Source organism: Mustela erminea, chromosome X, assembly GCF_009829155.1.
Source record: "Mustela erminea isolate mMusErm1 chromosome X, mMusErm1.Pri, whole genome shotgun sequence".
NCBI lineage: Eukaryota > Metazoa > Chordata > Mammalia > Carnivora > Mustelidae > Mustela > Mustela erminea.
In genome coordinates this window covers 125,050,444-125,617,871 of record NC_045635.1, presented here as the reverse complement: position 1 = coordinate 125,617,871, position 567,428 = coordinate 125,050,444, and the positions used below count along the sequence as shown (strand labels likewise).

Below are 567,428 nucleotides of genomic sequence, written 5' to 3'. Positions count from 1 at the left end.
GGGAACAGTTGATGGAAGAAAGAGCTGTGGCCAGGGAAGCCTTGTTCCACCACCATCTCCAAAAACCAGCTGAGAGGAAGGACATTTGCACAGTTAGCAAGAAACTCCAGTGCTTGGGGCATCAGGAAGGGAGTTTGCTCAAAGGCTTAGACAGCAGCACGCATCATGCCCAGCCATTTCTCACTTTTGGCCCCATGGATGGCGTTCCCAGCAGAGATCCAGATTGCCTCTCAGATACTCTAGGGCAAAGACACAGAGACTCTGTACCACCCCTGGAGGGCTTGATAGGGGTTGGCAGGGGGTAGGAGCATGGAAGGAAGGGACTGTTACTAGGGACAGCCTTGCTGGGAATCAGAGCCAACTGAGAAGGGAGGCGGAGGGTACGGGGGCTATACTCTTCAGAGATCATGCCCACTGGGGCCCCAGACCTGGAGAGCAAGGTGAGTCCTGCTGCAGCCTTTCCCTGCTTCTGGCACAGAGCCTCACCAGACCTTCTCTGGAAGAAGAGTCATCTTCTCCTGGAGTTGAACAGAAAGAAAATCCATCATTCTAAAAGAACAGCAGAAATTTCCTGAAGGAGCAGAAATGAAATCTGAAAGGGAAGAGATTTTAGCAGATCTGATATGGGCTTTTTAATCTGCTAGCTGATATCTCTAAGCTAATTTCTAAACAAAGAGAACAAAGAGCCAGCTGGGCCTCCAGGGACATTCATATTTTCTAGCTGAAAAGTGCATCAGGTTGGACGAAAGTGATCAGACCCACGCCCAGAGCATCATCCTCCATGAGTGGTACATGAGAGGGGAAAGCAGGCTGGGGGGCAGGCAAGAGGGGGGACAAGGAGGAAGGACATTGTCAGCAACAGGTGCACCTCACTCCTTGACCTTAAGAACTATCCTCTAAATATTTTCTAAATAATTTCTTTATAGCTTTTCTAGGTTCACATATGCAGGCACACCCAGTGAGGAGGGAGCTGACACCTAGTGGCAGGGCAAAATGGCCCAGAGACCTGGCTGGGGTGTTGGAAGACCCGAAATTATAGCCCTGGCTCCAGCATCCCTTCCCTTGTCCTGATTAGCTGTGTGATTTTGACCTCTACTTTGAACTCTGCCTAGCCAAATCCCCAGCACTTTGGTAAGGAGCAGAGGACGAGAATTCATGACACACTTGCGGAGCCATAAGGGCTGTATGCTTAGGGTACAGGAATCTCACGACCATCAATGACTGCCTAAGAGCATACAGCAAAAGAATGGTTCAAGTACATATAAGGCCAAGGCTGCCTTCTCATTTCCTACCCATTCAACCAACAGAAGAGCCATATTACCTGCAGAATCTCTTAGGGTTCACTTCTATATTCTTTCTCAGGAAAGCTCTTTCCTCCAGTTTGTCCTGCACAGCTGAGGTGTTCCCTGCATATAGTCCTGATCATGTTCCTTCTTTACTCCAAAGGCTCCCACGTATTCCCATTGTCATCCGGATAAATCCAAGTCCCTTCTTATGGACTGCAAGGCCTTATAGGATCTGGCCCTGCAACAACTTAGCCCACAAGATCTGCCACTATCAGCCCACCAATACCCCCTAGTCACCTGGCTGCCCCTCTTTCTTCAGGGTTCTTTTTTTTTTTTTTTAATATTTTATTTATTTATTTGACAGAGAGCGATCACAAGTAGGCAGAGAGGCAAGCAGAGAGAGAGAGAGAGAAAAGGAGGAGGAAGAAGGCTCCCTGCCCAGCAGAGAGCCCGATGCCGGGCTCGATCCCAGGACTCTGGGATCATGACCGAGCTGAAGGTAGAGGCTTTAACTCACTGAGCTATCCCAGGTGCCCCTCTTCAGGGTTCTTCTCATGTTTCCTGCCACAGTGTTCCTCTGATTGTCTTCCCCATTACATTGTGAAATCCGATGACACTGACTGGCCTCATTTATGCTTGGACCCTCTTTTGCCTGGCACACAGATGGACTAGGCACTTAGAACAATTTGGGGGAATGAATCTCAGGGATCATGTTTCTGCGTGGACACAGATTGAGTGACACAGGAAATGAGCCCAGTACAGGGCCATGTCATCAAAGGGCTGCTGTTCATATTACCTCTCCAACCCAGAGGGCCTAGGACCTCATTGAGATGCATGAAATTCAGACCCTGGAAGCAGGACTCCCTGAGCCCTGTGAGCATCCTGTATGAGAGGACTACTATCCTGCGTGGCAAGATGGCGCCAACCCCGAAGGCAGCATGAGTGAAACCTACAAACATCCGGTTGCTGTCCATCATGGGGTGGGAGCTTCCGCCAAGTCCCTGCTCACGTCCACGCTAGGTGGAATGCTGAGTACCGTGGACACTTCCGCCAGCCTTTCCTTTCCCCCTCTGGCTTTGGTCAGCATTGGGCAGAGAGAGGTAGGTACTTCCCTCAAGAAGGCTGGAACCTCTGGGGCACCATGGGACAGCTCCCTGGGAGACGTCTTCTCTCTTGCCTTGAGGACAACCCCCCTGAGGCCTGATCCCGATCCCCTGTCTCCTCCCCCCTCTCGGCACATTAGACCTGGCCAGGGGCTAACCCTTTCAAATGCAGATTGACTCCAGCCATTGAACCAAATTGCTACTAGCTACCACCCCAAAGTGAAGGGGATACATTTGTCAAGGGGAAATAATTACCTATTTGGGGGGCACCATACAAAGACAGTCACACCTCAACACATCTGACCCCAAGTCCAAAAGGCCCGCCCATGGTAGAACTGCACCCATGAAACTCTACTTGATTCCTGAGCCTGAGACTTGGTTAAAAATTAGTCTTAGAACGAGCCTTATGACCGACTGTCTTCTGAATTTACTTTGAAACTTTTGAGTAGTGTTCCGCTGAGTATCTTAACTCTAAAATCTTGGGTTTAAAACATTTCCTTTCTTTCTGGATTGGGGGCCATTGGGGAAAAATATGTTCCCCTGAGGAGAAAAATATGCTTTTTTTTTTTTTTTTTCTGATGATGAAAACTCTGGAGTTCTACAGGTCTTGGTTTGTTTCTTTCTCTTTTTGCTCTGGCTGCCAGTAAGCTCCTGGCTAAATGTTATATTTAGTCCCCAAATTATGTGAACACTTAAAAATATCAGGTTTACTTCTTCCCTCTTCCCCTGATTATTTTTTCTCAGTGTTCCTACTTTATAAACTTGGACAATGCCCACTCTACCCCCAATCCTTTATAGAGTCAGAGTAGGGATATGCAAATCATAGTTTGAGAAAAGCCTTTCTACAGTAATAATCATAACCCAGCTGTGTGCTCAAAGGACGGGGTTCCAGGGGACTCCCTTAGAAAAGATGGCTGATTGGGGCGCTTGGGTGGCTCAGTGGGTTAAGTCGCTGCCTTCAGCTCAGGTCATGATCTCAGGGTCCTGGGATCGAGTCCCACATTGGGCTCTCTGCTCAGCAGGGAGCCTGCTTCCCTCTCTCTCTCTCTCTCTCTGCCAGCCTCTCTACCTACCTGTGATCGATCTCTCTCTGTCAAATAAATAAAATAAAATCTTAAAAAAAAAAAGAAAAGATGGCTGATTAACTGAGTCAATGTGCAGACCTGCAGCATTGACCAAATGGCCAAGATTCTCCCTCTTCCTTTCCATAATATAGTTGGAAACTGAACCCAAGAGAAGGGAGAAGACTAACCCAAGGTCATGGCCCAAGGTGAAGTCAGAATTGGAAGAAATTTCTCCTCACTCCTTTTCAGCTCTATCTCACTGCATCCCTCCTGCCCCCTGATTTGACAAATAGGGAAACTGAGGCCCCCCAAAAAGCAAGTAGTTGACAATAACTCCCCTTGGCCACAGAATCCTAGAAACCACAAAGCATATCCAACTTCTTGTTCTAACCCCATTATGGCACTGATGTGTGTATTACAAGGGGGAAATAGAGAATACCTTCTTTTTTGTAGTGAACCATGCCCTAGTCTTCACTGTATAAGCAGGGGCATGGTTTAAGCTACACAAGAGCCAAATATGTGGCCTAGTGAGGTGTTTATAGTAGGGAATTCTGGGAAAGCATCAACAACAGATGCAGGGTCTTTAGTTTCAACCATCTGGGACCCTCCAGCCTATCTTGGTGCTGAATAGAAGACGTTCCAGATCACCCGTCCATCACTTCTGAGTCCACAGCATCTCATGCTTATCTAATCAGCCGCAAGCACCCCTAACAATGGTACCCTGAGCTGGGCACTCAGTCCTGCCTACATGCAGCTATCCCAGTGTTGGGTGGACAGGCTTCAGCAGGGTAGTCTAAACACTTCCTGGGGTTCTAGACTGGGGCTCTGGCAAATGGAACCGATCTCCTCCTCCCACTGTCCTTGTCCTGATATTCACTGAAGAGTATTTATAGCTCATGGAGGAGCCCAAGCAGAGGGAAAGATACCACCAAAACTGGGAGTGGACTCTGCCACTAGAAAATGGAGACTCTGTAATTTACTCCATTATAATTCAAGAAATAAAATCTATTTCCGGTGATTAACTGGGTCTATTTATAGACTATGAGGCCTGAACTGTGATATTTATAGAATGTCATCGCATTTAGAAGTAATAGCACAATTACATGTTTATGAAGTAATGGTTTTGCAATTTTTCCTAGAATTCTCTGACATTTAGATCTGGAAATTTTACATTTTAACAAGCAAGAACAGCAGCTATTTATTTAAGGGTGAACAGCAGAAACTGTCTTCTCTGTAACTCCTTTTACTCCAAGAGCCTGCAAACCCTCCAATTCATTTTGCTTTCCCATATGAAATAAGATGATGTACAGCAAATAACCTATTTTTGTGGAGCTCCGATTTCCTTCTTAAATGGTGTCTGTCATCGCCTGGGATTCTTACATCCCTGAATCTTCCTCCTTGGGATTTGGTGTTGACGTGTTTCTCCTTTTCTGTAAGGATCTAAGCCAGGTAAGAGGCCAAGACAGATGTGTTCAATATTCAAAATAATACAGTGGAAGTGAAATGAGACCCCATGCTGAAGGGTCCCCCTTTGCTCTGACTCATAATAGGACTTGGTGTGGCAAGTGGAGGGAGTGAAAATTCTCATTTGGTTATCAATCTCAGCAGTAAATCAGCATGACCAGTTGGGTATCCCTGGAGCGGGTGCTAGAAACACTTTGTAAGGCCCAGGACTGAGTGCTGACCCCAAATCCCTTAATCATCTAATTCCAAGGTGGACACTCTTCACACACAGCTACCAAACCATAACTCACAGCCCCTGGTGGCAGGCACAGCCATAGGGGCTGGAAGATGGGTCTGTAGTGACCTGGAGCCGTGATGTGCTGGTAGCATTTGCTGATTCCCATGGTCTAAATATTCACATCGTAGCTGATTTCAAACTCCCAACGTGATGTCATCTGTCAGCTGGCTCTAACATTTCTGAAGATTGATCATTGTTCAGAACCACTGCTGACCAGCTCTGACTCACTGCTCCCTGCGGCCAAATGATGAAATGGAAGCTGCACCAGGCTGAGAGGCAGGAGTTCTGGGTCCAGGACCAGTTCGTGGGACTGGATTCATTGGCTCATCCTTGTGAACACACATTTTCTACCCGAGCCTCAGTTTCCCCAGCTATCAAATGATGAGACTAGTCTTTGCCCTGGGCTTGCTTCGAAGGTATTGGGATGTCAAGAGCCATGGAAAACATGGGTGGTCTGCACGTGAGATAGGTTTCTTGTCTTCCCTCCATCTCCATGCTAAGTGCCCTCAACACCTCCCCTGTGTCCTTTCTTAAACCTTTACCAGTGACAACTTGCCTCACTCTTTTGCCAGCCAGACTCCTTTGTGGCATTTGCTGGGTGCCCCGATATTTAAAACATGGGTATTCTGGGAAGCAACCACAAGCTGCTTGGCCATCGAGGCCTCAGAACGCACTGGAAGTTTGGAAGAGTTGTTTTCTGATCATAGCGGACACTCCTGGGCAGGGGGTGCAGGTTTGACTTCTTTGGCCTCCCCCCACATCACCTAAAGCAGGGCGCTGTGCACTTCACACCCTCACTTGTGGTAACTGTCCCACTAAGTCCCTTGGTGTTTGCCTAGAAGCTGACATGGTGTCCCAACAAGCTGTCACTTCCTCCTCAGGAGAACTGAGGTTTCAAGATGGCAGAGCATTGCAGGTCGTTGGAGGGTACGCTGCCCATGGGCTCAGTGCTGCCGACACCTGCCATGGTCGGGCCTCTGTCTTTGTGGAGCCTCATCTTCAAGTCCCCAGGGGAGGGCAGATGCTGATGGTGCAGGCTGACCTCTTGCCTACCATTGGTCCCCTCTCCTGGGCATTGGGTGTTGGCTATGGACATCTCCTTCAGGAGGTCCCCTCACACTGGCAGTAGCCCCTGAGAACTGCTCCTCCTCTGGTGCTCATCATCTCAGTAAATGGCCCTTCCTCTTCCCTGTCACCCAACATGGATATCTTCTTTCTGATTTCCCACAGCTACCAAGTTACCAGTTACCAAGTCTGGTCCATCCTACTCCTCCATGTGTGGGATCCGCCCCATCCTCCCTGGGACCACCACCAGACCCTTTGTGGGCCTACAGGAAACTCCTGATTGGTCCGCTGCCTGTGGTCTCTCTCTCTAATCTGTCTTCCACGACTCATGATGTGACATTTTTTGCACATACAATCATGTTACATCCTGGCCTGGAACACTTCTGGGTCTCCCTGCTGCTGCCACTCTCCCTGAACAATTTATCTACCTAAGCCACAGAGTCTAGGTAACAAAGTGTCCCCTAGACATCTCCCCTGGACACTGTACAGATCCCTCAAACCAACTTGTCCCAGATGGAACTCATCACCTCTCCATCCCCTTCCTCAAACCCGCCTCTTCCCCAGGTCTTCCCGTCTTGGCATGAGGCCCCATCACGTCACAGCCCTTGTTGTGGGTCAGGTCAGAAGGCTGTCACTGTTGACTCCTCCCCCTCCCTCACTTGGTCCTTTCCATTCTACATCTTAAAAATACAGACTACACCTATCCACTTTTCTCCAGGCCCACTGCTACTGCCGTGGTCCAAGCCATCATCATTTTGATTGGGATTATTCCAAATCTCCCTCCCCCCAGCCATTCTATCCTCTTTGTAGCAATTCACATGCTCTTAAAACACAGGTCTCATGTTACTTTTGCTGAAATAATGTTCAAGAGTATTCCATTACCTACAATATAAAGTAATTTGCATACATTACCTCCATTCTTCATAACAACCTAGGAAAGTAGCTATTATCCAGGAAACTGATTCACTGGGAGGAAACAATACAGTGAGTATAGAGCAAAGTCAGGGTTTGAATTCAGCTCTGCTTTTCTCTAAAGCCCATGTACTTCCCCTGTACCACGTGGGTTGGAGGGGCAGTGGGCATGTGAGATTTGCCAAGCGACTCCAGGTCTTTCCTACACCGCCCTCAGTCGAGCTCATTCCCTACCGGCCCTGACACACAGGAAGCGAGGAAGAAGATCCAAGGCTCAGATGGGGGCTCTCTGTAGATGCTCGCAGCTTGGACAAGCACAAATTCCAACACTTGGGAAGACATTGGACCACCGATTTGTCTGTCCTCTTGGAGGCCCGTTTTCAACCTTGCTAATACTGAGGCATCTACTACTTACAAGGTAACTTCTCTTGCCCTCAGCCCCTTATTAATGAAATGGGAGGATGAGTCCCCGCTCTCTTTCCTCCCTAGGCTGTTGGATTGGTTAAAGGAAAAGTGGATATAGACATTCTACCAAACCGCAACGTGAGTTACAGTTATGTGGGTTTACTGAGCATAAACTTCTTGTTTCCCTCTTGGTGCCGAGAAGACAAAGAATAGTCAGTCCCCTCAGCCCCAAAGCCAGAGTCTGGGGTGGTGCAGGTCTCTGGCTGTGTGGTGGTGTCGTCCCTTGTCATCTCTGTTTGTTAGCTTAAACAGGTCGTAGGCCTGGCGGGCCAATTCTCTAGTTGCTTTGCACATTGGGCCTCAAACGATCAGCTCAAGGAGGGGCCGCTTTCCTACCGCGCACTCTGGGGGAGCAGTGGGCACCCTGCCACCTGACTATTCCTGGGCAGACACCCTTCCGGAGCCCAAGATAGGGATCGGTCCGACTTGAGTTCTAACCCCAGCCCTGTCTCTTACCAGCTGTACAACCCGGATTTGGGAGCCACTCCGAGCCTCAGCCTCATACATAAAGCAGACGTAATAATTAATTTGGCACTGGGTGAGTTTTGGCTTCAGATTAAATAATTACAATTATGTCAGCATACAATGGCTAGATCTCCGCTCTGTGAGCCTCAGAGCCAGGTAATAATAATCACTAGCATTGGTGGGGTGCCAGGTGCTTCCTGGGTCCTCGCCAGGGCTAGGAGGGAGGCGCCACTTTTGCCCCCACGTTGTCTACGGAGAAGGAAACCAAGAGTCCAGGAAGTGAGGTGACTTGCCCAAAGCCAGAGCAGAGCGGTGCTAGGGCCTCCATGCCAGATTAGGGAGGAAGCGGGCCCGGGTTATAGACCTATCTCCAGCCCAGTGGACCGAGCTGTGTGATCTTCCTCAACACCCTTGAAGACTGTGGGCAAAGGAACAGACAGATCGAAGGATAAGCTCCTGGCTGCTTCCTTCTTCTGGGGCCCCACACTTCGGGCCTCCTCGGGGACCACCTCAGTCGTAGCTGAAAAGACAGGCCCTCCCTTCCCCAGCTCCGTCCTGGCTGCCGGCTGGCAGAGCTGCTGTCCAGCTCGGTGTTAATGATTAACGCACAGCGGTGGGATCGCAGAGTTGCCGGCAAGTCCCGTGTCCAAGAATGAACTGCATTGCTAAATCAGCGAAGACAGTTGCCAAGGTAACCCCCATGTAATCTATTTAACTGGCTCCCCAAACACCAATCAAGGTCAGATAACGCACTCGAGCACCATATGAACACACTCAGACAGCATCAAGCTTTGTAGCAAGACAGCAGGGAAGGAAGAAACCTCATTAGGAAGAAGGAAAAAAAGCACCCTAAATTTCATTTTGAAAAGTGTTAATTGGGAATGCAGTAGGCTTGGGCGGGGGCTGAGTCCACCACTTGGGGTCTGTCCTGGCCACAGAGGAAGTCACTGGGGGCCATTTGGTAAGAGCTGCCACCCATCTTCCCACTTAGGATCAAAACAAAAGGTGTGGCTGGACTGAATTATTTATTTCATTGAGTGTTTTATTAATGCAAAGGCTTGTATTTACATTTTAGCCTAGCAGGGTGGTTTTTACTCCTTTTAGGGGTCCCCTTATCTGCTTCTCCCTTAACCACTAGCCCTTTCCGCAGCACTTCTCAATGGTTTGGTTTTGTTTTTTTAAAGACTCCGAGGGCCCACTGAACTTGTATTTCCTCTTCCCTCACCCCATCAGCATCCTCAGAGAGGGGCCCAGAGAAAGCTCCTGGTTTGTAGACTTGTTCTCTAATGCTATCTCCTTTTTGGATCCTCTAAATAAAGTCCTGGGTTGGAGGTAGGGAGACAGAAGGGGAGGCATGGAGTAGGAGTTAGGATCCCCTGTCTCTGGAGGAGACTTCCAACAGTGAGCCCCAGGGCTCTTGTCTCGAGCTCTGGGCTTTCCCAGGTTCTCTGAGGCCCCTGGCTGGGTAGAGCAGAGGGGGGCCTGCCTCATTCGTTCAGCTTCCCAGTCTTCATCCAATCCATCATGGTGGTCTCGTGTCGCATAATCCCACCGTGACGCAGGGACCACGCTAGGGTCTGAGGCAATGTTGCTGAGTTAAGTCGTCTGCATCCTCTGCAGTACATCCTGAGACTTGACTCTCTGCTCTCTGGCCTTCAATGTGTCTTCCCCCTTCTGGTCCTTCTGGGAAGGAGACTGAGCCATTGGACCCGCTAGCCATGGGAGCTGTTGACTGTTGACAGGCACCTCCGTCAAATATTTCCTCCAAAGAAGAGAAGGATTTTCCTTTTTTTTTTTTTTTTACCCAGAGGCCCAGCCACGCGTAGATTTGTCCAATTTGTGTCCTGAACCCTCTTTTTTCAAGCATGATTAACTTGAGAAACTAAGAGAGCTAAGAGAGCTCTCAACTCTGATGGCTTCATCAGAAAATTAGCAGCTCGTGTCTGGATCTGGGCCCATCAGGCGGAATGCTCACGCCACTCACAGCCCATGATGGAAAGTCTTCCCAGATGAACTGAAATAGCCCAGACTGGAATGACTGCGCATTTGGAGCACAGGAGCTGTGACGCTGGGATCTTCGAGTCACCACTTCCCCCATCTGTCTCAAATATGGACAAGGCGACCCCTAGGACCTAGGACCACCCCCCTACGGGCAGACTCCTTGGGTCCAGGAATTGTCAGCCAATGCTGTGGAGGTGGGGGTCAGTGTGCCATGCTGGAGTGGAGCTAAGAGAGGAGAAGGGGGGCTTTAAGACACCGCAAACATGTCTACATTCCACATTGTGGGCCGGTAGTTTTAGAGGGGGCTGCCCTTCAACAAAGGTGGGGGTAATGCGATATTCCCAATTTGGCCAATGGGCTGCTTTCAAAGTTCATCGCAAATTGTGTAATGACTGCGATGTATTAACACACACTGACCTGGGAAGCATTGTTCTCATCCTTCGAACCCCGGCATCAGCCCAGCCGTGTGCTAATACTACAGATCTGTGTGAAGTCAGAGGCACATGGAATTTCTCCTGTCCTCCCAAGTGACTCTCTGATTGGCAGGCAGGCCTTTGCCTGGAAGCTTCCGGGATACAGGGTTGAAGGGTGGGTTTCGGCGGCACTGCTTCCGGAATGGAGGGGATGGCGGCAGGCCTCTTTCCGCAAGACTCATAGAGGGGGTCCCCGCTGTTCCTGCTGCCTGGCTGGGCCGAGACACGGGAGAGGGCCCTTCACGTCCCAGGTCAGCTCCTTCTCTCCCAGGGCTCTCCCCTCTTTCCCTTCTCCGCAGCCAGGACCCAGCTTTGCAAGGAGACGGGGGAAGGGGGCGAGCCCTGGGATGTGCTGACACCCCATTTCCCGCACTTTCCCTTGTGTTTTCTCCTCCCACCATTGTACTCCTTCTATAAGAGGACCCCACTTTGGAAACACCCAGATGGTAGGATGGTCGTATGGCCTTGGAATGTTCTTATTATCCGTGAAGTAGACATTTAAAGAGGTTAAAATGATACATGGTATGTTAGGTATATTTTGCCACAAGACAACGTTTTCAATAGTGTCCAACTTGGATCTGCTTGCAGTCAAGAAAGACGGACTTGGCAAATCAGCTCCTATTTGGGTGAGCCTCCACCGCACTTTCCTGCAAGCACCCTTCAGTGGGCCTGGCACTTGGGGGGTTCAGCCAAACCTGGCAGGTGGGGTGTGCACAGGCGAGTGGCACCGGTGGGCTCATCCAGCACTGGGAATCCAAATAAACAAGCCACAGGCACCCCAGGCTCCGCTGGACCCCAGCCTGCCCTCCGCAAGCCCCAGGGGGAGGCAGGTGGGCCAGGGGAGGAGCAGGCTCCTCTCTGACCAGGTGGGAAAGCAGTCCGGCAACACAGAGCAGGCGAGGGCGGGGGAATGGGGGGAGGAAGGAGGGGGCGGAGCCCTGTCTCCATCACAGGGCTGCCGGCTTGCTTGGTTGGAGTGTCCTTCCTCATGCATTTGGACCAGGGCGGTCCTGGAACAGAGAACCCAGACTAGAGGGCAGATGTTGTCCCAGGAGGGACCATTTTGAGCCATGTGGAACCAGCTCTGGGAAACAGAATCAAGCCTCTGGTTTACTTCCCCCTGTGGCCCCACCCCAGTCACCTGGAGGCATAGTACTGTATGTTATTCCTTCCCCACTCCCAGGTTATGGCAGAGATCAAGGTCAAAGAGGCCTTAGCAAATTGTAGAAGTTGGAGAAGAACAGAGGCCAAAGGGCGCAGAGCCCCAGATGTCACCAAGAATAATACCAAGCTTGCATTTTTTTTTTTTTCAAGAGGCAGTGAAAGACCTAACAGGTCTTTTTTTTTTTTTCTTTATTCATTGTATTTTTGAAAATCGAGATGTAATTCACATACCATAAAATCCATCCTTGGAAGGGTACAATTTTTAGTCAATGCACAGGGTTGTGGGACCATCTCCACTATCTCATTTCAGAATATTTCCATCACCCCAAAAAGAAACTCTGTACCCCATCTCCTCTCCCCCCAGCACCACCCCCTGCAACCACTGGTCCACTGTGTGTCACTGTGCATTTCCCCATGGCTGACATTTTGCATAAAGGGTCTCATTCAGCCTCTGCGACACTTCATTCTTTTCATGGCTGACTCATAGTCTCTAGTACAGATAAACCACGTTTTGTTTATACGCTCATCAGTTGATGGAAAATTCAGCTGCTTTCATTCTTTACTGGTATGAATCCTGCTGCTGTGAACATTTCTGTACAACTTTCTTGTGTGGACATCGGTTTTCAGTTCTTTCAGGGTTACACTTCGGAGGGGAATTGCTAGGTCACGTGGTCACTCGGTGTGAATTTTGAGGAACCGCTGGACTTTGTTCCAATGTGACCACACAATTTTATCTTCCCACTGGCAGCATAAGAGGGTTCCAGTTTTTCCACATCCTCATCCACACACCGCTTCTTTTCCTTTTAAAAACCTTAGAGCCAGGCTTGTGCGTGTGAAGTGTTCTTTTACTGTGGTTTTGATTTGCATTTCCCTGATGACCAGTGACGTTGAGCATCTCTTTGTGTGCTCATGGGTCATGGATATATCTTCTTTAGAGAAATATCTATTCCTGTCTTTTGCTCATTTTTAATTGGATTATTTGTCCTTTTATTGTCTGATGCTTTACATATTCTGGATACATGTCCCTATCAATATATGATTTGCAAATATTTTCTCCCGCAAACTGACCTTTGGTTCATGGGTTTGGAAACACCAGAGCTGGGAGGATCTTCTGGGATCCCTCGGATCTCTTGGTCCCCCTGTACTTCATTGTCTTCCAGAATCCCAGCTGCTGTCATGGCAACCAGGTAGAAGCAGGGTGTAGACCGATGGCAAGAGCAAATTGCTCTTAAAAAGCACTTTTAGTCAAAAGTGACCTCTCCCCAGTCTGCTACAGAAAAGAGATTACGGAAAACAAAGCAACCATCCAGAGACATCCACCTTCAACGAACGGGCCACCCGACCACGTCTGCGAAGCTCGGAGCAGTGATTCCATTTGTCACACGGGGTACGCCTACCTTGTTTATCTCCCAGTTTGGAAAAATCTGACTCCCTGAGACATTACAAATGAGGTTTAAATTTTAATTAAATCTCATTCCAAATACATGTGTTCAATCACAGCAAAGCCTCAAACAACAGGGGTTTGGCTCCAGCAGGGCGGGGGTCGACCTGGAGTTGGGGGCTCCTTCCCATGGCTGAGTTTAGTGAACTGCCTTAGGTGTGCAGGTGGCTCGTGGTAGGGCAAAGATCACAGGCCGGTGTTTGCAACAGCCCCATCCCTGAGACGATGAGGAGAGCTTCCTCCTAAGTCTCTCCCAGAGGGAGGAACAGTACCTCCAGGAGCGACAGCAACGGGAGAGCCAAGCCAGCTGTCTTCTGAGCCCAGATCGGATTCTCGCCAGCCAGGCCATCTCAGCTCCGCTACTCAGGAAGGAGAAAAACAAAACATTGTCATCTCGACCACTGTGCAACGGTTTGGAAGAACCATTTTCAAAACCTAACTCAGAAAGTACTCAAGTCCCCAAAAGAAGGCATTTTCTCTGAGGAAGTGAGGCTAGCTGTGGCTTGGGTCCGTCTCAGAGAGCTTATGTGTCTTGGTTTCTCTGGATATTAGCAGGCTATGGACAACCACTTCTCTCCTGGAACAGCAGGCAGACTGGCTGGTGTGCTTAATAGTGCACTTTCCCCGCAGACGTGGTGCTGAGCGTCTCAGCCCAGTCCACCCACCTTGGCCAGAGAGCACAGGACAGCTGACAAGCTGTTCAGAGCTTCCTTCAAATGCGTGAAAAGTATTTTGATCTGAGGGGATTGCCTTTAAACTCTCTTTATGGTGTCAACCCTGGGAAATGTAGCATGACAAAAAACGGTGGATCCCCCAATTTTTATTTTCTATTATTTCCATGTTTCCTCTGACACCCGTCATCCTTCTCCTGGTCCCAGGCCCCTTCTTGCACCTGAATTCTGTCACCCAGTCCCCCAGGAGCCTTGAGCATCTGTCCACTGGCTTGCCTCAGATCATAAGATTTATGACAGAATCAGAATTCAAACCTGGTGCTCTTCCCGATGCTCAGGCTGCCAGGGACACTTCTCCCAGAGCCCCACACAAGTAGAGGAGGTTACTATGAGGTTGGAAAAAAAGAACAAACGACGCAAACAAAACCAGAACAACAACAACAACACAAAACAACCCCGCCCCATGTATGCTTCACGAAGAGGCTGTGGGGGAAGTGTTTGGCTTAGAACCCAAAATGTTTTTCCAAGCTACAAAGGAAAAGACCAAGAGTCAGAGTTCACGTGGGCATATTGGCTACACTTGTAAGAGTGACACAATGGTTTCGGAATGGCAGGACTGTTCCTCTTCTTGGCTTCCCTTGGTGGGCACCAGTGAGGGGGAAACAGGCACCATTTCCAGCCCATCACCTGGGCAGTAAGCAAAACGGCTGGGTGTGCAGCCCTGAGCCTTCCCAGCAGCAGCCCCAGGGGCCCAGGCTCCAAGGTGGCACTAAATGGCTGTGTGATGGCATTGGACCATCCCAGCGATCCCCTGATTCTGCCCAATTGGGCCCCACCTGATGGCAGTAGAACAATATAAACAAAGGATAAGCACAGAAGAAGCAAACTCAAGGCTTTTTGGATTGGGGCCTGCAAAGAGGCAGAGCCTGCCATGGGGCATGGGGGACCAGAAGATGGGGAGAGAGGGAGTCGCCAGCCTGTGGAGACCAGAAACACAGAGATGAGAGTGGCTGTGTGCGAGAGCATGTGGGGGTCTATGTACACATGTGTACGCATGTACGTGTGCAAGTGCGTGGGTGTGTGAGTATGTGCACACACAAGCATACGTTTGTGTGTGAGGAAGCCTGTGTGTGTGCATGTCTGTGCACATTTGTGTCTATGTGTTATTATATATTCCACCAATTAAGGCTTCCCTGGTTCCCCCTTTCCCCAAAATATAGTATAAGGTGAGGGGAAAAATCCCCGAGCCTCAGTGATGACTCAACCAGCCGGTCCAGGAAGAGGAGAGGGCAACACCCCTGTAGGTAAGTGCTCTTACTATATTCTGATTTCTCCGATGAGGAAATGGGCATTAACTTGACCAGTATCCCAGTAACCCCCAATTCCAACTCCCTGAGAGGCACTTGCAGAGAGGCGACAAGAACCCAGGACTTCTGATTTCTACTCCACGGCTCTTTTTTCGATACTTGACACTCCAGGACCATCACACATTTCTGAGCAAAATGCCAGTGGCACATAAAGGGGCCGAAAGAGCTGAGAGAGGCCATCCAGCTTTGCTCCCAGCTTGCTGTGATCTGGTAGGGTCCCCTTCCCGGAGGGCAGGGTGGAGAACGGCCACGGTCCTAGTGCAAGGTCACAGGTGGGGCTCTGTTAAACAACCTTAAGAGTTGTTGTGACCAAAGCACCAAGAGGACCCAGCAGGTGGTATGGCCTGACCGGCAGGTTGGCACCAGGTCAGGGAGGACCCTCTGCAAGGCGGGGGAGAGCTCAGCCTTTACTCCATAAACAGACAGAAGCAATGGGAGGGAATGGAAGCAGCAAAGGAGCACAGGCAGATGTGGGGTCAAGGAACCTTGCTCTCTGAGAGCCGGTCTGGACCCAGAGAGACCAAAGAGGAGACTGGAGTGGTGGGGCTAGTCCCAGGGGATGTAGGGAAAAATCCAGGCTCCAACCCCCACATGAGTCCCTCTGCCTACAAAGGGAAATGCCACCTCAAAGACAGCAGTGATCATATTGCTTTGTAACTGGCTTTTCCAACTATTTACGTACAACAGTACCCCCACAAAACAGGTGTCAAAAATCCAGCAAACTCTATTGTGCTGAAAAAGTCATTTTGACAAGTCTAATTTACTGAGATTGAGTCATGAGAGCATAAACAAATCTTTCTTGTCAAAGTCCATATTGTACGTGGGGAAAATGGATTGTAGAATTAAGCGCACTAATGCTTGGCAAGGTCTTTTTATTTCCTTTGGCAAATTCTAGCTCTGCTCACACACGTGTTGCCCCTTAACCTCCAAACCCATCCCTCAACAGAACACACCATTTGGCACGGCCCAGAACTCTGAGTGGCTTCAGAGGTGGGAGGGCTCTGGCTCCCCCAGCCTTGAGGGTCTCATGTAAATAAACCAGTTCCACAACCTCAACTAGGGGGACCTTGAGGACAACCAACCAAAAGAGGACATGGATTCCCCAGACAGAATAAAGCTCTTGACTATGGTTGCTAGTTTCTCACGTGTTTTATAAGTCCTGTTGGGGGTCAAAGCTAGAAGTAGAAAGCAAAAGAACATTCCAGTGGCAGCGGTCACTTCTCTCCCCCTTCTGATGCCCCCAGTGCCCGGCACCCAAGCACGCTGCGTTGCTCCTCTTGGCTTTTTCCCCGTTGTGTTGAAAGCCCATTTTTGGCTCTCCCGGTTGGCCCTGGTGTCTGGGCATGCGTGGTGGGCCCCGAACTTTGACTGCCACCCCCAGGTTGGGCTGGTTTGGGTTCTCCCCTGGTGTCCCCACCTCTCCTGGCTGGGAACCCCACAACAGAGAGCACCCCTAAGGCTTCTAACCTTCCTGGATTCTGGTGGTCCCCCTCTCCCTCAGGAAATGCTTGGCTGAGGTCCAACACCCTACCTCACCTCCCCACCAAGCCTGGGATGAAAGGGTGTCCTCAGGATACACACGGTCACCGCTTGTCCATGACAAATCCAGAGCACTAAATTGATCTATGAAGCAGCTTGAGGCCAAGCAGAAGAGGCAACAATTGCAGGATTATAAGTGATTTCCTTCCAAAGTGATTGGCCTTCAAAAAGGGAAAAGTATTTGGTATCTCATCGGTCCATGAGGCTCCCGGCCTGGTCAGCTCAGTGTCCATGCGACAGGGACATGGGAGGCGATATGCACAAATCAGAGGTGGGAGAGGCACACTTTGAATTGTTACCAGGCACCACTGGACCACAAAGCGCCCCAGCTGACTTGTCAGAGGGAAGCACAGCCGCCCCAGCTAAGGAAGTGGGAGAGCTGACCTCGGAAATCAACACGGCATCTGTAAATTACCGTTCGTCACTTTACCATCCTTTCCCACCCTGGGCCTGATTAAAGTCCAGGGTGGCAGAGAAGCGCTTTGCCCTGCTTGGAGAACTCCCCATTGGTCCAGAGAGTGGGGAGCCAGCCGGGGCTGGCTGAATCCCTGCGCGAACACAGTGTGGAAGTGCAACGTGTCAGACGCTTTTCAATTAACAGCCCCTTGCTTAGTGACCTTGGACTACAGGCAGCCAGGGCCCAGACAGCCAGCTCAGGCCATCCGGCCAGCAGTCAGTCTCCAGAAGCCTGGACCGCTCCTGTCTCTGGTGGGTCCTGCTCCCCGCCTACAAAGCAAATGTCCACTTGCATCGTCTACACCCCCCCAATGCCACATCAGGTCGTGTAAAAGATACGTTTTAGACACGTCGCACAGGGAGCATAGTGGAGGCCGGCCCGGGAGAGGAGGAGTGGGAACAGCATTTTCCCTCTACCCTTCCTGGTTTGGGGCTGAGACCCTCCGGGAATAAAAAAAAAATAAAATAAAATAAAAAAAAAAACAAAACAGATTAACAGGAGGAAACCAAACTGCAGCTTAATAACCTAGATCCTCCGAATCCTAGGGCGAGACCAAAGAAAACTGCACAACTCCCCGAAATGGCCCAAGCCACCACCTAAATTAGCACGTCTGGCCCAAGAAGGCAGACGAAGCTGGGGGTGGGGCAGCGGGTCAGGAGAGGTTATCAGGAAAGGAGGGTAAACAAGGGTAAGCTTGTTATGCAGAGAAATTGGAGGCCTTCTCCATTGATAAGTGTTTCTAGAGATTAGGGTCTCCCCCCTCTTCCTGGTACGCTGAGGGGTACCCTTACACATGGAGATTTCCCTTAGACATGTAAATGTCTCCTACAAAAGGGCGACTTGGAAGGCATTTTCCCAGCTCCTTCCACACGTGCTGTTTCCTAAAAATAAGAGCTCAACATAATCCCTATGCCCTAGTGGCAGATTTTTGGTGGTGAGTTCTGCCCCCCTTCCACACCCTACTCCACACTAAGATTTGGGGCCTCGCTAGAGAGGGGAAAAGCCTTCCCCCACAGGGAAGGCTGCTGTCGGCAGCATCCTTTTCTGGGATGAGGCCATCACCACTGGACACTGCAGCAGGATCTGCCCCTGCCCTTGGACCCTGCCTCAGAGACCCAACGCCAGTGTGGCCTTTGCCATGGACCCGGTGGGTGCCCATGGGTTCGCGCGCGGTGGGTGGGCGCAGTCTCCAGCAAGCGTGCGGGCTGGTGGGGGGCACCCAGGGCAGCTGTGCCCTCCCTCTGACATACTGGCAAGCAGGATCGAGCTTCTTTTCTCCTTAAAACACCCAAGAACTTACCCAGAATGAACTCAACATTCTCAGTGGAGCAGAGCTGGACAAAGCTGGGGACTAAGAGTATTCTGAAAGTCTGAGCAGCTTGCCCAAGTCCACCCCACTGGGAAGAGAAACCCGATTTAGATTCCAACTTTCTGCCTTTCAGATAGAGCCTTCTCTGCCCGGCCCAATGTGTGACCCCACGTGACGCATGCCTCCCAACAGACTCTCTCCCTGGACTTCCATGGGGGTCCTCTGGCCTCAATCCCCATCCAAGGGGGTCCCCTAGACTCATTCTTCTGTGAGAGAGGGGAGGCATGGTGTCACGTGGTTTCTTGTGTCAAGAAGTGACTGGAAGACTCATTCGGATGGCCCGTCCCACTGCACTTCGGTCCTGAAGCACTGCCCACCCCTTGCGCATTTGCGGGGCCCGTCAGCACACGTGTGAGTCTGGTTTGGAGTCTGTGTGGCTGTGTGTTTGCTTCGGGTCATTTGTTTGCCCTCGGACTGAGGTACTGCTGTGGACTTAGCCAAACATGAGCTCAAATCTCAGCCCCTCACTGCCCTGCTCTGTGACCACAGATGAGGGATTTAAGCTCTTTGAGCCTCAGGTCCCTCACGAGGAGCTGCACCTTCAATCCTCCTGTGCCTAGCAGCCCTGTGTGGCTCCCAGGGCAAGGCCCTTCTTTTGCATGGAACAAGGTGTGTGGAAGCCAGAGCTGCAGAGGGTAAGGAGGCGGCTGCAGAGCCGGGTCAGGCTGCAAATGGCCTCCTGGAACCATGACCTTGCTGGAGTCTTGAATCCCGATCTTGGAGGCCCACCCCAGTTTGGGATTATACTTGCTTTTGCTGGGGGTTGACCAAGTCCTCCTTTGTGCTGGGGATCCGGTGGGAAGTAAAGCGGACCTAGACGCTTCCTTCATGGCGCCTCCAGGCCAGGGGTTCCCGGGCTGCCTCATTATGCTGGGATTTGGGGGCAGGTGGGGGGGCAGAAGTCTGTCTAGTTACAACGGAATGTCAGCAAGGCAGTGGTAGGGGTGGGGGTAGGGAGACGGGGGTGGGGCTGGGTCCATGGGGGATCAGGGCTTTCTGGAGGGGCAGGGTGGGAAGAGTCCTTGCCATAAGCCCTCTTAAACGCAAGAGCAGAAACAGCCCCCCCCACCCCAGCCTGTGGGGCTAGCCTGGGGCTGTACCCCAGATGGCAAGGCACTTTCTGGGGCCCCAGGCTGTCTGTAACCACAGGAAAGGCTGGAACTTTTCTTTCCTTAGAAACACATCTGCTCAGAGAAAAATAGAGGAGTGTCCACTCGAAGGCCTCTCCTGCCCAAACCCCCCTCCACAGATGCCAGCATAGAGGAGCTGGGCCGCCCTTGCCTCCCCCCTGGCTCGCTCTGCGGCTCCGGGCTGAGTGAGGAGACTGGGTCAAGGGGGCAAGTGCCTGGGCCCTTCACACTCCCAGGCGAGAGTTCAGTCCAGAAAAAAGCCACATTCCTCTCATTGTCACTTGCACCCCTTCGTCCCCCTGGGCCCCATCTCCTCCGTGACTTGGTCCTGCGCCTTTGAAGCAGCTAGTGTGAATTTCCCTGGCTGGTTAATGGCCTGCAGGTTTACAGCTGGGGCATAGTCAGGGACAAGGCCAGGGCGCAGCCCCAAGTAACAGAATGGCCTTGGGGGAGGGGAAGGCGAAGGAACGTCCGAGCCGCTTCAGAGTGCCAGCGCGGCCTTCAGTTCTCATGGCCCCTCAGCTGCTTTCTCAGTGAGATTTCTGAAGCTCGCGCCAAGTCAGAGAGCTAGCGGGTGGCCAGAGGCTGGGTTCTAATCTAGACCATTTAACCTGGCGGACAGCTCAGACTCTCGCATTGCACCTCCTCCGTTCAGCTCAAGCCATACTTACTGAGCCCCCGTGCTGCCCAGGCCAGGGCCCAGGGCAGCAACCTTGGACTAGAACTTGTTCCCTGTCATCTGTCTCTGCTAGAACATAAGCGCCATGACAACAGGGAGTTTTGCCAGTTTGCGTCATTTTCACGGTAGTGTCTAAAACCATGCTGCTCAGTGGGGAAGCTGCTAGTCCCAAGTGGCCATTTAAGCATAAATTAATTGAAATTAAACACAATTTAGAATTCAGTTCCCGTTATAGCAGCCCATTTCACATGCTCAAGAGTTGCATGATGGCCACTCTACTGGACATCACAGACGTTTCCAGTGGACAGCACAGCTCTAGAATAAGGCCTGGTACACAGTGGGCACTCAGCACGTATCTTCTGGGTGTGGAACCAACAAAAGAACTTTGAAGGCTACGGCTTTGATAAATAGTAAAGGGAGTAAACAGCTTCCAAGAGCTACTGATTTCTGTTTCTGATCATGAACTAGGTAATCTGGATCATTCTTCTCAAGGAAAACTAGAAAAGGCATATAAAAAGGTAAATTTATGGGCAAATCCGAGTGAACACAGGCTGCAGAAAACAGTAAGAGTGCTATCTTATAGGGGCTCAGGGTATATGTAGAATTTAAATACATGGGTACAATGGCATATGTAATGGAAGAGGTAAGTAGAGTAAAAACATAAGGACTGGGCACTGGCATGGCTCAGTCGGTTAAGCATCTGCCTTGGGGCTTGAGTCATGATCCCAGGGTCCAGGGACTGAGTCCCACGTCAGGCTCCCTGCTTAGTGGAGAGCCTGCTTCTCCCTCTGCCTGCTGCTTGGGTGTGCACTCTCTCTCTCTCTCTCTGTGTCAAATAAATAAATAAATAGACAATCCTTTAAAAAATTAAAAAGAAATAATAAAGCATAAGGACTTTGCATCACCTGAAGAGAGAGAAAGGTAGAAATTAACATTAGACTTTACTAAGTCAAAGTTGAATGTTAATGTCTCTAGGCCCAGCCTGGAGTCTCCAGGAACCTTTCAGTGGGACTGAAAGAGGCAAACTATTTTCATAATAACACTAAGATGAGAGTTGCCTTTGCCACTCTCCTCTCACACCTACTAGAAGTTTCCAGAGGCTATGTGACATATGATGTCACAACAGATGGAACGCAGTAGCCGGTGTGAGAATCTAGCTGTCTTCTCTTATGCTGGACATTAAAGAGTTTTGAAACAGTGTAAAACAGTAGCACTCTTCTTGTTACATTTTTTATTTAGAAGACTATAGTCATTTTTCCTAAGAGGAATGCTATTTGTGTTGACATGTAATGTATATTAGGGTTCTCCAGAGAATCAGAATCAGAACCAAGAACCAACAACACAACACACACACACACACACACACACACACACACACGTATGGAGGGAGGGAGACCGAGTTTTTACAAGGAGTTGGCTCACATGATCATGAAAGTTGACCTGTCCCAAGATCTGCCGGATGAGTCGGCCAGCTGGTGGCCCAGGGTAGCTCCAGTCCAAGTCTGGAGGCTTGAGAACCAGGAGAAATAATGGCCATTCCAGTCGGAAAGCTAACAGGCTCAAAATGAAAACTTCTACTTTTCAAAAGATTGCTAAGAGAAGTAAAGAGAAGTTACAATCTGGGAGAAAATACTCACAAATCATTTATCTGATAAGGGGTTTCTGTCTAAACTATACAGAGAAGTTTTGCACATCCTTTTTCTTTTCCTTCCATCTCTTGGATGTTTTTTTATTGCTCCATTGTCTCCTCCATCCTTGTCAGCTGGTGGTTATATCTCCATATTATTACTGATGCTTCAGTTCAAGTTTGAAGAAAGGGAAAAGCCTACCTTGCGGCTGGAAGGCAATCAGGAGGGAGGAATTCTTTTACTTGCGGCAAGGTCAGACTTTTCTTCTGGTCAGGCCTTCAGCTGATTATATGAGGCCCACCTACATTAGAGTGGGCAATCTGCTTGATTCAGTCGGCTGATTTAAATGTTCACCTCACCCAAAATCATCATCTCAGAAATACCCAGAATGATGGGACTGGATATCTGGGTACTCAGTGGCCTAGTCAAGTTGACACATAAAAGCAATCATCACAAATGGATTTATTTTGTAATCTTTAAATGAATTGATAAGTATTTTTAAGTTATCTTGGTTTTAACTTCTGATACATTAAATATCAATAGATATAAATAAAGGGGATCCAGAGATTAGAATATTTGAGAATCTCTGCTCTAGGGTAATGATTAGCAAGTGACAGAGACCTCTCTCCAGCCATGGCTTTTGCTTTCCTCCGCATCAGTCTTGCCTCTAGAGGCAGAGCCTGATTCCCTATGAGCATGTGGCTCTGTTCCATCATTTCTGATGGCAGAAATGAGAAGCATGGGGCAAAAAGCATGGACCCCTAAAAGATACTCTCAAGGTACCCCAGCCCAAGAGAGCTCTCCTTGCTGATGGATTTGCTCTCTCTGTATACATATAAACATACACAGGCAGAACCCAGAACCACATAGAACGTACACACGGTTTGAAGGTTGATCAGATGTCTGAGACCAGATGGAGATAGCGATGCACTCATTTGCGATCATGCAATGGGGCCACAAGTTTGCTGGCAGTCTTGTGAATGACTGGACCAAATACAAGGTCATCGAAACTGTAAACTGCAAAATGGCTGCCTCTCTCTGGCTGTCTGGGCAATGTAAGGGGCTTCAAAGTGTTGGGAAAAGGAAAGTGTGCTGAGGTTATAAAGACTTGGGAAATGGGAATTTGAAGTGGAGCTCCTCTTCAGGAGGCCTCAGGTGACACGGTAAGAGAGGCAGATGGCACCTGGGTGACCATTTACAAGGAAGATGGGAGAAGCAGAAAGGCCTTGCTCCTGGGCACATGTGAGCCTTGCTGTAAATGTATAAATACTTGCTTCTTTGGGCTTCATGCTTACTTCCCCAGCATTGAAATTTCCTTTACTAAGAAGCCAAAGAGCGGAAGATATGCTTTCCTGGGGCCTCAAGAGCCCGCATTTTATCTGGGCTACTGCAGGAGTGCTGGGGTTAGGGCCAGGACAGAAATGATCAGGGGACAGGGAATCCCAACTCTAGGCCTTGCGCTTTTCCACAGTTCTATCCCTAGGAGACTCCCACAGCCTCAGTGTGAGGCTGGGACAGGGGATCCAGGAAGCTTTAGTGCCTGTGCCTTTCCTCAGTGCTTCCCCAAAGGAGGAAGGGTAGAAGGAACTTGTAGGAATTTTCCCCAAGGCAGGCTTTGGGCTGAATCCAAAGTCACTGGTGCCAACTCATTGCTCTTCGTGTGTGTGTGTGTGTGTGTGTGTGTGTGTCTGAACTCTTGTTGTCTGTCTGCATCCAGACCTGGGCTGACAGGGGTGCAGCCCGACCCTCTCCCCTCCCCGAGAAAGTGAGCTTCAGCTGTCACAGGCTGCATCTTCTCCCAGACCCTGGGTCACCTCTGTCCCCAGTGATCATGTGCAGTTTCGCAGCCAGACTCTTTCCAGATTATGAGTGAGAAAACAAATGACAAACAAGCTGCTAGCACGTGCTCGCCTGCAACGTGTCCTTCGAAGGCTTAGCAACCACACGCCCAGCCATCGGGGGCCCAGCAGGACTTCGGCCAGCCACAGCAGCTTGCAGAGAGATGCACTGGGGGGAGACCAGGTGCTGGGGGCCTGGGACAGGTGGAGAGGGATTAAGACGACTGAGGGGCGACACAGGAGGCCACCTGATACTTGTCTGAGGGGTTTAAGGCCAAGCTGAGCTGCCACAAACCTTCCCCGACCACCTGCACCCCTCCCCGCACACACAGTCTCGCTCAGGGGCCCAAGCTGTGCGTTCTGTCTGCTGTGAGGTGCACATGGGCCCGTGAACCCAAGCACACTCCCACGCACACTTCTGGTCCCTGGTGACCTGAGCTTCTCTCTGCCTGAGCCCTCAGGCCACTGGCCCCGAAATCGCCATTCCTAGCATGCTCCCCTTGCCCTCCGGAGGAGGCCCAGGGCAGCTGAGACAGAGCGCGTCCTGCAGCCGCTCCCGCAGCTCCCCTCCTGCAGGCTCAGAGCGACCCTCCCCAGCCCTCAGAAGGAACCCGGACTGGTCACAGCTTGACTGTGGGCTTCTGGCTTCCAGAACCAGGAGAGCCGCCTTGAGGTACCAGGCGAAGACCTGCTCTGGGCCCACAGCCCTATCCCTCGCTCAAGGTGGCAGAAACTGTTCCTGAGGGCCCTGCCCACCTTTCTGGGTCACCCAGCCCCTCCCAGTAACCTTCTGATGCCCACAAACGCAACACGCGGCCTCCCTTAGCTTCCAGCCGTTCCGTGTCTCCTCGTGGTCCCCAGATAAAGTCTGGCCCCTGCCATCCCCAGGGCCAGAGGGGCCGGTCCCCCACCCCAGGAATCTGAGTGTCACTCCTCACACTGCCACCTCCCCCCACTGTCCCTCAGGCCTCATCCCACTGGTGACCAGGCCAGTTCACCACCTGTCGCTCGACCTCCACTCTGGCCTAAGCTCTCCTCTCCCGCCCGGATGGCTGAGGCAGCTTCAGGCCAGGTGCCACTTCCGGGTGGCACGCAGCCCACCGCTCTCCACCGGGCGCCAGCGGGTCCCCCATAAGCGCCAATCCCACTGCAGCTTTCCCTACTTCCCACATTTGAGTGGCATCTGGTGGCTCAGAACACAAAGGCCACAAGGCCCTGTGACTGCAGCCCTGTCATCCCCTCCAGGGTTGTCTTCTGGCCTCCTGTCACTTGTTGTCATTGACCCAGGAAATGTCCCAGGGGGCCCCCTGGAATGGTGGCCCAGGTCCTGCTGGAGGAGGCGCCATGGGTGTGACAGGTGGGCTGGGGGCCTGAGGGAGCCACCAGTCCCACTGTTTCCTCGGGAGAGCGGGGAGAGGGCCCCACTCAGCCACTTGGCAGTGCCAAGGCATAAGCAAGCCTTCTAGGGCTGAGGCGGGCAGGGAGCCCGCATTATGCCAGCTGGACCGGGCTTCTCAGGCCTGTCCTTCAGCTACAGATTTCTAGAAAGTGTGAGCACAGTGAGTGCGTGGCATGAACAGGTGGCCCCAGGAAGTGAAGGAGCGTGTGTACACATTCGTAAGTAGGTATGTGTTCACTATAACCATGTCTAGATATGTGAGTGACTGTGCCTGTGTGCACACACATCTTCCACACGCACACACATGTGTATGTGTGGGTGCATGGGTGCATATATGTGTGTGTATCTTTGAGTGTATCCTTATGTGTGTGTGAGTGTGTGCTTATATGTGTGTTTATGTGTATGTGTATGTGTTCACATGCGTGTTCAGATCTGGACGTGGATGGACATTTACACATGGTGTGTCTGCCTGGGTATGTATATGTGTGTATAAATATGTGTGTCTGGGTGTATGTATGTGTGTGTGTGTTTGGCTCTGTGTCGGTGTGTGTATAGCGTGGATGTCCATTGGTGTGTGGGTGTGTGTCTGAGCCAGTTGTCCCCGGTGTGTGTGTATGTGTGTCTATGTGTTTAGGTGTGTGTAGTAGGTGAGTGTATGTGTGTGAGGGATACGCATGTTCAGGTACCATGGGCCAACGTGGGTGTGTATGGGTAGTTGAATGCACTTCTGTATCAAATATATCCTCATGGGCATGGGTGCGGGGTGCACATCGTGTGTTGTGTTCGCACATCTGCGTCTCCACACGGGCGTTGGTGTTCATGTATGCGTGTGCAGGGGATAGTGAATGTGCATGGGTGTGCAGACGGATATCTGTAACTGAGTGTATCTGTACGAGCATGGATGTGGGGAGGGTGCACATGCGTGGGGAATATGTAGGGGAGTTTGGACATGTGCCTATATCCCAGTGTGTGTGCACAGGTATGGGGACATACGTTTGTTTGTGTGAAGGTGTCTGCATTTCAGCATGTATGTGTTGGGAGTGCAGTCGAGTGTGTAAATGTGTGTCCACATCTGGGTTTACCTGCACAGGGGTGTGTGTGTGTGTATGTGTGTGTGTGTGTGTGTGTGCATGTACGTGTGTGTGTTGGGAGTCCAGATAGGTGTGTAGACGGGTCTGTATCCAGGTGTAGAGGCGAGAGGAATCCATCTGCGAGTATGTGTGTTGTGGGTGGAGTGTCTGCCTGGGGATGGGGTCTGGACACTGTCTGCCTCGGCACTTGCACCCACAGCCCTCTGGACAAGTCATGACTCCTCCTTCTCTCTAGGTTTCCCCAGGCGGACAGTGGGAACATTAACAGCTCTTACCACACAAGATGGCTCTGAGCAGTTGGCTTCCCCAGCACCAGCTCTCTCCTGAGGGACTCGAGTCAGCAGGCTCAAGAAGAGCCTCGCCTTGGATTCTGATTAGTGAACACTCTGGTTTCTCCTAGTCTGCATAGAACACGCTGCAGGCAAAGGCAGGGAGTGGTTCCAAGTCTGGGGCCCCTTTTCTGGGTACCCTGCCCCCATCTCCCTTCATCCTGGACTGCCCAGGACCCAAACCTGGGTTCATCCCATCCGGACAGTGACAGCACCTCCGCCATTGACTTCCGCACTTAAACATGTCATATGAGGCGAGCAAAGAAACACCAAATTTAATAAAACCTAGGAACGGGGAGAGCTCTCCAACCCAAATCAATCCTCAGTGTGTTTTTAATTAAGTTATAGCCCTTTGTGATTAAAGAGTGTGAATTTCATTACTGTGACCATTTATCAAAGAGCGTACCTGCTGAACCTTTCCAATAGGCAGGGAAGAAGGCTTTTTATTTTCATCAACACCAAGTGCCCAGCTTGTATCTCGACTGACTCATCAGGGAGAATTGTCTCCCCTCCCAAGCTACCACCCACTCCGTACTGACAAAACCATGCCCGCCCTCCCCAGCACTGCCCATCAAAAGGCCAAGGCAGGTGAATATAAAACCTCTGATTTGGTTCAAGTATCTCTTCCAACTCCCAGCCAGCGAGGTGTCTCCACTGCCAAAGTTCAGCCACGGCCTCAGGAGTCGGGGCGCACAGAGGGAGCCCGAGCATTCTCAGATGTTGAGGCTGACATGCCTTGAAATATGGTCTGCTTCGAACGTTGGCCTGGCCACGGCTCATGGGGCTCCATGAATGAATGAAGACTGAATGTTAACAAATCGAAAGACCACTTCAGTGACGATGCCTTGTTAGTTTCTACATGTGTGTGTTTGTACATGTGCTCTTTGTGTTTTCCAAGATCGTTTACTTGAAGTATATACATAGAAAAGTGCTCAGATCAGGTGTGTACCAGATAAATTTCACGTGACCAACTTGTGGAACCAGAACCAGATCAAGAAACAGAACACTAGGGCGCCTGGGTGGCTCAGTGGGTTAAGCCGCTGCCTTTGGCTCAGGTCATGATCTCAGGGTCCTGGGATGGAGGCCCGCATCGGGCTCTCTGCTCGGCGGGGAGCCTGCTTCCCTCTCTCTCTCTCTGCCTGCCTCTCCATCTACTTGTGATTTCTCTCTGTCAAATAAATAAATAAAATCTTTAAAAAAAAAGAAAAAGAAAAGAAACAGAACACTAGTGCTCCCCCAAGTCCCCATAGTGTCCCACGTGATCACTAATGCCAGCCTGCTCCCACGACCACCCAGTGGTAACCAGCATGCTGAATTCTACCAGTGTTTGCTTATTTTCATACTTTACTTAAATGGAATCATAAAGAGCTTGCTTTTTTGTGTCTGGTTTATTTTACTCAACATCATGTTTGTGAGATTTATACGTGCATATGTCCTGAGTTATTTACCCATCCTGCACCTGATGAATATTTGGGTCGTTTCCAGTTTGGGCATTGCTGTATGGACGGATATTGCTGTATGAACCTTCAGAATTGTCCCAGACTGGGGCTGGGGACTGAGTCTTGCGCCTGAGAGCAGCCAGTCAGGGAATGCACCCTTTTCTGGGGAGAGGAGGTGGCTTCCAGCTAGGTGAATCTTTTCAGGTGAGGTCAGTCACTGGGAGGGGGAACTCACCTGAGAGTTGTCCTCTGTCAACACCTTCTGGCTTGGGTGCTTCAGTCCTGAAGGGGAATCTGGGAAGCACACTACAGAGCACACTATGCTAGCAGTACTGCATGGAAGCTGTAATTTGCATTTTCTGGTTTCTCCTGAGTTTGCACATCCTTTGGCCATTTGGATCGTCTCTTTTGTGAAATGTTGATTCAGGTCCTTTGCCACATTTTCTATCGGGATATCTGTGTTTTCTTATTAGCTTGCAGGATTTCTTTATCTATTCTAGATAGTCCTTTAGATATATATTCTGGACATATATCTCTGAGAACTCTCCAAAATGCAGAATATATAAAGAATTCTTACAAATCAGTATGCAAAAGACAGACGCTTCAATAGAAGAATAGGCTGGCGGACCTGAATATATATATTGCAAATATCTTCTCCCCCTTTTTTCACTGCTAATGCTTTTTTGATGAATAAAAGTTAATAATTTTAATGTAGTCTAATGTATTATATTTTTAATATGGCTAGTGCGTTTAGTGTCCCAGGTGAGCTATCTTTGCCTACTCTAAAGTCATGAAGACGTTCTCCTTTGTTCCCCTAAAATACTTGTGTTTTTTGTTTTTTGTTTTTACCTTTTATCCTTCACCTAGAATTGGTTTGGGTATGTAACGTGAGGGAGGAGTCGTCACACTGTACTTTTTCCATATGACATTCAATTGGCCCATAATAATTTATTGAAGGGACGATCTTCTTCATAATCAGCTAATGATATATTTGTGGGTATGCTTCTGGATTTCATTCTGTTCCATTTTCAAATTGACTTTTAACTGTCCTTGCACCAATGTCACATTGTCTTATTATTATAGCATTTTTGGTATCTAGCAATGTAAAAAATAATCATTAAGCCGGCTTGGATCTTTACTAGAATTGAGCCAACTATATGGGTTTAATGTGAGGAAAGTTTATATATTTATGGTATTTGGTATTCTGGCCTCTTACTAATAGCATAGGCCTCCTTTTATTCAGATTTTCTTAATTTCTCTCAATAATATTTTCTTATTTTCCGTGTAGAAATTTTAGACACCTTTCATTTATTTCTAGAATTTATTTTTAGGCATTTGATGTTTTTTGATATTGTAAGTGAATCTTTTCTCATTTTACCAGCTATTTATTTGTTGCTGATATATAAAAATGTAACTGATTCCTATCAAGGAAAGTCCTATACTTTGTATCCTATTTTATTAACTCTAATAGTTTGTAGATTCTATTGGATTTATTATGTATACAATCATGTAGTTTGTGAATAGCAGATTTAAATATTTTCTGTTGAACTAGATTAGACCTCTGATATGATGTAGAATGGAAGTGGGGATAGTGGGCAACTTTTTCTCATTCCCAACCTATGGGAAAGATTCTAGTATTTCAGTGTTGATAATGATGGTTGTTATAGTTTTTGGAACTTCCCTCTATCTGACTAGATTTGCTAAGAGATTTTTATTTGTTCATCTGCTTGATCGTGGATGCCTATGGATGTTGCCAAATGCTTTTCTGCAACTGTTTAAATAATTCTATAATTTTCTTCTTTTTTCTGTTAATATGATTGATTTTCTAATATTAAGCTACCCTTGCATAACTGGAATAAAATTTAATTGGTTGTTGAATTAGATTATTTTTCCCTAGAAGCAGACGCTGGGTCACGTATTGGCATCCGAGGAGGTGATTCCTGAAAACACCAGAAGGAATATGAATGTGAAGCGTTTCCTCTTTTCCTTTTTCTTTCTGTGTCTACACACACACACTCGAATGGGGCAATAAATATATATGAATAAATATGCATGGACATATAGATGAGTATAATTTAAATGGGGATAGATCTATATGTATATATTTATATGTGTATATGAATAAATACATTGATATATATATATATATTGGATTTGATTAGCTGATATTTTTTTCTTTTCTCTTTTTTTTTTTAAGTAGGCTCCACGCCAAACATGGGGCTTGAAATCACGACCCTGAGATTACGAGCTGCATGCTCTGGTGATGGCACCAGCCAGATGTCCCTGATAGGCTAATCTCATTAAGGTCAAGGTTATAGTGAGACTATGTTCATGAGAGAAACTGGTCTATAATATTCCTTTCTTGTAATATCCTTGTGAGGTTTTGGAGAAGGTTACAGTGATCTCATCAAAAAAGGGTGTGTTCCCCCTCTTCTGTTCTCTGCAAAAGCTTATGGAAGGTTAGTGCTATTTCTGCCTTAAGTGCTTAGAAGGATACACAAGTGGATCCATGTGTGCATTGGGGTTCTTTGTGGGATGGTTTTAAACTAATTTTCAACTTCACTGATAGATATTGGACTACTCAAATTTTCTGTTTCTTCTTCTGTCAGCTTTGGAAGTTGTAGCTTTTTTGCTTTTTTTTTTTTTTTAACTATAAGAAAAAGAAATCCATGAGCACAGGAAAGCACCTAACTTGAGACATCATGTGAGACAAATGACCCTTGCAGAGATGTAGGCAGTTTCCCTGGCTGCTCCAGGGATGCAAAAGGTTAAATTAATTTATGATAGGAATGAACTTGTCAAGACAGAGCATAAAATGATCTGGAGGCAAATGCTAATGCATTGATTCGGAAGCATTTCCATGTTATCAACAGCCCTCCGTGATTATGTAAATTGGAAATAAATGATTGGCATTCACAAATGTGCCTGGGAGCACATATGGGTAATTAGCATGGCACCGAGGAAGCCAGTTGTAGAAGGCAATTGTGACAAATCCACAAAAATAATGTTTCTCGGTTAATAGTTAATGATACGTGTCAGAGGGAGTCGAACCGCGGGGCCCTCCCCCTCCGGAGCCGTTCCCCTTCCTTCCTCAGCCAGTCCTCCCGGCAGTGCTGAGCTCTCTACCTGACCCACTGCCAGAACTGGGAAATTGGAGACTCAGGGCCAGGATGCCACGGAAGTCTATCGCAAAGCAAGATTCAACAGCTCCCTTCTCAATTTGCAAATGGGCTGGAAGAGCACCAGCAAGAAGGCTCGAATGTCAGGCTTGCTTCAAAGCCACAGTGTTTCCCGAGTGCGGGGCTGGGGTTTCGTGACTAACGTTACTAACCCCGGCCACCGGCGCAGGCAGCTCGCAAGTCGCGGTCCCTCCCCGTCACCTTCCAGTAACAATTCAGAGAGAATGCATGGACCCCACAGCTCAGCCAGCCTGATGTCTGGAGTAGCACAAGGGCTCCGGTGCTATTAAAATCAAATGGCGTCTGACTGAAGGGCCCATGGAGCACAGAAACAACACTTTTTACACTTGTTAGCAGCTTGTACACACAGGTTGCTTGGCGGCTTGGGAACTGGTGAAAGAAGGGAGGCGGTTAGGGGAACTCCCTGGGTTTCAGAGGCTCTGAGCGCAGTGAGGTACTCTGTGTAGAAGCAGGAGCAGCTTAAAGCAGGGAGGTACGCTGGGGCTGAAATCCCTTGGGGACACGGCCAGGGAGAGGGCTGATGCACAGGTGCTCCAGCTTTTGAAGAGTCTGCCAAGTTTGGGGCGCCTGGGTGGCTCGATCCTTCAGTGTCTGCCTCCAGCTCAGGTCATGGTCCTGGCGTCCTGGGACGGAGACCTTCATCAGGCTCCCAGCTCTGCGGGAAGCCTGCTTCCCTCTCTCCCACTCCCCCTGCTTGTGTTCCCTCTCTCCCTGTGTCTCTCTCTGTCAAGTAAATAAATAAATCTTTTAAAAAAAAAAAAGTCTGCCAAGTTTAATGATGAGCCACGGCCAATTGTAATACTTTTGCTTGGCCTGGGGAGGGTCTTTTCTGCTGGCCAGAGACCCCAGGACAAGAGCAATTGACAGGGGATTTGGAAGCCCAGATCCTGGCTCCTTACAAGGTCTAGGTGAGTGTCTCTCCTTTATGGTAATTCTTTAAGGTGGTGGGTGGATAAAACCCTCTACTTTGTGGCTAGAGAGTCTGGACTCACTGGAGATGCGAGGATCTGATAGCCACGGGAAGGCCCAACCTGTTGGTTCTTTTAGGCTTTTGTCCTGGAGCCAAGTCCCTGAAACTTTTGACAAAAAGTCCTGGAAATCGAGGCTTGGGTGCTCAGAAGACCTGGATTGAAGTCGTGTTTCTGCCAGTAAATTACTGGGTGATCTTACTGTTCCACACAGTGTCCCCAAATGTCCAGTGGGAGTGCCCCCCGATTTTGAGGAGAGCCGTTCTCAGGCTTTTTGGTCTTGCAGGACTCTTGGCTATGAAGGCTCTGTCTCTCTATTGATATTTACAGCTTTAGGAATTTGGATTGAGAAAACTTTAAAATATTTATTAATTCATTTATAAATTAACAATAATGTACTCATTGCGTGTTAACATAAATAACTATATTCTCCAAAACAAAAATGACCACTGAGGAGAAGGACATTGTTTCACATTTTTGTGGCTTTCTTTAGTGTCCTGCTTAATAGAAGACAGCTGCAGGATGCCTGGGTGGCTCGGCGGGGTCAAGCGTCTGCCTTCGGCTCAGGTCATGATCCCAGGCTCCTGGAGCAGTGGGGAGTCTGCTTCCCCCTCTCCCCCTCCTCCTCTTGGTCTCCCTCTCTCGCTCACCCTCTTTCTCGCTCAAATAAAATCTTTTTAAAAAGAATAAAAGACCACTGCGTGCTTGTATCTGCTCATGCATCCAGGCTGCTGTAAGTCACCAGTGCATCTCCAATAAAAATTCACCACAGCTGTGAGAGAAGGCAAGTGGAAAAGGCAGATGTGTCTCCCGCCCTCAGACCAAGTCCTGGACCAGGTGTCCTGGACCCCTCCAGGTGTGTGCACATTGATGCTTAAGCTTGCTTCGGGAGGGGGCTGCTTTCTCACCCCCAAATCCTGAGGGAAGTGAGTCATTTATTTCCAGAATCCTTACCTGCATTGGGGTCAGGTCACGGACATGACCGTGTCCGCCTACCAACTCAGGGTCTGTAACTGGTGCTGAAGGGCTTTATGTTGTTCACAAAGAGAAACAAAGCAAAAGCCAATAGAAGCAAGCAAACGGCTACGGAGAAAGGTATATTCCCGTTTCCTGTTAGAGAGACTGAATGACTCCTTCACGCATCAAGGTAATGTGGCACAGTGTGCGGAGTGGGCTTTCTAAACAGTGGGGCTGCTCTGTGGTGGGGAAGAGTCGACGCCTTGCAATTGTGTTCAGACGGACTCGAGAAGCCGGTAGTGCTTCAGTCAACCCTGCTCCGGGAGACAGCGGAGGACTTCAAATACTGGGCGACGACCACAGGGCCCGAGTTTGGTCAGGGGGGATTCTGCTACCAGTTCCACGTGTGTGTGTGTGTGTGTGTGTGTGTGTGTGTGTGTGTGAGTCAGAGAGAGAGAGATTTGGGCAAGTTATTTACCCCGACTGCCCACCAATCTATAAAATGGAAAGAGTGTCACCACCCTGCCCCTTCTCAGGGCTTTAGGGTACCCCAGCCACGAGGATGGCTGCAGAAGACCCTGAGAACCCCTGGCTTGGCAGGAAGAGGTCAGAAGAGGAAGAGGCCGCAGACCCGAACGGGGCAGGGCAGCACCCACAGTGGAAGCCACGGGCCTCACCATCTTGGGGAATGAAGATGAAATCTCCCCCACCAGCCCTCTCCTCCCTGCACACTCCCCAAGCATCCTGTGTCCGTGCTGGCACACTGAGGCGGTGGGAAGGCCAAGTTCCAAAGGGTCTTTCATTCTCACTTTCTCACAGGCTTAGCTGAAGTCCCCCACCACCACCACCAACGTGGTAGCAGATGTGACTTCCCTGGATTTGGGTCGAGAGACAATGGTTTCCCTTGAAAAGCTTGCTGGCAATCTCCATGGTCTCTGCTGGGCTCTGGAAGGCAGCTGTGGCCCCGCACCCAGGGGTTTTTACCAGTCTCTCCATTCAGAGCCCTTGCTGTCCGTCACCTACCTCCTATCAGCTGTGGGACAAGCCGTGACCTGCCCCCAGGCAGGCTGACAGCCGAGGCCCGATCCACTGAAGTGATGTGGACAGAGACTGGCAGAAGACCAGGGTGGCACCCATGCCAAGGCGCACTTGTGCCCTGCCGCTGTGGTTGGTTCCAGAGGCGGCAAAGGGGTGACAAGCACAGACGGCTTTAGCCGCTACTTGGAGAACAAACGGGACTTGGCACTCATGGTCCTATTTACATACACACGGATCTCACTGCAACCGGCGCATGGCAGAAGGGGAAGGGGAAGTTTGGACAACTGAGACGATCTGTTGCCAGGGCCTGGGATCAAAGCCAGAATGGCTGCCACCCACCCAAGGACCTTCCTTTCTCCACGGTCGCTCTTTGGGACAGGGTGGGAGGAGTCCGTTGGCTTAGGAGGCTGTGGTGACTGAACTGAGGGGCCCGCAGCTTCACAGGAAGGGAGAAGAACCAGCCTCGGCACTCAGGCTGGTCTTCCCTGAATGGTTTATAAAGTGCCAGGTTGTCCACTGTCTTCGTGGAACCAAGAGGTCAGCAAACAAGTAAGGCTCAGAGAGGTGAGGTGACTTAGTTGCCCAGAGACCCACAGCTGGTGTGGTAGGCTAAGAACTGGCATCCAGAAAGTTCTGTGTCCTAGTCTCTGGAAACTGAATGGTATATAGTCAAGGGGAGGCTGCAGATGTGACTACGGATCTCTTGAGAAGCGGGGATCATCCTGGACTCTCTGGGTGGGCCCTAAATGCCGTCACAAGCGTCCCGATAAGGGAGAGGTGGAGGTGGTTTGACAGGGACAGAAGAGACCCCGGAAGCAGAGCCCCCCTCCCTTGGAGGCAGGGCCCTGAGGTGAGGAATGCAGGTCTTTGGCACAAGTTGGAAAGGGCAAGGAAACGCCTGCAGAGGCCAGCCGCCCAGCTGACACCTGGACTTTAGCCAAGTGGGGCCACGTGTGGCCTTCCACCCTGCAGAACTACAGGAGAGTAAGTGTGCATGGTGAAGCCTGGGAGGGCTTCACGGGGAGACACTGGTGGTTCAGGAGCCGGAAGTTGCTGGAAGCCACCAGCTAGAAGTCCCTTGCTTGAGGCGCGTCATAATGATTTACCCGATCGCTTCAAGGAAGGGACTAGAAGCATGGAGGCCGTGGCCGGTCCTTGGCCCAAGTGGTTGGGAGTCCGTCCATCGCTGACCGAGACTGGACCGGTGGCTTCTAGATTCTGGCTGAATCCCGGTGTCCCTGCCAACCCAAGGCAGCTTCTGTCTGACTCAGGCCCCTGTGGCACTGATGTGAGCACAGTCCACGAGGGCAGCTGGGGACAGCTTTCACGCTCTGGTGGCTGTGCAAACCAGCCATTTCCCCTCAGAGAGAGGAGACCTTTGGCAAACTTCGGAGGCTTTTCCTTCCCTTGTGGCCTAACAGCAGTAGGCAGACCGGGCTGCTCTGGGAAGGAGGGAGCCCCACGTTCTCCCCTCCCCGAGGTCCCTCCCAGTGGCCACAGTAGGTGGTGAGGGAAAGTGTCATGGCTGACGGCTCGGTGGCACTCGGCGATGTGCACATTAAGCCCCCGGGGACTGTCGGCATTCCTTCTCTCCTCTCCCGTCCCCCTCCTCTGAGCTGCTCTCTGTTCCTCTCCTTCCTCCGTTGCCTTTTTCTCGGGTTCGTGGTATAGCCCTCAGATTCCCCGCTCTGACAACTCTCTGGTTGACGGTTGGATTTCAGAATTTTAAGAACTACTTTGAATTCTTAAGGTGTCTACAGACTGCTCAATTTGAGCAATGGCGGGGATGGGGCGGGGATGAAGAAGAGATTGTCACCCCCCCATCCCCGCCAACAGTAACCCCAGCATCTTTACTTTGTGAGTCCCAGAACCTGGGCAAGTCTGAAAATTTATTTATTTATTTTTTTTAAGAAAGCAAGCAAGCTTGTAAGCAGGAGGCGGGGGGCGGGGAGAGGGGCAGAGAGAACGGGAGATAAAGAATCCGAAGCAGCCTCCGTGCCCATGCCCAGTGCAGATCTCCCAACACAGGGCTCGATCCCAGAACCCTAAGATCATGACCAAAGCCAAAAATCAGGAGTTGAAAGCTTAACCGGCTGAGCTACCCAGGTGTCCCGAAAAATACATTTTTATTCCCGAACTCTATTTCTAGTGGGCACTTCCAAGTCATTTTCTTCGCTCAGCAGTGACTGGAATGGAAACCACACGGGGAGGAACCACAGGGTCTGTTTTTGAGAAACTGCCAGGGCGCCGCGAAGAAGGGGTGTGTGCGTGCCAGCTCGCGCGGGGACCGCGGGCTCCCACGACGGGGCACATGGCGGGGCCTGGAGGTTGGTCGGAAGTCGGTCCCGATGCCCGCTGGCTTCACGCCGCGGAGCTGTGGGCAGAAACCCAGTTCAGTAAATGGAATCTTTGACCCTCCGGGGCTCCGTCTACTGCCGCCTCAGGAGAACTGCTTTTATGAAGCAAAGGGTGTCCTTGTAATGCAAATCACCACCCCTAATTGGCCCGCTTTGTAACTTAGGGGCCTTCAACTGCTTAAGGGGACCGGGTCCCTTGATCGCTAATAGTACATTTTTATTTTGTTTTGCGCAAAGGTAGGAAGCTGCCAACTTCAACTCGGACCTCGCCGCTGCTGCCTCCGGACCCAGAGAAGACCCTCTTGCACCCCTGGGGCAGGCCCGGTCCCCGGCCGCCTCCCCTCCCCTGCCCAGTGCAGGTTTGTGCCGAGCACTTAATCGGGAAGCGGGGCGTGCAGGTGGCACTCCGTACCACCTGGAGCCATCTCGGAGAGAGTGCCCGTGTCCTCTGAGGCCTGCGAGGAATACCAATTGCATGGTTACCGGGCCCCCTCAGGAGCCCACAAGAGGAAATTAAAAGGCACACACACGCCTGGAATAAAGGGCCCTCTTCTTGCAGCTAATCGCCGAAATTGGTCACTGGGCTGTCCCCTCCCCCCCCTGGTGACAGACATGGTCTTTCTCCTGTTCGGTTCCATCACTCCGTTCTCAGAAATGTGGGAGGGGGAGCCCATGCCCCAGCCCTCCCTTCTCTCCAGTCCCTGCTTCTCCCAGCAGGAGGGGCGGCAGTTAGTCCCAAGCAAGAGACAGATCAGTGCTAGCCCCGAGGCGGTACAGGTGGGAGCAGCGGCCAGGCATTTCAATGAATGCCTCCTGCCGGCCCCTGCAGGTTGCAAAACGCCTCCACTTCCCTCTGTGCGTGCGCTCCACACCCCACTGGTGCGCGGCGGCCACTTGCCCTCAGTGAAGGGGACTGAAGTGACAGACGTGGTAGTCAGGGCCTTTCATTTCAGGGCCAGGACCGACCCTCTGTGCTCCAGGGCCTGCTGCCTCCTGCTGGTGTGTCTTGGGCCCCGTCCTCATCGGACAATGGGAGAGTCCCCTAGAGGAGTCTGGGCAGCCCCACAGGGCAGGAGCTGGAGCCCAAGACTCCAGTGGCTTCAAGGAGGGGCTTTTACTTCACTGCCCCAGCAGCGAGCACTCCGGACACCTGCTGAAAACGAGCAGGAGGCAGGCCTCAGGAAGAGCCTCCCTTTCCCCTGCCAGGCTAGCCACTGGGCTTGGGTCACTTGACCTCCAGGTATTTCCCGGCGAGTTCTGCAGAGTCTGTACAAGCTGTGGTCTTGCCTCCTGTTGTGGCTGCGGGCACTTGGCTCTCAGTGTCCTGTGGGTGGCATGGCCTGTGATCTTGGGGTTGACATGAGGTCCTAACGTTCACACAATCACATGTTGAATGGTGCCCCCCGGAAGATATGCCTGCCTGGACCCTGTGAACATGACCTTATTTGAAAAAGGGTCTTTGTAGGCGCAGTGAAGTTAAGGATCCCCAGATGAGATATTGGAAAGGGAGGAGATTGGAAACACACAGGGAAGAAGGCGACGGAAAGCTGGAGATGACGAGAGGTTCTCCCTCAGAGCCTTCGGACAGAGCAGGGCCCTGTGGACACCTTGATTTCTACTCTGGCCTCCAGAGCTGGAAGAGAATCCACCCATCCATCCATAATTTTCTGCATAAATCATACATTTCTGTTGTTTTAAGCCACCAAGGTTTTCAACATTTGTTTTGACAACCACGAGAAGCCGGTGCACATCCCACCGAGAGGGAGAAGGGCGGAGAAGAGGGAGAAGGAGGAACGGAGAAGAAACCACCGCCAGCCCCAAAACTAACACTTGTGAGCATCTGCCAAGGGCCCGGCAGGCCCTTCCCTGGCCAAGGGGCCTTCCCTTGGCCCCAGGGAGCCCAGACAGGGGAGTCTGGCCAGGAGCCCAGGCAGCAGGACAGCATGCCTGCCTTAGTTTAGCTTAGCTTAGACCTTAGCTTGGCTAAGCCTTAGCTTAGACCAGCACAGGGGCCACTTGCTGGGCTGCTGATGGGTTCAGGCAAGAGAAGACAAATTTCTGACCTGCAGGAGATACCATGCGGCCATCTGAACCCAGCACCTCCTAGCGTCCCGGCTCCTCCCCGAACACAGCAGAGCTGGCCCCACAGGAGAGCAGGAGCCCTGGGACACACTCGGGGTGCTGGTGGATCTTTTTTTTTTTTTTGGTCACCCCTTTGCACACAGGTGTTCCTCCTGTTGTGACTCCCATGGGACGGAAACACGGGAGGTGGGGTGCCAAGAGAATTTTCAGAGCCCATGCCCTCTCCTGCCTTGATGCTGCGACGCTTGCCCCTCTCCACGGACACTCTCAATGCAGTTCCCCTGCTGCGTTATTTCTTCCTGAAAAACGATTATCAAATTATTTGCATCCTAACCACGACACCGTCCGAAAATGGAGGACACACAGTATTTTGGTGACATGGAAACCTGACTTTGGCTTTCTGTGCTGTTCAGGATGGGCTCTGGGGTGTTCGTGCCCATCCTGTCCATTAGGAGCAGCTGATTATCTAAGCTTGTGATAGCCAAATACACCCACAGCTTTTCTTAAAAAAAAAAAAAAAATTCTTTCTTCCTGAAATCCTTGCAGGAGAAATGACTTTTTATTGCAGCTGCAGAATTCTCTAGCCCCCAGCTTGTCGCTGTGTTTTTATAATATCATGCTTGAGAGCGGGGAAATTGGTAGAGGGTTCTATGTGCAGTCACGTCAGAGCCCAGCTTGGGCCCCAACATTATAGCCCCGTCCCCTATCATGATTATTTGCATGTCTCGTGCTTCAGAGACCAAGCTGTGACCTCCAGAGGAGGGAAGAATTTCTGTACTTCTCACCGCTGCACCCTGGACCCCTAGCACACAGTAGGCTCTCAAGATTTGTTTCGTGAGTGAATGAACGCGTTCACTGGGAACGGAGGCTCAGAGCAGGTCATAAGCAGAAGGCAGAGCCGGGATGTGATCCTAGGGCTGATGTCACAGTTCGGGCTCTGCCCCCTCCCCCAACCGTAGTGATGGCAGGGTGGAGTCCTTGGGCTGATGCTCCCATGGGAGCAGGTGGGCAGAGGCTGGGGGCCGAGAAGAAGCTGGGGACAAAACCAGCCAGTCCCTGAGTGGGCGGGACACAGGGGGCCACTGAGGATGGCTCCCCCCACCCAGGGCTGTGCATCCTGAGGAGGGCCTGTTAGGAAGGTTCTGGGCACAGACTCTAGGGGCGCTGTTGAGTTCAGTTTGGGTATGATGTCTACACATGGCCTTGGGGGTGGGGGGCGGGGGGCTTAGGTTCCTAGAGCCAGAAGAACTGAGAGGGAGACGTCTGGCTTTGGTTGAAACAAGGAGGAAGCAGGAAGGGGCCTTGGGAGACATCTGCACAACCTTGGGCAGTCTGGGCAAGATCTGCGTTCATCTCCGGTGTCAACAGAGTGAATCCCAAGTCCCTGTGCCAAGACAACTTTGCCAAGACAAGGGGGTGTCTGACAGGTTCTGGACTGAGGGCACCCTGCAGAGAAAGAGCAGCAGAGGCGACCAGGGCAGGAGTCGGGAACTTTGGACGCCACGTGCTATACTGGCTGACTCTAGATCCCTTCCACCTCAGCTGGCTCCCAAGTCCCCGGAATTGGTTAACATCTTTGCCAACTGAGCAATGGGAGAAGCAGAGAGATACCCACATCGCCTTTGATTCCTTTCTGTAGAAATCAGTTGTGTATCTTACCATGAGCGAGGTGTCCGGGACTGGAAGGTGAGTTGAACTCCATCCCCTGAGGAGAGAAACTCCTGTTAGGAGAATTGGCCAGGTTGATATGGACCCGTGGACCCTCGAGAAGGAACTAGGGCAGAGAGTCATTCTCAGCTCTGCAGGACTAGGAAGGCTTCTAGGAAGTGGTGAGCTGAGCCTGGAAAGGTGGAAGGAAGGTGAGCAGGTGTGGGGAATATCCTAGATGAGGAAGAAGTGAGCTGAGGCCCAGGGACGGAGGAGACCAGGGTATGCTGGGGAGAAGGGGGACTAATACGGGGTATGGACGCACGTGAGGATGGGTGGGGTGTGGGGCGAGCGTGGCTAGAGAGGTCGGCTGGGCCACGGGATACTGAGAGCCGAACTGAGTGGCTCAGATAGCATTTCTCAGGCACTGGGAAGCTGTCAAAACCTTGTGAGTAAGGGCAGAACCCAAGCAAACTGAGTATGTTTCTAACCCTCATGGGGCTCTTCCCTTCCCTTCCCTTCCCTTTTCTTTTTTCTTTTCTTTTTTCTTCTTCTTCTTCTTCTTCTTTCCTTCTCTTCTCTTCTTTTGCTTTTACTCATTTACTTACTTGGCCAGGGTGGTTTTGTGGTTGTGATCCAATTTGGGAAAAGGGTCTTTGCTGATGAAATCAAGTTAAGGATTTCAAAATGAGCTGGAGGGGGCAGGCTCAATCTGATGACAAGTGTCCTAAGAAGAGGAGTGACGCAGGGGAGAACAAGGAGGCCATGTGAAGACGAGGCCAGAGACCCGAGGGATGCGGCCACGAGCCAAGGGACCACCAGAAGCTGGAGGTTGTGAGGCACGATCCTCTCCTAGAGCCTTCAGAGAGAGCATGAACCAACCGGCTGACACCTGAATTGCAGCCTTGTGGTACTTTCTCCAAGACCATGCAGGGTTCCCATCTGCCTTCCCTAGGAGACCGCGCACTTACAGAACGCAGGGGCCATGTCTTTCTTGTCACTTTGGGCCCAGCAGGAAACACAGGCCTGGCCCCTACTGGGCACTTGGTGAATGTGGGCCAAGTGAAGGCATGGGGGCCAGCAAGGCCGGGAGACCACAGGGCCCTGTGTACAGCAGGCGCCATCTGCCGTGCATACACGGCTGTTTGCCCTTCTGCGTTCCTCGATCCGCACGTAGTGAAAGTATCGCTCCTGTTCCGTGGAGCCTGCAGAAGGTCTGAACACTGGCGTAGAGAGAGGAACGGCAGACAAGGCAATGAGCACCGGCCCTGGGATTCTTCCTTTCTGCCGCGGCCTTTGCCTAAGCCAGACTGGAAGAGTCCCAGGCTGCGGCCTCCAGGGCCAGCCCCGCTTCTCACCAGCCTGGCTCCCGGCCAGCCACTCTCAGCCAAACGCAGAGCACGGGGCGGGCAGCGGAGGCCCGGGCAGCCCCGCCAGCAGGGACCAGAGAGGAGCCCAGCCAGCTAGGAAACAGCCAAGGAGTCTCCAGTCCCATCTGGCCACTTCCTCACCCTCAGTCGACGGCCTCAGGCGACGAGGCCGGTTTAGGATCTGCTGGCTGCGAAGAGCCTAGTCACAAAGAGCTGCTCCCGGGAGCGTCCCTGACCGCGGGGGAGGCACCTTTGCACTCTGCTCGCCTGGGGCTCCGTGCACGTCCCGGTTCCAGCGGGGTTTCCCGGCTTTGGAGGGCTGCTCGGTGCCTCAGGGCCCCCAGGGCCAGCGTGCTGGCTGAAGAGAAACGGTTTAGACAACTTGCTTTAAATAATCTGGCAAATGAATCTCCTTTCTTCATTCATTAGGGATATTTGCACCTAAATAGCCTCTTTGTTTCCCGCAATTTGGGTCCCCAGCCAAAGCGGGCGGGCTCGGGGACCGACAGCGCCCAGGCTCTGGAGGGAGGGGAGATGCTTCAGTGACGCGCCGAGAGGGAGAGCCTTCCTCTGCCTCCAGCGCCCTCTCTTACCTCCAAGGCGCCTCCAAGAGCCTCAAACTCCAGGCTGAGGTCCGAGAGGAGTTTCCTCCGGCCACTGAGGCCAAGGCTATGAAGTCGGGTAGCTCTCGGATCACCTCCGGGCTTCTTGATGGGCTGCTGGGAGCAGGCGGACAGGGTGGGGGGGATGGTGTCAGACGCTGGTTTTGCTGCACCTGTGGCTTGTGGCCTGTGGCCTGTGACCCGCCTAAATGGCCCCTGGGCCCTCACCAAACTGTGCGGGGGGGGGGGGGCCCTAGCAGCCTCTCTCTGACAAACACTTCGGGAAATGAAGGCAGAGAAAAGAAAGGTGCCCCTCCTGAGTGCTTTGTTAACGGAAATCTCATGGAACCTCACATCCCTGAACATACGTCTGATTGGAACTTTCTTCGTTTTCTTGCTCCAGACCCCGCCCCCCCCAAAATGGAGAAAAGGCTTCTCTACAATTTAGCTACATTTTCATTCGGTTTGTTCTATGAGCATGAAAGGTTGAAACAAAGTATCCAGATTACCTGTATTAATGAGATGTTTTACATTGAAAAAAACACACAAGAAAGTAAGTTGCAGAGTAAAATATGAAACTCAGCAGGTTTGGAGTTTCTGCCACCAAGCTATTCAAAAAAATAATAATTAAGACGAAAACAGTAAACTGATTCTATGCATAAATTAGAGCGATCAAAGACGAATGTTTGCTTTTAGATTATGATGTATGTAGATTTAGCTGTAAACTATGGGCTCCATGAGTTGAGCTAAACCTGTGCTCTCCCAGGTGTGGTGGCTGGGCCAGGGTGAGTGGGCAGGTAACCCGGGCAGGGGGTTGGGGGGGGGGGAGGTGGTGGCTTCCTCCAGGCCAGTGCCATCAGAGGCCTAGAGCGAGCCAGCAGATGCCTCGTGCTGAGAATGCACAATGCGAGGCAAAAGGGACCATTAGAGCTGTCAGACTCCACAGAAACCCCCCTTCTCCACCATGAGTGCGCAGTGCTGGGTGTCATTAGCAAGGCAAAGAGACCTCGTGGGAGGGGGCAGGGATTTCGGTGGCTTTCCTCCTGTTAAGTTCTGAGAAGCCCAAAAGCCAGTCTTGCTCTAGGAAGAACTCAGTTGTGTCTACACACGTCCTTAAACTGTCTCCCGTTAGTAAGCTGCACAGACGGCAGCCAGTGCTCCGAAAAACAACAAGCAGGCCACTCGGCAGATTGCTAAAATGCTTACGGATAAGCATCCCCAAACATCGCCATTATAGCAGACCAAACACTGGGGCATCCGAGACCCAAACAGCTCTCGGTGGAGAAGTCTTAATATTGGGAGTCTTCCCAGTCAGCTTCAAAGAGCTGGGGTCAGACATGTGACCAGGGCCCGAAGCCTGGGCTGCGCTAGAGACAGGATTCCAGTATCCACTGGGGCAACCCCTGCTTCCCATAGCCAGACGGACCCCTCAGTGGCCTCACTGTCAGCCCCTCTGGGGAGCCAGTGGTGGGACCAGGGCGGATGCAGCTCATCTAGCTCCACTTTCCACACGCAGCCCACGGGGCCCTCTGTACCTGCTCAGAGGCGGGGTGCGGGCCGGCCACGTACACTTGCAGGGTGGAGCAAGGGGAGAGGGGGCTTCTGGGCCTGTGAATGACCCCTTCTTGCACCAAGGGGAGGAACCCTGGCCCTGGTTCTGGCCCAGCTTAGCCACTTGACCGTCCGAGGGACCTCCGGCACCTTCTGCAGCAGGGGGAGGTTTGGAGTCTCCGTTTTCCCAGGTGTGAAACCTTTACCTGATTGCCCTGACATTTTTCACGGGCCTGTTCTGCCCTTGGCTCATGTTGATTGTCACAATGCACAGCCCCCGTAAGCTGAGGGGGTGGGGACATGGTGAACCTCCGCCCCCCGCCCCCCGCAGCCACTCCCAGGGCCTCCCACTCAGGGCCGCCCTGCCCACAGCCTTCCACCCTGGCAGTCTCGGTGAGGTCCGTAACTACTGATTATTTCTTACTTCCAAGGCTGGAAATACACCAACTCTTTATCCACAGATTCATGGCTGTCCCTGGAGGGTTAAAATATAAATAGCAGTTTCCAAGTGTACCAGTAAATAGAAGAAGCGAAGCAAACAGCTTCTCGGCTGGCCTCCCAGCCCCTCAGCGGACCCTCTGCGTGCGTGTTCTCTGGGCACGCTCCCATTTTGCTGAGGCCAGAGAGAGCCTGGTGAAGTGGGCTAAAAATAAAATGAACAAGAGGCAGCAAACAAGCAAAGGACACTGCCCAGGGACCAAGCCCGCGCCCCAGGAGCCCACACTGGGTAGACAAGAGGGGCCTTGGGCTGGCATTGCCCTGCGTGGGGGGAGGACGAGCTGCAGATGATACTCTTACTCAGCCCTACAGTGGGAGGGAGCACCCTGCCTCTGGAGTGGTGACAAGACCGAGAGATGGAGACCGAGGGACCCAAGGCTGGCCGGGCTCCCATCCCCGTGCATCAATCAGGTGGCCAGAGCGGACCCAGGGTGGCTCTGGAGCCTGGAGCCCTGAGCCAGCCGGGCCCCGAGAGCCTGTGCGAGGGACAGGCAGGGCCCTTCGGGTCCTCCAGATCTCCCGCCCATGTCGCGGAGCGAGTGCGGAGACCAGGCCCCCAGGGGGCAGAGGCCGCAGCCGCGGGGATGGGCAAGTCAGGGCCAGCCCGGGGACCCAGTGTCCTTGGCCAGGGCTCTCTGCGGACTCTGGGAGCCTGTGGACTCCAGAGGACCCAGAAGCCCCATCCAAGCCCACCACGAGCAACTGGCCCGAGGCCAGAGCTACTGGGAGATTTTCTCGTTGGGGACTCTGTTGGCCTGGTCCGCTGACCCCGGTCACCTGCCGAAGGGGACTTCTGTCGAGCACACGGTCCCTGGGAACAGCGGACACGTCTCAGAAGCAGCCACCCCGGTCCCGAGTGGGCCCTGGTGCCGGCTGACGGGGCTCTGCCGATGGGCACCCGAGGCTTCCCTCCTTCCCTCTTTCCCCGCACCCTTCCTCCCCCCCACCCTCTTCTGACACCCCCAGGCTGTCAGAGGAATGCGGGCACGGGGCCTCAGCTCCGGGTCCCCTTTGCCTCCCACGTGAACGTCTGCCTGTCTCCCACGGCCCCTGAATCACGGGCTGCTCTCCACAAGCGGAAGGCCACTGCCACGTGTGGGCCTGTGGCTTCCCCCGCGCCCCCTTGGTGTGGGGCCTCTCAGCAAAGGACAGCAGGCCACTGGGGTCGCTGGTCCACAGGAAGGTCCCGGCCCAGGGGATGCACACACGGGGCCCTGGTGGCAGAAGCCTGCCCGCCAGCACGGAGATGGCCCGTGTCCCCAGTGCGGAGGGAATGCACGGAGGAGACAGCCGAGGGCTGCCATCCGGGGCCCCCCTCCCCACCGAGCCCTCTCCCCCGTCCTCCTCAGAGGGCCAGCGGGGGCAGGTCCCATGGAGCAGAGGAGCGGCCCTAGAGACAGACCACGACGGGACGAGCCTGGGACGGAGACACGGGGGCCGGAAAAGGCCCGCCTGGCGAGGGGCCCCAAGCCCCACTCGGGGCAGGCAGCTGGGCCCCACGGGACCCCACCCCTGGGACAGCGCGGGGGCCCGAAGCTCTAGACACAGGGCTCTGGTGGCTCCAGAGGGGTCTTACTGAACCAGAAACCCGTGGAGTACCTGGGGGCCAAGGTGACCAAGGAGGAGGCGGAGGGTGGGTGAGGGGCTCCCTGCACGAGATCACAGGTCTTCCCTCTCGCCCTAGTGCCAGAGTGGTATGTCCAACCGTCTTCCCCCTCCAAGGGACTAGGACCAAACCTGAACTTCAGCACCCTGCCCCCCTCTACCACACACCACCAAGGAAATGCCTGAAGGGAGTTCCCCAGTCTCTGGAGCCCAGCCCTGTCTTCCTAATTCCTCCCCAGGCCCCTCCCCTAGAATAACCCACAGGCTCCTCCATCTACGATCCAGGGATGGATCTTTCACCCTTCCCCTCGGACCACACCCCTGCTTCCCACCTAGCGATGGTGCCACTGGGAGCAGGTGAGAAGCTAACCCTAACCCTAACCCTAACCCTAACCCTAACCCTAACCCGCTTGGGACTTGGCCTCCTCCCTCCCCTCCCCACTCACTCACCTCATACCCCCAAACTGATAGGAAGCCTTTTACTCTCAACCTTACATACATTGAGTGGCTTTGTGGGGCCTCCCCGGGGTCGGCGTCCTGCTTGGACTGTGTGACCCTCACCCTTCCTAGATAGTGAAATTCAGTCGAACCACAGAAATTTGCGATTAGAGCTCGTGTGAGGAGTGTACTTATTTTGTTTTTCATGAAGGGTTCTGTGGATTTTCCAGCCTCCCATTGTTTCACAGTTCAGAGCCCTTTTCCCTAAGCTGGACCCAGAGAGGACAGCCCAGCTGAGCCTTTTGGAATAGGAACTTCCCTCTCTGTGGCTCGTGGGATTGACTTCTATGAAAACGGAGACCCGTTTAGGACAAGAGTGGCCCTGTGGTCCCCTGGACCCCAGCTCTACGTTTCTTATCTGGTTTCTTGCAAGCTCAGTTTGGAAGGATCCTGGTCTTGGAGTTCCTCTTGGCCTAAGGGACCCATCCTCTTCGCAATGTATAAAGAAAAGATCAGAAACCGAACTACAGACAGTTGCTTGTGAAAAGGCTGCTCCCCTGCATTCTTCCAAGAGTTGCTGACATCTCGAAGCAAACAAGTCTGCCGAGGGACAATTAGGCTCTCTGGATTTCCATTCCATTTCTTTTAACTGCCTCTGAGCGTGCTGAACTGCCAGCCCTGGGAGGTAAAATTGAACCCAAGGATTTTCCCAGCTCTCTGGAATGAAGTTTTCGCTTCTTTAATTAGAGTCCCAGAATGTCAAGCCTGCAGGGGCCCTTGGGATCAGCTGGCCTGTGCCCATCACAGGACTGACAGCCAGACTGGGAGGCCCAGCTGGGGTCCCACCCCCTTCCTCCTCCCCTGCCAGGGCCCTTCCTGTTACACCTTCTGCTGCTAGTTTTTCCCTCTGAGTTCGACTTTTCTTGCAGACACACTAGGTGCTCAGTAGGTCCTCGGTAAAGGGAATCTGAGGTCTCCTGCCATCTCCCAGGCTGCAAGTCTTGGCTCCACTAGGCATTTGGCCTTTGGAGTAAGTGGACGTCAAATTTCTTTCTCTAGACCCCAACACGCGCAGGAGACCACGCAGCACCTCTATCTGGTTTTGACCGCTCCTGCTGGTTCCGTCCCAATCTTATTTGACACCCACATTCCTGTGCAGGGCCCCTCTGTTCTCTGAACATTGCAGGCAATTCCCCACCCCTGGGCCATTTCTCTTGCTTGTCCCAGGCCCAGGTGCTAGTCAACCCTGGCTAGCCACCAAGACCCTTTTCCTTTTCCAAGGTCCATCTCTGGGATTCCCTTTTCTGTGAAGCATTTCTAAAGAGAACTCCAACACCTTGCTCCCTCCTTCCGCCACAATTTACTCACTTATTCAACGGATATTTTAATGGGTGCTCACCGTGTGGCAGGCGCTGTTCTAGCCACAAGAGGTACGGCACTGAACAAGGCCAATGAAAGTCTCTGCTCTCACGGAGCTCACATTCGTGGCTAAGAGAGGTAACAAAGGGAAGAAGTAAATGATGTAGAATTTTGGAGGTGGGATTAACGGAGGAGTGAGCGCCTGGGTAAGTGAGTGGAGGAATGTGGTCTTTAGCTTTGCCGGAACTCCCTTACACCTGAAAGCTGGGTGGCTTGAGCGTAGGACTTCCTGAGGCCCCGGAGAAGTCAGCTGTGGCTCTCATGCCAGGGAACAAAGGAGAAGTGACTACAGAAACTCAAGATAACAACTTTGTGGCCCATGCCACAGTTTGGCTTCAGGGGATTGGGGACTCTGGCTGTCTTTCAGGGGAAGATGTTTCTGGGCGCCTAGACTTCCTGGTCCAGCCCCTTCCTCATGCCCAGGATGTGCTCCCATAGCACCTTTGATTTCGTGGCAAGCCCCAGTAGTATTCAAAATGAGAGGCCTTTCCATTTTCATATAGAAGAAGAAAAAGTAAATACCAATTCCTCCCTTAGCCCATTCTTTGTTAAACATGTGTTGGAATTAGCTGGTTCGTATACAGCCAAATCCCTCCTAATTATTTGCCAAAGATTTTCATATCATTATTAACCAAGCAAATCTTATCTTAAATCTCAATTTTATCTGCTGTCTAAGAGATTAAGGGAATGATTTTATGACCTAAAATGTGAATGGTCTCTTTCTAAAAACCCGATTGGTGGTGTAATTGAGTTGTGAACACTGTTTTAGTTTTCTTACAACGTATATAATCTGCTTTGGGATTTTATTTTCTCAAGAGACTTGGTTTATCTGCTCTTTATACCCATCCAGTCTCTGTAAATATGCTTTTGCCTTTCCATAATACTATGAGACCTGAATGCTTTGGCACAGATCAGCAGGGGCAGGAGATGGAGAGGAAGGTTGCCATGCATTTCAACAGACTAGACCGACAGAAAAAAAGAATATTTTAAGCATTTACAAAGTATTTGCAATACCTTTTATTTATTCTGCTTTAAAGATTTTATTTTTTTATTTTTAATTTTTTTACTTAAATTCAATTTAGTTAACATACAGTGTATTATTAGCTTCAGGAGTCGAATTGAGTGATTCATCAGTTGCATGTAACACCCAGTGCTCATTCCATCAAGGGCCCTCCTTAATGCCCATCCCCCATCCCGCCGCTCTCCAGCAACCCTCAGCTCGTTCCCTAGAGTTAAGAGTCTCTTACGGTTTGCCTCCCTCTCTGTAGATAATCTCCATCCTGAACTGGGGCTGGAACTCAGAACCCCAAGATCAAGAGTCACATGCTCTATGGACTGAGCCAGCTAGGCACCCCTCAATATTAGATATGTTTTATAGTGTTCTGTGAATTAGCCTAGGGTTAATTGGGTTGTTGTTGTTTTTCAAGTTAGTTTTTCCTTTAGTTTTGGTCACTATTTTTTGTTGCTGCTGTTGTTTTAATCTGGGTAACCTTTGCCATTGGGAAGACAATGGCTTACTTTTCAAATGGTGTGTTCAGGGATGTCCTTATGATCCAGCCGGGTTTGGACTGCAAAGAGAATGCACTCAACACTACCCAAGGGGGCCTGAATATGACTCAAAGTCCCCTTTCAACTCCCAAAGCCCAAAGCCACGGGTGACGTGTCATGCTCAACAGCCCGGCTTGTGGGCTCTGTGTTCAGTCGGGAGCACTCGGGCTCTCGGGGGCTCCAACTGAACTCTTAGGACTGAACAGCAGAAAACACACTCCCCTGACTACTTTGTGGGTCTGTTTCATCAAACCAGAATCATCTCTCAGTTTCTGGGCCAGAAAGCTTAGCATTATCTTTCAGTCTCCAGCCCCCTTACTCTTCTACTGAGTCGTAACAAAATGCCATCATCTTAACTTTCTCTTCTCAGTGTCTCTTGGATGCATCCCTCCCTGTTTCTCCTTCATCCAGGCCCCTGTGATCTCAGCTTGAACACCCCAGTAATCCCTGTGTTCTTTTGTTAGCCTCATGCTCCCATGCTGAGACCCAACTTGATTCTCCACTCATCCTCCTAAGAATCTCTCTCTTTTGCTCCCGGACATGCTAGGGAACACTGTGCCCCACCTCTCACCAACTTCAGGCTTTTCCAACTGATTTTCTAGATCCTTACTAATGTGGCTATACCCAACCTTTAGCCTTCTAATCCCTAGTGAACACAGCCTGGGTCAGTAGCTATTGAGAGACATCTGTATTCTGTTGTTTTGGTATAAAGCTGGACAGACAGACTGATGGAATAGAAGATTGAGCCTGGAGACAGCCCCATGCACAGATAAAGTCTGATTTATGACAGAGGAGACAGTGCACAGGAGTGGGGAGAGAATCGTCTTTTCAGTCGAGTATGCAGGGACAATTGGGTATCTACAGGGATAAAACATGAAATAGGTCCCCTACTTCACATCCCACACAAAAATCAAGACCCGGTGGCCTGAGGACTTAAATGTAACAGGTTAAACTATAAAGCTTTCAGATCTTAAAGGAGAATATCTTCATGACCTAAGGGTAGGGAAAGATTTCTTAAACATGGCATGAGAAACACGAAGCATAAGGGAAAGGGGGACAAGGTGGACTACTATTAAAATGAGGGGAGAAAAGTCAAACTCATGGCAACAGAAACAGAGTGCACAAAACTGGTTGCCAGGGGCTGAGGGGTAGGGGAAAATGAAGAGAGGTTGGTCAAAGGGTACAAACTTTCAGTTATAGGATGAGTAAGGTCTGAAGATCTCATGTCAAACATAGTGACCATAGTTGATTGTGCTGGACTGCATAACTGAACTTTGCTGGGGCGGGGGGAGAAATGCAATGTTCTCATAAAAAAAGGTAAATATGTGAGGTGATGGATGTGCTAATTAACTCAGTTGTGGGAATACTTTTACAATGTCTACATGTATCAAATCATCACATTGTGCACTTGAAATACATTACAATTTTATCTGTCAATTATACCTCAGTAAAACAGGGAGGAAAAAGTATTCCCATTAGACTGGGAGTTCCATGGGCAGTGGAGCCAAGTGGAACCCTGGGGGGCCAACATAGGGCACATCTCAGGACAGAGATACTCCAGAGAGCTGTGGTTGATGAAATTACGAGGATGCTCTCAAGGGGTACTGCCCTTGATCTGCTTGGGAGGAGATATCTGTTGACTGCAAACCACTGTGTCACCCAAAGTACACCTGTGTTTTTTAAGAGGCTGCCATTCAAAGCTCAGGGTGGGATGTATGTAGCTCCCAAGACTTAGATACTACCTCTGGAGACCCCGCTGGGAAGGTAGCTTGGCACTGGCTGGCCACAGCGCCCTTGCTGCCCACAACTGTGGTCACTGACCTCTTTGGGTCCCCTGTGGGCTTTCTTTTTGCTGGGCTTTGTCTTTGTCGTCAGCACTGTTTACTTTTTGCCACTCAATCTACTTTCCTTTTAGGGTGCTGTTTTCTAGCTTATTTTACTATTGGGAAATTTTTTCTACCTTTTAATTTTTTCCCTCTCTTTTACTTTCTTTATTTTAAGCTCTATGTGGGGTTTGAACTCATGACCTCAAGATCAAGAGTTGCATGCTCTACCAACTGAGCCAGCGAGGCAGCCCTGTACCTTTTTATTTTTAACTTGTTTTGACAAAGGATGGGCAACATCATCATGAGGGAAGCAACTTTGAGGAGAACTTCTTGTCCAGACCGGGGAGGCTGGAGGCCCTTGGTGGAACCATCATTTTGATGCCAGGGCACCCCTTGACCACTAAGTCATTCTGGGGGTCTATATTTATACTTCAAGATGCCCACTTTGGACAAACGTCTGCTGGAAACCCAAGGAAAATGCTAGATGGTGCTAACACTGAATGACTAGAGCCATCCAACAAAGGTTTCACTAGGGGGCCCATTAATGACAACTGACCACAGCAACGAGGGGAAAGCAGTGAGTTGGGAGGCCGGCCCCAAAAGGCCTTCCTAAGGTTTCCCCTTACCTGAAGCACCTGGGAGGGTGACCCCTGATAGAGTTATAGGAATTCCTTTGGACAGAGCCAGGCCCCAGGAACACTCTTAACTGTGCACTTACAGATGTTCTGTTCTGGAACAGACCTTGCTTTCTTCTGAACTGAGGTCAAGTTTTAAAAGAGATGAGCATGACAGTTGACGGTAATGTGAAGTGGGATGCAGAGGGCACAAGAGATGGACTAATAAGCATTGTTCCATAACAAACCATTGTTTGTTATGAAAAGAAAGGTACCATCATTTCTCTAAATTCCAAGGGGACAGTGTTCTGAGAACGGCTGCCATTTTGTGAACTGCCCCACCCCCCTATTGATGATCTCCTGTGAGGTCTTGCTACCAGTCCCATGCCAAGCTGCAAGACACTTTTCTTGTCATTACAACTTCTATCTTCCATAGCATGATACATGGAATGCTCATATGGCCAACTCGTGGACGCCATTCAAGTAGTGTGCATTATTCTGGCAGGTTTTTCCCTTTCTAAATGAAAGTTGTCAGAAGGTTATAAGAACAGCCAGGCCCATGGTTGGGGCATAAAGACTTGTAAATTTTGTGTTCCCATCTGGAAAAGGACGAACAGTGTTGGAAGGGGGGGGCATCCATCCTGAGAGCCTGGGCTGAACCTCCATCCCAGCTGAGGGAAGGATGCTGGGAGGAAATCAGGACCACTTTCCTTTTGAGTGAGCGATGGGGAGACATTTTTCCTGTTGGGGGCTGAGATCAGGAAAGGGGGATAAGTAGATAGGCTAACTCACAAAGTCCAAGTAAGTTACCAAGGGGCTTAGTTTAAGGATTCAGAAACAGTCCACAGATCTCTCCAGACGTGCAGGGGCAGAACATGAAGGCATTCCACAGGCCTGAGGACTGGTGGGGTCACCAGGTGGTAGAAGGGTGGAAGTGTTAGGTGGCTGGGACTGTGAATCCCAGGAGCAAGCCCTTCATCCAGAGCAGCAGGAATTACAGCTCTGTTGAGGGAACTATGGCCTCTGGGCCCAATGGACCTTGCTTCTCAGAGCCAAGAGAACAAAATGTGCCCAAGATAGTTGAGGGTATTCTCTCTTTTCCTGCTAGAACCCCAGTCTGCTGTGTCATGAAGAGGTGTGGGCGGTTTGGGCAGTACCAGGAACAGACCCTTGGCATGGCTTTTGGCCAGGTAGCAGGGTGGTTTCTATAAAGGGATCCCTGGGCAGCAGATATCAATAAATGGGAATGAATTCTGAAGAGGAAGAAGACGGTTTGTGAACACTAACAAGAGCTCCTTCGGGAATTCCCAGAAATACTTAAGGGGTGTGTTAGTCAATTTGGGCTACTGTAACAAGATTTCACAGACTGGGTGGCTTAAATAATAAACATTTCTCACCGTTCTAGAGCTGGGAAATCCAAGATCAAGATATTGGCAGATTTGGTTCCCATTGAGGGTCCTGTTCCTGGTTTGCAGATAGCCACGATCTTGCTGTGTCCTTACATGGCGGAGAGAGAGGGAGGGGTTCTGTTCCTCTTCCTATAAGGGCACGAACTTCATCATAGGGCTCCACCCACGTGACCGCATCTAAATCTAATTACCTCCCAAATGACCCACCTCTAAGTATCATCCCACTGGGAGGTAAGAGTTAAACATGATTTAGGGACATAAACATTCCGGAGCCTAAGTGCAAGTAGGGGCAAGAACTGGGCCTCTGGCTTATTAATATTCTTAGGACCCTGTATCTATAAGCAAATGAGGCCTCGAACCCAGAGACTACAAGGTGATATGAAGTCTGTGAGGAGGCAGTGTTAGGAGTACGAAGCTGCCTTTGCCTGCTCCCAACCACATCAGGCCCTGGAACAAACACACAGCCAGTCTCACGATGTTGGAGTTTTCCAGACTTCTAGCCCCTATTGTTTCTTTCACTAAATGGTTAAAGACAGGGGCACCTGGGTGGCTCAGTGGGTTAAGCCGCTGCCTTCGGCTCAGGTCATGATCTCAGGGTCCTGGGATCGAGCCCCACATTGGGCTCTCTGCTCTGCGGGGAGTCTGCTTCCTCCTCTCTCTCTGCCTGCCTCTCTGCCTACTTGTGATCTCTGTCTGTCAAATAAATAAATAAAATCTTTAAAAAAAAAATGGTTAAAGACAGTGGCTTTGCTTCATGCCAGTCTAGTGAAACCAGTTCTTCAGTGCCTGAAACCCCTTCCTGGTACAGCTTTTGGTCAGTGGAGACCACAGGAGAATCGAATGACTTTTGGAAAACGTAAGTTAAGTAGAAGCCAGTGCTGTGGTAGTTTGCACACAGTGGCCCCGATCTGGTGGCTCCTCTTGTTGACACAGGGTGGGTCCCAGTCCTGTAGCTGCCTCAGCTCCTGCCAGCTTTCTTCCTTTAGTGGGGGTCAAGTGTGTGTGATGCTCTTGGGGAGAGGCACCAGCTTCCCTTGCAGGTCACTCATGGTACCCAGGTTGGAGGTGGCCAGAGACAGATGGGGGTAGTAGTTTGCCCTAGTTCTTGCCCATGTCTCATTTTCCCTCCTGACTGTTAGCCTGGGTGACAGCAAGCTCAATGCCTGATACTTAGAGCCCTCCACCAGCCCTCAATCCCCACCCCAGGCAGTGGGTCTCGTCCTACGATAACCCTGTTATTCTATACCTTGGCTGTGATTCTTCAAGTCAACCCTGGCTGGTGTGGAGACACACAACACCCCTGAAAGAAAGAGAGTTTAGAAGCCAGGAAAGTGGATAGTAGGTGGGCAGAAATATACAAAAACACAGCATCCCCTAAGTAATAAAATTACTTTGAATTTGTGACTGCAATCCAAAGGTGAATGCAGTTTTGGGGGGGTGAGGTTTTTTTTAAAAGATTTTATTTTATTTTATTTTTTTACAGTAATCTCAATACCCAACATGGAGTTTGAACTCACAACCCTGAGATCAAGAGTTGCATGCTCCACTGAACTGAGCCAGCCAGGCACGCCTGGAGACTTTTTTCTTTAGCTTTATTGACAACAAATAATTGTTTATATTTAAGGTGCACGACCCAATGTTTTGTAAAATGATTATCAATACTGTATTGCATACTTGAACACACTTTAAAAAATCCAACCCACAGTAAAAACAGCTTTTGTTCCTCTAAGATGTGCTTGGGATTGTTTAGGGGACCTTGAGCTTCCTTGGTGATGTCAAGTCTTAGAGTCCTAGGGGGCTACTGCCACAGCTCAGCAGGCAGCTTGGAGGATGTGGGCTTAGGTCAGGTGACCACTTGTTGATTCTAACCCTTCTCTGTTCTTCCTCATTATAAGACCTTAAACATGTCCCATCCCTAATTTTAGGTCTCAGTTTCCCCATCTGCACAATGGCTTATTTGGCTACATTGATGACTTCAAACATTTTTACCTTATTTTTTCACTTTTTATCTTAAACATTTTTTTTTCTAAGTAAACTCTAAACCCAATGTGAGGCTCGAACTCATGACCCTGAGATCAAGAGTCACATGCTCTACCAACTGAGCCAGCCAGGCACCCCTCAAACATTTTTATACTAAGAAATCCGTTTTGCATCAACCCCCAACACAAGTACGCATATTAATCAGTATAAAGTGTAACAAAAGGTTCATGAATCAATACTTAGACTGCTACTTAAGATACTACTATACTCCCAAGGTTTGTGTCCTTAAAACTTGTATGTTGAAATCTAACTTTCAAGGTGATGGTATCAAGAGATGAGGCCTTTGGGAGGCGATGAGTTTGTGAGGGTGGAGTCCTCATGAATGGGACTGGCGTCCTTATAAAAGAGACCCTAGAGAGCTCCCCTGCCTCTTCCATCTTGAGAAGACACAGCGAAAAGTTGGCTGTTTATGAATCAGGAAGTAGACTCTCACCGGACATCAAGTCTGTTGGTGCCTGGATCTTGGACCTCCTAGCCTTCGGAACTGGAAGGAGGAAATGTTTGCTGTTTAAACTTCTCAGTCTATGGTATTCTGTTACAGCAGCCAAAACAGACCAAGAAATTGGTACTGAGAAGTGGGGCATTGCTGTAACAAATCTCTAAACATGTGGAAGCAACTCTGGAACAGTAGAGACTGGAGCCTTCACTGCTGTGCATGGGCCTTTAGCAAGAGCTCAGGAAGGAAAGAGGGGTGCTAGGGACAAAGCCTCAGTCTTCTGGATGGAAAAGGTCACTGATGAGATCTCACATGGAAATGAGGACATGTTATTGGCAATTGGAGGGGAGGCAATCCTTGTTATCCAGTGGCAATGAACCTGGCTGAACTGTGTTCACATTCTTGTGTTTTATGGAAGGCTGAACTTGCAATGAATGAAATAGAATATTAGCTGAAGAGATTTCTAGCAAAGCGTTGAAGGTGAGGCTTGGTTCCTCCTGACAGCTCATAGTGGAATGTGAGAAGCAAGAAGTGACTTAAAGATGGGACTGTTCAGCAAAAAGGAAATAACTCAGACTGGGAGAATTCTTAGCCCACCCATACTGGGAAAAATGAGAACCCTAAAAGTAGTAGCCAAGCAACCCTTTGATATGGAGAATAGCATGGATGTAAACTACAGACCATCATCAACAAAGGTTAGGCACAGAGGTGAGATGACACCAGCAGAAACACTGCCACCCGGGACTGAAGGAGACAAAGAAAGTGAGGTCAAAATGAAGAAAGAATGTTGGACTTCTTAGACCCTATAGGACTGGAGGGTAATGCTATTCCACTGCAAACATGACTTTTTCCCAAAGGCTCAGGGTCCCTGCATCAGGCCATGGCTGTCCCCACCTAGGTTTCAAAGGACAGGGAGGCCACATGGAGCCATGGGCTTGGGAGTCCAGCCAATGATAACCTTGGGGTACCAGCAGAGAGCCAGCTCGGGGGCAGGGCCTAACTAGAGAGCCACCATGGGCCATTCCAAAGAGCTGGAGGGTACTGTTGCCAGCCCAGTGGGCCTGAAAGAGCATCAAGCCAAAGGGGATTATTCTGGATCCCTAAGGTTTAATGTCTGCCCTGTTGGTTTGAGACTTACTTGGGATCCATTTACCACTTTCTTATTTCCTATTTCTCCCTGTTGGAAGGTGACTATCCTATGCCTATCCCACCACTATAACTTGTTCACTTTCATGGGTTCATAGCTGGAGAGGAATTGGCCTCAGGATGAACCAGACCTTGGGTCTTGCTCATTGGGGATCTAGATGAGGTATAGATGAGCCTTTGGCCTTAGGATTTAGAGCTCTTGCCAGAACCCGTTAAAACTTCTGGGGCTGTTGGGTGGGATGAATGTATTTTGCATGTGAGAAGGACATGAATTTGAGGAGCCGGGGCAGGATGCTTACTTAGACTGAATATGCCAGAATTCATATGTTGAAATCCTAACCCAGTGTTTGGGAGGTGATGAGGTCATCAGGGTGGAGCCCTCATGAATGGGATTAGTGCTGTCATAAGAGACCCAGAGAGCTGCCTCAGTCTTTCTGCCAAGTGAGGACACAGTGAGAAGATGGCCGTCTATGAACCTTACCAGACAGCAACTCTGTTGCTGCCTTGATCTTAGATTTCCCAGCTTCCAGAATTGTGAGACATAAATGTTGTTTAAGCCACCCAGTGTATAGTTTTTTGTTGTTACTATCATAGCCCACAAGGACTAAGATGATACACTTGAATATTTTCTATTATGTTCTTTTTATTCTGTTTCATGTTTCCAAATATGCTGATTGAGGTTTGCAAATGTGATTTTAGGACAACTGCATGTGGGTCATGAGTTGTAGTTTGAACAACAAACTCTAGATGCTTCTAGTGTGTTCAGCTAGCCCCCAAGCTCTAGGACAACATGGAGGGGGGAGGGGTTTGGAGTCCTATGTTGGTAGCCTAGCTCTAAAGTGGCTTCCTCTGAGTGTGAACCCCTGGAGGGGGCTGTGTTTTTCCCTCTGCTGGAAAGGCAAAGACATTCAGTCCCTGCCCTCCACTCCCACAAGAGGAAAAAGCCCAAGAACCTGAAGATAGGACCCTGGGCTGGTCCTTCCTGCCATTGCATCTAGGACTGCAGAGCCCCAGAGAACAGGACTACCCAGAGAGGGCACTGACAGTGCTCACTTTTGGCCATTGTTTACAGGGGCCAGGACGAGGCAGGGAATGGCAGCAAGGGGCATGAGCTGCACCAAGGGGCCCTGGGGACAGAGCGTCGCTTTGACCTAGACAAAGGGTTAGACACTGGGCTGGGTGGTTCAAGGTCCTTCTGGTTGAGAACCTGACTTGGGTCTTCCTGACCAGGGAGGCAGGCAGACAATTACAGAGGATTCAAACAGTTAAATAAGCCAGCAAGTTCTGACCAATATCAATGCAGCCTGGGCAACATGAGTGTCACTTTACGTGTGACTCTGGCCAGACCGTGGTCCCAGTTATTCCATCAAACACTAATCTTAGTGTTGCTGTGAAGGTGTTTTGTAGTAGTAGGCAACATCTACAATCAGTTGACTTCAAGAAGACTGCTGATTCTTGATAACGTGGATGGGCCTCATACACTCAGTGAAAGGGCTTCCGAGGTTTCTGAAAGAAGAAATCCTACCTCCAAATGACATCAGCAACCCCTGACTGAGTTTCCAGCCTGCTGGCCTGCCCTACAGATGTGGGACTTGCCAGGCCCCACAATTTTTGCGACCAGCTCCCTCAAATCTATCCATCTCTCTATTCATCCATTCACCTGCCCCCCCCCCCCCCCCCGCCATCCATCTATCTAGGTCCATCTGTCTATCTCATCTCTTGGCTCTGCTTCTGTGGAGAACCTGACTGAGCCAGGCTGGCACTCTGTGGGCACCCCCAGGACCTGGACCAACTATAGCCTCACAGCAAATGGAGGTTTTAACAATGATGGTTCTGACCGGAATTAGTGGTTAACGTTTACCTGTGCTGTTCTGACCATGCTGCTCTCTTCCGGGCAGCCCAGTGGTAGCTGGAGAAGGTGGCAGATGAGGCTTGGGGGTAGACTGAGAGCTTCTCCTCTCCGGAGTAGGGGCTCTTCCACCTAATGTCTCCATGGCAGAAAAGGACCCTGAAATGGCAGCAAGGGGCATTCAGGACTGGTGACACCAACGAGCTCTTTTTTCCAAAGTGCAGCCTCTCTGCAGGGTTGCTGGTGATCAGAATCGGAAATGAGATGACCAGAGGGAAAGTGCCTCCCTGCTGGGGGGCCCAGGGTTGCAGTGACATCTGTGGCCCCGACACCTCCCCTTTTGTGGGCCCCTTCTTCACTAAAAATATACATAACAACTATAGTTTATGACTCTTGCTATAAAGATGAGGATGTCAATTCATATGAATGTCTATGAATCCACATAATAGTACCTATTAAAATATTTTCTTCTGTCTAAAAGTTCATTGTCTCCCTTCTGATTTGAAAAGAAAGTGAAATATTTTCAGGAGCCGCTAAAAGTATCATGGCCCTAGTACATCGTGTGCCTAAAGGAGATGTCTGCCCGAGACCCCTGCCAGACCTAGGAGGCACTTGGAGAACGTCCAGGCCATGGAGGAGCAACCTTCTTCCCTGGAAGAGCTGAGTCGGCTCAGAGAATAAGGTGGACAGCTGCTTTTTGTCTTTGTCATTAAGAAGTCTATTGAGTCCTGTGGGGAAAGATACAATCTCACAATTCAGAGGACCAATTCTGTTGGAAAAAGCAAGGTCCCTGAGAAAAATCAGCAGTGCTTTTTTTTATGATTTGAAGTCATAATTGTCATGGACCCTATCAAAAAGTATTATAAGCTACACATGGGGCTCAGTGTCATACTTTCATCTTCACATGAACCCCATCTTCGAGACCAGAAGTTTGGGGTGCCAGGCTGGTGGGGGCTAGGGGGCCAGAAGGAGCAAAGGGCATAAAGCAGAAGGGACAAGTGGGGGAAAGGTACTGGGGAAGACACCCTCAGGGCTTCCCTGTCTTCTTATGATTTGCCCTTCTGGAACCACCTTCCATGACAGCTTCATGAACTTGGAACCATAGCAGAGAACCCAATTCAGAAGTTAACATTTTCATGAATGCTTTCAGGAAAAGAGCCTGCGCTTGCCTCTGATTTTCCTCTCAGTGACTTCCCAGGCCAACAACAGAGGCCATGAAGTAAGAACACATGTTATATGTTTCTTGCTCTTGAACCGAATGAGGACGATCCATCTGGGAGTCTGGGGAAGTCTCTACAAAGGGAGTGAGGCAGAGCCTCGCTTGGTTCCCCGAGAGAAAACTGCTTCCTGGCTTCGGGGTTAAGAGGCCCCAGGGCTGGCAGCTCCGTCTGGTAGGCCCAGAGGTGCGGAGGGCCTGGAAGCAAGGAAAGACTGCTGTTATCAGCGGCACACTTTGTACAAGGACAGGGCGCTCCCAGGGGCCCAGTCCAGATAAGGAGGCGGGCAGTGTGACTCCAGACTGTTCTGACTTGGTCATTTACTGAATGGCCATGAACGGGTTACAGTGTCCCCTGGAGCTGCCTTTTCCTTGCACAGCACGGCCGCACAGCTCCTGTGTACCCGAGCTCCCCGCGTACTCCTATGGAAACCTGGCGGCGAGGGAAGCTTTGCTCGGGCGGGGCGCGCGACGAGCCTCCGAGAGGCTTCGCAGTGTGCGCCCAACCGGCAGGAAGTCTGCCAGTTCTCCAGTCCGCCCTTGCCTTGCTGCGCTGGCCTCACGACCGGCCCTCCCGTTGTCCCGCCCCCACTTTTAAAAATTGTACTTAATAGGGGTGTGTGTGATGAAATCTGCCAGTAACATTTTAAAAAATATTGTTTTTATGTATCTGAGAGAGAGAGAGAGAGCTCATGCGCAGGGGGAGAAGCAGTGGGAGAAGCAGAGGGAGAAACAGACTGCCCGCTGAGCAGAGGCCTGACTCGAATTAATTAATCCACTAATTCCAGAACATTTTCATCACCCCACCCTCCAAAACCCACGTACCATCAACCAGTCACTCCATTCTTCCCCTCCCCGCCCGCCGCTGGCAACCACTAACCTGTCTTCCGTCTGTAGGGATCGGCCTCTGCCGGACATCGCGCACGAATGCCATCATCCAGCATGTAGCCTTTCGGGACTGGCCTCTGCACCCAACCAGAGCTTTTCACAGTTCAGCCACACTGTGGCGTGGATCCGCACTTCATTATCTTTCAGGGTTGGGTAGTGTACCGTTATGGATGGACTGCGGCTTATCTGCCCGCCAGTCGATGAAGATTTGGGCTGTTTCTACATTTGGGGATTATGAATAATGCTGCCATGAGCCTTCACTGTCGGCGTGCCAGTTCTCCTGGGTACGTACCCCAGGAGCGGAAATGCTGGGGCACATGGAAACTGTTTGTCTAACTTTCTGAAGAACCACCAAAGTGTTTTCTGCAGAAGCTGCCCCATTTTCCAGCAGTGCACAGGGGCTCCAGTTTCTCCACAGCCTCCCCAACACTTGTTCTTTTCTGGGTTTTGTTTTGTTTTGTTTTGTTTTTAATCTTAGTGGCATGAGGTGGTATCTATTGCACTTTTGGATTTGCATTTCTTCAGTGGCTAGTGGTGTCGATCACCTTTTCATGTGTTTGTTGGCCCTGCCTCCGCCCCTGTGGCAGCCTCCCCTGCCCCAGTGCCTGCCCCTCTGCTCCTCTATTTGCACTCTGGGATCCAGCCACACAGGCCTCCCTCTTGCTCCCAGGCCTCAGAGCCTGTACACACACAGTCCTCTCTGCTGGCCACTGCTCTCTTCCTTCGGTTTCCCATCCCTGTGGGTTACCTCCTTGTTCTCCGTCTGTCTGTCCTGCCCATGAGACTAGGCTGACCCCTGTCTGCACTGCCCCTCCCACACCTCATCCGAGCGGCAGGCCCCCTGCTCCTTGGTGTTTTTTGATGGCATGTTCACTGCTATGGCTCCAGCTTCTAGCTGAGTGCTGGACAAACACTACGTTTGGGTCCAAAGCAGTAGACAGAAGGCTGCACCGAGGGACTGAAGGATGTACAGGTTCCTGCCAATTCCATCTGGGGCTGTTCCTGCCCTAAGCTCCCAGTCCTAGGGCGGCAGCACAGACCAGGCATCCCCAAACCTCTCCCACTGACATCTTTGGAGCTGCCCATCGTCAGCTGTGGTCTGTTCTGACTCATGCCCTTGAGGCACGTGTCTGTGGTCAGCAGAACTTCTGCATTTTAAACAGCAGCCCCGGTGTCCCTGATGCTCAGCCTGACTTGGACACTCTGCACAAGGTGCTTGAGGGCCCTCTCCACTGCCCCAGACTTTGGTTCTAGGATTCTAGAATGTCTTTCTGTCTCAGTCTTTGCTGGGTGAGTTCCAAGAACTTCCGTGAAGTTTTTCCTTTCTGTTTCCTGAACACTGACTCTGGGCCAAGACCTAGGCTAGTTGCTTGCTGACCTACAGTCGATTCTGGTCTTCTAGGTAGACTGATTCTGCCACCTGCAGCACTTCCCCTCTAAACCACACACACTCTGTGACTAAGGTGTTAACTGAGGGCGTTGAGGAGGCAAGGGGGAATGGCAAAACCCTTCCCAATGGGCACCTCGGGGAAGGCAGAGGAGGGGGCAGGCACTGCTGGGCTTTGAACAATACACTGGAAGTATACAGGGGAGGCTTTGGTGGCTTTACGGTCGTGTGTCAAGGAAGAGAAGGGTAGGAGGTGCAGGAGAAGCACCATGGAGGGAAAAGGAAGTTTCCAGATTATGAAGTGAGAGAAGTGGTAATGGCCATATCCTGGAGGACCTGGAGTATCAGGGGGGCCGTTGGCAGGGGTCGGGGTGGGGAATCGTGGTAGGGCAGATTTGAAGCCTGATACAGATCCTCTTGCCCCTGGGGACCACAACAGGCCCAGGATCATGGGCTACTGGTAAAAGTCTCTTCAATAAATGGTGCTGGGGAAACTGGAGAGCTACCTGCAAAAGAATGAAATTGGCCCACTTTCTAACACTGTACACAAAAATAAACTAAAAATGGATTAAAGACCTAAATGTGAGACCTGAAACCATAAAAATCCTAAAAGAAAACACAAGTGGTAATTTCTTAGACGTTGGCCTTAACAACTTTTTTCTGGATATGTCTCCTAAGGCAAAGGAAACAGAAGCAAAAATAAACTATTGGGACTATATCAAAATAAACAGCTTTTTCACAGTGAAGGAAATTATCAACAAAATGAAAAGGCAGAAGATATTCACAAATAACATATCCAATAAGAGGCTAATGTTCAGAATATATAAAAGAACTTATACAACTCAACACCAAAAATACCCCAAATAATCTGATTAAAAATGGGCAGAGGACCAAATAGACACTTTTCCAAAGAAGACATAATGGCCAATGGACACATGAAAAGATGCTCAACATCACTCATCATCAGGGAAATGCCAATTAAAATCACAAGGTATCACTTCACATTAGTCAAGAAGGGCTAGTACCCAAAAGGCAAGAAATAACAAAGGTTGGCAAGGATGTAGAGCAAAAGGAACCCTCGCGTATTGTTGGCAGGAGTGTAAACTGCTGCAGCCTCTCTGGAAAACAGTACGGAGATTCCTCAAAAAATTAAAAATAAAAATACCATATGATCCAGTAATTCCACTACTGGGTATTTACACAAAGAAACCAAAAACACCAATTCGAAATGATATATACTTATTTACAATGGCCAAGACAATGGGCAGCAACCTAAGTGTCCATCCATAGATGAGTGGGTAAGGAAGATGAGGCATTCACATGGAATGGAACATTACTTAGCCATAAAGAAGAATGAGATCTTGCTATTGGCCACAACATGTATGGATCTTGTGAGTGTAATGCTAAGTGAGATAAGTCAGGCAGAGAAAGGTTAATTTCATATGATTTCACTTACAGTGGACAAAGCAAATCAGCAAATAAACAACAACAACAAACAGAAGCAGACTCATAAATAAAGAGAACAAACTGGTGGTCACCAGAGGGGTGGGGGAGGGGGATGGGCAAAATAGGTGAAGAAGATGAAGAGGTACAAAATTCTAGTTATAAGATAAATAAGTCAGGGGGATGAAAAGCACAGTAGGGGGAATGTAGTCACTGATACTGTGATAACCCTGTATGGTGACAGAGGATGACTACATTTATCGTGGCGAGCACTGAGTAGAGTATAGACTTGTGAAATCACCATGTTGTACTCCTGAAACTGAAATAATGCGTATGTTACCTATACTTCAATAATAAAAATTAAAACTAAAAAATAAGCATCTGTTTTAAAACAACAGCTTAGGGAGCTTGAGACTACAGCCCCGGGGAGGATAGAAAGGGATAGAAGCTCTCCCTGCCCTGAACTTGAGTCTCTCCCCCTTAGGTTGCCCCTCATTGACGAGTATGCCCCCAAAGGACATCCCCTCCCCATATGGGATGGTCTTAATGACTTCAGGTCTGAGCTGGGGTTTCCAGCAAGCCTGTTCCTGACCTGTGGGCTTTCTGTTTAGAGCAGGGAAGAGGCTTTGCTAGACTGTGTGACCAGAGGAGGAACTAGCACAACCCCAAGGCACTTAGGAATGGCAGGGCTCTGGATTCCCAGACTGTCTCTACTCCTTGCACTTCCTTGGGCAAGCCATCCACCCTCTCTAAGTCTCAAGTGCTCCCCCATGAAATGAGAGTACAGTTAGTACCTGCCTTAGGATTTCAATGACCTTAAACATGAGGCTGTACAGAAAGCCTGGACACTCTCCTGTTCTTCATGGCAGAGGAGAAACCCCACTAGACCTACTATCTCAATGGCAAAAGCCGAAGTGTTGAGCTTCAGCCATACCCTCGGGGTAAAGAACTCCACCAGGATGAACCTCGAGGAAGGGCTGAGGAGAGCACACAAGGCAGGGCTGCCGGAACAGTGAGAGGAAGAGAAGCAGCTTTCACGCAGCCCTTGTCAGCTGATGCCAGAGGGGTAGCCAGAAGACAAGAGGACACCAAAGAGAGCTTCATCCTTTGGGACAGAAGACAGGGGACCCCTGGGGGAGTGCCTGGCTGAGAGTGGGTTGGGGGTCATTTGCACAAATCTGGATTCCCTCTGAGGAGTAACTTGCCCCCGCCTGGCCTTGGCCTGCTCTCAGGAGCCTTGAAGCTGCTAGACACTGTTCCCTCCTTTTGATGGAAGGTCAAAGTATGGGTTCAAACCCAAGGGTGTGGCCAATCTGGGCTGGGAGGAGCAGGGGAATGCAAAGACAGGTATCCCCAGGGAGGGAGGCAGAGTTGGGCCAAACCCTGGGCCTCCAGGTCTGGCCTCCAACAGACACATTGCCCCCACCTAGCTCACCTCATTGAGGTCAGAATGTTAGCCCAAGGGCAGCTGCGGCAGGTGGAGATATGGGGGGACAGCTGTGGGACTTGAGTCAAGGCTACCTCCCCTCTCCTCATAGGCAGACCACCACTCAGCAGCACACTCTGCCCTTCTTGGTTTCTGATTTATGACTCGTGCTCAGCAGTACCAAGCCCTTGCCTGCAGGCCCCCTGAACAGTGCCCCCACTCTGTGAATGCTTCCTAACTACGTGTGAACCAAGTCATCTCCTGTCAGGATCCTCCACTGTTGCCTTGACCCTGGGAAGAATCTCGGTTCGAGCTCCCAAATCCAGCCTTGGGGCCCTTCCTCCATGGCATGCCACTAAGAACTTCTGTAGGAGTCACTTCCAATAGGCCCTGTCTCCTGGACACAGGGGCACCTGCTCTTCCTCCTATTCCCGTAGGGGCTACCTTCTTGCTGAGCCTTATAGTCCCCCCGGCTGTGCCCTCCACCTGCTGACCTTGTGCCCCCTACCCTTCCCTGCTGTGGTGCCCTCACCTCCTCTCCCAGGTCTGGCTTAAAATCTGCTGGGCCCAAAGCCAGCATCTGCTTCCCTGGGCTGGTGCAGAGGGGCTGTGGATATGATGGTTAATGTTTCGTTTCAGCCTGGCTAGGCCGTGGTGCCCAGCTGTTGGGTCAAAGACCAGTCTAGATGTTGCCATGAAGGCATTTCTCAGAGGTAACATTTACATCAGTAGACTTTGAGTAAAGCAGATGACCTTGTCTATGTGAGTGGACCTCATCCAATTGTTGGTGGTCCTGAGAGCAAAGACCGGGGTTCCCCAAAGAAAAGATTCTGGGCCCAGACTGCAGCATAGAAACCCTCCTTGAGATGCCAGCCTTCAACTCGAGAGTGCGGGCCTGCCCTGCTGATTCCAGACTTGCCAACCCCCGTCATCACGCAAGCCAATTCCTTAAAATAAATCTCCCTCCGTCTCTCGGTCTCTCTGTCTCTGTGTCTTTCTCTCTCCCCTGACTCACACAGCGGACACATGAGTGAAGTGTGTTGGCTGGGCTGGTGTGTGCCAGGCATCAGCACGTGTGGGGAATGTGAACACTCTCGGGGAACCCAGTCTTCACCAGGGCCCTCCCCGCCGCACATGAACTCCAGCCTGTTTCCCATATGGCTGGTACAGATGCCACTGGCCAGTGAGAGGGAGGGCTGGCTTCTGCTCCAGCTCGCCCAGCAGCTGGGTGACCTTGGGTAAGATCCTCCCCGCCCCGGCCTCTGGGCCAAAGTGCCCCTACTCGCAGCAGCAGTGCCAAACAGCAGGAATTGTTTGTAAATGTTTTACAGTAGCAGACCAGTCTGTGCCAAAGGGAATCTTACGTAGTAGATCAACTTCACAAGCTGTCCAAGTAGGGCCTCTCCGGCTTCCCTGGAGGGGAGGGAGCAGCAGAGAGCTTCCCCCGCCCCTCAGTCCTGCCTGAACCTTGGACCTGGACCCCCAGAATCTTCATGCTCTGGGCTGCTCCAACGTGTGTAGACTCTACTTCCCACGCTTTCGGGTGGAATCCATTTCCTTGGTGTCCTGCCGAGCTCAGTGTGCCTCTGGGCTGGTGGAGGGAATCTCATTAGGGCTCGTGAATCAGAGAAGTCTAAAAGCTACAGACAACAGCTCCTTTCAGAGTTCCCTCTGAACCCCAGGGTCTCGCCGTGTGACGGATGATTTTTAGAGGACAAGAGACAAGAGCAATCACATACAAGGCAGAAAAATGTGGCAGCTGGAGCCCCGCTCTGAGTTCTCACACTCGGGCCCCACTCCGCGCTGAGTTGTCTGAGAAAGGTAGCCCTGGGCGAAGGCAGCCCCACTCCACTGACAGGCCCAACTGAAGGTGCACCCAGCAGCTCCCTGAGAGGCCTTCCTGCCCTCAGGACTGGTGTGGCTCCGAAGATTGACACTGTTCCTTTGCTAGGTAGCCTGTCGGCTCTCCTGGGGACTGGCACATGTAAGTCTGGAGTATCCCCAAAAGCAAGGCCAGCGGACCTGAGAGTTCAGATGGACGGCGGGCCTCCTTCCCCCACCCCCTCCGAGGAGACGAAGGCACTTCCCAGGATGTGTCCGGACAACAAAACAGGAACAGGTAAGCTTAGTTAAAACACGATTCTTACCTGGGACCCCCTCCAGGTGATACTGTGCTGGGGATTATTCCTCTAGCACAAGAATAGCCTCGCTCCGTGTGCCCCGCTGCCCTCTCTGCCCCTGCAGGAGCCTCCGAAGGCTGCGGAATGAAGGCCAATTGAAGGGCTGTGAATCATGTAATCAAAATTTCAGAAGAGTAGGAGATTAGGTGCTTCAGAGCCCACTCCGAAGGTCCAGGAAATCGGTGGCTTTGCTCTCCCTGACCAGCGGGCTGTACCACCAGATGCCAGTGGTTTTTACGGGTTGGCTCCAAGATGGAACCAACGGGCATCAGAGGTGTTGTTTTCAAACCCAAGGGGATAAAAAGGCAGCCCAGGAGCCTTGGCTCTTTGGTGGCTCTGGCTTGCCACCTGCTATCTGTGGCTTGTTTTTCCTCTGCAGGAGACACTCAGGACATCAGTAGCCTATGGACACTATGGCTATATATGTGACTCTCATAGGCAGGGCCTGGTCCCACCTTCTGGATACTTTCTGCTACACACTGGGCAGCTGGTCTCAGGCAAAGTGGACACCAGTAGGGGCAGGCAGGTGTCCCTGGACAACATCTCTCTCCTACCGCAACAACTTGGGCCAGAACCAGGGTAAAGTGAAGTAGAAGTCAGGAGTTGGTAAGAGGTGGGAGCACTGGCCACTGCCAGCTATCATCAGTGAGCTGTTTTGACAGTTGACCTACACTTTGTCTTACTGGGAACTGCCACTGCCACAGCTACCTTCTTGGGAGGTGGCCTGGGATCAGGGACCCTGCACCCAAATCAAACCTCCCTGGTCTGCTGGAATTTCTTTAGAGTCACTTTGCTCCCAAAGGCCCAGGAGGGGATCATCCTCCTTCTACCTCTTCCTTCTCAGCACCTCCCACTCCAGGTCAAGGGTAGTACTCTGCCCAAAGTGTTCTGGCCTGTTGAGTGCTTACCCAGCATGCATGATTGAACTCTGACCCTCACAACCGTCCTGGAGAAAGGGTATCATCCCCTTTGAGGAGGAGGAAGCTGAGCCCAGAGAGAAGGGCCACTTCAAGACCACAGACAACCTTGTCTGTCAAAAGCTCGTCAGCTACCCCACCTCACCAGCCCAGGCCTGGCAGAGAATTTGAAGCCAAGCATCCCCAGCTGGGACTGGTTCCAGGCCAGGTTGCTTTCCACTCCCGGGGATACTGTATGGCTACGTTGTGATTGTGATGCCTCCTTTGCAGACCTGGTAAGCCGCCGTGCAGCAACCACCAGGCCAGTATCTTTGTCTGCTCAGGCTGCCACAGTGGCTTAAACAACAGACATTTATTTGGGGGGACTGAAAGTGCAAGATCAAGGGGCCAGGAGATCTGGTTCCCAGTGAGGGCCCACTGCCTGGCTTGTAATGGCTACCTTCTTGCTGGGTGCTCACATGGCCTTTCCTTGGTGCATGCTCATGGGGAGAGAGAGAGAGAGGAAGCTATGGTGTCTTCCATCCTGGGAACCTACCTTCATGACCTCCAAACACCATCACCCTGGGAAGTAGAGTTTGGAAGGACACAAATATTCAGCCCATATCAGCCCGAGAGAGCGGACACAAAGGTTAAGTTGCTGCTCATAACCCTGGCGAATTTCGTGCCCTCAGACACGAATTACCCAAGGCCTCTGTCAAGCAGAAGGGGATGGAGCAGCTCAGGCAGAAGGATCCTTTGAGATGTCCACACCTCATGTGCCTTTCTGTGCCTGTCCTGGTGCTGGGCGGGCTTGTTTTTATTAATCTAATCACCGCTGATTGACAGGCTTCCTATGCTGACCTCACCTTCCAAAGTGGTTAAATATGAAGCTGGGAACTCACGGACAGTGAGTGTGCCTCACAGGGGATGGAGCCGGTCATGCTGCCTCAGCCTTGAGTGAAAGGCAAAGGGGCTCCACCCAAAGAAGGTGCTGGAGGAGTGCCTTGGTGAGCCACCTGGCAGGGGCTGGACCCTTGGATGGTCCACAGGCTCGGAGTCTCAGGAGCAGCATGGTCCACTGTATGAGGTTCTCAGGGCTGGTGTAACATTTCGATAAACTGTGTGACTTAGAAGAACAGAAATGTATTATGTCATAGTTCTGCAGGCCAGAAGTCCAAAATCCAGGTGTCGGCACAACTGCACTCTCTCCAAAGACTCTAGAGGAGGGTCATGTGTCTTTCAGTATCTGGTGGTGGGTGCATCACCCCAATCTCGGCCTCCTACTTCACATGGCCTTCTGTTTGGCTCTATGTACTCCTCTTCTTCTGTCTCTTATAAGGACACTTGTCAGTGGATTTGGGCTCTATTGGGACCATCCACGATGATTTCATCTTGAGATCCTTAACTTGATAACCTCCAAAGACCCTTTTTCCAAACCAGGGCACATTCATAGGATCTGGAGATTAGGGTTTGGACATGTTCTTTTTGGGCTACCATTCACCTCACTACATCCATTCCCACCAATAGATCAAAGGTCATTGACATCCTAGAAGTCCGGCTAGCAGAGCTCAGAGGTCATTGACAAGACCAAATGCCACCTTCTCCTTTCAGAACTGGAGAAGCCTCACAGGAGGGGGCTTCCCTGCCTCAAGGTCCCCTGGCAAGTGAGGGACAGAGCAGGGACTTGTTGCCCAGCCCCTGGGCTTTCATTGCCTGGATAAGCCTGCTGCACTCAGGGCTGGGTCAGGTCCCAGCCCAGCTCATTTATTTCTGCAAAGGGAAGCCTTCAGGGTCCCCATGCACAAAGCAAGACAAAGTTTTGGGGGTAGTGACTTCATCCTACATGTCATCATGGCATTGGGAGGCCTTGCTCCCTGCAGGCCTCAGGTACATCAGCTGGAAAAGGAGAAGGCCAGAGTAAAGAACTCAGGGGGTTCTCCTGGCTCAGGTACCCACAACCGCCCAGGAAGCACCATGGCTGGTGATGGCCAGGAGAGGGGCAGTGCTGGGTTGGACCAGACTCCAGCTGCTATAGCACCAAGAGCAATCACACTGGCAATGTTCCTCTGCAATTCCAACAGGGGTGTCCTTGGCTGGCATGCAGGTGCGGGTGCTTACGAATGGCCTGTTTCTCTCACAGTAAGCCAAGCCAGAACAGAATGCCTTTGCAGTTTGCAGCCTAGGGTAGGGACAGAACACAGTTGCACTCCAGATACCTGGGAGGCCTGGGCATGGCTGCCACTTGATGCTCTCCCTGCTCCTGAACCATTCCTGCTCTATGGCTATCTAGTACCCCTTGGTAGGCTTCCACGGAAAGGAACGTCAGTCTCAACATTCCTCCCTCCTAAAGCAGCCAATACTAACATGACTCTGATTTCTCGAGGGGTCTTCTTCCTTCTATTACACCAGAACCTGCATATTAGCTAATACTGCCATCCATCCCAGTCCTTAAGGAAACTGCTAGCCACATCATTTGATGCGCTCTCTCCCACTGGGCAAATGGTAGTTCTTCTACACACCCTCCAGCCTTTCCTCCTTCAGATATGCTCTAGTTTGATGGGGTTCTTCCAAGTGCGAGGCCCAGAACTAGCCAGAATATCTGGATGGTGTCCAGCCAGAGCAGAGCAGAGGGAGAGCTGTACAGACCAGACACGGATGAACACTTGGCATCTAGTATCTCAGTGAATCCTCCTGACAGCACTTTTAGGTAGTTTCTATTATTGTACTCACTAGAAAGATGAAGCAAACCATCTGAGTATCAGAGATGTTAAGTAACTTACCCAAAGGCACAAAGATAAGTAGTAGACAAAAGTCAAATCAGACGATCCGGTTCCAGAGTCCATGCCTTATACACTAAACTGCAAAAGAGAGCAGCACACTCATATCCCTTGTTCTGAATGTGTGGCCTCTGTTGATGCAGCCCAAGGCCCTGACTGCTTATCTGAGCCTGCCATAAGGGCACCAATTCATACTGACCAGTTGACTCTTCCTGCCCATCTCCATGTGTTGCCCTCCGTGTTCTCTGGGCCCCAGTTCAGAGTCTCAGTCTCCACTGCACAGGTTGCCTCCTCCAACTGAGCCATGCGCCAGCCTGCACAGGTCTCTCCTTCTCCCCTCCATGCCCCTGCCAGCCAATGTGATCAATGAGGAGAGAGAAGTTAGAGCACGACAGACAGGCCAAAGGCTGGCGCACAGAGCTATGAGCTGGCAACTGGTAAATTGAGAGCAATTCCTGGAAATCAGGAAACAACTATTGAGGCCAAAGGCATCAAAATTAAATTGGCCTTTGAAACAAAAAAGTGCATCTCTGCAGGCATCAACTGTGATTCTGCAAGGTTCCAAGATGAGCTTTAAATGAGATAAATTCTTCCAGCGCCGGTTGGGCTGGGCACACGGGGGACAGAGTGTTGAGTGATCTTGGGAGCCATTAGCATGATCTCATTGAAGTTGCAAGCCATTGGGGAAAGCTGGGAGGGAGCATCTGGGCCTCCAGTCTGACCTGTGGCATTGCACAGGGGCGTGAAATGTGTCCTGTGAGAATAGGAGGTAAGACACACAGCACGATCAGTTGAGCCTGGGTCCAGAGGGCTTTCTCCTTCGTGAGGGTTCTTCCCGCTTTAGGAGCCAAGAATCCTGAGGTTGGAGTAGCCCAGAAGTAGGACCTATTCCTACAACAAGATCATTTTTTAAAAAGATTTGTTTATTTAGTTGAAAGAGAGTGGGGGAAGGGGCAGAGGCAAAGGGAGAGACACAGTCCTCAAGCAAACTCCCTGCTGAGTACAGAGCCTGACATAGGGCTCGATCCCAGGACCCTGAGATCATGACCTGAGCCAAAATCAAGAGTCAGACACTTAACCAACTGAGCCGCCCAGGCTCCCCTCCAATAAGATCATCTTTAAGAAGCATGGATGAGTGTCAGTACTGATGGTGACATTCCTCGGGAACTCAAGTCAGAATATGCTCCATGAGCTTTGAGCACTCACAGATACAGTCACACGGCATTTTCAAGTTTTATATTCTTGGCACTGGAGTCCAAGTGAACAAATATCCCCCACCCCAGTGATGAACAAGGCTGTCCTGTGGGGAAATGGAGAGGAAAGTCTCAGTGCCCACCTTTGGGGAGCTCAGCGATAAGGATATTCCTCCTTTTAATATAACATCCAACTTAGAGCGCCTGGGTGGCTCAGTGGGTTAAAGCCTCTGATTTCGGCTCAGGTCATGATCCCAGGGTCCTGGGATCGAGCCCCACATCGGGCTCTCTGCTCAGCAGGAAGCCTGCTTCCTCCTCTCTCTCTGTCTGCCTCTCTGCCTACTTGTGATCTCTGTCTGTCAAATAAATAAATAAATCTTTAAAAAAAAAATATCCAGCTTGAGAGTGGGATCAGGCAGTTCAGAGGAAAATATGATTGTTTTAATTTAAAAACCTGGAAAAGCCTCCTGGAAGAGACAATATGTTGACCTGGACCTGGGAAGGTAAGTAGTATTTCAATAGCCCAAGATGATGAGGAAGGTGTTTTGGGGATGGGGAAAGCATGGGCAAAGGCATAGAAGGACATACCTGAAGAATGACCAGGGTCTTATTTGGCTAGAACACCCTGTGTTCTGGGCTGATAGTGTGGGCTGAGATCAGGCCTGATTCTGCAGGTAATAGGAAGCTGTCAAAAGTCCAGATTTAGTAGCGCAAAAGCGCTGGTTAATTATACTGCATTGTGTGTGTGTGTTTGTGTGTGTGTACACACACATATATGTACATTTATGTATATATACACACATACATACAGATGTGGGGTGTGAGTATATATATATGATGTGGGGTATATATATACACATAAGTAATATATATTAATATAGCTTAATAATATTTAAGTATATATATAATATAAGGTATATATATCTTAATAATACTAATATGTCTTAATAATGTTATATATATAAGATGTGGTGTATATATATTACATATGTTAATATAGCTTTATGATATATAAGATACAAGATATATAAGTGTGTACATCTTAATAATATATTATTCTCTATCCACTCATCTACCAATGGATACTGACTGGGTTGCTTATATATCTTGGTTATGGTAAATAATGCTGCAATAAACATAGGGGTGCATATATCTTTTTGGATTGTTTTGCCTATTTAATCAATGTAATGATATTTATTAATTTAATTTAATTTAATTTTTTTGGTGTTCCAAGATTCATTGTTTATGCACCACACCCAGTGCTCCATGTAATGCATACCCTCCTTAATACCCATATATCTTTTTGAATTAGTGTTTTTGTTTTCTTTAGGTAAACACTCAGGAGTGGGATTACCGAAATCTTGCCACTTGTGACAAAACGGATGGACCTAGAGGGTATTATGCTAAATGAAGTATGTCAGATAGGGAAAGACAAATACCATATAATTTTACTTACATGTGGAATCTAAAAAACAAAACAAATGGACAAACAAGTAAACAAACAAAGCCAAAAACAGACTCTTAAATACACAGAACAAACTGGTCATTGCCAGAGGGCAGGTGGGTAGGATTGGGTAAAATAGATGGAGGGGATCAAGAGGTGCAAGCTCTCAGTTATAAAATAGATGTGTCACAGAGATGAAAGGTACAGAATAGGGAATATAGTTAATAATATTGTAATAACATTGCATGGTGACAGATGGTAGCTACACTTTTTGCAGTGAGCACTGAGTAATCTATAGAATTGTTGAATCAATATACTTTACACCTGAAACTAATATAACACTGTAGGTTAACTATACTTTAAAAAAAAAAAAAAGCAGTGGTGTGTAAAACAGCAGATGCCTGAGCGTGAATCAGGGCAGCAGCACCAAACTGTACTAGCTGTCATTGGATTCTTCAATGCCAAGCACTTGCAGTTAAAAAAAAAAAAAAAAAAAAGCCGATTCACTTAAGAATGTTGTAAATGAAGCGGTAATAATTAACTTCATTAAATATTGACCCTTGAATACCCATATTTTAAAAATGCTGAGTGACAGAACTGGAAATATGTTTAAAGCACTTGTGTTGGAAACCAAAGCACAACAGTTGAGTCAAGGCAAAGCACTCGTGCGATTATTTTGAATTGTGAGTTGAATTGGCTGGTCTTTCATAGAACATCGTATTTACTTGAAAGAATGACTAACTAATGTTATTCAGATTTGGGTATTCGGCAGACATTTTCTCATAAATGAACGAAGTGAGCCCCTCACTTCAAGGAAAACAACTGACAGTATTTTTTGCCAACGATGAAACTTCAGCTTTAATGCCAAAATTAAAAATTTGAAAAGCTTGTATCCACCACTGTGAGCTTGACAGCTTCCCAATAGTTAAAGACTTTTTCCAATGAGATGGATGGTTATGGTAACAAATGTGATTATTTTGATGTCGGAGAGAAATGTGCCAACATATGGAAGTTCTACTAAGTGCAGAGCACCAATATTTTCCAAGTGACCAAAATAAGATGTTACCAACCCATAGCTGGGTAAAAGATCCATTCAAAGTGTAAGAGAGTCCTGTGGGGGCTCAATGGAGTCAAGTGTGGAAAGTTCATTAATATAATTTCACATTCCACATGTACTTAACCTATAAGAAACAACTACTGGTAGAGTTTTGGTGTCATATCAAGAAGAATATCGACAATTATAAGAAAACCAATTAAAATATTTTTCCCTTCTCTAACTGCATATCTGTGTGAGGCTGGATTTCATATAAGAATATATCATATTAAGAATATGTATAAGAATATATCATAACTGGGTGCTTGGGTGGCTCAGTGGGTTAAGCCTCTGCCTTTGGCTCAGGTCATGATCTCAGGGTCCTGGGATAGAGGCCTGCAATTGGGTTCTCTGTTCAGTGGGGAGCCTGCTTCCCTACATCTCTCTGCCTGCCTCTCTGCCTACTTGTGATCTCTCTCTCTCTCTGTCAAATAAATAAATAAAATATTTTAAAAAAAGAATATATCATAACTGAATTGAGTAGATATGGGAATCTAGCTGTCTTCTATCAAGCCAGATATTAAAGAAGTTTGAAAAGAATGTAATGCAGTTCTTTTCAGTATAAGTTTTTGTTTTGGAAAATAGTTATTTTCATTAAAATATTATTTATATTCACAAGAAATGAGTTTATTATTTTAATTTCAAAATAGATAAATACATAAACACATAAATGTATAATTAAATATTTTAACAATTTTATTTCTAATATGGTTAACAAGAAGTGTTATAAACCACATAAACAAAAGCTCTTTGGGGTCCTCTATAAAATTTGTTGCCATTGTTGATTTACTTCATTGTATTCTGCTTTTTTGAAATTGAAGTAAAATTCACATGATATAAAATTAACCATTTTATTTTTTAACATTTTAAATTTTAAAATTGAGTGGCATTTAGTACATTCACAGTATTGTGCAACCATCACCCCTATCTAGTTTCAGCACATTTTTTCACCCCAAAAGGAAATTCCATACCCATTGAGTAGTCGCTCCCCTTTCTATTCTCCCCCCAGCCTCTGGCAACCACTGATCTGTTTTCTGTCTCTGTGAATTTGCCCTCAGTAAGTTTGAAGAGTACAAAAAAAGGGGTACCTGGGTGGCTCTGTAAGTTAAGCATCTGACCCTTGGTTTCAGCTCAGGTCTTGAGCTTAGGGTCGTGAGATAGAGCCTTGCATTGCGCTCCACGGTAGGTGTGGAGCCTACTTTAAAAAACAAGTGCTAAAAGGGACCAAATAATTTGAGAACCACTAGCTCAGTGGTTCAAATCCCAGCTCTGCTTTTATTAGCTGTGATACCTTGCTCAAGCTGCTTAACTTACTGGAGTTGCATTTTCCTGAGGATGTCCAATAAATGGGAGTTCTTATCCATTTACTTGGATATACATTTGCTATACTTTTCCATATAGCTTGAGAACAAGAGCCAGGTCCTGTTCACCTCATAGTCACTTATTTGCTTAGCAGCTGAGAGACCAATGAGTAACTCTACCTCTCTGAGCCTTGATTTCTTTATCTATAAAAAGGAGCTAACTGCAATATCCACTTCACAGGGTAGTTGTGAGAATCAGGGGAGGAGTGAATGCTTACCACATGCTCAGTGCCCAGGAGGCACTCAAAAGCAGGCTGTCCTTTGGAGGGTCACAATGGTAACAAGGTCATGGACAAGACTGCCAACTGCGTACCTGTTGGCTCTCACACTCTGAGTGTAGCCCGAGAGCCACCACTGTAGCTTGGCCCTTCGTCTAGACTGTTTGCATGGTGGGCCCATAATCCATGACAAGATCATGGCAGCACAATCTTCCCACTGCTTTAAGGGGCCTTAATCTTTGCTTAGCCACTCTCTGTGTCCAGGCTGCTTGGGCTTTGGAAGAGCAAATAAGCTTATGTTAAGTATTTCTGCTAGAGGGCCATCTCAAATCTAGCCCCAAAGTTCTGCACTCAACTGGATTAAAGGCCACTTTGACAACTGGCTGGTAGAAGTTTCCAGAATATCCCGGAAAGGCGCTAGAGGCTCAAACTTGAGATGTGCTCTTCTACCTACCTGGTATTTCCCCATGACCACTCTACCAATCCATTCATTTATCAAAGGAAAGAAACAAGCTCTGTTACTGTAGTCCATTCTAGTGTTACCAGGTCCCCTGAGGTAAATCAGTCTCCACTGCCATGGGCATGTAGATCCAGGCCTGTCAGGCTCGCAGCTGTTGGCTCTGAGTCCCGCATTTATAGGCCGACCCCCATGAAGTTACAGTTGCCACTGTTCATCCACCCTTCATGCCTGCATTTAACACCCCACCGACATGGCTGTGAAATCTGAGTTCTTGTCCAAGTTATGTTGAGAGTGCAGGCTGAGGAAGGCTGGGCCTCTCAGCCACATGCACAAAAGGCAAGTAGGGTGGTGGAGGGGAGAGAGGACAGGACTGGAAATCAAGAGACTTGGATTCAACCCTGCTGAGGACTGGAGATGTGACCCCCCCCATGCCTCGGTTTCCCCACTTAAGAATGAGAAAGAAGGCTGGACTAATTATGGATTCTTGGATTTTAGTCTGCACTAGTCAGGGAACAATAATCTCTTTGAGGAGATTCTACCTGATTCACTTTGCGCTAGAGAGGCTTGTTCTGGGCCGGAGACCTGAATGAAACAGGCAAGGGATAATTTTACCCTGAGTTGGTGACATAAATCACCACATAACACAGAGAAAGTTAGCTAGCACCAAGGTTTACTCAAATGGGAAGTGAGTAACTTCCTGCTCTGCGCATTCAGGGCGCCCATGGGGGCAGTGGGCTGAAGGCAGATTGGTATATATGTTGATGGAAGATGGCAACAGGTGAGAGTGAGGTAGGCAACCAAGAACACACCTGAGTCAGGGCTTGGGGCAGCCTATTTGGTAATCTCAGGGACCTCTGGAAACAGCCTGGGGGCAACACAGCATATTGCATGTTCTATGGGCTATGGGTTGACTGTGGTTTTTTCGCACCCCAGTACTCAGATGGTCCTCACTGCTGTTCTCCACAGATGCTGAAGCCCCATGCCATTAAGGGCACTGTGCTGGCTTCCCCAGCACAGGACAGGAGAAAAATGCAGTTGGGAGTCAGTGTAGGAAGAAGAACATGAGGGGTACTTGGCTTGGGGTGGGGGAGGCACACCTTTTACGTGGGCATTGGAGCATCAGCGCACAACGTTAAGAGAAATATAAGACTGAGGTCCCAGGTGGCCTATCCCAATGGGGCAGAAGAGAGGCCACAGGGATGCCTTAGAGCAGAGGGTCAGCTGACAGGAGGCCTCAGCACTCGCAGACTGGCTCTCTCTTTCTGGAATCCAAGATAGTATACAATATGTCATTTTTCTTTCTATTCTCCTCTCAATACCACATTAACAATATGTTCATTCAGGACTCAGATTTATTTAAAAAAAAACTGACTAATCTTCCCAAGGAATGTAGACTTTTTGTAATTTCCATCTACCACTCCTACCTCTCTGGGGAGGTAGAAAGAGTTGGGAAAGGATATAGAAATTGTCTGCAGCCTTAAAGCTGGCTACAAAGAAAACCCTAGGCAACAAAGCAAACACGAGCAAAGTCTTTCCTGTAGTTGTCATATCAATATGAAATTACCTGTTTTATTCATTTACAAGGCTCAACATGGCAAATTTCTCAGCTTCCAGGCCCCAGGTGGCTAAGATGCAGGGTGGTATGTGAACACATGTACTTCACCACATACTTGCCTAAATGTCTCCCAGGGGCCTGATTCCTCCTACAGGGCCTGCCCAGATTTCAGGCCAGTCAACCACCTGCCGCCTGGCAGTCCATGCTTGGATGGCCATCATTGTTTAACCTCCACAAGCCACACTCTTGCAGGTGCGTAAAGGGCATGCGCACTTAGCTTCTGCCCTGTGAGGAGGTCAACTCAGATATCAACATCCCCATTCAAAGACAAAGAAAGTGAGGCCTAGAAAGGGTAAGTGATTGGTCACATCCAGCTAGCAGGAATAGAGCTAGGTTAAAAATCAGCTTTCTTAACTCCAAGCTCAGTCACCTTGCCATGCTGCCTGCTGCCTCTGAAGATGGCAATAAATACTGTTTTAAGAGGTCATCTTAGGGTAAGGGCACAAGTTGGGGAATCTTTTTCCACAGTTCCCTGTTTACTCAACATATGCAAACACTAATTTGTGTTCAATGCATTCCAGGTGATACATCATTTTCAGAGGGAATTGAGAAATCAGCCCTCAAAACTAGAAGAGAGGATGAGACCTTTGGGTTTATGAATTCAGGAGTCAAAGACTCCGATCTTTATGATGAGTTCTTACATAATGTTAACTGTCCTCTGCTCCATAGTATCCCTCCAGGACCCTCTCCTTGCTCACATCTCTAGCCCAAACGGAGATCAATCAATTAATTAATTTTATTTGTTTTTCCTTAATGAAAGAGAGATTGGTAGGTGTATAAAGAAGAGTTACAGTCATGGGAATATGCTGTTTCACAACCTAAGTGGCAACAAAATGTAGTGTTATAGGCTGAATAATGGACCCCATCCTGGAACCTGTAAATGTGACCTTGTAAGGAAAGAGCAACTTTGCAAATGTGATTCAGTTCAGGATCTTGATATGGGGAGATTATCCTAGATTATCTGGGTGGGACCAAATGTAATCACACGTATTCCTTTAAGAAGGAGGCAGAACTACGTTTGATAGTCGCACAGAGAAGGCACTGTGACCATGAGGCAGAGATCTGCATGATGTAGCCATAAGCTGAAGACTGCTGGAAGCTTTAGGTTAGAAGCTGCAAGAGACAAAGAACAGATGCTTCCTTGGAGCCTCTGGAAGGACTGCAGCCCTGCTGACACCTTTTTTGGCTTGGTGATATGAATTTTGGACTTCTGCTCTCTAGAACTGTGGTAGAATAAATTTGGGGAGTTTTAAACTACCCAGGTTGTGATCATTTGTTACAGCAATGATAGGAAATACAACCATAAAGCTCTACAAAGGGGTGTTAAGGAAGACCTGGGTAAATGGAGAAATAGGCCTTGTTCCTAGATATAAAGATTCAATATTAAAAATACTCCAATTATCCATAAATTGATCTATAAATTCAAAAAACTCAATAAAAATTCTAAAAGGATTTTCAGAACTGGGTAAAACTATTCAAAAGGTCACCTAGAAAAATAAACACGTGACAAGAATATTCAGAAAGAGGAACCATGAGGACAAAGTCTTCCTACCAGCTGGGGAAGCACATTATAAGGTTTCTCCACAGGGGAAAAATAGATCAATTGATTAGAGCAGAAAGTCCAAAAATATATCCACATATATATGCAAGTTTAGTATACGATAAAGGTGCTATTTCAAATCAGTGTTGAAAGGATGGTGATAGCTATTTAGAAAAGTATAGAGTCACATCTCTACCTCACTCCTTACACTGAAATAAACTCCAGGTGTGTCAAAGACTTAAATGTTAAATATGAAGCCATAAAAGTACAAGAAGAACACATGGAGCTTTTCTCGTTATAGAAATTATCATCTTGGGTTATGGTAAGTTTTTCTAAACGTGACAGAAAACCTTGAAGTCACAGAGAAAAAAGGTTACAAATTTGACTGTATATAAATGAAAACCTTCTAGGTGGAAGAATGCAATAAACAAGATCATATATATGTATATATGGTATCACATATATAATATATACGATATATATCATATATAGTAACTCAGTGTGAGAAAAATATTTGCAGCAGATATGACACAGGCTTTACAGCACTCTCTACAATAAGCTCTTACAAATCCATAATGAAAAGAGCAAACATCCTAACAGAAAAATAGGCAAAGGCCCTGAATAAACCATTCCCCAAGAGAATAAATATAGATGGCCAATAAAGATGTGGAAAGATGCTATCAATAATAATGAAAGCAATGCCAAGAAAAGATGTTCTTTTTCACCAATCAAATGGCAAAGATTTAAAAGACCGACTAAACTGGTGAAGGTCTTGCACTTTTGGTAAAAATTAATATGTTTTGAGAGCTGTTTGGCAATGTGTATTAACATGTACAATATGTACAACCTTTGACTCAGCAAGCTTGCTTTGAGGAGTTGACAAGTACTGACACAGAAAGATATTCATGCTGTAGAGTGGAGATAAAGTGCTTTATAGAAAGGCATATTTATGATGCATAGACAGCAGTCTGGAGAATGTTCACGAAATGTTAACAATAGTTATCCTTGGAAAATGAGATTTGGGTATGATTTTAATTTTTCTTTGTACTTTCAGTATTGTTTGCAGTTTTAAAATGGGTATGTGTCATTTTTTTCTGCAAAAAACACTAAAGCTATTTTCAAAAAAGAAATGCAGAAGATGAAACGTAACATAGAACTTTGTAACCAAAGTGGTCAGCTGTTTAGGAATAGACATAAAGGGAGAAGGTATAACACTGAGAATGGAAGCTTCCTGTCTGTCCCCCACTTCCTAGCTGGGTTGTTCTTGGCAACTAAAAGGAGAGGTATGGAACATACCCTCTTAGAGTCCCTGCAGGAGTTAAATGTGAAAATACACGGCTGATAGTAAGCACTCAAGAAAAAATGGTCTTATCATCATTATTTATTCATGAAAATGTTAAGAACCCTTCTTGTTGTGTCTGGTTGAACAATGGCTCCCCAATGCTGTCCATGTTCTAATCCTCAGAACCTAGAAAGATATTATTACCTGCCATGGCAAAAGGGACTTTGCAAATGTGATTGACTTGAGGATCTTGAGATAGAGAAATCATCCTGATTTTCTGGATTGGACTTAAATGTAATCATGGGCCCTTATGAAAGGGAGGCAGGAGGGTCGGCATCAGAGGAGATGTGATGAAAGAAGCAGAAGTGGAGTGATGTGGGGCATTTAGCCAAGGAATGTGGGATCCTCTAGGAGCTAGAAAAGGCAAAGAAATAGAATCTCCCCTAAAGCCACCATTTCAGGAACACAATCCTGCCCCATTTCTGCCTTTTAACCTCCAGAACTGTAAGATAATAAATTTTTGTTGTTTTAAGCCACTGTTTGCAGTGGCTAGTTTCAGCAGCTATAGGAAACTAGTATATCATATAAAGTGAAAGAGGTCACTTTCCCTTGCCTCATGTATGTGTCTTAGGCTTCCTTCCACATGCTCAGGTCTTGAGGGAAGGGGCAATGTTTGGTTCATCTTATATCCCCCAGAGCCCAGCATAGAACCTGGTCCTGGGAGAACCTTTCAAATCCATTCTCCTCATTCTATGCTGGGGCCCATGACCCATACCAGCTTTTCCCAGGCCTGTTTACACAGCCTCCTTACGGGCCTCCTAGCTTCACGGCCTCCTTTTCGGCACCACTGTCCACACAGTCCCCGACGTGACCTATTATGCCAAGTCTGCCATGTCACCCTCTGCTTTGAAATATCAGTGATTCCCCGTCACCTATAGGATGAAATCCAGAGCCATAACCTATTCCAACCCCGTCTACTTCTGCCTGTTCTCTGCCATTCGCTGCCATCTACTTGACTACCATGGCCATCCCGAACTCCTTGCTCTTCCCTTTCACCCTTCCATATCATCATACAAGCTGTCCCCTCTGCTTGGCAAATTCTCACATCCTTTCTGCCTGGCCATTCCCAGCCATCCTTCAAACATCATCTCCCCTGCAAAAGCTTTTCACAACCTCTTCTAGCAGAAGCGGGGAGTACACACAACCCTCTACTAGAGTGTGTTTCCTGACTGAACCACAGGTACTGGTTCTGTGTCTGCCCCCATGTAACCATGAGCTACTAGTAAGAAAGGACCATGGCTGATTCCTTTCTGCATCCCCAGAACAGAAGCTCAGCCAATGCCCCCTGTATTGGTCAATTGCTGAATCAGTGTTTGTCAAGAAGGATTACTTAGCACGTGTGGATCCCTGACATTTCAACTTCACTTGGCATCAACGAATATATCACATTTTCTGTCTTTTCCGTTGCCTCTCCAGCACCAGGCTTTGGGGCCACGTGGGTTTATCTGACAGGATGCCCAGCACCTGCATGACTCTGGTTATTGATCTTAGTCAGACGACGATCATGACATCTGTTACCCAGCTCTGGACAAGGGACTTTAATAGTCCTTCTCTTTCCCTTCTCACTTCAGATCTGTCGGCCTCAGAAATGTTGTTCTTTCCTTCTCTTTACTTACTCTATGCAATGCTGATCATTCATTCACCACTCTGGAAGTCCCTGAATCTCCTACGTGACTCCGTGGAGGGCTTCAGAAAAAGCTATAACACCAAGAGAGAGAGCATGCCTAGCACTTAGCACAGTGCCTGCCACATTGTGAGCACTGATTACACAAATATCTATAGCAGCAGTTCTCAAATGTAAGGATGTGTCAAAATCATCCAAGGGCTTGTTAAAACACAAACTGCTGGGTGCCACCCCTGGAGATTCTGATTCAGTGAGTCCAGGGTCGGGGACAAGAATCTGCATTTCTAACAAGTTTCCAGGTGATGGTCATTCTGTTGGTCTAGGTACCACATTTTGAGAATCATTGGTCTTCGGAAAGTGTGTAAATGACTAAACAAAAGGGAACTTGTGAAACTAGTCACCATACCCTGGGAACTGTAGAATTCCTATTAGTGGGCAAGGAGTGCACATTGATGCTAGAGGTGGGAGATGATTCACATGTTAGAGAATGGAGTCTTGAGGAGTGCACATGGGACAGGGAGGTTGGGGGGAGATGCAAAGAGAGAAAGGGCAAGCTAAAGGATACTGTAAAGACACTGGTGACTGTGTGTGAGTAAATTGGCCTCCTATATCCAATGCATCCAGTGATGTTTAGCCAACTCTTATAGATTAGCTGCTTCATTACCCATTCCTTAATCCAGCTCTAGCCACAAATTAAGGAGTCTGCAGAGCAGAAGAGGGTCTAAGCAAGGAAAAGATAAAGATAAATGCTAGTAAGGTCATACACAGGACTGCTGGATTAGGTGAGCTAGGTCTAGCATCCTAGAGATTTGTTAATGCAGGGAGGAGCAAGTAAAAGCAGAAATTTTCATAATTTCTAATTGGTTCTTTTTCATATCTAGTTATTCTTATTTCATTTATGCCTGGATTGCAATATGGTTTTTTTTTAATGGATGTTATTTCTTCATCTCTTTGAGCATTCTAAACATATCTTCTATTGAGTAATTTTCAGGCTGTACTATTATTCGCATTTTGTCAGGAGAGAATTCATCTCTTGAATGTTGGTTTTCCTTTTTGTTGTTGTTGCTCTGTTTTGTTTTTTAGTTGACACTCATAGTATAGTTTTCCTCATGTGTTTTGAATTTTGGCTTATCTCACATAGTTGTGCGTTTTCTTCTTTTCTCTGCCCACATCCGTTCCTACTTTGCTGTTTTGCTAATGCCTCCCCTAGCACCCTAGGGCCCCAGTTGAGAATTAGGTCTTGAGTTTGTGGATCAAGGCCTCCATGCTTCTGTGATTTGCGGAATGCCACCAAGTTTATAGGCAGCTTGAACCAAATCCTGTGGCTTTTTTTTTTCATCCTACATCCTTAGGTTTGCAGCTTGATGTGAACCACAGCACCAGTCAGGGTGTGGTTGTAACATTTATAATCCCTTCTATGAAAGGGGAAGCACCACACTAGGATCTGATTTCAAGCAGTAAAATTCAGTCCCTTCCTATTACTCCATAAGAGCAGAATATCTGACCGTCTCTGTCTGCATTCAGATACAGACCTCAGCTGGCTATGGCTTCATTCCTGCTTAGCAGGTATGTTTCTCTTCCATTTTTGGTCCACTGAGATATTTATTTTATTTTTTTTTTAGTGCAGCAGTGCCTTTTAAATTGTCTCTTTATGGTTTATACTTGCTTCGTTTTGGTGGAGTGTCTCAAAGTGTAAACTTAAAAGCCATCTTCACTAGTGGTCCAAATTGGTTTAGTTTGCAGGAGTCCTTTACTAGTATGGTCTGAACCCTGCACCAATTTACAGAAGACTGTAGTATTTTCCTAGGGTTGCCATAACATAGTACCACAAGCTGGGTAGCTGAAAACAACAGAAATTTATTCTCTTACATTTCTGAAAACTAGAAACCTAAAATCAAGGCATCAACATGACCATGTTCTCTTGGAATACTATAGAGGAGGATCTTTCCTTGTCTCTTCCTTGCTTTTGGTGGTTGCTGGCAATCCTATATCTGGGTCTCTGTTTTTTTGTTTGTTTGTTTGTTTGTTTGTTTTTTAAGAAGGGCATCAGTTATTAAAGTAGGGCCCACCCTAATCTAGTATCAAATCATTTTAACTAATTACATTTGCAAAGACCCTGTTTCCAAATAAGACCACATGCACACGCTTAGGACAGGCATGAATTTTGAAAGGATGCTATTCAATTCAGTACATCAGGTTATTGGCCTACTGGCCAGTCCTGCTCCTGATTGAGGCAAGGAAGTACTGAGTTTACCTCCCTATTCCCAGCTCTAGCTGAGACCATTTGGCTTCCCTGTTCAGTACTATATTCAAATATTGGATTGAATTACGGAATGAGAAGCCATTACTAAACCTTGCTTCAGTCAGAACACTGGAGTTCATTGTCCTTCTAACAGCGGATCAGTAGTCAATCCCATGTATGAAAGATGGCAAATGATTTCTTCCCCTTGACCCTAATACTCCCAAGTCTTAAGCAAAGTGCTCAGGTCCAGGGGACAGGCTCAGTTCTTTCTAGAGGTACCCTGGGAATTCACAGTGGGCAAAGGAACTCCAGGAATACCTCACTTACCTAGCATCACCGTACTTTCTGTTCCTGCAATAAACAATTTCAAGTGGCTAAACTTGCATCTGAACCTGCTTTATACTGCATTACTGTTTCTACCCTCACTGTCAGTGGCCATATTTTATATCTCTCAGCCTCATTTCTAGTAGCTCTGATCCTCTCTTCTTAATGTGCTGCTTCCATGTGCTATAGGCAGAGAGACTTGGCAGCAGAGCTTGTTAGACATGTGAGTGTAAGAGAGACAGACTGTGTGCAAAGCCTGCAGGGCTCTCTGGCAGAGAAAGGGCAGGAGATGTATGATTATCTCAGCAATTCAGAGGCCTTTCTGAGGCTGATAACTTTATGGTTCTCTTAGGTGACCTTAGAATAACTAAAATGTCACTGTACAATGTAGACCGTACTTTTTGCAATCTGCAGGCTTTACAGGTTTTAGGTTTGGAACCAGTCTCCCATTTGTGTCATTGGAGGACTAGAAAGGGCAGAGTGGTAAGGCTGGGGTCAGCCCACAGCTTAGGCTCTTCCTGATGTTCCATCTTCCTTCTTCCTGTCTTACTCAGTGGTTTCCTTTCAGATGCCTAGGGCAGAGCAAGGCTACAGGTACTGGACCCCAGGCATCACAGCAGGAAAGTTTCAGGGGATGCCACAGGCAGTATGGCATGGTAGAAAGAAGGGCCTTTGAACCAGCCAGACCTAGATTCTAATCCCCACTCTGACTACTTATTAGCTTTATTACTTGGAAGAAATAACTTAATCTCTCTGTTCTTGATTTAAGTGTCTATAAAATGAGAATAATAATGTGTATGTTACATGGATGCTTTTTGGGTATACATAAGACAAAGTAATAAAAGCATTTAGCATATTGTAGACACTCAGTGATAGCCTAGCATTCATACTATTGGATGTTAGTCTTTTTTTCAAAAGATTTTATTTATTTGTTTATTTGTCAGAGAGAGAGAGAGAGAGAGCACACAAGCAGGGGGAGGAGCAGAGGGAGAAGCAGACTCCCTGCTGAGCAAGGACCTTGATGCGGGACTCTACCCTAGGACCCTGGGATCATGACCTGAACTGAAGGCAGAGGCTTAACTGACTGAGCCGCCAAGGCATCCTGGATGTTAGTCTTTCACATAAAAACTGATTTTATCGATAAGAACACTTTTAATGAGATCTATCTTCTCAACAAAATTTTAAGTGTACAATATATTATTGTTGTCTTTAGGTACAATGTTGTGCAGTAGATCTCTAAAGCTTACTCATCTTGCTTAACTGCAACTTCATGCCCCTCGATCAGTAGCTCCCTATTTACTCCTCCCTTCAGTCCTGGCAACTACTAGTCTATCCTTTGATTCTACGAATTTAACTATTTTCAGATACTTCATATAAATGGAATTTATATGAGTATTTGTTTTTTTCTGCTACTGCTTTATTTCACTTAGCATAATGCCTTCCACGTTCATCCAGAATTCCCTTCCTTTTAAAGGCTGAATAGTATTCTGTTGTATGTGTATACATTTTCATTATCCATTCATTTGTCAGTGGACATTTAGGTTATTCCTACCTCTTGGCTATTGTGAATATTGCTGCAATGAACACAGCAGTGCTAATATCTCTTTGAGATCTTGATTTTAATTTTTTGGATAAATGCCCAGAAGTGGGATTGCTAAATCATATATGACAGTTCTATTTTAAATTTCTTGAGAAACCTATACTGTTTTCCATAGCAGCTGTACCATTTTGCATTCCCACCAACAGTGTGCAAGACTTCCAATTTCTCTACATCCTTGCCAACATCCACTGTCTTTAGCTTTCTTGATAAATGCTATCCTAACAGGTGCAAGGTAATACATCAATGTGGTTTTGATTGTATTTTCATGATGATTAGTAATGCTGAGCATTTTTTGTATACCTGCTGGCCATTTGTATACCTTCTTTGGAAAAAGGTCTTTTCCAGTCCTTAGTCATTAAATTTTTTTTTTTTTAGTCTTTAGTCATTTTTAAATAGTTATTAGGGTTTTTTTTTTTGGTGTGTGTGTGTGTGTGGTTGTTTGTTTTGTTTTATTTTGTACTCTTGGGTTGTGGAGGTTCTTCACATATTTTGGAGATTAACTCCAAATTACATCAGAAGTAGAGTATGCAAATTCTTTCTTCCATTCTGTTGGTTATCTTTTCACTCTGTTGACTGTTTCATTTAATACACAGAAGCTTTTTTGTTTGATGTAGTCCCATTTGTTTATTTTTGGCATTGTTACCTGTGCTTTTGGTGTCATATCCATGAAATCACTGTCAAGATCAATGAAGTTTACCCTTATGTTATCTTCTAGAAGTTTTACAGTTTCAGGTTAAGTCTTTAATCCATTTTCAGTTGATTTTTGTGTATGTGTAAGATGGGGGTCAGTTTCATTTTTTAAAAATGTGGATATCCAGTGCTCCCAACACAATTTGTTGAAGTAACCTTCCTTTCCCCATTGTGTATTTTTGGTACCCACATCAAAGTACAATTGACTGTACACCCATAGATTCATTTCTGAGCTCTCTATTCTATTCCATTTGTCTGTGTGTATGTCTTGATGCCAGTACAATACCATTTGATTACTGTAGCTTTGTAATATATATTTTGAAATCAGGCAATGTGATGCCTCCAACTTTTTTCTCTCTCAGGATTGATTTGGTTACTTGTGGTTCTTTGTGGTTCCATTCGAATTGTAGAATTGCTTTTTCCATTTCTATTAAAAATGTCATTGAGATTTTGATAGGGATTGCATTGAATTTGTAGACTGCTTTGAGTAATATGAACATGTTAACAATATTAATCCTTCTGATCCATAAATACAGCTATTGCTTTATTTATGTCTTCTTTAATTTATTTCTTTTTTTTTAAAGTGATCTCTGTGTCAAACATGGAGCTCAATTTCATGACCCCCAGATCAAGAGTCACATGTTCTACCAAGTGAGCCAGCCAAGTACCCCTAATTTTTTTTTATATGTTTTATAGTTTTCAGTATACAGGTCTTTTATCTCCTTAGTCAAATTTATTCCTAAGTATTTAATTATTTGTGGTGTTATTGGAAATGGAATTGTTTTTCTAATTTTCTTTTCAGATAAGTGTTAGTATATATAAGTTCAACTAATTTTTGTATATTGATTTTGTGTCTTGCAACTTTATTGAATTTGCTCATTAGTTATAACAATTTTTTATGGAGTCTTCAGGGTTTTCTATACATAAGATCATGTCATCTGAGAACAAGGACACTTTTACTTCTTCCTTTCCTATTTGGATGCTTTTTATTTTTTTTTTTTTGCTGCCTAATTATTCTGGCTAGGACTTCCAGTACTACACTGAATAGAAGTGTCAAGAGTGGGCACCCTTGTCTTCTTCCTGATCTTAGAGGAAAAGCTTTCCATTTTTCACCATTGAGTATGATGTTTTAGTTGTGGGATTTTCATATATAGTCTTTATTATGTTGAGACACTTTTCTTCTATTCCAGTTTATTGAGAACCTTTCTCATGAAAAGGTGTTGAATTTTGTCAAAAATTCTTTTTCTGCCTCTATTGAGATGATCATGTGATTTTTATCCTTTATTCTGTTACTGTGTTGTATTACATTATTTGATTTGCATATGTTGAACCATGTTTGCATCCTAGGTATAAATCCCACTTGGTCATGGTGTATAATCCTTTTAATATGCTGTTGAATTTGATTTGCTAGTATTTTGCTGAAGATTTTTGCACCTATATTCATTAAGTTTATTGGCCTGTTGTTTTCTTATGATGTCTTTTTTTGGCTTTGGTATCAGGATAATTCTGCCTTCATAAAATGGGTTTAAAAGTGCTCCTGACTCTTCCATGTCTTGGAAGAGTTTAGGATGGATTAGCATTAATTCTTTAAATATTTGGTAGAATTTACCAGTAAAGCAAACTGCTCCTGAACTTGCCTCTGTTGGGAGGTTTTAAATTTCTAATTCAATCTCCATCCTAGTCACAGATCTATTCAGACTTTCTGTTTCTTCATGACTGAGTCTTGATAGGTTGTGTGTTTCTAAGAATTTATTCATTTCTTCCAGGTTATCCAGTTTGTTGGCATTTAACTGTTTATTTCCTTACGATCCTTTGTAATTTCTGTGACATCAGTTGTAACATCCCTTCTTACATTTCTAATTGTATTTATTTACTTCTCTCCTTTTTTCTTAGTCTAGCTAAGGGTTTATCAGTTTCATTTAACTTTTCAAAAAAAAAATCCAACTCTTAGTTTTATTGATTTTTTCTTTTTTCAATTTTCTATTTCATTTATTTCTGCTCTAATCTGTATGATTTCATTCCTTCTGCTAACTGTAGGCTCAGTTTGTTCTTCTTTTTCTAGCTCCTTGAGGTATAAAGTTGTTTACTTGAGATCTTGCCTTTTTTTTTTTTAATGTAGGCATTTATTGCCATGGACTTCTCTCTTAGTACTGCCTTTGTTGCATCCCTTAAGTTTTGGTATATTGTGTTTTGTTTTCATTTGTCTTGAGATATTTTCTAATTTATTTTTGATTTTTTTCTTTCATCCAGTGCTTTTTCAAGAGTGTACCATTTAACTTCCACATATTTGTGAATTTTCCCGTTTTCTTTCTGCTGCTGATTTCTAGTTTCCTTCCATTGTGGTCAGAAGAGATATCTGGTATAAATTCACTCTTCATAAATTTGTTGAGACTTGCTTTGTGATCTAACTTAGAGATCTATCTTAGAGATCTTTGTGATCTATCTTAGAGAAAGATCTGTATGTGCTTGAGAAAAATGTTTATTCTGCTATTGTTGGGTGAAATGTTCTGTGTATATCTGTCAGGTCCTTTTGGTCTATAGAGTTGCTCAAGGTCTTTTCTTATTTATCTTCTGTCTGAATAGTCTAACGATTATTGAAGGTGGGTACTGAAGTTTTTTACTGTATTGTTGTTTATTTATCCTTTCAGTTATATCAATGTTTGCTTCCCACATTTAGATGCTCTGATGTGGGTACATATACATTTATAATTATATCCTCTTGGCAGTTAAACATTTTTATCATTATATAATAACTTTTTTGTCTCTTTTAACAATTTTAACATTAAAATCTATTTTATTTGATATAAATATAGACACTCCTACTCTCTTTTGGTTAACATTTGCATGGATCTTTTCCCACACCTTCACTTTCAGCCTATCTGTGTCTTTAAATTTAATGTGAGTTTCTGCATATAGTTGGGTCTAATTAATTTTTATTTTCCATTTGCCACTTTATGTCTATTGACTGCAGTTTAATCCTTTTATATTTAATGTAATTATTGATAAGGAAGATTCACTACTGCCATTCTGTTATTTACTGTTAGTCTTACAGCTCATTTGTCTGTCTATTTCTCTCTTGCTATTCTCTTGCTTTATTGATTTTTTTGCAATGATATGCTTTGATTCCTTTCTTTTTTCTTTTGTATATCATCTATAGGTGTTTGTGTGTATGTGGTTACCTTGGAGCTTACATAAAACATCTTATAGTTATAACAGTCTATTTTAAGTGATAACAAATTCAATTCAATCATATACACTCTACACTTTAATTTCTCCCAGTAATGCTTTATGTTATTGTCACAATTTATACATATTCATACTACATATCTTTAAACATATTTTTAGTCATAGCTATTTTTAATGGCTTTGTCTCTTAACTTTTATAGTATAATTAAAAGTGATTTATCTACCACTATTACAATAATACAGTATTCTGTATCTGTCTATATATTTAGCTTTACCAATGAGTTGAATACATTCTTATGTTATTATGCTGCTGTTTAGCAAACTTTCATTTCAATTTGAAGAACTCTCTTTAGCATTTCTTTTTTTTAAGATTTTATTTATTTGTCAGAAAGAGAGAAAGGGCACACAAGCAGGCAGAGACAAAGAGAGAAGCAGGCTCCCTGCTGAGCAAGGAGCCTGATGTGGGACTCGATCCCAGGACCCCAGGATCATGATCCCAGGACCCCAGGATCATGATCCCAGGACCCCAGGATCATGACCTGAGCCGAAGGCAGCAGCTTAACCCACTGAGGCAGCAGCTTAACCCACTGAGCCACCCAGGCATCCCCCTCTTTAGCATTTCTTGTAAGGCAGTTCTTGTGGTGATGAATTCCCTCAGCTTTCATTTATTTGAGAAAATCTTTATCTCTTTTTCATTTTTGAAGGACAGTTTTGTGGGGGATAGTATTCTTTGTTGGCAGTTTTTTCCTTAAGCATTTTGAATGCATCATTTCACTCTTTTTTGGCCTGTAAGGTTTCTGCTGAAAAGTATGTTCATAGCCTAAGGAGTTTCCTTGTGTGTGACAAGTGACTTTTCCTCAGTTGCTTTCAAAATCCTCTCTGTCTTTGATTTTTGACAACTTGATTTTACTGTGCCTCAGTATGGATTTCTTTGGGTTCATCTTATTTGTTGTCTTTTGGGCTTTTTTGAATCTGGATGTCCATTTCCTTCTGCAGAATTGGGATATTTTCAGCTATTTTTAAAAATGGACTTTCTGGTCTTCTTTCTTTCTCTTCTTTTTCTGGAACTCCCATAATGTATATATTGGTCTACTTAATGGTTTCTCATAAATTCCTTAAGCTTTCATCATTATTTTTCATTCTTTCATCTTATCATTCCACTGACTAAATTATTTTCAATGACTTTTGTTTGAGCTTTCTGTTTTTTTCTTCTGCTTGATCTAGTCTGCTGTTGAGCCCTATTAGCAAAATTTTCAGTGTAGTTATTTTGGTTTTGGGCTCCATGATTTCTGTTTAGTACTTTTTATATTTGTTGAAATTCTCGCTTTGTTTGTGCATTGTTATTTTGACCTCAATGCACATCTTTATGACAATTATTTTGAATTCTTCCAGGTAAATTATATAACTCCACTTCATCAGGGTCAGCTTTATCATGTTCCTTTGTTTAGAACATCTTTGCCTCATCCTTCATTTTCTTTCACTCTGTGTTGATGTCTGCACATTAGACAAAGCAGATACCTCTGCTAGTCTTCACAGACTGACCTCATACAGGAGAAGATTCCCAACAATCAGCCTGGCCAGAGTTCTGGAAGCTTCTAGCGACTTTTTCCTTCCCCAGAGAGAAGAAAACAATTGTGCTTTTTAAAAGCATTCACTCTTTGCTGAGCCAGGGACTTTGGAGTTATGGTATCTAGCAGTTTAAACTACTACCTCCATTTCCCCTAGATGGCTAAACTGCACCCATCAGAGCTCCACATTTGGCAATTTAGAAGCAAGACTTCTAGAGAGCTTCTTAAGAAAAGCTGAGGTACTGGATGCAGAAACCTATCTCCTCCTTCCCCTGGTAGAATCTGGGTTCTTGGGGGTTTCTTCCTAATCATATAGTATTGTGCTAGATGCAGGGACTCCGGCAAGAAGGTGTCCCAAGTCTTCCTACTGGTCTTAGTGAATGTGGTTTTACTTTCACCTGGGGTTACAGAAGCCTTTTTTCCCCCCAAAGATTTTATTTATTCATTTGACAGACAGAGATCACAAGTAGGCAGAAAGGCAGGCAGAGAGAGAGAGAGAGGAAAGCAGGCTCCCTGCTGAGCAGAGAGCCTGATGGATGTGGGGCTCGATCCCAGGACACCGAGATCATGACCTGAGCTGAAGGCAGAGGCTTAACCCGCTGAGCCACCCAGGTGCCCCAGGAGCCTTTCAATTAGTTTCTGGATTTCTAACAGAAAAGAATTTGTTCATAAATTGTTGCTGAATTGGTGTGTTTGTGAGGGAGAAGAGGGCAGAGGGTTTCCTATTCCATCATCTTAGTTACAATAATCTGGATGTTAGTCTTCTGTTCATCTATTTACTCAGCATCAGAAAATGCTTATAGCTTCCTATCTTTCTGCCTCTTTTCAGACACAGTAGAAAAAGAGACAAACAGTCTCTGTTCCTGCTGAGATATTGCTAATAAGCACTAGTCCTCAGCTCCACAGGGTGCAGAATGAGTCAGTAATACAGCTGCAGGCTTTAGGACAGTAGGCAGATGTGACCAGCTTTCTCTCACTTTTCCTCTGGCCTCTTTTCCCCAAACAGTAGGACCCTCAGGCTGTAGGCTAGCAAGTCCATATTGGCAGCTCACCCCTCCATGGGTCAGGAAACCTCCAAGTTCAGCATCTCACAAGTACTGAGAAGAGGTGAGCACAACTCTGTGTTCTCTACCTTTTGAAGAACTTCTTAAAGACCTTCAGAAGCAGAATAGAGGTCTTATTCCCTTTCCTTCCTCCTATTCCCATCTTCCTCCTGTCCCTTTACCACCTCAGTCATGGTCTGAGGAAAGAGAAGGATAAGCAGTTACTGCTACAGAAAGACCAACATGAGGGTTCTGATATTGGGGCCACATTGCTGTTCAGAATCCAACAGTCATTTGCAGTAGCATTTTTGATGTTTTCAAAGTCATTTCCTGACTATTTTTTACTCAAATCCCCATTTTAGAGATGAAGAAACTGAGGCAAAGAAAGAAGAGGATCCCTGAGTGAGTCAAGAGCTGAAGTGGGGCCAGAGCCCTGGTCTCTTGCCTCTTTGAGCTCTTTCCATACTATGTGGGCCCCATAAATTTGGAATGAAAGATTCAGAAGATGGTGACAGGTATGTCCACCACCCTTTAAGTAGTCAGCTTAAACTTCCTTGGAGACCCAGGGAACTCAGGACCTCACTCTAAGCAAAGGACTAGCCAGGATGCTGAAGGGGAAGGGCATCCTGGTCTTTCACTCAAGTTCAAGATTGCTGGATAGCATACTTCCTGGGCCAGCCCACTGGCCATGTGTGAAGAATGATCCTGAAGAAAAGGGCACCCAGGGGGTCAGGAGCAGAGCTGGGGTGAGAAAACAGACCCTTTCCTTCCCTTGGCCACTCACAGGGCACTTAAACTTTCTGCCCTTCTTGGTTACCTTTCTGAGCTTCACCTTCCCCATTTGTAAAGTAAATATAACACTTTCATCACTGTATTATAGAGGCTGTTAGACAGCTGAGAGGTGATAGGGTTAAGTGGGTCATTTTTAATCTATGAAGTAGTAACTGCATCTGACTTGGCTACTTGATCCCATTCATGGAACAGTTACTGGGAGACACGTGCCAAGTTAGGTACTGTATGTGAATCATCTCCAGCGAGACCCAGAAGACAAGTGACTTATCCAGGGACCTTCAGCCGTTCAGTAGCAGAAATGAGATGAAAGCCTTTTCTGATCATTCCCAAAGGCCCGAGGCTGAGCTGGAGGTCATATTGCTGTGTGCATAACATTGTTAAATTTAACAAATAAAAAAATACCCCAGTTAAGTCTGAATTCCGGACAAATAATAAATAATTTTTAGTGTAAGTATATACATTGAGATATTTGGCACACAGTTATACCAAAAACTTTTTGTTTATCTAAAATTCAAATTTAGGTGGGCATCCTGTATTTTATTCAGCAACCATATGTGTATATGGAGTTGGCATTGCAGGAGCAGCAGGTAGGCCAACTGTACATTCATTTTGAAGCAAGGGAGTCAGTAGGCCATATGCCAGGGAGATAACTGATCTTCTCACCAAAGCAAGTCTCTACTGCTATTCTCAGTTTGGGGTTACCATAAACATATACAAACATGATACTTTGGCCTGACGAAAAATCCTAAACTAGACTTAGGACCATTCTTCTTCCTTTCCTAATTGTTCCCAAGACCCTGTTTTTCTCCACTGGGACCCCTTTGGGGGTACTTAAAAAATATTTTATCAAGGATAGAAAGGATATTCTAAAAATAGGCAAAGGTTTAAATTTTAAACTTTAAAATTAAAATCTTTGAAGGTTTGGGGCACCTGGGTGGCTCAGTGGGTTAAAAGCCTCTGCCTTCGGCTCTGGTCATGATCCCAGGGTCCTGGGATCGAGCCCCGCATCAGGCTCTCTGCTCAGCAGGGAGCCTGCTTCCTCCTTTCTCTCTGCCTGTCTCTCTGCCTACTTGTGATCTCTCTGTCAAATAAATAAATTAAAATATTTTTTAAAAATATAAAAAAACTTTAAAGTTTAAAATTTTTAAATGGACTAAGATTTTTAAAAAGGGTTGTAACCTGCTTCTGGCCAAGATGAAGTAACAGGGACTGAATTTACTCTCCTTCCTAAACAATCAACAGATACTATATTTTTGAAAAACCAATATTTTTCAAGATGCTGGGCATCAGGTAATGAAAGATAAAGATGGGAAACAAATGAAGTGAGTGCTACCGCTGTCCCAGCTTGTTGCCTAGAGGGGGGTGCCAGACTATGGGGCAGGGAGGAAAAATTCCAGTAAAGAATTTGGTATTTTCTCGAAGGTGGGGAAATAGTTGGGAATCCAGGAAGGTCAGCGGGGTTAAATGTCACAGGGCAGGATAATGGAGAGCTGAACAGACAGGGTGCTCCAAGGATCTGCCAAAGGTCTCCTTTGGGTATTCAGTAGAATATTGATCTAGCAAGTGAGGGGCTACCTGAGGCTTAGGAAAGAACCATCCAAAAACAGAAGAAACAGTGCCTAGCGCTTACACAACTCTGGGGGATTATGCTTGCTTCTATATGCCAATCTGGAAAATTTCATTCACAGGGCATTGGGTAGAGCATGCATGTGGTTCTTTATCAGTATTGGGAAATACTTTGCTCTAGGCTGATAACTGCTCCAGTCCTGCCTAACAAATCATAAAAGCAAGTCAGAAAAGTTTGAACTATTCTCAAGTATCTTAACTGCATCCCATAGCAGAGTTCAAGAATATTTATAAGACAAAAATATCCATCACCTAAGAAGGTAAAATTCATAATGTTTGGCATCCAATAGAAAATTCCCAAGCATGCAAAAAAGCAGGAAAATATGGCTCATATTGGGGGGGAAAATCGATCATTTAATACCAATCCAGAACTGAAGTGGATGTTAGAATGAGTACAATAGAAAAATAAATCAATTATTATAACTGTATTCCATATGTTCAAAAAGTTAAATAAAGACACGTGAGATATAAAAAAGATTCACGTTGAACTTCTAGAGATAAAACTTCAATGTCTGAGATGAAAAATAAACTAGATGAAAATAATGGAAGGTTAGATATTGTAGGAAAAAAAGATTAGCAAACTTGAAGACATAGTAATAGAAACTATCCAAATAAAACACAAAGAGAAAAGAGGATATAAATGAAGAACAGAGCATTACTGAGCTGTAGGACAATTTCAAAGGCTTAATATATGTGTAATTACAGTCCCTGTAAAATGGTAAGGAGCAGAAAACATATTTGAAGAAATAAAGGCTAAACAATTTCCTAGATATAATGGATATTATAAACTCAGAGATTCAAAAATTTCAGTGAACTTCAAGCACAAGAGACAAAAAGAAACTATACCAAGGCAATGTTATAATCAAATTGCTCCAAACCTGTGACAAAGACCAAAAATATCTTAAAAGCAACAAGAGGAAAAAGCTATGTTATGCATAGAGGAACAAAAATAAAGATTATAACAGATTTCTTGTGAGAAACAACACAAACAAGAAGGTGGTAGATCAATATCTTTGAAGTACTGGATGAAAACAAATAAAATACTTGTTGACCTCACCTTCTGTACCCAGTGAAATTATATTTCAAAAATGAAAGTGAAGTAAAGACTTTGTCAGACATACAAAAGCTAAAAGAATTCATCAGCAGCAGGTCTGCAATACAAGAGATACATAAGATTTTATTTATTTATTTGACAGACACAGCGAGAGAGGGAACACAAGCAGGGGGAGTAGGAGAGGGAGAAGCAGGCTTCCTGCTGAGCAGGGAGCCCAATGCGTGGCTCAATCCCAGGACCCTGGGATCATGACCTGAACTGAAGGCAGACACTTCATGACTGAGCCACCCAGGTGCCCACAATACAAGAAATATTAATGGAAGTCCTTCAGACAGAAGAAAATGGTACCAGATGGAAATATGGATCTACACAAAGGATTGAAGAGCACTGGAAATGGTAACTACAAGGGTAAATATATAAGATTTTTCTTATTATTTAAATTTCTTTAAAAGATAATTAACTATTTAATAAAAATATTGACAATTAAGTGTGGAGTTTATAACATAAGTAAAAGTAAGTCATATGATAACAGCACAAAAGAGAAGAGAAGAGAAATGGAGGTATACTGTTATGACAGTCTCATAACATGTGAAGTGGTATAGTATTATTTAAGATTATTAATTAATATTATTTAAAGGCAGATCATGATAATAATGTACACTGTAAATCTTAAACTAACCACTAAAATAATGAAACAAAAAAAAATGATACCTTAAAAATGAACAAAGGTGGGGGCGCCTGTGTGGCTCAGTCAGTTAAGCTTCTTCCTTCAGCTCAGGTCATGATCCCATAGTCCTAGGATCGAGTCCTGCATTGGGCTCCTTGCTCAGTGGGAGTCTGCTTCTCCCTCTTCCTCTGCCTGCCACTCCCCCTGCTTGTACTCTCTCTCTGACAAATAAATAAATAAAATCTTTTTAAAAAAACGAACAAAGAATATAAAATGGAATGTAGGAAATACTCCCACAATCTAATCCCAAAGAAGTTTTTTTTTTTTTTTTTTTTTTAAGAAAGAGAGGAAAAGGAGAACACAGAATATATGGCATAAATAAAAAGCAAACAAAAAGGTAATAGACTTAACTCTAATAATATCATAACCATATTAAATATAAATCATGTAAACACCACTATAAAAAGGCAGAGATTGTCAGATTGGATTTAAAACCAAAACCTGACTGTATACTCCCTATAGAAATACATTTTAAATACAAAGACACAAACAGATTCAAAGTAAAAGGATGAAAAATACAATGTCAACATTAATCAAAAGAAATCTGGAGGGTTTATATTAGTATTAGACATATTAAATTTCAGAATAAGTGGTTTAGAATAAAGAATGTTGGTGCGCCAGGGCGGCTCAGTTGGTTAAGCATCCAACTCTTGATCTCAGTTCAGGTCTTGATCTCAGAGTCATGAGTTCAAGATCTGTACTGGGCTCCATGCTGAGAGCATGGAGCTTATTTAAAAAAAAAATAGAATAAAGAATGCTAACAGGGATGAAGAAGGTCATTCCATAATGATAAGAGGGTTAATTCACCAAAAATATATGAGCTTATGAACCTAACATGAAGCAAAAACTGACAAAACACAAGGATTAACAGAAATAATTAGAGCTGGAGACTTTATATCCTTCTCTCAATAATTGATAGAACAAGTATACAGAAATTCATTAAAGGTATAGAAGATCAGGGGCGCCTGGGTGACTCAGTGGGTTGAGCCTCTGCCTTTGGCTAGGGTCGTGGTCTCAGGGTCCTGGGATTGAGCCCCGAATGGGGCGCTCTGCTCAGCCGGGAGCCTGCTTCCCCCTCTCTCTCTGCCTGCCTCTCTGCCTACTTGTGGTCTCTGTCAAATAAATAAATAAAATCTTTTAAAAAAATGTATAGAAGATCAAAACAACATTATAAACAAACTTGATCTATTTGACATTTATAGAATAGTCTACCCAACCACATTAAAGTATATATTCTTTTTAAATACACATGGAACATTTACCAAGATAGACAATGTTTTGGGTCATAAAACAAGTTTCAATAAAATTGAAAGAATTAAAGTCATACGGAGTCTGTTCTCTGACCATAATGAAATTAAGTTAGAAATCCATAACAGAAATATCTCTAAAAAACTCCAAATTATTTGGAAATAAATAAGACAGTTCTAAATAACCCATATATAAAGGTGGAAATAAAAAAAAGTAGGAAATGCTTTGAATTGAATGAAAATGAAAACGCACCATCTAAAAATTTGGTGAAAGTTCTTAAACTAATACTTAACTGAAATTTTATAGCACTAAATGCCTATACTAGAAAAGAAAAAAACCTCAACTCATTCATCTCAGCTTCTACTTCAAGAAATGAGAAAAAGAAAGCAAATTAAACCCAAAAGAAGTGGGATACAGGAAAAAATAAATATCAGAGCAGAAATCAACAAAATAGAAAACAAGAACAATAGAGTAAAATCATTCTATCCAACACCGGCCCTTACAAAAGGTCAATAAATTTGATAAACCCCTAGCCATGATGACCAGGGGAAAAACAGATAAGATACAAATTATGAATACTGGGAACTGAGAAGAGAAGTCACTACACTACACTTAATAGTCTACAGATATTAAATAAGAGGATAAGAGAATATCATAAACTTTATGACAATACATCTAGTGACTTAGACGAAATAGACCCATTCCTTGAAAGACACAAACTACCTAAGCTGACTCCTGAAGAAATAGAATATCTCTGTATCTATTAAAGAAATTGGATTTGTAGTTAGAAACTTTCCCATACAGAAAACTCCAGAAACAGATAGCTTCATTGGTGAATTCTATCAAACATTTGAGGATGAAATAAAAGATAAATAAAAACCTCTCCCAGAGAATGGATGAGAAGGGAACACTTTCCAACTCATTTTATAAAGCCAGCATTAACTTGATACAAGCTGGATGGTAACATTGTGAGAAAAGAAAACTATAAGCTAATATTCATCATGGGTGTAAATGCAAAAATTCTGAACAAAATTTTAACAAATCAAATTCAACATTACATAAAATGGATAATACATTGTGACCAAGTAGAATCTATCCCAGGAATTCAAGGTTGGTTTAATGTTTGAAAACCAATCAATTTAATTTGCCATATTAACAAATTAATAGAGAAAAATCATATTATTGCAATGAAGGTCAAAAAAGCATTTGGTAATATCCAACACCTATTGGTAATAATCCTCAACAAATTAAATAGATGGAACTTCCTCAACCTGAAGAAGGGCAACTATAAGAAGTGTACAGCTAACATGAAACTCAATAGTAAAAAAACAAAAACAAAAACAAAAAAAAACCAACTTTCTTCCCAAATTTGAAAAACACTGTAAGAATATTCACTCACTGCTGTGAAGTGTGTAAACCTGGCGAATCACAGACCTGTACCCCTGGGGATAAAAATATACTGTATGTTTATAAAAAATAAAAAATAAAAAATTAATTAAAAAAAAGAATGTTCACTCACCACTTCTATACAACATTGTACTTGCAACATTGTTCTGGAGGTTCTAGCTAGGGTAATCAAGGGGATAAAAAGGGAAGGAAAGAAGAAAGGAAGGAAAGGAAAAAGAGTGAGAGAAAGAAAAGATGGAAAGAGGAAGGTAGGAAGTGAGGAAGGAAAGAAGGAAGAAAAGGCAATTGAGATTGGAAAGGAAGACGTAAAACTAGCTATATTCAAAACCAATGATTGTCTATTCACAACTAACATAATTGAGGAAAATCTGATGAAATGTACAAAAACAGCTAGTAAGTGAGTTTAGTAAGGTAATAGGAATAAAGTTCAATATACAAATTGCTTTCCTATTTACTACTTGTGAGCAATCAGAAATTAAAATTTAAAAATTCTTTTTAAAAATAGCATCAAATGGGGCACCTGGGTGGCTCAGTGGGTTAAAGCCTCTGCCTTCAGCTCAGGTCATGATCCCAGGGTCCTGGGATGGAGGCCCACATCAGGCTTTCTGCTCAGGAGGGAGCCTGCTTCCTCCTCTCTCTCTGCCCGCCTCTCTGCCTACTTGTGATCTCTGTCTGTCAAATAAATAAATAAAATCTTTTAAAAAAATAGCATCAAAGATGCGAAATAGTTAGGGATGAACCTGTGAAAAGCTGTGAAAGACCTCTCCAGTAAAAATTATGAAAACTGCAAAAGCAAATAAAAAGACCTAAATGAACAGAGAGATAAACCATGTTCATGGGGCAGAGATTTCATACTGTTAAAATGTCAATTCTCCCGAAATTCATTAATGGATTCAATAAAATACTAATCAGAATTCTAGGAGGTGTTTGTGTAGAAACTAACAAACTGATTCTAAAATTCTAAAATTCACATGGAGGGGCGCCTGGCTGGCTCAGTGGGTTAAATCCTCTGCCTTCGGCTCAGGTCATGATCTCAGCGTCCTGGGATCGAGCCCCACAGCTGGTTCTCTGCTCAGCCGGGAGCCTGCTTCTCTTTGTCTCTCTGCCTGCCTCTCTGCCTACTTGTGATAGATCTGTCAAATAAATAAATACAAAAAAAAATCTTTAAAATTCACATGGAAATGCAAAGGACCTAGCAGAGCCAAAACAGCTTAGAAAAAGAACAGAGCTGTAGAACTTATACTACTTGATTTCAAGACTTATTATAAAGCTGCAGTATTCTAGGTAGAGTGATGTCGGTGTTAAGATAGACAAATACATTAGTGGAACAGAATAGAGAGTCTAGAAATAGGCCTACACATATAGGGAAAACTGATTTTTGATGAAGTTATAAAGGCAATTTAGTGGAGAAATGACAGTTTATATACATATATAATACAATTAATATGTAATATATTAATGTATCACATAAATAAATAATTAATATATAATATTATAATGTTATATAAATAAATTAAATTAATTAATTAAAAGCAGGGGCTTCAACTCTTTCATTTTATTAAAATGGCACATAAATATTAAAACAGTGTACTGATCATTTCATATAGCTGTGAGCTCCCAGGTTTATTGTTGAGAATGTCTATGTGTTAAAAAAATAAATTTTGATCCATACTACATGATATATGCAAAAATTAATCCAAAATGTATCATGAGACTAAATGTAACCCCTAGAACTATAAAAGAACTAGAAGAAAACATTGGAGAAGACCTTTGCAACCTTGGCTAGGTAAAGATTTCTTAGATATCAAAAGCATAATCTATAAAGGAAAATGAGTTGATAAATGATACTTTATCAAATTTTAAAATGCCTGCTTTTTAAAAGGTACTGTTAAGAGAATGAAAAAAACAAGACCATGAGAAGACACTTGCAAATCATACCTCTTATAAAATATTTGTAAGTAGAATATATAAAGAAGTCATACAACTCACTAATACAAAGACAACACAAATTATAAAAGAGCAACAGATTTGAACAGCTATTTCTTCAAAGAGGATATACAAATGGCCAATAAGCACATGAAAAAATGCTTAGCGTCATTAGCCATCAGGGAAAGGCAAATCGAAGCCCCACTAAGACCACATTTTATAGGGTGCCTGGGTGGCTCAGTGTGTTAAGTGTCTGACTTTTGATTTTCGCTCAGGTTATGATCTCAGGGTTGTGAGATGGAGCCCTGCATCAGGCTTTGGGCTCAACATAGAGTCTGCTTGTCCCCCTTTCTACCCCTGCCCACACCCCCACCCCTCCACACATGCACTCTCTCTCTCTAAAATAAGTAAATAAGTAAGTAAGTAAATAAATAAATAAATAACATCTTTAAAAGAAGAAAGAAAATCTTGTGGAATTAGCGGTGATGGTTGCACAAGTTCGTGAAAACACTAAAATTCCTGAACTGTATACTTTTTATTTCTTTTTTTTAATTTTTTAAATAATTTTTTATTTTTTATAAACATATATTTTTATCCCCAGGGGTACAGGTCTGTGAATGGCCAGGTCTACACACTTCACAGCACTCACCATAGCACATACCCTCCCCAATGACCATCACCCCACCCCCTTCTCCCAAACCCCCTCCCCCCAGCAACCCTCAGTTTGTTTTGTGAGATTAAGAGTCACTTATGGTTTGTCTCCCTCCCAATCCCATCTTGTTTCATTGATTCTTCTCCTACCCACTTAAGCCCCCATGTTGCATCACCACTTCCTCATATCAGGGAGATCATAGGATAGTTGTCTTTCTCTGCTTGACTTACGAACTGTATACTTTTAAAGGTGAATTTTATGGAATGTGAAGGATAACTCACTAAGGCCATTATTTAAAAAAAGAAAGAAATGAATCTAGGTTATTCTGAGTTAATTCCATTTTTGTTTAGAGTTTTGTATCTTTTTTTTTTTTTTTTTGGTATTACATAGCATCTTTGGACAATGAGTGGGAGGGAAGAGGGACCACACCATCTCAATATTACTGTATGGAATGACCTTGTGGAGCTGAAATAAGGTTTTACTATTTTTAAAAAAATCTCTAAAAAAGACCTTTTATTAAAACAAGGAGCCTGAGGCAGCCCTCATTGGAATGGGTTCAGAAAGTCGTGACATTGTCTGAGCACTGTGGGAGATGCAAATGCATTGGCAATACATGGGTCCAGCTCCACTTCCACTCACACTGGTTGGACTGTGTGAATTGTATGCTGAGGTGAAAGCAGCTTTGGCCCTTGGCTGGAGAAGAAATGAGGGGAACAGGATGGGGTTTTCAGCCATCTTCCCCCTGCTTTTGCTCAGCTTGACCATCACCTAATGAAAATACCTGAGTCTATCAGAAAACCTGAGAGGTTGTTAAGGACAGGGGTAGCCCACCTGCATAGAAGAGAGTGGGTACTGGACTTGGGGGTTAGCACCCCAGATCTGCCACCTTGTAGCTAGGTGACCTTGGGAAATTCACACAGCCTCTCCAAGCCTCAGTTTTCTCTTCTGCAGAATATGAGTAATAACATTTTTAAGGTTATCTATGGATTGCCACAGAAGATGTATGTGATACGTCAAAGTACTTGACAATGCTTGTTTGGTTGAATTTGTATATGAAACTCCTATAGAGTCATTACTATAATGTCCCCCAAATGGGAAGTTTTAAAGTGTCTAAACCACTCATGTGCCTCCATATATCACACATGCCAGAACAGGATTTAAATACTGTCATATACTCCATTTATAACAGTAAGAACGTGTGGAACATATACTATAGAACATGGCCTTCTCACCTGGTCTCATTTAATTCCTGCAACAATCTATTAGGTAGGTCATTTGGGTTTCCCATTTTATGGGTAAAGAAATTAAGACTCAAAGAGGTTAGATGATTTTATCTTTCATGCCTCAAAGTCATGGGGAAAAGAGAAATTGGCCAGTGTTTGAACAGGAGGCAGAAGAGAGCAGTGATTAAGTGCATGGCCTGTCTGAATCTCAGCCCCATCACTCACAAACCACTTGTCTTGGAATCAGTTGTTTCATCTGTAAAAGGGGATGATAATAGCATCCACCTTGGTTGGTAATAGAAGGATGAAATGAGTCAATACATGTAAGACACAGAGAGAACAGTGTCTGACACAGAGGGTTAGCTATGATCAATAATTCATGACAATATAATTTAATTATTTATGAGACATCAAAAATGTTAGGTTGATGCTAATTAATATAACCTGTCTGATGGACTTCTGTGTTTGCTCACCACTTAGCAGTTGCAGCATATTGGGATTTCTTTTGGAAATTGACATGTTTTATGATGACTTCTCAGGCCACCCAAAAAGGCTTTGTCCTCAAAGTACAGGCTGGTCACCCTTATCTAGGGTAGACTGCCTTTCTACGACCTACCTCTCTGGAACCTGGGGCCCAGAAAGTGGCAAGAACCTGTATCATGTGACACATCCAATGTATGGCAAAGCTCAGACTGGAAGCCAGGTCTCCATTCATGTAAGCTCACTTAAAAGCCAGTGACCAGGTGTAGGACTGGGAAGGGCTTGAGGATTGTGCGAGTACAGTGAGCAGCTTCTCCTAAGAGTCAGTGAAGGCAGTCAAGACATTTTTCTAAGCAAGGTATGTGATGTTTGCCTTGGTTCTTTGGCAATCTGCTAAGAAAACCTCTGCCTAGTATTTCTGAGAATGTTTTCAGACAAAAATAGAGATACTAAACACTAGTTGATAGAACAAAGAGGGGACAAGAAATGCCTTCGGCTCAACTTCAGGGAGGTGTTAGATGCTCTGTCACTATTGCAAGTGCCTGCCAGGGTCCAGGGAGTGTGAACAGAGTGGTGCTTGTGTCTGGGTGTTGGGAGGGCTCTGCCTTAGGACCTACTTCCCAAAAGGCCTGGGGTGCTGGCTCTGCTTCTCAAGGAGTCTGGGCCAGGGAGGTGGCCACCCAGGAATTCTGCCTCAACACACAAGGTGTCCACCGGCCTGTACCCCCTTGCTCTTTTCCCTCTTTGGGCGTTTAGTTCCTCAGCTTTGACCTAGGTCCAATGTCCCCGGCCCAGCCTCCTCCTCAGGCTGGCTGGCTGGGGACCTGGGAGCCAGTGGGGAATAGTTTTGGATCCCAAGGATAAGAGGGAGATGATCCCTGTGACACGGATGCTCGGACCTCACCACCTAGTACCTCTAGTACACCCAAGTCATTGGGGACCCTGCAAGTCTGAGCCTCCCCCTCCCCGGGGCTCAGCCACCTGTCTACAGAGCCAGAGGTGAGTGCAAGAGCCTCAGTGGTCCTAGAAAGTGAGAGCAGGAAGGGTTCTTAGCGGCCCTGGCACCTGTCATTGACAGATGAGGAAACTGAGGCTCAGAGAGGTTGAGGGACCAACCAAAGGGACTCAGGGCACAGATGGTTGAGTGTGACCTGGATTCTGGGCTCTGTCTTGATGGTTAGGGCAGGCTACCCTTCCAGCTGGAACCCCTGAGAACTCCGTGTGTGCCTATGTGGCCACTGCCTCTTATCTACAGTGGGGGGCCTGTCTTTGGAGTCGGTGGCCTCCAGCTGATCTGGACAGGACTTCCATTTAGATGGGGACTACTCCTCGGGAACAACTCCCCAGGGCTGCCTTGGATCTGTTCTGGAAGCCGGCAGGCGGGGTGCACACAGAGCTCTCACACAGGCTTCATTTCGACCAGGGATCAAGCCACTCAGGAAAGACGATCCTCCCACCTCCTTTCTCATCATATCAATACTCTCCTGCCAAGGCGCCCACTCACCTCCTTCCTGCCGGCTGGCTCCTCCCCTCAACTCTCCTCTCCCCTCCCCGGCCCCTGCTCACCCACTCTGGCTCCTCCTTGCCTGCTTCTAGCCTCTCTTAGCTCTCCTGCTCCTCTTAGCTGCACACCCTGGCACTGGGTCTCATTCTTGGCAAGCCTTTGAGGATCTGCAGATCCCAGGATCTCTGGCCTCGTTGCAGCGGCCCAGGCCCCCAGGGGCTGGAGGTCTTGGGATTTGGACCCCAGCGTTGAGTTGAGCCTACAGTTGCCTCAGAAGGTGTCACAGCAAAAAGCCGCCTGGCAAGGTGCGGCGGTACTTCTATCACAGGCAGGCAGGCTATAGATTGGAAGCACCTCGGATGCTCGGGCAGCCCCACCCCACAAGACCATGTTTACACAGACTGAGCCTTGGTGCCGAATGTAGGGCTGCATCGACGCAGAGCCGGACTCTCTAGGGAGATGCAGATGGTGTCCGCAGAGGAGGAGACTCCCCAAGGAAAAGAGGGCCATGTCCCCGAAGGACAAGACTCTGCAAAGAGACGCACGCGGCATCTACACGGAGCCCCGTCCAGAAGGCACCTACACAGGGCCGAGATCTGCCAGGAGAGGCAGGTGGAAGGAACAGAACCCTAACCCTGGACATGCGGGCAGTGCCAACACTAGGGGCTGTGGCTCTTCCTGGTGATGCAGACGGCCCTGGCATGGACCACAGCCCTGCAGAGAACTGATGGCTGGTCCATCTGGGAACGAGGCCGGGACCCGGGGACAGAGGCTATGTCACCTGTAAATGTGGTTCTTCAAGACCTCCCAGGGTTCTCTGTGGCACAGTTTGCACAGTGGCGGTTGGCTGGGTCAGCCCTGAGTGAAGCGTCATAAAGAGACACAAGTGTGTGCGTGCAAGGAGGCCCAGTGCAGAGGCTCAGGGGAGGCTGCAGACCCGCAAGGTGAGACCGCATCTGCCCTGGATAACGTGGCATCCGTCCTGAATAAGGTTGGGTCTACGGGGGTTTAGTCTGCAGAGAACCAGAAAGTGTCTACACAGAATCACAGAGCCTCCACAAAAAGACGAGGCTTCTCAAGAAACTGCAGCCTGTACCAGCACCAGCCAAGCCTCTGCCCTGTGGAGACACCGCCTCTATCCACGATGTGCTCAGCTCCCTGGGGCACCACCACCCGGGTCGGCACACAAAACCCCTCTGCGGCGAATTACAGCCAATATGTGGATGAGCCAGGGCTGCTGGTGGGTATGCAGCCTGTGTCTACCCAGAGTGTGGCGCTGAGCCAGATCGTCGTGGAGCTATACTTGGCGAGTGCGCTCCAACTGCTCGTTGACGAACCCGGGCTCTACACGCCAGCGTGGCCTGCCTTCACGGCCAGCCGCGGGATAAGCTCAGAACTAGCCACCGCAAGCGGAAACGACCCGGCCCAGCATCCACTCCAGCCGGAGCCCTTCAGAGAAGTACAGTCTGAGTTGGCAGAGCAGAAGGAGGTGCTGCTAGGGCTTGCTGGCTGATTCTACCAGAACCAGGGTTCTAGCAGGAGGCTGGAACTGAGCCCCGAACAGCAAAAAGCTGGATGTGGGTTCACTGAGGCCTCTTCCAGGGGGCACAGGCTGCATCTTAAGAGAGCGCAGGTGCATGGGCAGGGTGCTGCTAAGAAACACAGCCTGGATCCGTGTAGCCAAACAAGCCTCCATGTGGGGCAGCCAGCAGCGTCTCACTGGAGCTCCAAGTGCAAGTGCAGGACGCACCTCAACGCAACACGACTGGGCCGTCCTCCAGTCCCAGGCCCTTCTATCCGCAGCCACAGGCCACTGGAAGGTCACCGCCCATACGCACAGCCTTGAGCAGAGTCGGACCCGGGCCCCCCAGTCATTGGGTTGGCCGTGCTCCGTTCTTCTCTACCATTGCCTGAGGGACTCTCCCCGTCCCCCAACACTCCATTTTATCCTTGTCCCTGCTCTTGGAGTTTCATGCTTGTCCCCAAGGCCACAATGCAGTTCTTCTCTGCTGGGTTCCAGAAGCCTGGCATGCCCAGATGTGCACAGAGTACCACATACACGCTAGGGTACAGAGCTGATAGCTTCGGGCAAACCCTTCTGCAGGTCTTAAACTGTAAAAAGTCTTCCTAATCTGAAACACCACCAGGGCCTGATTCTGGTTTTCTTTGGTTGGGAGATTCTGGATTCAGAGCCACATGGGAGCGGCTGTGTGGGTTCAGAGTCCCTGAGCAGCATTTGGACTGGAGTGGGCGTGGCAATAGGAATGTTCCCGGCAGAAGGCACCGCATGGAGAGGGACCGAGGGGTGGGAAAGCATGGAGCACTTTGAGGCAACAGCCAGCCGTGTGTATTTTCTGAAATGTACTTGGCTTCTGCTCCTGGGCTCCCCAGCACTTTGCACATTTGTTTCCTGATGCCCACAGCCATGTCCTTCTCAGATGTGGAGCTCCTCCAGGTACCCCAGGGCTCTTCCCTTCTCCTCGCCCTCCATAAGCCCCGGCTATCCCAGCAACTCCCAGGGCTCCAGTTACTCCCTACAGTGGTGCTGTCCAATAGAAATTTCTGCGGTGGTGGAAATGCTCCATGTCTTCACTGTCCAATACAGTAGCCATGAGTCACATGCAGCTGTTGAGCTTCTAGGGATATGGTGAGTGTGAGTGAGGACCTGAATTTTTCATTGTAATTAATCTTGTTTCTTTTCTATTTCCAAGTTGTGGTAAAATGTAGCTGATATAAAATGCGCCATTTGAGCCATTTGTGGCACACAATCCAAGGACATTCTAATTGCATTCACAGTGTTGTGCATCCATCAACCCATCTGTGTCCAAAACTTTTTCATCATCCCAAACAGAAACTCTGTCCTCAGATTTTTAAAATTAAAATTAGTTTACATTTAAATGGCCACATGTGGCTAGTGGCCACCACATTAGACAAAACAAGTCTAGAAGCCAATGACCACTAAACCGACACCCCCAACCTAGCTCTACCCTCTACCCTGAGCTTGAGTCCTGGATACCCAATTGCCTCACAGGCAACCCACCAATAATTTCTGCCAATTCTCCTTCCTTAAAGTATCTCATCTGGGCTTCATCTTCTCCCCCTCCATTGCCACGTCTCAGGGTGGTCCTCTCCCCGACACTGTGTGACCCTGACTCGGCTCTTCCCAGCCCTTCACCACCAAGCTCCTGCCCTGCCCAACTTCCCGCGCCCAAGCGCCTGCTGCCAGAAGCTGGCTGGGCTCCCAGACCCTGCCTTCAGCACCAGAGGCTCCCTAGAGCTAAAGGTCTCACTATTCAGAGGCTGCCCAATGTGCAGAACCCAGAGGGATGCTCTCTGTGAAGACCAAGACCTTGGCAAGCTTGAGAAGATCCGGCTTCTGGGACAGCCTCCCTGGCTAGCCAAGAGGTGGTGAGAGAAGACTTCCACGGGGTGGGGGGGTTCCCCCAAACTAGGGCTCAGAGCCTGGCACCGCCACTGAATGGCTGCCTTGCTCTCTCTTCTATCCTTCACTGTGCTCTGGGGATGAAATGAAGCCAGGCAGGGGGAAGGCGTGTGGCGTGTGGTAAGAGCAGAGGTATTGGTCCCAGCTCACAGGAGACAAGAATGGTTGGAACATGCCATGGCAGCATCTTGGAGATTATTCCAAGAGGTGATAGACTTGTCAGCTGGAGCTCAGAAAGGGCCAAATGCCCTCCAGGAAAAGGGTCCAAATGACGTCACATACAACTCCATTTCTGGAAATGGAAAAGCCCCAGGTGTTCCCTGGCGGATGTCAGCTTGGCTAATGGGCAAGCACGCTCCCCATCCCATCCCCCAGGGAGGTTTCTACTTGTGGCCCTTTATCACCCTCGATCCTGGGGAGTTTAAAGAGCTACTTCGTGCCTGCTGACTGCACAATGCATGCTGGGACCTAGGTCGTGGCTACCGAGGGACTTCTTTCTCCCAGAGCTTGGCTGATTAGGGTTAGGAGTGAAGCTTTTACTTAGAAAGGGAATAAAGAAATTCTGCATTTGGGAAAGTGAGTCATCAGCAATAAACGTCCAGCTGAATCTTCTGTTTTCCTGTACGTTCAGTCGGCAAGCAGCCGGCATATAGCATCACTTCTGCCACGTTTAGTGAAAATGCTCTTCCCCAAACTGCCCTCACCTTCGATGATTTCTGCACAGGACAGACAACAGGATTTCAGAGGGTGATCAGGCCCTCCTTACTGGAGAAGGGGAGGTGGGCCAGGGTACAGGGACCTCTGTTTTGAAGACCCTGTTTTCAACCCTGGGCTGAAGTGAGCACTGGTCAAAAGGCAGGTCTCTGGCTCAGGCTTCTGTTTTGCTCTTACCCACCAGGACCATAGGCTGGGGCTCTCCCTTCAAGAAGGCTTGGGGCCTGACAAAGTATTTCTGGACATGGAGTTTTATGTGGCCTCGTTTGGCCACTTCCATAGGGGTGGGGCATAGGAACAGGTGACTAACCCTAAACATGGACTCCCAGATTGGCTTGGTTTAGGGCCTTAGACATCACTTGTCCTCCCTTATGTTATGGCTGGGGAAACTGAGGCTTTAACAGAAATCATTTGCCAAGTGTCCCTGTACACTGCGATAGCCATGCATTTCCCATGCTGAACAGGGCTCCTTTCCTTGAGAGCCGAAGAGGGCTATCTCCAAGCCAGGATCTAATTCACAAAACCCACTCTCAACAGAACTTCATACTCTGTACAGTTTGAGCCTCTCACTCTCCTTCTAAATGGAGGAGATCATTCTATATAGTGTTAGCTACATGGTCATGAAAAGAGGTTGCAGGGAGACAGAAGGCCTGGCTCCTTTGTCAACACTGACTCTGAGACCTGCGCCTCGGGGCTTCCAGTCTGGCCACTGGACTGTTACTTAGCTGACCTGTCAGGTCCTCCCAGGTGAGGGCATGGCCTTTGGAAACATGGCTGTAGTGATAGACCATGGGAGGTGTAGAAACCATCAAACCTCACCTTCCCACTGCCGCTATTCTATCCATAGGCCTACTCAGGCTGAATCAGATTGGTTTGACACACATGTTCTGACTATGTCCGGAGACTGACAGCCTGAACTGACTGCTCCTTCACCAACAGAAACATGAAGGCTTCACCACACTCGGCCCTTGGTGCCCTTCTGGTTAGTCAAGCCACAGCCTCTACTGAGAGTTTTCTTTTTCTTTTCTTCTGCTTTTTTCTAAAAAAAGATTTTATTTATTTATCAGATTGAGAGAGAGAGAGAGAGAGAGAGAGAGCAGAAGCAGGGGAAGCAACAGAGGCAGAGGGAGAGAGCAGGGAGCCAGACACTGGACTCGATCCCAGGACACTGGGATCATGACCTGTACCGAAGACAGACGCTTCACCGACTGAGCCACCCAGGCGTCCCTACTTAGGAGTCTTCTGCTTCGCTCTAACTGCACACACACCTGAGATGAGTGCTCCAAGCATGTGGGACTCATTTCCAGGGCCGAGTTGCTCTGTGTGGTCTGCCCTTCCCGGTAACTGCTGCCATGAAGCTGGGGAGGCGGGGATTGGTCAGCTAGCCAGATCCTGCGCTCACTTCAGAGACTCACACCTGAGAAAGCAGGCGCTTGGCAAAGAGTGGGAGTGCTGCCCCCAAAGGTCCCAGGAAACAATCAGTTTGTTTGGCAAATCAGGCAGACGGTGCCCAGCAGGCAGAAGTCAGACTGTACCGCTCCGGCCCATCAGCCTGGCAGGGATAGGAAAGAAGAAAGAATAGAATAAATAGAAGAAAGAATAAATTTGGAGTCATGTCGTGGGGTCTGGTGATCCACTTGCCTCCAAGTGTTGGAAAAGATGGCTCTTGAACTAGCGCTGGCAACTTCTCCTTCCTTAATTGCCAGTTCGACTACAGTCAGTGGATTCTAATCACATATGTACATCTGGAAAAGTAAGCAGTTATGGTAGGGGCAGGGGTCGGGGCATGAAGCAAGAGAAAGGAACTCGTCGCTCCCTGAGATGGGAGGCAGGACAGTGCCTGTAAGCTGACCTCTGAGTATGACTGAAGAAGTCCCCACTCAGCTGCCCAGCCACCGCCTGTCCCAAGCCCCTGAGGCCTCCTCTGGATGGTCCCCCTCCCCGTGTGCCCCACTGTTCAGCTCAGAAAATGTGCACGTTTGGTGGAGTGCGGATGGGGCAGAGGGTAGGCACAAAAATTGGCTTTGGAGTAGGTTTCCCCTGGGTGGTTTTAGGTCCCCTTGCTGGTTGATGGGACACCGGCATCAGAAAGGCCTGTCTCTCAGCACACACGCAGAGACGAGGATTCTCATCACGGGGGGAGGGTTCAAGCAAAGACCGGACCGCTGTGTGTCAGGGACACTTTCCCTGGGGGGCTGGGATCACTCGGCTCCCAGGGCCAGAGTCATCCCTGTGGCCAGTTTCCAGTTTGGGGCTGTACAGTTCCCATTCTGAGGCTGGGTTTCCATGGATCTCTACAAGTCATCTTGCCCCAGGGCCATCTGAGGCCTCCCGGGGCTCTCTGATTCAGTGTAGGGACAGGGGTGGCAGGCTCTAGCCCGGACCCCGCGGCAGGGTGGTCTGGGCCTACCTTGGGGCATGTAAGAAGAACCAGAGCAGGCTCCAAAGGTCTCCACAAGCCCGGGCAGCCTTGGGGTTCCCAGCCACAGCGGAATGTTCTGGATGCCGTGGCCCTGCAGATGTCAGACGGGTCTGCAGGGATTTGCTGAACTACGGAAGTGGGCGCCCTTGGTGCTGCACTCTTCTCTGCCCTGCCTCTCCAGCCGGGGCTCCTATCGCTCTTCCCGCCGGGGGCTATTGACTTCGTGGTGGGAACCCACTTTCTTGCTTGTTTCTCACCTTCTTTTCAGTTAACACATTTTGACTTCAGTACTCTCTTCACAACGAACTTCTGTCATTGGCAGCCACAAGACACATTGCTTCTTCTCTTGCCAGCCTGCGCTCCAAGGGTTCCGGCTGGGCGTCAGTAGCCAGCATGACCCAGATATGAGATGCCCTGTTTCTCTGACGTGCTCCTTCTTGGCCTTGAGTTCATGTACAGCTCGGGTCGGCTGGGGAATTCCCCCCGCAAGAGGTCCCCATCCTAATCCCCAGAAATATAATAGGTTACCCATACGGGAAATGTAAATTTGCAGATGTGACTAAGTTAAATATCTTAAAAGATGGAGATGATCCTGGATTACCTGGGTGGCCTGGGTGTAATCACAGGGGTCCCTAAGAAATGGAGGGAGAGGCAGAGCTGTCAGAGATGGAACTGTGATAATGGGAGCTGAACTCGCTGGGATGCCCCGCAGGCTTTGCAGATGGAGGAAGGGGCCGCAAACCACTGGGTGCAGTGGCTTCCAGAAGCTGGAAAGGTTAAGGAAGCAATGCCCGCCAAAGCCTCCAGCAGGAGTACGATCTCACCTGCACCTAGACTTTAGCCCAGTGTGACTCGTTTTGGACCTCTGATCCCTAACACTGTAAGATAATAAGAAGTTTGCTATTTTAAGCCACTAAATGCATGATGATATGTTACAGTAGCAGTAGAGGGACTGACCCACTGGTTAACAGTCTCCAAACACCAATCAAGCACACAACCACCAGCGGTCACTGTTTGAAGCAAGGTGCTCTATGGACACAGTTGGCAGGCAACCCCGAGTTTGATCTCTAATGACACAGTCGCCACCAACCCCTAGTTTGATCCCAGTGCCTTCGATAAAGCTACTTCACTTCTCTGAGCCTCAGTTTCCTCATTTGAAAATGGCAAAATAAAAGCACAAGCCTGAGGGTCGCAGCTTAGTTAATAGTCTTGCACTGGCATTGGTCACCTGCACCAAAGTTATGTTGTTAACATCACGGCACCTTCTCCACAATGATGTCCAATTGGCATATATTTATTTCTCTGAGTTAATTTTAAATTTTTTTAAAAAAATTAATCACTACCCTTAAGGGTATTGTCAGAACCGCAGGTGAGTTGTTGGCACACTGTGGCTCCTCAGTGAACATTGAGTACACGTTGCCACTAGTGCCTGCCAGAGCCATTAGATAACACAATACCTTCGGAAACATTCCAGAGAAAGCCACAAAGACACCCTTTCTTCATGGGGGATCCCATCAGAAACACTGACTGCGTGAGAAGGAAAGGACACGATACCGCTCAAGATCCCTGCCAGGTTTGCGTCGTACTGAAATCAATTAGTGTCAGACACAGCCCGCGTGAAGAGAGACGGGTGGTCATGGGGTGCCTTCTTCTGGCGCAGCCTTAGCGGATACGGTCTGCATGCGGCAGCCTCTCAGGCAGCTTGAGACTTGATGGCACAGAAAGCACAGGTGTAAGGCACTCCTCCCCACACGTGCTCTCAGTGCTGCAGACTGAGGGGAGTTCCAGGAGGAAGGCCCTGTCACCCCACCAAGCCTTAGCTCCAGACACACTAACCATGCTGTTCCCCACCCTCCCAGTCATGTTTGGCCCTTGCTGACCCCCCACCCCACCTTTCCCAAACAGAGACACACAGGGCCTCTTCATCCGGCAAAATGTCGCTCCTTCCGGCCACTCTCCTAGGTCACTTCCCACAGCTGAGTGAGCCCGCCCCTCCGTGGGGCCCTCCATCCCACCCCGGCACTCCGCATGGCAGACCACAGAGGGGGGGTCTCCTCGAGGACAGAGCCCAAGCCTCGGCACTCCCCCTCCCCGCCGCCAGCTGCTGAGCCAGTGACTAAGGAAGTGCTGAGCCCTGGCCACCACCGAAGTCCAATTCAGGAGCTCTCCTGGAGCCCACTTTGCCTTGGCTGCATTAAGAGGTGAGGGTCCAGGAGTGAAACAAGGCCGATTTCTGCGGACGGCATGACTCATGCAGGGGCTTCTTACTGCTGATTACAAAAAGAGCCCGCATGTGTGGACGCCCCCTAGGCATGGGTGATATCATGCCAGTCTCTATGGAGTCTGCTGAATTTGGGGCAAAAGTCCCATTGTTTTTAGCTATTTTGACTATGCAGAGGGAGGAGCCTGTGGTGAATGGCGAGCCTATATCTCCCCAGCTTCCCAGGTCCCAGAGGCTCAGGCTGTACTAGCAAAGAGCGAACACCCCATTACCTGCCATCTGCTCCTGTCCTGGGGCCTCTGAGAGCAGCAGGGTGGCCTCTGCTTCCTAGGAGCCATGCCGGGGCCATGCTGACACCAGTGGGGCTCCCCAGCCATCTACTCTCAGAGCAGAAAGGGAGCCGCTGTCCTCGGGGGCCCTGTGAGCAGACAGGTGCTCAGGGACCTTCCCATAAGGCCTCGGACACAAAGGTGAAGCAGGGGAAGACCATCTCGGAGATGTGCCAAATGCTGGTTCCAGCTCCGCCGAAGGACAGATAGTCACACGGTGGGGTCCCCGCTTTAAAAGAAACTTGGTCATGCTAGGGGACGTGAGGCTGCTCTGTTTTCCTCCCTCAACAAAGGGCTTCAAATGCACCTGCGCTGTCACTTCCAATAGACCTGGCCGGGTTGAACATATTTTCCCAGATAAATCAATCCCCGGCAGCCATCCCCCAAGATGAAAGGGAGGCACCAGACTGAACAGAACAGTGTTTGTAGCAAAGACAGGAAGTGAGCTCGCTGCCCCGGGGCCGTTGGCAGCATGCACGCACAGTGGGATGACGGAGCCTCTTCCTGACATGAAGCCCCGGCTCCCAGTATGGCCAAGGGACGGCTCTGGCGCTAGGTGACAGCATCCCGCTTCCTGTGTGTCCACCCTGCTCACCTCCCACCTTTCCGGCTGCCTTGTGTCACCAGCGATGAAGCAGGGGACGACGTCACGTGGGGGATGGGGAGCCCCGACTCGGAGTCACAGACCCGACTTCCAGACTCAGCCCCTCACCCATGGGCTGGGTGACCCCAGGCAGCCATTCTGCCTCTTCTGTCCTCCTCCTCCTCCTGGTCTAGAGGAGATGCAGCACCTCGTCAGACCACCTCGTGACCGCCCCCTAAAGAGCTGCTGCCCAGGGCCCAGCTTGGTCCTCAGTGGCCAGTATTCCCGCATGGCAGGCCTGGAAGGACCCTCAGAGATCAACTAGTCCAACAGCCCCATTTGACAAAGAAGGCAACTGAGGCCCAAAGAAGGAAGGGCTTGGCCTGAGGTGCCCCCAGCCAGGAAACTGCTTCCTTTCATCTCTCTTTTTTTAAATTAAGGATTTTATCTGAAGTAGAGTTACATGCAATTGTAAGAAATAACACAGACTTATGTGTACTGTTTGCCCCTCGTAAGATAGATCTCATTTTTGCGAGTGAGTCTGAGTTGGGGGAGGGGAGTGTGTGCCTGAGAGGTTAGGGCAGGAGGGAAAAGGCTATAGCTCATTCGAAGCCAGATCTAATATGGTTTAATTTAAGCTGAAACGGCAAAAAGGATCTTCCTTCTGGTTTGCAGCCCCAAGACTATTGAGAAAGTGAGTTCTGAGGAGCCTGTTTTGCCCGCTCACCCAGTGGGTCCTCCCGGGCCTTCTCCTGCCTCCCATGCATCTCCGTGTGAAGGAAGCGGGGCGCCCCAGACGGAAGCTCCTGGACAGGTCTGCATCCGTGCTGCAGGTGGCTGCTCCTCACTCTTGGAACCAGAGAGGCCCACTTGACCGAGAATCAGCAGTTTTCTGCAGAAAGATCACTTCAGTCCTGGAGCCCACTCCCTGTGGACACCAGTGATTGCCACTGCCTGCTGTTGATCGAAAAGACCAGCTCTTACCAGTCAGGTGCAAGTGGGCAAGCCTGGTCTTTATTTCCTCTCGAATTCCTATGTGCCAGTGAGTAATTTGAGCTCATCTTGACAAATGACAGCATTTAAGAAACACTTTTGGCAAAAAAAAAAAAAACAAACAAACCACACAAAACAAAATACCCCACAAAAAATCCATCATCATCAACAACAAAAAAACAGGATGGTCCTTTTTCCCTTGAGGTGAACAGGAAGGGTCCCTCTGACAGCCTCTATGTGTATTTCTGGTTCTCGGAGCTCTGGGAAGTTAACGTCACCCAACTTCTGTATAATCACTGTCGTAAATCAGCTCCTAAAAGAGGCTCCACACAGCGCACCTAATTTTGTTGACTGCTCGTCAGGTAAAGCTTTTTCGTGCCTGGTTGCAGTGAAAGCTGGAAGTGCACTCCAAGATCAAAGAAGAGAAGCGAGACAAGCAGAGCCCTGGTGGGGGAAGCTGCGACGCTGTCCTTCACACACACAGCACCTGAGAGAAGAGAGAAACCTGTGCAGATGTGGGAGGCGGAGGCCCATCCTCTGTGGGACAGAGCGGGCAGGGTGCGAAGGGGGAGAGGAGGCAGAGAGATATTTAGAGAAGGAGCCCAGCCACATTCGTTCCTCCTAGCCTGAACAGTCTAGGACAGTGCTGTCCAGTGGAACTTTCTGTGGCAATAGAAATGTTCTCAATCTGTGCGGTCTAATATGATGGGTAGTAGCCTGGTGTGGCTAAGGAGCACTTGAAATAGGGCTTTTGCAAGAGAGGAACTGAATGTTTAATTGTATTTAGTTTTGGTTTAAGGCAAAATAGCCACATGCAGCCAGTGGCTGCTGTAGCAGGAGAGTGTGGGTCTCAAGTCGATGAAAACCCAGAGCAAAGCCCTCGAAATCTTCCCAACCTTGCGCTACCCCAGTCTGCCCCGGTCACCGCAATGGGTGCTTCCTTTCTGCAAAGGCTGCTCGGTGGCTTTCTCTCACCAGGGATTTGGTCAAACCCAAAACAGAGCTCCCTTTTCATAGATGGAGCCAAAGCCGTGTGGCCCAGCCTGATCAGGCACCTTTCTGGGCCCCGGGAAGCCACCGAGCGTGGAGCACAACTGACAGCCGTGGTAGTTGCTCGGGGTCCGGCCCCAGGGCCGGGCTGGGCGGCCGCACTCTCAGAATCACTCTGCCATGACGCTTAGCTACAGTCTGGGGACTTCTCCCAGGGTGGCTGGGGGAGCCTTGCTCACGACCTAGGAAAGGGAAAGTGTGTATAGAGTTGAGGGGAGTGGGAGAAGAGGGGGAGAGGTCTTAGGCCTCCTCGTAGCCCAGCTCTGGGTCCTAAGAAGGAGGTGGCGAACTCCCATTGTCTTGGGCCAAGCTGAATGGAGTTACCCGACCAGGGGTCACAGAGAAGTCCCCTGGATCTCTGAAATCGCCTTCTCTGGCAGGACTGACTGCAGCCCGGACCGCGGGCGTCAAAGCAGGTATCTGCTTTGATACCTTCACTCTCCCTCAGGAACGGACGGGAGCCTGAGCAAGGCAAGGCCTGCCTGTTTGCACCCCATGGCTTCCCAGACCCTAGGTCAGCCCAGGTAGACCCCTCGCTCTGGCCAGGGTACCCCGCTCGGGCCTGGGGCAAAGCCTGGGCTGGCTGCTGGGGGAGCACGGGAGGTAGAGAGACCAGGCATGTAGGCGTCCAAGGACTCTGACCCAGCAGTGTGGGCGGGAGGGCAGGCATGAAGGGGAAGGTGGTTCCAGAGGAAGCGCTGGAGGTGGACCTTAAGGAGTGGAAGGGGAACAGATTGGGAGGAAGAGGGAATCAGGAGTCAGCCAGATCTGAGCGTGAACCCCAGCTTGGCTGTGAGTTAGCGGTGGGTGTGCCTATGTTGTCGGGCTGACACGGGGAACAGACAAAGGCCCTCCACACCCTGCTCTCCTCGGCCTTACGAGGAAGTAGAGTTGCACATGACAGTGAAAGAAGCGTAGGCTGTCTCAGACCTGGGAAGGGCAGAGCAATCCAGGTGAGGGCAGGGCAGAGAGAAGTAGAGGCCGTTGCAAGGTGAGTCTCAGGTAGGCCAGAGGGAGGAGATTAGGTCATGAGAGAAGAGGCAGGGCCCACAGGCTGCACAGATCACAGAGGCCTTCGGAGGGCGGCGCATCAGGCTTGGCACTGAGCCTCCAGGCCATGGCGGGCCATGGAAGGCATTGAGCAGGGAGCAACATGGTCAGAGCTGTGCTGGGGCAGTATGGGCAGTGGGAAATCGGCAAGAGGCCTGAATGGCTCCTTCTACCAGGCCATTCGGGGAGAAGCCCTGGCAATCCACAGCCCTGCAAACTCCCAGGGAAGAGGAGCTAAGTGGAGCCCGCCTTTGTGGCACTGTGGTCAGCCGAGGAGTACGTTGGCACAGTGAGCCACCCATTGTCAGAAGAGTGGCACCAGTGAGCTGCTGTCCCCCGTGGCCTGTGCCTCCCGCACACCAAGGGGAAGTGTACACTGTGGCTCCGGCTCCTACTGCAGGCTTTCTCTTGTGAAATTCCGGGCCTAGCAAAGTCTTTGTAAGCACCCCAAGCCAAAGGGGCCCACGGGCATCTGGCTCCTGCACCGAACTTGGGCCACTAGAGGCAAGCTGAGTGCCCTCTGTAGTCCTATCTTTTGGGGGCACTCTTTAGAGACTCCCTCATGGGAGGAGAGAATGGCAAGGCCCCGTTTCTTGAAGGCATGGGGACAGGTGGGGGCAGACGGCGAATCCCAGCAGACTGGGCCCTGGCACTGAGAAGAGACACAGATGGGCAGGTGGTTGGGGTGCAAGAAGTAAGTTCAAAAATTGGGTCCCAAGCTTGGACTCTGCCTCCCTTCCTGCCCCATCTCCCATCAGAGGCCCTCTGCTACCACTTATCACCCAAACTTCTACCTCCTGTGTCCCAGCTGCCTGCCCAAGTATAGGCTGCTGGTTTGCCTCAGGGCTTCAGGACTGGGAACCCCGTCTGGAACATGCCAAGTCCTGTGTGCAAGTGACTCAGGAGGCTTCAAGAGCCTGGGTGGGTGTGCAGGGAGCTACCTGTGGGAGGGGCTGAAAAGGACTCGGCTTACGTGGCACAAAGGGCTGGAGGCCAGGAAGCCTGGCAGTCCTTGAGGCTCTAGAAGATACTGAAGAGGAAACTGAAGGGAATTTAACCTCATCCTTTCCCTAAAAAGGGCAACTTTAGAAATTAGCACACCTACCAAGCATTCCCATTGGATGGCTAAAGACATGTGCTCCTGGAGAACGGTCTTCCTCTGCACACCCTATCTGGGGGGACGGTCTACAGGCAAGCCTGCAGGAGCCCAGATCCTCAATAGGCCTGGCATGATGCCTACATGGCATGAGCTCTTATACTCTGGTAGCTTTTATGAGCTGGGAGAGCCAAGCCTTCTGGCTTCTGATAGCCAAGCCATCCCCCAGTGATAGTCACTGGGGAATGGGACTCACACACATCTAGAATGTTCTGGCTGGTGCCAAGCTAGTTTGTGATTTTTGTCTCATGATCAAATCATGCAGCCAAAAATATAAGCAGGATGCCAACTTCTCTAACATGAGTATCAGTTTATCCTGGTAACAAACATGATCATTTAAGAAGTACAATGAAGAACACGTTTGTGTACCTGCTTTTTGCATATTCCACAAGAAACACACAGACTGAGAGCTTGTCAGAGAAGGAGGAGACCTAAGGGACCTTAAGCCAACCTCTGCACTTCTAGGATGGGGGAGCCAAGTACCAGAATAAATGAAAATATGGGCATGTCCTTTGAATTTGGATTGTACCTTATCATTTATAAAACCTTCACACCATTTCTTGAACTTCCGCTTGTTCTGTGGGAGGCAGGATACACAGTGGGTTAGAGCAGGTAATCAGGAGTCAGACCCCACGAGTTAGAAACTTACTGTGTGAGCTGGGGCAAGCTCTTAATCTCTCTGAGCCTCAGTTCCCTCTTCTGCAAAATGGGGACAATAATGGGACCTATCTCTTCAGGCAGTTGTGTTTAGAACAGCATCGGCACACAATCTAGACGAAAGAAGTGTTGGCCCTTATTCTTCAGATCTTATCAGTAGCCACGAGAGCCTCTTGAAGTGAGAAGAAAAAGATCATGAGCCCATTTGAGAGCGAGTCCCTCATGGGAGGAGATAATGTCAAGGCTCCATTTCTCAGAGGCCCAGGGATAGGTGCAGACCCTCTCTTTCCAGAAAGTTGAGGCCTGGGGAGAGACAGTGGTTTGCTTGATTTTCTAGAGCTTGTCAGTGATAGAGCCGGGAATCGACCCCAGATCTTTTTTTTTTTTTTAAATATTTATTTATTTATTTGACAGAGAGAGATTACAAGTAGGCAGAGAGGCAGGCAGAGAGAGAGAGGAGGAAGCAGGCTCCCTGCTGAGCAGAGAGCCCGATGCGGGACTCGATCCCAGGATCCTGAGATCATGACCTGAGCCGAAGGCAGCGGCTTAACCCACTGAGCCACCCAGGCGCCCTCGACCCCAGATCTTTACACTGTGCCCGGTCAAATGTCAGACTGGCCACATCCTGTGAAGACCCCTCCTACTTGCTCACCACCTCATTTATAAATAAAGTCAAGGAAACACCTCTCTTTTTTCATCCCAGCTGCAGTAAGAAAAACACCATTAATATTCATACTTCTCTAAAGATCTGAAGTGGCTTCCAATGCAAACACAGATTAAAGAGAGTGGTGGAGCCCAAGCTTTGAGGGGCAGGTTAGAAACATCCAGAGAAGGCAGAGGTCACTTCCCTGAGCCCCTGGGGGAGACCACTGGCACCCAAAGCAGCTTGGCTCTGAGCTTTCTGGCAGCCAGAGCACAGGAATGAAAGGGCCAGATTCTGACCAGCAATGTCAGTAGGACAGTTTCTGGATCAAGAAGAGACCAGCCACGGCAGGGGGTGGCAAGACAGTGCTATGTCATCCCAAACCTCACCCACAGCTGGGCTGCATAGGCAGAGGAAAGGGAAGACTATACCTGCCCAAAGTCCCCACCATCAAGATGCCATGGTGATGCAGACCCAGGCCTGCCCTGGGGTCAACTGTACGGGAGATGTCAGAGGCAGCTGGGTCATCCCAGCTGTCCCCAGCGGAAATACTTTTTAAGGTAGCATGTGACAGGACAGGCCCAGCAGGGCTGCAGAGGTCAAGGAGATGGAATTTGCCCCTTCAGGAGATGGTCAGGCCAGAGCAGCACAGGGAAGGGGGGTGTTGGCTCAGTGGAGAACAGAATGGAGTTAGTTCCGGCAGTGGCAGGAGCTTCTTACGGAGCGCGCGGGGCCAAGAAGCTCAGCAGCTCTCTGCCCACCACATGCACCTTCCCATCACTGGGGATGAGAAGACACTGAACAGCTGGGAGAGTGGAGTGGCCCCAAAGGCTTGGAGAGCAGAGATGTGAGTGCCCTTTAAAAGCACTGCTTCATTGAAACATGTACATGCTGTTTTGGGTTGAACCCTATCCCTCCCCAAATTCAGATGGTGACGTTCCAAACTCCAGTACCTCAGAGAGTGACAGTATTTGGAAATAGGGTTGTTGCAGATATAATTAGCTAAGTTAAGAGGCGGTCATCCTGGAGTAGGTTGGACCCCAATCCATTATGACATGTCCTTATAAGAAGACGAGAGAGTTACACACAGTGAGAAAGCCATGTGAAAATGCAGGGAGAGATGGGGGTGAGGTCGAGGAGCACCAAAGTCTGTAAGTAAACCACCAGAAGCTAGGAGAGATACATGACACACAATCTCCTCCACAGTCTTCAGAAGAAACCAGCCCTGCTGAACCCCGGACCTCAGACTCCGGCCTCTGGAACAGGGAGACAGTACCTCTCTGTGGTCGAAGCCCCCCATCATGGTACTTTGTTATGGCAGGCCTAGGAAACTAAGGCACACATGCATGTGCACACACACACACACATACACACCCACCCTCCCTGTAGGTACCAATTCCCTTTCCTAGCCCTGCAACACAGAAGACACACATGCCCTGAAGAAGCAGGATACATCAGGTGTTGAGCTTGTACAAGATATTAGCTGGGTTTAAATCAACCTTCGTTTTTTAAAAAAATCAACTTCCGGGATGCCTGGGTGGCTCAGTTGGTTAAGCGGCTGCCTTCGGCTCAGGTCATGATCCCAGCGTCCTGGGATCGAGTCCCACATCGGGCCCCTTGCTCGGCAGGGAGCCTGCTTCTCCCTCTGCCTCTAGCCTGCCACTCTGCCTCTGCTTGCGCTCTGTATCTCTCTCTCACAAATAAATAAAATCTTAAAAAAAAAAATCAACTTCCCGTTCTTATTTTACATTGAGGCAGCTGCATAATTAAAACCAATGTCTACCTTTCTATAAATGCTCTACAGACTCAAAGGCGCCTTCAACATTCACGATATTACTTAAGCCCCCATCACCACAGGGTGGTGGGTACTGCTGTCTTGAGCTTGCAGAGGAAGAAAACACAGCCAGCCGAGGTGGGAGGCTACAGGACTAGGAAGCAAGGGGCAGATTACAGTCTCCTCTCTGCCAGCCCTGCCTGTGAGTATTCCTGTGCTCTGGTGTGGGGGCAGGGCCGGGAGAGGGCAGACCTCACCGCTTTAAGAAAAATCAACTTGACTTCTTAGCGCTTCTCCCTTAGTGTCTTCCCAGGCAGCTGGATGGCATTCTGCCTACTTCAGTTCTGATTATCTTTGCCACCTTGGCTTATTATGATGGCATCTTACTTTCCACTGGTTCCAACTGTCTTCCTAACTTTATCCTGGGACAATCTTCTCTCCTACTGGGGAAGCACTTGACAGGAATCTAAGCCCTTTCATGTTCTTTTTCTCATTTTCGACTCACTGAGCTCTGAGGAGGCAGGCAGGGCAAATGCTGTGTTTATTTACCCTTGTGGCAAAGAAAGGGGAGAATGGTTGCCCATCATTACTGAAGCAGTCCAGGCTCAAATTCCAGTCTTCAAGTTCAGTGTTATTTTTATAACAATGAGTTTTGATTACTGAGCACTTACTATGATCCAGGCACTGCCCTACATGCTTGGTGGACATTCTCATTGAACCCTTCCACCTTCCAGATGAGGAGATAAGAGAGATAACCTGTCCATAGTCAGAAGGTGAGTACATGGTGAAGCCAGGATGCAACTGTAGGTCTGGTTACTCTGTAGCTTGGCCAGACACCATCACCCAGTGCTATTTCCTCTGGGTCACTTCCAGGGATGAAGACTTGAACAAGTGGCCAGGCTGACAACTTGTTCCCAGCCCCACAGTAGATACTTGTAATGACGGGCCCCAAATGCCCACTAACCAGCTGGTAGGTCAGTAATCCATGTAGGAAGTCCCCTGGCTCAGGGCCCAGCTCCTGAGGACTATTTAGGGATAGTCACAGTCCCTCCTTGTAACTTTTATAACCTGAGGGCCAGCTTTCTTGGGGCCTGGTGAATAGCAAATACCTGGGATGCTCCAGTGACACCTTCCCTCTTGCCCACAGCTGGCCTGGGGCCCAAACGGCATAAACCATTGCCCTGTGCAGGTGACAGGAACCCTCGCAAGTAAGTCATCCTTGGAACTTTTCTGGGATTGACACGGAAGGGTCCATAGCAGTAATTCTAGCCTGGTGAGAGGGGCTAATAGAGCTGGTAACTAGGGTTGGTGGCAGTGACTGAGGGCTGAGTGGCTTAGTAGCCCTACCTGTTGAATTTGGTGGCACAGCTTACCCACCTGTGATGTAAGAGCTTAGCCTTAAAGAACGGTCCAGGAGGAAGAGAAAAATCTTCCTAGAGGAAAAGAAACCATTTTCTCTAAGAATTGTAAGCTCTGGAGATTTGCAAGGGAACAGCACAGATGCTAAACTAACATGCTGGGGAAGAAGGCAGGTGCCAGGCTAAATAAAGAAATGTGAGTACATACACAGAGAACACGCTCCTTTATTTCCACAGGGAGGCACAAATGTATATTAATGAGGATTCTGAACACCACGAAATCGAATAATGACATAAACATCACAGTAAAAACCAAAGCCCTAGAGTTGGCTGCAGTCATTTACTATGGTTGGGGCAGAGGACTTCGACGGCCCCTGCTCTGCACCCCTCCAAAGTTTCAAAAAAAACAACTGTTCTCCTTGTCAGATTAGAACTTGATGCTCTGTAAGTAAGAGAAGCTCTTTGCTTTGACCCTTGATGCTACAGAAAAGCCCTAGGAAAGCAGTGTGTGGACCAAAGGCACAACAGCAAGAAAGTGGGCTGGGATTCATGTTCTGGACAAGGAACTTTGTATTAAGTCTTGAAGCAAGTTGACTTCCTAATCCCAAGGGGAGCGCATATCTTTGGATGTGGTAGGAAATGTGATAGAGAAAAGGGGCCTAGCAAGGCCAACCTCTTGACATGATCCACACACACAAGAGAAAGGATCCTTAGTGTATGACCTGGGAGAGTGTGAGTGTGAATGGACAGATTGGCACAGATGGGCCAATTGATCAATGCCATGCAATCCTGATTTGGGCCTGTGGTGGAATGTCTATCTCTTTCTGGCTGCCCAGCATCTTAACTCCTCTTCCTGGGGAGTTTGAGGAAGCTGAAAGTACTAGTTACTTTGCTAGCTTCCTTTTGAAGCTAGGGTATAGTATATCAACTAGATTTTGGCCCATGTTAGTGAAGACAAGCAGGGCCAGCAGAGAATCTGCCACAGCATCCCATTTCCTGGAGCAACTATACCTGTGGTGCCAGAGGCCATCAATGATGATATTAGTGGACAAACTACAAGGTCTACCACTCAGCAGTGCTAATAGAGGTGCCAGGCTGGTTCTGTAACATGATTTTGTCTGTGGATTTGACCATCTGGTCAAGAAGCCCGATTCTCTAATCCTCCCAGCAACTCTGTGAACTACCCAATGTCCTTCCTATACATTCCTTTATCTAAAGGCCCCAAATGTTGCACTCATCTTTCTGATTCTGTGTCCTTTCAGATCTTTCCCCCATAATTCTTACCATCTTATTAGACCTTTAATATTTTAGAGGAACTACTCTTTAATGTTTTATAATGTTTTAACTAGAAGTTTTATTTCTTTTTACTGGGAAGGCTAATCCTCCATTATCAAAAATGGAAGCCTCAACTTTTCAACTCTGATTTCCCCATCACAGACAGGTAGCCATAAGCCAGGGATTTACCTAGCCTCTAGTATAGATCTTATCAATTTCTTTTTCATTGTCCATTTATCATTGTAATGGGAACTTTTTGAGTAAATGATCAGGATCCAATTTATCTTTATATCCTCAGCACTTACCACAGTGCCTGGCTCACAACAAATACATAGGAGATACTGTTAGAATGAGTGGAGTATTTAGGCTATGGTTCTTAGGAGAGAGGAGATTTGTGTTGGACCCCAAAGGATGGTTGGGCTGTATAGATAATAAAGAAGGATATATCCTAGGTTCTCAACAAGGACTTATTGATCCTTTATTATTCACTGTTCTTAGTTGTAAGCAACAGATACTACATCTAGATTATTTTCTGAAGAAAGAATTAGGTAACTGGAAAATAAGTTAGGAGAAATCAAAATATACATAAAGAAACCAATGAACAGAAAGGGACACACAGGACAGAATGAGAAGATCTAATGTATGTATAATTTGCATCCAAGGAGGAAATATGAAAGGAAAGAAAAAATGGGAGCAAAAGAAATATTTGAAGAGGTACTAGCCAAGACATTCCAAAACTGATAAAAGGCATCAAACTGCAGATTCAAGAGGCCTACAAAACTCAACAAGGATGAATTCAGAGAAAACATCACTGAGGCACATCACAGTACGACTGCTGAAATAAAAGACAAAGAGAAAATACCACCACAACCAGAATTAAGTTATATGATGTTTGAGGCTTACTTTGGAATGATGCAATAGTACTGGAAGAAGTTGGTGGGGTTAGATGAAAAAATATGGGGAATTTCCACTTCCAGAAGCAATGCAATAATTGATACCAGAGTAGCCTTCTCATAGTAAATAACCATAGAACTGGACAAAAGATATGAGGCAACTGCTTTCAGACATTGGAAATTAGACATTAGACTTTAGGCAATAGATAGCATAAGACTTCAGTCCCTCAGAGCAAGAGATGAGATTCACAATTGCTCTGGTTCTCTATCTGGGAATCCAAACACAGAATGGTGGTCCTACTGAGGTTAGGAAGCAGAGATGAGAGTGGGAAAGGATAGAATGGTTGTGAGATTTGGGATAGGGTATTAGTGAGGAGAGAGCTACAAGTTGGAGGAAGCACAAAAAGTCCATCTATTAATTTGATAGAGCTGTCATAATAAATTACCATAAACTGGGTGGTTTAAAAAATGTATTGTTTCCTAGTTCTGGAAGCTTATAGTCAAAATTTAAGGTGATGGCATGTTTCTTCTGAGGGCTTCAAGGGAAAGATCTGTTCCAGTCCTCTCTCCTTGGTTTGTGGATGGCTCTCTTCTTATATCTCTTCAAGTTGCCTTCTATCTATAGGTATCTCTGTGTCCAAATTTCCAGTCATACGGGATTAGGGCCCACCTTAATGATCTCACTTTAATTTGATTACTTCTGTAAAGACCCTATCTCCAAATAAGGTCACACCCTGACATACTGGAGGTTAGGACTTCAATACAAATCTGGAGGAAACAATTCAACAGATGAGAGCCCATGTAGGGTATCCTGAAAGTCTTTAGCTAAGTATGGGCTATAAATAGGCAGGGCAGGGGCACCTGGGTGGCTCAGTGGGTTAAAGCCTCTGTCTTCAGCTCAGGTCATGGTCCCAGGATTCTGGGATTGAGCCCCACATTGGGCTCTCTGCTCAGCAGGGAGGCTGCTTCCCCATCGCCCCCCGCCTCCGTCTCTGCCTGCCTCTTTGCCTACTTGTGATCTCTGTCTGTCAAATAAATAAATAAAATCATTAAAAAAATAAATAGGCAGGGCAAGCTGCTACCTATAATGTCAAGTATATAATAAAAAGTTACTAAATATACAAGGAACCATGAAATTGTGAAATAAGCAGTCAACTGAAGTCAACCCTGAGATGGTCAAGATGTTGAGTTTATCAAAGACTTGAAAGCAACTATGAAAAAAATATATCCTAAGAATAAAAGGCAAATGTGGCATTGATGAGTAAATGGACAGGAAATCTAAGCAGAAAAGTGGAAACTACCTAAAGAATCACGTGAAACTCTAGGACTAAAAAGGACAAAAACTGAAATGAATAATTCACTGGATGGGCTTAACTGTAGTTCGAAAAAGGCAGAAGACAGATTCAGTAACTTTGAAGACAAATTAACAGAATTTATCCAACATGAAGAACAGAGAGGGAAAAAATGAACAGAACCTCAGGGACCTGTGGGACATCAAACAGTATAATGTGCATGCAATTATAGTCTCAGACAGAGAAGAGAGTAAGAGAGGGGAAGAAATAATATGTTAAGAAATAATGGCCACAATTTTCCTAAACTTTGATGAAAATTATGACTTACAGAACCAAGGGGGCTCAGTGAACCTCAAGCAGAATAAATACAAAGAGAACCATGCCCAAGCACATCATAGTGAAACCATTGAAAACCAAAGGTAAGAGAAAATCTCAAAAGAAGTCATAAATAAAAAATATACATTACATACAAGGGAACCATGATACAAATAGCATTGGAGGAACTGGATATCCGTAGTCATCCCTGCAGCCTCCATCCCAAATTACCACATGGAACCCTAACACATGGATCCCTCACATTGTCCTTTTATAGTTACATCCACTTCCCTCCTTCCCCCACTCCTCCTTAACCCTGGCAATGACCAATTTGTTTTCCATTTCTATAATTTTGTCATTTTAAGAATGTTATATACATTGAATCATATGTATTTTTAAAGACCAATCATAAATGAGATTCACAGTTTCACTTAGAATAATTTATTCAGGTTGTTGCATATATTGATAATTCTTTTCTTTTTTTTTTTAAAGATTATTTTAGAGAGAGAGAGTGGAGGAGGGGCAGAGGGGGAGGGAGAGAAAGAATCTGAAGCAGACTCCCCACTACACGTAGAGTCCATCATGGGGCTGGATCCCATGACCCTGAGATCATGACCTGAGCCAAAATCAAGAGTCGGACACTCAACCAACTAAGCCACTCAGGTACCCTGATAATTCTTTCCTTTTATTGCTAAATAGTATTTCATTATATGGATGTATCACAGTTTGTTTAACCATTCACTTATTGAAGGGCATCTGGATCATTCCCAATTTGGGGCTATTATGAATAAAGTTGCTATAACATTCATGTACAGGTTTTATATGGACACAAGTTTTTACTTCTCTGTGATAAATGCCAAGAGTGCAATTGCTAGGTTGTATGGTTGTTGCATGTTTAGTTTTTTAGGAAACTGCCAAACTATTTTCCAGAATGCCTCCCTGTACCATTTTATGCTCTCATGAACAATATATGAGTGATACAGTCCTCATTTTTTATTTTAGCTATTTGGACAGGTTTGTAGCAACCTTTCATTGTGGTTTTAATTTGTGTTTCCTTGATGGCTAATGATACTGAACATCCGTTTTGATTCACCAAATGAACATCATTTGATTCACCTGTAATGTCTGAGTATATCTTTTTGTATAGGTTTTTTAGTGCTTGCTTTAGGTATTACTCTATCTATCTATCTATCTAGCTAGCTAGCTATATAATTTAAATATGTAAGTTATATCTACATATATATGCATAAAATTTATCAGAGTCTGTAGGTATCCATAATATTTACCAGTTTGAGTGAAGTGTAGAAATCTTACATCCTTCTACAATTCTTCACTCTCCCCTATTTATAATGTCTTAAATATTTCCTCCACACACATTTAGAACTATGTCAGACTATTATAATGATTGCTTTAACTATTAAACATAATTTAGAAAACTCAAGAGAAGGAAAATATATTTATCCATACTTCTGCTTTTTCCATTGTTCTTCCTTCTTTGGTGATGTCCAGGATTCTTTCTTTTATCATTTCTTTTCTGTTTGGAAAGCTTCCTTTAGCCACTCATTTAGGATAGGTGTGTTGGTGACAAAAATCTCTCAGTTTTCCTTTATCTGAGAATGTCTTGATTTTTCCCCTTCATTCCTGAAAGATAATTTTGCTGGATATCAGATTTGGGGTTGGCTGTTGAGCACTTCTTTCTGGCCTCTATGGTTTCTTGTGAGAAATCTGCTGTCATTCAATTTGGGTTTTTTCCCCCTATAGTTAAAGTGTCATTTCTCTCTTGCTGCTTTCAAGATGTTTTCTTTGTCTACAAAGAATTTTAATTATTATATGTCTTGGCATGGACTTCTTTGGGTTTATACTATTTGAGGTTTGTGCAACTTCTTGTTAGGTTTATGCCTTTTGCCAACTTTGGTAAGTTTTCAGCCTTTATTTCATTGAGTACTTTTTCAGCCCATCACCTTACCCCTTCTAGCATTCCGAAGACACAAAGGTTAGTTTTTTAGGAAACTAGTTTTTTTGGAAACTAGTTTTGTTATAGTCCCACAGGTCTCTGAGGCTCTGTTAATTTTTTTAAGTCTATTTTTTCTCTGTTGCTCAGATTGAATAATATCTATTGTATCTTCAAGTTCACTGATTCTTTCCTTTGTCTCCTCCATCCTGTTGGATCCATAGAGTTCTTTATTTTAGTTACTGCATTTTTCAGTTCTAAAATATCCATTTGGCTCAGGGTGCCTAGGTGTCTCAGCTGGTTAAATGTCTGACTTTTGGTTTTGGCTTAGGTCATGATCTCAGGGTCATGAGATCGATCCCTGCATGGGGCTCTGGGCTCACCGTGGAGTCTGCCCAAGATTCTGTCTCTCCTGTTTCCTCTCCCCCCAAATCATTTGTTCTCTCTCAAATAAATACACCTTTAAAATATCCATTTGGTTCCTTTTAATACCTTTTAGTGTTGGCATCAATTGATTGTTTTTTCCATTTAGCTGGAAATCTTTCTGGTTCTTGGTATGATGAGTGGTTTTGAATTAAAACCTAGATATTTTAGCTAATATATTATGAGACTTTAGATCTAATTTAAACCTCCTTTTTCATCTGGCTTATTCTGATATCAATGCAGCAAGGGAAGAGGGAATGAAGTGTTACCTCTTTACTGCCAGAAGGCAGTTAAAAGTGCAGGTTCCCTGTTCAATCTCTATTGGTGTCAAAGGTGGGGGGGCTCCATGTATTGCTGGGCAGGGGTGGGAGTTCCAGCTCCCAACCAGGTCTCTATCAATACCTATACGGTTGGTTTCCACTGACAGTGTTACCACTGGGTGGGGATAAATGTCCTGAGTCTCCACTAGACCTTCCAGGCCACAGAAGGAAGCCTTTGGGGCGGGGGGAAGCTCATTACTTTCTCATGGGATTGGAATTTTAGGCTCTCCAGGAGGTCTCCACTGACACTACAGTGGGAGGAAGTATCTTGCTACTGGCTGAGGTGAATGTAAATCCTAGCTCCCCACTCAGTCTTCTCTGAGCCTCATTAGAGCTTGGAAAGGGTAGAAATCTAGGTTTCCCATTCAGTCTATGATGGTGTGTGTGTGGGTGGGACCACAGCTTTTTCCTATGATATTTGGCTAGAGTAGAACAGTCCTTGTCTAAAAGTTTTCTGTCTTGCTGGGCTGCCCCTAGATAGGATTATTCTGTATTTTGATTGTGGGGGTAGTAACACTAATCTATATTTGTGTTAAAATTTCCAGAAATTTACATAAAAATGTCAATTTACAAATAAAATGTTTAAAAATGAAGAGCGAAATTGAAGGACTTAAGCCAACAGACTTAAAGACTCACTATAAAGATCAAATAATCAGGAAAGTGGTACTGTTGCAAGGATAGACAAACAGATCAATGGAAAAGAATAGAAAGTCCAGAAATAGCCTCACACACATTGGCCAATTGATTTTTTAACAAGGGAGCCAAGGTAATTCAATAGGTGATGGCACAGACTTTTAAAAAAATGGTGTGATTACAACTGGATATTCATATAGGGAAAAATGAACCTCAATCTTTATCATACAACATCTACAAAAATTTACTTGAAGTGGACAATAAATATAAAATATAAAAGCTAAAACTATACAAATTTTAAGGGAAAAATATTTCCAAGTTTGGAATAGGCAAACATTTTCTGTATAGGACATAAAAAGGATGAACCACATAAGGAAAAAATGATACATTGGATTTCATTAAATTTTGCTCTGTGAGAGAACCAACAAAAACATTAAATGATAAATTTGCAAACCATATATTTAAAAAGATTTATATCAAGAATATATGAATTATACTTACAATTTAATAACAAGACAAGCAACCCAATTTAAAAGTGGGCAAACAATTTAAATAGACACTTCACCAAAGAAGACATATGAATGCCAAAGAAGCCCATGAAAATATACTCACCAGCGTTTGTCATCAGGGAAATGCAAATTAAAGCACAAAGAAATACCACTTCACACCTACTTCAATGGTAAAAATTGAAAAGCTAGACAATAAAAAATGTTAGCAAAGATGTGGAGTAACAGGATCTTTTAAACTTTGCATTGTGGGCATGCAAAATGTCATGATCACATGGAATACTCTGGCAGTTTCTTATAAAGTTTAAAATATACTAACCATGCACCCCAGCAGTTCCATTACTAAATATTAGCCAAGAGAAATGAAAATATATGTTCACACTGATATCTGTACACAAATGTCCATAGTAGCTTCATTTCTAATAATCAAAATAACACAATGTCATCAATAGGTGAATGGATAAACAGATGTTCCATGATAAGGAATACTACACAGCACTGGAAAAAAATGTTGATTAATGCAACAAGTTGAATGGGCTCAAAAAGTTGTAGCAAGCAAAAAAAAAAAGTCTGAAAAAAAAGTCTGTGACAAAAGATTACATAGTGTATTATTCCACTTATATGAAATTCTACAAAAGACAGGGCTTATTTATAGTGACAGAAAGGAGATCAGTACTTGCCTGTGGCTGGGGTGGAGGAGTTTGAGTGCAAAAGAGCATGAGGGAGCTTTTTGAGGTAATAGAAATTTTCTATATCAATAACAAGGATCCTGCAAACAATAGAAGGAAGCGATACATAAAAGAATACATACTGCACGATTTCATTTATATTTGGTTAAAAAAATAAGCAAAGCTAAAGCACTATGCTTAGAATCCACATGTAAATGGTAAAACTAAGAAGTTAAGCAAGGAAGTGATTGCTGGAAAAGCCATGCTAGTGGTCTTCTATGGTGCTTGGGAAGGAACATGTGCAAAGTGTCTGGGTTGCCAGCAACACTATCTGATCTGGATGCGGGTTACATGAGTGTTTGCTTTATGGTAATGTGTTCATCTGTAATGTTTTGTTTATGTACCTTTTTGTTTGTTATATTTACAATTAAAGACATTCAAATAAAAAGAAGAGCAAGAATAGTAACTGAAAGGCAAGCAGAGACTGGTACAAGAGAATGAGTCCAGAAGAGGTGAGAGCTGCACAGAGCAAACAGGAAGGGCTGTGAGACTGGACCTGTGAAGGACTTTTAGGGCAACCCTTGAACTTGGTGGGGGCAGGTGCATGCCGAGCTACATAATGCATCTCCTTATGTGCTGCCCCATCATATACCTAGTATAGGGATGGGTATACAGTATACCTACCCAAGACTTGTGGATACACTAGTGGTATTAGGGTGTGCCATTATAGCATGACCATATCTGACCATATTCTCCAGGGGCCATCTACTGAAAAGCATCAGACTTGAAGGCAAGAGTCCTGGGTTAAGGCACCAGCAATGTCACTTCTAGTTACACAACCTTGGACAGGTCATTTCACCTCTCAGCATTAGTTTCCTTGTACTGGCCTTGGCTGTGAGGAGCCATGAGAGACAGAATAGACATATCTGTATTATTTTGCATCCCAACCCAGCTTTTAAGTAGGGCCAGTGCACTAATATTTTGAAGTGGGAACACCGAAGGCCTCAACTTAAGGCAGCCAGTTGGTCCCTCTCTACTAATCTGGTCATCTCTGGGTTTAACTGCCCCCCTGGGTATGAATTAGCATGATGATGTGAGGGGCTGCTGTCAGTTATTCCAAGCTGAATATCTGAAAAGGTGCCAGTTATGAAGGGGGTGGTAGGAATGGGGGAGTGGGGGGATATGAAAGTCAAATGCTCTGAACCTCTTGTTAACTTCACTGCACGCAGTCCCAAGGTGTAATTACCATGTGTCAGGCTTGGAGGTGTGAGCAAAGTGGTACAAGGCTGATATTTTTCAGGCCAAGCAGAACATCAATACAAAAGTGCTGCATGAGATTGGGGCCACCATTGCTGCCTCCCTAAAATTGTTCTGTCACATATTCTGCTACCTCTGGGCTAAAGGGGACCCTGTCTGATTGTAGGTGTTGGGGAGCTCTCTGACTACAGGGACCCTAATAATACCAATGGACATTCAAGCTTGGAACTTGGAACAAGTTTTTTTCTCCTTTTGGGGAAGAGTACTCAATTCCTTTTGTTCATCTGAGAGAAAGGTTCTGGATTCATCCTTGTTCACTGATAGGCAGGAACCACTTGCAAATCAAAGACTTAAGATAAGGACTGGCTGGCAATATAGGAATGGCAACAATGGACCAGATGCTACAGCCTTATCCATTTCAAAGGTTCCTGAATAGCCAGCTGTATCATGGAAGGATCCAGGCTTCTTTTTAATAACATGTCATGGTCCTGATCATGCATCAGGTGGCACCAGCACCTGTCTTCTCCTTGTCCCTGTTCTTCATATATACACTTTTACCCTCAAGTAGATATAGGAATCTACTGCAAATAGAATTAGTTTTGGGGAGAAATTATGTGCTGATTCCTCTAACACACACACACACACACACACACACACACACACACACACACTATTCCATTTGGAAATATGAAAACAATATAACAAAGATCAAGATATTTTTAAAAAAGAAACCATTCAAATCCTATCACTCTAACACAGCACTTTATATTTGGGCATTTAAGTGCACTAACTGTAAGTTGCAAGATCACAATGTAAACACAGTGACACCTCTTCCTTTATAAAACCTTCCGTTCCATGTATTCCTCAGGCTGCTGCAGGCTTCAGAAAGAACATATTAAATGGCCTCATAATATGCAATGGAATGGATATGCTATAATTTAATTAACCAACCCTTATTGCTAGGCAATTCATTTGTTTCCAGTGTTATATTACTACAGCCAATCTCATAATGAACATCTCCATGCATGTATCTTCTCAATTCTTTTGAAATGCTTCCTGAGGAATAAAATCTCAGGAGAGGAAATTATTGGGTTAAAGGGTAGGACCAACCCCAGGGCGGCTCCTTCAACTGACTGGACTGCCTTCTGCAGGGGTGGGCCCCTTTCTGAAATGTGCCCTCAGCAGTAGCAAGCCTTCTCTTTTAGCCCCCCAGAGCTGTCCCACACACTCTTGGTGCCTTAGTTACTGCCTGTTATGTGGAGATCAACTTCTATTTGCTCTCTGGGTGTCCTGCACCATGGTTTCAAAACAATGCAAACTTGTTTTGGGAAACAGACTGAGCTGATGTGGAATAGTCTCTGAGCTCCAACAGCTGAGAGTCCACAGTAATTATCTTTGGGGGATGCCAGTCTTGGGAAGTAAGAAGCAGATGTGCTTATTTCTCTGAGGCTACATGGCAGAGAGCTTTCCCCCATGCCCTTGACAAGTGAACATAATGCTCTGACACAGGCAGCCTTGCACTGACTACCAGGCTCCCTTCACCACTCATTATATGCCAATTCCTGCCACGAACCAGACAAAGTCCTTGCCCTCCAAGAACCCAGTAGATTTGGTAGAGCCAAATGGGTAAACCAACAGAGATGCCATGTGGTGTCATGGTCAAGAGAAGGTGCATTGCAAACCAGGCTGACTTGGGTTGAGACCCCAGCTTTGCCATCTCTTCGCTGCATGGCCTTGAGCAAATTAATTTATATCCTTTTTGCCTTGGTTTCATCATCTACAAAATAGGGATAATATTAATACTGACCCCTGCTGGATCATTATAAGGAGTTGATGAGCCAGTGCATAAAAAGCACACAGCGTGGTGTCTGCTGTGTAGTAGGGTAAGTGTTCAATACATCTCAAGTACTAGTAATGGCACTGTATTACTAAAACAAGGTAGAAAGTGAAATATTTCCCAAGAGGGACTCTAATAAAATACATAAAAATCCCAGACTTCCTGCTTGGGGGATCAGGAATTGCTTTTTTTATTCCCCCTTCCCCTAATAGTGAGAGGTGCTGGGAGACGCCAATAGGCAAGGGGATCCAGTCTCTCCCACCAGATCCAGGATAGGGGTGTGTTGGTGAACTCCAGTGAGCAGCCTTGAGGACCTGGGGAGGAGAGGGCCTCAGTGAGTTGGGCTGCCTAAAAAACCATTTTCACAGAAGCTTCCACTGTTTGCCTATGTTATTGCCTATATCTGCCTATGTTATTTCTACCAGGAGGGGAAAGTAATGTGGCCCAGGTGACTAGTCTTTCCCAAGTGCTAAATTGACCTTCTTGATTAGAAAAACACAGCCCTGGACTCATAGCCTTGCCAGCAATCAGTACTAATGCAAGGCCCAGCTGAGGAATACAGCAGGCCAGGCCCCACGCCCAGTGCCACGAAGCCTTCTGCCTCATCCAGAACATGGTCCAGAGATATAAAAGAGTTGATTTAATAGCAGAACTACTTAGAGTCAACATTTACAAGTGCCAGTGATGCCTTTTGGGCAATGGAAGGAACATGAGTGGGGCAGGTTCTCCTCCTGCTATGTTAGAGTCCCCAAGGTAAACTTTCCCAAAGGAAAATCAGTTGAGAGTGGCCTTGAACTATCATGACCAGGAGCACAGGCATATAGGTCACAAACTATCTATCATTACTGTGGTTAACATACTTTCCACATCAAAGCCTTGTGCTCATTTCTTTCTGGGAACAATCTGGTCTCCTCTCATGGCTAGTAATTATTACCTGCATCCAAACTAGCTATACTTTCTATCCAATTTACTCATTTCTTTTTGAACCCTCTCTTTAATGCCTTTTGTCTGGGCATCTACTATGGCAGACAGACCTGAGACAAATGTCTTCCTCTTCCCTCAAAAGTAACTTCAGCATCTGCAATGCAGTCCTTGTATAATCATCCACTTAAGCACTACCCGAAGCATATTCCACAAATGTTGGTACCACAATATTCTAATAATGCTCAGCTCTAAAAGTGCTGGGTGGCAACAAAAGTTTGGAGGAAAGCTTAGTGAAGGAAAGTTAGTAGATTTTCTTGGTTGCCAGAATTTCCAGAGCCTTTGACATGCCATTGTGTATCATGGCTCTCCAGTTCAGGCTAGTGAATGTCACATTCCCCAAACACAGTGAACTCCAGACCCATGAGGAAAAAGTACTTCATGAGACTAGCAGTCCAGACACCTGTTGGGAAACACATAACTAACTATTCCAACCCTTTTATTTTATAGATGAAGACACTGAGGCCCAGAGAAGGAAAGGGACATTCCTGAACTCACCCAGGGAATCTGTGACAGAGCCACACTAATTCAGCTTTTAGCACCTTCAAAAAGGCCATCTCTAAAACCCTCAGCTTTTCGGGTTGGGGAGCCATTAGAGGGTTTTATGCATGATGGTGACATGGTTGAATTAGCATTTTAGGTAAATCACTCTGGCTGAGGTGTAAAGGAGGATCTAAGTAAGCCAATGAAGGGACAATTAGAGTAATATAGGCAAAAGACCTAAGTTAGAGCAGTGATGGGTGTGTTTTTGAGGAGGAGATAGGTTCTAGAAATAATTAGGAAATAAACTGTCAGAACTTGGTGGTTGATGAGGTGGGGGAGAGGGAGAGTTAAGGGTGATGCTAAGAAATGTGGCCTACGTGACCAGGTAGATGTTAGTGTCATGTGCTGAAGAAAGAGCTAGTTGGATGGGATTAGAGGGTGTTGAAGACTTCCATTCCAATGGCTGTGGAATGTTCAGTGTAGATATCCAAAAAGCTTTTGGTTTCATGGACAGAGGTTCAAGCTAGAGACCAAAATCAAGAAGATAACTGCATATAGATGGAAATTAAAGCACAAGAATGGAAGAAATAGCCCAGAGAGAACCTGTAGAAGGAGTACAATTGATGGACCAGGAATTCAATTCTGGTCTCTAAATAGCTAACTAGCTAAACTTTACCCCTCCTCTCAGGTTCCCCTCAATTACCACTTACTTTAGCAAGACTCATCAAGAAAAAAAAAGAGAGGGCTCAAATAAATAAAATCAGAAATGAAAGAGAACTTACAACTGATATCATAGAAATACAAGGGATCATAAGAAATAACTACAAATATTTGCCAACAAATTGGACAAATTAGAAAAAAGGCATAAATTTCTAGAAACACACAAATCTTCCATGACTAAATCATGAAGAAATAGAAAATCTGAATGTGGGTATCTGGGTGCTCAGTTGGTTAAGCGTCCAACTCTTGATTTCAGCTCAGGTCATGATCTGAGTGTTGTAGGATTGTCAGGGTACCATGCACAACAGAGAGTCTGCTTGAGATTCTTTCTCTCCCTCTCCCTCTGCCCCTCCCCACTGTACTCTCTCTCTCTCAAATAAATAAATAAATCTTTTTTTAAAAAGGAAAGAAAATTTGAATAGACTGTTTTCTAGTAAGGAGGTTAAATCAGTAGTCAAAAACCTTCAAAAAAAAAAAAAAAAGCCCAGGACCAGACGGTTTCACTGATGAATTCTACTAAACATTTAAAGAAGATTTAATACCTAACCTTTACAAGTTCTCCCAAAAATTGAAGAGAAGGGAATGCTTCCAAACTCACTTTATGAGGCCAGCATTACCCTGATACCAAAACAAGACAAGGACACCACAAAAAAAGGATAAAATTAAAGGCAAATATCCTTGATGAACATAGATGCAAAAATCTTCAACAAAATATTAGAAGACTGAATTCATACACCATGATTAAGTGGGATTTATTCCAGGGATACAAGGATGGCTCAGCATCTGCAAATCTAAACATGACATGGGACAGAGGAGCCAAGAACATATAATAGTAAAAGGACTGTCCCGTCAATAAATGGTGCTGGGAAAACTGGACAGCTACATGCAAAAAAATGAAACTAGAACGCTGTCTTACACCATACATAAAAATTAATTCAAAATTGATTAAAGACTTGAATGTAAGACCTGAAACTACAAAATTTCTAGAAGAAAACATAGGCAGTAAGCTCCTTGACATTGGTCCTAGCAATGTCTTTGTGAATCTGACTCCAAAGCCAAAGGAAACAAAAGAAAATAAACAAATTAGACTATATCAGTCTAAGAAGCTCCTATACAGCAAAGGAAACCACTATCAAAAAGAAAAGGCATTCTATAGAATGGAAGCAGATATTTGCAAATCACATATCTGATAAGGGGCTACTATCCAAAATATATATAAAGAACTCGTACAACTCCACAATAAAGAAACAAAAAAAAGAACCCAATTAAAAAATGGGTAGAGGATCTGAATAGATATGTTCCCAAAGAAGACATACAGATGGCCAACACACACATGAAAAGATGTTCAACACCATTTACCCTTAGGGAAATGCAAATCAAAGCTAAAAATGAGGTATCACCTCACACCAGTCAAAATGGCTAAAATCAACAATACAAGAAACAACAGGTTTTGGCAAGGATGTGCAGAAAAAGGAACCTGGTGCACTGTTGGTAACAATGCACACTGGTACAGCCATAGTGGAAAGCAGTACGGAGGTTCCTCATTAAGTTAAAAATAGTACTATCATAATGATCTAGCAACCACACTACTGGGTATTTACCCAAAGAATACAAAACACTTATTCAAAGGGACACATGCACCCTTATGTTTATATTAGCATTATTTATAATAGTCAAGATTTTGAAGCAGTCCAAGTGTCCATTGACTAATGAATGGATGCAGAAGATGTGATGGAATATTATTCAGCCATGAAAAAAGAATGAAACCTTGCCATTTACAATGACACGGATGGAGCTAGAGAGTATAATGCTAAGCAGAATAAGTCAGAGAAAGACAAATACTATAGGGTTTCACTCATATGTGATATTTAAGAAACAAAACAAATGAGTGAGGGAAAGAGAGAAAAGGAGAGAGAGAGAGAGAGAGAGAAAGAAACCAAGAAATAGACTCTTAATTTTAGAGAACAAACTCATGATTACCAGAGGGGAGAGGGTGGCAGGATGGGTTAAATAGGTGATAGGGATTAAGGAGGGGTTAAGGAGAACACTTGTCATGATAAGCACCTGGTGATATATGAAACTGTTGAATCACTATATTGTACACCTGAAACTAATATAATACTATGTTAACTAACTGGGATTAAAATAAAAAGGTCAAAAAAAGAAGAAATAATTAGTGTTGCAGAGAGTGTGGAAATCCCTGTATACTGTTGATGGGAATGTAAACTGGTGCAGCCACTATGGAAAAACAGTATGGAGAGTCCTCAAAAAACTAAGAATAGGGGCACCTGGGTGGCTCAGTGGGTTAAAGCCTCTGCTTTCGGCTCAGGTCATGATCCCAGGGTCCTGGGATCGAGCCCCGCATCGGGCTCTCTGCTCAGTGGGGAGCCTGCTTCCTCCTCTCTCTCTCTGCCTGCCTCTCTGCCTACTTCTGATCTGTCTGTCAAATAAATAAATTTTTAAAAATCTTCAAAAAAATAAGAATAGATCTACCATATAATCCAGCTATTCTACTTCTGGATACTTATACAAAGAATATGAAAACTCTAATTTAAAGTGATATATGCACCCTTATGTTAAGTGAAACATTATTTACAGTGGCTAAGATAAACCACTTAAGTGTCAATCAGTTGATGAATGGATAAAGAGGATGTGGGGTGTGTGTGTGTGTGTGTATTCTTCTTTATGACTGAATAGTATTCCATTATGTCTATAGTTAATATATACAATATGCAATCTATATATAATATACATATGACATATATAATGGAATATATATGATGATGTTTTATATATATATTCATATATACACATATATGTATATAATGGAAGACTCTCTCTATATATAATGGAATACTGTTCAGTAAAGAATGAAATCTTGCCATTTGTACCAACATAGATAGACCTTGAGGGTATCATGCAAAGTGAAATAAATCAGATGGAGAAAGACAAATACTATATGATTTCACTTATATGTGGAATCTAAAATAAAACAAATCAAATGGACAAACCAAACAACACAAAAACAAATGCACCGATATGGAGAACAGAGAGGAAGGGGGTTGGAAGGTGATTAAATGGGTGAAGGGGGTCAACTGTATGGTGATGGATGGTAGACCTGTCATGGTAACCATTTTGTAGTGTATACAGATGCTGAATTATAATGCTGTACACCTGAAACTTACATAATGTTATATACCAATTTTACCTCAATAAAAAATCTACATATAAAAAGAACCAGAAAAATGTGAGAAAAATTCAAGAGAAAAGGCAATCAACTCAGCTGACCCCGATGTTGAGATTAGCAAACAGAGGTTTTTTTAAAAGCAGCTATTATAGCTATGCTGAAGGAGATAAAGAGAAATAAGAGAAATATGCTTGTAATAAATAAAAAGAAAATGCCAGAAAAGAAACAAAAACTATACTAAAGAACAAAATGGAAATTTTAATTTTAGAATTGAAGCTGCAATATCTGAGATAAAAATTTACTGAATAGGTATAACAACAGAATAGAAATGACAGAAGAGTCATAAAAAATGAAGATAGATGATTAGAAATTATGCATTCTGAAGAGCAGAGAAAAAAATTAAAAATAAAACCCCAGAGCCTATGGGACATTGTGAAAACATCTAAAATATATGTAGCTAAAGTTGTGGAAGGAAAGAAGAGGGGATGAACCAGAAAAAAACATTTATTTGAAAAAAGGAATGGAAGTCAATTTCCTAAATTTTTGAAGGACATAAAATCATGGATTCAAGAAGCCCAGTGATCCCAGGCAAGATGAACACAAAGAAAATCATACAACACATCCAAACTGCTAAAAATCAAAAGTCAAGATAAATTCTGAAAGCAGCTAGAGTGAAATTACATATAGAGGTACCAAAACTCAATACACATAAAATATAATAAAGGCTCAAATACAGGGAATATCTTCATAGCAATGAAAGAACAAAACCAAGAATTCTATATGCAGCAAAAATCAAGAATGAAGATAAAATAAAGGTTAAGGTTTTAATTTTAAGATAAAAGATAACAAACAGAACTAATACCAGCAGATTTGCACTACAAGAAATGCTGCAAGAAATTCTTCAGGCTGAAGGGAAATTATACCAAATGAAAACTGGATCAAAAGAAGAAGAGCGTTGGAAATGGTAAATATAAAAAGTGATTTTCCTCTTAATTTCTTTAAAATACATATGATTGTTTAAAGGAAAAATTCTAACACTGTGGGATGCTTGGGTGACTCAGTGGGTTAAGCATCTGCCTTCGGCTTAGGTCATGATCCTGGGGTTCCAAGACTGAGTCCTGAATTGGGCTCCTTGCTAAGCAGAGAACCTGCTTCTTCCTCTGCCTACTGCTCCCCCTGCTGTGCTCTCTCTCTCTAGCTCTCTCTCACTCTCTCTCTCTGACAAATGAATAAATAAAATCTTTAAAGCAAAAATTATAACATTGTGTTATGAAGTGTATAATGTCAGTAAGATGTAACACATATGACAATTATAGCATAAAAATTGGGAGAGGGTAGACATACACAGTTGCAAGTTCTCCATGTTTGACATCAAGTGGTACAATATTATCTAAGTACACTGTGAAAAGTTATAAAAGTAAAGAGGTATAGCTAAAATGAATAAATAAAATGAAAATCAATAATATATCCAAATAATCCAAGAGAAGGCAGAAAAGGAAGAAGACAGCAGCAAACAGAAGGGGGAAATAGAAAACAAATAGTTTAAAAAAAGAAGATGTTAATCTAAACTTAATTATTCTGTTTAATGTTGTTATGAGCTGAAATTTTATTTCAGCCACCTTCAAACTCATATGATGAAGTCCTAACTAACCCTTGTACCTCAAAAATCTGACTGTATTTGGAGGTAGGGCCTTTGAAGACTCATATAAGTTAAAATGAGGCTAGGCGAGTGAGCCCTAATCCAACCTATTATCCTTGTGAGGAGAGGAAATTTGGACACTCAGAAATATCAGGGATGCATACACAAAGAGAAAAGACCATGTGCGCACACAACAATAGGGTAACCACTTATAAGCCAAGGAGAGAGTCCTCAGGAGAAACCAAAACTGTCAACACCTTGACCTTGGACTTCCAGTCTTCAGAATGGTGAAGAAAGAAATTTCTGTTGTTGAAGCCACCCAGTCTGTGGTATTTTGTTATGGCAGCCCAGGGACACTAATAACAAATGTTAATGGTCTAAACAATTGAATTAAAAGGCAGATTGTCAGAATGGATTAAAAGAGCAAGACACGGGACGCCTGGGTGGCTCAGTGGGTTAAGCCGCTGCCTTCGGCTCAGGTCATGAATCCAGGGTCCTGGGATCGAGTCCCACATGGGGCTCTCTGCTCAGCAGGGGGCCTGCTTCCCTTCCTCTCTCTCTGCCTGCCTCTCTGCCTACTTGTGATTTCTCTCTGTCAAATAAATAAATAAAATAAAATAAAATAAAATAAAATAAAATAAAATAAAAAAGAGCAAGACACTACTAGATGCTTGCTGGGAAAGATGCACTTTAACTGTAAAGATAGAGACTGGAAGTAAATGGATGGGAAAGGACATATACTAAGGAAACAGTGAAGGAAGCAATGGATGTATTCACATCAGATAAAATAGCCTTCAAGTCAGTGTTATCAGAGATGAAGAGAGACATTTCATAAAAAAAGAGAGGATTAATTTATCAGGAAGACATGACATTAATAAATGTGTATGTGCCTAATAACAGAATTTCAAAATAAGCAAGGTGAAAACTCGAAGAATTAAAGACACAAACCAGAGTTGGAGATTTTAACAAAATATTCTCAGCAAAAGATAAAATAACTAAACAGAAATTAGTTAAGACCTAGATGATCCAAATAATGTCATCAACCAACTTAACATAAATAATATTTTTAAGTCACTTTACCCCAAAAGAAGAATACACTTTTTTTCAAGTATATGCATGGTATATTCAGGAAGATAGATTATATGCTGGGCCATAAGCCATGTCTAAATAAATCTCACAGAAACAAAATCATACAGTAGATTTTCTCAGACCACAATGGAATTAAATAAAAAGTCAATAACCATAAGATAGCCAAACAACCCCACAATATTTGGAAATTAAGCAATACATAGAAAAATAACACAAGGGTCAAAGAAGAAATCATAAAGGAAGTTAAAAGATATTTTTGAAGTGCATAATAACAAAAACACAATATACTAAAATTTATGGGAAGCAGGTAAAGCAGTATTTAAAGAAAAGGTTACAACTGCAAATGTTTAGATTAGAGAAGAAAAATGTTTGGGGCATCTGGGTGGTTCAGTCAGTTTAGCAGGCCTTCAACTCTTAGTTTCAGCTTAGGTCATGATCTGGAGGTCCTGAGATCCAGCCCTGCCTCAGGTTCCATGTTCAGCACAGAGTCTCTCTCCCCTTTCCCCCTCTCCCCTCTCACTCACGTGTGCACATGCTCTTTCTCTCTAAAAATAAATAAACAAAATCTTTTAAAAAAGAAAAGAAAAATGGTTTAAATTAATGACCAAGTTTCCACATTAAGAGGGTAGAAAGGTGGGCAAAGTAAATCCAAAAAAGTATAAGTTAAAAAATACAGAGAAGATCAGAGTCAATGAAATAGAATTTTAAAGATTTTATTTATTTATTTGACAGAGAGAGATCACAAGTAGGCAGAGAGGCAGGCAGAGAGAGAGAGAGGGAAGCAGGCTCCCCGCTGAGCAGAGAGCCCGATGCAGGGCTCGATCCCAGGACCCTGAGATCATGACCTGAGCTGAAGGCAGCAGCTTAACCCACTGAGCCACCCAGGTGCCCCAATGAAATAGAATTTTAAAAGTGGAGAAAATTTAAAAAGCAAAAAGATCAACAAAAATCAAAACTCCCTAGCTAGATTAATCATAAAAATAAAGACAGAGCACAAATTAGCAGTATCAAGAATAAAAGAGGGGAATATCGCTGCAGACCCTACAGCATCAAAAGGACAATCATTAAGTATTATGGATATCTTTTTGCCAACAAATTTTGACAACTTGGATAAAATGAACAAATACTTTGAAAATAACTTACTGAAACGGACACAAGATTGAACAGATAATATGCATTTTGTAGCTATTAAAAAATTGAATTTGTCATCAAACACATTCCCACAAAGAAAACTCCAGGGTCAAATGGTTTCACTGGTGTATTCTAGCAGACAACAAAGGAAGAAATAACAATCTAACACAAATATTTTCAGAAAAGAGAGGGGGAAGACTTGTCTTGACTTGTTTGTGAGACCAGCATAACCCTAATACCTATGTTTTCTTCTAAAAGCTTTGTGTTTTAGCTTATATGCCTAGTTCTGTGAAACATCTCAAAGTAAATTTTTGTGTATGATACAGGTATGGGTTGAGAATATCTTCATGACTTATAGGTAAGCAAAAATTTCTTAATGTACAGAAAGTAATAGCCATACTATTTTTTCATCAAAATTAAATACTTCTGGGGCACCTGGGTGGCTCAGTGGGTTAAAGCCTCTGCCTTTGGCTCAGGTCATGATCCCAGGGTTCTGGGATCGAGCTCTGCATTGGTCTCTCTGCTCAGCATTGAGCCTGCTTCCTCCTCTCTCTCTCTCTGCCTCCTTCTCTGCCTACTTGTGATCTCTGTCTGTCAAATAAATTCTTTTAAAAAGGTTAAATACTTCTGCTCATCTTTACAGATGAATTCCAAATAATGTATAGATACTCTAAGCCAAAGGAGGGAAAAAATTACTCCCTACTCCTTAAGTGTGGGCTAATCATAGTGACTTCCTTCAAAAGAGGACAGTATGGAAATGGGGAACGATAGAATAAATTTATAGTGAAGAAACCCGGCAAACACTACTTCAGCCAGGGATCAAGGTCAACATCAATAGTGATAAGTCATGTTGATATGATGTGATGAAAATGGCACTCTACCTCTGTGGTCTTACATAAACCCATAAACCCAGTCTAATCATGAGAAAAACATGAAACAAATCCCAATAGGGGGCATCCTACAAAATACCTGACCATTACTTCTTAAAACTATCAAGAATAAGAAAAGTGAGACACTGTCATATCCAAGAGGGGTCTAAAGAGACAAGATAATTAAATATAATATGATTCATAACAGAAAAGGGACATTAGGAAAAGGACAAAAGGAAATATGAATGAAGTATATATTTTAGTTAATAATGTATCAATCTAGGTCTATTGTCACAAATGTACCATACTAATGTAAGATATTAACAATAGAGAAAATTGAGTAAGAGGTATATAAGAATTCTCTGCACTATCTTCTCGTTTTTTTAAATAAATCTAAAAGTATTCTAAATAACAAAGCCATTTTTAAAAAAAATACATTGTTAATAAAATGTAGAGATGCGTCACTGATTAGGAGAAAGTACTTGAAAAATATATAACTGACAAAGGACCTGTATTCAAGATATTTAATAGAACAACCCTTAAAAGTCAATAGTAGGAAGAAGTTGCTGCAGCTGAGGCTGAAGAGGTTGCTGTCTGTGTTCTCCTCAGGAAGCAAGAGCAAAAATGAACTATTGGCAAGCAGAGAGAGTCAATTATCATATGGTTTCACTTATTTATGGAGCATAACAAATAGCATGGAGGACATGGGGAGTTAGAGAGGAGAAGGGATTTGGGGGAAATTGGAAGGGGAGGTGAACCATGAGAGACTATGGACTCTGAAAAACAATCTGAGGGGTTTGAAGGGGTGGGGGGTGGGAGGTCTGGGTACCAGGTGGTGGGTATTATAGAGGGCATGGATTGCATGGAGCACTGGGTGTGGTACAAAATCAATGAATACTGTTATGCTGAAAATAAAAAATAAATTTAAAAAAATGAACTATTGGGACTTCAAGATCAAAAGCTTTTGCACAGCAAAGGAAACACTCAACAAAACCAAAAGACAACTGATAGAATGGGAGAAGGTATTTGCAAATGACATATCAGATAAAGGGCTGGTATCCAAAATCTATAAAGAACTTATCAAACTCAACACCCAAGAACAAATAATCTAATCAAGAAATGGGCAGAGGACATGAACAGACATTTCTGCAAAGATATCCAGATGGCCAACGGACACATGAAAAAGTGCTCAGCATCACTCAGCATTAGGGAAATACAAATCAAAACCACGATGAGATACCACCTCACACCAGTCAGAATGGCTAAAATTAACAAATCAGGAAATGATAGATGTTGGCGAGGATGTAGAGAAAGGGGAACCCTCCTACACTGTTGGAAGGAATGCAAGCTCGTGCAGCCACTCTGGGAAACAGCATGGAGCTTCCTCAAAAAGTTGAAAACAGAGCTACCCTACAACCCAGCAATCACGCTGCTGGGTATTTACTCTAAAGATACAAATGTAGTGATCCGAAGGGGCAAATGCACCCGAATGTTTATAGCAGCAATGTCCACAATAGCCAAACTATGGAAAGAGCCTAGATGTCCATCAGCAGATGAATGGATAAAGAAGATGTGAGGTGAGATTGATCTATCTAGCTAGCTAGCTAGGTAGCTATATAGTGGAATACTATATATATATATATATATATATATATATATATATATATATATATAGTGGAATACTATACGTTGTTGCAAATGACAAGATTTCATTTCTTTTGATGGCTGCATAGTATTCCTTTCTCTATATATATATAATAGTATTCCATTATATATATAGTGGAATACTATGCAGCCATCAAAAGAAAGAAATGAAATCTTGCCATTTGCAACAACATAGATGGAACTAGAGTTCCATTACACTGAGTGAAATAAGTCAATCAGAGAAAGACAATTATCATATGATCTCTCTGACATGAGGAATTTGAGAGGCAAGGCAGGGGATTTGGGGGGTAGGGAAGGAAAAAATGAAACAAGATGGGATTGGGAGGGAGACAAACCATAAGAGACTTTTAATCTCAAAAAACAAACTAAGGGTTGCTGGGGGAGGGGGTAGGGAAAGAGTGGTTGGGTTATGGACATTGGGCAGGGCATGTAGAAGGTGAGTGCTGTGAGATGTATAAGCCTGATGATCCACAGACCTGTACCCCTGGGCCTAATAATACATTATATGCTAATAAAAATGTCAATAATGGAAAGACAAACAACTCAATATAAATGGACACAATATTTACACAGATACTTCATTAAAGAAGTAAACAATAAGCATGTGAAAAGATGCTCAGCATCATTAATCACTAGGGAAATGCAAATCAAAACCACAATAAGATATTATACCCACTTAAATGGCTAAAATTAAAAAGAATAAAAACACCAAATGTTGGCAAGGATGTGAAGCAAGTAAAACTTAAACACATTGTTGATGTGAACGTTAAATAGTACAACTGCTTTAGAAAATGGTCTAGATCACAGTTTCTTATAAACCTAAACATATATCTACTCTATGATCAAACAATTACATTCCAAGGTATTTACCAAAGAGAAATGAAAACAAATTTCCACAAGAAGTTTTATGAGACACTATTCACAGCAGCTTTGTTCACAAAAGCTGAAACCTGTTAACAGTCACCAATAGGAGAATGTTTAAACAAACTGTGGCAAATTCATACAATGGAAAAAAAAATCTGCAATAAAAAGAACCAAATAAATATGAAATTCTAGGACAGGCCAATCTAGTCTTTGATGGGAAGAATCAGAACATTCATTGTCTATGGAATGTGAGAGCAGGGATCAACTGGGAAAGAGCATGAGGGAACTTGCCGGGATGATGGTGATGTTCTAATTCTTGATAGAGGTTTGGTTACACAGTTGTATGTATTTTTCCAAACTTGTCAAATGAAACACTTCTGATTTATGCATTTCATTATATGCAAATTTCATCTCAGAATAGAAAAAAGAATTCTAAATATATATAACTTTGAAATGCATTAACAATAAGATGGACTGACAGACTAATAGAGTAAAATGTTTGTAGAATCTAGGAGGTATATATGACTGCTGACTGTAAAAGTCTTTCAGCTTTTCTGTATGTTTGTAAATTTTCATGACACATTTAAAAAAAAAATCCACATTTTGGGAGAACATATAAAAAAAAAATGAAGGAGTAGTATCCCAGAATTTATGAAGTCTCCTACAGCTCAGTGAGAAAAAAGGCAAATGACTCACTGTAAAAAGTAGCAAAATAGTTTAATAGGCATATTACAATAGAGGATATTCAAATGTCCAATAAACACATGAAAGATGCTATGGTGGATGTTGTGATGTCCTGGCAGACTTCTAGAATGATTCCTGAGGCTCTATGGGGGCTGCTATCAGACAGCCCTCTGCTTTAAGTCCAGTGTGAGGTTCTCAGCCCAATTCAAACGCTGCTGAGGGCTCAAGAGTAGTTCTTCAAAACCACTCCCTCCCCTCACCACTAACCAAGTTCAGGCCCTTGGATAAGTCAGTTAAACTCCTCACAGTTCTGCTCCTCATCTGGAAAACTATGAGTGTCCTTCCTGTCTCCCCAAAGTGCTGTGAGGGTAAACACCATGTTGAAAGCTCTATTTGGCCTGGAGAGTGTTATCTACACTTAAGCTATGCTCAGTCAAAAACAGCAAGTGGCAGGATTGGGACTCCAACCCAGGACTCTGCCATTCTCCCCAGCATCATCATCTTCAGAGCAGATCTCTCTGCCTTATCTCCCAGTGGCTGCCCAGATGGAATGCCAGCTACTTAGAGAAGTCATTGTAATGATCAAACCTAAAGTAACTCACTCAGCTTTACCTATGGAAATTATATCATCAAAAAAATTATGTCACCAGCTCCACACCCTCAGATAATGATGCCCTACAGTGATGGACAAAGAGTGAAAAGTTGTAGCTAATGAGGGAACGATAAGTTGCAATTCCCCAGATGATTTTATTGATGGGTGACTCTAGAATGGCTTGATATACACATATACAAGTGGCTCGATATACACAAAGCTCTTGACCATTTGAAAGCACCTCTATTACCCTACCAGTTAGGGGATGTGCAATTCTGTTCTGGCTAGGGTTGGGAGAGTCCACACCAGGAAGGGCCCACTGTGCCTATGACACTCATTAATGATAATAACAACAGTCAGCACAGCCACATTGGTGCCATGTCTGAGTGTAGGTCATGTTGCCATAATCAGACTGACCCAACACTTCGTCTCTGGCCTCGTCCAGGACTATGCTGGGTTAGGTACATCTACTATGCAGGAATCAATCCTCAAAAATATCCCTGAGATGAACTCTTATCATTCTCACTCAACAAATGAGGAAATGAAAGCTTGGGGAAGGTGAAGGTAGTTGCTCAAGGTCACGGAGCCTGCCAGTGTAGGAGCTAGGACTTGAATTTGCATGCCTATCGTGGTTTCTTTTTGGGGAGTTTGAGCCAGTGCTCTTTATATACTATACAGCATACATGAATACATTCTAGGGAAGGCCAAACAGCATGAACTTGGTCTCACGGTTGGTGACCAAAAGGGTCCCAATGCTACCACTCACTCATTGACCCACCTTTAGGTAAACTAGATACACAGTGTTCTCCTGCCCTTTCCAGGGCCACCAGCAGGAAGCATGGAAAAGAAGCTTGTCGAAGATTTCCTTGGGACCATGCACATATCCAGCAGTTTGATTAGTTATTTGTTTATATACAGCAGTTAAGTCCTAAGCCCACATAGCATTGATTCGTTAACAGGATCTCTACTCGGGAGTGTTTGCCTAATGCCAGCCAGCCAGTCCAAGGAAAGCTATTCTGAAGCCAAGAAGGCCACCTACCTGGGACAATGGCCTGGGAACTGGTGCCCAGAAATGCTGGGTGTGAAGCAGTATATCAGATGACTCTTTTCTTGGTTACAAACCCTATTCCCACTCCACACAAGCTGAAGCCACAAGGATCCTCAAATTGATCAGAGTTTTTGAGAATGACTAATGCACAGCACAGATGAAAAGGCCAATGGGCTTTCATCACTCTCTCAGCTCAGGAGACCGAGTGGACAAAGTTTAACCCCTATAACCCTTTTACCTTCTTCCTCTGCCTTCCTGATTCCTACCTCCGCTTGTTGCTCTCCCAGCCAGTGAAATCTTCTCCTGAGGGACCAGACAACAGTCTGGACTAGGGATTGGCACATGCAGGGGCAGTCTATACCACCCTGGCACCAGCTTCAAGGTGGGCATAGGCCAATGGTTTTTGGAGGCAAGGCTGGCAATGAGCTTCTCATGGGGAACTTCCCTTAGGACAGTTAACTTCCATGGTGGCTCAAGAGAGTTAGGATTGTCCCAGGTCCCTGACTGAGGCAGGGAGAGAGATCCTAGAAGTAAATATGTCACAGCTAGGGAGAAGCCCTTGGAGATGGTCTAGTTTTTGACCAGATAGAAACTTGCAGCTCAGTCATAGAAAAAGATAGTCAAAAGTCACCCAACAAGCTGGGGACAGAGCCTGACTCAGATCTCATGCCTCTTGACCTTGGGTGACACGGCACCCTGTCCAGTCCTCTGACATCCTTCGATCTGGCAAGCTGACTCCAGCAACAGCAGAGCCAACAAGACAGCACTGGCATCCTCGCCTGGAAGTTGTGTGCTGGGTGTGGGGCTGGAAGAGAGCAGAGCCGTTTCCCAGTGAGGCCTCTGCTTCCGCGCTGGCTTCTCGCCCTCCCTCCCGACCTTGCAGGCGCCTCAGGAAATCCTATTCCGGCCACTAGCTGCTTCCTCACAGCATCCGGGCCTCTCTGCTCCGACAGGCTTTCCACCAGCCCATCTCCCAGTTGCTGTACCCTTGGGTCAAAGCTGGTTCAGGGTCCCCAGTGCCCTCACCAGTAACCAGAGTTACTTCCCAGATTCCTCCTCAGTGTTCTGAGGAGATAGTGGGGTCACTGCCATCCTGTTGTAGCCAATTCCTCCTCTGTAGGGTCTATGTCTATAGCTTTTCAGCTTGTGAGATGAGCACTAGGGAAAGCAAGAATTTGGGAGACTAGAGGACCAGGATGCCAGTGCCTACCTTACCTCCTTACCCTTTGTGTGACCTAAGGCAGGCTACAGAATGTCTGCTTCCCATGGGCAGAGAGAACTCAATGAAACATGAAACAATGTACTTAAAAGGTTCTGGCAATATGACTAGTACCCAGAGGGGCTCTATAAATGCCAATTTTCCTTCCATGGGGAGGGCTTCTTAATCAGGGGTCCCAGGCAGGCCTCAGAGTGCCAGGAAGCCCCCTAGATTGTCTACGTTGTGTGCACACAAGTGTCATTCTGGATAGAAGCTCCATGGCTTTCAAAGAGGTTCCATCACCCACCAAAGGTTAAGAATCTCTGATCTAGAGGGTTTCCTCCCAATAGTGAAGTGTGTAGAACCTAGTAAAGAATTAGCTACTCCATTTATGGGGGCAACAGGGCATGGGGCTCTGAGACATAAGAACCCAACCATTCATGGGGCTCCTGGGCTGGGCCTCAGAGATCCAGATGTGGCAACAACCAACACTGCAGTGCAGAATGACCCACAGGTGCTCTGACTGTGGAGACTAGAGCAAAGAACAGTTGGGGTGGGGGAAGGGGTGAGGCAAGGGCAAGAGATAGTCAAGGCATAGTGGGTTGTACCATAAATACCAGACAAGAAAGAGAAACTGGCTCCCCAAAGGTCAGAGCAGCAAGGACAAAGGCACAGAGGACATAGGACAGAGCAGCATGGGATATTTTAAGGGGTGGTCTAATACAATGGTTAAAGCTATGGACTCTGAAGCTAACCTCCTACATTTGAATCTTGGCTCTGCTCACCTGAGCCAGTCATCCATTCATTAAATTCTTACTTGTGCTAGGCTCCATAATAAACCCAAAACAAGAGTTTTGGGGGACCAGATCCATCAAATAACACATGTGGAGCTGACTCTGTGCTGCCTGCACTTGAACCCCTTCCACTAGTGATATAGCACCCCTCTGGAATGGGAGGCTGGGGCCTGGGTAGGCACAAGGGGGTGGAACCCCAGATCAATCTATTCCTGGTTAACAAAGCTCACCCTGTTAATACCATGGTCTTAGAGGCAGAAGGAGTCTGTGGGAGGCAGATGATAGCCATCGAAGATGTCTACATTGAAATCCCCAGAGCCTGAGACTAGTTTACCTTATATGGAAAAAGGTACTTTGTAGATGTGATTAAATTTAATATTTGGGGATGGGGAGATTATTCTGGATGCTCTGGGTGAATTCAATAGAATCACAAGGGTCCTAGTTAGTGAAAGAAGGAGGCGAAAGAGTGGGTCAGTTCACAATGGAAGCAGAGTCAGAGAGAGAGGGGTGAGGGGAGTTGAAATTCAACAGTCTGCATCACTGGCCTTGGAGATGGAGGAAGAGGCCATAAGCTAAGGAATGGGGGTGGCTTCTAGAAGCTGGAAAAGGCAAGGAAGCAGACTTTCTCCTAGAGCCTTCCAAAGGAATGCAGCCTTGCCACACCTTAATTTTAAACTAGTGGGACTCCTTTTGGACTTCTGGCCTCTGAAACTGAGAGAGAACACATGGGTGTTATTTTAAGCCACTAAGCTTGTGGTACTCTGTTACAGCAGCAGTAGGAATCTCATACAGAGTCTGAGGTTAAAAAAAAAAAAAAAAAAGGAAAGAAAAGAAAAGGAAAGCCATGTGTAAAAATGTATTTCAGAAATAGCACCAAACTGGGTGACAGAAAACCTCGGGGAAATTCAAACTTACTTAGGAAGTACTCTGGGGAAACCTGAGTATGAACACAAAAGGAAATCCACCTACATCTTTGCCTCTCCTTGAATAATCCAATTTATTCCAGATGGGTTACAGAATGAGATAATTGGGGGAGAGACTAGAAGGGAGAACAGGATGGTGAAGAGTCTTAAAATCATGAAGGAAAAAAAATGAACGATAAGCCTGGAAAAAAGAAGATTGTTGTGGGGAGGTCCATGGTTTGCTGCCTCCTCCTAGATCCAGAGCTCTCATGGGAAGAGTGCATGGAAGACAGGACCAGGACTGGTGAGCAGACATTTCAGAGAGATAAATGCCAGCTTAGAGTAAGGAAAACATGACAAAAGTTGGCTCTGTCTGAACTTGGAACAGGCTGCCTTAGGAAGCAAAGGGAAGCATGTCCTTAGAGGTATTCCCCTGGAGACTCAATTCTGGAGAGGGGGTTCCTACATCTGGCAGAGATGTTTGGAACTGATAGACCCCTTCCAGATTCTAGGTTGTATCACACACCTTCTGAGCTTTGTGAGAATTGAGTCAATCTGTACATGAAATAAAGAAAGAAACTAGGACCGATTCCTAGTCTGGGAACCAATTCCTCTCAGCTTCCTGATGCAGGCACCAACAGAGAACACCCAGAGCCATAAATCTTGAGGTGAGTCCATAGATGTCACCCCTCCATCAACTCCTCAGCACTCCTGGGAATTAAATGTAAAGATGAATAGATTTGCCTGGCTGGGCTGTGGCACCATGACGCTTGGATTAGTCTCTGCAGCACTGCATTCTGGGAGTACAGGCAAGTGCCAACAGAAGAGGAGCTTTACTGTGGCTAGGATGCAGGACAAGGGAGCTTCAAGGTTGGCGCTATGGGGGGACAAGCCAGAAACCTGCCCTGACCCAGCTTCCCCCTCATTTCAACCTGTTTGGATGACCTACCAGTGCTACCCCCTGCTCCACAAATTAACTTCACAGCTGAGTGGGGTCATCCTGAGGCCGGGACCTTCCCTATGTTCCTCTACTTCTGTGAAGTTGCCAAACAAAGCCTATTAAATAAAAGCCACAGGCACCTGACTTAGACTACTTTGCAGATGGGGAAACTGAGGCCGGGAGGTTAGAGAGCGTACCAGAGTCAGCAGGAGGGCATGAGGTTGCTCAGACTGTGACCTATCCCAGCTTGCTAAACAGCCCACAAAATCATGCTACATGAGAGTAAGAGGGGCCTGGCAGGAGCCACCCCTTCCCCTCTGTCTGCATAGAAGGCTAAGTTTTTCACTGGGCTCACAGCATGGCATCTCTCCTGCTAGGCCTTCCTCCCCAACTTTCAGCCTGCCCTGATTTATATCCTCAGAAGAACCCCATCTTAAATACCAGACAAACCCTGGCTCAGTTCCGAAAGATGCGTGCATAACCTAACTGAGATTTAGAATTCATGGGAACTTGATTCCCCTTACCTAAGGGCTACATGCCTCCCCTCCCTTCTCAAGACCCCCTCCCCCACCTTCCTGCTTTCTTCTGGCCTGGAAATTGCTTCCAAACTCCATTCCCCAGGAAGGCAAGTATGGGGAAGAATGTGGTAAGCCAGCTGCTTGGCGGGTTTAAGTCAGTCTGACACTGAAGGTCTATTAGGTATAATTTTTCCCTTCTTCAAGCAAGCACAATTTACAGTCCCAGCTATGACACCTTGCTGGCTGACGGTGCACATAGTTCATTGACAGCTTGCGGAGCATCCCTTCTTAGGAAAAACCTTCTCTCAAGCCCCAGTGAGATTCCAGATCAACTGAACAGCTGCCCGGAGACAAGGCCTGTCTTCAGTGCTGCTCTTCGAAATGGCCCCAAAGAGGCAGGAACAAGTAAGAAAGTATTGCAGATCTGGCTTTTGTGGCCTTTGCTACTTTGCTGAGCCCCCAAGACAGCCCTGGGAAGTCACCCAGGATGCCCAATGACAGGGTGCTATTGCGTCCAATTCACAGAAGAGGGAACTAAGGCTCAGAGACATTGAATAACTTGCCTGGGATCTCTCAGCTAGGAAATGTGGGAATCCAGGGCCCACCCTCCTAACTGCTTCTGCTGTACTATTCCTCACAACCACCTCATGAACAGCTAACTTGGCTGTGGAAACTGCTTTACCAGACTTGATAATGTGGGAAGCCCAGGTAAGAGTCCCAGGGCTGCCAGGCCCCGGAGCTCAGATCCACTCCAGGTCCTGCTCACCCTGCACTAGGCAGAGCTGGCCAAGCACATGCATCCATGAGGCTGGCTAGGTAGCCACATGTGGGGCTTGTACCATTTAATAAATTTTGCTTTTTAAATATGGTAAAAGGATGTGTTAACCACACAATACCAGAGCAAGGAAGAAAAAGAAGGTTGGGAGTTAATTTTATGGATTCATGTAAGAGGTCTGAAATGACCAAAAATGCCTTTCAAAGCATGCACAGTATCACAGCAACAAAAGAGGAGAGTGAAACAGAGCAACAACACTAGGTTACTGTTTCTCCTTTACATCTTTGGGGGTTAGCCATCACTGAGAAATGAGAAGGCAAGAATTTGTAATTTCTTCTCTGCTAACACCTGAAAAGCTAACATCATTGAGTATAAAAATGAGACCATTCTAACTCACTCTTAGTGTGTGCTTTAATACAAAAGACATTTTACTATTATCATTAGCATTCCCTTTCTTTCATTCGTTTACCTATTCATAATTCATTCAGTAAACATGTGCTGAGCTCCTATTCCACACCCTGGCTGGGCCCTGGAAGGAGCAGGGGGAATTCTGACCTGCATCATGCTTAGGACCTGACCTGAAGCCTTTTGGTCTAGTGGAGGAGACTAGGCAGGGACCAAAATAATCAAGTGGAATGTGGTCACAGTGCCCCATGAACCACAGGGTGCTCGGCTGGAGGTTCTAAGGAGGGACAGAGGACTTGCAGCTAGAAAAAGAATTTAGGAGGCCTGTCCAAGCCCTGGCTTCTCACAATGACCAGGAAAAGAATCGAAGCCTGCCTGGCAACAGGGGCCAGAAAGAGTCCTGCTTGCCAGACCCAGTTTGGCAGCAAGCAAAGTGTGCAGCCTGGGGCAAGTCCCTGCTTCCCTCTAGGCCTGTTTTCTCAAGTGTGAGCTAAGAGCTTTGGACCTCACAAACCCGACAGGCACTTCCAGGGTGAGGAGCCTGAGTTGAGTCCCAAATGTCTGCGTTTCAAATCCCCAGTCTCTCAGCCATCATTTTATTTCCAGCCACACAGGAGCCCCCATTAACTCAAATTTGGAGTGCAAACTATGGAAACTGGGAAAGAAGGATGGACTTAGTAGGTAGCCAAACTACTTTTGGTTGCCCTTGAGTCTTGAGAACATCAATCAAAGACCCTTGTTCCCAATATGTCCCCATGCAAGAGTGCATGCATGCAACACCAATGCTGATAATGTCAGAACGCCCACCCGACAAATATCCCTCTCTCCCACCACCACCCCATCCCCTTTATCTGGGAGACATAAAACAAAGTACACGGGAAGGGATAAAATCCAGCTCAAGCGAACTGAGAGGTAAATTAACTGGAATGCAGGAGCCCTCTAGAGGGCCATGATAACTGCTACTCTTGGGATTTCCTGGATACCATTGGGAACCAAGGCCCTTCTTGAGCAGCTTAGCAGAGCAATAGTTCTTCCACTCAGGATGGCCTCTGAGCATAGGGCATGAATTCCCTAAGTAGAGAGGGCGGTGGGCCCAGAAGGAGGTGATTCTACCCTCTACCACTCTCGTGGTCACTTCCAAAGGGTTGGTGATATGGATACCCACCTCCATACTGACCTTGACCCTCAAATGCCTCTGAGGAGCTATGGTACATGAAGACTCCTGGGGGCTAACTCCCTGTATTCATTTCCTAGGGCTTCCAGACAATTTGCTATGAACTTGGTGGCTGACAGCCACAGAAATGTATTCTCTCACATTGTGGAGGCCAAAAGTTCAAAATTAAGGCATCAGCAGGGCCACATCTCTTCTAAAGGCTTTGGGGTAGAATCTGTGCCATGGCTCCCTCCTAGCTTCTGGTGGGACTGTCAACAATCCTTGGTGTTCTTCGACTTGTAGGCACATTTCTCCATTTTTGCCTCCATTTTCACATGGCCTCCTCCCGTGTGTGTCTTCTCCCCTTCTGTCTTGCATGACACTAGTCATTGGATATAGGGCCCATTCTAAATCCAGGATGATCTCACCTCGAGATCCTTAACTTGACTACATCTGCAAAGACCCTTTTCCCAAATAAGATCACATTCATAGGTTCTGGGTGAACATATCTTTGGGGGATGGACACCATTCAGTGCACTATACCTCCTTCAGAGCCACTGTGTTTTTCTTAGCCAGCTGGCAGCATTCAGGCAAAGAGAGATTCTGGCCTGGGCACTCAGTGCTCTCATCAGTTCTGTTGGACATGAGCATTCTGGAAGACTTAGCTCACAAGACCCCTTCCAATAAACCATGAACTCTGGAGCCAGGCTCCCTGGGTTTGCATCCTGCTTTTTCCCTTCCTAGCTGCCATGTGATCCTAGGCAAATAGCTTCATATCTCTGAGCCTCAGTTTCCTCTTCTGTAAAATAGGGATGACAGCAATGCATACCTCATAGGAGGAGGAAGGCTCTATAAGTGTTTGTCATTGTTCCCAGTGCCCTGCTGTGATCGCTACTGAGGCAACCTCATATCATCCAGAAAGAGAATCGTAACTGGAAGGCAGCAGAGTTGGAAGCAACCCTAGAAGCTACTGACTCCCCAGCAGCCTCAGTCAACAGAAAAATGGAGGCTTCCGGGGTGTATAAGGCATTCACACGGATGTCATGAGAATGAGACTGCTTTCAGGCCAAGGAACCAGAATTTACACCATCAAGGAAATGTCTCCCTTCAGTCATCCCCTTGGGAGGCTTTACATGTTTTTGCACACTGTTGCTCAAACCCCGGGGGGCTGGGGGGGGGGCCCTCAGAGACAGTTTATGAATCACACCAGCCTTCATAGCCAGATCCAGCCTTCCCTGGTTTAACCATTCACCGTCTCCACATTCCCGGGGAATACCCTTTGGGTGACTGACAGTCACCCTCAAATGAGAAAGAGTCATTCCAGGAATGGCTGGCAAGGCCCATGAATACTATAGATACTGAACACCCACTTAAAACCCCATATGGGAGGTGGTTCAATGACAGGGAGCCTGCTGCCACTTTCCAGCGCTGACTGTCACATCCCTTACCTCAGTCCCCCGTGACCAGCTTGTCCAAGGTCACATGACTAGTCTATGGCAAAGGGCAGGGTTGAACTCAGACTTCTTGACTCCAAATTCATCAATCTTTCTGCTACCCTAGCATGAACACAATTGAGTCCCATTCATTTAGAGGCATCTCTTACATGTTTAAAATCATTTTCTGATTATCTACTTTGTCCTCATTCCCAGTCTAAACTTGGGGAAAATTGGGATCAGTTTGTTATGTGCTCCAGAGTGAGCCTGGTTCTTTGCTTTGCAACCAACAACCCTGTGTGCAAATGCTAAGAGATTCCAGCACAGTCTGGCACCACTGGCCTTTAAGGTTTCCTAGGTTTTGTGATCCTAGGTTTCTCTCTGTCCATCTGTAAAACGGGCATAGTGATAGCAGAGGAGAGAGGGTTGGCCTCAGAGGGATTTTATGAATCCTGATCTTTCCAAAGATTAGCAATTGGAAGTGTTCTCCAGTGGGGCTAACAGGAGCCATCCTACCCAATAACTGCACTGGCCCAGGAAGGAGGTGGTGCTCAGAGTCCTGGCAGCTTGGATGGGGCACCAGCAGCAGATGCCAGAGAGCAGACAGCCACAGAGACATGCCCGCGATTCCCAAGGAGGACCCAAGGCTGCTCCTCACGATGCTTTATGAAACTGGAACAGAGTGAGAGAGGGAGGGAAGCAAGGGGGAGGGGCACAAGAGCATTTTCTCAGTTTTCTCATTCTATGTAGAAAAATAGGACATTTTAGGATGGAAAGAGGCCAGAAAACCCACAGAGAGCTGCCTCCTCTTTTCCAAGCCCTGAGTTCTGGCACAGCGTAATTTCCCTCCTAATACTTGTCAAACCATTTTTAAAAGCAAAAACAACCATTCCCACTAGTGGCTTCTATTATTGCCTTTGGTGAATTTTCCTGTGCTGTAACCATCCTCTCCGGGAGGAGATGGCAATGCCTTTCCTCGGATGCTGGGCTGCCCTAGGGATGCTATTGCTCCACGGGGGCCTGCGTGGCAGGGCATTACTGTCCTTTCCTAAATCTCCTGGGGCCTGCAGGTCTCAATCCTTAGCATGCTTGCCACAGTCCATCCCATTTCAGAAGAAAATCCTAGTTCCTGGATCATTAAAGGGAAATCTTTTCTCCTGGGAGGACCTAGGGCCTTCACATATCCTTCTCAGTAGGAAAACTTCCTCTTATCCCAGAGGGAAAAGGTGTCCGGGCCTAACTTCAGAGTTTCATTTTCCCAGGAGGCTTTGTTGCCAACTAGGAGAAATCGCTGGGCCCCAAGTAAAGTTGTCTATTTCTGTTGCCTGCGCACCCCCCCACCCCACCGCCCCAAGACTCTTTCCCATTCTGTGCTTGGGCTTAGTCCTCAGTCCCGGCTGTGAGAAGGAAATCAACCAGTCCAGGTGAGGAGCCTCGAATTTCCTATGCTTTGCCTTAACATGCCCTCCACCCCACAAAGAAAGTTCTATGTGTGAAAAGACTATGCTTGGGACGCCTGGGTGGCTCAGTCGGTTAAGTGTCTGCCTTCGGCGGGGTCATGATCCCGGGGTCCTGGGACTGGGTCCTGCATCAGGCTCCTAGCTCAGTGGGGAGTCTGCTTCTCCCTCTCCCGCCACCTGCTGCTCCCCCGGCTTGTGCTCTCTCTATTGCTTGCTCTCTCTCTGGCAAATAAATGAAGAATAAAAAGAAAGAGAGAGAGAAGACTATGCTTATTGAAGGAGGTAAAGAGAAGAGGTAGGCATCAAGTTCTCGACCACGTCATGGCCAGAAGTCCTAGGGGACATAGCCTCCTGCCAGGAACTCGCCTCTGCTAGGTGGGGCGTCCTCAGCCAGGCTCCAGGGTTATCCTGTGCAGACTCCATCATCGTCCTTGCTGTGCTGTGCTCTACCTGCCCACTCATTTGCCCACCCTGGTTGACAGAGGGAGGTCTTTGGGGACACAGTCACAGTCTCAAGTGTCACTTGTCTCCTCAGAATAGAGCAGAGGATCTGACCGGAGTAGATACTGAGTAAATAAATACTGGTAGAGTGAAAGAGGAAAGAAGTAGCCAAGGAAACTTTAGTATGGGGCCCAAGTGAAAATTAACAAAGAACTAAGAGAGAATTGGGTCAGCCAGTCTGTCAGGCCCTGTCATCACCTGCCCGTCACAGCCAGCTCAAGGCCTTCCCCCAAGGTCCCAGGCCGGAACTTACTGTAGCCCCAGCAGGGTCCACTCCGCAGCTTGGATCTGGCTGCCCCACAGCAGGCAGCCAGTGGGGCTGGGGAAACTCCGTTCCCCTGTGCCTACACTGTAGAGTTACTGCCTTTCCCTCACCCCAGTCACGTTGGCCAAGACCACATGGGCGGGCTCTGTTTCTGTTTCTCTGCTGAATACTCCAGCTTCTTGCTGGACCTGAAGCCCTTCCCTAAGCTTCAGTGTGTCTGCATTGGGTCCCAACTCCCTTCCCAGCTTTTGCCTGTCCCTCCACCAGAGGCGACAGATAGTCCACCTCTCCCTAGTAGCTGCTTGGCAGGCTTTTGCTGCAAACCATTCAGCATTTGGCAATGTACCGCCAAGCCCCAAACTTCCAGTGTCCCTAAGCTCCCATTGCCATGGTGACCCACAAGATGAGCCCCAGCACAGATACTGATACCTGCACAAACCACACCCACATTTCCTTACCACTTTTGACAATTCCTGGCCTTCTCGGCAGTTTCCCTATAGTTGTTATTTTTTCCCTATAGTTTTTCCCCATAGTCTTGGCTGCCTCTTTATCTTCATCAGTCCAACTTGCTAAAGATCCAGCCCAACCCACAACTGAGCCCATCGAGGATCCTGCCAAGGGACTGGAAACTGGCGCCCAAAACCCACAGAGGACAAAGCATCACCAAGTTCATTCCTATGTCAGATTTAATAGGACACCTGTCATCACATCCTTCTCACTGCTTCCCACCGCCACTCAGATCACATTGGTTAAAGAGTGCTCTTTCTGGAAGATAGACACTCTTTCTCACACACCAGTGAGATCTAAGTGGACAGCTTCCACCAGGGTACTAAATGAGATCACTGCAGACTGACCTCACATCAACACATCTTCAGTAATACTCACTGTTTTCCAGCAACTGAGCCTCTGTGAACTACTCTTCTCAGGATCCATGTCTTGGGAGTAGCTTCATGGGCAAGGCTTCATTGTGAAGCATATAAATTCCCTTGAGTGGGGCCTGAGAAGAGCCCATGTATGCTAGAGACCCCTCTGTGTTGGTAGGACAAGAACCACCAGCCCAATAAAGACACTTGGTTGAGTACCTCCATGTGCCCCTTGTGCCTGGCCCTTCCTGTTTACTCCTCAGAAACACTTTACAGAAGGGTGAAGTAACTTCCCCAAGGGCACCCACCTAGAAAGGAGGAAGGGGAAAAAATCAAGATTATGACCCCAAAGTCTTAGCTATCATTGCCACACAGATTATCTCCATGTCCTTGGGCAAGCTCAAGCTATCTAAATCAGAAGCTTCCAAGCAACACAGAAAGATGAAGTCCTTGGTGATTCAAGATGTTGGAATATGCAGAAAGGGAACCTCTGATAGCTACTGGCTCCCCCAAACAGAGCAATCTGTGGGCCTGTCTGTGGGTAAGCAAGCATGAGGTGGCTGCTTAAGATCCAAACACATACCAAATTTTTCTGGTGGCTCAACAGACTAAATTTCTTGAAGGTACGTACTGGGTCTGATTCACTTCAGGATACACTGTAGCATTGAGTACAAGGCTTGAGACAGAGTAGTGGTTTGGGAAGGATTTGTGATGAGCACAAGGGAGGACCAAAGTGCTACAGAGACTCAGAGGAAAAATGATCACATCAGGCTGGGGGTTCAGATGCTGGGTCTTGAAGTATGGGTCTGATTTTAGACAGGTGAACATAATGAAGAAAGATGTTCTAGGGGAAGGGTTGAACATGAGCAAAGGCTCAGAGAGTCATAGGGTAATAGAGCAAGACTCAGTCTGGGTAGAGCACAGGGTGTGCGGGGGAGGAGATGAAAAGCTAGAGGGAAGTTGGGGCCAGACTCTGCAGATAGAATTGCAGCGCTCATAGCCACTGACAGCTGAGCAGCCATGATGTTGAGGTCAAGCACTGGGCCAGATGTTCTGCATTTATTATCTTCTCTTCAATCCTCACAATAGCTCCATGAGGCATTATTATCTCCCTTTGACAGATGAAAACACAGAGGCTCAGAAAGAAAAGTAGAGTAATTGTCCAAGGTCACATATGAGATACAGTTGGCATCCAAACAGATATGCTTGGATCTAAAACCAATCATTTTTCCCACTATTCTACACTGAATGGATGAAGTAGGGAAGGCCTTGAATGTCTGGGGAAGGAGGCCCTGCTCTTGGGAGGCAGGAGGGCACAGGTACAAAACCTGAGAGCAGGAAGGCACTGTCAAAATGGCTGCAAAATGGTCTCTATCAGGACCCAGGGTGAGGAGCAGAAGCCTTCTAGAAAGCCAGATCCCAAAGAAAGGCTAAGAGGAGTCCCAGGGTGATGTTTCTGCAAGACTGTTTTTAGCATGGTCCAGGAGCTGCCAAATGGAGGAAAACATAAGCCCTTCAGATACGATTCCCAGTGATCAACAGTAAGTTTCCTGTGTACTTAAACCAAGCCTGTCAGAAATATGTCAGTTTTCAGCTAAACACCTTGGTTTTTCTGATTGGGAGGCTCTTTGGGAAACTGTCCCAAGTCTGTGGCCTTGTGTCTATTTTATCTCAGGGTGAGTTGGGCCAAGGAGATACCCTCTAGCATTGTCCCAGGCAGAGGCCCCATATGATACCCTCTTGTTTGCACCTCTTGGGGTCAGGATGGCTGATCTCATGCTATTTGCCCACAATTTTAGCTTGCTCTGTGGCAAATGCCAGGCCTGAATAATCAGAACTACAAATAAACCTTCTGGTCAAAAGATTGGCCTATCTAAACCTAGAAGTTCCTGTCCGCAAAGGCCTAGTACAATGTGAAATCTCTAGAAAGTGTGGTCAATGTGCATCATAGAGCAAGCTGCCTTAGGCTAGAGAGGGCTGGAGACGGGCTCAGCCAGCCTCACTCAGTACAGAAGGGAAAATGAGAGGATCCAGGGAGGGCAGCTGGATCTCCCCAGGTCACAGAGTGTGTGAAGCTGCTCTCTGGCCTAAAGCCCAGGACTCATAAGTTCTTAAGAACAATTCTACATGTTCTAAATTACTTCCTTTGGATGAGTTTTTGTTGTTGTTGTTGCGCCTTTCTTTGGTTTTGTTTTGTTTTTAGTTCAAAACACCTAAAAAGAGAACTCGTGCCTGGTTTTGGTGTATAGACATTTTCTAGCACCCTCATACAACAACCACAACAATAAGAGAAATAGCAATACACCATGTTCCTAAAAATAGCTGCCAATAGCACACATATGCAGGTTTCCCTGGACTTTTCACAACATCCCTATGGGGTCAGCAGAGCAGGGAGTTTTAAGCCCCCTTTTTTTGCCAAGGAGAAAACTGAGGCTCCAAGGAGCTAAGATACTCACCCAAGGTCAAGTGGTAGAACTCAAACTTGAACTGAGTAATTCTATTCCAAGCCCAGTGTTCTTTCTATTCCCCACAGCCTTCTCTGTTAAAGATACCAATGAAACGGTTTTCTGCAAAACTCTGAATTGCAGTATTTTCCAAGTTGCTCTCAGTTGAGATGAAGTATTTTCATGTGACCTCATCCCTCCAAAAGCTTCCTGGAGATCACACCCCCAGGTACCTGGGCCCCCATACAACTGCTCTACGTCCCAACTAATGCAACACTCTGCTCCAAGATCACTCTGGGACTTTAATTGGTTCTTCCACGCCCCCACTCCCACCCCCTACACCCGTAAAAGAAGACTCACATGCAAATAAGTGGGACATTTGTATTTGCATTTGGGGCAATGCAGCCAAATCAAATATGATGACCACATCAACTAAATATTATAGGCATTTCCTTTCCAGTTTTCCTGTCTGTCACCCACTCAATCTGGTGTAGAATGGCTATGCAAGAATGTGATAAATAGCTTTTCCTTCCTAAACTGGGGTTTAGCATGAATACAGAAGCATCACAGAGAGAGAGAGAGAATTAACTGTTGAAATATCTGTGGGAAGGAGTTAGGGTCGTTCAGGACCAAGCTATCACTGGGGAGGAATCTAGGCATGATGTAGATTTTTAAGGCAGGCTTAGTCCAAAATCCAAGGCCAGGACATACACTATCTTTGCTGTGCCTCAGGTTACTCAGAAGTAGATGAGCCAATAGGTAGAAACTCTTTGTGAAGAAACAGGTTTGAGCCTTTCCACTGCTTGGCTGCCTAAAAGCATGATAGTTTTCCCATCTGGCATTTGTCTCTAAGGACAATGAATCGGTGTCTGCTCTGGGTTCATACAGTGGTTGGCAGTAGCCATGAGGCTGGCATGGACAAAACCCACATGAAACCCTCAGCTGGGCTGACAGGAGAATAATTTTTACTCCAACCAGGAGACTTTCCAGCTCCCTGGTCACAGAGCTCAAATTATAGGCCTGGATGCAGGGAGGTTGGAACAAAAAGGGAGCTTAGAGATGGAATGGGTCAACTCCTTCAGTCTGAAGCTAGAGGAGCCAAGACCCAGAGATGGACAAGGACTTTTGCCAAGTCAAGAGTCAGGGAAGGCAAAGGTGGGGCCAGAGCTTGGGCTGTCAGACCTGGGACTATAGTGCTTCTTCCGTCCTCAGGCTGCCACCTACCATGTGGCCACAGAGCCTGGAGTGGATGAGCTACCTCCCTTATCTCTTGTGGCTTGCCCTGAAGGGAACCCTTTACCAGGCCTTAGGAAGAAGAAACTGATGGCACTGATGACAATGGCCCCAGCAAAGAAGCACAAGGAGAGGATTTAGGCCCTTTTGCCACAAAAATAAAAGAAGGACCACCTCAGGGGAAACCCTTTCCCATTGGACTGGCCCTTCCCTCTCAAATATGTTATGCTCAAAATTCACCAACTCTACACTTCACTCCTGTGGTCCAGCTCAACCAGTCCTTACTGTGGATCCAAAGGGTCCACATTTCACTCCAGGCAGCAGCCTTCTAGCAGATGGAGTGAATAGGTGGCCCCTGGAATATGGTTTTTGAGTAGATAGCTGATAGACTGGGTCTACTCTCCTGGTGTGTGTGTGTGTGTGTGTGTGTGTGTGTGTGTGTGTGTGTGTCTGTGTGTAAGAGAGAGAGACAGACAGACAGACAGAGACAAAGACAGAGACAGAGACAGAGGAGAGAGGTAGAATATGAATGAGGTGGAGGTAGCTGCTAACCCAAAGGGAATTTTGAAGGGAGAACATGATGGAAGTTCTGGAAAGGCAGGAATTCAAAGGATCTGCAGTGTGAAATAACTTAAAATGAGGGTGGGACTCTCATGAAGGAAGTTAGGGGACATCTAAAAGTTGGCTCAGGTACCATGTAGGACACCAGGGCTGTGGGTTAACTTAGGGAATGTATACTTGACAAAGAACTTCCTGGCATATCCCCTTGTTTAACTTTCTCAGTGATGCTGAATGAATGTGTATTTGTGTGTGTGCTGGGGTGAGGGCTGCATATTACCCCCATTTAACTGATAATGAAACCAAGGCTCAGAGAGTTTAAGTAACTCCCCATGGTCACACAGGCAGCATGTGGTAGAGCCAGGACTCAAACCAAGGTCTTCAGCATCCCTTATCCCATTCTCTTTTCATTAGACAGTATAGTGTAGAAAATAGAAGGCTGGGTCTAGAATCAGAGAGAGAGAGAGAGACTTGCATTCAAATCCCAGTTCCACTACTTCCAAGAATACTTACTTACCTGATATGGTGTCTGTGACCACTAAATGAAACAGTATAGGATGACAGTATATACTTAAGAGAAGGCCAAAAACCCTTCTTGCCCTTCAGAAGGTAAGTCAGAGGGAAGCATGACTGCCAGCATTACTTTCAGCCTCCTGGCATCAGCACTCTGGCCACTTCACTCGAGGTGGGGTGATGTGGATAGGAGACACAGCTCTTGTCTCTTTCTCCCTACACATCCCTCTCTGCTTCTTGCCTTTTCCCCCACAAAGCACTCTGGCCTTCAGGCTCCTGGCCTCATTCCTCTGTTCCCACACATGCCAGCCCTGGCCCAGTGCTCAGCTCTACAGCCTGACCCTGCTTGGGCCACTCCACATGGACCCTGATGAGAAGCAGGTCGATGATGTTTCCTGAGCGTCTACTCACCTTCCACACCCGACCTTTTGCTTTTCTTTTTTTTTTTCTCTTTCATAAGGGAAGGATATCCTTTTCCCCTTAGCCTGGGATGTGGAAGGAATTCCCAGACCCTCTGTCTGAACTCACAGGCACAGGTGAGAGAAGGACTAGAACACTGCTTTCCTTGCCATTGATTCAGTCACTTGTGTATCAATCCCTAACTGAGGGAGTAAGTTCCAGATCAGCCCCCATGCCAGGGCCTTTCAAGACAGAGATCAACACACTCCAGACTTGGCTGACTCCACACCCTTCCCCTGAATATTTTCACTTTAGCTCCATAATCACACCTGTAGGAGTTACCACCCCATATTATGAAATAAGGAACAGAGGCTCATGGAAGTGAGCCTTGTCTGTCCATAATCACAAAACCAGTAAGTAGCTCAACTGGGATTTGAAATCAGATCTCTCTGTGCCCTAAGCCTATGTTCCTTTGACTCATCAGACTGGATAGGGAAGGAGAGAGACAGGAAAAGGTTAATGGGGATCTCTCCCTCTCCCAAAGGAGATCTGGGCCAGATCAGAGGAAACAAGGTATATGGGATTCTCAAGTAGAAGATGCCATAGCTGAACTGACAAAGAATCACATGGGACTACATGGTTGTGTGTTTAAATCTATGTCTGCCTCTTACTAGTGGTCTGCTCAATTAAAGGCAGGCTTTGGCCATGGTAGTTCTGACTGGCAATGTGCAGTGTGGTCAAGAGAGCATGGGCCTAAATGGGTACCCTTGTTCTGTGCTCCAATAGTATTCTGTGTAAAATTTCCATCCCCTTAGGGCCCTTACACTAAACTGCCATTACCCATTGTTATGGGCTGAATTGTGTACCCCCAAAACTTATTTGTTGCAGTTCATTGCCTCAGAATGTGACTGTATTTGGAGATAGGATCTCTAAAAAGGTAACTAAGTTAAAGTGAAGTCATCAGGATAGGCTCCAATCCAAAATGACTCATGGTCTTTTTAAGAAGAAAATATTAAGAAATAGACATGCACAGAAAAAAGGCCATGTGACAATGTGTGGAGCCACAGAGAGAACTTGAACAGATCCTTCCCTCCCAGCCTTCAGAAGGAACCAACTTTACCAACACCTTGATTTGGGACTTCTAGCCTTCAGAACTGGGAGGCAATACATATCTATTTTTGAAGCCACCCAGTCTATGGTCTTTTATTACAGCAACCCTAGCAAAGAAATATACCCATCTAGAGAGATCTATCTTTCTTGCTTGATTCTGAGCTCTTTGAGGGCAGAAGCCCAACAACAGTCCAGTGCCTGGTGCCCAGAGAGTGGTCAGTCAAGAGTTGCTGAAAGTGACTTTGCCTAGGGTGGGCAAAAATGACATTGGCCTGGAAGCCTGACAGCTTTATTCCTCTCAGGATAGGTCTGGGGGGCTTGCCTGTGGCCCCCTCCCTAGATCTTCTGCCAGGCAAAGAAGGCATCTTTCCTCATGGAAGAGGGTGTTAGCATTTTCCTTCTGAATACACAGACAGCAGAGCCTAGGTAGCCCCGTTCCTGAAGACCCCAGGTCATTCTGGAAAATATTCGGTGTCAGTTCTCCTTAGCAAACAGCACTGAGTGGAGTGAGGACCTTGAGGATCAGATTCTGGTCTCACTCTTTCCTGACCTGAGAGGAAACAAACTCTCTGGGGGGTTGGAGAACACTTCACAAAGTGAAGTGGTGATGTCAGAGCTGCAGCTTGACAAACTCATAGGAAAGAACTGGGGGGAAGAGGAAGAGAATTCCAGACAATAGGGGCTGCACAAACAAGATAAAGCAATACACAGGTATATGGGATGCTCAGGGAACAGAACCAAGTCTGGAATGGCTGAAGCATGAGGATTGTGGAAAGAGGGTGGCCAAGATCTTGGTGAGTTGAGCGGGAAGTAGAATGTTAGAGCAGGGAGGGCCCTGAATACCTGCCCTTGGCTAAGACTACATCCTGAAGCCAGTGGAGATCCAGGTTTGGGATTGGGTGGCATGAATTTGCAATGGGGAAGATGTCCTTTACACTGGAGGAACTGTAGGGGATAGTCTGGAGCAATAAAGACAAATGAGGGGGCTTTTGCAAACATCCCTGTGAGACATAAGTAGTCCGAACCCCAGAAGTCACAAGGTAAGTAGCAGCTGAGGGAGAGTGAGGAGTTTCTAACTGGGCAGCTAAAGACATGGTGGACCTCTTAGCCAAGACCTAAAACTGTTTAGCCCTGCCTGCGTGCTTCCCAATGTCAGAGGAACTTCCATTCTCTCTAAAAAGCCTACAGCTCAGCTCAGCTCAAGGGCCCAGCAGAGAGTGAAGAGTCTCTCAGAAAAAAGTTTGTAGACCAAATTCACATCCAGAAGAAGGAACAAATGCTCAGCTTCTGTTTTAATACCACAGAAAAATACTCTGCCCCACAAAAGACCCAGGGGTTGAAAAATGGGAAGACTTCATTGTGAAAAGCAGCCAATATTTAAATCCCAAACCTCAGAAGCACTCATGGAAGTCAGTTCCTAATACCAAGGAGGAGTTTAAACTTAGGAAATGCAATAGCTCATTGTGATTTACATAGTCATGCAGAAAGGGAGGAAAGTTCATCTAAAGTGAACCAGCTCCATCTAGCAACATTAATCATCAATGGCTTGGCATCTATTTTGGCCTAATAATACAGGAAGAAAAGGCCTTCTCAGGGTCAAGGAAAATTCTGCTTTCAGAAAAAGCCCTTTACTTATCTCCAACAAGCCCACAGGATGAGTATCTCCCAGAAGCTCCTTTCTGTGGAAGTTCTACAATGCCCTGAGGGGCATGCATCATGGGTCCCATACCCTGGAAAGACATTAAGTCTCTGCAAGATCCCCATAAGACAAAGGGTGTGTGTATGAGTCCTTGGTCCTATGCCATAGTATATATGCTCTGGCATATAAATGGCATCTAATGCTACAGATGAGAGGTCTGATCAGTGAACGAAAACTCTTCTGAAATTTGTGCTCAGCAGAGCAGGTAAGGCCCTTAAAGACAGGTCCACAGAGGCAAGGTTGGTAGTAGAACTGTGGGTACAACCCAGAGCTCTAGACTCCTGGGCCCAGGCTCCTTCCACTGGACCATACAGCCTGTCTCTCGGGCTAGACCCACATACCCAACCAGTTTGGCTATCTTGATAAAATCATCTGGTAAAGTCATTCATCATTAATTTGGCTAATTTCTTTTCTTACCCAAATGATCAAGTTGTTTGCATTAATCACAAAATGAGTCTAAATGGACTGTTGGTTCAACTAGGTCCTTGACTAGGATTGGTCATAGAGAACTTTGTGATTTAGAACTGGGGATTGTCTGTCATAGTTAAATGGTCCATCAAGGAACAATAGATTAATAGGCCTAAGTGGTATACCCAGACATTGGAATACTATTCAGCAATAAAAAGAAATGGGCTATTAAGTTGTGAAAAGACATGGACAAAACTTAAATGCGTATTGCTAAGTAAAAGAAGTCTGAAAAGGCTACATATTGTATGGTCCAATATACATGACATTCTGGAAAAGACAAAACTATGGAGATGAAAAAAAAAAAAAAGGTAAATGGTTGAGGGAAGAAAGGGAGTGATGAAGGGGTGAAGCAGCATAGGGAATATTTAGGGCAGTGAAACTATTCTATAGGATACTGTGATGGTGGACACATGACCTTACACATTTATCAAAAACCACAGAACTGTACAACACAAAGGGTGGATCTTAATGTAAACTATGGATTTGAGTTAATGATAATGTATCAACACCAGTTCATCAATTGTAACAAATACACCACATCAATACAAGATGTTAATACTAAGGGAAACTTGTACATGGATGATTATAGCAACATTACTCATTATACCAAAAGGTGGAAACAATTCACATAACTATCAATGGGTGAATGGATAAATAAAATGTGGCATATCTATATAAGGAATATTATTTGGCCATAAAAATGAATAAAGTACTGATACATGGTGTAATACAGAGGAACATTGAAAACATTATTCTAAGTGAAAGAAGTCAGTTACGAAGGACTACATACTATGATTCTATTCATATTGAAGTCCAGAATAGTGAAATCTATAGAGACAGAAAATAGATCAGTGGCTGCTTAGGTCTAGGTGGGGTGGGAAGACAGAAGGGTTGATAGCTAAAGTAGAGTTTCTTCTTGAGGTGATGAAAATGTTCTAAAATTCACTGCAGTGATGGTTCCATATAGCCGTGAATATACTAACAATTATCAAATTGTGTACTTTTAATTACACATTATGTGAATTATATCCTTAAAAAGCTGTTAAAACCCATATATTGGAAATTTTCCAGATGATTTCTTGTTTGATTGCTTAGTACTCAGAGAACACCCTTTGCACGATTTATCTTCTCTTAAATTTATGAAGACTTTTTTATGGCCCAGAATATTGTCTTTCTTTGTGAACATTCTGTACTTAAAAATAATGTATATTTTGCTCTCCTTGGATAGAATGTTACATAAAAGTCAAGTAGGTCAATTTAGCTGATACTATAATTCAAGTTTTCTGTATTCTTACTAATATTCTTTCTATTTGATCCATCAGTAAGAGAGGAATATTGAAATCTCTAACTATAATTATGGACTTGAATATTTCTCCTTACATTTCTTCCAGCTTTTACTTCACATATTTGAAGCTCTCCTATTAGAGGCATACACAGCTTGGATGGTTATGCCTCTTGATGCACTGACAACTTTATTATTATGAACTATTCCTCCTTATTCCTGGTAACATTCCTTGTACCAAAATCCATTTTGCCTAATGTTAATATAGCTACTCCAACTTTCTTTTCATTAGGGTTTGTTTATTATGTATTTTTCTCTTAAGCCATGCGTGTCCTTATATTTAAAGTGGGATTCTCATAGACAGTATAGTGAGGTCTTACTTTTTTACCCAAACTAAAAATATCTGTATTTTAATTAGAGTGTTTAGAACATTCATATTTAATTAAGTTATTGATTTTGTTGGGTTTAAATCTACAACCTTGCTATCTAATTTTTACTTGTCCTATCTGGTCTTGTTCCTTGTTTTCTTTTATTCCTGTCTTATTTTTGATTACTTATTTTTATGATTCCCTTTTATCTCCAGTACTGGGTTTTATTGGCTCTCTCTTTTTCATTTTTTGATTATTCTAGCACTTAAAATAAAATCTTTAACTTAGTACAGTCTACCTTCAACCAATACTATACCACTTCACATATACATCCCTTTTCCCCTTGTTCTTTGTGCTATTGTTGTCAAATACTTAGTTTCTTATTATAAATACCACAAAACACTGTTATTATTTTTCACATAAATAGTTAATTTTCATTTAGGGAGAATATAAAAATAATTTTTTAAAAGTGTCTTGCATGTATACTCACATGTTTACAAAGTCTAGTGTTCTTCATACCTGTGATCTAAATTTTCATTTGGTATTAATTTTTTTTTTAAAACTTCCTTTAACATTTCTTTTTTGTTAAGATTTATTTATTTATTTATTTATTTGAGAGAGAGAAAGAGAGAGAGCAGGGGAGGGGCAGAAGGAGGGGGAGAGAAGGTGACTCCCTGCAGAGCACAGAGCCCAATGCGAGGTCTGATCCCACAACACTAAGATCATTACCTGAACCAAAAGAAAGAGTTTGACACTTAACTGACTGAGCCACCCAGGTGCCCCCACTTTAACATCTCTTGTGGTGCATGTCTGTTGGCTGTCACTTCTCTCAGCTTTTGTCTGAAAAGTTCTTATAAAATCACAAAAGAAGACAACAAGAGAGGAAGAAACAAAAGAACCACAAAATAATTAGAAAACAACAAATGGCAATAGTAAGTCCTTACTTACTAATAATTACTTTAAATGTAAATGAATTAAATTCTCTAATCAAAAGACCTAGTATGACTGAATGGATTAAAAAACAAGATACAATTATATGCTGCCTCCCAGAGACTCACTTTACCTTTAAGAGACACATAGGCTGAAAGTGAAGAGATGGAAAAAGATATTCCATGCAAATAGTAGCCCAAAGATATAAGAGGTGGCTATAGTTATCCCAGAAAAAATAGGTTTTTATTTAATTTTTAAATTTTTATTAACATATAATGTATTATTAGCCCCAGGGGTACAGGTCTGTGAATTGCCAGGATTACACACTGCACAACACTCACCATAGCACATACCTTCCCCAATGTAAATAACCCAACCACCAAAAAAATAGATTTTAAGTCAAAAATTATCACAAGAGACAAAGTAGGTCATTACATAATGATTAAGGGGGCAATTCATTAAAAGCATATAACAATTATAAATATACATACACCTGGGGTGCCTGGGTGGCTCAGTGGGTTAAAGCCTCTGCCTTCGGCTCAGGTCATGATCCCAAGGTCTTGGGATTGAGCCCTGCATCAGGCTCTCTGCTCAGCGGGGAGCCTGTTTCTCCCTCTCTCTCTGCTTGCCTCTCTGCCTATTTGTGATCTCTCTCTCTCTCTCTCTCTGTCAAATAAATAAATAAAATCTTTTAAAACAATTATCCAGCCTTATTTCTTCAAATATTTTCTGCCCTCCTATTCTCCTGACACTCCAATTGTGCATTATGTTTTATCACTTTATGTTATTTGTGTTATGTTATGTTATGTTATCACTGATGCTACTGTCTCTGCAAGTCTCTTCTCTCTGTACTTTGTTTTGAATAGTTTCTTTTGCTACGACTTCAAGTTATCTAATTTACTGCAGTTTCTATTCTATTAATCCCATCCAGCACATTTTTATTTCATATATATTTCATCTCTATCAGTTTGATTTGAGCCTTTTTATATCTCCATTTCTCTTTGTCATGTCCATGTTCCCTGCACCTCCATAATCATATAAAGTATATTTAAAATAGCTTTTTAAATGTTTTTGTCTGCTAATTCCATTATCTCTGTCATTTCTAGGAGTCTATAGCTTTAGATTGGTATTTATCCTGTGAATCACATTTTCCTGCTTCTTTGTATAGTTTCTATGGTTTAAACTATATATTCTTTGTATGGTTTAAACTGTTTGATTGGACACTGAACATTGTATGCTACATTGTGTGTTTACACTGTTGGGTGCCAGATTTTGTTATATTCCCTTAAATATTGTTGGGTTTATTGTGGAAAGCAACAAAACTTGAAGAAAACTTCAAGTTACTTAAAATCAGTTTGATTCTTTCAAGCCTTGCTTATAAACTTTGTTAGACCATGTCTATGGCAGCCTTTAGTCTAGGGATAATTTAGGCCTAATTTAGGCCTACTATTAAGACAACATCTCTTTGAGGACTCTACCTGATATCTTAAGTACTACAGGTCTTTTCACACTGATTGGTGGGAACATGAACTATTCCTAGCCTCATGTGAACTCTAGTTGTTCAGTCTACTGCTTTCTGGTGTCCAAGAATAGTTTTTTTCTTATGCATGTGCAGATCAGAATTCAGTCACTAACTCAAGGAGACCTGCATATCTCAAGGGAAGTCTGGGTGACTCAGTCAGTTAAGCCTCTGCCTTCAGCTCAATGTTTAATGTTATTTTCTGGGATCGAGCCCACATCAGGCTCCTTGCTCAGCAGGAAGTCCCTCTAACTGCTGCTGCTCCCCCTGCTTGTGCTCTCTCCTCTCTCTCTCTCTCTCTCTCTCTCTCTCTGATAAACAAACAAATAAACAAACAAACTCTTCTAAAAAATCAAATAAAATGATCTCAAAATAAAAAGGCTTTTAAAAATGGGGCATCCTGTAGTCTCAAAGTATAGATGTATCTGTGTATTACAAAAGAGCTTATTAAACTAAACATTGGAACCACAGAATCTCATAGTTGGGAGGGCCCCTGTGTATCACCTAGTTCAATTCTTTCATTTTACCTTTGGGGCAAAGTTGGGACAGGAAAGAAATGGGATCTGCCCAAACTGATTCAGACAGTGACAGAACAGGGACTGGAACACTGGAACCCATTTTGCTGCTCCCAGGTGAGAGATCTTGGTATATTTTCATCATACTCTTTTGCTTTCACCTCTAAATGCCTGCAAACACACCACCAGATGTCTTGGGTATATGTTATGGTGGATCTGTTCTATAGAAAAGGGGTTGGCAAATATTTTCTGAGGGCCACTCAGTAAATATTTCAGTTTGGGGGAGATATTTGGTCTTTGGCAACTACTCAGCTCTGCTATTGTATCATTAAAGCAGTCATGGGCAATATGTAAACAAATGTGTGTGTCTGTGCGCCAAGAAAACTTTACAAAAGCAGGAGGGGGGCTGGATTTGACCTGCGGGCCATAGTTTACCAACCCCTGCTCTAGATCTTTCCTGAAAGATCTTTGTTAGCTCAGGGACGTGCAACTTAGATGCATCTCATGTAGTACAGTGAGTGGAAGCAATGTACATGTCCCCAGCTGGGCAACAGTACCGAAGAGGAGGTCATGAAGGTGAGATTTTGTAAAATGATGAAAGAATGGCAATAAGGTCTCTTTCTCCTTTATATTAGTTGGCCCAAGCAGAGGATAATCAAGTAGTATAAAGGATGTCAAAGACAATAAGCCCATAAATAGAAAGATGAACAGCCACCCCCTCTGACATTTCATTATACCTTTCTGGCAAGGTGGGGGACTTTCTACAGAAACACCCAGAGCTATGGAGCTTTCAGGTTTCAAAGATAATGAATTAAATCTAATTTCAAAATAGTTTGTCTTTAAGCTGAAACACACGTACGCACACACATACAGACACACAAGCAAAGTATTGTGATCTAAAGTGGTTAGAAAAAAATGACAGTTAAAAGAGTAATTCTGTTAAGAGAACAAGATTTATTATAACTCTGTTTAGTATTGACAGAAAGCATGAGTGAGCAGTCTGAAAATAGGATAAAGAGTATTTTTAAAATACAGTGTTTAATGTTATTTCTAAAGAAAACGTTTCCTAAGTTGACTTTTTTTCCAAAAAAATTTTTTTCTATTTAACAGTGTTTACTGCCTATTTTACAGAAGTCCTGTGATGAAAATAATCTTTTGAGATGACGTAAAACCTCAGTGGTATCTTTCCTTCTCATTTTCCCCTTGTTTATCTGCAGTCTTTACCCAAAAAGTAAAACAAATGAGAAAAATACCAAATATATGGAGTGTGTACTTAAATAATTTATACTCCTGACAATTACTTGACATTGACATAATGCTTCCATGGGTCTGATTAGTTTGTTGCTTCTCAAGTTAAAGATTTCATATCCACATTTTGTTTCCTTCTCTATTAGACTACCTCCACCTTACATGGAGACACACCTTTTTGTTCCATCATCAATCACTGAAGTACTGTGGCTCAGTTGGTTAGAACAATGGAGAATGTAGGTTCAGTCTGGCTAGAGTTCAGCTAGCCACCCAACCATACCATACCCATGAGTCCTAGGGGTTGCTCACTGTTTTTGGGAGGCCACTGGTGTAAACAACAGGAGGGCAGGAAAAGAGTCAGTGAGTACTCAAAACTGTGTTAACCAAGAAAACCAGATTTCCTGGGACAGACCCACTTCCAATAGTAGGCATCATTAATCCAGCCCTAAATACATTTGTTGTAGTCAGATCATGGGTTTATAATTTTAACTTCAGGACTAGCAACTTCAGATCCACAAGAAGAGATGGAACAGGGATTAAATGAGACAAAAACTGTGTGAGGCTTCCAAAACCTTGGTTACCTTTTCCTATTTGGTATCCTTGCTCTCCCCCACCTACTTCCCATTCCAACAGCTGAATGGCAGAAGTCCCTAAAATGAAAGAAGGTGTTAGCCTGGAAGTGGAACCTGGGATAAGAGTAGCCAGGCAAATCTCTCTGAATGTTCAATTTTTCATCTATCAAATTTGTATCTAATACCCACACAGCCATAACTGGTTATGAGGATTCAATGTCAGAATGCATGGAAAGAGCCTCTAAAAGTACTGGCACAAAGAAAGCCTTTATGTTTATTAGGCATTCACCCCTAGGGCTTATGGGAAAAAGGTTCCTGGGTAGCTAGCCCCAGACAAGACATAGTCCCAGAGCTTATCTCTCAGGAAACACAAGTGGGCTTTCCAGCCACCTCAGCCAGCTGCTTCTGCCCCACCATGAGACAAAGAGCTTGGAGAATGGGACCTATGAGTAGGTGGTCAAACAGCTTTCCCTACTCAAAGGCTAATACCTCCTGAGTGAATAGCACCATGTAATGACTTGGTCACTGGGTACTTTGGGGGAAGCAGCCACCAGGCAAAAGAATTCTCCAGCAAGCTCTCTCAAAATCCAAATCAACCTATACTAGATGCTGAGTTGAAGACCATCACAGGATACTACTTAACTGAGGAGGCTCTTCCTCATCACTCTTTCCACCTTTATTCACTATCTTTTAGTTAATTGTCAAAAGGTTGTGCTCTTTGCAACTGCTGCTGCTCCCCTGGCTGCCAGGGCTGGAACGTTGAGACTGCTTGACAATTTCCTAATTCTTTTTTTTTTTTTTTAAGATTGTATGTATGTATGTATGTATGTATCTGAGAGACAGAGCAGAGAGAGCACAGAGGGAGAAGCAGACTCCCTGCTGAGCAGGGAGCCCGATGCAGGACTCCATCCCAGTACCCCGAGATCATGACCTGAGCTGAAGGCAGCCACTTAACTGACTGAGCCACCCAGGCACCCTGACAATTTCCTAATTTTGATCCTAAGTTGAGGACAGCACCATAGCCACAGGTGAGTATCAGGGCAGAATAGGGTAAATAAACACCCCATCCCAAGTTGCCTTCTATGGCTTGTTCAGTACATTTTGGACTTATTACCCTCTCTAGCTGCCATGACCTTGAGGAATGAAATGCCATTTTAATAGTAGTGTAAGTAAAACTAATTTAAGAAGGGAAATCTGCTCTATATATCAGATAATGTCTTTCAAACTGAAATGAATATCTTCCGAGTGACTCATGAACTTGGATTATTCTTTTGAATTATCCATGCTTCTCTACTTTCTTTAACACAACTGAACGCTGGTATCATCATCACACCTCAATTTTGGGGAATAGGGCAAAGATGGAGAGAAGAGATCGATTTCTTAATGTTTTGTGAACGGGCACTCTGGAAGAAAAGGAAAAACCCTTTTTAAAAACAATGTCATTGAGGCAATGTCTTCTTTCACAGAGATTAACATGTGTTGGCATCAACTATTTGATGACATCTATCCTCAAAGTCAATTTGCAAGTATGTGTTGAATGTCTCCTATATGTGAAAGAGAACACTCCATGCTGTAAACACAGAAGCTTAAGTAACCCTAAAGGATGTGATATTGTCCCTTGAGTAAGAAGAGAATGGGAAATAGAGAAGGAACATGAATTTCTGAGTACCTACTACGTGTTTGTGTGTGTTTATGTGTGTATAATTTTAACTCTCTGAAATACCATGAAAGATAGGTACCATTAGTTTATTTTAAACACAAAAAAACTTAAGCTGGTAAATATTAAGTAGCTTGTCCATGGCCATACAGGCAGTATGAGGTAGGGGCAGGATTCCACCCCAGTCACTCTGTGTGCCCTTTTCACTATACTATGTTGACATCTATAAACATGGTTCTTCATATCTGGAGCAGGAAATGTACATGATGATCCTGGATGATCTCATACCTAGCAAGAAAATTTTCAAAGACTTCTAGAGTCAGGTAAAAAAAAAACCTCAATGAACCAACTTAGAGTTTCCCAATGGTGAATGCAAGCCTCAATATTAATAAGTTTGTTTAAGTCCATTAATTCATGATTACACTTTAAAAAATAATCACTCATTGCCTTTATTAGTGGATGTTGGCAAATCAGCTGATTATTTTGAATCAGGCATTTATCTTGCCTTCTTATACAAACTATACCCTGGATAACCAAGTAATAGATATACAGACATATTCTAGCTAATAAGTAAAGAAGGAATAATAAGAGAAAAACATCACCATCTTTCAATCCTTAATGAATAAATGAATCTAGACTTGATCATCAATGTCTGCTAACATAAAAGTAGGAAAAAAAACAGGGCACTTGGTTGGCTCAGTCAGTTAAGTGTCCAACTCTTGATTTGGACTCAGGTCATGATATCAGGGTCATGGGATTGAGCCCCATGTCAGGCTCTGTGCTCAGCACAGAATCTGCTTGTCCCTCTCCCTCTGCTCCTCTCCCTACTCATATTCTCTCTATCTCCTTCTTAAATAAGTAAATAAATAAAATATTTTTTTAAAAGGGTAGAGAAAATCATGTAGTATGTGCCACTTAATGGAGTGACAAAATCATGTATGAAGTAGTCTTACCAAAAAAACAAAACAAAACAAAACAAAAACAAACAAAACAAAACAAAAACCAACAACCAAGATGCTTAAAAAAAGAAAAAAAACCTTAAACCTGGATCTAATTAAGCCTCTAAAATCAACTACTAATTTAGAGAAAACACAGAAGTCTGAGGATACTTAGACTATATAAGTATTAAACTTAACAATGGGCATGAAATCAGCAAAATCCTGAGTATGGGAAATGCTACAGGGGAAAAAAAATCCATTTTCTTCCAAAAATCAATTGCAAAAAGAAAAAAGATTGAAGGGGAACCTATAGATTGAAAGAGACTAAAAGGCTATTATCAATCAATTACAGTATCTAGCCCTTACTTAGAGTTTTAGGCAAACAAATAAGAATCCATTTACCCCAACTGCAAGATAATTGGAAACTAGAACACTGACTGGATATTTGTTGATTTTAATGAAGTTTTGTTCATTTTGAGGTGTGACAATTGCATTGTGGATTTTTTTTTAAGTCCCAATCCTTTGGAAATACATACTGAATCACTCAGATAAAATGTTATATCTGTGACTTGCTTCAAAATATTACAAAAAGAGGAAAAGTGTGTACGGTATAGATGACAGCGGCCATGGGTTGATCATTTTGAGGCTGGGTGATGGGTACAGGAGTCTTGTTAGGGAATTCTTTTTTTTTTTTTTTTTTCCTTAAGAGGCTCCTGGGTGGCTCAGTGGGTTAAGCCTCTGCCTTTGGCTCAGGTCATGATCTCAGGGTCCTGGGATCAAGCCCCACATCCAGCTCTCTGCTCAGCAGGAAGCCTGCTTTCCACCACCCCCCCACCGCCTACTTGTGATCTCTCTGTCAAATAAATAAAATCTTTAAAAAAAATTCTTTTTTTTTAAATAAAGATGACTTATTTACTTGAGAGAGAGAGAAAGAGACAGAGGGGGGGAAGAGAGCATGCATGTGTAGGGGGAGGGACAAATGGAGAGGGAGAGAGCGTCCCAAGCAGACTTCCCACTGTGCAGGGAGCCTGACATGCGGCTCAATCTCACAACCCTGAGATCATGACCTGAGCTGAAATCAAGAGTCAGACATTTAACAAATGTAGCCACCCAGTTGCCCCTTCTTAGAGAATTCTATCTACTTTTGTATGTTTGAAATTTTCATAATAAAAAATGTATCTATATAACACACACATATGATTTGAAAATACATTCATACATATATATGTGCCCAAATCCCACTTCTTGGAATTGATCTTATGATACACAGGGGAAGCACAGCATATGCACACATGAGTTATACCAATTCAATCACAGGCATTCAGCATATAGAGAGGGAAAGGGGGAAAGGGGAGACAGATAGAAAGAGAGACAAAGACATAAAGAGAAAGATAGAAGACAGAGTTTAGAGAGACAAAAACAACAATTAAAATGGTGTAGCAGGTTATATCCGCCATTCTGCCCAAAGACCCTGCTATGCCTTAGAGAGAATGTAAGGCAAAAACTGTGGTTCTGTTACTCCCTTGTAAATCTTGGTCCCCATGTGCCTCTCAGAGAGGCACTTGTAGATAGTGATCATCTCACTGTGATTGTGGTGTTTAAAGATGCATAAATGTCACTCAATATAGCTCATACCTACAAGGTCTTCTCTTCATTAGGTGCTAAACCAGACTGAAAGATTTACTTCAATGCTGCAGGAAAAACAGGCAAACAGGAATGATGAAGATATGGTATGCCAGCCTTTCTAAGGGAATTTTAAGGATGGTTTTGACTCTGGTATTTTTACCCACAGTTAGACAATTTAACAAAAGGATGCAAAAGTCAACTATACCCCCATACACATGTGCAAGGACATGTGTAAAAAGATATTTAATATATCATTGTAACATTTAAAAAACTGGAAAATCTTAAATGTCCACTAATAGAAGATTGCTTAAACATGGTGCATCTTCATAATGGACTACTTTATGAAGTCATTACAAAGAAGAAGGTAGATATTTTCTATCCACTGATAGAAAAAGATGTCTAAGACACAGTGTTACATGAAAAAAAAACCCATGTGTCAGAATAATGTATACAGTGTGTTTCCATTTCTGTAAATAACAAAAAGGAATAGACACATATCCATAGATACATACACACCACTGTTTTTATTACAGGACATTTCTAGAAGAATAATAAGGTGTTAAGAAACTGGCAATAGTTACAGACTTTGATGAGAGGGAATGGGAATTTGGAATAGAACAGTGACTTCATTTTCATTATACATTTTTCTATATAGTTTGAAATCTTATTACATACATGTATTCACACTTAAACTTCTGCTGAAGTATAACACACATGTAGAAAAGCGCATAGCTCATATTTGTGCAGCTCAATAAATTAGTATAACATGAGTACACTTCAGTAAGCACTACTCAGGAATCAAAATAGAACATCACCATCTCTAGAAGCTCCATCATGTACCCATCATTTTCCTTTCTTCCCTCGCAAAAGTTAACTCTTATCCTGAGTTTTAATATCACAGTTTAGTTTTGTCTGGTTTTGAACTTTATAGAAATTAAATCAGATAGCATGTATTATTTAGGTTCTGATTTATTTCGATAAATGTGATGTTCATAAGAGTCTTCCAGGGGCACCTGGGTGGCTCACTGGGTTAAGCATCTGCCTTCGGCTCAGGTCACGATTCTGGGATCCTGAGATAGAGCCCTGCATCTGGCTCTCTACTCAGCAGGGAATCTGCCTCTCCCTCCCACCCTCCCCCCACCACTTGCTCTCTCAAATAAATAAGTAAATAAATAAAATCTTATTTTAAAAAGTGTCTTCCATGTTCTTGCATGTAGCTCTAATTTGTTAATTTTCACTATTATACAGTATTCCATTGTACAAATGTAACACAATTTATTCATATATTCACTATTGATGAATATTTGAGTTGTTTTCATTATTTGATGCTATTAATAATGCTGTAATGGACATTCCTGTATATATATTTCAGTAAACACATGCAGTGGAATTGCTGGGTCACTGGGTAGCCATTTGTTTAGCTTTAGTAGATACTGCCAAATAGCTTCCCCAAATGAGGGTGTGCTAGCAGTGTGTGAAAGCTGAATTAATTTTTCAAACAAATTAACAACAACAACAAAAAACCTTAATTCAATTAACATAAACAGTGATGATTTGATGGGTATTTCTGTGTTTTATTCTGTGTTTAACTTGTAAAAATTAAAGTTAAAAACATGATTCACTGTGTTACCTAAGGTGCTTATACAAGGTTCCTGTGACGGATCCCAATTTGAGTTTCATGTCAGGGAGAAGTTGATCTTTAGGGAGGAATACATCACCTTTCTAATTCTCAGGTAAATATATACCAGTGTAACCCTTACACTTGACTGCCAAAAAATTCAGAGTCATAGTCAGTGCTCAACAGCCAAAGCATTCCACTTATCCAAGGTATCTGGTAATACCTACTCCTTAAAATAGACAATTTTGTTCTATGCCTTACTTTGCATTATGTTTAAACTTGCAAGCTTCTTCAAATCCTTTTGAAAGCAAAGAGGATAAATTGTAAATAAATAAACCAAAAATAGTTCTAGCTCCAGATGGTGAAGTTTTAAAAGGAATTTTAAGAAATTAAGGTTAATGCAACCCAAACAACAAAAGTACAGAATGGAAGCAGTGTTCTGTAATGTGAGATTGACCAACCAGCCTGCCACATAGCTGGTGGCCAAGATAATGTCAGGCTTATATGAGTTCTAGGTCCTCAAAAAACAAAATGCCATGTTTTATCCTAATGGGGGAAGTTGGAAAAAGCAGTGCCCTTCTAGGATTTGAGACCTTTTGACTCAATACTTATTAAACATGTCCTTTCCCCCAGAATCAAGCATGACTTCTCCTTCAAGTGGAATTAAATCTGCCTTTGGAAGGGACACGCAATCTACCATAGTCTATGATTATATCTCTCAGTCATGTATTGCCACCCTGGAACATATTCCTAGCTGTGCCTTCAGACAGATAGAATCCCACATTCTTCTTGGTTACTATCAGAAAGAACCGTAACTATTCCAAAGGTCCCTCAAGTTTGGATGTTTTTCTGATGTTCAGTTAATGCTTGATGAACATATTAATGAATTTCTTACATCTTATGGTAGTAAGCAGATGGACTTAGCAGATCTTTCTATTCGGCAAGGCACTAAGTCTGCTCAATTTCAAATGGATATCGCAAAGAGTAGGAGCTCATGGGAGAGAGACAGAGAGCAAGCGAGCCTGGGCAGAGGTTTCCAGTAGGGTTTCTACTTAAGTGTAGATTTAAGTGTAACTCTGAAGCATAGGTAAGGTATAAAGATAATAATCAATGTGATATCTGAGAAATCAAATATATAGAGCAATGTATCCATAGATCAAAGCAGAGAGACTGAATATCGGGAAAGGGAAAGATTTGGCTCAGTCCATGGAGGCCCTTGAATGCCAAACTAGAGAATTTGGATTTTATGCTACTTTTGAAGGTTTATGAGTAGGGTGAGAAGAGCTTATGATGAAAAAGCAGTATTTCAGGAAATAAATCTGGCCATTGTGTGTAGCACAGACTGGACTGAGGAGAAAAATGAGTAGGGATTCCACTGCTATTGCTATGACCCAGGCAAAGACAACTAGTGTCTAAAACTAGGTGACAGCATAAGGGATAGAAAGGGAGAAACAGAGAAGAGGGCAAAGGAAGAATCACCAGGGTTCAGAACTGAATAGGTGCACAAAAAGAGGCAGAAAGGGGAGTTAAGAATGTCACTGAGGCTTGGAGCAAGGAGACATGAGACAAATACTTTCTCTACTTATGGTAGCATTCTTTGTAACTGAAAAAGACTAGAATCAATACAAGTATCTGTCAACAGGGACCGACCAGCTGAACAAAGTATAGTTCCTCTTTAGGATAGCATACTATACAGTCACAAAACAAGAAAGAGGAAGATCTCCATACATTGACACAGAATGATTCTCTAGAATGTTAAGGAAAGAAAGGGAGCAGAACAGTTTTTACAGTACTTGCTACATTTGTGTAACATATGGGGGTGAAATACAATTACTTATTCTCCTTTGTTTAATATTCAAATACATGATGGATGGATAAGCCAAAACCTAATTAAACATCGTTACTATGGAGGGAGGGAGAAAAAAGAATGGGGGCAGGATGGAAGCAAGACATTTAGAGTATCTCCTGTTATATGGTTTTGACTCTGGAACTCCTTAAACTTTTTACATAGTTAAATGTAAAATTAAATTTCAAAAAAGAAAGAAAACAATCCATAAAACTGAGACAAAATGAAGCAAATGAATCAAACTGTATATCAAGTTGGTAACATAACCACACAGAGAAAGAAATAACTTTTCCAGTGACTTTGAAACACAATACTTTGACTACCTCCCTAGTAGGATTTATTCTAAGGGCAAAAGGAAAAGCAAAGAAATCTTTAACTGTATTCAGTAATCTTAGTAGTAACATTGGAATTGCTCCTTTGAAATCATTACGGATATAATATAGGGTAATGCGAATAATTACATAATGTCATTAGGAACCAAGACTTTGAGTGAGAGAAATTAGATACAGTTACAAAATCAAAAATGTTAAGGAAAAGCCCTATACTCTTAAATTCAGCTTTGAAATATCAGTAGGAATTCATCATGCTTCCTTTTGAAAAGAAATAGGCATTTTCTAGCTCTTTCACTAAAAAGAAAAGATTTGACAACCTAGCTGCAGTGAGGAAACCCAGCCCTTACACTGGGCTCTCTTAATACCATTTCCCATCAAAAGGAACAAGAGCCCCTTGGCAAAATGGTTGACTCCAGGTCTGGGTTTGGAATTGTACAAGATGAACCTGAAAACAAACCAAAAATCAAGAAATCTATCATGACAAAAGGAAACAAGCCAACTTGAAAGGACCCCCACTGGCCTAAGATGAAATAATTTTAGCAACAAATTGAATAATGACTACAATAGATTGAAACACACTAAATATATAAAAATCTATGAGCTCATAACAATACTTGATTGGTCACCATTGGAGGTTGCTAGGATACCAACTCATTCTGAAAACTGATGTTTTTATAAGGGAAGGTATCAAATATTTATCCTGCCTTTTTTTATTTTACATACACTAACTCTAGGTAACTAAATGGTTGAAGAATAAAATTCTTTATACAAAAATCCCAAGTATGGCAGAAGCCATAACAGAATTAGAAAAATTCCATTTTGCAACTCTTAATGAAATAATGGACCCAAAAAGTAATCATCAATAGTTGTTAAAACAATTAGGTGAAGGGTTGATGGGGGCCTTGTTAATGGAGGTCTCCAGGTGGTACCATTTAAACCCACTGATCAATCTAGTAACACAAAAAGTGGGGCAACCAGATATGATTTGCCTCATGAGGTGATATAATAGAAAGTACACGGCACTCACTATGAAGTATTCTTACTCAAAACCTTCAACCTGAATCTAACCAAAGCCTCTAGACATAACTACTAGTTTACAGGAAATACAGGGGATAGAGAAACAAGTTCAACGACATGAGAAAACAAATAAATCGAGAATGTGAGACATTCTTCAGGGCAAATGACCTGGTTTCTACAATGACTCAAAAGCAATAAAAGACTTACGAGACAGAACCAAATGTAGTGTTTGGGCCCTATTAGGATTCTAATTTTTAAAAAGCTAATTATAAAATGACATCTTTGAGAAAGGGAAATCTGAATATGGATTGGGTATAAAATGATAATAATTACTGTTAATTTTGTTAAATGTGATAATAGCATAGTAGTTAAAAAATATATACTCATACCTATTCCTTATGCACCAAAAAATACTGACAGGCTAATGAGAAAAGAGAAGGTGGGAGAGAGGTCAGTGTTGGGGAGAAAGGATAAGAAGTTTTACACACAATGTTCAGGAAGACAAAGAACCAGGTATCGATGCATCAGGAGCTTGCAGATTCAGACTTGAAGCTCAGAAGAAATGTCAAAGCTAGAGAGAGATTTGGAAATTGTTCATACAAGAGCAAAACCTTTCAAGAGCAAAACCTTGGGATTAGATTAATTTTTACTAGGAAAGGAGAGGACAAGGCCGGGTCCAAAGCCTAGAGAACATTTACATCACAGTCGACTGTTGGTAGTGGAGGTGGAAGAAGTTTTGGTGAGGAAGCAAAAGGAATAAGACTCAACAACCACAACACAAAACAAGGAGCGGGGAGGGGGGCGGTCAGAAAGGCATGATGAAACCCAAAATACTTTGTTCTTAAAGAGGCTAAAGAAGGAAAGCATTTCAAAAAGAAAAGGTGGCCAACAGTGTTCAATTCTGGAACAAAACTGAGGAGAATCAGGCCTCAGGAAATGAAGCTAGCCCATATCCCACATTCCTACTACATTTCCAAATTAACTCCAAGCTGAGCATGGCCTCAGTAATAGTAGTAGGCCTGTAAGAAAGTGTCTTAGTCTTAGTCATCAGTCTCCCTCTATTCCTTTCATTCCTCCCCTCACTTCCCCACTCCTTTAACCAGCATTCCCTGAGTCTCTACTTTAAGCCACACCCACTATATCCTGCCAGACCCACTATGTTTTGCATATACTGAGACAAAAATCTCTGCCCTCCAGAAACTCACAGCTTACTAAGGAAGACAGACCTGGAAAAATAATTATCACATAGTGTTAACATTTCAGCAACAGCTTATATATTTTGGGCCAGGCACTATGGGAGGCACTAGAGATACAAACATAAACAAGTGGTTCCTGCCCACCAGAGCTCAGAATATAGCTTGGAAGGCAGACGGAATCACAATATATTGAGATATGAACTAAAAATAAAAGTACAAATTATATGAAAGTGCAGAGCAGGAAATGAAGCTAGTAAAGAAGCCCTGTGAGATGGGGACTCTTCATGTGCCCATTTTACGTACGAGGAAATGGAGTACAGAGAGGTGGGTTGACTGGCCCAAGGCCATACAGCTGTGAGTGGCAGAGCCCGTTTAAGGGCCAATTTGTGAGACTCGAGAGTTCACGTTTTGTCTAATGCCTCCTCCACAATTCCCCATTCTTTTTCTATTGCGCCACCCTCATTGAATACCTAGAAGCACAGAGCAGGTGCTCAGTGAGCATTTGCCAAATGAATAAGGAGCTATGCAACGTCACAGGGCTTTTAGAAAGTTTCACTGAGGTAAGTACTAGGCTCAGTGGAAGTCGCTGTGTGGCATCACTGTGTAAGGTGGCAGGTAAGGACGACTGCTGTGTGGGCCACTAATACCCAAAAGCGAAAACATATCCAACAAGTGTGTTGTGATAGCTAGTGGTTGGCATCAAGGAACACTGAAGTAAGGTGGCAGGGCCTCAGTCACCGGGGCTGGGAGGCCGAGTAGCAAGGACCAGGCAAAGTCCCAACCCTAGAGGGCTCATGCTCTGAATACAGGGCTTCAGGGACTCAGATCTAATTACTCAAACTCTGTCAGCTCAGAGCAGTGACAGCCAGCTAGGCCAACCAAGCCACTAGCCTCAAGTTCTTCTGGAAAGCCTTCTAACGATGAAGGTGGAGGAAACGCAGGAGAAGAGAGCAGACGGGGGAGAAGGAGGAAGGCGGAAGACGGGAGGGAAGAGGAGAATAGTAGCAACTAACACCAAATGCTGTCCGTGCGCCAGGGGCCGGGCTGAGGGCATTCCGGGCGGTCAGGCAATCTTCACAACCATCCTATGAGGCAGATAAACTAATATAAATTCTAATATGAATTCCCCACTTTGTAGATGCTCCCTAGAGACATTAAGTAACTTATTTGCAATTACAGAACCAGGATCTTGATTGAGGCATCCTGACCCGCCAGGCATGGCTCTAATGCATTATATACTTCACTGGGTCTCAGGGTCTTAACTGAAATGGACTGAGCTTGCTAGGGATGAGGGGATCGATCTACTTTCTTCTTCTCACACCTATCTGGGCCCTGCCTGCAGGTAGTACTGGCCTTGGCTGATGGCTGTACAGGAGACTAGTAAACACAGTACAGAACTGACAATCTGTTCCGATGGACTCTTTTGAGTTGTAGAAAGAATGAGCTGGTGTGGGGAGGGGCAATATTTCTATCTCCTCCTGTGAACTACTGAGGTTGCTCGTCCCCTGATCTGTAACAATGAACATGTTAACAAGGCCTTACACAGGGCTCCTGCCCTATAGTTTACGAAGCCTCTTATATACTACTTGATTAATATGTCACTTTGGAAAACCAAGTTTTAAAAATCTGGTTTTTGATATTGGAGATTCCCCCAGAAGACTAAGTAATTCTCTCCATTCCAATCCACATATATTTCCCAGATGTCCTCTGGTTTTCCTGGAATTTCTATTAAGAATTTCAGCTATCCCAACAAGAATGTTCAGACATCACAGCTTCTACCAACATATGGACCCCAGATTCCCTGGCTCCAAATTCATTTCCCTTTCAACCACAGCTGGGCCCAATACTTCCAAAGGAATGGTAGAAGGAAAACAGACTCCACAGGAGCTGGGGTGTCACTCCTGGGCTTTGTTCTATTAGCCCCCAGTTCAATTCCTCTACCCTACTCATATCCCCACAGCTGGACCCACTGATGCTTTCACCTAGAGGTTCAGGCCCAATGCAGTTCCCAGACCAGCCCATCCATGGGCATAGGGTTAATGCTCAGCCTCAGTCCCATGGCTGTGAGATTAAGAATACATTGCCCTCCAAGAAGTAGTACCCCCAAAAGAGCTGCCTAAGAGGCTGTGATGCTCCCAGATCAGAACTCTTCCCAAGTCCACCTCCGAGACTGGCCCAGTCTTAACAGAAGAGCTCCTGCCTTGATTCTCACCTGTAAGTTCTATATGTTATCCTGCCTACAGCCTCAGCCCCCTTTCAAAATGAGCTCTGGCCTGAAGGAGATGCTATCTTACTTGTGTCTTCCCCCAATACCTGGCACAGAGGATTGTCCTCAGTGCCTGAATGTTGGGTGGATGAACCCTTCTGCCCTGCCTTGTTCTTGTCTACCCTTCTCTCTGGAACTGGTACCTTGGCCCAGTGAATAGGGTTTGGATACTATGGATGGGTTTTCTAGATGATGACTGCCAATTCGCTAACTCTAAGCAATATCCATGTACCCACCCCTTAGCTATGTGATTTTGAGCAGGATGCTTAACCCCTCGGTCTCTCAGTTTCCTCATACATAAAGTGGGAAATAGCAATGTTACCTCACAGGATTGCTGCGAAGATTAAAAGAGTAAATCTATTTTAAGTTCTTAGCACACTGCCCAAGTAAGTGTCTGCTCTTGCCATTGTTATTGAGCTAGTTACCCTGGACTCCTTAGTGTTGGCTATTTCCCTGAATATCACTGAGGCACCAACCTCCAACCCACTAGCCTGTAACAAGACCTTTAACTCAAGCATGAGTACTGGTCAATGGCCATATCTAGTGCCAGGGCTCAGTTCCCCCCAACCCCTGAAACACACACACCTGGCCTGCTTCTGCCATTTATCCCATCATTCCAAATGTACAAGTGCCTAACAACTTAAGTTAGCATAATCAGGTCATTCTCTCTTGGGCTGGGCAGTCCATAGAGTAAGCAGAGTTCAGAGAAAGAACCAGTATGGTTAAAGGAATCAGCAGACTTGGAGGAGTAAATCAGAGGCACAAAAGAGTTGGGTCATGATGGTAAAGCCACCCTGAGAAGAGTTTGCAAAGAGAGTGGGAAGGCAGTTGAGCTGTGTGCTTCTTGGGGGACAGGGGTTCTACCAATGCAGCTCCTGATATAATCAAAACAAAATCCTAGCACCTGAGAGACTTGGGGGTACATTCTAAGACAGAACAACACTCTAGCAAAAGCACTGTCTACTGCTCAGAGCCCTGGAGGAGCTGGTTCTGCAGACTGCTGACCCCAGGGGATGTCCGACACAAGGGCACCCACAGAGCTCATTTAGCCCAATGTCCTTCTTTTACAGGACTGAAGTCTGGTTCTGTCTTCTGCCTGGCTCTTTCAATGGAATTGGCCTATTCACACCACAGGCCACGAGCAGCACGTCAAAACTAGCCTCAAAGAATACCTGGTCTCCACAGCCAGGCCCCAGGCATTTCACTGCTCCCTTTCACAACTACAACCCCCCACCCCCAGCTACCACCTGAATGCCTGCTGCATTTGGTCCCTCAGTGCAGGCAATGCATTTGGACTTCCTCTGGCTTGTGTACTCGGGCTGCCCCTCTGGTCCTTTCACTGACTGTGCTGCCTTAGGCAGTGTCTGCAAAGAGAACATTTCCTTCAGCCCCAGCCCAGCCAGTCTCCTCCCATGCCTCCCCCTACATGTGCACAGCTTCCAGGTCATGAGATTCAGGCCCTGTGGCCCAGGAAAGAAATAATAATAGTAACACGAGCTCCTTGGCAGGAGGTGAGATGTTTTTAACTTTTAAAATAAAGAACAGAACCCTCGTACAAATTTCAGCTTCAGCTCTGCCTAGCTACATGATCTTGAGGAAGTGATCCAACCTCCTTGAACTTCAGTTTCCTCATCCATAAAATGTAGACTAAATGGAATATTGTACCTAAGTGCCTGGTGATAGGAAGGGCTCACTAAATTGTAGCTAATATTAGTAGTAGTAACAAATAATCTAATAACCTCTATATCTTTGCCATCTATCAAGCTGGTGCCCCAGAGTAGTTGCTCAGCAAATGCTCTGTGAAGAAGATGTTTCTTTACCTGATGGGTACAACCACCAGGTGAGGCAGGTAGAGAAGATACTAGTCTCCCCAGAGATGGAGACCTGAGGCTGGGAGGCTAAGCGACTTGTGCCAAGTCACAGTAAGTAGCAGAGCCTGGACTGGAAACTTCTGTTTCCTGCCTTCCTGTTTAGTTTTTACTGTTTTATGTCACATGATCAAATTTAGAGCCAGAAAGGAGTTAGAAGATTATCTAGTATAATCCCATCATTTCAAAAATTGAAAACTGAGACCAGAGAGACCAAGGACATTTCACAAGGCCAAAGAGTTAGTCCACGGGCAGTAGAATCCAGGTCTCCTGACTCCCAGTTAGTGCTCTATCAACAACCCAAAAGCTTATCTTGTAGCAATCATCTCAATGTCACTAGTTCAGCAAACATGGTCATCCTAAGCCCCAAACTACCATAGCTTTCCAGAAAAATACCTAAGTGGTAAGTGCAAAGGTCTCCTGCAACAGGCCCACCTTCATTAATCGTGGAGGGTGTATTTCCTATGTAATTTGAAAGAATGTGTCAACGTGCCCCATAACCATCAAGAGTGTACCAACAGTCACAAATTTCATATGCCAAGTACCATCTTTGAAGTGGACTCTACAGTATTTCTGGAATGTCAAGCATGAGCTTTGAGAAACACCCCACTTGGCAGTTCCTTCTAAAGCAACAAAGACAGTTAAGTGAGGCCCAAGTAGCACAGGATATCACTGTTTACATGCGACCCTTATCCCACGGCTGTGGGAAATGGAGCCAAGTTTCACAAGCTCTTTTCTTGCAAGAGATACTTTGCAAAACAGAGAAGGACAGCAATTGCTGCTTGGTCTGCTGTTCTTTCTTGATGTCAGCTTCATTTGAAAATGAAAAATGATGTCCTCAGAATTTAAGCTCCAACACTGAGGAGATGTATTAGATTGTTCCACTTGCAGTTAATCTGAGGATGCAAAAGTTAAATGAACATCATGTTTGCCTCAAATGAAGAACATAATGGGGAGGGGATAAAGGTGAGTAACTCATTTGTCAGTGTAAGTAAAAAGGAATCTCCAATACTTCTAATTTAAAAGGTTTCAAAATTCGAAGGGTTTCTGATGAAATAGGAAGGGGATGTTTTCTATAGAAGAAAATCAACACCTTGGATTCTAATAGCACTCTTTTTTTCCCCTTGAAAATATCACCAAAACACATTTGTTATCCACCCCTGTGCTGTTGGGCAGTGGCAGTTATAGAAGCATGTGATTGATGGAAGAGGCCTGTCTCTGTGCCCATGGTGTGCCCTGGCCAAGCACACAAATGAGGAGTACCTTACCCTACTCCCCCAAGCACAGGCAAGCTAATGCCAGCATCCACAGTCTCAGTAAATGCCATGCTGCTTGGTTCCCTCTGCTCCTGATATAAATAGCCACAGCAAGTCGTAGACAAGTGGTCTTGTTAGCATGCTTGCTTGGGTCTTGGGAGTAATGGAAAACGGTCCTTTTGAAAGCACCATCTTTGTGGCCAATACCCCAAAATGATAACATTTCACAGTTGGTTTTACTCTTACAGCATTCACCTAACATTTACTACAGGCTAGGTTTGGAGCTTGGTGTTAGACACAGAGAGAATAAAGAAGAAAGCAATCAATTCTGTTTTGTGGAGGAGGCATTGGGCTCAATACTATTTGAGCTGGTCCTAGAGGACATGAATAGTGCTTCAACAGGCTTGGAGGTGGGGATGGAGTACTAATGACAGAGAAGTAGTAAGAAGGAAAGATGCTAGCTAATGGCTTATGCACTCATTTGCTTAAACAGTTGGAATCACTAGGTTGTAAATGGTTGGGCCTGTTCTCTCAAAGTGAATGAGTATATTCATGGAACGCACTCTTGTTATTAAAATGATGTGATGCTTTTTTGCAAAAGACTGCATGTAGTAAGCAATGGACTCTCATAACTATGTTAGCACTCATTTATAAGACTTCTGAAGTTTCTAATAAACAAGAATTTGGTCTGTGTCTAATTGGGTTTTAATAGCTCAGACAAAATTAAGAACTAGAGGAATTTGATATGGCTTTTTTTTTCATTCAAACTTTCTATCAGCCTAATCTCCTTAGAAGCTATAAATTACAACTTATCCTCATAAGACTATATGCAAAGCTCATAAGCAAAGGAAAAAATAATCAGATACTGTTAGTTTTATTAGATAAAAAATAACATTGCAGTCACAGCCCTATGTGGTCAATAATGCCACAGGAAAAGTCTTCATTACTTTCTAGCCTATTGATGAGACATTTCATGAAAATAAAAGTTGTCTTTTGTACTGTTAGGATGTATGTAGGCAAAGGTGCATTTTATATCTATACCCCAGATGTTGATCTCACATCTATGTCATTAACTGAGGAAGCACCCAAAGCTGATGATCAGTTATTCTCTTCATTGTTTGAAATTCTCAAAGGTCTTCTGGGGTTCAGAAGGAATCTCTTGTTGTAAAGTTCCAATGTCCTGAAATACATACTTAAAATTTTTAAGGTATTTTTACTTTTTAATGAAAAGAAATAGTTATTTCAGTTCTTATTAAAATTGAAAAATTACAAACTGGCCCTCTCTCCAGAACCCAACCCTGGACATGTCACGGAATCCAGAGATGGATGGTTCTAACAAAATAATATAAAAATAGTGAGGAAAGCTCTAAGAAAACAAAAGGTGGATGGGTCGGAACACTGAGTACAACAGGACTGGGGGAAAGACAGCCCCAAAAAGAAGGAAAAGAATAATGGACTGGAATTAAGGTGGGAATTTTTTTCAAATGTGCTCCTTTTTCTCTTGTTATCATTATCCTGAGACGACCACTTTCTGTTCTGCCATTGGGAGACATATAAGCGGTAGAATAAAGCCCACCAGGGGTGGCAGGGTAACTTTAGGGTGGAACTCAGGGCTGCCTGGGATGATGGGTGCTAGGTAAGAGATACATGTAGATTGGCTTGCCCCTAAAACTTTTTTTTCCTGCCTGCATCCACATACCAGTACCCTGAAAGCTAGAGGACTACAATTGGAAGTGGTTTCTCTTAAAACAAAGCAATGCCAAGGCTGAGTTACCACTTGTAACACTAGAGGTTTTCTCACTAGAGGCAAATTTTCCCCCCATCAAAATCATTGTGGGACGCCAGCCAAGGCTTAAGGCTTATTTTCTCCCCATAGTTACACATTACAACTGAAGTAGCCAATAACACGAGCATAATAGGAGCTCACAAGGAAAAACAGCTAATGGATATGCACTGGAAAACATGGTAGGACAACTGAGAATTAGCAGCTGAAGCTAGGAGGGGCTATACACTCTTCAATAGCAAGTGAGTACAAGGAGATTGTAGCAAGAAGGACTGAAGGTCCTAGTGGAATCTAGCCTCTATGAACTCTCAACACTGACCGCCAAGGCTCCCTTCTGAGACAGAATCCCATGTTAAGGACAAATTGGCAATAGCAAAATCAAAATTAAGCAGGATAGTTTCTTCTGCTTCTCATATGGCTGAGTAAACTCCTATTGATCCTGATCTTCCTGTAGACAGCAGCTATAAACTCTGGGGAAAATATTAAAAACAACAATATGAAGAGACTACAGAGTGAACAGAAGCAGGCATATTTTGAAGGGGAGTTGGCACAAGGTGATTACCCATTTTTACAGCTTTTAGAGTAAGGGCAAACTAAAGCTGCCAAGTAGCTAAGACACCAAGAGTAAGACAACAATAGCAAACTCACAATCTATCTGGTATGAAGAAATATAGGCACAGCTCAGAATAACCAAGGCCATTGGAAACTAAGGAGGAATCCTGGAAAGGAGAGACCTAGAGCTAGGGAGCCCCAATTTCTACCTATAGACTCTATCTCAATCTCAGCTGACTCCCAAACCACACATACATGGAACAGACTTCAGTTGAAAATGGAAGCCCTCAACTAAGATTTCAACTACTACCTAGAGGCAAAGTTCACAGTTTGAATCTAAACACATTAACTATCTACCAAAACAATGAAATCAATATTTTTCAGAGGAATAAATCAGAATCCAAAGTCTCCATTTAACATATCCAGGATATAATCCAAAGTTATTCAGCTTGTGATGAACCTGGAAATTTTGACCCATTTACAAGAGCAAACCAACAGAGAACAAATCTGAGATGACCCAGAGCCTGGAATTAGCAGATGAGAATTTTAAAGTGATTATTAATAACTCTGTTCAAGAAAATAAAAGAAGATATGCTTATAATGAATGAAAAGATAGAAAAATCACAGCAGAGAAACAGGAACCATGAAAAAATAGAACCAAATAAAAATTTCAGAATTGAAAAATAATATGAAATTTTAAAAATTCACTGCATAGGTTCAACAGCAGAATGGAAATGAAAGAGGTAAAGTTTCAGTAAACTCAAGATAGAACAATATAAATATCCAATGTGAAGAAAGGAGAGAAAAACATATTAGGAAACAAAAACATGAACAGAGCCTCAGGGACAGATGGGACTATATTCAAAGGTCTAACATACATGAAATTAGAGTTCTAGAGAGAGAGGTTGCAGAGGATGGGGTAGAAAAAAACCTGAATATGTGATGGCTTAAACTTCCCCAAATCTGGAGAAATACACAATTTAAAGATTTAAGTAGCAGAGCAAACCCCTAAAGGATAGAAAACAAAACTCTGAAAATATCACAAACTGCTGAAAAACAAATATAATTAGAAAATCAAAAAAGCAGCCAGAGAAAACACTTTATATACAAAGGGGAAAGAGTTTCAAATACAGCTGACATCAGAAACAAGGGAAACCAAAGAGAAAAGACCAACATCTTTAAAGTAATAAAGAAAAAGCCAACCCAAAATTCTATCTCAGCAAATACATTCAAGAATGAAGGCAAGACAAAGACATTCAGATGAAACATAAGTAAAAAAAAATTATTTGCCAGCAGACCCAAACTGCAAGAAATGTTAAAGGTGTGGAAGACTAGCTCCACCACATAATGCCCCAAAGGTATTTTTGTCACACATGGACCACTTAATCAGGGCTTGACCACAGTCTGACCTGTGCCTTCAGAGAACACCAACTCTTCCTGGAGCAAGGGAAATAAGCCGCCTGATAAGGAACTATCACGAGACTGTTTTCTCCATCTCCTGAATGTCAGTTGATCACCTTGCACCTCCTTCCTTAGGGTACAGCTGCATGCCATAAAAATGCCCGTTGTGGTTTAGAATTGACTCCTCAGTGGCAGGGCAACCCACTGTGCCACCTATCATCTGGACCCTCTGGTTCAGTGTAATCCTGTGGGACTAGAGATGTGGAATTGTTAATGCCATGCTGATCTTAAACTGTTGTTGTCTAATCAACTGAATCCATTTGGGCTTATTTTCTCCTTACCAGCTGAATCTATTAAGTGTGACAAACCAACATAGCAGTTGTAGTAGTGATCCTGCCGGCTTCATTAGCTATAGCACTATTGCCTATATACTACTTGACCTCTTGACAAAAGAAAGTTCTTCATTAGGCTGAAGGGAAATGAACCCAATGAAAATGAGATACTCATTTGAAAAATAAAGGCTTGAGGATCACCTGGGTGGCTTAGTTGGTTGAGCATCCAACTCTTGATCTCAACTCAGGTCTTGATCTCACAGTCATGAGTTCAAGTTCCATGTTGGGCTCTACAATGGGTGTGAAGCCTACTTTAAAAAAAGAAGAGGTAGGATACTCATTTAAAAAATTAAGACTTGCTCAGTCAGTAGAGCATATGACTCTTGATCTCACGGTTGTAAGTTTGAGACACATGTTAGGTATAGAGATTACTTAAAAATAAAATTTAAAAAAAAGAAAAAAAATTTTAAAAAGCAAAAGTAATAAATATCTTGGTAAATATAAAAAACTAATTTTGCTCCTCTTAATTTCTCAAAATATGTGGTACTTTTTAAAGCAAAAATGATGTCATCTTGTAGGCTTTATATGCAGATGTAATACATATGACAAGTTCTGAAAAATGGACAGATAGGGGTTAAACTGGCCTCTAATTTTGCAAGGTTTCTACATTTCATATAAAGTGTTATAAAATTATCTTTACTTAGAATGTGAAAAATTAGAGATATATGTAGTAATCTGGAGAGCACATACTAAAAACTATTGTAAAGAGGAACATCTAAGAAGCCAACTCATGTCATGCAGAAAATTTGGAGTAAAATGCTCAAAAGTAAATGTGTTTGCCCTAGACTTGATGTAGGCAAACATTATAGTCCATTGTCTATCTTGGTTGAGAAAAGCAATAAATGACAAATATTTTTCAAAGGTAATAAATACATGAACATGTGAAGACAACACTAGAAAGGTATTGATGACCCCAAACTAATGTGTAATTCAGTGTTATTCCAATTAAAACTCTAGCATTGATTTTTACTTTTTCTTCTGAAATAATTATAGACTTATAGGAGTTTGCAAAATAATTCATAAAGTCCATTGACTGCTTACCCCAGCTGTCCCGCCCACAGTGACATCTTACTGATTATAGTAAAATACAGCTACCTAGACTCTCGCTTATTCAATTGAGACTGGCTTTTATATGTACTCACATGTGTGTGAGAGGGGTATAATTCTATGCAATTTTATCATGTGTATAGAGTCATGCAATCATAATGAAGATAAAAGACTGTAGCATCACTACAACGGCACTCCCAGATGCTACTTCTTTATAGTCACACCCACCTGTCACCCCCGCCCCTGTCTCCTGGCAACCATTAATCTATCTTCCATCTGTATGTTTTGTCATTTCAGGAAACCCATGTAATTAGAATCATACATTGTTGACCTTTTGAGATAGGCTTTTTTTTTTTTCACCAAGTATCAAGTCCTTAATATCCACCCAGGATTTTGTGCATATCAGAAATTCATTCTTTTTATATTGAGTAGTATTCCATGATATGGATGTGCCAGAGTTTGTTTATCTATAAGGCACTCAAAGACACTTGGGTTGTTTCCAGTTGGGGTTAGTACGAATAAAGCTACTATGAACATTTGTGCCCATTTTTATGTGACATCAGTTTTCATTTATCTAGGATAAATGTCCAAGAGTACCATAGCTATGTTATATAGTAACTGCATTTTCATTTTATAAGAAATTATCATACTTCTTTCCAGAGTGACTATACCATTTTACATTCTTGTGAACAATGTATGGGAGTTCTAGGTTCTCCATGTCCTAACTAGCATTTGATGTTATCAGTATTTTTTTTTAATCTTAGCTATTCTAAAAGATGTGTAGTGATATCTCATTGTGGTTTTAATTCGCATTTCCTGATACCTAATGATGTTGAATATATTTTCATGTGTTTATTTGCCATCTGTGGATCTGCTTCAGTGAAATGTCTCTTCATATATTTTGCCCATTTTCCAGTTGTGTTATTTGTTTTTTTTTCTGTTAAGTTTTGAGGGTTCTTTATATAGATACTAGTCCTTTGTTGTATATGTAGTTTGCAAATATTTTCTCCCAGTCTGTAGACTGTTATTCTCTTAGCATTGTTTTTTACAGAGCAAAAGTTTTATATTTTAATTTTTAAAAAAGTTTAAGATTGGTAAGTTACAATTTATAAATGTTTTCTTTTGTAGATTATGCTTTTGGTATCAAGTTTAAGAATTTTTCACCGAGCCCCTGATCTGGACATTTTCCTATGCTTTCCTTTTAAAGTTTTATATCTTACATTTTACCATTATATCTGTGAAACATTTTGATCAAGTTCACTTTATAACACATTCTGAATAAAATGGTCAAAGGACAAAAATACACAATTTACTTCTTCACAGGAAAATACTCAACTACTAAACCAGAATGGAAAAATCAGTCTCACAGTAATCAAAGAGTTCAAAATCACAACAATAATGAAAGTTATATTTTAACCAATTAAATTAGTAAAACTTCAAACAATTTGTCCTATAAAATTTCCTACACTCTGGGTTTGGTCAATTGCATTCTTATGGTGTTTCAAGATGTACATTTTATTATTATTCAGGTATAGTGAGATCAGGACACAACTGCCATTGAAAATATATTTTGTTACTCATAGTTTCCAAGAAGGGGACATACCACATCATGCAGGGCTGCACAGGAAAGCACAAGAGTCAGTCAGGAGGTAAAAGGAGAGGAAAGCGTGGGCAAAAGCCCTTATTATGTTTTTCTGAGAGAGGAAACAGAAGAAACAGGGAAAACAAGCAGCACAGTGGGTTTAGGAACAGGTTTAGGACTGAATAGTTGGAATAATGTTGAAAGGCTCTGGGCTATAGGGGTGTTCCCTAGTCGGCTAGTACCTAGCCCTGGGGTGATTTAGGGCAGAGGAATAGTGTCCTGGGCTGTAGAAGCCTGATAAAAGGAGAAGGGTAGGGTATGAACTCAGAATTAGTTTCTCTGCATATCAATAATGTGCTGTTGTTTGTTGACAAGTTGTTTATCTCTAAAATTAACTAATTTGGGGAGGGAGAGTCCCTCACTGGGTTCATAAGTGCCCAAAACATCAAAGCATCATAAATACAGAAAACAAAAAACATCAACAAACCCATGGCACTGTGGAAGTTTTGGTATTGGAGTGATTAGTATGTCTTTGCAGTTACTGCATCATGAGTTTTCCCAAAGGTAGTAAGTACAAAACTGAATCTCCTCCAATAATGGTGGGTTATTTCTTCTCTAGGCAGTCCATTTGCAGAATCTCCTGGTCCCAATATACCCAAAAACAGTGCTTTTAAAGGAAAAGAAAGCTAACCAACAATAGTACTTGGGCAAACTACAGGAATGTAAGGGTCAAGCATACCAAAAGTGAGCTTTTCTTAATCTCCCAAAAGTCTCCAAAGTACCATCTTTTTCTGGCCTACCGTACATAGCCCCATCTCCTGACTCTTCTAGTTCTTGAACATTCTGCATCTTGTGGAAATTCCTAGTTGTATGGAACTTGCCATGCAATGCTAGGCAATGAAAGATACTGGGTATAAACATCATCTTATTTAAATGATACTGAGAACACATTATGAGCAACTATATGCCAACAAATTAGGCAATCTGCAAGAAATGGAGGCATTCCTAGAAACATATAAACCACCAAAAACTGAAACAGAAAGGAAGCAAAAACCTGAACAGACCCATAAACAGCAAGAAAATTGAAGCAGTAACCAAAATTTCCCAAAAAACAAGAGTCCAGGGCTGGATGGCTTACCAGGGGATTTTTATCAAATACTTAAAGAATTAATACCTATTCTTCTAAAGCTGTTTCAAAAAAACAGAAATGGAAGGAAAACTTCTAAACCTCATTATGAGGTCAACATTACCTGTATCCGAAAACCAGACAAAGACCCTACCAAAAAAAGGAGAATTGCAGACCAATATCCCTGATGGACATGGATGCAAAAATTCTCACCAAGATACTATAGCTAATAGTAGAACAGTATATTAAAAGGACTATTCACCATGACCAGGTGGGATTTATTCCTGGGCTGCAAGGATAGCTCAACATTCACAAATCAATCAATGTGATATACTACATTAATAGAAGAAAGGACAAGAATCATATGATCCTCTCAATAGATGCAGAAAAAGCATCTGACAAAGTACAGTATCTTTTCTTGATTAAAACTCTTCACAGCGTGGGGATAGAGATAACATACCTCAAGATCATAAAAGCCATACAGGAAAAGCCTACAGCAAATATCATTCTCAGTGGGTAAAAACCGAGAGCTTTTCCCCTAAGGTCAAGAATACAACAGGGATGTCCACTCTCACCACTACTGTTCAACCTAGTACTACAAGTACTAGACTCAGCAATCAGACAACAGAAAGAAAGGCACCTGAATCAGCAAAGAAGTCAAACTCTCACTCCTCACAGATGACATGGTACTTTATGTGGAAAACCCAAAAGACTCCACCCCAAAACTACTAGAACTCATACGGGAATTCAGCAAAGTAACAGGATATAAAATCAATGCACAGAAATCAGTTGCATTTCTATACACTAACAATGAGAAAGAAGAAAGAGAAATTAAGGAGTCAACCCCATTTACAATTGCACCCAAAACCATAAAATACCTAGGAATAGACCTAATCAAAGAGGCAAAGGATCTATACTTTGAAAACTATAGAATACTCAAGAAATTGGGGAAGACACAAAGAAATGGATAAACATTCCATGCTCATGGATTGGAGGAACAAATATTGTTCAAATGTCTATGCTACCTAAAGCAATCTACACATTCAATACAATCAAAATATCAACTTTTTTCACAGAGCTGGAACAAATAATCCTAAAATTTGTATGGAAAAGACCTCAAATAGCCATAGGAATGCTGAAAAAGAAAACCAAACCTGGTGGCATCACAATTCCAGACTTCAAGTTCTATTACAAAGCTGTCATCATCAAGACAGTATAGTACTGGCACAAAAACAGACACATAGATCAATGGAACAGAATAGAGAGCCCAGAAATGGACCCTCAACCCTATGGTCAACTAATCTTTGACAAAGCAGGAAAGAATATCCAAAGGAAAAAAAGACAGTCTCTTCAACAACCAGTGTTTGGAAAAATTGGACAGCCACATGCAGAAGAATGAAACTGGACCATTTCCTTACACCATTCACAAAAATAAACTCAAAACAGATGAAAGACCTAAATGTGAGATAGGAATCCAACAAAATCCTTGAGGAGAACACAAGCAGCAACCTCTTTGCCCTCAGCCCCACAGTAACTTCTTGCTAGACACATCTCTGAAGGGAAACAAAAGCAAAAGTGAACTATCATCAAGATAAAAAGCTTTTGTTGGGGCGCCTGGGTGGCTCAGTGGGTTAAGCCGCTGCCTTCGGCTCAGGTCATGATCTCAGGGTCCTGGGATCGAGTCCCGCATCGGGCTCTCTGCTCGGCAGGGAGCCTGCTTTCTCCTCTCTCTCTCTCTGCCTGCCTCTCTGCCTACTTGTGATCTCTCTCTGTCAAATAAATAAATAAAATCTTTAAAAAAAAAAAAGATAAAAAGCTTTTGCATAGCAAAGGAAACAGCTGACAAAGGCAAAAAACCTCAACTGACAGAATGGGAGAAGATATTTGCAAATGTCTTATCAGAAAAAGGGCCAGTATCCAAAATCTTTATAGAATTTACAAACTCAATACCTAAAGGACACATAATCCAGGGGCGCCTGGGTGGCTCAGTGGGTTAAAGCCTCTGCCTTCAGCTCAGGTCATGATCCCAGGGTTCTGGGATTGAGCCCCGCATCCGGCCCTTTGCTTGACAGGAAGCCTGCTTCCCTTCCTCGCTCTCTGCCTGCCTTCTGCCTATTTGTGATCTCTGTCCGTCAAATAAATAAATAAAATCTTTTTTTTTTTAAAAAAGGGACACATAATCCAATCAAAAAATGGGCAGAAGACATGAACAGACATTTCTGCAAAGAAGACATTCAAATGGCCAACAGACACATGAAAAAATGCTCAACATCATTTGACATCAGGGAAATACAAACAAAACCACAATGAGATATTACCTCACACTGGTCAGAATGGCTAAAATTAGTAAGTCAGGAAATGACAAATGTTGGCGAGGATGTGGAGAAAGGCCAATTCTCTTCCACTGTTGGTGGGAATGCTAGCTGGTACAGCCACTTTGGAAAACAGCATGGAGGCTCCTCAAAAAGTTGATAGTAGAACTACCCTATGACCCAGCAATTGCACTACTGGGTATTTACCCTAAAGATACAAATGTAGTGATCCGAAGGGCCACCTGCACCTGAATGTTTATAGCAGCAATGTCCACAATAGCCAAACTATGGAAAGAGCTCAGACGTCCATTAGCAGCAGATGTGACACACACACTCACACACACACACACACACACACACACACACACACACACACACACTGGAATATTACTCAGCCATCAAAAAATGAAACCTTGCTATTTGCAATGATGTTGTTGGAACTAGGGTGTCTTATGCTAAATGAAGTAAGTCAATCAGAGAAAGACAATTATATGATTTCACTAATATGTAGAACTTAAGAAACAAAATAGAGGAGCATAGGGGAAGGGAGAGAAAAATAAAACAAGACAAAATCAGAGAGGAACATAAATCATAAGAGACTCTTAATCATAGGAAACAAACTAAGGGTTTGCTGGAGGGGAGGGTGTTGGGGAAATGGGGTAACTGGGTGATGGACGTTAAGGAGGGCAAGGGATATAATGAGCACTGGGTGTTATGTAGGACTGATGAATCACTGAACTCTACTTCTCAAACTAATAATATACTACACATTAATTAAATGAATTTAAATTCAAAAAATTAAATAAAGTAAAACAAAGAAAGAATGATTCATTTCCCCATTGGTTTTCTACTCTCAAAAAAAAAAGCAAATAATCTCTACACAACAAAAACATGAAAAAAAGTAAAAGGACAATTGATAAACTGGGAGAAAATATTTATAGCACATATCATAAAATGCTAGTTTCCCAAAATATGAAAAACACTAAAACATTGAATAAAAGACCAAAAACTGGTTGAAAAAGGAGAATAGAGGCAAAAACCACACAATTCACAAATTATCTATCTATCTAGATATCCCTCCCTTAACATGTGAAAAGGTGCTCCACCTCACTCAAAATTAGAGAAATAAATGAAAACAATGTCAAGGTACTATTTATCAGACTGATGATACTGTAAAAGAATGACAACACTTTTTTTTGTGAGACTGCAGAGAAATAAGCACTCTCCAACACTGCTGGTGGGAATGCACATTATTGGTACAGTTCTCATGGATGAATTTGCCATTGGCTAACAAAACTAACATGTATTTACCTTTTGATCCAGCAATCGTACTTCTAAGAATTAACCATGAAGATACATCTCTGACAATACAAAAATATATATGTACCAGGTTTTTTTTTATTGCAGCATTGTTATTTCAAAATATTGAAAAAAACTCAATGCCCGTACCTAGGATGTTTGCATAAGCTATGGTATATCTACACAGTGGAGTTCTAAGGCATAAAAGAATAAGGAAGACCTCTGTGAACTGACATGGAGTGATTTCTAGGATATACTGTTAAGTGAGAAAAAGTACACTGTGAAAGAGTTTCTATAGTATTATATCCTTCCTGTAGAAAAGAATGGTATATAAAAAATGTACATGCATCTGCTCATTTGTGCAAAAAGAAATACATAAATGATAAAGCAGAAATGAATGAGTTTGTTTACCTACGGGGGTGGGCATGAACAGGGTGAAAAGAATAGCAAGAGTCCTATAGTTAGGGTTGATCAAATATGTGAATATATTGTAGATAATGAATGTCAGCTTTCTCATTGTTGGAGAGAGGAGTTAAAAATAAAGAAAGGAGAAAGGTCAGAGTGAGGGCTGTACTGTTAGGTTGGAATTTGAGGTGTCAATATGAACTCACAGTGTTTAAGACAGATGGAGAGATGCAAAAATTAGTGGGCAAAATTATAATGATAAATAGAAAGTTTGCATAGTCTCGAAGTACCTATCCAAAAGATTATTTTTTTAAAGTAAATTATATACACTCAAAATATATAATTTTGTGTGGGGCGTGAACTCCCAACTCTGAGATCAAGAGCTGCATGCTCTACTGATTGAGGCCAACAGGTGCCCCCCCCACCACAAGATTCTTATTAATTATAGAGAAGAAAATAGCAACTTCAAGGTGGAAAAACCTGGCAGACACCCCCTTAACCAAATAATCAATGTTAATGTTACCAATAATGAGACACATAGATACAATGAACCTCCTGGTATGATGCACTAAGATCAGATATACTTCTGTGGTGTTCTTGTCAGAAAAGCATAAACTCAACAGAATGATGTGAAAATATCAGATAAATACAAATTGAAGGACAATCTACAAAATAGCTGATGAGTACTTTTAAAAAGTGTTAAGGGCATGAAAGACAAAGAAAGACTGAGGAAATGTTCCAGATGGAGTGGGATGGTAGATTAGATCCCCCAAAAGAAAAAGGACATTAGGACAACTGGCAAAATTTGGATAACGTGCGTAAGGTAATTCATCAAATTTTATCAGTGTTAATTTCCTTGTTTAGAAGTTTTACTATGATTATGTAAGGTGTTAACATTTGGTGAGGCGGCATGAAGTGAATTCTATGTACTATTTTTGCAACTTTTTTGCAAGTCTAAAATTGCTTCAAAATAAAATCTTTTTTAAAGTTTCTGCCTGAACTAACACCAAATTCATTAAGGGCTCCTTAGGTTATTTTTTATGTGGAAGGTCAAAAACTGGATTGCAGTTTAGAGGTTCTAAAGACCTTAAGATGCTGCTTCTTCTGGATCCCAAGCCAAGGGATGGGTAAAAGAGGTAGCTAACTACCAAGTGAGGGCAGAGGGCCTTCCAGGTTCTGGATGAGACTTAAAAGGAAAATTACAAAAACTCAATTTAATTCCAGATGCCAGATGTCTGCTGGCAGTTCCTGCCAATGATAAGCAATTATTGAATCCTCTTTTATGACTGAAGAGAAGCTACTTAAAAGACCCAAACAGGGGAACCTGGGTGGCTCAGTCAGTTAGGTGTCTGCCTTCAGCTCAAGTCATGATCCTGTCCTGGGATCGGGCCCCTGCATTGGGCTCTAAGTGGGGAGTCGGCTTCTCCTTCTGCCCCTCACCCCCATTCATGCTCTCTCTCGCTCTCTCTCAAATAAATAAAATCTTTATTTATAAATATATATTTATATTTATATATAAATAAATAAAATCTTTAAGAATAAGTACATTAAAAAATAGAAGACTGGAACTAACCTAAAGAATTAGTCAAAAAGATAAGAGGGGCTTCAGCTATCCAAGATCACACAACAAGAACTGAAATTTAAGCAATCCAATTTTCCAGTTAGACAAAGTTTAGATTCTGACCTTCCCTTCCTAGGGTAGGGAATAAAAAGGACACCCCCAAAGTAGAAATTCTACACAAGAGCTTAAAAGGAACAGAGAGGTCTCTTTCCTACTGGGATCATTCTCCAACCAGAAGGGACATAACAGATGAGGAAAGATGTTTTGGAACTGTTCATTGGTCTCTAATCTGCTGATCCCTTTCCAATCACTCATTTCTTGTTACAGGGAAATCCCTTTCTTTTTAACTTTACAATCTGCCACCTTACCTTTAGAATCCTTCACTTAACATCTAAGGTTCTCCACAGCATGGTCCTAATCTTTCTTTCCAGTTATGTTTATTTCTGATACATAGAGCTTAATGGTAAATTGATGGAGGTTAACCAAACTTACTGTGGTAATTATTTTACAGTATATGCTTATATCAAATCACCAGGTTGTACACCTTAAACTAATACAGTGTCGTATATCTCAATAAAAAAATATATATCTCAATAAAACTGGAGGAAGGAAGGAAGGAAGGAAAAAGGAAGGAAAGAAGGCAGGCAGTCAGGCTTTGGACCCCCAACAGAGCTGCTTTGAATTACTGTTCTGCCATCTCTAATCAGGTGACCAAGTTACTTAATTGCTGTAAGCCTTAGTCTCCTGATTAGTATAGTAGGGATGATACTGCCTATAACTAATGAGATTGCCATGGGTGGCAATAAAACAACAGAATGCATGCAAAGCACTTAACATTTTGCATGGCACAGAATAATGACTCAATACATGGGGACTAAGACTAGCCCTAAATGGATCCTATGATTTCTCACCTTGTTACTTTCACTTAAGCTGTTCTTGTTTCTAGGAATGCCTCTACCTGTAGAAATTCTGTCATTTAATGCCAGTCCCCAAGGCCACCTTCTCAAGAAGTCTTTCCTTTTGTTCCACCAGGATATATTCTATCCCTGCTTCAAAACTCTAGTTCATTTGTACTCCTCCTCTGGCACCTCCTTTATACTGATAAGTATATCTGTGCACTCTCTAGAGCTGAGCCTGCACTGAGAAGGTGCTTTGTGACTGTTTACTGAATTAAATCCACATAGTGGGGCGCCTGGGTGGCTCAGTGGGTTAAGCCGCTGCCTTCGGCTCAGGTCATGATCTCAGGGTCCTGGGATCGAGTCCCGCATCGGGCTCTCTGCTCAGCAGGGAGCCTACTTCCTCCTCTCTCTCTCTCTGCCTACCTCTCTGCCTACTTGTGATCTCTCTCTGTCAAATAAATAAATAAAATCTTAAATCCACATAGTGCCCAAATGTTATATGATTTCATAGAATTTTTAGTAAGAACTCCAAGTACCTGAGCAACAACTCAATTAATTCCAGATGCCAGAGTTTCTGCTAACAATCTCAACTCAATCTTAAAAACACATGACCAAGAACTGAATCATGAGTGTGAAAGCAAAGAGCAGAGGAGAGTGGGGTGGAAGTCTACAGGCAGTTGCTGCCAATGATAATATTGGCCTCCAAGATGTCCCTGGTCATATATGTGTTTTCAGAGTCTGCTCTTGTCAATTTTCTGTTCTGTCCAGCAATTTTTATTTGGGATTTGTAACAAAATAATTACTAAGAAAAGTTTGAAAATTGTTCACAGGCAAGTATCTTAAACATAGACAAATGATTTTTAGATGAGTAGAAAAGATGACATCTTCCTGAAAGAAGGGTATAAAGGAATAACTCTGGTGCCCCTGTCATCCCTGGTGCCTCTTACTCTGTCTGCCTCCAAACACCAATAATTTCAAAGGAAAGAGAAGTGTGTAACACAACCCACACACCAACTCTTCCCTGAAAAGCAAAGGTATCTTGATTCAAGATTAAAGTTTTAGGGTTTGGATGCCAACAGGTATGAATTACCCATACTGTCTCAGTGGGTACTTGCTATACAGTCACAGAAGAACAAAAAGAACCACCTCACTGAAGAGAGATTTTCATCAGCTCTGTGTAGATGTATTGACAAATTCCAGACAAAATACACCCCTTGTGGATTACTTTCACTTCCTATTCCTGACATGGGAATGCCCACTGGCATGCAAGCATGTCACTTTCCATCATTATGACAGAGGGGGTTTGAGGGTCATAGAAGGACTCAAAATAAGTGGGTTGCCTTTAATAATTTGGTAGTGAAATTAATAATGCTCAATTATCTTTGAGTCACTTGAAGTTGAACTTAACATGAGAAACGTGTTCCACTGCAGCACAAAATACTGACACACATTAAGAGGTCACAAAAACAGGAGAGAACAGCTATTTTCTTGAATGGAAGGAATTATAGCTTCATGTTCCAGCCCTAGAACTCCCTCCCTCCCTCTCTTTTTCTCTTCCTCCCTGGCACAGACATCTAATGAATACCTACCATGGAAAGGGCACTGTAATAAGTACTCCTGCGATTAGATTGTGTCCTCAGGTACTTTGTAAGATTAACAGAAAAGACAAGACTAGCAAAAGCAGAAACAAGCCCCTCAAGGTTCCTACAAAATAGCATAGACTCCAGACACTGGCTTCCTTTAAATAACTCAATACTGGATACCCCACCAAAGTAAGCAAGAGTTGATACATCTGATAAATTAAAGGAACATTTGTAAAAGGCATCTGAGAAAGTTCATCTACTTATACTTATTGTATGTATTATTTTACTGGACTTATTAAAGAAAGTCTTTGTGTGATAAATTTTTGAGGCCCTGAATACCTGAGAATATTTCAAACTTATATTTAAAAGATGTCTAGCAGGGTATAAAATTCTAGGTTACAAGTTTTTTTCCCTCTCAATAGTTTGAGATTAGCACTTCACTTCCTTCCTGTATTTTGAGTACTGAGACTTCAATAGGATTTTGCGCCTTTGTAAATGATCTGCTTTTTCTTTCTGAGAAGTCTTCTATCCATCTTTGATGTTTTTAAATTTTAATATAATGTTTTTAGATATAATGTTTATCTTATATATCCTGTTTGGAAAAATCTGAATCCTTTTAAACTGCAGTCATCCATATTTTATTAAGACTTTATTTCCTCACTTACCTCTCTTCCACTTATTTTTTTTCTCACCTTGGGCTCTTATTATACTGACTTGACACTTCTCCTTCCATTCTCTGTATGTCTAAAACTTTTAAAAATTATTTTTCAACTATTTCTCCCTTTCTGATGTCTTCTAGGAAATATTTCAGTCTGGTCATTCAGCTCATTAATTCATTTTTCATCTGCATCTATGTTGTTATTAACCTCACCCCTCAACCAAGATCTTTAATTCAACTAATATTTTTCACAGCTTGTATTTCTGAATGCTTCTTGGTAACTATTTATTCCTGCTTCGTGTTATCAATATGTTCCCTTGGCTCTTCAATGATATTCTAGTTTTATTTCAATTATTGTTTTGACAGTTCATTAATTCTGCTCTGTATGGTAGGGTCTGTTAAGTTGTCTTCCTTTTGGAATAGACATACTATTATGTCTATTCCATAAGACAAGTTATTTAAGAGGACCAGTGCTCAGTAATTTTTAAGGTTACAACAGCAGTTTTCTGATTGAGCAGACTACCTGGGTTATAACTGTCTCAGACTCGTAACAGAAACTTTACTCTTATTCAGGGTAGAAGATAGAAGGAAGTCACCCTTCCAAAGGTTTAGTCACATATCAAATAAAAATACTTGCAATTAAAATAAGGTTATCACCGAGTGGTAGTGACTGCCCATGATTGTATAGCTTAAAGTATCAGTTCTGTGTGTGGTTGCTTTAATCAGACAACATAACTATGTATTGCTAGATATTGCTGTTTAAACATGATAATATAATGTTTTAAAAACTGCTAAACAGAGCAACATCATTATGTTTAAGGATGGCACATAAAGAATAGGATGTAATAAAATAACTGCTATCTTGGTATTTTTTCATTGTGACTTTTTCACATCATGCTTAATATGTTAAGGATTCTGCAAAAATTCTGCAGAGGCAGTTTGGTTCATCCCAGGTGGTCTACTTCTTACCTGTGATAGCCACTGGTAGTCACTAGTACAGAAGTTGGGACTCTCTTTGGGCATGGCTAAACTAAGAAAAATAGATGTGGGGTGAAAACAGCATTTGCCTGGGAACTGGTAGACCTAAGTTCCAACCACAATTCTGTCACACAATAGCTATATGATCTTGGACACATGACCTAACACTCTAGGTTTCATTTTCTTCATGTATAAAAGCATGGTTGAATTAGATCATCTCTAATGTCCCTTCAAGCGTACAAGTTTATCATTTACTTTCATCAGGATATCTCATTCTAAATCGACATAATATTTTATGTACAAAAATCTTTAGAACAAAAAAGTAAATAAGTATACTTTTACATATAAACTATGCAATCTCATACAAAACAATAAAGATGTCTTTATGCAAAGGGTCCAATTCCTAACTTACTCTGTAATAAAACTCAGTCTAACCATTTCCTTTGTTAACTTTAGTCCTAAGTATAAGCTGCCTCAGGGCATTTTCACAGCTTTTTACCAATCTGTCCTTGTTTAGCTTTTAGCTGTTAAATCTATAGACTCCAAACACTAAATCTAGATTAATAGGTCCCTACTAAAAGTTCCAGTGTCTCAGCTAGTTCTTGTGCTCCCAGCTTAATCTTTTCTCTTATCTTCCCCAGTAATCAGCCTTTGCATAGTTCCCAAGTCTCAGCCCCTTTCTCCAATTCCCATTATTTTTCTCTCCTTTTTGAATCTGAGTTTCTGAGCTGCCTTTTATGCTAGAGGCATATGATGTCATTGTGTCTACCCCCAGCTGTTCTTAATTTTCTCTCAGATCAGCTCTCTTAAAGGACTCTCAGCAGGCCCAAAGACACAGCCCTCCCTTCTAGGGTGCAGATGAAAAGCTGGGGTGGAGGGGGAAAAAGGGCAGTTCACCAACCCATAATGACTAATCCTAGCAAAATAAAGGGCAGGGCCCTCTTAATAAACACAGCACTCCAGGAAGAGGGTGGAGCCAACTGAATAAGCCCCAGGCTCTGATGAACTGAGTGTGCTCTTGGAAGCTGTCATAGCAACAGGAGTTTGCAATCCAAGATGTTGACTATCTCTACCTAAGGCAGTTCTCTAAGACAGGAGCATCACCCTCTGTAGCTGTCCTTGCTTTTCACTGTCATGAAGCACCTGGCTCTAACCACCCACAATGCCAGCCTCCTGCCTCCAACCAAGGCCTGGTCTTCTCTGTTTACACAGTTAAAATGAATTGTGGGGAACCCTAGACAAATTTAGCTTTCTCATCCATGGATGCCCAATGTTTTGCGGTGTTACAGAAAAAGCCCTCATACACCAATTCATATGACTCATAATTCTTATTGGAATCATGTTTCAACATCCACAGGGCTGCTTGAAAAATGATGATCTAATGATACTTTATGCAAAGGAATGAACCTCTGAGGTGGAAATTCCTACTACGTAACAGCAACCAGGCTTCAGCAGATAGGATAGTGCCCATGCTAGTAACTTTGGAATGAACTACTAGGGTAGTGGTAGAAACATTTTTCTTGCCTCATCGTATTTAGGCCAGCAGCCAGTTGAGAATAAGTATCTCCAGAACAGGGGAATTTTGATGAAGGAAGGGAAGGAAAGAGTAGGAGAACACAGTGGAAACTCATGAGGCAGGACCTAAAGGATGTGTTAGCAACAGTATTCAGCCCTGGCTACAGATTAGAATCTCCTGGGGAGGTGCTATTTTTAAGTTTATTTTTAAATAATTTAAAAATTATATAAAAGTTGTAAAAACTGAACAGACAGCTGTCACACATCCAGCATTCCCTGTGTCAAAATCTTATAAAACTATGGTATAGTTACCAAAACTAAGAAATTAAACTTGGTACAATACTATTAATATAGCTGCAGATTTTATGTGGATTTCATCAGTTTTTCACTAATGTCCATTTTTTGTTCCAGAATCTGATTCAGGATACTACATTGCATTTAGTCATCATGTCTCTTCTCCGATCTAGGACAGTTCATCAGTCCTTCCATGTATTCACAACCTAACACATTGAAGAGCACTGATCAGTTATTTTCTATAATGTGCTTCACAAGTTTTTCCACTAATGTCCTTTTTTGTTTGTTTGTTCCAGGATTGAATCCAGAATACTATGTTGCACTTAGTCATCATAACTTCCTAGTTGCCTTCAATCTATGTAAATTTCTCAATGTTCCCTTATTTTTCATGACTTTGATAATTTTAAAGATTACTTTGCAAAATGTCCCCCAATTTGGGTTTATCTGATAGTTTTCATGATTAAACTGGGATTATATATTTTGGAGAAGGATAGCATAGTGCCTTTCTCAGGCACTATGCTATGTTATCAGGAGGTACATGATATCAACATGACATCCTGGTGATGTCAGCCTTGATCACTTGCTTAAAGAGAAATCTTTTAGGTCTTTGCACTAAGGAAAAAAAAACAATTATTTTTTTAAAAAACTATTTTGCTGATACAATTACAGATGCATATGAAGGTGAAAATGTAGTACAGCGAGGACTTGTGCATCCCTCACCCAGTTTCCCCCAATGGTACATGTGTATATTCTTGTAACCACCATTACAATCCAGAAACAGAAAAATTCCACCACCTCATAACCCATCTCTCAATATCCCTAACCCCTGGACACCACTAATCTGCTCTCCAGCTTTTTAACCTCATCGTTTTTGAAATTATATAAATAGAATCGATCAGTATGTGACCTTTTGAAATTGGCTTTTTTCATTCAGCATGATGCCATAATATCCATCAAAGTTGTGTGTTATCTGTAGTTCATGCTTTTCATTGCTAAAGAGTATTCCAGGGTATGGATATACCAGTTTGTTTAATCATTCACCTATTATTCACCAAAAGAACATTTGGGTTCTCTCCAGTTTTTGATTATTGCAATTAGCTCTGTTATGAACATCCGTGTACAGGTTTTTGTATGGATAGAAATTTTCATTTCTCTGGAATACATGCCCAGGTGTGTGATTGCTGAGTTGTATGGTAAATTTATGCTTAGTTTTATAAGAAACCACTAAACCATCTTCCGCAGTAGCTGTGCCATTTTACTTTTACACCAGCAAAGTATGAGAAATCCGGTTTCTTTACATTCTTGCCAGCCTTTGGTATTAATCACTATTTTTATTTTAGCTATTTGAATAGATGTATAGTGATAACACCTCATGGTACTAACTTGCATTTCTGTAATGGCTAGTGATATTGAAATTCTTTTCATGTATATATCTTCCATTTACATATCATCTTTTTCTAAAAGATTTTACTCATTTATTTGACAGAGAGAGATCACAAGTAGGCAGAGAAGCAGGTACAGAGAGAGAGAGGGAAGCAGGCTCCCCACTGAGCAGAGAGCCTGATGCGGGACTTGATCCCAGGACCCTGAGACCATGGCCTAAATGAAAGCAGAGGCTTAACCCACTGAGCCACCCAGGCACCCGTACATATCATCTTCAGTGAAATGTCTGTTGCTGTTTTTTACTTATTTTCTAATGGGATTGTTTTTTATTCTACCGAGTTTTGAGAGCTCTTTATTGTCAGATATGTGATTTGCAAGTAGTTTCCCCAGTTTATCACTTAGTATTTTCATCCTCTTTTACAAGGACTTTTACAGAGTAAAAGTTTTTAACTTTGATGAGTTCTAATTTATTATTTTTGTTCACTGTTTAAAAGTCTAAATAAATCTTTGCCTAGTCTTAGATCCAAAAGATTTTCTCCTGTGTTTGTTTTCTGAACAATTTATAGTTTTACATTTTGCAAACTTACATGATCCATTTCAGAATTATTCCAGCATAGGGTGTGAAGTTTAGATCAAGGCTTTTTTTGGTTTTAGGGTTTTTTGTTTTGTTCTGTTTTGTTTTGCCTATGCATGTTCAATTATTCCCACATTTGTTAAAAAGACTATCCTTCATTGAATTGCTTTTGCAACTTTGTTAAAAATCAGTTGGGCATATTGTGTGGATCTACTTCTGGGTTCTTTGTACTGTTCCATTGATCTATGTGTCTATCCCTCTATCAAACCACACTGTCTTGATTAATATAGCCATATAATAAATAAGTCTTTAATAACCAGTCTAGACTGACTCCTCCTGCTTTATTCTTATTTTTCAAAACTGTTTAGCTACTCTGGGACTTGGATATTTTCATATAAATTTTGAAACAATCTTCTGATTTCATCTCTAATAAGAGCTTGGACATCAAAACTTCCATTCTTACAAGAAGAACTGGACAAACTGAAAATTCAGTGACTTTTCTTGGATCCATCAAAGAAATAAGGTTTCAGGGAAAACCATCACCCCCCAAATCTGGAGAGTCAAGAACACCCAGCTGCAATTTACTTAACTACAAGAGAAGATTTTGGAATTACAAACTGGGAGGAATACCAAAAATGATGTTTTGAAAAATCATTGGAGGCTGAGTGTGGACTACTATGAAATGAGAAACTTTTGAGGATTGCAGGCACAGAAGCACCCTCAAATTTCAGGAAATCCATAAGTTCCCATAGTAAAGATCTGAATAAGATCCTCTAGTGGATCTGGTAAGGGGAGGGAAAGAGGAATCATTGTGCTATATGCTTAAAGTGTCTCCATAACTCTACGGGGAAATAAACTGCCAGCACCTTACTCCATCTGGGGGAGGGCATTGCTCTTGCTCCAGCCTTCTCTAACCAACTGCAGAAAGATAAAGGCAGAACAGCTTTAAAGAAGACAGAGTGGGGAGGAATGCCTTATAAAGGAACAAGCCTAAGAAGTGCATCAAACTTCTTGTCAGAAATCATGCAAACCAGAAGAGAGTGGAGTGAAATATTTGAAGTGTTCAAAGAAAAACCCATCAACCCAGATCCGATAGCCAGCAAAACTACCCTTCAGAGGTGAAAGAGAAACAAAGTCTTTTTCAGAAAAACAAAAATTGAGGGAAATGAAAACAGACTTGCCCTGCACAAAATGTAAAAAGAAGTTCTACAGGGGGAAGGAAAATGATACAGGTCAGAAACTCAGACTTTTATAAAAAAAGGAAAAGTGTCATAGAAGGGATAAAGGAAGGTAAATTAAAACGTTTTATTTTTCTAATTCTTAATTGATCTAAAAGATAACTATTTAAGTAATAATAATAATATGTTGATTGACTATAGCATATAGATAAGTGAAATAAATTACAGCAAGGTCACAAGGGATGGGAGAGAAGATTCGATAGCTCTCTGTTATAATGCACCTACACTATAGGTAAAGTGGTATAGTGTTATTTGAAGATGGACTCTTAGTTAAAAATGGGTATTGAAAACTCTAGGGCAACCACCAAAAATTTTTTAAAAAGTATAACTGACAATCTAATAGAGAAGATAAAATGGAATTACAGAAAATCTCAATTAAAACCAGAGAAGGAAGGACAAAAAGTGGGGGGATCATTTTCTTTTTTCTGAAGTTTACTTTATCTGATAATATAGCAATTCCCACTTTATTTTTGAATATTTGCATGGCATATTTTTTCTATTTTTATTTTCAACTTATTTATATATTGACTAGAAAATATAAATAGTAAATGGTAAGACTATTATATTTCCCTTTCCATACTTTGTTAGAACTGAATTACTAAGGCCAGCCCACACTCAATGGAGGGGAATTAATCTCCACTTCCAGAAGGGAAGAGCATCAAAAAATTTCTTGACACATGTTAAAACCACCATAATAATTAATAAATATTTGGGGGGTAATACTTTGAAACAATACTAATATCTCACCCTCCAAAATTATTATCAGGCTTAGTTCTTTTTATATGGGAATGGCATTTAGAAAACAAAATGTGATCCTAGGTGAGCTCAATTCTACTTGAATGTTGCTGCTTCTAGGCCCAGTCAGTGGACAGAGCTAGGAAATAAATGCAAGTAAAATAATTCATGTAGGAATACATATTGATGGTTGCTTTTGTATCTATCTTTACATGTATATATACTTATATAAGTGTATGTACAGATATGTTTATATAAGTTTTTTTATATGGCTATCTCTGACTTTAATCTAGTACCACAGGGTTTATTCTAGCTTTCCCTGCTTGCTTATTTGTAAATTTATTTCTATGGCAGACTCTTTGAGGTGTCTTTAAAAATACAAATGCTTATGGGGCGCCTGGGTGGCTCAGTAGGTTAAAGCCTCTGCCTTCAGCTCTGGTCATGATCCCAGGGTCCTGGGATCAAGCCCCACATCAGGCTCTCTGCTCAGCGGGGAGTCTGCTTCCCCATCTCTCTCTGCCTGCCTCTCTGCCTACTTGTGATCTCTGTCTGTCAAATAAGTAAATAAAATCTTAAAAAAAATACAAATGCTTAAGAGTTCTATCCAATATCAGTTAAGTTGACTGCATCCATATGTTTTAAATATACACCCAGGCAAGACCAGATACATAACTTGTAGGGTCCAGTACAAAATGAAAATGTGGAACTCCTTGTTCAAAAAGCAAGAAAAATGTGTTATTAAAGGTACTAAAATATAAAGATTTTTATTTTTTTCTGCAGTCTCTCATTCAGCTTGTTATGGTATTTTCTATTTGTAATTGAATGTTACCCTAAGCCAAGAAAAAGTATAGTTTTAAATTATTAACATATATTTTACTGTCCATCTTTTTATTATGCAATGCCAGTTTTAAGTAAAAATATCAGACCATTTAACTCATGTACAGATCAGTAAAATCACACAATTTATATTTCATACATTATCCCTAGAAGGTGCCTTGAGTTGGCCAGAAAAGAGACAGAGGTCAGATCTGGTAAGTTGGAAGGAAAAAGGGATGGTCACCCAGATATGGAATAGGCCCAAAGGAATAGGCCTCTCTGAGACATACAGATTCTCATTGGGCAAGAATAGACCCTTACAGGCAACTGGGAGACCTACCCCATGACTTGTGCCATGTATGTGTGGGGCAGGGTTTGACAACTGTTGAGTCCCCCCTTCCACCACCTGCTAGATTGACATGCTGTGCTTTATCAAAGGGCAGGGAAATTTTGATAGGCTTCTCCCTTCCTGTGAGTCTGCTACCCCAGCCAAGAGCATATAGGCAGCTCTTAAGGGTATTACAACCTCTCTGCAAGGATGCACTAGGTACCTGACTCAGAGACAGGTAAGAGGCTCACCACCACCGAGCTGCCCATGGAATGTACCTGGTACATGCAAGGATGGTTATTATCATGCCCCACCCTGCGGGACTACAGAATACATACACTTGACTTTGACTCTCCCCACCTCTAGGCTCCTGCTGGGAATGGATTGACATGGATGGGCAAAGATAAGGGGGCCCAGGGTACCAGGAATCAAAAGAGTGGCAATAAAGAATGCATCTTAAAGATATGGGAAGGTAGTGGGAGGTGGAACTGTATGTGAATCAAGGTTCCAAGACCCCAGTGTCCCACTGGCCTTCGCATACAAAATATATAACATTCTAAGATAAAATTATTAAGAATTTCAAATGGCAATAAAAGAGCATTAAACCCCAGCATAGAGTCCCCTTCTGAGCTTAGGACCCTGCATACTGCATTGGTCACTGCCTATGTAGCTGTGTTTGCCCCTGGTGATCCTAATGTTCAGCCAGAGAGAACAACTGAGCTACATATTACAAGAACTGATGGTCAAGGTGGTCTTGTTTAAACCAGGTCCCAGACTACCAGAGACCCCACAGAAAACCAGGGATGGAGACACCAATCCAACAGAAGCTAAAAGGAGGAGACCAGACTAGATGTCACTGCCTGAGGCTGTCATCGTAAAAATCACAGTAAGGAAGCAGGGAGCTCAAGCGCTCAGTTTTAAAGAGTCTCTCATTTCCCTCTCTCTGTTAGAGCCCAAAGCTCTACCTCAGTGCCCGCTGGTTGCAAGTTGGCCTTCCTTGCCCAATGTGAAGAGTTTTTATATACAAGTTATATAGATCTAAGCAAATTGCAGGTGTTGGTTAAGTCATGAAGGCCACCTCTCAGCTCCTTCTATTTTTACTGATTTTACCTACCAGCTGGTCAGGATCATAGCAAAGACAATGGAGGCTACTCCAGACAGCCATCTGGGCTTGGATCCAGTGCTTATCAGCTGAATTCTAGAGTCAGAATGCACAAATCGTCACTTCTAGCTCCCCAGCATGACAGAAGCTCCTCAAGGAGCTACTTTCCACTTTTTTCAAACCTTGGTTCCTTTTAGAACTTTCTACCTTCTGCCTACTTCTGTACTTGGCACACAGCAAATACTCACTCAATATTTGGAGCCTGCTTGCTTCAGGCCTCTTTGTGGCTCAGTTCTTGCATTCTCTCCCACAACTTCCATCACCTTTCTTAGCTTCTTACTCAGGCCGAACTCCTGTCACCTCCTAGTGTTCTCTTTCTAACCTTTCTCCAATATCCTAATGTCACTTTATTATACCACAGTAATTACATTTACATTGCAGGACAAAAAAAAGTAAAACAAGAACATATACATATTGGGGGATTTATCACAGGCCCTTTCTGACCGTTTGGCCCTAAAAGTCAATCTCCTGGGGAAAGATGGACAAGTTCAGTGTGAAGAACTGGAGCTCTGTAATTTTAATCCTAAACTTGCCTCTTACCAGGTTTCCATGTGACCTTGCACAAGTTACTATACTTCTTTGTCCCCTAGATTCACTATCCTGCTTTTCTCACCAGGAAACTGTCTGGTATGGATTATATCAATAGGCTTCACTGGCTGCTGGCTTCTGATTGATTCAGCTTGGCCAAAAAGAACACTGGACAGTGATCAAAGATTAGGAGAAGAGTGTAGCTTCCTTCTAGCTTCCTCCCTGTGGGGAGTTGGCTATTTGACAGAAGACCATTGCTCATTTCAGTGCTACCTGCTCTAGAGGTCTCTACTTATATATGTTCTCTTTCAAGATACTTCTTTCCCTAATCCTTTTGGGCTTAAGTGGGGGATGGGTGGTAACAGATTCAATGTACTAGTTCCAGTGTTTCATCAGCCCCTGGGGTTGCCCTACAACCATGACTATACCTTGTAAATTGTCCCTTTACTAAACCCTCCTTAAGCTTTCCTACTTTGAGCATATCATATGTTTCCTGTTAGGACCCTGACTAATACAAAGCCTTACCCCCTACAACATTAAAGTGGAGATAGCAATGTCTATATCACAAGATAACTGTCAGAATTTAAGTGAGACAAATTATATGAAAGCATCCAGCAGTGTCTGTCATAAAACAGATGCCAAATTAGCTCCTTTCTCTCATTCCCTTCTTCTTCAAAAGCTAGTTTAGTTTTTAGGTTTTAGTCCAAGCATTGCCTCTTAAGAGCTAAATAATTTTCAGCAAGTTGTTTCACCATTTGCAAAGTGGAATTCATTTAACAAATTAATCCTACCAATATTAACTTACCTTCTGTTATGTACTATGAACTGATTTGAGCAGTGAGTTAAGACTACCTGTCTTGCCTACTTCACAGAATTATTGTAAAGAACAAAAAGGCAATGAGTCCTTACATATCGCAAACTACCAAAATTCATCCAAGATGAAACAGATGCACTGAACAGTCCTATAATCATTATGTAAATTCAAACCTTCTGAAAAATAAATCTTCAGGCCCAGATGATTTCACCAGCAAAGTTTATACAACATTTAAAGCAGAAATAATACCAATTCTATAAAGTCTCTTCCAAAAAATAGAAAAGGAGGTTTCCCAACTTATAGAAAGTGGCAAACCTAACACTGATACCAAAATCAGACAAAACAATTCTAAAAAAGTAAACTATAGACCAATATCCCTCATGAATATGGGCATAGAAATCCTCAACAAATATCATATAAAATCCAGCAATATATAAAGAAACAATATGGTACAATCAAGTGAGGTTTATCATGGATTATAAAGTTTGTTCAATAATAGAAAAATTAGTTGATGTAATCTACAATGTAAACAGCCTAAAGAATAAAAACTACATGATTGTATTAATTGATGCAGAAAAAGCATTTTATAAAAATCAAGATAAAGTAATGATAAAAATTCTCAGCAAGTAGGACTAGAAGGAAACTTCCTCAACCTGATCAAGAGTGTCTCCAAAAAACCTACAGATAACAAGCTTAATAGCAAAAGACTAAATATTCTCTCCCTAAGACTGTGGCCAATGCAAAACTTCCGCTCTCACTACCAATTCAACATCATATTGGAAGTGTTAGTCAATGCAATAAGGCAAGAAAAATAAACAAAAGGCATAAATATTGGAGAGAAAGAAATAAAATTCTATTTGCAGGCACCATAACTTCCTATACAGAAAATCCCAAGGAATCTACCAAAAAAAAAAAAGAATCCAATAAACAATGCATGAGTTTACTAAGGTGGTAGGATACAAACTCAACATGGAAAAATCAGTCCTGTTTCTGGGTACTCCTAACGTACCACTGGAAACTAAATACATATATTTATATAGAAATATATATAACATATATTAAACATATATTTATGTATATAAATATATATTTTATATATATTAATTAAATTTAATTATATATTTTAGTATATTAAAATATATTATATATATTTTATATATATAAATATATAACCATATATTTATGTATATATCTATGCATACACACCATTATAGTAGCTCAAATAAAATGAAATACTTCGGTATAGATTTAACAAAATATATACAGCTTTTGCATGCTGAAAACCATAAAACAGTGATGAAAGAAAACAAAGATTTAAAAAGATCTAAGGGGCACCTGGGTGGCTTAGTCAGTTAAGCATCCAACTCTTGATTTCAACTCATGTTTGGCTCTGTGCTTGGCATGGAGCCCAGTTAAAAAGTAAATAAAATAAAGTGTTTTTGCTCAGAAAGTAGAAAAAAAAAAAAAATATATATATATATATATATATATATATATATATATATATATATATATAATTTTGGTACATGTGGGTGGCCAGTCAGTTGAGTGTACAACTCTTGATTTCAACTCAGGTCATTGTCTCAGAGTCATGACACTGAGTTCCACATCAAGCTCCATGCTTAGCACAGTGTCTCCTTAGGATGCTCTCTCTCCCCCGTCCTCTGCCCTGCCTCCCACTCATGCTCTCTCTCTTTCTCTCTCTGTTTTTAAATAAACAAAACCTTTTTAAAATTTTTGAAAAAATAAAAAAGTTAAAAATTAAAATTAAAAAAATAAAAAGATCTAAATATACAGAGATATACTGTGTTCATGGATTGGAGAAACAACATAATATAAATGTCAGTTCTTCCTAAACTGATCTACAGATGTAATACAATTCCAATCAATATCCCAACAGAACTTTTTCCTAAATTTCCAGGTAAATGAACTGTAAAATTTATTTGAAAAGCAAAGGAACAAAAAGAGCTAAAACAATTTTTCAAAAAAGGATACAGTTGGAGGAATAACACTATCTGATTTTAGGATTTACTATATATATAAAATAAACTATTGGGACTTCATCAAAGTAAAAACTTCTGCACAAGGGTGCCTAGGTATCTGTCAGTAGAGCTTCCAGCTTTTGATCTCAGGTCCTGATTTCAGGGTTATGAGTTCAAGCCCCATGTTGGGCATGGAGCCTGCTTTAAAAACAACAACAACAAAAAAGCACTTCTGCTCAACAAAGGAAACAATCAACAAAATAAAAGGCAACCTAAGGAATGGTAGAAGATATTTACAAATGACATATCTGGTAAAGGGTTAGGATCCAAAGTCTATAAGAACTTAACAAACCCAATAGCTAAAAAACAAATAATCCAATTTAAAAATGGGCAGAAGACAGGAATTGACATTTTTCCAAAGAAGACATACAGATGGCCATCAGACACACAAAAAGATGCTCAACATTACTGATCATCAGGGAAATGCAAATCAAAACCATAGTGAGATACCACCTCACAACTGTCAGAATTGCTAAAATCAAGAACAGAAGAAACAACAGGTGTCGATGACAATGTGGAAAAAAGGAAACCCTCCTACACTGTTGGTAGGAATGCAAGCTGGTGCAATCATTCTGGAAAACAGTACGGGGTTCCTTAAAAAGTTAAAAATAGAACTACCCTATTATCAGCAATTACACTATTAGCTATTTACCCAAAGGATACAAAAATACAGATTCAAAGAGGCACATACACCCCAATGTTTATAGCAGTTATCAACAATAGCCAAGTAATGGAAAGAGCCCAAATGTGCATCGACTGATGAATGGATAAAGAACATGTGGTATATATATACACAATGAAATATTACTCAGCCATTGAGAAGAATAAATCTTGACATTTGCAATGATGTGGATGGAGCTAGAGCATATTATGGTAAGTGAAATAAGTCAGTCAGAGAAAGACAAGTACCATAGGATTTCACTCATATATGGAATTTAAGAAACAAAACAGATGAGCAAAGAGGAAAAGAGAGAGAGAGGCAAGCCAAGGAACAGACTCTTAACTATAGAAAACAAACTGGTGGTTACCAGCAGAGAGGTAGGTAGGGGGAGATGGGTGAACTAGATGATGGGGTTTCAGGAGTGTACTTCTTTTGATGAGCACTGAGTGATGTATGGAAGTGCCAAATCACAATATAGTGATTTGGCACTTCAGGTGTGATTTCGGAAGTGCCAAATCACACCTGAAACTAATGCTATACTATACGTTAGCTGATTAGAATTTAAATAAAAACTCAAAAAAGAAGACTTACTATAAATCTACACTAATCAACACAGTATGGTACCAGCAAAGGGAAGAAACCACAGATCAGTGAAACAGAGTCCAGAAATAGATTCACATAAATATGGCCAATTGATTTTTGACAAAGGTACAAAAGCAATCCAACGAAGAAAAGGTTATCATCTCCAATAAGTGGTGCTGAAACAATTCTATACCCATAGGCAAGCTTTGACCTAAACTGCAAAACTCATACAAAAATTAACAAGATTGGTAAGTGATCCAAATGTAAACATAAAACTATAAAATTTTAAGGAAAAAAAAAAAACAGGTGAAAATCTTTATGACCTGGAGTTAGGTGGAGTTCTTAGATATGATACGAAAGCATGACCTATACAAAAAAGTTGATAAAAGTGGACTTCATAAAACTTTAAGTTTTGTTCTGTGAAAGAAATTGTACAGAGAATAGAAAGACAAGCCACAGACTGTGAGAAAATATTTTCAAACAATGTACCTGACAAAGGACCTGTATCTAATATATACAGAACTTTCTAAAATCAACCCTTCATACCCCATCCATAACATTATCTGGTTCAGCTTGCTCTCACTGAGAATGTACTCTTGGCCTCTAGCTACTTCCACATCCAGTGTCTCACTGATTCCTTATACCAACCCTTAAAGGGAGGTAGTAATTATTATCCCCATTTTAGGATTAGAAAACTGAGGCACCAATAGTAAACAGAGAACAAATATTAAGTTAGATGGGAAACTGGGTAATAAGGCACTTCTATCTTAATCCAAGATTATACCATTTTGATTTCCCATTATGATACAAAGTTATGATTCATGGAGTTAGTAAGGGTTTTTATAAAGAAAAAAGTTTTTGCTGGAATAGGTAGCACACTAGGTATGGGAAGCCTGGTAATCTGAATTGAGCCCAAATTAGGGGTATATGCCTAAGTTGGAGGCTTTCATGCCTGCAAGATATGGCAAGAAAGACATCAGGTGATTAAAGGAAAGACTTCCTGGCTGACCAGGGGCCTCCATGTTCCAGTGTGTGGTTGGGGAAGCTCATGGAGTCTTTGAAAGAGAACAGATATTCTCAAACTTCTTTCAGACTCAGAGGTAAGAGAAAATAGGGAAAGTAAAATACAGAAATGGAAGTAGGAAAAGATATCCAAAATGCCATTTCTTCTGCCTTAGCAAGGTCAGTTTAACACATTATCTTCCTCCTTGCCTTCTTTCTAGTTTCATGTTTTAGATTTCAGATAAAGTACTTAACTTTATTACTTTTATTAAGACATGATCATGATCATTAGTGTGAATCACAGTGTCAAAAAGCCCAAGTGCCTTTTGGGACATCCAAGTTGACCAGATTTTTTCTTCCTCAGCCTCATAGTATAAACAGTGATGTAGCAATGGATAATTCATATATCCAGGATCATCATTCCCATTGCGACTTTTAAATACCTATTAAATCTGGTGTTGATGAATGGCAATACTGTTTTCAAGTAAATAGACCTTATAACATAAATAATCCAACATCAGATATCATTTTAGATCAAGCCAAAATGGGCTGTGCAAGATAAAGGAGACCCCTGTGTTAGTGAGAATTTGAACCATATCTCTTCAAGTGTAAAGGTCAGTTTTCTATTTGGCAAGAGTAGATTTAACATAGTCCATTTAAAACATGCTCTTTGCAATTCACTAGGGATTTAAGAGAGGTGGAAAACCTTAAACAGGTGCACTTTATTCTAGAAACCCTTTATTGGACACCTGTACACATACAAAGATGACAATCAATAGCAAGAATAAAGGTTTGTGTTTTTTTTATCTCATTTCCACAGTACACTTTCTTTCATATGCCTCCAATCAACAGTGTTCTACCTCTGGAATTCCAAGCTCAACTTGCATCTAAGCACTGTCAAATGAAAAGGAGGTAATAAAATTACTAGTGTGTTGCAAGGTGATTAAATTTACATAATGACTCTGGATTTGATTAAATGCCAGATCCCCCCTCCAAAAAAATTACCTGTAGAGGCATTAAATCTTACAGCCACACACACTTCACTGCATTTACGTTTTATCCACAGAAGCTTCAGTTTATCTTAGCAGAGATTACTGCCATCCCTCCACAGGAACACAGCATGCAGGTAATGCCTGGAAGCTTATTCAGGAAAGTGGCAGGGGCTCATGCAGCTGATTTGCAGAACAAATATCAGAAAAAAATGTGAGACAGACAGTCATTGTGTTCATCCAGAGAAAAGATCGTACCACAGGCTCAGAGGCAGACCTTTCTACTCTCTTGAAAATGAAAAGACTTCTTAAAATGCCACCCAAATACTTTCTTCTGAAACCAAAGGCTTCCTCCCACTAACAAACTCTAAGGAGCTCCCCACGGGCTTGCCCTTCCAGGAGTATACTGTCAAAGAGTAAGGCCGTGGTGTGCCAGATTTGCAATCAGGTTGGTAGATAACCGTGTTCTCTCACCCTAAATATTATCTCAGATCAGGATTACAAAATGGGGGTATTTTCTCATTGTTCAGTTGCTGTATGACCCTGAATGACAGTCTTTGAAATAAAAACATTCACATAAGTCAAAAACCTATGCATTATAGTGATGGCAGGCCCCAAAGCTGATACAGCTTTCAGATTATCCACCATTCCTAATGAAAAAGATTACACAACAAAAGAGCTTTTATTTTTTTAAAGATTTTATTTATTTATTTGACAGAGATCACAAGTAGGCAGAGAGGCAGGTAGAGAGAGGAAGGGGGAAGCAGGCTCCCTGCTGAGCAGAGAGCCCGATGTGGGGCTTGATCCCAGGATCCTGGGATCATGACCTGAGCTGAAGGCAGAGGCTTTAACCCACTGAGCCACCCAGGCACCCCAACAAGAGCTTTTAAATATCATTTGCCTCTAGACCAAGTCACTGGAAAGGGGATGGTACTGGCTCAGAAAGGAAAAGATGTCTTACCACCTTCCAATGGAACATTAAGAAAAGGGACTGTACTATCAGCATGTTGTTCATTCCCTGCATCCCACCTGCTTCAATCAAAGAAAATCAATTACTTCTCTTCTGTGACTGATGTAAACTAGTCATTCCACATATCCCTAGCTCAGCTGCAAGCAGATTCTTGGCTGGGCAACTATAGAAATCTATTACACTTCACCAAATCTCTTGATATTGTTCAATGTTCTATATATCCATCCTTTTCAAGACATCTGACTATTTGCTACCAAATGTGCCTCCATCCCTTGCCAATCATTTGCAAAAATTAAGAGGCAGCTATAGTCCACCTAAAGCCTACCCACAGGGCACCTGCACTACATTCATTGAAGGTAAGACTCAGGTCAGTACATTATTGTTAAATTGTAAATAGTTAACCACAATTGTGGCAAGCAGGTTGCCTTAGCAACCTGAAACAGTACTTTAGCATATGTCCGACCAACAGTACTTACAAAATAACCTTTTAAAACGTGCCATTATTGGGCTATTTTTCAAGTGTGCAACAATTTGAATATAAAAAGACCAAATTTCCAGTTGCCAGCACAAAGTGAGGACTATAAACTAGTGGATTAACATTTTCTAGGCATCTGTTATAGTCCTTAAAAATATGTGTGAGTGCAATAAATAAATAGTTTTAAAGGACACAGGATGTTTTACTATTTCAGAAAAATCTTATTATTTGTTAATTTTTATAATAATCATTTGGAAGGCTAAAATTGAAATTTGTTTCCCTGCAAAATGTTTTTCTTTCTCACACTGGTTTATTATGTTAGAGTTGCTGTGAGTCATGAAACTGCCTTGTTCCATTTTTCTTTTAAAAAAAAAATCCCCAGGGAACTCAGAGAATTAAACTCATAAATTTAATTTCAATATCTGGTAAGCTGTGAGGACAATTATTAAGGCAGTCATTTATGAGTACCTAGGGGAAACCCAAGTGATAAACAGTAGTCAATATGGATTCTTCAAACACAAATCATGCCAAACGAAGCTAATTCCTGTTTGTGATAGGATGAAGAGCGAATGGTAAAAGAAGATGAAGCAAAGTGAACATATCTTAGAGAGAGAACCATCTGATATAATTTAATCTGACATTCTAATAGGAATACCAGAAAAAGACAATAAATAGTGCTAGTAAAAAGAAAAATCTGATGGAATAGCTAGAACTGGTTTGGTATACACACAAAGTGAGTGAAACCAATGACAGAGTAGGATAAATTTCAAACACAACACCACCCAGATCAAGGATAACCATCCTTCGGTTATATCAACATGGATCGTAATCTTAGTCAATATAATCAAAGTACATGTAGTTACATATACTACTGGGGAGAAAAATAAATTAAATGCATTATTGATATGTTGGAGCTGTTTAAATCAATCCCATGTGGTGTGTTTTCTAAAGTCAACTATTTCTCATGTAGAGAATCTTCATCAAATACATATGACTGTAATTATAACAAAGATACCCAGAGGCTGTGATAATAGGGAAAAGATTCCTTTATGATTAAGGGAGGGGGTGGCAAACCAAGACTTTTTTAGTCTGCAGAGCAAGTCCAAATGCTTAGCCTAGTATCAGGGCTCTCAGAAACTGGGGCAGACTCACCTCTCCTGTTTTATTTCATACTTCTCTCCAGCCTACCAGACCAATCACTATTCCCTGGGCTTTCACACCTGTGAGGTATGTGATTCCTTGGCCTAAATGATCTTTCACCTCAATGTCTTCCTATAATAGTCTCACCAATCCTTTAAGACCAAGCTTGAAAGCTTCTTTTTCCAAACATAATCTTTCCAGATTCCCTACCTAAACTTTTCTTTCCTCTAATACTCCCATAGCACCTTATTTAAACTTCTGTATGTACCTTTATTATTGTCTTCCATGCATAACAATTAACAGTGTACATGTTGATTCCCTGTTAGACTGTGAACTCCTGTAGGGTGAGAGCCATGTCTTATTCATTCTTTATCTTTTTCACAGCAGGCATTCAACAAATATTTGTTGAACTGAATTGGATTGGAACTGAAATAAACACACCATCTAGATATTTATTATCGAAAAATCCCACAATTCCAGAGCAATTGCTATTGGTTTGGTTTTTCTCTTTGCAGATTTTCAGGTTTATTTTCCAGTGCTGTGAATAAAATAAAACTAAAAACCTGGAAACACTCTTCCTGCCATTTAACTTCTACCAGATAGTGAAGAAATAGAAGGCATTTACCTGACATCTAGAATTACCTTTCTTTTGGATTTCATGGTATGTAGAAATACTCATGTCAGTGTCTGGGCCATGACCACACCCAGATTCTAAATTCCCAAAAGTTTGAGAGAAAGGCAGTTGGAGAATCAGGAATGGAGACCACCAAAAGGAATCCAGAACAGAAATCCTCTCCTAGTTGCCATGTACCTTCTGAATTCAAATCTGAATTCAAAGAGGCAACACCCAAGGTGGGCAGCACTGATAGGGACTGGAGGATTCTGATTTGAAAACTAAAAGACTCTTCCTCTTTGTGTATTGGGATTTGGGGTCAAAGTAGGAGTTGCAAGCCTATGTCTGTAACTGAAGTGGAGCCGGAAGACATTAAACAAAAATGGCCAACAGCTACCAATTCAGTCTGAGGTCTTATAACAATATCACACAGGAAGAACTGTGAGGCTTCATAATGTGGGAATCCCTTTTCAGCATACATTATAAGCAGGGAGCACTTCTTCCCACCCAAGATCTCTCTCATGGTTCAGTTTGTAAGAAAATGCTCTTCCAGCTTGAGAGAGCTCAGCACCACCTTCTTGCACAAAGCCTAGGTGCAGCATATACTTAGGGAGCCGCTGTTGTGGCTTGCCCTGAGAGAACCACAGGCTGACAGAAAGGCAAAGGCTGCTCTGTATGATTGGCTAGCTAGGAAACACTTGCTAACTTAAGGGAGGCAGTCCATGTGCTGGTTAAAAGCACGGCTTCTAGGATCAGATAAAACCAGGTTCAAATTTTAGCTCTTCCACCTATTAATCATGTGACCTTGGACAATGTCCTTAGCCTTTCTGTGCCTCATCTACCATTGAGGGATAATTATACCACACAGCCCTCATGGGTTTGCTGAGGGGATTAAAGGAAAACTTTGTTTTTTTTTAAAGGAAGTGAGGCACACATGTCTAATGTACAATAAAGGATCAAATAAGGGTGAGCTAGAATTAGCAGGTCTTTGAGGGAGGAGTCATATCGCACATGGGCACATGAAAACTCATGAGGACAGAACATGGCTAAATAAGCAAGAAGTCTGTAGCCAGTAAGGCCAGATCAGAAAATACAGGCTGCAGCCAAAGGAGAAAGCTCATGAAGGGGAGAAAAGAAGCTGTCATCAAGTATTGGGATAAGCTCTAGAGACTGGTTTGGGAGCTACCTTGAGTGTGGTCCAAGACCAGAATAGATGCATGATGTGTGGGGAGGAAAACTGATCAAACTATTTTTGATTTCCTCAAAACAGTTGCAAGCCACTGGAATCCTCAAGTGTCAGTATCCAGAATGGCTAATGCCTCCAAGTATAGAGAAGGTAAAAGATACTAGAAGGCAGTGAATGAAAACTGAGTTTATACATTCAACATTGGCCATCTTTCGTGTACTCTGTAGAAAATTCACCAAAACCTCAGGACTTGCCTAAAGTTATGTTTCAACCATGCAGCCTTAAAGGGAATCAGCAGGACTGCATGTGCTGACATGGAAAGCATACCAAGATGTACACAGAAATGGATTTACAAAACTGTTGCTAACAAGCTCCAATCAGTGTTTCCTGAAAAAAAAAAAAAAACATTCTATATCCATAGAAAAGTTCTGGAAGGAAAAATAAGAATTTATTGCTGATGATTATGCCAAAGGAATGAAACTAGGACTTTGAAGGCGCCCTTCTTTTCATTTTATACCCTCTTAGAGTGTTTGTATTTTTACTATGAATATGTATTGCTTTTATAATTTAAAAAGGAACACTACCATTGGAGAAGAATACTTTGAAAAACTCAAAATATTACATGCTGTTTTGCACATAGTAGGACTTAACAAATGTTTGAATGAATTGATATCAGTTACTCAATCGCCCCCATCAGTTGATCTGTGAGATGGGAGAAAAGGAGATAAAGAGAAGAAAAAAGGGGAGAATACAGAGCTCACAGAAGCAACCTGGAGCAGGTTCCTTTCACTACCTCAAAGGAGTAAAACAGAAGAAAAGCCACTAAATGAAAGAGCTGATGAATACCTTCCTCACCCCAGTGGCTCCTGTTGGCCAAGATTCCAATGTGTTTTTTACAAATACTGTCTGCAGATCCAGGAGAGGGTATAACAAAAGGTTCTTGAAGGAGGTGATCAAAGCTGTGCTGTCCTGCAAAGAGGGAAGGGGCAGAACAGAGGTTAATATCCTCCTGGCCACAAAAGATGCTTTGCCATGAGGATGCATTTCAGTGAAGAGCTGAAGAGCCGAGGGACTCCATAGAAAGTGTAGCAAAACATCCCATATTGGCAATAATATATGCTATTTGAACACTGCTTTCCCACATATGAAAGTTTATTATGAAATGTATTTCTACAAAGAACAGTAGAAATTAAAGATGGAAACCCCTATTAGGTCATCCACTCTCCTAGAAGGCCTTGTGCAGACTATATTCTGCCATATAAATCCTAATACTCTGAATGATGTATAAAGATTTACATTAATAAATCCTAACTGGAAAACACGGGCACAAACCAGTGATACCAATGCAAAGGAAAGACAGTCACCTTTACTGATTCATCTTGATGCATTCCAAAGTAATGAATTGCCAGCATGTTTTTTTATTTTATTTTATTTTATTTTCTGTGTTCCAAAATTCATTGTTTATGCACCACACCCAGTGCTCCATGCAATACGTGCCCTCCTTAAGAATTATAATTTCGCTGAAAGTTGAATGGATGAAGCCATCAAAGTCAAGTTAGAACAAGTGAATACATATGACATTTTCATTGATCAATTCAATTTAGTATGCTCGTGGAAGATAAACAAATTCCTGAGCAAATGTAGGGAGAAATAGGAGGCACTAATCCAGCAGCAATCAAAATATACCTTTAACAAGGGCAAACATTCTTTGGGCCAGGGCAATAAGGTACTTGCCTTGAGTACAGTAGCTTTCTTGCCATTAGAGAAGCCCATGGGAAAGCTAGTTTGGTCTTCAATGAAACCCATTTATACTGGTCATCTTCAATTTTGTGATTTAGCAGTGAGGGCCCTTATAAATATGTTTTCTATTTTATTTCACTTTACTTTTCAGACTCTTCTTTTTTCCCTTCTTTCTATCAAGCTGTGAAAAAATAGGATGCTGCCTAAATTTCGGACAATTACTCACCAAATGGCCCACAGAAAAAGCACAATGGGAATCCAGACTTCTCTTTATCAAACAACCTTTCTCTTTCCTTCTCCTTTCTTTTATTCCTTATTGTCTAGAGATCTAAATGCTAGGCCTGGCTGTGCCATCAACTTGCTGTGTGGCCTGGGGAAAAGGCTCTTCCCTTCTTAGGCTTATACTCTCCATCTGTGCAATGAGGAGCTAGACTAAATAAGCACTAATTTTATATGGCATTGACTCTATTAAGTCTGAATGAGAGGATCCATAGAAGTCCTTTGTAACCCCATTATCAATATAACAGAGCTGGAGGCCCTCTCTAGTCAGATCCCCCAGTGGACGATGATCAGCCTTCAGTGCTCTCCTCAGGGGAATAACGCTTCTTTGACAAAAAAGTGAGGGCCTTTCAGGTTGACCTTTTCTGGGTTGACCTTTCAGGGATCTGAGTGGATAGGCATTGTACCAGCCAAGCTCTATGGCACAACAGATGCTCAATTTGTAGACACAGTAGAGACTCAGTTAATACTGTGTAACTGACAGACAACTTCAGGAAAAGAACTCATATCAACAGCTCACTCCAGGCCCTCCATGATGCTTCAGTTGTCTCTGCTCTAAGCTATGCTGCCATCTTCATGGTATCGTTTCAGTCAGGGCCCTCCAGAGGACCAGAACCAAAAGGATGGATATAGATGTAGATGCAGACATTGATGTGTATACACACATACATATAGAATATACATATATAGATATATACATGTATATAGAAATACATGTACACAAACCATTATGTGTACTATATATATAGTGGCATGAGAGAGAGAGGGCAAGGGAGAGAGATTTATTTTAAGGAATTGGTTCATGCAATTGTGGGGGCTGACAAGTCTGAAATTTGTAGCACAGGCTACAATTCAGGCAAGAACTGATGCTGTGGTCTTGAATCCAACATCTTCAGGGCAGGCCCGGCAGGTTGGCAACTCAGGAAGGGTTTCCATGTGATAGTTTTGAGGCCAAAATTCCTTCCTCTTTGGGAAACCCTGGTCTTTGCGTTTAAGGTTTTCAACTGATTAGATGAGGCCCACTCACATTATAGAGGGTAATTTGCATTCCTCAAAGTCAACTGATGTAAATGTTAATCACATCTAAAACAATACCTTCATAGCAATGGCTAGACCAGTGTTTGACCAAACAACTGGACACCGTAGCCTAGCCAGGCTGACACATAAAACTATCACTACAGTGTCCAAATATGGCTTGCTGTGGCTGCTTACCTAGGCTACTGACTACTCTCCTTTAAACTGGGTTTCCCTTGAGCTAGCTGAGACTGGCCTTGTACCCTTTGTGCTGTCCCCTAAATCCTGCCAGTACTTGTAAGAATAGTCCCTCACATTTGGTCTGCTCTTCCTCTACCCTATTAACTTCTTCCAAAATAGCTTCAGTCTCAGATGTTAGATCAGCAACAGCAGGCACCAAACAAAAAGAAGTCAGTAGCCCTTAACTTTAGCTCAGGAAATTCCTCTCCACTCAGGAAATTCCTCTCCTTCAAACTCCCCATGCATCAGCTCTGCTGGCTCCCCAAAACACTTGGCTTTGTGTACTGTCTCCCTAGTTTCATCTGGCTCCATGTCAGGCCATATGCCTTATTCCTGATCTGCTATTCCCTCAGGGCACTGATCCCAATCTTTGCTGTCCACCAATACTAGACAAGAGGTTCCATGTCTGTGGCCTCCACCTATCTTGGAAAAAAGACCAGATAATCTGTATGATACATCACAGTTCTTAAAACACTTTCACACCCACTATTCACTAATTGGTATTCTTGATACTACCTTGAGAGCTTATAAATAAGCAGAGATACTATCTCCACAAAGCCTCATTTGGCAGATGATGAACTTGAGGTTTACAAAGAGTAAGTCCTCAGCACAAGGGTACATAGCTAACCAATACATATATCCCTGCTATTGGGGCCAGGACTCTGGGTTATTTCATTAGGCTAGAAGCAACTTTGCAAGGAACTGAATACTACCAGGATATTTATAACAATAACAATGCCACCTTAGATTCACATGCAACTTTACTTTTAAAAAGATCATAAAGGCATTTTTCACCTTTTAACTAATGACCTCTTGCTGGCTCAGAAATTCCAAACAGGACCCCCTCTCCCTACTGTAGGCTGCAGAGATACAGAAATTCTTTTCATTGTTCATCTTAGAATTTTTAACTTGGATTTAGCCTACAAAGCCATTGACCTCAAAGTTTTGTGAGGCTGCTTGTTAACTGGAACAGAGTGGGTGAGTCTGGACATGGTAGCTTTCATCCTGAGGAATGGAACTTGGCTTTTTGTACTGAGGAATGGGTCCAGATAGGACAACGTGGCCCAAGAAATGACATATAGACTTTGTAAGTAATGACTGGAAACTGGCTGGGGTTGGGATAGACCAGCCCAATGGAATTCCAGAACCCAGAGACCAGGCAGGCCCAGGAAGGCTTTGAGGGTGGGATCTCCAGTGAGATATGAAAAGTAGAGGCTAATAATCAGTGTCAGGGAGCACCAGAAGTAAGTCCCACAGCAAGGTCCCCACAAAGCAAATAGAACATATCTTAAGAAGGTCTGGTAATAAACAGTAGACATAGGTCCAGGCAAGGCAGCAGGAACTTTAGTGAAGGCCAGCAGTAAGCAACAAGGGGTTATGCTGGACAGTAGGCTAGAAGGCATCATGGACTCTCAGGCACAAGTCATAGACAGAGACCTCTGCAGATAGGCTGATGGGCAAATCCAGACAGTTCTGGCAGTGGTCAAGCTGAAGAAGACTGAAAATAGCAAAAGAATTCCAGTCTTCAAAGGATGACATAAGTATGAAGCTAAGGCAGGGAGGGACTCAGGCTCTCTGGTAAAAGAGATGGTAACAGACATGGAATAAGGCAAGGGGTTGGTCATAGGAAAGTATCAATAATTTATTTATTAGGATCAAGACACAGAATCTGAGAAGAACACACAGCCACCCTGCCTCAGTGACCCTGGACACTTTAAATCTCCCTTGACTATGGACAGGATGGGGTCCAGAGCCTTGCTAAATGGAGTGGAGTGCAATGATGGCCTCTATCTGGAGGCCACCTGGCCCATCTGCGGGTAAAGGAGGACTGAGGAAACATGAAGCCAATAACCAGTCCCCTTAGAGGGCTTGTGGAGTTTATTTAGAGAGACCCTTCCTAACCAGAAGGAAACCTTCATTCCTGGGATGTGGGTCTTTCTCTCTCATTCCACAAGATACCAGTAAGTATCTCCAGAGCCAAAGCAGGGAGAAACATAACCCTAAATGTTCCAGAATCCTAGAATGGGAGAGCTGGAAGAGTTCAGCTCCCGAGCACTGAAAAGTGGAGAACCTGAGACCCAATGACCCTTTAGACACCTGTCCAAGATCACATAATGATTTGGCAACAGAGTCTGGGACTTAGGTGTTCTTACTCTCAACCAAAGATTCTTTCCACTAAACCCCAAGATGAATATTCCAACACCTATGCAAATCTGAAGACAGCTTTATGATAGCCCAATTTCCATCCATGCCTTGGACAATCAAGGCAGTTTATCTCATTTGGCTTCAAAACACATATTTATAGATGTAGATCATGGGGTTGGGAAACTTCAGCAGCCACCATTAATGATAAATTAACTTTCCTTCCAAAGCCCGACTGTCCTTGTTTTTTGAAAAATAAAGGAAATACCTGCAATATGCACCCCACCACAAAGTGTGCTATATTTAGTAAATTTCACTAGGATGTTAAACTCAAAATTCCAATATTTCCCTGTTGCTATAGTTATAGCATCTGGTTAAATCAGAGTTCAGCATCTGTGAGCAAAGCTAACACTAATCCCAGCCCACTTTGTGCTTTGTTTCTAACATAGGACAAGGAAAATGGGAGCAAAACGGTCATTTTGTCTCCCATCCCCTCCCAAGGGCAAAGCCCCTTAGCTAGTCTGGGCTAAACGACAGACTGACTCTCCAACTAATACCACTATAACTGTGGCCATGAGTCCCAAGGTATTGACTTGATGATGCAGGCAGCTCCAGGTCTATGACTGGGAGTTACGTCATCAGGATATGTTCAGACGCTAAAACTATCATCTGCTCACTCAGAATTTTGATGCCTATTGTAGCTGGATGTTGGAGTGTCAATTCCATCTACAAACACAGCCTTTGCGGGTTCTTGAACTCTTTGGACAAAATGCAGGCTTTCAAGTGGAGTGCTCACTTTAGGCTCCACACCTTCTCATTTTTGAAGTTGCATTTTGAACTCTTATTATTTGAGGGCTTCTTTTGCTTGCTTTTCAAGAGATGTTTCTAAGGCAGGTTTCTCAGGTCAAGACACGGAGCTCATTAAATGGGCTCTAACTCCTCTATTTCCTTTACTGTGAATAGTGACTTGGTCTCCAAATGTTATCTTGAACATTTATGGACCATTATAAATATACATGACAGAGCATTTCCAAAGTTGTGACAATAAAATCGATATCATATAAATTATGGTATAGATTTTTAATGGCAGGCTATCTTACAGGATTGGAATGTACAACTAGGCCCATTTTTAAGGGCATTTAGCAGGTTTCCTATAATCCTTTTAAATGTTCATATTCTCTTCAAATTTGGTATGTTTTATGGGCACACATTTTCTGGAAAATACAATCTGTATTTAAGTTTAAATGGGGTTTTCCAAAAAACCATTCATACACACCTACTGAGATTGCTCCATTGATATCTAAGCAAATTGGTCATGGATACTTCCTAGTAAAGAATTTCTGATAGCAGATTATACATAGCATATCCCTGACAGAAGCATGTTCTCAAAATGATCCCTCCTTTCTCTGACCATTCGGGAGCAGATGCACCCCTGACTAAAATGTATTGGTTTCTGGTAAAATGACTATAGAGCTCACACACTGTGCCACATTCATTTATTCTGGGCTGGCAGACAATGATGATAAGTGACTCTGCCTTTAAGCTGGAAGACTTTCATCTGGCCATACTGGTAAATCCTTACAAGGCTCTGGACATCCTTCCTGGAGCCAGCACCAGGCCTGGATCACCTTCACAGAAGGCCAGTGGCTTATCTCAGTTGCTATGGTTTCCACCTGGAAGCCCTCAGCTAGAGATGGATCTAGATTCAAGGGAGGTCTGCTACTGTAATCTTTTGGGGGACTACATAAATGTGAAATCTGGAGATCGGCAGAAACTGGCATTCTTTTTTTTTTTTTTAAATAGAAAATATCCAGAATGCCTTCAGATCACGTTTCATATCTCCAATACCCCAGAATCTTAGCAATAGCTCCCATTTCCAACACTTGAAAACTCATGTACACTGCTCACATGTCAGGAGGAATTCTACCATTCTGAATTTCTATTTATACTGATTTTGCAATAATATGATTACCTGGAATCAGTGTTTCATTACTAATAAAATGCATTATTGGATAGTATTCCCATTTCTATTTCTAAATGTCTTATCAACATTCCCATATCATTTAGACATTCAGTAGACAGACTCCTTGCAATACTGGGGACTTTTCCTCACTGATATTGATATCCATTCAAAAGGCCAAATAACATGAACTGCTGTCATTGGTGAATATGGCAGGGATGCTTTGGAGAGCAATTCAAGAGTCTTAAATACTTTCTGATATAACTCTATACCATTTGAAATATATTTCAGAGTGAATTAGAATTTCCCGATAGTGATCAGAGAGAAGGTAATCAAAAGGTATCCTTTTCAAGCTGGCTCTTGCTTGTGTCCCAACTTAAGGAAACACCTAGTGTAGGAGAAAAGCACTGAACTGGGAATCAGGAGACCTAGGTTAGTTTTTGTGCTGCCACTTATTAGCTGTGGGGCATTGGGCATGTCCCTTGCTTCTTTGAACCTCAATCTTCCCATCTGTAGAATGTTGAACTTATACCAGCTGATCCCTAAAAGCTTCTCCTACCCCAGAATGTATGGTTTCCTAACACTGTCATTCTGCAAATCATCTCCAGTTCTCTGACATCCATGTTAATGGTATCACTACCAGTCTTCATTGATTCAGGGCTTAAGCTTCTAAAATTCTGTTATCAAACTGGTCTTTATTCTCATTCTCAAATACTTCCATATGATTCCTTTCTAAGTTGCTTTTTTTTTTTTAAAGAGAGCATGAATGTGCACATGCACACACATGCATGCAAGCACTGTGGGGTGGGGGAAGGGCAGAGGGCAAGGGAGAGAAGGAATTCCCAGCAGACTCCACACCCAGCGCGGAGTCTGAGCCAGGGCCTGGTCTCAAGACCCTGAGATCATGATCTGAGCTGAAATGAAGAGTCGGACGCTTAACCATTTGAGCCACCCAGGCGCCCTGCAGGTTGCTTTTATTTTGAGGTTCCTTTCATATACATCGATTTGTCTAAACCAATAAAAAGCCACAAGAAAATGAAGTGACACATTTTACTCCACAGGAAGTCTTTTGTGCCCTCACAGATGACAGAGAGATAGGAAACAATGTCATTTGATGATCAGCTGAAGGAACATTAAATGTTTACTCTAGACAGGAGAAGACATAGCAGCATAAGAAATCCGCTTTTAAGTATGTAAAGAGCTTTCACATTGACAAAGGATTTTCCTTGGCCTGTGTGGCCCTAAGGACTTTAATCTAGGATGGAGCAGTAGGAGACACCAGTTGATAGATTTTGGTACAGCCTAAAGAAGCCTATCTTTCTAATAGAGCAACCTGAAGATGAAGTAGGCTGCCTTGAGATAAAACGAGCACTTTGACACTGGAGGTACTCAAAGAACAGGCTAGAATACCACTTGCAGGGATGCATTCAAACATACTTAGCCTAGGCTAGCTGATCTTGGAGGCCCCTTCCAACTCTGAAATTTTGGGGCTCATTTCCACCCTCACTCCCCCTCCCCCATCCTCTCATTTCCTCCACTTTCCCTCCCTATCCACTGCAAGTACTCATCAGTCAGACAGGTCATCTAAATGCTATCCTTTCTCCCTCTCCCCATTGTTCTTGCCCTAGTTCAAGCCCCCATCCTTTCTCATTTGGGACTAATGAAACAGCCGTTAACTGGTATTCCAGCTTCCAGTGTCTCTCCCTCCATCCAATTTGCACACCGCTGACAGAATAACCTAAAATAAACATTTGGTAACATCACTTTACTGAACTTTCCAGTGCCCTCCTATTATTTCGTAAAAAAAATATCAAAATTTCTTAGCATAGAATGTAAGTCTTCCAAAGCCGGTCTTTAGCTTGTCTTTCCAGCTACACATTCCATGCCTTAGTCAAAACGGACTTGTCCCCATTGTCAGGATATCCCAGGGACCTTTTGCGATTCTGCACTCTTCTCATATTTTTCACTCTGCTTAGAATGCCCTTCTCCACTCCTGTCCAGCTGAAAAGCTCCCATTCATCCTTCAAAGTCTAGCCCAATGTTCTGTAGGCTTTTATCACCTCCCCAGAATCAGTTGTTCCTCTATCTGTGTGATGCTACCATTTTCCAAATACCTCACTGTATCTTACTTTGGGGAGATGCATTTGGTGAACTGTGTATGTGGCCATGTCTGGAAACACAGAATGCAAATGTGCCCTAAATGAATTCCCAATCTACTGGATTCAATCTTCAATGTGGCATTGCTGAGTTTGTAAACTATTTAGCTTCTTTAATAATACTTCTCTATGCTTTGGTCTCAATTCAATTTTTAGATGCTTATGATGGGAAGGTTTTATTATTATGGCTTTTTCTGAGAATTTTAAAACATTAGTTGCCACAGCATCCTGAAGAGAAAGATGTTGTTGTGAAGAAAAATGCAAATGGCTTTCTCATGGAATACAGCGAGTCAGTAGCAGATGAACAGGCGTAATTTAATTTTGCAGGGTTAGACAATATAGAATGGAAATAGAAACTAGAAATGCTTTTGTCTTTCTAAATGATATATTCTACTTCTTCGTCTTCCAGATCAAGGTCTTAGCAAGTCAGGGCAGCAGGTGGAGAGCAGGTGAAAAGTAGAGCATGATGAAGTCACGACAGGGAAGCAGAGAAGGCTTGTTCCAGAGAAATGACCAGAACACCAAAGGACACACAGACTGGTGGGCAGAGCCAGATGGGAAGCCCTAAGACCACACAAGTATTACATTTATACTTATGAGTATACGGACTCACTCTAGAGGGAGCCTCAAGGTTGTGGCAATTACATCTGGAGGAGACAACCAGGGTACACAGCATCATTTAGGAAGAGGATGGCTTGCATTTCACTGAATACACTTATTTTATTTGCATTTTTATTATGTGTGTCTTATTTTACCCCCAAAAAAGTGCACATAAAAAGGAGACAAATCAGCAACTGTGAATAGTGAAAATACTGCAGGAATAACACAAGACACTCAAGGGCCAGAAGACCAGCAAGGCTGTCCTGACCTAAGGCCTTGACCCTGATCCTGCCTAAATTGCAGGTACCTGTGTTTATTCCCTACATATGTTACTGAAAATTAATTCTAAGCAAGCTTGATTTGAATGCCTACATGTGTAACTGGGGATACCTGGCTGGGCAAAAGGTGAGGCAGGTAGCAAGCAAGGTTTTTTGGCACTGTGATGGTTAATTTTATGTGTCAGACTGACTGGGCCATGGGATAACCAGATATCGGATTAAACATTATTTCTGGGTGTGTCTATGAGGGTGTTTCTGGGAGAGATTAGCATTTGAATTGGTAGACTGAGTAAAGCAAATGGTGTTTTCCAATGTGGGTGGGCATCACCCAATCCATGGAGGCCCTGAATAGAAAAAAAAGGCAGAGGAACCTTGAATTTGATCTCTGTATGACTAACGGAGCTAGGACATCAGTCTTCTGCTTTTGACACTCCTGGTTTTCACCCCTTTAGACTCAGACTGGAATCCATACCATTGGCTTTCTGGTTCAGAGGTCTTCAAACTATACTACTGGCTTGAGCAGGTCTCTGGCTTGCAGATGGCAGATAGTGGAATTTCTCCTATTGCTTCTGTTTCTCTGGAAAGCCCTAATATGGACCACTTGATATTTGGGTTCCTTAGTGTACCATATGTTCTTGCAAAAGATCTGATAAAATTTTCTGAAAATCTATTGTAACAATGGGCCTTTAAGGTGATGGCCACTTACATCTACATGACGACTCAATCCCATCTTGGTGACAAATACAGTGTATACCATGTGACCAGAGTCCAGAAACTCTGGTAATGGTGTGGTTAAGACTGGCCCTAGAAGAAAATCAGCATCACCATCTAGAAAATGTCCTAAAATAAATGACATATTGAAGGGAAAGGCATCAGTAATGTCTGCTTTGAATGCAAAAGTCAATACACCATGATAGAACATGGGAGGGAACTACCATTTTCTCAGCAATTACATGGCAGACTACACTTAAAACAACACTACCCCATTTTTACAGATGACAAAATTAGGCTCAGAGGGATATAACTAGCAAGTAGAAGAGTCTCTTCAAAGCTGATTATGTCTGATTCTAAAAACTGTGTTTTTTTTTTTTTATTCTAAGAACCTGTATCTAGATGTCATATTCTTAGCAGGGAAAGCCAATTCTAGAAGGAAAGCCTCCCAGAAAAGATCAAGTTTCATCTAGGTCCACCAGAAGGTGGTAGAGGGCAAGTGTGTCTGTTCAGAACAGGTTTAGGTCATATGGTCCCCTGTCAAGGGCTACCACGAATTATTCCAAGGGATAAGACATGGGTAGCAGTAAACCAGTAAACTAAGGTTCATCCATCAACAGGGTCATGATAGCTGAAGTCAAAGGTTAACAAGGTTAACAAGGAAGAAAACCAAACCTTGGTGTAAGGGGTACCACATTGCAGCCCCAGACATCAGACTGAGCCAGGGATGCGCAGAGGTAAGCATAATCTTGCTGGCAGGAAAGGGGCTGGACTAGGCCCAGATGTTGGCTCTGTCCCCACTGTTTCTTAAAGAAAGGAATCGTGGCCCAGCCTGGTAAAATCTTAGCGGGGGGTTCTAACAATAAGAAAAATGATACTGTGCTCATATAACTTTATCTACATATTTAACTAATGTACCAATAACACTCACTCATGCACTTAATAAACATTTACTAAGGTACTATTTTCTATTTTATGCCAGGCATCATAGCAACAACAGGATCAATGGTACAGTCCCTATCATTACTTGTATGACTCAGAGTTGGGCATTTTGGGGAACACTCAATGCATTTGTGATGATTCTTTCAATATCTGCCTTTACCTGGGAGCTCCATGTATGCAGGGAGTGACCGTATCAGTCTGAATCACCCCAGTATCGGTAGCTCCCTCAGAGAGGACCTGATATTTAGCTGACATTCCCATTCTAAGCATGTCTGCTGCATTAACAATACATCTCTGTTTGGGGAGGCAGTAGCAAAGTTAATAATCAAGGATTACAATAAAATACAGTAAGTATAGTAATGATGGAGGCCAGGGAAAGTTTTCCACGAAGAGAGAGTCCTCACAATGAATTCTAAAGAATAAGTAAAAATTAGCAAAATAAAGAAGAGGGGGAACTGTCCCAGTAGATGGAACAACAATGCCAATATTCTGACTGGACATACCTAGTTAGTAATTACTTAGTAAATCCTCTGTTCAATCAAACAATTAGATTTTTTAATTTTAATTTTATTTTACTTAAATTCTAGTTAACATACAGTGTCTTATCAGTTTCAGGGGTAGACTTTCGTGATTCATCAGTTGCATATAAAACCCGGTGCTCATTATATCAAGTTCCCGCCTTGATGCCCATCACCCAGTTACTCCATCCTCCTGCCCACCTCCCCTCCAGCAACCCTCAGTTTGTTCCCTAGAGTTAAGAGTCTCTTATGGTTTAACCAATCAGAATGATGGAAGCAGCTGTGATCAGACACATGGCTGGGCACTGTTCCTTTTGAGTATGTGTTAGCCAACAGCCTTGGTTGTTTGCTGGTGTGATGTGGAATGCTGAGCAAGAGATTATTGGTGTGGTCACAGGAAGCCTCCAGGAGAGCACAAGGGAACAACCCCAGACCCTCTGCTGTTTACTCATGAAAGGGTATTCACTATACAACTCAATAGACTTTCTAGTTATTTCCTCAAGGCAGCCTGGGTCTCTGGATTATTTGTTGGCAAGTCTGCTTCCAGCTCCAAAGATACATAAATCCCTTCAGGGAGAGCAGTTCTGTCCATGATGTTAAAGATGGCTGCCAAGTCATTGTGATTTCTTTCACTAAGAAGTGGAATCTAACCACCTCACGTTGAATCTGGGTTGACCTTTGCTGTCTAACTTGACCAAGAGAATGCAAGGGAAGTGACATTCTGGGACATCGGAGGCTGGGTCATAAAAGGCCATGCATCTTCCACCTGGGTCACTAGAATACTAGTTCTTGGAGCCCTGCAGTGCCACCAAAGAACTCCAATCACCCTGAGACCATTCTGTTGGTAAGGCCACATGTAGGTGCTCTGGTTGACAGGGCCAGCAGAGCCTAGTCCTCCAGCCATTCCTGCCAAGGCAGCAAACATATGAGTGAGGCTGTGGTGGGCCCACCAGACAAGCTGAATACTGCGGAGTGATCTCTCTCAATGACAAGTATCTCCCAGCTGTGCCCTACCCAAATTCCTGAATTATGAAATATGGAAAGATGGCTGTTGCATCAAGCCACTAAATTTTGAGGGTGGTTTATTGCATAGCAAGCAATACATGAGAGGGAACCTATCTTAGATACCATTATACCCATGGGGCTGGGCCATGTTTGGCCCACAGTTGACCTCTAGTACATATTTACTGACCAAAGGAATGAGTGCGAGAGAGAAGGATAGGAGAAAGAGCCAGCAGAGAAAGATAAAGATGACTCACAAGTGACAGTGTTACACACAGAGAGAACTTCCGATAAATGGGTCTATTTCTCTAAACGATGCAGTATCTACTCTGGAAAGCTAAGCAGGTAGACAAAATTTAAATTCTCCTGTCAGGTGGGGAGCAGGGATCAGAACAGAACAACTGAGTCTTTAACCCATGTTTCCTACCATAAAATCCAGCTGTCCACTGGCTTTCCCTTTATCCCAAGATCTCAGATTTTCCCAGCTCTCATGATATGGATCCAGTCCAATTGCAGTTAATATGCTTTTCCTTTCCTTTACTATAAGACCTCTGTGCTTTTGTAGAAGTGATTAACTCCAGAAAGACCGCCTAGAAGCAAGAGAATAGTTACCAAAACAAATGCACTTCCAAGTTTGGCTTCAGAATCAGACCCACCTTGCAAAGTATACTCGAAGACTCTGCCTCCCAATGGAGATATATGGACTTTGATTGTAAATGTAACTAGGTTTCACTTCCCTCACCTTTAATTGCCTAGAGCTTAGACTGAAATTCAATCAGTAGACTATTGTTTTCTGCTTCCTGGGAAGCAATTCACAGCTGAAAGGAGAGCTGGGGGTGAATTGGGTGGGGTTGGAAATTTGAATCTTGGCATGACTCTTTCGAATTTTCTTTTCCATTTTACTCACCTCCTTCTGGCTCTGATGGTATCAGTAATCTCCCGAGACAGAGAAAATCCAGACTTCCTTAAAGAGTTCAGCTACCTGCCCCAGCAAAATCCAAAATGGGTAGGAGACAGGCTGCTCTGTAGAAACTCCTCTCCTGTGTTTGTGTCCAAGGAAACACATACAAAGGAAACACAGTGGCAAGCCTCTTTCATTTCTGCCTCTCTCTAGTTGGCTAAGAAGCAAAGCCCATGGTGCTTCTGGGCAACCCATGCAAAAGCCAGAATGGACAGGACACTCTTGCAGCCAATGAACAGACAGCAAAGGAAAGAGAAATTCAAACCACTTCTGATGTATTCAAAGGCATGAGCTAACCAGCATCAACAAAACAGATGATGAGCTGGGCAGAGGGCAGAGTAGGAAGCGGATTTACTTTAATTTTCTCAAGTCCAAGGTTAGTTTCCAAATGGCACAACTGTTAAAAGACCAAACATCACTTTTTCTACCTAGCAGTGCTCTTGGGAGTCCAGAAACCTGGGCTCTAGTCCTGCCCATGCTATTGACTGACAGCCCTTTCCTCTGCCTGGGATCAGTTCCATCATCTACAAAATAAAGAGCACAGACATACAGTGTTTAAAGACTCTAAATGACACATGCAGTCAAATATTCATTATCCAGGCACAGATTCTCACGAGTGTGGCTGCTTTGCCTTCAAACTTACAAACAGCACCAGTTCTGATGAGCACCTTTCCTGCTTAATTAAGGTATTGTTGCCACTTCAATGTCTTCTTTACTTTGCATTCAGAAACATCCTTTGAGATTCACACATTTAACTACCTACTATGTGGAAAGGAAGTCTTAGAGAGCAACACTTCTATTATTCTAAGAGAAGCAACAGACTAGGGGCCTCTACCCAGGGCATAAGTACAAAAGCCCAATCACCAAATATTGGAGACCTTGTAAGAAATGCTCACAAACTGCCGGGACTTCATGTAGGTTATTCTAATCCTTACAACAGCAATAGAGGTACCAGTGCCAGTTGTTGATGAGAGCCAGGCACAGTGCACAACACTTCGAAATCTGTGCTCTCCACCAGCAAGCACTGCATGGTACTTTCCGTCAGCCAGGCCATATTGTGTTTCATGCATAATAATTTCTTCAATACAGATTCCATGAGGAAAGAGGAATTATTAACCTTGTGCTACAGATGAGGCAGCCAAGGCATACAAAGGTTAAATAACTTATTTTAAATTTCATTTTCTCAGTATTCCAAGATTCATTGTTTATGCACCACACCCAGTGCTCCACGCAATAGGTGCCCTCCTTAATACCCACCACCAGGCTCACCTAACCCTCCACCCCTCTCCCCTTCCAAAACCCTCAGTTTGTTTCTCAGCATCTGAAGACTCTCATGGTTCGTCTCCCCCACCGATTTCCCCCAACTCCCTTCTCCTCTCCATCTCCCCATGTCCTCTATGTTATTTCTTATGCTCCACAGTAAGTGAAACCCTATGATAATTGACTCTCTCTGCTTGACTTATTTCACTCAGCATAATCTCTTCCAGTCCCGTCCATATTGATACAAAAGTGGGGTATTCATCCTTTCTGATGGAGGCATAATATTCTATTGTATATATGGACCATATCTTCTCTATCCATTCATCTGTTAAAGGACATCTTGGTTCTTTCCACAGTTTGGCGACTGTGGTCATTGCTGCTATGAACATTAGGGTACAGATGGTCCTTCTTTTTACTACATCTGTATCTTTGGGGTAAATACCCAGTAGTACAATTGCAGGGTCATAGGGGAGCTCTATTTTTAATTTTTTAGTGAATCTCCACACTGTTTTCCAAAGTTGCTGCACCAACTTGCATTCCCACCAACAGTGTAAGAGGGTTCCCCTTTCTCCACATCTTCTCCAACACTTGTTGTTTCTTGTCTTGTTAATTTTGGCCATTCTAGCTGGTGTAAAGTGGTATCTCAATGTGGTTTTGATTTGAATCTCCCTGATGTCTGATGATGATGAACACTTTTTCATGTGTCTGTAGCCATTTGTCTTTTTTAGAGAAGTATCTGTTCATGTCTTCTGCCCATTTTTTGATGTGATTATCTGTTTTTTGGGTGTTAAGTTTGATGAGTTCTTTATAGATCTTAGATATCAGCCCTTTGTATTGTCACTTGTGAATATCTTCTCCCATTCCATGGGTTACCTCTTTGTTTCGTTGACTGTTTCCTTTGCTGTACAGAAGCTTTTTATCTTGATGAAATCTATCTATGAAAAACCCACAGTGAATATCATTCTCAATGGGGAAAAACTGACAGCCTTCCCTTTGAGATCAGGAACATGACAATGATGCCCACTTTCACCACTACTGTTCAACATAGTACTAGAAGTCCTAGCAACAGCAATCAGACAACAAAGAGAAATAAAAGGTATCCAAATTGGCAAAGAAGAAGTCAACCTCTCTCTCTTCACAGATGACATGGCACTTTATATGGAAAACCCAAAAGACTCCACCCCCAAACTACTAGAACTCATACAGCAATTCTGTAATGTGGCAGGATACAAAAGCAATATACAGAAATCAGTTGCTTTCTTATACATTAACAATGAAAATATGGAAGGGGAAATTAGAGAATCGATTCCATTTACTATAGCACCAAGAACCATAAGATATCCGGGAATAAACCTAACCAAAGAGATAGAGGATCTATACTCGAAGAACTACAGAACACTCATGAAAGAAATTGAAGAAGACACAAAAAGATGGAAAAGCATTCCGTGCTCATGGATTGGAAGAATAAGCATTGTTAAAATGTCTATACTGCCCAGAGCAATCTATACTTTCAATGCCATCCAGGTCAAAATTTCACCAGCATTTTTCAAAGAGCTGGAACAAACAATCCTATAATTTGTATGGAACCAGAAAAGACCCTGAATTGCTAACAAAATGTTGAAAAATAAAAATAAAGCTGGGGGCATCACGTTGCCTGATTTCAAGCTTTACTACAAAGCTGTGATCACCAAGACAAGATGGTACTGTCTGACACATAGACCAGTGGAACAGAGTAGAGAGCCCAGATATGGACCTGCAACTCTATGGTCAAATAATCTTTGACAAAGCAGGAAAAAATATCCAGTGGAAAAAAGACAGTCTCTCCAATAAATGGTGCTGGGAAAATTGGATAGCTTTGTATAGAAGAATGAAACTTGATCATTCTCTTACACCACACACAAAGATAAACTTGAAATGGATAAAAGACCACAATGTGAGGCAGGAATCCATCAGAATCCTACAGGAGAACATAAACAGTAATGTCTTCAACATCAGTTGCAGCAACTTCAAGACATGTCTCCAAAGGCAAAGGAAACAAAAGTGAAAATGAACTTTTGGGACTTCATCAAAGGTTAAGTAACTTGACCAAGGTCATACTAGTTATACGTCACAGAATTAGGAATAAAATCCAGAAAGTCCGACCCATACAAGCCTTGAAGGAAGATAATGTCTTTTGCCTACAGGGATGCTTTCAGCTGTGTATTCAGCGACAAATTCACCTCAAAACACCACTGGCTTAACAAAAACACCAGTTTACTTCTCACTTGTGCTACCTGTTCTCTGCAAGATGAGGAGCATCTGTGCTCCCCACAGTCACTGAGCGACCCTGGCTGATGGAGGCTCTGCCAGGAAGGCTACTGCTAGCTGCCAGCAGGGACAGGAGAGACGTGAGACTGCATACTTGCTCTTCTCAGCTCCAGCCGTGAAGCAACACAGGTCATTTTCCCTCACAGTTCATTAGCCAGACTTCATCACACAGCCCCAACTAACTACAAGAGGACTTGGAAGTTAGTCTTTCATGTTCACAGAAGGACAGAAGCAGATGTTAGTAAACACTAGTGAAATCTACCACCAGCTGCAAGTATCAAACATCCAACTAAAAGTTCAGCTATGTGCCTGATGGAAATCAGCATTTTTTAACAAAGAAGGAGATGCCTGTTAGATAGGTAACTAACAGTGCCTACCATATCCCCTCATCTTTAGATGAAGAACCTGACACTTAGACAGGTTTAGTCATGTACTCAAGGTCACTTAGTAAGAAAGTGTCAGAGCCTGATTCTGAACCCTGGTCTGACTCTAAAGTCTATATTCTTTCACTCCAGCGAACTGCCTCCCAAAATAAGAAAGCGATTATTTGGTGATCACCTGCCACGCAGAATGGCCACTGCCCACAGTCAGAAGGAGAGAACTGGAGCTAGAGCTTACTACGGATCAGGGCTCCCTCATATAGAAGTATGGATGTCAGAACCAGAAGGGGCTCTCAGACCAGAGACTAGACCACCATTTTCCACCTCAGCACTTTTCAGACAGAAAGAAATGTGGGCCATCAAGTGGAGTACTTTGTCCAAAAGTACCTAAATGATGCCAAGATAGCTCTACTAGAGGGCTTATGTCATCCAGGGTCCTGGCAGGCAACAGAGAGCACATTAAAAAGATGTAACTAAAGGTTTGGGCAGAGTGAAGGGGACCAACAAGAGACTGTGCAGCAGGCCTGGGCCCAAAGCAAGAAGCTGATACCATCCTTGGGCCTGAAATGAGAAAGAGTAGGGCCTGGTAAAAGTTGAGTCTGTCCAAAAGGGACAGCCCAACAGAAGGTATGATATAGGTAGAGGGACACGATCCCTGCCATTTGTGACCTGGAAGACAGGGAGATAGAGAAATAAATGCCCAGACAGCCCTTTCTTCCTGACTTTCTGATCCTCTTCCTTCCCGCATTGGCCAAACCCATCAGAAACTGGAGGATGAGGGGGCCTGGGTGACTTGGTCCACTGAAGCCAGTTTCCAGGGCCCCAGAGCAAGGAAAGGAAGGGTAAAGAGGGGGATCTGAAGTATTAAACCAAGACTAGCCATTACAGTATCTTTCCTTTTTCTTCAATGATTCATTCATTTACTCATTTACCATGCTCAGTGTGAGACATTTTAATTTCCATCAATATTTAAGTTTCATCTTTAAAGTTTGGTAGTGAAAACATGTCACCTATCCAAGTATAATGCTATTTTCATTTAGGAGACCAAGGGTGTATTTTAAGGCCATGTTTAGTTCAGCAGGAGGTAAACAAAACTACATTTTAAAATTCTTCCACAGCTTGACTTCTGGTTAAATATGGCAGGATGACCACAAGTGATACTCATTCATTCTTTCTCCCTCTCAGGAATCCCTATTTAAACAACAATAAAGGACTTAAAATGAAACAAATAAAACAATAAAAGGAAACAAATAAAACAAATAAAAACAATGAGAGAAGAGAGCAAGAGGCAAAGTTTCACCCAGACTGAAGAACAGGAAAGGAGACGTAGTAGATGAGAACTATCCACAGATTTTTTTAAGGTAAGGTATGTCAATTTAGAACAGTAGACAAAACGATAATCTAAGTGCCTGCAGAAGGAAATGCCAATAAAAAGTGAGCCAACTGCCCCCCAAAGAATCCTAGAGAAGCTTAGGGCTTAGAAATACCAGGTACCACTGGAGTTAGGGTCAGTGGGCTTCCACATTTCCTTCATCCATGCAGCTTGCCAAGTAACTACTCCTTCCATTCCTTTCAACCCCAGGACCCAAGAGATATAGTTTTGAAGACAACGAATCAGACTCAACCAGGGCACTAGGAATATCAGGTAAAGTAGAGGGTGGGTTGAAGCACCTAAAAGAAAATAGAGGGATCAAGTGAATGACAGGAATATAATGGAATGGCAGGAACCTAGCCGGCCTACTTCCAATCCCAAAATACTTGCAGGTAGACTAAAGGTTTCCATGGGTGACGGTCACTGGAGGAAATTCCTCTATACACTGGCATTTGGATGTCCTCCAACAAAAAGTCAACTGCTGCCAATCACTGTAGTGAAGCACACCAGTTGACAAGCTCTGCCTTTCCATCCAACACTTGCAATCAGCTTTTGAGGGCTCCACTCTTAAATATTAATCGACTGCCAAGTGTCACAAGACATTTAGGGACAGCCTCTAACATGAGAGAGGCTTCAAAAAATTGGAAAAAGGAACCCAGAGAAAACACAAGTGATGCAGAATAGAAGGAAACCTCACATATATTTTACAATATGTAATACACACAAACACACACACATTCTTCAGAGAGATAAGAGAAAAGATATATATCCATAAGTAAGAGCAGGCCAGTATGAAAAAGGGAGAGACAGAAAACAAGGAAATTAATGAAAATTGAAAATTCGATCATAAAAATGTGAAAAGGGGGAAGAGGAAGATTAAAATACTTGTCTTCCCAAAAGTAGAACAGAAAGACCAAGAGAAAAAAAGCTAAGAAAAGTAGAGGAACATTCAAGGAGGTCTAATAAGTAACTGGAACTTCAGAATGAAGAAACAGAGGGGAAATGATTAAATAAGAAAATTCCCCAGAAACTAAGGATATACATTTCCACACTGAAAAGACCCACGGAAGGACCAGCAAAATGAATGCACAAAGATCCACACCAGCTGAAAAATCATCATTAAAATTCTGAATAGTGGGGGTTAAAGGGAAATCCTAAAAGCTTCCAGAGTAAAGGAAGAAAAGTCTCCTACAGATGAATGGGAATCAGATCAGCATCAGACTATTCAATAACACTGAAAACCAGGAGATGATGGAGCAGGTCCTTCAAAATTCCAGGGGTGGGGATGGGGATCAACGTATAGTTGTATGTGTGGCCACACTATCTACTTCCTATACTGAATTGTACAATTTTGCCTTACCCTTCCTCCTCCTTAGTATCAGGCTGGGCCATAAGATTTGTTCTGACCAATGCAAGGGGAACAAAAGTGATGCATGCCACATCTAAGCAGAAGCTTTAAGAGTCATCACTAGTTTCATCAGGCCTCTTTTTTCCTCTGCCATGAGAAATGCTCTTCCCAAAAGGGGTCTTCCTATTCAGCCTGGGTCCCAGAATGAAAAAGGCCTAGCTAGAGCTGTAGCTTATGCCTAAAGGACATAGGACATGAGTAAGAAAGCAAGCTTGCTGTATAGGCCAGGGAGGTTTTAGAATATTTACAACCTACTAAAACAGCTGACTGGTATACTTCCCATACACCTTTACTTAGGAATCCATTAGAGCATGTGCTCCAACAAAATATGTGAGTAAACCAGAAAAGAGGGAGACAATGGACCCCAGAAATCTAGGACTCTAAATCAGGAAACTGACAACAGAAGTTCCAGGATGATATCTAATCCGCAAACCTGGAGAGCAACTATCCCAGACCGGATCAGGACGTGAGAAGACTGCAGGAAGAAAAACAAATTCATAGGTTATCTGATAGTTTTTCGTATTTAGAAAACAACACAGAGAACTGTTTGACAAGTCTGACAAATGTTGTGGAGAAAAATAAGGAATCAATACAAAGAATAGTAGGCAAATAAAAAATCAGGCAATTATTGACCCTGGGGAAATAAAATATTATTTTTAAAATGACATGTACACATAACACATTGGCTTGCCAGTGTATGATATTTACCAACCTATAATGATACAAACACTGAACTTCCATTTTGAAAAAAAATATGTGATTTACTTACATGAGGGCAATAGGGAACATGGGAACATGGCCGAGACTATGTGGCAGTCATTAGCAGTGTTCCTAAATACTTTAAGGCATCTCCTACCAGGTCCCTGGCAGGACTGCACTCCCTGGCCTCCTTTCACATTAAGTGTGGCCACATGATTCGCTTTGATCAATAAAATATGAGTAAAACTGATTTGTACCATATTGGGCAGAAGCTTTGACAGCCAGGATGCAATCCCCCTATCATCTGCCCATTTGGCAGAGATCACAGAATCAGGTGTTGTGATGGAGCCTCCATCAGCCTGGAGGGCCAACATGAGCCAGAGTCTCCCTACCCACATGGGCTGAACATGTAGCATGAGCAAGAAATAAACATTAGTTGTGTAAAGTCACTGGTAATTAGGAGTGGTCTGTCTGCAGCATAAACTAGCCAAGCCTCATTGATAATAGGCTATAAGACAGCCAGATCCCATCTACCATCACAGGAAGTCAAGAAACAATACCTAAAATGATGAATCAAGTAATAGCAGTATGACCATATTATATAAAATACAAAGGTAAATACCAAAAGTAATAGCTAAAACCATTAAAAAGTGGTTGTTCCAGAGGAACAGGCTTGAGAGGGAGCAGTACTGACATGATTGTTTTGTTCTTGCTGTTGTTATAAGCCTGATTTAAAAAATATATATATATATGCATATACATATATATATGATTATTTTATATATATTTAATATATACTAAATGAATTATTATTTAGTATATATTAAATATATATAAAATAATCATATATATATGTGTGTGTGTATGTGTGTGTATATATATGTATATATATATGTATATATATGCATTCTAGTGGGGATCCAGTATAAGGAATAAGATACAGGTAGCAGCAAGGCTGTAATATGAATTTCCTTGCCAGTGCTCAGGATTTGCAGTGAGGAAAACACTGTTCTTAATAGAGAAACTCAATTACCATGTGACCCTTCAGACAGGTTCCTTCAGATGAAAGACCGACTCTAAACATTTTGTAGGACTTTCACCTCCAGGATTGTAATTTCCAAAGCACTGATGATAAAAACAAAACAGATGAATGAAGAGTTGGTTTTGTTTGTGGTGTTTTTTGTTTGTTTGTTTGTTTGTTTTAAGAATTTTTATACTGAGTGATCAGGAGTACTCAGAATCATTCTGCATGAAGGACTGGGACATGGTATTATAAAACCATCATTGCTAAATTCCAGAAAGTATTCATTTCAGGGCGGAGTAGAAAGGGGCTTCTCAGGGGCAGCTCAGTGACCACAGGACACCTGTCCAAGTAGACCCTGACATCTCCTTGCAGAGATTTTTCTTCCTGAGAGTTTCTCTGTTTATGTCTGGAGGAATCTGTGCTGTGCTTCTTTCAGCAAGAGAGACAGCAGCCCAAGAAGGGTTCAGAGCCAACTAATACAGAGATGAAGCAATAGGAGTAATGGGCATTTCATCAACCTGAAGAGCACTACCGAAACAGGAGAGAGGACCTCCAGCAAACGCTGTGTCCTCAGCGCGTCTCCGCAGCAGTGCAACCATACTCCCTGTTTGAGAGTGGCACCCATTTGGAAGATGGTGTGTCAGCAATAAGAACAGTGCTTATGGCTTTGGACCAGAGGGTAACGCTACCTGTGCCTGGGTCAGGGTGTACTGTGAACAGCAGCCGCAGACTTTCATGCCCAACACATTCTTAAATGGCTTGATCTTTGGCTGCTCATTGGATAGTGGCTACTTGTGAAGTAGAACCACCTACATGAGTCAAACCGCTTGCTCCTTTATATCTGAATTGGATGTGAAATATTCACACTTAGTCTTAAATACGGACCTCTGTATGTTCTGGGACGCAACAATACTTCAAAGACAGTAATGAAATCAAACTGCAAATTTCTGACCAGGCAGTAGGTGCAAAACTATCCAGCTTTGCCATCCTTCCTTCCCAACCTTTCCTCCAAACCAAATATCTCCCTTCCCGAGGCCAAAGATAGATCACATACATTTCAGACTAGTGCAGAGCTCTAGTTCCAAGCCATACAGGATGCTCAAACCTCTGACTTACAAGGTCCTTAGGGTTGAGGATCACAGTTTCGTTTTTTTAATAGCTTTGTCTTCCACCTCCTGCTAAACTAAACAGAAGTTCTAGGGATATCGACAGAATTGTTACCATGGATCCAACCTCTTGAATTCAAGGGATACTCCAATCATCTTCAGAGAGCTAAAAATCTCAGTTCTTAAAAATCTGACCCACATCCCCCTCCCAGTCTTTTTCTCCAGTAGCTTCCTGCCAACACACGCACCACACTTCACTCTGCTACACTGCTTATGATTCCCCAAGCCAGTCATGTATTTTCCTGCCTTCAACCTCTGCTCATGCCAGTGCCTGATCTGGAATTTTCTAGCCAGTGCTTAGTGTTACAGTTATTTGTTGATGTGCCTTCCTCTCTTACTAGACTGTGAGACAACCCAGGAGCAGGGACAGGGTATGTCGCATCTATGCTTTCCCAGCACTCAGCAAAGCTCCTAGGCAACAAAAGGTACTCGATAAATATGTGCTAAAAAAATCTGAACAGGTACCACAAACCATTTGCCAATTTCTTAAAGTAACAAATGTACCAAGTGAAACATACTAGTCCACAGGATGCTTCAAAAAGGTCAATATGAAGGCTTGTCTAGAGCCTAGACAAACAAAGGGAAAACTTATTTCTCAAAATACTACTTCAGTGTGGCCAGAGGCATGAGGAGCCCACAGAAGTCTTCCAACCCCGAAACAAGGTATAATGTATGTTTCTGAACCCTGACAATCAGGACAACAAAACAACTCTGGATAGGATTCTGTTTCTCACCCGGGCATTGGGAAATTAAAAATGTGGCAGGACAACATAGGCATAGATCTTAATTAGTGGATCTGTGATGCTCATTGAGTTGAAATTGATGTAGAATAAGCAAAAACAAAGTATACTCTCCCCCCTCAATGCAAAAGGGTGGCCCAGGAGTCCAGGTGGTCCACAGCAACACTGAATAATGGACTAGGAGTGAACTAAAAGACCGAACAGTAACATTTACTACACCCATGGGGCAGAAATGCCACAATAGCTTCTCCAAATCCCCCTGAATTGGTTTGAGGGCTCTAAGCACCACAAATGTGATTAAGAACTTTTTTTTAAAAAGATTTTATTTATTCATTTGACAGACAGAGATCACAAGCAGGCAGAGAGGCAGGCAGAGAGAGAGAGGAGGAAGCAGGCTCCCTGCTGAGCAGAGCCCGATGCGGGGCTCGATCCAAGGACCCCGGGATCATGACCTGAACCAAAGGCAGAGGCTTCAACCCACTGAGCCATCCAGGCGCGCCATGATTAAGAACTTTTAGTTAGATACACTGTGGGTAATATACAAATGATAGAGTGCTATTTATTGCATAGGTCAAACGCTACCCTACTTATACGTCACCAGAGTTTGCTGATTTGTACCTTTAGACATAATTTTTACCCACAAGTCTGTTGTCCTGGAAGAAAAATGCCACCTGCAAGCCTCTGTGGAAAGGGATGGGAGGCAGGGGTAGAGATAAGTGTGGAGAGAGGGCCAGCGGGCTGACAGCGGTCACCAGTGATTTGTGTAATGGCACTTGTCTGGCCTTCCCAAGGACCTTGAAGTAAAACCAGCTTCCAGCTGCCAGCTGCCAGAAGCAGGAGCAATTCAAGTCCATTTGCCAGAAGGGCAAGGATAAAATCTGTGGGTAAAGAAAGAAACATCATCATCTTTGGGTCCCAAAGAGGGACTTGGGTGTATTGACTATTAGGAAAACAAAAAGGAGACAACTATTTTAAAAAGACACATGATGGTGTCTCTTTAATAACCATAGTAGCCTGTGCTGAAGGTTAGAAGGTATTTAGAAAATAATCGAGGGACACCTGGGTGGCTCAGTGGTTTAAAGCCTCTGCCTTTGGCTCAGGTCATGATCCCAGGGTCCTGGGATCAAGCCCCACGTCGGGCTCTCTGCTAGGCAGGAAGCCTGCTTCCCTTCCTCTCTGTCTCCCTCTCTGCCTACTTGTGATCTCTCTCTCTGTCAAATAAATAAATAAAATCTTTAAAAAAAAAGAAAAAGAAAATAATTGATAACCTTCCCTAACAGCTTTTGGGGGAAATGGTGGTAACCCATTCATTGGCTTCTCCTTGGCCATGTGCCAGCGACACAGGGCAGCTCTGAATTTCTCCCAGTGACAATTCACCCCCAAGAGTCTATCTCACACTGGACCACAGAGGAAAGAGAAAATTGTGAAAAGGCTAGAACATCCAGATTTTACTAATGAATCCTGACAGTTAGCTGTTTGTTAGCACATAGCATTTTATTTCATAGGAGGCTGGCAAATCCCCTGTGGCTTCTTCGGTTGATGCTTCCTCGAGAGAGGAGGCAGGAACTCCATGTGGGTTCAAATCCAAGTGAGGTTCAAGATGCCTACAGCTTTCCATGGATGTGTAACACGACTATGGGATAAAGGAGACCATTTCCCATGTTTTAGAGCAGAACTTTCATAGTGATAGTGAGGACTCCAAAGAGCAATGCCAAGAGAACAGGAGAAGGAGAATGAGCACAGATTAAACAGACTCAGAATGTGGAGGACCACAGAGTTGTCCCCAGTAGGGCTTACTGGCCAAGTTACAACGATTAAAAAAAAAAATGACAAACAAAAGCTAGCCATTTCAGAACGCAATCTTGTTAGGAGAGACCCTGCAGCAGCGGCAACACTAATCACCAGGCAGGTGGGAGCCCCGGGTTTCCACAGGGTTTTATTTGGGTTAGACCCTAGCTGGCAGACAGATGGAGCCCAGAACCCCAGGGAAAGGCCCAGCCAAGCCTAGGCTGGATGTCAGAGCCCCAACCAAGGAGGACAGCCTTCGGTGGGTTCCTGGAGCACACCCCAGTTTCACCCACACTATCAAGTCAACAGGAAGGCTGCAGATTCATGAGCTCCGGGGGCTCCTCCCAGGGGCACTTAATACTTGAGGTCTCAAACTAATCCAGATATCACCTACTGGCTGGGGGGTGGCATGCCTTCTATCCTGCCAATGCTATTCCTGATACTACAAGTACGGGGAGTCACTGAGTCTTCAGGCTGCTGATGTTTGGGTACCTACCCAGATCAGGCGTGGGGCAATAACAGTACCTGACAATCAGGTAGCAGGACTGGAAAGCAGGGTCTACCTTACCATTGTGCTCTGCCAGAAAGGTCCTCCATCGTGTGGGGCATCCAGTGCCATGTAAAGGAATGGAATTCAGCCTTTGATTCAATGACCTAGGGCATTAAATCACATTTTATCAATACCTAAATGATACCAATAGATAAGAAATTCTAGCATTAACATTTCAGTGTCAGTGGCCTCAGAGAAATCTTCAACATATGCACCAGATGGATTCACTCTTTTAGATTTAGTTCCCTTCTCTCAGCAAACTCCTGCAACACCAAAGGAATAATTACCGCTCAGTGGAACATTGCAGAGTGCTAGCCAAAAAAATAAAGTCACATCAATTTAAACCAGCAAATGTGAATTTTTGGAAGAGAAAAGTATTCTCTTTCCAGAGGCAATTATTTGTCTCTTCAGAAATGTTTGCCAATATAAAATCCCCCTCCCCCACTGTGGAACTCAAAAAATGAGAATCACAGTAGTGTATCTGCTTGGAAGGGGCTGGAAGGCACCAGGCATAGGGGCAGAGATGGCTTTGCACAGAGCCCTGTGCACGGCTAAAGGGTGGACAGTCTAAATCCAAAACTCGTGGGCAGCTGAAGGCTTTCTCCCAAAGGAAAGACAGCAAGTGGCAGGATGAGTACCATTTTCTTCATGTATACCCCACCTGACAATTACAAGGCACTTTTGTATCCATTCTCAGACCAGCCCTGCCTGACATCTCAGCAAGGTAGGCAGGGCAAGGACTGTGGGTCCATTCGCAGCTGAAGAAGCTGAGGTGTGACTTCACTTCAGACCCGCCTCTGTCTCACAAACATGGCACTGTCCAGGTGGCAGTGGACACATTCCATCCCCTCCACCAGCCCCCACACCTCAACCACACCAGCCGTTGCTCTTAGTTCATCGAGGAAAACAGCCTCTGTCTTCCGTTTGAAGGCAGCTGTTCAAAGCCCTTCACATCCACACCCAACTGCCTCCTGCTGCACGCTGCCAGCGGGTCTAGTCGAACTGTCACTGGGCACTACGGGAAGCATCTTCGCTGCATGCCTTCCTTAGGCAAGTCAATGAATGTGGCTCCCTTGCTACTAAAGAGTTTGCTTGCAATAGTTCATTTTGATTCCTTCTTAAGGCAGTAATGGCCCCATTGCTATTACTTCCCCATACCCTAAAGAGCCACCAAAGCACTGACAGCCACCTAGTACCTCAAAGAGCCATGATCCACCCCCATCCAACCCCCATCCACATAGACATTTAGAACACCTGTCAACAGTATCACTCTGAGACTGGGACAGCCAGTCCCTGGCCTAGGCATCACAATTTAAAGGGCCTTCCTCTGGCCCTGCTTTAACCATACCACTCTCCACAGAGCAGGGAGTCTATGTGGCCAAGGGACTTGCCTACTCCAACTCTACGCTTCCCTCTTCTACAGTATAATCTCAGAATATACCAAGACCTTGAACTCCCTGGCCATATGCCCCAAGCCTGTGTCATGGCCCGTGCCATCCTCTTCCCCAGCTCTGTCTTCCCAAGAATGGGCACATCTCTAGGCCTAAGGCACTGGAGGGGCAGCCATGAGACGGCTGTTGCCCTTCAACCCAGTAACATTGGAATTTGAACATGTGGGCTATAATGATACTTCCCAAACGTGAATGTGACTGTGAATCACCTGGAATCTTATTAAAATCCAGATCCTGGTTACAGGGCATTTGGGGGTCTCAGTCAGTTAAGCATCCAACTCTTGATTTCAGCTCCAGTCATGATCTGAGGGTCGTGAGATCAAGCCCCATGTTGGGCTCTGTGCTGAGCATGAAGCCTACTTAAGATTCCCTCTCTCGGGCGCCTGGGTGGCTCAGTGGGTTAAAGCCTCTGCCTTTGGCTCAGGTCATGATCTCAGGGTCCTGGGATGGAGTCCCGCATCGGGTTCTCAGCTCAGCAGGGAGCCTGCTTCCTCCTCTCTCTCTGCCTGCCTCTCTGCCTACTTGTGATCTTTCTCTATCAAATAAATAAATAAAATCTTGAAAAAAAAAAGATTCCTTCTGTCCCTCTCCCTCAGCCCCTCCTCCCACCCCACCTCCATGTTTTCTTCCTCTCTCTCAAAAAAAAAAAAAAAAAAAATCCAGGTAATCCAGGTTAAGTAGGCCTAGAGTGGGCCCTGAGAGTCTATAGTTCTAACAAGTTCTGAGGCAATGCTGATGCTCTAGACTGGGACTCCGTGGAGCACGGCTTGTGTCTATAGGCCTGTGCAGAAGGCCCCTCAAGGTAAGGACAGAGCCAAGAGGTTGGAGAGAAGGGGAAGCTGGCTGTCAGTCTACATTTTGTACCCCTGTCCCAGGCCCACCAAAGTTAGGAGTGGCCTTGTCTTTCATCACATCTAGAAGTATCAAGAGTATGTCAACCATTTCTGGAAACCAAAGGAAAATGGTCAAGTGGGAAATACTGTTTGCCCCTCCTTCAAAGCCCTGAATCCCTTCCATCATCACCTCCCATAACAAAAACTGGAAGACTACCCTCTGGGACCCTGCACAATGACACACATCAATTTTCAGTATCAACTTTCTCCTTCCATGGACATGCCCACAGTGTTTTACTACCCCCCCATGACATCTGGCTCTCAGAATCATACATTCCATCTTGCTCGGCACTTGTCAGTATCAAAGACTGGAGACACAGAATTCAAGAAAGCTGGAGAAGGATACAAGATTCTTCATGACAACATACTTACTACCAAGTAATCCCATGCACTCCCTGGCCTAAAGGGGAAGACAGGACACTAGGCGGGCCTGACCCATGTGCTTGTATGGTCTATCTAACTCATAGCCGAGAGGTCATGAAGCCCCAGCCTCAGTCACTGGTCCACTAACTAGTTTGGGACAATCAACATTCAAATGACAATATCCACATGAGCAAGCCTGAAGTTTTTTCCTGCCTTTTATCATTGTAAAGAGAAGGGTAAAAACAAAAATAGACACAAAACCACAGAAATATTGTTTAATTGGAATATTCAACTGGGGGAGCAAACTACCAAGTGCCTTCCTGAAGTACAGTTTTCAAAACTTTTTCAACATGAAATCACTTAAATCCAGTGGTAGTGTGGGCCCATATAAAGCAAATGAAAACAAAACTTCCTGTGGAGTATGAGATGGGGGTTGGCAGGCAGTACCAGTTTCCTTGGGACCCATTGACTGCTATACACAGAGGCCCCCAGGGAAGCTCCAAGAAACCTCTAGTACTCCAAAGTATCCCCTTTGGAAATCACTGATGAAGTATATGTCACTTATAAAGGTCAGACTTTTTCCTAATTTCACTCATTAGCACTCAGGCACAAGCAAAGCAAAATAAGAAAAAGAAGTCCAATGAAGGAAGGCAGTCATGCCACAGCGGTCTGAGGTGCGGGTCTTAGAGCTGCCAAATGTTTAAATAATGCATCCGAGTGAAGACTCATGATTACCTGAGGAATACAGAATGGAATCTGAGTCCTAATTCTGCAGCTAACTCACTGTGTGACCTTAAATAAGGTCCTTGTCTTCTCTGAGCCTCAGACAAAATATCCAGATGGCCTCTGTCCAGCTCCGATGCTCTGGGATTTTATGATATTTCAGGAGTCCATATTTAAGCAAAGATTCATGGTCATGTCATCCATCATGGATAGATGCTAGAGGAAAAGAAAGAAAGGAAAACTTTATGTTGTTCTGCTGGCACAGTTCTGTGCTTTCGTTCAGAAACTCAAACCATTTTAATAGCTTATTCCATTGGATCTGTAGCAGAAAAACAAAAAGGAAATTAATCTTGAAGAAATCATATGTCTGCAATCTTTGAATATCTCTTACTCAGTAAGTTTCCAGCTACTTCTGTGCCTTGCCAGTCCTTTCTGACTTCTAGATAGAAGGAGAGAGAATAGTGTTTGACTTTTGGTGGAGAGGGAGGTGCTTTTGAGGGTATAAGACGGAGGAAGCAGAGAGACCACCAGAAAGCATTGGCACTAGTCGACATCAGAGATGATGGGGCCCTGAACCAAAGTCACGGCAATGGAGGCGGAGAGGAGAGGACAGATCCGAGCAGTATTCAGGAAGACACACTGACAGGACTGGGTGCTGGAGTTGAAGAGAAAGGGGAAAATGAAGGCCAAATGTCTTACCTGGATGATGACACACATGACAGTGCCATTATTCAAGTGATAACTGAGAAGGAAAAAGAGATTTGAGAGGTAGGCTGATGAATTAAAGGTTGGAATGTTGACCGGGGAGTGCCTGTGGACCATCAGGTAGAAATGTCTAGCTCGCATGTGGACATACCGGTTGCAAGTCCCACAGGCCTAGGCAGGAGCACATGCAACCATGAGATTAATTTGGAGGTCCTTGGCACACAAGGCTCCTGCCTCCTTGCATGTCTGCCACACTGCCTCATTTATTCACCAAAATATTTAGAGACCCTACTTACTTTGCTAGGCAAGGAAACACACAGATGAATAAAAACAGACATGGTCTCTGTCCTTGTATAGCTTATAGACTAGCAGGGGAGACAATTAACAAGAAAAAGGTACAAGTATCATTTGAAATTGTGACAAATATTATGAAGGAAACAAACTTGTACAGTGATCAAGAATACCGGAGGGTGAAAGCGGGGGGTCTGAAAAGGCCTTTAAACCAAGACTTGAAGGGCATAACTGGACGAAAAACAGAATATGCGAAGACCCAGAAGCAGGAAGGAATGTAGTCACCAAGCTGGGATACCTACTAACGGGGCGGTTCTGTGGTATGCCTACAATATTTGCTGCTGCTGTTACTGATATTTAAATGGTAGTATTAAAATGCTGCAATAAAGGCATGATTATAAAATTATACCAAAGCCAAAACACTTGATGCCTATGAAATGGTGTTTAACAATTTTTCGTTGTCACTGATGGGACTGGATGGTAATGGTTACATGAGTCAGATGGAATATTAACGTGAACAGAACTTAAGCAAAATTGCCACAGAGCTCTGCATTCCATTACTAATAGCTCCGACTGCTTCAAATCTCGCCAGCACACTGAAGTCACACTCTGGGCAAAGTCACCGTTCTGTAGGATCTCAGTCAAACACTGTTACTCAGGAAGCAATACTTAAAATAACATTCCTTTTAATGATTAAAGAGAGGGTTGGCATAAACTGCAAAACAGAAAAAAAAAATTCTATGTAGCCACTGGGGAAAGGATAAGTAGGTTGTGTTTTGCAAGTCCTTCCTGGTGGGTTTGCAATTATTCCACAGCGTGACAGCTAAAATGCCGAAGAAATCACTTACCTGAATCTCAGTAATAATTAGTTCTCTATCCTTTGTATATTCACTCCAAGTTCTGTTGACCTCACCACATGGAAAGACTGAGTTTACCCATTTACAGTTCTAAGTATTTATTCCTTGAAGGCAAACAAAAGTGTGCTGGGGGTTGAACAATTCCTGGCCAGCACTGTGTATTTTAACTAGGATGTTTAAGATGCATCAGTTGAATAATTAATGTATAAATCTTAGCCGGCTGGGTAAGGAAAATGAAAACAAGCTCTATTTGTTATAGACAGAGATTTAGCTACGTTAAAAGTCTTGCTGCTTTTAAGATGAGCCTCTACGTCAAAAAGGGCAAAAGACAGAAACACTACTCTTTGTAGTGCAATTAAAGAGGAAATTAACAAATTGTGCTAATTTGTTGCACTGGTAATTTGTCTGAAAATTGTGGTGTTGCAGTATTACAATTTGGGTGTGGGACAGCATGCAAATGAAGAACTCACCAGCATTTACCAACTATTCGCTTACTTCCTCGTTTGTGAAACTACTCAGAATTGCATGGTCTGCCTGTGGTAAGCTATAATTAAGGCTATTTCTTATAATTAAGGACTATTTTTAAATTAACATTTTAAAGTCCACTGGCAGCCCCTATGTCTCTGGTCTCAGCCCGGCAGGACTGATGGGCAGCCTATCTTACTACGGCCCTCAGCAAATGAGCCAGGTGCGATTTTGTCAAGTGACCCAAGTTCTCCAGCTTGCTGGTGGTGTGTGCATCACTAGGGGGTAGCCGCCCCATTGGAGTCCCTGGAACACAGCAGCCTCTGGTCTATGGCACCTGCAGAGGCCGAGGAGCACAACTGTTCAACCCTCGTCGCTTTGGCTTGTGCCATTTCCACAAATGTTTAAATGGCCCAACAGAGCACAGACTATCGTCAACATCCCTGGCTCTGGCAAACAAGAAAGGGAAAGGATCTATTTGTAGTTTGATTTTGACTTTGGGGCTTTTCATAGGTTAGCTCAATTGTGGTGCTGAGGCTATATTTCTTTCCCTCAAGTCAAACAAGTCAAATCCCAAAGGCCACAGAATTCTTTTCTATGCTTTAGAACTCACAACTGAGAGATGAACCAAATGTCTTTATCATCTCAATTCTCGTTTTATGAGCAGAGAAACCGAGGCTCCATGAGTTTAGATGACTTGTCTAAGAGCACTGGCTAAAAACCAAGAGTTTTGGTCCCTCCTGACATGGCTCGTTCTAACACACTACACATCACCTTCTAAAGTCAGCCTTCTAGAAAATAAATGTACAAGCAGTGAGTTGTAGGGAGTAATTTACTGGTATAAAGAGAGATCTATGAGGTTATAAGTGAATATAAACTCCGAAGCTTCCACAGAACGGCCTGATTATGGAGCTGCTCAGCTTCCCTCTGCAGTCAGACCAAAGCTTAAATCCTGCAGGAACACGATGGCCTAACCAGGGTTTGACTAGCTTAGACTTGGACTATGTGCCCATCATTCCATGTATCTGTTACCCTCGATTCTGACAAATCTTCCCGTGGTCTAGCTCATGACAACCATTCTTAGCTTCCTGCTTAGGTTTGTTCATAGGTTCTCTTTCTCCCTTCTTCCCAACGGCCATCCCAACCACACTCCCTGCCCTTATATCCTGCACCCCTACTGAGACCCCACCTAGACTTGTAACAGACCCTCTTTCATGATCTACCAGTTCCTGTGGATGAAGACCAGGGGCAGGGAGTGAGGTGGAGAAGGCGGGAGTATTTAAGCATTCACTTTTTCAAGATATCTACTAGAAGCTTCACTCGGCCACCCCTTGGCATCACTACCTGCAATGAAAAAGGATAATCAAAAGCTAACCTGGGGCCTTCTGAGATCGTGAAGGGCCTACTGAATGAAAAGATTAAAGTAAGCTGCTCCCACAATTAGGGCTGAGTCTGTATTCTTATATTCTTCGCTTTTCAAAGTTGTTCACCTCTATATGGTTTATAGCAACTTTTTCCCAGCTCGAATATTTGTGAGGTACTGTTCTGATGATGTTTTTAAAAGAGCCAAGAAGTGGGGCACCTGCCTGGCTCCGTCAGTAGAATGTGCAACTCTCAGTCACAGTAGGGCTGTGAATTCAAGCCCCACGTTGGGCATAGACCATACTTAAAAATACATAAATAAATAAATAAGAGCCAGGAAGTCATCTAAATTATCACAAAGCTAATTCATCATCAAACAGCATAGGTGGACATCTTCCATTTAGAGAGACAATCTCTGTGTACAGAAAGTCAGCAAGCAAATTAGGCCTCCTTTTAGCAAATGTGTTACATTAGTAATTGGCAATAAAATAAATACATAAAAGTATAATTCAATTCAAACTACCGCTAAATTTGTGATAATTCAATCATGGGCTGGCATATTTTACCCTTCCTCTATTTAAGAAACACCAACAACAGGTTTCTGAGTAAATTAGGAGTATAAACATGAGCTCTTAGGGGATGTTTAACCCAGTTCAGAGAACAACCTGTTTCCAAGCTCTCTGACAACACTCATTTGCATAGAAATAATTAGTGTGCTAATTTCAAATGATCTTTACCTACTCATTGTAGCATACTCTAGCAAGACATCTACTTGACAATACTGTTAGCTGTTTATAACATGTATTATTTCTGCCTGCAAATAATAAAACTCAATCATTTTAAAGTAAACTGTAACTCAGAATTGTCCAGACATCAGAATGCCCAGCTTTCCTTCCCCACCCCACCCTCTACCCCCCACCGCTGCCCATCTGTGTGAGAGAGACCTTAACTGCACCCACAGACACTTTTCAGCATCCACTGAATCGTCATTAAAGGGCATTAGAGCATTTAGAATAAAAACATCTATAAATGCCCCATGCAGTAAGATCTGAAGCAGACTGCCTAGTTATTAGGGTTACATAAACCTAGACACCACTTAGGAACCAAAATGCCTAGGGCTTTAAGAGATTTTAAAGAGAAAGAAATAACCATGCACCTATATTGCTTTTACAATTTCAAAAAAAATCTAAGTAGTGTAAAAATTCTCAGAGAAAGGGTAAAGAAATGTCCTGGGGTGCCTGAGTGGTACTGTGTATTAAGCATGTCTTAGTTTCTGCTCAGGTGGTGAGCTCAGGGTTTGAACAGAGCCCTGTTTTGGGCTCCACACAGAGCCTGCTTCGGGTTCTCTCTTCTTCTCCCTTTCCCTCTGCTCCTCCTGCTCATTCTCTTCTTCTCTCATTCTCTCTTTCTAATAAATAAATAAATCTTAAAAAATAAGAAGTGTCCTAAGAACTCAAACATTATGTAAGCCACGGAAGAGAGCTCGGAGGTCATCCAGGATGACTCTACCCCTGGCAACAAAACTCTCAGCAGAAGCCCAGAAACCTAGCTTCTGCTTAAAGACCCCAAGAGTCTCAGCCCTTCCCCTCTCCCAAAACTCTTCCCATCATTCAATAGCTCAGAGGCATTAGACAGTCTTTCTTTACGCGAGGTCAAAATATGCCGCCCTGTAACTCCCACATGTTGGCCCAAGTTTCTTAGGGGAGGGAAACTAGGTTTTTTTATCGTTCTTTACATGGTATTTTGCACATACATGTTCTCACTGGATCGTCCCAGTAACTCTGCAAGGCAGATACTCCTACTACCCTTGCCTTACAGATGAAGACGTGGAGGTTACGAGGTTTGGTTCCCGCTCAGGGTTGCAGGTGGCAAAGTGGCAGAGGTGGGGCTTCAACGCAGGTTCCCTAACTTCACCTTTGATACCATTTTCACCACCCCACCTTGCCTGACTGCAACATTCAATACAAACACACAAAAAGCTTCTGTTTCTCCATGAGAATAACCCCTGAAGACAAAAAGGGATAGAATCATTGAAGATGCACTCTCCACACATTCCCCCTGAGAGATTTATGCTACTCCCATGACTTTAAACCCCCCCACAGGGAGAGGCCCAGGTCTGTATCTCCAGCCCAGGCATTCACCTTGAGCTCCAGAACAAAACAGCCACCCTCCCATCTGGATGTCCCACAAAACCTCAGATACAACAGGTACCATGTTGAATTTATCCATTATTCCCCCATTCTCTGTCCACACTCCATTTCTGATCTTGGTCAGAAGTACTACCCTCTACCCAGGAAGCCATGCCAGAAAACTGGAAAATTATCCTGGACACCTCTCTCCCCGAAACATCATAAGGATTCCACCACTTTGAAATCTGGTTCATCTGCTTCTTCCTCTCCATCCCCATTGCTACTGACTTATTCCATCCACCATGAAATCTCAAATTCCACATGCTACTGGGCAAATCTACCTGCCTCCATGTAGAGCACTACCAGAGAGTATCCAATATGACAATCTATGCCCCTCTCCTGCTACCAATCTTTCAATGGCTTCCTGTTGCCTCCAGAGGTGAACGCCAAACCCAGCTGATCAAGAAAATCACTGGGCATGTGGATGGGATATCTTTCTATTTTTTAAGTGCCCTGGGTGATTTGAGTGAGTCAGCAATGGTTGGGAACTAATGGTGTACCAGGCAAAGTTAACATCCTCAATGGCCTGATTGCTGCCTACCTGTCTAGTCACCATTCCTACAACTTCCCCCTTGGGAAGGAACACTCCAGCAATCCCAAAACATACCATGCTGGATGGTAATTCTGCGCCTGCACTGATGATGACCTCTCAGCCTAGAATGTTCTCTCTACGTTTGACCAACCTCTACTGGCCTTTCAAACTGTAACTGAGGTGTAATTTCTTCAAGAAGCCTCTCATAATCTCATTAGACTGGACTAGGCTGCCCCCCTCCTCTGTCACCCCACAGCATTACACAGAGTTCTCTATCATAACACTCAGCACATTAGTGCTGAAATTATTTCCCCATTTGTCTGGATCCTTGACAAGCCTATAAGCTCCTCAAAACTAAGGAGGAACTAAGGAACATGCTGATTCATCACTGGCAATCACATAACAGGTGCTTACTAAATGTTGACATGCAATGAACCTGATTTCAAGTTGAGGCTTTACGCTGACCTACTCTAGAGCTGGATCTTAGGAAACTCAATTCACAGGCTTGGGTCTCAGTTCCCACATCCGTACAATGGGATAATAAATCTCCATGCTCATTCATATGCCAAACATGTGACTGTCTACTAAGAGCCAAGTACTGGACTGTGTGATGCCTGAATGAATCAATTAATGTATGTGAAGTGTTTCTATAAACTGTTACACAGTATTGCAAAGACATTTCTACAATTTTAGTTTTCCCTTAGTCTCTCTGAACCAGAAATAATAATCTCATTTCATAAAACCAAAGTCTACTAAGTATTAATCCCTATTAGGCTCATGATGTTATCAGGTAAGAAAGCCACTTAGTCCAGAAGGAAGTACACTGGCCTAACTGGGATTGGAGGTCCACTGGAGGAGGTCCGCATAGTGAGAACCCACTTTAGTGGGGGCAGTGCTAATCTCCCAAGGACACAGACTTTATAGCTAAACATTACTGAAAAAAAAAAAAAAAAAAAAAAACCTCACCGAGCCACAATCCACACCCCCCTCCCACCACTGACTTCTGTCTTCCTGTGCTCAGGTTTCCATGGTAAAGGGTGTAAAACCCAATGCAGCAGGCTAGACTGGGCTCAACAACCTGACTCTTCCAGGTCTTCCTGAAGCCTATCTATTCAGGTGAGTTATCAGTTCCCTGAGATTTTCCTGGGGATCTCAGTCCCAGGAGCAGCAGTCTTCAAGTTCAGTCCCACACAGAGCCCAGGGAAACCACACTGATGTGCTGACCCTGAGGAATCTGAGCCCAGATTAGCTCTGGGCTATTCTCTACCAAACTGCGCTGTTGCCCCTGAGGACTTGTATTCCGCAGGCCCAGAGGGGACCATAAACTCCCCAAAGTCCTGGGACTAGACATTCTTGGACATGTTCTAAGCAACTACTCTCTCCCATCAAGTTTTTCATCCTCTAAAGGGAGGTCCCAGTCCATAGATTGCTTCTTAGAACCACAAGCCCTACAGGCACCTAGAGATGACACCATGTGACATAAAAGTGCCCATCCCCCAAGGGATCTGATCTCTCATTGCTCTAGAAGTAACTCTTAGAGGTGGGGGAGCTATCAGAAGTGACACTGAGAGCTAGGCAAAGAGGGGATGGAGGCACTTCTTCCATGTACAGAGCTCCTAGAAAGTATCAAGTCCACATTCAGTGAAACAGATTCTTATCACTCATCCCCTCTAATACCAGCCAGGTGACCATTCCTATCTCCAAGAAAGCACAAGGTTTGAGCTTGTCAACTAGGATTGAAAATAAAAGATACGAAATCTCTGTTATCATATTATTTCACACTCAATGCCATGTACAGTTAGACTTCATGGACCACAATCCGGCCCACGGAACATCTTAATCATTCATTCAATAAATAATCTACTGAGCACTTATTATATAGCTGGAAAAATAACCACAATCTGTCCTTGGAGAGCCCACAGCCCAGAAGAGAAGACAGACACATAAACAAAAGAGCTACTTATAGTATGACATTGTGTGAAGTACGGAAGAATCTCAGAGCTGGGTATAGTTCATTGTGCTGGAAAAAGGCTTTCCAGAGTGGGGGGATACCCGGACAGGGCTTTGAAGAACAAAGAACAAAGGCAGACAAGGCAGGCAAAGGAGTCCGAGCAGAGGGAATGTGTTAAATGTCCAGAGTATTGCTGGAAACTAAGATAAGATGGGGGTAGGAGAGTAAGGAAAAAGGAAACTAAAGGAGTAGGTAGGAAGACCGACAATATGCCAGGCTAAGGAGCTTGAGCTATATATACTCTTTCGGAAAAGTGAGGCACCACCAAGGAGACTATAAATATTTTCTTCTTTTTATTTTGTTATTGTTTATTGTCATCTTTGTTTTTGTTATTTGCAATGCAATGGCATAGCTAAGTTTTCAGTTTGGAGAATCACTTTGTGTCAGCGGTCAGGGTGGAAAGGGCTGCAGGGGCATGGTGAGAAACTAGACACAGGAAGACCAGACTGAGGGTCACTAAAATAATCTAAATGAGAGATGATGAAAGCTCGAACAAACAAGTAGCTTGGGGATAAAAACTGAGGATTAGACTTGTGAATGTTTGGCTTCGAGGAGAAACAAAGAGTAGAATGATGGCCAGATTCTGTCCTAAGAACATGCAATGGCTGGTGCTGCAGTCAACTGGAAATATGAGAGGTCGAACAAATCTGGGGGCAGTTGAGATGGGACTAGCTCAGTTTAAACACTGAGTTTGAAAAGTCTGTGCGGTAGCAACGTCCTGCAGATAGGTGGATGAATATGTCTTAAGTTCTCAAGATATTCCAGGACTAGAAATATATATATTTGGGAGTTATAAGTGGGTAAATGATAGTTTTAATCTTGGCTGACATTAAAAGATAACCAAGCCAGAAAGTATACATGATCGCAAATGAGGATTGCCAAGAAAGAGGTGGGTCATTCAAGGGGCAGGTAAAAATAACCTGAGATCAAATGATCAGAGAAAGAGAAGAGGAGAGTAAGGGATTGAGAAAGTCAAAAAGGAACAGAGATCAAGAAGTCAAAAGTAAGGAGAAAACAGATGCAAAATATTTAGGAAAGGGCTGCCTGGGTGGCTCAGTGGGTTAAGCCTCTGCCTTCAGCTCAGGTCATGATCTCAGGGTCGTGGGATCAAGTCCCGCATCGGGCTCTCTGCTAGGTGGGGAGCCTGCTTCCTCCTCCTCCTCCTCCTCCTCTCCCCCCCCCCCGCTTGCCTCTAAAAAAAATATTTAGGAAAGCAACACAGAACTTGGCAATGAATCAACTCTTCCCTATCCAATTTCTCTTATATGCAGTTATGATGCCAAGTTTCAAGTTTGGGTCATTAGAGGAATAATGGTATAATTAAAAGAATCAAGCACACAGGAAGAATTGGATTCCCAAGCTTGGGAAGAAAGCTGATGAGTTTCAGTTGGGATATACTAATCTGGAGATGCAATCAGGACCTTAGTGCCTAGTAAGGAGAAGGGAATCTGAGACAATCTCAGGAGAAAGGTCAGAGTTGGAAGTAAGTATTTGGAAATCATCTGTCTGAAGATATTAGTGGAATCCCTGAACTTCCCATGGAAGAGAATATCAAAAGTGAAGAGGAAAAGAAGATATGTGAAAGGCCAATAAGCATATGAAAATATGTTCCACATTGAGTCAGTAGGGGAATGCAAACTAAACACAACGAATCACCAATCTACACCTACTACAATGGCTGTAATCAAAAAGACTGACAACAACCGGTGTTGCTGAGGATATGGAGAAAATGGAACCCTCCTACCTTGCTAGTGGGGATGGAAAATGGTGCAGCTGCTTCGAAAAAGGCAGTTTCTAGGGAAAACAGTTTAGCAGTTTCACAAAAAGTTAAACATAGAATAGTTGTATGACCCAGCAATTCCACTCCTAGGTATCCACCCAAGAGAAATGAAAGCATATGTCCAAACAAAAACTTGTACACAAATGTTCATAGCAGCATTATTCATAATGACCAAAAGGAAACAACCCAAGTGTCCATCAACTGATAAACAGATAAATAAAATATAGTGTATCCTTACAATGGAATATTATTTAGCCATAAAAGGGAACTGGACTTTATTAAAAACAATTTTTTTAAATTGTGGGGCACCTGGCTGACTCAGTCAGTGGAGCATGCGACTCTTGATCTCGGGGTTAAGTTCAAGCCCCATGGTGTGCGTAGAATTGCTTAAAAATAAAACCTTTTAAAAAGTTTGTTTTTAATTGTGCTTTGTGAAAGGCATTGGTAAGAGAATGAAAAAAGAAGCTATAGGCTGGGAGAAATATTTGCAAAATAACTATGTCATAAAGGACTTGTATCTAAAATATACAAAGAGTCCTTAAAACTTAACAATGAAGAAAAACCCAATTTAAAAATAGGCAAAGGATCTGAACAAAAACATCACAAAGAAGACAGAGATGGCAAGATGCTCCACATTATACATCATTCGTGAATTGCAAATTAAAACAATGATGAGATACTACTATGTACCTATTGGAATGGTTAAAATCCAAGTAACTGATGACATCAAATGCTAGCAAGGATGTTGAGCAACAGTAACTCTCACTCATTACTTAGAGGGAATGCAAAGTGGTGCAGTCACTGTGGAAGACAGTTCAGCAGTTTCCTATAAAAGAAGGCATACACTTGCCATATGACCTAACAATTACGCTCCTTGCTTTTTATCTCTAAGTGTTGAAAACTTAGGTCTACACAAAAACCTGAACAGAGATATTGAGAGCAGCTTTATTCATAGTAGCCAAAGCCTGGAAGGAAGCATGATGTCCTTCAGTACAGGAATCGATAAAATTAACTAGGGTACACCCAGACAATGGAATATTATTCAGCCCTAAAAAGGAACGAGCCATCAAGCCATGAAAAGCCATGGAGGAACCTTAAACACATACTACCAAGTGAAAGAAACCAATCTGGAAAGACTCCCTACTGTATGATTCCAACTACATGACATTCTGGAAAAGGCAAAACCATGGAGACTGTGAAAAGATGAGTGGTCGCTAGAAGTTCTGGCAGAGGAAGGAAGGACAACACTAAAAGTTCCCTGTGCTCCAACTACCCGTGGAACTACTCTCTAGAACACTACAATGGTAGATATACATTATGCTTTTGTCAAAACCCACAGGACTGTACAACACAGTGAACCTTAATGCCAGCTCTGAACTTACTATATATTAATATATCACTGATATGTTGTGAATTAACAATATTAAATCAATACTGGCTCATTAGTTATAACAAACATTATCACACCAGTCCAAGATGTTAGTGGGGAAAACTAGGGTCACGGAAGTTTATGGGAACTCTACACTATCTGCTCAATCTTCTATAAACCTAAAGCTGTTCTAAAAAATAAAGGTCTATTAATTTAAAAACAAAACACAAAGAGAGAATGAAGTACTAGCACATGTTACAGTGGGATGAACCTTGGAAACATGATGCTAAATGAGAGAAGCCAGTCACAAAAGACCACAAATAATTGTTTTTTTCTGTTTATATGAAAGGTCCGGAGCAGGCACTTCTGCAGAGACAGAGAACAGGTTAATGGTTGTCTAAGGCTGGAGAGGGAGGAAGGGTAAATGGGGAATGACTGCTCAGGGCTATGGGGTTTCTTTGTTTTTTCTTTTTTTTAATGTTCTAAAATGTATTGTGGCGATTGTAGTGATGGTTGTAAACTCCGTGAATATACTAGAAATGGCTTAAATGAGTGAATTGTATGGTATGGGGGTTATAGGTCAAGAAAGCTTGAAAAATGCTAATAAATTTCAAAATCTCAAAATGGATGATCTCCTAGGAAACAGCAAATCAGACTCACAAAGAAGTAGAAAACATGGGGCAAACTAACGCTGTTCAAAGCCATTTCCTCCGATGGTTATTACAACGCCTAGACAGTTTCACAAGCAAGTTCTTTCTGTCTGACGAGGAACCAATAATTTCCATGCTCTGAAAGTAGCTCCTGCTATAGAGAAAAAGAAGGAAATAAGTCCCATTAATTTTATAAAACTAAAGTTAGCCTATCCACAAAACTTGAGAGAACACACACACAAACCCGCAGAGGAAGAAAACTGAAGACTAACACCAGTTACAGAGATGCAAAAATCCTAAATAAAATACCAGCAAACCAAACCCAGCAAGACAAGAATACACCACCACAAGCAAAAGGGGGTTATTCCAGAACTGCAGTTTAGACATATAGTTCATCACAACAGCTAGCCAGAGGAGAAAACCTGCATGAATGACTAAGAATTAATATTTTACATTTATTTTTAAAATCTCTTCAGTAAATAAGAAAAATATCTATACCAGAACAGCAAGATGGGCAAAAGGGTAGAGAAAAGGAAAAAAAGTTCAGCTTCACTAGCAATCAAGCCAATACAGATCTTAAAATAAGGCACTAATTCTTTGCAATCAGATTGGCAAAAACCCCATCAGCGATAATCAAGATTTCAGACAGAAGGGACAAAGGGGCATCCCCATAATCTGCCTGTAAGATGAGAATATCCATCAAAAGCTTACAAACATGCATACATGTAGGAAGGAACAACTGCATATCTAGGAGTTTATTCAGAGGAAGCAATCAAAGATTTTTGCACAGACTTGGCCACAGAATACTCATCGCTGCCTTTTCTTTACAGGAGGGGAAAACATTTCTCTTCCTAAGTGCCCAACGGTAGCCAGTTGGTCAAATAAACTGGTATTTCCGCACAAGAAAATGCTATATAACCACTGAAAATGTAGAAGAATAATGAACCTAAAAGAATGTTCAGAATATATTAAGTAAAAAAAAATTTGTAGAAGAGTATGTAGAATACAGGGAAAAGAAGACTGAACAGCTGTGACAAAAGGTTAATAGTGATTACCTCTGTGATAAGAATACGGGTGACTTTTACATTCTCCATTTTGTAAATCTGTGCTTTCTACATGGTCTATGATAAACATATTACTTTGCTATAAAAAAAAAAACACAATGAAAGAGTGCCTTCTAATGTTCATACTCAACTCAGAAGTTCCACTTCTAAAAATTTATCCTGATGATCACACATCCATGTAAAGATTTATGTACAAGACCATACGGTATTATCATTGCAAAAAAAGAGGAGACCAACTAAATGTCTAGCAATAGTACTTATCAAGTATGATATCCCTATAGGACGGAATAATGAGCAGCTACTGAAAGTCATGAGGTAGAAGAATATTTAAACACATGAGCAATTCAGTGAAAAGGCACATTTTAACATACTAAATACCGGGATGCTTGGGTGGCTCAGTTGCTTAAGCATCTGCCTTCAGTTCAGGTCATGATCCCAGGATCCTGGGATCGATTCCCACAACAGTCTCCTTGCCCTGCCTGCTGCTCTCTCTGTTTGTGTGTTCCTCCCTCTCTCCCTGAAAAATAAATAACATCTTTAAAAAATATTAAACACAACACACAGCTAATGTTCTAAAGAACTATGTAGGAAAAAAGCTAGAAGGAAGTGTACCAACATGAACTTCAGCTATGATTCTCTCCAAGAGGTAGAACCACAGATGGTTTATTTTCATCGTTGTGCATTTGACACACTTTCTACATTGTGATTTTAAACTCCAGAAAAAAAAAAAGTAAGTTTGCATTTGAGCTGCAAGGAGAAAGAAACGGTAGAACAATTCTCTTTGCTGGCATCATGCTGAGAGGCACTGATGTCAGGGCACACTGGTACCCCAAAACTGAACCCCAAAACTGGTCCTGTATGAATGGGAAGAACATAGATTAAAACAAACGAGAATTAATATGTTGTCTACATAATTTTTAAAAAGTATAAACACAGGAAAACGTTGGAAATCAATGTATCAAGATGTTAAGAATGATGAATTCTTGTTGGTAGGAACATGAGCAGTGGCTACTGTTGTGGATGTGATTTTCCATTTAACTTTCCAAAAATAAAAAAAAATTGCCTACCAAATGAAACCAAATGAGAACACCACAGACGTTTACACTCATGGGTTCTGGAGAAGTGGGATCACGTTTGATCACGTGTCTCGGAGACTGTGGGAGAGCCCAGTCTGTTCCTGGGTTAGGAGGGAGCATTCTTGGCCTCTTCTTTCCTCCCTTGGCCTCTGGGGTTGAACAGGGGCACTGCCAGTGAAATAATGCAACAGTGCTTGTCTCTCCCTTCCAGTGCATGCACGGAGCCCCTCAACCTATGCCAACAAGTCCCACAAATCAGGGCCAAAGACCACTAGCCTCTGGTCACACAGAGCCTCCAGTGAGAAGCATTCTCTCCCCTACCATGGCCCTCTACTCTAGCTCTTATGCCCCCCGCCCCCTGCACCCTGTCCCCAGGCTCTGAGCTCCTGGAGGGCCCAGGCAATGGTGTAGCTCAAATCTTGCCTCTCTGTGCCTACCATAGCACCTGGCACAGAGTAGGTGCTCAGTTAACATTTATAAGACTTGGAGAGGCAGGCAGATATGGAATAGCATCTTGGTGCTGATGGGAGTAGAGGAACAAGGCAACCCACAAGCATTTCATCCGCACAGGAACCCACAGCCCAGCCCACGGGCCAGGCGCTTCAGGTAGCAGGCCAGGCTGCAGTAGTCTCATGGGTAAGAGTGCCACCTAGTGGAACAGGATAGGCATGGGCACGATGAAAGCAGGTCAACATGGAAATCAAATGGTTCAGATCTCTGAAATAAAAATATAAAGATCGTCACAATAAGTGGAACAGTGCGGACCAGATGAGCAGTCTCTGTAATGACATGGCAGCAGCAAAATCACTGCTGCATCAATATACCGACTTAACTGTGATGCAAGAGGTTTTCTTTGCTTCCGAGTTTACGGGACGGATCCCATCTCATCACCAATGGCTTACGTCAGACTCTAAGCGCCGAGGTTCCTGAGGATGCTATGGTACTCCCATAACTATAAAATTATTCTACCATTGTTTTTTGTATTATTTCTCTTACTTAGTGGGAAGGTGACAGAATTTGTTGATCACCAAACTATGTAAAGAGACAAGTCTCCTTTGCTAAAAAGCTCATATAATGAAAGGTACAGAAAAAGAACCTTTTTTCATTAAAGCAAATTTTCCACTATATATTTGCTGGGCATCCCAAACCACTGACTAGAAAAACCCAGGTCAAAATTGCACTACCCTTGTATTTGTCCCTTCGAATACAAGCCAAATAGCGGCTGTCACACTGAGTGCAGGGAAATTCCTCCATGTCCTCTAACATCAGAATGAAATGAGGCCCCACTGCTCAAGCTCACAGGGGACAAGTTGAAATCATGGGTTAAGCACCTCAGACTTGTCTATGTGATGTCCCCTCCTTCAACTAATAAAGCAAAGATGGTCAGTGTGAACTTGGAGATTCATGGAACCACACAGACTTCATGATGCCAAGAGTACTATACATAGCTTGAGAACCCCATTTGGAACAGGTGCCTTTGAAAGGCAAGGCAAAGGATCCTCTTTTTTTGGCAGCTGAGCCAGAAGAAATCTTAGACTAGAAAGCCTGCAGAATTCAAAAGGTAACACTTCACCTGTTTTTAAACACCAGTGCAATAAGAGCTCACAATCAAGTTGGACAACTTCCTTAACACCTTTAATAATTATTAATTTAATAATTTAATAAATAAAATAATTTAATTTACTAATTTTAAGATAAAAAATAATAAAATAAAATTAATTTAATAATTAATACCTTCATACCAAGACTGTTGTAAGTTTCTTATTGATCTGTCTTCACTTATCTCAATGTGGGCCAAACCTACACATTTCAGCCTTATTAATATCCTTAGAGTCTAACTCTAGCCAGTCCATATTTCTCCATCAACCCTTGTTCAAAAACCTTCAATGCCTGCAAACTGATTATCAAAGACAGTTGAAACACCTTGGTTAGTATCCAAGGCCATCAAAAATGTGGCCCCAGCCTACCTTTCCAAACATGTTTCTGTAATTCTCCCAACATAAGCCTGTGCTCCAGCCAAACTAACTTGCTCATTGTTCAAGTGTATCAACATATATTTTTCACCCTTCTAGCAGTGAAAAAAAATTAGATCTCCCCAAAAGGTCATTGGGGTCATCCCCAAGTACTGTAGAAAGCCTGCCCAGAAGAGAAGTATCTTCAGACATACCATCGCACAAAATATGTATTTAAATACAGATTCATGGAAGATGAGTCAAGAATTTATACCTCTTAGTACCTGACCTGGGTTATTTTAATGCCTATTCTGGTATTTATGGACTAATCCACTGCTTTCCAAATGTTTCTTGAGTTTTGGCATTTCATTGATTTGACTTGTGTGTGTGTTTTTTTTTTAAATATAACTACCCCAACCCCAACATGCTGTAACTTCAAAAAAACTGAAGTCAATTAAGATGAATTTGGCTTTGAGAATTTCAGAGTGATTTTGTGAGGCGCTTTGAGATCCTGTGAAACACCCTGGAATGTCCCAAAAATGGAGTTCAGAATCAGCATCTTGGCAAATATTTTTGCCTCTCCATGTTTTACCACTGCTACCTACAGAATGAGAACGAGCTCCTACAGCCTCCCGAGTCTCTCAGCCTGGGTGTTGTGAGACCACACATGTGTGTTATATATGAAGAACTGTGTTTCCCCAGAATGAGGAAGCCATATACAACGCAGATAAAATGGATGTAGCCACGATTCCCAAATCCCCTTAGGAGAGTAAAATTTCTAAATGGCTCCAGCAAAATATGAGACACTATCATGTCACTCGATAACACAAAGGTATAAAGTTCTTCCAGGCTACAGAAAGACATTTATGCTATTAAACTTACATTTGGAGACCACAATGCTTAGAAAGGTGTGCATCCAACATCCAAAAAGAACTGCCTGGGGAAGGAACCGGACTTCCGGCTAGCTTTAACAGCTGTGAACAGAGGGGCTCCTTCGGAAGTAGGAAGGGGAGTTCAGGGCTTTGGGAAGATAATTGTCTCAGTTTCCACGGGGGAGCCGGGGTACTCTGTTGAAATGTTTCTTTCTGCAGAGAGATCAGAAGTGAAGCACTGGGAGGAGAGGCTGGAAAATAAACATAAGGCTCCCTTGTGAGGAGTACATTTTGTCCCCACAAAGCTATTTTGTTTGCAATCACAATTCAGCAAATTCTTTTTGATAGAATTCTTTCACTGAAACCGTCTCAGAGACATTGAACTTCTCCGAGCAGCAGTCTGTGGAGAATTCCAGTGTTAGAATATAACTACAACCATAAATAAGAGTCCTACAAGTCACCAGAGATTCTTAGACCAAAGGGAGGGTGACAGACCATGCAGGCTACTTACTGCTCTCTTCAGGCTGTACAAGAAACCTATCCCAAGTAGACTGGAAAAGAGTCCAAGTCATTCCAGAAGGATTACAAGAAGGCATCCAAGAATTGAAGACCTGTCTTAGAGCCAGAAAAGGCCTCCAGAGATCATTTGCTGTGGCCTTTTGGCAAAGAACAAAGATTTATGTTAACTTTACACAGGTCTGCTGCTAAGAAGGTAGCACTTGGTAACCTCACATGAAAATAACTAATGTCAAACAACACCTGTGTATGATCTCAAATATTAAGATTAAATCACCCTTTCAGATTCTATGACTATTTTTTTGCATAGAAAAAAAGGTCAGGATAAATTAGTCCCTTAGACAAACAACCTAAAAGTGCCAGAACAGTCCCTCCTGCTTCTGAAGTATTTCTTCTTCCCCATCTTGCTGAGGAGCAGCTTAGGTCCCTAGATGCCTGCAGCCCTCATCAGAATCATAGGTGATTTTGACCTTTCAGAGGAAGAACAATTTCAAAGACCCAAAGAAAACCTTGAGGGATGCACTAGCACTTGGTCTCCCCAAGGCATTTCCCTGTTTAGAGATGGTCTAGATTAAGCGAAACCCACCTTCAGAACTGACTAGACATCCCAGCAGGAGGCTACCACTTACCCAAATCCAAAACTAGGCAAAACAAAACACATAGCATAGCTCTGAATTTCTGAAGTCTTCACTGTCCTTCCCTCCTCGGCCATAGGAGATCAGAAGTTCCAGAAATCCCAGGACTCAGCATATGGGCTGAAAGACAAGCAAAAGGGAAATATATCTATCGCTGAAAGAGTTTCTTAGGCTTTCCCTCAGGATATTTACTGAATTCTAAAACTGCTGGGAAAAGGACAGAGGAGGAAGAACAGCATGCAGAGAGATCTCAAGCAGTGTGAAGGGGACACCTAAAACTTAGTGTTGACAAAACAGCCTTCTGGAAAACCACCACTTACTTCCCCCAAGCAGAAGGAATCGCTACAGGAATTTGAAATCTGTGGTGCACCAAGAATAGGCACAGTGAGAACAACCTCAAATCCAATCCAATTTCTAACAAGGGGGGGGTACTCAAGACTCTGTTCTAAAGATCTAGCAGAAGGAAATGTGTTTCCATTTCTAGGCATAAGAACTATTTACCTCAGTCTCTATTAGTCTCTACTGTCCTACACAAGATGTTCGGCTTCAAACAAAAAAAAATTAAGACACACAGAAAGGCAAGAAAAATCATACTCTTGAGAAAAAAAGCAATCATCAGAACCAGAATCTGATATGACACAGGCACTGAGGCTATCAGACAAGGAACTTTAATTATTATTAACATATTAAAAGCTCTAATGGGAAAGGTAGATAACCATGCATGAACAGAAGGTAACTGCAGCAGAGAAAAATGAACTCTAAGGGGGAAAAAAAAAAACAATGGGAATGGTAGAAATGAAGAACATAGTAGTGAAGATAAGTAATATGTTCAGTGGGCTCACTGCCAGTGTCAACTCAGCCAAGAAAAGAATCAGTGAACTTGAAGATCAGTCAAGAGAAATTACTCACATTGAAATACACAGAGAAAAAATTGAAATAAAAACAGAAAAGAATACCCAAGATAATATAAAACAATCTAATATGAGTGTAACTATAATCCCAGAAGGAAGGCAGGGGGAATGGGAACTTATTTATTTAAAAAAAAATTTCTTATGAAGTCATAATAGGTGAGAATTTCCCCAAATTAAATGACACCAAACCACAGATACAAGCTCAGAGCCACCCCTTGGCATATCATAGTCAAACTGCTGGAAAAAAGAAACAAACAAACAAACAAACAAACAAAGAGAAAATCTTGAAAGCAGCCAGAGAAAAAAGAAACATTACATGGAATTTTTTTTAAAAAGATAAGAATCACCAGATTTCCTATCAGAAACCATGCGAGTCAGAATTCTATACCCAGAAAAAAATATCTTTAAAAATCAACATCACTGGTGCCAATGTAAACTGGTTCAGTCACTTTGGAAAAGTTTGGCAGTTATTTCCTTAAAATGTAAAACATAGTGCACTTTAGTTCTGATGTAAAAGGTGTAATAATCTAATGACACAGGAGTAGTTTCATTTAAAAACATCATCACCTTGAACAAAATATAGAAGAGTATTATTCAAATATCTCTTAAGTAGTATATTCAATCTCTTCTAAAAATAGTTTAACTTACTGAAGTTGAAAAATATTCTTCTGAAGAAACTTTTCAATGTTACACATAAATTTACCATGTGAACCAGCAATGACACTCCAGGTAAGAAGTAAAATGAAAACATATGTCCACACAAAGACTTGGAAGCAAATGGTCACAATAGCATTATTCATAAAACCAAAAAACGGAAACAATTCAAATGTCCATCAATTAGTAAACAAATCTATTACATCTATACAAGGGAATACTATTCAGCAATACAAAGGAACAAAACACTGACACCTGCTACAATACAGATGAACCTCAAAAACATTATGCTAAGTGAAAGAAGCCAGATGCAAAAGACTCAGTACCGTATGATTCAATTTATATGAAAATTCCAAAGAAGGCAAATCTATAAGAATAGAAAGCAGATTTCTATATACCTTAAACTTATACAGTGATGTATGTCACTTTCAGCTCAATATAACTGGAAGGGAGCAGAAAGCAGATTAGTGGTTGCCTGGGGTTGGGGGCGGATGATTGACATGGTATGAGGGATCTTTGGGAGTGAGAGCAATGTCCTAAAAGTGGATTTTGGTGATAGTTACCCTAAATGTAAATTCCCTAAATGTCACTCAAGTATATATTAACAGGGTGAATTATACAGTGTATAAATTCTATTTCCTTAAGGTTAATTTTTAAATGATGGAGACACAACGACTTTCTCAGAAAAGCAAAAGTAATGATGGAAATCATAGCCAATAGTCCTACTCTACAAAAAATTCTGAAGAAATTTTCAAGCTGAAATAATACATTAGTCTGAAATACGGATGTTCACCAACAAGAGTGTTAAAAAGAAATAAGTGAAGGTAAAATAGATTTTTCTTACATTTAATTGATCTAAAAGATAACTAGAAAGCAAAATAGTAGCAAAATATTGCAGAGTAGCTATAGTATAACACCAGACAAAAACTTCAGAACAAAGAATATTATCAGAAATAAAGACTAACATTAGACAATAAAGAGGTCAACTTTCCAGTAAGATAAAAATCATAAATATGTGTGCATTTAACAGAGCTTAAGAATACACTAAAATGACACTATTAAAAAGGAAAAAAGACAAATACACAATCATAGTTGGAAACTTCCACACTACTCTCAGAAACTGACAGAACATGCAGACAAAAATTAGTAAGGTTTCAGATTACCTAGACAGCACTATCAAACAATCTGATCTAAATGATGCACAAAATCCCACCCAGCAGTATTTTCTTAAAAAAAAAAAAATAAAAGATTTTATTTATTTGAGAGTGAGAGAGAGAGTGAGCACACAAATGGGGGGGAGGCAGGGGGAGAGGGAGAAGCAGACTCCCTGCTGAGCAGAAAGTCCAACTCAGGGCCTCATCCCAGGACCCCAAGATAATGACCTGAGCCGAAGGCAGATGCTTAACGGACTAAGCCACCCAAAAACAGGTGACCTCAGCACACCATTTTCTTTTTTTTTTTATTTTTAAAGATTTTATTTATTTATTTGACAGACAGAGATCACAGGTAGGCAGAGAGGCAAGCAGAGAGAGAGGAGGAAGCAGGCTCCCTTATGAGCAGGGAGCCTGATGCGGGGCTCGATCCCAGGACCCTGGGGTCATGACCTGAGCCAAAGGCAGAGGCTTTAACCCACTGAGCCACCCAGGCGCCCCATCAGCACACCATTTTCAATTGCACATGTAACATTCATAAAGACCAACTATTTTGTGGGCCACTAAAAAATGAATTTTAAGTAATAGCAATCACTAAAAATATGGTCTTAGGCCATGCTGGATATCAATTTAAAAAAAGGTAAAGGAGGGTCTCACAGATGGCTCAGTTGGTTAAGCATCTAGCTCTTGGTTTCAGCTGAGGTCGTGATGTCAGGATCATGAGACCAAGCCTCATGTCAGGTTCTGTGCTCAGCATGGAGTCTGCTTGAGACTCTCTCTCCCTCTCCCTCTGCCCCTCCCCCACTGCTTTCTCTAAAATAAATAAATAATTTTTAAAAAAGATAAAAGACATTGTTAAGAGAATGAAAAGACTAATGACAGACTGGGAAAAAATATTTGTAAATCACATATTTGAAGAACTTACATCTAAAATATATAAAGAATGCTCCAAGTTCAATAACAGTAATAATGAAGTATGTACTGGAGAGACACAGACACACAGATCAGTGGAAGACAATAGAGAACACAGAAATAGATCTATGCAAGATGCCTGATTGATTTAAAGCATGACACATAGAAGTAAAAACTGATAAACTGCACCTCATCAAATCTATAAACTTTTGATCTGTGAAAGATCCTGCAGAGATGAATAGACAAATTATAGACTGGAAGAAAGGTTTGAAAATTCTATATCCCATGAAGGAATAAGGACTTGTATCTGGAGTATATAAAGAACTCTCAAAACTCAACATCAAAAACCACAATCCCATTAGAAGATGGGCAAAAGCCATGAAGAGACATTTAACTGAAGAGGATACACAGAGGCAAATGAGCACATGAAAAGATATTCAACATCATTAGCGATCGAGTAAATGCAAATTATAAGCACAGTGAGATATTGATACAAGGCCATGCAAGTGGATAAAGTAATAAATTATGACACCAAATTGTTGGTGAGGATGCCAGGAAAATAGATCAGTATACACTGATGGTAGAAATATAAAATGGTACAGCCACTCTGGAAAGCATTTTGGCAGTTATTTAAATACTAAAAATGGATTTCCCAGCTGACCCCGCAATCGTACTCTTGAGCATCTATTGCAGAGAAATGACAACTTACGTTAGTGCAGAAACCTGTACGTGAATGTTTATGGCAGCTTTATTCATAATAGCCCCAAACTGGAAACTTATGGAATGTGTGAATGGTTAAATTGTTATACATCAGTACTATGAAATATTATCCAGCAATAAAAATAAGTGAATTATTGATACATGGCAGCAACTCGAATGAACCTGCAGGGAATCATGCTGAGTGAAAAACAAAAGCCATTATCATAAGGTTACGTACGGTATAGTAGGAGTCCATATACGTAATGCTTTGGAAATAAGGAAGCGATAGACACTGAGAATAAACTAGTGGTCATCGTGGGTTAAGGGATGTGGAGTGGGAAGTGGGTGGGCTATAAAGGGGAACCATGAGGTATGAGGATGATGGTGGTGGAAGTTACATGAAGGTACACATATGATCAAACTGCACAGAATTACGCACGCACACACACACAGAGTTGTGCAGGTATAACTGGTAAAAATTTGAATAAGCTCCACGGATTGTATCAATGTCAATTTCCTGGCCTTAACACCATACTCTAAGGTAGTGAGACGTTTGGGGGTGCACAGAACCTAACTATATATTTTTTCACAACTTCCTCTGAATCTGTAATTATTTCAAAATAAAAAAAATTAAATGAGTAAGTAAACAAGCCCCCCAATTTTTCAAATGGGCAAAAGATCTAAACAGAAAATTCACTGAAGAAGTTATACGGATGGCAAATGAGCATATGGAAAGATGCTCAAAATTACTAATCATAAGCAAAATGCAAATTAAAACCAGAATCAGAGATCACTACATACCTCAGAATAGCTAAAAACATTTTTTTAACCTAGCAATACCAGATGCTGACAAAGATGTGGATGTGGAACAACTGGAATGTTCACACCCTGTCGGTGGGAATGCAAGATGGTACAACCACTCTGTAAAAGTTGGGAAGGGGCCCATAAAGGTAAAGATTCATTTACCATGCAACCCAGCAAGCCCCACCCCTGGATATTTACTCAGGAGAAATGAAAATTTTTGTTCACACAAAAACCTCTGTACAGATATTTATAACAACTTTATTCATAATAGAAAAAAACTGGAAACAAACCAAACGTGACCAGATAAAAAAATGTGACGCCTCCATATGATGGATGGCTACCCAGCAATAAAAAGGAGTGAACTACCAATGCACACCCACCACAGGGAGGAAACTCAAAGACAGTTTGCTAAGAGAAGCCAGACCCAAAAGACTACATACCACATGATTCCATTCACTCAACAATCTGGAAAGGTAGAGTTGTAGGGATGGAGATCAGACCTGTGGCTGCCAGGGCCTGAGAGTGGGGGAAGGGTTGAATACAAAGAGGAGGCTCCAGGCCCTTTGCAGGGGCTAATGGTGATGGGGTGGGGGGAGAGGGAACTCTTCCCTATCTTGACAGTAGTAAAGGATACAAGGCTCTGTGCTTTAGTCCCATGTCATGAAACTGTACACTACAGAAGTTTGCTCGATGTAAACAAACAAACTGAAATAAGACCTAACTGTAACCCACCTAAATGTCAGCATGTGCAATCAATGATGGACACAAACTGGCACTCACACCCTGCTGGCGGGAGAGGAAATCACTACAACCACTTTGTAAAGCTATTTGGCCATATCTGCTGAAGTGAAACATGTGCACATCCTATAAATCATCAGCTAGACCTCTAGACATATATGCAACAGAAGCATGTATTTTCCAAAGAAAGTAAACACAAGGATATTCATAGCAGCTTTATTTGTAACAACAAAGACCTGGAAACCCCGACAATGTCCACAAACATTGGAATAGACAAATCAGAATACAGTCATAAAACGGAATCCTGTACGGCGAGGAGAATAAAGGAAATACTGCTCACACAACAACACGGATGAATAATCAAAGATGTCATGGGTCAGAACAGTAGTTACCTTTGGGCAGAAGGAGTAACTTGGAGGGGATCACAACAGAGTTCTAGCAATGCTCTATCTCTTAATATAGATGCAGATTACTGGTGTGTTAACTTTGTGAATATCCATTAATCTAGTCACTTAATATTTGTGTGTTTTTTTCTGTTTGCAAATTGTATCTCCATTGTAAAAAGTTTTAAAAACAGAATATGTGTTTCATTTTCTTTCTTTCTTAAAATTTGGGTTTGCTGATCAAAAATTCTCTAATTCCAAAGGGAAGGAGTAAGAGTAAGAATCACATATGACAACCTTTGTTCCTGACTGGACAAAAGGATGGAAGAAACTTTTGATCACCTGCTCTTCCATGAATGGTGCCAGGGGTTCCATGACAACTGGGAGAGGCAGGTATTTTATTTGTTTTAAAAACAGAGAAGACCCAAGGACAAGAAGATAAATGGTTTCAACTGTGATTGTGTGATTCCAGCATTTCTAGAATGACAAACTTGGGGAACATCAGAGAAAGACCTACTTGAAAGAGCATCTAGTCCAGTCACTTTGTTTTCCAAAAGCAAAAAAAAAAAAAAAAAAATGTGTCCCAGGAAGGGAAGTACTCATTCGACATTACCCATCTACTGAAAGAAGGGACTAGAAGTTCACTCTTCTGAGTGACATCCAGTCTGTGTCCAGTGTCCAGTGTCCCCTGACCATTGTTTCCAGACAAATCATCAAAACACCTTATTGAATGGACCGACAAGAACATTAAATTGGGAGCTGGAAGACCTGAATTCTTTCCCAGTTTTGCCAAGTAAGCTCAACTTTCCCCTTTCAGTTTTAATTTTCCCACCTGTGAAATATGAGGTGACAGTAACAAAGTCAACAAGAGGTCACAAGTCTTGGATCGACAACAGAGGCAGATCCAGGTTTGGTGGAATCTGAAGCTTCTAATATTTGGGGCCCTCGCCAAGGATAAGAATACAAAAATATCAATACAAAGTTGATAACAAAAGTGAGTTATTTCAAATGAGGGAAGAAATGCAATAGAATACAAGCTGGAAAATGTCAACAAACATTAGACGCATCTCAAAATTCAGGGGAAAAATGACATAACAAAAGTGTACTTTTATTAAATAATTGCCTCACATACTTCTGCAAACTATTATTCCTACTTTCCTAGTTTATGTAGTGGGAGACTCACGGGACTTAGCACATAGTTGTACTCACACCTAAAAAGAATTATAGCGGGACACCTGGGTGGCTCAGTTGGTTAAGCAGCTGCCTTCAGCTCAGGTCATGATCCCAGCATCCTGGGATCGAGTCCCGCATCGGGCTCCTTGCTCGGCAGGGAGCCTGCTTCTCCCTCTGCCTCTGTCTGCCTGTGCTCGCTCTCTCTCTCTGATAAATAAATTAAAAAAAAAATCTTTAAAAAAAAAGAATTATAGCAAGGTAGTAAGGACACACAGGCAGATCGTAAGAGGAAAAGACGCGGGGAGAGCCTGGAGGAACCCCTGTGCAGACCCCTTATCCTCTCTCCCTTCCATAAGGGGCCACAAAGAGCACAGCCTTCTTTCAGCAATGAACGTGCGGTGACATGAGTGTGATGTTTCTGCCCAGGGAAGCCCACACTCGGTGCCCAAGAAATTTATTCAGGCCTGGTCACGTAGGAACGCTCTGCCTAATGTGCACCAAAATTTCAGGTTCCCAGAAGAGAAGCAGGTGTTCAGCATAAACCACATTGTTTGTAAAAACAGTCTGCACACCATGAACCCTCTTACGAGTCTACTGTTGCCTGGATGCCCTCTGTGAGCCAAGTCCCCAGAGGCCAGCCAAGGGCCAGTCTTGCAAGCGGACCTTTTGAAAACACAGCAGTCTCAAGCCAGCTACATTAACTCTTTTTGGCGTGCTACTCAGCATTGGTAGCTCTGATGCAAGCGTGTGCCCCACAGTCACAAGAATTCTGGAAAATGCCACTTCACATACCCCCCTCCGCATGTTAATATGAACACATGCCGTGCTTCTGATTGCATGTGCTACACACTGAGAATATTCCTGGCAGGACAGAACTTGTGTTTGCCGATTTTCCGCATCTGATTTACAACTGGAAGGTTTTCCCACAGACTGGCTTCTGGATCTGTACCTCGTGGACCCTGGTTCTCCTCTGCTGCCAGCACTTCCAGCGCTGTGTGCTACGAGGCGCAACATCACAATGTCCTCCTCCACCTCACACTTGTCCCAGGGCTGGGAGCAATGGTACAGAAAGCAGCAGTATTCCTGGAAGCTATTTCAACACAGGGCAGCTAGCAGTAACTCAGACACGTATGGAACTGGTTGTGAGCCCCTGAGACAGGACTCTCTCAATCCAAACCAAGTATATCCCAATTTAGCATCTCCTGGGCCCGACTCCCAGTATGCCCATAGCCACTGCACCGCCACCACCAGAGCAAGAGGAAGGGAGACAACTGAATGCAAGGAGCGGTACCTCTGAGCAACTCCAGCTACAACATTTCTCCTGGACTTTTTAAGCCATAGGACCAGCATAACCCATAATGCCAGGGCCTCTTCCAGGCCTGGGCAAGAGAGCGACCCTGAAGCTGAGTCTTAAACTTCATTAGCTTCACTGGGCCTGTGTGTGTAGGTGCAGAGAGTTACAGAAGAGAAATCAAACACAGAAAAGGCTCAGGCCCCAGATCATGGGGAAGAAGGGAGCAGGATGTGTGAGAGAAGCAAGGCTAAGGAAATCGGGATGAACTGCTGGCAACCAGTATGTCCAAGTGCCTGGGAATGAGGGACAAGCGCAAGAGCTGGCAATGGGAAGACAGCCCGAGCTGGAACCCAACACAAATACGCCGACTGCAGAGCGTGCTTCTGCCGTGGCTGATGCGTGCACTGCAGTGTGAGCCGGGGTAGACACGGAGGGGAGTGGAAGAGCTGGTTTGGAGGAGTGGGGCTTCCTCAACCAAGGCCAAGAGCAGCTGTGCTGGGCAGGGCCAGAACCGAATCGAGCAGTCCAAGAACCCAAGAGACAGCTGAGAGAGACAACCTCCTGATGGGTTGAGACTGAATTCCCAAACCGTACCACTCACATCATCAAATGTTGCTCAGGCTCCAAAGGGCCTTCCAGGCAGCATATGCTACCTCCAAACCTCTGTGGGTCCTGGGAGCCAGTCACCACAGCTGGAGGCGGGATGGCTCGAGTCCCCTCTCGGTCACTTACTATATGACCTGCAGCAAATCACTTCCTCTCTCCAAATCTCAGGTGCCTCATCTCTAAAGTGAAAACAATGTCATCCCAGGAGCCCAGGGAGAATCCAGTGTGGTATGGGGACAAGGCAAAGGGCCTGGAGAGGGCCCTTTGCCTAGGCCAGAACGGAACACGGGGACCCACAGGCAAGCAAGCTGTGACCTGCAGACCGTGACAAGAAGGCCAGCTCAGCTGGACCCCAGCAGGGACAGCAGCCCAGGAGCCGCAACAAAGGACGTCTCGGCATGGGGAGTGAGCGCTCAGAACCCGCCACCTCACCCCAACTCCTCTCCCCCTCATGTATGAACAGTTTAAAGTAGTAGTCTTGTTGGTATTTCAAGGGAAATTGATGGTACTACTTTGGGATTAATTCGAGATGAGTAACAGTCATTGTACAAACAGGATGTGTCCCAATGAGTAGTTTTACTAGGATGGGAGAGGGAAGGGGAAGAGGACAGAAACAAGCATCAAAATGTCTGATACAGAAGATCTGCTGTGGCTACAGATGACATCAGCACTCCCTCATCTCCACACCAGTGCTGCTCTATCCCAGTAGGATGATGTATATGGAAAGGGCTGATGTTAAAGTATAAGGGTGTATAGTTTTTAAAGTCACATGGCCCTGGACCACACAGATCCCTAGAAGCAAGCAACAGAGTTGTGACAGAAACTACGGTACCCTGGATCATTCTGGAGAATCCATCAGCAAAACAGTTGAGTGTAAAAATAAACATATATGCCCGATGTGACACCTCTCAACTGGAGCACTGGGAATGAGAATTTCAGGATGCTGCCTTCAGGCAGCTGTGTAACACAACAGGCTCTTCATCTCCCTTTTGATTCAGCTTCTCCTTATAGTCCAGAGAGCACGAGCCTCAGTTGAGTAAACAGAACTGATTCTTTGACAGCCATCATAAAGCATATCCTGTGAAATACATACTCTTTTTATTCAAGTGACATAGTCCCTCCTGCAGTCTGAAAGGAGCAGACCAGCTCACAGGCAAGCAACACAATTCAAAGCCCCTGAATCACATTGTAGCTGAAAGGAGCTGAAGCAGTCAGAGGCAAGCCCCTCACCTCGCAGATGGGTAATGAGAACACACTCAAGGCCTGGGGCCAGCCCTACCTTTAGAAGCATAACTCATAGCACAGGGTGACAGCCTTGGCATGAGGCTCAGAGTGCATTCCTGGGTTCCCAACCTGTCTGGCGGCCACAGTGACTCTAGGTGGGCCTATCCTGAGTTTAAATCCCAACTCTCCCCGACCCTCAGCCAAGTGAGATCTCAGCCAAGTCCCTTGGTCTCTGAGCTCTTGGCTTCCTCATCTGTCAAGAGGATCTAACAACACTGAGCTCTCCAGGTTGATTCAAGGACTAAAGGAAGTAAGAGGACAGAAGCACTTTCACCCACTTCTTTGCCTGTGCTATTCTTTATTGCCTCTGATCTCCTGTCTTTCAAGTCCGAAGTGGACTTCTCAGGACTGGACTCCTTTATCACCACCTTCAAAACCTTGTCTATTCTTCAATACACAGCTCAGACCCAGGCTGCCTCTGAAAACGTCCTGATCTCCCAATGAGGAGCATACTGGCCTCCCCTGAGGCCTCACAGCACTTCACAGATAGTTCTCTCTGTGGATGATGTCTGGTCCCGCCTCAAATGAGAGTTACTGACATACTTGCCTTTCTTATCCAACTAGCATGTACTGAGTCCAAGGCAGGGCCTATGTCACTCATCCACCAAGCCCAGCATGGTACAGTAGCTCATCATGGTGGAGAGTTGATGAATCCTGGATGACTTGAACTGGACTGTTTATCGCCATCATCAGTCAGCACCTAAGGAGTGTCTCCACCAGCAGAGGCAGGCTCTGGGGATAGTAAAAGGTGAAGTGGACAGGGTCCTTGTTTGCAGAGCAATCCCAGTCTAGCTGTAGTGACTGGGCACACACACACCAACACACACACACACACACAGAACAGAAATGGCCTAAGGTAAACTTGCCCAAAAGCAGTACAGGCAAGGTTCTGGAAAGGTTCTGGCAAGGTTCTGGAAAGCTGTCAGTAAGGAGGAGCAGGCCCTGAAAGCAGGCTCAGACAGTTAGGGGAGGCTTCATGAGGCCACAGGAAGTGAGGGAGGGTATTTGCCATGAGAGAACAGTGTGGAAGGCAGAGGCTCTGAGTGCTGGGAACGGGGAAGAGTCCAGGCAATGACACAGGAGGGGCACCTATGCCCAAGGAGACAGGAGGGCTGACTTGAACAAGGCCATGTTATGAGTACGGCTTCATGGAGATTAGCATGATGGTTAAGCTGGGCCCATTCAGTCCTCATAGCAACCCCTTGAGGACTGTTTATTATCCTCATTCAGCACATGGGCAAATGAGGCCAGAGGTGTTCAGGCACTTGAACACTAAGCATTAGGAACTAGGCAACTCCTGGGAAAAGCTGTGTTTTAAGAAGCACTGTTAAATTAATGGGCAGGGTGGGGTCACACAGGGGCCAGAAAGGGGTTAGAAATCTGCCTGGATCCTGTGGGCAATGTCCCCAGCTACGCAAGAACTCAGGAAAAACCAGAGGTACAAGACATTCTTCCAGAAACTTTGTTTTCTTAAGGATTCTATCTGCAGTCTATCTACTTCTCACTGCTGATTTTGTTCCATGAGTAGGGGTGGGGAACTGAGAGGGAGAGGGTAGCTGAGGAAAAAGAAATTCCTGCTCTTTGTAAAAGATGTGCAGGAGAGGCTCACTTGCAGGCCACCCAAATGAACCAAGGGTGACTGAATATTTTGGAAAAGTAACCCCAAAAAAGAAGGAAAAACAAGAGGCATCCAGGCCAGTGGGGAGGCACAGGTAAAAGCCACCAGCCCCAGACCACAAGCCTGAACTCAGGAGGTAGCAGTGGGGGCAGGAAGAGGAGAATTTATCCTGATCAGACATGTGGGAGGCAGGGACAGGAACTTGGTCACCAAGCAAATGCGGAAGCAGGGTGAGGGTAAGGGGACCCCAGGAGCAAAGCTCACTGACTCTGAAGTATGTCCAGCCCGACTGAGAGGTAAAGGATAGGAAACAGAAGTTGGCTTTGTCTGGCACACGTCAGGTCTGACGGGCAGCAGGAAACAGAGGAAGCATTTCTCTTCTCACCTGCAAAAAACGTTCATCTAAAGACCGTCCCTCAGGACCCCGCTGACCACCCCAGGGTGGCTTGGAAGGAGAGCCCGCCCAGGGCCTTCAGAGTCCAGGTGCAGGACTCAACCTACAGGCGCCGTCCTCTCCCGCCTCCGTGTTCTTCGGGGTCCATTCTGAGGGTCACCTGAGGTCGCTGAGGAACCTGGGGCTGCCACTTTGTTGCCTACCCATGCGGTGCCACCCAGACGCCTAAGTCCCCTGAGGCAGAAGGGAACTGCCCGGCTGCTGCCACTGAGACGCCCTTGCCCCGCCCCCGAGCCCTTCCCTGGGTTCCCCTCCCCACTTCTGCCGGCTCCGCCCCGGCTAGCACCACCCCGGGTAGCACCACCCCGGCTCCGCCTCCCAACCGCTCCGCCAGTCCTTCCCCAGCACGCCACGGCTACGCCCACCAACCACCAAACCAGTCCCGCCCAGCTCCGCCCCGGCTCCGCCTCCCAACCGCTCCTCCAGTCCTGACCCAGCACCGCCCCCTTCTCTTCCCAACCACCCCATCAGCCCCCCCCCGCCTCCGCCCTGGCCACGCCCACCAGTCACACCCACCAGTCCTGACCCGCTCCACCCCGGCCACGCCTCCCAGCCACCCAACCAGTCCTGATCTGCTCCGCCCCAGCCACGCCTCTGAACCGCTCCACCAGTCTCGCCCCGCTCCGTCCCGCCCCGGCCCCACCTCCTAACCAGCCCACCAGTCCCGATCTGCTCAGACCCCGCTCGGCCCCCAACGACCCCACCAGTCCCGCCCAGCTCCGTCCCGGCCACGCCTCCCAACAGCTCCACCAGTCCTGCCCCAGCACCGCCCCGGCTACGCCTCCCAACCACCGCACCAGTCCTGACCTACTCTGCCCCGGCCACGCCTCCCAAACGCCCCACCAGTCCCGCCCAGCCCCACCCCAGCTCCGCCTACCACCTGTCCACCCAGCATCTCCTCAACCCCCCCTCGCTCCCCTGCAGCTTCTCCTCCCAGCTATACCACCAGTCCACCCAGCTCCTCCCCAGCTCGCCTAGCTCCTCCCCCAGTACCTGCGGTCAGGGGTCCCCAGGCCCGCCACACTCCACCCTAGCCCTGCCCCAGCTCCTCCTCCCAGCGATCCCGCAACTGGCGCTACCCCTCCCCAGCCCCACCCTGCTCCTCGAAGCTACCCACCAGCCCTGCCCCGCTCGTCCCCAACTCCCCCTCCCAGCTTTCTCCGACATCGCTCTGCTCCGCCGGAACCCCGCCTGACCCTTCCACAGCTCCTCCTCGCAGGATTCGCCCATCCCCACACCCCTTTGGCCGCTCCTTCACAAACCTGTCCGCCAGTCCCTCCCTGCCCCTTCCCAGCTCCGCCCCGCCCGACCGCAGCTCTTCCTCCGCGCGGTCCACCAGCCACGCCCCACTCCTCCCCCCTTTCGCCTTTCCGGGGTCCCCCTCCCTGCCCTACAACTCCGCAGGTCCTCACCCACAGTGGCCCCCCAACTCCTCCCAAGGCTCCAGGTCCAATTCCACCTCCCCAACGTAATCCCGCTGCACCCCAGCTCAGCCTTCCCACTTTCCTCAGCTCCACCCGCCCCTCTCCAGCTCCTCCACTCAGCTCCGCCCCGCTACTCCCCAGGTCTCCATCCCCGGTGGTCCCCCAGCTTCTCCTGTGCCGCCTCCCCACGCTCCGCTTCCCCAGCGCTCCCCAGATCCCCCCTGCACCTCCGCTGGCTACCCCTCCTCAGGCCCACCCTGCTCTTCGCACGGCTCCTCGTCCGCCAAATCACCCCCCAGCTCAGTTCTAGCTCCCCCCCAGCTCTTTCTCACAGCCGGAGCCCACACCTCTTGCAGGGACGCCCCAGCTACTCCCCGAAACCTGCCTCACAGCTCCTCCCCCAACTCCTTCCCACAGGCCGCCCGCCCGAAACCCTCCCCCAGCCCCGCCTCCCGTAGCCCCGCCCCGCGGGCCCGTCCCCAGAGCGCCCACCCCGCCCCTTCTCGCCGCGCCCCCATTTCTTTTCTCACTTCCGGTTCCGCTCCAGCCGTCGGTGCCTACCTCCCCACCGAGCGGGAGCGTGCCCCGCGAGTCGCGGCGCGGTGAGTCCAAACACGTCTCCTAGCGGCCGGGGCTGGCGCGGCTCTGTGCGTGCGCACGTGACTGCGTGTGTACGTAACGGCTTGGCCGCGGGCCTCCGCGCTTGCGCACGGGCCTGTTCGGCCCCTCCGTGTGCGTACGTGGGTTCGAGCCTGCGCACACGCCGCAGAGAAGGGGCGCCGGCACCTGAGCGAGCCTGTCAGGTGAGGGGCCGCCGGCGCCTGAGCGAGCCTGTCAGCGTTCCCCGGGGCCGGGCCGCTCCGATGGCCTCAGGGGGGCCGCGGCGATGGCCCGAGAGCCACGATGCGGGCGGAGCACTCTGTCTTCCCTCCGCGGCCAGCGTCGTCTCGCCGGCGCGTGGGAGCCGGTGGTCCTGGCGCTGGTGGCGTCGGTGGGTCCCTCGGAAGCGGCCGATCCCGCCCAGTGGCCGCAGCCGGGTCAGCCGAGGGTGCCCGCGCCTCCGTGCCCGGACCCGCCCGCCGGCAAGGGAGCCGGGAAGCCGGTGCCGCTGAGGCCTGCTCGGCCCTCCGCGGGACGGTACCTCTGGGCTGGGGTCTCCCGGGCCGGGGCGGGCGGGTCTGGGAGCATGCACAGAGCTGCCCAGGCCACCCTTCCCTGTCCCCTCCTCCCGCCACTGTCACAACGCCCGCCATCCTTCTTAGTGCCCGGACCAGCGACGGGCCTGTGCGCGTAGAAGCAGGAGCGTGCCCTCCCTCACGGTGTCCCTCCCTGCGTCCCCTGGGCCCTGGGCTCTGACCTACCTGAGGTCCCCCGGCTGTGCAGCTGTGCGGTGTTAAGCTGGTTGCCTGTGGCACTCCTCCCGCAGGGGCCGACTCAGGATTTTATTGAGGGGAACGGGATTGTGGGGTCCCCAGATCTTTCCCCTGAGACAGTGGGAGGTGGGGGGGGTCATCTGTCTCCTGTCGCATAAGGGGTCTGCTAGGCTGGAAGGACACGATCCGCTTCCAGGAGAGGATCTTCTCTGCTGCTGCTGGCTGGGGCGTCAACGCGATGAGCAGAACCAAACCTTGAGGGAGGTGTTTCCCATGCCGGGGGCCCTCCTGAGTCCCAGGGGTCCCCCAACCCTGCTGAGCAGAAAACCTGTTCTGGCACAACCGCCAACGTTGTCCTTTTCTACCTAATGACTTTGTCTTCTCCCCGCCACCCACCCCAGTCCTTGTGCAGGTGACGAAGCCCAGACGAGTGGAACAGCGTTTCCTGCTCAGACCACAAAGCAGGTACTCTGCGGGGTGGGGCAGGAGGGCACCCTTACAGTTCCATCCCTCGAGGGGCTCCGTCCACACCGTTCCGTCCTCCTTGTGGTTTTGTGGCCCCGATGACAAAAGGGTTGGCCAAGAAACTGAATGGCAGACACGAGGCAAACCCGCAGTCCGGTTATCGACCCTCGTAGAAGAGAGAGAAAGGGCCAGGCCACAGGGGGACATCCAGCCTCCCTCGTGAATAATCCGGACCCAGTGAACAGGGCGACCCTCTGTCACCCGTCGGGTTGGCCGGACTGGAACGGGGTAACGATGCTCAGGGCCGGCAGTGGACGAGGGAGGACGTGGAACCCTTGCCCGTGGTTGGCGGGGCCTACACAGGGGAGCCTTTGGGGAAGGTGATCTGCCGGCCTGTACATCAGCATCCCAGGTGCGCATGCCGCGACCCTGGCCGCCTTCTAAACAGGTCCTCTGCCCGCGAGTGTCTGTTGTGACGTCCTCTGTAGCGGCGGAAAGTACGCAGCAGCCTGGGAGTCTCCATCAGTAAGGGAAGAGTCAGCAGATGGAGGGACAGGCAACAACGGGAGGCCACACAGGCAGTGCAAAAGAGGACAGATGACGATGTCCAGGCATGGAGGAACGTGCTGGACGTGCCCCGGCTGGAGAAGGCACTGTGCGCCCTGCGGAGATGTCCGGGACGGAGCTTACTCCTACCTCTGAATTAGTTTGCCACGGTGGTGGGAGCAGACTCCCACAGACTGGGTGGCTTAAAGAGCAGAAAGGAATGGTCTCCCGTTTCTGGGAGCTGGAAGTCTGAGCTCTAGGCGTCAGCTATATTCACCTCTTCCGAGAGCCGGGGGAGCACGTGTTCCGTCCCTCCCCCGCAGCTTCTGTTGGTTTCCTGGCCATCTGTGGCCTCCCCTAGCTGGTGGATCGCTGCCTGCCTCTTCACATGCCTGTCCCTGAACTTCACCCCTTTACAAGGACACCAGTCATCCTGGGTGAGGGTCTGCCGAGCTGAACTCATTTGAACTCAAAGGGTCTGTAAAGACCTTTTCTTTATACGGAAGGTTACGTTCTGAGGGACTGGGGATTGAGGCTTCGGACCTGCGAATTGGGCGGGGACGTGATGCAACCGATAAGGTCGGATAAAGGCTCTGAGGGAGGGATGCTCTGGGCCTGCGCCCCGGATGGAAGGAAGGCCTTTGTGGCTGCAGGGTGGTGAGTAGAGGGGAGAAGGGAGCAGATAGCAGGGGGTGGGGGTGAAGATCACGTGGGGCCTTGAGGCCCTGGTGACAAGTGTGGATCTGTCCTGCATGGGACAGGCGGCCCCTCGGAGGTTCTGTCAGGGGAGTGACAGGATGGATCACTCCTGTACCAGAACCGCTCTGTCCACGGTGCAGACGCTAGCGTGCTGCGCGCCCGCGGCGAGTCCGAGGATGATCGGGAGACCGCCCGAGAGGGCAGCGGGACCTGGGGAGGCTTGGACTAGGATGGTGGCCGTGGCGATGATGGAGAGGGGTCAGGCTCTGAGGAGGTCGGGGGAGCGGCGCCCGGGTGATGTGAGGGCCCGGGGCAGGAAGGGGAGCCCGGGCAGCTGCTGGGTCGGGGACTGGAACGACGCATTGATGGTGAAACCCCTTGCAGAGGGGGGACGGAAGTGGATTTGAGGGTGGCGGTGGTTGGGGCCCTGAGGCTGCTGGCTCTGGAAGGTGGAGACGAAGCGGGAGTGGCCCGTGTGGAGGGGGACGGAGCAGGCGAGCCTGCAGCGTGCCAGTCTGAGAAGAAGGGAGGGAGGGGTGGTTAAGGGCACCGGGCTGTCGGGCCACGACTTAGATGAGGACAGAACAGGCACGAGGCGGGTCACTGGTGCCTGGGGTGGCCCGTGTGTTCCTGGAACGTGGGGGGTGGCACACGGCGAAGGGGCAGAGGCTGCGAGTGTAGACTAGCGTCCTGGGGACCTCTGCCTTGTGGAGATTCGGAGAAGGCCTCAGGAGGCGGAGGCCTGTGTGGGCTGGGGGAGGGGGCGGGTTGGGGGGAGTCTTTGTCCTTGTGCTGAGGGCTACACAGGTGTGGCAAACCCAGGGGCCTCCCCATGTGTGCTCTCCTGGGGCTCAGTGGCCTCTGTTGTGGCACTGACCCCATGCTGTCCTGGCCCTGCCTGTGTCTAGCCGTCTCCGCCCTCCTGCGCGAGCTCGCCAGGGACTCCGTCTGATGGACAGGTCGTCGTGAGCACCGGCCCCTTCCTTTGGGCCCGTCAGCTGACCGTGTAGGGGTAGAAGGAAGGAGCCAAGGCTCTCTGCTCCCCCACCAGGTGGGTGGGGTCTCAGGGTGGCCCGTGGGACGCTGGGGAGAGGTCTTGGCCGCGTGTCATGAGCGGGGAGCGCCGGGCGTGATGCTCGTTGACGTGCGTGGTTCCGTGTTTCCGCAGGCCAGGTGAGGCCCCGGAGCTGTAGGGAGATGAAGTTCGGCTGCCTCTCCTTCCGGCAGCCTTATGCGGGTTTTGTCTTAAATGGGGTCAAGACCTTGGAGACGCGTTGGCGGCCTCTGCTGAGCGGCCACCGGAACTGCACCATCGCCATCCACATTGCCCACAGGGACTGGGAAGACGGCGCTTGGAGGAAGCTGCTGGCCGAGAGGCTTGGCATGAGCCCCGCTCAGATTCAGGCCTTGCTTCGGGAAGGGGAGAAGTATGGCCGCGGTGTGATAGCAGGCAAGTGACCGGAGTCCAGAGGCTGCTGGGACATCTCCGAGGGCTGCCCCCCAGCGTCTGGCTCCGGGTTGGGTGGCTTGTTTTCTTTAGAACTGCTGGGTGCCCAGGCCGTGGTTTCTTTAAGCAACACACCCTTCAGAGGGGCAGCCAGGGACCCTGGGCTCGGGGGCTGGGGGTCGCTGGGGACCCACCACCTCGGGGGAAGCCTGCATCCACTCTGGGCCTCGGTTCCGTTCTTGATCTTGGAGGCAGGGACAGGTTCCCAGACTCCACGTGGCATTTGCCTGCGGGCGTATATGTGTACACCCCTGTATTTGTGCTCGAGCCCGTGTGTCTGTGTGTGCTCGCACGTACACGTGGCAGAGACCCTGGGAGGCGGTTTGGGGTAGCCTCCAGACTCAAGCTGTTGCCTGGCTTTGCGGGCGATGCCCCACCCCCATGGTCCCTGCATCCTGGATAAGTTCCCTGGAGGGGTCGGGTCCCATGGCTGCACCTGCCACCTGCCGAAGTGCTTGGGGACCTGACGGACTCTTCCTCCTGGCGTCGGGAGCCCTTCTGATCTCTGCCTGCTGCCCTAAGCAAGTTGGGCAGGGACCTGCCCAATAGTTGGGTGTGGTCATTGAGGACAAGGCCCGCCACTTCCTTTCTCTCCCTCCCTCGGCCTCACCCAGAATTCCCTGAACAGAGTTTGGCCGTGTTGCAAATGCTCCGTCAGAGGGGCCCAGCATATCCCGTGTCCCCTCGGTGAGACTCCCTTACCTTAGTCTCTGGTGCTTGGAGCGATCGATAGCTGTGTTCTGCAACAGGTGGGCCTCGGTTTCGGGAGGAAAAACCACCGTGTGCTTCTCTTTGCGCATAGGGCTTATTGACGTTGGGGAAACTTTGCTGTGCCCAGAAGACTTAGCTCCGGAGGAGGTCGTGGAACTGGAAAAGCAAGCTGTCCTGAGCAGCCTGAAGCAGAAGTACCTCACTGTGCTTTCGAACCCCAGGTGGTTGCTGGAGCCCATCCCCAGGAAAGGCGGAAAGGACATCTTCCAGGTAGACATCCCAGAGCACCTGATCCCCTCGGGGCGGGAGGCCTGAGGAGCGGGCAGGCTTAGGGAGGAGCGCTGCGTCCTGCCCCGGGAGCTGAGCGTCCGTCGGCGACAGCAGCGTGGTCTGGCTTGGCCCCGCTGCGGAGGCCGCTATGGCTGCGTGCTGTTCGTGGACCCCGATTTCCGCACTCCCGTGTGGGGACAGCTCGGCCGGACTTTCCTTGGGAGCTGCCCCTCTGGGCTCCTCGACAGCCTCAAGGACCCTGACCTTCAGGAGAAAGGGCAAGCTGCCATAAAGGCCTTTGCACCTCAACTAATTTGGATTGTACAAAGAAATCGGTTTTAAGAGAACTAGTTAGTGGCCTTCTCGTTTCTGGTCAAAAGTCAGCGAGGGCTTGAACAGCATCCAGGGACTGTTGTGGAAGGCAGGCCCGGGAGTGGTCAGCCACGTCGGCCCCTTCACGGTGACGAGGACATCGGACTGAGAAACAGAGCACCCGCCTGTCCTCTCAGATGACTGTTGCTCTGTTGTAAAAGCGACCCTTGGCCCAGGAAGTATGCGTGTTCCACACATGGCACGGCTACGTCGTGTGCAAGAGGACCCTAAATACAGCCCTGATGGGAAAGTGATTGAGGGGTGGTGGTTCTTTTGTGGCGAACCTTTTGTTGTTGCTTTTTCTGTGTTCCCTTCAGAGTTTCTAGTAGGTGTTCTCTCTGGGGATGCCAGGCCACCCTTGCCCCCCTCCGGCCATTGACTGGAAAGGTCTGTCTCTTCTGAGCTAGCCTAACGGCATCCCTTGTCCCTGCTCTGAGGTGGGCCTCTTTGGAAGGCCTCTGGCACTTGCACTCGGCTGCTGATCAGAAACTTGCCGGCATCACGAGGGGACCCATGAGGAAAGGCCCTCCTGTTTCAAACTACATGAATGCTGTAAGGGGACACCACCAAGGTCAGGGGTGAGGCCTGCTGTCTTCTCCGGACCGGCCTGCAAGGCTCTGGGCCAGATCTTCCTGGGCCTTCCTCAACACTCGTGGCCAGCTCCTGGGCTGTGTGTGTGATAGTGCTGCTGCTTCAGAGAAAAGGGGACCCACCGGCACCAAAACCTGTCCCGGGCCAGGCCTCCTAGCCTCCCCAGGGTGATCCGATGAGGCGTGTGTAGTATCACAATTTGAAAAGAACACAGACTCGCCGTTGCCGTTTGATTGTTTATTTACTCCTGCCGAGTTTTGCTTTTCTTTATTAAAGCCAAAAACAGATTCACGGTTATACAGTAGTGATTTTTACTTGTCACCAGTGGCCTATGAGCTTAGGGACCTGGATTGTCCTTGAAATGTTCACAGAGGGCACACCTGTAATCTGAGGAGCCCTCCTCCTCCTCGTTCTCGTTCTCACTGGGGACCTCGTCTGGGGACATGACGGAAAGGGCAGCCAGCAGGATGGAATAGCAGGTGTTGTACAGCGACATCACTGACCCGTAATCTGGGTAGGGTGCGGGGGCGGTGGGCAGCTCCCCCGCGCCCTCCCTTCCGGTGGTAGCGGGGGGCGCAACTGTGTCATTCCTGGAGGTGCCCTCCCCACACGGGCCGCCCTGCTCCCCGGAGGCAGGATTCTCCGTGTCATACCCCGCCGCACTGCTCAGGGACCAGATACCAGAGAAGGTAAAGGACCCGGTGCCACTGGGTCCCGGAACATTTGGGCCTTCTTTGGGGGCTGCCTTGTCCTCCTTGGTGGATTCCTTGTGATGGATTCGTGGGGACCGTCTTGTAGGTACCACGGGCTTCTTTTTCTTTGACGGTGTTGCGCCGCTCCCTGGCCACCCGGTGACAGTTCTCAGGTCACTTTTTCTCTGAATATTCTCCAGCAGCCCTGGCCTGTCTCGCTGAAAGCTGGAGTTGCGGTAGAGCTGAAATGAGATTCATCATTTTAGACATTCTGGAAGGAAAGAGCCGTGTCCCCTGCTGCCCCCGCCGTCGCCACCACCACCACGGCCACGGCTGTCCCTACTGCCATCACTGCCCCCACCCCGACCACCGCCTCCGTCGCCGCCACCACCGCCCCCACCACTGCCACCACCACTCTCGCCCCTTCTACCCCCACCACCACCACTGTCCCCACCACCACCACCATCGCTGCCGCCACTGCCACCCCCACTCGTGCCCCATCTACCCGCCCCACCACCACCACAGCTACTCCCTGCCCTCCCCCCTCCCAGGGCAGTCTTAATGGTCCAGTTCTACTAGGGAGAAAAGAAGCTGCCTGTGAGCTTCACTATGCCCTAGACCCTGAGCTCACGAACGACCCAGAATGCATAGGTTAAGGTGTTCACATACCTGTGACGTTCCCTGGCCTCTGTTTAGGCATAGAGAAATACATTAATTGAAATATTAATAAGAAATGAAACCCTTTCATTAGATTGTTCATCTGGGTCTACTAGGAAAGTGTCAGGACAGAAAACATGGGAAACGCAAGAACTTTCTACTTTACCATCGTTCTCCTGTTCCCTGGGGCATGAACCGAAGGGTTGTTTGGGCGTATTTTGCTGAACCCGTACAGGTTCATTAGGCGGATGAACCCCTTCAAGCTGTCAGTTTCAAAGATTCTCTCTGGGCCCCTGCGGTGGAGAATCTCCCTCTGGAAAAGGTCTTCGTCGATGACCACAGTGTCGCCGTCGTCGTTCCAGCACACGGACGTGAAGGTGGTGTCCTCCACGATCCTCCAGAGCCTTCTTGGGAAGGAGAGCCCGAAAATGTTTTCTCCCACGTTGTAGGCGCCGCGGTTTGGGGCCGGTGGCGGTGGGTTGTCTTGGGGGCCTGGATCTCGGCTCACGGCTGGACCCTCGCGCCTCTCCAAATTCCGGGAATCCAAATTGAGGTGCAGGGAGGAACTGGACGGGACCTCTCCTGCCGACTCCCCATCACCGGGAGGAGCCAGCATGACTTGGTATACGTCGTCGTTACTCTGACTAGCCATGGAGCTAGTCTAGATCAAGAGCATTTTCACCCTGAGGCCGTCTTGCTAGACTCTTGAGTCAGAAATGCCTCCAGCCAAGACAGGATGCCCAATATATACTGTTTCACGAAATTCTAGAATTGCGTCGTGGGGCAACCGGGTGCCCGGGTCATCGCCCTCTTTATCTGTCATGTGATGTCACAAAGGTGGCTCCGAGCTGGTCTGGAGAGGGAACCCTGGCCAAGTGTGTGTGTGTGGGGGGGACGGGTACAGGCCCCCGGCTTCCCTCTTTTCTACGAGTATACAGAAGCATGGTTTGAGTTCTCCAGAAAGGCTCCTGGCTACAGCCAGGCACACTGTTTCCCGGGGCCAGGCGCTGGGTGGGTAGAGAAGCCACGATTCCAGGTCCACTCCCACTCCCCGAGGACGGGGGAGACCTGTTGTTGGCCTCTCGGCTTAGCTCAAGGGCCAGGCCCTGGTTAGTCCTGGCTTGACTACCACCAAATCCGTCCCAGTCAGATGGGCCCTTGGGGGACTGTATCTCTCAGAAGACGGCAGTCCCTAGCGGTCTAGCTGGCCTGGTCTCAGTTGGTAGCCCCCCCTCTTCTGCCTGTTCCCCCCCCCCCCCCGCAATTCCTGCTTTGGTCTCTTCCACCTGCTTCTGTTGGTTAGTTGGTCCTGCTCAGATGGGCCTGAGCAAAGAGTCCTTTTTTCTCGCCCCTGGATCCAGTGTTGCCAGAGTAGGGCTGAGCTCGGCAGGGCGAGCGCGTCCCTCTTGTCCCTCAAGCTCGGCGTCACCCGCAGCGCCTTAGACACACTGTTCCCCACAGCACCAGTGCCGTCTGGGAACGGCCACTGCCTCCACCCTGCTTGAGGGTCTCTTGTCGAGCTCTGCTTGTCCCCAGACCTTGTCCCTCTCCAGATCATGATGGGATTGTCCCTTGTTCCCATTTGTTCCCTGTAGAAACTCTCCCACGTTGGGGACACTTGTGTTCGCCCGTGGCAAAGCTCCTAGCACAGACAGGTGGACGCAGCCTCCCTGGAGGCCGCCTCGAACGCCCGATCGCTTTTCCTCAGCAGAGTGCTGTGGCTCCAGCTCTCCCGGATTGCTGGCCTCCCGCTTCCCAGCTAGATCTCCTTTGGCACTTCCCCTTTGGATGACTTGACTTTGGGGTTCAGCGTGCATTCTGTTCAGTTGAAACAAAGCATTTCACGGGCCCACTCCCATGCCAGGCCTGCTCCCCTTGCCCCGAGCCCGCCCCCACCCGACCCCGGCGTTCCTCTCCTACCTCGTCGTTACCCGGACGACCGAGCCACCGAGTGATGGTGTTGGCGCTGGGGTTGCTTGTCAAAGGACCTGCTCTATACAGACTCCCTCCCAAGGAACATTTCGACTTGTTTAGCTAGGCGTGACCAGAGGAAGCCAATACACACTATCTGAAAATAGAGGAGAGTCTGGGTGTGGGTTGGGACAAAACCTAAATGGAAAGTCCTCTTCACCACAGACGAGAGGATGGGACGGTAGCTCGGGGCATTTGTGTTCTCTAGCCCCCGGGACAGCTCTGTTCTTAGTCTTCACTCTGGTGCCGTGCTGCCCCCTCCTTGTTCCTTCTCCCGGGCGGCGGCCTCCAGAAGGCCTTCCTCCGGGGCCTGGGCCCCCTTAGGGCCCCTCTCCTGGGGCTCCCATGGCCAGGCCAGCTCCCACACAGTCCCAGTCGAGGAGCTCCTGTCTCCCCATCCAGACAAGGAGGTCCTGGAAGACAGCAGTGACCACCATGTGAACCTGGTTCCCAAAAGTTCTGTGTTCCCCCAGCAGCAGCTGGAAAAAAGCTGTGCCTTTTAAGAGGGCAGGAGGAGCCCTCGGGGAGGACACCTGCCTCACAGTGGCCGTGCCCCTCACTCCCTGGTGTCCGGGCCGTTTACTCTGGACCACAGTCCCTCGGGAAGGTGTCGGGAAAGGCCCAGCCGAGGCCGTGGAAGGTGGAGTCGAGCCCAGCTTTCACCTGAGGAAGAGGAGCCGGTCCCTTCTGCCTGCCCTGAAGCCACAAAGCCACCGGTCCCCTGTGGGGACAAGCAGCAAAGGAAGCTGTCTGGTCTGGTGCTGTCACAATTCTGTCCTCGTCCAAGGCTCAGGGGACACTGGGAAGCATATCCACGGGGCCATGGTGTAAAACATGCCTTTCTAAAGGACCCACACATTGGGGTGCCTGGGTGGCTCAGTGGGTTAAGCCTCTGCCTTCGGCTCAGGTCATGATCTCGGGGTTCCAGGATCGAGCCCCGCATCGGGCTCTCTGCTCAGCAAGGAGTCTGCTTACCCCTCTCTCTCTGCCTGCCTCTCTGCCTACTTGTGATCTCTCTCTGTGTCAAATAAATAAATAAAATCTTTAAAAAAAAAAAAAAAAAGGACCCACGTCCCTTGCTGCATACACGGGGGCCCGGACTCTCCCAATTTCCAGTGGCTTCCTTTTCTGCAGTATCAGACTCCTCTCCCTCAGGGACCTTCTCCCACTGGGACTCGTGGTGTTAAAGTCACTCCACTGGTCTCTCTCTGCTGTGAACTCTGATGCCTGGAAACAAAACCCATCTCCCGGTGCTTCCTGCCTACTGGAGCCTCTAGACAGGGAGGCCCGTGTGGGAGGGAGAGGCAGCCTGCAGAGAGACAGAGACTTGTAGAGACTGGAAAAGCAGGGTTCAGGCTGTGTTCCCGAAATGAGCCAAACAGGTCCTTTGGTGCACGGGCCCCTAGGCGGTGGATTTCACCAGAGCGGACTGCCCCCGTCGGCTCAAACAGCCCCCAGCACCCAGCTCCGATTTTCTTTCACATTGGCAGCTCTTCCAAGTGTAGCTTAGAGGAGCGGTTGGCCCTTTGGAGCCCGCCTGTCGGCCACATCCCGGCAAACCTCACCCCGTCTGCTAAGACGACAGGAGATAGAGCTTTGTGGTTCTCACACCCCAAGCCAGTCCCCGAGCTACTGAGCTGAGCCCCCTGCCCAAGCAGTCCGTTCCCCGGCCTTTGTCCCTTAACCCACCGGGCCACGGCGGCAAAACGCCATGGCCAGAGTGGCCCAGGAATGCGGGACATCGCTCGCTCTCCCGGCGCTGGAGGCTGGAAGCGCGAGGTGCCAACAAGGGGCCAGCAAGGAGGAGTGAGCACCCTCCTCCTGGTTCGCAGCGCCCACCTTCTCGCCGCATCCTATCATGGTGGAAAGGGCTGGGGAACCTTCTGGGGCCTCTTTAACCAGGTTCTATTCCCATCCACGAGGCTTCCACCTTCAGGACCTAAACACCTCCCCCAGGCCCCACCTCCAAAGCCATCATCTTTGGTGCTCAGGATTTCCACAGATGTATTTGGTGGCGGTGGGGGGGACTTGCCGAGCGTGTAGCACTCCACCGTGCATCGTGCCCCCCCGACCGTAAGGGCCTGGGCAGTCTCACGGCTCCCCCGTAATACGACTCCGGGCCCACGCCACCCAGGACAGCCTGCTGTGTGCTGCTGCCTCTCCTGGCCTTGTCCTCTTCCTGGGTCAGCCCCCAGTCCCTGGAGGCCCCTGCAATTTGCTCCTGAGCTCCTGGGAGATCCCAGGTCTCAACCCTAGCGGCTGCTGTGGATCCAAGATGAGGTGCAGGGTTTCTAGCTGTCAGCTAGGGGGGTCTCTAAGGATGGCGAAGCAAAAAAGGCCTCTGCTCGAGCCATGCCTTGACTTGGCGCAGGAAAGCCACTGACTCTGTCAGACCCGGGACTCACAAAGCCTCGCGGGCTGGCTGGTACGCTAAGCCGAACCTGAACGTGTGCTCTGGGGGCGGCCCTGTGCAGCCTCAGCGTCAGCTGTGCTGAGAGGACAGCAAGCTAAGCGCCAGGGACAGATCTTGAGCTCTGGGATCCTTGCACATGTGGGACAGCCCTCTGCGAGGCCCAGATCTGTCCAAGTATCTTGGGTGCGGTCGCAGACCGTGAGGGTCCCTCCCAGATGTTCAGGATAGAGGCCCGTTCTCTCCTGCAACCGAGGCATTGCTGCCTGTGGGCGCGGCATCCCGGACACAGACCAGTGAGTGCCCTCCTAACTCGGGAGGCCACACGGCCTCACCGGGACCCTGAGGCCTCCACACGCCCTGCCCTGATCCAACACAGCCCGCTCTGCCTTGGCCTCATCGGCAGGCCTAGCCGGGCTGGTTGCAGTCTGCGACAAACACTGCTTGCCTGAGTCCCTCCCGCTTCCCCAGCTGTACCCACCAGGCCGTGAGGGTGTTCGGTCAGCCTTCCCGGGAAGGCTTTGCTCTTTCCTCTCCTCCTCACGGGAGAAGCGATGTACACCCATCGCCAAAGCCCTCGGAAATTCAGCACGTCATCCCCACCACCCCTCGACAGTGACGAGTCTTTCTGGTTCCCTTCTATGACGGTGCTGGTCTGTGAAAATGCTTTCGTGCCCGCCACATAGGAGCCTCCAGACAAAAAGGACTGGGAGAGAAGAGGGGGTGAGGGAAACAACGCAGTTTGATCACTGGATGACACACCGATTTGCATATCTGGAAGAAAGACAAGCCCCACACCCAGGACATGTGGGGCGGGGGTAGGGCTCTGTGATCCTGGGGTTCCAGAAGTGCTCCTGGAAGCCTTGTCCCCTCCCGAGAGATGCTCCTGTGCTGCCCCGAGCTGCCACAGGGCGCGCAATTCAAACCCACCGCCGAGCCTGGGAGCAGCCAGACAGCAGTGTGACAGGGCCAGGGTGGGGGGGGTGGCGGCGTGGGAGGAGGCAAGCGGGGGAGGGGAACCTCCAGCAGCACAACCACAAGTCACCTCCCATTCTCCACCCGGAGACCATGACACATCCCACAGGGTCAAGGCTCCGGCCCACCAGGGGGTCCAGCCCCACTGCTACCAGTCCCAAGCCCCGGGTTGCTCTGGGCGCTTGGGATCAAGGGGCTCTAAGGCACAGGCTCCCGGAGGCCGTCCTCCGCTTCCCCACATGGGCTGGAGCAGCTCCAGGCGCTCAGGCACACAAGCCCCTCACTGGACCCCCGGCTGACCGTACAAGGCCATAGCCCAGGAACACCCGACCCGAGAGCAGCGGGGGCCACAGGTGGTGGGCAGGGGGGCGCGCACAGTGTCCATCCCTCTGGGTGCGCCTGTCCCCCTGCATCTCCACGTCTCGTGTCCCATGTCTCATGTCCCACCTGAAATCTCTCGAGCCTGTCCCTCTGGGGTTTCATGGACGCTCCCTCCTCACTCAGTCTCCAGTCACCTGGCCCCTTCTCCTGGCAAGCAGGCACCCACGTAGGTGTTGCTCAGAGTTACCTCTGGACCTAACAAAAGTCACCTTCCTCACTCCCCACACTTTGGAATTAGGAGGGTTTGAGGAACTCAGAGTCAGGGCTCAGGACCAAGACCAAATAGAAACGAGACATGTACTGTGGTCATTGAATGACCAATCCTGTATCTTCCTCATGAATCACGGTATCACACCTACGTTCCACACACTCTGAATGCCGCTACTGTGACCATGGGCCCACAAAGGAGTTTTGAGTCCCAGCTTTCAAGTCCTTGACTGCACACTCAGAATTGGGATTGCTGGCCCATACAGAAATTTCCATTTCTGCTTTTTTGTGGCCCTGCCCCATGCTTTCCCACAGCAGCTGTTACCAGGTTCCAGTCCCGTAAGAGTGTACAAGGGTTCCGATTTCTCCACAGATCCAACGTCGGAAAGGCCACAAAACTCTTTCTTGTGCTCAAAATTTCTGATGCAGGTGGAAGGCAGCAAACACTCTTCCTTCCTGTCACAAGGGAGTGCTCGGGCTTCTCCAGGATCCAGTGTGTATTCTCAGAGCAATTCTCCATTCCAGACTTGCCCCCACACCGAAGGCACCCCTTCTCCATGCAGGAGCACGGTCACAGCACAGCTAACTGGCGATCACCTGGGACCACAAGTAATCCTGGGGACCAGACGCCCCAGCCACCTGGGCTCATGGCATTCCTACTGCGGTGCTCACCGCGAGAGCTGCACCCCGCCTTTCTTTCTCCACCACTTCTGCAGCTCTCGGGGCAGCCCTCCGTAGCTTCCCGCTGGGACTGGGGCTGCTCCACACAGACTTCTGTGGCTGCGAAGTGTCCTGCTTCTCCTAGTGTCCTCCCTGCTCAACCACAGGGCCTTCCAGAAAGCAGAGCTCAGTGCACGTCTGGCAATCAAGGAGCCAGCCAGCAGGGCTCCTTCTGTGCAGAGAGAACATTTCTCCTCCATTCTGGAAGAAGCAAGCCAGGGCAGGAGCCCATGCATGTGTGCCTCTGGCATTTACACAATGATAGACAGAAAGGCATCAGAAGCAAAAACAAACAAACTTTCCTTTTATTTCTCTATTTCCTGGCCCCATCAATTCGCTCCTCCTTTCTTTCGACTTTTCATTCCATCCCTCCAAACGCGTTGTGATTTTGAACAGGAACCCAAACAAGGAGACAGCGGGTCCGCCAGTTTCCAGGAAATGACAAAACAGACAAATTCATAACTCTTGAACTGGGTAAGGACAAACGCTGTGGGGGGATGTCACTCACACACTCAGTCGCTGAATCAGATGAAACCTCCTACAGCAAGGAACCCTACTGGAGAGCTTCGCCAGGGACACCAAGCTCTGAACTTGGGAGGCATCGCAGGAAACCGCCCCCCCGCACCCCCCAAAGGAGGCTCTTTGCCCTGCATTTTCCCCCAACCCTCTCTGACCCTGCACTTAGAATGCCAGGGATCTCTCTACACCCGCAAGCGCGCGCGCGCGCGCACACACACACACACACACACACACACACACACACACACACACAGAAACAGCGAAGAACCAAGAAACAGCCTCACTTTGTGCCCGGCACCCTGCAGGACAAACTGCCGACCCCGCCAGAGCCCGGACTGCACCACAGCCGCTCCTGGGGTTCAGGCTCCCTCTTCCTCATGGCTCATAGCCTCTTCAGAGGGGGCCAGGGAGGAAACCGGCAGCCCGGGATAGACCCGCAGCAAATACTCCAGCACCTGCATCCTGCTGGTTTCCATGTGGGCCCTGGGACCCCACAGGAACTCGTAGCGGGCAGGGTCACAGCCGGGCACCTGCTGGTACTCCAGGTACCCTTCCTGCACCCAGACGTTGGTCAGGAGCTCCCGGGGCTCCCCAAAGATGATGTGCTCCTCGCCGGCATACACCCCCATGACCCCCAGCGCTTCCCACACCACCTCCTCGGGGGCACGGTCGCCCTCCAGGAGGATCACCCCCAGGAGCACCACCAGGAGGCCGGTCTTGGGCAGGCCCTGCTCACCGCTCAGCATCGCATCGCAGGTGAGGCCCAGGACGGTGACCAGGACGTAGGAGTGCTCGCTGGGGTCCACTTCCTTCACGTCCACGCCGAACACCAGCCGCATGCACTCGGACGCCTGGCCCAGGATCCCGGGGAAGGCGTCCTGCTCATCCTCGCCGACGATCGCCAGCATCTCCGCCTGGCTGGTCGGCTGCTTGGTGCGAAACTTTTGGAGCAGGAACCCCACCAGGCTGACCGCCCTCACGTGGAGTGCAGCGTGGAGCACGGGCTCGGCCACCCCTGGCTCCCCCCCAGTGCCAGACCCCTCCTCCATCGCGGAGCTGGAGCTATCTTCAGACAGGCTCCAGGGAGAGGCCGCCATGGCACTGGGGGCGGGGAAGGCCCTCTGAGGGCTCTGGGGAGGACTGGAGCCTCCAGCAGCGGACTCCTCCTCCGGGGTATTAGGGAACAGGACAAAGTAAGAGGAGGAAGAGGAGGAGGAAGAGACGGATAAGTGGGAGGAACAAGAGGAGAAGAAGGAGGAGAAACTGGAGGAGGAGGAGGGGGAGGAGGAGGTGGAGGAGGGGGAGGAGGAGAGAGACAGGGCCTCCTCGAACCCCGAAGCCTCATACAGCTGCGCATCCGCCAGGCGCTGGGCCTCTCTGGGGTCCTGAGGAGCCTCCTCCAATTTCCGGAGCTCATTCCTCCCGCCCACAGGCATGATGACTTGTGTCTGGCAGCAGCCCCCGGTGTGGGCAGGAGTGGGCGAAGCGACCCAAGGGCCTGGGAGAGAGGGGGGGTGTGAAGGGCCTCAGCTGAGGAAAGTGCCCTCAGCAGCCTTGACAAAGGGGACTCCGGGTCTTCCCCGCACTGGCCCTCTCGGGCCTCGCACAGGTCTCTCCTCCTGGGCAGCCCGTCCCCTTCAAAACGGAAGGAGGGAAGTCCACGGTCTCCTCTCCTTCCTCTCTCTCTCTCTCTCTCCCCTCTGCTCGTCAGACCCAGGGCTTCACCTCCCAGCTCCCGAGTCCCCTGTTGGGGGGAAGGGGGAGGCCCCTCAGGGTGCAGACTGAGAATACAGCACAGGGCGCTCAGGGCCCCCAGGGCAGACAAGAGAGCGGGTCTGATGCTGCGAGGTCCCCACTTCCAGAGGGTGGTGGTCCCTGCTCCCTCAGGGGACTTACCTTTGCGCTGGCAGGGCCTGGGCCCAGCCCTCTGCTGGCCTGAAGCCCCAGTCTCAGAACAAGACCACAGAGCCCCGAGACCAAACAGAAGCAAGTGAGCGTGTCCACATCTGACCGCACCCACCCGGGGCCTCCTAGCTCCCTGGGAAGGGGAGGCTGCTGGGTCCTTGACTCCTGCCAGGGCCCGGGATCCTGCCTCAGCTGACCTGAGTCCAGACCATCAGACCAAGGCCCGTGACTCCCTGAGAGCAGGGATCTGAGAGTAAGAAGGGGCTCGGCCCGACCAGCCATGCCCAGAGTTCCCAGAGCTGACAGTAGGGGCAGCCCAGGGTTCTCTGGGGTTCCCTCCTTGTTCTGGCAATCGGGGTCCACTCTCTCTTGCCTCAGGGTCCTCACCTGGGACTCCTGACACCCAGTTGGGCTTCCCCAGAGGACCAGATGGTGTCCTCTCAGAGCATGGTCCTCACCTCCGTGAGAGCCCCAGAGAGCCGGAAAAGGCACCTTGGACATGGTGATATACAAGCAGACGAAGATTTACTCTTTGTCCGCACTTCCTGGCTCTCTACTCTCAAACCCTCATAATTCCTAAGTGTTGGGAGTGAGGAAGGTGACTTTTGTTAGGTCCACCAGCTGACTCTGGGCAGCACCGAGGCGGGGGCCTGGTTGCCAGGAGAACCCACCAGGTGACTAGAGGGTGGCAGCTTTCGGCCCCCGGAACCCCTGACCGTGGGGGACGGCTAAGGGGGCTGGAGACTGAGTGTGGGAGCCTCCATGAAACCCCAGAGGAACAGGCTAGAGAGATCTCAGATGGGGACATGGAGATGCAGGGGGAGAGGCGCACCCAGAGGGATGGACACTGTGCGCGCACCCCTGCCCACCGCCTGTGACCTCCGCGGCTCTCGGGTCTGGTGTTCCTGAGCTACGGCCTTGTACGGTCAGCCAGGGGTCCAGTGAGGGGCTTGTGTGCCTGAGCGCCTGGAGCTGCTCCAGCCCATGGGGGGAAGTGGAGGTCGGCTCCGGGAGCCTGTGCCTTAGAGCCCCTTGGTCCCAAGCGCCCAGAGCAACCTGGGGTTTGCCCAGTGACCCCTGAAGGGTGGGACACTCTTGTAGGCCTGAGCTCCTGCTCTGTGGACTCTGAAGCTGTCTCCAGATGGACAGTGTCGCAGCTGCGCTGAATTCCTGGACTCTTTGTGGGTGTACGAGGTTCGCTGTCACAGGGAACCCCCTCCGTGCAACCGCTGGTTCCAAAATGCACCTATACCACCCACAGGCCACCGCCCGGGGCTAAAGGGGGGCCCGGTGCCCTGTCCCGCGGTGGGGATTCCCTCAATCTCCGAGGAGGTTACTCTTTCCTCCTGCCGGGACCTGCCCTTCCTCCCAGCCCCATCCTGAGTTAGAGTCCTTGTGCCTCTCAGCCCAGGACCTCACCTCCCGGAGGACTCCCCACCTTCCTGCCCATGGGACACGTGAGCATGCCGCTTAGCGCCACCCCTCCCTGTTCCTTCCAGGACCGACAGCAAGGCCGAGCTGGACTCTGTGCTGTCCTTTCTTGCCTGAAATGGGGGTGGGGGTAAGGGCCGTCCTCCTCCGGGGTCCTCACGTTCCTGCCTGCGTGTTCCTGGGATCCTCCCTCCGCTGCCCTGACGTTTCCCACAGACCAAGGGCCTCACGTCCCTGACATCCCCCAGCCCCAACCGTGGGACACAGGGGGGGCCGTGCCACATCCAGCTGTCCCTGCTACGTGCTCCCTGGCAGAGCGCCCTGCTGAGAACAGGGAAGCCGCACTCTCTAAGGCCCCTTCTCTTTTCATGGGGGGTAACCTTCATACCCTCCAGCCTCCCAGAGGCTCCTTTTGAGTCCTGGCCATTCTTTGAACTCCCTTCTCTGCTGACCAGGTAGGGCTCCCTCTGTGGCCCCAAAGTCAGCACCCTGAACAGAATCTCTCCGCCCCGAGCAGGACGAGGGGTGCTCCACGTGCAGCCTCTCCTGCCTGTGCTCTCTGAGGCCGCGCAGGTCGAGACAGTGGGGCGCACTCGGCCTGGGCGGGGACCCCCTCAGCGTCCTCAAGGAGCACCGACTGATTCCACTAGGGCTGCCTCCTTCTCTTCTCAGCCAGAGGATCCGCCCTGCAGAGCCCAGCCCTCAGGACATGAAGACACATGTGGTCGGCTCATGGGGTTCAGCCCAGCCAGCAGAGGCCGGACATCCCAGAGCTGACAAAGGGCTGTGGGTATCCAGGGTCCCCTCAGGTGTGGGACGGGCAAGGCCCTGGCTCCAGGTTCGGAGCAAGTACCACACCTTGACCACTGGCACTCACCTGCGCTGTGACCTCACGGAATCCTGCCTCAGACCCAGACCTCCACGCCCCGTCCTAGAAGCCCCTGGAGGAGAAAAGGAGGAGGCACCTCAGGGGACACACTTAAAGCACAGCCCCGGGGCCCAGGGCACACAGGAGGGCTGGGTTGGACTCCTGAGTCTGCCACCCGTCCAGGCTGGGCGGTCCCCTCCTTGGCCTCTCAGGGGACTTCTTCCCCCTGCCAGGACCTAAGCCCCACACCCCTTGGCCCAGAGGCCAAAGGGTCCCAGCAAGACCACGCGGCCCTGAGCCTCCACGGAAGGAAAGCGAGGGGGTCACATCTGGACCGGCCTGCATTAGGTCTACAGGGCTCGTCACGGATCTCCAGGGACGGCCACATGTGGGGGTGCCATCTATGTGGGATGGGTCTGCTTCTTTGCCTATATCTTGACCCCAGGAAGGCTGGAAAAACTCCCGGTGTTCACTAGAGGTCACCCTCCTGGTGTCAAGGTCTCATCTCACGGAGAAGCCAAAAGGAAAAGCAAGGAGAAATCAGTCTGCCCACCGATGCCCCGTCTCCCCACTGTCCCCCCGTCTCCCCATGGCTGCCAGAAGTGTGAGGGCAGGCCTGGGCCCTGGGGATCCTGCTGTGGAGGCAGCTCCTCGTATCTCACCTCCACCCCTGCCTCCTCCACTGACCTGAGTACAGACCCTGAGGCACAGACCCTCCCCTCCCAGAGCCCAGGGATCTGGGGACAAAGAGGGGCTCAGCCCGACAGACCCAGCCCGGGTTCTCAGGGCGGTCAGGTAGAGCTGGCCAGATTTCTGGGCCATCCCCTCCTCATCCCAAGGGGTGGATTGGGAGCCCTCGCTCCTGCCTCGGGGGCCCCCACATTGACTCTTGCCAGGACCAGGGCCTTCTGTGTGTCTTCCAGGTGGGCTTCCTCAGATGACCCGACTCTGACCTCTCCCAGCATGGCCCTCGCCTCCCTTTGAGCTCCCAGAGGAGAGTGAGGAGGCAGCACTCCACGCCCACCCCGTGTACCGCACCCCATTCATAGAGAGCTGAGATTGGGGGCTGGCCCCTCTGTCCTGGGGCGGGAGTCCACTCTCTGTCCTGAAAGTGCTCATGTTTCCTTTCAGCAGGACCTGGAAGTATCCCTTCTCCTAACCTCAGGAGGCACCTTGCAGGCCCAGTTCCCCATCCCACTGAGACCCAGAGGGGGAACCAGGATCTTCATTTTTCTGGACACCCCGCCTGGCCTCGCAGGACTGACCCTCCGGGCACCCATTCATTTGGAACCCCTATGTCTGGGTAGGGGTCTGCTCAGTCCTCCCTCGGGGTCTTGGGGCTCCCCACCCTGCTGATCTGAGGCCACACTCTTCAGACCAAGGATCTCCCATCCCCCAGAACCCGGGTGAAACACTTTAAAAGTCAGGGAACACTTTAGCTATTCCCCCCACTTTGGGGGACATCTAAGAAGGCCCAAGGGCAACAAAATCACCTTCTGTTTTAGGCTCTAAGGACCTCAACTCTCAGCCTGCCTCCCTTCAGGACTCCAGCAGGACCTGGGGCCATGCCCTCCGCTGTCCGCAGTCCTTTCCTCTCTGACCTCCCCGCACATCCCTGAGATCCATGGCCAAATGTGGGGGTGCGACTCGGGCAGACAGCTGGCTCAAGGGCCTCCCTGAATGACTCTGTTCTGGGGTCCAGGGTCCCCTCACTTCTCCCTGAGGGTCCTCACCGTGACTCCAGCAGGGTCTGAGCCTTCCCTGCTGCTGACCTCAGGCTGTGCCTCTCACCCCAACCCCAAGCCTCTCTGAGACCCGGATGTGGAATTCTGGACATGCCACTTACCTTCTCCTGCTTAGGGGCCTCCCAGGACTGATTCCCTACTGGGTCTGGGGACCCTCGGTCCTCTCTCGAGTGCTCACCTTGAATCCTGACAGAACCCGGCCCTCCCCCTGCTGAACTGAATCCCTGTTCCTTACACTAGGCCTCCTGACCCTCTGAGACCCGGGATCTGACGTCTGGTCTCGCTATGCAGTCCCATGCCGTCCAGCGGTCCTCCTGGACTGACACTATGGCCCAGGCCCTGTGAGGCGTCCTCTGTCCTCCTCAGACTGCATACCTTGACTCGGGTTACTGCCTGGGCCCTCTCTGCCCACCTGACCGAGGCCCTTCTCCTTCCACCAAGGCCCCCAATCTTTCCAGAGACCAGGATGGGGGAATCCGACGGCACTGGGCTTGAGTCCCCGCCCCGCCCAGGGGGGCCGCCCTAGACTGCCATCCGAGGGGGGCTTCTGCCAGAGTCTCCTCTGTCATCCCTCATGTTTCATGCCTGCTCTTTCCTCCCAGACTCGCCGGGACCAAGCCCTCTGCCCACCTGAGGGTGGCCTTGCTCTGTCCATCAGGCCCTCAGTCTCTCAGAGACCCGGAGGCAGAATTCCCGATTCGCCATGTCTTCCCATCCCCCTTCTCGGACCTTCCCGGACCGACTCTGGGCTGGGGTCCAGAGTCCAACGTGAAGCCCAGCATGAAGCCCAGCATGACCTGCGCCCTCCCCTCTGCCCACCCGAGGGAGGCCCTTTTCCTTCTGCCAAGGTCCCCAGTCACTAGAGAAACCGGGATAGGCGGGTCCCGCCCTAGAAGATAGGAGACCCCATCCCGCCCAGACGCCTTTCTAAACTGACCCTGGGGCACGAATGCTGTGAGGTCCCCCCTGTCCTGCCTCAGGGTTCATACCTTGAAACACATTCGCGCCTGAGCCCTCCCTCTGACGCCCTGAGGTGGGCTCCTTACACCAGGCGCTTTATCCCCGAGAGACCCGGATGCGGAAGTCCGGACTCTCCACGGGCTCCCATCCCCCACCACGGACCTTCCCTGACTGACTCTGGGCTGGGGTCCTGGGTCCCTCAGTCCTCCCTCTGCATGCTCAACGTGAAGCCCAGTCGGACCTATGCCGTCCCCTCCCCCCGCCGAGTGAGGTCCTGTTCCTTCTGCCAAGGTCCCCAGTCACTAGAGAAACCCGGATGCACCTATCCCAGCCTAGGGCATAGGAGACCCCATCCTGCCAGATGCCTTTCTAAACTGACCCTGCGGACCCAATTCTGTGAGGTCCCCCCTCTCCTGCCTCAGGGTTCATACCTTGAATCCCATTGGCGCCTGAGCCCTCCCCTCTGACGCCCTGAGTTCGGCTCCTTACACCAGGCGCTTTATCCCCGAGAGACCCGGATGCGGAAGTCCGGACTCGCCACGGGCTCCCATCCCCCACCACGGACCTTCCCTGCCTGACTCTGAGCTGGGTCCTGGGTCCCTCAGTCCTCCCTCTGCACCCTCACCACGAAGCCCAGTATGACCTGCGCCCGCCTGACCTGCGCCCGCCCCTCTGGCGCCTGAGGGAGGCCCTGCTCCTTCCACCAAGGCTCCGAGTCTCTCCGGAGGCCCCGAGGCCCCAGTCAGTCCACCGGACCACTTGTCCCATCCCTCCCGGGGGGACTTCCCGGAATGGCCTTGGGAACCGACGTCGGAGAGGTCCCTTCTGGCCTCCCTCAGGGTTCATACCTTGAATCCCATTCGTGCCGGAGCCCTCCCCTCTGAGGACCTGAGGTCGGCTCCTTACACCAGGCTCTTCGTCACTCAGAGGCCCGGATGCGGAAGTCTGGACTCGCCACGTGCTCCCATCTCCCTCCACCGACCTTCCCTGCCTGACCCTGGGTTGGGGCCACCGTCCCTCAGTCCTCCCTCTGCATGCTCACCGTGAAGCCCAGCAGGACCTGCGCCCTCCCCCCTGCCCACCCGAGGGAGGCCCTTTTCCTTCTGCCAAGGTCCCCAGTCACTAGAGAAAGCCTGAGGCGCGAATCCCACCCTAGGGCATAGGAGACCCCATCCTGCCAGATGCCTTTCTAAACTGACCCTGGGGCCCAAATGCTCTGAGGTCCCCCCTGTCCTGCCTCACGGTTCATACCGTGGCTCGCAATCGACCCTGAGATCTCCCCTTTGACGACCTGAGATGGGCTCCTTACACCAGGAGCTTTATCCCTGAGAGACCCGGATGCGGAAGTCCGGACTCGCCACGTGCTCCCATCTCCCTCCACCGACCTTCCCTGCCTGACCCTGGGTTGGGGCCACCGTCCCTCAGTCCTCCCTCTGCATGCTCACCGTGAAGCCCAGCAGGACCTGCGCCCTCCCCCCTGCCCACCCGAGGGAGGCCCTTTTCCTTCTGCCAAGGTCCCCAGTCACTAGAGAAAGCCTGAGGCGCGAATCCCACCCTAGGGCATAGGAGACCCCATCCTGCCAGATGCCTTTCTAAACTGACCCTGGGGCCCAAATGCTCTGAGGTCCCCCCTGTCCTGCCTCACGGTTCATACCGTGGCTCGCAATCGACCCTGAGATCTCCCCTTTGACGACCTGAGATGGGCTCCTTACACCAGGAGCTTTATCCCTGAGAGACCCGGATGCGGAAGTCCGGACTCGCCACGTGCTCCCATCTCCCTCCACCGACCTTCCCTGCCTGACCCTGGGTTGGGGCCACCGTCCCTCAGTCCTCCCTCTGCATGCTCACCGTGAAGCCCAGCAGGACCTGCGCCCTCCCCCCTGCCCACCCGAGGGAGGCCCTTTTCCTTCTGCCAAGGTCCCCAGTCACTAGAGAAAGCCTGAGGCGCGAATCCCACCCTAGGGCATAGGAGACCCCATCCTGCCAGATGCCTTTCTAAACTGACCCTGGGGCCCAAATGCTCTGAGGTCCCCCCTGTCCTGCCTCACGGTTCATACCGTGGCTCGCAATCGACCCTGAGATCTCCCCTTTGACGACCTGAGATGGGCTCCTTACACCAGGAGCTTTATCCCTGAGAGACCCGGATGCGGAAGTCCGGACTCGCCACGGGCTCCCATCCCCCACCACGGACCTTCCCTGCCTGACTCTGGGCTGGGGTCCTGCAACCCCCAGTCCACCTCCTGCACCCTCACCATGAAGCCCAGCAGGGCCTGTGCCCGCCCCTCTGCCCAACTGAAGGAGGCCCCGCGCCTTCCACCAAGGCTCCCAGTGTCTCTGAAGACCAGGATGCACCAGTGCGGTCACACGGACACGTGTCCCCATCCCTACCGAGGGACTCCCGGACTGGCCTTGGGAACCGACTTCAGAGAGGTCCCCCCTGGCCTCCTTCAGGGTTCATGCCTTGAATCCCATTCGTGCCTGAGGCCTCCTGCTGACGACCTGAGATGGGCTCCTTACACCAGGCGCTTTATCCCTGAGAGACCCGGATGCGGAAGTCCGGACTCGCCACGGGCTCCCATCCCCCACCACGGACCTTCCCTGCCTGACTCTGAGCTGGGTCCTGGGTCCCTCAGTCCTCCCTCTGCACCCTCACCACGAAGCCCAGTATGACCTGCGCCCGCCCCTCTGCCCGCCTGAGGGAGGCCCTGCTCCTTCCACCAAGGCTCCGAGTCTCTCCGGAGGCCCCGAGGCCCCAGTCCGGCCACCGGATCACTTGTCCCATCCCCCCCGGGGGGATGTCCCGGAATGGCCTTGGGAGCCGACGTGGGAGAGGTCCCCTCTGGCCACCTTCAGGATTCATACCTTGAATCACATTCACGCCTGAGCCCTCCCGCTGACGACCTGAGATCGACTCCTTACACCAGGCCCTTCGTCACTCAGAGACCCGGATGCGGAAGTCTGGACTCGCCACGTGCTCCCATCTCCCTCCACGGACCTTCCCTGCCTGACTCTGGGTTGCTCACGGTGAAGCCCAGCAGGACCTGTGCCCTCCCCTCTGCCCACCCGAGGGAGGCCCTTTTCCTTCTGCCAAGGTCCCACGTCACTAGAGAATGCCTGAGGCGCGAGTCCCACCCTAGGGCATAGGAGACCCCATCCCGCCCAGACGCCTTTCTAAACTGACCCTGGGAACCGAATGCCGTGAGGTCCCCCCTCTCCTGCCTCAGGGTTCATACCGTAAATCCCATTGGCGCCTGAGCCCTCCCCTCTGACGCCCTGAGTTCGGCTCCTTACACCAGGCGCTTTATCCCCGAGAGACCCGGATGCGGAAGTCCGGACTCGCCACGTGCTCCCATCCCCCACCACGGACCTTCCCTGCCTGACTCTGGGCTGGGGTCCTGGATCCCCCTGTCCTCCTCCTGCACCCTCACCATGAAGCCCAGCAGGGCCTGTGCCCGCCCCTCTGCCCAACTGAAGGAGGCCCCGCTCCTTCCACCAAGGCTCCCAGTGTCTCTGTAGACCAGGATGCGCCAGTGCGGTCACGCGAACACGTGTCCCCATCCCTACCGGGGGACTCCCGGACTGGCCTTGGGAACCGACTTCAGAGAGGTCCCCCCTGGCCTCCTTCAGGGTTCATGCCTTGAATCCCATTCGTGCCTGAGGCCTCGTGCTGACGACCTGAGATGGGCTCCTTACACCAGGCGCTTTATCCCCGAGAGACCCGGATGCGGAAGTCCGGATTCGCCTCGGGCTCCCATCCCCCACCACGGACCTTCCCTGACTGACTATGGGCTGCGGTCTAGGCTCCCTCTGTCCTCCCTCTGCATCCTCACCGTGAAGCCCCGCACTACCGGCGCCTGCCCCTCTGCCCGCCGAGCGAGGCCCTGTTCCTTCTGCCAAGGTCCCCAGTCACTAGAGAAACCCGGATGCACCTATCCCAGCCTAGGGCATAGGAGACCCCATCCTGCCAGATGCCTTTCTAAACTGACCCTGCGGACCCAATTCTGTGAGATCCCCCCTCTCCTGCCTCAGGGTTCATACCTTGAATCCCATTGGCGCCTGAGCCCTCCCCTCTGACGCCCTGAGTTCGGCTCCTTACACCAGGCGCTTTATCCCCGAGAGACCCGGATGCGGAAGTCCGGACTCGCCACGTGCTCCCAACCCCCTCCACAGACCTTCCCTGACTGACTCTGAGCTGGGGTTCTGGGTCCCTCAGTCCTCCTACATCCTCACCATGAAACAAAGCACGACCTGCGCCCGCCCCTCTGCCCCACTGAGGGAGGCCCCGCTCCTTCTGCCAAGGCCGCCAGTGTCTCCGAGACCCGGACGCGCCAGTCCCGACACACTGGCCACGTGTCCCTCTCCTGCCCGGGGCCTGCCCGGACTGGTCCTGGGCCGACCTCAGTTTCGACCCCTCTGTCCTGGGCTCCCAACTCCCTCGGTCCTGCCCCCGCTCGGGCTCGACCCCATCCCCCCTGAACCCCCAGGTCCTCCCCGGGCCGCGGCCTTCCTGACCCGGCAGCCTTGCCCTCCGACCAAGGTCCTCAGCCCCCTCGGACCCCCGAGGCACCTTTCAGCCGACGCCCCCTGTGGCCACCCTCCCCAGGGGCCCCGGGGTCGGTCCGCGGCAGGGACCGAGGGGCTGCACCCGCTCGGGGAAGGCTGGGCCCCACCGATCTCCCTCAGGTGCCGTCACCCGCTCCAGGGAGGGCCTGGGCCCGTCCTTCTGGGGACCCGTGTCCCCTGCCCTGTCCCCGGCGGGAAGGGCTCAGCCGGACGGCGCTGCCCCGGCCGGGGTCTCTCGGGGCTGCTGCCAGGGGCTCCCTGGATCCCGGGGGTCCCCCCACGACCCCCACTCGGGGCACCCTCAGGGCAGGGTCTACCTGCACGCCTGGCTGCCGGGCCTGGGCTCCTTCCCTCAGCCAACCTGAATCCGGCTTCCCGCACACAGGGCCTCGCCTCTCTCAGGCCTGGAGGCGGAAGTCAGCGCTCGTCACATCCGGACCCCAGAGGAAGGGGTCCCCTAGGGCTGACAGCACCTCCGCGGCGATGGGTCCCGGGTGGGCAAGGCGGGAGCAGGGGAGCGGGGAGGAGGGTCCCTCGGTCCTCCCTGGGCGCCTCGCCTGCCCTCTGGCCACACTGGGCCGCCGCTGACCACAGACCTGAGCCCCAGCGGGATGGTTTGCGGGGCTTGTGCCGCACCTGCTCCCGGGGCCCGGGGTGTCTCAGGGCTGCGGGCAGAGACACAGTGCGCTGGGACATGGGACCCCTCGGCCCTCACCCAGGAGGCCCTCCTCTACCCTTGTGGGACACACGCAGTCACGGGACAGATGCCTGATGTGGACCCGCAGTGCCCGTGACCGTGGGGCAGGGTCGGAGGAGAAGCGCTCCTTCCAAGCGGTCCCTTCGCCAGCCGCCAGACTTCAGGAACAGTCTGAAGATTTTATAAAAACATTGAATCTACTGACGAGGCTGAGCAGCTGCAGAGGTTTGGGGTTCGGTCCCAGGGTTTTTAGGGTTATCCACTGTTGCGGGGTCCGCTGCAGTGAGTTTTCCTTTGTCGTGCTCGTTCATCCTAAGAAATACACTGTCCGCCTCTACCCGGTGTGTGTACTACATATGTGTATATAGGCTGGGTGTACGTTGTATGTGTTTAGGTCCACATGCATGTATATATCACATATGTATGGACATCGACGGACATGTATGCACCTATGTTCTTGCTATAGATGCATTTTTATAGGTATGTATGTATATATGTGTAGACTGTGTGTATACGTCTTTTATGAAAGACTAACTTCTCATCCTATATGTCATTTGTTTTGATACTCACGTCTGTTTTTGGTCTAGTCTTGATATCCTCTTCCAACACTTTTTTGAAAAGGCTGTCCTCACCTCCCAAGCTGATTTTAGAAAGCTGAAGCCCAGAATCCAGACGCATCTGCCTCTGTCAATGCCGTGTTCTCTGCTGTCCTGATACTTGCCCAGAGCTCCTGGCACTTATCCTCTGCGGTCCTGCATCAGATCTGTGAAGGAAGCAGGGGCAGAAGTTGAAAATCGTTGCCACGACCCATGCTTTCATCGGCGTCCATGCAGTCTATCTTCCCTCCTGACGCCCCTGCTACTCCCCACGTCCCGGGCCCGACAGCACTCCAAAGTGTCACCTTAAAGCTTTCTCCGATTCTCTTGTTCAGGTATTGCTGTTCACATTGTATGTCTTTTAAAGGACTTACATTTTGTGGGGCGCCTGTGTGGCTCAGTGGGTTAAGCCTCTGCCTTCAGCGTAGGTCAGGATCTCAGGGTCCTGGGATCCAGCCCCGCCTCGGGCTCTCTGCTGAGCAGGGTGCCCGCTTCCCTCCTCTCTCTGCCTGCCTCTCTGCCTACTTGTGGTCTCTCTCCCTCTGTCTATCAAATAAATAAATAAGATCTTTTTAAAAAATTAGAAAAAAAATAAAGGAGTTTACATTTTGCAGAACACATTTAGGTGCACAGAGACAGAGAGGAAAGTACACAGATTTCCCACTGATCCACTGCCGCACACCTACGGAGACTCCCATAATATCAACATCCCCCACCAGAGTAAAAGAGTGGTCATCCCTGAGGAAGGTCCATGACTCATCATAGTCATCCAAAGCCCACCATCCAAAGTACCAAAGTATCCCCATAGCCAAAGTACCACTAATGTTCACATCTGGTTTTCGTTTTCCGTGGGTTTGCACTGAAGTGGGATGACATGTACCCATCAGGACAGTACCATACAGAGCACATTCACGACTCTGCCGATTCATTCCTCCCCACACAGCCCCAGGCAACCAGCGATCGCTTTCCTGTCTCCATAAATGTCCCTCTATAGAATGTCATTGAGTTGGAAACATACAAAATGGAGCCTTTCCACATCGACCATTTCACTTGGCAATAGGCATCTCAGTTTTCTCCATATCTTTTCACGGCTTGATAACTCATTTCTTTTGAGTCGCCCCTAATATTCCATCATCTGGATGTCCTAGAGTGTATCCATCAACCTACTAAAAGACATCTTCGTTGCATCTGTATTTAGGAAATTGTGAGAAAGGCAGTTATAAACATTGATGCGTAGGTTCTTGTGTGGACATAGTTTTCAGCTTCTTTGGGGAAATACTCATATGGCTGCTGGATGATACCACAGAATACGTCTATATGTGTAAGAAACAACATCAGTGTCTTAAACCTAGTCGATCAATTTTCATCCCAGTAAGTAAGGATGAGAATATCTGCTGCTCCACATCACCCCCAGCGTTTGGTCTGTCACAAGAGAAGTGACTGCTGCTGAAGGACAACAGTGGGAGAGTGTATGTACAAGTGAGCTAGTTAAAGCACGAGAATACAAAAAAGGGATAATCTCCTCATACCTGTGCACACACACCCACACACACGCACACACAATCTCCATGTATATACCTTTATAACACAAACACTGTACAAGCTGGGCACCTTGCCTCCTTGTTTGGGCTCTGGACCGAAATCACAGGGCACTGGCCTCAAGGTGGGTTGGAAAGGTTAAAGAAGAGAGCAGGCAGGGACAGGGGTCTGGAACTGGAGAAAGAAAAGTGTGTGGGCTCTTGTTTCCGATGCTTCACTGGCCATCATTGTACAAATGCCAGAGGCACACACACGGGTGCCCCCACCTTGGCTTGATTCTTCCATAAAGGAGGGGAAACTTCCTCTCTGCACAGACAAAGCCCTGCTCACTGCTTCCTTGATACCCAGACACGCGCTGAGCTCTGCTCTCTGGAAGGCCCTGTGGGTGAGCCGAGAGGACGCTAAGAGAAGCAGGACCTGTCCCAGCCACTGAACACTGTGTCTAGCAGCCCCAGTCTTGTTGGGAAGGTGGGTAGTGGGTGCCCTGAGAGGTGTAGAAGAAGCAGAAGAAGGAAGAAGGAAGAAGGGGTGCGGGTCCTGGGAGGAGCACTGCCCTGGAAACGCCCCCGGCCAGGTCCAGGTGGCCGGGGTAAGCAGAGGGGCCCCGTGATTACTTCAGTGCTTCTGGTCCCCGGGAAGCTGGGTGGTGACAGTGCCCAGACTCCACACTGTGCCTCCATATCAGGGAACGGTGGGGGGAGGCTGGGGGTGTCTAGAAGGGGAGGTGCACGAGCACAGGATCAGCGGGGGGCTGGGACGGGGGGCCCCCAACCCTGCCTGCTAGAGTCCAAGGGAGGTGGTTAGGAAACACCCAGGGAACCCGCCACCCACTCCCAGCCCACGAACCCTCCGCTCCCCCACGAATCCCACTTGGGACCCATCGCCACGGAGGTGCTGTCAGCCCTAGGGGACCCCTTCCTCTGGGGTCCGGATGTGACGAGCGCCGACTTCCGCCTCCAGGCCTGAGAGAGGCGAGGCCCTGTGTGCGGGAAGCCGGATTCAGGTTGGCTGAGGGAAGGAGCCCAGGCCCGGCAGCCAGGCGTGCAGGTAGACCCTGCCCTGAGGGTGCCCCGAGTGGGGGTCGTGGGGGTCGTGGGGGGACCCCCGGGATCCAGGGGGCCCCTGGCAGCAGCCCCGAGAGACCCCGGCCGGGGCAGCGCCGTCCGGCTGAGCCCTTCCCGCCGGGGCCAGGGCAGGGGACACGGGTCCCCAGAAGGACGGGCCCAGGCCCTCCCTGGAGCGGGTGTCGGCACCTGAGGGAGATCGGTGGGGCCCAGCCTTCCCCGAGCGGGTGCAGCCCCTCGGGCCCTACCGCGGACCGACCCTGGGGCCCCTGGGGAGGGTGGCCACAGGGGGCGTCGGCTGAAAGGTGCCTCGGGGGTCCGAGGGGGCTGAGGACCTTGGTCGGAGGGCAAGGCTGCCGGGTCAGGAAGGCCGCGGCCCGGGGAGGAATGGGGGTTCAGGGGGGATGGGGTCGTGCCCGAGCGGGGGCAGGACCGAGGGAGTTGGGAGCCCAGGACAGAGGGGTCGAAACTGAGGTCGGCCCCAGGACCAGTCCGGGCAGGCCCCGGGCGGGATGGGGACACGTGGCCAGTGTGTGGGGACTGGCGCGTCCGGGTCTCGGAGACACTGGGGGCCTTGGCAGAAGGAGCGGGGCCTCCCTCAGTGGGGCAGAGGGGCGGGCGCAGGTCGTGCTTTGTTTCATGGTGAGGATGTAGGAGGACTGAGGGACCCAGGACCCCAGCTCAGAGTCAGTCAGGGAAGGTCCGTGGTGGGGGATGGGAGCACGTGGCGAGTCCGGACTTCCGCATCCGGGTCTCTCGGGGATAAAGCGCCTGGTGTAAGGAGCCGAACTCAGGGCGTCAGAGGGGAGGGCTCAGGCGCCAATGGGATTCAAGGTATGAACCCTGAGGCAGGAGAGGGGGGACCTCACGGCATTCGGTTCCCAGGGTCAGTTTAGAAAGGCGTCTGGGCGGGATGGGGTCTCCTATGCCCTAGGGTGGGACTCGCGCCTCAGGCTTTCTCTAGTGACTGGGGACCTCTGCAGAAGGAAGAGGGCCTCCCTCGCGTGGGCAAACACGTGGGGGCAGGTGCTGCTGGGCATCTCGGCGAGGATGCAGAGGGAGGACTGAGGGACCCTGGACTCTAGCCCAGAGACAGGGAATTTCCGGGAGGGGGATGGGAGCACGTGGCGAGTCCGGACTTCCGCATCCGGCTCTCACAGACACTGGGGACCTTGGCAGAAGGCCCTGATGCTCAGAGGGGCAGTGGGCAGCCCAGGCCGTGCTGGGCTTCACGGCGAGGATGCAGAGGGAGGTCTGCGGGACCCTGGACCCCAAACCAGAGGCAGCCCCTAGACGTCTTAGTGTAGGACACGGACTCCTCATTTGTGTTCGTATGTGCGTGTTTGTGTACCTCACTTGCCCAGCTGGGTCTCCCGGATGCTGGATGCGCTGGTGTCCAGGAGTCGATCCACGGGCAGTACAGCGCACAAAGGCATAGGCACCAGGGAGCCCCGTTGGAAAGGGGAAGAAGGCCCGAGAGACCTGGACGCCCCAACTCAGCCCCCGTGGTCAGCCCTGGGAAGTCTTGGGCTTTGTCGCTGCACATCGTGGTCACAGGCTTGACCCAGTGGGCTCAGGGGAGCGATAGCCTTGGTGTGGGAGCACCGGCCCCGGGACAGCAGACAGGAGAGGCCCGGAACCCGCTAGGGCTCGAGGCGAGAAGACCTGAGGGAGTCCCCAGGGTGCCCGCTGGACCGCGGCTTGGTTTAGCTATGGGAGTCTCCTGGGGTGGGCGATCCCACGCCATGGGTGGCCACTTCAGACTCAGGGCCTCTGAGGACCGGTGGTCGCAAGGATGGAGCACCGCCTCAAGAACGCGACAGGGGGGAGATGGCCGTGTGTGGCTGGGGGGAAAGGCGAGGACCACAAGGAGGACTGCAGGATCGGGGACAGAGACCACATTTGGTCCCAGGAGCCCCAGGGACAGATGATCACATCGGGCAAGCCCTGCATTCCCACCAAGTCTCCCAGAGACGCGGGTCTGGGTGGAAGCATCGGGCTTCAAGACCTCCCGGGCGGACCGTGGGCCTGCTGTGGTGGAAGGTGAGGACCAGAGGGAGGACTGAGGCATCCTGGTCCCCAGCATGTTCAATTCGGAGAGGAGGCCCCCGTGTAGGAGGAGCCCATGCCTGTCCTGATGTCCACATCTGGGTGTGAGAGACTGTGGGATGTAGTGAGAATGAACAGGGCCTGGGGTGTGGAGGGCTTGTGCGTGTGTTTGTGTGTGTGTGTGTGTGTGTGAGAGAGAGAGAGAGAGAGAGAGAGAGGAGCATGGGGTGCGGAGGAGGGTCTCAGGTCCTTCTGGGAGAGAGGATGAGGACCCTGGGGCAGGACTGGCCGTACCCGGTCCTCCCTTCTCAACAAAGAAGCCAGTGCCCCGGAGTCCGGCCGTGCCCTGTTGGCAGCCCAGGGAGGATCGGTCAGCGGTGGCCCAAGGTGGCAGGCATGCTCACTTGTCTCATGGGCTGGAAGATGGAGAGACCTCGGGGAGTGAGGTCTCGGGCCGAGCGGCACATGGCCTCTATCTCAGGTTGGGGGCTGGGTGGAAGACCAGGCCCTGGCCAGAAAGAGGATTAGCCTCCCCGGAGTCTGAGGGCATCCCCATCCCAGGACAGAGGGGTCGGTCCCACTGCCAGCCCTTTGGGATCTTGCTGGAAGCTGACGGTGGGGGACGGACCCTCGGACATGGACGTGGTGGCTCCTCACCGTCCTCTGGGAGCTCTCAGGGAGGCGAGGGCCATGCTGGGAGAGGTCGGAGTCGGGTCATCTGAGGAAGCCCACCTGGGAGACACACAGGAGGCCCTGGTACAGCAAGAGTCAATGTGGGGGCCCCCGAGACAGGAACGAGGACCCCCTTGGGATGCGGAGAGGATGGCCCAGAAATCTGGCCAGCTCTACCTGACCGCCCTGAGAACCCGGGCTGGGTCTTTCGGGCTGAGCCCCTCTTCGTCCACAACTCCCTGGGCTCTGGGAGGGGAGGGTCTGTGCCTGAGGGTCTGTACTCAGGTCAGTGGAGGAGGCAGGATCCCCAGGGCCCAGGCCTGACCTCACACTTCTGTTAGCCATGGGGAGATGGGGGGACAGTGGGGAGACGGGGCATCGGTGGGCAGACTGAGTTCTCCTCTCTTTTCCTTCCGGCTTCTCCATGAGATGAGGCCTTGACATCAGGAAGGTGGCCTCCAGTCAACACCGGGAGTTTTCCCAGGCCTTTCTGGGGTCAACGTATAGACAAAGAAGCAGACCCATCCCTCATAGATGGCACCCCCACATTTGGCCGTCCCTGGAGATCCGTGACGAGCCCTGTAGACCTAATGCAGGCCGGTCCAGATGTGACCCCCTCGCTTTCCTTCCGTGGAGGCTCAGGGCCGCGTGGTCTTGCTGGGACCTTTTGGCCTCTGGGCCAAGGGGCGTGGGGCTTAGGTCCTGGCAGAGGGATGAAGTCCCCTGAGAGGCCAAGGAGGGGACGGCCCAGCCTGGATGGGTGGCAGACTCAGGAGTCCAACCCAGCCCTCCTGTGTGCCCTGGGCCCCGGGGCTGTGCTCTAAGTGTGTCCCCTGAGGTGTCTTCTCCTTTTCTCCCCTAGGGGTATCGAGAAGCAGCTGTTGGGCCCTCAGTGTGAGGCAGGAGTCCCTGAGATCACGGTGCAGGTGAGGGCCAGTGGTCAAGGTGAGGTACTTGCTCTGAGCCTGGCGCCAGAGACCCAACCCAGAGGGCACCCCTGGGTACCCATGGGCGACGCAGCCCACTGTCAGCTCTGGGACATCCGGGCCTCTGCTGGCTGGGCTGCACCCTGAGGAGCCACCCACATGTGTCTTCAGGTTCAGCCCGACACCATCGCCATGCCCCTGGGTCAGAGGAGTGAGCTGTGGAAGCTGGAGGAAGACCCCGGTCCAGGACCGGGACAGGGCCTGGAGGAGGCAAAGCAGTGCGGGGCTGGAGGGGAGGAGACCCTACCTCCCTCCTCCGCCTCTGCCTCCTCCCAGTCCACCGTCCCTTCCCTCTCTTGCTCGGCCCTGTCTCTGGGCCCCCAGGAGGAGGGGTCTGCTGCGGGGACCCCGAGTCCTCCCCAGAGCCCTCAGATGGCCTGCCCCTTGCCCGCGGCCATGGCAGCCACTGCCTGGAGCCCGCCCGACCAGGGCTCCAGCAGCTCAGATGAGGAGGGGTCCAGCACCGGGGAGGAGTCCGAAGAAGCCGAGCCCAGGCTCTCTGACATACTCCAAGAGAAGACAGCTGACCTGGTGGGGTTCCTGCTCCTCAAGTATCTCACCAAGGAGCCGGCCAGCCAGGCGGAGATGCTGGCGATCGTCGGCGAGGCTGAGCAGGCCGCCTTCCCCGGGATGCTGGGCCAGGCGTCCGAGTGCATGCGGCTGGTGTTCGGCGTGGAGGTGAAAGAAGTGGACCCCAGCGAGCACTCCTACGTCCTGGTCACCGTCCTGGGCCTCACCTGCGATGCAATGCTGAACGGTGAGCAGGGCCCGCCCAAGACCGGCCTCCTGGTGGTGCTCCTGGCGGTGATCCTCCTGGAGGGCGACCGTGCCCCCGAGGAGGTGGTGTGGGAAGCGCTGGGGGTCATGGGGGTGTATGCCGGCGAGGAGCACATCATCTACGGGGAGCCCCGGGAGCTCCTGACCAACGTCTGGGTGCAGGAAGGGTACCTGGAGTACCGGCAGGTGCCCGGCAGTGACCCTGCCCGCTACGAGTTCCTGTGGGGTCCCAGGGCCCACGCGGAAACCAGCAGGTTGCAGGTTCTGGAGTATTTGTTGCAGGTCTATCCCGGGCTGCCGATTTCCTCCCTGGCCCCCTCTGCAGAGGCTGTGAGCCATGAAGAAGGGAGGGCCTGAGCCCCAGGGGTGGCTGTGGTGCGGTCCGGGCCCTGGAGGGGTGGGCAGATTGTCCTCGGGGTTCCGGGCACGAGTGAGGCTGTTTCTTGGTTCTTCCCTGTTGGGGAGTGTGTGTGTGTGTGTGTGTGTGTGTGTGAAGAGAGAGCCCTGGGATTTCGAAGCAGTACAGGGCCAGGGAGGTTTGGGGGAAAATGCAGGGCAAAGAGCCTCCTTTGGGGATGTGGAGGGCGGTTCCCTGCGATGCCTCCCAGGTTCAAAGCTCGGTGTCCCTGGTGAGCTCTCCAGTGGGTTCCTTGGTGTAGGAGGTTTCATTGGCTTCAGTGACTGAGTGTGTGCGTCACATCCCCCAACACAGCGTTTATCCTGACCCAGTTCAAGAGTTACGAGTTTTGTCATGTCCCGGGGCCGTCTGGGGGACTTTGTTGGTTACGCATCTGCCTTCAGCTCAGGTCAGGATCTCAGGATCTTGTGATCTAACCCCACATCGGGCTCCCTGCTCAGTGGGGCCTGTTTCTCCCTCTCCCTCTCTGTGTGCTGTTTCTCGAATAAATAAACACATAAAATATCTTTCAGCAAAAAGGATTTTTGCCGTGTCCTAGAAACCAGCCTAGACACCTTGCCTCCTGTTTTGGGCTCTGGGCCAGAATCACAGGGCTTGGCGTCGGGGTGGGTTGGGAAGGCGAAAGAACAGAATAGGAAGGGGAAGGGCGTCAGGAACCGGGGAAGATAAGCGTGTGGGTTCTTGCCTCTGATGCCCCGCTGGTGTCATGGTGTCCATGGCAGAGGCACACACACGGGGCTCCTGCCCTGGCTTGGTTCTTCAAGAAAGGAGGAGAAGCGTCCGCTCAGCACAGAGGGAGCTCGGCTCACTGGCTCCTCGATTCCTCAACGTGGGCTGAGTTCTACCGTCCGGAAGGCCCTGCGGCTGAGCGCGGAGGATGCTAGAAGCAGGACGCGTCCCAGCCATAGGGGACTGTGTGTAGCAGCCCCAGTCGTGGCACGAAGGTGGGCAGGCGTGCCCTGAGAGCTGCAGATGAAGCGGAAGCAGTGAGGGGGTGTTGCCCCCGAAGCGAGGACGGCCCTGGAAATGCCCCTGACCCAGCCTGGGCGGAGGGGCTGTGACTAGAGGGGCCCCATGATCGCTTCTGTGCTGCCGGTCACGGGGAAGCTGGGTGGTGACAGTGGCCCTCTTTGGGCATCGGGTGCTTTTGGTGCGGGAGAGATGTCTTAAATGGATAAACGCCGGGAGCAGTTTGCATTGGGCCGTGGAGAAGGCCGAGTGTCTGTGGCCTGAAGGTACAGCGTGCCGGGCCCCGTCACAAGGTATTTGAACACAGTGAAGGTTCAGTGGCTTTATTCCTACCTTCTCCACGAACGTTCTGGGGACGACAGTGGGGAATGCGCACATCTCAGACAGCCCTGTTCCCCCCGGACTGGGGGAGCCCTCGCTGCCTCCTCGGCCAGGAGAAATTATCGGGATTCCCCGGAGTTGTCCGCGCCCAGTCCTGAAGAGTGGCTGGGTGTTCGTGGGAAGAAATGATTGAAGCTCAGAGGTCCGCATGGGAGAGAGGCTGAAAAGAGGCATCGAGGTGGTCTCTTCCTGTTCCTGGGGACATTTGGGTTCCTTGCACGCAGCTGGTCTGGCCCCCCTGCGCCACCCTCACCCATTTGGGCACGATCTGTCCTCCCGGAGGTGCACAGGCAGGGAGCTCGGGGTGCTTCGCTTCTCTGACGTTCCACTCGAACCCCGCGTCTGTGATCTGTCAGGGCAACGGAAGATTTGTAGAGGGTGAGCATGGGGTGGTGGGTCACAATAGCACCGGACAGCTGTCCCAAGCAGCGCAGACCCTCAGACGCCAGCGTGCCCGTGTTCCGGCCTCTTCTATAGCAGGACAGGAGCAGAGAATCACGGGTTAGAGAGGTTTCGGACTGTGCATCCGAGGGCAGCGAACATGGTCAGCCCACTGAGATCTTGGAGGTTATGGCCCTGGGAAGTGCCAAAAGGGGCTCCAGAGTGAGGAGGGTGATCAGCCCCGCTGAGATGTCGTGAACAACCATAGCCACGTCCGTGCGTGTGCCAACCCGGGAACATTAGGTGCGATCCCGCACTTGAAGCCCCTGTCCCTTGGTCTTTGGGCACATCCAAAGGCGGAGACTTTCAAGGCAAATTGGACTTTCTCAGGAACCCCTCCCAGAAATGAGGGGGTTTTGCCTCAGTGAAGTAGCACAGCGGCTTTGGGCTGAAAACGTAGTCCGCAAGAGTGAATCAGAGCGATGTCCAGTGCCGGGGCCCCGCCTTGTGCTCCTCCTATCCCCAGGCTAAGAGGGAAACGGCGTGGCCTGTCCTCTCGCACTTAGGAAGGCTCCCGTGGCAGAATCCTGTTTGTCACAGGCATTCCTATCGAAGGTGCCCCAGGGCCCTGGATCCGTTCTTTGCCATGGCAGCACAGAACAGAGAGCGCACCGCGTCCTCAGCCAGACTCTGGTGTCAGACCCATGGACATTTATGGGTGTGTGTCATGCCCGACGTGTGGGCCTTACTGCTCCGCGCAGGGCGGGCGGCCTTCCCCACAGGAGCCCCCGCTCGGGAAACGGGCTGGAGGGATGCTTCCTGCCCCCTGCACCGCCAGGTCCCTGAGCTACCCTGTCAGTGCCCGCGGGGCCGTCATGAGTCTCTTTTGGGAGCCGGGCAGCCAGCTGCATGTGGGCCTTGTGGGAACTGGGGTGAGGGTCCTCCTCTTGGGGCCCGGCCCGCAGCCCCCATGCCTCGTGCACTGCCCAGCCTGTCCTGACCCTGGCCTCGGTCTGCAATGTCTGCGGTCTCGTCCTCCTGTCTCCCCGCTGCCAAGCCCTCACCCCCCAGTCTTCTCACACTCATCCTGCCTCGGGAGGCCCCAGCCGTGGATCCCGCTCAGCGTGCCCGCGCTTCCGCTAGAGCTGACTCGACACCCTGGTGGCGCGTGTGCCCGGGGCCCGCGAATGACAGTCGTCGCCCGGTGACTGCGTGAGACCGTGTACAACGCTGTGTTATTTTCGGAGATGTCCTGTGTAACCCCAACTGCTTCATGAAGCAGGTGGCCCTGCGCAGGTGACGCTGAGGCTTTGCTTCCTGAGGCTGAGCCAGAGTGGGCGTGTGTCCCTGTCAGCCATCCCCAGAGCCTGCTGGGACCCTGGTGTCTGCAGTCGGGCCGTTGGGGCAGAGGAGAGCCTTGCAGGTGATGGCGTGGCCACCGGCACGCTCCCCCACTCACCCCAGACACCCCCAGTCTCAAATGAGGACTTAGAAAGCAGCCCTGGAGGAGGGGGTTTGGGTTCCCAGGCGGCAGGTTGTACAGAGGTTTGGCCGCCCCAGGAGAGGTGGGAGGAGGAGCACCCCCTCGTCATCCCGTCTGGACTGCCCTGGGTCAAGCAGGGGACGGTCAGGGGAGCCCAGAGGAGGCTGAGGTGAGCTGGACCCTGTTTGTCCTCTTGAACTGGGTGCTCTCGGCCCAAGTTCCAGGACTGGAGCCCGGGGGGCACTCCAGGATGGAAGCAGGGATACTGCGTGCCCTCCTCGGAGGGAACGGACTTGGAGTTTGTGGGATGGTGTTTGATCCAGACCGTCCTGGACTGCTTTGCTGTCCCACTTCGGACTCGCCCAGCGCCACCACGAGCGTCCCTCAGGAAGGCATTTCAGGGGTGCCAGGCTCTCTCAATCGTGTCGACGGTAACACACGTCACCCGGGTCCCCGGCAACTGTGGCCAGGGCTGGGCAGGGCAGGGACCGGCCCCCTTACCCGTTGGCCAGACGACGTGACAGTCTCTAGGTGGCCTGACCCGTTCCCAGGAGGGGCTGGTGTGAGGTGTCTCAAGCACGGTCCTGCTCCTCTCAGAAGCCCCCGTTGCCCGGGCACAGCCATGCCTTCCTGAATCCCCGCCGCCTCGCCAGGGGTCTGGCCTTCAGGCTGGCTCCCACCGACCGACCGTCTTCTGGGACAAATACCGCTGTCCCCGGTCCTGGCGCCTTCACGAGCAAGCCTGGGGCCTCTCTGCCTGTAGCGGGCCCGAGCTAGGGCTGAGCACAGGGCAAGGGCAAGTGGCGGGAGGCAGGGTGTGAGACCAAGGGACAGCCAGGAGACAGTGGGAACGGCAATGCTCCATTTCCCGAGCCCCCGGACAGAGGATGTGTGCAGAGGGTCCCCCGGACACTCCCCCTTGGGCAGGCCGTGACAGTCCTTAGACCCGGTGGGAGGGTGTTTTGAACTGCCGGCCCGCTGCGTGTCTGATGTGTAGCCTGCCCAGGGGAGTGAGCCCGCTGGACACCGTGGGACCGCCCCGTCGGCTGGGAGGGAAGGGGACAGGACTGGGAAGGGGCGTGGCCAAGCAGCGGCCGGGCCCAAACCCAGAGCAGCCTTCGGTGGGCCACGGCTCCTCCATCCGCGTGCGAGTGGGATCTTGTCCTCCCACGACGCCCCATCCCCCACTGAGGTGTCCTGTCTTCCGAGGACGACTCCTGGCTTTGGGAGTTCCCAGACTTTGCTGTCGGGGAGGACCGTGAGCTTTAGGAGAGGTCCTGGTCACACGCACTGTGGGACGTCCGTCAACTGGGGTCTGTCGGATAGATTTCTCCGGCGGAGAGCCGGCTACAGCTTTCTGAGAGGAAGAGCACAGAGGAAAGAGATGCTCACCCCATCCTCTGGAGGGTGTCTCCGGACGAGGAGTACGGGTCGTCACTGCGGATGCTGACCCTGCGCATGCGGCTGAGGTAGAGGCTGTCGGGGTCCCCAGTGGAAAGGGACCCTATCATTTGTCTGTTTCGCGGGGTGCTGTTGGGGGAGGTCACTGTGCCCAGCCCCGCCCTCTGGGGAGCCGGGCTGCGCTCCTCCTCTCTGGGGGAGCGGTATCTACTTTGGTAGCTTGGGCCTCGCCTGCGGGAGGCTTGTCCACTCTCGCACATTTGTCCCTTCACCATGCCATCCTGTATTTCCTCACTAGGGACTCGAGGAGGTTTTATTCTGTCGTTGGGGTCACATCCCAGTTTCGCTCGATTTGGTCGCTCACACTGTTCTAGCGTTGGTCTTCCGAAGGGATCTCACTCAGCTTCCGAGTCCCTTTGAGGTACAGAGTGGCTTTGTTTCATTTTCATTTTATTTTTACCGTGTCCCTCCTTTCTGGCACTTTGAGATGCTCCCGGCTCCTTGTGACCTAATAAGATACTGATTTCTGTACTTCTACATCTATAGCTCTAGATTTTGTCTGTCTGTCTGTCTGTCTCCCTCTCTCTCTCTCTATCATACAGGTCTCCGGCTCCGGTTCCTGACACGGGGCTCCTACATCCCTTGTAAACGGGGTGCTGGGAGGATCGCTTCTCTTAACATGTAGTCTCTGATCCTGTGTCCGGGTCCCTCCCCGACCTCCCCAGACGGATGCCATCATCGGGCCGTTCCTGCCCTTTAACAGGGTGATAAACACAAGTGTCTCTCTGAGTTCTGTGAGCTGTTGTATGTTGTAGCAAACTGTTGACTGCACGGTGGGAAGGCCCAGGGAACCCCCGGCGTGTAGCCCACTCCGAGCTGTGGGTAAAGTGGGGACCTGAGCGACTGGCATCTAAGGTGGGGGGCCGTCCTGTGGGGCCAAGCCCTGACCTCACGGGATCCGGTGCTGTCTGCCGGTGGAGAGGGTCGGGGGGGGATCAATACTTGAGTCAGGACACCCAGCTGGTGCGGCAGAATGCTTGCTGTCGGGGCAAGGGGAGCCCCCAGAAGTGTCACAAATGGTGTGAGTGGGGTAGCCGTGTGGGAGTAAAGGACAGACACGTAGCACCAAGACTGAGCTTTTGTCCGTCGCTCAGCCTGCACCTTTCCTGCCCCTGTCCTGGAGTCATCCGTTCGCCTAAGGAGCCCTGCTTCCTTCCCTTGAGGAAGGGATTTAGAAGCCCAGATCGGCGTGCCTGCTGGGCCCGTGCTATCGGGCCATTATTAGGTATAGGCCCTCACTGCCGACGGAGCAAAGAAACACCCAGGTGTACTCACGCCCGTGTCCACGTGTGTCTACGAACGTTTCCATGTGTGATCTTCTGCTCTATGGGGAGCTAAACGTGGCCTCATGCTCCTGACTCCAGCGCTCCTCTGGTACCTCCTGGATCATTCGAGCCTCCTGCCCTCATTTAGACGTAAATATCCCTTTCGACAGGGAGCAAATGGCTCCGCTTAGGGGCCATCCATCGGCCTAGCTGCTCAGGTGGACGGACTTGGGTAGGAGTGTCAGGAGGTTAACCTGGGGACGCGGCCTCCTCGGGGAAACAGCTCCGTGAACTAGAACGCGGGGTTATGTCGTTCCCTGGGCCTCGCGTCCTACTGACGCCCTCACTTCCAGAGCAATGTAGGTAGCACCTTCCCAGGCCCCCTCCAGGAAGGGCGTCTCGTGCTTTCGTCGTACGCTTCCCAGGGCTGGATTCCTCGGGCGGGCTGCATTCCTCCCTGGGATTCCACGGGCCGCTGTGTGATTTGGTGCCTGTGTGTACTTGACATACAGGAAGGCAGACCCTCGTGCTGTAAAGTACAGTGGGCTTGACAAGTGCATCGCACCATCCAGTCACGGGGCCGGAGTACGCAGAATGCTGTCACTGTCCTAACATGTGCCCTGCCTCCACCTAGTCGGTCCTTCCTCCCGTCTCCCGAGCCCGTGGCGATCGCCGATCTTTTGGGCCAGTTCTCTAAGTTTGCCTTGCCCGGACGCCGCGGACCTGGAATCTGACGGTAAGCAGCCTTTCAGAAGGACCTGCAGGAACTGGAATCCTCTGTCTTTTTCTCTCTTGGTCACTTCTCCTCGTCTTTGCAAAGAAACGACTTCTGTTGGCGTCGATTTTCTCTGCTGCTCGTCTTTTTCCTCGGCGGGATTTCATTTGTAAGCAGTCTCTACGCCCAGAGTGGGGCTGGAAGTCACAGCTCCGAGATCAACAGGCACATACTCCGCCGACTGAGCCGGCGGGGCCCCAGTCGTATCTCGCTTCTCTGCTTCATCTGCTCCTCGCACTCTGTTCTCTCTTGCTGTCTTCCTTGTGCTTGCTCGGGGTTCCCTCTGCTCTTTGGCCAGCGTGCTGATGTGGCAGGTTAGGTGTCGGGGCTTTCGGCCTGCTGGCTGGTGGCTTTTCACGTGGGCGTTTCCCACTGTGCGCTTCTCGGGGGCTCTTCGGCGCCTTCCCGTGAGCTTTGGCGCCGAGTCTCTAGCACTTGTGCATGTGAAAGAATTTTCCAGGCTCCTTCTGTTTCCCAGTGTGATTCGGTGGTGACGGCTACAGCCCAAATTGCTGTCTGCCCCACATTCATTGGGGGCCTCCATGCTCCCGGCCCCTCAGGGTGTGACTGTTGCTGGAGACAGGGCCTTTTAAGTGGTGACGGCGAAAAGGAGTGTGGCCTTCAGTATGGCCAGTGTCCTCGGGAGAGGAGTGGAGGAGGACGCGGCAAAGGAGACAGCAGGGGCGGGGCTTGCCTGCACGCGGAGGGTGGCCGCGGCAAGAGGCAGCGAGAGGGCGGCCACCTGCGCGCGGGGGAGAGAGGCTGTCAGGAGAGCCCACGCCTGCAAGCACCTTCATCCTGGACTCCCTGTCTTCCGAACCGGGAAGGAATCGGCGTCCGGCGCGCAGTGTGTGGTCTGCGGATGTGGCAGGCGGGGCCGACGGACACGGTTCTCTGGGGATGCGCTGCCCGCCCTCCGCCCTCCACGTGCTTGCGCGTTTCCCACCCCACGCTCCGGGGTGGAGGACGGCTCTCCTTCCGTTTCGGCCGGAGGACATGCCTTGTTGGGTGTCAGCCCTTTAGGTTCTGGAGGGATGGGCTGTGGACAGGCATGCAGGCTTTCTGGAGAAAGGACCCCAGAGAAGGGTATTCAGTCTGTGCTTGGTGGGGGGGGGGGGGTTCCCCGTAGCTGTCCTTAGATCCCCTGGCCTTCAAGGGCCGCTGGAGTCTTCCTTCCTGAGCTGCGGCTGCCCATTCTCTCCTTCCGTGAGAGCGGGCTGTGTCCGCCGGCTCCGGCCACTTCACGGAATGCCGCCTCCTGGGCGGCTTCCCCGGCAGGCATTTGGCTTCTCTCGGTTCTGGAAGCCAGTCGTCCAAGACCCAGGGGTCGCGACATTTGGTTCCCGGTGACAGAGAGCCTCTCTTCTTGGCTTGGAGAAGGCCGCGTCTTCTCACTGTGCTCCTCCCCCTCCCATGGCCTCTTTTCTGTTCCGCAGCCTGTCTCCTGATCAGGTGGCTGCTGAGGGGATCACTCAAGGGTCGTCACCCCGGGCAAAGGGAGCCATTTTTTATGAAGTGGGGCCCCCACCATCCAGGAGTGAGTGCACGGGGACCCTCGCTCCTACTTAAGGCCGCAATAGCTGGGCCACATTTCAGCAAGCGCCCATGGGTGCCGTCCACAGCACTGGCCTCGGCGCGGCGCTCTCCGTGGGTACTGGCTTCTGCCGGACCCGAGAGCGCCAGGGCGGGTGCGGCCATTTGCTGTCTGCGAAGGAGCGGAGAGGCTGAGGGCATCAGCTCAAGGTGGCTGGACACAAGGCCGCTCTTGGGGGCAGAATCGGAGGCCTGCTGTCCCCAGAAGCCCAAGTCCACCCGCGCTCCCACACGTGGGCACTCTGTAACCTACTCCCCGTTCCCGTCTCCCCAGTGCATTCCACCTCGCTCGGGCCCCTCACAGGCACGGCAGCAGGAACGGGGTCCCTGATAGGAACGGGGTCCTGGCCCCTCTTGTCCATGATAGGTGACAGACGGGGTGGTCAGTGAGGGGAACGGTGGTCCAGGCCCCTGGACCCAAGAGCACACCCAGAGGTGGCCCAGGCGCTCCCGGTGGCTCCCGCCTCTCCCGCTGCGCTCGGGAAGAAGAAAAGGCTGAGGCCCCTGAACGCTTGTCTCCGAGTGGTCTGGACAGAGGGTTTTCCTGGCCCCTCTTGTCCATGATGGCCGGAGGTGGTCTCAGTCGTGGGGGAGGGGGTGTAAGGACAGGCGAGCATCCTGGCGCCGGGTCCCCGTTTGTCGGGCTGTCCCGATAGAGAAGGCAGCAGACTGAGGAGGTGGGCTCCTAGCTGCCCCGGGCCCATGCACAGGGAGGTTCCTGGGAGGTCGGGGCTGCCTCTGGACGGGATCCGTGACGAGCCCCGTGGGTCCCGGCCTCACGGCGGCCTGGGTCCCCACTCCCCTAGCTGGACCCCAGTGCCCTCTCGGATGTCAGAGGTCCTGGGGAAGTAGCGGGGCTCCCCAAGAGCAGATTGGGCTTCCTTGCCAGGACCGCTCTGGCGGGGGGGGGGGGGGTGGGCGGGAAGGAGGTCCCTGGGCCAGGTGGGTGAGGGTGCATAAAAGGTCCCAGGCCCAGACCGGGGGGCGGGGCAGCACCGTGGCCCAGACCTCTGAGGGCCTGTGTGCGGGATCCATCAGTGACAACGCAGACCCGACCTGCCCCTGTCTGAGGTTCTGCCCCGGGCCGAGGGCTGGGACCCGGGGCCCATCTCTGCGTTTTGTCACCACGCCCGAGCCCCTGGTCGGGTTGCAGGTGTGGCCGAGACTCTGACCGTGGCCTCTCGTCAGCCTTACCTGCAGGTCTGTAGAGCAGGATTCCTTGCCCTGTCTTTGCTTGGAAAGGTTCACGCCAATATTCGGCGGCCGTCCTCCACCAAGGGCTCTGTGCCGAAGGCCCGGCCGGTGTCCCTCACAATAGGCCTTTAAGCCCCCTGGGTCCACGAGGCTGACACGGCTTGACACGTGCAAATGCAGCTCTGAGATGTAGCCAAAGGAGGAGGAATGTCAGAGTAGGAGCCTCGAAGCACGTCAGAGTACGAAACTTGAACCTCGGTGATTTAGCCAAGCGGACAGAAACCCAGGGTTCCCTGGCCTGTGGGATGCAGTGGGCTCCCAAGAGCTGCAGGGCGCCCCCACCTGGCAATAGCGGCCTCCTGCTTGGGAGGCACCTGGTAGGCCTTGGACATGGCTTTCCCAAGGGTGGCATCCATTCTGTTGTCACGGCGACCTGCACTCTGCACACTTTAACCTGGGCTGTCATCAGGTGCAGCTGACCTTTTCAGTGGCCTGTGTTTTGGGGAAGGGGAGGGGCGTGTCCTTGCTCTGAATCCTGCCTTGCAGACTGAGGTCCTGAGCCTCAGGGTATCTAGTGGAAGCAGGAGGCCAGTTGGGGAGAGTTGGGGGCGGGGGGCACACTCGGGGCCAGAGTCTGTGCTCCGGGGAACTATGGGCGTGGGTGGGGGGCGGGTCCTCCTTTGTGCAGGCGTGGGGGGTGGGGTCGCTGTGCCGTTCAGAACTGCAGGCCGTTCTGACGCATCCGTGGCCTCTGCCCTCCGGGTGACAGGAGCATCCCCTCCCCACCCCCGCCCCGCTCCCCAGTGGGGACCACGGGAATCTCTCCAAGCCTTTGGCCCCTGTCCCCAGTGAAGGGATCGCCCTGGTGCAAGGGGTTGCCCTGGGGGAGAACCGCTCTTCTTGGGTACTGGGCTGCGATTTCGAATGCTCTGCTGGGGCACGAAGTCTCAGCTCTTGGCTCCTCTCTCAGAAGGCCCTGTCGCGGGTCACCGCCTCAGCTTCTGCTGTCCCAGAACCACGTGATGGGCCATGCCCTCCTTTGGGGGCTAGGGCCCAGAACACCTGGTCGGTCTCAATGGCACTGGGGATTCGTGTTTCCTACGGTGAGTCTTGTGACGGGCGTGACCACAATCCTCCCCAAGACCTCAAGGGCACCCAGAAGAGGCCGTGTGTGTTTCCACGGGACACGCGCCCGAGGACCGACGATGACGGCGCTTCTGTTTCCTTGGGGTGGCCATTCAGGGTGTGAAAGGCCCCGGCTCCCCTCCCCTCCCCTCTGCCACCGCTTGGCCCCTTCTGCAAAGAAGGCACAGAGAGAAAGGGAGCCTAGCGGAGCCGGTGGAGGCCCAATGGGGAACGGACGTGACCGCAGCCCAACATGGAGGCGGCTTGGGCAACGCTCGGCGGGAAGAGAGTCCACGGCCGCCAAAAATCACCCGGCTCTCCCACGTGGGTATCAGACGTCCCGGCTCTCGAACTTTGCAGCACACTGCCCACGGCCCTCCCTAGGCCACCCTCGCTGTGCAAACTGCCCTTCCACCTTCCCAGATGGCCTCACCTGGGATGGTATCCTGGGAACCACGGGAAGAGCCAAGGGCGTCTGGGGGCCTCGGTGGTGGATGGAGCGTGTGACTCCGGGTTGCAGCTCGGGGCATGTTCGCAGGGTCCTGGCATCTGCTGTGTCAGGCTCCCCGCTCAGAATGGGGTCTGCTTGAGTTTCCTTCTCCTCGCTCTGCCTCCCCTTCTGCTCCCTCCCCAGCTCTGGCTTGCTCTCCCTCTAAGAAATAAAATCCTAGAAGAAAAGAGAGTAACATGCCGCGCGGCCTCTCCTGTTCCCCCCGAGCACCGGCTGCCTCCAAGACCCATGTGGCCGCCTCGGCTCAGCCCACGGGACGCTTCCACGCTCAGTTCCCTCCCGGGTGAGCTCAGGGTGCTCCGCAGGAGCCCAGCCCAGGAGGGCTCCGGGCCAGCCAGGTTCCATGGGCAGAGGCTGGGAGGGTCGGCGCGCAAGCAGGACTGAGCGGTGGGAGGAAGCGTGGGTGATGGGTCTGGCCCCGAGGCCACGCCATCTGGGTTGTGCCCATGCGACCACGCCCTGTCTGAAGAGCAGGTGACCCAGGTGACCGTTGGGCCCTCCGGCCCCTTTCTGTGGAGACGTGCATGTCGTCAGGCTCCCCGCGGGTGGAGGTTCTGACGGGGGTGGGGTTCAGAGCGCTGTGTGGTTGGGGATCGGGAGGCACGCGCGAGGCCAAGGCAGGGATGAAGAGACCAAGTGCGCCTGCCAAGCGCTGAGGCGTTCCCGGGTTAAGGACTCTCTGGAAGGGGGTGAGGACCCACTGGTGAGCATCGGTTCCCAAGGGAGCAGCCTGGGACAGGCTAGACGGGCCGCGGCCAGGCACGCGCTAGCCTCGGGGGGACGGGGGCCCCTGTTTGCCGTTGCCGTGTGCCCGTCACGTATGGGCTCTCCCCCCCTGCTCAGGGGGACTCCCTACTCCTGCCCAGTGGAAAAGTTAAGGGCAGCGGTGTCTCTCCGTCCTGGGGACGGTTGCTTTTCCCCCTCTCCCCCGCTGCCCGGTTCCAGAGCCCATCTGGTATGGTCTATGGCCCGTGAAGGCCACGGCAGGAGCCCGGGAGCTCGTTGCCCGTGCCCCTTGAGACACTCTGTCTTTGAGGCGGCTCGGGGTGCGGAGTGCGCGTCCTCGAGGCGCTGCACGCCCCAGGAGCCGGAGGTTGTTTCCTCCCAAGTCGGAGCATGACGCGCTCGACATGTTGAGTTCGGAAGAGAAAGAGGACGACTGGGGACAAAGGGGAAATGTCACCAGCTCCTCTGACAGGGACGGGAAGAGCCCCCCCGCCCCATGTATCCTGTCCTCCAGACACCAGCAGGCAGCCTCTGCGCTGCAAACCCGTAGGACCCGGCGGCGACCGTCTCCACCCACCTCTGGGTGCTGGAGGACGGTAGGGCCACCTTTTCTCCCCTCCTATGAGGTGCGACCTGACCTCCCCTCGTGGGTCAAGGGAAGGTCCTGTCATACAAGGGCCCCGGCACGACGGGGAAGGGCGCCTGCCCGGCCAGGAAAACCCTGCCGCGGTGAGCCCTCGGCCCCCGATGCCAGCTTCTCGGACCCGTCAGGCGGCACACGGAGGCCTTCCTCAGGAGCGGAGGCGGAAACCCCGAGGGGCCTGGTCTCCTGGGCCCCCGCATCCACCAGGAGGGGTGTCGTGCCAAGTTCTTGACGGCGCAAGCAGAAAGCTGAGGCCTAGCCCGCCGCTAAGAAAGAAACATCGCAGAGGCCGAGGGCACTGGGGTTCATCAACAAGGGGCTCCCTCTCTGACACATTTTATTAACCTGCCTGATTTCCGACAACCAGACGGCCCTGGCTGCGGTGATGTGCCTAGCGGGGGCCATCGGGGGGCCGAGCGGTCGGTGGCAGGTACTCGGGGAAACAGCGGCAGTCGGGACAGCAGTGGAAGGGGCTCGGGGGGTGAGGGGTCAGGGTCACGGGGGTGACGGGTCCGGCAGCCACACCAGGCAGAGCGGCCACGCCGGGCCCCCAGGGGTGGTAGAGCGGCAGCAGCCCAGCCACGGGGAGCTGCACGGTGGGCCCGGGGAGGAGCACGGGGGGCCCGGGGGCGAGGCCCAGCCCCGACGCGTAAGGGTGTATCTGCGCGGGAGGCAGGGTGACACAGACCCAGGGGAAGGTCGCGGGCTGGGCCACGGCCGGCGCCAGGCAGATGGGCGCCTGGGCACTCTGGGGCTGGCCGTGCACGGGCCGGCCTGCCGCGGCGCGGATGTCGGCCACGGTGGTCCTGGCCGCCGCGCCGGCAGTGGCAGGAGGGGCCGACCCGCTCCTGCCCTGGATGGTGGGGCCGCCGCCCTGTGGGCTGCTCTCTGGCTCCGGCGGGTCCCCGGCAGAGGACAGGACTCCCTCGTGCCGCAGGCCGGGTGTCGGTGCCGCCGGGGGGACGCCCAGGGTGTCGGGCTCGGGCTTGCTTTCCATCTGCCTTACTGTGGATTTCACGGCCACTCTCCTCTTCATCCTCAGGAGCAGGTGAGGACAGTCTCTCTTGAAGAAGGGGCTCCTGTAGAACTGTAACTGCGGGCAAAATGGAAAGAGGACGAGAGAGTCCATGTCACAACAGAGTTGATCGCAAGCGGCAGCCGGGTCGGGGCAAGTGCGGTCCGAGGTAGTCCTAGGCCCCGAGGCCTCCTGGGGGCAGGTCCCGGTCCGGGCAGGAAGCCGCGTGCTCGCTGTCCCATCGTCCGCCCTCGCTCACTTAGGACACCCACGGCCCCTGGCGCCAGGGTTCCAAGGGGCCTCCCGGGTCAGCATCCACGCCCAAAGGAGGGGGGCTTGGAGTCCAAGGGAGGGAGGCTCGGGATGGGCAGACGGGGGCGGGAGCCTGGGCGGCTGTCCGAGCCAAGGTCCGCTGGCCGCAGAAGCGCGCCCTGGCTGGGAGTCCCCGGCTCTGGGCGTCTAGGGGCCCGCTGGGCTTGGGAAGCACGCCCACTCCTTCAGCCCTCCACAGGCTTCCAAAGGGCTTTGGGGCAGCACAGCCCCCAGACGCCCAGGGACACCGCTAGTTCACGAAAGGGGCCCGACCACCTGCCTCGGCGACGGCCGAGAGCTGCGGGAGCCCGTGTGGGCACGCTCACAGCCCCCGGTGACGCGGGGTCCCCCCCCCCCCCGAGCAGCAGGGCGGGAGGATCCGGTGTTTGCGGAGGTTTCGGGCACAGGCCCCGTGCAGGCAGCGTGCCGTTTGGGGGTGCCCAGAGCAACGACGTCCCTCACGTGTGGCCATCCCCGGATGCCCATCGCCTCACAGACACACCCAACCAAAAGACACAAACCTAGAGAAATGGGAAAAGCGGGGGGGGGGGGCTGAGGGGAGGGTTGCAGAAGAAAGAAGGGAAAAAAGGAGAAGACCCTTTCTCCCTCATGAGGAGAGCTCTGAGCATCTACTCTCTTACCAATTCCCAGTGCCCCCCCCACCCCCCGAGTGCCTGCCCGGGTCGGCAGCGCGCCCATCACGCGGGTCCTTGAAGAAGGCACCCCCGACACCCTTGGCGCCATCCTGGGCACTTTCCCCACAGTGGGTCTCGGTCGCCGACCCCACTGCCCAGAGGGAGACCCGGGCCCCAGATGCCCAGGAGGCGGCCCCGGGGGCTCCCACCCCCCCACCCCGACCCCAGCACGCCAGAGCCTGGCGGCTCGGCCCCCGTTACCTTGCTCAGGACGTGAACAGGGGCCCCTCCGGTGAGAAAGCTGGTAAGGCAGATGGATGTGTGGACGTCCCGGCGCAGTTTGCTGAATCCATACAGGTTGAGCTGGCGGACGAAACTCTTCATACAGTCCGTTTCGAACACTTTGTCCGGACCCTCCCTCTCCAAAACCTCCTTCTGAAATAGCTTCTCGTTGATGCCTATGCAGGTGCCATCCTTGGCCCACCAAATGGACGCAAACTGGGTGCTGTTGACGATGGCCCACAGCTTCTTGGGAAAGGGCAGGCAGAGGAGACTGCCTTCTCCCACCGACAGGGCGTCCTGGGAGGTGCGCGGCCTTTTGAGCAGAGGCTCTTGGGTCAAGGCCTGGAAAGCGTTTTCCTCCAGCAGCAGCCTGAAGCCAGGGTCGCCAGGGGACACCGGCTGCGCCAGGGTGAGGGGAGGCTGTGCTGGAGGAGCGCTGCTCTCCGGGCCCACGGCGGCAGGAGCCCCCTCTTCTGGAGGGGAGGGCGGCGGCCCCAAGCCCTGCGCCGGGCCCGGCGGGCCCCGCTTCTCCTTGCTGGCCATACTCCGCTCCGGCGCGTCCCTCCTTCCTGTAGACCTGCGAGTGCGGCCTGGCCGGCTGCACCCCTTGATAACAGGGCGGCCCGGGGACATCACAAAGGGGCTCCAGTTACTTGGGGGGTGACATCACAAGCCAGCCAGCCAGTGACCTGATAAAGGGCCAGCCACACGAGTGACCTGTCGGCACGCCAACCTTCTGGTCACACCCGGTCCTTCCCTGGGCAAGGGGAGCCTCGTCTATGGTTTTAAAGTAACACACCCAACAGGGGCCCCTGGGTGGCTCAGTGGGTTAAGCCGCTGCCTTTGGCTCAGGTCATGATCTCAGAGTCCTGGGATCGAGCCTCGTATCGGGCTCTCTGCTCGGCAGGGAGCCTGCTTCCCCCTTTCTCTGCCTGCCTCTCTGCCTACTTGTGATCTCTCTCTGTCGAACAAATAAATAAAAAAAAATCTTTAAAAAAAAGTAACACACCCAACATCCGGGGCCAGCCCCAGACCGTCCTTCCATCCCACACCTAGCTCCCCGGGTGCCGGCTGACCTCCGCTGGCCTGCGTCCTTCAAGAGGTCAGAGGTCGTTCTCCGGGCCCGTGGGTCTCGAGAGTCCCTACCGAGATGCACGCTTTCAAGCAGGGAGCAGAGGCTGGGGCGGGCGTCCACGGTCAAGGGTGTGGGCCACGCGGGCCTTTTAGCATCGTCCCAACAGGGTGCTGAGGTCCTCCCCGGAGACCCTCCTAGTCTACCCACGCCGTGGGCCCCCCGAGGCCACATGGCCGATGGCTGCTTAGGTGAACAGGTTAGCCAGGTGTGTCCCACCACCACCCCGCAGATGGGGGAGGGGGAGGGGGAGGGGGAGGGGGAGGGGGAGGGGGAGGGGAGGGGGAGGGGGAGGGGGGAGGGGGAGGGGGAGGGGGAGGAGGAGGAGGAGGAGGAGGAGGAGGAGGGGGGGGGGGCAGGAGGCGGCCTTCTCCTTCCTTGCCTCTCCTCAGCCTGCACCTGCCCCCTTCACACCCGGCCACCACCTCCCAGGCAGACTGTGGGGCCAGCCGGGAGCCGGGGGCCTCACACCGGCTGGCTTCCTTCTCTTTCCTCCACTGACGGTGGCAGGGGCACCCGTCCTGGTTGGCGGCCAGGGTTTGAGCTCCGGGATCCTTCGCTGGGCTCTGGGGCCTGGAGGATCCAGAAGAGGAGGCCATGCAGAGAAGCCTTCTAGCACATTCTCCCCACGTGCAGGCCCACCTCCCCCCAAGCACTCCCTCCCCAACTCGATTGTGGGCGTGGAACTCAGTGAGTTTCCAGAGATGGCCACGCAGCAGCCGCACCGCCAGACTGGAGGCTATTTTGTCTAGCAGCAAATAGGCAATAGAGTCTGTGGCCTGGGGCTCCCCGCGGGGCCTCACTCCATCCCCGGCAGGCACAAACCGCGGGCTGAAATGCCACCCGAGCCGAGTGCCCGGGAAAATGCCGAGACAGCGGGGGCCGACGGACAGAGGTCCCAGGGCAACCGATGTAGGGGGGAGCGGCACCAGCGGCTGCCGTCACCGCGCGCTGCCTCGGGACCACGACAAGTGCCCGTCACGGGTTCAGACTGGCCTGGGGCTGGAGAGTAGTGTCGTGGGGCTCCTGAGCTGTCGCGGTGTCGGCGGGGGTGTCCCAGGCCACTGGTCGAGGCTCCCGGCGTCCGTCTTTCCCTCCACATTCTCCGTGTTCAGGCTGTCCCTGCAGGCGCGTTAGAGATGTTCACCCGACCCCCCGCCGCACCCTGGGTGCCCTTGGCTGCTACAGGATATTTCCTTGTGGGCTGAGAGCATCCCTGTGGCCTGAACCACATCTAAAGTCAGATGCACACAGTACCATGGAAAAGGAGGAACCAGTTTATTGAACAGCTGCAGGGAGAAATAGTGGATTGCGCTACATTCATTCCACACCAAGCAGGAAAGGCCTCGCCATCCCGAGCGTTCCCTGTACCGCAGAGACCACAGGCTTGCGGCAGCCTGCGCCAGGTGGTCTCACGCACGTGTGTGTGCCGGACACGCGCTGAGCCTGCTTCAGCCAGGGCAGCGGCTGCACATGTCCAACCCTTCCTTCTCGTCCTGGGTGACAATGTTGGTGCTCCTTTTCCCTCCTGGAACAAAGGGCTGCTTGTTCTCCCCAAAGGCTCTTAGCCTGGAGGGCTGCTTCCTTCTGCCTTGACTCAGGGCTCACCCCGCGACCCCGCCATTCTGTGAGCCACTGCTCTCCTCGAGAAAGGTCTGGGACCAGCAGGAAGTGCTTCTGTCAAGGGCAGACACAAGGCCTCAGATCTTAATAATTCCCCCTTCCAGTGGCTGTTCCGTCTCCAGCACTCTGTCCCGCATTTCTAGTTTCAGGTCACGCATGATTGTTGTCTGACAGCCCGTACTCCCAGACATAGGCAAAGCTCAGACCATTTCTTGCTTTTTGTGGCTGTTCTGGCAGCAGCAGCTACTCTATGATCTCAAGGGGTAAATGATGATGTGCCCTGACGCATTGCGCCCCAGGGCGGGACAGGTGTGCCAGCAACTTCTACTTCCGCAACAGAACACCTTATATCTCCAATACAAGCTTGTAAAAAAATACTTTAACAGAATATACTGTACAGAACTAGGATTTGACACGGTATATTACAATGCTAAAATATTTGTATAAATACTATACAGGCACAGAGTCACTCCATTAGAAAGGGCTCAGCAATGAGGCCATTAAAAACTGTTGTCGGTGCTGCCCGGGGAGAAAGCGCCCCCCCACAGGAGCCACGCAGAAAGGGCGGTGAGGGCACAAGGGGCCCCGAAGCTTCCGCGACAGCGCCTGCTGACTGCACTCCAATGGCAGACGTGAGGTTATGTGGAGAGGCCAGCCTGGTTTAAAGAAACATTTTCAAAGAACACTTCTGATGGGAATTTTAGCACTTTGAAAACCAGTTCCTTCTCTGGCCTCATCAGCCATCCGTAACAGAGCCAAGCCAGCTCCCGAGGCGCCGGCCCAGAGGGGATCGCTTTCTCCTTCTCACCCGTGGTCCCTCCATCACACCCACAGCCGCTGACAAACCCTCCCCACAGCCCACACTGCGCATGCCCGTCCCCTGCCCTGTGTGCGTCCCGTCACGCTGAGTCACTGGTAGGCATTGAGTGCAAACAAGGCATGAGATGGAAGTCCCTGGAGCCCCCGCTCCAGTTCTAGTTCTGGGTGGGGTAAACGGGAGGCAGAGGAGGGTAGAAGACAGCGTGCGCCCCGGTCCACTTGCACTCCGCTCGAGGGAGCGTGTCTAATCTGGCATTTCGATATTTAATTTGGGAGGTGGGAGGACATACTTCCCAGGGCTCTGGGTGATGACCACCCTGGTCTTCTTCCGAAACATTGGAGCAATTTTAGGAGGTTCTGGAACTGGGGTTTCTTCTGTTTCCTCATTATCTTCATGATGGAGGTCGTAGGAAATGTTTCCATATTCTCTCAAAAATGGGAAGATTTCAAGCAGAAACTGACAGAAATCCTTGCGAATACCAAACCACCCTGAAAAGGAAGGATGCACTTTTTCAAACACTGGCCTCCACTGACTCTCCTGTCACTTTCCTTTCCTGAACGTGAAGTTTTGCTCGTACAACGTAACACTTTCTCCTGCTGCCTTAGCAACGAAGATCGAGCGAAGCCCGATACCCACTGAGGGAAGAAGAAAGGCCTGTGGCTCCCTGGCTCTCTGACAGGGGCTTCCCACACGGGCCGCGACCCCAGGGAGCACTGTGACCTTGCCAGAGATCAGGGGAGGGGGGTGCCCTCTGACGGGGGCTCCGGTGACGGGACGGCTCCAGTACGTACGTCTCGGATGGATACCTGCCTCCTGCCGTCTTCCCCACTGGACATGCTCATATAGGACAAAGAATGGCAAGAATGGCAACCAAAAAGGGGCTTCTGTCAGCATCTGGCAGGCACGCTGGTCCAGGCCGGCAGGCAGCCTGAGCTCGCAAGGCCCTTCAAAGCTCCTTCTCTGAGGCCTGCTCCTGCTCTCTCTACCATGGGACCATCAGCTCAGTGCTGGCTCTCCCAGGGCACAACCCCCGCTCCAGCTCCCTGGCTTCCAGAATGGCATGCTCAGGCTACCTGCAAAGGAGCTTACAGTCTAGTGAGGAAGGAAAGATCACTTCAAAACCGAATGTGCCGTCACGCAGGTGAAGAGAAGAGAGGGCAAGCAGGGCACCACGGACAAGCCATAGTGATGTCAACAATGTCCCTGGGGAGAGCCAGCAGGACGCAGACACTAAGAGAACTCCTGGGGTTCGGTGGGCAACGTGGATTTTTATCTAATCCTTAGGGGACCCCAGGAAGCAGGTGTCCTGACCCTCACTCTGCAGCAGGGGGGACAGGGCTAGGCGGCTACCTGCCACGGTCAGCCCTACCTCAGACGGCAGAGTACACTACTAAGGAGATCACAGTGCAGGGCAGGGAGAGTGAGGTTGACAGCTTACCCCTCCCTTGGAAGGTTCCAGGCCTTCCTTGGGCAACCTCCTTAACTGGGACCCTCAGGCTCATCCTGTCATAGACTGGGGCCACAGGCACACAGACACACACACACACACATAGGTCAAGGGCTTCTGAAGTGCTGAGTACGTACAGTGGTTTCCTCCCTTCTGTCCAAATGTGGTTGCCATCAGAGTGATCAAGGAAAGCCAGAGAGGGACAAATATCGGGATACAAGAGAATGCGTTGTGGCCGTCCAGTTTGTGAACCAACAGGATCTAAGGAAAGAGAAATAGTTGAGGTTTTGTTGATAAGGCATCTGCGGACGGACAGCATCGGAGGCTAGTCCACCCTTCCCTCGCCGGCTGTCATGAGGAAAGGTCAGTCCCATAGGAGACGAGCGCAACCTTCTATTCTGGGGGGAAGCACAAGACAAACTTATCCCACTTCAGGATGAAGCAAAATCTGCGCACTCGGGAAGTTTCCAACACCAGGACTGTTATGGGAAGCTCCTGCTGGGTGGGGTTCATTCTAGAGGCAACCGTGCCGCCTCTAAGTCCGCCTCTAAGGGAACTCAATAGAGAACCCAGCAAGTCCCTCCTCCTGGAGGCAAACGCGCCCACACACGCCACACGACGGCTACCGGACTACGTCTCACCCGCCCCAAACGCAGGCCACTCTAATTCTCCCCCAGCCCCCCACCCCTCCACCCTCTCCTGTGCTGTGGCTCCCAGGCCCTCGGAAGGCCGTCGCGGGGTAGGGTAGGCTTCAGGGCCTGAAGACCTCTGCTGCCGGAAGCTCACCTCAAAAGTGAGGAGAGGCACGACGATGGCCATCCAGCTCAGTGCCATTGTTATGTGTGTCCTCCGCTGTTCTGCAATCACATCCATGGAGCGCAGGAACAGGACGGACCACACGATGTAATAGAGGACCACCAGGCACAGAAAGGACATGAGAATCCACAGAGGGACGCACACGACCTGAGGGAAGGAGGAGAGAACCAAGTCTGGGTGTTCCGTGCCCAGCACCTGAAGGCAGGCGCAGCCATGCCCCCGGCAGAGGCCTGCAGTTAAGAGTGCCGGTGCGAACGAGGACCGCCACCCCACAGCCCGCAGGACAGCCCCAAGGATGGCCTGGGGCCAACACCTGCTCCGGGACACGCTCTGCTGTGGGCCATGCTCAGGATGAGGAGCCTGGCAGCTGTCCTCCTAGGACAGGACCTCACTCAGCCTGCACCTGGCTCCACCCCAAGGGAAAGGGGGCGGCCTGCCCCCACCCCACACACTCACCCCACCTCACCCTGACACCTCCTCTCGGCGGCTGTTGGCCACCCTGGCCGAGGCTGCCCTCTACTCACACGCGCACGGACACCGCGAGGGCTCGGCTGCCCGGTCCCAGTCACCGCGCCTGGGCGACTTCCACACCTGCTGCTGTCGCACCAGAAACACCTTGCTTCGCCCCCACACGAGCACACCGGAGAAGCCCTGGGGCCTCCCCGGCTCCCCTGTGTAATCTTTCTCCCTCTTAGGCTGCCCCATGGGTCTGTCCGGCATCCCTCTGTCTCGTTATCTAACAGTAAGCTGACTCTTCTCTTGGTGCACAAGTCTATGACCTTTCACACACGCCTGTGCAGAGCTGTGTGTCCCCAGGCAGGACACAGGACAGCCGCTTCACCCACAGGACTCCCTTGTGCTGTCCTTCACGGCATCATCCCCTCACCCCACCCCAACGCCTGGCACCCACCGATGCCTCTCACTACGCTGGGTGGTCCCCAGAGCACCGCACCGCGCTGCCTCCTGAAACGGCCTGCTCCCGTCCGCAGGGCCTGTGGTGCTCCTCCCCCTTGCTGCGCGTGACCACGGACTGCTTCTCTTTACGACCCCGCCACCGCATTCCAGAGGGTGGGGGCACCACTGCCTGTGTCCAGTACCCGCGGAAGGAAATCTGGCTGCTTTCCCGCTTTTGATGTCCCAACTAAAGCTGCCACCAACATTCAGGCGTGGGTTTTCATGTGGCTGGACAGCATCATTCATCTAAGGGACATACCCCGGACTGGCACTGCGAAATCCTATGTCCACTCTGTGCTTAACTTCACATGAAATAGCCAAACTATTTCTCCAAGTGCCCCTTCAACTCGGCATCCCCCCCAGCGATGTGTGGGTGTCACCATCCATTCCCCCCGTCCTCCGCGCCCTACATCCTGTTTCAGCTCGGCCCTTCTGAGGAGCATCTCGCAGGACCTCATCTTGACCTCGATTTGCCTTTCCCTACTGGGTAATGATGTCCCGTCTGTGCGCTTATTTGCCATATGTATATCCTCTTTGTGAATTGACTTTTCAAGTCTTCTGTCAATTTTAAAATTAGGTTGTTTGTTTTTTGAGAGTTCAGATGTTTTGGATACAAGTCCTCGTTTGGACACGTGCTTTGTGAATATTTTCTCTTACTCTGTGGCCTGTCTTTTCATTCATTTAATTTCAATTCTAAGCTGCTTTTATGGACCTTATTGTTAGTGCCACTTGTAGGGATTCCTCATCTAACTCCAGGTTCCCAAAGATTTTCTCCTATGTTTTCTTCAGCCAGTTCTTTGGTTTTCCATTTTGTTTTGAGACCTATGACTTGAGTTGGTGTGTGCTTGTTAAACCTCCTGAGTAGCCTGGAGTTCCTGATGGTAGGTTTTGCTGTACAGTCTACAGAGAGTCTCTTCCCTGGGCCCCTCATTTAGCAGCGCTCACTTATCACCTCCCCACCCACCGATCATAGTGGCCTCCCTCAGTCTCTCCTGATCACTGCAAGAAGCATGCCATCAGATTGTTCCACGTGCTGGGGCCTGCCCAGGACTGGGGCTGGAAAAAATCTCTCCGCTCACCTACAGAAAACATTCATAATTCCTCATCTTTTTTTTTCTGATTGCACCTTATACTCAAATGCTGGTTTTACTCAGATTAGTTTCCTTCACATTACAACAGAAAATCCTGTACCCAATTACCCCTCTCCAGATACAGCACCCTAAAGATGGAGGGCAGGTACCCAAACATTTTGTATTATGGCTGTTTTATCAAAGACTTTGGGAAGAGGCGATGAGTTGTGCCTTCATTTATTATGGCGGTGACTATGTTCCTTTATTTTCTTCCCCATCACCAAATGAATATCTTCTCTTTTTGCTATACTTGGTACTTTTTTTTAACGGTAAACCAAGTTCATAACAGAAAATGTTTTATATGCAAAAGTACATATCAAGCAGCAGAGGGGAAAAGCCCAAACCGCAACACGACCCCCTCTGAGAGCCCACGTGCCTCCTCTGTGTTGGTTCTCACCTGCTTTCTAGGCATTTGTGGCAGGAGTGCAAGTGCTGCTGGCTTCTCTGGCCACAGCCTGCCATGTACATACCTGTAGCCACCACCCCCCTCTAGCCATCTACGCAGGCAATTTCAACCAAACGCCCAGGAGCCGAAGCCACAGGCTCTGAGCAGGACTTAGACCTCGCCCTCTGCATGACGGTACAGTGGCACAACTATTTTAGAAAGCAAGTTGGGAGTGCAGTCTGTCTTTCAAAATCTCAAAAAGTTCCCACCCTCTGGCCCAGTAATACTATCTCTGGAGTCTTTCCTAAGAAAACAATGAAAAAAATCAGGCAAAGATTTTTAGGCACAAAAATATACGTTACATCATGATTTATAATTACACTAGTATCAACTTCAATATTTGGAAGGGGACGGCTTGGTAAATGCATTGGAAAAATATTACATCAATTAAACCTTAAAAGTTATGCTTATAAGGACCTTTTGTTTGCCAGGGGAAGCTGCTCACAATGTGTCAGGACGAGAGCGCACCATAGCGGTGCACGCACGGCGTGGGCTCAGCTGCCCTCCAGAAGCAGTAACGTCCGGCCCAGGGAACCCCGCACACTAGCCGCGCTCTCTCCCCGTGGGTTATGGGGGATTATCATTCTGTTACCCAAGCCTGTCTTTTCCAAGTTTTCTACAATGAACACAAATTACTTTTATAATTAAAAAAAGAAAAGTTTATTTAAGGATTTAAAAAGTTACATACAAGCCAGGGCCAGTGGATGATCTTGTCCAGTCTTAAGGCAATGAATATAAACTGCAGGATGTTGACAGAACACAGTATTTCTAACTAAAAATGAAGAGAAGAATCAGTTAAACAAAGTCAAAGTTGTATTCAATACTGCAATTATTTGACTAACACACTAAGAGGCAATGCAAATTATAATATGGTAAAAGTCCTATGAAGCTGTACTGGGGCCTCCTGATTTTCCACACCAGAGGAGCGAAGGGACGCAGAGGCAGCAAGAAGCCTGCCAGCCGGTCTCCCGCCTTGTCGCCTCTGGCTCGCGGCCGTCCTGCCCCTCATGCTCTCCCGAACAATAGCCTTGTCTCCGGGCTGGCCGGTAGAGGCGATCCGCGGCCATCAGCGTCCTTCCTGCCCCTCCCCACGGCCATCCCTGTTCCGTACCTGCACTTCTTTCTCCTACCCGGGGCTCAGCTCTCCACGCCTTCCTTTCTGGCTCCTCGAGGACCCGAGGACCGTGTCCCATCAAGACATCAATTATGGATTCTTTACTGCATCATTAACCCCTCCTGTTCCACTGATCCCTCCCAGAAGCACAGAAACAAGTTCAACTCATTCCCATTAAACACAAAAGAACCCCAAGACCAAACAAGCCCATCCCTCGCTGGAGCCGACGGCCCCTCCCAGCCCTAGCACTCTGTTTCCATCAAGCTCCATGACACAGCGTGGATGCACCAGCCCCTGCGGCCTCCCCTGGCGTTCCGAGCTCCCAACAACCCAATCCGGCCTCCAGCCCTGGCCATTAGCAACTGCCTGTCGAGGTTGACGGTAACCTCTACGGCACAGAGCACCTGTGTCAGATCACCCTACGGGGCACCCACGCAGCATCTCTTGCCAGGAGCCCCGCACGGTCTCGCCTCCTCCTGCTGCTCTTGCGGCTCCTCTTCAGTCTCCTCCTCTCCTTGAACCCCGAGGCCCCCCAGAGACTTCAACTTGGTCTTCTGTCCCCACTAGAGAGACATGGATGCAAACACACAGGCCTTCACTTGGTCGCCCTGCATCCACAGCCCCGGCTCGGGTGACCTCCTGTGGGTTGCTCAGCTGTCTCTGTCTCCGACCCAGCTTTCCCGCGGTGGCCCAGACCCAGCTCTCCTAGACGTGCATCAGCCAGAGCCAGTCCCAGACTGAGTCCATCAGCCCCTCGCACCTTTACCCTGTCCCCGTCCCTTCAGAGCCTCCCACCTTGCTGTCAGGCCCCGTGGCAGCCCAGGACCCAAGCCACACGGCCAGGAGCACCCTGTACTCCTCTTCCCACTCCTGCATGCTCTGCCACCACGTCCTGTCCTCTCTACCACCCCAACGACAGCTGCCTCGTCAGGCCTTTCTCCTCACCGCCCCACACAATGCCTCCAACGCCCCCCCCCGACGAGCCTCCCAGCCTCCAACCCGGAAGGCTCCCTGCTCCCAAACACCCCAGGCTGGCTTCCTTCTGGCGGCAGCCCTCGCTGCTCTTCCCTGGGCTGCCACCGCCTGTGAACTGAAAATCACAGGAAGCCATCTCGTCTGGCCCAGAGCTTCCCCGGAGTGCTCCATTCACAGGGCATTTCTGTGAGGGAGCAAGTCTTTCCTAGGGCTCTGGGCTGAACGAAATCCTTAACAGTTCCACTGGGTCAAGTAATTAGATCGAAACTTAGTATTTATGCCCTAAGTAGCCATCTAAAAAAATAACACCCATAAATGAAAAGAAAAGTAGGATTTTTATTTCATTCCTAAATAACCACACCTAATTCCTCCAAGGACGTGTGTGCCTGTTGGGTGCTGCACCATTTCTTAAGACACCGTCACCCTTGGGACGCCTGGGTGGCTCAGTGGCTTAAGCCTCTGCCTTCAGCTCGGTTCATGATCCCAGGGTCCTCGGATCCAGTCCCGCATCAGGCTCCCTGCTCAGTGGGGAGCCTGCTTCTCCCTCGGCCTCTGCCTGCCACTCTGCCTGCTTGTGCTTTTTCCCTCTCTTTGACAAATAAATAAATAAATAAAAAGTCTTTGGGGGAAAAAAAAGACACCGGCTCTTCCTTCATGTCTCTGCGCAGGCCCACCCCCCAGCCACCCCCTAGCAAACTTGGCGCTCTTCCTCTGGGACACAAGCACCAAGAGGGAGCTCAACTCCTGACACGACGTTGCTTCCTCTGGGTAGGAACACCCGGCATGACCACATGAACAACTCACGTTCCGTAACTCCACATGAGGAAAAGATGGTTTCATGCCCAGTGTAGTCCTAGCATTTGCATACACTTTAACATCCTACAAAACAAAGTTCCACATTTTCACATGTACCTGAAACTTCCTCCTTGGTCCCCATCCAACTACATTTCGATGGCTCTCTCAGAGCTTTTCGACCTAGGCGCCATAGCTCCCACCCCGGGAAGAGGCTAGGAATGGTGCAGCAGTGCCCCTGGGTCTCTCACACACCCGTGGGGAGAGCCCCTCCACCAGCATTGAGTCGGCAGAGGTCAGCAGAAGCGTCCAGCCATGCATGAGACAGTCCTGTTGAACAAAACGTTTCCTGTCCAAGAGGCCAACAGCACACGTCCCTCCCTCACTGAGAAATGCTGAGCCAAATAGGGAATATGTGGAATGTGTGACTGCTGTGATCCTGTTTAACGTAAGCTTCTGCAAAGGATTTTAAAGCTTGGTTTTGCTTCATGGGCACAGGTGCTAGAGAAACTGTGCAGAGCAACAGGGGCATAAAGGAGAACAGGGAGGGTGACCGGGTGGACGTGGTGCCTTTGACCCGCACAGAGATACAGACTCAGGTGATGCTGGAGAAGGGGTCTAGAGCTGACACTGAAATCTGTGATCGGCCGCGTGCAGGAGACGACAGCATGGAAGTGGCGGCCGAGACAGGAAGTAAGCATCATCATCCGCCGTGTGGCTCCAGATGTGCACAGCGAGGACAGAACACCCAAGCCTAGAATCCTCAGCAGCAACAACGGAGCCAAAGCAGAGGGTGCCGGCCTAGTCAAAGACCCAGCAGTGTCAGAAGCCACAGCATGGCTGGTGGCCAGAGAAAACAGACTGCTGGGTCTGGCCAGTGTCCGGCGGATGGGAGGCTGATCAGGGGTCCGAGGTCAGATGGGCTCTGCTAGAAGGAGCCTTTCTTAAATGACAAGAGAGGCACAAGAGCCAGAGGACTGAGAAGCTTTTGCTGCTGTCATTTAGCTTTCTCTTTCAGACGAGAGAGCCCAAGTTACCAGACGAGCACAGGAGCAAATGCACCGAGAAACAGGAAGGGGCGAGGGTCTTCCTGCAGCGGGGAGCAGCCCTGGGCAGAGGCTGGACAGGTACCAAGTTCCCCGGGGGCCAAGGAGGGTCTCTGTGCTTCCCCACTTCACTCTCCTGTCACCCAGGGAATCTTCCAGACTTTTTTCTTAACTGTACTCATTCATGATAGCGTTCCTCCCACTGGCAAGCAGCCAGAGGGGCCTTGCAGACAAGTGGCCGGGTTGTGGAAGGCTGGGGGAAGGGCAGGGAGGGGAGAGTGGGCCCTCAGATGGCAGAGCAGCCACACTACCCCCATGCCCGTGCCCTCTCCCCAGTGAAGACCAAGAGTCCTGGCGCTCAGGGTCCTGTTCCCATGGGTTCCCACGGAGCCTGGCTCTCTCACGCACCCTCTTTCTGGGAGCCTTCCAGCCCCACAGCCACTCTCCTTCCTCTGCTTGTTACTCATCCAGCTGAGAACAAAGCCCCCCCAGCATCCAGGTCTCCCCTCGCCCCATCTGTACAGGGCTTTGGGCCCTCAGCTTCCGTGCAGTTCGGCGGGCAGGCTCTGGAGTCAGGTTGACGGACGTGGGGTCCCAGCCCCAGCCCTGCCCCGGAACGAACGGCCGGGACCAGATCCCTTCCCCGTCACAAAACAGGGGCGGCCGCTGCACCTGCTTCGCGGGGTGGTGGTGCCCCTCTACAGAGGCCCTGCTGCGCGGGAAGGGACCAGCCGGGTGCCCGGCACACCTTGAGGGCTCGGCCAATGTGACCTGCACTCCTTTCCGATCCTAATATCAGGGCTGCTCTCGCGCTGCTTCTGTATTCAGCCGCGTCTGCCCTACGTCGGGCTTGCAGCCAATGAGAGAGCAGACGAAGCGCCAGACCCCGGGCTCTGCGGGGACCCACTGGCTAGGCCCACACAGGACCGCTTCCCGGATCAGGCCCGAGTCTAGGTACTGCAGCAGAAGGACTGCCTTACGGTAAAGATCACCCTCGGTACTCTGGGTGGTTTCATCAAATGAATTCGAGGGCCTGAGGTTTCTCAGGATGGCAGCACCAACTCAGGCCGCGTCTCCTGCCGGCTGGGCCGCCCCCTGAATTTCAGACCTGTCGGCCCCACAAGTGTGTGAACCAAGCTCCATAGAAGAAATCAGTCGTGCTCTCCCTCCCCCTCTTTGTCTTCCTTTCTCCCTCCCTTCTCCCATTCCCCACCTCTCCCACCGGCTCAGGAGAAGCCTGACCCACACAGATGGCTAGGGGAAACCACAGAGCTGGATGGAGCCCGAGGGCTTGGGTGAAAAGCCTGCGTTCTGAGTCAAAAGAGAGAACCATGATTATTCCCATCAGCTTTTGTTTCCTTACACACCATAATCTAGAGTTAATGACTTCTCTCTTCCTAACGAAGGACAAGAAATCTACATTACAATAACAGACCAAAAGATCCGACTTTTTAAAACATTCTTAAATACATGAAATCTCACCTCCAGTGACCTGTCATGTCGAAAGCCCCAGACACAAGCTGCAACGGACACCGGGGAGACGAAGAACAGCGGCATGAAGACCAGAAGCCAGAAATGGCTTCCTCTCTCAATCCTGTCACAGACCAGGACTTCGAACATCAACAGGAGCAAGTGGATGCCCACGGCAATTAACATGGCTTTAAACTCCACACATGTTTCTCCTTCTGCTCTGAAAAGGGACATCAGAAGAAGAAGAAAAATACTCAGTTCGGAATCTCCAGAACAGGCAGGTTGTCCAGGGCAAAGACCAACTTAATGTTGATACTATAAGCGATATTTATCAATTTGACAAAAAGCAAAGGAAGTTAGGTAGAAAGCAAACTTAAACTTAATCTTTAGTAGGCAATCTTTCAAATGCCCCAAATTACTACATGACGGTAAAGGAACTTCACAGCCAAACCAAAGTTTTAACTGGATAATGACATTCTCAGAAGTAACAGCCGGAGTTATTCCTTCCCTGACAGTAAACAAAAATGCTTTTATTCGTAACTTTAAATTCAACTACTTCCAAGATGATTCAAGCTGATTGCTTCTACTACTAAAAACAGACAAATATCCCTTAAGTCTCAAGATCCTCATCTCTTAATAAATTAAAAACCATGTAAATCATGTTCCATGCAGTACTATAAAAGTAACTGGCTTTTTTTTTAATAAGCTGTGGGTTATATTTCAAAAATATATAGTAACTATTGTTAGGTGCTATTTAAAAATACCGATAAAATTATGAACATCTTTTTATTTTCCTTTCTATTCCATGAAGATGGATTAACACCTGCAGATTAAAGAGAAGGAAGAGCAGTTAAAACTGTTTTTAAACAAAATCAGTTTAATTAGCTGTTTAAGTATCATGCAGGAACTTATCAGATTAACAACTGAAAAATTAGGCCGTTAATCAGCAAAATGCTTAAAAATGCATTTGGAAGGTCTACAGTGTTTCATTCAAAATACAGATAAACATTTTATGATGTATAAATGTATGATGTACATTTTATGATGTACACCCGAGGTTAGGACACAGAGAAAAAGAAACTAGTGGTCACCCATACAGGACACGGCAACGGCCCACCGGGGAACGTGAACACCAAACGACCGCGCCTCCGCACTCACTACATTCGACTACACACACAGCGCCTCTCCTCGCTCTAACAAATCTTAACTTAAACCAATGTGGCAAAGGTCAAATAGGTTCTCAATATCAATTAGTGGACCCTAAATGGTTTAGTTATTTAACTTTTCATTCTTTGAGTCAAAAATACTAGATATCTGAAAATATTTTCTAAGAAAGAAAAGATCTGTCAGCTGCACAGGTAATCTTAAAAAAGAAATAGGGAAGTCTAAGGACTTTAAAACAGCTACACACAAATGTCCCCCATCTGCCAAGGCTCTCTGTTGGACTATTGTAAAGTTCTTAGATGCGCATGTGGCTACGTATGTGACATGGGCTAACTCTTATTTTTAAAGCTAGTCAAGATCGACGAAACATCTGCACTTCTCCCACGTGAGCAGCTGCACGCGCCCCGCCTGCCCACTGGCCACTCCTCTCCTGTCTTGCTGCTGAACGCTGAGGACAGCCCCTCAAGGTTTCCTTTTCCCTTTCCGAAGTGCCAACCTCTACGAGGGGGCAGAGAGTCTTCGGGCTCCAGCAGTACTAGGCTGTATTCCAGAGCTGAGCCAACTCTAGGAACCTGAACGAGCTGAGGCAGCAGAGAAGAAAAGCACGGGGGTGTTGAAGGTAAAGCTTACTTACCCCTCTGCCCGGCCCCCAAAGGCTCTGTTCTCCTTCACAGCATCGGGGCCTCCTCTTTTCCCGGCTCACTGACTCACTGTTTCCTGGCCAAGCTACCCCCCAACATACATACTGCTAACAGTCCTAAAACCCCAGGACTAGGAGATTGGGACAAGGGGAACCCCAATTCCAGGACAAAAGAGGAGACAGACAGATCCCTGATGACCAAAGCCAGGCTTCTGTTTTATAGGACTGCTCCTGCAAACATGATAGTTTTATGTTTCCTAGCCTAGCATGGTGCAACAGTTCGATATTTTGGATGCATTTTAGATTACACTGGCTTTTGTGGGCTGGCTAGGATCTTAAGCACCCCAGATGACACTGTTTTTATTTAAAAATGCATATCAAACCCCTAATTTTTAAAAAACTTAGAACAGAACCCAGTTTGCTTGTATTATAGTTCCTATAAAACCACAGATAGGCAGAAAAAAATCGTCCTTACTTAATCAAAAGTGAAAAACAAGACATTGTTCCCTTGGGGTAGAGGTCAATGAGTTATATAAAGCAGTATTACCGATATTGGGGATTTCGTGCCCAGACTCCAGTTCCAACTGAGGCTCCAACAATGACCATCAACTTCCACAGCCATATTGGAGCAAAGACAGCCCAGTAACTCCACTGAATGATGCCGTCCAGACGAAGGGCCAGCAGCACAGAGAACAGCAGGAGACAGGCGTAGATGAGGAATTTACTAGGAGAAAAGTAAAATGGTTAAAGAAGACTCACTGTTACAAATATGTGATACTGAAACGGAGAGTCGTAACAGCAGTATTTTTGAGCATGTGTGAAGAGTCACTAATTCAACATCGCGTATTAAAAAGTTCTATGTCATAGACATACTATGTTAGGGGATTAGCGAAACATAAAGGAGAATAAAATAAGTTCTCTGCTTTCCAAGGCTTCCTGGTAGGAGGGAGGCCACACACAAACACAGAATTATAATACAGCATGGTATGTGCTGGAACAGAACAAGGATAGAGTGTGATGGGAACCCAAAGAAGAAATCTGGATTCTGTCTGGGGACTCGAAAAAGCAGGTTAAGCGATGCCCCTGGAGCTGGTTCCTGAAGGTATGTGGAAAGCTGCTCGCCAAGAAAGACTGTGAGAGGAGGGAGCATTCTAAGCAGAAGGAACTAGATGTACTAAAACATGGAGACTGAAAAAGGCTGACATGTTTAAGATATTGTCAAGTTTTGTCACTAGCTAATTATTTGATTTTATTTTTAAAAAGGTATAGCATTTTTATTTATTTTTTAAAGATTTTATTTATTTGACAGACAGAGCTCACAAGTGGGCAGAGAGATACGGGGCAGATAGAGAGGAAGAAGCAGGCTCCCTGCGGAGCAGAGAGTCCAATGCAGGACTCCATCCCAGGACCCTGAGATCATGACCCGAACCGAAGGCAGAGGCTTTAACCCACTGAGCCACCCAGGTGCCCCAGTATGGCATTTTTAATCTGCCGTGTTCAGATACAGTAACATTTTAGTACCCGTATTATACTTTCTGTGACTGAACAGATTATACATACACACTCACATTTCACATAAAAGGGACTACCTGGGGCGCCTGGGTGGCTCAGTGGGTTAAAGCCTCTGCCTTTGGCTCGGGTCATGATCCCAGGGTCCCGGGATCGAGCCCCGCATTGGGCTCTCTGCTCAGCAGGGAGCCTTGCTTCCCTTCCCCTCTCTCTCTGCCTGCCTCTCTGCCTACCTGTGATCTCTGGCTGTCAAATAAATAAATAAAATTTCTTTTAAAAAGAAAAAAGAAACACACTTCATCTATCTATAAAATCACAGATTAAAACTGAAAGGAGAGAAAAAGTTATACCAAGCAAGCACTAACCAAAAGAAAGCTGGAGTGGCATATTAACAACTGTTCTAGTCCTCTATTGTTGCTCTAACGAATCACCACGGATTTATCATCTCACACTTGTATATGTCAGAAGTCCAGACAAGCTCGGTTGGTTTGGCTGCTCAGATGCTTATACGGCTGAAACCAAGACATCAGTCGGCTGGGCTCTTATCAAGGGATCCCGGGAAGAATCTGCTTCCAAGTTCATTCAGGTTGCCGGCAATTTGGTTTCTTGTGGCTGTAGGACTGAGGTCTCAGTTTCTTCATGCGCTGTCAGCTTGCGGCTGCTCTTGGACCCCAGAGACCCTCTCTGATCCCTGCACATAAGCCTTTGCATCTCAGAGCCAGCAACAGCATATGGAATCTTTCTCACACTTAGAATTCTTCTGCCTTCTCCTTCTGCCCCATCACTCCTGCTTCCAGTGAAAGCTCTCTGCTCAGAGGAGCTCATGTGACAGACTGGATCCGCCTGGGTAATCTAGGAGACTATTCCTATCAAGTGCATAACCGTGACAGACAGAATTCTAAAGATGTTCCCCCAAATTCCTGTCTCCTGGTTAATCAAACACTAATCTAGGTACTAATATGAAAGGACTTTGTAGTTGGAATTAAGGTTACCAATCAGGTCACCTTAAAATAGGGATATTAGTGCGTTGGGATAGCTCAGTTGGTTAAGCATTGGCCTTCGGCTCTGGTCAAGATCCCAGGGTCCTGGGATCAAGCCCCACGTCGGGCTCCCTGATTGGTGGGGGTCTGCTTCTCCTTCTCCCTCTGCCTGCCACTTCCCCTGCTTGTGCTCTCTCCCTCTTTTTCTCACTGTCTCTCTCTCTCAAAAATAAATAAAATCTTTAAAAAAAATAGGGAGATTATCCCACATTATCCAGGTGAGCCCAATGTAATCATATGAATCCTTAAAAGCAGAAAAAGGAGACCTACAAGTGAGTCAGAGAGACCCAGCAGAAGAGGAGAGATGAGGCAGAAGGGGAAGTCAGAAAAATTCAAAACATGAGAAGGATTCAACCTGCTTTTGCTGGCTTTGAAGATGGAGGAAGGAAGCCATGAGCCAAGGAATGCAGGCAGATTCTAGAAGTTGAGAATGATTCCTGCCGACAGCCAGCAAGAAAAATGGGGTTCTTAGTCCTACAACTGTAAGGAACTGAATTCTGACAACAACCCAAAAGAGTCTGGAGCAGATTAATCCCCAGAGCCCCAGAAAGGAATGCAGCCCGGCCCACACCTTGATTTTGGCCTTGTGAGACTCCAAGCAGAGACTTCAACTTAGCCCTGGTATACCTACACTTCTAACCCACAGAAACGTGAGATAATAAGTTCTGTGTCATTTTACAACACTACATCTGTGGTAAATTTGCCAAGGAAACAATAGAAACTAGTACTATAACCTCAGACACTTTTGCAAAGTACCCCCTACCATGAAATACAATAGTCAGAGGTTCCATGAGTTAAGACCTGGATATCTTTGGGGGCCCACTCTGCCTGCCATAAACTATGACAAGTTGTGTTTTTGAACAAGAAATATTACCAGTGAAAAATAGGGGCAGTTCACAATGAGAAGAGGTCAATTTGTCAAAAAGCGTCTAACAACTACATATTTGTGTACCTAGTAACAAAACTTCACGATACATGTAGAAAATACTAAGGAAAAATGGAAAAACCCACAATCATTATTGAAAATTAACACCTCTCAATAACTGACAGAACTCACAGAAATTACTCAGGATACACAAGAATAACTCTATCAACCAACATAACCTAACTGATATTGATAAAGCATTCCTCCTACAACAGCAAAATACAAATTCCTTTCAAATGCATATGGACGGTCATCAAGACAGACTGAAATGTGGGTCATAAAACAAGACTCAACAAATTTAAAAGGATCGAAGTCATAGAAATTAAATCTCCATACAAAATGAAATTAAACTAAATGTCAACAACAGAGAGATATCTGAAAAATTCTCAAAATGCCTGCATATTAAACAATACTGTTCTAAAGAATCCATACGTAGAAGAAAAAAAAAAAACACAAGGAGATTTTGAAAAATTCCAGACTACATGAAAGTGGAAATACAGCCTACTAAAATTTATGGAGCTCCAGCTAAAGCAGTACTTAAGGGAACTTTATAGCATCAAATGCTTTCATTAGAAAAGAATCTAAAGTCAATGATCTAAGATGCACCTTAAGAAACTAGGAAGAGGGGGTGCCTAGGTGACCCAGTTGGTTGGGTGTCTGCCTTTCACTCAGGTCATGATCCTAGGGTCCTGGAATTGAAACCCATGTTAAGAATCCCTTCTCAGCAGGGAGTCTGCTTCTCCCTCTCCCTCTTCCCCTGCTTATGCTCTCTCTGATTCCCTCTCTCTCAAATAAATAAATAAATAAATAAATAAAATCTTAAAAAAAAGAAACTAGGAAGAGAAGGAAATTTTTAAAAGTGAGAAGAAAGGAAATGATATAAATACAAGTGCAGGAAAAAAAAATGAACCTAAAACCTGGTTCTTTGAAAAGACCAAGAAAAGTAGTAAAACTATAGCCAGACTGATCAGAAAAAATAGTAGACAAAAATCATCAATATCAGAAATGAAAGCAGGAACATTACTACAAATCTTACAAACATTACAGGGTTTAGAAGGGGATATTATGAACTGTATGCAAGTAAATTTCTTGAAAGAAAGACACTATCCAATTTCACACAAAAGGAAATACTTTCCCATCCCTATCTCTATTAAATACATTAAAATTGTAGTTAAAATCCTTCTCAGGAAGAAAATGTCGGGCTCTGAAAAAATCTTTCAAATAATGGAAAAATAGTACCAACTCTGCACAAATTCTTATAGAAAAAAATGAAAGGGGGATATTTCCCAATTTATTTTATGAGGCCAGCACTACCCTGATACCAAAATCTGACCAAGAAAGAAAGCTATAAACTAATACTCTTCATGAACATGGATGCAAAAACTCTTTAAAAATGATCAAATTGAACCCAGCAATATATAAAAAGGATATTATAGAATGGCCAAGTGTAGTTTAATCAGGATTGCAAGCTTGGCTTAACACTTGAAACCAATAATGTAATACACTGTTGTTATAACAGAATGAAAAAAAAAAAACATGATTATCTCAACAGTTTCAGAAAAAGCATTTAACTTAACTCACTACCCATTCAATAAAAGCTGTAAACACACTAGGAATAGAACGGTATTTATGAAAATAATGTTTAATGGTGTAAGACTAAACATTTTCCCTATAGAGACAAGGCAAGTACCTCCACTTCAACAACATCTATTCAACATTGTTTTAGAGGCCATAGCCCTAACAATAACACCCAAAAAAGAAATGAAAGCAATAAAGAATTGAAAGGAAGGAGTAAATCTGATTATTTGCAGACAACATGACTATCTATGTAAAAACCCCTAGCTAATCTACTCCAAAAACCCACTTCTAAACCAAATAAGTGAGTTAGCAGGATACAAGATATATGTACAAAAAATTACTGTATTTCTTTATGCTAGCAATGAAAAGTTGAAAATGAAAAATTGGACACAGATTTTTTTAAAAAAACTAACATTTACTGAAACTTTCCTATAAATCTAAAATTATTCCAAAATTAAAAGTTTGTGAAAAAACTGCCATTTACAAGCATCAAAATATGAAATACTGAAATAAATGTAACAAAATATGTGCAACACTTGTACACTGAAACCTACCAAACACTACTGAGAAAAATTAAAGATCTAAATAAACGGAGAGATATACCATGTTTATAGATTAGGAAATTCAATATTGTTAATATTTACATACTCTCTGTATTGATTTCCTATGGTTGCTGTAACAAATTACCACCAACTTGGTGGCTTAAAATAAAAGACATTTATTCTTCTAATTCTGGAGGCCAGAGGTCCACAATAGATTTCACTATTTTCACTAAGGTGTCAGCAGGGCCCACCCCCTCTGGAGACTTGGGGGAGAATTCATTCCTTACCGTTTTCAGTTTCTATAACTATATTCCTTGCTCTCCTTAGGCCCCTTCCTCCATTATCAAAACCAGCAGTAGAGCATCTTCAAATATTTTTCTATGCTCACATCACATTGCCTTCTTGTGTTAACAGTACATCCTTCTGCCCCCTGCTTATATGGGAACCTACAATTGCATTTAGGACCTACCTAGATGATCCTAGATACTGTCTCCATCTCAAGATCTTTAACTTAATCACACATTTTATGACATAAGCTAATATTTACCTTTTTACCGCAGAAGGTAGCATTCACAAAGTCTGTGGATTAGGAAGTGGTTATCTTTGACAGCCATTACTTAGCCTACCACATTCATCAAATTATTCTAAAGACTCAACACAATTCCAGGGAAAATCCCTTTGTAGAAATTGACACAGTGACTCTAAAAGTTATGTGAAAATGGAAGGACACATAATGGGCAACATAACTGTGAGCAAGAACAAAGTGGGAGAATCTGCACCACATGCTTTCAAGGCTTTATTATAAAGTTACAACAATCAAGACAATGTAGTATTAGCCACATTCTTTGGCTATTCTATGGCCCACCAATCCATGCCGAGGTATTTACTCAAGAAAATGAAAACTGTATGTCCACACAAAGACTTGTACTCAAATGTTCAAAGCAGCTTTATTTGTAATAGCCACTGGCACCAATCCAAATGTCCATCAGTTGGTGAACAGTTAAACCAATTGTGGTACACCTGTTCAATAGAATACTAATCAGCAGAAAAAAGGAGCGAAGTAGGGATGCATGCAACCACACGCACAAACCTCGAATGCACTATGCTAGGTAAGATAACAAACTGAAAACACAACATCCTGTAGGACTCCATATAGCTGAGGGTCTAGAAAAGGCAAAAGTGTAGATACAGAAAATCTGTCGGCGTGGTTAGCAGTGGTTGTGTGGGAGGAAAAAGTGGACTATGAAGGGAGAGGAGGGAATGTTTTGGCAGCGATGAACGGTGTTATGCCTAGATCTTTGGGTGGTGGTTACACAAATAGATGGATTTATCAAAATGCAGAGGGATGGGTGCCTGGGTGGCTCAGTCGTTAAGCGTGCGCCTTCAGCTCAGGTCAAGATCCCAGGGTCCTGGGACTGAGTCCAGCATCCGGCTCCCTGTTCAGCGGGAAGTCTGCTTCTCCCTCTCCCACTCCCCCTGCTTGTGTTCCCTCTCTCAATGTCTCTCTCTCTCTCTCTCTCTCTCTCTCTCTGTGTCAAATAAATATATAAAATCTTAAAAACAAAACAAAACAAAACACAGATGGCTGTGCACTAAAAAAACGGTAAATTTTACTGCATGTAAAATATACTTCAAGATATTTGTGCAGATGCACCAATCTACCTGTGTGTACACAACCACCGCAGTAGCTGGCATCTGCAGGAGGTTTATGACACGTCAAGACTGTGCTGCTTTCCACGCACTCACTTCAGCCTCAGAACCGCCCTTGCAAAGGAGGCACCTTCACTATTCCCATTTTAAGGATGAGGAACAAAGGCTTAGATGTTAAATAACTTGTCCAAGCAGCTAGCAGTTCAGAGAGCTGGGATTCACACTAAGATCTATTTGACATTTGACCCCAAAGTCCTTTTAATACCGGCATTACGCTGATAATTCAACAGTCCTGGAAAAGTATCTGGAGAGATACACGCTAAGAATTAACAACGATCTCCAGTGGGGAGGATTAAGGACAGTCTTTACATTCTTCTGAATGACTTTTTTTTTAAGGTACATGTACTGTACTTGCATTATGAAAAACAATGTAAGAAACATCAATTGGAAAAAGCAGGGAGGCTGTAAGGAGATGGGACCGTCGAAAGTCAGCTCAGAAGCAAACCACCAAGAAGGTAAACCATACTGGGAGGACCATCAGATTTGGAAAGGCTGCTAACTAGAATATATATACTGCCTTTTTGTGTTGTAGTATTGCCATCTATAAAATCAGGGTAATATGTAACTCATAAGGTGGTTGTGAGTACAAGATAATGAATATGGAAAATGTTTTGTGCAGAGCACTACATTAGTGGTTCTCAAAATGTTTTGTATCAGGTCTCCTTTATGTGATTAAAAATTACTGAGCAACTCAAAGAGTTTTGTTTATATGGGTTATACCTATTATTATTCACTGTATCAGATTCTGAAACTATTTCTGAAATACTTATTAATTAATTCAAAAATAACAATAAAGTCACTACATGTTAACATAAGCAACATAATTTTAATGAAAAAATCATTTTCCAAAATATGTACAGTTTTGAACATTTTTTTGATGTCTGGCTTCATAAAAGACACCCAGGTTTTAATATCTACATCTGCATTCATTCTGTTGCAATATGTTGTTTTGGTTCAAGCACAAGAAGAAAATCTGGCTTCACAGAGATTCGTAGTTGGAAAAGAACTGAGTATTTTAATAGCTCTTTCTGATAATGGTGGATATTCTTCTTTAACAGGGTACTAAAAGTCAACCAGTGGCAGTTTCCTGAAGGTTAACTGTGATGTGGAATCTGAAACCCTATCACTGAACTTTTTGTTGTCTGCTACATTAAAACCCACTGGTCTCTCTGGCACTTTGAAGGAATGTTTTTTATCCCTCTGTAATTATAATACCATGTAGGTTGACTGAAAAGTATTAGTTCACTGAGTAACAAAGATCTTTCAAATGTTGACACATTTCACTATACAAAAGCAAAAAAATCAAATTAGCTATTGTCACAACCCATTTCCTCAGAAATACCTAAGTACTGGGAGGCTGTCAAGTTCATGGGGGTAGATAAAACTTTTTAAAAATTTCAATTTTCCCTTGAAAGCTCAAATTTTACTGTTTGTAAAAACACCATCAGTTGTTTTTCTTGTTGAAAACATTGAAAGCACTCCAACAAAAGTTTCTTACATTTTAAGTGAGATTTGTGTTTATTGTGTGTCAGTGCTGCTCTTTCCAAGTTACAAGTTCACTTGGATTTGCAAGAAAAATGTCTGCCAAGTGCCCTAGTACAAACAGCCACAGTCTTGTATGTGAGTGTCCTCCCAGGTAAAAACGGTGTTCCATGAAAAAAGGCAGCTTGCAGCCCAGGCACACAAGCAGGGTTTTGGTTGTTGCTGCTGCTGCTGAAGTACTCTGCACCCAACGCGGGGCTTGCACTTCTTACAACCCTGAGATCAAGAGTCAGCAGGCTCTACCGACTGAGCCAACCAGGTGCCCCCGCCTACCGCCCCCAGTGTTGTCCCTTGAGTCAACCGCTGTACTTCTGTACACAGCAGACAGCCTCTTTGCATTCTTCCCGTTCTGTCATACAGAATGTTAAAACGGGTGTACACTCAAGGGTCAATATTAGTGAGACCTTTTTTCCTGCCTTATTAAGGACATCCTATGAGAAGCTGGCTTTTTTGTTTTTCATCTGCAAGGGTACCGCAGCGAAGAATCCAGTGCCTACCAGTACAGTTTCACGTCAGCGGCTTGCTCTGCGCTCAGGTGGCAGCAGCCGGCCCCTCACCGCTTCTGCACCGTCAATGCAAATGGCAACGCACAGAGAGGCAAAGAACACCGTCGTGTTAGGAAAACAGTCGTGGCCTCGCAGAGCCCTAGAAAGGTTCTCACGCGCCCCTAACAAGGGGTCTGAGAAAAACGGTTTGATGACTGCGGCACTGCATACATGTTCGTTATGACGATTAATGTTCAAAACCAAGGGAGGCTTTTATGAGCTGCTACAAAGACAAAGAGAGCTACCACTGCAAGAGGCCAAGGTAACAATGACCTCACCACTAGACTCTGGAGAAGAAAAAGGCTTGAGGGGGATTCACAAGCTGATAGAAATGGAGTGATCACCACGGAGAAAGGATTCAGCAGAATCAACTTTTTCTCTCTGAAAGCCCAGGGGGATGCCTAGTGTGAAAACCAGAAAACCAGAACCAATCTGTCAACCGAAACCTATGGCTACACATCTCATTACCAGAAACAATAGACTTGAAAAGAGACAATTAAAAAAAAAAACTGCATCAGAACATTAACAAATGCAAGGACACTGGTAAACACAGGACTCGTAGGTAAATTAAATAATATATAGAGGTAAAATTTTTCTAAAGGATTTTCAAACTATAAACAAAAAATAGATGAGATGCAGAGAGAGTAAACCCTCTGAGCTAAATCATGATCTTCCCTAAAGGAGATGGTTTTTTAATTTAATTGAAGAAAATAGTAGATATAATGAAAACAGAAGTACTAAAACGTTTAAAATGTTGGAAAAGTGCTAACTTTATAATTTTTTATGTAATTCAAAAGGAAATTTAGAGTTCTGGGTCTATTACATGAAAAACAAAAAAGAGAAACACGATGAACAGGACAGATAATAATACAAAAATGTAATTCCTTCTTCAAATACTGGGGTTGAAAAATTATAAATAGGATGAAATGTTCTTGTATTACTCTCCTATTGCTTTCATACAAAGTTACCACCAACCTTGTGGCTTAAAAAGCATAAATTCATTATCTTTACTGTTCCAGACATCAAACATCTGAAATCGTTTTTTTTTTAATTTATTAACATATAATGTATTATTTGCCCCAGGGGTACAGGTCTGTGAATCGTCAGGCTTACACACTTCACAGCACTCGCCATAACACATCCCCTCCCCGATGTCCATCCCCCAGCCACCCTGTCCCTACCCTCCCACTGTCCAGCAACCCTCAGTTTGTTTCATGAGATTAAGAGTCTCTTATGGTTTGTCTCCACCCCAATCCCATCTTGTTTCAGTTTTTCCTTCCCTACCCCCCACAACCCCCTGCCCTGCCTCCCAAATTCCTCATATCAGAGAGATCATATAATTGTCTTTCTCTGATTGACTTATTTCGCTCAGCATAATACCCTCTAGTTCCATCCTTGTTGTTGCAATGGCAAGAGTTCATTTCTTTTGATGGCCGCATAGTATTCCATTGTGTATATAGACCATATCTTCTTTATCCACTCATCTGTTTGAAATAGTTTTCTCACTGGGCTAAAATCAAGATGCCACCAGAATGAGATCCCTCCAGAGGCACTAGGAGAGACTGTTTCCCTGCCTGACCAGCTTCTAGGGGCTGCCTTGTAGTCCGCTGGCTCATGGCTCCTTGCTACAGTTTCAAAGCCAGTAGGGGAGAGTCCGGTTCTCCTTATAGAGACTCACTCTGATCTCCTCTTCTGCCCTCCCTCTTCTACATTTAAGATTTGTGATTATCAGTCTTGCCAGGGAATCCAGAATAATCTCCCTATTTTCAGGTCAGCTGATTAGCAACCTTAATTCCATCTGCTACATTAATTCCTCTTTGCCACGTAATGGAATATATTCCTAGGTTCCTAGAATTAGGATGTAGGTATATTTGGGGGATCATTATTCTGCCTACCAGAGACCTATAATAAGAAAGTTTACTTACTGGATTAAAAAATAAAATCTGAATCTGTTGCATTCAAGAGTCCCATCTGTAACCGATATGAAGTCAAACCAACTACAAGAAAGTAGAGGACAAAGGTTTATCAAGTTTGGGTAAGGAAGAGAGAAGCAGTTAACTAGTACAGTAATCTGGTAGACTTCAAAGATAAACTATTAAAATACTAAAATGACTAACAATGGTACACAGTGAAAGACTAGCAACATGGCCATAGAAGACGGTAATAATCTGACCATTTTTCTATCAAGAATATACAGAGATACTTTCACTGTGGGCTTCTATCTGCCACTATTAAATAATCACAGATAAAGCAGACAAACTCTTAAGTAAACTATGGAAATGAACACTACAATAGACAAAAAATGGCATGGTTCTATAGCATCAAGTAACAGGACAAAAATTATGCTTTCATTACAATCACACATACAGATTTTTCCAGATGGGGAGAAAAAGGATCATGGGCACTGATACAAAATAAAAACAAATCTAAAGGGGGCGCATGACGTAATGAGCACTGGGTGCTGTATGCAGCTGATGAACTACACTCAATTCTACCCCTGAAACTAGTAATACACTCAATGTTAACTAACTTCAATTTAAATAAAATCTTTTTTTTAAATATTTTTTTAAAAATTTATTTATTTGAGAGAGAGATAGTGAGAGAGAGCATGAGAGGTGAGGACGTCAGAGGGAGAAGCAGACTCCCCACGTAGCAGGGACCCCCCCCCCCCCCGCCATGCGGCACTTGATCCCAGGACTCTGGGATCATGACCTGAGCTGAAGGCAGTTGCTTAACCAACTGAGCCACCCAGGTGCCCTAAATAAAATCTTTAAAAAATTAAATTAAATTAAATTAAAATAATGTGTGCCTTCAAAGTATGTAATGTATAAAAATGAGAAAGGAAGCCTCTGCCCCGAAGTTGCTCAAAGACTAACAGGAACAGAGGGAGGTGATCTATCGACATGTAACTATGTATCATCTACACCAGTACACGGAAAATTGGTATCTCTGGGAGAGTTGGGAAGGGAGGTGGGATCTGGGCAGTAGGTTGGGGACAGGGAATTCCAGACAAAGGGATAAGACTGTTTAAAGTATGAAACAGCTTCGTTGTACCCCAGAGGACTGGAACATGCAGAATGAATTCTATAAATCTTGGGGGGTGAGGAGCTAGGCAGACAGGAGGAAAGGCACCAAACAAATTCAGGGGAAAGTATGCTGTGGCAATAAGGTAGGGGGATTCGAATATTAAGGTAAAGCCCTGGGAATTTATTAATAGGCAATGGGGAGCCACTGAAGATTTTCTGAGCAAAAGAAACGTATAGAAGGCATAGAAGAATCTGTAAGGTAGATTGTAAGTGGCAGAGACTGGAAGCGGAAATTCTACATAATTCATAATAAACTGACAACAATGGATTTAACATTGCTTAACCGTATGGATCTTTCTCAATGTTCGCTCGTGAAGCAGTGCGACAGAGCTAAAGAGATCATCTGTGCAACTCTGAACTTTCTGGTCTTCGTGAGCAAAATGCAGATAATACTACCTCTACCATGTGGTGCTGAGGTAAGAATTAAATAACCTATCAGAAAGGACCTATTGCAAGGCTTGGCGCCAAGGAGGTAATGCTCAGTAAATGTTCGTTTCTCTCCTTAAGTAATGACTAAATCATGATGAAACAGAACATTATTGAAGAATATTTAAAATACTAGTTAAACACAACTAAATATCAAAACTTCCAGGCTGCTGCCAAAGCAAGACTCAGAGAAAACGTATCCACTCCAAAAGTGGAACTAAAAGCAGAAAAGAAAAGAAAGAAAAAAGAGACAAAGGGAAAACTACTGAACTAAGTTTCTATCTAAGAAATTTAGGAGGAAAAAATACCAAAGGAGCCCAAATATGGAAATAGTTAAACTAGAAGCAGAAATACAGATACAAAAGCAGAACCAATCAGTAACACCAACAGCTGGTTCTCTGAAAAAATGAACAACTACAAAGTTGATCAAATAAATTAATACACTCAGAAATTTAGAAGATGTAATTTATACACACATTTGTAACTGGGGGAGAAGGAACAGTATGTCAACTACACCAACACACTTGAGAGCCAAGTAAAAGAGATGACCACATCTCAAAGCGGGAATTCCAAACCTGACTGGCAAGCAGAGAATATGATGCAGCCATAACACAGTGACAAGAAAATTTATTTTTTAAAAAGTTGCAGTCAAAGCCTAAACTACTTTGAGTCACTTTTCAAGAAACACTTAGCCCAGAATCCAAGTATAAAAATAGACTTTACTTAATTCTCCACAAACCAGCAAAGGGAGGTTCCGCTGGATGTTGTGGCATCAACCACTACTTCCTCGATTTCACTTTTCCAATTGTACCTTTAAAATGAATGTATTCCACTCCACGAATCTGCAGTGCTGATACATGATCACGAAATAGTGTCACGGGGTCAGTCTACAAAGCTAGTGTCCTCCCTGAAATGCGTATGGAGCTTCCTGGCTTGAGGCTCAAATTCCCTCTCTCCGCTTTGCTGGGAAGGGAAGGGGAAGGGCGGAGGGAGGGAGAGAACCTACCGAGGAAAACAGATGACTCTGATGTAAAAGTTCTAGCATCTGTTTTCTGCAAATCAAAAGAATGCAACTTGGGGTGACTGGGTGGCTCACTGGGTTTAGCGTTTAGCTTCTGCCTTCCGCTCAGGTCATGATCTCCAGATCCTGGGATCAAGCCCCACATCCAGCTCCCTGCTCGGCAGTGAGTCTACTCCTCTCTCTTTCTCCCTCTGCCCCTCCTCTCTGCTCATTCTCTCTCTCTCTCTCTCTCTCTCAAATAAATAAAATATTTAAAAACAAAAAACAAAAAAAAAACCAAATAATGCAAATGGACTCAGTTTGGAGCCATCAGTCTTTTCCAGTTAAATGTGGCATGCGCGCATACCTGCACACATGTGCACACATGTGTGGCACGCACACGTGCTGGGTGACACATCCCCTGTCTACGATTTCAGAGAATGGCTCCAACGGACAAACTGCTAACTGACGCACTCCCAGACTGTTTAAGGGGCTCTATCTCTTAAGCTGAGCAGAGCCTTACTGACAAAATTTAAATTCTTTTAGTGGCAATTTAACTGGTTTGATTTGGATGAAAAATGTTTAAGAGCATCTAACCAGAAGATGTAAGAAAGCACAAAAGCCCAATAAAACCCAATCACTCTTAAGGAGGACCAGAATGAGGCCAGGCTGAAAGTTTCTCAGCGATGCAGTTGTGAGGGAAGGGGGCGTCACTCTCTCCCTAAGCCTACCTACTCCTGGGTCTGCTCATGTATTAATTCCCTAAGATTGAGGCATGCGCAAGCTCTGTGTAAATGATCAATTCTACCTATTTTTTTTTTTTTTTTGCTGCTACTAGTATTCTACAAGAGAAAAGCTGTAACAATCTCACACAGCAATCGTTTTTCTTACTACTAGGCCACAGCTGACAAAGTACGAATCATTAGATACGAAAGCCTATCTCAAGTTCATTTCAAGGCTTTCATTCTGAATTCTAGAACAGGTACAACCTATGATCAGGCAAGGCAATTAGAAACCCCAAGCTCAGTGCTGGGAAGCTTAACTCCTGGACTCCTGGGAAACCATCTAAAACTCCTCCCACCCGCTGCCTCTCGCTCACAACAGAGTCTCCGATGATACATGTCTATTTGTACTCAACATCCGCTCATTCAGCGCATTTATTGAATGCCTCAACATCCGGGACTTCAAAGAGCTCACAGACAAGAAAAATATGTGTGTAATTATCAAGTGATGGGAATGGTATTTTTAAAACCAGAAATTATGCATTCAAATGAGACTTGTCTCCTTTAAACAGTCCCCCTGGGAGGCAATGAGCTAATTCCACTTCATCGCTCAAACCAGCTTTGGAGCTTTCCTCCTGGAGTCGCCTCGAGAGCCTGCAGTCAGTCCTTCTGAATATTGTCAATGATGCCAACTCTTCACTGAGAGTGGATTCGATTTTTGGAAATGGCCTGAAGTCAGTCAGAGCCAAGTTTAGTGAGTAAGATGTATGATCAAACTAGGTGGCACTCTTTGGGTTCAAAAACGATCCATGATTATGAAGCAATGAGATGGATTTCCTTGTCTGTTTCGTAATCTGACTCCAAAGGAAACTTCAGATGAGTAACAAGGAATCTGAGCAGTGAGTAGGTACACACATACTCCTCTTCCTCCTAAGCGGCTTCTTTGAGGGATAACACTCACTTGGATATATAAGCTCAGATACAAGGTTTGCTTTGTGCCATCCCAACTCATAAACTCATATCCTTGGGATATTAGACCCACTGTGGGCCTGTCACAAAATTCGATAGGTGCCACGGCATGCAGGAATGAACACAGGCTTCAGGAGGAGACTGGCTGACTCATGTTAGAATCCTGACCTGGCCCCTTGTCGCCTGTGTGACTTCAGAGAAGTCACAAACTCACTGAGACTCTGCGAAACAAGGCTGATCATCTAACGTGCAGGGTTGTTGCAAAGATCTGAGATAATGCTGAAAGCACTGCCACTGTGCCCAACCCGTACTAGGTGCCCCAGAAATCACACCCATATAATAACAACTTCAATAGAATCGAGAGGTTTTTCCTACTCTAGGTGACTTAAGATGACAGAACAATAGATAACCAGACATTCGGGTGGTGGGTGAGTAGTTCCTGGACAGTACCAACACACACTCACTACCGCTAGACCTGGAGCGGCTTTAAACAAAACCCCCAGTAATATGTAAATGATGTCTGCAGTGACCACTCACACCACGGGTACTATTTTTAAGCCATATGACACGTGCCACCTGCAGCACCACCACCACACTGACCTTTGACCGCTGTCTGAGCACACCTCTCATGAACCCCGAGCCTCTCCATCCTCTGCCCCTCCTAACTCCCCTTTCCTGCCCTTGGTCTGAGAAACCCTACAGTTATATTCTTCAAGACTGAGCTGTGGAAGCTTCCCTGACTGCTGACACAATTGGTGGCTCTGCCCCCTTGTGCTCCCACAGCATTTAGTTCCTTCCTCTGGCACATCTCTTCCTGTGTTGAATTTCAATTTCTCTTCCCATTTCTGCTTCTCCTGCCAGGCTTGAGCATGGAGAGGAATTATATCTCACTTATTTTTGTACTGAGAGCACCTAGCACATCCCTTGGCACACAGGAAGAACTCGGGAAATGCTGGATGAACGAATGCTTTAAATATAAGTATTTTACAAATGACTGGTGAAGGCCAGGTAGCTGTCCTTTGTTAACAATTACCAGAAATCACATCCATTTTTCCTAAAATCAAAGAAGAGACAAGACACTTACACAGAATGGTTTTAGAAGTTGCAGCCCACGGAACTTTCTAAACGCTCCTGACCTCCTTAGTACTCCATGCTCCCACGACCGAGCAGCATCCCGCAGACTTCGTCCCAGCCCAGCACACCTGTGGGATGCACCTCACTGTCAGGGCTCACTGCAGATGACTCAGAGGGCCTAGCAGAGCTCTCACAGCTTCCGGCACTGCCTGGCTCCCAGGCCTGAAGGCCATCTCCAAGCCAGAACGCGAGCAAGTTAGCAGAAAATCCCAAGGCTCCACGCTGTGACCAGGGTGCTGGCTTAATGCCACCTCCTCCCAGATCCCACCTCCCACCTCAGAATCAGTCTGCCGGCTCCGTACACTGTGGAGCGTTGCCGACTCAATGAATAAGGCTCCCTCAATGCTATGTTAGGAAGCCTCAGGCATTCAGAAAAGGACTTGGTGGGTCTAGTGTGCCTACCGCAGCGAGTCTTAACCTGTGCCACTAAAAAGTTCACGATCAACCAGTTCTGTGCCAGATGGAAATAGGCAGAGGGTCAGCTGGCAGCCCTGTGCATCTGAGTGCTGCCATTTGTGAATCATTCTGTTATTGCAGTTTGCTAGACCTTTGGCAATACAGCAGTTGGTTCAGACTCACCAAGATCAAAAGGTTGGAAAGGAGAGCTGGAGCTACGGCCCATGCCTTGGGACTCACAAAACCATGATAGTGGCTATTTTTGTGACACACGTACTCCACGAAGTAAAGGCAGCCACATTCTGCCGTAGTGTCATGGTCTTTCCTGTCTCTCTAATGGAATGGCTGTATTCTGAAGGAGAGAAGATGAGAAGGAAGAGGACCAGGCCACAGACCACCAGGAATGCAGTGATTGGAAGAAGCCATTTTAGATTTCTCCTATAGGCTCTGGAGAGTCATTCATACATCCATTCATTCCACAAATATTTAATGAGTCAGGTACCATTGCAGGTGCACAAGATACCATAATGGGCAGAATCATGGCCCTGGTCCCAGGGAGCTTACAGTTTCGTAGGGAAGACAGGCATTAATCAAATAAACACACAAATATAAGGGTACAAATAAGTGCTACGATGGAAGAATTCAGCATGCTACAGAGATTGCATAAACAGGTATCATTGGGCTCAGGCAAGTCAGAAAGGCCCTCTCAGCAAGTTACAAGTGAGCTGAGATCTCAAGGATAAATAAGAGTTAATTAATTAGGTCAGGAGGAGAGGAGAGGGAAACATTCCTGGCAATCAGAACAGCATGTGCCAAGGTCCTGGGGTAGGAGAGAGATACTGAAGTGGTTCCAAATTAGAAAGGCAGCAGCACCACGGCCAGATGCCCTGGCACAAGGTATCTTCCTGTCTACATCCTCTGGTTTGCACTCTAGCTGTCTAGAAGGCCCTCTTCAGCATGGAACAAGACTAAAGAACAACATCAAAAACTAGGTGTGCCCATGAGACATGACACATCGTTAGCTAAAAAGTCAGACTTGCCAATATTACCTGACCACTGTCTTAGCAGTCACCACTGTGAGGCAACACTGCTCACTTCTACTGAAGCAACACTGTATCAGGGCACTGGTGCCCTACAAAAGGTCTTTAGAGATGCATTTCAATTTCAGTAGAATTAAAGTGTTGACAAATAAATTGATAATTACTATAAATCTGTTTAGATACCTAATATTTCACTGTAGTTTACATACACCGAATTTTAGGGGGTGGGGGAGAAGCCACAGGAAAAGAAAATGGTTAAGGATGTTATCTGTGCAGCACTACTGTGCTTGGCAACTGTTAGCCCATTAGAATACTTGAGACAGTTCTTGGGTTCTGAATTATCTGTCACCTTGCAAAAACTGTCCTGGAACCATCTATTTGCAAAGCACTATGCAATCAATCATGAATTTGGCTTCCCATCCTGCTGCGATTATACTCGTTCTACAGATAAAACACATAAGCAAGTGGCCCAAGGATACAAAACAATTCAGATTTTACTTTTCTTCTTACCACCATCACCAAACAATGTAGACACACAAGGCCCTTCCAACTCCAGCACCAATCCTGCTACCCTGTAGATCACTCCTCACCCCCTAGGAGCAGCAAAGGAAGGTGCTGCAGTCTCTCCTCCCTTGCCTCCTGTCAACACGCTCCTGGATGCAGCACGGCTTCGAGGCCAACAGTGATAACGACTGCACCATGACTGGGACACTGGCACTCCAGACCAGAACAGAAACTCGGTAGTGCTAGAAGAGGAACAGAGCACCTAGGAAGCCTCAATGGCTTGTAACTTAAAATGTCACTGTCCTCAAGGAGACTGCACTCGCAATACTCTCTCTCCATCTCTCCCAAGACTTCCCTTCATCACCCACAAGCAGTTCAGGCAGTGGTCTCCACTGGGTTCCCAGTACAACATTGCACAGTGCTATCAATCATCTATTTACAGGTCTTTCTCCACCCACAAGCTGGGACCTCCCAGCATCCGAAGCACCTCACATAGGACCTAGCATACAAAAGGCTGATTGAGGGCACAGATTCCCACCAGAAACGAAGGGAGACAGGTAGGTGCTCCCTTCACAGACTAGCGGACTCAGAAGATCAATGAGGCCAACTCCTTTATTTTTCGGATGAACAGAGAATATGTAACAGTCACATGGGCCTGGTCCCTAATCCAGATCTTTGGGCTCCGTTTAGTCCCACAAACATTGTATAAGGGCCTGCTCTGTTTCAAACGCTGTGGGAGATGCTGGGGATAGTGAGGTGTGCAGGCGATGGTCTCTGCTTCAGGGCGCACACAGCATGGGGGAGGGAACAGAGTTACAGAACACTTGGGCAAGTGCAAGGACAGGCGCTTGATTCCTTAATCAGTGTTCTCTCCACACTGTCCACTGGATGGATACTCCCCAGCTGGGAAACAGGACGACAGCGTCTACTTCCTGCAAATAAACTTACAGTGAAGACTGAGGAGACACCGTGTATGGGAAATCGTCAGGTTCACCCCCAGAGGCATTATGTAAGGGACTGCCATACCCTGACACCGACTCCGAGGATTCAGCGTCGTTTCAGATATCACTCGACAAACAGCAAACAAGCTAGCGGTGGGCATACATCCAAGGAAAACCTCAAGGGCTCAGAGGAACTGGAGGAAACAGCTGGGGTGTGTGTGTGGTGGGGGGGGGGGTAGGTGTTGGATCAAGCGAAACGGCCCCGACACGAGGAACAGAGGACAGGCGGCGGGGGGCGGGAAGGGGGCGTTGGGCCAGCAGCCGGGGTGGGCTGGCCCCAAAGCAAAGGGGTTCCCGCGGGGCCGAGGGCGGAGGTGGGGGTGCTGAAGGCACCGGGAGCGGGAAGCACGGCCCGGAGAGCCGCTCGCACCGCGGGGAGCTACCCCGCTGCCCGCCGCAGCCTCACTCCCGCCGCGCCTCCCCCGGCGGAGCCTCACCTCGGGTTGAAGTCCTGGAAGAGGCCCCTCAGGTTCATGGCGGAGAACTTCGCCGCGGCGGCCTCCTCCTCCCCCCTCCCCCCGCGCCGCGCACCCTGCGCGTTACAACGGGTTCATGGTGCCGGCGCGAGCCGCGTCCCCACCGCCGCCGCCGCCGCCGCCGCCGCCGCCGCCGCCGCCGCCGCCGCCGCCGCCGCCGCCGCCGCCGCCGCCGCCGCCGCTGCCGCCGCCGCCGCCGCCGCCGCCCGGAGAAACCTGAGCCGCCGCCTCCCGCCCCGCCTTCCAGGCTTCCGTACGGCGGCGGCGCATGCGCCCGAGTCCCGCCCAGCCGGCCGGGGAAGCGCTGCGAGCCGCGTGCGACGCCTCCCTCTTAGCTGGTGGCGACCAGGCCACGGCCCTGGTTTTCCCTGCGGCCCGCGGGGGACGTGGAGGCTGGGAGAGACGGGGAGCCTGGAGGAGGCGGCGGAGAGCCGAGCGGGGAAGCCCCCTCGGCGCAGGCCTGCGGGAAGGGAGCGCGCCACCCGGGAATCTCGCGGGGAGGTCTTCGCGGACAATTGTCACCTCACCCCGCGGTGCCTTCGGGAAATTTCCCCTGAGCCTGCGCGGGAAGGGGGATAGTGGCCACGGTGACTCGTTGCATTTTGGCGTTCTCATCCCAGGCTTCACCTGTTAGATCTGTCGGTGACTCCCAAGTCTGCGTCTCCATTTCTCTCCCAAGGCCCAGGCCAGCACATGGATACGTGCTGGTGGTCCCACACTCAGGTAACCCCGCGCCACTGTCATCTTTCCTCCCAACCGCCTTCCCTTCCTGGGTTGCCCTCTCCGTTGGCAGCACACCTATTCATGGGGGCATCCAAACTGGAAATCTGGTACTCATTTTCCTGTTTGCTGAGTTCAGAGACTTCTTGGCCCTTGCCTCGACTTTGTGGTCACTTCGCACCTGGCCTCCTCCTCCACTCCAGGCCATCTTACTTATAACTGCCAGGTATCTCCCTTGCACGGGTCAACATCTTTGGTCTCAATTTTTCTCCCCTGCAAAATGGAGATGATAAAACCGACTTCCTAAACTTGGGTAAGAGAGCATACATAACAGGGCTTGATTCACACCAAGTGCTCAGAGAATGTAGTTGCTCTCTCGTGCTCTTTCCAGTTCCTACCTCCTCAAAAGTCTGTTTACTTTTGGAATTAGCTGGGCAAGTTCATAGCAGGTGACCTAGTCTACCTTCCTCACTTCCGGCTTATTTAAGACTTTTCCATGAGCACAGCAATACCTTAGACATTAGTCTAGTATCATTATGGGTAATAGTTGCACTTTGTTACAATAACAGAGTTTCATGAATGGCAGTTTTCATATGGGCTAGCCCTGGGGGCAGCTTGAGAAGAGCACAATTATGATAGTCACACCTTGCCTTGATGTATCCCCTTTCTTCCAAGAGACTGAAAACATTTCACAAGTGGTAATTAGGCTTCCCAAACCCACTGGCAAATGGATATTACTGTAGGAGCTGCTTTTCAATATGAGTAACCTGAATCAGGTTTGTCAGCTGCTGAAACACCAGAACCCAGTCCCAGAGTCTTTGGTCGGTTCCCTTGCCCGTCCTCCAGGTAGAGTCCAGTGTCTGCCCCCGATGAGTTTCCCAGTAAACATTTAAATACACAAGAGAAAGCTGAGGCACAGAGAAGCTTGTCTGATGTGCCTTGAGCTACCCAGCTGGTAGAGGTACAGGAGCAAAGAGGCAGCACGGGGTCCTGCCAAAATTGCAGCCCACACTCTGCGAAGAAGAGGTAGTTGCCAGTGGCCAGACTGGCCAGCACCATCTTCATTATTGGTGACCTCCTCATAAACAGGCATTAAGACTGAGATTGTTTGTCAGTTAAGATACTTGAAACAGGAGATACTGTTGCCTTTTCAGAAACTTCACCAGCAGAGACCAGGCAGGCTGCTCAGTCCAGAGTCTTGAGGGCAGGTGCTACTTTGGTGAGGCCCCAGGGAGTCCCAGAGCTGACCCACTGCTCTGCAGCTCAGTCCCCCAGACACGACCAGGTTGTGAGGGCTGCCCAGCCCAGGGAAGAGAAAACTAATACACAAACCAGTTGCCAATGTATTTTTTTGTTCCAACAAGCCAGATTGCCGAGGGGAGCTTATAAACCTGTCCATGGGAATAGAAGAGAAGGCCTCGTATCACTAATCTTCAGCAAGTGGATGTACCTGGTCTGCCTCAGCCTCACTGGAGGTCCAGCCCTGTACTCTACCAGTGCTCTCATGGAAATAAAAATCAGAATATCCATGGGCACTTGGATAGCTCAGTCAGTTGAGCGATTGCCTTCAGCTCAGATCATGATCCTGGGATCCTGGGATTGAGCCCGCCTCGGGCCCCCTGCTCACAGGGGAGCCTACTTCTCCCTCTCCCTCTGTCCCTCACCCCTGCTTGTGCTCACTCTCTCTCTCTCTCTGTTGAATAAATAAATAAATTCTGTAAAAAACATCAGAATATCTGGGTGTCCCTCTTGTCTTCTCTCCAGCAAGTGCAAAAGACACTGCTGCCAATATCCTGCCAATCTCAGACCCCTCACTCAGTGTCCCGCCCTGAGCAGGGGCCCAAAACTTCACTGGCCTGCATGTACAGAGGCATGAGTGACCCAGACATTGAGGAAAGACTCTGGGCCATACAGAGGTTGATGCCCTCATCATCTCCCCTAGCCGACTTTGACTTGCCACCAAATTTCAGGGCCCTCTTACTACAGACTATCAACATTCCTTATATAAAGGCATGAAATGGCTCAGGATTGAAAAATCATGACCCCAAATAAGCCAGAAAGCACACTCAGGTGGCTTTGGAGTGGGTACATATTACAATGTCCCAGAAGCATCAGTGTATATCTGGACCATGGTTTTGAAGACTACCTTGGATTTGTAACACCCTTCTGTTAAGTTGGTGGCTTGTCCAAATAAACATTCACATTGTCTCCAGAATGATAGGGTGGAGGTCAGACTTTTCAGGAACAGGGCTGTGAAGGAGGGAATCCTGGTATCCTGGTCATGGAGTGCCTGGATTAGGGGATAGAAGTGGCTGTGGCCCAACTCTCACACCACCGGGGCTCCTCCCCTGGGCTGCAGCAGGGTGGGGAGAGCATGGAATTAGAAGACTCAGACCAGCTTCATCACTGCTTTTGTGGAAGGAGGGACAGCTGGGCTCCAATCCTGGGGAGGGCTGGCAGGCCTACTAAACTTCCTGGGGAACCAGCTTGGCAACATATTCAGCCGGGAGATGCAAGGTGCCGGCTGAAGGCTAACCCTCTCTCAACCTGAAATTCTCCACTCTAAGTTCCCCAAAGTCCACACCCCAAATTCCACCAATAAGAAATCAATGGGGACTCCACCTGCGAAATGGACCCCTTGCTTCCTGAGAGGGCCCTTTGTTTCTAGCTACTTTAAGTTGACCTGAGTAAGTGTGTAGTCTTTCTGTTCCTGAGATCTCCCTGGGAGGTGGTTGGGGTCTGGATAAGGGTACAGTAGAACACATAGCTGGATTTGGGGGCTCAAGGAGCTTGGGGTGGAGACTGGGAGCAATGGAAGAGACCAAGAAGGTAATATGTATGGTTCTACTCAGATTTATAGCTGCCTCTGGTCTTCTTCAAGAGCCCAGAAGGAGTCCCTCTTCACCATAGATGTGTCCCTGAGGACAGGTGGGTCAGCATCCTTTCTGGAGCAAGCTTCTCAGCGAAGGAAGCAGGGACTATTCCCTTTTGGAAGGTGGAGTGGGCATACCGTGTCTGGGCCCACAGAGCCATCGTGGTGTCCCTGTGCTATCCCCCCGGACCTATCCGGTCACCAGGGGCTCCGGGAAGGCTTCCCACGTGGGGAAGTAGACTCCTGAGATCCTGTCCTCCAATGAGATGTGCCTGGAAAACCCAGGTCAGGTACATGGGCCAGGCCTTTTGGGAAGACAGGAAGAAACGTAGAGGTCACCAACCACTTGCCCACACAAGCCCCTTCTCTCCTCCCCACTGTCCTGTTCTCATTCCTGTGTCTCCACTCCCTGCTTGCCTTTTGCCCTTTGTGCTTGCACGTTGGCTTTCTGTCACCTTTCTCTGGGACCCTCTGCCTTTACTTATAAGATGTCCCCTTCTTCCCCATGTCTTCTTCTGATGTACCCTTCTGGCCAGGGCTGTCTGCAAACTTCACTCCTCTGTCAGCCTCAGCTAATGTCGGGCACTGTGGAAAGCACTGCTAACACTTAGTGTTGTATGTGATAAGCTTCCAGAGCAGTAGAACTGCTGAGCTGAATCTGAAAGGCCACGGAAGATTTCCAGTTGCAGGCAAAGGGAACAACCCTTTCAAAGGTGCAGAAGTCAGGAAGTGCAGGCAGTTGGACTTTTCAGGAGAAAAATGTCCTCTATGTTCATTCTCTGTGGAGTTTCTGGAACACCGTTCCCTCAGGTAGGCCCTCTCGTTTGGTGTCTGAGTGCTCATCGCAAAAATGTTTTACCCAGAATGACCCCTGGACCAGAACAGGACTCAGTCGAGGCTGTGCTAGAGTCTGTGTGTAAATGCAGCATACAGAACCAGGCAACATACAACAACATTTCAGCGAGGTTGTTCCATACATTTCGAATACAGGAAGATTGCTTTGTCTCAGTCTCCAGTCTACCTGGGATCCTGTGGCCTCCTACGATGACTGTTTTCTCTGGCTTGATGTACAGCACGCCCCCCTGCCCTGCCTACTTGCAACCCTAGGCCAATGGGCAGTGAGGACTTAGCTGAGGAAGCCTGCTCAGGGAGAGCTCACGAAGTGAATGCAGGAGTCAGACCATCCCCAGATCCCTTCAAACAAGTAGGCCTCCCTTCTCCATACCTCAAACTGGGCCTCCAACATCTGCCAGAACAATGATCTCTCATTCCTTAGTTGGTAGTAGCAGCAGGCATGATCTGTGGACTCCATTCTCCCTTTTCCCTACCACATTCTCCAGGTTATCGACAGGCTGAGGGTTTTTGAGTCTTGTTTGCCCAAGACCATCTATTTGAGATGGGTCCTCCACTGGTAACTGATTGTCAAAGGAAAAAACCTTGCATCGATCAGTTTACTTGGGGATTGTAAGACATAAATTGATTCAGCAACATTAAAATGCGGGAAAGAACATACATCTTACATGCCTAGTAATAATAGCTTCTTCTTACTGACTACCTACTTTGAGCTTGTCATTTTAGAGACAGATGACACCTTCCATAATCTTTGTTAGGGGTTGAATTATAGTTTCCCTAAAATTATGCTGAACTACTAATCCCCAGGACCAGGGAAGGTGACCTTGTTTGGACATAGGATCTTTGCAGATGTACTCAAATTCAGATGAGGTCATTCGAGTGGGCCATAATGCATCCGACTGGTGTCCTCATAACAAGAGGGAAAGCTGGATGTATGCAGGTACAGAGGGAATACAGCTATGTGAGAAGGAAGAGACTGGGGTGATGTGACCACGAGCCAAGGAAAACTTGGGGATACCAGATGTTGGAAGAAACAAGAATAGAGCCTCCTCCAGAGCCTTCAGAGGGAGCATGACCATGCCAACTCCGTGACTGTGGACTGTGAGCATCCGTAAATGTGAGAGAAGAAATCCCTCCACATCCACTTTGTGGCATCTTGGTAGGCAGTCCCAGGAAATGAGTATAATCACACATCAAGGCCCAGAGGTTGTACTGTTTTATCTTCCCTATGTTACAGAAGAGGGAACTGAGAGCCAGATACTGGACCAGCCCATGTGTACTTTCCCAACCCCATCAGATCACTATCTATCCTGAAATGGAGATGAGGAGTGGCACACTCTAAGACAGAGGGTGTAAGGATCAAGTTTCCCCTCGAGGTGAGTTTTGGAACGATGGCCACTGAAGGCTGCTCTGGGGTTCAGGCATGGTCCTTGCTCTCCCATTCACCTGTCCAGTCTGGGCTCTTTCTCTCCTAGCTGGCTAGGTGACCCAAGTTCTGCTGCAGGCTCACTCCCCTGGACAGGCTGGACGTCAGGCAACACAGCAGGCCAGCGGCTCAAAACACCCACCCACTAGGTCTAAGGACTCTCACTGCCTGCCCACAGGGAGAGAGGTCTTTGGGCAGACCCTTCATCTAAGTGCTAGGTAAATGTGACTTTGCCCGGATGCTGTCTTGTGGATGTTCCTTGGTGTCACACCCCATACTTGCTCATGTAGAGCCCTAGGGCAGCTGCCGGTGACATCTGCCACAGACGAGGGCAGGTGAGAGCCAGGTAGGAAGTGCCCCTTTCCAAGGAGGCTGGAGTTTAGAGCAGGCTTCTTCATGGCTGGGGGATGGGAGCTTCTCAGAGAAGCAGGACCATATCTGAGATGCTTCGCACCAGCCTATCAGGGGCAGGCTCAGGGCAACTACAGAACACCAGATCTTCCTGCTGATGGTCAGAGGATCTCCTGTCTGGTATGCCCCACCATGGCCACAACTGCCAGGGACCTGGGTGATGTGTGTCAGCACAGACAATGCTGGAGAGAACCTTGCACTCTGGAAATGCCTCCCTGAGGGACCCCCATGGTGGTGTGTGGGGCATCGTGAGTGCTACATCCCAGCAGTGCATGATGGCCTGGATCAAACACCATCTCACACCCTTCAAGTCCATTCCCTCCAAGGACAGCATGCAGTGTCCCTGCTTCCATCCTGGAGTGCCCCACAGGCTCTGGTCCTGGGACTTGGGCCAACAGCATCCAATTCATGATATCATCCAGGCTCTAGCTCAACTCAGCCCCATCTGTGCTCCCATGACCCTCCCCTGCTCATCCCAGGGCAGTCCAGATGGGATGCGGTGGGGGTGCTCCTCCTCCCACCTCTCCTGGGTTGGCTGAGCCTCTGCACAGCCTACTGCCTGGGAACCCGAAGCCCCCTCCAGCATGGCTGCTTTCTAAGTCCTCATTTCACTCTGAGGGTGTCTGGGGTGTGTGGGAGAGAGTCCCAGTGACCTCCACCATCATCTGCTAGTCTTCCCTCTGCTCCAAAGGCCTGATTGCAGACACCAGGGTCCCAGCTGGCTCTGGAGATGACTGACCAGTACACACGCCCTCTCTGGCTCAGCCTCAGGAAGCAAAATCTCAGAGTCACCCTCACAAGGCTATCAGTTTAATCAAACATTTGGTGTTACATAGGGAATTATTAGAAAATAACTCATAATCATAACGATTTGTCACACAATCACATGGCAATTATTATTATTTACCAACTTCTAGGAGACTCACCAAGAAGCTATATCAAGTCATGCTGTCTCTTCCTGAACCAGGAAAGAGCATTTCTCCCCATTCACTGTCAAGTGGAGGTAACTGCTTATGAACATCAGCATTGGGGACTGAGAGGTTAGCAGTGGGGAGACAGGAGGACAAAGCTCCCAAGCTCTCCAGACTGAAGCAAGGTTCAGGAGAGACTGAGTAGTGTGGGCAGCAAGGGAGACAGGGGCTGCCGGCTGGGACCCAGGAGGAGGATACCCCTTTCTAGCATGGCCACTTGGATGCCTATCCTGAGCTTCCCTGGACGTTATGGTTCTCAGGAGACTGATGGGTGCAGCTCTTGTCCCTAGAGAGAATGGATAGTGTCCCACCAATTCCTGCAAACAGCTTCCTGTGGGGCAGCTCCATTTTTTAATACCTCCACCCCTGCCTTGCACTTTAAGGGTGCAGAATCTGGAGTCTCACACCTAAAAAGAAGATGTGCATGACTTAACTCCCTGGGTATGAGAACAGGTGGGCTGTGCTCTGGGATCTTATGGTGTGGTAATGAAACCCATGGCTCCTGATGCTTTTTTAAATAGAAACAACCTCATGTAGCTTTCTATGTGCCCCAGCTTCATAGTCAACATTCTCCAACTGTCAGGACCCAGTTCCCCAACCTTGTCACTCATTTTCTCTCACTGGGGTGAAGAGGATGCTTGATCCTATAAGAAGGAAAGTGGGGAGAGGAGTACATTGTCCTCATGGGTGGTCTTGTCTTTGTAGCTCAGCCACAGATCCCTGTGTATGTTCCATTTGGGCCCCTGCAATTGTCCTGAGTGGTGGTACAGTCGGATGGACCATAGAGTGGCCAAGACCCCTGGGAGCAAAGGGGCAGGGATGTGTGCTTTTTCTTTCCAACCCAGGATACCACATTACATACAGTTGTTACATCCCCTTAATGTCCTCCAATCTGTGATAGTTTCTTAGTAATTCCAGTTTCATTGAAACTGTATTATTTCCCTAATGCTGATGTAACAAATCACCATAAACTTAGTGGTACAACACAAATTTATTAGTGGAACAACACAAATGTATTCCGTAACATTTCTCAAAGTCAGAAGTCCTAAAATAGTCTCACTGGGCTAAAATAGGCAGGGTTGTGATACTTTTGGGAATTCTCTAGGGAGATATGTGTCTCCAGAGGGTGACCATGATCTTTGGCTCATACACACTTCCTCCATCTTCAAAGCCAGCAATGGGAGGATGAGTCTTTCTCACATGGCCTCCCTCTTCCACAGTTGGACCATTGAATTAACATTGGGTCTACCTGGATTATCTTGAACACTGTCCCTATATTAAGGTCAACTGATTAGTAATTTTAATTCCATCTTCAACTTTAACTCCACTTTGATGTGTAACTTAACATATTCCAGCTCCGGGCATTAGGATGTGGACATCTCTGGGAGGCCAGTGTTCTGCTTATATCAATGGCATTGACACTTCTGAGGACTACTTTTCCAGTTTTGTTAGGATGTACCTCAGTCTGAATGTGTCTGATGTCTTCTCATGATGAGGATATCCTTTGGCATTATCATGGAGGACAGCACAATGAGAAAAAGCCTTTCTTCTTGCAAGTACTGTATCTCCAACACCTTCAGATGCAAGGAACAGTATGTGCAAAGGCAAGGAGGGCACCTGTATTTGGCGATGGGGAGAAATCCTAGTGGTTAGAGTATTTTGGTTTGAAAGTAACCTTGTAAACCATGTTGGCTACTCCCCTTCCTACTCTGTCTAGGGAAGTCTCATCAAGATCGTTGGTGAGGGGTGCCTGGATGGCTCAGTGGGTTAAGCCTCTGCCTTCGGCTCAGGTCATGGTTCTCAGGGTCCTGGGATTGAGCCCCCTGCATTGGGCTCTCTGCTCGGCAGGGAGCCTGCTTCCCCCCCACCCCACACACACTGCCTGCCTCTCTGCCTACTTGTGATCTCTCTCTGTGTTAAATAAATAAATAAAATCTTAAAAAAAAACCTTTAAAAAAAAAATCATTGGTGAATATGAGTGTGCTCTCCAGACCATACCCAGGAATCAATAGGCATGTGCTGTGTGAACTGGCTATTTGTAAAACCTTTTGTGGCCCAACCCAAGGATACACGAGTCCTTGACCATAGCAACTTAAAGATCTGAGCCAACAGGAAAGAGAAGAGCATAAGCATGAAGGCCATAGCTGCCTGCTGGCAGGAGAGAGTGTGCAGTCAGCCATAGTTTGGAATCCTGCCATGCTGACTTCACCAGAATACCAGGAGCACCAACCAGGGACTGGGACAAGGGGTCTCCAGAGTCCCCAGAAAGCTCAGTTGCTTACCTTGTCGATGATCCAATAATTAGAGGATGGTGGAAAGCATTCAAACTTTGCCCATTTGGGTAGTTGTGGGGGTTAGAAATGCCAATAGGGTTTAGGGAAGAGGGGCTCCAAATACTAGGACCTTAGAGCTGGAAGTTCTTTATTCATTCTTAAAATAAGTGGTGAGCATGTACTATGTGCCAGGCACTGCTTGAGGCTCTAAGGATACAGCATTGAACTAATTCGTTGCCTCTGGAGTGCTTATAATCTAATGTGTGTAAGGCTGCAGAGTTGAAATGAACCATGGAACAAAGTAAAAGGTGAAGTAGGTTGAATAGTGATCAATGCTATGGAAACAAATTGAATCCACAGAACTGAATAAGGAGTGTTGGGGATGGGGTGGAAGGAGGGATTTCAATTTAGGTTTAAGTATACATAGAAGGACTCATGGAAAAGGTGACATTGAAGGAGAGACTTGAAGATGTCTCAAGAGGAATACTAGCAGCCTGACAAAAGCAAATGCCCAGGGGAGAACAAAACATGCAGTAGCTCAGGGCTCTGCAACAGAGAGTAGGAGGCAGGGCTCTTGAGAGACTAGTTTGGAGGGCCTGATCCTCTGACCCAAGGGTAGCCTTGCAGCAAGATCAGTGGCACTGGTACCGTGAACTGACTTGTTGCATTGAGGTTTTTATCTTAGGTTTCTGACTTGACCTAGCGGATAGGGAGCAAATGCAGGTTTAAGGATAAAGGAAAAGACCAACACCATTGACTTGGAATAGGCAAGGCTGTTGTCTTGTTGTGGCATCACTGTGGTAGACAGGAAAATGGTGCCTTTCTTGAGCAGACTGTGTGAAGAACAAAGTAAACACCTTTCTGCTGATGTCTAGAGCTCTTTTCACAGAAAAGACCCTGTGCCTTCACTGAGGGGCATAGTCACTGTAACAGAGAGCTGTATTTCCTGGCACTGTAACTCACCCCAGTGGGAGGCCAGAAGCAAGTTCAAGATTTTGGGAGGAAAGTACTCCTAGGTAGTACTGTGTGCTTCTTAGGGCATTCTAACAGAAGGCATATCACTTCAGGTTCTTCTACTGTTGATCAGAAGGTCACTGAACAGAGGATTCAGGCAGTGACACCTCATGCCTGCATTGTAGAGTACATCATCAAACTTTCACCCAGTGATTGCACCCATCAGTTATCATGAACTACATCAGTTACATTCCTGGGCTTGCAAATGGTCATTTCCTTTTTCCTATCATGCCTTGCACTTCCCTCACCTGGAATCCTCCAGTAAGAACTCCACTGCATTTACTACAGGTATTGCGTTATGTAGTAATACAGTTAATAGAAGAAAAGCAAGATAAAAGCTTAATTCTTTCCCTTGGAGGGTCAATTCTTAGAGGAAGAAGTGTTTGCATTTGTTATTTCCAATGGAGTCCAAGGAGTGACTTCTATTACATTTTTTTATCTTAAAAAAGTTTTCAATTGACAAAATTATCATAAAGATAGTAAAGAGAATTCTCATATACTTTGCATCCAGTTTCCCCTATTGTCATTATCTTGTGTTATTATTGTACAGCTGTCATAATCCGAGAGGGAAAACAAAAACAAGGACACTGGAAGAATCAAAGCTTCTGGCACCTATAGCTACAAGAAATAACACCCAACTCCCAGCCAGATCAACATAAATGACACATGAGACATAATGACATCTGTTACTATTACCCCACACAACACATTCAACTCTAAACCAAAATTTACAAGACCAAAAGGCGAGGAAATACATGATTTGAACAGACAATACAAATATCAGATCTAGATTCAAATGTGACACATACGTTGGAATTAACAGACTCAAATATGACAATAATTTTGGAACTAACAGAGGATGTAAAATAACTATGTTTAAGATGCCAAGAGGCTCTACTGGGAAAAAAAAGTGGAAAACATGGAAAGACAAATGAATAATGTCAAAGAGAGAAAAGTTGCATTCAGTGAAATGCACACAATGGAAAACTGGACAAAAGACAAGGGGTGTTTTATTTTGAACAAAATATTTGCCAAGCAAGAGGTGATGAGTGAGAGCCTGTATATTTGAAAAGACTCAGGGATGTGAATAATCAAAATGTATAGAACATATTTTGATACTGATTCAAAGAAACTGCATTTAAAAAAGAGCATATGCTTGCCTGAAAAGTGTGAAAAACAAACCCATTTCATTGTATTAAAGAGTTATTTAGTGATAATCATGGTGGCTTTATGTTTAATAAAAGAGTACTTATCTTTGTGAGATTCATACTAAAGTACTGAATAATGAAAAGGTACATTTTGGATATACTTTACAATATCCCAGCATCTGAGACACCAGGTAGGTGGGGGTATATTTGGAGCTTGGTTGCTCATGTATAGAAGAATGTTGACCCTGGGTGTCAGGTATATGGGGTTCGCTATTCTATTCCCCACTGTTTACACGTTTGAGACTTTCTGTAGTAAAAATTTTTATTTGTAAATATCATGTCATTAAGTTTGAAAACCTAAGTAAAATGGATTGTGGTTTTTAGGAAAAAATTGACAAATTTTCCATAAAGAAATAGAAAACCTTAATTGAACATTATAAATTGAAACCATATTATGAGCTCAAGCAACCATCATATATTCCAGGGCAAGTCAGTTTTCAAGGCTAGTTCTACCAAATGGTTGGGGAGAATTTATGTTAGGTAAACTCAAAGTGGAGAAAAATATGGGAATTTTTTTTCTATTCATTTCCCCAAGCTAGTGCTCCTGAATGTAAATGCTAGAGGAGAAACCCACCTTGAAAGAACACGTAAGCAAAAATTGCACATATAGCAGCAAATATCCTAAGTAAATGTATGCATATTCAACATAGTAGTGAATTAAATAGACAATAGGCTGTGCCCAATGAACAGAAATATATGTCTTAACATAAGAAAAATCTTTCAACTGTATTTACCTACATTAACAAAATAATGAAACTAAAAATATCAGATCACAAATGGGTACAAAAAGTCCTCTCAAAGAAATTCAACACTAGTTAATGGAAAAAACTTTGATCAGAATAAGATGAAAAAGGAATTTTCTTTTTCATTTCTGTGCAACTAAAACTACTTTTAAAAACTGAAGTCTTGGGGCACCTGGGTGGCTCAGTGGGTTAAGCCTCTACCTTCAGCTCAGGTCATGATCTCAGAGTCCTGGGATCAAGCCCCGCATACCGCTCTCTGCTCAACAGGGAGCCTGCTTCCCCCCCCCCCCATACACACACACACTGCCTGCCTCTCTGCCTACTTGTGATCTCTGCCAAATAAATAAATAAAAATCTTAAAAAAAAACCTGAAGTTTTGAAAGAGACATAGAGAATGAGTAACAATGTCTGAACAATAAAATAGGAGAAAGCCCTGGGGAAAACTGAAGACTGAGGAACTGGTACTTCTGTTTGGGTTGGAGACTCAGGAACATCAGGGATGTGGGGAGGGAACGTAGGCTTTGTAAATGCAGATGACAGGATAGACAGGGGGACCAATTTTCAATTTCTGCTTCTGCTTCCCTGCCCAGACCTGAGGCAGGATCCCAGAGCACACATGACAGTAGCCCTGGTGTAACAACCAGACACAGGAAAGATGGGATGAATGAGGCATTTCACTCCAGACTCTGTGCTAATAACCACATGATACAACTTAGTGGTAAGGAATGCTCCATCTACAATTATTGAAATATAAGACAAAGAGTCAGCCGGAAATACATTAGCAAATATCAAAGCAAATCATATAATAAGAGAAGGTATTTTTCATAAAGTATATAAACTCTACAGATACATAAGTACATAATTTGTAAATGCATAAAGTACCACACATGCATATATACGGCCATGTCCACATCTATGTGATATGTACATACATGTGTATTTAACACATATAATCTACACGTTGTATATACTTATATACCATATCAAATATAGTACAAAAACTAACTACTGACATTGTGTTTCTTAGGATGAACGAGCACGACAAAGGAAAACTCACTGCAGCGGACCCCGCAACAGTGGATAACCCTAAAAACCCTGGGACCGAACCCCAAACCTCTGCAGCTGCTCAGCCTCGTCAGTAGATTCAATGTTTTTATAAAATCTTCAGACTGTTCCTGAAGTCTGGCGGCTGGCGAAGGGACCGCTTGGAAGGAGCGCTTCTCCTCCGACCCTGCCCCACGGTCACGGGCACTGCGGGTCCACATCAGGCATCTGTCCCGTGACTGCGTGTGTCCCACAAGGGTAGAGGAGGGCCTCCTGGGTGAGGGCCGAGGGGTCCCATGTCCCAGCGCACTGTGTCCCTGCCCGCAGCCCTGAGACACCCCGGGCCCCGGGAGCAGGTGCGGCACAAGCCCCGCAAACCATCCCGCTGGGGCTCAGGTCTGCGGTCAGCGGCGGCCCAGTGTGGCCAGAGGGCAGGCGAGGCGCCCAGGGAGGACCGAGGGACCCTCCTCCCCGCTCCCCTGCTCCCGCCTTGCCCACCCGGGACCCATCGCCGCGGAGGTGCTGTCAGCCCTAGGGGACCCCTTCCTCTGGGGTCCGGATGTGACGAGCGCCGACTTCCGCCTCCAGGCCTGAGAGAGGCGAGGCCCTGTGTGCGGGAAGCCGGATTCAGGTTGGCTGAGGGAAGGAGCCCAGGCCCGGCAGCCAGGCGTGCAGGTAGACCCTGCCCTGAGGGTGCCCCGAGTGGGGGTCGTGGGGGTCGTGGGGGGACCCCCGGGATCCAGGGAGCCCCTGGCAGCAGCCCCGAGAGACCCCGGCCGGGGCAGCGCCGTCCGGCTGAGCCCTTCCCGCCGGGGACAGGGCAGGGGACACGGGTCCCCAGAAGGACGGGCCCAGGCCCTCCCTGGAGCGGGTGTCGGCACCTGAGGGAGATCGGTGGGGCCCAGCCTTCCCCGAGCGGGTGCAGCCCCTCGGGCCCTGCCGCGGACCGACCCCGGGGCCCCTGGGGAGGGTGGCCACAGGGGGCGTCGGCTGAAAGGTGCCTCGGGGGTCCAAGGGGGCTGAGGACCTTGGTCGGAGGGCAAGGCTGCCGGGTCAGGAAGGCCGCGGCCCGGGGAGGACCTGGGGGTTCAGGGGGGATGGGGTCGAGCCCGAGCGGGGGCAGGACCGAGGGAGTTGGGAGCCCAGGACAGAGGGGTCGAAACTGAGGTCGGCCCAGGACCAGTCCGGGCAGGCCCCGGGCAGGATAGGGACACGTGGCCAGTGTGTGGGGACAGGCGCGTCCGGGTCTCGGAGACACTGGGGACCTTGGCAGAAGGAGCGGGGCCTCCCTCAGTGGGGCAGAGGGGCGGGCGCAGGTCGTGCTTTGTTTCATGGTGAGGATGTAGGAGGATTGAGGGACCCTGGACCCCAGCTCAGAGTCAGTCAGGGAAGGTCCGTGGTGGGGGATGGGAGCACGTGGCGAGTCCGGACTTCCGCATCCGGGTCTCTCGGGGATAAAGCGCCTGGTGTAAGGAGCCGAACTCAGGTCCTCAGAGGGGAGGGCTCAGGCGCGCATGTGATTCAAGGTATGAACCCTGAGGGAGGCCAGAGGGGACCTCTCCCACGTCGGCTCCCAAGGCCATTCCGGGAAGTCCCCCCGGGGGGGATGGGACAAGTGGTCCGGTGGCCTGACTGAAGCCTCAGGGCCTCCGGAGTGACTCGGAGCCTTGGTGGAAGGAGCAGGGCCTCCCTCAGGCGGGCAGAGGGGCGGGCGCAGGTCATACTGGGCTTCGTGGTGAGGGTGCACAGGGAGGACTGAGGGACCCAGGACCCAGCTCAGAGTCAGTCAGGGAAGGTCCGTGGTGGGGGATGGGAGCACGTGGCGAGTCCGGACTTCCGCATCCGGGTCTCTCGGGGATAAAGCGCCTGGTGTAAGGAGCCGAACTCAGGGCGTCAGAGGGGAGGGCTCAGGCGCCAATGGGATTTAAGGTATGAACCCTGAGGCAGGAGAGGGGGGACCTCACGGCATTCGGTTCCCAGGGTCAGTTTAGAAAGGCGTCTGGGCGGGATGGGGTCTCCTATGCCCTAGGCTGGGACTCGCGCCTCAGGCTTTCTCTAGTGACTGGGGACCTCTGCAGAAGGAAGAGGGCCTCCCTCGCGTGGGCAAACACGTGGGGGCAGGTGCTGCTGGGCATCTCGGCGAGGATGCAGAGGGAGGACTGAGGGACCCTGGACTCTAGCCCAGAGACAGGGAATTTCCGGGAGGGGGATGGGAGCACGTGGCGAGTCCGGACTTCCGCATCCGGCTCTCACAGACACTGGGGACCTTGGCAGAAGGCCCTGATGCTCAGAGGGGCAGTGGGCAGCCCAGGCCGTGCTGGGCTTCACGGCGAGGATGCAGAGGGAGGTCTGCGGGACCCTGGACCCCAAACCAGAGGCAGCCCCTAGACGTCTTAGTGTAGGACACGGACTCCTCATTTGTGTTCGTATGTGCGTGTTTGTGTACCTCACTTGCCCAGCTGGGTCTCCCGGATGCTGGATGCGCTGGTGTCCAGGAGTCGATCCACGGGCAGTACAGCGCACAAAGGCATAGGCACCAGGGAGCCCCGTTGGAAAGGGGAAGAAGGCCCGAGAGACCTGGACGCCCCAACTCAGCCCCCGTGGTCAGCCCTGGGAAGTCTTGGGCTTTGCCGCTGCACATCGTGGTCACAGGCTTGAGCCAGTGGGCTCAGGGGAGCGATAGCCTTGGTGTGGGAGCACCGGCCCCGGGACAACAGACAGGAGAGGCCCGGAACCCGCTAGGGCTCGAGGCGAGAAGACCTGAGGGAGTCCCCAGGGTGCTCGCTGGACCACGGCTGGGTTCAGCCACGGGAGGCTCCTGGGGTGGGCGATCCCACGCCATGGGTGGCCACTTCAGACTCAGGGCCTCTGAGGACCGGTGGTCGCAAGGATGGAGCACCGCCTCAAGAACGCGACAAGGGGGAGATGGCCATGTGTGGCTGGGGGGAAAGGCGAGGACCACTAGGAGGACTGCAGGATCGGGGACAGAGACCACATTTGGTCCCAGGAGCCCCAGGGACAGATGATCACATCGGGCGAGCCCTGCATTCCCACCAAGTCTCCCAGAGACGGGGGTCTGGGTGGAAGCATCAGGCTTCAAGACCTCCCGGGCGGACCGTGGGCCTGCTGTGGTGGAAGGTGAGGACCAGAGGGAGGACGGAGGCATCCTGGTCCCCAGCATGTTCAATTCGGAGAGGAGGCCCCCGTGTAGGAGGAGCCCATGCCTGTCCTGATGTCCACATCTGGGTGTGAGAGACTGTGGGATGTAGTGAGAATGAACAGGGCCTGGGGTGTGGAGGGCTTGTGCGTGTGTTTGTGTGTGAGTGTGTGTGTGTGAGAGAGAGAGAGAGGAGCATGGGGTGCGGAGGAGGGTCTCAGGTCCTTCTGGGAGAGAGGATGAGGACCCTGGGGCAGGACAGGCCGTACCCGGTCCTCCCTTCTCAACAAAGAAGCCAGTGCCCCGGAGTCCGGCCGTGCCCTGTTGGCAGCCCAGGGAGGATCGGTCAGCGGTGGCCCAAGGTGGCAGGCATGCTCACTTGTCTCATGGGCTGGAAGATGGAGAGACCTCGGGGAGTGAGGTCTCCGGCCGAGCGGCACATGGCCTCTATCTCAGGTTGGGGGCTGGGTGGAAGACCAGGCCCTGGCCAGAAAGAGGATTAGCCTCCCCGGAGCCTGAGGGCATCCCCATCCCAGGACAGAGGGGTCGGTCCCACTGCCAGCCCTTTGGGATCTTGCTGGAAGCTGACGGTGGGGGACGGACCCTCGGACATGGACGTGGTGGCTCCTCACCATCCTCTGGGAGCTCTCAGGGAGGCGAGGGCCATGCTGGGAGAGGTCGGAGTCGGGTCATCTGAGGAAGCCCACCTGGGAGACACACAGGAGGCCCTGGTACAGCAAGAGTCAATGTGGGGACCCCCGAGACAGGAGCGAGGGCTCGCACCCACCCCTTGGGACGAGGAGGGAATGGCCCAGAAATCTGGCCAACTCTACCTGACCGCCCTGAGAACCCGGGCTGGGTCTGTCGTGCTGAGCCCCTCTTCGTCCCCAATTCCCTGAGCTCTGGGAGGGAAGGGTCTGTGCCTGAGGGTCTGTACTCAGGTCAGTGGAGGAGGCAGGGGTGGAAGTGAGAAAAGAGGAGATGCCTACACAGCAGGATCCGGGGGGGACAGTGGGGAGATGGGGCATCGGTGGGCAGACTGAGTTCTTGCTTTTCCTTCCGGCTTCTCCATGAGATGAGGCCTTGACATCAGGAAGGTGGCCTCCAGTCAACACCGGGAGTTTTCCCAGGCCTTCCTGGGGTCAACGTATAGACAGAGGGGTCGCACCCATCCGGTATAGACGGAACCCCACGTTTGGCCGTTCCTGGAGATCCGTGACGAGCCCTGTAGACCTATGGCAGGCCGGTCCAGATGTGAACCCCCTCGCTTTCCTTCTGTGGAGGCTCAGGGCCGCGTGGTCTTGCTGGGACCCTTTGGCCTCTGGGCCAAGGGGCGTGGGGCTTAGGTTGGCAGGGGGAAGAAGTCCCCTGAGAGGCCAAGGAGGGGACCGCCCAGCCTGGATGGGTGGCAGACTCAGGAGTCCAAACCAGCCCTCCTTTGTGCCCTGGGCCCCGGGGCTGTGCTCTAAGTGTGTCCCCTGAGATGTCTTCTCCTTTTCTCCCCTAGGGGTATCGAGAAGCAGCTGTTGGGCCCTCAGTGTGAGGCAGGAGTCCCTGAGATCACGGTGCAGGTGAGTGCCAGTGGTCAAGGTGAGGTACTTGCTCTGAGCCTGGCACCAGGGTCCCAACCCAGAGGGCACCCCTGGGTATCCATGGGCGACGCAGCCCACTGTCAGCTCTGGGACATCCGGGCCTCTGCTGGCTGGGCTGCACCCTGAGTAGCCACCCACATGTGTCTTCAGGTTCAGCCCGACACCATCGCCATGCCCCTGGGTCAGAGGAGTGAGCTGTGGAAGCTGGAGGAAGACCCCGGTCCAGGACCGGGACAGGGCCTGGAGGAGGCAAAGCAGTGCGGGGCTGGAGGGGAGGAGACCCTACCTCCCTCCTCCGCCTCTGCCTCCTCCCAGTCCACCGTCCCTTCCCTCTCTTGCTCGGCCCTGTCTCTGGGCCCCCAGGAGGAGGGGTCTGCTGCGGGGACCCCGAGTCCTCCCCAGAGCCCTCAGATGGCCTGCCCCTTGCCCGCGGCCATGGCAGCCACTGCCTGGAGCCCGCCCGACCAGGGCTCCAGCAGCTCAGATGAGGAGGGGTCCAGCACCGGGGAGGAGTCCGAAGAAGCCGAGCCCAGGCTCTCTGACATACTCCAAGAGAAGACAGCTGACCTGGTGGGGTTCCTGCTCCTCAAGTATCTCACCAAGGAGCCGGCCAGCCAGGCGGAGATGCTGGCGATCGTCGGCGAGGATGAGCAGGCCGCCTTCCCCGGGATGCTGGGCCAGGCGTCCGAGTGCATGCGGCTGGTGTTCGGCGTGGAGGTGAAAGAAGTGGACCCCAGCGAGCACTCCTACGTCCTGGTCACCGTCCTGGGCCTCACCTGCGATGCAATGCTGAACGGTGAGCAGGGCCCGCCCAAGACCGGCCTCCTGGTGGTGCTCCTGGCGGTGATCCTCCTGGAGGGCGACCGTGCCCCCGAGGAGGTGGTGTGGGAAGCGCTGGGGGTCATGGGGGTGTATGCCGGCGAGGAGCACATCATCTACGGGGAGCCCCGGGAGCTCCTGACCAACGTCTGGGTGCGGGAAGGGTACCTGGAGTACCGGCAGGTGCCCGGCAATGACCCTGTCCGCTACGAGTTCCTGTGGGGTCCCAGGGCCCACGCGGAAACCAGCAGGATGCAGGTGCTGGAGTATTTGCTGCGGGTCTATCCTGGGCTGCCGGTTTCCTCCCTGGCCCCCTCTGAAGAGGCTGTGAGCCATGAAGAAGGGAGGGCCTGAGCCCCAGGGGTGGCTGTGGTGCGGTCCGGGCCCTGGCAGGGTGGGCAGATTGTGCTCAGGGTGCCGGGCACGAAGTGAGGCTGTTTCTTGGTTCTTCCCTGTTGGGGGATGTGTGTGTGTGTGTGTGTGTGAAGAGAGAGCCCTGGGATTTCGAAGCAGTGCAGGGCCAGGGAGGTTTGGGGGAAAATGCAGGGCAAAGAGCCTCCTTTGGGGATGTGGAGGGCGGTTCCCTGCGATGCCTCCCAAATTCAAAGCTCGGTGTCCCTGGTGAGCTCTCCAGTGGGTTCCTTGGCGTAGGAGGTTTCATTGGCTTCAGTGGCTGAGTGTGTGCGTGACATCCCCCAACACAGCGTTTGTCCTGACCCAGTTCAAGAGTTACGAGTTTTGTCATGTCCCGGGGCCGTCTGGGGGACTTTGTTGGTTACGCATCTGCCTTCAGCTCAGGTCAGGATTTCAGGATCTTGCGATCTAACCCCACATCGGGCTCCCTGCTCAGTGGGGCCTGTTTCTCCCTCTCCCTCTCCCTCTCTGTGTGCTGTTTCTCAAATAAATAAACACATAAAATATCTTTCAGCAAAAAGGATTTTTGCCGTGTCCTAGAAACCAGCCTAGACACCTTGCCTCCTGTTTTGGACTCTGGGCCAGAATCACAGGGCTTGGCCTCGGGGTGGGTTGGGAAGGCGAAAGAACGGAATAGGAAGGGGAAGGGGGTCAGGAACGGGGGAAGATAAGCGTGTGGGTTCTTGCCTCTGATGCCCCGCTGGCTGTCATGGTGTCCATGGCAGAGGCACACACACGGGGCTCCTGCCCTGGCTTGGTTCTTCAAGAAAGAAGGAGAAGTGTCCGCTCAGCACAGAGGGAGCTCGGCTCACTGGCTCCTCGATTCCTCGACGTAGGCTGAGTTCTACCATCTGGAAGGCCCTGCGGCTGAGCGCGGAGGACGCTAGAAGCAGGACGCGTCCCAGCCATAGGGGACTGTGTGTAGCAGCCCCAGTCGTGGCACGAAGGTGGGCAGGCGTGCCCTGAGAGCTGCAGATGAAGCGGAAGCAGTGAGGGGGTGTTGCCCCCGAGGCGAGGACGGCCCTGGAAATCCCCCTGACCCAGCCTGGGCGGAGGGGCTGTGACTAGAGGGGGCCCATGATCGCTTCTGTGCTGCCGGTCACGGGGAAGCTGGGTGGTGACAGTGGCCCTCTTTGGGCATCGGGTGCTTTTGGGGTGGGAGAGATGTCTTAAATGGATAAATGCTGGGAGCAGTTTGCATTGGGCCGTGGAGAAGGCCGAGTGTCCTGTGGCCTGAAGGTACAGCATGCCGGGCCCCGTCACAAGGTATTTGAACACAGTGAAGGTTCAGTGGCTTTACTCCTACCTTCTCCACGAACGTTCTGGGGACGACAGTGGGGAATGCGCACGTCCCGGACAGCCCTGTTCCCCCCGGACCGGCGGAGTCCTCACTGCCTCCTCGGCCAGGAGAAATTATCGGGACTCCCCGGAGTTGTCCGCGTCCAGAGCTGAAGAGTGGCTGGGTGTTTGTGGGAAGAAATGAGGGAAACTCAGAGGTCTGCATGGGAGAGAAGCTGAAAAGAGGCATCGAGGTGGTCTCTTCCTGTTCCTGGGGACCTTTGGGTTCCTTGCACGCAGCTGGTCTGGACCCCCTGCCCCACCCTCACCCATTTGGGCACAATCTGTCCTCCCGGAGGTGCACAGGCAGGGAGCTCGGGGTGCTTCGCTTCTCTGACATTCCACTCGAACCCCGCGTCTGTGATCTGTCAGGGCAACGGAAGATTTGTAGATGGGGGGGGGGGGTCACAATAGCACCGGACAGCTGTCCCAAGCAGCGCAGACCCTCAGACGCCAGCGTGCCCGTGTTCCGGCCTCTTCTATAGCAGGACAGGAGCAGAGAATCACGGGTTAGAGAGGTTTCGGACTGTGCATCCGAGGGCAGCGAACATGGTCAGCCCACTGAGATCTTGGAGGTTATGGCCCTGGGAAGTGCCGAAAGGGGCTCCGGAGTGAGGAGGGTGATCAGCCCCGCTGAGATGTCGTGAACAACCATAGCCACGTCCGTGCGTGTGCCAACTCGGGAACATTAGGTGCGATCCCGCACTTGAAGCCCCTGTCCCTTGGTCTTTGGGCACATCCAAAGGCGGAGACTTTCAAGGCAAATTGGACTTTCTCAGGAACCCCTCCCAGAAATGAGGGGGTTTTGCCTCAGCAAAGTAGCACAGCGGCTTTGGGCTGAAAACGTAGTCCGCAAGAGTGAATCAGAGCGATGTCCAGTGCCAGGGCCCCCCCTTGTGCTCCTCCTATCCCCAGGCTAAGAGGGAAACGGCGTGGCCTGTCCTCTCGCACTTAGGAAGGCTCCCGTGGCAGAATCCTGTTTGTCACAGGCATTCCTATCGAAGGCGCCCCAGGGACCCTGGATCCATTCTTTGCCATGGCAGCACAGAACAGAGAGCGCACCGCGTCCTCAGCCAGACTCTGGTGTCAGACCCATGGACGCTTATGGGTGTGTGTCATGCCCGACGTGTGGGCCTTACTGCTCCGCGCAGGGCGGGCGGCCTTCCCCACAGGAGCCCCCGCTCGGGAAACGGGCTGTAGGGATGCTTCCTGCCTCCTGCACCGCCAGGTCCCTGAGCTACCCTGTCAGTGCCCGCGGGGCCGTCATGAGTCTCTTTTGGGAGCCGGGCAGCCAGCTGCATGTGGGCCTTGTGGGAACTGGGGTGGGGGTCCTCCTCCTGGGGCCCGGCCCGCAGCCCCCATGCCTCGTGCACTGCCCAGCCTGTCCTGACCCTGGCCTCGGTCTGCAATGTCTGCGGTCTCGTCCTCCTGTCTCCCCGCTGCCCAGCCCTCACCCCCCAGTCTTCTCACACTCATCCTGCCTCGGGAGGCCCCAGCCGTGGATCCCGCTCAGCGTGCCCGCGCTTCCGCTAGAGCTGACTCGACACCCTGTGGCGCGTGTGCCCGGGGCCCGCGAATGACAGTCGTCGCCAGGTGACTGCGTGAGACCGTGTACAACGCTGTGTTATTTTCGGAGATGTCCTGTGTAACCCCAACTGCTTCATGAAGCAGGTGGCCCTGCGCAGGTGACGCTGAGGCTTTGCTTCCTGAGGCTGAGCCAGAGTGGGCGTGTGTCCCTGTCAGCCATCCCCAGAGCCTGCTGGGACCCTGGTGTCTGCAGTCGGGCCGTTGGGGCAGAGGAGAGCCTTGCAGGTGATGGCGTGGCCACCGGCACGCTCCCCCACTCACCCCAGACACCCCCAGTCTCAAATGAGGACTTAGAAAGCAGCCCTGGAGGAGGGGGTTTGGGTTCCCAGGCGGCAGGTTGTACAGAGGTTTGGCCGCCCCAGGAGAGGTGGGAGGAGGAGCACCCCCTCGTCATCCCGTCTGGACTGCCCTGGGTCAAGCAGGGGACGGTCAGGGGAGCCCAGAGGAGGCTGAGGTGAGCTGGAGCCTTTTGACCTCTTGATCTGGGAGCTCTTGGCCCACTTCCCAGGACTGGAGCCCGGGGGGCACTCCAGAATGGAAGCAGGGGTTCCTATGCCAACAGGACCTTCCCATGTTCCTTGTGGGGAGTTGATGGATCCAGCTCTAAGGGGTATAGCGGTGTAGCAGCTAGGACATGCCACAGGCCTTCGACCCATTTCCTTGGAGTCATTCCTTAGAATGCAGCTCTTTAGCCATAACCTCCTATGCGGGCACATGCCACCCAGGTCCTGAGCTGTCCTAACCAGGGCAAGGCAAATCAGACAGGAGCTCCCCAGCCTGAGGACTCTCAGTCATTGTGTTTCTGCACTGAGGAGCTGATGTTTTCCTCTGGGTGTAGCTAAACTTCCTTTGCATGCTGGTTTTCTTGCAAGGAGTTGAGTTCCTCCTGTCTCTTGCCAGACCTTCCCTGTGGCAGATACCACTGCAGATGTCTTAAAGCCCTTCTTGGGCAAATAGTGTTTGCAGACCTACATATGGCATCATATGCTCTAATCCAGTGAAGACATGTGTGAGGCCATGTTCATGCAGTGGTGCAGGGCTTGAGAAAAGGAGTGGATTCTGGAGATGTTTATGAGATGGAAGAATCCAGACTTGTGTATGATAATATGCTTGGGAGTTAAAGCAGAGGAAAGAAAGATTATTCAGGGCTTTTTTTTCCACACCGGTTTTGTGTGCTTGTGTTTACTTTTCTTTTTTCTTTCTTCTTTTTCCTACCCATTATGTTTTATTCAGTTTCTTTTTGTCCTTTTTATTTAACATTTTCAATAAACTATTTATTTTAAACTATTTTATTTTAGATTTGTAAACAATTTGTAAAGGTATTACAGAGTTTGTACATGCCCCTCCCCATTTCCCACTATGAACAGCTTCCATTTATATGGTATGTTTATTATAATTAATGAGCTAATATTGATGCATTATTTATTATTAACTGAAGTCATACTTTACTCAGAGGTCTGCCATGTTTATCTAGTGTCTGTTTTCTGTTCAAGGATCCCAGACAATGTACTAGGTTATATTATTGTAATATTTCCTTGGCTGTGGTGGTTTCTTTGTTTTTGATGAGCTTGACTGTTTTGGGGAGGAATGATTAGATATTTCATACATTGTCCCTCAGTCGGGATTTTTTATGATGTTTTGCTCATGATTAGTCTAGAGTTGTGTGTTAGGAAAAAAGACCATGGCAGTAAAGTCAGGACATCATATCAATAGCACATACTATTAGCATGATTTATCACTAAGGATGTTTATCTCGATCACCTGGCTGAGTTAATGCCCATTAGGTGTCTCCACTGTAGCGTTACTGTTTCTGGCCCTCTGTTCATATTGTCGTCCTCAGACGAAAGTCGCCATGTGTGGCCCATACTTCAGGGCTAGAGAATTAGGCTCTATGTTGAAGTGGAAGTATCTGCATAAACTGGAATTTTTCTCCATTGGAGATTTTGCCTATTCTCCCGTGTTTATGTGTTTAATCAGTCAAATATATTTTTTAATATAGACACATGGGTATTTGTAGTACACTCTGGGTTAAAATCCAACACAGCTTCATATATTTCTGTTGTTTAAATTGTTCCACATTTGGCCACTGGGAGCTCTTACTGTTACCTCCCTCTGTATATTACCTTTGCCATATCCCTGGAAAAGTTTGTATTTGTTTTTGTTTTTTAAGCACGTCTTTATTTTCAGGCATTCCAAGATGCTTCAGGCTCATCTTGTGTATTTCCTGCCCCAGTTCTAGAATCAGCAATTTCTCCGTGGACCCCTTGTTCCTTTTACTGTAAAACAGTATGAGAAATCTAGATCTGTGTACTAAGTGTGCTCATTGAAACTGAGGTGTCATTGCTTCTAGGGTTCCTTGATTGACAGAGGAAGGAATTACATGTGTGTTCACTACCCTGTGTGTATTCATAATTCTATAAATATTTTTATATGTAATCATCTATATATGTATTAAGTTAAATAAGGGTTTTTACTGGTATCTATGGCTCTAATCCTCCACCAAATAGATCATTATAGCCTCCTCCTCTACAGTGAAAAACCTGGAGCTTTACAAGTTAGTTGTGTGTCAGTGTCCTGTTGTCTCTGCTGGGTAGCCCCCAAGCCCTGGTTATTTCTGGTGGGACAGCTAAAATAGAATTTGTGGCCCTCAAAGCAGCAGTTCAGCTCCAGAACCCCGTAGAACTTTACCAAAGTTATGCTTTCCCTCTAGGCTCTGGACTCTGAGAAGCCTACCTGGCCCCTTTCTGTGAAGCTCCTGAAAGGGCAGGAGTATCTGTTATCGGAGTGTCCAAACTGACAAACAGTCCAACTCTTGATGCTGTGGGGGATTGAGACCATCTATAACTAAGTTTGGTCATTCTAATCTTTCTGGAAAGCACTTCTTTCTTACTAGAGCATGAGATACAGAGTAAGCAAGACCCCAAGATGAGTTTTTATTTCCTCACCTTTCATTAGCTGTGTGGCTCAGGACATGTTATATGAGCTTTTTTGTGCCTCAGTTCTTTTTCTCAATTCTGTGTTTGAATATTCACTGGGAAGCTCCTCAAGGCTGGAAATTAGACTCTACCCAGAGGGTGGTCAGGATAGCTGTATGAAAAACAGAGCCCCTCAGATTCAACAGATGATGAACTTGTTATATTTTCTCATCCTTAAAACTGATTTATATAATAATATACATTCTACAGTGAGTGTTGGAAAGCTTAATTAGAAATGTGAAATGTTTCCAAGTTCTCAGATTAAAGGTGAGAAACCATGGGAAATCATGAGTTGATACTTTGATCAATTATGATCAGTCAATTAATAATGATACTCTCAAGCTGTTCCTAAAATAAACTGCATAAAATTGCCTATTGTGAAACTCTGCTATTGTGCAAAGTATGACTCTTTTCCATAATAATACTAGATGAATGTTTAAGGTATTGCTGTATTCACAAGAACTCTCAAATTGGCTGTAAATGAGGACAGTATACCAGGTCACCTTCTGGGGTGTGGTGTAGTGTGGTCCAACACATACAAAAAGGAATACCTGTGAAGACTGGAATTTTAATTTTGGTTCCATACATTTAAGGAAATTTCTGTCTTATCACTAGGTTATCACTAAGTAAAGCTGTTTCTTTGAAAAGATCACTAATATTGATAAATGTTTAGTAAGACCAGGAGAAAAAATAAGAGTCAATTACTAAAATAAAAAAAATAGAAATGGGAATAGTATTACAGATGTTAAAGAAATAAAAAATGATTCTTAGAGAATACTCTGAACAATTATACTCCAAGAAATTATATAACCTAAATGAAATGGATAAATTTCTAAAAACATAAACAACCAAAATTGACTCAAGAAAAAAAGAAAATTCAAATAGACCTAACAGGTAAGGAGAATGAATCAGTGACCAAAAAAATCTCATAAGAAAGAACATGCCAAGACCAGGTAACTTCACGGGTGAATTCTACCAATACTTGAAAGAAGAACTTATACAAATCTTCAATTTCTTCCCAAAATATAGAAGAGGAGGGAGTACTTCCTATCTCATTCTGTGAGGTCACCATTACCCCGGTAGTAAAGCTAGACAAAGACATCAAAAGAAAAGTAAACTATCCAACATTCTTTCATGATATAAAGAACATTCAACAAACTAGAAATAGAAGAAAACTTTCTTAACATGATAAAGGGAATTTATGCAAAACCCACATGTAACATACTCAATGGTCAAAGATTGAAATTTTCCCATTAAGCCAAGAAATAAGAAATAAGCCAAGGGGTGCTTGGGGGTGGCTCAGTCAGTTAAGCATCTGGCTCTTGATTTCTACTCAGGTCATGATCTCAGGGTTGTGAGATCAAGCCCCAAACTGGGCTCCATGCTCAGTGGGGAGGAGTCTGCTTGAGAGTCTCTCTCTCTGCCTTTCCCTTTGCCCCTCCTTCCTCTCTCTAAAATCAATAATAAATCTCTTATTTGTATAAAACATTTAATTTATTGGTCTTTTGGGGGTATTTGATATATCTCTAGTGTATTACAACTGAGCCGTTGATCTTGTCGCTTCATCAACATTAACTGGTTCGTTTTCATGACACTGCTGAGCATACAGCTATTTCTGCAGAGGTTCAAGGGAAAGGCCTTTTGAGAAATATGCAAGCTCCTTTTGTATATCTACAAAAGCTTTATTCACCCTGTTAACTTTTTCTTTATTCACAATGTTTATCTTCTTAAGGTTAGTAGTAACTGGTTTTCCTTTGTATTTTTTTTTTAATTTTAAATTTTTTATTTTTTATAAACATATATTTTTATCCCCCGGGGTACAGGTCTGTGAATCGCCAGGTTTACACACTTCACAGAACTCACCATAGCACATTGGTTTTCATTTGTTTTTAGGCTTTAAGGTTTTTTGGGTCTGGCTATATGAAATACATTCCTGGACTTCTGCCCTCTTAGTTTGTCCTTAGCCATTGTCTTCAGTATCCTTGTGCAGCAACTCACACTCCGGGTGATGCCATCTCCACCCAAAGGATCTTCAGGGTAAATAAATCTTTTGTAAAAACAAATAAATAAAGCCAAGAATTCCTGCTTTTGCCACTTTTATTTTATTGTACTGGAAGTGCTAACCAGAGTGATTAGACAAAAATAAAGACATACAAAGTGGAAAAAAAAAAGAAAAAAAAGTATTTAAAAATAAGTATCCAAGGAAGTATAAGACTTGTACACTAAAAACTACAAAACAGGGTTGCCTGGTTATCTCAGTTGTTTAATCAACTGCCTTTGGCTCGGGTCATGATCATGGGTGCTGGGATTGAGCCCTTGTCGGGCTCCCTGCTCAGTGGGGAGTCGGCTTCTCTCTCTCCCTCTGCTCCTCCACCAGCCTGGGTGCTCTCTGACTCCCCCAGCCCAAATAAATTAATAAAAATTTTTAAAAAGCAATAATAAAAACTACAAAACATTGCTCAAAGAAATTAAAAAAGACTTCAGCATATGGAAATATATCATACTTTTTCCGTATGGAAAGAATCCATTCATGTATTCAAAGACTTAATTTGTTAAGATAACAATCCTACCAAGGCGATTTACAGATTCAGTACAATCCCTATAAGAAATCCCAACAACTTCTTTTGAAGAAATGGAAAAGTTGATTCTAAAGTGTATATGGAGTACAGTGGCCCTTTCGATCACTACATTTGTATCCCTTGGGTAAATACCTAGTAATAAAGAGCCCAGATGGCCATCAACAGATGAATGGATATAAAAGATATGGCATATACATTCCATATATAATGGAATATTACTCATCCATCAAAAAGATGAAATCTCACCATCTGTAATGATGTGGATGGAACTAAAGAGTATTATATGAAGCGAAATAAGTAAATCAGAGAAAGACAATTATCATATGATTTCAGTCATATGTGGAATATAAGAAACAAAACATATGATCATAGGGGAGGAGAGGGAAAAATAAGACAAATCAGAGAGGGAGACAAACTATAAGAGACTCTTAACTATAGGCAACAAACCGAGGGTTGCTGGAGGGGAGGTGGGAAGGGATGGGGTAACTGGGTGATGGGCATTAAGGACGGCATGTGATGTAATCAGCACTGGGCATTATAAGGATGACATGTGATGTAATGAGCACTGGGTGTTCAGAATCCCTGAATTCTACCTCTGAAACTAATAATACACTATATATTAATCACTTGAATTTACATAAAATTAAAAAATAAAGTGTATATGAAATCTCAAAGGACCCAGAATAGGCAAAACAATCTTGAAAAAGAACAAATTTGGGGGACTCACATTTCCTAATTTCAAAACTTTCTACAAAGCTATAGTAACAAAATGACATGGTATTGGTATGAAGATAGAAATGCAGAACAGTGGAATAAAATGGGGATCCCAGAAATAAACTCTTTCATTTAAGGTCAAATGATTTTTGACAAGGGTATCAAGAATATGCAATGGGTAAGGACAGTCTTTCCAACAGATGATGCTGGAGAAACTGGATATCCACATGCAAAAAAGTGAAGTTGGACATTTACCTTACACCATATGCAAAAATTAACTCAAAATGGGTCAAAGACCTTATCTTAATAGCTAAAAGTATAAAACTCTCAGAAGAAAACATAAAAAGGATTCATGGCATTGGATCTGGCAATAATTTCACGGATATGACAAAAACACAGGCAATAAAAGAAAAAATAGATAAATCAGACTTCATCAAAAGTAAAAACTTCTGTGTATCAATAGATACAATCAAGACAGATACCATATGATGCAGCAATCCCACTTCTAGATATATATCCAAAGGAAATGAAAACAGATTATTGAAAAGTTACTTGCACTCCCATGTTTATTACAGCATTATTCACAATAGCCAACACATAGAAACAACCTAAGTGTCCATCAATGGATGAATGAATAAATAAAATGTGGAATATATACACAATGGAATATTATTTGGTCATGAGAAAGTAGGGAATCCTGCCATTTGTAGTAACTTAGATGGAGCTTGAGGGCATTATGCTAAGTGAAATAAGCCAGACAGAAAAATACTGTATGATGCCACATATGTGGAATCCAAAAAGGACAAACTTAGAGAAACAGAGATCAGAGTACATTAATGTAAAGCATGGTGATTATAGCTAATAATACTGTGTCATATCCTTGAGTGTTGCTGAGAGTAGATCTTAAATGTTCTGTCCACAAAATAGAAATGATAACTATGTGATGAGAGGTGGCAGCTAATACTATGGTGGTAATCATTTTGCAGTTTATAGATACATCAAGTAAACATGTTGTACACCTTAAACTTACAGATGTTAAGTGTCAATTATATCTCAATAGAGCTGGGAAGAATATTTTAAAAGATAAGGTACAACTTGGAGAATGGGCAAAAATGTAAAAAAATCATATATCTGATAATAGTCTATTATTCACAATTTATAAAGAACTCTTTCAGCTCAACATACACACACACACACAAACCAATTTAAAAATGGGCAAAAAGGGGCACCTGGGTGGCTCAGTGGGTTAAGCCGCTGCCTTCGGCTCAGGTCATGATCTTAGGGTCCTGGGATCAAGCCCCACATCGGGCTCTCTGCTCAGCAGGGAGCCTGCTTCCTCCTCTCTCTCTGCCTGCCTCTCTGTCTGTTTGTGATCTCTCTCTGTCAAATAAATAAATAAAATCTTTTTAAAAAATGGGCAAAAAGTCTTGAATAGACATTTTTTACAATATCTGATACACAAAGGACTAAAAAGCATATGAAAAGATACTCAACATCATTAGTCATTAGGGAAAAGCAAATCAAAACCAAAATAGGATACTACCTCATACCTGCTAGGATGGCGATAATAACAATAACAACAACAACAATAATCTGAAATAACAAGTTTTGTGAAGATGTGAATAGATGGAAACCCTCATACATTGATGGTAGGAATGAAAAATGATGCAGCTGTTATGAAAAATGTTTGCCAGTGGTAAAGGTTGTCAATTTGTCAAAAAGTTAAACATAGACTTACTATATGACTTATTAATTCCACTCCTATATATATGCTCAAAATAATTGAAAACAGGTATTCAAATACTTGTTCATCAAAGCACAATTCACAATAGAAAAAGGTAGAAACAACCCAAATGTCCATCAATTTGTGAATGAATAAGCAAAATATATAGGCTTATAAAGAAATAAATATTCAGCCACAAAAAATAATGAAGTCCTGATACATGTTACAGTGTGGATGAACTTTGAAAACTTTGCTGAGTAGAAGAAGCCAGACATAAAGATAACATATTGCAAATTCCATTTATATGAGATCTACAGAATAGGAAAATTCATAGAGAAAGCAGATTAGTGGTTGACAGGGGTCAGGGTAGGAGGGAATGGGGAGTGTGACTACTTAATGGATATGAGGTTTGCTTTTGGGGTGATGAAAATATTTTGGAATCGGATAGAGGTGATAGTCATACAACACTGCAAATGTACTAAATAGCACTGAATTGGACACTATAAAATGAATTCATATTATGAGAATTTTACCTCAAGTAAAATAAATATGAATGAAAAGTAAATAAATACTATAAAAAATAAAGCACGAATCTGCTCAAAACCAAGTAATGCTTTCCCCTTCTCTCAATTGTCCTTTGCCCTCAACATAAAGTCAAGTTCCTCAGCCTAACATGCTGGGTGAGAGATCTAGCTTCTGCCTCTGTGCCTACCTCATCTGCCATGCACCATACTGTAGCCTTTCTTTTTCTTTCATTACATGTAATGAATTCTTTTTTTCTCTGACATTGAGCAACCTGGCCCTCATTATCTCAAATATGTTCACTATTCATTCCCACCTAGTAAACATATAACCAATTACAGAATTGCTAACTCATAATCCTGTGAGAACCAGATATACTAATTGGGGTACGGAACTTGTGTACCCTTCAGTGTGGTTTTGCAATTCCTAGAAAACATAGACACAGTAACAGATGAGTCTAACCACATAATAGGGAGATTGGCATTTACACTGGACCTTCTGTTAACTGAGTAGCAGATGAATTTAAGGGGTGAGGAACTAGATCCCAGGGCACTGGGTGAGAGGATGAGCAATGACAAGGGTCTAATTCAGGCTGTTGGTCATAGGCAAGGGAAACATGGACAGTTGCACACAGGCTTGTAGTACAAACTCACTTGGGGGCCAGTGAAGATTTTCAAGCATGGTTGAGTCTTGACTAGCCAGCCATTCCAAGACACTGTTCCTGCTGCAGGGCAGAGGTCAGGGAATAGCTTGAGGCAAAGAGACTGACCAGTAGGAAAAGAACATATCGTATCTGTCCAGAAGTGAGATGCTGAGAGCACGACTGAGATAAGGACTGGGAGCGGAGCGAAGAGCGGTACAGAACGCATCATAAGCCTTTACTGCCTTCCTCAGAGAGGACACTTTCCAGCAGTGACTTGCTGCCCACAAACTTCACTTTCTCTTCACCTCTGGAGCTACGTAAACTGATTGGAGACTAGATTTTTGCTTGAACTTCATCCTTACTTGCCAGTGAGGCCTCTCCTTTAGTTGGGTAAACCTAAAAGCAGTTTTGGTCTCATTCACCCATATGGCACTCCTAGATTTCAGCAAGAAGGAGTTCACAGTTGTGAGCAAAATTTTAAAACATCCCTAAAGAGTTACTGTGTCTTCTATCTCCAATACAGCATCTCAGATGACACACTGGAAACTGGTCTGCAAGTTATAATCCTTATCAGGTTGTTTACATTTTTTAAACTGGAATATTTAAATTGGAAAACTTTTTCTGCTTTCAAAATCCCTTGCCATCCCTGAATAAACAGCAGGAAACATGGAACCAGAGTACTCTTACTGGTGATAATTGCTTTTTGGGTTCAAAGCTTTATTACTCAGAAAGTGTCACCTTTCTCACACATGCACCCAGAGATGAATGTGACTACATCTCCCAGTTTCCACAGTTACCATCAAATAGTCAAATTTAATAAGGCCTGTGTGATAAGGCAAGACATAACACAGCAGAACACACAGGTGAAAGCTGACAGCATCTCTACAGCACTCTGCTCTCCTAGAGTCATATTATAAATTCTGCACTTGTCTACAGCCCTCAAGTGTAATGTGTCTTGTATATTTTCAGCAATTAAACTCTCTTTGAAATGAGCTTGAAACACACTTGATTCATCCTTTACAAAGTGAGGAATTATTCTTGGTTTCAATTGTATGAATGAAGCTCTTCAGGGATCCACCAGGAGCCAGAATCTTCCCCAAAGAGATGGCCTGTTATGTTTCAACATCTGTAAAGAGACTAAAAAGAGACATTCATTCTCGATGTGGATGAGTCCTTTATTGTAGGTTACATTGTCCCAACCCTGGGATTCTAAGGCCATTTATCTAGCTAGAGGGTTGAATCCAAAGCCCAAGTTCACAGAAATCAGGAAAAGGACTACCCTCATCTCCATTCCCTTCACTGACAGGACTATGGGTCTTTCTCACTCTTCTTCCAAAAAAACTCTTTTGCCAACCACTGACAACTGTGGGAAGTCCACCCAGAGCAAGCTCTCTACAGTGAAATTGTGAGGAAATTGTCTTACTTCTTTGAGAACTTGGGAAACTATCTAAAATGGGAACTATCATGTTTCCCACCAACTGTTTGCAGTTGCTGTTAAGATGAGTAAAACACCAATGCCCACAGAAGCTGTGCTAAATCGAGAGTGTCTGTAATCTCAAGCTCCCATTGCTTTCTTTAGGGGTCCATGGAATTGTCTTTAAATGTGAGAAAAGGACTATTGTTCCCAAAATGTTTACACCTTCACATATCCACCCCTGTGGATAGTCAAGAATGTCTTGAGTACATGAACTCAAGAGCAAAGTAGCAAGAGACACAGGACTCATGGTTGCTGCAGTGTAGTTGGATTTTGAAACTCTATGGCACTGTAAATGTCTGTAAAAAAATATTGTAGGGAGCTTGAACATCTGATTGGATTCTGGAAACAATGGAGGCATCTTCTATTTCAAAAACAAAACAAGTGATAACTATTCTTGTGCTCCTTTTCAGCTTTGGTTGTCAACTGCACCCACAGACTGCCAGACACATCCCACATTCAGCCAGCCAGCCACAGACATGTGAAGACTGTTCCTGCCATCTCCTGCTGGGTTCAGTGAGAATTTCATGGTGTGAATACTCTCTTCACTTACCCAGGAAAGTGCTCTCTTGGGGAATGCTTCGTTCTTCCCTTTCTGCATGTCTCTTCCATAGGACAGTTTCATTAGTGTTACTGAAACTAAATATGATAGATGGTTGTGAAAAATAGCTACTGAAAAGCATGGGAGTAAATCTTCATGAAGATACGTTAGGCATATATAATTTCTTAGATATGACATAGTCTTAGTCTGTTTGGGCTGCCATAACAAAACACTATAGACTGGGTTGTTTAAACAATAGAAATTTATCTGGGTAGTGGTAGTCCTGAAGCAAGTTCTGGCAGGGTTCAATTTCTGGTAAGAATCTTTTCTTGGTTTGTAGCTGGGCACTTTCTGCATCCTCATATGACCTTTCCTTTATGCTCACATGCAAAAAGATAATATATGGGCACTAATCTCATCATGAGAATCCCACCATCATAAAATCATCTAACTCTATCTCTCAAAAGCCTATCTCCTAAATACCATCACATGGGAGGTAGGGCTTTAATGTGAATTTGGGTAGGGACACATTCAGTCCATAGCAGATATCAATACACAAATGACAAAAAAAAAATAGATAAGTTGGATTTCATTAAAATTAAAAATGCTCGTGCTTCAAAGGACAGCATTAAAAAAAAGAAGACTACCCACAGATTAAGAGAAAATAATTGTTAATTATATATATGATAAATGTGTAGTATCCAGAATATATAAAGAATTATTACAACTCAACAAAGAAAAGAAAAATCAACCAATTTTAAACAAGCATGGGGAGTGGCAGGCAGAGGAAGAAACAGGTTCCCTGCTGAGCAAGGAGCCTGCAGTGGGGCTTGATCCCAAGACTCTGGGATCAGAATCTGAGCTGAAGGCAGATGTTTAACCAACTGAGCCACCCAGGTGTCCCCATAAAAAAATCAACCAATTTTAAAAGGAGCAAAAGATTTGAATAGACATTCCACCAAATAAGATATGTAAATAACCAATAAGCACATGAAGAGATGCTCAACAGGATCATTAGGGAAATACAAGTCAAAACCACAATGAGTAAATACTTCAGCCTTGCTGGTTAAAATAAAAAGATAGAAAATAGCAACTGTTGGAGATGATATGGAGAAACTGAAATCTTCATAAATTGCTAGTGGGAATGTAAAATGGTGCAGTCACTGTGCAAACCAGTTAGCTGTTTCACAAAATGTTAACCATAGAGTGTAACCATATGACCCACTGATATTACTCCCAAGTATATATCTAAGAGAAATGAAAACATATGTCCACACAAAAACCTATACACAAATGTTCATAACACCATTCGTGCTAAAATTGGGAAACAATCCAAATGTCCATCAATTGATGAATGCATTAAAATATGGTCTATCCATATAATGTAATATTATTTGCCAGTACAAATAGATGAAATGCTGATATATGGTACACTATGGATGAACTTTGAATACTGCATGATTAGTCAGAGAAACCAGACAGAAATAACCACATATTTTACTACTGTGTTCATATGAAATATCCAGAATAGGCAAATCAATAGAGACAAGTAGATTAATGTTTGCCTAGGGCTAGGGAAAGGGGCAATGGGAAGTCACTGCAAATGAGTGATAACTTCTTTTTGACGTGATGAAAATGTTCTGGAATTAGTGGTGATGGTCCACAATCTAATGAATGTAGTAACAAACACTGAATTGTACACTTTAAAATGATAAATTATATGGTATGTGAATTATATCTCAATAAAGAATAAGAAAGTAAAAACAGGACTAGGAGAGGGAAAGTGCACAGATGGAGAGGCCCTCTGTGGTGCAACCTGCTGAGACTGCTGGCAGTGGAGACAGCAGGGACTCTGGGAAAACTCTGGCATCACAGGCCCTACAGGAAGCACAGTGAAAGGCATGTCGCCACTGGAAGATTTTGAAGCTCTTAGCAACAACGAAACCTGGACCCAGCTAAACTACTGACTATATGTACTACTTCCCACACACTAAGAGCCTAGTGGAAGAAGAGGCAATGCCGATTTCCAGCCGTAAATGTTATTTACCTCAGTCTCTGCTGTTCTCCTACAAATGATGCCTGGCTGGCATTCAGTAAAAACAAAAACAAAAACACACACCCACACACTACACTTTAAAAGTAACAGTCAAGCCAATATAAAAAACAATAAATAGAACTGTAATTCAAGGTGATCTTTATGCTAGTTGTATTAGGAAGAAACTTTAAATCACCTATTAACATGTTAAAAAATCTAGAGGAAAAGATGAATAATGTGCATAAAGAGACTGGTAATTTTTTTTAAAGATTTTATTTATTTATTTGACAGACAGAGAGAGAGATCACAGTAGGCAGAGAGGCAGGCAGAGAGAGAGAGGAGGAAGCAGGCTCCCTGCTGAGCAGAGAGCCCAATCCAGGGATTGATCCCAGGACCCCGGGATCATGACCTGAGCCAAAGGCAGATGCTTAACCCACTGAGCCACCCAGGTGCCCCAAGAGACTGGTAATTATAACACAGATTTAAACAACAAGAAAATCAAATGGAAATGCTAGAATTAAAAAAAACCAGTATCTGCTAAAAGGATTATAAACAGACTGAACATAGTAGAGGAAAGACAGAATTAATTGGTGGTAATTAACTAGAAATTATTCAAATGAAATACAAAGAGGAAAAGAGAACTAAAAAATAGAATAGAGCATCCAAAAGTGGTGAGATAATATAGAATGGTGTCATTTGTGTGTTATTCTGAAGTTCCAGGATAAGAAAGAGGTAAAGAACAGGGTAGAAGATATATTTGAAGAGATGATAGATAAGAATTTTCTAAAATCTGCAAAACACACACACACACACACACACACACACACAGAACCAATTAATTCATGAAACACTAACAAGGGTAAAAAGGGCACACAATACCCAAAATATTGAAAATGAAAGATAAGTTTACATGGAGAAAACAAGGGCAACAAGAAGGAAGAGAAATTTTATGTACAAAGAAAAATGAGAATTACAGTTTCATCCAGAAGGCAATATATATATATATATCTTTAAAGTGTTAAAAGGAGGGGAAAACACCTTCTCAACCAAAAATTCTATATCTAGTGAAAATGTTTATTAAAAATGAATGGGGGGCCCCTGGATGGCTTAGCCAATTGAACATCTGACTCTTGATTTCGGTTCAGGTCATGATCTCATGGATCCTGGGATCCAGCACCACTGCAGTCTCCTCACTTAGCAGGGAGTCTGCTTGAAAGACTCTCTTCCTCTGCCCCTGCCCGTGATTATGCAGGTGTGCTCTCTGTCTTTCAAATAAATAAATACATCTTTTTAAAAAAGATGACATGTCTCTTAAAAACTGAATGGGAAATAACTTTACAGACAAATAAAAGCTAAGAAAATTCATTGCCAGAAATACACTGAAAGAAATTTTGAAGAAAATTCTTCATACAGATGAAGCATACTAATATGTGTAAATGTGGATATATACAAAGAAGTGACCAGCGTCAGAAATTATAAAAATGAAGGTAAAAATAAAAGACAATTTTTCTCATATTTAACACCTTAAAGATAATTGACTGCCTAAAACAAAGGTTGGCAAACTACTACCAAATCCAGACTCTGATATGTTTGTGCTCAGCCTTTAAACTAAGAATAGTTTTAAAGGCTAATATATAAAATGGACTTTGCAGTCTGCAAAACCTACAATATTTGCTATCTCTCTTTTTATGGGAAAATGGTATTCTCCCTCTCCTGTTGCTTCTCCCCCTGCTTGTGTTTCTTACTCTCTCTGTCAAATGAATAAATGAAATATTTAAAAATATATTTAAAAGAAGTAGATGCCTGGGGTATCTGACTTCAGTTCAGGTCTTAAGCCCAGGGTCCTGGGATGGAGCCCCGCCTGGGGTTCTCTGCTCAGCAGAGAGCCTGCTTCTTCCTCTCACTCTGCTGCTCCTGGTGCTTGTGCTCTCTCACTCTCTTTGCCAAATGAATAAATGAAATCTTAAAGAAAAAAAAGAAAAGTGTGTTGACTTCTGGTATAAAGCAGGAATAGCAACAATATTTTGAAGGAGGGAAATGGAAGTTTACTGTTTTAAGGGTATTATATTATGCCTGAATTGGTATAATATTATTTGAAGCTAGTCTAAGAAGTAAAACAATACAGCAAACATAGAGCAACCACAAAAATCCAAAAGATATATAACTATCAACCAATAGTATGCATAAAATGGAATCATAAAAATAGTCAATTTATCAGAAAAAGTTGCAAAAAGGAAAGGAGGAACAAAGACAAGATAGATGAATAGAAAGCAACAAGCAAATGGTATATTAAACCAACCATCTCAATAATTACATTAAATATAAATGGTCCAGGGTCAAGATGGATTAAGCATACTCTTCCTTGTCTGTTCTATTGAAAGCAAATCTTTCAATCTAAGGGGGAAAAGTATGGAGCAGCTACCCGAGAACTATAAAAATTAAGTGTTATATATCTATATCTATATCTATATCTATATATATATCTATATATATATATATATATATATCTTCAAAGATATATATATATATCTTCTTGTTCTATCAGTTGAAAGAGCCAAGAAGCAAGGACATACCGGCAATGGATACAGGCAGTATCAATTTCTGATCCTATTTCCCAACAAAGAAAACCAGGGATCCTAAAAGAAATAAATTGATTTACTTATCTGATTAAATGATTCTGAGGCTGGTGCAGGAAATATACAAGATAAACCTGGGACATCCTGTCATGCCAGAATATAAGGAAATGCTCAAAAACAAACAAACAAAACAATGAAGGGGCTATGTTAAAAGACCACAGGAGTCAATGAGAAGAGCTCCCAATGGTCAAATCTGGAAAAATTTTGAGCAAATAAATAAAATTGCATTATAACCCAAAGCACAAAATAAATATCCATGAGCTCATAGTGAGAACAGACAAATTTCTTACACCCAAGAATACCAAATCATTTATGTAGATACTCCCCCACTTAAGGAGATGAAATGTAACCCTCACTCCTTAACTGTGGCCTGCACATAGTGACTTCCTCCAAATAATAGAGCATGGAAAGAGAGAGAAAAGAACGTTTGAGGGAGAAGCCTAACCAACACCATCTCAGCCAGTTAATCAAGATCAACATCACCAGTGATGAGTCATATTGATAGATTGTACCTTTGATGTGATGTGATAAGAAGAGCACTTCACCTTTCTGGTCTTACTCCCCAAACTCATAACAACAATCTACTTATAAGAAAGACACCAGAAAAATTAGAATGGAGGGACATTCTACAGTTTATCTAACCAGTACTCCTCAAAATTGTCATCTTCAAAAAGAATGGAAAGTCTGAGAAACTGTCACCATGAAAAGAATCTTAAGGAAACATGACAGCTACATTCCATGACATGACATGGAATGTCTTGTACTGGACATGATCCTGTAACCAAAAAAGGATACTAGGTAAAAACTAAATACAAAAATATAAATAATATTATAAATATTAAATAAATTAACCACTATATAATTAAATAAATTATAAACCTTAAATAGAAATACCATTAAACTTAAATGGATATTAATATGAATATAATATGAAACTAAAATATAAAATCTATCTTACAGAAAGTATAGCCTTCAAAGCCAAAAATGTTTAGAATCTAGTCGTTTCTGGGAAATAACTGTTGATCACAGGTCTAGAGCAAACTAGCATGAATGTAAGGGATTTATTATGTAGGTGGAAGTAAAGCCCCAGGCCCAAAGCTGAACCCCTTTGGTGGAGCCTCAGCAACAGCAGGCTAGGTATCTTAGTCTTGGAGGGAGGGTCATATGTATCTCTGGTAAAGAAAATCTTTGGTACAAAGAAAGTGAGAGGTAACTACTTTGCTATTTTTCTCTCTATTTTTCCACCACTTGGCCACCTAGGCACAGCCATTCAAGGGAAATACACAACAGAGAGGGGAGATTATAGATTTCCTCCTAGTTAGAGGACCAGGAAAGGAATCTCCTGGTAACCAGACAGTGAGGGAGAAATGGTGAAGAGGAACTAATATGAGCAAGGGGTCCCATGAAGTTATCTAGGAAGTTCTGATTATACCTGATCTGCTCATGCTGGACTGTCACCATAAAGAGGATGCCAAAAGCCTGGAGAACTAAACCATTGGCCAGGGCTCAGATGGGGCCCTGGGTTAGTCACAAACACTGTGGGTCTAAATATCACTGTACCAACACAGAAAAATGCACATTTATTTCAAGCACACATGGAGCACTCACCAAGTAGACTATATCCTGTGTCATTAAAATGTCTTAATTTAAATGATCCAGAGTATATTTTTTGACAATAAAGGAATCAAATTATAAAACAAATAGTGGAAGGACAAGAATTACTTCAAAACACTTGGAAGTTAAACAGCATACTCTACAATCAGCCGCAGGCCAAAGAAAAGACTGATTTCATTTTTATTTCTTTCTCTTCTGTTGTTTTGTTTCTTTGCTTCTTTCTTTTCTTTTGATTGTTTTGGGTTTTTTCTTCTTTTTCTAAGTTAAGGTGGAAACAGATTATTGATTTGAGATCTTTATTAATCTAGCATTAAATTCTACAATTTTCTCTCAACACTGATTGGCCATATCCCGTAAATTATACAACTCTAGCCAGACAAAATAAAAGGAAGAGAAGATGTACATTACCAATATAAAAAATGAAATTGAGTATCACTGCAAGCCCACAAGCCCTATGCTACAGATGTTAGAAGGATAAAAGGGAAATACTAAGAACAAATCTATGTACATAAATTCAGGAACCTAAATGAAATTGTACAATTCCTCAAAAATCAGAAACTACCCAGATTTATTCTAGATGAAATGCATAACTTGAGTAGTACTACAACTATTCAAGAACTGATACCATAGTTTAAATTTTCTAAAAAGGATTTCTTTAGAACCACAGGAACATCAAAAAGTCAAGCAGACCACTTCCTCGATGCAACATGGGGGCTTAAGTAGGTAGGAGAAGAATAAATGAAACAAGATGGGATTGGGAGGGAGACAAACCATAAGTGACTCTTAATCTCACAAAACAAACTGAGGGTTGCTGGGAGGAGGGGGTTTGGGAGAAGGGGGTGGGATTATGGACATTGGGGAGGGTATGTGCTTTGGTGAGTGCTGTGAAGTATGTAAACCCGGTGATTCACAGACCTGTACCCCTGGGGATAAAAATATATGTTTATAAAAAATAAAAAATTTAATAAAAAAAAAGTCAAGCAGAAATTGTTAGAATCAATCTTGTTAGGACTCTGGAAAACAGTCAGAGATTTGTAACAGCCATGCCACCAAGATTGTGAATTCCTTGGAGCAAGGGTCACATGTCATGCACAAAGGACAATAAACATTATGTTCCTCGTAGTGGAAGTACACAGCATCTCCTAGGCAGCAGTCTTGTTAAAAAAAAAAAAAGAAAGAAAGAAAATACAGCAAACAAACATGCAAACTTAATTTGATCAAGTTTCTACCTGCGACTATCAATTTAAAGAAGTAGGAGACCAAAATACACATTAAAGGACAACAAAATGTTTTGTTCAACAGAAGTCAGATTATGAGAAATGTCATATACTTGACCTGCTTTTTTTCCTCCCAAGAACAATAATTGCAAGGAGGGAGAAGGTGATGTAGGAGGAATCTATTGATTAAAAAAGACTGAAGGGATATAACAAAAAAATAATCACAAAATATAGACCATATTTGGGATTCAAAGAAACTTAATTTTTTTTTACATACAAGCTAAAAGTAACTGGAATTTGATACTACTAACTTATTTAAATTTGTAGGAATGATAATTATATTGCACTTATGTTTTACAAAAGATTCCTTGTCTTTTAGAAATGCATACTGAAATACTGATGAGATGAGATGAAATAGCATGATGTCTTGGATTATCTTCACATTATTCTTTTAGCAGAGATGAGGGGAAGTGAGGGTACGTTGGAACCAGACCGGTCATGTACTAGAAATTATTAATGCTGGTTATCAGGTATATTGGATTTGTTATACTATTCTTTACTGTTATATGTGTTTCAGACTTTCTGTACTAAAGGCTTTATTATAAATATTGAGCAATCACATTTGAAATCCAGAGTGAAATGCACAATATTTAAAAAAGGACAAAATCAGTCCATAAAGAAATAGCAGACTTTAATTACATAATACAAAATGAAACTATATTCAACACCCAAACTATCCTCAACACCCCAACTACCCTGTTCCCAGATAGACAGTTTGGGTGGTCAAGTATGCCAATGATGAGGAAAAACTAATCTCCATCTTTAGTAAATTCTCCCAAAGCATACAAAAATATGGGGAATTATTTAACTCATTTTTCCAGGCTGGCTCTCAGTAATTCTACAACCAGATAAGCACCCCATTGCCATACTGAAAAGAGCACTTGAGCCAAGTTCAGTCTGACAGTAGCAAATATCCTAAGTAAATTAATAGCATATTCAATACAGCAGTGAATTGAGTGAACAAACAGGCTGTGGTTAAGAAATGAAAACATTGTTTAAATTAGAAAATACTTTCACTTGTAATTTCCCACAATGACAAATTAAAGGGAAACATTGTATCGTGTTAATGGCAAAATAAAAGCCTTTGAAAAAATTCAACATGAGTACAAGGTAAAAAATTTAGCAAATTTTCTTTTTTTAAGGACTTTGTTTATTTATTTGACAGAAAAAGATCACTAGTAGGCAGAGCAGCAGGCAGAGAGAGAGAGGAGGAAGCAGGCTCTCTGCTAAGCAGAGAACCTAATGCGGGACTCGATCCCAGAACCCTGGGACCATGACCTGAGCTAAAGGCAGAGGCTTTAACCCACTGAGCCACCCAGGCGCCCCTAGCAAATTTTCTTAATAGCTATCCCACACATACATAAATGAAATGTTAAGTGCATTCCCTTCAAAGACAGGGACCAGACACAAATGTATGCTTTCGCCTCTACCATTCAGAAAGTACATTAGAACAGAGTCAAACTATGCATATCAAAATAAATGACTATTGAAAAGGAAGATAATGTTGTGTAACAATAGGATCATCTATGTAGAGAATTCAAAGAAATAGGTTCCTGTGATACCTGAATTAATAAGAGACCAGAAAAATAGTGTATGGTAGATCACTATAGGAAGATGAAAAGCCTTGTCACACACACACAAAAGTAATAATTATTTACAAGTTATAGAGAATATCCCATTCACAACAGAAGAAGCCTAATATATATATATATATGATCTTTATACAATTTTACCGATACATTCAGGTAAAAAAATAAAAAGTCCTGAATAAATGGAGCAGTATACCATATCCCTTGATGGGGAGCAAAATGGTGTAAAGATGTCAATTCTGCTTAATTTTTCTTTTTAAAGATTAAGTGCCTCACTTGTAGCAGCCAAGATGACAGCAAAGTGCAGGTTGCTGTCCCCTGCTTCCAAAAGCAAACCTGGAAAACTAGAGAAGGGAAAATGAAACTAATAAAAAGCAATATCAACAACAAAAACTCAATAACAAAACATGAGAAACCTCTGAGGTAGACTGAAGATTGTGTCAAACTGAATAACAACAACAAAATCACAGAGGAGAGAGTGGAAGGCTCCGGATCCAAACAGCATTCGAAATCACTGCCATTCATCAAAGTACCAGTATATGTCAGGCACTGTGTAAGATGCTTCCCATAAATTGCATAGCTTCTTGCAGCCCTATAAGACAGGGCTTATCAAACCCACTCACTTCACAAAGAACGTGAGGCTCACAGGGCTTCATCATTTTCCCAGACTCGCATGATTAGTGAGTGGCATGGCAGAGACTAGAACCCTGGTTTGAATTCATCTAGGGTCCATGCTGTTCCCACCCACCCCAGCCTATGGCCAACCTTCGAATTCATACTTTATTTCTCTTCTATGGCATGATGTTTCTCAGGTGACAAAAAATAGAAACCTGAGGCCTAGGTAGTAGGAGCAGTCCCAAGGAAGGAAGGTGACAATGAGAATCAAATACAAATTGGGGGATTGTCTGAGTTTTGTTCAGAGCACACTCTGCCAGGTAGCACCATTTCTGTCTTTCCCCCATGACGACATCCTTCCCCAGTCTTCCCCCATGTGCCCTCCTGTCCACTTCTGGAACATAGCGTGCTGGCCAATTTATCACTGCTACCTCCCCTACAGGCTTAACAGGGTCTTCTGCCCTCCCCTGACACAGAATATGCCTACCCACAGCAAAAGTACCCTCGCAAATCTGTCTTCACCTTGGAATATCCCTGATAGCCATAGTCTCTTTGACTTTGGATAGTGACTGTTAGACACTTGGTGATCCTTCTGGGAAACTTCCCCTCCTCAAAATGCTTTCCAATTGGGTTTGTGAGTAGTCTGATTTGCCACATAATTGACTGATTCTTTGGATACAAACCTGAAGTTAAAGAAAGGGTTTTTGAACCTCCCTGATATTTGCAGTAAAATTTTAATGGGATGTCTTACTTGGAACTGGCTACTAAACACATACACAGATGAATGAACTTACCTAGGAGATCAAAATCCAAAGTTTCCCTCATAAGTTGTAGTGAGGAAAGATCATGGAAGTCAATGTGGAACAAACATCTACTAGGTTGAACTCTTAAAAACTTTCCTAGTGGGTGAAAAATGGTTCCTTAGTGGACATGCTAGCTCAGATTAAAAGGGAAATAATGATCATCCTTCTATGGTCTCTTGTTTGTGTACCAGCCCCACAGGAAAGTCCTGGTTTTCAGTGGGCCTAATGGCACTTGTCCAGGCAAGTGTCCAGGCAAATTCAGTCATGTGGAGGGTAGCAGAGACTCAGGGGTTAAGATTTTACTCATGTATCAAAAGGAAGGAGAAAATTCTCAGCCTACTGACGTTAGTTGACATTGCAAAGGGCAGTGTAAAAAGGTGCGACTGAGTGAAGAAGGGCAAATGCACCCTGCGGACATTTACACGAGCCTCTTAAAATCAGATGTGATATTGTGTTTGAAAGCATCTGTCATATAGTAGGTGTGTGGAATTTTAGAGAGTATCGAGGAAAATCTGGCCTTCTAAGAAACTCTTCCAAGAAATGAAGAAGCTTTCAGTCATAACAAATTACAATGGTCACTCTTAATCGAGCAGCACCTACTGTGTAACAGGATGTGGGACAGACTACAAGTACTCATCCATATCTTGTTTTCCACTCCCTCCTGGACACAGAGACACTACATTTCCAGTTCATTTGTAGTTAGGAAGAGTCATGTGACTAGATCTTGTCATTGAGCAGAAACATTGCTTATCACATCTGGAGCCATTTCTGTGTTTTCTTTTTCACTCAGCAGCAAACATGGAATTTTTTTTTAAAGATTTTATCTATTGGGGCACCTGCGTGGCTCAGTCAGTTAATCATCTGCCTTTGGCTCAGGTCATAATGCCAGCACCTGGGATTAAACCCTACATGGGCTCCCTACTCAGCACAGAGTCTGCTGGTTCCTCTCCCTCTTTCCACCCCCTATCCCTGCTCATACTCTCTCACACCATCTCTCTATCTCTCTCTCAGATAAATAAATAAAAGATTTTATCTACTTAACTCAAGAGGGAGAATGAGAGCATGAGAGAGCAGGGGTGGGGGTGGGGCAGAGCGAGAGGAAGAGAGAATCCCAAGTAGACTCCACGCGGAGCACAGAGCCTGACCAGGAGCTCAATCCCACAACCCTAACATGACTTGAGCCAAAATCAAGAGTCAGATGACTAACCAAGTGAGCCACCCAGATGACCGCCCCCCCGCAGGTGACCCCAAACAGAGCAATCTTATGCAGAGGTGGTGGCACTTCAAAACAGCCTGGAAACTTGGGTCCCTTGAGAACAGTGAGAGACCCTGACAAACAGCATCAAAATTTATGTGTACAAAAAACAAACATCTGCTGTGTTAAGCCATTCAAATTTCAGGTTTTGTCTGTTGCTTCAGCTAGAATTTGCTTTAGCTGACAAATCCACAGCTATTATTTCTGTTGTTAGAACTATGTTATTATTTTAATTAAAATGGTGATAGTGCACATATTCTTCTTGCAAAAAGTTCTAAAAATTCTGAGAAATCACAGTTCTCCCTTTACAAAGTTTCTCCAAAAGGCAGTCCCATCTTCAGAAATAACCACAATTAACAATCTGGTGTGTATCATTTTAAAGCTTATTCTAGGCTCTTTCATACATAAATGTTTGTGAGTTTGAGGATTGGGGGCTGATTAGGGGAAAAGATATAACTATGACGACATAGCAGCAGCATACAACAAGCTCTACTTGGGCAGTACTATGACAGAATGGCAAGTTATGGGAAGTCCCTTACATCAGGAGACATTGGATAGAGAATGACAAAAGCTCACCACCTAGAAGGGCAAGAAGACAAGGGAAGTCTCAGAGGATAGGGACATCCGCGTGATATCACCCATCAGCACAATGTAAAGTCTCTGGGTCAGAGAACTCAGAAAGGCAGCCATGGCTTGGGGTCTTAAAGCCCTAGAAATAACTTATCTATGCCTAGCAGATGTTGGGTATGGTTTTCTAAGGTATGTAAAGCAAGCAGGCTCTAAATGGCTAAAAATACGCTTATTTGGAATATGTGTAAAGCAATTGAATGTGTAAAAATTTGAGTTTGTTTGAGGATATTTTAGGAAAGTCCTTGGTTTCACACGTCTGGAGCCATCAGAATACTATAGCACACTCTGCCCCTGCCCCCCAAGCTTAGTTTGCTTCTATTGCGCTTGGTTGGTCATTTCTTCCTAAATGGTAGAGCTGTCCCTCCAGCACTTGGAGGACACTGATTCAGCTTGCTCACTTTGTAAGGAGCTCTCTCTTACCATCATTTTGTTCTTTCACAGCATTGTACTGATTTCCAAGAAAAATGTGATATTTTAAAGTTATACATAGACTAAGATGGTTCTGTTTCCCATTGAGTGTGTATTAGTTAGGCACTTCTACAGATATTTTGAGATATGTCCCTTGTGGTACTTTGTTTGTATCTATGGTCATGTTGACATGTTATATATATTGGAGGCCAAATAAAAGTTGATCCAACAAGATTGTGTGAGTTTTGAATAAGATGTTATTTAATAAATATTTCCTGATCTTCTATTGGGTGACAAAACCCATGGTAGGTGCAAGGAGTGTGGACCATGACACCTGACCATTGCCTGGAGTAGCTCACACTCTAATAGGGTGGTATGGGCACATAAAGTTCTTTCTCTCTGGGTCCAGAAGTGCTATAGCACATGGACAACAATTTATAGCTACAAGTGTGTTTGTTTCTGAGTGAGAATATGTAGTCAGACTTCGATGTAAAGGAGGCAGCGAAGTATGTGGTTGAGAGCAGGGGCTCTGGACCCAGCCAGCTTGTGTTTGTACTGACTGCCACTTCCTAGGTGTGTGATCTTGAGTAAGTTCCTGAACTCGCTGTGCATCAGTTCCCTCACCTGTAAATCATGGATAGCAATAGTACCTACCTAATGGGGTGGTCAAAAGGGCAAAGCCAAGTAATACATGTAATGCACATACACCAGTCCTGGCACATAGTAAATGCCAAGTGAGTATTTATTAAAGCAGCAAATCCTGACCTCACTACACACTCGTCTGTAACCATAGGATTAGGTCAGTCAACTCACAGAAGTTTCATAAAGCAAGGGTAAAACTTGTACTTCATAGGGCTGTGGTGAATTGTCAAATTTTCTCATTTGTAACCATCCAGTGACCAGTTCTAATAAAATTGCTTAATATCTTGAATGGCTTCTGTCATCATCACACAGTGCTGTTCATCGTGTGTGGGTCACAGTCATTTTTCCACTGGAGCCCCAAGGTAACCCAGGCATTTTGATAGCAGAGTGCAGTGCTTGTCCATGACTACACTGACTTACTGTGGGTTATGTATATTACTGTTATCATGACCAAAATAACAACCTCTTACTAGAAGTTTTCAACTTATATGACAGGTCATGGAAATTATTTCATTTGCTAAAACAAGTAACAAGACACAATAGGCTTAGATTCTGGCTTTTGACTGAGCCCAAGCCAAACACCCAGGGAGCTCTGTTTCTAGAGTTTCTGACAAAATACTCCTTTATCCATGACTTAGGCTCCTAGTAGCTAAGTCTCAGGGTCTAACTTGCACTTCATCCTGCCATTCACTTCTGCTGCCATTCCAGAATACAGTGGTTGCAAGTAACAATCCAGAACTTGATGCTGTCTGCTCTGTAGCCTCTTCTCACTTAGATAAATAAGTAGATCCATATCCTGACATTTGCTTCTCACCCCCAACTATTCATTCACATCTTTCCACCACCCTATCATGAGTTATGATTCAGGCAGGACAAGGCATGTGTTTTGCTGACCATCAAACACATTTTGTTGTTCCGTGAAAGGTAATCAGGAGCCTTGGCCCAATTGGAAAATTAATGCCAACAGGGACTCATATTTGCCATCATTCTCTAAATAGTGCCATCACTTCCCTGCTCTTCTAAACCCATCCCTGGGCTTTCCCATACATCTGCTAGCCTAGTACATAAGGATGCATGCTGCTTTCTGGCATTGGCTCTTAGTAGCCCAGGACAGACAAAAGAACTCAGCACCTGAAAAGGCAGTTCCCTGCAGGGAAGAAGTACCAGTGAGAGGAGCCAGACAGGCAACTTCCTGAGAGGTTTCCAGAGAAACAGGTGTTGTAAGTAATGCCAGTTATGTTCTAGGGGTCCCAAACCAGTTGTTTTTAAATTATTTGTGAATAAATTAAAATTGCTTATTACTCAAAATTGCCCAGCAGCTTAAGAAACCTTGCAGGTCCTGCCATGAGGCTTAATTCCTAAATTGAGTCAAGTGCTCCCACACTACCTGACACATTGGAGGTGTGGCCAGTACACTGTGACCCAAGGTCCTGGGAGATGCCAGCTCATGGAACAACTAAAGAAAACAAAACACATGCTGGAATATTTGTCCACAAGTTACGTTTTGTATCACTTATAACACAATGTAAACTGCTTCTTTTACCCTCTCTGCCTCCTTGGCTTTTAGATGTATATGATGTTAGACCTGGAAGGAACCTTAGAGACTACATCAACCAGGAAAGGCTAAGTTATGCTGCCCTTCCATGAATTTTCTGAACTGATCTTCGATTATTCTGTTGCTAGTTCTTGATATATACATATTTATATACTACTCTTTCTTTTTCTCTGGTTGAACTCTTACTGAAACAACACCTATAAGATGGATACAACTAAAAGGACAACTGTTAGAAGGATATGAAGAAATTGGAACCCACGTACATTGCTGATGGGAGTGTAAAATGATGCAGCTACTTTGGAAAACACTTAGGATGATCCTCAGAAAGTTATCATGTGACCTAGCGATTCCATTCCTACATATATATTCAAGAGAATTGAAACATATCCACACAAAATTGTGGGCATGAATATTCACAGCAGTATTATTCCTAATACCTTAAACATGGAAAAACTTAAACGTACATCAATTGATGGATAGATAAAATGTTGTATAATCTATACAATGACATATTCAGGCATTAAGAAGTAATGAACTAAACAGTTAGAAAAAAAAGAAGGAAGTACTGATACTTGCTTCAACATGGATCAACCTTTCAAACATTATGCTAAGTTAAAGTATACAAAACAGGCAAATCCACAGACATAGAAAGTAGATCAGTCACTGTCAGGGTCTGTGGGTAAAAGGGAATGACTCTTAATGGGTAAAGAGTTTCTTTTTGGAGTAATGAAAATATTCTAGAATTAGACAGTGGTGATGGTTTCACAATCATGTGAATACATTAAAATCACTAAATTACATGTTTTAAAAGGATGGGTTTAGTTATGTGAATTATATCTAAATAAAAATATTATTAATAAAAAAATAAGGCACTTCGCCTAGTTGGGGTCGAAGAATGGGATGCAGTAGCCTACTCATAAACTTGAATGACTGTCACCGGGAGTATGTGGATGGGTTGCCTTTTGCAGGAGGGACAGCAATACTCCTATACCCACTCTACCTATACACAGTATACCTTCTGCAGGGGGACAGCAGTGCTCCTCCTATACCCACTCCTATACCCACATATGCCATGGTTTCCAAGGCGTCGGGGTAATCCAATCATTGACTGTAAGATTGCCCCTTCAAGAAAAGACTTGCTGCCCCACTTCAAATATTGTGATTAGCTGACAACCTCTGTTACCGTCTTTGGGATATGCCTTTACTATATAGCCAAAGTCATGATCTTCTGGGGACAGCCACTGGTCAATGACTAAGCGATGCAGTTATAGCCAGGGCCACACACTTCTCAAAGAGGACACCAGCTAATGACTGAACAATCTAGGGGTGTAAAATTGACAACCCTATAGTTAGAATCACTCAAGAAAAAAAAGTTTCAAATTACCCTAATCAAGAACAAAAGAGGAGAAAAATATAAATAAAAAGGTTTGTACGGTATTTACCCCAAAGATACAAATGCAATAATCCAAAAGGTCACCTGCACCCCAATGTTTATAGCAGCAATGTCCACAATAGCCAAACTACAGAAAGAATCCAGGTGTCCATTGACAGATGAATGGATAAAGAAGATGTAGCATATATATATACACACACACACACACATATATAAGTCCATATATATGTATAAGTATTTATATATAGAGAGAGAAAGAGAAAGAGACAATATTATGCAGCCATCAAAAAAATGAAATCTTACCCTTTGCAATGACATGGATAGAACTAGATGGTATTAATGCTAAGCAAAATAAGCCAATCAGAGAAAGACAATTATCATATGATCTCAGTGATATGTGGAATATGAGAAGCAAGGCAGAGGATCATGGGGGAAGAGAGGTGAAAAAATGAAACAAGAAGAAACCAGAGAGGAAGAGAAACCATAAGAAACTCTCAATCTCAGGAAACAAACTGAGGATTACTCAAGGAGAAGGGGGTGGGAGTGATGGAGTGGTTGGGTGATGGATATTAGTGAAGGTCTGTGCTATGGTGAGTGCTGTGAATTGTGTAAGACTGATGAATCACAGATCTGTTCCCCTGAAACAAATAATACATTACATGTTAATAAAAAAGGGGGGTGCCTGGGTGGCTCAGTCATTAAACATCTGCCTTCGGCTCAGATCATGATTCCAGGGTCCTGGAATTGAGTTCCACATAGGGCTCCCTGCTCAGTGGGGATCCTGCTTCTCCCTCTCCCATTTCCCCTGCTTATGTTCCCTCTCTCTCTGTGCCTCTATCTGTTAAATGAATACATAGAATCTAAAAAAAAAAAAAAGGATTATGCGGGACTACTAGGAATAACTGTATGCTGAGAAATTAGGTAACATGAATAAAGTGTAGAGATTCCTAGAAGACACAAAGAACCAACACTGACTCAAGAAGACAGAAAGTCAAAATAGACCTATAACAAGAAAGAAATTGAGTTACTAGTTAAAAAAAGCCTTCCTACAAAAAAAAAAAAAAATCAGGATCAGATGGCTTCACTAGTGAATTATGCTTTTTAAACTTTTAAAACTCCTTCTGGGAATGCTGTGAGGAATAACATATAAATCACTTAGAACAGTGCCTGGCACACAGTGACTACTTGGTTTGTATTAGCTACAATTTTGAAAAGTCTGTTGACTAAATGGCTGAAAAAATTAATGGGGTGACAAGATTAGAGGCAAAAGATGCTGTGAATATTCATGTTGTCTATTATTACAAGAGGCTGGGGCATGGCAGTGTTGAGAGGTCTGATGAGAATCCAAAGAACTAGGACATAAAAGGACCGAAGGATGGGGTGAGAAGCCGAAGGATAGGAAAATAGTAGTTAGCCCTGGGAAAGGGCCTAGAAACTAGGAATCACAATGGACCAGAAAGCAGCCTTTGGGGGAAGCAAGTTTGGCAACAGGAGCTGAAAAGCAAGCATCCTCACAGAAAACCCAAGAGGCTAGGAATATCACTAGACCCATCTAAGAAATGAGTCAACTAAGGAATCATGAATTTAGGTAATTGTTGGTTTGTAAGCTTTCCAGGAGATTCTTGGGTAATAATCTGAAATTGGCTTCCATGTGTGGAGGGTAGGGAAAGATCAAAGGAAGAGGCAAGCCGCTGTAGATTGGTAGGTAGCAGGTTTAATAAGCGAGGGAACTTACATATGAGGCTTGTCTTGGGTGGCTGCAAGGTAAGTTGATCTCTACACCCATCCACCAGAATCCTAAGAATTTATGTAGAGGTCTTAACAGGGTTTAGTCACGTCTACCATCCAGGTGGTCTCCACACCACATACTATCTCAAGGCTACATTCTTTGGAAGTTTCTGGGAGCAGGGAAGGTAAGCAGAACGCACAGACCAAGGACAGGGAAGGAGGTGAGGAACCTCCTTGCTTGGCTCGAGCCCATGAGGCAGCTGGCGGTCATGCACTCTTGATGACCTCCTCCAACAGTGATTGGACCCAAACCCCATGATAATTGGTGGAGACAGTCATAATGAAATCAAATATACCACAAACAAAGGTAATGAATGCACAAAACTCATCACTTCCTTATTCTTTTACTATAGTTTACTATTATCTATTTTCTTCAGGTTATTCACATATATTATATATGAATGATGGAAATTTTAAATTTTAAATAGACTGAGGAGCAATGATACAGCAGAAGCTCTGAACAAGCAACATATAGAAATAAAATATGCATGGACCAGAGGGGAAAATACGTGATTGGGCAGAAAGGTGGGTGGAAATTGAAGAAGATTCAAGATACAAGATCAAAAAATTTTGTCATGGATGTTTCTAGAGAGGTTGGAAGAGCTTTGAACTAGGCCACAGGGCCAGGATTAGCCTCAACAGGGTAGGGGCAGCCCCTTCTTTGAGATAGGCAGGTAGGATGAAAAGATGATTTGAGATGGGGGAAGGAAGTTTGGAGCTAAGATCCCATGACTTACTGACTGAAGTTCCAAAGTTACCCAAGAGGAAACACTTATAAATCATACGTTTAAAGATTTAACAGTGATGCTGCAAGAAATTGCATTACTGGAGTGATTGGGTTGTTCAGTTGATTGAATGTCTAACTCTTGGTTTTTGGCTCAGGTCATGATCTTGGAGTCAAGAGATCAAGCCCTGTATTGGGCTCCCATGCTGGGTGTGGAGCTTATTTGCTCTGGGCATGGAGCCTGCTTGGGATTCTTTCTCCCCTCTCCCTTCTCCCTCTGCCCCTTCCCCTGCTCATGCTCTCTCTCTCTTTCTCAAATACATGAATCTTAAAAAAAAAAAAGAAATTGTATTCCCATATCACAGAGAAGCATCAGAGAACAACAATGTTTTGCCAGCTCCGCCTGTACAAAAAGTCGTTGTAGGGAAGTGTAACAGGATTTACAAATTTGACATGGCCACCATAACCTCGCCTTACAGAAATTCCAGAAAGAGTGCTGCAGAATCATGGAGAATTTCATTAATTCCTTGGAGCAAGTGCTATGACGAAGCAGAGACTCTGCATTGCCCCCTAATAGCCACTTTCCTCTTCTTCCATAATCATGAACCTTCACTTTCAGCTTCCTGTAAGTGAACTATAGCCATGTGACTAAGTTTTAGCTGATGAGACACTAGGGTCATGGAAGTGTCATGGGAAAACTTGCAGAAGCCCTCCTGATAGAGCCAGTGGTATGTGCCCTTTAACTTGCTTCTTCAGATCATCCTCATTCCTCTTGGCTGGAATGCTTAGAAGATGGCTGGGGTTGGAACAGCATCTTGGATCATTAGGGAACCTTGGGAATGGTGCCCATGTATGGTGAAAGAAAGAAGCTAGAAAGAATCAGGATTCCAAAGCACTTTGTGGGACAAAACCACCAAACCAGCCCTGAACTACCTACCTTTGGTCTTTCACATGAGAGAGGAAATAACCTTTCATTGCATGTGAGCTGCTATTGTCTCCAGTCTCTGGTAATCACAGCTATACCTGATCTTAACTGACACAGAAAACCACTAGACCAGGACCACAAAGTCTCCCAGGGACTTGACAGGCCATCCAGACTGTGTTCTGTCTGCAGCCTGGACAGAGGAAAACTGATCACCTTTCAAAAGCCTTGCAGATAGTTGGGAAAATGAAAGGAATAGACTCAACAGTGAGGCTGGGTCAAATGGTGTAAAGGGGATTCTGTCCCACAGAAACCATGATGTCTGCTCCCCTTGCCAGAGATCATGCTGTACTCGTCAGACCACAGGATACGAAACCTCTGACCTCTGCTCTTTTTCCCTGCCGTTTTTCTTTCTCTCTTGCCTTACTGACAAAATTCTAAATCTTCAAAAGGAAAGATCAGTCTTCATACTCTTCTATTTCCCAGTACCCAATCCTGTGCTTTACATCCCCCATAGGGTCACAAATTACTGAAGAAGGGGGAAATGTTGATGATTTGGAACAGGAGAATTCTAATCAGATATTTGTCAGTTTCCTTTCAGAATATTCCTCCCTATACTTAACTTAAACTCCTTTCTGCATTAGTGGTTTACTTTCTCTGATACAGCTGCAGCTCCCCTAAGGTTTCCAATCCATGACAGGGCCACAGAATTCTCAGTGACATGGCTTTTCCCTACGAACTTAATGTTTGCTGTGCAGGCTGAAGGGAAGAGACAAAAGTGCAGACATTCTGAAGGTCAGTGTAAGGCATGTGCTGATTGTTTGTCAGCTGTGGAGTCAAGAGTAACATTACCAGCCTAAGCACATGGGCTCTCCATCACCTGTCATGTCTTCTATGTTCCTTGAAGGTGCACCAATAGACAGTGGATGAGGCCAACCTTGGATCAACCCTCTGTGGCAAATAACACCTGTGCGGGTAGCTTGACATTCTGACCTGACTGACTTGCTTTAGGGATTCAGATTCTCTGTTGAATGCTGCAAGGCATGAGTTTAAACAAAAAAAAAAAAAAAAAAAGAAAGAAAGAAAAGTTACATAATCCATCTCAAACCACAAGGCTTGAACATGTGGTTGTAATTTGTTCAGGTGCTGTTCTCTAAATTACATTAGGAGTGGGGGAGGGGAAGGCAGCTACGGTCTAGATGGTCAGGCAGAGCTCTGTTTGTCTATATAAGCAGACTTTCTCACATATTCTAGTCAATATGCCACAAACTGTGCAGACCCCATCAGTGAGCACAATAGTCCTCAACAAGTGAGAACAAAGCTAGGTGGCCCCTAGAAAGACCAAACCTACAAGTGAAACCCCATGTAATATGAAGAGACTACAATTTTATAAGCTTTTTCTATGAGCCAGGCCCTTGGTTAGATATCTGTCCATGTCAAGGTGTGAGATGGAAGGAAGGCAAAAATCAAGGTGGCAGTGGTTAGCAGAGCAGGTAGGACCTGGTAATGCTGGCCTAAGGGACCCTATCTCTGTCCAATGGGAGCCACGGACTTTTGATGACACCAGTGGTCTCTTACACTGCTAGGCTAGACAGAACGGTATTCGCTTTGCTCCCCTCTCCTCTTCCCTACCCACCTCAGTGCCTGTGCCTCCGTGCTCATTCAGTCATCAGGGTCCACCAGTTTTAACTCAGACACATCTCTAGCTCTCTTCCTCTCGTGCGCACTGTTTAAATTCAGGTCCTAATCATTTCTTGTCTTCTAACTGGTCTCCTCTCTCAGGTTCTTCCCATCCCCTCTCCACACTACTGATGGGGAACTTTCTAGAAGCATTGACAAGGTCACTGATATAGGCTCTGGGCTTTCTGTAGGTAAGGGGAGGAAGTCTCCTGTTGAAGACCAGCCTGTATGAACAGTGATTTTGTGCACTGACTCTGGTGCTCCACCCAGCCCCCTAAGGGGAAGGAAAACAGGAACCTTGCAGTTTGCCACCCTTGGAGGGAGTCTGACGGCAAGAAGTGTGCAATGAAAAGAAGTGGGCCACCCAGAAATGTGGGCCTGTTACCTCCTCTGACCTCTATGCAAATGATCGGTGCTCTCTGTTGGACTCAAAAATAGTCTTTGCACTTCTTACAGCACCTTTCATCAGAGGATCTCACAAAAGGAGTTCAAAACAGTCTCCTCACAGACCTCTTAAGCTGGCATCCCTGTCCCAGCAAGGCCTAAGGGGACAGAAGAGAGAACAGGGTTCTAGCATTTCCTTGGGAGATTTCCATTCTGCTTCTTAATTCCTTCCTGGTCCTCTGAAATCCAAAGTATAATCCCACTTAATAGGAAGAAAATAAACAAACAGCATTCTGGGTGTGTGTGAGAGAGAAAGAGGGCATGGGGTGAGAGAAAAGAAAGGCAGAAGGCAGAAAAACCAACCAAATGATTAACAATGGTTGCTACCTCCTCTGGGAGAATAGACAGGGCCTGGAATGAACCCTCTATTCACTTCTGGGCTGCATGACTTTTTTTGCAAGAAAGTATAGTTATTAATTGCCTGGGTAATATAAAAAAACAATTTCTTTCTAAGGTAAAATATCATGAATATTGGTGAAAAAAATAGTGAGGTATTTTGAGGGGAGTAGTATACTAGGACCAGGACCTTTTCACTTATATGCAGAATCTAAAAAACAAAACCAATGACTAAACAAAGAAAATCCAGTAATTAACTCACAAATACAGAGAATAAACTGGTGGTCACCAGAGGGGAGGGAGTGGGGGATGGGCAACACAGGTGAAGGGGATAAAGAGGTACAAACTTCTAGTTACAAAATAAATAAGTCACAAAGATGAAAAGTACAGATAGGGATTATAGGCAATAATACTGTAATAATTGTGTCTGGTGACAGATGGGAACTATATTTATCATGGTGAGCACTGAGTAACGTATAGACATGTCAAATCTCTATGTTGTACACTTGAAACTAATACAGCATTGCATGTCAACCACACTTCATAATGTAAAAAAACTCAAACCACCAAGATGGTAATTAATAGACATTTATATTGAATAAAAATATAAATGAATATTATACTCATTTCTCCAAAACAAGTTTTAGATGCTGTTTTTCTCAGATTTAAATATATTGAAAGGAAAAATTTTTAATAACATGTTATCAATAGAAGGTTCTTATATCGTAATTGTGATGGTACACAGCTTAGTGTCAAAACTCAGAACTGTACAATAAAAAATGGTGAAATTTGCTATACGTCAATTATGGTTCCAAAAATTAGTAAAACAATAAATACCATTTGAAGTTAATTGTTCACAAGTAACTACCACTTTTAACTGAGGATTTATTGGTATAAGATTGTTGATCAGCTTAAATGCAGTATTTCATGGTGAGCTTGATACTGTCATTAATACCATTTTACAGATGAAAGTACAGATGCTCAGAGATGTAATTTGTCCAGTCACATGACTAGTAAGAAGCTGATCTGGAATTTGAGTTCACAACTGTGTGACATCCTGCACCGTGTGAATGCCCTTTCATATGGTGCACTGGGGATGGTGCATTCCACCCCGTGGGACTGTGTTTGCTGCTGGATGCCCTTGGCCTCTCTGGGAAGACTCTGGTGTGAACTCATTTCGAGTCTCTGCTCAACTGTGTATTCAGGGTCCCTCTTCAGGTCCAAGTGATGCCAAAGCCACCAAAGACAGTAACCCTGCTCCCCCTGCCCACATTTCCACCACCCCGTCCCAAAGCAGCCTTGGGAGTTAATGCTGTAGGTGTCCACTTAGTCTAGTTCTGACTAACCATCTGCCCATGGATGGACCAGCCCCATCAAACAAGAAAACCAGAAGCAGTCAGATCTGCCTAGTGTCACCCAGCCTGTATTTACTCCGTGTCCACAGGCTCAACTATGGTGTACCCTTCAATCTCCAGGGCAGTGCCCAACCCCTACACCAGGTAGCTCATAGTGGGTCCAGACATAATTCGAGGAGAGTCAGGGAACAGGAGTGACATGTCAAATTATTATTTGCTTGCTGGTTTGTAGGCTCAAGCCACCCAGGTGTTCTGCCTGTGGGAGGGAGGAAAGCACCTCTGTGGCAGGACAAGTAAGGGCAGTGTGGACCTCCTACAGGGGGACAGAGCTGCAGGAGACATTGGCCATCAAAAAGTCTCTGCACTGCCCTTTGGTCTTCAGCCATTCAGACGCAGAACCCAATGGCAGAGTCCAGATGGGAGCAGTGCAGTGAACCTGGCCATAGGCACCTACCTGCCAGGAGCTAGAGAGAGGGACTGGGGGACAGGGGCTGGGGGAAGGGATCCTGGAGAAAGTCACATGACCAGGGGAAGGGTGTGAGCTTGGGAGAAAGTCAAGGGTCTTGAGGGGGCACAGGGTTTGGGGAGAGGGGTCTTGGGCCTGGGGAAGGGCTGTGAACAGGGTGCGGCAGTGGGGCACTTCTGTGTCTAGAGAAAGCTGCAGGGTCTGAGGTCAGAAGAGGAGCGGATGATGGTGGAGTAAAGGGCTCTGAGCAGATTCCTGGGAATGAAGTGAGATGCGGAGGGGAGAGTATTCCGAGGAGGCGAGCGGGGATCAGGCGAGCGGGATCTGGTGAAACGGTTCAGGATCAGGAGAGAGCCCAAGGATCTCGGGCGGAGCACAGGGTCCTGCAGATTTGGAAAGCACCTCAGAGGTGGGAGGTTCCGGAGGGCAATGTGATCCAGGAAAAGGACTGAAAATGCAAGAGAAGGGCAAGAGGTCTCAGGGAGTGGCTTGGGGTTTGGAGTAAAAGCCTGCTCTGGGGGTGAGAGATGGGACTTGGGACTGGGACTGGGGAACGGATGTGGGGAGGGGCGCAGGATCTAGGAAAGGAATTCGGATTGGAGGGGAAGGACTCAGGGTCTAGGGAAGAAGCACAGTGTCCCAGTTAGGCGCACACAGAGGGCGTGGGGAGGGACGTGGGATGGGAAGGGGGTTAAGGACCCAGGAAAGGAACAGAGAGCCCAGGGGAGGAGCGCGGGGCCCTGGGAAGGGACGTGGATTCCGGAGAAGCAACATGAAGTCTCTGGGGGTTGGGGACACAGGGTGGGGCCTTAGGGGACTGAGCCAGCGCTTTACCTGCTTCAGATGTAGTCGTTGTCCACATGCCGGCAAATGTACCACAGGATCACGTAGAGAATGATAGTGAAGAGGAACAGAGCCACAAAGATGGCCTTGGTCACTGGGGAGACCAGGGCTTGCATGGTCCCACTGAGGGCCGCGGAGGGACCCTGAAGGAGGGACAGCGACAAGAGCAACGCTAGCTGCCACCTGCGCCTGCGGAGAGGAGCCCTGACAGCGAGGAAACGTGCAGGGGCCCGCGTTCCTGGCAGCGCCTGCGCATTGCCCAGAGCACCTGGGACCAAGGGCTTGTCCAGCGCAGGCGAAGACAGAGGTCCCCGCGTTCCTGGGCACAGGATCCTTTCTGGTGCGGTGTACCCAGGAGGGTCTGCCCTTGGCCAGTCGGAATTAAAGGAGCTGAGGACTGAAAGAGGACAGTCAGGCACTGGTGGGGCTCCCCCAGAGGGGGCGCGGGAGTCTCCTTGCGGATCCTAGGCTGGGGAGAAACGTAGAGTCTCCGCTCTTTGCCCCAGAGTGTCCCAAAGGATGCTCCCACTCCGCTTTGTGTTTTAGGGACACTTTGGGGCAAACAGGGGAGACCCTACGTACACATTGTCCTGCACACAATGACTGGTTCCCTGCTCTTTGTAACCACCCCTCAGGTGGGTCATTAAGCAGCAGCAGGGGGCCAAATGTGGCAGGGACTCAGGCCAGGGGCCATTTGATCAAATCCCAAGCCTTCTAGAGGACTACCAGGGCACATCCAGAATCCTCCTGGAGGAAGCCCAAGGCTGCTTTTTCTGTACTGCACCTCACTCTTCTCTGGAAAGACATAAAGTTACTGTTTGGGGGGCCAGATGCCCTAGGTCTGACTTCCGTCCTCCGCTCTGTTGTTCACCAGGATTCTGATCAGTAGCCTCTGCATCCCTTGGAGGCTGGTTAGAAGCGGGATCTCAGGCCCCACTCCGCTCTAGGAAGCCAGAGTCTGCCTATCAGCAAGGTTCCCAGGTGACTCCAGAGCCCGTTACCACACACTCCTAGAGGTTTTGTGGTGATTGGGCTTCTGCCTTCTGTACCCTGTGACTCGCTGAATTCAGGGGCCTCCTGTGTTCAGTTTTCAGGAGTAATCAGGCAGGATTTCTTGAGTGGAGACTTTGTAGAAACTCCCATTACTGAGCACATTCTGCCTAGCCAGAGCTGTGATTTCACCCACTCTGAAGAAGAAACCTTTTCATTACTCAATAACGAAGACCACAGAAAAAAAAATGGTCCTGACTGGCTTAAAGTAAAAAGAGAATGAACCCTTCTTCTTCTTCTTCTTCTTCTTTTTTTTTTTTTTTTGGAAAAAAAAAAGGTTTTATTTATTTGCCACAGAAAGAGAGAGCGCACAAACAGGGGGAGCAGCAGGCAGAGGGAGAGGAAGAAGCAGGCTCTCTGCTGAACAAGGAGCCTGATGCGGGGCTCAATCACAGGACCCCAGGATCATGACCTCAGCCCAAAGCAAGCACTTAACCAACTGAGTCATCCAGGCACCCCAGGAATGAACCCTTCTATGACGCCCCCACCCCCTCCTGAAAGCTCTACTCTTGGTTTTCTCCTTCTCTCCAGGTGATTTCTCACGTGGAGGCAGGCAAATAAATAATCTCTGATTTCTGTTCTCTGCACATGTGATCTAGCCTAGTGTAGTGGGAGGGAGAAATGGTATTTTACAAATGGAAATGTCAGAAAACCTGATTGTCAGATTTGAAAACATGAAGTACAAGGGCCAGTTCCCACAGCTGCCAACAGGAGGCGCACCAGTGACTTTCAGGAAAGCATTGAGGTTGGAGGTTGCCAAGGCCACTATGACCTTGTGGGGTGTCCCGTCAAATGCAATCTCTATATTGTGAAGATGAATGTCTCTGAACAGGTGTAGCTCAGTTCGAGCAAGGAGTATTTTTCCTTGGTCTCTGGTGCCACATTCCTTCATTTCTCACTGCTTTCCTGAGTTAGTTTATCTTGATTCTCTGTACTGAGTCTTTTCTCCTTTTATTTTTTTTAAAGATTTTTTTTTATTTATTTGCTAGAGAGAGAGAGAGAGAGAGAGAGAGCAAGCGAGTACACACAAGCAGGCAGAGAGAGCGAGAGAAGCAGGTTCCCCACTGAGCAAGGAGCCTGATGTGGGACTCGATCCCAGGACGCTGGGATCATGACCTGAACCGAAGGCAGCAGCTTAACCCACTGAGCCACCCAATCGTCCCTCTTTTCCTCTTTTAATGGCAACTTCTCTTCCTCAGCATCAGGCCAGTCCAGGGACAATCCAGTTAGTTAGATGTTAAGTGCCAACAGGGTACCAAGAGGCTGCGGCTGACAAAACAGCAATTTGGTAAGACAGAATCCGGGATTAGAGTCTAGCAGAGTCCATAGAAAGGCACGCAAATGCCTAGGGTAGAGGGAGGTGTGATATTTGCTTACACAACCGAAAAGAGGTGTTCAGACGAGAGGTGAAGGGGTGAAATTGGATTTCAGTGGCAGAAGAGGAGAAGGCTTCATGGAATAGGTGACAATAGGAGACAGAGGGGGAAGATGGCCACAGGAGGAAAAAATGTCCAAGCAAAATATTATTGTGATGGGCAGTCCTATCTGGAAATAGTGAAGGGGCATTCTGTGGCCAGGACATAAGGTGCATGGGGCACAGCATGGCAAAAAGATCACAAATGCAGATGCTGGGTTATGAAAATGAATGAAGATGGTCAGCTGTGGGAGAAACATTGAGCCAGTGTGGGGCCAAGTGTTGTCAGCACTTCTGAGTTTTTAAGATGCTTAAGGTGTGATTCCAAACCTTGATGTGACATCTCCCAATTCTAAATGCTGGTGGTCACTGTGGAAGTGAGAAAGCATCCAGTCTCTATCTCCCACACCGGCGTATCCGGTCCCTGTTTTCCCACATGGGTGTCCCTCTGCTTTTCCTTGCCCTTCCCTTCCTAGGGCCACACAGTGCCCAGCAGAGGTAGAGCTTGGAGGTAACAGGTGGGAGACAGGAAAGAGTCGATGGGAAGGGGAGAAGGAGGGCCAGGGGAGAGTGACTCCTCACCCCCTCTCATTTCTCAGTTTCTGGGAAGGTAGACACTACCGTCAAGCCTGGGAAAGAAAACTCCATGGTGATTGGAACGGCCAAGTTCTGTTGCTCTCTAGACAGACAAGGGATAAATCCCTGGCAGCTGCTCTCTTTATCTATGTCCCCCACAAAGCTCAGATGAACAATTTCTTTAGCACCTTTACTGACATGTATTTTTTTGTGCTTTTTAAAAAATGTTTTATTTTTTTTTATAAACATATAATATATTTTTATCCCCAGGGGTACAGGTCTGTGAATCACCAGGTTTACACACTTCACAGCACTCACCATAGCACATACCCTCCCCAATGTCCATAACCCCACCCCCCCTCTCCCAACCCCCCTCCCCCCAGCAACCCTCAGTTTGTTTTGTGAGATTAAGAGTCACTTATGGTTTGTACTGCCATATATTTGACATAACAACAATTTGCTCTTCACTCATTTTGTGTAGAATTCAATGCATTTTAATATTAACTACAATTGTAGTCGAATGTTTTTTCTGTATATGTTGAGGTCATCATACTGGTTTTGTGCTTTATTAATATACTACATTACATTAATTGATTTTTGGATTGTTAAACAACCATGCTTACCTGGAGTAAATCCCATTTGATCATGGTGCATAATCCCTTTTTACACCGTGCTGAGTTCAGGTGGTTAGTATATTGAGGATTTTTACATCTATAGTCACTAAGAATACTGGTCTATAGTTGTATTTTCCTGTGTTGACCTTATTTAGTTTGAGTATGAAATACTGGTCTCATAGAATGAGTTGGGAGGTGTTCCTCTCTCTTCAATTTTTTGGAGGAATTTGTGAGGATCGCTGTTAATTCTCCCTAAATGTTTGGTAAAATTTACCAGTAAAGCCATCTTATAAATGGAAGTTTGTGCCTTTTGATAACCTTCACCCAATGACCTCATTCCCCAGCTCCCACCTCTGGTAGCTACAAAACTGATCCCTGTTTCTTAGTTTAGTTTAGTTTTGTTTGTAGATTCCATATATAAGTGAGACCATACAGTATTTGTCTCTGACTATTTCACTTAGAATAATGCCCTCAATACCTATCTATGCTATTGCAAATGAAAGGATTTCCTTCTTCTTTATTGCTGAATAATCTTCCATTGTATATACCAATTTTATACTTTTTAAAAAAAAGATTTTATTTGTTTATTTGAGAGCTAGGGAGAGCATGATCAGGGTAGGAGGGACAGAGGGAGAGGGAAAAGCAGACTCCCCACTGAGTGGGTCCTGGGATCATCCAGAGGTCCTGGGTCATGACCTGAGCCAAAGGCAGATGCTTAACTGACTGAGCCACCCAGGCGCCCCTATACTGTCTTTATCCATTTACCCGTTGATGGACACTTAAGTTGTTTCCATATCTTGGCTATTATAAAAAATGTTTCTATGAGCATGGGCGTACAGATATCTCTTCAACACAATGTTTTCATTTCCTTTGGATATATTCCCCAAAGTGTAACTGCTGGATTACATGGGAGTTCTATTTTTTCTAAAAGCTTTAGTGGCTCAAGTCTGGGAATTGAGAGGCTATGACTCTTTGACTTTGTGATTCATGTTATACTTTTGTTCATTTGATTTAGAACTTTTCTGATTACACAAATCAAATAATAATTGATTGGGCTTTCTATCTATTTTACTGGTAAGAACACCATGATGAACTAGCCAATACATAGACGCATAAATCAGACTATTCGGATAGCTGGCTGTGGCTATAACCACAATGACCTTGCCCTTGACAGTTGTGGGCTTCCCTTTGATCCCTGCCACCTGAGGATTCCATTGCATTTAGGTTTCCAAATTCAGTGATTTCATTTCCCAAATTAAAGTCTGGGCTGCCGAGGAGAACGATCAAGAGCTCTTCAAGGATGCTGGTGTTCCCTTCACACACCTGCTTCTCACAGCTGTAGTGCAAGGCTTGCCCATTGGACTTTCCCAGTGTGTGAGCAGGTATTAAATGACAATATCCCTAAGGCTTTGAATCCCTTCCTCTATATTAAACCAAGGCAGTCCTGACATTTCCAACTCACTCATTATAGGCCACGTTATGGTCCATGTTTCAGCCAAAGGACTATTAGAACACTTTTTTACTACCCAAGCTGCAACATTAAGTGCAATCTATTTCTTCTGCAGTGAATTTCTTTTTCTTAAAGATTTTATTTATTTATTTGACAGATAGAGATCACAAGTAGGCAGAGAGGCAGACAGAGAGAGAGAGAGAGAGAGAGAGGAGGAAGCAGGCTCCCCACTGAGCAGAGAGCCTGATGTGAGGCTTAATCCCAGGACCCTGGGATCATGATCTGAGCCGAAGGCAGAGGCTTTAACCCATGAGCCACCCAGGCGTCCCTTGCAGTTAATTTCTAGTCCTAGTTTGTTGAGGAATTTATCATGACGGGGAGTTGGATTTTGTCAAATGCTTTTTCTATTTTTTTTTTTTAGATGATCAGGTGTTTTTCATATCCTATCTTTATATGACTGGGGTTGGGAAACCAGACATACCGTCCAAGCACAGAGCAAGGAACAATAGACGAAAGTATGTCTGATTTAGGGATGGCTGATGACCTGGTAGGTAGGCAGCATTCAGTTATGGGACAGTCAATGGACAGCTTGGATTCTAAAATTTTGTAGTCAGCCTCAAGTGTTTCGAGGCATGAACTCAAGGTGGGGAAAAATCTGCTTCTGGGAAGATTGAAGAGAGACTCAGGTCTTGGATCAGAGGTGGGTGGCAGGGCCCTACAGCCAAAGGTCATGGGAAGGAGTCTCTTCTTTGGGAAATTAGTCAACAAAGGGGAAATCAGAGGTGGGCTCAGTTTTCAGTGAAGTTCTGAACTAGAAGCTCCAGGTTCCTTAAAGTGATCCAGCCTCTGACTCAGTGGATTTATGCAACAGAGCTTAGGTGGCTGTAATTCTCCCACAGTTGTCTCTTCCTTTCCACCAAAGGAAACATCAAGCGGACAAGGGCAGCCGGGGGGCTGGGGGGAGGTGGGGGGCGGGGGAACATCTCTAACGCGCCTGCAGGGACAGCCTGAACACGGAGAATGTGGAGGGAAAGACGGACGCCGGGAGCCTCGACCAGTGGCCTGGGACACCCCCGCCGACACCGCGACAGCTCAGGAGCCCCACGACACTACTCTCCAGCCCCAGGCCAGTCTGAACCCGTGACGGGCACTTGTCGTGGTCCCGAGGCAGCGCGCGGTGACGGCAGCCGCTGGTGCCGCTCCCCCCTACATCGGTTGCCCTGGGACCTCTGTCCGTCGGCCCCCGCTGTCTCGGCATTTTCCCGGGCACTCGGCTCGGGTGGCATTTCAGCCCGCGGTTTGTGCCTGCCGGGGATGGAGTGAGGCCCCGCGGGGAGCCCCAGGCCACAGACTCTATTGCCTATTTGCTGCTAGACAAAATAGCCTCCAGTCTGGCGGTGCGGCTGCTGCGTGGCCATCTCTGGAAACTCACTGAGTTCCACGCCCACAATCGAGTTGGGGAGGGAGTGCTTGGGGGGAGGTGGGCCTGCACGTGGGGAGAATGTGCTAGAAGGCTTCTCTGCATGGCCTCCTCTTCTGGATCCTCCAGGCCCCAGAGCCCAGCGAAGGATCCCGGAGCTCAAACCCTGGCTGCCAGCCAGGACGGGTGCCCCTGCCACCGTCAGTGCAGGAAAGAGAAGGAAGCCAGCCGGTGTGAGGCCCCCGGCTCCCGGCCGGCCCCACAGTCTGCCTGGGAGGTGGTGGCCGGGTGTGAAGGGGGCAGGTGCAGGCTGAGGAGAGGCAAGGAAGGAGAAGGCCGCCTCCTGCCCCCCCCCCTCCTCCCCCTCCTCCTCCTCCTCCTCCTCCTCCTCCTCCTCCTCCATCTGCGGGGTGGTGGTGGGACACACCTGGCTAACCTGTTCACCTAAGCAGCCATCGGCCATGTGGCCTCGGGGGGCCCACGGCGTGGGTAGACTAGGAGGGTCTCCGGGGAGGACCTCAGCACCCTGTTGGGACGATGCTAAAAGGCCCGCGTGGCCCACACCCTTGACCGTGGACGCCCGCCCCAGCCTCTGCTCCCTGCTTGAAAGCGTGCATCTCGGTAGGGACTCTCGAGACCCACGGGCCCGGAGAACGACCTCTGACCTCTTGAAGGACGCAGGCCAGCGGAGGTCAGCCGGCACCCGGGGAGCTAGGTGTGGGATGGAAGGACGGTCTGGGGCTGGCCCCGGATGTTGGGTGTGTTACTTTTTTTTAAAGATTTTTTTTTATTTATTTGTTCGACAGAGAGAGATCACAAGTAGGCAGAGAGGCAGGCAGAGAAAGGGGGAAGCAGGCTCCCTGCCGAGCAGAGAGCCCGATACGAGGCTCGATCCCAGGACTCTGAGATCATGACCTGAGCCAAAGGCAGCGGCTTAACCCACTGAGCCACCCAGGGGCCCCTGTTGGGTGTGTTACTTTAAAACCATAGACGAGGCTCCCCTTGCCCAGGGAAGGACCGGGTGTGACCAGAAGGTTGGCGTGCCGACAGGTCACTCGTGTGGCTGGCCCTTTATCAGGTCACTGGCTGGCTGGCTTGTGATGTCACCCCCCAAGTAACTGGAGCCCCTTTGTGATGTCCCCGGGCCGCCCTGTTATCAAGGGGTGCAGCCGGCCAGGCCGCACTCGCAGGTCTACAGGAAGGAGGGACGCGCCGGAGCGGAGTATGGCCAGCAAGGAGAAGCGGGGCCCGCCGGGCCCGGCGCAGGGCTTGGGGCCGCCGCCCTCCCCTCCAGAAGAGGGGGCTCCTGCCGCCGTGGGCCCGGAGAGCAGCGCTCCTCCAGCACAGCCTCCCCTCACCCTGGCGCAGCCGGTGTCCCCTGGCGACCCTGGCTTCAGGCTGCTGCTGGAGGAAAACGCTTTCCAGGCCTTGACCCAAGAGCCTCTGCTCAAAAGGCCGCGCACCTCCCAGGACGCCCTGTCGGTGGGAGAAGGCAGTCTCCTCTGCCTGCCCTTTCCCAAGAAGCTGTGGGCCATCGTCAACAGCACCCAGTTTGCGTCCATTTGGTGGGCCAAGGATGGCACCTGCATAGGCATCAACGAGAAGCTGTTTCAGAAGGAGGTTTTGGAGAGGGAGGGTCCGGACAAAGTGTTCGAAACAGACTGTATGAAGAGTTTCGTCCGCCAGCTCAACCTGTATGGATTCAGCAAACTGCGCCGGGACGTCCACACATCCATCTGCCTTACCAGCTTTCTCACCGGAGGGGCCCCTGTTCATGTCCTGAGCAAGGTAACGGGGGCCGAGCCGCCAGGCTCTGGCGTGCTGGGGTCGGGGTGGGGGGGTGGGAGCCCCCGGGGCCGCCTCCTGGGCATCTGGGGCCCGGGTCTCCCTCTGGGCAGTGGGGTCGGCGACCGAGACCCACTGTGGGGAAAGTGCCCAGGATGGCGCCAAGGGTGTCGGGGGTGCCTTCTTCAAGGACCCGCGTGATGGGCGCGCTGCCGACCCGGGCAGGCACTCGGGGGGTAGGGGGGGCACTGGGAATTGGTAAGAAAGTAGACGCTCAGAGCTCTCCTCATGAGGGAGAAAGGGTCTTCTCCTTTTTTCCCTTCTTTCTTCTGCGACCCTCCCCTCAGCGCCCCCCCCCCCCCCCGCTTTTCCCATTTCTCTAGGTTTGTGTCTTTTGGTTGGGTGTGTCTGTGAGGCGATGGGCATCCGGGCATGGCCACACGTGAGGGACGTCGTTGCTCTGGGCACCCCCAAATGGCACGCTGCCTGCACGGGGCCTGTGCCCGAAACCTCCGCAAACACCGGATCCTCCCGCCCTGCTGCTCGGGGGGGGGGACCCCGCGTCACCGGGGGCTGTGAGCGTGCCCACACGGGCTCCCGCAGCTCTCGGCTGTCGCCGAGGCAGGTGGTCGGGCCCCTTTCGTGAACTAGCGGTGTCCCTGGGCGGCTGGGGGCTGTGCTGCCCCAAAGCCCTTTGGAAGCCTGTGGAGGGCTGAAGGAGTGGGCGTGCTTCCCAAGCCCAGCGGGCCCCTAGATGCCCAGAGCCGGGGACTCCCAGCCAGGGCGCGCTTCTGCGGCCAGCGGACCTTGGCTCGGACAGCCGCCCAGGCTCCCGCCCCCGTCTGCCCATCCCGAGCCTCCCTCCCTTGGACTCCAAGCCCCCCTCCTTTGGGCGTGGATGCTGACCCGGGAGGCCCCTTGGAACCCTGGCGCCAGGGGCCGTGGGTGTCCTAAGTGAGCGAGGGCGGACGATGGGACAGCGAGCACGCGGCTTCCTGCCCGGACCGGGACCTGCCCCCAGGAGGCCTCGGGGCCTAGGACTACCTCGGACCGCACTTGCCCCGACCCGGCTGCCGCTTGCGATCAACTCTGTTGTGACACGGACTCTCTCGTCCTCTTTCCATTTTCCCCGCAGTTACAGTTCTACAGGAGCCCCTTCTTCAAGAGAGACTGTCCTCACCTGCTCCTGAGGATGAAGAGGAGAGTGGCCGTGAAATCCACAGTAAGGCAGATGGAAAGCAAGCCCGAGCCCGACACCCTGGGCGTCCCCCCGGCGGCACCGACACCCGGCCTGCGGCACGAGGGAGTCCTGTCCTCTGCCGGGGACCCGCCGGAGCCAGAGAGCAGCCCACAGGGCGGCGGCCCCACCATCCAGGGCAGGAGCGGGTCGGCCCCTCCTGCCACTGCCGGCGCGGCGGCCAGGACCACCGTGGCCGACACCCGCGCCGCGGCAGGCCAGCCCGTGCACGGCCAGCCCCAGGGTGCCCAGGCGCCCATCTGCCTGGCGCCGGCCGTGGCCCAGCCCGCGACCTTCCCCTGGGTCTGTGTCACCCTGCCTCCCGCGCAGATACACCCTTACGCGTCGGGGCTGGGCCTCGCCCCCGGGCCCCCCGTGCTCCTCCCCGGGCCCACCGTGCAGCTCCCCGTGGCTGGGCTGCTGCCGCTCTACCACCCCTGGGGGCCCGGCGTGGCCGCTCTGCCTGGTGTGGCTGCCGGACCCGTCACCCCCGTGACCCTGACCCCTCACCCCCCGAGCCCCTTCCACTGCTGTCCCAACTGCCGCTGTTTCCCCGAGTACCTGCCACCGACCGCTCGGCCCCCCGATGGCCCCCGCTAGGCACATCACCGCAGCCAGGGCCGTCTGGTTGTCGGAAATCAGGCAGGTTAATAAAATGTGTCAGAGAGGGAGCCCCTTGTTGATGAACCCCAGTGCCCTCGGCCTCTGCGATGTTTCTTTCTTAGCGGCGGGCTAGGCCTCAGCTTTCTGCTTGCGCCGTCAAGAACTTGGCACGACACCCCTCCTGGTGGATGCGGGGGCCCAGGAGACCAGGCCCCTCAGGGTTTCCGCCTCCGCTCCTGAGGAAGGCCTCCGTGTGCCGCCTGACGGGTCCGAGAAGCTGGCATCGGGGGCCGAGGGCTCACCGCGGCAGGGTTTTCCTGGCCGGGCAGGCGCCCTTCCCCGTCGTGCCGGGGCCCTTGTATGACAGGACCTTCCCTTGACCCACGAGGGGAGGTCAGGTCGCACCTCATAGGAGGGGAGAAAAGGTGGCCCTACCGTCCTCCAGCACCCAGAGGTGGGTGGAGACGGTCGCCGCCGGGTCCTACGGGTTTGCAGCGCAGAGGCTGCCTGCTGGTGTCTGGAGGACAGGATGCATGGGGGGGGGAAGGGCTCTTCCCGTCCCTGTCAGAGGAGCTGGTGACATTTCCCCTTTGTCCCCAGTCGTCCTCTTTCTCTTCCGAACTCAACATGTCGAGCGCGTCATGCTCCGACTTGGGAGGAAACAACCTCCGGCTCCTGGGGCGTGCAGCGCCTCGAGGACGCGCACTCCGCACCCCGAGCCGCCTCAAAGACAGAGTGTCTCAAGGGGCACGGGCAACGAGCTCCCGGGCTCCCGCCGTGGCCTTCACGGGCCATAGACCATACCAGATGGGCTCTGGAACCGGGCAGCGGGGGAGAGGGGGAAAAGCAACCGTCCCCAGGACGGAGAGACACCGCTGCCCTTAACTTTTCCACTGGGCAGGAGTAGGGAGTCCCCCTGAGCAGGGGGGGAGAGCCCATACGTGACGGGCACACGGCAACGGCAAACAGGGGCCCCCGTCCCCCCGAGGCTAGCGCGTGCCTGGCCGCGGCCCGTCTAGCCTGTCCCAGGCTGCTCCCTTGGGAACCGATGCTCACCAGTGGGTCCTCACCCCCTTCCAGAGAGTCCTTAACCCGGGAACGCCTCAGCGCTTGGCAGGCGCACTTGGTCTCTTCATCCCTGCCTTGGCCTCGCGCGTGCCTCCCGATCCCCAACCACACAGCGCTCTGAACCCCACCCCCGTCAGAACCTCCACCCGCGGGGAGCCTGACGACATGCACGTCTCCACAGAAAGGGGCCGGAGGGCCCAACGGTCACCTGGGTCACCTGCTCTTCAGACAGGGCGTGCTCGCATGGGCACAACCCAGATGGCGTGGCCTCGGGGCCAGACCCATCACCCCACGCTTCCTCCCACCGCTCAGTCCTGCTTGCGCGCCGACCCTCCCAGCCTCTGCCCATGGAACCTGGCTGGCCCGGAGCCCTCCTGGGCTGGGCTCCTGCGGAGCACCCTGAGCTCACCCGGGAGGGAACTGAGCGTGGAAGCGTCCCGTGGGCTGAGCCGAGGCGGCCACATGGGTCTTGGAGGCAGCCGGTGCTCGGGGGGAACAGGAGAGGCCGCGCGGCATGTTACTCTCTTTTCTTCTAGGATTTCATTTCTTAGAGGGAGAGCAAGCCAGAGCTGGGGAGGGAGCAGAAGGCGAGGCAGAGCGAGGAGAAGGAAACTCAAGCAGACCCCATTCTGAGCGGGGAGCCTGACACAGCAGATGCCAGGACCCTGCGAACATGCCCCGAGCTGCAACCCGGAGTCACACGCTCCATCCACCACCGAGGCCCCCAGACGCCCTTGGCTCTTCCTGTGGTTCCCAGGATACCATCCCAGGTGAGGCCATCTGGGAAGGTGGAAGGGCAGTTTGCACAGCGAGGGTGGCCTAGGGAGGGCCGTGGGCAGTGTGCTGCAAAGTTCGAGAGCCGGGACGTCTGATACCCACGTGGGAGAGCCGGGTGATTTTTGGCGGCCGTGGACTCTCTTCCCGCCGAGCGTTGCCCAAGCCGCCTCCATGTTGGGCTGCGGTCACGTCCGTTCCCCATTGGGCCTCCACCGGCTCCGCTAGGCTCCCTTTCTCTCTGTGCCTTCTTTGCAGAAGGGGCCAAGCGGTGGCAGAGGGGAGGGGAGGGGAGCCGGGGCCTTTCACACCCTGAATGGCCACCCCAAGGAAACAGAAGCGCCGTCATCGTCGGTCCTCGGGCGCGTGTCCCGTGGAAACACACACGGCCTCTTCTGGGTGCCCTTGAGGTCTTGGGGAGGATTGTGGTCACGCCCGTCACAAGACTCACCGTAGGAAACACGAATCCCCAGTGCCATTGAGACCGACCAGGTGTTCTGGGCCCTAGCCCCCAAAGGAGGGCATGGCCCATCACGTGGTTCTGGGACAGCAGAAGCTGAGGCGGTGACCCGCGACAGGGCCTTCTGAGAGAGGAGCCAAGAGCTGAGACTTCGTGCCCCAGCAGAGCATTCGAAATCGCAGCCCAGTACCCAAGAAGAGCGGTTCTCCCCCAGGGCAACCCCTTGCACCAGGGCGATCCCTTCACTGGGGACAGGGGCCAAAGGCTTGGAGAGATTCCCGTGGTCCCCACTGGGGAGCGGGGCGGGGATGGGGAGGGGATGCTCCTGTCACCCGGAGGGCAGAGGCCACGGATGCGTCAGAACGGCCTGCAGTGGCTGGCACAGCGACCCCACCCCCCACGCCCGCACAAAGGAGGACCCGCCCCCCACCCACGCCCATAGTTCCCCGGAGCACAGACTCTGGCCCCGAGTGTGCCCCCCGCCCCCAACTCTCCCCAACTGGCCTCCTGCTTCCACTAGATACCCTGAGGCTCAGGACCTCAGTCTGCAAGGCAGGATTCAGAGCAAGGACACGCCCCTCCCCTTCCCCAAAACACAGGCCACTGAAAAGGTCAGCTGCACCTGATGACAGCCCAGGTTAAAGTGTGCAGAGTGCAGGTCGCCGTGACGACAGAATGGATGCCACCCTTGGGAAAGCCATGTCCAAGGCCTACCAGGTGCCTCCCAAGCAGGAGGCCGCTATTGCCAGGTGGGGGCGCCCTGCAGCTCTTGGGAGCCCACTGCATCCCACAGGCCAGGGAACCCTGGGTTTCTGTCCGCTTGGCTAAATCACCGAGGTTCAAGTTTCGTACTCTGACGTGCTTCGAGGCTCCTACTCTGACATTCCTCCTCCTTTGGCTACATCTCAGAGCTGCATTTGCACGTGTCAAGCCGTGTCAGCCTCGTGGACCCAGGGGGCTTAAAGGCCTATTGTGAGGGACACCGGCCGGGCCTTCGGCACAGAGCCCTTGGTGGAGGACGGCCGCCGAATATTGGCGTGAACCTTTCCAAGCAAAGACAGGGCAAGGAATCCTGCTCTACAGACCTGCAGGTAAGGCTGACGAGAGGCCACGGTCAGAGTCTCGGCCACACCTGCAACCCGACCAGGGGCTCGGGCGTGGTGACAAAACGCAGAGATGGGCCCCGGGTCCCAGCCCTCGGCCCGGGGCAGAACCTCAGACAGGGGCAGGTCGGGTCTGCGTTGTCACTGATGGATCCCGCACACAGGCCCTCAGAGGTCTGGGCCACGGTGCTGCCCCGCCCCCCGGTCTGGGCCTGGGACCTTTTATGCACCCTCACCCACCTGGCCCAGGGACCTCCTTCCCGCCCACCCCCGCCCCCCCCCCCGCCAGAGCGGTCCTGGCAAGGAAGCCCAATCTGCTCTTGGGGAGCCCCGCTACTTCCCCAGGACCTCTGACATCCGAGAGGGCACTGGGGTCCAGCTAGGGGAGTGGGGACCCAGGCCGCCGTGAGGCCGGGACCCACGGGGCTCGTCACGGATCCCGTCCAGAGGCAGCCCCGACCTCCCAGGAACCTCCCTGTGCATGGGCCCGGGGCAGCTAGGAGCCCACCTCCTCAGTCTGCTGCCTTCTCTATCGGGACAGCCCGACAAACGGGGACCCGGCGCCAGGATGCTCGCCTGTCCTTACACCCCCTCCCCCACGACTGAGACCACCTCCGGCCATCATGGACAAGAGGGGCCAGGAAAACCCTCTGTCCAGACCACTCGGAGACAAGCGTTCAGGGGCCTCAGCCTTTTCTTCTTCCCGAGCGCAGCGGGAGAGGCGGGAGCCACCGGGAGCGCCTGGGCCACCTCTGGGTGTGCTCTTGGGTCCAGGGGCCTGGACCACCGTTCCCCTCACTGACCACCCCGTCTGTCACCTATCATGGACAAGAGGGGCCAGGACCCCGTTCCTATCAGGGACCCCGTTCCTGCTGCCGTGCCTGTGAGGGGCCCGAGCGAGGTGGAATGCACTGGGGAGACGGGAACGGGGAGTAGGTTACGGAGTGCCCACGTGTGGGAGCGCGGATGGACTTGGGCTTCTGGGGACAGCAGGCCTCCGATTCTGCCCCCAAGAGCGGCCTTGTGTCCAGCCACCTTGAGCTGATGCCCTCAGCCTCTCCGCTCCTTCGCAGACAGCAAATGGCCGCACCCGCCCTGGCGCTCTCGGGTCCGGCAGAAGCCAGTACCCACGGAGAGCGCCGCGCCGAGGCCAGTGCTGTGGACGGCACCCATGGGCGCTTGCTGAAATGTGGCCCAGCTATTGCGGCCTTAAGTAGGAGCGAGGGTCCCCGTGCACTCACTCCTGGATGGTGGGGGCCCCACTTCATAAAAAATCGCTCCCTTTGCCCGGGGTGACGACCCTTGAGTGATCCCCTCAGCAGCCACCTGATCAGGAGACAGGCCGCGGAACAGAAAAGAGGCCATGGGAGGGGGAGGAGCACAGTGAGAAGACGCGGCCTTCTCCAAGCCAAGAAGAGAGGCTCTCTGTCACCGGGAACCAAATGTCGCGACCCCTGGGTCTTGGACGACTGGCTTCCAGAACCGAGAGAAGCCAAATGCCTGCCGGGGAAGCCGCCCAGGAGGCGGCATTCCGTGAAGTGGCCGGAGCCGGCGGACACAGCCCGCTCTCACGGAAGGAGAGAATGGGCAGCCGCAGCTCAGGAAGGAAGACTCCAGCGGCCCTTGAAGGCCAGGGGATCTAAGGACAGCTACGGGGAACCCCCCCCCCCCACCAAGCACAGACTGAATACCCTTCTCTGGGGTCCTTTCTCCAGAAAGCCTGCATGCCTGTCCACAGCCCATCCCTCCAGAACCTAAAGGGCTGACACCCAACAAGGCATGTCCTCCGGCCGAAACGGAAGGAGAGCCGTCCTCCACCCCGGAGCGTGGGGTGGGAAACGCGCAAGCACGTGGAGGGCGGAGGGCGGGCAGCGCATCCCCAGAGAACCGTGTCCGTCGGCCCCGCCTGCCACATCCGCAGACCACACACTGCGCGCCGGACGCCGATTCCTTCCCGGTTCGGAAGACAGGGAGTCCAGGATGAAGGTGCTTGCAGGCGTGGGCTCTCCTGACAGCCTCTCTCCCCCGCGCGCAGGTGGCCGCCCTCTCGCTGCCTCTTGCCGCGGCCACCCTCCGCGTGCAGGCAAGCCCCGCCCCTGCTGTCTCCTTTGCCGCGTCCTCCTCCACTCCTCTCCCGAGGACACTGGCCATACTGAAGGCCACACTCCTTTTCGCCGTCACCACTTAAAAGGCCCTGTCTCCAGCAACAGTCACACCCTGAGGGGCCGGGAGCATGGAGGCCCCCAATGAATGTGGGGCAGACAGCAATTTGGGCTGTAGCCGTCACCACCGAATCACACTGGGAAACAGAAGGAGCCTGGAAAATTCTTTCACATGCACAAGTGCTAGAGACTCGGCGCCAAAGCTCACGGGAAGGCGCCGAAGAGCCCCCGAGAAGCGCACAGTGGGAAACGCCCACGTGAAAAGCCACCAGCCAGCAGGCCGAAAGCCCCGACACCTAACCTGCCACATCAGCACGCTGGCCAAAGAGCAGAGGGAACCCCGAGCAAGCACAAGGAAGACAGCAAGAGAGAACAGAGTGCGAGGAGCAGATGAAGCAGAGAAGCGAGATACGACTGGGGCCCCGCCGGCTCAGTCGGCGGAGTATGTGCCTGTTGATCTCGGAGCTGTGACTTCCAGCCCCACTCTGGGCGTAGAGACTGCTTACAAATGAAATCCCGCCGAGGAAAAAGACGAGCAGCAGAGAAAATCGACGCCAACAGAAGTCGTTTCTTTGCAAAGACGAGGAGAAGTGACCAAGAGAGAAAAAGACAGAGGATTCCAGTTCCTGCAGGTCCTTCTGAAAGGCTGCTTACCGTCAGATTCCAGGTCCGCGGCGTCCGGGCAAGGCAAACTTAGAGAACTGGCCCAAAAGATCGGCGATCGCCACGGGCTCGGGAGACGGGAGGAAGGACCGACTAGGTGGAGGCAGGGCACATGTTAGGACAGTGACAGCATTCTGCGTACTCCGGCCCCGTGACTGGATGGTGCGATGCACTTGTCAAGCCCACTGAACTTTACAGCACGAGGGTGTGCCTTCCTGTATGTCAAGTACACACAGGCACCAAATCACACAGCGGCCCGTGGAATCCCAGGGAGGAATGCAGCCCGCCCGAGGAATCCAGCCCTGGGAAGCGTACGACGAAAGCACGAGACGCCCTTCCTGGAGGGGCCTGGGAAGGTGCTACCTACATTGCTCTGGAAGTGAGGGCGTCAGTAGGACGCGAGGCCCAGGGAACGACATAACCCCGCGTTCTAGTTCACGGAGCTGTTTCCCCGAGGAGGCCGCGTCCCCAGGTTAACCTCCTGACACTCCTACCCAAGTCCGTCCACCTGAGCAGCTAGGCCGATGGATGGCCCCTAAGCGGAGCCATTTGCTCCCCGTCGAAAGGGATATTTACGTCTAAATGAGGGCAGGAGGCTCGAATGATCCAGGAGGTACCAGAGGAGCGCTGGAGTCAGGAGCATGAGGCCACGTTTAGCTCCCCATAGAGCAGAAGATCACACATGGAAACGTTCGTAGACACACGTGGACACGGGCGTGAGTACACCTGGGTGTTTCTTTGCTCCGTCGGCAGAGAGGGCCTATACCTAATAATGGCCCGATAGCACGGGCCCAGCAGGCACGCCGATCTGGGCTTCTAAATCCCTTCCTCAAGGGAAGGAAGCAGGGCTCCTTAGGCGAACGGATGACTCCAGGACAGGGGCAGGAAAGGTGCAGGCTGAGCGACGGACAAAAGCTCAGTCTTGGTGCTACGTGTCTGTCCTTTACTCCCACACGGCTACCCCACTCACACCATTTGTGACACGTCTGGGGGCTCCCCTTGCCCCGACAGCAAGCATTCTGCTGCACCAGCTGGGTGTCCTGACTCAAGTATTGATCCCCCCCCCGACCCTCTCCACCGGCAGACAGCACCGGATCCCGTGAGGTCAGGGCTTGGCCCCACAGGACGGCCCCCCACCTTAGATGCCAGTCGCTCAGGTCCCCACGTTACCCACAGCTCGGAGTGGGCTACACGCCGGGGGTTCCCTGGCCTTCTCACCGTGCAGTCGACAGTTTGCTACAACATACAACAGCTCACAGAACTCAGGGAGACACTTGTGTTTATCACCCTGTTAAAGGGCAGGAACGGCCCGATGATGGCATCCGTCTGGGGAGTCGGGGAGGGACCCGGGCACAGGATCAGAGACTACATGTTAAGAGAAGCGATCCTCCCAGCACCCCGTTTACAAGGGATGTAGGAGCCCCGTGTCAGGAACCGGAGCCGGAGACCTGTATGATAGAGAGAGAGAGGGAGACAGACAGACAGACAGACAAAATCTAGAGCTATAGATGTAGAAGTACAGAAATCAGTATCTTATTAGGTCACAAGGAGCCGGGAGCATCTCAAAGTGCCAGAAAGGAGGGACACGGTAAAAATAAAATGAAAACGAAACAAAGCCACTCTGTACCTCAAAGGGACTCGGAAGCTGAGTGAGATCCCTTCGGAAGACCAACGCTAGAACAGTGTGAGCGACCAAATCGAGCGAAACTGGGATGTGACCCCAACGACAGAATAAAACCTCCTCGAGTCCCTAGTGAGGAAATACAGGATGGCATGGTGAAGGGACAAATGCACGAGAGTGGACAAGCCTCCCGCAGGCGAGGCCCAAGCTACCAAAGTAGATACCGCTCCCCCAGAGAGGAGGAGCGCAGCCGGCTCCCCAGAGGGTGGGGCTGGGCACAGTGACCTCCCCCAACAGCACCCCGTGAAACAGACAAATGATAGGGTCCCTTTCCACTGGGGACCCCGACAGCCTCTACCTCAGCCGCATGCGCAGGGTCAGCATCTGCAGTGACGACCCGTACTCCTCGTCCGGAGACACCCTCCAGAGGATGGGGTGAGCATCTCTTTCCTCTGTGCTCTTCCTCTCAGAAAGCTGTAGCCGGCTCTCCGCCGGAGAAATCTATCCGACAGACCCCAGTTGACGGACGTCCCACAGTGCGTGTGACCAGGACCTCTCCTAAAGCTCACGGTCCTCCCCGACAGCAAAGTCTGGGAACTCCCAAAGCCAGGAGTCGTCCTCGGAAGACAGGACACCTCAGTGGGGGATGGGGCGTCGTGGGAGGACAAGATCCCACTCGCACGCGGATGGAGGAGCCGTGGCCCACCGAAGGCTGCTCTGGGTTTGGGCCCGGCCGCTGCTCGGCCACGCCCCTTCCCAGTCCTGTCCCCTTCCCTCCCAGCCGACGGGGCGGTCCCACGGTGTCCAGCGGGCTCACTCCCCTGGGCAGGCTACACATCAGACACGCAGCGGGCCGGCAGTTCAAAACACCCTCCCACCGGGTCTAAGGACTGTCACGGCCTGCCCAAGGGGGAGTGTCCGGGGGACCCTCTGCACACATCCTCTGTCCGGGGGCTCGGGAAATGGAGCATTGCCGTTCCCACTGTCTCCTGGCTGTCCCTTGGTCTCACACCCTGCCTCCCGCCACTTGCCCTTGCCCTGTGCTCAGCCCTAGCTCGGGCCCGCTACAGGCAGAGAGGCCCCAGGCTTGCTCGTGAAGGCGCCAGGACCGGGGACAGCGGTATTTGTCCCAGAAGACGGTCGGTCGGTGGGAGCCAGCCTGAAGGCCAGACCCCTGGCGAGGCGGCGGGGATTCAGGAAGGCATGGCTGTGCCCGGGCAACGGGGGCTTCTGAGAGGAGCAGGACCGTGCTTGAGACACCTCACACCAGCCCCTCCTGGGAACGGGTCAGGCCACCTAGAGACTGTCACGTTGTCTGGCCAACGGGTAAGGGGGCCGGTCCCTGCCCTGCCCAGCCCTGGCCACAGTTGCCGGGGACCCGGGTGACGTGTGTTACCGTCGACACGATTGAGAGAGCCTGGCACCCCTGAAATGCCTTCCTGAGGGATGCTCGTGGTGGCGCTGGGCGAGTCCGAAGTGGGACAGCAAAGCAGTCCAGGACGGTCTGGATCAAACACCATCCCACAAACTCCAAGTCCGTTCCCTCCGAGGAGGGCACGCAGTATCCCTGCTTCCATCCTGGAGTGCTCCCCGGGCTCCAGTCCTGGAACTTGGGCCGAGAGCACCCAGTTCAAGAGGACAAACAGGCTCCAGCTCACCTCAGCCTCCTCTGGGCTCCCCTGACCGTCCCCTGCTCAGCCCAGGGCAGTCCAGACGGGATGACGAGGGGGTGCTCCTCCTCCCACCTCTCCTGGGGCGGCCAAACCTCTGTACAGCCTGCCGCCTGGGAACCCAAACCCCCTCCTCCAGGGCTGCTTTCTAAGTCCTCATTTGAGACTGGGGGTGTCTGGGGTGAGTGGGGGAGCGTGCCGGTGGCCACGCCATCACCTGCAAGGCTCTCCTCTGCCCCAACGGCCCGACTGCAGACACCAGGGTCCCAGCAGGCTCTGGGGATGGCTGACAGGGACACACGCCCACTCTGGCTCAGCCTCAGGAAGCAAAGCGTCAGCGTCACCTGCGCAGGGCCACCTGCTTCATGAAGCAGTTGGGGTTACACAGGACATCTCCGAAAATAACACAGCGTTGTACACGGTCTCACGCAGTCACCGGGCGACGACTGTCATTCGCGGGCCCCGGGCACACGCGCCACCAGTGTGTCGAGTCAGCTCTAGCGGAAGCGCGGGCATGCTGAGCGGGATCCACGGCTGGGGCCTCCCGAGGCAGGATGAGTGTGAGAAGACTGGGGGGTGAGGGCTTGGCAGCGGGGAGACAGGAGGACGAGACCGCAGACATTGCAGACCGAGGCCAGGGTCAGGACAGGCTGGGCAGTGCACGAGGCATGGGGGCTGCGGGCCGGGCCCCAGGAGGAGGACCCCCACCCCAGTTCCCACAAGGCCCACATGCAGCTGGCTGCCCGGCTCCCAAAAGAGACTCATGACGGCCCCGCGGGCACTGACAGGGTAGCTCAGGGACCTGGCGGTGCAGGGGGCAGGAAGCATCCCTACAGCCCGTTTCCCGAGCAGGGGCTCCTGTGGGGAAGGCCGCCCGCCCTGCGCGGAGCAGTAAGGCCCACACGTCGGGCATGACACACACCCATAAGCATCCATGGGTCTGACACCAGAGTCTGGCTGAGGACGCGGTGCGCTCTCTGTTCTGTGCTGCCATGGCAAAGAACGGATCCAGGGCCCTGGGGCGCCTTCGATAGGAATGCCTGTGACAAACAGGATTCTGCCACGGGAGCCTTCCTTAGTGCGAGAGGACAGGCCACGCCGTTTCCCTCTTAGCCTGGGGACAGGAGGAGCACAAGGGGGGGCCCTGGCACTGGACATCGCTCTGATTCACTCTTGCGGACTACGTTTTCAGCCCAAAGCCGCTGTGCTACTTCACTGTGCTACTTCACAAAACCCCCTCATTTCTGGGAGGGGTTCCTGAGAAAGTCCAATTTGCCTTGAAAGTCTCCGCCTTTGGATGTGCCCAAAGACCAAGGGACAGGGGCTTCAAGTGCGGGATCGCACCTAATGTTCCCGAGTTGGCACACGCACGGACGTGGCTATGGTTGTTCACGACATCTCAGCGGGGCTGATCACCCTCCTCACTCTGGAGCCCCTTTCGGCACTTCCCAGGGCCATAGCCTCCAAGATCTCAGTGGGCTGACCATGTTCGCTGCCCTCGGATGCACAGTCCGAAACCTCTCTAACCCGTGATTCTCTGCTCCTGTCCCACTTTAGAAGAGGCTGGAACAGGGGCACGCTGGCGTCTGAGGGTCTGCGCTGCTTGGGACAGCTGTCCGGTGCTATTGTGACCCACCACCCCATGCTCACCCTCTACAAATCTTCCGTTGCCCTGATAGATCACAGATGCGGGGTTCGAGTGGAACGTCAGAGAAGCGAAGCACCCCGAGCTCCCTGCCTGTGCACCTCCGGGAGGACAGATAGTGCCCAAATGGGTGAGGGTGGCGCAGGGAGGCCAGACCAGCTGCGTGCAAGGAACCCAAACGTCCCCAGGAACAGGAAGAGACCACCTCGATGCCTCTTTTCAGCTTCTCTCCCATGCAGACCTCTGAGCTTCAATCATTTCTTCCCACGAACACCCAGCCACTCTTCAGGACTGGGCGCGGACAACTCCGGGGAGTCCCGATAATTTCTCCTGGCCGAGGAGGCAGCGAGGGCTCCCCCAGTCCGGGGGGAACAGGGCTGTCTGGGATGTGCGCATTCCCCACTGTCGTCCCCAGAACGTTCGTGGAGAAGGTAGGAATAAAGCCACTGAACCTTCACTGTGTTCAAATACCTTGTGACAGGGCCCGGCACGCTGTACCTTCAGGCCACAGACACTCGGCCTTCTCCACGGCCCAATGCAAACTGCTCCCGGCGTTTATCCATTTAAGACATCTCTCCCACCCCAAAAGCACCCGATGCCCAAAGAGGGCCACTGTCACCACCCAGCTTCCCCGTGACCGGCAGCACAGAAGCGATCATGGGGCCCCTCTAGTCACAGCCCCTCCGCCCAGGCTGGGTCAGGGGCATTTCCAGGGCCGTCCTCGCTTCGGGGGCAACACCCCCTCACTGCTTCCGCTTCATCTGCAGCTCTCAGGGCACGCCTGCCCACCTTCGTGCCACGACTGGGGCTGCTACACACAGTCCCCTATGGCTGGGACGCGTCCTGCTTCTAGCGTCCTCCGCGCTCAGCCGCAGGGCCTTCCGGACGGTAGAACTCAGCCCACGTTGAGGAATCGAGGAGCCAGTGAGCCGAGCTCCCTCTGTGCTGAGCGGACGCTTCTCCTCCTTTCTTGAAGAACCAAGCCAGGGCAGGAGCCCCGTGTGTGTGCCTCTGCCATGGACACCATGACACCAGTGGGGCATCAGAGGCAAGAACCCACACGCTTATCTTCCCCCGTTCCTGACCCCCTTCCCCTTCCTATTCCGTTCTTTCGCCTTCCCAACCCACCCCGAGGCCAAGCCCTGTGATTCTGGCCCAGAGCCCAAAACAGGAGGCAAGGTGTCTAGGCTGGTTTCTAGGACACGGCAAAAATCCTTTTTGCTGAAAGATATTTTATGTGTTTATTTATTCGAGAAACAGCACACAGAGAGGGAGAGGGAGAAACAGGCCCCACTGAGCAGGGAGCCCGATGTGGGGTTAGATCGCAAGATCCTGAGATCCTGACCTGAGCTGAAGGCAGATGCGTAACCAACAAAGTCCCCCAGACGGCCCCGGGACATGACAAAACTCGTAACTCTTGAACTGGGTCAGGACAAACGCTGTGTTGGGGGATGTGACGCACACACTCAGTCACTGAAGCCAATGAAACCTCCTACGCCAAGGAACCCACTGGAGAGCTCACCAGGGACACTGAGCTTTGAACCTGGGAGGCATCGCAGGGAACCGCCCTCCACATCCCCAAAGGAGGCTCTTTGCCCTGCATTTCCCCCCAAACCTCCCTGGCCCTGCATTGCTTCGAAATCCCAGGGCTCTCTCTTCACACACACACACACACACACACACACACACTCCCCAACAGGGAAGAACCAAGAAACAGCCTCACTCGTGCCCGGAACCCCGAGGACAATCTGCCCACCCCTCCAGGGCCCGGACCGCACCACAGCCACCCCTGGGGCTCAGGCCCTCCCTTCTTCATGGCTCACAGCCTCTGCAGAGGGGGCCAGGGAGGAAACCGGCAGCCCGGGATAGACCCGCAGCAAATACTCCAGCACCTGCATCCTGCTGGTTTCCGCGTGGGCCCTGGGACCCCACAGGAACTCGTAGCGGGCAGGGTCACAGCCGGGCACCTGCCGGTACTCCAGGTACCCTTCCTGCACCCAGACGTTGGTCAGGAGCTCCCGGGGCTCCCCGTAGATGATGTGCTCCTCGCCGGCATACACCCCCATGACCCCCAGCGCTTCCCACACCACCTCCTCGGGGGCACGGTCGCCCTCCAGGAGGATCACCGCCAGGAGCACCACCAGGAGGCCGGTCTTGGGCGGGCCCTGCTCACCGTTCAGCATTGCATCGCAGGTGAGGCCCAGGACGGTGACCAGGACGTAGGAGTGCTCGCTGGGGTCCACTTCTTTCACCTCCACGCCGAACACCAGCCGCATGCACTCGGACGCCTGGCCCAGCATCCCGGGGAAGGCGGCCTGCTCATCCTCGCCGACGATCGCCAGCATCTCCGCCTGGCTGGCCGGCTCCTTGGTGAGATACTTGAGGAGCAGGAACCCCACCAGGTCAGCTGTCTTCTCCTGGAGTATGTCAGAGAGCCTGGGCTCGGCTTCTTCGGACTCCTCCCCGGTGCTGGACCCCTCCTCATCTGAGCTGCTGGAGCCCTGGTCGGGCGGGCTCCAGGCAGTGGCTGCCATGGCCGCGGGCAAGGGGCAGGCCATCTGAGGGCTCTGGGGAGGACTCGGGGTCCCCGCAGCAGACCCCTCCTCCTGGGGGCCCAGAGACAGGGCCGAGCAAGAGAGGGAAGGGACGGTGGACTGGGAGGAGGCAGAGGCGGAGGAGGGAGGTAGGGTCTCCTCCCCTCCAGCCCCGCACTGCTTTGCCTCCTCCAGGCCCTGTCCCGGTCCTGGACCGGGGTCTTCCTCCAGCTTCCACAGCTCACTCCTCTGACCCAGGGGCATGGCGATGGTGTCGGGCTGAACCTGAAGACACATGTGGGTGGCTCCTCAGGGTGCAGCCCAGCCAGCAGAGGCCCAGATGTCCCAGAGCTGACAGTGGGCTGCGTCGCCCATGGGTGCTCAGGGGTGCCCTCTGGGTTGGGACCCTGGCGTCAGGCTCAGAGCAAGTACCTCACCTTGACCACTGGCCCTCACCTGCACCGTGATCTCAGGGACTCCTGCCTCACACCGAGGGCCCAACAGCTGCTTCTCGATACCCCTAGGGGAGAAAAGGAGAAGACACCTCAGGGGACACACTTAGAGCACAGCCCCGGGGCCCAGGGCACACAGGAGGGCTGGGTTGGACTCCTGAGTCTGCCACCCGTCCAGGCTGGGCGGTCCCCTCCTTGGCCTCTCAGGGGACTTCATCCCCTGCCAGGACCTAAGCCCCACGCCCCTTGGCCCAGAGGCCAAAAGGTCCCAGCAAGACCACGCGGCCCTGAGCCTCCACGGAAGGAAAGCGAGGGGGTCACATCTGGACCGGCCTGCATTAGGTCTACAGGGCTCGTCACGGATCTCCAGGGACGGCCACATGTGGGGGTGCCATCTATGTGGGATGGGTCTGCTTCTTTGTCTATACCTTGACCCCAGGAAGGCCTGGGAAAACTCCCGGTGTTGACTGGAGGCCACCTTTCTGATGTCAAGGCCTCATCTCATGGAGAAGCCGGAAGGAAAAGAGAGGAGAACTCAGTCTGCCCACCGATGCCCCGTCTCCCCACTGTCCCCCCATCTCCCCATGGCTAACAGAAGTGTGAGGTCAGGCCTGGGCCCTGGGGATCCTGCCTCCTCCACTGACCTGAGTACAGACCCTCAGGCACAGACCCTCCCCTCCCAGAGCCCAGGGAGTTGGGGACGAAGAGGGGCTCAGCCCGAAAGACCCAGCCCGGGTTCTCAGGGCGGTCAGGTAGAGCCGGCCAGATTTCTGGGCCATCCTCTCCGCATCCCAAGGGGTCCTCGTTCCTGTCTCGGGGGACCCCACATTGACTCTTGCTGTACCAGGGCCTCCTGTGTGTCTCCCAGGTGGGCTTCCTCAGATGACCCGACTCTGACCTCTCCCAGCATGGCCCTCGCCTCCCTGAGAGCTCCCAGAGGATGGTGAGGAGCCACCACGTCCATGTCCGAGGGTCCGTCCCCCACCGTCAGCTTCCAGCAAGATCCCAAAGGGCTGGCAGTGGGGACCGACCCCTCTGTCCTGGGATGGGGATGCCCTCAGGCTCCGGGGAGGCTAATCCTCTTTCTGGCCAGGGCCTGGTCTTCCACCCAGCCCCCAACCTGAGATAGAGGCCATGTGCCGCTCGGCCCGAGACCTCACTCCCCGAGGTCTCTCCATCTTCCAGCCCATGAGACAAGTGAGCATGCCTGCCACCTTGGGCCACCGCTGACCGATCCTCCCTGGGCTGCCAACAGGGCACGGCCGGACTCCGGACCACTGGCTTCTTTGTTGAGAAGGGAGGACCGGGTACGGCCAGTCCTGCCACAGGGTCCTCATCCTCTCTCCCAGAAGGACCTGAGACCCTCCTCCGCACCCCATGCTCCTCTCTCTCTCTCTCTCTCTCTCACACACACACACACACACAAACACACGCACAAGCCCTCCACACCCCAGGCCCTGTTCATTCTCACTACATCCCTCAGTCTCTCACACCCAGATGTGGACATCAGGACAGGCATGGGCTCCTCCTACACGGGGGCCTCCTCTCCGAATTGAACATGCTGGGGACCAGGATGCCTCAGTCCTCCCTCTGGTCCTCACCTTCCACCACAGCAGGCCCACGGTCCGCCCGGGAGGTCTTGAAGCCCGATGCTTCCACCCAGACCCCCGTCTCTGGGAGACTTGGTGGGAATGCAGGGCTCGCCCGATGTGATCATCTGTCCCTGGGGCTCCTGGGACCAAATGTGGTCTCTGTCCCTGATCCTGCAGTCCTCCTAGTGGTCCTCGCCTTTCCCCCCAGCCACACACGGCCATCTCCCCCTTGTCACGTTCTTGAGGCGGTGCTCCATCCTTGCGACCACCGGTCCTCAGAGGCCCTGAGTCTGAAGTGGCCACCCATGGCGTGGGATCGCCCACCCCAGGAGCCTCCCGTAGCTAAACCAAGCCGCGGTCCAGCGGGCACCCTGGGGACTCCCTCAGGTCTTCTCGCCTCGAGCCCTAGCGGGTTCCGGGCCTCTCCTGTCTGCTGTCCCGGGGCCGGTGCTCCCACACCAAGGCTATCGCTCCCCTGAGCCCACTGGCTCAAGCCTGTGACCACGATGTGCAGCGACAAAGCCCAAGACTTCCCAGGGCTGACCACGGGGGCTGAGTTGGGGCGTCCAGGTCTCTCGGGCCTTCTTCCCCTTTCCAACGGGGCTCCCTGGTGCCTATGCCTTTGTGCGCTGTACTGCCCGTGGATCGACTCCTGGACACCAGCGCATCCAGCATCCGGGAGACCCAGCTGGGCAAGTGAGGTACACAAACACGCACATACGAACACAAATGAGGAGTCCGTGTCCTACACTAAGACGTCTAGGGGCTGCCTCTGGTTTGGGGTCCAGGGTCCCGCAGACCTCCCTCTGCATCCTCGCCGTGAAGCCCAGCACGGCCTGGGCTGCCCACTGCCCCTCTGAGCATCAGGGCCTTCTGCCAAGGTCCCCAGTGTCTGTGAGAGCCGGATGCGGAAGTCCGGACTCGCCACGTGCTCCCATCCCCCTCCCGGAAATTCCCTGTCTCTGGGCTAGAGTCCAGGGTCCCTCAGTCCTCCCTCTGCATCCTCGCCGAGATGCCCAGCAGCACCTGCCCCCACGTGTTTGCCCACGCGAGGGAGGCCCTCTTCCTTCTGCAGAGGTCCCCAGTCACTAGAGAAAGCCTGAGGCGCGAGTCCCAGCCTAGGGCATAGGAGACCCCATCCCGCCCAGACGCCTTTCTAAACTGACCCTGGGAACCGAATGCCGTGAGGTCCCCCCTCTCCTGCCTCAGGGTTCATACCTTAAATCCCATTGGCGCCTGAGCCCTCCCCTCTGACGCCCTGAGTTCGGCTCCTTACACCAGGCGCTTTATCCCCGAGAGACCCGGATGCGGAAGTCCGGACTCGCCACGTGCTCCCATCCCCCACCACGGACCTTCCCTGACTGACTCTGGGCTGGGTCCAGGCTCCCTCAGTCCTCCTACATCCTCACCATGAAACAAAGCACGACCTGCGCCCGCCCCTCTGCCCCACTGAGGGAGGCCCCGCTCCTTCTGCCAAGGCCCCCAGTGTCTCCGAGACCCGGACGCGCCAGTCCCCACACACTGGCCACGTGTCCCCATCCCGCCCGGGGCCTGCCCGGACTGGTCCTGGGGCCAACCTCAGTTTCGACCCCTCTGTCCTGGGCTCCCAACTCCCTCGGTCCTGCCCCCGCTCGGGCACGACCCCATCCCCCCTGAACCCCCATTCCTCCCCGGGCCGCGGCCTTCCTGACCCGGCAGCCTTGCCCTCCGACCAAGGTCCTCAGCCCCCTCGGACCCCCGAGGCACCTTTCAGCCGACGCCCCCTGTGGCCACCCTCCCCAGGGGCCCCAGGGTCGGTCCGCGGTAGGGCCCGAGGGGCTGCACCCGCTCGGGGAAGGCTGGGCCCCACCGATCTCCCTCAGGTGCCGACACTCGCTCCAGGGAGGGCCTGGGCCCGTCCTTCTGGGGACACGTGTCCCCTGCCCTGTCCCCGGCGGGAAGGGCTCAGCCGGACGGCGCTGCCCCGACCCGGGGTCTCTCGCGGTTGCCGCCAGGGGCCCCCTGGATCCCGGGGGTCCCCCCACGACCCCCACTCGGGGCACCCTCAGGGCAGGGTCTACCTGCACGCCTGGCTGCCGGGCCTGGGCTCCTTCCCTCAGCCAACCTGAATCCGGCTTCCCGCACACAGGGCCTCGCCTCTCTCAGGCCTGGAGGCGGAAGTCGGCGCTCGTCACATCCGGACCCCAGAGGAAGGGGTCCCCTAGGGCTGACAGCACCTCCGCGGCGATGGGTCCCAAGTGGGATTCGTGGGGGAGCGGAGGGTTCGTGGGCTGGGAGTGGGTGGCGGGTTCCCTGGGTGTTTCCTAACCACCTCCCTTGGACTCTAGCAGGCAGGGTTGGGGGCCCCCGTCCCAGCCCCCCGCTGATCCTGTGCTCGTGCACCTCCCCTTCTAGACACCCCCAGCCTCCCCCCACCGTTCCCTGATATGGAGGCACAGTGTGGAGTCTGGGCACTGTCACCACCCAGCTTCCCGGGGACCAGAAGCACTGAAGTAATCACGGGGCCCCTCTGCTTACCCCGGCCACCTGGACCTGGCCGGGGGCGTTTCCAGGGCAGTGCTCCTCCCAGGACCCGCACCCCTTCTTCCTTCTTCCTTCTTCTGCTTCTTCTACACCTCTCAGGGCACCCACTACCCACCTTCCCAACAAGACTGGGGCTGCTAGACACAGTGTTCAGTGGCTGGGACAGGTCCTGCTTCTCTTAGCGTCCTCTCGGCTCACCCACAGGGCCTTCCAGAGAGCAGAGCTCAGCGCGTGTCTGGGTATCAAGGAAGCAGTGAGCAGGGCTTTGTCTGTGCAGAGAGGAAGTTTCCCCTCCTTTATGGAAGAATCAAGCCAAGGTGGGGGCACCCGTGTGTGTGCCTCTGGCATTTGTACAATGATGGCCAGTGAAGCATCGGAAACAAGAGCCCACACACTTTTCTTTCTCCAGTTCCAGACCCCTGTCCCTGCCTGCTCTCTTCTTTAACCTTTCCAACCCACCTTGAGGCCAGTGCCCTGTGATTTCGGTCCAGAGCCCAAACAAGGAGGCAAGGTGCCCAGCTTGTACAGTGTTTGTGTTATAAAGGTATATACATGGAGATTGTGTGTGCGTGTGTGTGGGTGTGTGTGCACAGGTATGAGGAGATTATCCCTTTTTTGTATTCTCGTGCTTTAACTAGCTCACTTGTACATACACTCTCCCACTGTTGTCCTTCAGCAGCAGTCACTTCTCTTGTGACAGACCAAACGCTGGGGGTGATGTGGAGCAGCAGATATTCTCATCCTTACTTACTGGGATGAAAATTGATCGACTAGGTTTAAGACACTGATGTTGTTTCTTACACATATAGACGTATTCTGTGGTATCATCCAGCAGCCATATGAGTATTTCCCCAAAGAAGCTGAAAACTATGTCCACACAAGAACCTACGCATCAATGTTTATAACTGCCTTTCTCACAATTTCCTAAATACAGATGCAACGAAGATGTCTTTTAGTAGGTTGATGGATACACTCTAGGACATCCAGATGATGGAATATTAGGGGTGACTCAAAAGAAATGAGTTATCAAGCCGTGAAAAGATATGGAGAAAACTGAGATGCCTATTGCCAAGTGAAATGGTCGATGTGGAAAGGCTCCATTTTGTATGTTTCCAACTCAATGACATTCTACAGAGGGACATTTATGGAGACAGGAAAGCGATCGCTGGTTGCCTGGGGCTGTGTGGGGAGGAATGAATCGGCAGAGTCGTGAATGTGCTCTGTATGGTACTGTCCTGATGGGTACATGTCATCCCACTTCAGTGCAAACCCACGGAAAACGAAAACCAGATGTGAACATTAGTGGTACTTTGGCTATGGGGATACTTTGGTACTTTGGATGGTGGGCTTTGGATGACTATGATGAGTCATGGACCTTCCTCAGGGATGACCACTCTTTTACTCTGGTGGGGGATGTTGATATTATGGGAGTCTCCGTAGGTGTGCGGCAGTGGATCAGTGGGAAATCTGTGTACTTTCCTCTCTGTCTCTGTGCACCTAAATGTGTTCTGCAAAATGTAAACTCCTTTATTTTTTTTCTAATTTTTTAAAAAGATCTTATTTATTTATTTGATAGACAGAGGGAGAGAGACCACAAGTAGGCAGAGAGGCAGGCAGAGAGAGGAGGGAAGCGGGCACCCTGCTCAGCAGAGAGCCCGAGGCGGGGCTGGATCCCAGGACCCTGAGATCCTGACCTACGCTGAAGGCAGAGGCTTAACCCACTGAGCCACACAGGCGCCCCACAAAATGTAAGTCCTTTAAAAGACATACAATGTGAACAGCAATACCTGAACAAGAGAATCGGAGAAAGCTTTAAGGTGACACTTTGGAGTGCTGTCGGGCCCGGGACGTGGGGAGTAGCAGGGGCGTCAGGAGGGAAGATAGACTGCATGGACGCCGATGAAAGCATGGGTCGTGGCAACGATTTTCAACTTCTGCCCCTGCTTCCTTCACAGATCTGATGCAGGACCGCAGAGGATAAGTGCCAGGAGCTCTGGGCAAGTATCAGGACAGCAGAGAACACGGCATTGACAGAGGCAGATGCGTCTGGATTCTGGGCTTCAGCTTTCTAAAATCAGCTTGGGAGGTGAGGACAGCCTTTTCAAAAAAGTGTTGGAAGAGGATATCAAGACTAGACCAAAAACAGACGTGAGTATCAAAACAAATGACATATAGGATGAGAAGTTAGTCTTTCATAAAAGACGTATACACACAGTCTACACATATATACATACATACCTATAAAAATGCATCTATAGCAAGAACATAGGTGCATACATGTCCGTCGATGTCCATACATATGTGATATATACATGCATGTGGACCTAAACACATACAACGTACACCCAGCCTATATACACATATGTAGTACACACACCGGGTAGAGGCGGACAGTGTATTTCTTAGGATGAACGAGCACGACAAAGGAAAACTCACTGCAGCGGACCCCGCAACAGTGGATAACCCTAAAAACCCTGGGACCGAACCCCAAACCTCTGCAGCTGCTCAGCCTCGTCAGTAGATTCAATGTTTTTATAAAATCTTCAGACTGTTCCTGAAGTCTGGCGGCTGGCGAAGGGACCGCTTGGAAGGAGCGCTTCTCCTCCGACCCTGCCCCACGGTCACGGGCACTGCGGGTCCACATCAGGCATCTGTCCCGTGACTGCGTGTGTCCCACAAGGGTAGAGGAGGGCCTCCTGGGTGAGGGCCGAGGGGTCCCATGTCCCAGCGCACTGTGTCTCTGCCCGCAGCCCTGAGACACCCCGGGCCCCGGGAGCAGGTGCGGCACAAGCCCCGCAAACCATCCCGCTGGGGCTCAGGTCTGTGGTCAGCGGCGGCCCAGTGTGGCCAGAGGGCAGGCGAGGCGCCCAGGGAGGACCGAGGGACCCTCCTCCCCGCTCCCCTGCTCCCGCCTTGCCCACCCGGGACCCATCGCCGCGGAGGTGCTGTCAGCCCTAGGGGACCCCTTCCTCTGGGGTCCGGATGTGACGAGCGCTGACTTCCGCCTCCAGGCCTGAGAGAGGCGAGGCCCTGTGTGCGGGAAGCCGGATTCAGGTTGGCTGAGGGAAGGAGCCCAGGCCCGGCAGCCAGGCGTGCAGGTAGACCCTGCCCTGAGGGTGCCCCGAGTGGGGGTCGTGGGGGGACCCCCGGGATCCAGGGAGCCCCTGGCAGCAGCCCCGAGAGACCCCGGCCGGGGCAGCGCCGTCCGGCTGAGCCCTTCCCGCCGGGGACAGGGCAGGGGACACGGGTCCCCAGAAGGACGGGCCCAGGCCCTCCCTGGAGCGGGTGACGGCACCTGAGGGAGATCGGTGGGGCCCAGCCTTCCCCGAGCGGGTGCAGCCCCTCGGTCCCTGCCGCGGACCGACCCCGGGGCCCCTGGGGAGGGTGGCCACAGGGGGCGTCGGCTGAAAGGTGCCTCGGGGGTCCGAGGGGGCTGAGGACCTTGGTCGGAGGGCAAGGCTGCCGGGTCAGGAAGGCCGCGGCCCGGGGAGGACCTGGGGGTTCAGGGGGGATGGGGTCGAGCCCGAGCGGGGGCAGGACCGAGGGAGTTGGGAGCCCAGGACAGAGGGGTCGAAACTGAGGTCGGCCCAGGACCAGTCCGGGCAGGCCCCGGGCAGGAGAGGGACACGTGGCCAGTGTGTCGGGACTGGCGCGTCCGGGTCTCGGAGACACTGGCGGCCTTGGCAGAAGGAGCGGGGCCTCCCTCAGTGGGGCAGAGGGGCGGGCGCAGGTCGTGCTTTGTTTCATGGTGAGGATGTAGGAGGACTGAGGGACCCAGGACCCCAGCCCAGAGTCAGTCAGGGAAGGTCCGTGGTGGGGGATGGGAGCACGTGGCGAGTCCGGACTTCCGCATCCGGGTCTCTCGGGGATAAAGCGCCTGGTGTAAGGAGCCGAACTCAGGGCGTCAGAGGGGAGGGCTCAGGCGCCAATGGGATTCAAGGTATGAACCCTGAGGCAGGAGAGGGGTGATCTCACAGAATTGGGTCCGCAGGGTCAGTTTAGAAAGGCATCTGGCAGGATGGGGTCTCCTATGCCCTAGGCTGGGATAGGTGCATCCGGGTTTCTCTAGTGACTGGGGACCTTGGCAGAAGGAACAGGGCCTCGCTCGGCGGGCAGAGGGGCAGGCGCCGGTAGTGCGGGGCTTCACGGTGAGGATGCAGAGGGAGGACAGAGGGAGCCTAGACCGCAGCCCATAGTCAGTCAGGGAAGGTCCGTGGTGGGGGATGGGAGCCCGAGGCGAATCCGGACTTCCGCATCCGGGTCTCTCGGGGATAAAGCGCCTGGTGTAAGGAGCCGATTTCAGGTCGTCAGCACGAGGCCTCAGGCACGAATGGGATTCAAGGCATGAACCCTGAAGGAGGCCAGGGGGGACCTCTCTGAAGTCGGTTCCCAAGGCCAGTCCGGGAGTCCCCCGGTAGGGATGGGGACACGTGTTCGCGTGACCGCACTGGCGCATCCTGGTCTGCAGAGACACTGGGAGCCTTGGTGGAAGGAGCGGGGCCTCCTTCAGTTGGGCAGAGGGGCGGGCACAGGCCCTGCTGGGCTTCATGGTGAGGGTGCAGGAGGAGGACAGGGGGATCCAGGACCCCAGCCCAGAGTCAGGCAGGGAAGGTCCGTGGTGGGGGATGGGAGCACGTGGCGAGTCCGGACTTCCGCATCCGGGTCTCTCGGGGATAAAGCGCCTGGTGTAAGGAGCCGAACTCAGGGCGTCAGAGGGGAGGGCTCAGGCGCCAATGGGATTTAAGGTATGAACCCTGAGGCAGGAGAGGGGGGACCTCACGGCATTCGGTTCCCAGGGTCAGTTTAGAAAGGCGTCTGGGCGGGATGGGATCTCCTATGCCCTAGGGTGGGACTCGCGCCTCAGGCATTCTCTAGTGACGTGGGACCTTGGCAGAAGGAAAAGGGCCTCCCTCGGGTGGGCAGAGGGGAGGGCACAGGCCCTGCTGGGCTTCACCGTGAGCAACCCAGAGTCAGGCAGGGAAGGTCCGTGGAGGGAGATGGGAGCACGTGGCGAGTCCAGACTTCCGCATCCGGGTCTCTGAGTGACGAAGGGCCTGGTGTAAGGAGTCGATCTCAGGTCGTCAGCGGGAGGGCTCAGGCGTGAATGTGATTCAAGGTATGAATCCTGAAGGTGGCCAGAGGGGACCTCTCCCACATCGGCTCCCAAGGCCATTCCGGGACATCCCCCTGGGGGGGATGGGACAAGTGATCCGGTGGCCGGACTGGGGCCTCGGGGCCTCCGGAGAGACTCGGAGCCTTGGTGGAAGGAGCAGGGCCTCCCTCAGGCGGGCAGAGGGGCGGGCGCAGGTCATACTGGGCTTCGTGGTGAGGGTGCAGAGGGAGGACTGAGGGACCCAGGACCCAGCTCAGAGTCAGGCAGGGAAGGTCCGTGGTGGGGGATGGGAGCCCGTGGCGAGTCCGGACTTCCGCATCCGGGTCTCTCAGGGATAAAGCGCCTGGTGTAAGGAGCCCATCTCAGGTCGTCAGCAGGAGGCCTCAGGCACGAATGGGATTCAAGGCATGAACCCTGAAGGAGGCCAGGGGGGACCTCTCTGAAGTCGGTTCCCAAGGCCAGTCCGGGAGTCCCTCGGTAGGGATGGGGACACGTGTCCGTGTGACCGCACTGGTGCATCCTGGTCTTCAGAGACACTGGGAGCCTTGGTGGAAGGCGCGGGGCCTCCTTCAGTTGGGCAGAGGGGCGGGCACAGGCCCTGCTGGGCTTCATGGTGAGGGTGCAGGAGGTGGACTGGGGGTTGCAGGACCCCAGCCCAGAGTCAGGCAGGGAAGGTCCGTGGTGGGGGATGGGAGCCCGTGGCGAGTCCGGACTTCCGCATCCGGGTCTCTCAGGGATAAAGCTCCTGGTGTAAGGAGCCCATCTCAGGTCGTCAAAGGGGAGATCTCAGGGTCGATTGCGAGCCACGGTATGAACCGTGAGGCAGGACAGGGGGGACCTCAGAGCATTTGGGCCCCAGGGTCAGTTTAGAAAGGCATCTGGCAGGATGGGGTCTCCTATGCCCTAGGGTGGGATTCGCGCCTCAGGCTTTCTCTAGTGACTGGGGACCTTGGCAGAAGGAAAAGGGCCTCCCTCGGGTGGGCAGGGGGGAGGGCGCAGGTCCTGCTGGGCTTCACGGTGAGCATGCAGAGGGAGGACTGAGGGACGGTGGCCCCAACCCAGGGTCAGGCAGGGAAGGTCGGTGGAGGGAGATGGGAGCACGTGGCGAGTCCGGACTTCCGCATCCGGGTCTCTCAGGGATAAAGCTCCTGGTGTAAGGAGCCCATCTCAGGTCGTCAAAGGGGAGATCTCAGGGTCGATTGCGAGCCACGGTATGAACCGTGAGGCAGGACAGGGGGGACCTCAGAGCATTTGGGCCCCAGGGTCAGTTTAGAAAGGCATCTGGCAGGATGGGGTCTCCTATGCCCTAGGGTGGGATTCGCGCCTCAGGCTTTCTCTAGTGACTGGGGACCTTGGCAGAAGGAAAAGGGCCTCCCTCGGGTGGGCAGGGGGGAGGGCGCAGGTCCTGCTGGGCTTCACGGTGAGCATGCAGAGGGAGGACTGAGGGACGGTGGCCCCAACCCAGGGTCAGGCAGGGAAGGTCGGTGGAGGGAGATGGGAGCACGTGGCGAGTCCAGACTTCCGCATCCGGGCCTCTGAGTGACGAAGAGCCTGGTGTAAGGAGCCGACCTCAGGTCCTCAGAGGGGAGGGCTCCGGCACGAATGGGATTCAAGGTATGAACCCTGAGGGAGGCCAGAAGGGACCTCTCCGACGTCGGTTCCCAAGGCCATTCCGGGAAGTCCCCCCGGGAGGGATGGGACAAGTGGTCCGGTGGACTGACTGGGGCCTCGGGGCCTCCGGAGAGACTCGGAGCCTTGGTGGAAGGAGCAGGGCCTCCCTCAGGCGCCAGAGGGGCGGGCGCAGGTCAGGCGGGCGCAGGTCATACTGGGCTTCGTGGTGAGGGTGCAGAGGGAGGACTGAGGGACCCAGGACCCAGCTCAGAGTCAGGCAGGGAAGGTCCGTGGTGGGGGATGGGAGCCCGTGGCGAGTCCGGACTTCCGCATCCGGGTCTCTCGGGGATAAAGCGCCTGGTGTAAGGAGCCGAACTCAGGGCGTCAGAGGGGAGGGCTCAGGCGCCAATGGGATTCAAGGTATGAACCCTGAGGCAGGAGAGGGGGGACCTCACAGAATTGGGTCCGCAGGGTCAGTTTAGAAAGGCATCTGGCAGGATGGGGTCTCCTATGCCCTAGGCTGGGATAGGTGCATCCGGGTTTCTCTAGTGACTGGGGACCTTGGCAGAAGGAACAGGACCTCACTCGGCGGGGGGAGGGGACGGCATAGGTCCGACTGGGCTTCACGTTGAGCATGCAGAGGGAGGACTGAGGGACCCAGGACCCCAGCCCAGAGTCAGTCAGGGAAGGTCCGTGGTGGGGGATGGGAGCCCGTGGAGAGTCCGGACTTCCGCATCCGGGTCTCTCGGGGATAAAGCGCCTGGTGTAAGGAGCCCACCTCAGGGCGTCAGAGGGAGGGCTCAGGCGCGAATGTGTTTCAAGGTATGAACCCTGAGGCAGGACAGGGGGGACCTCACAGCATTCGTGCCCCAGGGTCAGTTTAGAAAGGCGTCTGGGCGGGATGGGGTCTCCTATCTTCTAGGGCGGGACCCGCCTATCCCGGTTTCTCTAGTGACTGGGGACCTTGGCAGAAGGAAAAGGGCCTCCCTCGGGTGGGCAGAGGGGAGGGCGCAGGTCATGCTGGGCTTCATGCTGGGCTTCACGTTGGACTCTGGACCCCAGCCCAGAGTCGGTCCGGGAAGGTCCGAGAAGGGGGATGGGAAGACATGGCGAATCGGGAATTCTGCCTCCGGGTCTCTGAGAGACTGAGGGCCTGATGGACAGAGCAAGGCCACCCTCAGGTGGGCAGAGGGCTTGGTCCCGGCGAGTCTGGGAGGAAAGAGCAGGCATGAAACATGAGGGATGACAGAGGAGACTCTGGCAGAAGCCCCCCTCGGATGGCAGTCTAGGGCGGCCCCCCTGGGCGGGGCGGGGACTCAAGCCCAGTGCCGTCGGATTCCCCCATCCTGGTCTCTGGAAAGATTGGGGGCCTTGGTGGAAGGAGAAGGGCCTCGGTCAGGTGGGCAGAGAGGGCCCAGGCAGTAACCCGAGTCAAGGTATGCAGTCTGAGGAGGACAGAGGACGCCTCACAGGGCCTGGGCCATAGTGTCAGTCCAGGAGGACCGCTGGACGGCATGGGACTGCATAGCGAGACCAGACGTCAGATCCCGGGTCTCAGAGGGTCAGGAGGCCTAGTGTAAGGAACAGGGATTCAGTTCAGCAGGGGGAGGGCCGGGTTCTGTCAGGATTCAAGGTGAGCACTCGAGAGAGGACCGAGGGTCCCCAGACCCAGTAGGGAATCAGTCCTGGGAGGCCCCTAAGCAGGAGAAGGTAAGTGGCATGTCCAGAATTCCACATCCGGGTCTCAGAGAGGCTTGGGGTTGGGGTGAGAGGCACAGCCTGAGGTCAGCAGCAGGGAAGGCTCAGACCCTGCTGGAGTCACGGTGAGGACCCTCAGGGAGAAGTGAGGGGACCCTGGACCCCAGAACAGAGTCATTCAGGGAGGCCCTTGAGCCAGCTGTCTGCCCGAGTCGCACCCCCACATTTGGCCATGGATCTCAGGGATGTGCGGGGAGGTCAGAGAGGAAAGGACTGCGGACAGCGGAGGGCATGGCCCCAGGTCCTGCTGGAGTCCTGAAGGGAGGCAGGCTGAGAGTTGAGGTCCTTAGAGCCTAAAACAGAAGGTGATTTTGTTGCCCTTGGGCCTTCTTAGATGTCCCCCAAAGTGGGGGGAATAGCTAAAGTGTTCCCTGACTTTTAAAGTGTTTCACCCGGGTTCTGGGGGATGGGAGATCCTTGGTCTGAAGAGTGTGGCCTCAGATCAGCAGGGTGGGGAGCCCCAAGACCCCGAGGGAGGACTGAGCAGACCCCTACCCAGACATAGGGGTTCCAAATGAATGGGTGCCCGGAGGGTCAGTCCTGCGAGGCCAGGCGGGGTGTCCAGAAAAATGAAGATCCTGGTTCCCCCTCTGGGTCTCAGTGGGATGGGGAACTGGGCCTGCAAGGTGCCTCCTGAGGTTAGGAGAAGGGATACTTCCAGGTCCTGCTGAAAGGAAACATGAGCACTTTCAGGACAGAGAGTGGACTCCCGCCCCAGGACAGAGGGGCCAGCCCCCAATCTCAGCTCTCTATGAATGGGGTGCGGTACACGGGGTGGGCGTGGAGTGCTGCCTCCTCACTCTCCTCTGGGAGCTCAAAGGGAGGCGAGGGCCATGCTGGGAGAGGTCAGAGTCGGGTCATCTGAGGAAGCCCACCTGGAAGACACACAGAAGGCCCTGGTCCTGGCAAGAGTCAATGTGGGGGCCCCCGAGGCAGGAGCGAGGGCTCCCAATCCACCCCTTGGGATGAGGAGGGGATGGCCCAGAAATCTGGCCAGCTCTACCTGACCGCCCTGAGAACCCGGGCTGGGTCTGTCGGGCTGAGCCCCTCTTTGTCCCCAGATCCCTGGGCTCTGGGAGGGGAGGGTCTGTGCCTCAGGGTCTGTACTCAGGTCAGTGGAGGAGGCAGGGGTGGAGGTGAGATACGAGGAGCTGCCTCCACAGCAGGATCCCCAGGGCCCAGGCCTGCCCTCACACTTCTGGCAGCCATGGGGAGACGGGGGGACAGTGGGGAGACGGGGCATCGGTGGGCAGACTGATTTCTCCTTGCTTTTCCTTTTGGCTTCTCCGTGAGATGAGACCTTGACACCAGGAGGGTGACCTCCAGTGAACACCGGGAGTTTTTCCAGCCTTCCTGGGGTCAAGATATAGGCAAAGAAGCAGACCCATCCCACATAGATGGCACCCCCACATGTGGCCGTCCCTGGAGATCCGTGACGAGCCCTGTAGACCTAATGCAGGCCGGTCCAGATGTGACCCCCTCGCTTTCCTTCCGTGGAGGCTCAGGGCCACGTGGTCTTGCTGGGACCCTTTGGCCTCTGGGCCAAGGGGTGTGGGGCTTAGGTCCTGGCAGGGGGAAGAAGTCCCCTGAGAGGCCAAGGAGGGGACCGCCCCGCCTGGACGGGTGGCAGACTCAGGAGTCCAACCCAGCCCTCCTGTGTGCCCTGGGCCCCGGGGCTGTGCTTTAAGTGTGTCCCCTGAGGTGCCTCCTCCTTTTCTCCTCCAGGGGCTTCTAGGACGGGGCGTGGAGGTCTGGGTCTGAGGCAGGATTCCGTGAGGTCACAGAGCAGGTGAGTGCCAGTGGTCAAGGTGTGGTACTTGCTCCGAACCTGGAGCCAGGGCCTTGCCCGTCCCACACCTGAGGGGACCCTGGATACCCACAGCCCTTTGTCAGCTCTGGGATGTCCGGCCTCTGCTGGCTGGGCTGAACCCCATGAGCCGACCACATGTGTCTTCATGTCCTGAGGGCTGGGCTCTGCAGGGCGGATCCTCTGGCTGAGAAGAGAAGGAGGCAGCCCTAGTGGAATCAGTCGGTGCTCCTTGAGGACGCTGAGGGGGTCCCCCGCCCAGGCCGAGTGCGCCCCACTGTCTCGACCTGCGCGGCCTCCGAGAGCACAGGCAGGAGAGGCTGCACGTGGAGCACCCCTCGTCCTGCTCGGGGCGGAGAGATTCTGTTCAGGGTGCTGACTTTGGGGCCACAGAGGGAGCCCTACCTGGTCAGCAGAGAAGGGAGTTCAAAGAATGGCCAGGACTCAAAAGGAGCCTCTGGGAGGCTGGAGGGTATGAAGGTTACCCCCCATGAAAAGAGAAGGGGCCTTAGAGAGTGCAGCTTCCCTGTTCTCGGCAGGGCGCTCTGCCAGGGAGCACGTAGCAGGGACAGCTGGATGTGGCACGGCCCCCCCTGTGTCCCACGGTTGGGGCTGGGGGATGTCAGGGACGTGAGGCCCTTGGTCTGTGGGAAACGTCAGGGCAGCGGAGGGAGGATCCCAGGAACACGCAGGCAGGAACGTGAGGACCCCGGAGGAGGACGGCCCTTACCCCCACCCCCATTTCAGGGAAGAAAGGACAGCACAGAGTCCAGCTCGGCCTTGCTGTCGGTCCTGGAAGGAACAGGGAGGGCTGGCGCTAAGCGGCATGCTCACGTGTCCCATGGGCAGGAAGGGGGGGAGTCCTCCGGGAGGTGAGGTCCTGGGCTGAGAGGCACAAGGACTCTAACTCAGGATGGGGCTGGGAGGAAGGGCAGGTCCCGGCAGGAGGAAAGAGTAACCTCCTCGGAGATTGAGGGAATCCCCACCGCGGGACAGGGCACCGGGCCCCCCTTTAGCCCCGGGCGGTGGCCTGTGGGTGGTATAGGTGCATTTTGGAACCAGCGGTTGCACGGAGGGGGTTCCCTGTGACAGCGAACCTCGTACACCCACAAAGAGTCCAGGAATTCAGCGCAGCTGCGACACTGTCCATCTGGAGACAGCTTCAGAGTCCACAGAGCAGGAGCTCAGGCCTACAAGAGTGTCCCACCCTTCAGGGGTCACTGGGCAAACCCCGGGTTGCTCTGGGCGCTTGGGACCAAGGGGCTCTAAGGCACAGGCTCCCGGAGCCGACCTCCACTTCCCCCCATGGGCTGGAGCAGCTCCAGGCGCTCAGGCACACAAGCCCCTCACTGGACCCCTGGCTGACCGTACAAGGCCGTAGCTCAGGAACACCAGACCCGAGAGCCGCGGAGGTCACAGGCGGTGGGCAGGGGTGCGCGCACAGTGTCCATCCCTCTGGGTGCGCCTCTCCCCCTGCATCTCCATGTCCCCATCTGAGATCTCTCTAGCCTGTTCCTCTGGGGTTTCATGGAGGCTCCCACACTCAGTCTCCAGCCCCCTTAGCCGTCCCCCACGGTCAGGGGTTCCGGGGGCCGAAAGCTGCCACCCTCTAGTCACCTGGTGGGTTCTCCTGGCAACCAGGCCCCCGCCTCGGTGCTGCCCAGAGTCAGCTGGTGGACCTAACAAAAGTCACCTTCCTCACTCCCAACACTTAGGAATTATGAGGGTTTGAGAGTAGAGAGCCAGGAAGTGCGGACAAAGAGTAAATCTTCGTCTGCTTGTATATCACCATGTCCAAGGTGCCTTTTCCGGCTCTCTGGGGCTCTCACGGAGGTGAGGACCATGCTCTGAGAGGACACCATCTGGTCCTCTGGGGAAGCCCAACTGGGTGTCAGGAGTCCCAGGTGAGGACCCTGAGGCAAGAGAGAGTGGACCCCGATTGCCAGAACAAGGAGGGAACCCCAGAGAACCCTGGGCTGCCCCTACTGTCAGCTCTGGGAACTCTGGGCATGGCTGGTCGGGCCGAGCCCCTTCTTACTCTCAGATCCCTGCTCTCAGGGAGTCACGGGCCTTGGTCTGATGGTCTGGACTCAGGTCAGCTGAGGCAGGATCCCGGGCCCTGGCAGGAGTCAAGGACCCAGCAGCCTCCCCTTCCCAGGGAGCTAGGAGGCCCCGGGTGGGTGCGGTCAGATGTGGACACGCTCACTTGCTTCTGTTTGGTCTCGGGGCTCTGTGGTCTTGTTCTGAGACTGGGGCTTCAGGCCAGCAGAGGGCTGGGCCCAGGCCCTGCCAGCGCAAAGGTAAGTCCCCTGAGGGAGCAGGGACCACCACCCTCTGGAAGTGGGGACCTCGCAGCATCAGACCCGCTCTCTTGTCTGCCCTGGGGGCCCTGAGCGCCCTGTGCTGTATTCTCAGTCTGCACCCAGAGGGGCCTCCCCCTTCCCCCCAACAGGGGACTCGGGAGCTGGGAGGTGAAGCCCTGGGTCTGACGAGCAGAGGGGAGAGAGAGAGAGAGAGAGGAAGGAGAGGAGACCGTGGACTTCCCTCCTTCCGTTTTGAAGGGGACGGGCTGCCCAGGAGGAGAGACCTGTGCGAGGCCCGAGAGGGCCAGTGCGGGGAAGACCCGGAGTCCCCTTTGTCAAGGCTGCTGAGGGCACTTTCCTCAGCTGAGGCCCTTCACACCCCCCCTCTCTCCCAGGCCCTTGGGTCGCTTCGCCCACTCCTGCCCACACCGGGGGCTGCTGCCAGACACAAGTCATCATGCCTGTGGGCGGGAGGAATGAGCTCCGGAAATTGGAGGAGGCTCCTCAGGACCCCAGAGAGGCCCAGCGCCTGGCGGATGCGCAGCTGTATGAGGCTTCGGGGTTCGAGGAGGCCCTGTCTCTCTCCTCCTCCCCCTCCTCCACCTCCTCCTCCCCCTCCTCCTCCTCCAGTTTCTCCTCCTTCTTCTCCTCTTGTTCCTCCCACTTATCCGTCTCTTCCTCCTCCTCTTCCTCCTCTTACTTTGTCCTGTTCCCTAACACCCCGGAGGAGGAGTCCGCTGCTGGAGGCTCCAGTCCTCCCCAGAGCCCTCAGAGGGCCTTCCCCGCCCCCCAGTGCCATGGCGGCCTCTCCCTGGAGCCTGTCTGAAGATAGCTCCAGCTCCGCGATGGAGGAGGGGTCTGGCACTGGGGGGGAGCCAGGGGTGGCCGAGCCCGTGCTCCACGCTGCACTCCACGTGAGGGCGGTCAGCCTGGTGGGGTTCCTGCTCCAAAAGTTTCGCACCAAGCAGCCGACCAGCCAGGCGGAGATGCTGGCGATCGTCGGCGAGGATGAGCAGGACGCCTTCCCCGGGATCCTGGGCCAGGCGTCCGAGTGCATGCGGCTGGTGTTCGGCGTGGAGGTGAAGGAAGTGGACCCCAGCGAGCACTCCTACGTCCTGGTCACCGTCCTGGGCCTCACCTGCGATGCGATGCTGAGCGGTGAGCAGGGCCCGCCCAAGACCGGCCTCCTGGTGGTGCTCCTGGGGGTGATCCTCCTGGAGGGCGACCGTGCCCCCGAGGAGGTGGTGTGGGAAGCGCTGGGGGTCATGGGGGTGTATGCCGGCGAGGAGCACATCATCTTTGGGGAGCCCCGGGAGCTCCTGACCAACGTCTGGGTGCAGGAAGGGTACCTGGAGTACCAGCAGGTGCCCGGCTGTGACCCTGCCCGCTACGAGTTCCTGTGGGGTCCCAGGGCCCACATGGAAACCAGCAGGATGCAGGTGCTGGAGTATTTGCTGCGGGTCTATCCCGGGCTGCCGGTTTCCTCCCTGGCCCCCTCTGAAGAGGCTATGAGCCATGAGGAAGAGGGAGCCTGAACCCCAGGAGCGGCTGTGGTGCAGTCCGGGCTCTGGCGGGGTCGGCAGTTTGTCCTGCAGGGTGCCGGGCACAAAGTGAGGCTGTTTCTTGGTTCTTCGCTGTTTCTGTGTGTGTGTGTGTGTGTGTGTGTGTGTGTGTGTGTGTGTGCGCGCGCGCGCGCGCTTGCGGGTGTAGAGAGATCCCTGGCATTCTAAGTGCAGGGTCAGAGAGGGTTGGGGGAAAATGCAGGGCAAAGAGCCTCCTTTGGGGGGTGCGGGGGGGCGGTTTCCTGCGATGCCTCCCAAGTTCAGAGCTTGGTGTCCCTGGCGAAGCTCTCCAGTAGGGTTCCTTGCTGTAGGAGGTTTCATCTGATTCAGCGACTGAGTGTGTGAGTGACATCCCCCCACAGCGTTTGTCCTTACCCAGTTCAAGAGTTATGAATTTGTCTGTTTTGTCATTTCCTGGAAACTGGCGGACCCGCTGTCTCCTTGTTTGGGTTCCTGTTCAAAATCACAACGCGTTTGGAGGGATGGAATGAAAAGTCGAAAGAAAGGAGGAGCGAATTGATGGGGCCAGGAAATAGAGAAATAAAAGGAAAGTTTGTTTGTTTTTGCTTCTGATGCCTTTCTGTCTATCATTGTGTAAATGCCAGAGGCACACATGCATGGGCTCCTGCCCTGGCTTGCTTCTTCCAGAATGGAGGAGAAATGTTCTCTCTGCACAGAAGGAGCCCTGCTGGCTGGCTCCTTGATTGCCAGACGTGCACTGAGCTCTGCTTTCTGGAAGGCCCTGTGGTTGAGCAGGGAGGACACTAGGAGAAGCAGGACACTTCGCAGCCACAGAAGTCTGTGTGGAGCAGCCCCAGTCCCAGCGGGAAGCTACGGAGGGCTGCCCCGAGAGCTGCAGAAGTGGTGGAGAAAGAAAGGCGGGGTGCAGCTCTCGCGGTGAGCACCGCAGTAGGAATGCCATGAGCCCAGGTGGCTGGGGCGTCTGGTCCCCAGGATTACTTGTGGTCCCAGGTGATCGCCAGTTAGCTGTGCTGTGACCGTGCTCCTGCATGGAGAAGGGGTGCCTTCGGTGTGGGGGCAAGTCTGGAATGGAGAATTGCTCTGAGAATACACACTGGATCCTGGAGAAGCCCGAGCACTCCCTTGTGACAGGAAGGAAGAGTGTTTGCTGCCTTCCACCTGCATCAGAAATTTTGAGCACAAGAAAGAGTTTTGTGGCCTTTCCGACGTTGGATCTGTGGAGAAATCGGAACCCTTGTACACTCTTACGGGACTGGAACCTGGTAACAGCTGCTGTGGGAAAGCATGGGGCAGGGCCACAAAAAAGCAGAAATGGAAATTTCTGTATGGGCCAGCAATCCCAATTCTGAGTGTGCAGTCAAGGACTTGAAAGCTGGGACTCAAAACTCCTTTGTGGGCCCATGGTCACAGTAGCGGCATTCAGAGTGTGTGGAACGTAGGTGTGATACCGTGATTCATGAGGAAGATACAGGGTTGGTCATTCAATGACCACAGTACATGTCTCGTTTCTATTTGGTCTTGGTCCTGAGCCCTGACTCTGAGTTCCTCAAACCCTCCTAATTCCAAAGTGTGGGGAGTGAGGAAGGTGACTTTTGTTAGGTCCAGAGGTAACTCTGAGCAACACCTACGTGGGTGCCTGCTTGCCAGGAGAAGGGGCCAGGTGACTGGAGACTGAGTGAGGAGGGAGCGTCCATGAAACCCCAGAGGGACAGGCTCGAGAGATTTCAGGTGGGACATGAGACATGGGACACGAGACGTGGAGATGCAGGGGGACAGGCGCACCCAGAGGGATGGACACTGTGCGCGCCCCCCTGCCCACCACCTGTGGCCCCCGCTGCTCTCGGGTCGGGTGTTCCTGGGCTATGGCCTTGTACGGTCAGCCGGGGGTCCAGTGAGGGGCTTGTGTGCCTGAGCGCCTGGAGCTGCTCCAGCCCATGTGGGGAAGCGGAGGACGGCCTCCGGGAGCCTGTGCCTTAGAGCCCCTTGATCCCAAGCGCCCAGAGCAACCCGGGGCTTGGGACTGGTAGCAGTGGGGCTGGACCCCCTGGTGGGCCGGAGCCTTGACCCTGTGGGATGTGTCATGGTCTCCGGGTGGAGAATGGGAGGTGACTTGTGGTTGTGCTGCTGGAGGTTCCCCTCCCCCGCTTGCCTCCTCCCACGCCGCCACCCCCCCCACCCTGGCCCTGTCACACTGCTGTCTGGCTGCTCCCAGGCTCGGCGGTGGGTTTGAATTGCGCGCCCTGTGGCAGCTCGGGGCAGCACAGGAGCATCTCTCGGGAGGGGACAAGGCTTCCAGGAGCACTTCTGGAACCCCAGGATCACAGAGCCCTACCCCCGCCCCACATGTCCTGGGTGTGGGGCTTGTCTTTCTTCCAGATATGCAAATCGGTGTGTCATCCAGTGATCAAACTGCGTTGTTTCCCTCACCCCCTCTTCTCTCCCAGTCCTTTTTGTCTGGAGGCTCCTATGTGGCGGGCACGAAAGCATTTTCACAGACCAGCACCGTCATAGAAGGGAACCAGAAAGACTCGTCACTGTCGAGGGGTGGTGGGGATGACGTGCTGAATTTCCGAGGGCTTTGGCGATGGGTGTACATCGCTTCTCCCGTGAGGAGGAGAGGAAAGAGCAAAGCCTTCCCGGGAAGGCTGACCGAACACCCTCACGGCCTGGTGGGTACAGCTGGGGAAGCGGGAGGGACTCAGGCAAGCAGTGTTTGTCGCAGACTGCAACCAGCCCGGCTAGGCCTGCCGATGAGGCCAAGGCAGAGCGGGCTGTGTTGGATCAGGGCAGGGCGTGTGGAGGCCTCAGGGTCCCGGTGAGGCCGTGTGGCCTCCCGAGTTAGGAGGGCACTCACTGGTCTGTGTCCGGGATGCCGCGCCCACAGGCAGCAATGCCTCGGTTGCAGGAGAGAACGGGCCTCTATCCTGAACATCTGGGAGGGACCCTCACGGTCTGCGACCGCACCCAAGATACTTGGACAGATCTGGGCCTCGCAGAGGGCTGTCCCACATGTGCAAGGATCCCAGAGCTCAAGATCTGTCCCTGGCGCTTAGCTTGCTGTCCTCTCAGCACAGCTGACGCTGAGGCTGCACAGGGCCGCCCCCAGAGCACACGTTCAGGTTCGGCTTAGCGTACCAGCCAGCCCGCGAGGCTTTGTGAGTCCCGGGTCTGACAGAGTCAGTGGCTTTCCTGCGCCAAGTCAAGGCATGGCTCGAGCAGAGGCCTTTTTTGCTTCGCCATCCTTAGAGACCCCCCTAGCTGACAGCTAGAAACCCTGCACCTCATCTTGGATCCACAGCAGCCGCTAAGGTTGAGACCTGGGATCTCCCAGGAGCTCAGGAGCAAATTGCAGGGGCCTCCAGGGACTGGGGGCTGACCCAGGAAGAGGACAAGGCCAGGAGAGGCAGCAGCACACAGCAGGCTGTCCTGGGTGGCGTGGGCCCGGAGTCGTATTACGGGGGAGCCGTGAGACTGCCCAGGCCCTTACGGTCGGGGGGGCACGATGCACGGTGGAGTGCTACACGCTCGGCAAGTCCCCCCCACCGCCACCAAATACATCTGTGGAAATCCTGAGCACCAAAGATGATGGCTTTGGAGGTGGGGCCTGGGGGAGGTGTTTAGGTCCTGAAGGTGGAAGCCTCGTGGATGGGAATAGAACCTGGTTAAAGAGGCCCCAGAAGGTTCCCCAGCCCTTTCCACCATGATAGGATGCGGCGAGAAGGTGGGCGCTGCGAACCAGGAGGAGGGTGCTCACTCCTCCTTGCTGGCCCCTTGTTGGCACCTCGCGCTTCCAGCCTCCAGCGCCGGGAGAGCGAGCGATGTCCCGCATTCCTGGGCCACTCTGGCCATGGCGTTTTGCCGCCGTGGCCCGGTGGGTTAAGGGACAAAGGCCGGGGAACGGACTGCTTGGGCAGGGGGCTCAGCTCAGCAGCTCGGGGACTGGCTTGGGGTGTGAGAACCACAAAGCTCTATCTCCTGTCGTCTTAGCAGACGGGGTGAGGTTTGCCGGGATGTGGCCGACAGGCGGGCTCCAAAGGGCCAACCGCTCCTCTAAGCTACACTTGGAAGAGCTGCCAATGTGAAAGAAAATCGGAGCTGGGTGCTGGGGGCTGTTTGAGCCGACGGGGGCAGTCCGCTCTGGTGAAATCCACCGCCTAGGGGCCCGTGCACCAAAGGACCTGTTTGGCTCATTTCGGGAACACAGCCTGAACCCTGCTTTTCCAGTCTCTACAAGTCTCTGTCTCTCTGCAGGCTGCCTCTCCCTCCCACACGGGCCTCCCTGTCTAGAGGCTCCAGTAGGCAGGAAGCACCGGGAGATGGGTTTTGTTTCCAGGCATCAGAGTTCACAGCAGAGAGAGACCAGTGGAGTGACTTTAACACCACGAGTCCCAGTGGGAGAAGGTCCCTGAGGGAGAGGAGTCTGATACTGCAGAAAAGGAAGCCACTGGAAATTGGGAGAGTCCGGGCCCCCGTGTATGCAGCAAGGGACGTGGGTCCTTTTTTTTTTTTTTTTTAAAGATTTTATTTATTTATTTGACACAGAGAGAGATCACAAGTAGGCAGAGAGGCAGGCAGAGAGAGAGGGGTAAGCAGACTCCTTGCTGAGCAGAGAGCCCGATGCGGGGCTCGATCCTGGAACCCCGAGATCATGACCTGAGCCGAAGGCAGAGGCTTAACCCACTGAGCCACCCAGGCACCCCAATGTGTGGGTCCTTTAGAAAGGCATGTTTTACACCATGGCCCCGTGGATATGCTTCCCAGTGTCCCCTGAGCCTTGGACGAGGACAGAATTGTGACAGCACCAGACCAGACAGCTTCCTTTGCTGCTTGTCCCCACAGGGGACCGGTGGCTTTGTGGCTTCAGGGCAGGCAGAAGGGACCGGCTCCTCTTCCTCAGGTGAAAGCTGGGCTCGACTCCACCTTCCACGGCCTCGGCTGGGCCTTTCCCGACACCTTCCCGAGGGACTGTGGTCCAGAGTAAACGGCCCGGACACCAGGGAGTGAGGGGCACGGCCACTGTGAGGCAGGTGTCCTCCCCGAGGGCTCCTCCTGCCCTCTTAAAAGGCACAGCTTTTTTCCAGCTGCTGCTGGGGGAACACAGAACTTTTGGGAACCAGGTTCACATGGTGGTCACTGCTGTCTTCCAGGACCTCCTTGTCTGGATGGGGAGACAGGAGCTCCTCGACTGGGACTGTGTGGGAGCTGGCCTGGCCATGGGAGCCCCAGGAGAGGGGCCCTAAGGGGGCCCAGGCCCCGGAGGAAGGCCTTCTGGAGGCCGCCGCCCGGGAGAAGGAACAAGGAGGGGGCAGCACGGCACCAGAGTGAAGACTAAGAACAGAGCTGTCCCGGGGGCTAGAGAACACAAATGCCCCGAGCTACCGTCCCATCCTCTCGTCTGTGGTGAAGAGGACTTTCCATTTAGGTTTTGTCCCAACCCACACCCAGACTCTCCTCTATTTTCAGATAGTGTGTATTGGCTTCCTCTGGTCACGCCTAGCTAAACAAGTCGAAATGTTCCTTGGGAGGGAGTCTGTATAGAGCAGGTCCTTTGACAAGCAACCCCAGCGCCAACACCATCACTCGGTGGCTCGGTCGTCCGGGTAACGACGAGGTAGGAGAGGAACGCCGGGGTCGGGTGGGGGCGGGCTCGGGGCAAGGGGAGCAGGCCTGGCATGGGAGTGGGCCCGTGAAATGCTTTGTTTCAACTGAACAGAATGCACGCTGAACCCCAAAGTCAAGTCATCCAAAGGGGAAGTGCCAAAGGAGATCTAGCTGGGAAGCGGGAGGCCAGCAATCCGGGAGAGCTGGAGCCACAGCACTCTGCTGAGGAAAAGCGATCGGGCGTTCGAGGCGGCCTCCAGGGAGGCTGCGTCCACCTGTCTGTGCTAGGAGCTTTGCCACGGGCGAACACAAGTGTCCCCAACGTGGGAGAGTTTCTACAGGGAACAAATGGGAACAAGGGACAATCCCATCATGATCTGGAGAGGGACAAGGTCTGGGGACAAGCAGAGCTCGACAAGAGACCCTCAAGCAGGGTGGAGGCAGTGGCCGTTCCCAGACGGCACTGGTGCTGTGGGGAACAGTGTGTCTAAGGCGCTGCGGGTGACGCCGAGCTTGAGGGACAAGAGGGACGCGCTCGCCCTGCCGAGCTCAGCCCTACTCTGGCAACACTGGATCCAGGGGCGAGAAAAAAGGACTCTTTGCTCAGGCCCATCTGAGCAGGACCAACTAACCAACAGAAGCAGGTGGAAGAGACCAAAGCAGGAATTGCGGGGGGGGGGGGGAACAGGCAGAAGAGGGGGGGCTACCAACTGAGACCAGGCCAGCTAGACCGCTAGGGACTGCCGTCTTCTGAGAGATACAGTCCCCCAAGGGCCCATCTGACTGGGACGGATTTGGTGGTAGTCAAGCCAGGACTAACCAGGGCCTGGCCCTTGAGCTAAGCCGAGAGGCCAACAACAGGTCTCCCCCGTCCTCGGGGAGTGGGAGTGGACCTGGAATCGTGGCTTCTCTACCCACCCAGCGCCTGGCCCCGGGAAACAGTGTGCCTGGCTGTAGCCAGGAGCCTTTCTGGAGAACTCAAACCATGCTTCTGTATACTCGTAGAAAAGAGGGAAGCCGGGGGCCTGTACCCGTCCCCCCCCCACACACACACTTGGCCAGGGTTCCCTCTCCAGACCAGCTCGGAGCCACCTTTGTGACATCACATGACAGATAAAGAGGGCGATGACCCGGGCACCCGGTTGCCCCACGACGCAATTCTAGAATTTCGTGAAACAGTATATATTGGGCATCCTGTCTTGGCTGGAGGCATTTCTGACTCAAGAGTCTAGCAAGACGGCCTCAGGGTGAAAATGCTCTTGATCTAGACTAGCTCCATGGCTAGTCAGAGTAACGACGACATATACCAAGTCATGCTGGCTCCTCCCGGTGATGGGGAGTCGGCAGGAGAGGTCCCGTCCAGTTCCTCCCTGCACCTCAATTTGGATTCCCGGAATTTGGAGAGGCGCGAGGGTCCAGCCGTGAGCCGAGATCCAGGCCCCCAAGACAACCCACCGCCACCGGCCCCAAACCGCGGCGCCTACAACGTGGGAGAAAACATTTTCGGGCTCTCCTTCCCAAGAAGGCTCTGGAGGATCGTGGAGGACACCACCTTCACGTCCGTGTGCTGGAACGACGACGGCGACACTGTGGTCATCGACGAAGACCTTTTCCAGAGGGAGATTCTCCACCGCAGGGGCCCAGAGAGAATCTTTGAAACTGACAGCTTGAAGGGGTTCATCCGCCTAATGAACCTGTACGGGTTCAGCAAAATACGCCCAAACAACCCTTCGGTTCATGCCCCAGGGAACAGGAGAACGATGGTAAAGTAGAAAGTTCTTGCGTTTCCCATGTTTTCTGTCCTGACACTTTCCTAGTAGACCCAGATGAACAATCTAATGAAAGGGTTTCATTTCTTATTAATATTTCAATTAATGTATTTCTCTATGCCTAAACAGAGGCCAGGGAACGTCACAGGTATGTGAACACCTTAACCTATGCATTCTGGGTCGTTCGTGAGCTCAGGGTCTAGGGCATAGTGAAGCTCACAGGCAGCTTCTTTTCTCCCTAGTAGAACTGGACCATTAAGACTGCCCTGGGAGGGGGGAGGGCAGGGAGTAGCTGTGGTGGTGGTGGGGCGGGTAGATGGGGCACGAGTGGGGGTGGCAGTGGCGGCAGCGATGGTGGTGGTGGTGGGGACAGTGGTGGTGGTGGGGGTAGAAGGGGCGAGAGTGGTGGTGGCAGTGGTGGGGGCGGTGGTGGCGGCGACGGAGGCGGTGGTCGGGGTGGGGGCAGTGATGGCAGTAGGGACAGCCGTGGCCGTGGTGGTGGTGGCGACGGCGGGGGCAGCAGGGGACACGGCTCTTTCCTTCCAGAATGTCTAAAATGATGAATCTCATTTCAGCTCTACCGCAACTCCAGCTTTCAGCGAGACAGGCCAGGGCTGCTGGAGAATATTCAGAGAAAAAGTGACCTGAGAACTGTCACCGGGTGGCCAGGGAGCGGCGCAACACCGTCAAAGAAAAAGAAGCCCGTGGTACCTACAAGACGGTCCCCACGAATCCATCACAAGGAATCCACCAAGGAGGACAAGGCAGCCCCCAAAGAAGGCCCAAATGTTCCGGGACCCAGTGGCACCGGGTCCTTTACCTTCTCTGGTATCTGGTCCCTGAGCAGTGCGGCGGGGTATGACACGGAGAATCCTGCCTCCGGGGAGCAGGGCGGCCCGTGTGGGGAGGGCACCTCCAGGAATGACACAGTTGCGCCCCCCGCTACCACCGGAAGGGAGGGCGCGGGGGAGCTGCCCACCGCCCCCGCACCCTACCCAGATTACGGGTCAGTGATGTCGCTGTACAACACCTGCTATTCCATCCTGCTGGCTGCCCTTTCCGTCATGTCCCCAGACGAGGTCCCCAGTGAGAACGAGAACGAGGAGGAGGAGGGCTCCTCAGATTACAGGTGTGCCCTCTGTGAACATTTCAAGGACAATCCAGGTCCCTAAGCTCATAGGCCACTGGTGACAAGTAAAAATCACTACTGTATAACCGTGAATCTGTTTTTGGCTTTAATAAAGAAAAGCAAAACTCGGCAGGAGTAAATAAACAATCAAACGGCAACGGCGAGTCTGTGTTCTTTTCAAATTGTGATACTACACACGCCTCATCGGATCACCCTGGGGAGGCTAGGAGGCCTGGCCCGGGACAGGTTTTGGTGCCGGTGGGTCCCCTTTTCTCTGAAGCAGCAGCACTATCACACACACAGCCCAGGAGCTGGCCACGAGTGTTGAGGAAGGCCCAGGAAGATCTGGCCCAGAGCCTTGCAGGCCGGTCCGGAGAAGACAGCAGGCCTCACCCCTGACCTTGGTGGTGTCCCCTTACAGCATTCATGTAGTTTGAAACAGGAGGGCCTTTCCTCATGGGTCCCCTCGTGATGCCGGCAAGTTTCTGATCAGCAGCCGAGTGCAAGTGCCAGAGGCCTTCCAAAGAGGCCCACCTCAGAGCAGGGACAAGGGATGCCGTTAGGCTAGCTCAGAAGAGACAGACCTTTCCAGTCAATGGCCGGAGGGGGGCAAGGGTGGCCTGGCATCCCCAGAGAGAACACCTACTAGAAACTCTGAAGGGAACACAGAAAAAGCAACAACAAAAGGTTCGCCACAAAAGAACCACCACCCCTCAATCACTTTCCCATCAGGGCTGTATTTAGGGTCCTCTTGCACACGACGTAGCCGTGCCATGTGTGGAACACGCATACTTCCTGGGCCAAGGGTCGCTTTTACAACAGAGCAACAGTCATCTGAGAGGACAGGCGGGTGCTCTGTTTCTCAGTCCGATGTCCTCGTCACCGTGAAGGGGCCGACGTGGCTGACCACTCCCGGGCCTGCCTTCCACAACAGTCCCTGGATGCTGTTCAAGCCCTCGCTGACTTTTGACCAGAAACGAGAAGGCCACTAACTAGTTCTCTTAAAACCGATTTCTTTGTACAATCCAAATTAGTTGAGGTGCAAAGGCCTTTATGGCAGCTTGCCCTTTCTCCTGAAGGTCAGGGTCCTTGAGGCTGTCGAGGAGCCCAGAGGGGCAGCTCCCAAGGAAAGTCCGGCCGAGCTGTCCCCACACGGGAGTGCGGAAATCGGGGTCCACGAACAGCACGCAGCCATAGCGGCCTCCGCAGCGGGGCCAAGCCAGACCACGCTGCTGTCGCCGACGGACGCTCAGCTCCCGGGGCAGGACGCAGCGCTCCTCCCTAAGCCTGCCCGCTCCTCAGGCCTCCCGCCCCGAGGGGATCAGGTGCTCTGGGATGTCTACCTGGAAGATGTCCTTTCCGCCTTTCCTGGGGATGGGCTCCAGCAACCACCTGGGGTTCGAAAGCACAGTGAGGTACTTCTGCTTCAGGCTGCTCAGGACAGCTTGCTTTTCCAGTTCCACGACCTCCTCCGGAGCTAAGTCTTCTGGGCACAGCAAAGTTTCCCCAACGTCAATAAGCCCTATGCGCAAAGAGAAGCACACGGTGGTTTTTCCTCCCGAAACCGAGGCCCACCTGTTGCAGAACACAGCTATCGATCGCTCCAAGCACCAGAGACTAAGGTAAGGGAGTCTCACCGAGGGGACACGGGATATGCTGGGCCCCTCTGACGGAGCATTTGCAACACGGCCAAACTCTGTTCAGGGAATTCTGGGTGAGGCCGAGGGAGGGAGAGAAAGGAAGTGGCGGGCCTTGTCCTCAATGACCACACCCAACTATTGGGCAGGTCCCTGCCCAACTTGCTTAGGGCAGCAGGCAGAGATCAGAAGGGCTCCCGACGCCAGGAGGAAGAGTCCGTCAGGTCCCCAAGCACTTCGGCAGGTGGCAGGTGCAGCCATGGGACCCGACCCCTCCAGGGAACTTATCCAGGATGCAGGGACCATGGGGGTGGGGCATCGCCCGCAAAGCCAGGCAACAGCTTGAGTCTGGAGGCTACCCCAAACCGCCTCCCAGGGTCTCTGCCACGTGTACGTGCGAGCACACACAGACACACGGGCTCGAGCACAAATACAGGGGTGTACACATATACGCCCGCAGGCAAATGCCACGTGGAGTCTGGGAACCTGTCCCTGCCTCCAAGATCAAGAACGGAACCGAGGCCCAGAGTGGATGCAGGCTTCCCCCGAGGTGGTGGGTCCCCAGCGACCCCCAGCCCCCGAGCCCAGGGTCCCTGGCTGCCCCTCTGAAGGGTGTGTTGCTTAAAGAAACCACGGCCTGGGCACCCAGCAGTTCTAAAGAAAACAAGCCACCCAACCCGGAGCCAGACGCTGGGGGGCAGCCCTCGGAGATGTCCCAGCAGCCTCTGGACTCCGGTCACTTGCCTGCTATCACACCGCGGCCATACTTCTCCCCTTCCCGAAGCAAGGCCTGAATCTGAGCGGGGCTCATGCCAAGCCTCTCGGCCAGCAGCTTCCTCCAAGCGCCGTCTTCCCAGTCCCTGTGGGCAATGTGGATGGCGATGGTGCAGTTCCGGTGGCCGCTCAGCAGAGGCCGCCAACGCGTCTCCAAGGTCTTGACCCCATTTAAGACAAAACCCGCATAAGGCTGCCGGAAGGAGAGGCAGCCGAACTTCATCTCCCTACAGCTCCGGGGCCTCACCTGGCCTGCGGAAACACGGAACCACGCACGTCAACGAGCATCACGCCCGGCGCTCCCCGCTCATGACACGCGGCCAAGACCTCTCCCCAGCGTCCCACGGGCCACCCTGAGACCCCACCCACCTGGTGGGGGAGCAGAGAGCCTTGGCTCCTTCCTTCTACCCCTACACGGTCAGCTGACGGGCCCAAAGGAAGGGGCCGGTGCTCACGACGACCTGTCCATCAGACGGAGTCCCTGGCGAGCTCGCGCAGGAGGGCGGAGACGGCTAGACACAGGCAGGGCCAGGACAGCATGGGGTCAGTGCCACAACAGAGGCCACTGAGCCCCAGGAGAGCACACATGGGGAGGCCCCTGGGTTTGCCACACCTGTGTAGCCCTCAGCACAAGGACAAAGACTCCCCCCAACCCGCCCCCTCCCCCAGCCCACACAGGCCTCCGCCTCCTGAGGCCTTCTCCGAATCTCCACAAGGCAGAGGTCCCCAGGACGCTAGTCTACACTCGCAGCCTCTGCCCCTTCGCCGTGTGCCACCCCCCACGTTCCAGGAACACACGGGCCACCCCAGGCACCAGTGACCCGCCTCGTGCCTGTTCTGTCCTCATCTAAGTCGTGGCCCGACAGCCCGGTGCCCTTAACCACCCCTCCCTCCCTTCTTCTCAGACTGGCACGCTGCAGGCTCGCCTGCTCCGTCCCCCTCCACACGGGCCACTCCCGCTTCGTCTCCACCTTCCAGAGCCAGCAGCCTCAGGGCCCCAACCACCGCCACCCTCAAATCCACTTCCGTCCCCCCTCTGCAAGGGGTTTCACCATCAATGCGTCGTTCCAGTCCCCGACCCAGCAGCTGCCCGGGCTCCCCTTCCTGCCCCGGGCCCTCACATCACCCGGGCGCCGCTCCCCCGACCTCCTCAGAGCCTGACCCCTCTCCATCATCGCCACGGCCACCATCCTAGTCCAAGCCTCCCCAGGTCCCGCTGCCCTCTCGGGCGGTCTCCCGATCATCCTCGGACTCGCCGCGGGCGCGCAGCACGCTAGCGTCTGCACCGTGGACAGAGCGGTTCTGGTACAGGAGTGATCCATCCTGTCACTCCCCTGACAGAACCTCCGAGGGGCCGCCTGTCCCATGCAGGACAGATCCACACTTGTCACCAGGGCCTCAAGGCCCCACGTGATCTTCACCCCCACCCCCTGCTATCTGCTCCCTTCTCCCCTCTACTCACCACCCTGCAGCCACAAAGGCCTTCCTTCCATCCGGGGCGCAGGCCCAGAGCATCCCTCCCTCAGAGCCTTTATCCGACCTTATCGGTTGCATCACGTCCCCGCCCAATTCGCAGGTCCGAAGCCTCAATCCCCAGTCCCTCAGAACGTAACCTTCCGTATAAAGAAAAGGTCTTTACAGACCCTTTGAGTTCAAATGAGTTCAGCTCGGCAGACCCTCACCCAGGATGACTGGTGTCCTTGTAAAGGGGTGAAGTTCAGGGACAGGCATGTGAAGAGGCAGGCAGCGATCCACCAGCTAGGGGAGGCCACAGATGGCCAGGAAACCAACAGAAGCTGCGGGGGAGGGACGGAACACGTGCTCCCCCGGCTCTCGGAAGAGGTGAATATAGCTGACGCCTAGAGCTCAGACTTCCAGCTCCCAGAAACGGGAGACCATTCCTTTCTGCTCTTTAAGCCACCCAGTCTGTGGGAGTCTGCTCCCACCACCGTGGCAAACTAATTCAGAGGTAGGAGTAAGCTCCGTCCCGGACATCTCCGCAGGGCGCACAGTGCCTTCTCCAGCCGGGGCACGTCCAGCACGTTCCTCCATGCCTGGACATCGTCATCTGTCCTCTTTTGCACTGCCTGTGTGGCCTCCCGTTGTTGCCTGTCCCTCCATCTGCTGACTCTTCCCTTACTGATGGAGACTCCCAGGCTGCTGCGTACTTTCCGCCGCTACAGAGGACGTCACAACAGACACTCGCGGGCAGAGGACCTGTTTAGAAGGCGGCCAGGGTCGCGGCATGCGCACCTGGGATGCTGATGTACAGGCCGGCAGATCACCTTCCCCAAAGGCTCCCCTGTGTAGGCCCCGCCAACCACGGGCAAGGGTTCCACGTCCTCCCTCGTCCACTGCCGGCCCTGAGCATCGTTACCCCGTTCCAGTCCGGCCAACCCGACGGGTGACAGAGGGTCGCCCTGTTCACTGGGTCCGGATTATTCACGAGGGAGGCTGGATGTCCCCCTGTGGCCTGGCCCTTTCTCTCTCTTCTACGAGGGTCGATAACCGGACTGCGGGTTTGCCTCGTGTCTGCCATTCAGTTTCTTGGCCAACCCTTTTGTCATCGGGGCCACAAAACCACAAGGAGGACGGAACGGTGTGGACGGAGCCCCTCGAGGGATGGAACTGTAAGGGTGCCCTCCTGCCCCACCCCGCAGAGTACCTGCTTTGTGGTCTGAGCAGGAAACGCTGTTCCACTCGTCTGGGCTTCGTCACCTGCACAAGGACTGGGGTGGGTGGCGGGGAGAAGACAAAGTCATTAGGTAGAAAAGGACAACGTTGGCGGTTGTGCCAGAACAGGTTTTCTGCTCAGCAGGGTTGGGGGACCCCTGGGACTCAGGAGGGCCCCCGGCATGGGAAACACCTCCCTCAAGGTTTGGTTCTGCTCATCGCGTTGACGCCCCAGCCAGCAGCAGCAGAGAAGATCCTCTCCTGGAAGCGGATCGTGTCCTTCCAGCCTAGCAGACCCCTTATGCGACAGGAGACAGATGACCCCCCCCACCTCCCACTGTCTCAGGGGAAAGATCTGGGGACCCCACAATCCCGTTCCCCTCAATAAAATCCTGAGTCGGCCCCTGCGGGAGGAGTGCCACAGGCAACCAGCTTAACACCGCACAGCTGCACAGCCGGGGGACCTCAGGTAGGTCAGAGCCCAGGGCCCAGGGGACGCAGGGAGGGACACCGTGAGGGAGGGCACGCTCCTGCTTCTACGCGCACAGGCCCGTCGCTGGTCCGGGCACTAAGAAGGATGGCGGGCGTTGTGACAGTGGCGGGAGGAGGGGACAGGGAAGGGTGGCCTGGGCAGCTCTGTGCATGCTCCCAGACCCGCCCGCCCCGGCCCGGGAGACCCCAGCCCAGAGGTACCGTCCCGCGGAGGGCCGAGCAGGCCTCAGCGGCACCGGCTTCCCGGCTCCCTTGCCGGCGGGCGGGTCCGGGCACGGAGGCGCGGGCACCCTCGGCTGACCCGGCTGCGGCCACTGGGCGGGATCGGCCGCTTCCGAGGGACCCACCGACGCCACCAGCGCCAGGACCACCGGCTCCCACGCGCCGGCGAGACGACGCTGGCCGCGGAGGGAAGACAGAGTGCTCCGCCCGCATCGTGGCTCTCGGGCCATCGCCGCGGCCCCCCTGAGGCCATCGGAGCGGCCCGGCCCCGGGGAACGCTGACAGGCTCGCTCAGGCGCCGGCGGCCCCTCACCTGACAGGCTCGCTCAGGTGCCGGCGCCCCTTCTCTGCGGCGTGTGCGCAGGCTCGAACCCACGTACGCACACGGAGGGGCCGAACAGGCCCGTGCGCAAGCGCGGAGGCCCGCGGCCAAGCCGTTACGTACACACGCAGTCACGTGCGCACGCACAGAGCCGCGCCAGCCCCGGCCGCTAGGAGACGTGTTTGGACTCACCGCGCCGCGACTCGCGGGGCACGCTCCCGCTCGGTGGGGAGGTAGGCACCGACGGCTGGAGCGGAACCGGAAGTGAGAAAAGAAATGGGGGCGCGGCGAGAAGGGGCGGGGTGGGCGCTCTGGGGACGGGCCCGCGGGGCGGGGCTACGGGAGGCGGGGCTGGGGGAGGGTTTCGGGCGGGCGGCCTGTGGGAAGGAGTTGGGGGAGGAGCTGTGAGGCAGGTTTCGGGGAGTAGCTGGGGCGTCCCTGCAAGAGGTGTGGGCTCCGGCTGTGAGAAAGAGCTGGGGGGGAGCTAGAACTGAGCTGGGGGGTGATTTGGCGGACGAGGAGCCGTGCGAAGAGCAGGGTGGGCCTGAGGAGGGGTAGCCAGCGGAGGTGCAGGGGGGATCTGGGGAGCGCTGGGGAAGCGGAGCGTGGGGAGGCGGCACAGGAGAAGCTGGGGGACCACCGGGGATGGAGACCTGGGGAGTAGCGGGGCGGAGCTGAGTGGAGGAGCTGGAGAGGGGCGGGTGGAGCTGAGGAAAGTGGGAAGGCTGAGCTGGGGTGCAGCGGGATTACGTTGGGGAGGTGGAATTGGACCTGGAGCCTTGGGAGGAGTTGGGGGGCCACTGTGGGTGAGGACCTGCGGAGTTGTAGGGCAGGGAGGGGGACCCCGGAAAGGCGAAAGGGGGGAGGAGTGGGGCGTGGCTGGTGGACCGCGCGGAGGAAGAGCTGCGGTCGGGCGGGGCGGAGCTGGGAAGGGGCAGGGAGGGACTGGCGGACAGGTTTGTGAAGGAGCGGCCAAAGGGGTGTGGGGATGGGCGAATCCTGCGAGGAGGAGCTGTGGAAGGGTCAGGCGGGGTTCCGGCGGAGCAGAGCGATGTCGGAGAAAGCTGGGAGGGGGAGTTGGGGACGAGCGGGGCAGGGCTGGTGGGTAGCTTCGAGGAGCAGGGTGGGGCTGGGGAGGGGTAGCGCCAGTTGCGGGATCGCTGGGAGGAGGAGCTGGGGCAGGGCTAGGGTGGAGTGTGGCGGGCCTGGGGACCCCTGACCGCAGGTACTGGGGGAGGAGCTAGGCGAGCTGGGGAGGAGCTGGGTGGACTGGTGGTATAGCTGGGAGGAGAAGCTGCAGGGGAGCGAGGGGGGGTTGAGGAGATGCTGGGTGGACAGGTGGTAGGCGGAGCTGGGGTGGGGCTGGGCGGGACTGGTGGGGCGTTTGGGAGGCGTGGCCGGGGCAGAGTAGGTCAGGACTGGTGCGGTGGTTGGGAGGCGTAGCCGGGGCGGTGCTGGGGCAGGACTGGTGGAGCTGTTGGGAGGCGTGGCCGGGACGGAGCTGGGCGGGACTGGTGGGGTCGTTGGGGGCCGAGCGGGGTCTGAGCAGATCGGGACTGGTGGGCTGGTTAGGAGGTGGGGCCGGGGCGGGACGGAGCGGGGCGAGACTGGTGGAGCGGTTCAGAGGCGTGGCTGGGGCGGAGCAGATCAGGACTGGTTGGGTGGCTGGGAGGCGTGGCCGGGGTGGAGCGGGTCAGGACTGGTGGGTGTGACTGGTGGGCGTGGCCAGGGCGGAGGCGGGGGGGGGCTGATGGGGTGGTTGGGAAGAGAAGGGGGCGGTGCTGGGTCAGGACTGGAGGAGCGGTTGGGAGGCGGAGCCGGGGCGGAGCTGGGCGGGACTGGTTTGGTGGTTGGTGGGCGTAGCCGTGGCGTGCTGGGGAAGGACTGGCGGAGCGGTTGGGAGGCGGAGCCGGGGTGGTGCTACCCGGGGTGGTGCTAGCCGGGGCGGAGCCGGCAGAAGTGGGGAGGGGAACCCAGGGAAGGGCTCGGGGGCGGGGCAAGGGCGTCTCAGTGGCAGCAGCCGGGCAGTTCCCTTCTGCCTCAGGGGACTTAGGCGTCTGGGTGGCACCGCATGGGTAGGCAACAAAGTGGCAGCCCCAGGTTCCTCAGCGACCTCAGGTGACCCTCAGAATGGACCCCGAAGAACACGGAGGCGGGAGAGGACGGCGCCTGTAGGTTGAGTCCTGCACCTGGACTCTGAAGGCCCTGGGCGGGCTCTCCTTCCAAGCCACCCTGGGGTGGTCAGCGGGGTCCTGAGGGACGGTCTTTAGATGAACGTTTTTTGCAGGTGAGAAGAGAAATGCTTCCTCTGTTTCCTGCTGCCCGTCAGACCTGACGTGTGCCAGACAAAGCCAACTTCTGTTTCCTATCCTTTACCTCTCAGTCGGGCTGGACATACTTCAGAGTCAGTGAGCTTTGCTCCTGGGGTCCCCTTACCCTCACCCTGCTTCCGCATTTGCTTGGTGACCAAGTTCCTGTCCCTGCCTCCCACATGTCTGATCAGGATAAATTCTCCTCTTCCTGCCCCCACTGCTACCTCCTGAGTTCAGGCCTATGGTCTGGGTCTGGTGGCTTTTTCCCGAGTTTCCCCACTGGCCTGGATGCCTCCTGTCTTTCCTTTGCCAGTGGGTCCTCCACTTGCCAGCAGCTGAGATCACATTTTTAGCTGCACATCTGTCCTCATCAACCCCGTATTGAAAACACTGGTGAGACCTCTCCTATTTACACCCCATGACCTTAGGGCCCCGGGAGGGCCTTCCATTGGCACCAGCTCTCTCGGTCTTTAGAGGCCCAACACTCTGGGTCATTGTGCTGTGGAGTCCCTGTGTCCTGAGCGCACATACTCTACCAAGATTCCCTGCCACCTGGAATGTCCAACTCCTCTTCCCCTTGGCAACTCCTGTCCTCCTTCCAGACATAACTTTAGCATTCCCTGTCCAGTGGCACATAAGCATCAGGCACTCTTCTCTGCCAGTTCTGGGAGCATCTGGTATCTTTCTTCCTACCTCCCTGTACTGGCTCTCACCTCGCAGTGCTGTAACTGCTCTCAAGGAGTCTGTGGCCCCCTCAGGGGCACCAAGCTCCTCACAGGCAAGGACTGTGTCTTCCTTATTTCTGTAACCCAGGTGCCCGAGACGTGGTAGTCACACACACAAGACTGCTTTGTCTTCCAGTGAGCTGCACCTTCTCTTTGTGGATTCTGGAAGAAACAGGAGTGCTGACCCTGAGATGAGGGCCCGAGGGGGTCTTCATGGACTTTAGGCCTCAGGGCTGCAGAAACTGTCTTCTCCAGGCCACGATTCTCTCCCCATAATACATTGTGTGTTCCCTTTAGAAAGTCCTTGCCATTTTCACCCTTGCTTTTTGCAGCACCCATGTCCCCAGGACATTGCCTCTTCTGAGCCCATGGCACCTGCTCAGGGCAGTGTTCCCTGTCCCTGCGCAGATCTGAGCACTCGCCTTTGCAGTTTCTCATCCTTTTCTCCAGGGCCCTCTGTCCACCAGGCCCCTGGCTGCAGCTGGCCGTTAGGAACTGGCTGCCACTGTTCCTCTCGGTGCTCCTCACTCTCACTCTGCCATCCTCCTTGGCCCAGATGTCCCCCTGCCTAGCCAGTCCTCTCTGCTCAGTGCGATCCCTGTGCACTGCCTCCCCTTCTCTCCTTCCCCGAACATGGTGCCCGTTCTTTCACTTGCCAGCAGGTGCAGATTGTGTGGTAGAGAATGCCACCACCTCCCCACCCCATGTGTTTCTTTGACTTTGAAGCCCAGAGAGGCTCCAGTTTGTTCCTGCCATGAGTTTTGCAGCACCACTGGTCTGGGACCAGCTTGACCCAAATCCCTGGTTTCCCTCACTTCTTGGCAGGTCTGGTTCCTCCTCTCTGAGGTACCTTTTGTCCACCTTTCTATTGGGTTGCTTGTGGTTTTTGTCCTGAGTTGTGGGAGCTCCTTTTTTTTTTTTAAATTTTTTAAGCCAGCTCTACACCCAACATGGGGCTGAAACTCATGACCAAGAGTGAAAGTGGGAGCTCTTTTTGAAGTGTGGATCCTAATTCTACCTTAGTTGTTTGTGTCTCAGATTCTTTCTCCTACCTCTGGGACTGGTTTCCTCCTCTCTTTGCAGGCCTGCTTTCAACTCCTTATTTGCACAGACTGAATTGTAAGTGACAGCAAAGATCAAGGGGTGCCCTCGGGCCCCTCCCACTGGAGGCTGCCATCCACCCCCAGCCCTGCCCTGAGGAGCAGTCCTCAAGAGGAGGTGTCCTGGCATCCAGCACACTGCCCATGAGAAAGGGCTGTTTCCTGTCTCTGGAATGCACTCTATTACTGCTTAACTTTAGTTCTGCACCCTGGATTCACACAGGAGAAGCCCTAGGGGAGCTGTGTGGCTGGGGAAGGACAGCAAGCCTCGTTTCTCTGGCTCCAGCACTCCTCTTTTACCTCCAGATCTTCATCTGGCCCGTTTCCAAGATGCACACTCCCCTAGCCCTGCCTTCCTCTGTCCCCTGGGCAGCTCTGGTTGGTTCTGTCCCTCTCTCAACATGGCCAAGATCAAGTGGTCCAACCTGAGAACTATACTCATTTCTGGTTTTGTTTAAGCGACACTCCTAGTGCATGGGGAGAAGCTGCACCACAGGGAGACTGCAGACACGGGTGGGCTACTTGGCTGGCACTGGTAGGCCTGGTGCCTAACAGAATGTGACAGAACAGATTTGGGACCTTGGGAGCCCTGTAGGCTCTTGGCATCTCCCACCCTTGCATTTCCATTACAACTTACTATATCAACTTTAATTGGGGGAGAGAGATAATCCCTTCCATGTTTCCGTTGCTTCTGAGTTCTTCGGCATTACCTGGAGGCAAGAAGTTTCTACATTTGGGCACGCTTCCCTAGTTTTTTCCCTGTGTGTTTTTTCTTTTCTCAGTTGAGTTCATGCTGTATTACCATTTTGTAGTATAGTTTTTCATGTATCATCAGGTATTCTTCCATGTTCTGGAAGATTCCTCGGAAGACATTTCATTAAGCTCTGTACCTCATCCTGGAGGATATTGGATTCTAGACTTTTCCCTGCTCAAGACCAATTGACAAATGCTCAGGGATAGTCTAGCATACTTTGGACCCAGTGACGTCCTCTGCTCAGAAACTCTGGCACAGGGGGTCCTCTTGAAGCTGTCTGATTTGGAGACAGAGTTTATTGAATCTCTCATATCCATGTCATCTTGGACACTGTGCCCAACACCCTTAAACTGTGGTTATCCTGTTTCCCAGCATTCATTCACCCAGTGCGTGATGTCCCTTTGGGAAGAGCCAGGGGGTCATCCCAGTGTCTACCTGCCATGGTGCTGTGTTGTCTTTCCACCTGGGGACCTGGCCACTTCCCTAGTCCATGGTTCCGATGAGACCAGGCAATGTCTGAGGACCCAGAGGGTTCCTGCAGGACCAGCCAGGAGGGTCCTCTGGCTGCATGCAGAATAGAAATCAAATGCCAGCCAGCAGGAGGTGAAAGCAAAGTTTATTGAAGACCTAGAGAAAGGGCAGGAACAGCACGTCTGGGAGACACTGAAAGGAAAGGTGGGAGCCTTGTCTTTATTTGGGGTCTGGGGTTTTTATTGAGGATGGTGGTCTGGCGTACATGTCCCCTCAGGCATCCAGGAATGGTTAGAACAAAGGCGAGGGTCCAGGTGTTATTCCTCAGAGCCTGGGGCTTGGCGTCAAGATATCTAGCACTGGTGGTCTGGAATTGGCCTGTGATGGCTTTGACTGGTCATTCTTACCTGGGCTTTCCTTAGATGTTACCGATTTGGAACAATCCTTAATTCCTTGTCCTTTACATGGAGGACATACACTATTTGCATTATGAGATGTGTGAAGGGGGGACGCGGGTCATAGTAAGAACAGAAGCAGGAAAAGGAGCAAAAAGCAAATTTGCATGGAGTCCTTCAGTTTCCCTAGCTCAGTTCCAGGTCTCGAAACTGGCTCAAGGGCAGCAGCTGGACTAAGGGATCATGACTTGTTTATTGGGGTGGCTGATCTCAGCTTCTTGCCATCTGTTCTTGCTCTTATGCATCTCCATTTTAGGCAGTATCTTGGTGAGTTGTCTATGCCCCCAGGAAGGCCTCCACCTCCACCAGTTCATGGATCATGAGACCCTGGGTTCTGGCCACTCAGCGCCATCCCAGGACCTCTACTGCAGTTCTGGTGGGGGGAAGGGGGATGGGTAGTCCCTTTCTGCCCTGCCTGGGCAGGTGACTTCACTCTGGTTGGGGGCCTGGCAGTAGGCTGCCTATCTCTTCCTGGTTTTCCTGGAACTCTCCTGGTTGTAACACTGCAAGTTCTAGAGCAGATCAAGGTGGCTGGTCACCCTGCCTTGGATGGAGGGCACCTGTGGGGAAAGATTTGTGTAGTTTTTTGCCTCCTCAGTGGTGTGGTAGATGTACTAGCTCGTTAGGGGAAGGGGTAGGCCACTATCACAGACTCAGAAGCTTGAGACATCTGTGGAGTCTGGCTCTTCTGGGGTCTTCCCCTAGCTGTCCCTGTTCTTTGTGTCAGGGATACAGGTTTTCCCAGGTGGGCTTTTGAGATTGACATGACAGAGCTGTCTCAGTTGAATGTTCAACCATCTTTGAAGTTCAGCCATTCCTAGCAAACCCTGAGTTTGACCTTTGCCCCCTGTGTGAGGTAGGGGCTACTTTGTAAGCTACCAATGAGCTTCTGGGGCTGTCTCTTCTTCTTCAGCTTGTCATCACCCTAAGCTTCTCGTCTCCTTGTGAGCCATCCGTGCAGGGAAGTCCCCTCCATCCATTCCCATCGTCCTCAGAGCTGCCATCTTCACACGTTCCACACACCTGGGTCTTCTCATCTGCCAGGAAGTTACTCTCCACCTGCCAGCCCAGTGAAAACTCCGAGTGTGAAGGTCCCAGCAACTGGACTCTATCCTTGTGCCAGGGGCTGTCTGCACGCCACTTGTCCTCCGGGATGGGTCCTCATTACCAGTGGGGCAGGTGAAGAGTAATCCCCTATCTAGAACCCCATCTTGCCACCTGCTTTATGGACCACTATGGAACCAAGAGTCTCAGGTCAAGTCCTTCAGGAAGCTGACCCTAAGAGAGAGTTAGGAATGCCAAAGACCCACTGGGGTCTAATACCCACTAGGAGAGCAGGGGTGAAGCAGGGCTGGGCAGGGTGTTCCTTCCAACCAGATGCTGACCTGGCGGTCTCTACCAGCCCACCAGGGAGCTGCAGAGCAATGATCATCATTCCAGGGCCTGCATCTGGCCTGCTTGGTGAGGCTCTTGCCGTGCCTGAGGCCATGCAATCCCTATTGACTGAACGCACGACTTAACACCCAGGGGGAGTGCCTGAGGAATGGGTGTGGGCTATGCGGCTACATAGGGCAGCAGTTGCCTTCACCTGGGCAGAGCTGCACTCTACCCTGCGGCTGGCTTGGCAGGAGGTACTTTGACCTCTTGTACCTCAGATAACTGCTGGGTCAGGGAGGGCGTTTGCCAACCAGGTATGTGCTAGCATTGGTGCCAACGTTGCCTGATGAGCGAGGGCAGATCTGGGTACACAACTCGTAAGGCAAAGGACACTGAAGTCCATGGCCACCCGTCCGTGGTGAGGCCAAGAGGCTCTTTGATGGTGTGCACTCGCCTCTGTGGCTGATTGGAGGCAACACCTAGGCCAACCTGTAAGCTGCGGACCCTGACATGAGGCAGAATGAGGTTAGGTAAATGTGAGCAAGAAGGAACTACTGACGTAGGGAAAGGGGCTGCAGAAAGCTTCACAGAGGAAGAGCGGGGCCGTGAAGGTAAATAAGGGCTTCTTCGGCGGGGATGGCAGAAGCTGCCCCAAAGGGCCAGATGCATGCAGGGAACTGAAGGAGGGTTCCTGGCTGGAGCAGACACATTTGCGGAGCGCCCCCAGCCTGGCACCATCAATTCAGGTCTGATGTACAATTTTTGGCATCAGAGCTTGGGAGATTTTGGTACGCTGTGAAGCTGCATTCATTTCCCCCCAGAAGTAAGTGCGTGTGTGCATGCGAAGCCACCTAGATGTGGCTGGTCAGGCTCCTGTCATGCAGGAGCCCGGCAGGTAGCCCGGCAGGAAGCAGTGTTTGTTCTATAGCTAAGAACCTGGGATTGACCTGTGGCATCCCTGCTACGACGGTGTGAGTCCAAGCAACTCAGTTTACCTCTCTGTGCCTCAATTTCCTTCATCTGAAAGATGCGTGTAACACAAAAATCTCTCCCTAAGGAGTAATAACATTTTCCACTTTACCTCATAGGGACGAGGATGACACGAGATAGCTCCTGTGACAGTGGTCTGTAAACCATAAAGCATTCTACTAATAGTGCTTGAAGGGGCATCTATTCCCAAGAAGGCTTTGCTAAGTAAGAAGGAGTGTGGGGGATGCTGGCCTGTGCCGTGAAGCCTGCTGATGAGAGATGAGCAGACACTGAAAAGAATCTCGTTGGTAATCAGTGCCGGGAATGCACAAAGCTTGGATCCTCTCTCCAGACCTGTGTGAGAGTCGATGTCAGCCTGTTGCCTTGGGTAACACAGGTCCAGGATCTGCTGCCCACAATTCCGTCATTGATAAAGCTTTGGTAACCAAAAGTGTTTTCATAAGCTTGACCTAAACTCTTCTGGGGGTAAAACCAGAAATGGACAACGTGAAGCTATTGAGAGAATCCTGAATTTTCTTTATTTCTTTATTTGTCTTATTAACACCAGTGTTAATAGTCACATTTCTGTACAGTGCTGTCCCTGTGTTTTCTAGACCCTGCAAGGGTGTCACTGATTTATGGTCTGTCCTCATTACCCTTCTGAATTCTGAAATTCACCTGGCCCTGAGGTTCTGGATGAAATGGTACGCACGCATGATGCTAACAGCAGTGAGAGCCAACATTTGATGAGGATTTATGGAGGGCCACTTTCCTGGATGTATGTCCTTTCCTCCAGCCTTCAGGCAGCAGGAACGCCCTTCCTGGGCCACGCAGGACAGGGGCCCTCCCTGGGTCCACCTGGATGGCCGGATACCTTGCCTGCCGCTGACCTGTGCCATGATGGGAAATCTCATTTGGCACCAGTCGCAGTTCTCCGTGGTGGATGAACACGGAACTCCAAATGGGAAGGCCCCTTGGCCAGTGTGTGCATACACTAGTCATCTGTATTACCAGTGGTCTGCCCACAGCCTTGCTTCAGGCCGTCCTGAGCCCCGTGCCATCTCCTAGGGCAGTCACACTGAGCCTGGGCCCGCTCCCATGATTTTGGGGTACTGTATGATTTGGAGTTTGATTTTGAGATGAAGGTGATGACATAGGCCACTGGGAGGCCCCAGGTGCCTGGCTGCTGTTTTCACAGTATGCTGTGGGCCAGCATCGACAGGGAGGCATGGCCGGAGGAGAGGGGCAGAGAGGGGCACTGCTCAGCCTTCCCTGGTGACTCTCACATGTGCTTCTGCCCGAGGAGCCTGTTGATCATCTCTGGACAGGACAATAAGATGCCAGAAAGCAGTTGGCCCCACCAGGTCTTCAGGGGTCCCGTTTTTGTTCATTGTGTCCATTTGTTTACTTGATGGGTTTTTTTTTTTTTTTGTCCCTTCACCTTGAGGTGTCTTGACTGTAGAGCTCATGTCTTGCAGCCAACACAGGGGAATGTTAAGGAGGCAGGGTGGTGAGGCAAGGCGAGGCCAGGCAGCCTGGAGGCCCATGCAGGGAGCGTGAGGCCTGGCACATGGTGAGTGCCCACTGCAGGGTAGTGGGTCACAGTTGCACATGTCTTTGTGGTCTCCCTCTTCAGCAAAGTAGTACTGAGCACGGAGGCCAAGTGAGGGAGTGGGGCTGGAGTCAGCTCGGTCAGTCTTGGTCACTGGCAAGCTGCAAGACCTTAGCTTGACTTCCTTTTCTCCTGATGCAAAAGGAGGCTAGTAGGACTCACAGCCATTGCTGTTGGGACATAAATCTCAGGCCACAGCATCTAGCTCTCACTCACCACATCCTTGGTGGCTAATAGTATTCTCGTTAGAATTAATATGGACCCTAAATTGCCAAGTACATGTTCTCCATGAGCAAAATTGGGGTTTTCTGCCAGCCTAAGTTCTGGAAGCTCTCTCTTTCCTGCCTACCCTGCTTCTGTGCCTCAGTGACTCTCCATGTCCCCTGGCTGCCTGTGAAGACACACAGTGATGACTCTCATGGCAAAAGGCTGAGCTGCCCAGACAGGGCCCTGGCCTGGATCTATCTGCGGCAGCGTGAGTGATGTCGTGGCTAGGAGGCCAGGGTTTAGGTTCCAGCTCTGTTGGCTGTGCAACCCTGAGCAAGGGACATCCCTTCTCCAAGCCTCATTCTGAACATCTGTGTGCTGGGAGCCCAGAGCAGCTCCTGGTCCCTGGGGTGGCCGTTGGAGACACACTGAGCTGAAAAGGCCGGGATGGATTTGGCACACAAAGATATTACGGGGAAGAGAAGCAAGACCGTGGTGTTGGGGTCTTTTGTCTCACTCGTCCCCCGCCCCAGCACCAGCTGACAGTGGCACAGAAGAGCTGATACCATCCCACCAGCAGCCCGCCAGCCTGTGCCTCTGGGGACTTAGTCTTCCGGCAGCTTGTTGTTGATGGAGAAGACAAGTTACACAGGAAATGGAAAACCAGAATCCCCCTGATCTGAGTACTGGGAAAGAGGTGCCCGGAACATGCCACCCACTCTCCCTGGAGCCTGTTTGGCATCTGGGCTGGCATCCACCTGAGTGAAGGCTGAGCAGCGCCACCCCCGCCCCAGCCATGCCACAGACTATGGCTTTATAACTGCTCACATCTCTCTGGAGCTCACAGGCCATGGTGGGGGGCTTGGGTGAACCAGCAGTGACTGCAGCTGGCCCCCCCGGGGGGCTGGAGCTGGGATGGGCGGGGTAGGCTGGGATCTGGGACTCTGCGGGCCAGCGTCTAGCCAGGCACATGTAGTCTGCGACACACGGTTCCTGTTTATTAAGTGTCTGCCAGAGGCTGGGAGGGGCCCTTTGGTGGTCTCTGTGTGGGATTCACCTTTCCAGTTGAGGCCCAGAGAAGTTTAGCCATGGACGAAGTTCACACTGTGGACCTGGGGCTGAAATCAGCTCTGTCTGACAGCAGAGCCCATGTTCTTTCAACTGGCCCATCGTGGGTCCCCTCAGCGTCCTGTCACTCAAGGCTAGGACTGGGAGTCACAAGGCTTTGCTCCTGCCCAGGATCCAAAGGCAGCACTTGGGCCCCAAGATTCAATGGAGAGAAATCCCCACTTGGTGGACTTTTGAAAACTTTAAATGTAAACAACATACGCCCTTTAACAAGAACCCTTTTGGTACGCCTGCCACCCCTGAGTGTTCTCATGGGTCCCATAGAGACCCTTCAAGAAGTCTCTCATATTGACAGACTTTGAATGACGTTAAAGAAAAATCACATCCCACCAGTTCCACACAGGGTAACACCCCCTGCTTCCCTAATGCCGCACTTCCTCAAGTAAAAAGCAGGTGACTGCGTGTGGTATATCGAGATGTCATGTCTTGGTAAAGAGACAGAATTGAAATTCTTGGCAAAACTTGCCCTCCCTTTCAGTAATTAACCTCATATCATAGCAAAGGAGGGCTGATTTTCGTCACTGAGCCGGCAAAGTTGCTCTCCTACTATCCTTCCTGCTGTAAACTATTAACATCACGAAGGCGTCTGTCGCACAAGGCACGTGGTCATTTGGTGCACCTCTGAAGATTTCTTATGTGCTTCTGGTTTTTATCCCTTGGTAGCATCATAGCTCAGGCCGTCTTTAACTGTCCCTTCTGTCAACGCATAGATTCATGCCTGAGGTGTGTCTCATAGGACACCAGGAGAAAGGCCCCCGAGGAACATCACCAAAGCCTTGCAGTGTTTCCCAGTCTGACTTGTCCTCTGGTTCTTACTTCAGAAGTGCAGGAGGCAGTGGGTTTGCTTTGGCCATCCAGCTGTGGGGTCCCCTTTGCAAGGGGCATCTGCCTGGGGACCCAGGGACAAGAAGCCCCACCCCTCGCACAGAAAGCTTTCCACCACGAGAATCCTTTTTTATTCCCAAAGAGCTGTCATTGTTTCCCTTCCCTGACGTTCTTTGTAAAGCTGGAGCTAGGGGAATACACAGAAGTTCTCCCTGAATCCAAGAGGAATGGGAAGTCAGGAGGAGAGGGAGTGACCAAACGTAAACTCCTCATCCAAATAAATGAAACGCAAATGGGAGAACAAATAGTCATACCTCACTCAGTGACAGAGCGATGCCTACAAATATCTGATTAGGCAGTTCCGTTTTACTCATTTTGTTTTCAGCTTAACCTTTACACAGAATACCTGTTTCCAGGAAGTGAATCGCCTAGGAAGCGGTGCTAGCAAACACCGGCACTTGGGCGACCCCCGGTGGAGGGTCCTTAGAAATGCTCTGCTTCCTGGCTCCAACTCCGGGGCGGTTGCCCGTTTGTCCACCCCATCTGGGCCCCAGGCGGAATCCACAGCAAGATGGAAAAGTCTGGCCTTGAAAAGAAAAAGGGAGAGGAGGGGCGGGAAGGGAAAGATTGCTTACAGGATAATGCAAGATGTCCAGAGGCAAATGGGACTGAGACTAACCCCTTCCGTGTGAGAGAATCATGGCCTTATAAAGCTCTTGGCTCAGTGTGTGAGCCACAGGAGGAGCTCAGCAACCGTTAAGGCTGCAGCGATGCCCAGGCCCTCCTCGACCCCTCATGCTCCATGGGGCGTGCTCCACGGGGCTTCTACTTCAACAGAATCAGATGCTGGTTGTGATCCCATTTACTTTCACCCTCTTGGGCCCCCAGCTAGGAGCAGCCCAGCCTCAGCCCTGTCCATATGGCCCTCCTCAGGCTGCTGGAGAACAGACTCCCAGAACTGCCTCGCACACCTTGAGACAGCCACTTCCGGGACAGGGCCCTTTGTGGTGGCATATTTGATGGCAGTCACAGCCCACCTCAGGGTCCTCAGAGCCATTACACACATCCACAGAGACCAGGGCCCTGCCTGCCTCTCTGCACAGGGTGAGAGAGCCCTTCTTGGCAGCAGGCCGACTGCTCTGCCTTCTCATCCAGGTCATTCTGATCATGCTTCTTATCCCAGGAATCCTTTGGAACCCAGTAAGCAGGGCTAGCCCCGGGGCTATGGCAGTGAGTCAAAGGCACAGAGCCTGGCCTCAAGGAGGGCCCACCTGAAGACCCTGGATTGGGGATGAGAGGGAAGCCTTGAACTCTCCCCTGAATCCTCACCCTTCTGCTGCGGCAAGGTGTTGTGTGGTATTTACCAATGTATTGATGGGTGCTGCCCTCAGCCCCTGGAGTCAGAGTCAGAGGAGTGCAGTAGAAGTCCAAGGGCAAGGGACTTGTGCTCCCTTGCTGGACCATCCCCTGGAAAGTGCAGAGTTCTAGGTTTCCTTTTTATTTTTTTAGTGTGTAATTAGCTATCTTTAATGTATCATGTCAGCTACTCAAGTGCAACTTGACCCTTAGAGTTATGCACAAAATTATATTAGATGCTGGGATATGGGCACATTTAAATTTTTTTTTTTAATTTTTAAACTTTTTCTCACCAGAGCACACACCCTCCCCAATGTTCATCCCCAGCCACCTCGTCCCTCCCACCCCCTCCCCTCCAGCAGCCCTCAGTCTGTTTCCTGAGAGTTAGAGTCTCTTATGGTCTGTCTCCCTCTCTCGTTTTGTCTTATTTCATTTTTCCCTCCCTTCCCCTATGATCCTCTGTCTTGTTTCTCAAATTGCTCATACCAGTGAGATCATATGATAGTTGTCTTTCTCTGATTGACTTATTTCGCTCAGCGTAATACCCTCTTGTTCCTTCCACGCCGTTGCAAATGGCAAGATTTCATTTCTTTTGATGGCTGCATAGTATTCCATTGTGTGTATATGTATATACATATACACACACATACATACACCATATACAAATACCACATCTTCTTTATCTGTTTGTCTGTTGATAGACATCTAGGCTCTTTCCGTAGTTTGGCTATTGTGGACATTGCTGCTATAAAATTGGGGTGCACGTGCCCCTTCGGATCACTACATTTGTATCTTTGGGATAAATACCTAGTAGTGCGATTGCTAGGTCATAGGGTAACTCTATTTTCAACTTTTTGAGGAACCTCCATGCTGTTTTCCAGAGTGGCTGCACCAGCTTGCATTCCCACCAATAGTGTAGGAGGGTTCCCCTTTCTCTGCATCCTTGCCAACACCTGTCATTCCCTGACTGGTTAGTTTTAGCCATTCTGACTGGTATGAGGTGGTATCTCACTGTGGTTTGAATTTGTAGTTCCCTGATGCCGAGTGATGCAGAGCACTTTTTCATGTGTCTGTTGGCCGTTTGTATATCTTCCCTGGAGAAATGTCTGTTCATGTCCTCTGCCCATTTCTTGATTGGATTATTTGTTGTTTAGGTGTTGAGTTTGAGAAGTTCTTTATAGATTTTGGATACTAGCCCTTTATCTGATATGTCATTTGCAAATAAGTTCTCCCATTCTGTCAGTTGTCTTTTGGTTTTGTTGACTGTTTCCTTTGGTGTGCAAAAGCTTTTGATCTTTATGAAGTCCCAATAGTTCATTTTTGCCCTTGCTTCCCTTGCCTTTGGTGATGTTTCTAGGAAGAAGTTGCTGAGGCTGATGTCAAAGAGGTTGCTGCCTGTGCTGTCCTCAAGGATTTTGATGGATTCCTGTCTCCATTGAGGTCTTTCATCCATTTGGAGTCTATTTTTGTGTGCGGTGTAAGGAAATGGTCCATTTTCGTTCTTCTGCATGTGGCTGTCCAATTTTCCCAACACCATTTGTGGAAGAGACTTTTTTCCATTGGACATTCTTTCCTGCTATGTTGAAGGTAAGTTGGCCATAGAGTTGAGGGTCCATTTCTGGGCTCTCTACTCTGTTCCATTGATCTATGTGTCTGTTCTTGTGTCAGTACCACACTGTCTTGATGATTACAACTTTGTAACAGAGCTTGAAGTCTGGAATTGTGATGCCACCAACTTTGGTTTTTTTTAGAATTCTCCTCATACCAGATCAGCAGGGCTCAGCTGCAGACGTGCCTGAGACAACCTCCCCTCTGCCCCCCCCCCCCGAATTTCCTGTGGCACTAAAGTGGCACAGGAAAGCAGCTAGATTTACCTGTTCCCCAAAAAGGGCTTGGAGATTGTGTGTGTGTGTGTGTGTGTGTGTGTGTGTGTGTGAGAGAGAGAGAGAGAGAGAGAGAGAGAGAAAGTGAGTCACCTTCCAAAGAATGTAACAGAGGAAAGTGGTGTGGACCACATACTAGGTTAGGATGACCCCTCATTGGAAGCTAGCATGAAGGGGTGCTACCTCGGGGCGGGGTGGGATTGCATGCTGTGGGAAATGCTGGCAAAGACAGTTACCAAGGACAAGGATCAGATGTGCTTTCTTGTTCTTTCTCCAAATGCCATGAAACTCTGCCTCACAGAATCTAGGTGATAGCCTGGTGCCAAGGAAAAGAAAATCCTGAATGATAATGATAATTGGTAATTAGTAGGAAAACACTGAAGTAACTGGAAAAATATGGAATGGACTAGATTAAATTATCTGTTTCTAATGGAACTTAGGCTCAAGACAGGACTCTTCTGTGGTAGGCAGAAGTCCATATAGACCTCCTACTCCCACAGTGTACATGTCCTTGTATAATGCCCTCCCTCATTGCTTAGAAGGAACAGAACATAGCAAAGGTGAAGGGATTTTGCAGATATAATTAAAGCCTCCAATCAGTTGACTGTGAGTTAATCAGAAGGGAGATGACCCGGGGTGGGTCTGACCTAATCAGATGAGCCTTTCAAAAGAGGCTAAAGTTAGGGGCACCTGGGTGGCTCAGTGGGTTAAAGCCTCTGCATTCAGCTCAGGTCATGGTCCCAGGGTCCTGGGATCGAGCCCCGCATCGGGCTCTGTGCACAGTGGGGAGCCTGCTTCCCTTCCTCTCTCTCTCTGCCTGCCTCTCTGCCTACTTGTGATCTCTCTGTCAAATAAATAAATAAATAAAAATCTTTAAAAAAAAAAAAGAGGCTGAAGTTAGAGCAACGACCAGGCTGGCCTTGAAGAAGTAAATCCCCCGGGTTGTGAGAGCAGCAATGAGAGGGTCATCTGGGAAGGAACTGGGACAAATCTCTAGGACCTGAGAGTGGCCTCGGTCTGATGGCCAGCTGACAAAGGGGACCTCTACCCTCCATCCACAAGGAACTGAATTCTGCTGACAGCATGAGCCTGGAAGAGAACCCAGAGCCCATCCATTTCACTATGTTCAAAATGCTTTTAAGTTGTATTAGGACCACAAACGAAGTGGTTTAGAACAACAAAAATACATTGTCTTACAGTTCTAGAGGCAAGAAGTCTGCCATGAAGGTGTTGGCTGAGCCATGCTTCCTCTGAGACTGCCAGGGGAAGGATCCTTTCTTGCCTTTTCCAGCTTCTGGAGGTTTACTGGCAGGTTTCACCATTCCTTGGCTTGGAGATGCATCACTCCAGTCCTCCACATTCACATGAACATTTGCCTTTGGTGTGTGCTTGTGTTTGGGTCCAAAGTTCCTCCTTTTAGTAAGGATTGTAGTAAGATTACGTCCTACCTTGATGACCTCATTTTAACTTGATTACCTCATCAAGATCCCATTTCCAAATAGGATCAGATGCTGAGGGTTAGGGGGTTAGGACTCAAACAAATCTTTTTTTGTGTGTAGGAGGTGGGAGTAGGGGTACACAATTCAACCCATAGCATAAGTCAAGGAGAACAAAAGCGTATAATACAAAGCAAAGGGCCCGTGCCATACTCCTTAGCATCTCTGTTCTCATTTTGAGTATTTCTAGTTTTCGTTCTGGTAGTTTGCCTCTGTCTGGGTAAAACTGTGCTTATTGTATCAACTTTTTATGTTCACTTCAGACATTCTCAGCTGACTTCCTGTTGTGGCAGAGATTATACTTCTCTGCTTCCTCTTATGTTTTAAAATTTTGATTGCAGTAATCGATCTAACATATACAAAAGCACATAAAATAGTACACTAAAAGCCAGTGCTCGTCACTGAAATTTATCAGTTATTGACTCATGACCAATTTCATCTCTCCCTACAATTCTCCCTTCTCTTAATTTATAGATAGATCACTATTTCCAGGTTTTCTCTTGGCTCCTTTGTGTCTTTAAATAATCTCCCTATACTTTGATTTTTCATCCCATCAACTGGGGCAATAACTATTGGTTTTCTGCTTTGCAATGATATTAATGTGCGAGCTCTTCCCTACGCTTCTCCCCTTCCTCCTCCCAACTCTCTGATGATTGTTGCAGGTCAGGTTTCCAGGGGTGCTGGTTCTAAGATGGAGAAGAATATGCAGGGGTTTCGTAAGCAGTTGTCTGAGGATCAATACTTGTTGAAGGAAGGGAAGAGTTTGGATGGGTGGAGAAGGTGGGCTGTGATGCGGTCTCAGAACATGCGCTGGCCCATCCCCTGGGGCAGGATGTGGGCTTCCTGAGGACCAGTGTGACTTAGTCGAGGTGGCTGTTTTTCCAGCACAATTCCTGAGGAGGGCTGACAGCGGCTGACAGCACTCAAGCCAGCCAGGGAAATAAGAATTTCGGTCTTAAGGGAGTTCTGAGCCGTGCATTGTGCAGCACCGCCACAGATGTGTTTGTACTTTTCCATTGTTCATTGCTCTTTAACTGTAATTAAGTCTTCTGGGCTTTGTTGCAGATTGATTCTCAAAGTTGAAAGGCAAACAGCTGTGCAGTATTGTGACTGTGGTCATATTATTCATTACAGTTCAGTGTAGGGTTAGGTTACTATTCCCATTTCTCTTTTTAATTGAAGGACAGTTAACATACAATGTTATCTTAGTTTCAGGTATATAACGTAGGGATTGGACATTTCTACACATCACTCAGTGCTCACCACGAGAAGTGTAGTCCTCATCTGTCACCGTGCAAGGTTATTACAATATCATTAGCTATATTCCCTATGCTGTACTTTTCATCTCCATGACTTATTTATTTTATAACCAGAAGTTTGTACCTCTTTATCCCCTTCACCTGTGTTGTCCATCCCCCATCCCTCTAGTGACCACCGGATTGTTCTCTGTATTTATGAGTCTGCCTCTGTTTTTATTTTGTTTGTTTGTTCATTGGTTTTGTTTCTGATTTCATTTCTATAGTAATGACCCCACTGCTGCTCAAATGACAAGTATTCAAATGGAGTGCCTTTTTTGTACCTTTTACTTTTTGTCCCAAATCTTACCACATTCTCCTTTGTGTTATATTAAACGGTGACTTTCTTTTATGGTTTTGGTTTTTCCTGGAATTGCTGGCTGAATTTTTATGTGTAGGTGGGAGAAAGAACAAAAAGCCTTCTTCTAGCTATAACCCTAAACCTTTTAGCTTCGTTATCTATGCATGTCCTGAAATCTCTCCAATTCTTCTTCTTGAATGTCGCTGACTTCTCTTTCAATCTGAACTGGTTGCTTAATATTTGGACAGAGACTTTTAGAGACTTCTGGTGTTTTGCTTTAGGAACTCTGTGTTTTTATTTTTATTTTTTTAAAAGATCTTATTTTTATTTATTTGACAGAGAGATCACAAGTACACAGAGAGGGAGGCAGAGAGAGAGGGGGCTCGATCCCAGGATCCTGAGATCACAACCCGAGCTGAAGGCAGAAGCTCAACCCAGTAGCCACCCAGGTACCCTGTGGCACTCTGTGCTTTTAGCATATATTTTTCTTCCAATGCCTCAGTTATATTATCTATTGGGTGCAATTCCTTTATATCCTAGAGATCTTCCTCCCAGAGTCTCTAACCTTCTGTTTCACTCTGGACTGGTTACCCTCTAGGTCTGCTGCACAGTAGACATACTGGAGGATTTCCTAAACAAATATGTATGATTAATAACTTAACATAATTATATTTAATGTAATCAATGTCTATAATTTCCTAATTTTATATATATATATATATATATATATATATATATATATATATGTATTAGCTATGGTGATGGCAGTAATGATGGTGTTCTTTCATAGTTCCTTCAGTTGCTAGAGTGCATCTTCAAGAAGCCTTGTAAGAAAGGATCAAGTAGGGCTAAGTTTTTGAATTCTTGCATGTCTGGCAAACTCTTCATTCTCTACCCTGTTTGACAGTTTGGCTGTGTATAAAACCTCACACTGAAATTTTATGTAATTTTTTTAATCTCTGAAAGCTTGTAGAATCTTTTCTTATCCTTGGTGCTCTGAAATTTCACTTTCATTCATTGTGCTAGGAACTTACTCAAAGAAGTCATTACAGTCTGAATTCAGTTGTTTCTTTAGCTCTGAAGTTGTTTTTTTCAATATGTCTTTAATAATTTCCTCCTGTCCACTTTTTTTCTTTTATATTTCTATAACTTAAGATGTTGGTCTTCCTAATTGACTCATATTTTCTTTCGTATTTCCTAGACTGCATTTTACCTTATTGTGTTGAGACATAACGTACAGTAAAGTGTACTAATCTTAGTTGTAGAGATATTTTTTTCATATATACTCAGTCATGTAATCACTAATCAGGTAAAATATTAGAACATTTCCAGCACCTGTATGGATGTCCTCATGCCCCACTCTTGGTCAGTACGTTTCCCAAAGGCAACCCCTATTCTGACCTTATCACCATAGATCAATTTTGTTGTTCTAGAACTTCGTATATATGTAATTGCACACTAGGTACTTTTTTTTTTTTTAATGTGTGGCTACTTTCAGTCCACGTATTTGTGGAATTCAACTATATGGTTCCATGTATAGATAGATTGTTCTGTTTTTATTGCTGCATCGTATTCCATTTTGTAATTTTAGCACAGTTGGTCTATCCAAACTATTGGACACCACTGGGGGACATTTGAGTTGCTTCCAGTTTGGGGCTATGAATAATGCTACTCTGAATTGTGTGTGTCTTTTTGTGGCCATAAGTACTCATGTGTTTTGGGCATATTCATTGGAGTAGCATTGCTGGTTCATAGGGCATGCACATGTTCAGCTCTGGGTTTAGTAAATACCGCCCCCACATTTTCCAGAGTGGTTGTATCTATTCACGCTGCTGCAAACAAGTCGGAGAGTTTGAAGTGCTCTGCATTCTTGTCAGCACTCAGTGGTGGTGTCCTTTCCTGGATTTCTGTTCCATGTTTTTGAAATTCCTCTCAACTTAATTTGTCAGTTCTTTTATCAAATTCTTAATTTTGTACTTATAGTTTTAATTTAAAAGGATCTTTCACGTTCTCTGGTATTTCTTCCACAGCAATCTTTTAAAAAAATTTTTTTAGATTTATTTATTTGAGAGAGAGAGAGAGAGAGCACACAGAGGGAGGGGGTAGAAGCAGGCTCCCCACTGAGTGGAGAGGCTGATGCGGGATTCAATCCCAGGATGTTGGGATCATGATCTGGGCCAAATGAAGATGCTTAACCCACTGAGCCACCCAGGCACCCAGCAATCTGCTTTTGTTTTATATATTCCCTATCTTCTCAAATATTTTTGAGGGTATTAATAAAAGTATTTTATAAAATATTTTATTTAAATTCAAGTTGGTTAACATACAGTGTATTATTAGTTTCAGGGTAGAGTTCAGTGATTCATTAGTTGCGTGTAACACCCGCTGCTCATTACATCACCCGCCCTCCTAAATGCTCTTCACCCAGTTACTCCATCCCCTCACCCACATCCCCTCCAGCAACCCTCAGTTTGTTCCCTAGAGTTAAGAGTCTCTTATGGTTTGCCTCCCTCTCTGTTTTTTATCTCATTTTATTTTCCTTCACTGTTTTGTTTCTTAAATTCCACATATGAATGAAATCATATGATATTTGACTTATTTCACTTAGCATGATATACTCTAGTTCCATCCACATCATTGTAAATGGCAAGATATCATTTTTTTGATGGCTGAGCAATATTCCATTGTATATCTATACAACATCTTCTTTATCCATTCATCTGTTGATGGACATCTAGGTTCTTTCCATAGTTTGGCTATTGAGGACATTGCTGCCGTAAACATTCGCATGCACGTGCCCCTTCGGATCACTACGTTTGTATCTTCAGGATAAATACCCAGTAGTGTGTTTGCTGGGTCATAGGATAGTTCTGTTTTCACTTTTCGAGGGACCTCCATACTGTTTTCCAGAGTGGCTGCATCAGCTTGCATTCCCACCAACAGTGAGCGAGGTCCCCTTTTTTTGGATCCTTGCCAACATCTCTTGTTTCCTGAGTTGTTAATTTTAGCCATTCTGACCATGTGAGGTGGTATCTCATTGTGGTTTTGAGTTGTATTTCCCTGATAATGAGTGATGTTGAGCAATTTTTCATGTGTCTGTGGGCCATTTGTATATCTTCCCTGGAGAAATGTCTGTTCTTGTCTTCTGCCCATTTCTTGACTGGATTATTTCCTTTTTGGGTGTTGAGTTTGAGAAGTTCTTTATAGATTTTGGATACTGAGCCTGCCAGGTGCCTGAATAAAAGGTATTTTTATTTGTCTTTCTAAAATTGTTCTTTTCTTTCCCTTAATCATCTCTTTCCTCTAGGGCCAGCTTTGCTATTTCTGTTTCTTGGTATTTCTCTGTCATCTTGTACATCATCCTCAAATATTTAGACTTCTTTTTGTCTGATTATGCTTATGAATGAGACTGGCTGGCAGCTCTGTGGCCACGGAACTCACTGATTTGCAGGCTTTGTTGTAAGATGAAGCGGCAGTAAGCTGACAGTTTTCTGGGGTGCCACTTCCCGACAGCACATGGGAGAAGAATGAGGCACAAAGGAGTCAACTGTAAGAGAAAGAAAGCAGGGGTCAACAGTAGAAAAGATTGTCACCCCAAACAACCCGTCAGTCTCATATTTATTGGAAAGTAGGTAACAAACAACAAAGAAGCCAAAGTAGGTTACACATTGACCATGAGTCTTATAGATAAGATAAGTAAGAGGAAAGGCAAAATATGTCTGGTGACGTAGTCCATGACCTATAGTGAGCAAGCCCAAACAAAAAGGATTGTCTGACTGACTGCAGGTGCTCCCCGGGGAAGGGCAGATATCAAAAAATGAAGCAGGCGGCATTCCGCCCTGAGTGGGCCAGGCATTCCCAACTGTTCGGCTTCAAGGATGTGTATCGTCCTCTCCCCAAAAGGCCTATTGCTAGTACATGTTTTTCTTAAGGCTATCTTTAAGCATGCTTGGTAACTAGTATAATTTGTCATGGGCTATATTTTAAGTAATGCATTGTTCTGAGGGACAGTTACAGTGGGGACCCACCAAAATGTCATAATCTGGAGGGGAGTGGTTTCTGGTGGTTTCAATACCCACTCCAGATTTTATTCGGAGAAGAACTTTTCTTTTTCCATTCTTGGGTTAAACACTGGCTTTTGGGTCTTCTGGGGGGAGGCTAACATCCACATAGAAACCTCCAATTAGGGGCACCTGGCTGGCTCAGTCAGTTAAGTGTCTGCCTTCTGCTCAGGTCATGATCCCAGGGTCCTGGGATCTAGCCCTGTGTCAGGCTCCCTGCTCAGTGGGGAGCTGCTTCTCCCTCTCCCTTTGTCCCCCAGCTCTCTCTTACTCTACTTCAAATAAAATCTTAAAAAAAAAAGAATCCTTCAATGAATCTCTCTGGTTTAAGTCCCATTCCTTACTTTGGCCTCTGATACCTGCTCTCTGTGCGCTGAGGGACCGGCTAGGGTAAGCCTGCTCCCTCCTTAGGTGAATTCTCTTTGCGGGTGTTCTAGGCTGTGGCTTCATTTGTCTCCACTGTGGCAGCTTCAAGAAATTTGGTGGAATTCTTAAGCCATGGCTAGGCTCCCTCCCATCTTTTCCCTTCTTTAAATTGAGATAAAATTCATTTAAGACAAAATTACTCATTTTAAAGTGAATAATTCAGTGGCATTTAGTGCAGTTACAATGTTGTATAATCAGGGCTTCTATCTAGTTCCAGAACATTTCCATCAGCCCCAAAGGAGACCCCATACATGTTCAGCAGTTGTTCTCCATCCCCTTTTCCAACACCTGGCAAACATTAACCCATGTTCTCTCTATAGATTTACTGACTCAGAATAGTGTATGTGAATGGAATTACACAATATGTGACCTTTCGTGTCTGGCTTCTTCCCATTAGCATGATGCCTTCCTGAGTCCTCCATACCGCAGCATGGCCCAGGGCTCCAGGGCTTCTTCATGGCCCCATCATATTCCACTGTGTGGCTAGACCACTGTCCATTTATCTGGGGATGGACATTTTGGCCGGTTCTAGCTTTGGCTTTTGCGAATAGCGCCCTTACAAACATCCATGTACCCGGAAGTGTTGAAATACCCGTTTTCCAACTTTTTGGGTATGTATCTAAGAGCAGAACTGCCGAGTCGTATGAGATTTCTATGTTTAACTTCTCGTGGAACTGCCAAACTGTTGCCACCACAGCTGAGTCATTTTACATTCCCACCAGCAATGTGTAAGGGTGCCGGTTTTTCTCCACACCCTCACCAGCCCTTGTTATTATGACAGTTTTTGATAACAGTCATCCTAGCCGGTGTGAAATGCTACTTCTTTGTGCTTTTGATTTACATTTCCCTAAGAACTGATGAACTTGAGCATCTTTCCCCATTCTTTCTTGCTTTTGGGTTATGCTGTTTTGGTGCCTTGTGATGATTTCAAAGGGAGGAAGGGGTGAGGTGAGCAGAGGGAGGTGCCAAGTAAACCCCCTTCTGGTGAAGGCCTTCCTGCCCCAGTTGCTGAGAGGGCACCTCCTTCAGGGCTGTCCCCTCCCTTCAGGGCTTCCCACAGCCGCAGAGAGCCCCCTTGACCAAGCTCGGACGCCTCCCAGGGTAGCTGCGTTCAGTGGCTTGTGAAGGGGGCGTATAACCATCAGGCCATATTGGCCTAACTTGAGACGACCCTGAAGGGCTGTTCTTGTTCTAGACTGGCCCGTGGGGTTAGCCAGGGCCCGTATCACAGCTCAACTGCCGCTTCTTCCCACTCTTGCTCCCTTCTCATCATTTTAACATGTATTTCTCCCAAAGGCCCTCGCCTACAGACATCCTACCCAGTTGACTTTGTCTTAGAGTCAGCTTTCTGAGGAATGCAATCCACATAAGACAATAAACGCCTGTGTCTAGTTCACTAACTCGAACTGGAGGTGGAACCAATAATTATTTTTTTTTTACTATTCCAGAAACATATTTAATACTCATTTATACATATTCTATGTAGAAAGACTGGGGCTGTTTTCTTTGGATGCCCCTATTAAGTCTGATGTGGGCACTGAGCTACAAAAGTGGTGCCAACCTGGAGACGTGGGAGGCCTGATTTTATGATGGTCTCAGCTAAAAATTTTCATTTCTGGGGAAACCAGCCTACTCCCTTAAGAACTTCTCAGTGAGTTGAAGCTACTGTGTGAATGGCTTTGATATTTAGGAAGATGCTTCACATTTTGGTCTGTTGGGATATGTAAGTACTTGAGGAAAAAATTTGCTTTTTTTTTTTCCTCAAATGGGACTTCGTAGCCAAGAGAGTGAGTCTTCAGCTTTTGCTTTCATGTCTTCTGCATCATATCTCCCTCTACTTTGGCATTTCCTCCTCCCAGCCTCTCAAGTTGCCCTGCAAGTTCAACCTCGGCTGTGTCTGTGGTCTCCTGGGCTTTGTTACATGGAAGAAATTCCCCTTTCCCTCGGTCTTTTCTTTGATTATGGCCATGGCTATATTAAGGATAGAGATGCCATCCTTTCTGCTCAGAATTGTGTAGCCATCACATACCCTGGCTTCATTCCCTTCTGGAGTTCAGAGTCCTCTGTTAAGCTCATGTGGTTGTTGGCCAAGTCTATTTCTTGGTGGTTCCAGGACCAAGTTCTCAGCTTCGTACTGGCTATGGGCCAGAGGCCACCCTCAAGTCATAAAGGCCTTCCAAATCTCCCTGCCATGTGGCCCTCTCGAGGGGAGGTTACAATATGGCTTTTCCAAGATCAGCGGGAGAAGTCTCTTGTGTGTGCTAGCAAGATGGACTCTACATCCACCAAAATGTAGTCACAGATGTGACTGGTTCACCCGGGCTCACCTTCATCATATTCTGTTGGCTAGAAGCTCAGGTTCTACCCACACCCAAAGGGAGGGGATTATACAAGGGCGTGACTCCTTCTGGTGTGTCCACCACAGCTGTTCCCCCTTATTCAAGTCTAAACTCTTCCGGAAGGATCCAGATGAGCCTCCATCTCAAGTGCATCACACACCCCCATATCTGGCTCCTTATATCTGCGACTAGAGGCCCAGCTGTTCAACAGAACAGTCTCTCCAGCTGCGCCTTCCTGATGCACTCCAACACCTCGGCAGTATGTCAGAGGGGCTTAAGTTGGTGTTGGGGCACATGAACCCCCAGCTGCTTCCTCTGGAGAAACTGTTCTTTCTGACAAGTCAGAAGTCCGTCTGTGTGACAGTGAGTTGGTTGCGCCGCTGTCCTCCTCCCGACAGACTGTGTCTTCCTTGGGGCGGAGCGTGGGGAGGAGACAAGGACCAGTCTGCCTCCTTATTCCTCATATATCCCTGCCCCACGCCCCCAGGGCCTGGATGCGGTTGGCTCTGGAAATGCTTCCCAACTTGAAAGGAGTCCACGAAAGAATAGACATTTTTGGAGGCAGGAACTGTGTGTGACTTGCTTCATTCCCTTCTTTGGTTAACCCTGGGGTTTATTGAATAATTTTTTTTATCAGTGGCTTTTTGGTATAACGAGGTCCTCAGTTCACAAGCTCGGGCACAGGAGACATCTGTTGCTATGAGAAAGTATTACAGATGCCAAGGAAAGAGGAAGTAAGAGAAAATTTCTAAACAGCCACTGGAGTCTTTGGGGACACCAGGCTCAGAGTGTCCAGAAATATGAGGGCCATACTTTTGAGAGGGAAAGGGTAAGACCCTGAGCGGCCACCAATTTTTAGGGGAAGTGTCAGGATGAAGACAGACAGCTGAGGGGCCCTCTGAGGCCTGACAGCTTGGGTCCTTGGCTGGAGCCGGCCCACCCTGAGGGACTTGGCATGCTCCGGTCTGAGGAGTGCAGGCAGAAGCCGCAGCACGGCTCCCCAGGCTCCCATGCGAACAGCCACACAGGCTGGCGCCGGAGGAAACAGCAATGCAGTGAGGCAGCATCTGGGAGCAGGCTGCATGCGGTGACCAGGCTCTGGCTCCCTCCTGAGGAAGCAGGCCTCACATGGAGACCCACCCTGCTCCTCCACTTCCTGGGTGTGTGTCCTCTGTTAAGTGATGGAGCCTCTTTGTGTTTTAATTTCTGGCTCTACATGGTGCTGCTGTGAGGAGAGAGTTAGCATGTCACCCAGAGGGTGAGTCAGAGGCTCCAGGAGAGAGGGACAGTGATGTCCTTCTTGACCTACAGTCCCAGGCAGACAGTGAATGATTCTTGCCTTGGAAGGCCTTAGGACTCTCACTCCTCCCGTCTCCGATGCCTTCCCGATCCATCTCCAGTTCTCTGCCACCAGACCAGTCTCTGTGCTGTCCCTAACACCGTCACACAGGCTCTCCACAATGGCTGCTTACTCTGCGGGAGCACCCGCTTGCAGTCATCCCTGTGGCTTGCTCCCTCACCTCCTTCAAGTTTCTGTTCAAATGTCACTTTCCTAGTGAGGCTTTGCCTGGCCACCCTACAGACAATGACAAGCAACTCCACCTTGCCTTATTTTTGTCCAGACCGGGCATGCCCACTGCCATTCTTTGTTGTTTGTTTTTGTTTTTGTTTTGCTTATTTATTGTATGCAATTTCCACCAGGGCAGGGACTTAGAATACCTGAGCCACCAACAGGGCTTCGTAGACATATCTGCGGTACTTAATAAGTACTTGTTGAACAAATGCGTAAAAAGGGGGATCCTTTTAGGGGCGCCTGGGTGACTCAGTCCTTAAATGTCTGCCCTTGGGTCAGGTCATGGTCCCCGGGTCGTGGGATGGAGCCCCATGGGATCCATCCCCGCATTAGGCTCCCTGCTCAGAGGGGAGCCTGCTTCTCCCTCTCCCATTCCCCCTGCTTGTGTTCCCTCTCTCGCTCTCTGTCTCTGTCAAATAAAGGAGTAAAATCTTTTTTTTTTTTTTAAAGGGGGTCCTTTTAGATGGAGGAAGGGTTGCATTGGAGAACTGCAGCATTTGGGCTGGTCTGCGAGTGAGTGTGACTTTTACGGTGAAGGGAAGGGCTTCTAGGTGGAAGGCAAAACAGGAACAAAGGCAATGAGGCAGAAAACTGCTGGTTAAGGACAGTGGTTGCATCGCAAATCTTTAGAAACACCCGGAAAGATTCTCCAGGGAGCTCCCCAGCAAGGTAGCTGCCCGCGGCCAGGCGGTTCAGCATGCGGCGCGGGCTCGGCAGGACCCGCGCTCCAACCCCGGCCCCGCCCTCTGAGGCTGGGATCACGCGCAAGGGCCTCGGGAACAGCCAGGCCCCGCCCCTCTTAGGGGCGGGGCGGGGACGAGGCACGCAGGCGCACTAGCTTCCGGGCCTCTGTGCCCCGGCCGGTGGGCCGGCCGCGGCCGCTTGGTGCAGAGGGCGTTGGCGACGCGGGGCCCGCGGCCGGCCCGTCCGCCGCAACCTGTCACCGTCGCCCCAGAGTGGCCGCGTCTGGGCAGAGATGCCGCCAGCCGGCTGGTGCCCGCTTTGGCTTGGCTTGGTCTTGGCCTCAGTCTGCACCTCCCTTGAGTCTGCGGCGTCCAGCAACTCGACCACAGGTGCAGTCCTGGCCCTCGCTCAGATTGCGGGCTCCCCACCTCCTTTTCTGGCTGCATCCATCCTTATCTTCCCGTCTCTGTCCCATCCACTGTTCCTTCTGACATTCATCCTTCCTTTCCTCCCACCCACGATCCTTTCTACCCCCACCCCCATCCATCTTTCTTTCCTTCCCTAAATTCTTTGCTCCCCTCTGTCCTTCCCTCCCTCTCTCTCCCCCTCATCCGGGCTTGAGGCCATGCTCAGAGCCTAATTCTGCCACCCAGAATTGGGGTTTCTTCTGTGCACCCACTCCCAGCCTCCCTGCCCTAGTCTCCCCCTCCCTAGCTTGGTTGGCTGGGCTGTCCAGGGTGTGGGGGCCAGCCTGGGGCCACTCAGTACTGGAGCAGCAACCATGGGTGGGGGTTCATTGTCAGTGCAGGCGATCTCACTGAGGTCCCTCCCTTCCATACAGCTCCTCTGAATGTCCTTCTGATCATCGTGGATGACCTGCGCCCTTCCCTGGGCTGTTACGGGGACAAGCTGGTAAGGTCCCCAAACATTGATCAACTGGCATCCCACAGCCTCCTCTTCCAGAATGCCTTCGCCCAGGTATGTCTGGGGACCTATAGGTGTGGTTGCCCGGGGGATGAAGTCCTTTCAGCATATGGTTAGATGGCCCTGATGGTGCCTGGCAAATCCTTATTAGAGGGAAGCATAGTCTGGAAAATGGCAGTAGAGAAAACCTGGTTGTGTACTGGCAAGGAAGCTTGTGCCTCCAAGTTTGGGCAGAGGTTGTCCCTTGACCCTAAGATGCCTAAGGATGGCCCTGGCCAGCTTTCTTCCACAGAAGGATTTGCCTGGTGCTGAGGATGAAGAGGGTGTTGCCGAAAGCCGCTCTCAGGTCTGCTAACCGACCTTGGGCAAGCACCATGCTCCTTGCCATGGTGACACTCATGGGGCTGCCTTTAAGCTTCTTGCCTCTGTGCACCTGTGAGACGCCATCACATAGGACCCAAACATCTGCTTGGTAGGGTGGGGGCTGAGTCCTTTCCTGCCTCTTTGTGGATACTTACTCCTGGTGTGTGAACGAGGCCCTTATGCCACTGGCTGGCTTTGATCTGCATGACTCAGCTGCCAGGCTGTTTTGCTAAGGACTCTTCAGGTTGCCTGGTTACCTTTTAGCATCCAGACTCTGTTTGCCTCTGAGAATATTTCCCTCTGCTTCTTCTCCCTGACAGCAAGCAGTGTGCGCCCCAAGCCGTGTGTCCTTCCTCACTGGGAGGAGACCAGACACCACCCGCCTGTATGACTTCAATTCCTACTGGAGGGTACATGCTGGAAACTTCTCTACCATCCCTCAGCACTTCAAGGAGAATGGCTACGTGACCATGTCGGTTGGAAAAGTCTTTCATCCTGGTACTGTTTGGTGTCCAAAATCTGGATTCCTCTGTGTTTTGTGCCCATGGGCTGGAATCCCCCTCTGGAGGTAGAGCTGGCTTTGCAGAGGCCTGCTGGGGCTGAGGGGACACCTCCTTAGTCACTGGTGTCTTGGTACAAAATCCTACTTCTCACTTTAGCTTCATGTTCTTACCAAAAGTGAAGAAGTGTAGTAGGCCACTGGTCACAGTGCCATTTGGTTCCTTCGGCTTCTCAGGCAGAAGGAAGGATGCTGGCTGGGGAGGCAGCAGTGTTGGGTGTGAGTCTAGCTCTGCACCTGACTGATTCTCTGTGCCCCAGGAACCCCGTCAGTAAAGGGAGACCAGGGTGGTATTGAAGATTTGCTAGTGCAGAGGCAGCAGTTGGGCGGGGTTGCCCATCAGCTGTGAGTCAGATTAGCAAGAGCGGTGCAAGCTGACGCCCAAGGCCTGAATGGTGTTGGGGGGGGGCACCAGGCTGACTTGCAGCACGGCCTGATAAACTGGCTCTTTAATGCCAAAATGAGAATGCTGAAACACTCTAAAGACTTTAAAAGTCTTTTAAACTTTAAAAAAGACTTTAAAACTTTTTAAAATACTTATTTGAAGTAATGCATGATTATTTGACAAAAAGGGGGGGGAGTATAAACTGAGTATAAACCCACTGAAGGGGGTTGAAGTTTGATGTTCCCTTATTCCAGGCATATTCTTTTTCCGATTTGAGATTTTCCTTTATATACAGTTTTATGCTGTGAATGTTTTTTTTTTAAAGATTTTATTTATTTGACAGAGAGAGAGAGAGGGAGCTCACAAGTAGGCAGAGCAGCAGGCAGAGAAGAGAGGGGGAAGCAGGCTCCCCGATGAGCAGAGAGCCTGATGCGGGGCTCGATCCCAGGACCCTGAGATCATGACTGAGCCAAAGGCAGAGGCTTAGCCCACTGAGCCACCCAGGCGCCCCTGTGTTGTGAATGTTTTAAACAAACTTTTTCCCCTGTGGCTGCCCTTCATACAATCATTTTTTATTTTATTTTATTTTTTAAAACTAATTTATTTATTTGACAGAGAGAGATCACAAGTAGGCAGAGAGGCAGGCAGAGAAGAGAGGGGGAAGCAGGCTCCCCGATGAGCAGAGAGCCCGATGCGGGGCTCGATCCCAGGACCCTGAGATCATGACTGAGCCAAAGGCAGAGGCTTAGCCCACTGAGCCACCCAGGCGCCCCTGTGTTGTGAATGTTTTAAACAAACTTTTTCCCCTGTGGCTGCCCTTCATACAATCATTTTTTATTTTATTTTATTTTGTAAAACTAATTTATTTATTTGACAGAGAGAGATCACAAGGAGGCAGAGAGGCAGGCAGAGAGAGAGAGAAAGAGAGAGAGAGAGGAGGAAGCAGGCTCTCCACTCAGCAGAGAGCCTGATTGGGGACTCAATCCCAGGACCCTGAGATCATGACCTGAGCTGAAGGCAGAGGCTTAACCCACTGAGCCACCCAGGTGCCTCTTGGCATATCATTTTTAACAACAGCACAGTCATCTCACATACAAGCCACTGTACTTGAGTGTCATGTTGATTTCAGGTCTCCATTGTCACACGTACTGCTGGAATGAATGCCTCTGCAGAGGGAACCGGTGGGCAGTGGCCCCAGGGATCCAGGCTCCCGGGTTCCAGTCCCAGCTCTGCCACGTCATTGTTGTGCACTTGACCTTGAGCAGATCGTTCTTCCTCTCCGCTTCAGATTAGTTCTCTGGCAAATGAGTCATAGCTGCTTGGATTACTCCCAGGGTAGCGTCCCAGTTCCGGTGGTTCAAGGGTGTGAGAGTGGGTTGAAAGCCCACTTCATACGATGGTCGTGCTTATTGCTAAGGGCGATGACTTGAACATTTTCAGTAGCTTTCCTTTTGCTCGCTGGTGACACAGGCAGGCTCAGCAGCCTTCCAGAACCCAGCTGGCCGGTCCTGGTTGAGGATAACACTTGGCTGGGCTAAGTCAGGCCAGGTTTTGGAAAGAGAATCGGTCAGGAATCCTGTCATGTCACCAAAAGCCCACCGTCCGAACTTTCCGCAGTTGGCGCTTACATCCTGGACAGCCTTTGCCTGAGCACAGCAGGAGGGGAGAGACAAGTTCGGGGAGAAGAGGAAGTAGGGCCGAAGGAAGGCCATGTTTCAGGAAGGGAGGCTAAGGAAGGCCCGAGTGGCATTGATTCTTAGGTTGTGAAGTCAGGCGGTCAGCCGTGTGTCTTGGCCAGAGAACGAGAGCGTTGCCTGTAGTCCTCGTGGAAACGTGTTTTTCGTCTGGGAGGTCTCTGTTCTCATGACCTTGTCTGTGAGGCAGGGACTCGTTCAAGGAAAACGGCAGCCCCCGTCCACCCACTGCCAATTCCCTGCCAGTTCCGGTGCTGCCGCTCGTGCAGTCCCTCCTCAGCAGCAGGCGCGGTGGGTTTTATCATTTTTATCATCATCCTCATTTCCCGAGGAGGAACTCGAGGCTTGCAGAAGTCAAGCAGCTTGCCCAAGGTTGCGTGGGTAATAAGGGGCAGTGCTGAGATTTGAACCTGGGTCTGTTGGCCTCCTTTGCTCTTTCTTTTTTTTTTTTTAAAGGTTTTATTTATTTATTTGACAGAGAGAGAGAGACAGATCACAAGTAGGCAGAGAGAGGCAGAGAGGGAGGAAGGGAAGCAGGCTCCCTGCCTAGCAGAGAGCCCGATGCGGGGCTCGATCCCAGGACCCTGAGATCGTGACCTGAGCCGAAGGCAGAGGTCTAACCCACTGAGCCAGCCAGGCGCCCTCCTTTGCTCTTTCCACTATACTTGCTGTGTTGGTAAGCCCGCCACCCACTGCCCCCTTCCCTCTGGTGTCGCTTTGCTGGTGCTCCCTGGTGGAGCCCCGACGGTCACTGTGCCGGTGACGCTCTTTCCCCTGTGGCTCTACCGACACCGCCCTCCCTGCTCCTCCTGTCTCAGCGCGCGAGGCGGCCCTTCCCTTCCGCTCCCACACAAGCCTCTCTGAGTCTTCATGGCCCTCACTGCCCATGCTACCTCGGCCCACCACCTCTGTGGCTTCCGCACTCACACAGCACTTCTGTTCTCTAGACAGCTGGCCGTCCTTCTGTAGCTCACCGTTCTTTTCTCCTCCCGAATAGACGACAGACTGCTGAGCTTGGCAGTGGGTTTCTGCTTCATGAATGAGCACTGAACCTGGGGTCCTAAGGCCTGGATTTGAGTCCCAGCTCACTCACCGTTCCGTGGTTGGTGTCAATCAAGGCACTGGCCTTCTCTGAGCCTCCCCTTCTGCAGCTGGCCTTCGGTGGTGCTGCGTCTGTTCTGGGGGAGAGGCTCCATCCTGTGAGGGCTCTGTGGGGCCGCAGCGTTGGAGCCCGCTGGCTGAGCCTGCCCTTCTGGGTTTCTTCCGTACAGCTTTGCATGAATCGCCAGGGCTCAAGGGACCAGGAGGTCACATGCTCAGTACTCAACTAGAAACCTAGAGAGTTGGCTTTCGTGGGGACTTCTCATCATCTTCCTGAGCTCTTGATTTTATAGATGAGGAAATAAGTCCCCAAGAAAGGGGTCATACTTCTGTAGTTGCTCACAGAGTTTAAATTTGGGGCGGGGAAGGCATTGAAGGACGCTTCAGTTTTATTTAATGACTTTCTTTTCTCCCCCTTCAGGAATATCTTCCAATTACAGTGATGATTCTCCATTTAGTTGGTCTGTTCCACCTTATCATCCCTCCTCTGAAAAGTATGAAAACACCAAGGTAACGATGTGAAAAGGGCACTGTTCTGTAGAGGAACTGTTGTTTCCTGTCTGGCAGGATTCAGGTTAACTGCTGCGTATACGCCACTTCTTTCAAGCTGGTTTTATAGTGAAGTTTGTAGTTTTTGTCTGTGATCATGACTTGGCAGAGACAGATGTTGGGATCTTTTTTTTCTAAAAAAGATTTATTTACCTGATAGAGAGAGAGTACAAGCAGGAGGAGCCACAGGTAGAGGGAGAGGGAGAAGCAGGCTCCCTGATGTGGGGCTCGATCCCAGGACCCCAGGATCATGACCTGAGCCGAAGGCAGGCGCTTACCTGACTGAGCTACTCAGGATCCCCAGAACTTCATTGCTTTCTTTTTTTTTTTAAATACCTTTCTTTTTTTTTTTTAAATTTCTTTTCAGCATAACAGTATTCGTTGTTTTTTGCACCACACCCAGTGCTCCATGCAATCCGTGCCCTCTCCAATACCCACCACCTGGTTCCCCCAACCTCCCACCCCCCGCCCCTTCAAAACCCTCAGATTGTTTTTCAGAGTCCACAGTCCATTGCTTTCTTTTTATAGATTTTATTAAGTAATCTCTACATCCAGTGTGTGGCTCTAACCCACAGCCTTGGGATCCAGAATTGCATGTTCTGCCGACCAAGCCAGCCAGGTGTTGCAAAGCCCTGTTACTTTTTATAGTGAAATGGTATTCCGTTGTATGGGTAGAATGCATTTTTTTTTTTTTATCCATTCATGAGTTGTCAGACACTTGGGTTATTTCCACTCTGTGGCTACTATTGATGGTACTGCTGTAAACATTCGTGGACGTGTTTTTATGTGGCCTAGGTTTTCTGTTCTCTTGGGTAGAATTGCTAGGTCAAGTATTTGTGTAGATTTAGGTTTTCATTTTTCTTGCTGTCCCCTCAGGTGTGGAATTGCTGGGTTACATAATGACGCCCTGCTTAACTGCTTGAGGAACCATCAGAGTGTTTTCCACAGCGCTCCATTTCACACCCCCGGTGGCCCTGTGTGAGGGAGGGGTCCAGGCTCTTGCCATCCTCACCAACACTTGTCATTGTCCAGTTCTAAAAATTCTAGCCATCGTGGCATGTGTGGGACAGTATCTCATTGTGGTTTTGATTGGTTTATCTGTGATGAATAATGACACAAAACATCTTCACATGTGCTTGTTGGCCATTTATCTATCTTGTCTGGAGAGAGATCTATTCAGGTCCTTTGCCCATTTTTAAATTGGCTTTATTTAAAATTATTGAGCCAGAGACAGATTTGTTTTGATCATTAGTTTCCATGGGTTTCCTTTAATTAATTGTGACCTGGAGACAGAAGATTAACAGCAAGAAGCGAAGTGCTGGTGGGTTTCTGGCCTCTGCCTAGGAAAGAGGAGATGCTTCTCTGTCTTAGCTCTCCATCGTGCATGCCTGGCCAGCACCCGTGAGGTGGGCTTTGAGGGCTGCTGCTGTGAATGCGAAATCCATTGTGTATGCCCCTTCGTGACTTCTCTTCTTTGCATTTAAAGAGCTGACTTGCACTGTTTTGTCTTGAAAGACATGCAGGGGGCCAGATGGAGAACTCCATGCCAACCTGCTTTGCCCCGTGGATGTGGCGGATGTGCCAGAGGGCACCTTGCCTGACAAGCAGAGCACCGAGCAAGCGATACGCTTGTTGGAAAAGATGAAAACATCGGCCCGCCCTTTCTTCCTGGCTGTTGGGTATCATAAGCCGCACATCCCCTTCAGATACCCCAAGGTGAAGAGCTGCCGGAGGGCTGACCCCACACCTCTGTGACAGCTCTGTCATTTGTTACAGGAGGGGTTGGTTTAGTGGGGGCATGTCCTGCCATCCCTGGTCACTGGGGCTGCTTGATGGCACCACTGTACTTAGTGCCATGAAGATGGAATCAGAGGTTGAGGCTAAAAAGTAGACTTAAGGCACGTAAGAATCCTGTTGGAAATGCTTGGCTTCCTCCCTCCCCAGTGAAAGGTTTTATTCTTTTCCTTGAACTTGGGAACACGTATTGGGTTGGATGGGAATATCAACGTAGAGAAGTCAGCCAGAGCTGGCCGCCAACGGCTGCAGTTAAGGGACAGTCCTTGGGGCACAGTTCCAGGGAGGGGCATCTCAGACCCTTCCCACATAGGGCACTGCATTGCTCGGTGCAACCCTGAATGCTGTGCTCTCCTGTCCATCATTTAGAATATATGGTCCCTTCTTTTTAAAAATCTTTTTCAGTTTCTCCCTGTTGTGTCTTCCCTGGGCCTGAGCAGCCCATTCTTTTGAATTTTTAAAGGATGCCCTTCATTCGTGGTGGGAGTAGGGAGCCGAAGGCGTGCTCTTTGATGCTTTGATAGATTGGCCCAGGGCCAATCTCGCCTTCCTAGCTGGATCTGTTCCCCTTTGATGGTGGGAGACTCATTTCTGCCTCTCATGCAGACAGGAGCTCCCCTAGCGGGCCTAGCTCCTCTCCGTAGCAAGGCCTGCTTGCAAGGTTGGCCTTTGGCTGGCTTTTGGGAACGTGGATCCTGGGAGAGTTCGCACCACTCCCCAATCGAGGAGTGGCTCTCTGTGCCTGCACTGTTTACGAATGGCCCTGCTCTTCTGCATGGAGTCTGTGGCGTCGATCTGTGCCGGCAGAGGGGGCCTGGGCGGGCAGCCCCGGTAAATAGCCCGTGTGCTGAGGCTCTAATGAGCTTCCATGGCAACAGCCTCTCATGCATGTTGTCACACCACTCATCACCGGGAGAATTAAGCACATCCTGTGTGACTTCACCGGCAGAGGATTCTGGAAGCTTGTGCCTGGTTTTCCCTGGACTTTGCCCATGTGGCTTTGCCCTTTGCTGATTGTGTGTGGTAGCTGCAGGTAGGACTGTGTCAAGTTCTGTGAGCACTCTCGGGGAGTTGCCAAACCTGAAGGGGGTTTTGGGAATTGAACACACCCCATCCACCCCTTTCCAGCTGGATGGGAGGTAGGCAGTGGGGACATTGATTTGTATGAAAAAAGAGAGGTGTTGCTGCTCGGTTTATAGGAAACAAGTGGCATGATTTCATTACCATTGGCGTCTTGTGAAGTGACCTTAGGCCTGCCCTTCAGGTAGGGGGAAGTACCTGGGGAGTGTCAGTGAGCCACCATGTAAACGCATCCCCGGCTTGGAGAAGAGGCAATAGGGAGACTGGGAGAGTCCCAGCTTTGTGCCTTTGCCGCAAGAATGACAGCCTGGTGTCTTTGTGCGCTGTTCCCCCCAAGGAGTTTCAGAAGCTGTATCCCTTGGAGAACATCACCCTGGCTCCTGATCCCCAGGTCCCTGCTGGCCTCCCTCCTGTGGCCTACAACCCCTGGATGGACATCAGGCAGCGGGAGGACGTCCAGGCCTTGAACCTCAGTGTGCCCTATGGCCCAATTCCTGTGGATTTTCAGGTACCAACGGCATATTTGGGGGAATTGCTGGGTACTTAATGGCATGGCATCATTGGTGACACCACTTTGCTCAGTAGACACCGCCCCACCCATGGTGTCTTACTGAGACTCTTCTCTGTGCCAGGTGTCTCATGAGGCTCTGGGGCTGGGGGTGGTCTGGAGGAATTTAGGGTTTGGGAAGTGCTGGGTGGATATCGTCGCCCAGGCCTTGTCTCTTGCAAAGCAGGGGAGCATCTGGAGGTTTGGTGATTGGCTGGGTGTGAGCCCTGGGAGAAGGAGGAGGCTGGGACACCCCGTCACTAAATCATGGGAGATGCTCTTTAATCCACGTGACTGTTCATCAGCTCTAGAGTGGTGGGCGGCTCCCCTGCAGCCCAGAATGTTCGGTTGCACGGCCCCTCTGGGGGAAAGCCTACGCAGGCACCCATCCCATTCGAGGGGTGGTGCGGGGGGTAGGGCTTTGACACAGAGGGGGCAGGGGCACCGAAGTGGCCAGTGCTATCTGGATGTTGCAGTTGGAATAGCTGCAGAGTTCAACTCCTCAGCGGACTCGTTAGTCACCCTCTCCCTGGAGTGCGGAAAACACGCCGACCAGCACTCTTTCTGGAATATTCCACATGCAGCCCTGCCCTTCGGTCACTGTGTGAAGACTCCATAGGCAGCCTGCAGTGGAAGGTAGAGGGCAGTGGTCTCAGAGGGTGCTTCCTGGACCCCCTGCATCCTAATCCCCATGAGGGCTTGTCGGAAGTGCAGACTTAGGGGACTGGGAGCTGGAAGTGGGGCCTGAGGACTGGCATTTGTAAGGGCAGCCCAGCAGTTCTGCTGGCACACGGAAGCCTGTGAGCACTGCCATAGGGTACGGTTCAAAACCAGATGAAAGATCCAGGCGTCTCTTGCCACTCAGAGCTGTTTGGATAGTGAGGGCTTAGGGCTAGGGACTGTGCGCCCCTCGTGTCCGTGGGCCTCCCTAGGTTCGCCTGGCGGTGGTGAGACTTGGCAAAGGAGCGGATTCCTCCCGTGGCTCCATCCCCGACTTCCCATTACGGGGTTTCTGAGAGCAGGCTTGTCTGAGTGGCATCTCTGAGGCTGCACCTGGAGGCCTTGTTAGTGACGGTCGCTTCAAATGTCCCTTTAAAATGGACTGTGTCCCAGGAAGGGTGCTCCGTGTTTTCTGTGTGCCCTTCCCTCCAGTCCCCATGGAGGCCGAGTGAGGTTGGTGACCATCGGGTCGTCCAGGTGGGGAGACAGCGGGGAGGTGTGATAACTTGCCCCAGAGCATGCGGATGCGGCCTTGGGGAGTCTGAATTCCCTCCCGGACACACGGAATGCCAGGGCCTTGTGCTTGGTCTTACTGACTCAGAACAGCCTGGGTTCCAATTCCCGTTCTCCCCGACACCAGCCGCACAGCCCCCGGGAAGGTCCCTTGAGCTCTCTGAGCCTGTTTCCTTATCTGTAAAACAGAAATGAGGTGGTGACAGATTTCCAGCAGGGAGCTCAGCGAATGTGCAAAAGCGTCCAGGACACGTGCCTTCCTCCCTGCCATGCCCCTGCCCACTGCTGCTGTCGCTGCCCAGAGGACCTCCGTGGTGTGCTCGTGTCCTGCTCCCTGCCCCACATGCACCTGGAGCTTGGGCCCTGCTCACGGCTGTCTCTGCCTAGGCCGCATCTGCCCGCACTCTTGAGCCTCTCGGTTCTGCCCGCACTCTGGCTCTGCTCCACAGGAGCCAGTGACCTCAGGGCTCAACCTCGGGCCTCCCAGGCTGGCTCCTCCCTGGGTTGCAGTCACCACCCTGACCACAGTCTCTTCTCACAGCTGCCTCACTCCACATGCTCGTTCCCCACCTGCCTCCTGGGGATCATGGTTGGGGACTTCCTTATCCCGGGTCTAGGTCCCCTCCGGGCTTCCCTCCTGCGCAAGTGGCATTCTGTTCTCACCAGCCCCCTGCTGCACTTGTGCCCCGATGACAGGATGGTCCGGCCACCATTCCGCTCTCAAGCCCAAGTCTCGAGGCTGCTGCGCTGAGTCCGTGTGGTGCTGAGGTGGACACACACGGGCCCAGCCTCCAGCCCTGCCGGCCCATCCGCGAGGGCTTTCTGCTCAGGACTTTGGGCCCGTTCGGCTGCTCTGAACTCTGCACTCTGAGCCGCTCGCCTCCCGTCCTCTATGCCCCTCTCCTCCGTCTTTCAGCAGATGATGACGCTGTGCCCTCACCTGCCCTTCAGGGCAGAAGGAGTGAAATGTGGCCTTAGCGTCCGCCCGTTCTTCATTCGCTTCTGCCCAGCCGCCTGCCTCCCCAGCCCACTCAGTGCTCTCACCGAGGTCAGCACTGACCCCCGTGGCAAATGAAATTCCTCCTTGTGGGTCCTACCTTCCCAGAGTCCCTGCTGCTTTCTCAGTGTTGGCCGGCGCCACTCCTCCTGGACATGTCCTCCGCCTGGACCCCCTCCGCCCCCCTCTACACAGCAGACCTCTCTTTCTGTGTCTGCTGCTTCGGAGGCTCTGTCCAGTGGGTCAGCCCCAGGGCCTCCACTGGAAGCTTTCTTCCCCTTCTCCCCTCCTGTCCCAGTCTGGCTCCTGATTTCAGACACGTCTGTCCACTTGCCCCTGAGGGTCATTGCCGCACCAGTGCCCATGGAGACCTCTGCCTCACTGGCTCCTGGGGCCGCGCCACCGCTGCTGCTGCTCCTCCTTGTGCTCCCCCAGCCACTGAATGGTGCCGCCCGCTGAACCAGCAACCTGAAGTCAGCCTGGGAGTCCTTATCTCCTTCCCTGCGGGCTCTCCCCGTGCCCCCGCCCCACCCCGCCCCCCCCACACTTGTGCTGGTTGTCCGCGCCTTCCTCCCAGGTCCGTGTTGCCCTCTGGCTCCATCTGCAAGTCTTTCATGACCACCCGAGTGGGTCTGGGTTTGATTTGTTCATGCAACAAGCGTCCGTGGAGCTGCTCCTGTGTGCCCAGCGTGGATTTAAGGCTGTTCATCTCAAGCCCACGGCAGGTGCTCTGGGCTGTGGTCAGACTCTCACTCACGTGCAGCCCAGGTTGCATCATCTTGCCTTGAATCACCTCGGTGCCTCCCTTGCTCTTCTCCTGCCTGCTGGGAGGTCAGTAGACACGAGCCTCACATGACTGCCACCGTCTTTGAGGACAAGCAGTTGCTGTCCTGCTGGGTTAAAAAGTAGTTAAAGGAAAGTGGATGTTGTCATGGGCTCAGTTGTGTTCCTCAGAAACTGGAAGTCCTGACCGCCTGCACCTCAGAATGGGGCCTCGTGTGAAACTAGGGTCATTGCAGATTCATTAGTTACAATGAGGTCATACTGGAGTCATAGGATGGGTGTCCCTCTAAGAAGAGGAGAGAGACACATGCGGGAAGAAAGCCATGTGTGGATAGAGAGAGAGATTGGGGTGATTCGGCCACATCCCAGAACATTTCTCTTGTTCTGAGCCCCCTGGTTTCTGGTCCTTAAGGAAGGAGTACAGCTTCATGGGGTCCTTGGCGCCCCCCCAGCAGAGTTTGGAATGACGGGGGATGTGCTTCAGTTTACGTGGTCATCTCCTGGGACCCATAAGAACAGGTGAAGGAGACACAAAGGGACAGTAAGTGGCGCATCTGTCTGCTGTGACCTGTGCCCTACAGTGAAATCTGATTTGCTTAAAAAAGAATCCTCCTTTTGGATCTGCCATGGATCCCGGATTTCACCAGGAGCATGGGGACCCAGCGACTCAGATGGTGGGGAAATGTGCTTTACGTTTCAGCGGAGAGTCCCGGGCGTCAGTGGAGGCGCACTCAGGTGACAGCGCTCTGTGCGTGCTACTGCGGTTCAAGTCACACTCACTCTCCTTCTCCTTTACCGTGCAGCGGAGAATCCGTCAGAGCTACTTTGCCTCCGTTTCATATTTGGATACACAGGTTGGCCACCTTCTGAGTGCTTTGGATGATCTCCAGCTGGCCAATAGCACCATCATCGCGTTTGTCTCTGATCATGGTAAGCATTTTCCTGTGCCCTGGGGAGTCGATCAGGGCAGCTGGACTTCTCTGGGAAATGTGCTTTTCTAGATTGCCTTAAACAGAAGCGTGTTCTCTTTCAGGAATCAGCAGTACCCCAAGTCTGGGGTCTTGGGGTGATTTTCTGATGGCCTGGGACCTTTCTCCATAGAGGCCCAAGGACCATGTTGGATGCTTGGGTGGGGACCTCGTAGCAACCTTTTTTATCCTTGATGAACGCAGCACAAACCCTCAATTTGTGTGGGGAGCCCTTTTAAGCCATGCATCCAATCTAGAGGCTTGGAGGGCATTTAGTTTTTCTTAGGAGGATCCAGAACAGTCCTGGCATGGCCCAACAAGGCTCTCAGACCTGACTTTACTCCTCCACCCCCAGTGCCAGTGTTCTCTCTGTCAAGAGCCTGGGGCTGGCAAGGCTTTCTCTCTTTTCAGGCAGTCTCCCACTTTTTCCAAGAATGGAAACAATTTACTTAAGATTCTTCTTAATTTGAAAATTTTTAACATGTCCAAGAATCGAGAATAAACAACAACCTCCAGTCCCCATCATCCTGCTCCCCAGTTACCCACTCCCAGGGGTCTTGTTTGTCTCATCCTCCCCCCTCCCCTAGCCCCAAGCTCTTTTCAAGCAAATCCCAGGTTGTTCAGATTTCTGAATAGTATCTCCAAAAAATTAAGCTCTTTTAAAGTATAACCGTACTACCATTATCATACTCAGGGGACAACAGTTCTTGAGTATCGTCAACTGTGCAGTGGGATGGTATCAACCTAGAGTCATTGTAAAAAGGAAAAGGCATAGAGCATGTAATGTAGGGCGAGAGCAGCCTGCCCTCTCATCCCACCTGCGCGGAGCGAGCTGTTGCTGGCAGACCTGGAGGCTGTCTTTAACCTTTGGTTGTGGATATACACATGGCTGTGGTGCATGTCCGCGTGAGTGTGTATGGAATATATAGTCACGGAACAAGGCGGGATTGATTGTGCTTATCAGCTCTTTGGTCCCCTCGTTTGCTGGTTGCATTTAATGTCATAGACAGTCCTCCGTGTGATTTCTCACGGGCCTACCTTAAGCCTTGTCAAGACCTACATTACTTTGTTATGTACATAAGTGTCATAATGTTTCGCTGTCTCCCTAATGGTTCGCCATCCACTTCTGGCCTCTCTTGTCAGTGCTCAGTTTCCTCCTCCAGTGCGGACAGAGGCCGCTGCGCCTGTGAAGGAGGCAAGGCCACTCAGAAGCTCTCTTTGCGCGGAGGCAGCTGCATTGATTCCAAATGGCCCTTCTCGAACGGCCCTCCTGAGACTCCCTGCCCCCTCACCACAGAAGCCTCTCCAGTCCATACATGGCGGCTTTATGTGGCTTTGGTTATTTTGTAACATGAAATACTCAACGTGCAATCTCTCTCTTTTTTTTTTTTAATATCAAAAAGGGCACTCAGATGGAACATTAGACGTTTCCAGGGGGAGCATTCAAGCTGTCTTGCGCAAGGAGAGTTTTCAGTCCGGGTGAAGAGGGTTGTATTTTTCATGAAGGTTAAGGGCCTGGAATCAAGTTCTATTTTTTTGGTCTGTGGTCTATTTTTTAAAATGGAACAAGTTATCCTTGCCTTATAAAATGGGAGTGAGTGCAGTAGCGTCACTGCTCATGGTTTGGGGGCACACGCCCTTGGGTGGAAAACAGCCCCGGTGGGACTTGTGTCCAGAGAAGGCAGCACAGGACAGTGGCCCTGCCCCGGCCCCCGCCCTGTCAGGAGGAGCCCCTCTCGGGAGGGGAGGCCTGGCCTATGTGTGGGCTGGGGGGTAGGGGCTGGGCCCTGGGAGCCCGAGCTGGCCGCAAACGTCAGTTGCTTTTAAAGAAGATAGTTTTGTTTTGGGAATTTAGTATGGGTTTTTTTTTTCCCCCTTTTAGAGGTTTCCTCATTCAAGAAAGATGTCTAACTTCAAAGAAAGCAGTATTTAGAGAAATCACCTTTTTTGTGGTAATCACAGAGGAATTCCTTCTCTGTGATGAACTTTGCTTCCTCTGGTTTCTACAACAGGGAATGAAATGGCATCGAAAATGAACGAGCAGTGATGTCATTATTTGTTTTCTGTTATTTTGTGCTTTTATGAACCAGGGTGGGCTCTCGGTGAACACGGAGAGTGGGCCAAATACAGCAATTTTGACGTCGCCACTCGCGTGCCCTTGATGTTCTATGTTCCTGGGAGGACAGCTCCGCTTCTGGAGGCAGGCGAGAAGCTTTTCCCTTACATCGACCCTTTCGATTCCATCGTGGAGTTGATGGAGCCAGGTATAAAGTATGCTGAAGTGATATTGCTTGATAGGAGACTCCCTGATGCATAGCCACGGGCTTCCTCAGTCCATCTTCCTGTCCAGGGTCGGCACTCCTGAGTATCTATGGGTCTGGGCCTAGAGGAGCCTGGAAGAGGGGGAGGGACAAAGGAGTAGGTGGCATCCCCAGGATGAGGAGGACTGTCGTGCCAGAGACCACCGTGTGCTCCGAAGCTCAGAGGAAGGGGTTGGCCGACGGCTGAGCAGCACAGTGAAGGGCGAGTTTGCTTTGACTTCCATGTGCTGGTCCATCCCAGCCTTGAAGGCGACCCTGATGCCTTTCTTTTCTAGGCGGAAACCCCCAGGCCTGCAGTTCCTTCACAGTAGTGGTGGTAGACCCACAGTTATCCTGGTCTCTGCCTTCCCCAAAGCGCCAGCTTGAGAAAGCATTTCCAGAAATGCCCCTGCAATGAGATATCCCTTGCGGCTGCATGGGTGACCTGTGTGGGTTCTTTGTTCTCTCCTGAGGTGATCTGCTTAGCACAGAGACAAGTTGTGTATGAGTTAGAGTACTTTTTCTATGAACTCTGTGAAACTAGGTTGCCCACTTTTTGGGCTTCTGCATTTAATCCATCTAAATCCATTTAACATCTAAATCATGCCCTTTATGTCAATTTCTGTTGATATTTTTTCTTTTTTTGGTTCTGGCCCATCATTCTGGTCTTCATGGATCTTTCCAGATTTGCTTTACATGGCCCAGTTTTATTTTCTCTACATTTGAGTTTTGTGTGCTTCATGCTCTGTCTTCTTTCAAGTCATCTATAAAAAGCTCGAACCATAGGCATGATTATAGGCCTCTGCTTGCTTGGAGGAATCTGACAGGTTGAGATGGTTTTTTGAAAGTTTTCTGGGGACATGTTCAGCAAGTTGTAAATTCATGTAGCTGTACTGTTCCTAGTTTATTTCCCAGTTTTATCTCTAGCCTCTGTCTCTTCCCTGAACTTTGGACTGGGACTTCCAACAGCCTGTTTCACTTGGCCAGTCGAGCTTGGGCATGCCCCAGGCTAAGCCTTTCTTTTCCATCCTCTTTCCCCTATCAGGGAATGGCCGTGCTCACTATGGAGTCCTCCCGGCCCCTGCCTGTCTCCCTCCCTGCCCGGCCCCTGCCCCTGCCTGTCTCCCATCCTCCATATGTGAAACGTAGTCTGTCTGCAAGCCTCTCGCTCTCCATTCAGTCTGGCTATACTGCTTCTCGCCACCTCACGCTGCCACCACGGGTCATACCACCCCGTGTCCTGCTGGATTCCTGCAACAGCTTCCCGAACTCTTCCTACTTGGTCCCCCGGAGTTCTTCCTCCTCACAGTAGCCAAAGTGATCCTGTTAAAACTTGAGTAAGGTGGTGTCAGTGCCCTGCTCTGGAGCCTTCTATGCTCCTGTCTCTGAGTGAAAGCCCTTATAGTGGCCGACAAGGCCTGACATGATCTGGGCCTCCATTTCTCCTCGACCTCATCTTTTTACAAGCATTCCAGGTAACTGTGTTGGGCAGCAGCCCACAGTCTGGATTTGTCTCATCGCTTCCTCATGACTAGATTCAGGGTAAACATTTGAGACACGTGCACTACACGTGAGCTCGCGTGCTCCCAGTGTGTCACAGTGAGGGCACTTCACGGTGGCCTTTGCCATTGTCAGTGGTGCCAGATTTGATCACCTGATGAAGGTGGTCAGGTCAACCAGGTCTTGCCATTGTAGAAAGTATCTTTTTTAAGCTTCTTTACCTTTTTTTAAAATTTTTATTTTACTTATCAGATGTGTCAGAAATAAAATTGGGCCGTGTAAAGCAAACTCTTAAAGATCTAAGAAGGCCAGAGTGTTGGCTCAAAGCCCATGGTTTTAACGGTGATATAAAGCATAGGATTAAGACTTTAAAGATGGACCAACCACAGTGAGGTGTCGTTTCATTCCCATTTGCAAAATAGATAGAAATCTACAGCACTGGCATGGTGTGGAGAAAGGGGAACCCTCCCGTTGCTGGTGGGGAGGTAAAATGGTGCAGCCACTATGGAAAGTGGCTTCGTGGGTCCCCACAAAGTTACATGTAGGGTTACGGTGTGACTCCGCAATTCCACTACTAGGTAGATATCCCATAGAATTAGACATAGGTATTCAAGCAAAAACTTGTACATGAATGTTCAGTAGCCACAAGGTGGAAGCAACCAGCATCAGTTGCTGGGTGAATGGAGAAGCCACATGTAGTCTCTCTGTGTAGTGGTGTGTTACTCAACCTTAAGAAAGGCAGGGCATTCTGACATCTGCTACAGCGTGGGGGAACCTTGAGGACATTGTGCTCAGAGAAGGAAGCAGTCTTACAGGGACAAAGACCGTGTGATTGCACTTAAAAGAGATCCTGCAAGGAGCCCCCCAAAGTAGGATAGCGGTTGCCAGGGGCTGGGGGCAGGGAGGAGGCGATGGGAAGGGCGTGTTCAATGAGGACAGATCACAGGTGAAGAAGATGAGAAGCATTGTGGGCACGGACAGTGGGGATGGCTGCATGGCACCGTGGATGTTTGCGGTGCTACTGAACAGGACGCCACGGCGTGGTTAAGACGGTGAATGTGCTGTTGTTTGCAAGCTCCCATGATCTCAAGGGGATATGCTGACCTCCAGAAGGGAGTCCCTGCACGGTGCGACCGCTGAGACTCCGAATATCCTGTCCCCCCAACCGAGTTTTACCCAAAAGATAGGGCTTCTGTTGGTGATCCTTGCCAGAATCAGTGATTACACGGGTGGTTCCCAAATTACACGTAGTTTTTACAAGTGCCAACTGGCTGCAGGCATCTTCATTTTGCATACTCCTGTGGGGGGAGGTCCGAGCTGGCGTTGTTCCTGAACTCATGGGCCCAAAATAAACGCAGAAGGAGAAAAGAACCTGTGGAGCCCAGACGCACTCCCTTCCTTAGGCTGTGAGCTGTGCGGGCTTCTGTACAGTAGTGCATTCAGCTGGATCGGTTCCCGTTTCAGGCCGGCAAGTCACGGACCTCGTGGAACTTCTGTCTCTCTTCCCCACGCTCGCGGGACTTGCAGGACTGCACGTGCCGCCTCGCTGTCCTGTTCCCTCATTTCGTGTGGCGCAGTGCCGAGAAGGCCAGAGCCTTGTGAAGTATTTCCGATTCCAGGACCTGGACGAGGACCAGTACCTTCATGGTAATCCCCGTGAGTCTATTGCCTATAGCCAGTACCCCCGGCCTGCAGACTCTCCCCAGTGGAATTCTGACAAGCCGAGCTTAAAAGATATAAAGGTCATGGGCTATTCCATACGCACAATAGACTATCGGTACACTGTGTGGGTTGGTTTCAATCCCCGTGAGTTTCTGGCTAACTTTTCCGATGTCCACGCAGGGGAACTGTATTTTGTTGATTCTGACCCTTTGCAGGACCACAACATGTATAATGACTCCCGGGGCAGAGACCTCCTCCAATCACTGATGCCATGACCCCGGCCAGCCGGGGAGGAGGGCAGCTGTCACATGCTCCCTTGCAGCTGGGGAGAGGAGGCATTAGAGCTGGTCACTTGGTGATCATCCATACTATTAGGAGCAACCCGAGGGGTAGGCACGCAAAGCATATGTCCCCAGCTTGACCCAAGAATATGTGATCGCCTAACGTTTTGATTCTTTATTAATTTGAGTCTTTATTAATATCCACTTGGTAATTGGACTGGGGCGAGGCTGAACCGTTCTTTCCTTTTTGGGGCAACCACAGCCTGTTTATTGAGTGGGTAAGTGTAAAGGGAACAACCGAAATCTGTCATGCTTTTATCCATTGAGCCCATAATAACCAAACACAACACTGTACTCAAGAAATACTGTAATTACCTCTGGAATCTAGTGCATTTCAAAAAGTAACCATATGTCACATTAGGTTTCACACAAAGTCCCTGGTTCTTTTGTTTATGATTTAATAATATATTTAACCAAATATATTCAAAGTATTATATCAGTATTTCAGGTTTCAGGTTTGTAAAATGTGAAGTTAAATAATAATGCTAGGCGCTAAGGCCTTAAAGTCTTATCTTCAACTTTTGTTAATAAGATTGCATGTTTTCCAAAATCCAAAGATAAAATATGCATGAAGCGACTAATGTAGAATTTCTGCATCAAATAAATGATGCTAAGTCAACTAGAGGCATGAGATATTTGGGAAATTCAGTTAGAAATGTTCAGGAACTTCTGGCCCAAATAGTAATTTGTTAGCAAGTAATATGACCATTAACCTCCAAGATCACCTATTGAAAGGCCCTGTTATTCACGGTGGAAAATATTTAAAGGTGTCACTGTATCCACGAATCAAGTAATTCAAAACTGTTGTGTTCTCCTTCTTCGGGAATGGTTGGTTGCAGGTATACATTTATCCAGGAGGCAGGAAATAATCTTCTTTGAATAGCTGATTAAAGACAACATTAATTTTACTAAATTCTGAATTATTTTGAGAATTGTGAAAACTTCACTTAATATATTAGGTAATTTCTAATCCCCCAGAACATAGTTTTGTATTCCCTAAATATGAAAGTAACCAGAAACGCAGGTGGTAATTATAATAAGCTTAGCCTACATCATCTTTAAAAAGGATGGGATAATCACAACTCATATTTGTAACACGTGGAAGTTGATCAGTTATCAGCACTCATCAGAGGAGTCAGCCACATTCTAAATAAACATCTTACATTGTCCTGTATCAAAGTGAGTAATTTCTAGTAATTCTCTTTACAAGTGCTTCAGTGTTTAAAGGTAAATGTTTGTGAAAGAATACTTATGTGTATTGTAACAAAAAAGGCAAGATATTATTGTAAAAGAAGACTTCAAATCAGTAATTTCAGACAGTGCTTTTTTTTTAATTAATTAGTTCACAACAGAGGCATATATGGTAGCACAACGATCTCCTAAGTGATTAAGTGACTTAGTGTCTTGGCAACAGCAGTTTCTAGTTGAAGAGTGAAGGGCCCTATTCATCTCTCCTGATCCCGAGGCTCATCTTTCTTCTGGAAGTCTTGGCTTATACTAGTAGATGGGGTCCCTGGGCCTTTTATTTCTCCTTTTCATCCCCTTTATCGGTCTCATCACTTCCACTAAGACTTTTACAATCTGGTCTGGAAATTCCTCATGCCATCTTTTCAGCGTGTTGAGCTTTATCTCCTACTCCCTGGTTAAGATGAGAAGTTTTAACACGGGCTTTTCTTTCACGTGCGTCTGTTGGCCGCAGTGCGTACACTTCGTCCTGGTTCACTTCTTGAAGCACAGTGTTATCAAAAATGTCCCAGTTCTGCTCTTGCTGAAGTCGCAAACTGACCTGTGTCAGAGAAGAGGGAAGTGACAGCTACGTTGGGGGTGCGGCTGCCGTTTTGGCAGTAATTTGCCTGCCCGTGTGACCAGAGCCGCATCTGGGGCCTTTGTGTGTCCCTCTGTCTGTGCTGGAAGTCCTTCTGTCTCCTCTTTTCTGTGCGAGGACCCAGTGTCCGAGCTGATTCTGGGGCGCCGGTCGCTCTCGGCCGCCCTCCAGGCTCTCTGCCGTTGGAAGCAAAGGCTGAGTTGCCCGCCGGGCGGCCTGCTTTCCCGATCCTGCTTTCCCGATCGGCTCACAGGTTATGCGTGTTCACTGTTTTTGACCCTGAACGCAATGTAGAGCCACCTTTTCTTCCCTTCTGCACGTCTCCCACACATGTTGGAATGGACAGCCACTTTCTGGTTTTCAGGCGTCAAAGCTGACCACGCTCCTCTGGCCTCAGCCTGGAGTGTGCATGTCTCTATGGTCCCACACAGCCTTTCTTGGCCCGCCGAGCTGGACGTGTGTTCCTCATGGTCCCCTGGGCACTTCCTTGTTATAAAGCCCATTTCCCTCCAGCAGTGGTTCTTGCATACAGTTCAGAGGAAACCAGAACTAGCGAGCACAGAAATTTTGTGTGTCCCTGTTTCAGTGGCCCCCAAGCAGGATGAGCCAGAGTCGTGCAGGGCCCCCACCCGCAGAGTTGCTGCATCCTCGCGGCTGGAGGGGGGGCTGAGAATGTGCATTTCCTGCAGATCACGCTGCTCTCCTGAGACCACACTTTGAGAATCACCGCCCCTGGGTACGTGCTGTCCAGTGGCCACTGGGCACATGCAGCCATTTAAATGAATTCAAATGAAATAAACGGTTCCAAAGCAGAATCTCAGTGAGGCTTGTTGTATTTCAAGTGCTCGTCAGCCTGACATGGTTAGCAGCCGCCATCCTGGAGAGCACAGATCTAGAACCTTTCCATTGTGGTAGAAAGTGGAAAGGAGCTGCCCTACACTCACTCTGAATGGAAGCCGGGTCTACCCAGCCGTGGGCAGGTTCCTCCTGGGGGCTAATTGTCCACCCTGTGTGTGCATGCAAAGGCTGTTGGTTTGAGGCACACCACAGGGAACGCCCTCTGGCCCTCGGCGCTCCCCCCTCCAGTGCCATTGCCATCACCAGCCCTCTCACCACCTTCCTGCCTAGCTTGCCCCCCCTCCTCTTTCCTCCCTCGCTCCTGAAGAATCCACGTGTCTTCCTGAACTCCCTCTTAGACCCCGCCCTCTGCGAACACCGCCAGTGCCTACTACGGGGTCCACACCGACCTTCGCTGAGCAGTCAGAGTCTTCCCTGGCTCCACAAAGCCCCTTTCCTCGGCCGACCAGTGTGCACACTGGTCCCTGACTCTTCCTTGCCGATCCCTGCCTCCCTGCACCCCACCCCCAGCTTCTCCCCTTCCCCCTCTGTTCATGACCATCTTCACGCCCACTCCCCCACCCCTGCCATCTCCAAGAGGCTGCGCTCTGTGACTCTAGACCGTGGTGTGGCATGGCGTGGCGTGAACTGACCGGGAACATCGCTGAAGAGTCTTGTGACCACTTTGAAAAAAGGTATCCCCTTCTGAGCAAAAAGGTAAAGTGTTAATCATAGAAAAACTGGAAAACAGAAATGTACTAAAAGGCAAGAAAATGCACCAGTACTTTGCCCCAAGATGGTCACTTAATATCTTGCCTTCTTTGGGCTATGAATTTTTTTACATTGCTGTGATCATCCTGTGTGTTTTATCTTCCAGTTTTATATTCTTTTTATCACTAAATATTATATGTGGTTACTAAAATTTCTGCAAAGATGCTTTATACTGGTGGTGATGTATTTTCTTGTGTAACTTTTTTCATAACTAACCTAACCTTCTTTCATTGAAAATTCAGCTTATTTCCAAAATTTCGGTATTGTAAATAATGCTGTGATGAACAACTTTGCAAATGAAATGTTTTTATGTATTTCAAATTACTCCCTTGGGCTTGTCTCTTGGTGCCAAATTGTTAAAAGCTTCTCTATTGGCCCTTCTTCCCACTCTCCTGCAGCTTAGGGTGGTAAAACTAGAAATAAAGCAAACAAATATATAAAACAGGTGAAAGTGGTATCCTGTTTGAGCTTGTAACTCTCTGCTTATCCGTGACCTTGATCATTGTTCTCTTTGTAAAACTGTTGGGTGTTTATATTTCCAGTCCTGTGAATTTGCCTTTAAATTTTGGTTATTGGTTTCACTTTTTAAAATAAACAAATTGCTCTTTTCCTGTCTGATTTTTTTTCCCCGTTAAACATAGAGACCCTTCCCCATCTGGAGATTGAACAATATTAATTTTCCTTTGCTGTTTTTGTGGTTCGGTTTTATACTTCATCGGCCCCGTCTCTTCAGCCATTAGCAGAGTACTGTATGCTCGTATAAAATGTGGAAGATGGGGAAAATGGTGAGGGTGAAAAGCAGAGCACCTTCCAGAATACAGCCGTTGTGACAGTCTTGCATTTCTCTCTGCTGTTTTTCCTGCCCACATACATATGTAGCCATAAGGACATTTGTGTCTTTACATAGATGAAATCTATCACATCCAATCCTGTATCCTGCTTCTGTGATCTAAAATAACATTACCGAGGCGCCTGGGTGGCCCACTCGGTGGAGCGTCTGACTCTTAATTTTGGCTCAGGTCGTAATCTTGGGATCGGGCTCCGTGCTCAGCCCAGAGTCTGCCTGTCCCTCTCCTCTGCTCTTCCCTCCTCCCTGCTGCGTGGGAGGCATAAGGGAGGTCAGCTTTTTGCCATCATCAGAGAAATCTCGCCCTCTGTAGCCAGGGTGAGTCTCCTCCAGCCACCTCGCTCATCTCAACACACACTCCAACATTTTTAAGTGATTAAGGCTGAGCATGTACTCCAAAATAATTAGAAGCAGAGATTGGGATGGAGAACTGTGTGCCCATGTTCACAGCAGCGTTATTCACAATAGCCAAAAGGTAGAAGCAACCCAGGTGTCCGTGGCGGGGGGCGGGGGGCGGGGGGTGAATGGAGAGACCACGTGTGGTCTGTACAATGGAGCATTCCTCAGTCTTCAAAAGGAAGGAAACTGACGTGTGCTACAACATGGATGGCCCTTGGAGATACTGCTCTAGGTAAAGGCAAGCAGACAGAAACTGATGAGTACTGCGTGACTCCACTTCTGTGAGTTTCCTACAGTGGTCTAATTCATGGGAACAGAAAGTAGAATGGTGGTTAGCAGGGGCTGGGGAATTAGTGTTTAATGGGGACAGTGTGTGAGGGGCTTTGGGTGTCAATTCCCGAATGAAGCTCAGCCCCTTCTTGCCCAAGTCCAGCCTGCAGACTACAGCTTCTTTGAGGAATCTCTTCAATTCCGGCCGGGGGTCCGGCAGGCATTGAACTAGAACCCAGCTGGCCTCTTTGGCTCCACCCAGTATCTCTTTTGGCTGGAGGCACAGCCCATTGTGGTGGACCCTGCCGTCAGCCCAGCACTCTCCCTCCCCGGGGCACTCGGCATCCACTTACCTCTCCTGGACAGTCTCTCCCCTACACACGAGGGCTTGAAGCCAAGAAAGTTGTCACTAGTCGGTGCCCTTGGATCGCCTACGGCGTTGCTGTGATGGGGAAGAGCCCCCACTGCTCTGGGCACTTGCCTCCCATGTGCTCCGGAAGCTCCACTTAGCTACCCAGTGGGGCAGATGCTGCTTTCCTCTTGGGTGTCTGCTGAAATCTAGGGGGTCTGATGTGATGGAGAGCCCATCCTCAAGGGCTTTGCTCGGGGGCTGTTACTCCGTGTCCCATCCAGCATTGCTGGCAGCCACTGGAGGTGAGCTCTGGATTCTGGACAAAGGTCCTAGGCCTCTGAAGGGGGTGATTGCAGACTGGAGAAAACAAATGTGGCTTGGGTTGTCTCTGGGGGAGGTGTCAGGGAGGCCACCTACAACTGCACTCAGAGGGCGGGGCGCCGCAGCCCAGGCAGAAGGAGCGGAATCCCGCCGGCGGTGGGGAACAAAGGCTTGATGCCCAGTGTTTTTGGCACTTGCGAGGAAGCCAGACTTAGGACGTGGGCACAGAGAGGAGCAAAGGCCAGGGGTTAACGGCTTTTGTGTTTTCCTGCCTGTAAAAGTCAGGGACTGTGATTTATGTGGGTAAGACGGTTCAGAGCGGGACCAAGGCTGACATTTACAAAACCCTCGCCCTAATTTATTGTCGTTTCGGGTGTGCTTTGGAAAGAACCTTTGCAGGTGATTTATATTCAAAACTCATTATTTACTTAACAGGTTTTATGAATTCATCTCTTCCACACTATTGAAAAAGGTATCCTTGTATTTGTGTTAAGTGCAGCATGAGTTATTGTATGAATAAATCATATTAAATTTGCCATTATCATCGTGTGTGCAATTCTTGCTGCCGTTTTGGGACTGCATGATGCTGCCTGAAAAGAAGCCAGTCAACAGACCTTCCTCCTGACATGCCAGTTTCGCCCCTTACAGTACCCGACCTGCTCCCACCTGTGTGACCCCACTTCCTCCTCTCTTTCTACTTGAGTGTCGAAGTGCCTTTCTGGATAGTGCTACCTCTTTCAGCTTTTCCTGCAGTTAGAGAGTCCCCAGGGAGAAGGAAGAAGTGGGGTCACCAATCAGGTGGGCCCCTATTTAGAGAGACCACTTAAAGGAGGGCTGACTTGCCTTCTTGAGGGAAATGGGTGGGCTCGTGGGGTGGCAACTGGAAAAACACCCACTCAGTGCCATGACTTAAAATTGCCTTAACAGACCCTGGCTTGTCCTTTCCACCTTGCCTTGGGGATGGCTCTGAGTGGGGGTTTGGAAGGCATGTGTGTCGTATTTGGGGAGGAAAGTGAGACATCATAAATTTCTAAGTGGGTCAGGACAGGCGGGGCAGACTGGGTGAATCTAAGCACGTGAAGTGGGTCCCGTGGATCTGTGTGCCCATCCGTGGACTGTGATGAGGCAACACACCAAGTTTATGGGTGCGGAGTTGACCCAGTGCACAGGTGTGCAAGGACAAGTCATTTGCCATTCCATCCCATCCCCAGCCAGCTCTCTGTCCTCAGAGGCAAGCGTGGGTACCCATTTCTTGGGAACTGGTGAAGTTTGAGAAGGATCAACATAGGCCTAACCACTGGGCCCCAGGACCAAGGTTCTAAGCTGGGGTGACTCAAGGGAGCAGGGTCACGTGTGAGAACAAATCTTCAACATTTTTGGTAAGCAGCTCAGTGTGGGACTTTGGATGACGTAGGTCCGGGAGTAAAAGCCATGTCTGGTTACATGTGAGAATCACGGGGGAGGGAGGTCGTCGGCTGCTCGGCCTCTGCTCTACCAGAACCCAGAGAACCATGTTTAGCTGCGGACCGGGAGTGGTCATGGAAATGTGCCCCCACAGGAGACCCGATGTGTCAGGTGAGGAACAGTTGAAGGAAGAGTGTTCAACTTGGAGGAGAGAAGACTTGGGAGTAGGGTGGGGGGTGGGTGGTGAGGCATGAGGGCAGAGCATGGCACTGTCTTGAAATCTCTGCAGAACCTTCTGAGGCCAGAGAGATTGGACAAACTCTCACGGCCCCCAGGGAAGAACCAGCACAAATGTTTGGGGAGAGGCCAGGAATGGCAGCAGGCGCGCATACGGCAGCCCCCACGACAGAGAGCCGTTTGGCACCCCCATGGCCAGAGTCCCAAGGTTCAGAAAGCCTGATCCTGACACAGGCAATCATTTGCCAGATCCGAACTAACTACTCAGACCCCTTCTGTCTCTGAGACTTTTATGATTTGGAGAGTACACACTCGATTATTAAAATAACTTGCTGACTACACAAGGTGAGTGGCTCTTTGCATGTAAACTTGAAAATCTTTTTTAAAAGGATTTTATTTATTCATTTATTCTGCCTCTATGCCCAGCCTTGGCCTTCACAACACCATGGGGTGTAGATATCCACCTGTAGACTGTGGATTTTACCCCTGTGAGAATATCCTGAACCCGTCCAGATCTCTATCTCTACCAGTACCATTCTGTGCCCCCATCCCCTATCACTGGGACACACGACCACTTCCTGAGTGGTCTCCACTCGCACCGTGCTACAATGAAGTTCACGTGGTTCTTTGAAAAGGTGATCTCCGAAAAACACGAATCTGATGGCGTTACTGCCCACAGCTTGCATTTCCCCTGGCCTCAGACATTTCAGTGGCTTCCCCCTGAAATGAGAACAAGCAGAAAACACTCTCTCCTGGCCTTTGTGTATGTAGTCCCTCCGGGCTCTGGTCCCTGCTGGCCAGCCACAACTCCTTGTCTCAGCTCCTCCCCTGTCTTCCCGAAGGCGCCCGCAACAAATGTTCATGGAATGAATGAGTACAATCTTTCTAATGGCAGCCTTGTTGTCCAGAACTCACCTAAGCCCCTACTGCTGACTCTTCAGGGGTTTCAGACTTCGTTTCTCTGCAGAGAACACCACTGAGCACTCATCTGTGTGCCCTTGTGTAAAGCATTAACGTTTCTCTGCAGACATGGAGATTGCAGAACTGGAGTTTCTGGGTCGAGGGTGTGCGTAGAGGACACTTGTCACGATTTTGGCCACTGGCGTTATAAATGTCTTCGTCTGCATGGGAAATTGCCGGAGCTGTTACTCTGGGTGGGAGGCAGAATCCACTTGTTGCTGTGGAGGAAACAAATGCTGTGGCTCCCTTGTGACTCAAATGTGGGCATGTGACCTTGACCCAGCTAAGCAGACACCTTCTTCCCTGAGTGTGTAAAGCGGGAACTGTGGTGACTCCAGCTTTGTGGTAGGATGGTGGCAGGGCAAAGAGCGTAGGCTCTGCCATAATGGTAGGCGAGTGGTGGTCGCAGGCGTCCAGCAATGGTAATGGCACGGGTGTCACTAGTTTTTACGGTGTGATTCCAACTGTGGTCATGGCGACTGCCTGGTCACCTGTGTCCCTTCCTGGGCCTAAGACTGTAGCCTTCATCCTTCCCTTGGGTTCCCTGGGACTCAATAGCTTAATTTTTTTTTTTTTTTCTGCTTAAGATAACTAGAGTTAGTCAGGCAACTGGGGCTCCTGACTCATGCGGTGTGTGCATTTGGCAATCTGGGAGTGGGGGTCAAACTGGCCTCCAGAGAGTGTGCACAAATTTCCATTGCCATCAGTGGGCATCCAGGCCCTGGCTTTGTACTTCTCTGATACCTCTGTCTCTTTGCAGTGACCTCATCCTAGAAGGAGGCATTCCTTATTAATTTCTCTATGCTGAGCCTCTAACACAGTGTGTGACACATTTTAGTCACTCATGTTTGCTGAACAGATGAATGAATGAATGAAAATGAATGAATGAAAAGAATTCTTTTTAAGAGTTTGACCAGAGGCCTCATAGCTAGAATCACAGGCTCAGACTGTGCAAGTCCTCATTCCAGGAGGGGAGATGAAGCCCAGAGGAGGGAAGCCACTCAGCCCAGTGGAGCAGACCTCAGACCCAACCTACCAAGTCTATGCTGTGGCTGCCTCCTTGTTCAAGTCTCCATGACCCCGCAAGGGCTGCTTCCCCAGGCAACATTCCTCTCTATGGGTGTCCCCACCGAGGAGGGAGATTTCAGCTGAAATGATGTGCAAAGGAGCCAACTAAAAACTGTGAAGCCACCAACTTGTGAAGACCAATTTGTGAAAGGGGAAAGGCACCAAGGGGTGTGTGTGTGTGTGTGTGTGTGTGTGTGTGTGTGTGTAAGGATCAAGAGCCCGCCTCTCTGTGACCATATTTTTCATTTCCCTTTATTCTTTTATTCCTTTCAAATCAAAGGCAGAGGACCTCTTGCTCCGAGCTACGTATATGAAAATGAACAAGGTTATGGGAGTCGTGTGTTTTTTCAGTAACCGATCGGTAGTGCCTCCCTTTCTCAGAAATGAAGCCAGACTGTTGTTAGCTGGAGGTAAGAAGCAATGGGTGCGAATGGGGGGGGGGTCTCAATTCCTGTCCTTTTAACTTGCCCACATCCCCCAGCTAACCATTTAAGTATAACCAACTGACAGGAGAAGAATCAATTCTGAGCCCAACTGCCTCTCATGTATTTAAAGGATTTTTTTTTTTTGACGGTTCCATCACCGCAGCTTGATAGTTAAAACTATTCACAAGGCACAGTCCGGTTTCAAGAGAACATCTGTGAAATTGGGTCAGCAATGGTACACTGGCATGCAAGATGAAATACAACACTGGTCTGGTCAGAGCTTCACAGCAGCAGGGCAGGGCTTTGTCTCCACGTGGCGCACTTGAATTTGTGTCTTTGGGCGGAGATCCTTCCACCCAGCCCAGGCCCCTGGGCAGCCAGAGAAGCGGCCCTGTCTTCGCCAGCCCAGGGGCCGGGCTCTGGTCCAGCTGGGCGGTGCAGACAGCATGCGGTTCCCCGCGTGACCACTGGAGTCCGCTGTGGCACCAAGAACGCGCGGAGGGCGCCCAGCTACCGGAGGGGGCTTTTCCTAGGAGTAATGACTGTCACACTCACAAGCTGACTGTTCTCGAATTCTAGTCCAGGATTTAAAAGACACTGTTATGAATTAACGAGAATAAAAGACTCCGCAGATGAAGCGCGGGTCTCGGATCCCCTGGGGTTGTTTTCTAACTGCTTTCTAACTCAATTTTTCCCCCTCTGGGACTGGGTCTCATTTGCATCCCGCAAGAGGCTGGCTTTCTATGTGGCGAAAACGTCCTCCAAAAATGACATAAGAGGAAGAAATGTGGCGGCAGGCTGTAGTATTTCTCCCTCAAATACTTTTGCAAAACGGGATATTACACTGTTTTCTCCGTCAACCAGTATTGGCAGCAGGTGCCAGGCACCGAGAGGGACTGCACGAATAGGGCTGTTGGTAAAGTCCAGGACCCGTGGTTAAATATGAATTTCAGATGAACAAGGAATAATTGCTTTCTATAAGTCTATCCCGGATATCACATGGGTCATACTTAAAGATTTGTTGTTTATCGGAAAACCCAACTTAACCGGACGTCTTGGATGACTCGGGTTGGGGAGGGACGGAATGCCCTGAGGGTGCTTGGGGACTCATGGTGGCCAGGGCTGAAGCTGGGCACAGAGAGTCCTAATGCAAGGTGGGCAGTAACAAATGCCATTGGGATTCTCGGACTCCTCACAAGGCTCTCTCCCATCTGATTGGAGGTCTCCAGGACTCAGTGGAGATAGGCAGTCTCCCCCCGCCCCAGAATTTCTATTTTCTGGTTTGGCAAATAAACCAGATTTCCTGAGGAGCCCCCAATCTCTGGTCCTCTGGTCTCCTCTTTTGGGTCTGCTTGGAATGTTTGGTTTCCCCTGAGCCTGGCTTGATTCCATTCTGCCACCTGAGAGCTGGATGACCTTGCACAAGTCACTTACCCTCTCTGGACTTCTTTTCTCCAGGGGAGGGTGGTGGGGAGGGGGAGGCAGAGCTCCTCATGCTGGGTGCTGGGGGTGCTCGGTAAACTGAGACCATACCACACCTGGGCTGCATCTGGCATCTTCTCCTCTTTTCCCAAAAGGTGGGACCCCCTTGAAAGTGATGACTGCCCATTGCAGACCACTATAGGCAGAATAGAAACAATTAAGAGGGAAGCAGGTCTCTGGTTAAGGGGGACTTCTGAAAAAAAAAAAAAAGCAGCTAGCGAATGGAATTATTACTTGTCAAGTGTCAAGGTCTTGGGCAATTATTTGGGACATTTCTTCATTGTTTGCCGAAGCCATAAGGACCTGGAGGTTAGGAATTGTGTTTCAATCTCTGCCCTCCCGGTACTAAAATTCGAGCCCTGACCCTGACCCTGACAGTGACCCATGGGGTGAGCTGGGACAGATCTCCTTCCTGGATCTGGGTGTCCCCTACCAGGGGCTATCCTTTCCAGCTGTCATACTCAAGAGTCCTGGGAAAGGCCAATTCTTCTCTGCACGGGAGCTGTGTCCACTGTGAGCAGCAATGCACTTCTCATGGATTTCTTTTCCTTCCTTCTGTATAAACTAGACTTGGTTAGTTTTGTCTCAAGCCAGATTCTCATTCTCTCTCTCTCTCTCTCTCTCTCTCTCACACACACACACACACACACACACACACGTGAGTGTGCCAAGACTTGCATGCTCCTGGCCCAGTCTGTAGCTTGCGGGCCACTTCCATGGTGGTGAATCAGGACTGGGGGAGGCTTGCTGGTGGAGGGGGTGGGGACATGGGGTGACCCTGCAGGTCATCACGGCCAGAGGCCAGCCTGATCTGGACAGTTAGCCCTGTGCAGGCGCAGGCTGGGGGAGCCTGAATTCCTCTCGATGCATGGGGCTGTTGAAAACATCATCTCCTCCGAGCCCCTGTTTCCCTGACCACCCACTCTCTAGACTAGTCACATCTTTCTCGCATTTCTTGGCTTTACTTTTTCTTCACAGCACCTGCCATTCTGTGCCCTTGTGTTATGTTCTTGTTCTTGGGTCGTTGTCCATTTCCCCCACTATTGTATGGGATCCAGAGACCACGGACTTTGCGGTATCGTATTTACCACTACTTTTCCAGCACTCAGCACAGGGCCACACAAACCTCTGGAAAGTATGTGTTGCTTCGCTTTGTGATCACTGTTTGAGAGTTTGGGAGAGAAACCGTTGCAGGTGTGAATGGGCCCTGATTTGGGAGTATGAACTTTGACTGTACCCCTGACTGGCTGTGTGGCCATAGATAAGTGCATTAACCTCTCTGAGCCTTCATCAGTCTCCTTGTGGATAAAAGGGGATGATACATCCCGCCTATATCACTGGATTGTTTTTGGGATTTGATCAGACCACACGGAGCTACTGCAATGTGATCTTGCATGTGGATAGCCCTTGACCTTGGGTGTGTCATCTTGGGGGTTGGTGGTGATGCCCATACTAGTGCCCTGGTCTCTTACTCCCTTGTGTAGGTCATATGGCATTTGGTTCACTGTGGATGACCTTATCAGAGTGACCTTGGAGAGTGATGTACTGGTTTCTCACTGGGAGTCGAGGGTTTTGGAGTTCCTAGCACCCTGGCCTGCCCAGCTGGCCCATGCTGATCTGACAGGACAGCTGCTCGAAGGTGGGGTGAGGGCACAGAGGCCTGACCTTAGTTGCTGCATTTCCTTGTGGAAGGCTCTGACTGTGTCTGTCCTGGTTGCTGTCACCGTGTCCCATTTGCCTGCAGCCTCCAGTGCTTCCATTCTGTCCGTTCTCTTGCCTGGGCTGCAGCTGAGTGTGCTACAGTCCCCGGGGTTGGGCGGGGGGGGGGGGGGTCCACCTTGCTGCGACCATGAGCTAAGCTCGTGGGGGCCCTGTCTTCCACGGGCTGCCCTGCCCAGTGTCGTCTGAGCATGGTCTCTGGAGCTGGTGGGTTCTGTAAGCACTCTGGCCAGCAGGGGAAATGAGCCCTGGGTTGGCATGGGGAGCTTCGAGAATCACAGGATGCAGCTTTGTGACTCTTTTTGTGACTCGCTAGACTCAGCCATGGGCAGCCCTGTAGCTTTGGGCTCCAGGATCGATGCTTCTTTTCCAGCTCCAGGGTCCCCCAGTGGGAGGTTTTGTGGGGGAGGGAGTGGTCTCTGCACCACAGGAAATGGAGCAGGCTGGCGTCAGCACCTGAGTGGTGGTAGGGGAGTGATGAGCACAGTTGGCTCCAGCTTCAAGGGGCTGGTAAGACACCAGAGGTGGGAATAAGAGGCAGACACTGTCAGCTGCTGCCAAATTCAGAGAGCACAGTGATGCGTTTCAGAAAGGGACGGCCACTGGGTGCCTTCTGGTCTGCCAAGCCCTATTGACCATGAAAATTTCTGAGCAGAAGGAGGATCAGCTCATGATGTCTGCCACGAACACAGGAATGAATGAGGCCCTCCCCTATATGGAGGATCATCTGCTTTATAAGCCACTTTCCTCAAAGTCTACTGATTCGAATGTTAATCACATTAAAAGAAATACCCTCATAAAACATGTAGACCAGTGTTTGAGCAAACAACTGGGCACCCTGCCTGAGTCAGGTTGAGATACAAAATTAACCATCACAGAGGTGTGCTCTCAGGAAACACCTGCAGAGGAACGAAAGAATGACCCAGGAAAGTAGCCAATAAAGGGTGTGTTACCGTCCAGCCACCGCAGAGGGCAAGAGGGACATAATCCTGGAGATCTCTAAGTACCAGAGTAGAACACGTGCCTCTGAATTGTCCTGCTCAAGGGCTGAAGGCACTTGGTCACTCATACACTAACCTCCAACAGCCATTTGCTCAGAGCCGTGGCTAATCCCTCACCTTTTGCAGTTGCCACATGGGCAGGGAGATCAGACACTAGTGGTCAGACATAGGGCTCAGGTAGAGGGACTCAGGGGCTGGCAGCTGGAGGTTGGGCCAGTATGCATGGAAAGAGTCAGGGCTGAGGGACATGGGTAGGGCACAGAAAATGTCTACAAAACCAGAGAGAATAGTATGTTCTTAACTCCCCATCTCACTGAGAGTTTGTAACAATAAGATGAGAAGACAGCTATGAGAGTACTGAAACTTTTCTCTTTATAAAGGAGGTATAATTAATTATTTAATTTAAAAGTTAGGACTTTAAATGAACCTAAATACCCTATTTCTTGAATATTCCATTCGATCAAGATTGTACTGATGGGTGCCATCTCGGGCTAATTCCTGATTGTTCATCTTTCCAGTTTCGGTAAGAATGCGATCTTTTCCAGGAGGACTTCTCTGTTTCCTCTGGCCAGGTAGGTCTCCAAGCACCCTACTCTTTTCCTTTAGAACATTTCCCCACTCCCTGAAGGAAGGAAATATGTCTTTCTTATTTACTTTTGATACCCCAATATCTAGAACAAGTACCTGAAACATAGTAGGTGTTCAGTAAGCATTCAACCAAAAAGATGAAGGAGATGTGGCAGAAAGCCTTTACCAGAATTCATTACCAATTGTGGAATGCTGTAAAATAAATTCACATAACTCAACTTGGGATCAGATAGGATCTTTGGGAACTTGCTTAATGAGGAGGCAATGACTTTTATCAACATGTTAATTAAAAGGGCACTCTTCAAGTACTGGAGGGAAGTTACATCCTTACATAGATTATTTGGCCCCTGAAATTGTTTGTACTACTAATTTCCTTAGAAAACTCTTTCATCAAAGACAGTCTGTATTGGTCCATATGGGCTGGTGTGGTAACAAACAACCCCACACATTTCATTCAGTAACACAACTAAATTCAGTTTCTCATCCCCATGAATTTTCCAATGCAGATCAGCAGGGGACTTTGCTCTTCATAGTTGCTGGGATGCGGGCTGATGGATTCTCCCTTGTCCACCTCTGTTTTCATCACACCATGGTGGGGGCCAGGAACATTGGGAATTATGCACAGGCTCTTCTGGCACCCACCAAAAAGTGATGTAGTTATATATCTGATAAGGGGTTAATATCTAAAAGACATAAAAAATTCATACAGCCACACGGCAAAGAAGCAAATAACCAATGAAGAATAGGCAAAGGACCTCAAAGACATTTTACCAAAGGCATACTAATGGCCAGTAGGTATATGAAAAGGAGCTCAAGACTGCTAATCATCAGGGAATGCACATCAAAACCTCCATGAGCTATCACCTCACACCTGTTAGAATGGCCATTCCCCAAAAGTCAAAAATAACGAGTGTCAACAAGGATGTGGCACCAAAGGGATCCCTTTTAAACTGTTGGTGGGCATGTAAATTGGTAGAGCCATTATGGAAAGCAGTATGGAGATTCCTCAAGAAACTAAAAATAGACGTAGCTTATGATTCAGCAATCCTGCTTCTGAGTATATATCTGAAGGAGGTGAAATCACTATTTCAAAGAGGTATCTGCACCCCCATATTCATTGCAGTGTTATCATGATAACCAAGATGCAGAAACAACCTAAATGTTTATCAGTGAATGAATGGATAAAGAAAATGAATGAATGGATAAAGAACACACACACACACACACACACACACACACACACAGAGAATATTATTTAGCCTTACAAAAGAAGGAAATCCTGCCTTTTGCACCAGCATGGATGAACCTATAGGACATCAAGCTGAGTGAAGTAGACCAGACACAGAAAGACAAATATTGCATGATATCACTGAAATGTGGAATTTAAAAAAAAAAAGAGTCAAACTCACAGTAACAGAGAGTAGGATAGTGGTTACCAGAAGTTATGGCAAGGGTGAAAAGAGGAGATTAAAAAATAGAAAAAGAAAGTAGCATGGTCTTTTACAGGAGCTGATGGGGAGTGAGTTAGTTAAGGAGTATTCCCTTTCAGTTTTACAGGATGAAAGAGTTCTGGAGATACAGGGTGCTGAAAATTGTACAACAGTATGACTGTACTGAGTATCACTGAATGGTCAAGATAACAACTCAACACCCCCAAAACAAATAATCCAACTAAGTGGGCAGAAGACATGAGCAGATATTGCTTCAAAGAAGACATTCAGATGGCCAACAGATACATGAAGAGATGCTCAACATCATTCGTCATCAGGGAAAAGCAAATCAAAACTATGATGTGATATCTCCTCACACCTGTCAGAATGGCTAGGATCAAAAACACAAAAAAGAAGTGTTGGTGAAGATGTGGAGAAAAAAGGAACCCTCTTGCATTGTTGGTGGGAATTCAAACTGGTGCAACCACTGTGGAAAACAGTATGGAGGTTCCTCAAAAATTAAAAACAGAACTACTGCACAATCCAGTAATCCCACTACTGGGTATTTACCCCAAAATGCGAAGACACTGATTCAAAAGGATATATGCACCCTGATGTTTAAAGCAACCTTATCTACAATAGCCAGATTATGGAAGTAGTCCATCAATAGACGAATGGTTGAAGAAGTTGTGGTCTATATATACAACAGAATACTACTCAGCCATCACAAAGAATCTTGCCATTTGCAATTATGCAGATGGAGCTAGAGTGCCTTATGCTAAGCAAAATAAGTCAGTCAGAGAAAGACAAATCCCACATGATTGCACTCATGTGGAATTTAAGAAACAAGACAAACGAGTAAAGGAAAGAAAGAGAGAGAGAGAGAGAGAGAGAGAGAGAGAGAGAGAAGCCAAGAATTAGACTATTAAACTGTAGAAAGCATGACGGTTACCAGAGCAGAGGTTAGGGGGATGGATGAAATGGGTGATGGGGATTAAGGAGCGCACGTGTGACAAGCACTGGGAGATGTATGGAATATTCTACACCTGAGATTAACATTATACTGTATGTTAACTGTACTGAAATTAAAATAAAAATAAATTTAACAATTTAACAATGTTCAAGATAGTTTTATCTTATATGTATGTTAGCACAATAAAACATCAGAAAATTAAATAAATTGGAAGATTTCCCAGGGAAAACATTTATTTTAAAATTGAAAAAAAGATGATATTATACTCCTTTTAAGATTGGAAACACAAGATGAGTTGCAAAGTATATATGTATCGGTATTTGAAAAAACTCAGTTCCAATTAGAATAGATACTGTGTTAGGTTACCTTTTTCATATCATAAAAATGTTAGAAAACAAAAATAAATTAAATCCTCTTGTTCTTATAAGTTAAGGTCTAAAGAAGTTAAGGTCTCAAATAGAAATCCCTTCTCCTTGTAAGTGAAGTCTGCAGCTCAGATTTCTTAACTCCAAAGAAATCAAAAGCCAAAACTGATCTCTCAAATTTCTTCTTCTACTCAGCTTCAGCCACAGGTGTCCTCAGTATCTGGGTAGAGTATCTGCCACTCCTGCCTGGGCTGCCCTCCCCAGGTGTGGATATTCTTTTTCTTTTCTTTTTTTTTTTTTTTTAGATTTTATTTATTTATTTGACACAGAGATCACAAGTAGGCAGAGAGGCAGGCAGAGAGAGAGAGGGGGAAGCAGGCTCCCTGCCAAGCATAGAGCCCGATGCAGGGCTCGACCCCAGGACCCTGAGATCATGACCTGAGCCGAAGGCAGAGGCTTAACCCACTGAGCCACCCAGGCGCCCCAGGTGTGGGTATTCTTACCCGGAAGTTGAATCCGTCTTCCTTGTTCCCCGCTCATAAGTCCCATGACTGTGGCCACGCAGATCTCTCCAAGAGCTTAGCCTACATCTGCCACCACATGGTAGGGAGTTCGCTCTTTATCCCAAGTGCAAAGGATCCTTGTAATGTTTTAAGAAGGAGGGTGACACAATGATTAGTTATGAATTTTAAACCAATCCCGGTGACTGCAGAGTGGAGCATAGTTTGGGAAGGAAATTAAGATTCGGGGAGGAGAGACCCGCTAGGAGGCCTGTGAGGAGGCCAGGCTGAATGGGCGACAAGGTCGGGGCAGTGATGAGAGGAGGGAGGGGATGGCTTTAAGGATGTTAGGAGGTAAGATCAACAGTGTTGATTTGACTGGAGGACGAGAGAAAGTTCTTTCTTTCCCCTGCCCTATGTCATGTTTTTCCTTTCCTTTATTCACTCATTTTTTCTCTTCTTTTATTCATCTACTCATTGAAAAACATTTACTGAACCCTAACTGCACTGACACTCTATTCCAGGAACTATGCAGGAGATCCCAAGAGGAGCCTGTCCCCAGGGAATTCAGTCCAGGGATGGAACTTGGTCAGAGTTCTGATCATGTGATAATCACAATCAATATCTATGATGTGTTGACCCCTCTCAGCTGTCCCAGACACTTTACATATTCAGTATATATAAAATAGGTATTTGGCCTTTGCACATGTGTTTATTCTGTGTATACTATTCCACAACACGCAGCCATTTGTAACTCTGATGGAGGCCCTAGGGGGTTGGTGTGTGGGAAGGAGTGTAACTCAGTCCCCAGCGTCTGCCCACAGAAAAGCTCTAATTGAGGGTCCCCAAGTGCCCATGAAATTCCCTGGTGATACTTCTTCTTGTGTGGGATCTCTTTGTAAGAGTTGTCTCTGAACCCTATGTCTCTGGTTGCAAGTATTCTGGAAGCCACAGGCATCCATCATCATCTCCAACATTCCCTCTTCCTTAGGCAAGAGACCCTGGCCCAAAGGAGGTGCGGGGCTCGATTGTGATTCACTGGGCAGGAGGAAGTGACTTCTTCCCCTCTGTATCCCCAGAGCACCCCACGGCTATTTCACCACTTGAGAAAAGCACGAGGAGTGTTCATTCCCACAAGCTCCTTGTGGACTTGAGACCATTGCTCTAGGCCTTCCAGCAACACCTTCTTTGGGGTCTGGACCTCAGTCAACCCAGCTGCTGAGAGTTCTTTCTTTTTTTTTTTCTTTCTTTCTTTTTTTTTTTTAAGATTTTATTTATTTGACACACAGAGAGAGATCACAAGTAGGCGGAGAGGCAGACAGAGAGAGGAGGAAGCAGGCTCCCCTCTGAGTAGAGAGCCCAATGTGGGGCTCGAACCCAGTACCCTGAGATCATGACCTGAGCCGAAGGCAGAGGCTTCCACCCAGGCGCCCCCTGAGAGTTCTTTCTGATCATCCCGTCTTTCTCCCAGCCTCTTCTGGGTACCCCTTACCCTCCCTTCTCTCAGTATGCAAAAACTTGGATATTTAGAAAGGAAGTCTTCGTCACTAAGTTTGGTAACACCCAGCCCAAGGTGAAATCAACCCAGTGACCTCAAAGGGAAAGATTTTTTTTCCAAATGGCTTTTATCTTTTCAGTTTTCAAAGGACCTGGGACTGTACTTTTCATTTCACACATCACAAATTTACCTCTTCAAAAGCTGCAAAACGTCAACACCTCAGGAAAATAGAGTGTAAACTAATGTGGACATCTGTTTAGGGGGAGCGGCAGTGACAGCACTGAACTTAGAATCTCCTGGACGAGGCCATCAGCAGGCTTGAGTGCCCACGACCTGACCCAGGGCCATCTTCCACCTTCAGAGCTTTCTAGAACAGAAAAGCCCAGTCGACTCTTTCCCCCGAATGAGGCTGCTAGCAGAACTTCAAACTCCTCGCAATAGAGAGTCAACAATGATGCCATTGTGTTCCACCGAAGTGAGCTGGGCCTGGAGGAGCCAGGCTTCCCACTGCGGCCTAACACCTTATCTGGGCCTTCCTCCATGGCACGGCCCACTGAGGGCCGCGGCCTCCCGCAGGCATTTCCTGAGCACCTCTCAGTTCCTTCTCAACGCGTGCATTCACGGCCAGGCCATTTATCCTGCCTGCCACCTCGGGCTGATGAAAATGTTCCTTTGAGTTATGGCTTGAGCACTTCCTCAGAAAGTTGGGGACCCCAAGTGAGTTCCACTCCGAACTTTCTTCATGGAAAGGCTTTCATTGTTTATAGTCTGTGAATTTTGGATGGCAGCCAATGCCGAAGCCGAAAGGAAGGCTTTCTCTGTGGGATTTGCCTATATCCACCACCATGATAAATACACGAGGTTATTATCAGTATATTTGCCTTTATATCAATGCTTTCTTTGTCTGAGAGGATCGCCTGTGGTTTGCAGGTTGATGCATTGTCCCTGCCATTAATTGGCAATCATGTTTTCCTTTAATTATTATGAGATTAATGTAACCTCTTTTGGAGCCCTAGCACCTCACATGGGAAAGAAAATGCAGACATTTCTGGCATCGAGAAAAACTAGACTTCTATTGGCCCTCTCTTCTAATTCTTGGAAGATGAGCCAATTGTACTGACTTAGCAGGACAGAAAAGACAAACCGATCTGTGGGGCAAGTAATTGGTTGGCAAATAATGTAAGAGTTATTTTACTTTGAGGACAGTCGTGTGGGTTATAACTGAGAGAGGCGGCAAAAGCTTTTCTGATGATCTGTAGGAAGAGTAGAAATGGCACACCTGCTGTGGTTGTTAACTTAGGGGGATTTGATGGTGCCCTCTAGGTACCTAGATGCCATCTCAGGTGGGTGATTAGTTGTGGGGAGGGTTTCTCAAAGAGTGACTTCTTGGCTGGGTCACCACATTCTAGAGAAGGACCAGGCAGATGGAAGAGAGGTACAGGGCAAGGTATTACAGGGATGGGGGGCAAGACAGAGCTCCCTGGCCCGCTCTAGATATGCCACCCTCCCAACACCACCATGTGTTTACCAATGAGTTCACCGAACTACTAAAGCTCTATTCCAAAAGATCATGGACCCCAGGATAAGAACTCCAGTTCTAGGGTCTGGTTCTCGGTCCTGAACTGTGTTGGGGTATCAGAAATGAGCATACGCTCATGGTAACTGCAACACCAGCCAGTGATGTACAAAGCAAAAAGTAAAAGTGTTTGTTTATAACTAGCCTTCTTTCTTTGCAGTGGCCACAGTACTTTTGTGTCTCCTTCTCCGTATCCACAGATCTGGGAAGCAGAATCATGGAGCCAAATATTGCTGGGAGAGGTAGGCGGCCTGGGGGGTAGGCTTTTTTACACCAGCTCTGAGGGAGCTCAGTGATCTGTCTCTACCTCCCAGCAGAGGTTGTCTCTTTAAAGACCCCAGATTTAGGATTTCTCTCCCTTAGATAGTGCTGGGTACATGTGATGACTTCTATTTCTTTGAACTTGGTTTCCTATGCTAGTCAGTCCCCTTGGCGGATACATACTTTCTTTAGATTTTTCCTGTTCCCTGGAGCCCAGGAGCCATGCCAGTCTCTTCCAATTGTAGGGTGCCCATAGTCTTAGTTAATGGTTCACAGGTATGGAAGGTCTCCAATCCTTGGGTTTCACTGCATCCAGCAGGCCTAAGAGTTCACAAGAAAATGGGAAGGAGGGGCACTTCGGTGGCTCAGTGGGTTAAAGCCTCTGCCTTCAGCTCAGGTCATGATCCCAGGGTCCTGGGATCGAGCCCCACATCGGGCTCTCTGCTAGGCAGGGAGCCTGCTTCCCTTCCTCTCTCTGCCTCTCTCTGCCTACTTGTGATCTCTCTCTCTGTCAAATAAATAAATAAAATCTTAAAAAAAAAAAAAAGAAAATGGGAAGGAGTTCCTGAAAATTTGATGTGGTTTTTGGAAGTCATGTTTCCTTTGTGTCTACCCCAACACTACACTATAGCTGCACTTGAGACAGGAGAAGACAGCAGTGGTCAAGACTGAACGATCCCCAGGTTTGACCGTTTGAGGACCCTGTGTAGTCAGGGAGACTGTGATTTACCATTCCCCCCAGCTGACTGATTCAGAGAATATATATGCATATTTTAATATTGTGTGTTCATGTTACAGACCGTATTTCCAGGTACTCTGCCAAAACCCCATCTGTACCATGTGTCCCACTGGCTTCCATATTTGAAGATCCACAGTGTCCTGCAGAATGGCATAGCTGAGTACCAACTTTAGGGCTGGGGTCCATGGCCTCTTGAAACATTGATATTTGGGGATTCTCTGATATCTAAAGATATACACATTGATTCCTGTAACCTATGATAGCAGAAGGATATCTTCCTAAGCTAATATAAAGACTCCATTGGCTTTTCCTGAACCTTCATGGGAGAGGGTTGTTTTGGAAGGCAAAGGCACCGGGGAGAATTTAGATAGTAGTGATGCCTGGGCATCAAGAAAGATGATAAGTTTCCTGGAATAGTTATTACCTCTCTGTCAAAAGTTTGACAGTTGAGCCGAGGCCCAATATTTCTAAAAATAAGAGCAAAATGTTGCAAACTAATGACTGGTCCTAGAGAGAAAGGAGTGTCTGTGGCACAGAGCGTTTGTCCCTGGGGCACTGCCTTGTATTTTCATTCTTTAGACTGGCCTTACACCTCATAAATCTGTCAGTCATTTCAAATAAAATTTCTGTTTGTGTTGGGCAAACCACTTCCCGCATTTTATATGAACTATCTGGCAAGCTGGTGAGACAATGGGAACTGTATTCCACATTGAAATGTGGAGAGAAAATGAGTTTTTATCTTAACCGATCATTTCTTTGCTACCTTTAATGCTGCACACCTATTAAAAAGCTAGTGTCACATTTCCTTCAGTTTGGAGAATTTAAGTTGAATCTTCTCATTTGGGTTGCCATCTGGTGTGCTACTAACAGTCTCAGAGAGTAAGAGGCCATCTGTTAATACTTTTTCCAGGAAGCTTTTTATAGAGCAGTGAAGTGGCAACTCTCAAAAACACATTGTAATGACTTACAAGATCTTGGGTATATGTGCAAGTTGAGGCTGATATTTTATTTCTACCAACAGTACTTTTTTCCATTGAGCAGAGACAGAGGAATCAATAAATATGGCGTATTTGCCTGCAAAAAAATGCTTATTTCAGGATATGTGGGGAGCCAGAAGGTTCACAAGCTACTGGTCTAATGGTATTTCAAAAGGAAGATTGTGAATACATACAGAGCAGTAATAATGATGCCGCTGCTGCTGCTAGTCGTTTACTGAACTTGCTGTCTTCTGGCCACAGTGCCAGATGCTTAACATCCATTGTCTTTTTTTCTCCTTACAGTAACACTGAGAAATAGTTACTGTGTGATTTCCAGATTAAGAAGAATTGGTGCTCTGGGGCACCTGGGTAGCTCAGTTGGTTGGGCATCCATCTGACTCTTGGTATTGACTTTGGTCATGATTTCAGGGTCCTGATATTGAGCCCCACTTTGGGCTCTGTGCTCAGCTGGGAATCTGCTTGAGATTCTCCTACTCTGCCCCTCCCCCTAGTTTGAGTGTGCATGCACGCTCATTCTCTTTCAAGTAAATAAATAAATCTGAAAAAGAAAATGGTGTTCAGCAAGGTCAATGACTGGCCTATGGCATATAGCTCATAGTAGCGAGAACTTGAACACGCCGTTCTTATTCTTTTCAGAATCCAAAGCATGTGTAATAGTTACTTATGAGCTATTCTCTCTCTGTCCTATGAAAGTTAGACCAATATCCTTTATTTATTTATTTATTTATTTGCCAGCTGTATATCAGCAACTAAACTTTCTATTACTAGAAATAAAAGTTCAGATAAATTTGATCCAGGACAGCTGATGGTCTGGATTAATAACAGTATGGGTCAGCATGGGTTAGGTTTTGATAGAGTTACAAAACACCCTCAAATCTCAGTGACTTAGCAGAGAAGCATGTTTACTGTCCATGCCTGACAGATGACAGGAGTTCGGCTCATTATGATCACTTACATCGCTGGAGCCTCCAGCCCCATACAGGCTTTGATGACCATGATGGCACTGGTCCTACCTTACTTCCTTGCATATTTCATTGGCTCAAGCAAGAACTTGGCCAACCCATATGGGAAGAAACAAGTTATATTCTCCAAATAGGTTGAGGAATTTCAATCTCACTACATGTGCCCAGAAGGAGATATGCCAAAATGTGTGTAACTAGCTCTAGGTAACCCCTGAAGCACTTACAGTAGTTGATTGAAAGCCTCCTGATTTCTGGACCTTTGCCCAGTGAGCATTGCTCAATTTGGGATCACAAGAAATGGCCCTAAAACATACATTTGCCTTGAGTGCGCTACAATATATTCCCATTGCTTTGTTGTTTTTGTTGTTCTGTTGTCAATAATTGTTCTTTAGAATCACACTTTGTCTGAACCAGACTCTTTTCTAGTCACTATCAGATTTCTCTTCCACATCAATATCCTATAATTGTTGGAGGATACTGCTATACACAAATCATCCCAGTATCTTTTTCGTATAATTGGGGTCTACACCAATGATTATTTCGAATCACATACAAATGACCCTTAAATAATGCAAGGATTAAGGGTGCCAACAACACCCCCTGCCCCTGTACAGTCAAAAATCCATGTATAACTTTTTTTTTTAAAGATTTTATTTATTCATTTGACAGAGAGAAATCACAAGTAGATGGAGAGGCAGGCAGAGAGAGAGAGAGAGAGGGAAGCAGGCTCCCTGCCGAGCAGAAAGCCCGATGCGGGACTCGATCCCAGGACCCTGAGATCATGACCTGAGCTGAAGGCAGCAGCTTAACCCACTGAGCCACCCAGGCGCCCCCCATGTATAACTTTTGACCCCTGCAACACTTTACTACTAAAAGCCTAGTGTTGACTGGAAGCCTTACCAATAACATAACAGTTGATTAACATATATTTTGTATGTTACATGTGTTATATATTATATTCTTAAAACAAAGTAAGCTGGAGAAAAGAAAATGTTATTAAGAAAATCATATGGAAGAGAAAATACATTTACAGTACTGTACTCATAAAAAAATCCACATATAAGTGAATGGCATAGTTCAAGTTCAAACCCGTATTGTACAAGGGTCAGCTGTAATTTGAATTTTCTTTTTCTTTTGTTAGTGTCACAGCATTTCAATTTCAAGTATGTTAAAATTTTTGTTCTTAGTATGCTTCAAGTATATTCAAAATAGGCTTTCTTTTTGTATTTGTGGTAAGCTTACAGTAGGGTTATTTACATCATGACAAAGTTTGAAAGATGGCTTGAGAGGCAGTTTGGACAAGGCTATGTGTTCTTCAGGACAAAAGGATGAGTCACATACAGGGACTCTTGTCAGACAAGTCTGCTTACCTTTGTTAGTATGATTTTTGGAGGACTGCAAGCTAAGGAGTAATATTTAAACAATTTTATTCTACTTTTGGTATGTTTTTCTTTTACACTTACTGTTTACTTCTTAAAAAAATGCTTTATTGAGGTCTAATTGACATACATAAAGCTGTGCACATTTAGTGTAAAAAGCTTGATGAGTTTGGAGAAAAATATACATGGTGAAACCATCACCACCATCTATGCCATGAACGTATTTTTATGATACAAATACTTAACATAAGACCTATCCCCTTCACAATTTTTTTTTAAGATTTTATTTATTTACCAGAGAGAGAGAGAGAGCAAGCAAGTACACAAAAGTAGGCAGAGAGGCAGGCAGAGGCAGAGAGAGAAGCAGGTTCCCTGCCGAGCAAGGAGCCCGATGTGGGACTTGATCCCATGACCCCGGGATCATGACCTGAGCTGAAGGCAGTGGCTTAACCCACTGACCCACCCAGGTGTCCCCCCACTTCACAAATTTTTAAGTATGAAATCCTGTATTTTTAACTACAGGCCTTATGCTGTACAGTGGATCTCTAGGACCTATTCAGCTTGCAGAACTTAAGTTTTATACCTGTTGACTAGTAAGTCCCTGGGTCCCCTTCCACCAGACCCTGGCAATCATCATCTACCCTTGGCTCCTATGAGTTTGACTATTTTGGATTCCTCATTACAAGTGGTATCACATAGTATTTGTCCTTTTGTGCCTGACTTCTTTCACTTAACATAATGTCCTATGTTATTACAAATGGTGGGATTTTCTTCTTGTTAAGGGCTGACTAATATCACTATATGTATATATCAATGTTATGAACTGAAAGTCTGTGTCTCCCCCCCCCCCAAAACTCATATTCATAAACCTGAACTCCTTATGTGATAGTATTAGAAGGTGAGATCTTAGGAAGTTAAACAGGTCATGAGGGCAGAGCCCTCATCAGTGGGGTCTGTGCCCTTTGAAAAAGGACCTCAGAGAGTTCTCTCACTCCCTTTCTGAGTGACATGTGAGGATAGGAGTTGACTGTCACCTGGGAGAGGGTCCTCAGTATAATTCAACCATGCTGACAACCTGAGCTCAGACTTCCAGCCCCCAGAATGGTGAGAAATAAATTGTTGCTTAAGCTGTGGTACTTTGTGAGAGCATCTCCAGTTGATAAAGACAATCACGTTTTCTTTATCCATTCATCCGATGATGGACATTTAGGTTGTTTCCATTCTTTGGATACTGAGAACAATGCTGCAATGAACATGGGAATACAGATATCTCTTTGAGATCCTGATTTCAATTCCTTCACGGTATATACCTAGAAATGGGATAGCTAGATCATAGGGTAATTCTATTTAATTTACTGAGGAACCTTCATATTGTTTTCCAGAGTGGCTGGTCAAACTTGCATTCCCACGAACACTGTACAATAGTTCCCTTTTCTCCACATCCTCAAAAGACTTGCTATCCTTTATTATCTTTAATAATAGCTGTCCTAAGGGGTCTGAGGTAACATATCTCAACTGTGATTTAGATTTGGATTTTTCTATGATCAGTGACCTTGAGCACCTGTTCATGTACCTGTTGACCACTTGTATGTCTTTGTTGGAAAAATGTCTATTTAAGTCCTTTGCCCAGTTTTTAATTATTTGTTTTTTTTCTATTGAGTTTTAAGTGTTCCTTATATATTTTGGGTATTAACTCTTTATCAAGTATATGGATTACAAATAGTTTCTCCTATTCTGTGGGTTTAAAATGTCTTTTTGTTGATTGTTTTCTTTGTGTGCAGAAGCTTTTTTTTTTTTTTAATGTGCTCCCACTTGTTTAGTTTTGCTTTTGTTGCCTGTGCATTTGGTTATTGTATCCAAGAAATCAGGGCTGAAATCAAATGTCAAGAAGCTCTTGCCTTCAGTTTTCTTCTATGAGTTTTACAGTTTCAGGTCTTACGTTTTAAGTCTTTAAAGCATTTTGAGTTTACTTCTGTGTGTGGTGTAAGATAAGGACCTACTTTCACTCTTTTGCACATGGATATCCAGTTTTCCCAACACCACTTATCAAAGGCATTATCTGTTCCCCATTGCATATTCTTGGCACCCTGTGGAACATCGGTTGACTCTATGTACGTGGGTTTATTTCTGTGATCTCTATTCTGTTCCATTGGTTTATGTGTTGTTTTTATGCCAGTATCATACTGTTTTGATTATTGTAGCTTATAATATTATGAAATCAGGAAGTGTGATATCTCCAGCTTTGTTCTTGCTCAAAGTTGTTTTGGCTATGTGGAGTCTTTTGTA

The 567,428-nt window shown here is 48.3% G+C and overlaps 13 protein-coding genes, 3 long non-coding RNA genes and 1 pseudogene across 32 annotated transcripts; 7 read left to right on the top strand and 10 right to left on the bottom strand.

Moving 5' to 3' along the window:
* Window positions 1–39,289: 39,289 nt before the first annotated feature.
* On the bottom strand, window positions 39,290–60,876 carry LOC116582392. Its single transcript, XM_032329740.1, has 5 exons — window positions 60,813–60,876; window positions 59,318–59,525; window positions 58,729–58,875; window positions 42,329–42,454; window positions 39,290–40,423 (listed from the first exon to the last, which is right to left on the bottom strand). Exons 1-5 carry the CDS (start codon window positions 60,874–60,876, stop codon window positions 39,952–39,954), a joined length of 1,017 nt encoding a protein of 338 aa, XP_032185631.1. The 3' UTR covers window positions 39,290–39,951.
* A 19,553-nt stretch (window positions 60,877–80,429) lies between these two features.
* Window positions 80,430–292,702, bottom strand: LOC116583560. Of its 3 annotated transcripts, XR_004282779.1 has the most exons (7): window positions 290,741–292,702; window positions 278,123–278,248; window positions 276,988–277,190; window positions 259,815–260,018; window positions 256,391–256,476; window positions 196,255–196,499; window positions 80,430–82,893 (listed from the first exon to the last, which is right to left on the bottom strand). It is a non-coding gene; the product is annotated as an uncharacterized LOC116583560 (long non-coding RNA). The 3 variants fall into 3 exon arrangements; XR_004282777.1 differs by lacking the exons at window positions 80,430–82,893; window positions 196,255–196,499 and adding an exon at window positions 254,479–254,912; XR_004282778.1 differs by lacking the exons at window positions 80,430–82,893; window positions 196,255–196,499; window positions 276,988–277,190 and adding an exon at window positions 254,479–254,912.
* A 38-nt stretch (window positions 292,703–292,740) lies between these two features.
* Window positions 292,741–298,434, top strand: EOLA2 (endothelium and lymphocyte associated ASCH domain 2). 6 transcript variants are annotated; one of them, XM_032331640.1, is made up of 5 exons: window positions 292,741–292,835; window positions 294,008–294,071; window positions 296,225–296,367; window positions 296,485–296,766; window positions 297,626–298,434. In XM_032331640.1, the coding sequence occupies exons 4-5, from the start codon at window positions 296,514–296,516 to the stop codon at window positions 297,847–297,849; spliced, it is 477 nt and encodes a 158-aa protein (XP_032187531.1). In that variant the 5' UTR covers window positions 292,741–292,835; window positions 294,008–294,071; window positions 296,225–296,367; window positions 296,485–296,513; the 3' UTR covers window positions 297,850–298,434. The 6 variants fall into 6 exon arrangements, with proteins under 6 accessions (XP_032187531.1, XP_032187534.1, XP_032187532.1 ...); XM_032331639.1 differs by lacking the exon at window positions 292,741–292,835 and adding an exon at window positions 292,886–293,036; XM_032331642.1 differs by lacking the exon at window positions 292,741–292,835 and adding an exon at window positions 293,043–293,224.
* Window positions 298,435–299,085: 651 nt separating this feature from the next.
* On the bottom strand, window positions 299,086–310,833 carry LOC116583552 (heat shock transcription factor, X-linked member 3-like). Of its 3 annotated transcripts, none has more exons than XM_032331628.1 (3): window positions 310,624–310,833; window positions 308,036–308,797; window positions 299,566–299,701 (listed from the first exon to the last, which is right to left on the bottom strand). In XM_032331628.1, exons 1-3 carry the CDS (start codon window positions 310,667–310,669, stop codon window positions 299,634–299,636), a joined length of 876 nt encoding a protein of 291 aa, XP_032187519.1. In that variant the 5' UTR covers window positions 310,670–310,833; the 3' UTR covers window positions 299,566–299,633. The 3 variants fall into 3 exon arrangements, with proteins under 3 accessions (XP_032187517.1, XP_032187519.1, XP_032187518.1); XM_032331627.1 differs by lacking the exon at window positions 310,624–310,833 and adding an exon at window positions 309,196–309,461; XM_032331626.1 differs by lacking the exons at window positions 308,036–308,797; window positions 310,624–310,833 and adding an exon at window positions 300,283–300,884 and having other exon boundaries at window positions 299,086–299,701.
* A 12,505-nt stretch (window positions 310,834–323,338) lies between these two features.
* LOC116582391 (melanoma-associated antigen 8-like) lies at window positions 323,339–327,508 on the top strand. The gene is made up of 3 exons (XM_032329739.1): window positions 323,339–323,501; window positions 326,251–326,314; window positions 326,486–327,508. Exon 3 carries the CDS (start codon window positions 326,507–326,509, stop codon window positions 327,506–327,508), a length of 1,002 nt encoding a protein of 333 aa, XP_032185630.1. The 5' UTR covers window positions 323,339–323,501; window positions 326,251–326,314; window positions 326,486–326,506.
* Window positions 327,509–339,734: 12,226 nt separating this feature from the next.
* On the bottom strand, window positions 339,735–343,178 carry LOC116583551 (heat shock transcription factor, X-linked-like). The gene is made up of 2 exons (XM_032331625.1): window positions 342,300–343,178; window positions 339,735–341,169 (listed from the first exon to the last, which is right to left on the bottom strand). Exons 1-2 carry the CDS (start codon window positions 342,951–342,953, stop codon window positions 340,468–340,470), a joined length of 1,356 nt encoding a protein of 451 aa, XP_032187516.1. The 5' UTR covers window positions 342,954–343,178; the 3' UTR covers window positions 339,735–340,467.
* Window positions 343,179–344,713: 1,535 nt separating this feature from the next.
* TMEM185A (transmembrane protein 185A) lies at window positions 344,714–378,180 on the bottom strand. Of its 2 annotated transcripts, XM_032331630.1 has the most exons (7): window positions 377,995–378,179; window positions 358,436–358,612; window positions 356,097–356,304; window positions 351,376–351,459; window positions 348,129–348,305; window positions 347,480–347,603; window positions 344,714–346,383 (listed from the first exon to the last, which is right to left on the bottom strand). In XM_032331630.1, the coding sequence occupies exons 1-7, from the start codon at window positions 378,030–378,032 to the stop codon at window positions 346,139–346,141; spliced, it is 1,053 nt and encodes a 350-aa protein (XP_032187521.1). In that variant the 5' UTR covers window positions 378,033–378,179; the 3' UTR covers window positions 344,714–346,138. The 2 variants fall into 2 exon arrangements, with proteins under 2 accessions (XP_032187521.1, XP_032187522.1); XM_032331631.1 differs by lacking the exon at window positions 351,376–351,459 and having other exon boundaries at window positions 377,995–378,180.
* LOC116583563 lies at window positions 377,151–377,982 on the bottom strand. The gene is made up of 2 exons (XR_004282781.1): window positions 377,583–377,982; window positions 377,151–377,488 (listed from the first exon to the last, which is right to left on the bottom strand). It is a non-coding gene; the product is annotated as an uncharacterized LOC116583563 (long non-coding RNA).
* A 14,978-nt stretch (window positions 378,181–393,158) lies between the features above and the next one.
* Window positions 393,159–397,935, top strand: LOC116582390 (melanoma-associated antigen 8-like). The gene is made up of 3 exons (XM_032329738.1): window positions 393,159–393,190; window positions 396,232–396,295; window positions 396,467–397,935. The coding sequence occupies exons 1-3, from the start codon at window positions 393,174–393,176 to the stop codon at window positions 397,487–397,489; spliced, it is 1,104 nt and encodes a 367-aa protein (XP_032185629.1). The 5' UTR covers window positions 393,159–393,173; the 3' UTR covers window positions 397,490–397,935.
* Window positions 397,936–404,930: 6,995 nt separating this feature from the next.
* On the bottom strand, window positions 404,931–405,466 carry LOC116583559 (annotated as a pseudogene).
* A 17,039-nt stretch (window positions 405,467–422,505) lies between these two features.
* Window positions 422,506–430,241, bottom strand: LOC116583562. Its single transcript, XR_004282780.1, has 3 exons — window positions 430,189–430,241; window positions 428,017–428,024; window positions 422,506–422,516 (listed from the first exon to the last, which is right to left on the bottom strand). It is a non-coding gene; the product is annotated as an uncharacterized LOC116583562 (long non-coding RNA).
* Window positions 430,242–444,098: 13,857 nt separating this feature from the next.
* Window positions 444,099–446,962, top strand: LOC116582389 (heat shock transcription factor, X-linked-like). Its single transcript, XM_032329737.1, has 2 exons — window positions 444,099–445,011; window positions 445,928–446,962. Exons 1-2 carry the CDS (start codon window positions 444,314–444,316, stop codon window positions 446,799–446,801), a joined length of 1,572 nt encoding a protein of 523 aa, XP_032185628.1. The 5' UTR covers window positions 444,099–444,313; the 3' UTR covers window positions 446,802–446,962.
* Window positions 446,963–459,584: 12,622 nt separating this feature from the next.
* On the bottom strand, window positions 459,585–464,712 carry LOC116583555 (melanoma-associated antigen 8-like). Of its 2 annotated transcripts, none has more exons than XM_032331632.1 (3): window positions 464,609–464,712; window positions 460,961–461,024; window positions 459,585–460,789 (listed from the first exon to the last, which is right to left on the bottom strand). In XM_032331632.1, the coding sequence occupies exon 3, from the start codon at window positions 460,766–460,768 to the stop codon at window positions 459,767–459,769; it is 1,002 nt and encodes a 333-aa protein (XP_032187523.1). In that variant the 5' UTR covers window positions 460,769–460,789; window positions 460,961–461,024; window positions 464,609–464,712; the 3' UTR covers window positions 459,585–459,766. The 2 variants fall into 2 exon arrangements, with proteins under 2 accessions (XP_032187523.1, XP_032187524.1); XM_032331633.1 differs by lacking the exon at window positions 464,609–464,712 and adding an exon at window positions 463,767–463,881.
* A 13,796-nt stretch (window positions 464,713–478,508) lies between these two features.
* On the top strand, window positions 478,509–479,198 carry LOC116582388 (melanoma-associated antigen 8-like). Its single transcript, XM_032329735.1, has one exon. The coding sequence runs from the start codon at window positions 478,509–478,511 to the stop codon at window positions 479,196–479,198; it is 690 nt and encodes a 229-aa protein (XP_032185626.1).
* Window positions 479,199–485,977: 6,779 nt separating this feature from the next.
* LOC116583553 (heat shock transcription factor, X-linked member 3-like) lies at window positions 485,978–487,759 on the top strand. Its single transcript, XM_032331629.1, has 2 exons — window positions 485,978–486,571; window positions 487,153–487,759. The coding sequence occupies exons 1-2, from the start codon at window positions 486,086–486,088 to the stop codon at window positions 487,747–487,749; spliced, it is 1,083 nt and encodes a 360-aa protein (XP_032187520.1). The 5' UTR covers window positions 485,978–486,085; the 3' UTR covers window positions 487,750–487,759.
* Window positions 487,760–488,419: 660 nt separating this feature from the next.
* EOLA1 (endothelium and lymphocyte associated ASCH domain 1) lies at window positions 488,420–494,113 on the bottom strand. 4 transcript variants are annotated; one of them, XM_032331636.1, is made up of 5 exons: window positions 494,019–494,113; window positions 492,783–492,846; window positions 490,487–490,629; window positions 490,088–490,369; window positions 488,420–489,228 (listed from the first exon to the last, which is right to left on the bottom strand). In XM_032331636.1, exons 4-5 carry the CDS (start codon window positions 490,338–490,340, stop codon window positions 489,005–489,007), a joined length of 477 nt encoding a protein of 158 aa, XP_032187527.1. In that variant the 5' UTR covers window positions 490,341–490,369; window positions 490,487–490,629; window positions 492,783–492,846; window positions 494,019–494,113; the 3' UTR covers window positions 488,420–489,004. The 4 variants fall into 4 exon arrangements, with proteins under 4 accessions (XP_032187527.1, XP_032187525.1, XP_032187529.1 ...); XM_032331634.1 differs by lacking the exon at window positions 494,019–494,113 and adding an exon at window positions 493,818–493,969; XM_032331638.1 differs by lacking the exon at window positions 490,487–490,629.
* Window positions 494,114–521,314: 27,201 nt separating this feature from the next.
* On the top strand, window positions 521,315–543,997 carry IDS (iduronate 2-sulfatase). 3 transcript variants are annotated; one of them, XM_032330016.1, is made up of 10 exons: window positions 521,315–521,564; window positions 522,017–522,153; window positions 522,783–522,960; window positions 526,623–526,711; window positions 528,266–528,466; window positions 529,962–530,132; window positions 533,988–534,114; window positions 536,243–536,416; window positions 539,417–539,608; window positions 540,779–543,997. In XM_032330016.1, exons 1-10 carry the CDS (start codon window positions 521,468–521,470, stop codon window positions 540,832–540,834), a joined length of 1,422 nt encoding a protein of 473 aa, XP_032185907.1. In that variant the 5' UTR covers window positions 521,315–521,467; the 3' UTR covers window positions 540,835–543,997. The 3 variants fall into 3 exon arrangements, with proteins under 3 accessions (XP_032185907.1, XP_032185906.1, XP_032185908.1); XM_032330017.1 differs by having other exon boundaries at window positions 521,316–521,564; window positions 539,417–539,596; window positions 540,776–543,997; XM_032330015.1 differs by having other exon boundaries at window positions 539,417–543,997.
* Window positions 543,998–567,428: the final 23,431 nt, after the last annotated feature.

Excerpts from the sequence above, each read along its gene's own strand:
- LOC116582392 (XM_032329740.1), bottom strand. The coding sequence starts at position 60,876 with ATGCTGGATGATGGCATTCGTGCGCGATGTCCGGCAGAGGCCGATCCC. Across the intron at positions 59,526-60,812 it reads TCCCTACAGACGGAAGACAG|CACTGCTGATTTTTCTCAGG; the intron begins GTTAGTGGTTGC and ends CATAAAAAAAAG. Across the intron at positions 58,876-59,317 it reads GTTCTCCAAGTGCCTCCTAG|GGTCCTTTTCTGCCATGGAG; the intron begins GTCTGGCAGGGG and ends CTGCCATTTCAG.
- EOLA2 (XM_032331643.1), top strand. The coding sequence starts at position 296,514 with ATGAAGTTCGGCTGCCTCTCCTTCCGGCAGCCTTATGCGGGTTTTGTC. Across the intron at positions 296,767-297,625 it reads TGGCCGCGGTGTGATAGCAG|GGCTTATTGACGTTGGGGAA; the intron begins GCAAGTGACCGG and ends CTTTGCGCATAG.
- LOC116583552 (XM_032331626.1), bottom strand. The coding sequence starts at position 300,768 with ATGGCTAGTCAGAGTAACGACGACGTATACCAAGTCATGCTGGCTCCT. Across the intron at positions 299,702-300,282 it reads CAGGGAACAGGAGAACGATG|CTCTACCGCAACTCCAGCTT; the intron begins GTAAAGTAGAAA and ends ATCTCATTTCAG.
- LOC116582391 (XM_032329739.1), top strand. The coding sequence starts at position 326,507 with ATGCCCCTGGGTCAGAGGAGTGAGCTGTGGAAGCTGGAGGAAGACCCC.
- LOC116583551 (XM_032331625.1), bottom strand. The coding sequence starts at position 342,953 with ATGTCCCCGGGCCGCCCTGTTATCAAGGGGTGCAGCCGGCCAGGCCGC. Across the intron at positions 341,170-342,299 it reads CTGTTCACGTCCTGAGCAAG|TTACAGTTCTACAGGAGCCC; the intron begins GTAACGGGGGCC and ends TTTTGCCCGCAG.
- TMEM185A (XM_032331630.1), bottom strand. The coding sequence starts at position 378,032 with ATGAACCTGAGGGGCCTCTTCCAGGACTTCAACCCGAG. Across the intron at positions 356,305-358,435 it reads GCACGAAATCCCCAATATCG|AGCAGAAGGAGAAACATGTG; the intron begins GTAATACTGCTT and ends GTCCCTTTTCAG. Across the intron at positions 347,604-348,128 it reads TGCCTCTCCTCACTTTTGAG|ATCCTGTTGGTTCACAAACT; the intron begins GTGAGCTTCCGG and ends CTCTTTCCTTAG.
- LOC116582390 (XM_032329738.1), top strand. Across the intron at positions 396,296-396,466 it reads TCCCTGAGATCACGGTGCAG|GTTCAGCCCGACACCATCGC; the intron begins GTGAGTGCCAGT and ends ATGTGTCTTCAG.
- LOC116582389 (XM_032329737.1), top strand. The coding sequence starts at position 444,314 with ATGTCCCCGGGCCGCCCTGTTATCAAGGGGTGCAGCCGGCCAGGCCGC. Across the intron at positions 445,012-445,927 it reads TCTGGCGTGCTGGGGTCGGG|GGCGGACGATGGGACAGCGA; the intron begins GTGGGGGGGTGG and ends TAAGTGAGCGAG.
- LOC116583555 (XM_032331632.1), bottom strand. The coding sequence starts at position 460,768 with ATGCCCCTGGGTCAGAGGAGTGAGCTGTGGAAGCTGGAGGAAGACCCC.
- LOC116582388 (XM_032329735.1), top strand. The coding sequence starts at position 478,509 with ATGGAGGAGGGGTCTGGCACTGGGGGGGAGCCAGGGGTGGCCGAGCCC.
- LOC116583553 (XM_032331629.1), top strand. The coding sequence starts at position 486,086 with ATGGCTAGTCAGAGTAACGACGACATATACCAAGTCATGCTGGCTCCT. Across the intron at positions 486,572-487,152 it reads CAGGGAACAGGAGAACGATG|CTCTACCGCAACTCCAGCTT; the intron begins GTAAAGTAGAAA and ends ATCTCATTTCAG.
- EOLA1 (XM_032331636.1), bottom strand. The coding sequence starts at position 490,340 with ATGAAGTTCGGCTGCCTCTCCTTCCGGCAGCCTTATGCGGGTTTTGTC. Across the intron at positions 489,229-490,087 it reads TGGCCGCGGTGTGATAGCAG|GGCTTATTGACGTTGGGGAA; the intron begins GCAAGTGACCGG and ends CTTTGCGCATAG.
- IDS (XM_032330015.1), top strand. The coding sequence starts at position 521,468 with ATGCCGCCAGCCGGCTGGTGCCCGCTTTGGCTTGGCTTGGTCTTGGCC. Across the intron at positions 521,565-522,016 it reads GTCCAGCAACTCGACCACAG|CTCCTCTGAATGTCCTTCTG; the intron begins GTGCAGTCCTGG and ends CCTTCCATACAG. Across the intron at positions 528,467-529,961 it reads TCCCCTTCAGATACCCCAAG|GAGTTTCAGAAGCTGTATCC; the intron begins GTGAAGAGCTGC and ends GTTCCCCCCAAG.